At 38.9% G+C, this 523486-nt stretch overlaps 3 protein-coding genes, 1 long non-coding RNA gene and 1 pseudogene across 4 annotated transcripts in view; 2 read left to right on the top strand and 3 right to left on the bottom strand.

Annotated features, from left to right (window-relative positions):
• LOC149224873 (uncharacterized) overlaps window positions 1-57733 on the bottom strand; it is a 203206-nt gene extending 145473 nt beyond the window's left edge. Inside the window, exons 1-3 of the mRNA XM_089386309.1 lie at window positions 57567-57733; window positions 57234-57465; window positions 56840-57077 (exon numbers count right to left, since the gene is read on the bottom strand). Of these exons, the coding sequence (XP_089242435.1) occupies window positions 56840-57077; window positions 57234-57452 (457 nt within the window). The 5' untranslated portion in view covers window positions 57453-57465; window positions 57567-57733. The remainder of the gene's footprint in view (window positions 1-56839; window positions 57078-57233; window positions 57466-57566) is intronic.
• Window positions 57734-98397: 40664 nt separating this feature from the next.
• On the top strand, window positions 98398-175910 carry LOC149224874 (plasma membrane ATPase 1-like; annotated as a pseudogene).
• Window positions 175911-235711: 59801 nt separating this feature from the next.
• Window positions 235712-236312, bottom strand: LOC149224875 (protein RETICULATA-RELATED 1, chloroplastic-like). The gene is made up of 3 exons (XM_089388303.1): window positions 236114-236312; window positions 235892-235990; window positions 235712-235762 (listed from the first exon to the last, which is right to left on the bottom strand). Exons 1-3 carry the CDS (start codon window positions 236177-236179, stop codon window positions 235712-235714), a joined length of 216 nt encoding a protein of 71 aa, XP_089244429.1. The 5' UTR covers window positions 236180-236312.
• A 23475-nt stretch (window positions 236313-259787) lies between these two features.
• Window positions 259788-480637, top strand: LOC149224876 (putative disease resistance protein At5g47280). Its single transcript, XM_089386310.1, has 5 exons — window positions 259788-261237; window positions 468281-468711; window positions 478375-478730; window positions 479208-479407; window positions 479547-480637. The coding sequence occupies exons 1-5, from the start codon at window positions 260235-260237 to the stop codon at window positions 480035-480037; spliced, it is 2481 nt and encodes an 826-aa protein (XP_089242436.1). The 5' UTR covers window positions 259788-260234; the 3' UTR covers window positions 480038-480637.
• LOC149224877 (uncharacterized) lies at window positions 311013-311654 on the bottom strand. Its single transcript, XR_016249110.1, has 2 exons — window positions 311585-311654; window positions 311013-311396 (listed from the first exon to the last, which is right to left on the bottom strand). It is a non-coding gene; the product is annotated as an uncharacterized LOC149224877 (long non-coding RNA).
• Window positions 480638-523486: the final 42849 nt, after the last annotated feature.

Genomic DNA, 523486 nt, shown 5'->3' on the forward strand with positions numbered 1-523486 from the left:
TTTAGAAGAGATTTTTTTGAAGAATTTACTGACAATGTTGATGGAGCAGTTTACTTTGCAAACAAATCAAAACTCAAGCCATCAGGGCTTGGCATAATCAGGCTCAAATTGCCTGGTCTTCCAGAGTTTCTTCTGCATGATGTTTTATATCTCCCACAGCTGAGGAAAAACTTGTTGTCCTTGGTCCACATCCGCCAGCGAGGACACTCCATTCATATGTTTGATGGCAAGGTTGAGGTGAGAAAAGCATCAGATCACTCACTTGTCATGACGGGGATAGAAGAAGAAAGGCTTCTCAAGCTGCAAGGTACCTCTGCTCGTGCACAAAATTTCTCATACAATTCTCATTATGATGAAGGTACATTTCCATCAAGTCTATTATGGCATGCTAGATTTGGACACTTGAACTATGACAACCTTCACTTGTTGAAGAAAAATGGTGTTACCGGTTTGCCTACAATTCCTAGGAAACTTAAGCAATGTGATGCTTGCATTCTAGGAAAGCATAGCAAACAGTCTTTTCATGATTCACATTCCAGAGCACATAGAAAACTTGAACTCATTCATTCAGATTTATGCGGTCCAATGCCTGTTCCTTCTGCAAATGGAAATAAATATATGATGACATTTATTGATGATTACACCAGAATGTGTTTGGTTTATTTATTGAAGAAAAAATCTGATGCTTTTCAAACATTCAAGAACTTTCATACATGGATTTAAAATGATGCACAGTGTCATATTGGATCTATTCGCACTGATAATGGAAAAGAATACACTTCAAATGAATTTGAAAACTATCTTCGCCAACATGGGATCAAACATCAAACAACTATGCCTTATAATCCCCAACAAAACGGAGTCACTGAAAAAATGAATAGGACAATTTTAAATATGGTACGTTCCATGATGTTTTTCAAGAATGTAAAATTGATGTTTTGGGCTAATGCAGTTCTATGTGTTGTATATGTAAAGAATAGATGTCCATCTAATGCTATTAGAAACAAGACTCCTTATGAAATGTGGTATGGCCACATTCCTTCGGTAAAGCATCTCAGGGTCTTTGGTTCCACCTGTTATGCCTTGATACCAAAAGTACATAGAAACAAACTTGGTGCAAGGAGTCATAAGTGTATCTTCTTGGGGTATTCAAATACCTCCAAAGCATACCGTCTCTATGATGAAGTTAATAAAAAGTTTGTTGTATCTAGAGATGTAATCTTTCTTGAATCTTCCAAAGTTGACAATGTTGTTGAGCAGCAACTTGATCACTTGGATAGATTCGCAAATGCAAAATCATTTCAAGAATTTGATAATCAAATTCCACATCTTGAAGGGGGGATTCCTATACTGGATCAATCTGTGGAATCTTCTTCTGAAGCACTCTCTCCCCCACATGAAACTCCAACCACTAATGATACTTTGAGTGATGTGATTGACAGAATTGGGAGACTCAATCTTGATTCAGTCCCAACTCAATCAACTGAGCAGCCTGGACCATCTCAGAAAGGTCCCCCAAAGTGGTTGACAAAGACACTTGAAAGTGTTCATCCTGATGAAGTTGGAAAGACAGGAACAAGAAATTCAACCAGGCAAAATGGAGGTGATGTAGATGATTCTGATTCACCTATTGATATGGATGTTTCTTATGATTGTGAATTGAATTTGTCTACAGATTTTGAACCAACTTCCTTCAAAGAAGCCACTTCTCATGATGAATGGAAAGAAGCGATGCAAAACCAATATGATGCCTTGATAAATAATCGTACTTGGAAGCTGGTTGATCCTCCATTGGGAACCAAACCAATTGGCTGCAAGTGGGTCTACAAGAACAAGTATAAAGTTGATGGCTCACTTGACAAGCACAAAGCCCGGCTTGTGGCAAAAGGTTTTGCACGGAAGGAAGGGGTCGATTATGAGGAGACTTTTTCCCCCACAGCGAAATGGGCTACCATTCAAACACTCTTTGCCCTGGCAGCTCAGAACGGTTGGAAAGTCCATCAAATGGATGTAAAAACTGCTTTCTTGATTGGAGATCTGAGTTTACGACCACTACCTTTGTTCTCTTGAATCTTGGGCTGTGGTCGGCCGGGAGAATGTCTGCGTTAATAGTTCGTGTGGGGAGGCTGCACCAAAAAAAACTAGCTTATAGGGTAGTGGGGGTACAACCTTTGCATGAACTGGGCTTAGGTAGTGGCTTGGGTTAGGTGCTGTTGGTAAGATGTCTACCTCAATAGCTGCTCTATGCGTTTGAATCTCGATTCATTAAATGATCAATTTGCTTCATTTGGTAAATACCGGCGCTCATACACTTTAACGGCAAGGGAGTCCCTGGCCTGTGAATGTGCCAAAGAGAATGTTTTTATGTCCCAGCCTGAAGGATTTGTTGTGAAGGGACATGAACATAAACTATGCAAACTTGTGAAATCCTTGTATGGCCTCAAGCAAGCACCGCGAGCTTGGTATGAAAAGTTAACTGAGCATCTTCTGAAACTCAATTTCAAACATTATGATCTTGATGATGCAACTTTGTTTGTCAAGAAAGTTGGAAAAACAGTTGTATATCTTGTGGTATATGTAGATGATCTTTTGATGACAGGGAACAATGAGAGCTACATTGCATCCATAAAGAAGGAATTGAGGAAAGGTTTTGAAATGACTGATTTGGGCTATGTTCATTACTATCTTGGTATTGAAGTAACTCAACATCCGAAGTCTATATTCCTTTCTCAAAAGAAGTACATTAGAGATCTGTTGAACAGGTTTGGCATGGCTGAGTGAAATCCTCTAACTACTCCAATGGAACAAAACTTAAAGCTCACATCCGCTGAAGGAAAAGAATTTGAGGATGCAACAAAGTATAGACAACTTGTAGGAAGTCTCAACTACTTGACTACTACCAGACCAGACATTTCGTTTGTTGTTGGAATCCTCTCCAGGTTTATGCAAAAGCCTTGTGAGGGATATTGGTCTGCTGCAAAAAGAGTTCTAAAGTACTTGAAGGGAACTCAAGACTTTAGACTCAAGTATACACAAGTGGGCGAGTTTAGCTTGATTGGATACTCTGATTCAGACTTCGATGGAGACAAAGAAACTAGGGTATCTGCTTCTGGTTATGCTATGAGTCTTGGATCAGGAGCTGTCTCCTGGAGATCACGCAAACAATCAGTTCTAGCAGATTCCACAACAAAGGCAGAATATGAGGCAACAACAGAGGCAGAATATGAAGCAACAGTTGAGGCAACAAAAGAAATTGTGCAGCTCAAGAAAATTTTGGAAGATTTACAGGTAAAACAAGTACATTCAACTCCACTCATGATTGACAACACCTCTGCAATAAAGTTGGCCAAGGACCCAAAGTTCCATGATCGAACAAAACAGATCAATACAAAATACCATCTGATTCAACATCATGTTAAGGCCAAGACAATCCATCTACGCCATTGTTCCACTAATGAGCAGATTGCAGACATCTTCACCAAAGCGCTTGGAAGAGAAAAGCTTGAAAGATTTAGAACAATGCTTGGACCCACCAACATCCCTTCAGATTAAGGGGGGGAATGTTGACACCTAATCATGGGGATTGGGAGAACAGTTGTAAATAACGTAAATAATAAATAATGGAAAAGGAAGAGTCATCGAGAGGTGAAACCCCAGAGTCACTCCCTCATGTATATAACTATGAATAATCTAAATGAATAAAGTATAAACATAGTTCACTTTGAGGAGTTACCCCCTGGCCTGACAGATATGCACTTTAAACTTGCATCATCATTCAGATATGCTTGTTTCCCACACCCTTACTGGGTAGATCTGCTTATCCCTTGTTTAGTGTTTGCCTTGTCTAGCTGGGCATTATGCAATTCCAAGGCTCATGTTGTCATCTTAGCCTCTGAGACTGCGCAATGCACAGTACCTGGTTGGCCCAACTATGCATTGCGCAATTCCAGGGCTCAAGCCCATCCCTTGGCCACTGAGACTGCGCAATGCACAGTCTCCACCTCAGTCTGCCCAGGCAGAACTGCGCATTATGCAGTCTCTAGCCTCAAGCTGCACCAATCGCTGTTGAGACTACGGAATGCGCAATTCAAGCAGCCAATCTCCCTCCTTCACCTCATGAATTGCGCATTTTCCTAGTCATTCGACTGGTTGTTGCTGTGATCTTGCTTTGTAAGTTGATTTGCTGAAGCTAATTTGTCTTTGCCATGAGTGCACTTTCCTCCTACAGGTATTGCAGTTGTTGAGCACTTCCCTTCATCAGTCACTGACATTATGGCACCAAAGTGATCTGTTTCAAAGGATACCACAAAAGGCAGCAATGGTGAGGCAGTTGAGAGTACGCCAGTGAACATGCCAGTTTACGCAGATACTCAACTGTTATAGAAAAGGAATTACATATCACATGGCAGAATGTGAATGAAGCATTCTCAACGAGAAGCTTCAAAGCAGACTTTGAAGACTAGCAGGTGTATGTTAATGTCCAGAAGTCAGGGTTACATAACGTTGCATGCAGATATCCAACTTTCCCATGGGTAGACGTTGTCAGCTGGATAGTTTCTCATATAGATCTAAAGACTATGACTCTGAACAATGTTAGCAGACAAAGGCTTGCTTCGTTTCTGGCACCAAACTATCATCTCATGTATCATTTGCCGGAGTCAGAATCGCTCATGGATTCTTACTTTTATGCTACCACCAGCTGCTTAAGCACCAAGGATATTGTTAAAAGCTGGGTGAAAGAGCCAACAAAGTTTTGTCAAACACCCACCAATACCTATGAGACAAAACCTCTCAGGAGGGCCTATTAGCTCTTGATAGTTCTATGTTGCAGAATCTATGGTCAGCAAAGCACTGAGACCTTCCCTGAAGGGTGGGCATTCTTACTAAACCAAGTTGTGAACGAAGGTAAACCATTCAACTGGTCAGATTTGTTGGCTTGACAGCTGAAGATCCATGCAATTTAGATTTTACATGTCTGCATATCTACTGGATGCAATCTGCACACACAATGCATTCCCTGGCATGAATTGGACTTGGACACCACAAGACCCTGTCGTGCACATTCATTGCAAGCTACTTTCGAAGTGAAACCATAGAGGAGTAATGGAAAATTTGACTAATCACTTCCTCATTTCGTTGTACAAGTTGATCTTTGAGGAAGAGCCACCTTGCATGTCACGTGGGGCAATGGAAGCAGTGTCGGAGATAGCAGATTGGTTTGCCTCACTAGATGGCACTTTCCTCAAGGTGTTCAGTGGACAAAAGTCTCTGCATCTTTTACCGAGGTATGCCACTGATAAATTAGTCATGAAAGAAGTTGCGTATCATCTCTCCACAGGGTTGTCAACAACTTTGCACAAGAAGAAGAAAGCACCTTGGCCAACTCTTCCTATGCAAATCAGATTGTACGAGATCAAGAATCTGAAAGTTGTAGACACCGAAGGAAAGGCAATAGAGAAATTTGCATTCGTACTCTGGACTTCAATCTGTACGATCCCCGAAATGTTTGTAGATACCACTGTGCGAGGATTCATTTCCATTGGCTAAGCGAGACCTTTCACAAACTGGAGGAGGAAGCATGGAAGAATTATTATAATTCCTCCAAGTCCCTCGAACTAGTCAGCTTCTCTGGAACATCGCAGGTTACTCCCCAAAAATAAATCACTCTAGAGGCAGTACCAGCAGAAGAGCGCAACCCAGTGCGCAAGAAGGGAAAGAGGAAAGTTGTGCACAGTCCAGGGGGAGAGCAAAGCCGCAAGATGAAAGCATATCTAGTCATACTAAAAGTGGCCATAGCAACAAAGAAGAAGAGGAAACAAAGGATGTAGGAAGCAAAACAAAAGTAGAGGGAAGAACGAGAGCAGAAGAGATTGGAGGAAGAAAGGTAGAAGCAGGAAGAAGAAGAAAGGCGAAGAGTAGAAGAAGAAGAAGTCGCACGAAGACAAGCCGAAGAACAAGAACAAAACCGACAATTAGAGGAGGAGAGCAAGCAGATGTAGGACAAGGAGCTCGCTCAAGAGATTGAGGAGTTGATTGAGATCCAAGACATGGAGGAGGAACCGGAGCCGCAGAACCAAGATGTCAACCTGATGCCAAGTACACAACAGGTCACCATTTAGTCTCCCCACCCTCCAGTAGAGCAAGCTCCAAGCGAGGAAGAGGAAATTGTTCCTCTTGATGATGGTCTAGTTATGGACACGTACAATTTGACTTATGACGAGCTTCAAAAAAAGATTGTACAAGCAAGGAAGAAACATTTTCCAGATGACCTCGCATCTCCTGCATTCATCAGAGAAAGGGTGATTGTGATAGACACTAGAAGAAATCCAAGTGCCATTGTCGCATCCAACTTGGCCTTCGCATGTGCAACAAAGTCAAACACGGACTATTTGATGGTCGAGAACAAACAATTGGAAAAGAACTTGCAGGTTGCTATGCAAGAGGTTGAATAGCTCCGAGTAGATTTACAGAACGCAGCTCCCGTACAAGTCTATCTAGAAGAACTGAAGGCAGCGATACTTGGCGAAGTATCGACATTGGGAGAGACCATGTAGAATCTTTATGAGGAGTTCGTTACCATGCATAAGGCAGTTGTCAACTTGCATGGGTTGCAGTAGAAGTGTAAAGATCATGTCAAAACTCTCAAGGTTGTACAATCAGTTATCGTTGTCGTGCATGAATGGTCAATGCAATATAAAGGGGCGCCACTTGAACTAGGAAAGAAGACAAAGCAAGAGGCAAAGCTGGAGAAGGCAAAGGTTTGGATGCTCATCCAGAATAACAAACAACTCGCCTCGTCCATTGCCAACAATCAGGCCTCACATGCATGATTGTACAATATCGTGGACTTCTTAGTGAAATCACACGGGATCCCATCAATTGGCTCACTCACGGAGACGAAATGCAGGAATCAGGACAGGGAAGAGATTGAAGAATACTTGGAACATTTGAGATAGATCGCCATCAAGGAAGATCTTGAAGTAAACAGACAAAATATGCAGAAGTACATTGGTGGCCCTGTCCAGATCAATACAATGTTGCTCCTACTTAAGAAGGAAACACAGATTGGTTCCAAATCAATGTACCCGGATGCCATGGAGGCTAGAGTCTGCTTCCAGCCTGACACCATCGCATAGTTTTGGGATGTCATCGCGCAGTACAAAGCTTGGCACTGTTACGTGACCGAGAAACATCAAGTGGAAGTTGTTGAGCTGGAGTTTCCCCAAACTCAAGCTTAACTATTTTGTCTTATTAGGTTGTCTAGTTGGCTCTACCCAATTTTGTCTTATATGGGTATGAGTGTATTATAATATTCTTTTGTAATTAATTTGTAAGTGGAATTGCAAGTGTCAATTGTGGAATGTGAAGAGCCATGATGTAATGAAGTTAACGAGTCATCTTGTAAAGAAGTTGAAGAGTCGTGAGGGAAGTCCAAGAGTCATAAGGGGAAGTAAATAGTCACCCCTTTTGTTATAAATATACCCTCATAACTCATGTAAAGGTATTTTGGGGAGCCAAGATTTTGGCTAGGCTTAGGCTTAGAATCAAGAGCTTGGGAGTTTGTGAGAGCCTTGGCTTCTCCGTAGCATAGAGGGAGTATCTTTCTTTGGAGGAGCAGGTGTAGACTTCATGTTCCACTATTGGGGCTAGTGGTCCGTCAATGGTATATGTATGATTGGAACTTTCACTTAATAAAAGCTCAGAGCTGGCACGTTTTCATGCATATGTTGTGAATATAGTAGGACTATTCTTGTTATGTTTGCAATGTATGTTATTTCACTTACACTTATGCTTATGAACTATTTCGTTTGCATTGATACAAATTTTGTTGAATGCGTGTTGTTGTATATTTCCATCACGGTTAACTTGTGAACTATTTACAGGATAGCTTGTGATGTCTTTATGCTCGTGTGTTCCTTCCAAGTTGCGTACTATTACAGGCTTCTAAGGGACTCACTCACTTTCCCTTCATGTGTTAGAACCTTCATGCATTGCACTTGACTTTCCGCAGAGTCACACACTTGTTCCCACCAAAGTCACCATGCGTCACTTTATTGTTATTGCAGCCAAAGCACATCATTAAAACCCACTGCATCAGCAACCGGTCCGTATTCCAGATGGGACTCCTACACCAAACAGTGTGAGGTCTAATTGGGAATTCATATCGAGGAGATCCCTGAATGTTGGCGGGTCCAACAACGTCAACATTTATGGCGCTAGAAGGAGGGCCAGATGACAAGCTGAGCCCGTGAAGTTTGTTTGAACTTTCATATCTTTAATGGCTTCTTCCCATATCTTAACCCCGACATGTTTTTCCATAACCGCAAATCTGAAAGTGCCCGTGGGAATAATCAATGACTTGTCAAATCTGAAATTTGATGGCGAGGGTGGAACAACCATTCTTAAGCACACCGCTCGTTTTTTCAAATTTTGCACTAAACATAATATTCACTATGAGGATATTGCACGCACGTTATTCGTCCTCACATTCGAAGCGCGCGTAAAGGAATGGTGTTACACATTGCCAGTCGCTTCCATTCACTCTTTCGAACATCTCGTCAAGGAGCTTTACTGTGCCTTTGACAAGTGTACCATATGATTACAAATTTGTTTTCAAGAAAATCATGTGATTGCGAAAATCACCTGATGAATCTCTTAACAATTTTCACGATCGCTTCATTCATTTTTGTTTTGAATTTTCTGAAGTTGACGTTGATTGGAATTTAATGAAAGTGAAGTTCGAATTGTTCATATTTCGACGAATCCACAAGAATATGAATCTTTCGAAAGTCTCCCAATATAACTCAGTTATGGAGCTCCTAAATCTGTGAAGGAGGTTGCTATTGTTAATTTTTCAAATTGTTCTATGTTGTATCAATTACTTTCGCCCAATTCACATCTTCATTTAACAATGCATCCAATTATTAGCAATGTATCCAATCTTAAACTGTAACTGAAGACAGAACAATATATGTAATGATAAAGAAGACAACAGCATAACCATAAGAGACCGCAGATTGGTCCAACACCAGGGAAAAGCCCAACAAGGGGAAAACCCTTTCAAATCTTCTTCTTTATTAGATCGTCATAAAAAGTTTTCAGCAAAGATACAATGAGCCCAATACATAAAATTGCAACAGAGATTTACAAAACAGACTATAGAACAACAGAGAGAAACCCTTGATCCATCAAACCACTGAAGCCAACAGAAGCCAATTGTCAAACCCTAGACGCTCCCAGCAAGGCAAACTGCGTGTGACTGAAACTTTCTGGACGCTCCCTTAGCTACTGTGTGAGGGCGTCTATGTCTGACCTAGACGCTCCCAGGAAGACTGTATGTGTGCGTCCAGGGTCAAACTCATGCAGAACCACTCCAAACCCCCAGACGCTCTCTTCCAGTTACTGTGCGTGCGTCTAGGACTGCCTGGACGCTCCCTTGACCACTCTGTGTGAGCATCCGGGGACCAACACCATCCGATCTACTTCAGAAACCTTGGACGCTCCCTTCAGGCTTCTATGCGAGCGTATGAGACTTCCTAGACGCTCTCTTAGCCACTGTGTGCGTGTGTCCGAGGACGAAAAAGCTCAGTTACGTGCGTGCATCCAAGAAACAGAAACCCTAGATCCGTGCGAGCTTCACCCCTGTAATTTTGGACCCTTGTGCGAACTTCCTCCATCAGACCTATGCGAACCAAGACAAAAGAAGAGAGTAGAAGATGGCTTGATCAATGTGTCTAAATGAGCTTGAGGTCTCTTCTATTTATAGGCTTCCATGAGGGTCCACTTGGGGTTGAGGCCGACCTATCCAATTTTACATGTGCTTAGGGCCAACCTATTCCATTATACATGAGTGGATAAAATAATTCAAAAATCAACTTCCGCTTGTCCAAATAGGGTGATCTTTAGGTCGATTTTGGTCCTCTCGAAAAGAGGAATTTAATGCAATCATCATCTCAGTCATCTAAGTTGTCCAAGGTGGAATTTGACCCTAGTTGCAAAAATTAACAGCTGTTTCAAGTGACTCTTCGTCTTCTCCTCATCAAACGACTCCATCTCCGCAAGTTGAGGTGGGAGAACTTGAGAGTTCATCTGTTGATTTATCACCATCTTCTCCCACCCCACATACTCAGAATTTCAGCGCAAGTTGGGACTGCGAATTTGATGTTTACGATGATATGTTATCTCCTCGTCCTCCATTTGTTGCTTCCTTTGGTCCTCCTAATTGTGAGTTGTTTGGTTCACCTATTTCATATGTCAAGCAATGTTAGACATTTACCGTCCTAGACCAAGCTAGGGTTTCAACCAATGGACACATACCTAGGGTTTCATTCCTAGGACTCTATAACAAGGGTTTTGCTTATAGACCCAACCAAACCCTGAGAATATAGGGTTTCATAGCAAAGCAAACCAAAACTTCAAAGGTTCGGGATTTCAGTCAACACTATTTCAACCCTGACAAGTTAGGGTTTTCATGAAATCCAAAACAGACATCATCAGCAAAAACTTCAAACTTTAAATAGCATTTCTCAATAACCCTAAGCAGTTTTAGGGTTTCAGACATTAACATTAGCATACCCTTAGGTTAGGGCTTTTCCAGAGAACCTGTCTAGAGTTCTATAAAGTCAATTAAGAATATGAGGGGGGGTTATATTTATCGAGAGATGAATCACCCTAACCAAGAATCTCTATGATTCAAGATAGCTAGACATAGCAATGTTAATAATGTAATGCAAACTTCAAAAATAAGATGATCGTACTTTTAAGAGAATCTAGTAAGGTGTATAGTTTGAGACATACCTGGAGGTGTTCTTTGGTAAACCTGATAAGGATTTCTTGAAGTGTTCTCTTTGTATTAAGTCATCATCTCTTATACCTGTAGTACATACTCACAAGCACAACATGTGATACCAAGGACATGATTTAATTTCTTAGGTTAGATTTCCTACATAGCCATGGAGGATGGAATTCTATGAAAAATTATTCTTTCTTTTAATCAAGGACTTTTTCTTGGAATCCTAGATTACTTGTAAATCCTAGAGGGAGAGGATTAAAGTTCTAATGTGTTAACTAGAAAGTACACTTCCAAATCCTAGACTAGTTAGAAACAAGGATTGTATGAACTATTACTGATAATAGAAAATTGAAATTCAAATGCTTATGAGTATACATACCTTGTGAATTACATACCTTTTTTTTTATTAGACTTGTTGTATGTGCATACGAAGTACTTACCATTATGGTAGCATCAAACTCTTTTTCCATTGGGAGCACCAAAACTATGTTATCGTAGTAACATTGATACCTTCTCATTGAGACCTGCTTATTGTTGAGACCTTGTTACTAAAAACTAATTCATAGAGTTAGCACCGAGATTCACTACTGTATTGAGATCTTACTTCTGTATTTGCACCGAGATCCCATGATTTCATCACTGCAGACATACCGAGATCCTTTACCACTGTAATTATACTGATACCTGTGATAATCTTTGAGACTGTAATGGCATCGAACTAGCCCGAAATTTCTGATGATTAACCCAAGCCTTTTTCTTGTAAAGGTACCGAAACATGTTCCTCTGAATTCTTGTTCAAATTTTTGTGTTAGCAATGCGAAGTCATCATCCTTATAGAGTAAATTTATATTTGTGCCATCCTCAACGAAATGCTGAGAGTGAATCTTTGTCGAAGTATTAAGAGCCCAATCTCTAGAAACATCCAAACTATCTCACTATAAAGTAACTCCTTCATTTTTTATGTCTTTAATATGCTCACTGTAATTTTAGTCTCATTAGTTTTATTGGCCCAGAACTGCCCTTCTTCAAACTTCCTTTTACCTTGACCATAGCTCTGATACCATGTTGGGAAATCGATAGAGATGGCAGTTAAATGATTTCCCTTATTAATGACATTAACTTGTGATGTTTTCCATTATTAGTATTATATCTTTTAATTATCTTTTCTTATCATCAAGATTAATGCCAAGCAACAAATAGAAGAACACAAGATATAGGCACACTGCCAGGGAAAAACCCCCCTCGAGGGGAAAACCCAGTCACAAATTCTTCCTTCATTAGATTCAAGATGAGACGACCAAGACCCTTACAACTCAAACTCGAGACTACCTCCATCCATCAAGTCAACCTTGTTATGCTTCAATTCCATTGCTCCTGTAGCAGTCAATCTTCTTCATACTTGACCTTGAAGAGATCACGAGATCACCTCTGCAATCAATCCAAGCTCCTTCATGTATTACTGTGACACCACTGTAACCAATCCAAGCACCGAGCACTAAGATGATATCACTGTGGTAAGAGCACCAAGTTAAGGTCACTGTGACAACACTGAATCCTGTAATACGAGTTCATCTCTGAGATGACAACGAACTTCTTTTGTAATGGCACTGAGACCTTTTCTTTAAGTCCTTCGAACACTACACACTGTGATATTCGAAATTCTCTCTGCAAAGACACCAAAACATTCATCCGAACTTCTCTGTGATTACCGAAAACGAAACTCTCTGAAAACCCTAACTTGTGATCTGTGTTTTATGTGAGTTACTTAGGCTTGTATTTATAGTAGTTTCTCCTTGTAATAGGTCAACATGACATTGCGAACAGTTGTGTCATTTTTATTGAACCGACATGCACATTCAATCATTTATGTAGGCCGACATGTAATCTCCTTATGTAATTCGACCTGATGGAGATCCTTTCAACAGCAAGGAGGCTTCGATGGATGGAGGAATCTTCACAAATTTATTTTGATAATAACCTAAAGCCTACAATGGAGACTTTACCTATACATTTGACCCAAGCATGAGACCCGTGCTTTAATAAGTCAAATCAAATTAATAGTAATAAAAAAATTCACTTTCTTTTGACAAATATATTACATTTTGACTTCAAGTACAATAATGAAGACCGAATCTAGTTACATTTTCCAACACTCCCTCTTAACTAGGGAGGTATTCATTTTTACATATAACCAAGAGGTACATGGAAGATCTCAAACCACATCATCTATGAAGAAGTTTAGGCACCACAATGCCATGGACTAGATTCTTGATCAGGGCAATCTATCCACTGGTCTCTCAACAATTTAGGCACCGCAATGCCACAAACTAGATTCCTAACCACGACAATCTATCTGGGTGGGACTAAGATGGACTCAAGCTTTTATCCTTTGTAAGTACCATCAAGCTTACTTGCTAACCATCAACCCAGAGATCCAGGTGTGTATCCAAAAACAGAGCTCTATAATCAACACCACCTTTTCCAACTTCGGGACCTAGACATCAACACAAAGTGTTGGCCAGATGTCCTCCCAAGCAATGCTTCACTCACAAAGCCTCAACACTCCTTGAACCAGCAGATCAAGGATAACCAATCTCTCCCAATCAAATTGATTGGTAACCAACATGCTATCAAAAACCTTCGAGAGATTCACCTATACAAACACAACCCCAATCAATAATATTCTTTCATATGTACATAATCAAATACAAACCTCCAGGGTCTTTCAGACAACTTGATGTTACTTCTCAACCTTCCATTGTAGGACTATCAACCGAATCTTTAACAAAATATTCCTCAATCATACACTTTACTTTCCTACTTCATATGCAACAACATATTCTTCAATAAAATCCTGCTTTCCTTCTTTCAACAACATCTTAAAATGCATTCTCTAATTTCCTTCTCCTATTCATGGCCTTCACTAAAACTTACGACTATTAGTCCTAGTCTAGTGCATGACACATGAAGTAGAGAACCATATCTATCACTCCCTCTTAATCAGAGAGAATCTAATCATTCTTGTACAAAGAATATTCTCAACCATCCTCTTATCCTAGGGAGATTTCATCCAGGCTGTAACGACCTATCTATAATATAGAGAACACAAGAATATTAGCACGCATACGATGCATGCATATGATAGCTACATATGCATGTATCGCATGCACTGCACTAGTATTTATATACTAAATTAACTATAAGTATTAAATATCATGACACTCCTTCAAATAGAAGTTATATTCACCCATCAACACCCATATTGCTTAATGCATCATGATTAATGGGCAAATACCAATGATATAAATTTAAAATGTATAATGTCAAAATAATTATAAAGAGATAGATGTTAAAAATTAAGCTAATCTTAAAAGATGGCTATATAATTATATATCTTAGAATATTAATAAATTATATTAATAAAATGATAAAAAATAAATTAAAGATAAGGTACCTAGCATGAACCTAGAACCTTTATATTAAAAACAAACAAAAAAGAATATTAAACCAAAACTCATAATACGTATCAATATACCTTTAAAAAGAAATACATATCACGTGACATGGCAAGGGTGTCATCATAAGGAGAAGCGGCGGGTTGCTGGTGCAGGGGGCAGCCACCGCCAAGAAACAACATATAGGGGGCAGGAAACAGTTTTGGAGGGAATCAGGAGCAGAAGAAAGAACCAAGGGAAGAGACATATTGAAGAGGGGCGAAATTTATAAACCGGAGTTACCAACAGAAGGAGAGCCTTGTTGTTCTAAGGTTTATGGACACGGGGGAACAGTCTGCTTCAATTGAGAAGCTTACTGGACTGAGTATCAAGGTTATGCTCAATTTGGCTGGGTGGTTTTGGTCTTTTGGTAACAGAAGCGGGAGCAGCTTGAGGCATCATCAACCACAGGAATACAGGTAGGTACTCCATACCAAACTGAGTAATTTAGTTATATGAATGTTGGTTAAGTCATTTAAGCTGCAAGCAGATTTGAAGAAAACACATATTATGTTCTAGAGCTTTACATTTCTGGTTAAATGACTCAGAGCCTTACATAGGCTCCCTCTTAACTTAGGGAGTTCTACTTCTTCTTTACGGCATCAGAGAATCTTTCATGGCTTCCATCCTTCTTATCAGAGTCATTCATATATCATGCTTATCACATTATATTTACTTACAATCATCTTCACCAACTTGAAGATGATGTACCTGCACAACTCAGATAGCAAGTACAACCAAAATTATAGAAGCATGAGGTTAGCCATATCAAAATCTTTATAACAACGGAAGCATTTAGACATAATCAGCAAGAGACTATACTTCAATACTTCAACTTCTTGCCCAGGTTTAGTTACAAACCCTAAATCACTTTCATAGCTCATCAAGATATCAAACTCATTACATCTAGGGTTTCAATATTCTTTCAACGACAAGTCCCTTCATATAGCAAACCCTAGAAACAATTCAAACAAGTAATGTGTCCAACAACTATCAAAATTCATATGTTAGACTCCTCACTAGGATTTCATACATATCCTTTTCATGCAATAGACTCAACAATAAAAAACGATCACAGTTCAATTAACATCATGACTAACATCTACTAGGGTTTGACGTAAACCCTAGATTTCCATCATCAAATTCTCAACAGCCACTATATAGATTAATAGATTCCATATTGTCATATCACCAAATAATTTAGCTACTATAAGGGTTTAGTTGCAAAACCCATCATCATCCTAGAGCATCAAACCTTGACTAGGGCTTGTTTCCAAACCCTAGGACTCATGACTATTAATACTTAAGTCAACACATATATCTCGGAATTCATCAGCACATCATATGTCAAGCAATGTTAGACATTTACCATCCTAGACCAAGCTAGGGTTTCAACCAATGGACACATACCTAGGGTTTCATTCCTAGGACTCTATAACAAGGGTTTTTCTTATAGACCCAACCAAACCCTAAGAATCTAGGGTTTCGTAGCAAAGCAAACCAAAACTTCAAAGGTTCGGGATTTCAATCAACATTATTTCAACCCTGACAAGTTAGGGTTTTCATGAAATCCCAAACATGACATCATCAGCAAAAACTTAAAACTTTAAATAGCATTTCTCAATAACCCTAAGCAATTTTAGGGTTTCAGACATTAACATTAGCATACCCTTAGGTTAGGTTTTTTCCAGAGAACCTGTCTAGGGTTCTATAAAGTCAATTAAGAATATGAGGGGGGGTAGATTTATCGAGAGATGAATCACCCTAAACAAGAATATCTATGATTCAAGATAGTTAGACATAATGATGTTAATAATGTAATGCAAACTTCAAAAATAAGATGATCATACTTTTAAGAAAATCTAGTAAGGTGTATAGTTTGAGACATACTTGGAGATGTTCTTTGGCAAACCTGATAAGGATTTCTTGAAATGTTCTCTTTGTATTAATTCATTATCTCTTATACCTATAGTACATAATCACAAGCACAACATGTGATACCAAGGACATGATTTAATTTATTAGGTTAGATTTCCTACATAGCCATGGAGGATGGAATTCTATGAAAATTTATTCTTTCTTTTAATTAAGGACTTTTTCTTGGAATCCTAGAGGGAGAGGATTAAGGTTCAAATGTGTTGACTAGAAAGTACACTTCCAAATCCTAGACTAGTTAGAAACAAGGATAGTATGAACTATTAGTGATAATAGAAATTCAAATGCTTATGAGTATACATACCTTGTGAATTACATACCTCTGTTGTTATTAGACTTGTTGTATGTGCATACAGAGTACTTACCATTGTGGTAGCATCGAACTCTTTTTCCGTTGCGAGCACCAAAACTATCTTATTGTAGTAACATCGATACCTTCTCATTGGGACCTGCGTATTGTTGAGACCTTGTTACTAAAAACTAATTCATAAAGTTAGCACCGAGATCTCATTACTGTATTGAGATCTTACTTCTGTAGTTGCACCAAGATCCCATGATTTCATCACTGCAGACATACCGAGATCCTTTACCATTGTAATTATATTGATACCTGTGATAATATTTGAGACTATAATGGCATCGAACGAGCCCGAAATTTCTGATGATTAACCCGAGCTTCTTTCCTGTAAAGGTACTGAAACATGTTCCTCTGAATTCTTGTCTGAATTTCTGTGTTAGTAATGCGAAGTCATCATCCTTATAGAGTGAAGTTATATCTATGCCATCCTTAATGAAATGCTAAGAGTGAATCTTTACCGAAGTATTAAGAACCCAATCTCTGGAAACATCCAAACTATCTCACTATGAAGTCACTCCTTCATTTTTTATGTCTTTAATATGCTCACTATAATCTTAGTCTCATTAGTTTTATTAGCCCAGAACTGCCCTTCTTCAAACTGCCTTTTACCTTGACCATAGCTCTGATACCATGTTGGGAAATCGATAGAGATGCCAGTTAAATGATTTCCCTTATTAATGACATTAACTTGTGATGTTTTCCATTATTAGTATTATATCTTTTAATTATCATCAAGATTAATGCCAAGCAACAAATAGAAGAACACAAGATATAAGCACGCTACCAGGGCAAAAGCCCCTTCGACGGGAAAACCCAGTCACAAATTCTTCCTTCATTAGATTCAAGATGAGACGACCAAGACCCTTACTACTCAAACTCGAGACTACCTCCATCCATCAAGTCTACTTTGTTATGCTTCAATTCCATTGCTCCTGTAGCAATTAATCTTCTTCATACTTGACCTTGAAGAGATCACCTCTACAATCAATTTGAGCTCCTTCATGTATCACTGTGACACCATTGTAACCAATCTGAGCACCGAGCACTAAGATGATATCACTGTGGTAAGAGCACCAAGTTAAGGTCACTATGACAAAACTGAATCCTACAATATGAGTTCATCTCTGGGATGACAACGAACTCTTCTTCTATAATGGCACTGAGACCTTTTCTTGAAGTCCTCCAAACACTGCACACTGTGATATCCGAACTTCTCTCTGAAAAGACACCGAAACATTCATCTGAACTTCTCCGCGATTATCGAAAACAAAACTCTCTGAAAATCCGAACTTGTGATCTGTGTTTTATGCAAGTTACTTAGGCTTGTATATATAGTAGTTTCTCCTTGTAATAGGCCGACATGACATTGTGAACAGTTGTGTCATTATTATTGAGCCGACATGCATATTCATTCATTTGTGTAGGCCAACATGTGATCTCCTTATGGAATTCGAATTGATGGAGATCCTTTCAACAGCAAGGAGACTTCGATGGATGGAGGAGTCTTCAAAAATTTATTTTGACAATAACCTAAAGCCTACAATGGAGGCTTTACCTATACATTTGACCGAAGCATGAAACCCATGCTTTAATAAGTCAAATCAAATTAATAATAAAAATTCTTTTCACTTTCTTTTGACAAATATATTACATTTTGACTTCAAGTACAATAATGAAGACCGAACCTAGTTACATTTTGCAACACTTGGAAGGTAGGCCATCCTTGCCTCCATAACTGCGCAATTCTTCTTGGCAGGCCAGTCTTGAGCATGAAAACTGTGCAATTCTGGATGGCAGCCCAACCTTGATGATGGAAACTGCGCAAAGCATCTCATCAGCTCAGAAATTATGTAATGCACTGAGTCAAGAAGTGTCCCAGTCCTCAGGAATTGTGCAATCCTTCTTAGCAGTGTGCATGCAAGTTTCATGAAAAATCAAAGAGCATCCCTAGAAAAAAGGGATTCATTAATTACTTTCCCGAAGGTGGCACACTTATTATTTTTGTAACTTTCCACGAAGTGTCGCTTTTTCCTTGATTTTAGGCATGCGGGCCATAAACCCTAATCAGTCTAAATCTATATAATGGATGCCCCTAGAGATCATTTGTACATTCGATCGTGGAGCGCTAGCATTCCCAGGAGATCAAGGAGCCTTCGATGGAGTTTGCGGCGCTTTTCCGAGTGAGTTTTGCTTGTCGTCTGTTGTGGCTTTTTCTGTCGTTTGGCTTTTGTGACTGTTGTTTTGCTTGTTACTTTTCATATTTGTTCGCATTTTAATGTATATTAGCTTGTACAATTGTTAGTTTGGTCCGTCGTTCGTCTTTTACAAGTGTCCCATCAGTTTTCTTGTTTTTGCCCACTAGTGGTCGCCGTTTCGGCGACTCACCATGCATGTTTGTTTTCCTTTTACATGTTGAACTTCTGCACTTGATTTGCATTGGTCCATCTATCCTTAGTCAGATTTGCACTTTAAACTTGCACCATCACTCAAGTCTCCTTGTTTCCCACACCCTTACCGGGCATATCTGCTCATCCCTTAGTCAGTGTTTGCCTTGTCTAGCTAGGCATTGCACAAGTCCAAGGCTCAAGCTATCAGCTTGGCCTCTGAGACTGTGCAATGTGCAGTACCTGGTTGGCCCAACTGCACATTGCGCAATTCCAGGGCTCAAGCCCATCCCTTGGCCACTGAGATTGTGCAATGCGCAGTCTCCACCTTAGTTTGCCCAGGCAAAACTGCGCATTGCATAGTCTCTAGCCTCAGGCTGGACCACTGGCTATTGAGACTGCACAGTTCAAGCAGCCAGTCTCCCTCCTTCGCCTCAAGAATTGCACAATTTTCCTAGTGAGTCCATTGGTTGCTGCTATGATCTTGCTTTGTATGTTGATTTGTTGAAGATAATTTGTCTTTTCCATGAGTGCATTTTCCTCCTATAGGTATTGCAGTTGTTGAGCACTTTTCTTCAGCAGTCACTGACATTATGGCACCAAAGTGATTTGCTTCAAAAGATACCACAGAAAGCAGCGCATGGGAGGTTGTTGAGAGTATGCCAATGAACTTAACAGTTTAAGCAAATACTAAATTGTTTATAGAAAAGGAATCAGATATCACATGGAAAAAAGTGAATGAAGCATTCTCAGCGAGAAGCTTCAAAGCAAACCTTGAAGACCGACAGGTGTATGTTAATGTCCAAAAGCCAGGGTTACATAAGGTTGCATGCAGATATCCAACTTTCCCATGTGCAGACATTATCAGTTGGATAGTTTCTCATATAGATCCAAAGACTATGACTCTGAACAATGCTAGTGGACAAAGGCTTGCTTCTTTTCTAGCACCAAACTATCATCTCATGTATCATTTGCCGAAGCCGAAATCACTCATGGATTCTTACTTTTATGTTGCCACCAGCGACTTGAGCACCAAGGATATGAAAGAGCCAACAAAGTTCCATCAGACACCCACCAATACCTACAAGACAAAATCTCTCAAGAGGGCCTATCAGCTCTTGATAGTTCTATGTTGCAGAATCTATGGTCAGCAGAGCACTAAGACCTTCCCTAAAGGGTGGGAATTCTTACTGAACCAAGTTGTGAACGAAGGTAAACCATTCAACTAGTCAGACTTGTTGGCTCAACAGCTAAAGATCCATGTAGCCAATGCCCTGAATCCTCCCAAGGGCGGGCAAGCTAGATTTTACATGTCTACATATCTACTGGATGCAATCTGCGAACGCAATGCATTCCCTGGCATGAATTGGACTTGGACACCACAAGACCCTGCCGTGCACACTCATTGAAAGTTGCTTTCAGAGTGCAGCCATAGAGGAGTAATGGAAAAGCTAACTGGTAACTTCCTCATTCCGTTGTACAAGTTGATCTTTTAGGAAGAGCCACCTTGCATGTTACATTGGGCAATGGAAGCAATGTCGGAGATAAGCAGATTGCTTTGCCTCACCGGATGGCACTTTCGTCACGGTGTTCAGTGGACAGAAGCCTCTGCATCTTTTACCGAGGTATGCCACCGATAAATTAGTCATGCAAGAAGTTGCATGTCATCTCTCCACAGGGTTGTCAGCAGCTTTGCACAGGAAGAAGAAAGCACCTTGGCCAACTCTTCCTATGCAAATCGGATTGTACGAGATCAAGAATTTGAAAGTTGCGGATACCGGAGGAAAAGCGATAGAGAAATTTGCATTCGGTACTCTAGACTTCAATTCGTACGATCCCTAGAATGTTTGTAGAGACCACTGTGCAAGGATTCATTTCCAATGGCTAAGCGAAACCTTTCATAGACCGGAGCAGGAAGCATGGAAGAATTGTTATAATGCCTCAAAGTCTTGCGAACTAGTCAGCTTCGTTGCAACATCACATGTTACTCCACAAAAAGAAATCACTCCAGAGACAGTACCAACGGAAGAGCACAACCCAGTGCGTGAGAAGGGAAAGAGGAAAGTTGTAGGACAGTCCAGGGGGAGAGCGAAGCCGCAAGATGAAAGTAGATCCAGTCATACTTAAAGCGGCCAAAGTAGCAGAGAAGAAAAGAAAACAAAGGATGTAGGAAACATAACAGAAGTAGAAGAAAGAACGAGAGCAGAAGATATTGGAAGAAGAAAGGCAGAAGCAGGAAGAAGAAGAAAGGCAAAGAGTAGAAGAAGAAGAAGTCACATGAAGACAAGCTGAAGAACAAGAACAAAATCGACAACTAGAGGAGGAGAGCAAGCAGATGCAAGACAAGGAGCTCGCTAAAGAAAATGAGGAGTTGATTGAGATCCAAGACATGGAGGAGGAACTAGAGCCACAGAACCAAGATGTCGACCTGATGCCAAGTACGCACCGGGTCACCATTCATTATCCCCACCCTCCAGTAGAGCAAGGTCCAAGTGAGGAAAAGGAAATTGTTCCTCTTGATGATGGTTCAATTATGGACACATACAATCAAACTTATGACGAACTTCAGAAAAATATTGTACAAGCGAGGAAGAAACACTTTCCGAAAGACCTTGCATTTGTTGCATTTATCAGAGAAAGGGTGATCGTGACAAACACCAGAAGAAATCCAGGTGCCATTGCGACCTACGAAGGTGCAACAAAGTCAAACACGGACTATCTAATGGCCGAAAACAAACAATTGGCAAAGAACTTGCAGGCTTCTAGGCAAGAGGTTGAACAGCTTCGAGCAGAGTTACAGAATGCATCTCTCGCACAAGTCTATCTAGAAGAACTGAAGGCAGCGATACTCGGTAAAGTATCGACATTGGGAGAGACCATGTGGAATCTTTATGAGGAGCTTGTTACCGTGCATAATGCAGCTGTCCATTTGCATGGGTTGTAGCAGAAGTTAAAGATCATTTCAAAACTCTCAAGGTTGTACAATCAGCTATCGTTGTCGTGCATGAATGGTTAATGCAATACAAAGGGGAACCACTTGAACTAGGAAAGAAGACAAGGCAAAAGGAAGAGCTGGAGAAAGCAAAGGTATGGATGCTCATCCAGAATAACAAACAACTCACCTCGTTCATTGCTAACACTCAGGCCTCATGTGCACGATTGTACAACAGCCTGGACTTTTTGGTGAAATCGCACGGGATCCCATCAGTCGGCTCACTCACGGAGACCAAACACAGGAATCAAGTCAGGCAGGAGATTAAAGAATACTTGGAACATTTGAGACAAATAGTCATGAAGGAAGATCTTGAAGTAAACAAACAGAATATGCAGAAGTACATTGGTGGCCCTGTCCAAATCAATACAATGTTGCTCCTGCTTAAGAAGGAAACACAGACCGGTTCCAAATCAGTGTACCCGAATGCCATGGAGGCTAGAGTCTGCTTCCAGCCTAACACCATCACACAGTTTGGGGATGTCATTGCGCAGTACAAAGCTTGGCACCATTACGTGAATGAAAAACATCAAGTGGAAGTTGTTGAGCAGGAGTTTCCCCAAGCTCAAGCTTAACTGTTTTGTCTTATTAGGTTGTCTAGTTGGCTCTACCCAATTTTGTCTTATATGGGTATGAGTGTATTAAAATATTATTTTGTAATTAATTTGTAAGTGGAATTCCAAGTGTCAATTGTGGAATGTGCAGAGTCGTGATGTAATGAAGTTAAAGAGTCATCCTGTAAAGAAGTTGAAGAATCATGAGGGAAGTCCAAGAGTCATAAGGGGAAGTGAATAGTCACCCCTTTTGTTATAAATATACCTTCAAGACTCATGTAAAGGGCTTTTGGGGATCCAAGATTTTGACTAGGCTTAGGCTTAGAATCAAGAGCTTGGGAGTTTGTGAAAGCCTTGGCTTCTCCGTAGCATAGAGGGCGTATCTTTATTTGAAGGAGTAGGTGCATACTTCATGTTCCACTATTGGGGCTAGTGGTCCGTCAATGGTATATGTATGATTGGAACTTTCACTTAATAAAATCTCAGAGTCGACACATTTTCATGCATATGTTGTGAATATAGTAGGACTATTCTTGTTATGTTTGCAATGTATGTTATTTCACTTACGCTTATGCTTATGAACTATTTTGTTTGCATTGGTACGAATCTTGTTGAATGTGTGTTGTTGTATATTTCCATCACGATTAACTTGTGAACTATTTTGTAGGATAGCTTGTGATGTCTTTATGCTCGTGTGTTCCTTCCAAGTTGCGTACTATTACATGCTTCTAAGGGACTCACTCACTTTCCCTTCGTGTGTTAGAACCTTCATGCATTGCACTTGACTTTCCGCAAAGTCACACACTTGTTCCCACTAAAGTCACCATACGCCACTCTATGCATTATTGTAGCCAAGGCATATCATTAAAACCCACTACATCGGCAACCAAGCCGTATTCCAGATGGGACTCCTAGACCAAATGGTGTGAGGTATAATTGGGACTTCATATCGAGGAGATCCCCTGAATTTTGGTGGGTCCAGCACCGTCAACAGGTCCACTTAGAAGAGCTCACAAAGTGTGTCCTCCAAGAAGCATGACGGATAAAACAATAAAATATTCCTCATGGGAGAATGCTCCATATCCAACCTCCAAAAATAGCAAGTGGTCCACAAGATTCATGTAACCAATCCACAAGTGCGAATCCCAAGGCAACCAACTCCATGGATGAATATGCAATATGCCAAGTAGATGGAGAGCTCCACAAGAAATGAAGTAGTCAAAACCCGAAACTAGCAAGTGGACCATCTCCACAAGACAAATCCAAGGAGATAAGGGCGAATTAGGGTTTTGACCATGCCAAAACTCCATGAAATAATAAGACACATTCTCCACGAATAGCAAGAAATGTCTCCACAAGTGCTCTCCATGGATATGGTGAAAAACAGTAATAGAACCAAGCAAATGCATGCAAAAGCCGCATGTGTGGCCCTCAAAGTATGCCACACGCCTCCTAAGAAATGCCTTCCATAACCACCTCAAATAAGATAATATATGTGCCAAGCCAAAGAGGTAAGGGTGCTCTCTAATGAAGGTCAAAAGATGCAAAGAGTAGATAAAATATCCATGCCATAAATATGAGAAAGGACCTAGAAGAGGTGCACCCTAGAAGAGTGTGCCATGTAACTACCTCAACCACCCAAAAATAATAAAATACTCTCCAATGAAGTGCGCCCTATAATAATGTGCCAAGGTTGTTAGAACTCATCAATAAAATGCTCCTCCATATGCCATTTCATAAATATGTCCAACCAACCCAAGCAAGTTCACCCTAGGGAAGTGTTCCAACCTTCCCAAGAAACAAATAATATATTGCATGCCTTGGAAACTATGCCCAACAAAGTGGGGCACAACTAGAAACCCTCAACCAACTCCAACTAACCCCTTCAACTGTGAAAGGGAAGCCAATAAAGTATACGCCAAGCTATTAACCTTAATCCAGATAAATTAGATTAATTTAACCATTGAACATCAATTAAGTCAATTTCATCATGTTCGCACAAAGGTTAATGCCAAAATAAAACCATAGTCTCCCTCCGAATAGTCATGAACTAATTTAATCACCATGAGCATGCATGCCAATTAAGGGTGCACTCTAATAAAGTGTTTTATCATGTAAATAAAAGATGTTTTGCCTAGCATAACCCCACGATGATAACAACAAAACATAAATCCCAACCTAAGGTGCACCACCGCCAAGGGATTATTACATCAAAAGCCATCATTTAACTATAGGAAAAGTTTAGATCACCACCAAGTTATATGTAGTGACCCCTCCCCCCTCTCTTCTAAGTCAAACTTAGGAAATGACATATTAACAAGGGTAATAACATCACAAAACACATTCCCTCCTAGGTGATGTCTACCAAATGTTACATAATGAAACTAAATCACCTAGGAAAATCTCATAAAGGCAACATGAATCATCCCACCATAGCAGCATCATAAGAGAAGGGAAAATAAAGAAGTACTAACCCATTTGAGATAAGGTTTGTCCCCATCATACAACGAACATATGAGGACCATGTATAACACCCCATCCTAGTGACAACAATGTCATATGTAAACCCATTAATCCACTAGGATACATCAACAACAATGTCATGAAACATCTACCTCCTACTACCATCATTATCTAACCCCTTGGGGGCCTAGAACCATCTTCCATATCCAAGATAAGCATATCATCCATACAATATGAGATAGCATGCTCCACAACAATCAAATATGTAGCCAAGGGGTGATCAACAAGGAAAACACGTGAGAAGATCACCAAGTGGAGAGCATAATCATCCAACCAATGAGTGTTGATTTTTGGGTAGCATCGGATGTGCTCTAGCTCCGAAATTTTGGGGAAGGGCTAGAACACATGAGATATCCAAGACCCAGAAATCGTTTGGAGAAATTCCACTTGGAGTGCATGTTATTCAAATAATTAATTATTTTTAATGGTGCCTAAGTTAAAACTTAGGAAATTAAAATAATTAAAGTGAATTAATGTAAATGTGGGTGAGAAGCTTCTAAGTGACGAGGATCAAGTCTAATTTAATCTTAGCCATTGATTAGAGATTAGATCACAGCTGTTGATTTCTCAACAGGAAAAGTATAAAGGAAGGCTTGGGGTCAGTTGGAGAACACACACACACACAGTAGCACTTGAGCTAGATCGAAATTCTGGGGCGTGGTTTGCTGAGAATTTCGGAGTAAGCTTCTAGTGCAGAGAGGAGCAGTTTGGCAACAGGACTTTTGTCCAAGGCCGAGAATACATGAAGGAGAGGCAAAGCAGCACCAGGGAGAGACATCACAGCTCCAGGAGGGTGACGCAGAGGCTGGAGGGCTGGCGCAGTCATGCAGAGGCATCGTTTAGGTTTCTGTGAGGCAGATTGGGCATGGATTCAGCAAATCGATTTCTGAGCCGGGAGGGTGACACAGCTCCTAGAGGAGGTGACGCAGTTCCAGCGCAGAGCTGGGAGCAGCCATCGCTGCACAGCTCTGGGACAGCGCAGTCACCTATGGGGTTTGTTCATCCAGTTGTTGGATCCACCAAAATATCTATCTCCGGATAGAGGTACTTCTGTCGAGTTTATTCTCTGTTGGGTGAACCGAATTTGGCACCCTAGTTGTATTCAAAAATTTGCATAATAATAAAACCCTCATATCTGTTGCATCGGTTTTCCCACACTGGGTTTTTCCGGGGACGTTTAGTCCAAAAATAAGTGTGTCCTTTGTGTGGTTGTCTCATTTATTTTTTCAGTACTTGATCTGTATATTGGTGTAGGCTGCAGTGTATTTGCATTAATATTTTTTGAATATTTATGAAAATAACTTGTTAAAATGAAGAACACAAGTAGGTAATGCAAATCAATTTACTGCAGTAGGATTTCTGATTTCTTAGATTCAGAAATTTTCACATGGTATTAGAGAAATTGCAGATCAAGGAGGGCTGAAGCCATCAACAAAAGGACAAAGGAAAATCTGTGCGTGAAGACAGTTGTCCCGAGAGACAGCAAAGTTTGAGGCCAAGGTAGTAGAGGAGGGGTGACACAGTCACCAAGGGAGGTTCACGCAAAGCTTGCGTCAGCCTGATTGGGTGACATTGTTGCTGCAAAGGGCAGCGCAGTGGTTACTGGACCAGCGCGAAGACTATTGAGTCTCAGTTTTCCAGTTGCTAGGGGTGCAACTCAAATTTTATCTAGAGTTGCTGGTGGGGTGCTGATTCTGTTGGTGCAGAACAGTACCTAGTGGGGCAAAAGCAAAGTAGAGGGAATCAATTCCTCAGAATATTTCTTGCCAAGAAATCTAGATCCAATGTTGAGTAGCAGCAAAGAGAGATCAGAGAGGGGTGGTTCGACAGTGGTTGGCAGAAGGATTTCCGTGAAGGAAATCGAAATTTAGAGGGAGCTTGTTCCTTAGAGGATTTCTAGCGCCAAAGAAATCCAGATCCGAGTTTTGCTAGGGCAGCAGCGAAAGAGGGAGAAGAGAACCAGTTCGACATTTATTTGAGCAGAGATGGTCGTTAACGGACTGAGGGATCAGGACAGGTTGGATGGAGCATCCAACTTCGTCATCTGGAAGGCTAGGATCTTGGCAATTTTGGATAAAAATCGCATCAAGGATTATGCCTTGAGGACGGTTGTTGTTCCGGTTGATGTTGATCCTCTCAAAAAGTATGAGGAGGCTCAGGCAAAAGCAAAGTGCATGATCTTGGACGAGGTCAAGGATCATGTGATCCCACATATTGCTGAGAAAGACACAGCAAGGGAAATGTGGGAGGCCTTGACCACATTGTACGAGGGAACTTCCATTCAGCGAAAGATGTTGCTTGAGAGTCAGCTGAGACAATTTCAGATGCAGAAGGGAGAAGAAATCGATCCCTTCCTTCTCAGGTTGCAAAGGATCTGTGACCAGCTAACTTCCCAAGATGCTGAATTTATGGTCAAGACTGCACTGAATACAGTCACTGAAGACTGAGAAACCTTTGTCCAAAGCATCTTGGGCAGGGCTTCTCTTCCTAGTTGGGAGGAGATGTGGGCATCTCTTTGACAGGAAGAGATCAGATGATGGACCAAGGCGGGAAGCAGCAACAAAGGGATCAGAATCAAGAAGGAGGAAGAGGAGGATGCGACTCTCGCATCAGCGGGACAACAAGGGCAACAGAAACAAAAGGAGAAGGACATATCCAAAGTCAGATGCTTCAGATGTGGAGAAATGGGTCATTTCGCCACGTAGTGCCCTCAGAAGAAGAAGGGCAAAGAAGAGAAGTCTGACTCAAAGGCTGCTCCAACACAAGCTAACGGAGAGGACGATGATGATTCCGCCATGAGTGCTCATGCACCTCTAGAAAAGAAATGGGTCGATATAGAACTAAAGTTGGAGCTACAGTGAAGTGAAGGGCATGATCCTTGAGGTGCCCAAACTCTTGGATCACATATGGCTACGGGAGCCCTTAATGACAGTAGCAGAATGACGGGAGTCAGTTGGTGCGAGGGATGATAGAGCAACAGTGGTAGAGCTAGAGCGCCAAAATCTGAAGCAATGTTGCAGCAGTGCGGAAGACAGAGCAGATACAACAGCAACGCAGTAGCGTCAGAGGGTTAGCACAGATTAGCAACAGAGGTAGCTTCAGCGTCAAGGGGCATCTAAACTGACCAGCATGTCATCTTTTGGGTGGCTTTTCAGTTGCTTACTTCTTAGCAACTAAGTTGTAGTGCAACAATTAGTAGTGGCAGTGCTATGGGCAGCATGATGCAGCATATTGAGAGGGAGCTGCAGTACAGATGCAACAGTGACAGAGGCAGTGTCATGGGCAGCAGTACAAATTGGAGCAGCGCAATGGATGAAGGGCAACAGGCCAAGCATCAGCAGCGCAAAGGACTGATGTCGTTGATCAGTGTGATACTTCTGTTGGGAAGTATTATTACTAGAGCACATTCCTCGCTAAGAGGGAGTGTTGATTTTTGGGTAGCATCGGATGTGCTCTAGCTCCGAAATTTTGTGGAGGGGCTAGAACACATGAGATCTCCAAGACCCAGAAATCGTTTGGAGAAATTCCACCCAAAGTGCATGTTATTCAAATAATTAATTATTTTTAATTTTTAATGGTGCCTAAGTTAAAAATTAGGAAATCAAAATAATTAAAGTGAATTAATGTAAATATGGGTGAGAAGCTTCTAAGTGACGAGGATCAAGTCTAATTTAATCTTCGTCGTTGATCAGAAATTACATCATGGTCGTTGATTTCTCAACATGAAAAGTATAAAGGAAGGCTTGGGGTGAGTTGGAGAACACACACACACAAAGCAACACTTGAGCTAGATCGAAATTCTAGGGCGTGGTTTGCTGAGAATTTTGGAGTAAGCTTCTAGTGCAAAGAGGGGCAGTTTGGCAACGAGACTTTTGTCCAAGGCCGGGAATACATAACAGAGAGGCAGAGCAACACCAAGGAGAGACAGTGTAGCTCAAGGAGGGTGACGCAGAGGTTGGAGGGCTGACGCAGTCACATAGAGGCAGCACTAGGGTTTCTGTGAGGCAGATTGGGCATCGATTCAGCAGATCAATTTCTAAGACGGGAGGGTAACGCAACTCCTAGAGTAGGTGACGCAGTTCCAGCACAGAGCTGGGAGCAGCCGTCGCTGCACAGCACTAGGGACGGCGCAGTCACTTGTGGGGTTTGTTCATCCAGTTGCTAGATCCGCCAAAATATCTGTCTCCGGATATAGGTACTTCTGTCGGGTTTATTCTCTGTTGGGTGAGCCAGATTTGGCACCCTAGTTGTATTCAGAAATCTGCATAACAATAAAACCCTCATATCTGTTGCACCGATTTTCCCACACTGGGTTTTTTTGGGGACATTTTGTCCAAAAATAAGTGTCCTTTGTGTGGTTGTCTCATTTATTTTTCAGTACTTGATATGTATATTGGTGTAGGCTGTAGTGTATTTGCATTAATATTTTTTGAATATAACTTGATAAAATGAAGAACACAAGTAGGTAATGCAAATCAGTTTACTGCAATAGGATTTCTGATTTGTTAGATTCAGATATTTTCACAAGGAGAAGTGAGACTCCCCCAAGCCAAAGACCTCCAAAAAACCTGTTACCCACCAAAAGTGGGTGACCCCATAGGAGAATATTTCTCCTAGAAATCTCTTCAGCCGATAGCCAAACAACCCCTGATAGCCACCAATGTAGCCTGTGTATTGTGCCATTTGATCTTCGCTCCTTGAACTAGTCATATGTCCCCTCGCCCATTTGTCGAGAGCATATGTTTGAAGGTGGGAAATTGAATCCCAAAGGTATGTTTTTCATTGTGAGATTAGGTGCTTGTGCTTTTTTTTCTTTGGGCATATTGGGCATGGATTAGTGGGTGACTTGGAAGGAGGAAGGGTTTTCACTGTAGTTTTGTTCCCTCACCTTAAATGGGGGCTTAATCCTCAATCCTAGTCCCGTGGGATCTCCCCTATTAGATTATTGCTTCAGGAAGGGCACTACTTGGGAAACCCTAATTTTGGTAGCACAATCTCATTTTCCCATTTCATATTTTTCACTCTCGTACACACATTAAAAGCTTTATTTCATCATCTTCCCTCTCTAGGTCCACGAGGCACTAATACAACCCCTCCCCTTGTCCACATGTCTGGGTCAGGCCTGGAACTGATGCCCTAGAAGTATATGCAGCTAAAAGAACGTTAAAAGCATACCATGGCTACAAGCAAGAAACAAAAGAAAGAATATCATAAAATGCAAAAGATGGTCGAGACATTTAAATAGCACATGGGCAAAAGCCAAACATGAGCTCTACCCCTTATCATTATGGCCATCACCCTGGTTCCTAGGGCCCATGAGTGCCCCCACGTCATTAAGTAACACATGCACGTCCCAACCCCTAGTGGGCGATAAGTTGCCCCACCTTAAGGGGGTAATAACTGCTTATATCATACGCAACATGCTCTCATCTCCTACAGCCCCGAGTAGTAATACAAAGAAAAATCAAGAAAAGGAAAAAGGCTAATGAAGAAGGGTGGAAAAACAAAGGTCGGGGTAACTCATGTATCCACGATTGCTCCCTCCTACATCTATACACGCAAGTATGTAGGCATCCCTCATCATTACCATCCTTGAACCTGTGGCATTTGGCTTTGAGACCTCGTGTTCTCATCCATCTCATCATTATTCACGTGACCCCTATCACTTGAAAGATGTCCCTTGGACTTGTCTTTCCCCTTAGGGGTTGGGAACACCTAATAGGGTTGTTTATTAGCCACTCCTACCTAGGGAGGTAACACTATTACAAGCTTAAAGCCCCAAATTTAGAAGGGAAGCTCATTATGAAGTCTCAGTGTGCCCTCAATTAACAATCTTGGTTCATTTAGATGTGTTGGGAAAAATACTAAGAAGCGGGGGGTGAATCAGTATTTTAAACTCAGTTTAACTTTACATTTCTTATTCTGATTTTTGTACGCTACTATCATTCAGGAAACTAGCATATGTACGCGATTGTGATGAATATAAACAACGTATATCCAAATAACTAATTTATCAGTTAGTTCATTAACTGTTCATCCTTAACCAGAGCATCATTACTTCATTATTCATTCATTAAGCAAAAACCATGAGCAGTAAAGAACAGATAGATCATCAACACACAAGAAACATATCAACACACATGAACACTAGGATTTTAGGTGGAAACCCAATGTGGGAGAAAACCACCATTGTCTTCGTCTTTGTCTTCTTCTTTTATTATAAAGGAAAACATCTTACAATCTTGTACTGGCGCAGACTCATACAGTACGCAAGAACCCACCTGCAAAAGGCTACAACCTTCTCTCATTCTCCAGCACCCACTGGAAGGGAGCTCCAACCCCCTGATCTCGTTTACTGGCTCCTACCAAAAGGGGGCTCCTACCCCCTGCACAAAATTCTCCAGCTACTACTGGAAAGATGCTTCGACTTCCTCACTAAAGGCTCCAACCCTCAGCACCTGTGTGGACCACGTTTCATAATGTTTCATACTAGATCCACCTGACTCAAACATCAAACCTGTAGGATACATTTCATCATATTTTCAGACTGGACCCACTTCCTTTATTTAAGCCCAATATTAAATAACAATTCTGAAACCAACACTGAATCAATTCACCCAATCATTGAACTAATTGAATCAACAAATCAATCACTGAATTTCAATCAACCAATGCAACTAGATCAAACAAATCCATATTAGATCATATCAATGCACAACCAATGATAAGTATACCATACCATACACAGTTCATCACAAAAACCAAATGTTGTCACTGCAAACCCTGATGAAACATATGCCAAAATGTATACGCTACTCTTCTAAATCATACCCACGTATGTACGCGCTTCCCTTGAAGAAGACCTACGTACAAATCTCAAATAACTGACACTTGAATCTAAATCACTATCACACTGATCCAATCACTGGATCACATACCGAATCCATCAGAGATTACTTAACCAAATACAGATCACCACACAATAGCATCATCACTAATCAACATTCCATTCCATAACCAAATGAACCCAACCAGTACTGTCAAAACACAGATTATTATGAGAGAGACATCATCGACATACAATAGCAAACATAACAGAACTGATCAAATATCATCAATAGCCCATACTGCAAAACCCTAGCATGTATACGTGACTTTTACAAAGCACATCCGCGTATGTACACACTTACTATTCTTAACACCTGCGTACAAATTCTGAACTTTTGCAGAATATATACGCGACTACTTAGAAGCAGATACGTGTATGTACGCGACTTCTCAGAGGCAAACCAATGTATAAATCTGAAATCATTGAATCATACCTTCGCTGCAACCACAACATCTGTCAAACCCAAATCTCAACATACACACCATTACAATCACACATCATTATACCATTATCATAGATCTATCAAATCATAAATAGATTAACCAATATGTATTCATTTCAGATCTATCAGATCTAATCCATCTCCAAGTTCCCTGGTGCACACCTGTTTCAGATCAAATCATTCATAAACAATTCAAACTTGCACGCCTGACACTTTGATCTCCATCTCTTTATATAGCATTAGCCTTAGCCAATACCTTAGGCCAATCCCTTAGTAATGTCATTGGTATTCTTTGACGGGATCAAATAATCGTTGTCGCACTCATTACTATGGGCCAATACCATGGTAAAGACCCCTGGTATTCATAATACCATGGTGCGGATTCTGTACGTGACTTCTCTTCACCATACCTGCGTATGTATGTGATCTTGCTTCACAAGACCCGCGTATACTTTCTCACACTTTATATTTGCCATCCATCTGTCTCTGAATTGATATTCCTTTGTTCTTATCACCTGTAGCCTCTACATAACCATCATGTTGACATCTCTATCAAGTAGGTTGCCATCAAGGACAACACATTATCCATAATGCCAACAATCTCCCCCTTTGGACTTGATGGCAACCACTTTGGCGTTTGGTCACCACCTGCAAATACATTTGTAAACACACCATGCTAAACACCAAGCTTCTCTCCCAAGACTTTTCACCAAGCATTCTATTCCAAACACCAAGCATCTCTCCCCCTTTGACATCAAGGGCAAAGGGTTGATCAATGTTGAATGAAGGCTTCTCTCTCCCTGTGTAGAGAGGATCACTGTAGATCTGATCTGCTGAATATAAAAGTTGCATACTGACCATGCTCCTTCTGAGCATATGTTGAAATCTCTGAAAATATACAATAAAAGCACAAGACTTTATGACTCAATCAAGTATGACCTTTCCTATCACCAAGGACTCATGCTTACACAGTGGGGTTACATATTTGACTCACCATTACATCAAATGCCCAAAATAATGGGATTACATTCATAAATGACTTGACCCCAATAGTCCATACTTGACTGAATTTTACAATGATTTACAACATGGGTCTTTACATGACCTTTACATCAAGAGACAGATATGACATTTATGACCAAAACTAGAGACCTCAATAGTGAGGTAGCAAGACCATGATAGTCATTAGCAACCATCATATACCATATAGGAACCTGCATCGTGAACATCTTCATCATTAGCATCAATCTTCAATAGCATCAACATATGACCAATGTTTTCAAGCATCACCAAGCAACTGTAATAGAAGCATAAGATAGTGTATTAGATCCATGTCAGTAACTCATCCCCTTGACCTTATACATCAAGGTCAACATCCACTTTCCATATATAGGCAACAATATTAATCTCTTTAACCATAATGCCATCATATTATCTCCATGCAACCATCAAAGGTAAGGAGAACCTTCAACATCATCAAAGGCCATAGCATATTCTTCATCAAGAGTATCAAGTAGGATTATCATACCATAATCAACTGCAACTCAGATAATCATCCATCTATGACATAGAGATAACAAAATGTATGAACTCATCATCATAGCATAAGATTGTGCAATCAAGCTCTGTTAGTAACCCATCTCCTTGATCAAGATCAAATTCAACATGGCCTTTGTAGGAAGAGCCACAATCCATGAATGGCAACATAAGCAACATACCTTTCCAAGCATCAACAACATATGTGAGAACCAAGAATATCACATAGAACTACGCAACAGCATCATAACAACTTTTCACATGTAGCTCAAGCAACATATAGGCATCATCCATAACTTCACCATATGCATCATAGAAGACATAATGACAGCAGCATCAACTATACATCACCAATGATATATACTCATCATAAATCAATAAGAAATGCTCTAGACATCATAATGCCAACAATGCACTATTATAGTAGATGCTCCCCTGGAACCTGTGCCATCTTATCATTATCAAATTTGATTATATCCAGCTCATCAATCAGTACATCCATCAAAAGAACCAAAGTAGTAATGACACATTTATGAACCATCATCATTTCTATGTAACATCAGAGCATCATCAACAGACTGTAACCAATCAATGTCAGAACTAGAAAGTTGATTAAAGCATATTAGAAACTCCCCTTGAGTCTGTCCCGTTGTTTCTTCATCTCAGAGAAACACATGCGACTGTCTATATCAAAACTCGCGTATATATGCGACTGTACTTCATAGTATCCCCGTACAGAAAGTAAAATGTTGAAATTTTCATGACAGCAACTCCCCCTGAACATATCATACTTGTTCCTGTTCACTGTTATTTCATCAATGCAATGTTAGCATTATAAGCATTACCAAATCAAACCGAACTAGAGAATTATCACCAAGATACTCATGCATAGTTTCCCCTGAGATCATATACAACTGATCCTGTGGACCTGATAATCGTCATTTGTTCTTCATGAGGTCATGTACCTCACATCGCTTCTGCAGTCACTATGAGAATGGACTGCAATGGGAACCATCTTCTTTTACTCTGAATCTGAAGAAGAGGAACTATCCTCCTCATTTCTGCGTGAATTCTTCTTTACTAGCACATATAATTTATCTGGATTTTTGTATCCCCTTGCTATAACCTTTCCAGTTTCTTCATCTATAACCTTACATTTAGTTGATGTAAACATAATTATACGTCCTGACTCCTTTGTCAAAGATATGACCTACACTTAAAATATTTTGCTTTAGCCCTTGAACTAATAATGCATCAACTGCTTTTGCATACTTCTCAAGTTTGATTCTACCTTTTCCCATAACTTTTGTTGGAGCACTATTTCCAAGAATCACCTTACCATCTTTGTTTTTCTTGAGAAACTCAAACTTTTCCTTATCTCCAGTCATGTGATGAGAGCATCCGCTATCTATGTACCATTCTTCTTCATCTTCAAATGAGCAAAGAGCAAGGCCACACCTTGTTTGTTCTTCTTCTTTCTGCTTATTATGAGAAGTGTTGGTGGATCCATCTTTCTTAGGTATTTTGGTAACAATATTCTTATCTGATTGCTTGCCATGTTGTCTGTGGAGGTTCATTGACTTGTTCCTGCATTCTTTTGCTACATGCCCAAACTTGTTACAAGCATAACATCTTATATGACCAGAAAATGGAGCTGAGGAATCATAATATTTATGTTCATATTCCTTCTATTGCAATCAATAGCTTTGTGACAAAATATGTTGCAAGCAAAACAATATCCCTTAAAGAAACCTGAGTACTTGGGAATTGATGATATTCTTGTGAAGTGACTACTTGCTTGAGATTGAAACAATCTACTTCTGCAATTGGCTGCAACATGTCCATAATTATGACATATAATATTATAAAGCATTCAACATTATTGATCAGAGGATAGAATCGATTAATGCTTCTATTATTGGGAGCAAATGATTTCTTTTGAAAATTCATCTTTCTTAGATATAGATCCGGTTAACTTCTTATGGCTTCAAATTTTGTATCATTCTAGATCCTTGTACAAGCCTGTGAACTAGATTCTCCTTTTATAATTTCATGAAAAACAAGACTAGATTTAATGGAATGAGACCTTTGACTACTAAAAATGTTATCCAAAATCTTAGTACTAACTTGGAATCTTAAGTGTTTATTCTTTTCTTCTAATTTACCTTTTAGAATGTTTACCTCAACTTCCATTTTGTGGTATCGTTCCTCCTTTTCCAGATATTGCCTCCTCATTCCTTCTTCAACCTTTCTTCCTTCTTCCAATTGCTCCTTTAATTTGATAATCTCTTCCTTAAGCCCATTCGCTTGTTCTTCAAATGCTTGAAGTAGCTCCTCATTTCGCTTGTTTGACTTTTCAAGATCTGCTCTTAGAGAGACGATCTCAACTTCAAGACTTTCACAATATTGTTTAGATACTACTGCAGCATTTACCAATTTGGTATGATCCTTGTTATCATATGACTGCAACTTATCCTTAAGATTGGTGATCATTTTCGAAGCAAAATCAAGTTTTCTTCTAAGATTAAGAACTTCTTCTAACCTGTCTTCTTTTGAATCAGTGACTCCATCTGACATAACATACTCATCTTTTGATACATTATTTTCTTTAGAAACATGATTAACTGTTGGTTCTGATGAACAATCTTCCTTTGCTTTTCCTTCATGAATGACCTGCAATTTATCCCATACTTCTTTTGCATATTCATAGTGAATAACCTTGTCTAATGCTGAATCATGTATGTTCCCAGAGATTTCATTTAAAATTGCATTATTCTTTTGTAATTCTTCACTTGATGGAGGAGTTTTAGTGCAACCATTACATACTCAATTCCAAACATTAGATCCTAGATTCATTAACTTAGACTTCATCTTTTCTTTCCATTCGTGATAGTTATTATCACTTAGCATAAACGTACCTTTATTGTCCATTGCTTTTGACTTGCCTTGTTCTTCTACTACAGATTTTTCTTGACCCATAAATGCAGTTATTGTCACAGCATCAGATGCTTCACTGTCATATTCACTATCATCAATATTACATGAACATGAAAATGGATCACAAGTAGAACAAAATCCAGTACCTGATAATTCTTTGTTATTGTCTTATTCATTCTTGATCAATAGAAAGCGGGGTGTTCTTGTAGTTGAATATTTGCTGACATCAATAATCATCACTTCATCTGATGTATTGCTTTCACAATTTTCTTGGACTGACTTCTTCCTTTGCGTTGTCTTTTTCTTCTTTCCCATCGTCCCTGATCCACTTCAAGCGGTTAAGCTTCAACTGAAGTGACCTGCTTTGATACCAATTGTTGGGAAAAATACTGAGAGGGGCGGGGGTGAATCAGTGTTTTAAACTCAGTTCAACTTTTCATTTCTTATTCTGATTTTTGTACGCTACTGTCATTCAGGAAACCAGCATATGCACGCGACTGTGATGAATATAAACAATGTATATCCAAATAACTAATTTATCAGTTAGTTCATTAATTTTCATCCTTAACCATAGCATCATTACTGCATTATTCATTCATTAAGCAAAAACTATGAGCACTTTAGAACAGATAGATCATCAACACATAAGAAACATATCAACACACATGAACACCAAAATTTTAGGTGGAAACCCAATGTGGGAGAAAGCCATTGTTATCGTCGTCTTTGTCTTCTTCTTTTATTATAAAGAAAAACATTTTACAATCTTGTACTGGCGCAGACTCATACCAGTACGCAGACACCCACTTGCAGAAGGCTACAACCTTCTCTCGTTCTCCAGCACCCACTGGGAGGGAGCTCCAACCCCCTAATCTCGTTTACCGGCTCTTGCTGGAAGGGAGCTCCTACCCCCTGCACAAATTCTCCAACTACTACTGGAAGGAAGCTTCGACTTCCTCACTGAAGGCTCCAACCCTCAGCACCTGTGTGGACCACATTTCATAATGTTTCATACTAGATCCAGTTGACTCAAACATCAAACCTGTAGGCCACCTTTCATCATATTTTCATACTGAACCCACTTCCATTGTTTAAGCCCAATATTAAATAACAGCTATGAAACCAACCACTGAATCAGTTCACCCAATCACTGAACTAATTGAATCAACAAATCAATCACTAGATCTCAATCAACCAATGCAACTAGATCAAAAAAATCTATATCATATCATATCAATGCACAACCACTGATAAGTATACCAGACCATATATTGTTCATCACAGAAACCAAATGTTGTCACTCCAAACCCTGATCAAACATATGTCAGAATGTATACACTATTCTTCTGAATCATACCCGCATATGTACGCGCTTCCCTTGAAGAAGACCTGCGTACAGATCTCAAATAACTGACACCTGAATCTGAATCACTATCACACTGAACCAATCACTAAATCACATACTGAATCCATCACATATTACTGAACCAAATATAGATCACCACACAGTAGCATCATCACTAATCAACATTCCATTCCATAACCAAATCAACCCAACCAGTACTGTCAAACACATATTATTATGAGAGAGACATCATCGACAGACAATAGCAAACATAATAGAACTGATCAAACATCATCAACAACCCATACTACAAAACCCTAGCATGTATACGTGACTTTTACAAAGCACATCCACGTATGTACGCACTTACTATTCTTAACACTTGCATATAGATTCTGAACTTTCGCAGAATATATATGGGTCTACTTAAAAGCAAATACGCATATGTCTGCGACTTCTCAGAGGCAAACCAGCATATAGATCTGAAATAACTGAATCATACCTTCGATGCAACCACAACATCTGTCAAACCTAAATTGCGGCATACACACCATTATAGTCACACGTCATTATACCATTATCATAAATCTATCAAATATTAAATATATTAACCAATATGTATTCATTTCAGATCTATCAGATCTAATCCATCTCCAAGTTCCCTGGTAAACACCTGTTTCAAATCAAATCATTCATAAACAATTCAAAACTTGCACACCTGACACTTTGATCTCCATTGCTTTATATGACATTAGCCTTAGCCAATCTCTTAGTAATGTCGTTGGTATTCTTTGACAGGATCAAATAACTGTTGTCGCACTCTTACTATGGGCCAATACCATAGTAAAGACCCCTGGTATTCATAATACCATGGTGCGGATTTTGTGCGCGACTTCTCTTCACCATACCTACGTACATACACAATCTTGCTTCACAGGACCTACGTATACTTTCTCACACTTTATATTGGCCATCCATCTGTCTCTGAACTAATATTCCTTTGTTCTACTTCTTATCACCTGTAGCCTTTGCATAACCTTCATGTTGACATCTCTATCAAGTAGGTTGCCATCAAGGACAACAAATTAGCCATAATTCCAACAAGATGCACTAATGAATTACTGTACCTGATGGTGAGGAAGCGCATTAGATCTTATATGTAATTGGAGGAAGGTTTCATCATTGGTTGGGCCACTTAACTTGGGCTGAACCCCACCAAAGGATCATATTGACACTCCCAAGGGAAGCGTTGGGAGACATGGGACTCCACCATGTGTTAGAGCATCATTTCATGACATGGGTACCTTCATCACCCACAGTAGTTTGTTCATTGCCCCACATTATTCGCGAGATGATGCACTTGGACTAGTGTGCCCAAATCGAATTAGCATATTATGGAAATTGATCCAAGGCCCATAGGAGGTTTGTCTCACCGTTGAGACATGGGAGGGTAGGCACCGTCATAAGAGCCCTCATTTGGAGCATTATACAAGCTATTCTATCATCAGAAGACCCATCAGACCAGCATTTGTGCCCCAAATTCCCCGCATGATGACTTGAAGGGAGATCAAGGGGCCATTGTTGATTTTTGTGTAACTTGGGAGGTACTCCAAGCCCTAATGTTCGAGGGTTCGAGGTCAAAGCGCCACATGTAAGCTTGTGGGCTTAGAACCCAAACCTGGGGTTTCGCACCCATAGATGTTTGGGCCAAAACCGTGATGAGTCTTCGACATGTGATGGATGAAGATAATAGCTCTCAACGAGACGATTCTAACGCAATGAGAATCATCCGATTCCGAGTTGTCGTTGAGGAGTTATGAATTTTTGAAGTCATATGTTGGGGTTGTGACTTATGTTTAAGGTCGGCCTAAGGATATTTTAGGCATGTGACAGTTGGACAACCCCTAGAATGTGACGTTTTGGAGCCCTCTTATTGAGTATAAATAAGAGGTGAGTATGAGAGTGTTGTCGCGCGGATTGACACGACAACGCTCAGACCGGGGGCTGTCACTCTGATCCCCGATCCCTCCGTTTAAGCCTGTCTCCCGCGACTAAGGGGGGTAGTCCCCGTGAGATAATGAGACCAACTGTTGACCAGTTGGTTGGGAGACACGAGATACGATATAAAAAGCACTCGATGGATTTGATTAATTTAGCAGACCAGTGCCTTAAGAGATTGTTATTAAAACGATTACTTGTTAGATGATGTAGAAACATAAACCGTGAAGAGAAATCATTTATCATCAGCTAAATCACAATGCTCTTAGAATGACCAAAACGATATCCAGCAATTGAGAATTTTCAAAAAAATGAATGCTTTAAACCACCACGAATCATAAACCATTAACCAGATATCAATTTCGCATCTCGACTTGAAAATTTAGATCTCAGCATGAAAGATATGACAAATTCCTCGAAAATAACTGGATCTAAAAAACTTCCACAATATTTATATATATATATATATATATATATATATATATATATATATATATTTTATTTTTTTTTGAAAATTCTAAATCTAAACTATATGTGAAAAAATTAAAGTAAACCAAAATTAAAATAAAACTTTTTTTTTATTTTTTATTTTTCAAAATAAAAAAAATTCTAAAAAAAGATGATTTATTACAAAAGATTAAAATCTAAGATTTAAAATCTAACCAAAATCTAAAGACTAAATATTAAAATCTATGTAAAACAAAACCTAAACTAAATATATATTAAAATATAAAAAAACAAAATGAAAACTAATTAAAACTATTACAATGCTTAACCCTTTTTCATATTACAAAATCCCTAATGAAATACAATTGAAAACTTTTAAGAAAAAAAAAAAAAAAAACTCTATATAAAATAAAACCTAACTTTAAACTAAGAAAATATAGTTACAATCTAAAACATAAAACTACAATCTATTTTGCATATGAGACAGAACTACGCTTAACGATATATACATCAATATGATTGAACCTGTGAAAGAAAACAAACAAACGAAACTGTAATGAAAATACCGCCGTAATGACTTTGACTTAATGCTTACCCTCTGCGTTAAAATGAAGATCCCCGCTCAAACGAAAAGAATATTGACGCGTGCAAGGAAAATCACAGTCGACGGCAAGGAAATTTCGAGGGGTTTTCGACGGCGAGATAGCAGATTGACTTACCAGATTGTTCAACCACAGAGATACTCGTTTTTCAGTGGAAATCGAAAGTCTGATGCGGATGACCCTTGAAACCGTGGCTTGAGCAGAGCGTATTTTCGCTTCTGATCTATTGTGTAACATGTGCAGTCATCAATAACCAGAGAGGACCGAGCGGATAGACCGGTGGGCGTAGGTGGCTGAAAAATCCTGCGTTGATAGTAATATAGCTTCGAAACCCTGAACGTTTCAACTGGAGAAAGTCTGTGCCATTATCTAAGCAGATCTGCTAAGCTGACGGAAATGATATCCACGCATAGCTCACGTGACAGTGCGTTTGCTTGGCCCGTGCTTCAGAACTTTATCGGTGGCTGGAAACTTCTTTTATAAATGCTTCTTGATGAAAATCCTGTAGCCTCAAACACAAGAAAACAAAACCCTAATGAAGACTGAATAAAACAAAAATTTGAAAACCCTAGATCAGCTAATTTAATGTACAGATTTGGCCCCTTAACAGCGAGATTTCAGCAATAGGCACAGAAATATTTTAAAGAAATAAAGATTCTCAGATTTTCACTGTGAAGAACTTCAGAAAATCTCTCATGCAAATTTAAAAAAAGTAAACCGAATGATAGACCCAGGATCAAATCCAACTGGGCTCAACACAAAATGCTTGCGGGAGTTGGCTGATTCAGCCGAGAACTTCCCCGAACGCCCACAAAATTTCCTTCGATGATGTTTTCTGCACAGCTCAAAACAACCGTCAATAAAGAGGGCAAAAATGCTGCTAGATCTCAAACAGTAATGGAGATACCTGCCATTACTTCAGAAACCCTAACAGCACTCAAACCCTAGCAAGTGAACAAGATACCTGTGCCCACAATACTCTACAAAAAGCTATTATTAAGGGCTGAAAATAACATATGCAGAAAATTAAACAATCTCACAGCATTTCAAGAGAGTAACACCAGCAAGATATGGACCCCAAAGTCTTCTTTTATTAACCAGAAACAGATTTACAAGAGAGCTTCTTCAGTACCAGACTCACAGATCCTATTCCCATTGATCTGAACTGATCTCTAGCACCCTACTTAAAGGAAATGACTCCAACGGCTAGTTCGAGTGATCCATGTCGAAATGATCTCGACCGTCGATGAAGATCAAGACATCTCTTAATCTCATCCGTCGAATTATTAAAAAATAATATTTTGCATGCATTCACTTAAAATATTATTATTTTATTAGTTAGGGTTTTTGCTTTATTTTATAATTTTTTATGATTTTTTATTTATTTCATTTTTTAATTTTTTCAATTTTTTTAATTTTTATTTATTTTATTATTTTATTATTTTTACTCATTTTTTAATTTCTTAATTCATTTTAAAATGGATCCTCGAACTTAGCCTTTGGAAAAATCTCCTAGGACCTAGGACTTAGGACTCATGAGGGGATTTAAAACATTTTTCAACCCTCAAGACACATTTCATGATGACTTTTACAATTTACATCTTAAGGGGGAAAAACCCCTTTAACATAGACCTTCACAAATCACCCAGTTTCTGCGACACAACTATAATCTAGCAGATTAACACACTAGGATTCTCCTAAAGTTCTAATGACAAAATCCATCCCAGCTTTGGGGTCAGGCTGAAGGAAAACTCTGCCGATCATGGATCGGTGAGACGAAAAACCTTCCGGGATGTAGATTACCACTAGAAAGTTAGGTCCACCTAGGCAATTTACATACACGACTCATATCTGCTAAGATTATTTACAATTCATACATGCAGACTGGGTTTACAATCAAAATGATCAAGCTGCTGATGACTGCAGGATGGCACGGACATGTCGATCAGGTGCAACCCCTTTCTGCCAAGAAAAGAGGGGGTGTACTGCATGGAGAGTTGACCGGTAGTGGTCAACATCTGGCTCTACTTGGGGACATGTTGCTGCTTGCAGGAATGTGAGAATCCAGAATCTGCATCCATGCAACACATAACAAAATATAAGTAGCGTCCGTCCATATAGCATTAAGCACGGGAAAGATATAAGCTCTTCATTTATTAACTAATCTAGAAAAGCAAATCTAATCCTAAAACCGAAACGAAAATGCTGAAAGGACAAGTAGGGTTAGAAATACAATACAAAGGATGCCCCATGGCATCAGATGTGTTCAATATAGTGTATACTGAGCATTTGCCTGCTTTCAGGCAAATCTGTCGGCTGCCTGTCGGATGTGCCATGTCCAATTTTGCATATGGTAGGACTTTTTCCTATCCGAAAATCAATCTGCTCACGGCCGTCTGATGCATCAAATCTTCGTCTCATTTTCTTTCTTTTACGTTTTTTCTTTCTGGCAGGTTGAATTACTGATGACCTGGAACTTTCTGTTTCAAAACTATCAGATGAAGTATGCGTGATATGTCTTTCTTTAGCCCGCATCTGATCTTTATCATTCTTAAGTCTATCCGGATCACCTTCAATTAACCATCTTTCAATCGAATCAATAACCTCCTCATAATAAGATGGAGCTTGTTGCAGCAAATGAGAAGACTCCTGATCTGTTGATGTCACCTGGTTTCTTTCATCTTCCAATTGCTGAAACCTTTGAACCTGTATTCTAATGGCATCCATCTGTCTAGAGTGTTCAACCTTTATAGCATTGATTTGTCTGACATGGTGTTCTTGCATATCTTTTATTACTTTAACATTCTTTTCCTTCATGTTCATCAAGCAATGCTGCATGGAATTTATTTCTTCTCTATGATTTGCTTGCATGTTAGCCAACTGATTATTATGATTGAACGTCATGATAGTCATTTCTTCATCCATAGTTAATAACTTGTTTTGCATGGAATCAATTTCCCTATCATGATCAACTTTCATGGTCATCATATTTTCTTCTAAGCCTGACATTTTGCTGTGCATGAATCTAATTTCTGTTTCATGATTAGTCTTCATGGCCTCAATTTCTTTAGTATGCTGATTTTGCATAATCTCCACCTCCCTATTACGTTTTTCCAGGTGGGTACATAAAGTTTTGACATCATTGACATAATTAGCTTGATTGCTTTCCATATTTTTTACCAGCATCATTAGGTCTCGTATAATTTGCTTTTGTTCTTCCCTTTCATTATCATTTGTTCCTGCTTTTTCACTATCATGGTCTTGATCTGCAATAATACTAGTGGATGACACATTCTGATCTTGAAATCTTTCTTCAACAGCTGGTCCTTTTATAAGATTACTTTCTTTCTTTTGCACAATTTTAGGGGCAGAAGGCAAGCTGTTTGGATAACCAAATCTATCTTTAAAAGCATTGATAATGTCTTCTAAAGAAGTGAAAGAATCCTTAGGAAAATTGTTAAACCAATTCAAAGCATCATCTTCTAAAGAAAGGACAAATAGACGCATTTTGATATCTTCATGATTAAACTGAGGAAATCTACAATATAAGATCATTACACAAGTAAACATGTTTAAATGTTGTTTAACAGTGACCGAATCACCACCCGAGAACTTAAATAATTTAGAAATGGCCTCTTTCGGAAGATCATGGAGATTATCAGTAAAATGACATGGTTTACATGAATAATCCATGATGAACAGTAAGGGATCAAATGGATGATAGAAAGAGATTTTTGCTCAAGAAAATTAAGAGATGAAAGAAGTGGAGTCGCCACTTGAACAATAAATCTGATTCCAAAATCCAAGAAGCAATCAACAAACAGACATGCGGGAGGCTTCTTGTATGGGAAAAATAAGAAAGTGGAGTCGTCACCCAAACAAGAAACAAACCGAAGAGATGCTACTGATATGGCGAAAAATAAAGCAATAAAAGATCCAAATGATAACCCAAAAGTTTGAATTTGCCAGCTCAAATGAGAGATGAGAAAGATGAGAAGATGAATGTCGATGAAACTCCAGGAACAGAAAAACTCTGTCCCCGACAACGGCGCCAAAAAATGTTGGCGTTGCCGGGCCAGATGAAAAGATAGGAAATGAGAAGGATGATTGTCGTTGAAACGTCGAGAAAACAATTTCCCCGGCAACGGCGCCAAAAAATGTTGGCGTTGCCGGCTCAAACGAATGATAGAAAGATGAACGATAAATGATGAAAAGATGTTGAAACACCAAGGACAGAAAAACTCTATCCCCGGCAACGGCGCCAAAAAATGTTGTCGCGCGGACTGACACGACAACGCTCAGACCGGGGGCTGTCACTCTGATCCCCGATCCCTCCGTTTAAGCCTGTCTCCCGCAGCTAAGGGGGGTAGTCCCCGTGAGATAATGAGACCAACTGTTGACCAGTTGGTTGGGAGACACGAGATACGATATAAAAAGCACTCGATGGATTTGATTAATTTAGCAGACCAGTGCCTTAAGAGATTGTTATTAAAACGATTACTTGTTAGATGATGTAGAAACATAAACCGTGAAGAGCAATCATTTATCATCAGCTAAATCACAATGCTCTTAGAATGACCAAAACGATATCCAGCAATTGAGAATTTTCAAAAAAATGAATGCTTTAAACCACCACGAATCATAAACCATTAACCAGATATCAATTTCGCATCTCGACTTGAAAATTTAGATCTCAGCATGAAAGATATGACAAATTCCTCGAAAATAACTGGATCTAAAAAACTTCCACAATATATATATATATATATATATATATATATATATATTTTTTTTTTTTTGAAAATTCTAAATCTAAACTATATGTGAAAAAATTAAACTAAACCAAAATTAAAATAAAACTTTTTTTTATTTTTTATTTTTCAAAATAAAAATAAAAAATTCTAAAAAAAAAAAAGATGATTTATTACAAAAGATTAAAATCTAAGATTTAAAATCTAACCAAAATCTAAAGACTAAATATTAAAACCTATGTAAAACAAAACCTAAACTAAATATATATTAAAATATAAAAATATAAAAAAACAAAATGAAAACTAATTAAAACTATTACAATGCTTAACCCTTTTTCATATTACAAAATCCCTAATGAAATACAATTGAAAACTTAAAAAAAAAAAAAAAAAAAAAACTCTATATAAAATAAAACCTAACTTTAAACTAAGAAAATATAGTTACAATCTAAAACATAAAACTACAATCTATTTTGCATATGAGACAGAACTACGCTTAACGATATATACATCAATATGATTTAACCTGTGAAAGAAAACAAACAAACGAAACTGTAATGAAAATACCGCCGTAACGACTTTGACTTAATGCTTACCCTCTGCGTTAAAATGAAGATCCCCGCTCAAACGAAAAGAATATTGACGCGTGCAAGGAAAATCACAGTCGACGGCAAGGAAATTTCGAGGGGTTTTCGACGGCGAGATAGCAGATTGACTTACCAGATTGTTCAACCACAGAGATACTCGTTTTTCAGTGGAAATCGAAAGTCTGATGCGGATGACCCTTGAAACCGTGGCTTGAGCAGAGCGTATTTTCGCTTCTGATCTATTGTGTAACATGTGCAGTCATCAATAACCAGAGAGGACCGAGCGGATAGACCGGTGGGCGTAGGTGGCTGAAAAATCCTGCGTTGATAGTAATATAGCTTCGAAACCCTGAACGTTTCAACTGGAGAAAGTCTGTGCCATTATCTACGCAGATCTGCTAAGCTGACGGAAATGATATCCATGCATAGCTCACGTGACAGTGCGTTTGCTTGGCTCGTGCTTCAGAACTTTATCGGTGGCTGGAAAATTCTTTTATAAATGCTTCTTGATGAAAATCTTGTAGCCTCAAACACAAGAAAACAAAACCCTAATGAAGACTGAATAAAACAAAAATTTGAAAACCCTAGATCAGCTAATTTAATGTACAGATTTGGCCCCTTAACAGCCAGATTTCAGCAATAGGCACAGAAATATTTTAAAGAAATAAAGATTCTCAGATTTTCACTGTGAAGAACTTCAGAAAATCTCTCATGCAAATTTAAAAAAAATAAACCGAATGATAGACCCAGGATCAAATCCAACTGGGCTCAACACAAAATGCTTGCGGGAGTTGGCTGGTTCAGCCGAGAACTTCCCCGAACGCCCACAAAATTTCCTTCAATGATGTTTTCTGCACAGCTCAAAACAACCGTCAATAAAGAGGGCAAAAATGCTGCTAGATCTCAAACAGTAATGGAGATACCTGCCATTACTTCAGAAACCCTAACAGCACTCAAACCCTAGCAAGTGAACAAGATACCTGTGCCCACAATACTCTACAAAAAGCTATTATTAATGGCTGAAAATAACATATGCAGAAAATTAAACAATCTCACAGCATTTCAAGAGAGTAACACCAGCAAGATATGGACCCCAAAGTCTTCTTTTATTAACCAAAAACAGATTTACAAGAGAGCTTCTTCAGTACCAGACTCACAGATCCTATTCCCATTGATCTGAACTGATCCCTAGCACCCTACTTAAAGGAAATGACTCCAACGGCTAGTTCGAGTGATCCATGTCGAAATGATCTCGACCGTCGATGAAGATCAAGACATCTCTTAATCTCATCCGTCGAATTATTAAAAAATAATATTTTGCATGCATTCACTTAAAATATTATTATTTTATTAGTTAGGGTTTTTGCTTTATTTTATAATTTTTTATGATTTTTTATTTATTTCATTTTTTAATTTTTTCAATTTTTTTAATTTTTATTTATTTTATTATTTTATTATTTTTACTCATTTTTTAATTTCTTAATTCATTTTAAAATGGATCCTCGAACTTAGCCTTTGGAAAAATCTCCTAGGACCTAGGACTTAGGACTCATGAGGGGATTTAAAACATTTTTCAACCCTCAAGACACATTTCATGATGACTTTTACAATTTGGATCTTAAGGGGGAAAAACCCCTTTAACATAGACCCTCACAAATCACCCAGTTTCTGCGACACAACTATAATCTAGCAGATTAACACACTAGGATTCTCCTAAAGTTCTAATGACAAAATCCATCCCGGCTTTGGGGTCAGGCTGAAGGAAAACTCTGCCGATCATGGATCGGTGAGACGAAAAACCTTCCGGGATGTAGATTACCACTAGAAAGTTAGGTCCACCTAGGCAATTTACATACACGACTCATATCTGCTAAGATTATTTACAATTCATACATGCAGACTGGGTTTACAATCAAAATGATCAAGCTGTTGATGACTGCAGGATGGCACGGACATGTCGATCAGGTGCAACCCCTTTCTGCCAAGAAAAGAGGGGGTGTACTGCATGGAGAGTTGACCGGTAGTGGTCAACAGAGAGCATTAGGCCATCCTTTGTGCAACAAAACACAAGTAAAGAACTCGGTGGAGGCAAGGCATTTTCTAGGTTAGCTGCAGCAAGGGAGAGGCAAAACCAGCATGGGAAAAGGAGGTTGTTTGAAGCCTGTTTTAGGGTGACCGAGAGCTGGAGAAGGGCTAAGTACCCTTGCTAGAGAAGTCGCAACCTAAAGGACTATTTTAAGGGATGTTTTGAGGGTGGAGATCCCTGTTTAGGGAGGCCGCAGGCCCTAAAGCCACCGCAGGCCTGTTCAGGGCAACACAGAAGGGTCGTAAGGCCTATTCAAGGGTGTTATCGCAAAGATCAGGCAACGTGGAGCTAAGGGCTTGTTGGAGCACCAAAGGAGGACTATTGCAGCAATTTTATGAGGGTTGTTAGGACTGTGTTTTGTGCCCTAACCAGACCTAGAGTTGCAGCAGTCAAGGAGACCCTTAAACAGTGATTTGGAGCAATGTTTGATGTTTTGTTGGATCTATTTTGAGACCAGTCTTGGATCATTTATAGGGCAGCTTGTGGAAGTCAAAGAGGAGGGGCAGACCTCATGGTTAGATGACCTAAACCAATGATAGTTTCCACAGTGATTGGGCAGGAGATTTGGAGCGATAGCTTGATGTGTGTTGGGTCAAAGAGTTTGACTAGAGTGTGGATCAGTTGATGGGCAGCTTGAGGAGGCCTTAGGAGTTGTTTGGAGGAGCCCACATGGACTGTTGGGAAGCCTACCAAGCAGCCAAGGTGACAGCAGGCACATCAGATTGGAAGGCAAGAGGACAACAACAAGGAGTGTTGCAGATGTTCCCTTGGTTGATGAGTTGATGGTGTCCTAGGAGAGGACAAGTTGTTGGTGCCCAGATTTGTGCAATAGCTCCTCTATTGCAGAGCAAAGGGCAGATTGGTGGAGTCTGTGGGAAACCATGTGTAAGGGTCTCCTAAGTGTGGGGATGCCCTAACTAGGTGCAGATGCTACAATGTGGACTTGGTCTCTCGTGGACTGTTGGAGGGTAGCGTGAGAGAAGACCAAGTGTGGATGTGATTGGGCACTTATGGTCTGCTGGAGGACAACGTGATAGTGTCCAAGTTGGAGCCCAGTGTGCAACACCTTGATGGACAAAGGTAGTTGCTAGAGTGGCAATTGTCAAGATCAAGGGTTGACGAACCAAAGGAGCAATTGTGGAGCCTAAGACTTGTGTGTGGAGAAAGGACTTCTATAGTAGAAGATGGGCAATCCTCCTAGCTCGTGTTCATTGTAGGAGATGGACATCTTGCAGTGATAGGTGGCAGCCCTTCGTGCCCTATGTTGGTTTTCATCGGAGCAGCACAGGAAGACCATAATGGGCTGAAGTCTCTAAGTAGCTGAGGAGCAGCAGTGGGCAGTTGAGAGTTGTTCACAAGTGGAGCTGTGAACAACTCGACAGGAGTCTCGACGTGTTGTGGCCTTGATGAACAAAGGCACGACTAGGGAGCAGATTGGATAGCCAAGATTCAGTGGCCAGATGGACTTGGAGCATTGATAGAGGCAGGCGCTATAGATCGGGAGCCGAAGGACCAGGCAGGTATAGGGTACAACCAAGAGGAGCTAAGAGAGCATGCGACAGCCAGATGGTCAGAGTATCTTGTTGAGGGCAGATTGGTTGTCGATGGACTTACACCAAGCCCCAGTTTTGTTTCTTGCACTAGTGGATGTATGCGGACCATTATTCTTGGTACGGGAGCCCTAGACTGTTGTATTATATGTTGTTTAATATAACGAAGTTGGTTTGAAAATTGTAAAAAGTTGTCAATATTCTGTGCATATGTGATTTACGGTTGTTTATATTCCGTTGTGCAAAGTAGTATCGTTTGGATTCTTGGTTTGGTAGCGTCAAAGATTTTAAGACTCTATCCTAGACCCAAGGTCGTGGAAATACAATGGCCATCCCCTTGTTCGATATTTATAGAGCCCTCTCTCACATTTTGGCACAAAGAGGACTTCACGTGGCCCTCCAACAACCCTACATCAGCATGATGTCATCAATTTTGGTTAGCATTTGGATGGCTAATTTATAATTTGTGAAATCTACTTGGTCGGCTTGTGACCAAGGATTGTTTCTTGCCCATTATTTTAATGTTTTTGGGGCTAATTAGTCTAATTCGACTTAGTGAGGATCATATAAATAGAACTCACTCTCATTTGTGAGAAATCATCATCATCACTTGGATTCTTCTCTTGTAAAAAGAACTCACACTTTTTTCTTTAAAAGCTATTGGAGATTCTTTGATGCATTTTGAAATTTGGAGCTGAAATTTTCAATCTTCTTTGGAGGTATCTCATGATTTGTGGATGGATATATCATGTTGTCATCTTGTAAGTGTTGTTGAATCTTTTCTTGAAATAATGTCTAATGTATGGATTTTTTGCAACTAGGTTAATGCTATTGTGCCCTAATTATTGGAAATCATTTTTGGAAAGTTATTTGGTTGGCAATTGCATATGTTACTCATAGTATGGCAAATGATGAATGTTCCTAGTGGATGGAATTTTGTCTTTCTTCCATAAAACTCCATAAATCTTGAGTGGGAAAATGTTGAATGTTGATTGCTAGGGCATCATCCTTTAACCTCCTTAAGGATAATTTTGGCCAATTTAAAATCATCTAGGACTCCATAGCCCAAAGGACTAGGCACTAGTCCAAGGATTTTGGTGATCAAACTCCTATTTTCCATATATTCTCCTCTTGAATTTCGGTCCCCTAAAGGCAAGGCGGAAATCCAGGGCTTGCAACGAAATTTTAGGGAGTTTATTTTTTGGGAATCTGAGGGTTCAAACATCAAGCTTAGGGTCTAAGCTACCTATGCTCCAAGTTTGGTGGGCATCCACTTAAGTTTCATCCATAAAATATATTTCCTTAGGTGTTGCCCCAAGAAGGAAAACTTGGGTCTTTCTCTCTCACCTTGAGACCTTCTTTGAGGGTTGTATGAGCATAGTATTCATTGGAATAAATCATAAGAAACCCTTTCTCCTCCCTTTCCTTGACCTAGTGAGTACCTTGGAAGTATTTATTCCCACGATTATTCATAAAACCCTAGGTCTAGCGCAAGTCTTTCTTAGGTCTTTCAGAGGAAGCAAAGATCCTTTTGGAAGTGTTAAAACATCACATTGATCTTCTTTGAGAGATCTTATCCCATTACTTGGAGTCTTGATCTTAGGAATACCTATTATAATCATAAATCTCAAACCCTAAATCTTGATCTCCTCCTAGGCCTTTCTTGGAGAGCATTTAGCTTCCTTGAAGCATTGAGCCATTGTTGTATCTCTCCTTGAATTGGCTCTGTGGAATCACGTCATACCTAAATCATTGATTTATTCATTCTAAGGGACTCCCTTCCTTACCGGGACTCCTCCCATCGGTGAAAGTCCGTAAAGAGCAGGGGACTTTGACTGAGGTGACAGTGGGTCATTGTCCCATTGTTGTCACTTAGTCTAGTAGTTGTCCCTTGGGTTTTCCCTTCCTTAAGGCCCTGCTAGATTGTGTGGTAACAAAACCAACAACAAATCTCCATCAATATGATGAAGATCACGAAGTGGAACCTCATACAATATGAGGTGTAACAAGTGGAATATGAAGAGTCACTTCTAGTTTTACTCTCATATAATGCACTTTTCCAAATAGTAATGTATCTCAGTCATATGCTTTCTCTTTTTCATTGCTTATATACTTAGATTTCTACAATTTTTATATGCATTTACAACATGGTATCATAACAAAGGTGTTGGAATCTAGAACATGTGAGAAATGGACTCGATGTGAGCATATTAACAAGGTTGTATGATCGAGGGACTAGCACATGAAGTGAGGAAGACACTAATTGACCCCTCAACTTGCACATATGAGCATATGGTTTGCTCTTTGACAATTTCATCCCTATTCAACTCATATTGTAGGAAATGGCCCCCAACCCAACATACCCATACAGGAAATACCCAAAACACATAAACATTGCAAAAACACCACCTCATTGTTAGTACATAAAGCCTCACATATAAGAGCTAATTTTGGATGTATAGACCATTCTTCCATGGGGATGTGTCCCCTAGGGTGGGGTGCATGCACCTCATGCTTCCCATGCACCTGGGACGAGGGGACATTTGGGGAAACGTCAAGGGGAAATGTTTCCCTAGTGTGGAGGGCACATTTCCCCAAAAGGGGTGCTTGTGGTCATCCCCCCTCAGAAAGGGCTAGGAATCCCTCCTAATTTTGCTTGAAAACAATAATTTATGAGTGGGGAAGCTTAATATTCAACCATAGGGCCCTACTAATGCTATGTAATTAATGGTAATGTTAAGGTCTTATAGTAAAAGTGACATTCTCCTCTATCTTTCATTTTCATCATTTTACTTAAATTTTTAACATTATCATTAGTTGACTCAGGATGTTTGAGAGTGGTTCTAACCTCATTAGATTTCATATGGAGAAAGTAGAATTTTAGATCCCACTCAAAATCCATCAACCTTCACAGTTTTCAGGATTTCAAGATTGGGGGGATTGCAATATTTCCATTGGATTCTATCAAGTATCAAGGTCTGGAACTAGCATTTAATCAAGAGCTACAAGCCTAGAAGCACCCCTTTTGAATGGGAATGCGTCCCCATCGATTTTGTGTAATATAACCTTGAAATTTAGAAAAAAAAAACAAACAAACAAACAAACAAAAACAAAAACAAAAATTTAAAAAAATAAATAAAACTAAAATACATAACAAATATCAAAACCTAAACTAATTTGCAATCCGTAACTCAATCATTGACAGCGTGCATGGCAAGCTTAGTAGACAACAACATATGGTATATTGATTCAAGAGCATCCTTCCACATGACTGGGAACAAGAAGAATTTCAGCCACCTGAAGGAGAAGGACATGTAGTTCTAGATTGAGCCAGGAGATGATGGCATGTATGCAGCTAGAGGAGTTGGTACTGTCAACTTTCAAAGGGATTCAGGTAATCCTCTTCATCTCATAGATGTCCTCTATGTTCTAGGATTAAAGCATAATCTTGTTTCGGTAGCTACCTTTGAGGACAAGGGTTATAATGTCATCTTTAGCAAAGGTAACGCTGACCTCCAACACTTAGCTTCTAAATGTAAGAAGTAGATAGGTGTCAGGGTGAAGAATCTCTACAAGTTTCAGGTAGAGACAAGCACAGTCTTGAGCAGCAAGGCAAGAAGTGTGCAGAATAAAGAAGTGATGGTTGAGCGAGAGCAAGATAGAGCTCTCAAGATGGAGCCTCAGCCAATATCTTAGTTTGAGTTTCAACTAGTTGGCAATTGGGCTGACCAGCAGGATGATGGGGACCATAGCTCAGGGAGAGTGAACGCAGCCACTCAGTCAGTAACTCCCAGTATAGGGAGAGTCTGAGCCAAGTGGGCAGAGGATTTGTTTAAGGGAGATCAGGAGAGAGTTGAATCTTCCAGTATGACCTTCAGCCAGAGGAAGCAGCCACAGAGGTACACAGGGTACATGGCACTTGTGAATGAAGTGATAGACTCGTAGAGCATGGTTGGTAAGAATAGGTCTTCAGATTAGATTCCACAAAAGAAAGCAGGGAAGTCTTCTAGTTCAAAGGGAACAACTACAGCAGCGGAGAACATTACAGTGTTGGAGGAAGATCCAGGTTGAAGAGGTTCTTCCAGAAGCACCTTCCTCACTAAGAGGGAGTGTTGAAAAGTATAGCGAGGGAAGGTCTTCTTGACTCGTGCCTTAGTCAAGAAAGACCACAATCAGTTATTCATGTAGCATACACGAGTTCTTGGTGTTAGGACAAGTTCATGGAGTAGTTAACTCATGCGCAGCTATTCGAGGCTCAGTTATGTGGTTCTCCAAGCGCGACTTCTAATTTAGAACAGGACAAGTTGGAGAGCTTTAGTTTCGATTGAAGCAAGGACCTGTTACACGAGTAGTTAACTCAATTAACAAGTCGAACTTGACTTGTGTTCTAAATTCTTACTTTCTAGAATTGGCATGATCGAATTGCTTAAAAGGAGGATGAAGGCACAGTTTGTATCATTCTTGTATGCACAGGTTTGTGTGTGTGAGAGCATCTTGTTGAGAGAGTGTATCAAGGAGGAGCCTATACGCAGAATCGAGAGGGAGACTTCCTTGCAGACCAGCACTAGGATTTAGGAGGAATTCCTAAATAATAGGAGCCACTATTGTGCTAGGAAATAGGAGATTTCTAGTGCTAGGAAATAGGGGTTGGATTGCGCAAGGAAGTAGGAGCTAGGTTGAGAGGATTGCAGGGGTTTTCAAGCTTAGTCCAAGCAGTGAGAACAAGTGTGTTCTCGAGTGAAACAATATTTCCTTGTAAGAGATTCATATGCTCAAACTCTTTCAATAAAATTCTACAACGAGAAGAGGGTTTTCCCAATTGGTTTTCCCAAGAAAATTATTGTGTCTCTTGTGTGATTGTGTTCTTTATCTCTGTGTTTAATTCTGCTGCTTTTAGTGTTGAGAAATTTTGTGTCTTGGTAAAAAAGGAATTAGTTTCAGATTGTTCATCATAGCAGTTGCAGAATTTCAAGGAAATTCAACAACCTAGGCCATCTTAGGCCTTGTTGATACTCTATCCAATAATATACCTTTAACTCTTCACCTCGAGCCCTAACATTAGAGGATCTTTCTAGGTGATTTAGGGAAGCCTCCCTTGTGGTTTAAATCCACTAAAGAGCAGGAGAAAGGTTGCTAAGGCGACAGTGGCAATCCTATATCTTGCTGCCATTAGGTCTGGCCCCGCCCGGTGAGGCTTTGCACAAGTCCTGCTAGATTTTGCGAGAACAGGTCATTTCTACTAAAATCTAATAATCCCAGCACAAAATGAGCAGAGACTAGTAGACAATAACAAGATGGAACTCCTAAGCTATCTAGTGAAAATTGGGAGGTAAAGAACAAAGGATTTCTTGAAGATTTCTTTAGAGAAGCTATTATAGGAAGTCCAAGTGAGGCATATAATGAAATAGGAGATAGCAATTAGGAACCATAAGACAAAGCAATAAAGGTTGGTTGTTGAAAGGGTTGCTAAAGAAGTTCTTTACTTCCAAGATTACTGCTCATCTTTAGAAACCCTGAACACAAGAAAAATCAGAAGATTCTGAATCTGCGTCATCTTCTTGGGGGTTTCATCTTCGTTCAGTATGGCAAAAATAAGAGTAGAATAAGAACTAGTGGTTTTCCATTTGGTTTTCCATTTTTTCCATTAGAAAAACAGAGGAGAAAGTAAGGATGAAGAACATTAACCCAGTTGTCCTTTCTCATTTCCATGGGATGGCTACAGAGGATCTTGACACTTTACTATTTGAATTTGAAGTCTTCTACAATACCGAAGAAAGTCCTAGCTATAAAACTCATTAAATTATCAAACGTTACATTACATTTAGTGTTCCATAGGAAAGAAAGGGATTCAGATGAAGACAAATGTCATGCAAAGTGCCTACAAATCTAGGGATAGTCCTCATCATTTTGCTACACTGCGTATTGAGCATTCTAACCTGCCACATGTAGGCTAATTAAAATTCTAACCAAGTTACAAGAAAAGAGTCGTACTATTGAGAACGACGCTATTTGTTATTATTACTTATGTGGTAATTCTCCGAGATACTAAAATTTGTAGTCTTTCTGCTTGTAAGAAAGACTACATGCAGGGAGAAGACCCAAAGGTCATGTAAGAAACACTTACCTGTTACACGGAGTAGTGACAACTACATGGCATTCACCTTTAGAGAAGAGCGACAGGGGTTCGAGATTGCCATATAGCTTTCCTTAGATGCACAAAGATACTCCACTACATAGACAAGGCATACTTTAATTAGGAAAGTCCTGAAGTTGTCTGAGTAGATATCGTGGCTCTTATTAAGGTAGATTGATCGAAAAGCAGATCTTGTATGGAGTGCTGCACTCTCTCGAGTAAAAATTATGGAGGTTTAACTATCAAAACAAAAACGAGGAAACGTGATGATAATCTGTTTTCTTAAGTAGCTAGCGAAGCTCTGGGGCTCAGAATATAACTACATGCTCATTGGGCAACCGATTTCTCACCGTGACTAGGAAGGTCTTTACCAGAATGTTTTATAGTTGGGTATATCTAATCTGACCAAGAAGCTTAAAAGTCCTCATCTTTATTTCCTAGGTGGTAACCTTGAAATAAATTTTTAGTAAGTCAAGTGATGCAGAAGGAAAAAGGTCTTTATACCTGGAATATGAGGAGAATATGCAAAAATTCCTTCGAAGTACCAGATAGCCTTTGTTGCACAGGGAAAATGGTCAGTTAGAAAACTTCCACCATTCTCTCTATCAAATGATGCAGTGAATCCCCATTCATTTCCAGGAAGTGGACCCAAATCCAAGATTTCAACAGCAAGAAGATCACCAGGCCTTGCAGGAGCACCTGATGGGTCTATAATTCTGATTGGCCCACTAAGGTAGTGTGCCTGCCAGTTTGTTTTGCATCCAAAATCATGGCTCCAGAACAATAAAATGCTTATTCTCTTATGCAAATGAAATTTAAACTGATTTAAAAGCAATTGTAGAGGTCTGATTCACAAAGAAAAGTAATGGAGATAAGTGAGTTTAATGTAGAAAATTACTATGAGCGGATCACAGAACTTGACATCCTCTGCGGAATTGTTGTCCTTAATTGCACCCCCAGTAAAATCAACTGTCTCGACTCTGAAAACTTCTCCTTCTACAACTTGTGCAACGTGGGGAATCTCAGGATGCCATCTGTTGTGTAAAGGCTTCTCCTGCTCCCATGGCTTCTTCCACACATCCACAGTTATCACAGGCCTTGGTGTCGTCGGAGCCATTAATGCCAATCAACTGTAAGAATCAACCTCAATATCGTTTGAATTAAATATATATTGGCATTACAGTACTTGAAAGCTAAGGAAATTTGAGACCAAGAATTCAACGGAGATTACCTGTACCAAGTGAACTTCTAGCATGAATCTACCTCCCAGAAAACTAGCTTGAACTCCCTCTGCTTAATAGTAATGGAGTGATAAACGCTCTGCATCGCCATGGTAGGGAAGTTTTTCACATCATTTTGAGTGTACTGGATTCTCGGTGGGAGACAGCGAGGGAGCTTGATTGATAGCAACATGTTTGAAAGAGACCACACGGTAAAAGTGGCTTGAATGGTGAATGTATGTGAGAAACAATGAGCTGAGTCCGGATGGTGAGAAGAAGAATGGACTTTGCAAGGCGATGTTGATGGAAATGGACACTAGTGGGGGTGGCAAGGAGGAGAATGGACATTAATGGACTAGGGTGTCAAGAAGATAAGCATAGCATTTACTTCCAACATGAATATGATACATTTGATCCTCGAGTTGTTTGATGACATAATGGGTGATGATTGCATGTTCCACAACACGAGTTAAAATAGATTGTGATAAATTTACATAATGGATGATGATTGCATGTTCCACAACACGAGTTAAAATAGATTGTGATAAATTTACATGAACTTTGTGAATTGCCATCATGATGACATAATGGATGATGATTGCATGTTCCACAACATAAGAGTTAAAATAGATTGTGATAAATTTACATGAACTTTGTGAATTTATTAAAATGATATATTTGATCCTTTGAGTTGTTTGATGCCTGCCATCATGGATAATGATGACGGAATTTTCCAGGGGAGTTAAATAGATTTAGTGATAAATTTTTATGTAAAATGGTATTTATATGGTATTAAATACACTGATTTAGTAATCAATTTTATGTAAAATGGTATTTATATGGTAGTGATCAATTTTATGTAAAATGGTATTTACATGGTATTTAATAAACTGATTTAGTGATCAATTTTATTAATTTTATGTAAAATGGTATTTACACGGTATTAAATAAAATAGTTTATGTAAAATTAATTAAATATTAATATTAATTTTTTTAGATGGGATGTTATAAATGTAAGTACATTTAGAGATAGGGTAATGTCAATCCACCACATTATAGATGATACCATTTAACTAGAAGTCAAAAAGATAAATGATCAACTTATAGTAGCCTTCACAAATGTAAGTTATTATGAGAAAGAATGTGAATTGTAAATGGTATTTCCATTTATGTTGATGAGTGGAAGGAAAATTAGTCTAGTAATGATGTTGTGACTAGGGAGGTTTTGTTGTTTATGTTTGCCATCAATCGAGAGGATAGCACAAGTGAAAGCAAGGAAGATAATAAGAGTTGGTGAAAACACTCTTAATTTCTAACTAACCTGGTTGTCATTAGTTGTTTGTTAATGCTAGGGTTGAAATAACCTTTGTTTCAAAAGCCTTATTACACCACATGTAATTGCCTTTCATATGTCCTTTTGTTTGATTCAATGGTTAGGAAGTTGAGGAGTGACTGGCCTGTGGCATTGGGTATTTCCAAAATCATAGCTTTGAGGGTTATCATTTCTAGGTTCATTGTCTTGCAAGTTCCCATTTATAGCACATCATAATGCCCCGTTGAAGGCAAGGTCGTAGGAGTAGGTGAGGATTCCAAAACTCAGCAAGGTGTAAAAGAGTATGTAGAGACATATTGGGAACAAACTCCACCTAATATTCAAGAAGAAATTGAGATAAATGAGGAGGTTGTAAGACTAGAACATAGATTCATCCATGACACAAACATAAATGATTAGAGGAGGAAATGGATACCTGGAATACCTTAAGACAATGTACTTATACTAGTAGATAAAAATTGTAGTTTGCAAAGTGTTGATGGAGAGGAACAAAGCCTACTAAGAAATATTGACATAATTTGATGAAAGTAAACTCCAAATGAAAGTTGTGGATGCCAAGAATCAACCTTAGCTAAGAAGACTTACGAGTGGGAGTTTAGATTCTGAGAACACTCTTGAACAAACATCCAATGCCCTAGTCAACAACCCCTAAGAATGAATTCCTGCAAACACAAGTTCATTGTTTTTTTGTTTCATCATCAAAGGAATAACATTTATGCGATTCCCTATAAGATAAATAGTAGATATCTATATAGGTATTTTTTGTATGAATTTCTACTAAACAATTTAATTAAAAACAAGATTGATTGAGATATATAATTGACTCAAAGAGGTTTAGGGAGCTCTACAAAACCCTGGAAGAGAAATTCTTCAAACCCTAGTGTAGTGGCATATTTTTGCCATTAACCGCTCTTCATATGGAAAATGCCACTGGAGGGAGCAACAATCCTTCATGCAACCGAATAGTCATAGATGGTCGTGTAGTTGGCAAGAAAAAGGTCTAAAAAGCAAACCCCTCTGGAGTTATTCTAACTCCTAACCAGTTGAATTTGCAACAACAAACAAGCCAAGAAAAAAGACGAAGACCAAGCAGTTGTTTGCCGAAAGTAGTTGTAGATCCTCAATATGAAGTCCAATCTAATCATATTAGGGATTTTATCCAATACATGCATGAACATGTGCTCATAGGGAAATTATTGGGGATCTAGCCTACAAAAAAAACCCTATCCTGATGGATCCTAATCAAATGGAATCCAAATGGTCAGATCAAGGTGGAGCTCAGTGCCAGAGGCTTATTTACTATCATAATTTCCAACCTGGAAGATCAAGATAGAGTACTTGAGAACATACCATACTTTTTCAATTTTATTGGACTGTACCTTTGTTGGTGGATGGAATTATTTAATCCAGATAAATAATATTTCATGACAACTCCGGTGTGGATCCGGATGTATTCATTACCAAGAGAGTTATGGGAGGGGGAGACACTAGCAGGAATTGGAAATTGCCTTGGGCATTATGTCAAAGTATCTAAGGCCATGAAGTAAGGTTGATATATTCCATATGCTCACATCTATGTGTACATGAACATATCAAATCCCCTTCCAGAATCTATTGATATATACTTCAAGGATGAGTTGTGGAAGTAAACGATTGATTATGAGAAATTCCCCTCAGATGGAGAAGGTCATGAGTATGGACACTTATATTAAAATTGCACAAAGGTTAAGAATGTTAGTTTTTGGTAGCATCGGAAGTGCTCTAGCCTTGAAAATTGGTGGAGAGGCTAAGGCACATGAGTTCTAAAGAACGTAGAAACTGTTTGGTGAAATTCCACCCGGATTATATTTTATTAAAATAATTAATATTTTTAATGGAGTTCCTAAGTCTAAACTTAGGGAAATTAAAATATTAATGGGTATTAATCAAAATATGGATGAGAATGATCTCGAAGGCGGATCAAATCATGTTTTAATCTTAGCCGTTGATTAGAGACTTAATCTCGATCATTGAAGACTCAACAGGAAAAGTATAAAATGGAGGTTTGGGGTTCATTTGGAAATACACACACAGAGATTGAGGAAATCAATTTTCTGAAGTGAGAAGTTCTCAGGAGGAAAATCAATTGGAAAGATCTTGCAGATGAGGGGCAGAGAGAATTCGGGAGAAGGACTTTCCTAAAAATACAGAACAGAGAGGTGGAGAGAGCTTGTAGAGAGGTAGCACAGTAGCCGGAAGAGCTGGCGTTAGGCTAGTCTGGGCTAACGCAGAGCCAGAAGGGCCAGTACAGAGCAGAAAAGTTGTCTGCCACACATAATCCAGAACTGTTGGAACTATCGAGAACTGCCAGAACTATTGGGAACTGCCGAAACTGCCGAGAACTGCAAGAACTGTCGGGAACTACCAGAACTGCCGAGAACTATCAGAAAAACCGGGAGAGCTGATGCAGAGGGCAAAGAAGGTGACGCATGCCTGACGCAAATCCAGCACATAAATAGTCGAGGTTAGCCAGTCTTATGCCGGATCAGCCAAAATTCTGTAGGGTGAAGTGAGGTAAAACTCACTCAGATTTCCGTTAGTATTTTCTCTGTAAAGGATTCCTATATGAGCATCCCATATTTGTAGTCAAATATTTCTCCTGCGTAATAATAAACCCTCAGAACTGTTGCATTAGTTTTCCCGCATTGGGTTTTTCCGAGGACTATTGTGTCCAAAAATAAGTGTGTCCTATGTATCTTGTTCTTTGCTCTATTTTTTGTTTCATGAGATCAAATATTTAATTAGTGTATGTTGCAGAAGTAATTTTATTCATTATTCAGAAGAATAACTTGGTTAATGTATATTAAAAATCAAGTAGGTAAGTAGATTCAGATTTGCTGCAGTAGGGGTTCCTTCGAGTCTAGGAATTTTCACATAGTATCAGAGCATTGATTTTGAAACAGGAAGAGTAGATCCAATGCTGAGCAGTGAGGCTGAAAGCTGCACTTGGCAGCAACTCGAATCCCCTTGAAGGGATTGCGCAGTCCTTTCCGGGAAGCAAATCCGAGGAAATCTCTCTCTGAGTGAGACTACAAAGAGGTATGATTTCTAGTTCATGAGTTTGCAGAGGTAGAGGGAATGACGCAGAGCCCCAACGTAGTGCTTGAAGGATGCAATTTCTGCCAGGGCAAAAATCCATTGGAAAAGAACGAAGACACGTAGAAGGGGAATTTTCTCCTCAGAGAACTTTTCACCAGAAAGTTCAAATTTCTCACTTGTTGAGCAGCGGAGCAGTGTTAAGCAGTGACTAGAGGATTCAATTCGACAGTTGGGTGTGATGGCATCACATGGGCTCAAATATCAGGACAAGTTGGAAGGTGCTTTCAACTATGTCATATGGAAGACAAAAATCTTAGTTGTGCTGGAAGAATACGATCTTGAGGCCTACGTCAAGAGTACTATGGTTGTTCCTGCTGACAACAATCAAAGGAAGAAGTACAAGGGCGCGTAGGGGAACGCAAAGAGGCTCATTCTCGATGGAGTTTGAGATCATGTGGTCTCACACTTGCAGGACAAGGATACAACCTGAGAGTTGTGGGAAGCCTTGTCTTCTCTGTATGAAGGCTCTTCCAGACAACGAAAGATGCACCTAGAACAAAAGTTGCAATGGACTTTGATGCAGAAAGGAGAAGGGATGAACCTCTATCTTCAACATCTTCAAGATACCAGAGACCATCTTACTGCATTGGGGTCCACTCCTCAGTCAACCGCAATGGTGAGGATAGCCCTGAATGGAGTCTCAAATGAATTGCAAGTCTTCATCCAAAGCATATTGGGTAGGGAAAGACTATCTTCATGGGAGGAGATGTGGGTAGCTCTTCAACAGGAGGAGTTAAGGAGGGACCAAGTGAAGGTCAACCTCAATGGTAGTAGTGGGAGTGGCACAAAGACGAAGGAGGAGGAGGAAAATGCAGCTCTAGCATCAAAGGGATAGCGGAAGCATAAGTGGAAGAAGGACATTTCGAAGGTGAAATGTTTCAGATGTGGTGAGATGGGTCACTTTGCATCTCAGTTTCCTTTGAAGTAAAAGGATAAGGACGAGAAGCATGATCCAAAGGTTGCAACAACAAAGATAGACGCGGAAGAGTATGCCATGAGTACCCACGCATCTTCAGGAGGGAGATGGGGCGATATTGAGTTGTAGTCGGGAGGACTACATGTGGGCAGGATCCTTGATGAGTCCACCTCTTGGATCAATTCCTTGCTACGGGAGCCCAACATTAAGTAGTAGCGAGATGGACTTGGTGTCAGATAATGCAGTGGAGTGTTTGGAGGACAAATGCAGTAGCTGGGGACCAGAGACTGATCAACGTAGAGAAAGGTTGGCAGCAACGTAGTTGGAATAGTGCAGGAGTCAGCAGCAGCACAGAGGATTCAGAGGGTCACAGCAGTCAAATTCCAACATTCATTGTATTAAGTTGAACATAGTTAAGTTCAACTAATTTTGGATGTTTTTCAGTTGCTTCTCTCAGCAACTGAGTTGCAGTACAGATGCAGTGTTAGCAGTGGTAGTTCTAGTAGCATAGCAGATGCAACATTTGAGAGGGAGTTGTAGTACAGATGCAACATTTGAGAGGGATTTGTAGTACATATACAACAATACAGTAGCAGCAACAACATAGTGTTGGTCGCAGCAACAATTTAGAAACGAGGTGCTTCAGAAACAGAGCAACATGTAGGTGGACATTGTTGCTAGAGCACTTTCCTCGCTAAGAGGGAGTGTTAGTTTATGCGAACATCAGAAGTGCTCTAGCCTTGAAAATTGGTGGAGAGACTAAGGCACATGAGTTCTAAAGAACCCAAAAACCGTTTGGTGAAATTCCACCCAGATTGTATTTTATTAAAATAATTAATATTTTTAATGGAGTTCCTAAGTCTAAACTTAGGGAAATTAAAATATCAATGGGTATTAATCAAAATATGGGTGAGAATGATCTAGAAGGCGGATCAAGTCATGTTTTAATCTTAGCCATTGATTAGAGACTTAATCTCAGTCGTTGAAGACTCAACAGGAAAAGTATAAAATGGAGGCTTGGGGTTCATTTGGAAACACACACACAGATTGAGGAAATCGATTTTCTAAAGTGAGAATTTCTTAGGAGGAAAATCGATTAGCAAGATCTTGCAGCTGAGGGGCAAAGAGAATCTAGGAGAAGGACTTTCCGGAAAATACAGAACAGAGAGGCAGAGAGAGCTTGCAGAGAGGCAACGCAGTAGCCGCGAGAGTTGACGTTGGGCTAGTCTGGGCCCACACAGTCTCGACGCAAAGCTAGAAGGGCAAGCGCAGAGAAGAAAAGCTGTCTGTCATGTAGAATCTAGAACTGTTGGAATTGTCAGGAACTTCCAAAACTGTCAAGGACTGTCGGAACTGCCAAGAACTGTCGGAACTGTCAGGAACTGTCGGAACTGCCGAGAGAGCTGACGCAGAGGGCAGACAAGGTGACGCAGGCTTGACGTAAAGCCAACGGAGAAATAGTCGGGGTTAGATTTTACGCCAGTATTTTCTTTGTAAAGGATTGTTAGATGAGCATCCTAGATTTGTAGTCAACTATTTCTCCTACATAAGAATAAACCCTCAGAACTGTTGCACTGGTTTTCCCACATTGAGTTTTTCCGAGGACTATTGTGTCCAAAAATAAGTGTGTCATGTGTATCTTGTTCTTTTCTATGTTTTTTGTTTCATGAGATCAAATATTTAATTAGTGTAGGTTGCAGAAGTAATTTGCTTCAATATTCATAAGAATAACTTGGTTAATGTATATTAAAAATCAAGTAGGTGAAGTAGATTCAAATTTGCTGCAGCAAGGGTTCCTTCGAGTCTAGGAATTTTCACAAAGCAGACTAAAACCCTAGAAATGATGTCAACTCAGGCCAAAGATGGGTTTAAGCTAGTAGATCGAAGCTACTGTAATAAAAAATAACAACCCTAGCGCAAAAATACAACGGAGAAGAAGGAAGGTTTGTCGAATTGGTTCGATATACTAGTGTCATTGAGCAATGTTGAAAACCCTGGCCCAGATCAATCTATAGATGTGGAAATGAGGGAGACAGAGGGACATTCCTTGACCTCGTCCAATATGAACCATGTAAAGGATCCAAATGCTCAAAGAAAATAACAGCCCTGTCCTCAGCCCCAATGGTAAACCAAGAGCCTTTTGATCTACCTGTTACCCACCACCTATGGGTAGTATCCACAGGAGAATTTTTTTCTCCTATATGGTCCTCAGTCGACAACCAACAGCCCCTTACAGCCACCAAATAGATCGATGTGCCACTATCTCCGCCACTTGAGCTAGCCATATGCTCCCTCGCCCATTTATTATGATCATATGTTTGAAGGTGGGCATTCCAATCCCAAAGGTATGGTTTTTCATTGTGTAGTTGGGTATTTTTGTTTACTTAAAATTGACACTTTTAGGCATCGACTAGTGGGGGGGATTCAACAGAAAGAATGGGCTTCGTTTTTAATCTTGTCTCCTTTGTCCAATTTGATGGCTAACCTTGTATCTTAGTCCCGTGGGACCTCATATATTGGCTACTAGCTTTACGGGTGGCACTACATGGGAAAACTTGATCTTGGTTGTGTGGTCCCACTTCACGACACCATACACGTCACTCCCCTCCGCTTATTATATGATCCAAATGGATCCTAGAAAACCCTCTAAGTCTTCAAACACTCGAAACTATCACATAAGAAGAACTTTCCAAAAAATCGGATAACACTATTGGTAGGCAAAAACATAGAGAAAACAGTGAAAACAGGCTTATCAGAGGTTTACAACAACGTTGCATCAGAGTCGTCAGATCTGGGCGATCAACGACCCAGATCCGTTCGACCAATCGCAATTGGCGAAGGCCATCAAGAGGCTATCGGAGACTGCCACTTAAAACAATGTGACAGTGATTAGCACGGTCAACAGGGACTGTCGATCAAGCGCGCAGGTCGACGGCCCAGGTTGAGTCGCGATATCGCATCGAAGAAACACATGGGAGCGCTTACCAACGACTCGGGGCTCATGCGATATGCGATTGCGACTAGTCGCATCGCAAGGTCGCATCGGAGCTGCATAAGGAGCGGGGCCATGTACATATATGCAATGCGATAAGCCAGACCCGACAAGGCTATCGACGATATTATATATATTTTGAAATCCGAAAAGTGACAATTTCCTTTGTATTTCGCATTTCCACCAAATGAATGGATTACGAAGGAAATGCACCCGATGCGATATTACGGACCCGAAAGAGTTTCTTAATGTTGTTGAATACTATTTCAAGTCCAATATGAGTGGGGTTTCATGTTTAATGTATATTTTTAATATAAAAGGGAAATCGCAAAACAGGCGGGATTTCGGGAGGAACAAAGGCGGTAAGTGTGTTGGAATTATGATACATATGTTGTACTTGATGGCAACCCACTCATCTCAGATGATAAATTATAGTGCAACAAAGTTCACGCACTTTCATGAAGAGAAAAGTTTCTTTCATGTAGAGAAAAGTTCACGCACTTTCATGCAGAGAAAAGTTTCTTTCATGTAGAGAAAAGTTCACGCACTTTCATGCAGAGAAAAGTTCCCTTCATGCAAGAGAAAAGTTCACGCACTTTCATGATTGGTTCATGGTATTAGTCCGACAGTTTTTGATCCTATGGTTTTGGTCCATGGTATTGCATCCAAAAGTGTTGATCCCAAGTATTGGGTCCGTGGTATTGTGTTATTATGGTTTTGGACCGTGGTATTGTGAAAGGCCTAAGACTATAAAAGAGGAAGGAGATCATTCGGCAAAGCATCATCTGAATTATTGAATATCTGATAAAGTGCTAGATCTGGAATACTGTGATTGGGTTATGGTGCAGATCTGGATCTGAGCTAAAGAGGGATCTCACCGGTTGATGGAGAACAAGATCTAAGGATAGATCGGGATCAAATGGCTTGAAATGAACTATCTCTATATAGTTGATTATGCTTATTCTAGATCTGTATACTAACGCTTGTAATGATCTGAACTGGGTATAACTTAAGTTTGAAATCGCTGCAAGTCATGATTGAATATTTATAGATCTGTACGCGGGTTGGCTTTGGTGAAAGCGCGTATGTACGCAGGTTTGGTTCATTGTAGTAGCATATACCATTTGAGCTATGATGTTTAAAGTTACAGGTGGTTCAGGTTGTTGATGTGTTCTGATGATTGTTTAATGGTGTCAGTATTCTACATATTCAGTTTGATTGATTGTGTTGATGGATAAGATCTAATAATGGATCAGGATCATAATGACTCATATTTATATGATCTAATGGACTAGATCGGGTTGCTAACACACATATTATCCTTGTATATGTATTGATCTGGTGATTGGGTGATTCAGAAGATTGATTGATTATGTACTTCAATGATATTAATGGGTACAGTATGAAAATTGGATGAAACGTAGTCTTTCAGATTATGTGTTGTGCTTCAGGTGTATCCTATCTGAAAATGTATGAAACGTGGTGCCTGGAGGAGAGAAGATTGTAGGTCGGCGCCTACATATTAGTATCTTAGCTAGTATAAGAGCTAAGGGGGTGGTAGCTCCCTTCCAGTAGCAGTTGAAAACTTTGGAGCATTGTATCAGGTAGCAGCCTGCGTACTAGTAAATGGATCGGCTAGTACAAGAACTATGGGGGTTGTAGCTCCCTTCCAGGAGAGTGTGGAGAACGAGAGAAGGTTGTAGCCTTCTGCAGGTAGAAGCCTGTGTACTGGTATAAGTCTGCACTAGTACAGAACTATTGTAAAAGGTATTTCTTATTAAAGAAGATTGAGACGACTTACAGCAAGTGGTTTTCACCCACATTGGGTTTCCACCTTACATCATGGTGTTCATGTGTGCTTCTTGTGTGCGATGATCTGTTCTATTTTACTGCTCCGGTTTACTGCTCATATGGTTAATAGTGTTCTGATGCACTCATTAGAGATCAACTAACTGAATCATATGTTTACTGGATATATACTTGTTGCATCACATATGAATCTTAATATGGAAAGTGAAAAGTTATATTGATTTGATAATATTGATTCACCTCCCCGCTCTCAGTATTATTTCCAACAAAGTGGTTTGGGTCGGGCTCCGCCCGAGCCCGTACACTGGTTGCCACATGTCCAGGCTAAGGAGAGAGAAAACCACCCTCATCGAGCAGTTAACCCCTGTACGAAAGGGCTACCCAAAATGAACCACAGTCGTTGGATCTAGATCTCCCAGATCAACGATGGAGATGCGATGTCGGCATACAGGCGGACCCGATATTATAAGGTGGATCTATAATATTTCAAATCCGATGAACAGTGGTTTGGCAGATTTTCTCGTGTTTTGCAGATTTTGTTGTGTAAGCAGAAAACAACTGTTTTTGGGATTTCAAAGGCTCGATGACCCACTCCGTTGCAGAACAAGTGGCCACCATCCCTGAAAGCGTTTAGAAATGATTGCTAACGCTCAGAGGGGGATCTGAACGGACAGAGGTCGGGAAGCCAAAGAGCCCGAGAAGGAGAAACAAACAAACAGCGCAGATTGGCTTTAAAGCCATAGAAGATAGCGGACAGAGGCAAGCAGTAGTACAGGGCAGTGTTGAGACAGAGCAACAAAGACAGGGAGTCTGTGTACTCAAAAGAGACTTGGGGGATCTAAGTAAAGCCTTATTGTTTTGTATCTGTTGTGTGAGACTCAAATTGAGCTCACTGTTGTAAAACTTTGTTTAATAGAGAGGTCACCATGGAAGGTTGGACCAGGAGATGTAGCCCAGGAGTGTTGGGTGAAATCCTTATTAAACTTGTTGTGTTTATGTGTGTTGTCTATTATGTTTCTTTTACTGCTTCGTTGTCTATGTATTTCGCAATCTTATCGATCCATTTCACAAACTAACATAGGCAAATCCATGCACATGAGTCTGTAATAACTTAATAATTGTTTAAGATCTCCTTTTTAGGTCAAGTGGTATCAGAGCTTGGGGTTGCTAAGGTTAGACAAGCTTGTGCTAGATTGTTGAATGCTAACTAGGTCAAAGCTCAAATCAGGATAAGGAGAACTGGTTGGAGCTAACCCAGAAATAGGAAGAGTCTATCCTAGGAGGAAAATGGCAGAAGAAACTCCCTTGGAATCAGACTCTCAGTTCATGGAAAGTTTCATGACCATGAGAGCCATGGTAGAAGAGATGTATCGAGAATTTAAGAAAGGTCGAGCTGAAGATACTTCGACCTCCAAACAAGACAAAGGAATGGAGGAACCTCTTCTAGATGGCCACTCAGAAGGCAAAGGGAAAGGAAAAGAGCCTTCTCTATCAACACCTCCTCCTAGCCCTTTGATTAAATTAGATGTAAAATTTGATTTTCCAATATATGATGGAGAATTAAATGCAAAAAAGCTAGATAACTGGATTAGACAGATTGATGTATACTGCAGGGTGCAGAACATCAATTCAGAAAGGAGAAAGATTCAGCTGGCTAGTCTTCGCCTTGGAGGAATTGCCCTAGTGTGGTGGGAAGGCAGGACACAAGCTGATTTGAAGAAGCATGGTAAAAATTTTTCTACCTGGAGTGAATTAGTTTCTACCATTAAAAAATAGTTCTATCCACTAGCTTTTATGCAGCAAGCCATGATGAGTTGGCAAACTCTTTGCCAATTAAAGGGGAAAAGTGTACAAAGTTATACCCAGGAATTTAGAAAAAGAGCTTTAATTCTAGGCATTTTCTTTAGACTCACTTGAAACTTTGCTGAAGTATATAGGTGGTTTGCATAGCTATTTGAGGCACACCATTCTCATGTTTAACCCTACTAGCATAGATGAGGTATCAGTCCGGGCTACCCATCTAGAGGCTAGAGGCAAGAATGTGAACCCAGAGATTAGGGGATCAACAAAACCCACTGCAAGCAAGAATAAGGAAAAGAGGAAGCAGAAATGGAAAGAGAGGAAGACAAATGCTGTATAGAAAGACAAACCTTCATGCACTCACTGCAAGAAGGGTGGACACGATGATGAACATTGTTGGTCTTTGCATCCGGAGCTGAAACCCAAGAAGTTCGATGGCAAGAAGAAGAAGACTGTTGCTGCTATTCAGAAATATTTGGGGTCAGACTCAGGTGATGAAACAACGGTCACAACTACAGGTATAAAAGGTAAAACTTTTGAAGCATCTACTAGTAATTCTGCACAATCTATTGATAATGAAGAAAGTGAGAGGAAAAGACATGAGATTTTTCATATTAGAGTTATTTCCAAGCATCAAAAGATTGATACTTTATTTGATAGTGATTCACAAGTAAACTTGATTTCTGAAGCAATTGTAAAGAAGTTGGGACTACTAACCACACCTCACAAGAAGCCATATCCATTAGGTTGGGTATGTGATAAAGCCAAGCTACAAGTGACTAGACAATGTAAACTTAGGTTTGCTTCTAGGTCATCATTTGTAGATGAGGTTGAGTTAGATATAGTTCCCTTGAATATATGTGGCATTGTTTTAGGAAGTCCTTACTTGTATGATAGAAAAGCCATTTTCTACAGAGCTGAAAATAAGTATCAACTCACAAAAGATGGAATAGAATATATTGTAAGAGCTCATCAGCTCAAAAATAACTACACTCTCATTAACTTAGGGCAGATGAAAAGAATTGTAAATTCATGCAAGCAATTTTTACTAATGGTTGTAAAGGAAAAAACCCCTGATAAAACCAATGTATTTGAGGGCTGTGATGCTAAACAAAAAGCTGATTTAGAAAAAGTTGTTTCAGAATGTGATATCTTATTTCAAGAACCTAAAGGTCTGCCACCCAAAAGGGAAATTGTACATGATATTCATTTGCAGCAAGATGCTCCATTGCCTAACATCGGAATGTACAGGTTATCCGATTTAGAGAATGCAGAGATCAAGAAGCAAGTATAGGAGCTGCTCGAAAAAGGGTTTATAAGGCCAAGCACATCACCATTCGGATCTCCAATCGTATTGGTGAGAAAGAAAGATGGTTAGTGGAGGATGTGCATTGATTACAAAGCACTGAATAAAATAACGATCAAGAATCGTTTTCCTCTTCCTTGCAGTGATGATCTATTAGATCAGCTGAAAGAAGCTGTTTACTTTTCCAAGTTAGACTTGCGTAGTGGCTACCATCAGGTCAGAGTAGCAGAACAAGATGCATGGAAGACTGCTTTCAAAACAAAGCAAGGGCTGTATGAATGGCTAGTTATGCCTTTTGGCTTAACTAATGCTCTTGCCACTTTCATGAGAGTAATGAATAATGTACTCAGGCCTTTTATTGATGATTTTGTAATTGTGTATTTAGATGACATTCTTGTTTTCAGAAAAACATGGGAAGAACATTTGAAGCATGTAAAGTAGACTCTATATGTTTTGAAAAAATAAAATCTCTATGTGAAGTTATCAAACTGTGAATTTGGCAAAACATCCTTAAATTACTTGGGTCATATTGTAGGGGTGGTGAATTGAAGATAGATCCCTCTAAGTTCGAAGTCATTGTGAACTGGCCTAAACCCAAATCTGCTACAGAAGTTAGGAGCTTCCTAGGGGCAACACAATAATAGAGAAATTTTATTGCTAACTTTTCCTTGATTGCAGCTCCCTTACATGCTTTGACAGGATTGAACAAGGTGTTTCAGTGGGGAGGAAAACAACAAAAAGCCTTCGACACCTTGAAAGAAAAAATTAGTACAGCACCAGTACTAGCATTGCCAGATCTTCAAAGACCATTTGAGATTGAAACAGATGCCAGTGACTATGCCATGGGAGCAGTGCTGATGCAACACGGTAAACCCATATGTTATCATTATGAGACATTTAATTCTGCAGTAGTTAATATCCCACATATGATAAAGAACTGTATGCATTAGTACAGAGTGTGAAAAAGTGGAAACATTACCTATTGGGAAAAGAAACAGTTATACATACTAATCATCAACCACTTCAATATTTGCACTCACAAACTAAATTGCAGCAATAAAGACACTATAGGTGGATGGGATTTCTACAACAGTTTCATCTTGTCATCAGATATAAGAAAGGAATACATAATAAAGTTGCAGATATGTTGTCCAGACCAATCATAAATGCATCTACTATTCTTAAGCATAACTTAGTATTGCATGAAATCTACATTGAACAATATGCTCAAGATGCAGATTTTAAAGATGTATATGCAACTTTAAGTCATGGAAAACAAGTAGAAGAATTGGATTATCATGTTAAGGACCAACTATTGTATCATTTGGGAAAGTTATGCATTCCTCAAACTGAAAGAGTTAACATAATCTGAGAAGCACGCACTTCTCTAATATCAGGTCATTTTGGTGTGAGTAAAACAGTTGCACAGTTGCAAAGATTTTGTTATTGGTGTTACACAGTAATTTGTCACTGTCTCCCTGTCAGTCACCCTACCGTGTCAGGAATTCACAATAATCAAGTTCATGCCTTCTGAACTAGCCAGAAACCCATTTTTCTAAAGTTTTCCTCATCAACGCGTCTGTTTCTAAAATACCTGCGCTGACCGGCGCTTCATAACAGACCGTGTGCGCTGCCAGCGCGGAAGCACACGACTTCTCCGCGCTGATCGAATTTCATGACCAGCGCAGCCTCTGTTTGTATTGACCCGCGCTGACATGGCCCTTTCCATTATGTCTTTGCGACGTCAGCGCGCCAGACCAGTTATGCACCCGCGCTGATCCAGTTTGGGCGAATTTGTTCCAACAGCCAGCCTTCCAGATAACTCCAGACTTGGTTGTTGGCCTTGTGAGTATCGCCTCCCTTCTATGGCATGTCTGTTCGACCCTTTGCAACTACTTCCCTTGAAGATAAGCTCATCCTTCCACCATTCAAGGAGACTCCTTCTCCTATATAAACCTCTACCATTACCATGAGTAGCTAGTTTGGAATAGCTTGGATTGTGTGGAGCTTATAGTGCTCAGATTACTGCTACTATAGGTAGTTGGTGTGATAAGTGTGGAAGTGCTTGATAGCTTAGGGAAGGTTGTGTTGTGTTGCTTGTGTGAGAGAGAGAGTTTCTTGTCTTGGGAGAATCATTTCCAAAGGTGAATGCTTAAGAGACTTGCTGACTGACCCCTCCTGAGAAGGATATCGACGTCAGAACACTTGGTTGTACTCTTCTCTGTTATTGATTAATAATAGATGACTACTATTATTGTTCCATTCTCATTTGTCTCTGCAATGGTTAATGTGAATTACATCCTTTCTGACTGATGTATAATTGCTTTTATTAGATTTCACGCTTGTGTTTGTTTTCTCTTCGTGTGTGCAGGTATCTATTCGCGGAGATCGCGGAGGATCGTGACCAGCCAGAGCGAAGGAGCGAAGGTGGCATCTCTTCATCAAACAATAGCGTTGGAATCCAAGTAGGTGTTCTTTGCCTATCTTTTAATTGCAATTAGGAACTTGCATAGTAGCATTGACTGATTGTTGCTAGACCCACTCTGGGCTAGTAGGGATCGCCTCTATCCGTAGAGGGGATTTTCCTCTCCAACAATTTGGCGACTCCGCTGGGGAGTTCAGCCTTTTGTCTCTTGTGTCCATTCTTGTGTTTGAATTTGATTGTTCTCTCTTTTCGAGTTTGGGGATTAGTTCTCTGCTTTTAGACTTCCTGGGTCAGTCTGGGAGGTGTATGAATTGTTTAAAGAGTTCTGGCCTTGGTTTGGGAGTTCTTGGCTTGATTTTGCCTCTTTTTTAGCCTCAACGCGGTTTATATCAAAACAGTTGCGCTGACAGCGCATAGTTGTTTCTTTAAACCTGTTGTCATCGCGCTTGTACTTAAAACAGTCGCGACGGTTCTGAAATCGAACCAGCGCGCTTAATCCGTGTCCTTCCGCGCTGACAGCGCCAAGTTGCTACGCGTGACCTAGTTTCAGCGCACAGTTGCTGAACGCTACCCACGCTGATCCTGTAAAATTGAATTTATCTCAGTTTTACCTCCTGAGCCTGTTGGTTTGGCTATCTCCAGCTCTTTCTACTTGGTTTGTGACTTGATATTCATTTTTTGAACTATTGCACACTTACTTGCAAAGCCTTGTCGAACGAATTTCTTTTTTGCATCCCGTGACCTAGTGCCATCATCCAGTTTCCACTGGACCAACCTTGTTTTGTTCACTTGTTCACTTGTTCGCAAAAGTTCGTTGCTGCTTGCCTTTGCTACTGCGTAAACCTTCCTTTTCGCTTTCTTTGCTTGGTTGTTTAGGTGATTGTCCTCGAACCAGTCCTTCGGTTGTTTCGGCTACTCTTCGCCACCCAGACATAGATTACAATTTCTTGGGTTCAACCAGCTCTTTTCACGCTTGTTGTGTGTTCCATTGAGTGATTTTTTGTTTCCTTTACTCGGTGTTGCTGTCTCTCAAAATTCATTGTAAGTGCATTGTGCCATTGAAAAGGAAATCGAACTAATATCTTTTGCATTCAATAGTTAATCAAAGGAAAGAGCATTTTGTTGATTTGCATTCTCAAAAGAAAAGTCTCATTTCTTTGTCATTAGCTGCATTAGATTGTTTGATTGATTGAGTTCGTTTTGTTTGATTGAAAGCTCTTAACCTTCTCATAGTTAGAATTCATCGAACGAAATGATGTTCTTTGGCATATAGCTTGCATCTAGGTAATTGTGAGAGATCATACGATAGGGCCTGAAATCGAAACTTAATTTCAAGATCAACCATAAAATGAACTGAATAAACCTAAAAACGCATTGGAACTAAACGCAAACATCTAGAGGTCTAGGTTAGAGACGTGTTCCGGCGTCTTTAAACATAGTCACTATTGTTTCACATTACGGTTGGGTGATTCCTCCTTCTGTGACTCGATAGTGGTCTAACACGGACTGTGCTCCCACGTACCATCGCGTATATAGGGAGACCCCACTAGGCTTTTATCCTTGATCCATAGGAAGCCGAGTCTGCCGCCTTGTGAACCGTAACGCACCGAACACAGCATTCGGGAAGATTGACTGCAGTACGAAAAGTCCTTGGCTCTCATACGATTGCTAAGGTGTATAAGCAGTTTTACGGGTCACTTGGTAAACCCTTTACCTAGAGTCTCCAGAGCAGTCACTTTTGATCCTTTTCGGACTCCCTAAAAGAAAAGGTGCCTGTGAGCGTCTTGTCACTTCGTGCTCATTAAACATTCGAAGGAGACTGGAGTCATCTTTTCGTCCTTTTCTCGACTCTTGAAACATGAAAAGGTCAAGTTTGGTTCCTGTGTCTTAAAAATTTATTCGGCCACAATAACATCACCTGGTTAGATCTTGTGTGTGTTAGCTTGAGTAGGGTCTTTATCGTTAGTTTTCTTTAGGTTTTCTAAGGGGTCTTGTCATCCTGGCTGACCCGTCAACTCCCGGTCTGAGTGATCAAGGTTCTCCATCTTCTGTTGCTCCTGAGGTACCAGTTGTAAGCGATACTCTTCCCATTGTTCCGAGTATCCAGCCTATCAACGTACGTGCCCCGGGCGACGAAGATTACATAGAAGATTGGAATCCTATCTGGGAGCCTGACAGCGACTATACCCCTCGTACTCCTCCCGGTATGTCGTCTCCGATGTCCACTTCCCACATGGATGAGACATCTCCCAGCACAGGTGAGACACCTGTGGTGACGGATATTGAAACTCCGATCCCAGCTACCTCCCCACTCCCTCCACGATATCAGTCAGTGAGGGATAGGATAGCTGCTAGAACTACTTCTACGACTATATGGGATCCTAGTCTTATTGCCACCACGGGGCCCTTTATTTCGCGACCTCTTAATACGCCTGTTACCTCAGGTCTTAATACGCCTGTTACCTCAGTTCCTACCAATCCGACCGTTTGTGTAGCGCACTCGACTCCGGTCGTTAGTGCCGTGTCAGCGTCTTCGTCTGTGAACGTTGGTGCTGGTCCTTCTCACAATCAGGGCCAGCCAGGAATTTCATCTGGAGTCGTTGATCCTACGCAGAGTCCTCAACCCTCTTCTGGTGGTGTTCCAGGAGCAGGGCCGTATGATGCCCATGGGCAGCCCATTGTGGACCCAGATTACCAAGGTCCACTCTTTTATTATGATGCTAACGGTCAGTACCTCGAGCACGTTCAATCCCTGCCTCGTCAACCTTTCGTTGAAAACTCGGCACCGTTAGACGTTACTTATGATCCTGTTACTCATACTTTTCGCGGGCGCCGGAATCCTCCTGGACAGCCCCAAGGACCACCTAATCTAGGCCAGCCACCTTACGTGCAAGCCCCCCAAGGGCAACCACTGTATGGCCAGTCTTACCCAGGACAATCTGGGGGCCACAAGGACAACCCTACCCGGGACAACCTTCGGCCATGGGAGGTCCATCATTTTCCTATCAGAGTCAACCTTCTGGTTACCCAGGGCAACCTGGTATCCAGCAAGGTTACCCGACTGGACAACCAGGGTAGCCGTACATCCAACAAGGCCAACCTGGTTTCCAGCAGGGGTACCCATCTGGACAAGCTGGGCAAGTTTACACTCCTCAAAGTCAACCAGCAGTCCAGCAGGGATATCCTCTTGGGCAGGGGGGGCAACCCTACTTACAGCAGGGCCAACCTACTGCCCAGTCTGGTCATCTTTCTGGGCAAGGAGGGCAACCCTACGTTCAGCAGGGTCAACCCACTGCTCAATCCATGCATCCTTCTGGGCAAGGGGGGCAGCCTGCTATACAGCAAGGCCAACCCGCTGCTCAGCCTATGCACCCAGGGGGGCAGCCTGCTATACAGCAAGGCCAGCCCTCTGCTCAGCCTGTGCACCCTGGGGGGCAGACGGGCCAACCTTCTATGCAGCAAGGCCAACCCGCTGTCCGCCCTAATCATCCATCTGGACAAGCTGGCCAACCTCAGGGTCAACCAGCTGTCCAGCCGGCTCAGCCATCTGTTCCGCAAGGACAACCCTTGGTGGTTCACGGACAACCTGGCACCCAGCAAGTTCCTCCTGCTGGCTAGCCAGGTCCATCCCAAATCCAACCGAGTCAACCTTCGGGCCAGATGATCCAAGCCCAACCGGTTCAAGGACATTATTCTGGGCCTCAAACTCAAATGGGTTATCAAATGCAAGGTGGGCCACAGCCTCAACCTTCTTACCAGATGCAGCCTCCTTATCAGGCTCAGTATGGGGCCCAGCAGTCATATGGCTACCAGCAACCCCAGGGGCAAACTCAGTTTGCTCCTTATCAAAATTATCAACAACCGCAGGTCACTCCTTACCAAAATTATCAGTATGCTGCACCTGTAGGGCAAGTTGCTAATACATGGGGAGCTGGGGGGCAGACACAGGGACAACTGTCCGCATATGGCCAGAATCCGTATGGACAGAACTCCTATGGGCAAGGTCCCTATGCACCAGGCCCTTTCGGGCCGGGTCCATCTGGACAGAGCCCATGGGGGCAACCACCACCTGGTTGGAACCCTAATGCTGCCTCGAATCCGCAGCCACAAATGTCCTTTAACCCTCAGTTACCGTTCTTAGCGACGTTGGAACTGCCTGATGTGTCCAAGTTAACAAATGACCCTATTTTGCATAATCCATATTGGCCACCAGTTCCAACCAAAATACCAGGCGATTGTCCGAAATTTGATGGCAAAGCTGGTGAAGATCCTCAGGCCCATGTAATGACTTATCACCTTTGGTGTTCATCGAACTCATGGCTTGATGACTCTATCTGGCTCCGCCTCTTTCAGAGAACTCTCACTGGTTCAGCCGCTAAGTGGTACATCGAGCTGAATCGCGGCATGTTTCAAGATTTCAACTCGTTGGCTATGGCCTTCTTGACTCATTTTCAGTTACCCATTCGGTACGAGACTGGGACACACCTCCTCACGTCTCTCAAACAGGATACGGCTACGCACATCTCTGATCATATACATGAATGGAGAAGGCGTCGTCGCCTGATCAAATTTTGGATTCCTGATCAACTCCTGACCGATTGGTTCACGACTTCCTTTGTCCCTAAGATTGCAAAAGACATCGCAATGGGAGCGTGTGTAACTGAAGAGCAAGCAATCGCGCGAGCTCAGTACCTCGACTTAGTGTACTCTCAGTCGGGTACTTTGTATGAGTATTTTCCAGATGCCCCGAGGCCTGGACAGCCCAAGGCTCCGCCAAAACCTTCTGTTGATGGAGTCATTGGTTCTGTGAATTCGTCATCAAAGAAATCGGCCGCGAACCCTGGGAAGCAGAAACAGAACGCCTCTAACGAAAATGCTTCTCAGGGCCAATCAATTTCTGGGAGTACCTCCGAGGTAAACGCCGTTCATTCCATCGCGGCGGACAAATCCTCAAAAGGGAAAAAGAAAGGGAAAGCTAAAGATAAATCTGGACAGCCCAAGCAGGATCCCCCTAAGCCTCCCTCCGAGGAAGGAGCTAAGCGAAAACCTAAGTATCCTTGTCTCATCTGCGATGAGGATCACTATACCAAGGATTGCCCGAGGCGGTCCGAAGTTAGTCGACTTTTGAAAGGTGCTCCTGGGCCTCCTGCTGTGCTTAAAGAGCCTTTCCCTTCCCAGCAAACCCAAATGGTGGCAGATCCGTCTCAATCCTCTTCCTCGTTCGGTTCTCAAGTGTTCATGGCTGGAACGATTCCCATCCATGTTTCAACTCGAGCGAAAGATTATCCATCTCAAGCCGGGAAAGAGCCGGAGGTTCCCTCCAGCGCTCCTCCGTCCAGTTCTGGTCCCCTTCACATCGAACGGCCCAGCACTGAGACGATCCCCCGACCCCCTCCCAAAGGTGTACTCAGGAAGTCATCTTATAACCCCAATGCTCGTGCTGCCCAGCACTATAGCATTGTCGAGGACTTAGCTCAGGCTCCGTCTGCTATGTCCGCGTTAGAAGTCCTCCAGAGTTGCCCCTCCCAGAGGAAGTCCTTGCTATCAGCTATTGGTGGCATCGACCCGACAGATTCAGATTTAATTTCTTTTGATCTCGAGGGTTTCACACAGAGACTGCCTCACCAAGTGGCTTTCCTTATACAGGTCATCATCAATGGCAAAACGATTCATCGTACAGTCATTGATGAGGGTGCCTCAACCTGCATCATGTCTGTTGCTTGCTGGAAGGCTATTGGTTCTCCTGCTTTGAGCCAGTCTCCTACGACCCTGGAAGCTTTCGATGGAAGAGAATCTCGTCCATATGGTATCCTCCCACGATTGCCTATCTCTTTAGAAGGGAAGACCGTAGAGGTAGAGGTTGAAGTTGTTGACGCTAATCTCACTTACAACCTCCTCCTTGGACGAAGCTGGACATACGCCATGCAAGCCGTGGCTTCCTCCTTGTTCCGTGTCGTTCGCTTCCCTCATCAGGGGAAGATCGTCACGGTGGACCAGCTGTCCTTTTTTGCTTCTTCTTCTGAAGGTAATGTGCCGTTCATGGAGCATACCTCCAAGTCATTAGTGAGTGTGGGTGCCGAACTGTTCAAAGATCCCTCCTTAATGGGAGTCTTTCCCCTCCCACCTCCGAATCTCGCCCCCGTTAACATGATTTCAGTACGTTCTGATCCATGGGTTCTTCCTCCCTTGAATCAGGAAGACTCTTGGGGTGATATGATGCCGTTGAGTCCTGCCGAGCTCAACTACATCGAGATTGTCGCTGCATCGGCTCCCCTTCCTAAACCTGCTTTTCTAAGCAGTGTTCCCGATTCATATGATCATTTCCCTTGGCTGGGTGATGAGGCCACTTCGGATCCCCTGAAAGAAATATTTCCCTCCGATGAGGCCATCATAGAGACTATGTCTCTCGAAGAGCTCCCTTGGTCAGATCACCACCATCGCTCTTCGTTTCTCCCTCCACATTCGGAAATGGTCGCATGTCTCGAGCGGTTTGCTTCATGTGTCCCATCTCCACCCCTCCAAACACATGTTCAGCTATATCAAGTGTCTTCAGAGGGCAATATGGGTAACATCACGCAAACCCAGCCTATCGACATCTCTGTCAAACCAGGGATAGTCGAGAATATTTTCATTGGAGTCACATGCACTCCTGAGGAAGTTCAACTCTATACTGCTTTATTTCGTGAATTCCTTGATGTCTTCGCATGGTCTTACGATGAAATGCCTGGCATCGACCCTAGTATTGTGGTGCACGAAATACCTACTTATCCGGATGCTAAGCCTGTCCGTCAGCGCTTACGTCCAGTGCACCCTCGAAAGGCTGCAGCCATCAAGGCCGAAGTCGAAAAGCTTCTTCGAGCTGGTTTCATCTATGCCATCCCCCTCACGGAGTGGGTGTCCAATATAGTCCCTGTGAATAAAAAGCAGGGCACTATCCGGGTGTGTGTTGACTACCGCGATATCAATCGTGCCTGTCCAAAAGATAACTTTCCTACACCTTTCATTGATCAGCTTATTGATGACTGTGCAGGAAGTGAGATTTATTCGTTTATGGACAGCTTCTCTGGCTATAACCAGATCAACATAGCCCCCGCAGACCAGCATAAGACAGCTTTCATTTGTCCTTGGGGCACCTTCGCCTATAAGAAGCTCCCTTTCGGTCTCAAAAATGCCGGTGCCACTTTCCAGCGTGCGATGTCATATGCTTTTCATGATATTCGACACATCGTACAGCCTTACCTGGATGACCTCCCAGCTCATTCAGCTAAGCGTCAGGACCATCCATCTCATCTACGCGAAATTTTTCTCCGCTGTCGACACTACCGTATTCGACTCAATCCGCATAAGTGTGTCTTCTGCGTAGAATCTGGCCGACTACTCGGGTTCATCGTCTCCCAGGAAGGCATCCGTCTAGATCCCCTCAAAGTCGAGGCCATTTTGAATCTTCCTCCCCCTGCCTCTTTGCAGCAATTGCAGAGCTTGCAGGGTAAAGCTAATTTTCTTAGACGATTCATTCTGAATTATGCCGAGGTGGCTAAGGGTTTCACACGGTTATTAAAGCGAGACACACCCTTTCGTTGGGATGCTATCGCCCAGGAGTCTTTCGAGCGCCTTAAAGACCTTCTTGTCTTAGCTCCGCTCTTAAGACCTCCGAACTACCACCGTGATTACACTCTCTATCTAGCTGCCGCTGACACCACCATCGGCATGGTTTTAGTGCAAGATGATGATGCCGGCACCGAGCACGTTATCTATTATCTTAGTCGCAACCTTCTGGATACGGAAACTCGCTACGCATATGTCGAGAAGTTGGCATTGGCAGCTGTCTGCGCCGTTCAACGATTCCGGCATTATATCCTGTTGCGCACAACGACCGTGATCTCTGACTGCAACCCCATGACCTACATTTTGTCGCGTCAACTGCTGGGGGGAAAATACTTGAAGTGGATTGTAATCCTCCAAGAGTTCGACTTGGAATTTACTGCGGCCAAGTCTAAGAAATCTCTGGTCTTTTCCGAACTGCTCTGTTCCTTACCATCTCATTCTGCACCATCTCGTTCGGAGGAGCATATCCCGGATGAAACATTGTTTCTCATCAGCACCCTCGACCCGTGGTACGGGGACATTATCGTATATTTGCAGATGTCTTCCTTCCGTCCCAATGTGTCGAAAGATGCTCGACGGCGAATTCGTCACCAATCCCAACCCTATCGCATTTTGGGCGATACCCTGTACCGCCTCGGCGTTGATTCTGTTCTCCGCCGATGTTTGACTCTCGAGGAAGCTGAGCGAGTGTTGAATGACTGCCACTCTGGTGCTTGTGGCGGCCACATGTCCGGATATGCTACCGCCCAGAAAATTCTCCGTGCTGGTTACTTCTGGCCTTCTATCTTCAAAGATTGCATTCTTGCCGTTCGCGCATGCCATGAATGCCAAGTATACCACCGGAAAATGCGTGCACCTCCTACACCCCTGCACCCTGTTGTTACCGTAGGTCCATTTGCCAAATGGGGCATCGATTATACGTCCTGTAACCCTCGTTCGGCCGGGGGGCATGGGTATATCATCGTTGCCGTGGATTATTTCACCAAGTGGGCCGAAGCGATGCCTACATTGAACGAAGACGGTTACACAGCGGTGCAGTTTTTGTTTAATCATGTTATTACTCGTTTCGGAGTCCCTCAGGCTATCGTCACGGATCACGGAAAGCATTTCCGTAATCACATGATGACGGAACTAACGACCCAACTAGGCTTGCGTCAAGATAGTTCGACACCGTACTATCCACAATCCAACGGTCAAGTCGAGGCCGTGAACAAAGTTTTGATCACTATGCTTCAACGCACCGTCAATACGCACAAGTCTAATTGGCATCTGATGCTGTTCCCAGCCTTGTGGGCCTACCGGACTTCTGTGAAGGATGCCACTGGTTTCACTCCATTTCAGTTGGTTTATGGACTAGAGGCCACCCTTCCCGTTGAGTGTGAGATTCCTTCGTTGAAATTAGCTGTCGAGTTGCTTCCCAACACCACTCCGGTGGAGGAACGGCTTCTTTACCTAGAACGGTTAGACGAGACCCGTCGTTTAGCTTCTCTGGCTATCGAAGCGCAAAAGAAGAGAGTCAAGGCTCACTTTGACCATAATATTCAACCTCGTTCCTTCGTTGAGGGAGATCTAGTACTGCTCTATGATCAAGCTAAAGATAAGCTGGGGGCAGGAAAACTCGAATCCATGTGGCTAGGTCCCTATATCGTGAAGAGAGTTTTACAAAAGGGCGCATATGAGTTGATTGATTACGAAGGAAATCCTCTTGACAAGCCCCGCAACGGGCTTTATTTGAAGAAATATTATGCATGATTTCGTGCACTCAGTTTGTACATACACGTGTTTAGTGTGTTTTGTGTGCATGATTTCATGTTTTGCTTTGGTGTGAAGGCGTGTTTGCCTCTTATTGTGTTTTCTCCTTCTTGTGCAGATGTCTAGTGCACCTTATGTTGGTTTCGCTGATGGCGCCTGCCGTAGTACTTGCAATTTGTCTTCTGCGGCGTGGGCAATCTATGATCCTCACGGAGAGTTGCTAGATCTTCAAGGAGTCTGCCTCGGTCATACCACTAATAATGTTGCCGAATACAGTGCCGTAATTGAGCTACTAGCCGAAGCAGTTGATCTTGGCATTCGTGCAATGATGGTAAACCTGGACTCCCAGCTTGTCGTCCATCAACTCAACGGGCGATATTCCGTCAGAGACCAACGTATCCTAAGGTTGTATCTACGTGTCAGATTGCTAGAAAGGAATTTTGACTATATCACATATCAACATATTCCGAGACGATTAAACACGTTGACTGATGCATTGGCAAATCGTGTGTTAGACAGACATTTGCGAAATAGATAAACATCATACAAGAAAACGTAGAAAGCATAATAAGACCATAGAGTAAAGCATATGTAAATAAGATATTTCCCAAGCATAGTTTGCATGCGTGTCGTGTGTGCTTTTAAGCTTGCATTTAAAAAATTAAAATACATGGGTCATGTGTTGTGCAATCCATACATGAGATTACATTTGTACTGAACATTTGCATAACATAAACAAAACATCATCACATGTAACAAGATCCATCCAAAAATCGGTATGTATATATATATATATATCGTGTGGCGCACTAAGGCGCTCAAAAATAAGTGTATATGTCAAAAATAGAGTCATGGTCCTCAATACATCCGAGACATATGTCTCTCAAAACATCAGTGGAAGTAAACCTAGGCGACTACTGTGCTGGGTTATGCTCTCTGTAGCATACAGCTGCTCGTGCCACCCGCCTCAAAAGGCGGTGCATCCTGGGTGCCACCCCCACTGTGTGGATCTGATGCTCTATAGGGACCTCCTCGACCCCCTGGTAATCTGGCACTCCCTCCAGCAAACCCTCGAGGTTGCGAGCTACCGTCTCTGACGTATCAACTCCTGGAGGGACTAGGGCCAGGGCTCCAGCTCCTTGCCCCTCCCTCCGTGTCGTTGGGGCTAGGACAATGGGTCTCACGGGTCCCACATCTGCACACAGTGACATCTATCAAGACATGTACATGAAAAATAAAAAAACATCAAAAAATATTGAAAAAAGATCAAGTGTCATACCTTCGTCGTCCCAATGCTCTCCTGCAGGCAGTGGCATGTCAGGATCATTGCGGAAGTCCATGCCAGCATATGGCCAGTCCTCCACGATGACAACCTGTCGATCCAGCCACTCTCTGAAATACACTCCCCAAGATACTGGGCGACCTCCACCTCCACGTGGCATGACGCGGGCCCATCGGCTGGCCCTCGTCTCCCGGGGACCTCTAGGTGGATCCACAGCCATGGTCTGTAGCTGTAGGGCCGGCACCCGCTCCAGCATGAGCGGAAGTAGAAGCGACCCATATGCAAACTACTTCGTCTCTCCGCGACGGCAGTTGTTCAGTTGCCTCTTCATGCTGGCAGTCACAGTTGCCGCCCAGTTGAAAATGGTGGGCTGTAGGCACTCCAAAGCTAGTAGTAGTTGGTTCTTTGAGGCCTCATGATTGGCCAAAGAACCCGCTGCCCGTGTCACTAGGAAGAGTATAGTGCGAAGAGGCATGTCTCGTACTGTCGGGATACCCACCTTCCCACTCCGTGTTTTGACGGCTCCTGGGCATACTCGAGCCATCAGCTGGTCCAGAGTCTCACCGTTGGGTCGCTGCCCCTCCAGGATGGGCATCTGACCCCGGCGTGACAATCCAGTCAAAAAGTAGATGTCCGTGGAGTCAAACTTGATATCCTGACCACAGATTGTGAATTTTCCATCTACTGGGTTCCAAGCTCTGATTAGGAACTCCAGTAAGTCAGGTTGCGCCCTCAGGCGCGGAGTCAGGAAGAATTTCAAGAAACCGCATGCCCGCATTGCATTTCGGCATTCGGCAAGTGCATAGGCGGCTATATCCTCATCATCGTGAGATCTCTCTTGCCAAACAAAAGACATTTTTCCCTGCAAGACCATGAAAAAACATTAGAGTGCTAATTGTGGAAGTTTGAACGTTCATTTTATTAAAAATCAAATTTTTCCGCGCCAGCGCGACTGTTTTTAAAACAGTCGTGCTGAAAATGGCGCCCCTTTGTTTTTTCCTTGGGTCAGCGCGGAAGCACACGTGTTTTCCGCGCTGACCCAAGGGGTGGTACATGTAAATATAAGTCGATCAGCGCGGTCCCGCGCGGGAAACCCGCGCTGACCGAGAGCGCACCAACACTCAAAAAATTCGCCCAAAGGGCCACATCCCACCGTGGAATTGCTCAAAAAAAGGCTTAAAATGAAGCGCAGGGAGAGGAGGACCTACCTGGAACAAGCTGCCGGATGAATGGTGTCTGTATGGGCTGGAAATCGTTCCGTCAACCTTGCAGCTCCTCAACGTTCTTCACAACTCAAAATGGTAACAATGGTAAAAAATGACTTTTACCCCCCTATTTATGGTAAAAAACTCATAATTTGCTATAATTTCTTATCAATGTGGGTTTTTGTCGTATTTTTACCATGGATTTAGCTCTAATGTCACTTAATTATGCCTTTATGCATATTTTAATATGTTTTTACGCATGTCGAACAGATTTATGCAGGTAGTGTTCTTGTGCAGGTACTAGTAATCGGCATGGTCATAACAATTCTTCATGCACTTGGTCCCAAAAAATATCGTCTTTGAGCTCTTTTCCGACATGAATCAAGAAAATATGGCCGAGCCTCCTTTCAGCTCGTTAAAGGGAACGAGAGGCGGTCGTTTTAAGCTCTTTTTCCGACCGTTTAACTTAAAAAGATTGCCGGATGTTTGTCGTTTCACACTCGTTATTGGCTCTAAAACGACGTGCTTCCAACCGCTTTTTTACTTTTTCTGGTCGAAGGCACTATTTACGAAAAGTACTCCTCGATCGTAATGGTCGGGCGGTTCTTTCGAGCATTGTTTTATACTTTTTCGGGCTCGGGAGACACAACTTTACGAAAAAGGACCCCCCTGGAGTTTTCTTTTCCGCTGTCTTTTCAGACTCTCTAAACAAGAAAAGACGCTGAGTTTTTCCTTTGTCAGGCTCGTTAAACACTTGATGACATCGGGCATCGTCGAAATGACACTCTCCAAGCATATGCTATCCCCGTCAAGCTTGTCATCCAAAAATAACCGGGGTACCTGCCAGAAATGGTGGGGAAAATGGAACTGTAATTGTCGTGTCGGCAGTATGTCGCTCTTGAACATGGCACTGGTCTGCATTCGTGTCGGGTGGGAATTTCTCATTTTGTTTCACAACTGACCTCCGTGGGTACGGGTTATCCTATTTGACCTCTCATTTGCTCATTGCCTCATCATCATACCCTCTGCTCATTTGATGTCAAATACTGCCAAATCCACTGTCGTGCCGCCGATATGTTCAAGAGAAGTTGACCTCTGCAATAATACAACCTCATCTGCTATCTCACACAAATCATTTTTCCTCTGTCTCGTGTCGATGATGTGGGAAACATTATGGCCCACCTTCGATCAAGGTCACTTCCTGTCGACTTCAACTCATTATCCAGGAAGGCGGCTTAGAGACTCCCTTCAGGTGCCTTAGAGCCTGCATGCCTCAATGGCAGGTTCTTCGTGTTCGACGCGAGGTTTTCATCATTGGCCTCCGATCGGATGATTCTGCGGGTGTTCGACACCAGCTCATTGATTCACACGCCGCAGATTGTACCTATAGTACCTTGAGGACCATTGTCATTATTGGTGGTACCTCTCGCGTCTGTTAACAGTTCTCATCATTGACTGGTAATCAGACGATGTTCATGCGTGTTCGACTTCAGCTCATGTATTCACATGCTTGGACTTGTACTTTGTTCGGGTCGAGACGGAGCGCAAGACCCTGGATCTCTGTCTGTTATGGTCCAGGTTGCGATTTTGTGGATGATCATTACATGACTCATTGATGGATGGCTGCGCCCATACCTGAGTCTTCATGGATGGCTGCGACCATACCTTATCATTATTCTGGTCTCTTTAGCTGGGTGGCTGCGTCCATTCCACAGACCTCTCGCACGTCTTTCGGATGGCTATGCCCATGCCTAGACTGCATGTACTTGATTATCAGAGATATTCAGTCCTTCCTGGTGGTGTTCCAGTTCGGCAAGTTTTATAAAGCATTTCACCCCTTCCACTCTCTCGGTCTTCATGCTTTAGGGGGCATCTGTTACACAGTAATTTGTCACTGTCTCCCTGTCAGTCACCCTACTATGTCAGGAATTCACAATAATCAAGTTCATGCCTTCTGAACTGGTCAGAAACCCACTTTTCTAAAGTTTTCCTCATCAGCGCGTCTGTTTCTAAAATACCCGCGCTGACCGGCGCTTCATAACAGACCGCGCGCGCTGCCAGCGTGGAAGCACACGACTTCTCCGCGCTGATCGAATTTCATGACCAGCGCAGCCTCTGTTTGTATTGACCCGCGCTGACATGGCCCTTTCCATTATGTCTTTGCGACGTCAGCGCGCCAGACCAGTTATGCACCCGCGCTGATCCAGTTTGGGCGAATTTGTTCCAACAGCTAGCCTTCCAGATAACTCCAGACTTGGTTGTTGGCCTTGTGAGTATCGCCTCCCTTCTATGCCATGTCTGTTCGACCCTTTGCAACTACTTCCCTTGAAGATAAGCTCATCCTTCCACCATTCAAGGAGACTCCTTCTCCTATATAAACCTCTACCATTACCATGAGCAGCTAGTTTGGAATAGCTTGGATTGTGTGGAGCTTATAGTGCTCAGATTGCTGCTACTATAGGTAGTTGGTGTGATAAGTGTGGAAGTGCTTGATAGCTTAGGGAAGGTTGTGTTGTGTTGCTTGTGTGAGAGAGAGAGTTTCTTGTCTTGGGAGAATCATTTCCAAAGGTGAATGCTTAAGAGACTTGCTGACTGGCCCCTCCTGAGAAGGATATCGACGTCAGAACACTTGGTTGTACTCTTCTCTGTTATTGATTAATAATAGATGACTACTATTATTGTTCCATTCTCATTTGTCTCTGCAATGGTTAATGTGAATTACATCCTTTCTGACTGATGTATAATTGCTTTTATTAGATTTCACGCTTGTGTTTGTTTTCTCTTCGTGTGTGCAGGTATCTATTCGCGGAGATCGCGGAGGATCGTGACCAGCCAGAGCGAAGGAGCGAAGGTGGCATCTCTTCATCAAACAACAGCGCTGGAATCCAAGTAGGTGTTCTTTGCCTATCTTTTAATTGCAATTAGGAACTTGCATAGTAGCATTGACTGATTGTTGCTAGACCCACTCTGGGCTAGTAGGGATCGCCTCTATCCGTAGAGGGGATTTGCCTCTCCAACAATTGGCCAAGAATGCATGAAACAATTTCTAGATATATTAAAGGGTGTACCATGTGTGCTAAAAGCAAGCCCGATGATAGAAAACTAGGCTTCTACACTCCACTCCCAGTTCCTTCTCATCCTCAGGAAAGTGTTTCCATGGACTTTGTTGGGGGACTGCCAAAATCTAGAAAAGGTCATGACTATTTATATGTTATTGTGGACAGGTTCAGCAAAATGTGTATTTTAATACCTTGTAACAAGCAGATTACAGTTGAACAAACAACATAATTGTTCTTTCAGCATGTATGGGTTCATTTTGGATTGCCCACTTCCATTGTATCTTATTGAGATTCCCGATTTGCTGGGAAGTTTTAGTCAAGTCTATGGGAACTGATGGACACCAGACTGAAGAAGAGCACAACTTTTCATCCACAAATAGATGGCCAAACAAAGGTGGTCAACAGGACAATGATCCAGTTGCTTAGAGGCTATTGCAGCAAGCATCCCAAACTTTGGGATGAACATTTATGTTATGTGCAACATGCTTACAACCGTGCTAAACATTCTTCTACACAAAGATATCCTTTTGAGACTTGTTTTGGTTTTATACCAAGGTCTCCCTTGGATTTTGTCTTTAGTAAAGACATAACAGTTGATGGACACAGTGATGTGGACAAAGCAACTAAGTTCATTGAACAGATCCAAGAAATTCACCAGGCAGTGCAGGAACAGCTAGAAAAGAGCCAAGCCAAGTACAAGGCAAGGCATGATAAGCATCGAATTGAACATAGCTTCCAAGTTGGTGATCAAGTCTGGCTGTACATCAGCAAAGACAGAATGCAAGGTGAAGGAAAGAAGTTGAAGCCAATAAGGTATGGGCCTTTCAAGATACTTGAGAAAATTGGTGAGAATGATTTTCGCCTTGATTTGCCAACTTACATGCACATCTATTCAGTAGTTAATGCAGAGAACTTGAGACTGTTTGAGCCTTCATTGATTGAAGATCCCGAAGAGCAAAGTCAGTTACCTTCTATAGATGATATGTTGCCTGAATATCTCAATGAGTTGCAGGAAAAAATAGTTCTGGACAGGAAGGTGAGAACTACGCGCAGTGGGGATGTTGAGTAGCTGAGAATTGGACTCAAAGGTTCAAAGCCAAGCAGTGCAAGATGGATAGATATTGGACAAGTGAGGAAGCTGTATCCTCACTTGATTAATGCTTGAAAACTAACTTTTGGTGGTCCAAAAGCCTTTTCAGTGGGAAGGCGTGATCCAAATGGATCCTAGAAAACCCTCTAAGTCTTCAAGCACTCGAAACTATCGCATGAGAAGAACTTTCCAAAAAGTCGGATAACACTATCGGTAGGCAAAAACATAGAGAAAACAGTGAAAACAGGCTTATCGGAGGTTTACAACAACTTTGCATCAGAGTCATTGGATTTGGCCGATCAACGACCCAGATCCGACCGACCAATCGCAATCGGCGGAGGCCATCAGGAGGCTATCGGAGACTGCCACTTAAAATAATGTGATAGTGATTAGCACGGTCAACAGGGACCATCAATCAAGCACGCAGGTTGACGGCCTGGGTTGACTCATGATATCGCGTCGAAGAAACAAATGGGAGCGCTTACCAACGGCCCGGGGCTCATGCAATATGTGATTGCGACTAGTCGCATCGCAAGGTCGCATCGGAGCTACATAAGGAGCGGGGCCATGTACATATATGTGATGTGATAAGCCGGACCCGACAAGGCTATCGACGATATTATATATATTTTGAAATCCAGAAAGCAACAATTTCCTTTGTATTTCACATTTCCGCCAAATGAATGGATTACGAAGGAAATGCGCCCGATGAGATATTATGGACCCGAAAGAGTTTATTAATGTTGTTGAATACTATTTCAATTCCGATATGAACGGGGTTTCATGTTTAATGTATATTTTTAATATAAAAGGGAAATTGCAAAACAAGCGGGATTTCAGGAGGAATAAAGGCGGTAAGTGGTTTGGGCTGGGCTCTGCCAAAGCCCATACACTGGTTGCTACATGTCCAGGCTAAGGAGAGAGAAAACCACCCTCATCAAGTGGTTAACCCCCGTACGAAAGGGCCACCCAAAATGAACCACAGCCGTTGGATCTGGATCTCCCAGATCAATGATGGAGATGCAATGTCGACATACAAGCGGACCCGATAGTAGTTATAAGGCGGATCTATAATATTTCAAATCCGATGAACAATGATTTGGCAGATTTTCTCATGTTTTGCAGCGTTTTGCTGTGTAAGCAGAAAACGACCATTTTTTGGATTTTAAAGGCCCGATGACCCACTCCGTTGCAGAACAGGTGGCCACCATCCCTGAAAGCATTTAGCAATGATTGCTAACACTCAGAGGGGGATCTGAACAGACAAAGGTTGGGAAGCCAGAGAACCCGAGAAGGAGAAACGAATAGACAACGCAGATTGGCTTTAAAGCCATAGAAGACAGCAGACAGAGGCAAGCGGTAGTACAAGGCAGTGTTGAGACAGAGCAACAGAGACAGAGAGTCAGTAAGGAGAGTCTGTGTACTCAAAAGAGACTTGGGGGATCCAAGTAAAGCCTTATTGTTTTGTATCTGTTGTGTGAGGCTCAAATTGAGCTCACTGTTGTAAAACTCTATTTTGAAGACATAATAGAGAGGTCACCACTAAAGGTTGGACCAGGAGATGTAGCCCAGGAGTGTTGGGTGAACTCCTTATTAAACTTGTTGTGTTTATGTGTGTTGTCTATTATGTTTCTTTTACTGCTTTGTTGTTTATATATTTCGCAATCTTATCGATCCATTGCACAAAGTAACATAGGCAAATCCATGCACATGAGTCTGTAATACCTTAATAATTGTTTAAGATCTCCTTTTCATATCATTATAACCCCATTCACCATATTTCCCATCTGGGTCCACAAGGAATTAGCCTCCCCTTTCCCTTGTCCACACTTTGGGTTAGTCATGGAACGATGCCCCAAAGGTTGATGCAGCTAAAAGAAAAGAAAAAACATAATTTGGCCACTCTTAATGGGAAATGTACCCTAAAATGCAAAAGATGGTCGAGAGATACAAATTTAGCACGTGGGCAAATGCCAAACATGAGCTCTACCCTTATCATCATGGCCATCACCCTAGTTCCTAAGGCCCCTCATATTTGCCCCTTACATCTTTATGGAACCCATGATTGTCTTGGTGGGTGATGAACTGCCCCACCCTAAGCAGGTATTCATTGTTATATCTTACATATCATGCTCTCATCCCTTGGAGCCCCGAGCAGTTATAAAATAAAAATCTATAAAAGACAAAAGGCATATGAAGAAGGGTGGAAAAACAATGGTCGGGGTAACTCATGCACCACAATTGCTCCCTCCTACACTCATATACCTAAGTGTAGGCTTCCCTTGTTTTAGTTACCCTTGTACTGTGGCATGTGGCTTGGAGCCTTCCCCTAAAAGCCCCACTCCATTCCATCATTATTTCACATACCCATCGCCATTTGATGGATGTACCATGGACATGTCACCCCCTTAGAGTCCGAAGCCGCCTAATAGGGTCCTTGGTTAACCTCCTTCTTGAACTTGGAGACACTTGTATGTTCTTAAGCTCATTATGGAAGGGCATGGCACTATTGAAGTGTCCACTTGGTTTTATGATTTGTAAGCTCATTTACTCAATTGCACTAATGTTTGGTTGTATGGGAAGTTGAGGGGACTCAATGGATCATCTACAGGATTGCGGACTCAATGGATCATCTACAGGATTGCAGGTGGGTCTTCGTCTGGGGTTTGGTCTCCTTATATGGGGTCCAAGCCCTCCAGAGTGTCATATGGGCATTTGTAGCGTTAGAGTTGAGAACCATAGGTCTCCACCATAACAGAGAGCAGATTGCCACTTCATGGGATCCTTCAGTTCCACTTATTCCTTGCTTGTTTCCACCTATTAGACTATGATGATGCACTTGGACCACCTTGCCCAATCCGCTCCACTCTTGCACCGCAGACTTGGAAGTTGATCTGAGGTTTAGATAAGGATGTGTCTCATCATGGGAGGTAATGGGAGGTCTTATATTGTTCATCAACCCTTACATATGGGATATAGGCGTGTTCGATCCATTTGGAGACTCATGAGAATGTTTTGTGCTCGCATAACCACTTTGGGACACCACAGGTCATTTTCTTGGATATCAAGGGGCTATCCCCTTTATCACTATGTGTGGAGCTCATTCATTCATCTTGGCACACATTGGACTCCACTAGGCCTTCTCAATGGCCCTTCGACCTATTGTATCTATTATTTTTCCCTCTTGGGTGGCTTATTTTGTAATTATGGAGCTATCTTGGTGGGCTTGTCACCAAGGAATGTTATTTTTGTACATTATTTTATTAGTTGGGGCATTGTTAGGCCTATTAGGCAAATCAAACCCCTTAGGGAGGATATATATTGATGCGATGATCATTTCATTTGATCATCACTTGGATTTTGATTCGTATATCTTCTCGAGAATTCTGCATTAGCTTGAGGACGAATTGGAGATTCTTGGTCTCATTTTTATGTTTGGATTGATACTATTCTATTTTGGAGCTTCTCTCTTACAAATATAATGGATGGATATACATTTTGTCCCATGTAAGTTTCTCTCTTATGCGAAAATTTCATTTTATGTTTAATGTATAGAATATTGCATCATGATGTTGCTTGTGCTCTAAACTTATGCGAAAATATTGAATCACTAAGTATGCTTGATCCATTGCATGTGTTATCCATTAGGTATGAAAGGTGAACGTTCCTAGGGGTTATCATTGAGGATTCAACCTTGAAACTCCATTATTTTTACAAATGGAAGTTTAAATCCTTATTGTAGCTAGGTAGCTGCTTCATTAGGGCATGAAAAGATGTAATTAGGATCCTTGATAGAGAAAAAACCCTAAAATAAATCTCATCCTTGAATCCATTCTCCCAATAGCCTAGGCATTGGTCTAGTCATAGGTGATCACCAAAACGAATATTTTTCTCACCTCCTTTTCTCTTTTCCAATCCCTAACCCTGGTAGGCTTCCTAGGACATCGCACAAAATCTTTTGTATCCATCCAAAATTGATGAAATTTGGCCTAGAGTTGTGTTGGTTTGTCCTTGAGAGGTCCTCCTATAGAAATTAATGTGTAGATTCAAAACTGCTCATGAAATTTACAAAATCACAAGACTTGAAGCTACTCTACTGATCTATGGAAGATAATTCACCATCTAGAACAAGAATCATAGACATGCAAAAGGAAACATCACACATGCACAAAGATTTATCTAGGGGAAAGCAGCTGCTCAAAACCTCTTACTATCTATATTGCATTAATCAAATAATAGAGACAAAATACATGTTCTTGCTCAAGCCTGAGCACACCATACAAGTGTATAGTCTATCCCTATGCCTGACTGACTGACTGTAACATCCCTGGTGAAAAGTTCATGTAATAAAAGCTAATAAAGGAAAAATAAGACCATGGTTAAGGGACACTTATTCCAAGCTGAATGTTGGGCAAAGATATCCTAGTGGGCATCACTGGATGTGTGTTTTGGTGAAGGAAAATTGGCAAAGGCAAAGGCAAATGCAAAAAGGCATTTTTGGCACATTTATTTATGAAAATAAAGGAAAATGGGAGAAAATGAAGGTAAAAGGTCACATGTTGCATGTGAGGAGGAAATTGAAGGAAAATAATGGAAAATGAAGAAAATATAGGCCTCATTAATAAAAAGGCTTCCAAGAATCAGTGGGAAAGCTTTTGCTAGCCTTTTGTCAGTTCAATTTTGGAGCTCTCTCATTATTCTCTCTCTCTCTCACTCTTGGTCACTTAGAGTTTTCTTGGAGCACTCTAGCTTTGGATCAAGGAAGGAAAAGCAAGCAAAGGGAAAGGAAGGAAATTAAGGACCAAGGAAAGGAAAGAAGGATCAAGCAGCTTTAGCATGAATACTTGTAGGTAACCTTTTGCATGTGTGATTTCCTAGCTAGTTTGGACATGCATGGCTTTTCATGTTGGTGTATGGTTCTCTTGTTGTTGGTGGCATGGTTTTTCCGGGTTATGACAATGGCTTTCAGCCTAGCCTTGCCTTTTTCCGGATGCCATGGTGTTAGGATGTTTATCTCGGTTTTGAGCTTTGGTTTGCCGGATGGATTTCAGAATCTAGGGTGGAGGTGGTCTCAAGGTTCATTCCCAAAGGCCTAGGAATCCCTTGACCGGTTTTGGAGGGATACACGGTACAACCTAAGGGAGAAGTCTCATTTTAGGGCCTAGTGATCAAGGTTTGGATTACATTAAATCTTGAGAGACTAGTCTCGGTTTAGTGCCTAGTGATCCAGGATTGGATTGCGGTAAAGCATGAGAGACAAGGAGACAAAAAATTCCTCAAGGATAATGATGGATTCTGGATGGCATTCCAAGTTCGGTTTGGTTGTGATCGGAGCACTGATTTTGGTCTGATCACGTTTGGTGAAGGTGGAGGTGATTTAACCTCTGGATTCCCTTAGTTATTCTTGGATTGGTTGTTATATGAGATTCCACATTCATGCTTGGAATATGGCACAGGGGTGACTGGCTGAAAGATATATTTGGTTCAGCCATGTCTACAGTCGGGTGGTACGTGGAAGTCTCGAACCTGGTCAGATTTGCCTATGACTAATAAAAGCTAAGTTTTCTTACTTTTCACTGGTTTGTATGTGTATTTAATGGTTGTCATATCTCTCATATTTATATGGTTTTATGCTTGTCGTAAGCATGGTTAAATTATTGGTTCATGTCATGCTTATTTCATGTATTTACTTGTAATTGTTAAATGGATGGATGAAAGACCTAATTGATTATATAATAGTTCAATGGAGAAGGAGGTGATCCTTCTGGTTATGTTTCATAAGTTCTTTCGGTCATTTATGCTCTATCTTGTATCCTAGACCTGTAGGTTGCATTGATGCCAAGTGTTTGACAGAATGTCAGTCCCGGTTGGGGATGCTTAGGCCTAATCTTGAGGTTGATTTTTGATTTATCAGCATTGTTATCATGTCTTTGATGGATTCTGAAGGTTGTAGCAAGTTCTGGGTAGAGGCTGGGATTATGGGCTAGAAAAGTGGCTCAAATCTCGGGATCGCTGGCATAGGTATGCTGATAAAAGTCCATAGTCGCTAGCACATAGGCCTACGAGAGAAACTTTGGGTTGTTAGACGTTGTCATGCCTACAACATGAGAGAGACCAGGGGTTAAAAGGCTTAAATCATCAGTGGGACTCAGGGACAGGATATCTGAGTGGCTGACATGTCTCCTAAGGGTGTTTTTGCTGATGTGGATGGGTTTGTTTGATATGTTTTGTCGGCTCCATTTCCTTAAGGTCACCAAGGAAGTTGAATCCCTTATAGTAGCCTGTCTCGTCGCATGTTTACCCTGGCTGGCCAATTTCTTGGGTGGACCTAGGAGGAGTGGGTGATACATATTGGTATCAAATCATGGTTGCGCTCTCCTTGGGTGAAAGTGTTGTTCGTGCATGCATGTTAGTTTCATGTGTGTCTCTTACACTTGCATTCCATGTGCTTGTTGCATTGCATCATGTTGATCATGATTGTAGTAAGGTTGTCATGAGGAACTTGATGTGATTTTGTGGGATGCATCATCGAAAGTATATGACTAGTTGCATATGGTTATATGTTGCTTACATGTTGATTATATGTCGCTTGACTACATCCTTGTATGTCAGGTGCATTCTTGAATGTTTTGATTACATGTATCAGTCTTGTAGGTTGGTTACAAGAATTGATCACTTATGCTCGACTACATGTGTTCATATGTATGTGTAGTTGATTAGACATTGCTTATGCATGTTGATAGTTTCATGTGGCAATGTGTGTAATGGAGTAATGATTGTTGTCAAGCATCAGGTCATACCATGAATTGTTGATATGGCCTTGCATTGATGGCTAGACCCTAGCTAGAATGATGTTCATGCATTGATATACTTATTTGATATATGTTTATATGCTATTATGATTATGTTATACATGTATCACAGTGATTTGATGATCTTGCAGATAAGGTATCCTCCCCAAATTATGTTAAGGTACATTGGTTTATTGTGATTTGGTTTAGCTGACATAGTATGCCTTGTAGGAAAGAGATCAAATGGCTACCAAGGTGGTAGAATATATAGAATCTCCATATGCATCAAAGGGGTAGCGTGGTGCGAGGTACTCTTATGACTTGGCAGACACATTGAGAAGCCTGAAGGAAGAAATAAGGAGTTGCAAAGTAGACAATGACAAAATAATGCAAGCATAAGAGAAACAAGCAGAGGTGAATGTGACACTACTTCAGAGTTAGTCATATTTGCAGTGACATGGAACACTTCGGATTAGCCATGGACAACAAGACAAAACTAATGGGGCATATGGTAGTAGGTCTCCTAGTGGACACAGGACGGATAGATCTGACATGATCAGAGATGGCAGGTTGTTGGATACTCTGGATAGGAGGTGGTCGACACAGGTACTATTCTAGTTATCGTTTTGATAGGCATCATGATTGTCATCGTTATCATCCTTACAGGAGGAGTGATAGGGGATACTTTCCGAATGAGTTTAAGAAAGCGAATCCACCTACCTTTGATGGAGAGATGAAGAAATCACAGGATGCAGAAGCATGGTTGCTTGGTATGAGGAAATTCTTCTAACTGCATGATTGTTCAAAAAACATGAAAGCAGAGATAGCCACTTTCAATCTCAAAGGCAAAGTGAATATTTGGTGGGAAGATGTGAAGAATGTCAAAGATATACATGAGGAATATTTGACTTGGCATGTATTTGAAAGTCTCTTCAAGAAGAAGTATTTGTTGGAAAGATACTATGATGACAGAGCTAAGGAGTTTTATGAGTTGCAGATGGATTCTATGACAAATGACGAGCATACTAGCAAATTTTTGGAGTTGTTGAGATATGTACCTATTGTGGTATTCAACAACCCCCCATTGATTAATGATAGTAGTTAATATTACTTCAATAAATGGGGACCCTTCAAAAAATCTATCCAAAAAACAAAACTTAGCATTTAGGCATTTCTTTTATTTTTTGGAATAAAGCAAAGATAACAATCAAAACCCCTTTTTTTAGAAAAACTACTAGAAACTTACCTTCACACATATAGCATGATTTAAACCCACCAAAAGACCTTTCTAACCCTCCAAAATCAAGAAAAATGATTAAGTAAGGACTCTATGTTCGAAACTATCATAAAATCCAACATAAACTAAGTCCTTAAGCTTTTTAGGCTTAAGTCTCGCATCGCATAGCACCATTCATAAAGGGCCCACTTTAAAAAGGCCATTGTGAAACATGCGAGATGCGAAACTATGATGGCATTGTAACTTTTATCGCATCGCATTTCGGGCGTTCAAACGAACACCATGTACTTACCACCAGCTGATATTGCAAAATGTGATTAATTATGGACCCACTCCTTAGATATCATTAGAAAATGTTTTAGGTCAACCACTCAGTAAAAAGGGTCTTTTACATAGGATAGACCTGGCAATTAGCTACGTTTTGGAACAACTAACAAGCGGCTCGCATATTGCATCTCGCAAAAACACAGCGGGAGGTAAGAAAGGCAGAAAGGCATATTGCGATCTACGATATTGCTTCGCAAATCACACAATCGCTATCATCACAGTTCAAAGGCTCGTCACCCTAGAAGCTTTCTTCCCGTTTTACGATGCAAACATTTATGAGCATTAAAGTTAAGGGATAACGAATCATTAGTGGGCATTTAGTAAGAGATAACTGCATTTATGTGTGAAAAGCCATTTAAGGTGATATGATATCTTCTTACGTGCATTCAAATAAAACTCTTTTTATCACCTTTACAAGATATCTACATTATTTCGTTTTTACATTCATCTTTGTGTATCCGATAGCTGATTGTTCTTCACTTTTAGGAAAAGTACGCAGAGCAAAGCGTTGAGAACAATGGTGAAGAAAGGCATGGCAGTCGCCTCTGAGAAGTAAAAAATGACTCCTCTATTTACGGATACTACATGCAACAGAGAGGGAGGAACCTCTACATGGGAGGCTATGTATAATATTTTGGAGGAGGAACAACCGAGGATTATGGAAACAAAAATTACATTTGACGGACGTGATTCCTCAGACACTTCCATGCTACAGACGTCATGCTCATTTTTGCACCACATAGCCGCGCGACCGAAGATAATCCCTTATACCGACATGGTTAAATGGGTTATCGATGAAGCCGACATCTCAGATAGAGAATTCAGGTCAAGAAGCCAAGTGGTTATGGGATATTTTAGCCCAGATAACCTACGGCTTATGTACCACCTACAAGAGCCACAAGTCATATACAACAGGCAGTTCGTGGAGAAGTTTGCCAAAGAAAACAACGACCTAGCAAACTGCACCTGGATCTGGTCCAATAATGAGGAAAAAATCAAGAAAGACAAAAACGGTATGTACACTACTTCATCTGTTTGCCCCCCTCATAGTTTTGCAGCGGCTATGTTATGTAGATTATTTGGAAGACCCTATAGTACTAAGTTCTCCCCAAAATGGTTGCCGTTAATAGATGCAGCTGTTAATGCAACTGTAATGAATTGGGCACAAATTCTGTTTGACAATTTAGCAAAAACAATTATCGAGTATAGAAGGAAAATAAGTGTTGCTTTAAGGGTTTACCCTCAATTTTTTATGAGCGCCTATGTCATGGGTACAATTTGTTTTAGTTTGAAATTCCCTATCATGGGATGGAAATGGACTATTCGAAATCCACTTCCCATTCACATATACCACAAGGACATGTGGGAATCCAATTTTCAACCACATTTTTTCAAGATTTGTCATGGAGTTATGCTCCCTATTCACAAGCAGCTTTATAATCGAGATGCCCCCAGGTTTTCCCAAGAAGTTGAAGTAGACATCCTCCTGGTGGCCAGATGGTTTGGGGAGGAAACATTTACATATATCAGGGTTTTTGGCAGCATCACCTCCCCCCATGTCCTCCCATACTATGTTCCAGATAAATTGATGGCTAGAGAGATAGCCTATCAAATAGCTAGTGAGGGAGGAATGAGCAAGACATTGAAGGATTCAAAGAAGGCCATCTAGCCTACATTCCCTGTACAGTGTGGAGCATTTTCATTACATGACCTAGGGCATGCATTCAAAGAAGCAGAGAACATGCTATCTCTACGATTACCTAAATTCCCTGGAAGGCAATATGACCCATTCGACACTGTCGAAAATTTCACCACTTTGGTGAAAATAAAAGTATTCAACAATGAGGCGGATGCCTTTGATGATATATTTTTGTAGAAAAACACCTTCATAGAGGTGAAGCATATGGCACAACTACTTTTTGACCGTGAAGATCTGGAAAACTTTTACAGTTACAAAGAAAGGAGGTTAGCAAAGGTCCCATTGGACCAATTATTGATTGAACCAATAAGGGAGCCTACTCCCAGTGTGACTATAGAAGGTGACTCCAAAGAAAATTCTAAGACTGATTCTGGAGCGGAATCTCAAGAGAAATCTACCAGGGAATCGCAATAGTCATCGCAAAATGGGAAAAGCAGAAGCATGGAGTTAGTAAAGGATACAACCCAATCTACACAGAAGATAGCTGAAGAAACTTCAGCTAGCAAGTAGGCTGAAATCCCTACTACCTCTGCACAGCCAATAAAACCCCTGGTAATCGATTTAGAGGAAGAGTGGGACAATTTTAATAAAAGCCTCAACACAGAGGAACAGGCGCCAGAGTTGCAAACTCCACAACAGAAAACAACTCTGGAAATTACAGTGGAAGAGACTACAAATACACAAGAGGTAGAGCACATCCCTGCCACCCCCACTTCTGAAATAATTTTGAGAATTGAAGAAATTCCCCCTCTAGATGTGTTCTATAGCCCACAACATAAGGCTGTGGTGAAAAGACAAAGAAAGAAAAGGAAATTGGACTCTACAGTTGTTACTACCCATGAAAATGAATCAATGGATGTTCTATGGAAAGACTTGCCCGTTGATCCATCCGCCAACTTTACTAGACTCTCACAGTTTGTAGGTGCTTACGCTATAACGACCATGGACAAAGCAACATAAATACAAATGTTGCTTAGAGAAAAGGAAGATAAAATAGTGTTGCTTGAGCAACAATTACAACAAGTAAAATCCGACTAGTAAGCAGAGATACAGTTGGCCAAGCTTCAACAGGTATTTGAACATATGAAAATAGAACATCGAACCAGCTTAACCGAGAAGGAAGCACAAATGCAGGCAATAACTGATCTACACAAAGAAGATCCAAAAATTGATCAGTTTGTTACCGAAGCACTTGGTCTTAACTCCTAGCTGATGCACAGAAGAATTATTCTACCAAAAGATTTCACAGTGGAAATCTTAGTGTGAAACAAGCGATGAGCTGACAAGTCAAGTCGTGGAAATGAGACTTGAATACGATGAGATCTTCAAAGAGGTCTCCGATTTTATCGCCTGGCAAAATACAAAAGATGGGAGAAAGGTCGACCTGCCCAAGCTAGAAGAATCACATAAGGAAATCCTATTTGCGAGCTGGGATTCTCGGCTTAAAGAAGCAGAAAAGGCAATAGCAGACGTGGCGGCAGCAACAAACAGTGTCATAGAAAACATCAATGAGAATTTACATAGTGCCAATCTTGTGGCAGAGTCCATTCTGGGTTTCCTTCCTAATGCGAAACAACTTGAACAACAATGGAAACAGGCAGTGACAAAAAAAGCAGAAGTGATAAGGCAAACGACCAGGTTAAACTGGGAGGCATATTGGCAACATTTGGTAAAGCCTCATAGCCAATGGATGACCTTGCGATGCCTAACCACTTCTACGGAGAAAATGGCGCCAGCATTGACCGATGTCGTATTCGCTGGACAGTTGAAAGCTGAAGTTGGCCAACCAACACATCTCAAGCCCATGATACATATTTGCGATCTGAAAGATCAAATGCAGGATAGTTAGTCACCTTGTTTATTTTCATTTTGATTTTATTTTTGCAGAAATTGAGGCAGGTCGTTTAAACCTCCTCAACTATTTTTGTAATAATCTATTTTTAGTTTTATAGTTTTAGTATTTAAACCCCTCTCATGCATTTAGAGAGGGGTCCAGAATTTTATTAGAAACAATCTTCGAAACATGGACTTTTTTCCCTTTGAGGAAGTTCTGGTGAAATTAATGGAACATGATTTATTTTCTATGTGATTTAGCATCTTCTACTGAAATTGCACTTTTGTGCTCTTAGATGATGTTGAATGGACTGAAGAGAGATTAATATTGCTGAAACACATGAGTAGGACGTATTATAAATGGTACTTTTATCTTTAATCATTTTTACTTATGTATTAAGCAATGATTTCTTCTCGAATTGTTTATATATGAAAGTCTGAATCTTGATTACCATTATTGAACTTTTGTATGATGGTGATCTATATTTTATGCTGAATATATGAATAATTCCTTATGCGATATATCTTTCACAATCGTTTCAGCTAACTTTTTATACGAAACTATTATTGTTAAAACAGATTCACTTCTCATCACAATTGAATGATATTTATTACCAATGGCTTTAATATATTATTGTAGATCACATACATCAATTTAAATCCCGGGTATATTTATAATTAGATAGTGCTTAAATTAGGATGAAATGCATGCGATTGTTAGTTTAGATTAGCTTACTTTTAGCTTAGACATTACTTTAAAACCTCTTATATCAACCCATTAGCACACGCATTAAATAGATTGGGAAATTGGTCCCATTATCCCCAGTGGGAGCCACTACTCCAAACGGAAAAGGAGTTGCCAACCAAAGTCCGGATCGGGTGGTTTTCCCCCATGTTGAGGCAACGATTTTTGAGGCTTCAACATTTTGTCACTAAAAGGTGGGCCTGACTATGATTGGAAATTAAAGCTAAATTAACATGCCATTCTAAGAGTAAAACTCACTCACCCTCACCTCCAACTTCTCGAAAGTCTTCCAAATGCCTTGATCCTAAGCGAGAAGTTGCACAGAATATTATACAACCCGTTGTTGAAATCCCAAACAAGCCAAATCTTTCTTCTTTTACCGAAGCCCCTGAAGTTCAATCTTTGATTCATAAATTACAGGGAATTTCGCTATCTCAAGAAGAATCTGAGTTATCCCAGGATAGTGTTACCTCTCAGTTCACTCCATCTCAACGGTTGACTAGAGCACAGAGTGAAAAGTTCGGAATTCCTTTGTTCAAATTTCCTCTGCCAAGCCGAAAGAGAGCTAAGAAAACACCATTCGAATCTCACAACGAGGTTCTATCATCATCTTCATTCATTCCATCTATACCCTCACAAGATCAATCATCCACCTCACCACTCCAGATCGTGATTCACACAGGTACAGAAGCTACATCTTCTTCTACCCAATCACCTTCGAACACTACTACTACACCTTCCCCTACCCACATACCAGCAATGGCACAAAATCCTCCAAGGCCATGGACAAATCCAGGGGTTGTTAGGATGGCTGGACCTTTACATCAATTACCAGCACACCCAGAGAAATGGTTGCCCAAATTCAATCCTGATAATGGCCTATTAGCTGAGGAACATATAAATAATTTTATGTTGTCCATTAACTTGAATGAAGTAGAGGAAGAAGACGCAGTTGTAAGATTATTCCCATATACTTTATAGGGAGCAGCGGGATCATGGTAATTTTCGTTACCATCAGGTTCTATTAACAGTTGGGATGCTTTTCAAGAGAAATTTTTAACTAAATTTGGAGATGATAGATCTACGACTACCCTAATCAATGATCTCTCCAATTTGAAAGCTGAACCGAAAGAACCCATTAAGGACTTCAACTCTCGCTTCAATAAATTATTGAATAAGATACCAACGACATCTAAGCCTAGCGATGAGGTCCAAAATGAGTGGTACATCTCTGCTCTACCATCAAACACAACTATCTTCGTTGATAGAGTTGCCAAACCAACTTTGGCAGAAAATATGAAAGAGGCAATAGCTGTGGAAAAACACATTAGAAGAACAGAAATCTAAGAAAGTAACCTTCAGAGATGACTCTAAGAAGAAACCACCAAAAGATCCTTTTGATCTTGAAGGGTTACAGAAAGTCCTCAAGACCATGTCTAACGAAATGGTTGATATTAAAAAACAGGTAGCAGAGACTTCCTCTAAAAAACCTTTTAGACCATTTAAAAGGAATTCCTCTACTGATCCTAAACCCCCAAATGCCATATCAAATGCTGACTCAGATGGAGAGGAGGACGAAGTTTCAACAAACGAAGAACAAACAGACGATGAGGAAGTAGCAGAGTTACAAGGGATGTGGGATTTTATACTTCCCAATGAAGAAACTCAAGAAGCATTACCTGTTGCTACCCGAAGTAAAAATCTTGTTGAATTGTCACAAACAAATCCAAAATAGAAGGCTTCAATGCCACCCCCTAGGGACAAAGCAACAGGTAAGAAATCTGTACCAAAATCCACTCAAACTACACCTACCCAGTTGGATCCTTCTCCTTCATCTAAAACTTTGATAGTTTCTGATGAAATGGAATATAATATTATTGATGATATGAAGAAGACTAGGGAAAACATCACATTTCATGAGCTTAGTAAATTGAAACATCAACAGAAGTTACTTCTCAAAGAACTTAAAGTAGTACCTACTGCGCCGCTTCCTGCTGCCGTGATCTCACAAGCTGCCCAAGAAATGGGAAGACCCCCTAGTGCTTCTTTAAACAAGATTGATCCAACTGATATAGCTTTAATTGGGGGAAGATCAAAATCCCACACTCCGCCATTTCTCCTTACTTTTGAAGTCTTTAACAAAAACTTACACAACTGTCTAGTTGATTCTGGAGCCTCATCTAACATCTTACCCAGAACGGTTTGTGAAAAGTTGAATGTTCAACCTCAGAAATCTGTTGTATGAATAGTTCAGTTAGATCGCTCTCAAGTCGAAGTTGTTGGGGAACTTAACCAAGTAACCATCAGACTTTCATCAAACCCTAAAGTTTGCCAAGTCATTGACATACTTGTAGTTGACATTCCTGAGTTCTATGGCTTAATCCTTAGTAGGGATTGGTAAAAAAAACTTCATGGTTATTTTGCAATTGACTGGTCTCACATGTGGCTTCCCTATAATGGCAAACCAAATCAAATAAGGGTTGATCGCAAGAAGCATCAAAAGTTCATAGTGACAGAATTAGAAGGAGAAAATGAACCAGTTGTGTATAGCAACAATATCATTGGAAATTATTCTGTAGAATCATTTCTAGGGAATTTCAATGCTCATACTTCACCTTTCTTAGAAAACTCTATTGTCTCTCAAGTTGAAATTTTTTCTCAAACAGACACTTCTAAATGTGTAAATTTTGTAGATAAACTTGTAGTTAGATCTTTATTTTGGAAATTATTTTTTGATGGATCTAAATCCAATGATGGAGCAGGAGTAAGTTGCATCTTAGTCAACCTAGAGGGGGAAAAAACTATGTTAGCATGCAAACTTGAATTCGATTGCACAAATAACACTGCTGAATATGAAGCACTAGTTCAAGGTTTGTATAAGGAAATTGGCCTTAACGTTAAATACCTCCAAGTATTTGGAGATTCAAAGATTGTCATAAAACAGGTGAGAAATACTATACACTGTTTTTCAGGACATTTGAAACATTATCAGTCATTAGTCCAAGACCTGACTCTCCACTTTACAGCATTTAATATTTCCCCTATTCCAAGACTCCAGAATGCTAGTGCCGATCTTCTAGCCAATGTCGCTTCCAAGCTTATCCCACCAGAAGATTACAACCCAGATCGATTTTCCATTGAATTAATTTTTAGGCCTTCTATTCCTGACAATATCACCAACTGGAGAGTCTTTAATAACAATCTAGATATCATAAGCTTCCTGACCTCAGAAGGTTCTTACGATGACCAGATAGTTGATGAGGACCAGCATGATAACCAACTTAAACAAGAAACAGTCATTAATGCTATACCAAAATCTGTAGTTAAGTTGGAAGATTTATATGACCTTAAAGACAGATTTAAACGATCCACCAATTCAAAACTTCAGAGTTCAACTTTGAGGTTTGAATTGATCAACCTTGGGACCGATTTAAAACCTCAAAATATTAACTTAGGTCTCGGTCTTACATCAGACGAAAAAACAACTTTTATAGGCTTGTTGAAAAGATACAAGAATGTCTTTGCATGGAACTATGAAGATCTCAAGACATATGACACCTCTATTATTCAACATACTATTCCCATGATATTTGACGAAAGACCTATTCAACAGAAATTGAGGAAAATCCATCCTAATTTAGAAAGTCAAATTAAATCTGAGTTGAATAAACTACTGAAAGCCAAAATTATTTTTCCTGTCAGACACTCCCGGTGGGTTTCCAATCTTGTCCCAGTCAGAAAAAAGAACGGCGATATTCGGATATGTATAGATTTTCGCAACCTCAATAAAGCTTGCCAAAAGGACAATTTCCCATTACCCCCTATCAAACAGGTCTTGCAATCAGTAGCAAACTTAGAATTAATGTCTTTCTTGGATGGATTTTCAAGTTATAATCAAATCTTAGTACAACCAGATGACCAGTTGAAAACTACATTCAGGACAAAGTGGGGCACTTATTCTTATCAGAAGATGTCGTTTGGATAGATAAATGTCTGTGCCACTTTCCAGAGAGCTATGGATATATCCTTCAAGGGTTTAGTAAACAAATCAGTAGTGATCTACTTGGATGATATAACAATATACTCCAAAAAACACAGTAATCATCTAAGAGATTTAAAACAAATCTTTGAACGTTGCCAAAGGTATGGAATTTCTCTGAACCCCAAGAAGTCTTTTTTCACATTAAGTGAAGGAAAGCTCCTTGGATTCATTGTGTCCAAAGCAGGAATTCATATTGACCCTGACAAAATTAGAGAAATTTCTGAAATACCTTTACCCCATAACAAGAAATCAATGCAATCTTTCCTGGGTCAAATAAATTTTGTTAAAAGATTTGTCCCTGACTTCTCGAGAATTGTTTTACCTCTTCAATCTATGATAAAGAAAAATTCTCTGTTTAAATGGGGACATTCGGAACATGAAGCTTTTAGCTTGATAAAACAAGCAATTATAAACGCCCCATCTTTAGCAACCCCAAATTTTTCCAATCATTTCATTCTATATACTTTCGCTTCCAAGAAATCATATGCGGCCATATTGACACAAGTGAATCAAGATAAAGCTGAAGCCCCAATCTCTTTCTTTAGCTCCAATTTGCAAGGAGCTGAATTAAATTACTCAGATGTTGAAAAACAAGCTTTTGCTGTTTTCAAATCTATAAAACACTTCAGACCTTTTCTCCTCAAAACCCACACTAAAGTCATAGTACCATTCTCAGTAGTGAGAAATATTTTAATACAAAGGGACGTAGGAGAAAAGAGAGCAAATTGGGTGACAGCCCTGCAAGAATATGACATAGAAATTAAACCAGCGAAAATTGTTAAAGGTCAAGGTTTTTGCAGGATGTTGGCAGGAGCATCGAATCTATCAGAATTGCAGCATTCAGGTGACGATGTACAAATCTATGAGGTAAGCCTCAACGACACAGAATCAAGGTATGCTGATATCATATTTTACTTACGGATATGCACCAACACAATTAAATTATACAAAGAAAAGAGCCTTGAGATTAAAAGTTAGGCAATATCAAATTGTCGAGGACGTGTTGTTTAGAACAAACTATGATTCTGTTTTACTTAGATGTCTTGAAAAATCTGAGGCAGAGAAGGTGTTGCAGGAACTTCACGATGGACCAACTGGTGGTCACTTTGGAGGTGATACCACAGCACATAAAATCCTACATGTCGGTTATTACTGGCCAACGTTGTTCAAAGATGCACACAGTTATGTAAGGAGATGTAAGATTTGTCAAACAGCTACTGGAAGACAGAAAAAACCCATGCTACCATTACAACCAGTCAACATTGACCAACCATTTGAACAATGGGGATTGGACGTAATAGGTGAGATCATTCCTCATTCTTCTAAACAACATAGGTACATCCTTATAGCCACTGATTATTTCACCAAATGGGTAGAAACAATTCCTCTCAAAGTAGCCAATTCATAAAATATTATTGAATTTATAGATCAAATTATCATCACCAGGTTTGACTTACCATATGCTTTGATGTTTGATAATGCATATTATTTTTCAGGCAATGCTATGACAGAATTTGCTCTTAAAAGAGGTTTTAAGCTTAAGTATTCGACCAATTACTATCCGCAAGGAAATGGATTAGCCGAATCCACAAACAAAAATCTCATCAAGATTATTAAACGAACTGTTGACCAAGACCAAAAGAACTGGCATAAGTCTTTAGTGTTTGCTTTGTGAGCAGATCAAATATTTTAGAAAGCCTCCATTGGCACTTCTCCTTTTAATTTGGTCTATGGGAAAGAAGCAGTCTTACTAACAAACATAGCTATTCCCTCCTTAGCCTTAGTTCAATTCATTGGAGAAACTCCTTCCTCATCTATGCAGGTTAGACAATTACAAATTCTTAAGCTTGAAGAGGAAAGGGAAAAAGCCAGGACCATGCATGCACATCATCAGCAGTTAGTCAAAGCCTCCTTTGATTCAAATTTTGTAACTTCAAAATCTTTTCAACTCGGAGACCTAGTATTAAAATGGGATAAAGCCCATGAAGAGAAAGGTAAGCATACCAAGTTCCAACAAATGTGGCTTGGCCCATTTTAGATTGTGGAACAATTAGGCCCATCAACTTTTTTGCTACAAGATTTATCAGGTAAGAGAGAATCTCTACCTATTAATGGACAGGTTCTAAAGAAATACTTTCCATAGAAGATGATCTCTTCTGTCCACTATATATTATTTCGTTTAGTTAAAATTTTCCTTTAGAAATAATAATACCAATTCAAAAGCATTTACTTTTGGTTTTACAAAGGATAGTCTCTTTCTAATTTTGACTTTTCACTTGTATAAGTAAAGATTGTTATGAAAGTAATCTTCACGTATGAAATATATAGTTAAGTTCGATTACTCTTAAATTGCATGTTTTCTGCCTTAATAATCTGATTTTAATGAAACTTAGCTTTAAAAAAGAAACTTCTCCTTTACATAAGTCCAGAAAAGTATATATAACAAAGCAAAGTCCCTCTCTAGAAAGGCATCTTTAAAACTCTACAATTGTCGTCCAGAAGCTCTTAGGGAGCCAATGATCCTCCCCACTTAATCAACTTTCATTTTTAGAGTGTAATTCTAAAATATACTTAAACTTAAAGGATAAGAGGTCTCATCAAGAGCTGACTTACCATGATCATAAGATTATAACTAACTGACATTACCAACACTGCATATCAAAACAGGGTAATGGCTTAAGATTATATTAATCAAAAGACAAGGGGTCTCATCACGAGCCAGCTTGTTTAGTTAAGTTACAAATCAAGTGAATGGCATTGTCAATATTGGTCACCAAACCAAGACATTATCCTTTAAGAAACAAAAGATGAAGAGCTGAAGCAACAATGAATTACTTCAGAAAAGAAAGAAAGCAATAAGTACACTTACGAGCTTATCTTTAAAATTGCATTCTGATTTAAGTGGGATACTGGATCATTGTTGGTTAAAAGGTAACCCTGTCGAGGCTATGAACGCCTGCTAGCAGCAGAGGCTCTACCTACGACAACTGAGTATACCAAAAACTGATCTGAGGAGAGACTTCTTGCTTTTATCTTTAAAAACCAAGTAAATACTGATGTAGACAAAGGGACTTTTTATGAGAAAAGAATAATCAAAAGAACGGTAATTAAGTAGATGTTGTTTTATTAATAAAGAGCAGTATTTCTTACCTTATATTCCATATAACTTATTTTATTTTCAAAACTATCTTTATTTTGGAAGTTTTAGAAATTTCAAAAAACTCTCAGAGATAACTGGTTCTTCCAAGTGAATCGCCAATTGTTGTGGTATTCAACAACCCCCCATTTATTAATGATAGTAGTTAATATTACGTTAATAAATGGGGACCATTCAAAAAACCTATCCGAAAAACAAAACTTAGCAATTAGGCATTTCATTTTTTGGAATAAAGCAAAGATAATAATCAAAACCCCCTTTTTTAGAAAAACTACTAGAAACTTACCTTCACACATATAGCATGATTTAAACCCACCAAAAGACCTTTCTAACCCTCCAAAATCAAGAAAAATGATTAAGTAAGGACTCTATGCTCGAAACTATCATAAAATCTGACATAAACTAAGTCCTTAAGCTTTTTAGGCTTAAGTCTCGCATCACATAGCACCATTCATAAAGGGCTCGCTTTAAAAAGGCCATTGCGAAACATGCGAGATGCGAAACTACGATGACATTGTAACTTTTATCGCATCGCATTTCGGGTGTTCAAACGAACACCGTGTACTTACCACCAGCCGATATTGCGAAATGCGATTAATTCTCGACCCACTCCTTAAATATCATAAGCAAATGTTTTAGGTCCACCACTCAGTAAAAAGGGTCTTTTACATAAGATAGACCTGGAAATTAGCTACGTTTTGGAACAACTAAACAAGCGGCTTGCATCTCGCATCTCGCGGAAACACAGTGGGAGGTAAGAAAGGCAGAAAGGCATATTGCAATATTGTGATCTCCGATAATGCTTCGCAAATCGCACAATCGCAATCAATGCAGTTCAAAGGCTCATCACCCTAGAAGCTTTCTTCCCGTTTTATGATGCAAACATTTATGAGCATCAAAGTTAAGGGATAATGAATCATTAGTCGGCATTTAGTAAGAGATAACTACATTTATGTGTGAAAATCCATTTAGCGTGATATGATATCTCCTTACGTGCATTCAAATAAACTCCTTTTATCACCTTTACAAGATATCTACATTATTTCGTTTTTACGTTCATCTTTGTGTATCAGTTAGCTGATTGTTCTTCACTTTCAAGAAAAGTCCGCAGAGCAAAGCGTTGAGAACAATGGTGAAGAAAGGCAAGGAAGTCCCCTATGAGAAGTCATAAATGACTCCTCTATGTATGGATACTACATGCAACAAAGAGGGAGGAACCTCTACATGGGAGGCCATGTATAATATATTGGAGGAGGAGCAATCGAGGATTATGGAAACAAAAATTACAGTTGATGGACGTGATTCCTCAGACGCTTCCATGCTAGAGACGACATGCTCATTTTTGCACCGCATAGGCGCGCGACCGAAGATAATCCCTTATACCGACATGGTTAAATGGGTTATCGATGAAGCCGACATCTCAAACAGAGAATTCAGGACAAGAAGCCAAGGGGTTATGGGATCTTTTACCCCAGATGGCTTATGTACCACCTACCAAAGCCACAAGTCATCTATAACAAGCAGTTCGTGGAGAAGTTTGCCAAAGAAAATGACGACCCAACAGACTACACCCGGACCTGGTCCAATAATGAGGAAAAAATCAAGAAAGACAAAAATGGTATGTACACTACTTCGTCTGTTTGTCCCCCTCATAGTTTTGTAGCGGCTATGTTATGTAGACTATTTGGCAGACCTGATAGTACTAAGTTCTCCCCATAATGGTTGTCATTAATAGATGCAACTGTTAATGCAATTGTAATGAATTGGGCACAAATTCTGTCTAAAAATTTAGCAAAAACAATTATCGAGTATAGAAGGAAAAGAAGTGTTGCTTCGAGGGTTTACCCTCCATTTTTTATGAGCGCCTATGTCATGGATGCAATTTGTTTTAGTTCGAAATTCCCTATCATGGGATGGAAATGGACTGTTCGAAATCCACTTCCCATTCACATATACCACAAGGACATGTGGGAATCCAATTTTCAACCACATTTTTTCAAGATTTGTCATGGAGTTATGCTCCCTATTCACAAGCGGCTTTATAATCGAGATGCCCCCAGGTTTTCCCAAGAAGCTGAAGTAGACATCCTCTCGGTGGCCAGATGGTTTGGGGAGGAAACATTTACATATATCAGGGTTTTTGGCAGCATCACCTCCCCCCATGTCCTCCCATACTATGTTCCAGATAAATTGATGGCTAGAGAGATAGCCTATCAAACAGCTAGTGAGGGAGGAATGAGCAAGACATTGAAGGATTCAAAGAAGGCCATTTGGCCTACATTCCCTGTACAATGTGGAGCATTTTCATTACACGACCTAGGGCATGCATTCAAAGAAGTAGAGAACATGCTATCTCTGCGATTACCTAAATTCCTTGGAAGGCAATATGACCTGTTCGGCACTGTCGAAAATTTCACCACTCTAGTGAAAATAAAAGTATTCAACAATGAGGCGGATGCCTTTGATGATATCTTTTTGCAGAAAAATAGCTTCACAGAGTTGAGGCATATGGCACAACTACTTTTTGACCGTGAAGATCTAGAAAACTTTTACAGTTACAAAGAAAGGAGGTTAGCAAAGGTCCCATTGTACCAATTATTGATTGAACCAATAAGGGAGCCTTCTCCCAGTGTGACTATAGAAGGTGACTCCAAAGAAAATTCTAAGATCAATTCTGGAGCGTGTTGAAAAGTGTGCAACAAGAAATGCTTGTTGAGGATGCAACAAGATGATGGAGCTTAGTGGAAAGGAGTCGCCTTCACTAAGAAGGCCCGCAGGCAATTTATGGCGCAAAGTCTATTTTTGGATCACAGCAGGAGCGATCACAGCAGGAGTAATCATAGCAGGAGTGATCACAACAGGAGTGATCACATCAGGAGTGATCAGAGTCTATTTTTAGACTGCTAGTCAAAAATAGAAAAGTCAAATATTATTGTCTCATAATAATATTTAGACTATAAACTTTATCTTATTCTCTTGGAGCACTTCAGTTTGAGCTACAGATGTGGCACATGCAGCTGACAGAAGGAAATACGCTTTTCTTATGTGTTAGTTGAGCTATTGCATGCATGACATCAGCTAGAACTCATGTGGTTGAGTTCTGTGGAGTTGGATGAGCAGTTAATGGAGTTGTGTTCAGTTTGACTTTGTTAAACTAGTTGTATTTAGTCTAACTGATCAATAGACTAAGTGATGAGTTGTGTGAATTAGTTATTAATTAATTCACTAATTATTAACTCATAATGCAACTGAAGAATACATCAGTTAACTCAGTGCATGTACAGTTCAGTGGAGACAGGTGTTAGAGGTTGAGATTGCTATCAGTTGTGCATGAGATTGTGCACATGCATGGGATTGAGTTATGCCAATGATCTTTGCGTAGTGTGGGCCAATACCAAGTGAATATAGCCTCTGCTCACGTGATTCTCAGTGTGGGTGATTCTCTTGAGGTAAAAACGAGATTGGTTCAGCCATTCTCATTCATTTCTCTTGCAGGATTGCGCAGTGGAGGCAGGCAAACAGCAGAGGAGATTTGGAGATCAGATCTGAGCTGTATTGTGTGTAACAGGTGGAGATAGTACTGAGTACTTGTGAGGAGTATTGTACTATGTTTGTTACATGTTCTCAATCAATATAATATACAGATAGTTGGGGTTTTGAGCGAGATTCTTTCCCCGGGAAAATACTTTGTTGATATGTGTGATTGATGCTTCTATGTGTGCATGTTATTGTTTCTGCTTTTGCAAATTGATGATCAACGTAGAGGAGGTTATGTATTATGCATGCATTCCGCAATAGTGTATAATCAAGATAATCTCTGTTGAATATGTGTTTATTATTCAAAATTTCTACATGGTATCAGAGCTGGTTGATTTGTAGAAAAAGTTCTACAGGATATCAAAGCGAGGATTGATCATCAAATCTATTATTCAGAAAGTGTTTACATTTTATTTCTTTAGGCCGAGTCTGTAATCGGGCCAGGTAGCCTCTGGATTCATCCTTCTTTTGGAAGGTGAGATATCCGGTGAATGCCCATACAATCGATCTCTGTACAAGAAATACTTTGTTCTCACGAATTTTAGATCAGAAGCGGTTGAGTTTTGAGCTGGTGGAATGGCGCTCAAGGATAAACTCAGAAACATTAAGTGTGAGAATGGAGACAGTATGCCCCAGTATCTCATGAAGTTCACCCAATGCCGGGATGAGCTGGGAAGTGCAGGGGTAACTGTTGAGGATGAGGATATGGTGAGTCTAGCACTCCTTGGCCTTCCTAAGAGTTGGCATAGCTACCGGGACTCGGTGAATGGAAGGGAGAAATTGCCAGGATGGGAGAGACTTTGGTCAGATCTTGTGCAAGAGGACATTAGACGGCACACTAGAGACAGTTCTTCATCTATGCATGATGAGGAGAACTGTGTCTTAGCGATTAAGGCGAAGAAGGGGAAGGGGAAAGTTTCTCTTTCCGAATCCAATTCTTCCAATGATGAGAAGAAGGTTGACAAGTCGAAGGTGCGATGCTTTCGTTGTCATGAATTGGGCCATTATGCTACTAATTTCCCAAAGAAGAAGTCCAAGAAGGGATCTGGGGAAGCATTTGAAGGTGAGGCAGCCTCACTTGCTTCACAGTTTGAGTTGGACTTCACACTCTTCACATGCATGGTTTCATCCATGATGGGAAGTGGTTGGTTTCTTGACAGTGGAGCTTCTTTCCACATGACCGATGACAAAAGTTTGTTCAGGGTTTTGGAGGAGAAAGATCTCCAGATACTCATAGGGATGGGTAATGATGAGAAGTATAGTGTCTCAAGTGTAGGCACGGTTATTTTTCAGAGGGAGCATGGAGCTTGCCTTACCTTGACTGATGTCAAGTATGTACCAGGACTGAAGAGAAACTTGGTGTCGATCGCAATGCTGGAAGAAAGAGGATATGATGTTTTCTTCAGTAAGGGAAAGGTTTTCCTTAGACACATCATCACTAGAAAGGTGAAGCAAATTGGTTCACGGGTCAAGAACCTGTATGCTCTTGAGGTTCAAGATGCATGCAAAGCCTTGAGCAGCGAGGAAACTGATGGAGACTTGGTGGTTGAGAGGGAGCGTATATTAACTCTCAACATGCAGAGCCAGAAGAAGTCTCAGATGATTGTGGAGAAGCCACGATTGGTGCAGCAGCTTCAGGAGGTTGTGGAGCAGCCACAACAAGGGAAACTGAGAGGAGATCGAGTAGAGACATCTACTCATGCAGAGACCTCCAGTAGGGGGAAACTTCAAGCCAGGTGGGCTGAGGGATCACATGCAACCATACCTCCAGGAAGGAGGTGGGGTGATGTGGATTGATCATCCTAAGGAGGAGGGGCAAGATCCTTGAGGTACCCAACCTCTTGGATGAGACCTTGCTACGGGAGCCCTGATGTGTAGTAGCAGGAACTGACTGATTGGGTAGAGACAGATGCAGATGGAGCGGCAGAGAGAGCCACAATGTAGGGAATCCCAAGACAACGCATAGCATGCAGGCTGCAGCAATGCGAGAGGCACAAGTGTTTTGCACAGTTCTAGGTGGCACAGAGAGGTGTGCAATGGTGCGAGATGCATGGAGATGTTGCAGTAACGCAGATGTTAGAGAGGGAGCACTTGTCAACAGCAGGTAGAGCTTCAACATCAGAGTATGTTCCTAGCCCAATAGAGTGGTCAGTTTGGAGTGTTTTTGTTCCAAGGGTTGTTGGAGCAAAGTGGATTGGGCAGATGTGTTGCATGCAAAACATTCCAGAGTTACAGGATCGGGTTTGAGAGGAAGCCTTTCTTGTTGAGAGGGAGTGTTGAAAAGTGTGCACAAGAAATGCTTGTTGAGGATGCAACAAGATGTTGGAGCTTAGTGGAAAGGAGTCGCCTTCACTAAGTGGGCCCGCAGGCAATTTATGGCGCAAAGTCTATTTTTGGATCACAACAGGAGCGATCACAACAGGATCACAGCAAGAGTGATCAGAGTCTATTTTTAGACTGCTAGTCAAAAATAGAAAAGTCAAATATTATTGTCTCATAATAATATTTAGACTATAAAATTTATCTTATTCTCTTGGAGCACTTCAGTTTGAGCTACAAATGTGGCACATGCAGCTGACAGAAGGAAATACGCTTTTCTTATGTGTTAGTTGAGCTATTGCATGCATGACATCAGTTCGAACTCATGTGGTTGAGTTCTGTGGAGTTGGATGAGCAGTTAATGGAGTTGTGTTCAGTTTGACTTTGTTAAACTAGTTGTATTTAGTCTAACTGATCAATAGACTAAGTGATGAGTTGTGTGAATTAGTTATTAATTAATTCACTAATTATTTACTCATAATGCAACTGAAGAATACATCAGTTAACTCAGTGCATGTACAGTTCAGTGGAGACAGGTGTTAGAGGTTGAGATTGCTATCAGTTGTGCATGAGATTGTGCACATGCATGGGATTGAGTTATGCCAATGATCTCTGCGTAGTGTGGGCCAATACCAAGTGAATATAGCCTCTACTCACGTGATTCCCAGTGTGGGTGATTCTCTTGAGGTAAAAATGAGTTTGGTTCAGCCATTCTCATTCATTTCAGGAAAGCATCGGAGGAGATTTGGAGATCAGATCTGAGCTGTATTGTGTGTAACAGGTGGATAGTACTGAGTACTTCTGAGGAGTATTGTACTATGTTTGTTACATGTTCTCAATCAATATAATATACAGATAGTTGGGGTTTTTAGCGAGATGCTTTCCCCGGAAAATAATGTGTTGATATGTGTGATTGATGCTTCTATGTGCGCATGTTATTGTTTTTGCTTCTGCAAATTGATGATCAACGTAGAGGAGGTTATGTATTATGCATGTATTCCGCAATAGTGTATAATCGGGATAATCTCTGTTGAATATGTGTTTATTATTCAAAATTTCTACAGAACAGAATCTCAAGAGAAATCTACTAGGGAATCACAACAGTCATTGCAAAATGGGAAAAGTAGAAGCATGGAGTCAGTGAAGGATACGACCCAATCTACAGAGAAGATAGCTGAAAAAACTTCAGCTAGTAAGTAGGCTGAAATCCCTATTACCTACGCACAGCCAATAAAACCCCTGGTAATCGATTTAGAGGAAGAGTGGGACAATTTTAATAAAAGCCTCAACACAGAGGAACAGGCGCCAAAGTTGCAAACTCCACAATAGAAAACAACTCTGGAAATTACAGTGGAAGAGACTGCAAATACGCAAGAGGTAGAGCACATCCCTGCCACTCCCACTTCCGAAATAATTTTGAGAATTGAAGAAATCCCCCCTCTAAATGTGTTCTATAGCCCACAGCAAGAGGCCGTGGTGAAAAGACAAATAAAGAAAAGGAATTTGGACTCTACAGTTGCTACTACCCCTGAAAATGAACCAATCGATGTTCTATGGAAAGGCTCACCCGTTGATCCATCCGTCAACGTTACTAGACTCTCACAGTTTGCAGGTGCTTACGCTACAGTGACCATGGACAAAGAAACATAAATACAAATTTTTCTTATATAAAAGGAAGATAAACTAACGTTGCTTGAGCAACAACTACAACAAGTAAAATCCGACCAGCAGGTAGAGATACAGTTGGCCAAGCTTCAACAGGTATTTGAACATATGCAAATAGAACATCGAACCAGATTAACCGAGAAGGAAGCACAGATGCAAGCAATAACTGATCTACACAAAGACAATCCAAAAATTGATCAGTTTGTTACCGAAGCACTTGGTCTTAACTCCTAGCTGATGCACCAGAAAGAATTATTCTGCTAGAAGATTTCACAGTGGAAATATTATTGCGAAACAAGCGATAAACTGACAAGTCAAGTCATGGAAATGAGACTTGAATACGATGAGATCTTCAAAAAGGTCTCCAATTTTATCGCCTAGCAAAATACAGAAGATGGGAGAAAGGCCGACCTGCCCAAGCTAGAAGAATCACATAAGGAAATCCTATTTGCGAGCTGGGATTCTCGGCTTAAAGAAGCAGAAAAGGCAACAACAGACACAGTGGCAACAACAAACAGTGTCATAGAAAACATCAATGAGAATTTACATAGTGCCAATCTTGTGGCAGAGTCCATTCTAGGTTTCCTTCCTAATGCGAAACAACTTGAACAACAATGGAAACAGGCAGCGACAGAAAAAGCAGAAGTGATAAGGCAAACGACCAGGTTAAACTGGGAGGCATATTGGCAAATTTGGTAAAGCCTCACAACCAATGGACCTACAATGCCTAACCACTTCTACAGAGAAAATGGCGCCAGCACTGACCGATGCCGTATTCGCTGGACAATTGAAAGTTGAAGTCATCCAACTAACACAGCTCAAGCACATGATGCATATTTGCTAGGCACCTTGTTTATTTCCATTTTGATTTTATTTTTGCACAAATTGAGGCAGGTCGTTTAAACCTCCTCAACTATTTTTGTAATAATCTATTTTTAGTTTTATAGTTTTAGTATTTAAACCCCTCTCATGCATTTAGAGAGGGGTCTAGAATTTTATCAGAAACAGTCTTCAAAACATGCACTTTTGTCCCTTTGAGGAAGTTCTGGTGAAATTAATGGAACATGATTTATTTTCTATCTGATTTAGCATCTTCTACTGAAATTGCACTTTTGTACTCTTAGATGGTGTTGAATGGACTGAAGATAGATCAATATTGCTGAAACACATGAGTAGGACGTATTATAAATGGTACTTTTATCTCATAATCCTTTTTACTTATGTATTAAGCAATGATTTATTCTCGAATTGTTTATGTATGAATGTCTAAATCTTGATTACCATTATTGCACTTCTATATGATGATGATCTATATTTTATGCTGAATATATGAATAATTCCTTATGCGATATATCTTTCACAATCGTTTCGGCTAACTTTTTATACGAAACGATTATTGTTAAAACAGATTCACTTCTCATCGCAATTGAATGATCTTTATTACCAATTGCTTTCAGATATTATTGTAGATCGCATACATCAATTTAAATCCCGGGTATATTTATAATTAGATAGTGCTTAAATTAGGATGAAATGCATGTGATTGTTAGTTTATATTAGATTACTTTTAGCTTAGAAATTACTTTAAAACCTCACATATCACCCTTTAGCCCAAGCATTAAATAGATTGGGAAACTAGTCCCATTATCCCCAGTCGGAGCCACTACTCCAAACGGAAAAGGAGCTGCCAACCAAGGTTCAGACTGGGTGGTTTTCCCCCATGTTGAGAAAATGATTTTCGAGGCTTAAACAATACCTTATCTCAGGGAGGATAAGGCCAAGGTTCGGAGATTCATCAGTGGACTGCGAGTTGCATACATATACCAGATTGAGTTTGATGAGCCTAGATCATTGGAGGAGGTCATCCGAAAGTTGAAGCATTGTTATGAGTAGTCAAAGCGCAAATTTGAGCCTAAGCATGACTTGAAAAGAAATGAGAAAGATAAAGGAAAATGGCCACCAAAGAGAGGAAGACCTCAAGATGCAAGTGAGAAAGAAAATGTAGTTCCTTACAAGAGATTCAATACAACTGAGAAGGGACGTGGAGAGAAACAAGCTAGAGGCGGTGGTAGGGAACCATTGCAGTGTTGGATATGTGGTAAGGATCATTGTAAGAGGGATTTTTCGCAATATCAGAGTGGTGGTAGACCCCAGATCTACAGTGCTAAAGAGGTGCATACAATTGGTGATGTTGGTCATAGCATTCCTCGTATATATGTAGTTGTGGACAACAGGCAGGCGGATCAACAGGTATCTATCATTGAGATGGACGGTAAGCTTTGTGATCAAGTTGTTTCTATTTTGATTGATCCTGGATCTAATTATAGTTATATTAATCCTGACCTGGTGGATAAGTGTGGTTTGAGAAAAGAAGTGCATGCAGAATCTTGGTTGGTACAATTGGCTACAGGTATGAAGAAGCGAGTTCACCATTGGGTAAGATCTTGCGCATTTTAGTTAAATGGTATGCCTACAACAACACACTTAAATGTATTGCCATTAGGATTGTATATTGTTATTTTGGGTATGGATTAGCTATACCTTCACAGAACCAAAGTGGATTGCTTTGACAAGGCCATTGAGTGTGTGGATGATAGTGGGGAAAAGAGGACTTTGCAGGGAAAGAAGAAGCCTACATCAATGAGGATGGTTACCACTATGCAAGTTAATCATAGTTGCAGAAAATGTTGTGTGGTGTTTGCAGTACACATTTCTAGTGACAAGGGTAAGGAAGTTGAGGATGCCGATGTGCTGAGAAGGTACCAAGTTTTGCAACAGTTTTAGGATGTATTCCCTGAGGACATTACAAAGTTTCCAGCTCATAGGGAGGTAGACGTTTCTATTGAGTTGGTGCCGGGGGCAGCTCTAGCATCAAAAGCACCTTACAGGATGAGCACACACGAGTTGGTTGAGTTGAAGTTGCAACTAAAGGAAATGTTGGACAAGGGGTACACTAGGCCGAGTGTATCGCCTTGGGGTGCACCAGTGTTGTTCGTGAAGAAGAAAGATGGTACTCTTAGATTGTGCATTGACTGCAGGTAGTTGAACAAGGTAACGATCAAGAATAGGTACCCTTTGCCGATGATTGATTATTTATTTGATCAGTTGAAGGGAGAAACATTGTTCTCTAAGGTCGACTTGAGATCGGGATACCATAGTTATGCATCAAGGAAGAGGATATCTTCAAGACTGCGTTCAAGACCAGGCATGGGCATTATGAGTTTGTTGTTGTTCCATTCGGTTTGACTAATTCTCCGGCTACATTTATGTGTTTAATGAAGAGTGTGTTGTGTCCTTATATGGACAATTTTTTTATTGTATTCATCGATGACATACTGGTATATTCTACGAATGAGGAAGAACATGCTGAGCATTTAGCAACAGTGTTGAGATTGCTAAGAGCGGATCAGTTGTATGCTAAACTTAGCAAGTGTAGCTTCTTTCAGACGGAGGAACATTACTTGGGGAATGTTATTTCCAAGGATGGCATAACAGTGGATCCAAAAAAGATAAGGGCCATTATGGAGTAGGCAGCTCCTAAGAATGTGGATGAGGTGAGATCATTTATGGGATTGGTAGGTTACTACAGGAGGTTCTTCAGGAAATTTTCACGCATTGCATATCCTATCACACAATTGCAGTGGAAAGGTAAGAAGTTCGAATGGACAAAGGAATGTGAGGCTAGTTTTTAGCAGCTTGAGCAGTCGTTGACACATGCACCAGTGCTAAAGATTGTGGATCCGAACAAGGAGTTTGTAGTGTGTACAAATGTTTGTAAGAAAGGACTTGGTGGAGTTCTCATGCAAGAAGGACAAGTAGTGTGCTATGAATCACGGAAACTAAATGAGCACAAACAGAACTATCCAATGCACGATCTTGAGCTAGTAGTGATTATACATGCATTCAAGATTTGGAGGCATTATCTTCTTAACAGGAGGTTTGCATTAATGAGTGATCACAATGGGTTGACGTATTTGTTTGATCAGCTAAATCTAAATGCCAGGAAATCTAGATGGTTAGCTACCCTTAGTGAGCTAGACTTCAAGATTAGATACATCAAAGGGAAGGAGAACCGGGTTGTGGATGCTCTTAGCAGGAAGGTACAAGTAAATCATATAGCATTTATGAGCTCTTATGGGATGGGACAGAGTTACAAGATAGGATCTTGTAGGCAAGACGGCGAGATGAAAAATACATGGAGATTATGCACAGATTGCAACAAAGCGCAGGTACAAGTGCAAGTACAGGTGATCAAGATGTAGACTATTGTCTCACGGCATATGGTTTGGTGAGATTTAGAGACAGGATCCATGTGCCAAATTGCAGTGAGATCGTGAATTTTATCTTGAGAGAGTTTCATGCCAAGCCATACTCAGGTCATCTAGGATATCAAAATACGTTGACGACAGTGAAGAAGTTTTACTATTGGCTGAATCTGAAGAAGGACGTGGCAAATTTCGTGGCTAGATGTTTAGATTGTCAACAATTCAAGGAAGAATGTAAGCATCTAGATGGTTTACTACATCCTATAGCGATTACAAAATGGATATGGGAGGTCATTTCCATGGATTTCATCATAGGTCTTTCGAGGACAGTAAAGGAACATGATTCTATTATGGTCGTGGTTGACAGGATGAGCAAGGTAGCTCACTTCATTCCAGTAAAGACTACATATTCATCCAGTGAGGTAGCACAAGTATTCATCAGAGAGGTAGTGAGATTACATGGTGTTCTGAAGAAGATTGTGCCGGACAGGGATTCAAAGTTCACTTCCAAGTTTTGGAAGGAGCTATTTGCAGGCTTGGGCACATAGTTGGCCTTCAGTACAACTTATCATCTGCAGACAGATGGACAAACATAGAGGGTCAATAGGATCTTGGAGGATATATTGAGGATGTACGTGATGCACCAACAAAAGAAATGGGAGGAGTATCTTCCATTTGTTGAGTTTGCATACAACAATGTTTATAAGGAGTCATTGAGGATGAGTCCTTTCGAGGCATTGTATGGGTGGAGTTGTAACACTCCCATTAGTTGGAGTCATCTAGTGAACAGGGTACTTATTGGACCGAATGTGTTGGCAGACATGGAGCAATAAATGAAAGTTATAAACAAGAATATAAAGGAAACACATGATAGACATCAAATTTATGTGGATCAACACAGGGTTTCAAGAAGTTTCAGGTTGGGAAGCATGTGTATTTGTGCATCAAGCCCGATAAAATCTCTTTGAGGATTGGATCATGTGCCAATTAGTTGGCACCACAGTATTGCAGGCATTTTGAGATCCTTGAGACGATTGGACCAGTGGCATAACGAATCGCACTGCCTCCAACAATGAAATTCCATGGTGTTTTCGATATTTCATTGCTTAAGAAGTATATAAAGGATGTTGATCATGTTATTGATTGGTTTGTATTGTAGGGAACAAGAAGGAGAGTTCTGGTCGGAGCCTTAGTGCATATTTCTGCGGAAACATCTCATGCTCAGGAACAGAGCCATAGAGCAAGTTAAAGTGCAGTGGAAGCACTTTGGGCCTTAAGAAGCTACACGGGAGATGGCGGATCAGATGCGGGCCATGTATCCTTCATTATTTGTCGGTGGAGGCAAAGCAGTTTTGATTTGATGTTGGTATATGTTTGGCATATGTTTTGCTGATGTTTTGGTATATGTGTGTATATGTATATGGATGTAAATGCTGCAACGAGATAATTTATAAAGCTCCAATAAGAGGTATGGGTGTCATGTTATTATGGTTGTTATATTGTCAGGTTGTCATGATGTTTTGCTTTTGAGCAAGTCATTCATTGTAAATATTGCATCGAGCTAAGTTATAAAGCTCCATGGGTAGTATTTTTGATTTTTAATAGTTTTGCTGAGGTCATGGTGTGGTTTAACACTGAGGACGGTGTTCCCCAAGGGGGAGGGTTCTGTAACAACCCTGGTGAAAAGTTCATGTAATAAAAGTTAATAAAGGCAAAATAAGACCATGGTTAAGGTAAACTTATTCCAAGCTAAATGTTGGGCAAAGATATCCTAGTGGGCATCACTAGATGTGTGTTTTAACTAAGGAAAATTGGCAAAGGCTAATGCTAAGGCATTAAAAGGCATTTTTGGCACATTTATTTATGAAAATAAAGGAAATTATGAGAAAAGGAAGGTAAAAGGTCATAGGTTGCATGTGAGGAGGAAATTGAAGGAAAATAATGGAAAATGAAGAAAATAGAGGCCTCATTAATAAAAAGGCTTTCAAGGATCGGTGGGCAAGCTTTTTCTAACCTTTTGTCAGTTCAAGTTTGTATCTCTCTCATTATTCTCTCTCTCCCTCACTCTTGGTCACTTAGAGTTTTCTTGGAGCACTCTATCTTTGGATCAAGGAAGGAAAAGCAAGCAAAGGGAAAGGAAGGAAAGAAACGATCAAGGAAAGGAAAGCAGGATCAAGCAACTTCAGCAGGAATACTTGCAGGTAATCTTTTGCATGTGTGATTTCCTAGATGGTTTGGACATGCATGGCTTTTCATGTTGGTGTATGGTTCTCTTGTTGTCGGAAACATGGTTTTTCCAGGTTATGACAATGGTTTTCAGCCTAGCCTTACATTTTTTTTTGAATTCCATGGTGTTGGGATGTTTATCTCGAGCTTTGGTTTGCTGGATGGATTTTAGAATCTAGGGTAGAGGTGGTCTCAAGGTTCATTCCCAAAGGCCTAGGAATCCCTTGACCAGTTTTGGCGGGATACACGGTAAAGCCCGAGAGAGAAGTCTCGATTTAGGGCCCATTGATCCGGGTTTGGATTGCGGTAAAACCTGAGAGACTGGTCTCAGTTTAGGGCCTAGTGATTTGGGATTGGATTGCGGTAAAGCCTGAGACATGCATTTCAGATGGAATTCCAAGTTTGGTTTGGTTGTGATCGGAGCACCAATTTTGGTGTGATCACGGTTTGGTGAGGGTGGAGGTGTTTTAACCTATGGATTCCCTTGGTTGTTCTATGAGATCCCACATTCATGCTTGGAATGTCGTACGAGGGTGACTGGATGAAAGAGAGATTTGGTTCAACCATGTCTACAATTGGGTGGTACATGGAAGTCCCGAACCTAGTCGGATTTGCCTATGATTAATAAAAGCTAAGTTATCTTACTTTTTCATTGGTTTATATGTGGATTTAATGGTTGTCATATCTCTTATATTTATATGGTTTTATGCTGGTTATAAGCATGGTTAAATGACTAGTTCATGTCATGGTTATTTCATGTATTTACTTGTAATTGTTAAATGGATGGATGCAAGAAATAATTGATGATATAATAGTTCAATGGAGAAGGAGGTGATCCTTCTGGTTATGTTTCATAAGTTCTTTCAGTCATTTATTCTCTGTCTTGTATCATACACTTGTAGGTTGTGTTGATACCAAGTGTTTGAAAAAATGTCAGTCCCGGTTGGGGATGCTCAGGCCTAGTCTTGAGGTTGAATTTTGATTTATCAGCATTGTTATCATGTCTTTGATGGATTCTAAAGGTTGTAGCAAGTTCTGGGCAGAGGTTGGGATTCTGGGCTAGAAAAGTGGCTCAAATCTTGGGGTCGCTGGCACATAGGCCTATGAGAGCGACTTTGGGTTGCTAAACGTTGTCATGCCTATAACATGAGAGAGACCAGGGGTTAAAAGGCTTAAATCATCAGTGGGACTTAGGGACAAGATGTGTGAGTGGCTGACATGTCTCCTAAGGGTGTTTTTGTTGATGTGGATGGGTTTGTTTGATATGTTATATCAATTCCATTTCCTTAAGGTCACCAAGGAAGTTGAATCCCTTATAATAGCCTCTATCACTGCATGTTTACCCTGGTTGGCTGGTTGCTTGGGTGGACCTAGGAGGAGGGGATGTTACATTGAATTTGGTCCACACTTAGCCAATTTTAAATCCCTCCAAGCTCTTATTTCCTTTCCCTGTTCCTCAAGGAAATTGGCCCCTATTATTTAGGAATTTCCCACTATTGAATTGCGTAATTACTATAGGTCCTTCCTCTGACTACATGCACCACCTATACACTTTGGAATAATCTACAACTGATAGTACATTGCCTTGAAATCTCCATCTCAACTGGGTAACTTGAATTATTTGCATGCATGAGCTAATTTAGGCTGATTGATTAGTTATCTGGATGATCATTGAGTGTGGTTGAAGTTCCACTTCCACAACTTGACCTTCCACTAGTTCCTCCAATAGCTAGAACTAGTTTAATTGATCGTACCTCAATTTAACTTAATTCAATTGATACAACTGAAATTAAATCAACCTAGGCTCCTAAAATATAGGAACCCGATGCACACAAATGAAATTCATGCCCCTAACTCGAATTAACTAAGTTAGACTCCTATTTTTTAGGAATCAACTCAAGTAAACTGAACTTCAACTCATTAACTCGAATTGAGTGTTCTTAACTGAGTGACAAGAGCCATGTCATCTCAGTTAACTCCTCCAAGTTGTTTTCTCATGTGGAATTTCAAATTTCTTCAATTTTATTAAGGAAAAAATCAAAATTGAAACTTTCTTGCTACATTTTCAACACCTCCACTTTTGAAGTTATTTCAACGGTGGAATCTCTAGTTTTCGCAAGCCCTAGCTTGCAAACCATTCTCACTAGGTTTCCTTTGGTTATTGGCTTTATCAAGGATCAATATATTAAATTCTCAAGTCAAATCCAATCTCTTGCTCCTTCTTCTCCTCCCTCACTTGTTCAAGCCCCTTTGTTTGAACTTTCATCCCAAACCCTTGACCTCGGTTGGTTCCACTAGGGCTTCTTTGTGGTCTGACAACCTTGTCACTCCAATTTCACAAGGATTGCTTGGAAACCCTTTTCTTATAGGATACTTTGGTCTAGAGAACTTCTTATAAAGAAATAATCCTCAAACCTAGGTCTAGGTCTCCTTCTAGCCCGTCTTGGAGAACCATTCACCTTGCTTCTAAAGCAAGCAATCCCCATCATTAGAGTATCTCCTTTGAATAGGATTTTGAAATCAATATCCACACACCATTAACATATATCTCCTAATGATTTTCCTAATACTGGGACTCCTATAGGTGAAAGTCTGTAAAGAGCACGAAGTTTTAGCTAAGGTGATAGTGGACTATTGCTCCATTGTTGCCACTTTACCTAATAGTTTATCTATAGGAAACCTCCTAGGACCCTTGCTAGTTTGAGCAGTAATGCTACCAATCCTTGATTCTTCTATCCCTTCACTTTATCCACTGATAAAACTCATGCAAAGCCGAAATATTTTGATGCAAGCCCAAAATAGTTCAATGATATGGATATGGACCTGGATGCGCTGAATCTACCAAAAATAGAAAAATACTGGCAAGGTAAGGACACGTTTAATCTCCTTGAACAACAAGTGTGCATGCTAGGTCGATCATATCTAAAATATAAAAATATAGTTGCCAAATCAGGCTCAGGATCTGGACCATTAAGTGTTCAAGCACAATCACTTAAGGAATTAGGAAAACCACATAAAGGGGAAAAAAGGCAAGGCTGAAAGAGAAAATTACAAATGTTGGATGAAATAGGAGGTAATCTAGTAAATTATGGGCATGTCAGGGTCATCACGAAGGTTTTCCTTGGCTCCAATAACCCTTGGGCACGAAGATCATCTCTTGGAACATGAGGGATCTTAATAAACGTGGCAAACAAAGGCTACTAAAAGAGAAATGGGTAGAAGAGAAACCTACCATTATGATGATTAAGGAAACTAAAATTTAAGGGGAATCCCTAATCAACCTAACTACCAACTGGAGAAGACAATGTCAATCCATTGCACTAGATGCTTCATGGAATTCAAGAGGAATATGATATTATGTGATGAATAGGAGGTCAAAGTGATAAATATGTTTGCTACATTTCGATTCCTAACAGTACAGATCCAATTCATTGGCTCGGGAGAGCAATGTTGTATCTTGAATGTATATGTACCAAATATACCGCATGATAAAGCCCTACTTCTTCAGTTAATCTCCCACGCCAGTGTGTTAATCTCCCCAAATCGATAGATTCTTGGAGGAGACTTCAACCTTATCAAATCATTAGATGAAAAGAAAGAGGGCATTCAACAACTAGAGGCGGAGGCTACTTCGTTCTAGGAAACTACAGAAAGACTAGGACTAATAGATATTGACACAATCAATGGGGTGTATACCTGGAATAATAAATGAGGAGGCCAACACCAAATTGCGTCAAAGCTAGATCACTTTCTCATATAATTTTTTTTTTTGCTTGGGATGTATTCATAAAATCCTCTATACTACTTAGCCATGGCTTAGGTCGCTCGCCAATCAATCTAAATCTAGATTTGAAAACTTGCCCCTGTAATCACCCTTCAAGTATAAAAAATTTAGGCTCAAGCATCCAGACTTGCTCACAAATATTCAAAAATGGTGATAGGAAATAGGAACCATATAAGGCTCTAACAATGTTTCCTCTTTATAAAAAGCTAAAATACATCAAATGGTAATTGAAAATATGGAACAAAGAGAGGTTTAGGGATATCTTAAAGGAGAAATGAAAGTTAGAGCTCAAAATGGCAGGCATACAACATGAGGCTGTAGTAAATGGGTTCTCGGAAGACCTGCTCAAGGTAGAGGCAAATAATATTTGGGATATATAAGAACGTAGGAAATACTGTGGAGACAGAAGCCACAGATTCAATTGCTAAAGGAGTGGGAGAAGATTACGTCCTTTTTCCATAAATCTATGCTACAACAAAGTAACCACAATTGTATCTCTTCTCTAAAAGGATCTGAAGGCTAAAAGCTTAAAACATATCAAGAGATATCCCAAGAATGAATTCAATTTTTTCAACTCACTCTCTGGGAACCTATAGTGGACAAGCAGGAGTTCAGTATGCAGGTAACCAAACACATCCCCTCAATCATAACAAAAGAGCAAAATGATGCACTTCTTCAAGAAATTACCTAGGAGGAGGTCGAGTCAACCATTAAGGTGATGCCCCTCAATAAGGATCCTAGTTCGGATAAGTTCACCATCTAATTCTTTCAATCGTGTCGGTCAATAATTGGTTTGGAGCGCAATGGAAGAGTCTAAAAAACCAAAAACCATTCTTAAAGCATAGGATGATACATTCATATTGTTGATCCCTAAAAGGGAGAAGGTGGAAGAGCCCAGTGAATATCGATCGATTTCACCGTGTAATGTAGTTTATAAAGTCATAACCAAGATCATAACCAATCGAATTAAGCCTCTCCTTCCTAAACTTATCTCTCTACAGAATACATGGTTTGTAAAGGAAGACTCATTCTTGATGGAATTATGGCGGCTCACGAATCCATCCACTCATTGAAGATTACTAAAAAACTAGGTATGATGCTTAAGCTAGATTTATCTATGGAATATGACAAATTGAATTGGGATTTCATGTGTGGCACTCTAAGAGCCTTTGGATTCACAAATGACTGGATTATGTGGGTATGCAACCTGGTCTCCTCGACCTCCTTCTCAATCTCGATCAATGTCTCTCCATCTACACCCTTTAAATCCTCTAGGGGGGTTCTGCAAGGGGATCCTCTTCCCCCCTTTCTATTTATTTTGGCAGTGAAAGGACTGCGACATCTTTTCAATACAATAGTTGTTGAATGATGATTGAAAGGACTTAGTTTATATGGAGAATATCTACCCCTAACCCATTAGTAACTTGTGGATGACACGATGGGTATATGTGTTCCAACAGTACAAAAAGCGAGGACTTTTAACAAGATCTTGGATGTATTCTCGACAACCTTAGGTTTGGAAGTAAATAGAACCAAATTCCGGGTTTTCCTTTTTAATAATCCTATGAATATGCAGTGACACATTGCTAGAATCTTGAAATCCACACTAGTAAAACTCCTTCAAAATGACTAGGTTACCCTCTAGTAGATAGCTCCCTCTGCTGGAGCATGTGGGAAGAGTTATTAACAAAATTTCAAAAGAATTTATCAAGTTGGACCTTTAGAATTATGAATATGGCAGGTCATTTAGTACTCTTCAAATTCATGTTACAAGCACTATCGATGTATCTGTGTTCTACAATGATGGCTCCCATGTCGATTCTACAGGAATTATGGAGAGTTCAAAGGGCTTTCCTATGGGGAGGATCAATACTAGAGAAGAAATGGTCCCTAGTAGCATGGGACAAAATGTGCTAGCCAAAAATGAAGGGATGCATGGGTTTGTGTGACTTAGCAATGATGGCCATGGTTCTTGGGGAAAATTTCCTAGAAATGGCGTAAGGAGGGTTTGATCTCTAGAAAAATATATGGAGACACAAGTATGCCCCTAAAATACCGCCTTAACAACTGATAAGATTACGTGTATTTTCCTCGAGATCATTGATCTGGACCCTAGTAAAGAAGGATATGGGTTTTATTCAAACACATTATTTCTGGGCAATCGAGAATGGGAGATCAATACTATTTTGGGAGGATTCCTGGCAACAATTTCCAAATATGGAAAATCATATGGAGCTTGAACAACTTAAAATACAAATGAAATCCCAAGGAAAAGTCAAAGTAGAGGATTATATGGAGAAGGATATGTTGGACCAGTGTTGGCACAAATGGCCGACCACAGAAAATTAGAACCACAAACCAACAAAAGAAATTTGGCAAAACTTCTAGAAGGATATACGACTACAACAGATCCCTATACTTCAAGATGACAAGCTTGGATGGGGTTATGGGTCTAAGGGCACCTTTTCGGTTAAGGAAACTTATTATCTAGAAGTAGGCCATCATGATCAACAGGTATAAGACGCATGGGGAAAATTTGGAGATAACTTTTTTGGCCCAAAGTTGCATTATTTATATGGTTGTTAATATAGAATAAACCTCTCACATGGGACAATATTTAGAAGAAGAATCTCCAGGGACTCTCACATTTCTGTCTCTATTTACTGAATAGTGAAACTTTGGAGCATCTATTCAACCTCTGCTCATTCTCAGGAGGTCTTTGGAAGAAGTTGGGGGATTGTCTCTCTAGATAAGACTATATTCTATAGAGTCCTCAAAAAACTATAAGGAGTTGGTCATTGCAATCTTTTGACAACCCTATCCTCAATTTAATTTGGAATATCTCCCCTAGTCTCCTCCTTTGGGGCATCTGGAAGGAAAGAAACAAGAATATATTCAAAGGAGGTGCATCACCAATGGAAACCACATGGAACACCTTTATAAAAAATGTTAAAGGAAATGATTCTTTCACTAAAATGGTCAGCGTGAGATTGGTAGGTTTTAAGAGGGGAATCCAAGATTTTGCGAGAATGGTTCCCCTCTATCCTTGGAGGTCTTTCCTTTGTAGGACTGCTGTCTATTGTCGCCTCCAATCCAACCAGTTGGTATCCCTCCCAAATCTGTTTGTTAAACTCAATTTTGATGGTGCAACTAAGGGAAACCCTGGCCTTACTGGTTATGGAGGTATAATAAAAGACCACACATGCATGCCCATATTTATCTATTCAAGAACAATCGTACCAACACAAATAATGAGCATAGCTAGCAAGCCTAAAAATGGGATTGGAATTTGCCCAAAATCAAGGATTTTAGAACATCTTTGTAGAAGGGAAATCTCAAATAATCATCAATATGGTCTGCAGGTTACAAGGAATCTCCCACATTCATAAGGTATCAAAATTTTGGAGAACTGAATCCATGTTAGAATAGGTAATGCTCCTCATTTCCAATATCCAAGCTCTTATCCCATTCCATTTAAGGTGAATAGGTAACAGGGTAGTGGTCTTGTTAGCGAATTATGGATGCCTAGAGACATCCAAATCTTTGGTGTTGGCATGTGTTATTGCTCAGGTTGTTCCCCAAAGTTGTTAGAAATGGAATACGGCCGAGGTAACCACAGACCAATCTTTTAGATACAGATTCTAGCTAATCTACATCTAGAGAGGGCTCTCTCTTTATGATTTAGCTTTGTTTTGAAAGGTGTTAGGCTAGTTATGAAGTTCAAGGGTTTTTTTTTGGGTTTGGATGGTGGAATTCAATAGAACAGTGAGGCAAACTGAACAATTCGGTCCATTGGGCATGATGGAGTCAAGGAAGGTAGCTTTCTGAATTAGGTTTCTTAACAGCAGATGGTATCACATAGCAAGGTAGTCAAACATGGAGCAAATTTAGGCTAAAATCAGATGGGATGGACTCAAATGGGTGAAGGGCAGTTAAGAATCCCTCATGATATTTGAAAGAGGGAAAATGGGTGATTACTTTTAAGGAGCAATTAAGAATTCCTTAGCAAAAAGTCACATATGCAAGAATCAAGAAGCAGGAGCAACTAAGAATTCACTGCTTATATTAATTCTGAAGAAAACACAGAGAATAATAAAGATTGAAGACATAGTGCAGTTTAAGCAAATTCTGAATTAACCATTTTCTTTACTATTCAGATTACGAAACACAGATGATATAATAAACAAGAAAACTGTAAAACATGAGCTATAGGGGACTTATTGATCCGAAGTTTGCTTCAAGAATTATGTGACAAGTCTTCAACATCAATTCCTCATCCAGTAGACAACAAATGATTCCAACAGCCTTTTTATTCCAGAGTTTCAGTATTACAGTCAAAAAGCTATGAACACCCACCAACCCCAAATACTTCGTCTGGGGGGGTATTTATACAAAATATCAAAATATCTGATAGAGATAATATCTAGTGATGACTAATCCCTTTTTTACAAAAGATAGAGACAAACAATCTCGAAAAGAGGGAAAAGATGAATCAATGCTGTACAAGCTGCTCTGTCTTCGTCGGATGTGCTGGAAGTAGGTTCTGCGAGTCAATTTACAACTGTCTTAGACTGATACTCTGCATTGGCTGCTTCATCATTGCCAAACATTCTTTGACCTTGATCAGATATACTTTGTCACGTTTGAGCCTCATTTATCTTTGTTTATCTTTATCACGGAAAAATAGCCCAAAATGCACGTTTTACCCAAGAGGAATTTACAAGATTCCCAGCATGTCTTCCCACCATTGTTGCTCTGGCAATTTGTGTCTCTGAAGTTTCCTCAGGGTTTCATCAACTTCTGTATATCTGATAAAATTAGGTTGGAGCTGAAACAAATGTTTTACCTCATGTTCAATATAAAATAAGTTTTCCAAATTATCATAGAGACTTTGGCCTGTGGGGAGAGCTGTTACTCCTGAAGCACTTGTTGACGAATTAACTTGATCAACAACATATGTGTTCAACTTATATACATAATCTGCGTGTTTCATAAGCCGGTCATTATTTCCTAAAAGACTTGGTAGCCCTTTACTCTGCAAAACTGTAAACCTTTCCATAAAAGAATTAATTTCTACTTGCATATCCTGGCATCTTTTTTCCAAATTCTGCATTAAAGTTCTCTTGGTTAGAACTTTTTTGATTTCCAAAATGGTGCGTGTCCTGTCTAGGATGCCAAGTTGTTCCAACTGTTCTCTATTTCTGTAATTCAAAAAATGTATGAGCCAGTTGGCTTGATTAGGCATTTGTCCTAATAAAGCTCTTGCTTTTTGAATTTCTCCATGTGCTGCATTTACTAAGTCAACCTGCTCATAGATAGTTTCGATAGATGGCCAAACATTACTTAGGGATTGATTGATGTTGGTCCAAAGAATTCCTTTGATTTCTGCCAGAGGTTTATCCAAAGTGAGATCCTTCTCTAATGTTCTCACTTTATTCTCTAATGCTTTAATCTCTCTTATTTTCTCTGCCACACTTATTTTGGATTTATCATAACTCTTTTCTACTTTTGCCAATTTTTCCTTTACTTTTTTCAGCTCTGACACTTGGAGTCTCAATTCTTCCATGGCCTTTATCAATTCTTCTGTGCTCATATTAGCACTGCTGCCTGGAGCTGCTCCTGCTGATGTTCCTGTACCTGTAATGACTTCCGCTGCAACTGCTGGGACATTTGGGGCCAATGCTGATCCAACTGTTGAGGGGACTGCAGTTGTGACTGTAGGAATTACCTCAGGTGGCTGGGAGGTCGACTCTCCCTGCTTCTCTTTTAATGCTTTTTCTAGTGCCTGCTCTGTATCAGTTAATCTTTCATTGAGTTTCATGAGCAGGTCCATCATGTCTTCTTCTGATTTTTGCTCTATAATTTCTGCAGTTTGAGGGTGCCTTGAAGGAGGTAGCTTCAGCTGTTTCCTCAGGGCAGCAATGTCCTCTTCCTTCTTTTTTATTAGTGCCTTTACGCCTTTAGCATCTTGGGGGTCATGCCCCAGTTCCATGATGATCTCTTCTAAGGTTTTGATTCTGTTATCCTTGGCCAGAGAAGAGGCTTTCTCCCAATGCAACTGAGCTGTTGTGTTGTCTAAGGAACTTTGTAACTGGTGGGCCAACATTGCTTTGTCAGCCAGCGTAGAATAAATCATTTCTCCAGTCTGCTTGTGAAGTTCAATCTGGTCCATTGGATGAATGTCTTTGGCTAGGACCTCTAAGTTTGTTCTGATGTAATCTGCTGCGGACTGGGGTTGCTGTACCTTTGGCTTAAAATAACTCATTAACATTTTGCCTTCTTTAATGTCATAGGCAGACATTAAACTTTGCTGGTTTGAAGGGGCCATCTTCAAGTATTGATTGTACATCTGAATCCTCACAGGATCATTTTTAGCTTTGATCTCTATGAAAGTCCGTTTAATGTCTGAGGACTGTTTACTTTGTGGCTTGTTGGATGATACCTCTACACTGTGTTGCCTTTCTAGCTCCTGCCTATGTGAGCTAGTTGATGTATCTACCACTAGGGAAGTCTGCTGGCTGACTACCCTCTCACCTCTTAGGCTGTCTGTCGTTTCTTCAATGATTTCCTCTTCTGACAGAGGATTCAGCCTTTGTCTCTTTGCTCTTGGTTGTTCAGCAGGTCCACTGATAGGTGTGGCCTCTTCTCTGTCTCTTTTCTTGCCTTTTTCCTCATTTAGAGGAGTTTGTAATGGTGGGATTTCTGTTGCTTTAGATTGGGCTGGAGGAATTTGTACTTGTTCTTGTTCTTCGGACCCCCTGGCTGATCAGTCATTATTGGCTGTTATGATGTTTCCACCTCTTTTCCCTTTGAAGTCCCTGTGACTGATGTGTTGGTTTTCTGTGCAGGCTGCTGAGAAGTTCCAGCAGAGGATGTCCCAACTCCTGATTGTTGAGGCCACTTGAAAGATACCTGTCCAAAAGAGTCCAGGTCAAGGGTTTTTTCAAGATCTTTCATAGCTTTTTCCATCTTTTCTTGTTCACTAATTTCCTCTATTAATGTCCCTTCTACCCATTCTTCCTGATTTGCATACTGTTCAATTTCTGGGATCCTATGATGTACATACACTGATAGCCTGTTTCTTACCCTTCTGTCACTTATGAAACTACATGGGTCATATGGCACCCACTAAAAACTCTTCTTGAATTTAAGGTGGTCTTCTAAGATCTTTTTAGCATCTTGCCACACATCCCTAGAATGAATAACATAAGGGCCTAACTGGTTTTTAGTTCTCAGCTGAGCCTTCTTCTTTACATTACAAAAATGGGTTAAGTCTGCATTGGTGAGCTGCCTGAAATATTCTAATGCAAATAACCTCATGGGCACATATTTAGGCAACTTAAATGGGCATAGTTCACATCCATATATTCTGATTTTTGTGTGATTCTGGTAGAGGTACCAGTCACCTATCCTGTACTGTTTGGAAAGCTGCAAAATCTTCTTCATATCACCAGTAATTCTAGGAGGAGGAGCTCCTATCAACAGAGTGGAGGCTGGGTGTACAAATAAGTCAACGAATTGACTATAGGTATAATTGGAGTCACAATCATGGAAGATTGAGCTCCAAAGGATCATAGACCTTCGATTTCCCTTTGAGTCCAATTTCCTGATGGGAAAGGGAAAAATGTCTGGCTGATAATATAACAACAGATGGTATATATAAGAAGTGTATTTGAAAACTCCTTCTCTATCAAAATTCAGGAATTGGTCATGGATTTTGTTGGCTATAAAAGTGGCATAGTCATACTTGACAGCAGGGGACTGTCCTGGAGTGAAGATTGATAATAGAACTAGGGTGATATCATCCACATATTCACTAGATCTAAATCCAAAGACCAAGGATATCATATCAAGAATGAGTTTTCCAGTCTCAGTAAAAAAGGCGTGCAAATAAGGAGGAGGGCCTTTAGGTTGGTGCGTTGGTATCATGAACATCTGGGCAATGCGAGTTATCTCTGAGTTGAGCAATTGAGAAGCTTTTTCAAGCAAAAATCCCATGGAAAGACATGCAAGGAGCTCAATGGAATGGAAATGTATCATCTCATTGATGGATTCAACAGTTATGGAAAAAAGGACAGTTTGGGAAGGTGAGATAACTGCTCTGTGGACAGGGTCATAGTTGGCACAGCATTGGTGAATAATATCTGGGAAAACATGGATTGAGGGAAGAAAGTACATGGGAAGGTTTGATTCCCATAGTCCAAAAATGTCAGAGTTGCTTAGATGACTATCTCTGATTTGGCAGAAGGTCTGAAGATGATTCTTGTCACCAGATAAGTCTTTTATTTGGAAATCTCTGTCGGCCAAGGGTAGATAATTCAAGTCCTTATGAGGTGCATTTATGGGTGCAACATTCAGGGCTATGGGGGTTTCCATGTTTGGTTCTTGTGTATTCAAAAAAGAATTTGGGCTTTCTATGGAGAATTGGACTAAACAACAGGTTTGGGAGCCTTTTATGGACTAAACAGACTGATTTCAACTCAAAGTTGGCTTTTTCAGGTAGAATTCTCTGTGGAAAAGTGAAATTGCAGGTTTGCAGGGTAAAGACGGATAAATACCTGGATTGTGGAGGTGAAACTGCGAATTTGCAGGTCAAATGGCGGACTGCTGCGCACGACGCTGAAGTTTCTTGGCCGGGTGACGGACTAACTGCTCGAATAGTCGACTGGACGTACTTTGCATGGAGCACAGTTTGTAGAAAATTGGGGCGAAAATGACATTTTATCGTTTATTTAACGAAAATTGGTTTGGCGGGTATTTTTGTCATTTATTGCGTGGATGACGTCATCATGACGGGATATCTTGTCGTGTAGCGGTGGGTATGGGACGGTGAAGTGGCAGTGGCATGGCAGATGGTCAACAGGAGGGCGGTAAGTGGTTTACCCCGGACTGCTTTTGGGCTAAAGTTGTTTTGGACAGGAGGGTCGCGAGCAGCGCGGGAGTGTGACACACGTCCGGGTACGGGCTGCGATACCGCCAATTCCTCGGACGTTAAAGTGCAGTGGCGGAGGGGGTCGCGAAATGATCTACAGCCATCGGATGCGAGGGCTGGGATTGGACGATGGGCGCTCTCCTGAGATGGCGTGTACTTTAAGCGGTGGGACCGATGTCATTAAACCATGGTTCTAATGTTTTCAGGCGCGATATGATTGGTTGTCGGGGTTTATTTAAGTTAGGTTATTAATTAACTAGAAGTTAATTAACCCTTTGGATGGCGTGGGGCGGGTTATTAATAAATCCCAAATGGATCTATTAATCCCCTTAAAAATAGTGAAATATGGTTATATAACTGGGGACGAGAAATATTAATAATTGGGGTTTTTATTATAAATATAATACGGGAACGGGTAATGGGCGGGTTTTAAATAATAATGTTAAAGTTAATATGTAAAAATGAGTCCAAAAGCGCTAAGTCACAATGTTTTAAAAACTTAGGCCGAAAGGGAAAAACAGGGGTTTATAGAAGAAATGAGGCCATTTGCCTAAATAAAAAGAGGGATTAACTTAGGCCAATTATGAAATGGAATGAGATACGTGGTTTAGGGGATATCAAGCAGATCCTCATATCCCTGGGGAATTTAGCAAATGATTTTGGAAAGGGATGAAGGGAAGGTTAGTCATGCCTTTGGCATAGTACCTGTGATAGAGGTAAGATTTATCATTCTGAGAGACAAAATCAATCACAAGTCTCTTTCTGCAATATCAAAACTGCCTACCCAGCTTACTGTACCTGACATTTTTTCTCCTTTCTCTTTGGGTGCACTTGGACTGGCAAACCCTCATCCATTTTATTTTCTTTACATGATAAACCTGTCTAAGTCTGCCCTTATTTCTTCCAAGGGCTCAGATTAAACAGTTGAGCTCCTTGGCTTCTCTACTTATCTACTTATCTACCAAGTTTAAACAGTTTGGACATATTTTTATTCTCTATATCTAAAACAAGAGATTCAAACATGAACTGGCCAAGATTAAGCTATTTGGCCATTCATCAATTGTGGAAAAAGGTTCAACAAGCTGTACATGATGCTTTATTCACAGAAACATGAAATAATAGTGGCATTTGGACTTGCCCACTTTGCTGGTCATTTTCATTTGGGGTTCATTTCTTTTCATTTTTTCTTTTGACCATTTATCTTTTCACCCTTTGATTTTTCTTTTAGGGTATACCCTCTTTACATTTTTTAAATTTTTTTGATTTTTTGAGAATATGGAAAACCTTTGCAACAAGAAAAGGTATGCACATATTACAGAGCTAGTCTAGTCAATCATGAAATATGAAACCTATTGGTATAGGAGCATAACAACATGGAACCGTCTCCCAATGTATCCTATCAAAGGATCTCGCTGGAAGATGATACAGGAGGACTCTCCCTCCCCAGATGGGGTGATTAGAGGGGAAAGGGTGAGGAGGGGTAGCTTTCCACCACCACCCCCAATGCCTAATAGGTAGGGAGACGTGACAACATGCCCCTTGCCATATGTAATAATCATGTAGATATATATTACTCCACCAACCTTGGGCTGGATGAAGGGATGTTGAATGACAGTGCGAGGCAGCTCAATGTGTGTAAGGAGAATGCCATTAATGCTATAAATGCCTATAATTTATCAATAGTAAGATGGTGGTACCTAGAAAGAACTGGAAAGAAATTGGTGTGAATGTGAGTCAAAGGTTGGTATGACAGAGAAAATAAAATAAACATGGTAAAATTATAGAGGGTGGTGAATCTTTTCACGAGAGAGTATTGTGTTCAAGAATAATAGTGTATGCAGGTGGCAAGTTAGTCCATGTCTAGTAGCCCCTCTTATTCGTCAGTGAATGACTTATCTTGAGGGTGTACCATATAATTTACAAGTGAGAGAGTGAGATTTGAAAAGGAAATTTCTTGAATGGTTTAGGAAATTGCGGTAAAACCTCCTTGAACTTTATCTAAGTAACTTCTATTTCGAAGTCGGTTATGTTTCTAAAGGATCTGTGTGCAACTCTTTCTTTTTCAATCCTTCTAGGGGACTTTCGCCTCCTTGTTGGGTTACTAAGGAAAGTTAGGAATTTCCTATTAGTTGTTTTTCCATTATTAATTTAGAAGTGCAGTTGGGTTGGGGGTCTTAAGGACAAAGAATTTAGGACTGCTTCAATGGAAAATGGAAGCGACAAGCTTTGGCCAATTCATATCTGGTTGATAATTTCTTGGGTGTATGATGTTATTTTCTTCTAGGGTGATTGGGTTGTTGCTGGTAGTATTATCAAGGACTGGGGGAGTTGGGTGTGGTTTGGAAGGCTAACTGACAGAAGTCATGGCATAGCACCGAGGGTTATTTTGTGCTTTGAATGATACAATGCTCATTATTCCCGAGTGTGGGCTAGAAGGAGGTGATGCCCTTGTCTTCTTGAAGCGAGGTGGATTGGGAGGAGATTGTGATGTTGAGACCATGAACAGGAATTGAACCCTAGCTGGAATAACATATGGTTGAATGAACGGTTGGAAACTAGGCATTTAGAAGTTGGTGGAGGCCGAAGGGTAAAAGAGATATCAACCAATGTTTTTTGTTCTAAACCAGGTGCACCTTTTTCCAGGTTACAAATAATGTATTGCATTGTTTCTAATGTCTTACAGGTAAGGTGGTGTAGTATAAGTGAAACCATTGTAGAAAAGAACAATTCTTACTCATTAGCCTAGCTCCCCGAGGTGCTAATCACAATGTCGAGAAAGAGAGGTCGAGTGAGGAGAGGGACAACCTACTACGAGGAGAGATTCCACAAAAAAATTCCCAATTACATAACAAAGTGGCATGCATTGCAGCTAGATATAAGGAGAAGATCTTGGTGCATGTGCAGGAAGAGCTAACCAAGTGCGAAGGGGATAACTCATCTCAAAGAACCTCCCTTTCAGACCTCAAAGTGTTGGCAAAGTGGACATGTTGAATACTGGATACAAGTAACACACGAGGCATAGCTAATCAGTATATGCAGACAATAGATTTTTGGTAGATGAAGTTCCACTTGGAGCGCATGTTATTGGTCAACTATGAGTCTAGGAGGGATCTACTACAAACCTTGGATCACATGCACGACCACATGAAACATTATGCTTGTAGATTGGAAATGATGGATCACAGGCTTGTGAAAATAAAAAAGCATCTCAGTATTCCTCCAGCCGCTGCTAAACCCTCGCAAAACCAGCGAATCCTATCCCAATAGTTAGCTCAGATTCAGATCCTCTCCCCTAACTCTAAGATGGATCAAATTTATGTCCTTTTTTTTGCAACTAACTATGTCTATGCCTAGATAGACCAATGCCCTAGTATTGGCTTGTTTGATGTTTATGTTTATACTGTTCAATTGTCTCTTATGTCCCTTTGAAAGGTACGATTTTGGTTGTGGTCTTGTCTCTCACGTGAGAGACTAGATAAACTTATGTAAACTTTTGACGTAATTTCCTAATTTTACAACTAATAGAATTCACCTTACATAAAAGAAGATTAATTGAATTTTTTTTTTTATTATCACTAAAGTCTTCACACACATATATAATCATAAAAAAATACAATTATTTTACACTATCACGTCTTTTTTTAACTATTATAAATTAAATTTATAAATAATTTTTAATTCTCCATAATTTTTTTTGAAATATTAAATAATTAAATTTATAAATAATTTTTAATTCTCCGTAATTTTTTTTTACAAATATTTCAAAGTTTCAAAACAAATGTTTTATTGACACCTTATATCATAAGTTTAAATTCCTTGAAATCTTGCAAGTTCATGGATTAATACTAAGATATTATTGTTTTACACTAATAAGCTTTATAAATATGGACTTCTGAAATTGGTAAAATAAACTATTATTTTTTGATTTTCATTATTTTTTATTACTATTTAAAATAAAAATGTTTTTCATTATTTATTATTAATATTTTAAAATTAAATTAATTTTAATTTTTTTTTATTGAAATAAAAAGTTAATTTTTTATTGAAATAAACTACGCAAAATAAAAAACGCTTAGCATTTGAGACCTGTCGCTTAACTCTAAAACTTAAACTATTAGACTTAACTAGCATTATTTACGTTCGATATCCAAACTTTTAAACCTCAATCTCAATTAAAGAGATGGCAAATTACCTTCTAAAAGATTTTGCTTATTTTAATTTTATCAACCCATATACTTAAACCCTTACAATACTCTAAATCTTAACCCAAAACTTATAATATACCCAAAATGGAGAAAGCCAACTATTTAGATAACAACTTCAAAGTTCTAAATTTGAGAAAACGTGGAAGCACCCTACATGCATTTTGTATGATGCATGAACATAAATTTTATTGAGCAAATGAAACTTTTAGAAGACTTGAAAAGATTAGATATGCATCCATTGTTGTATGGTGAATAATATGAAAAGGTAGAGAATTATTAACTTCAACTACTCATATAATAATTATTATACTTTTTAATATTATTGTTTAAATTGAATATAAATTACTAAAATAAAATTAAGTATATTTTACTTTTTTATTTATTTATATAAATATGGTATATATAGAATTTAAACATAATTAAAAAAAATTATTTATATTTTTTTTTTATTATATTAACAATTTTTTAAAATTTAAAATTATTTTTCAGAAAACTATAATAGTGTTAAATATCATTTCCTTTTCTAGGTTTAATACTTATCAATTAAAATTTAATATTATTTATTAATATCTATAATACTGTCATATTAATATTTTAAAAGTATTTCTTTTTCTATATTCAATATTGATAAACAATCTAAACAAATTTGAGATTAAGTTAATAGGATTAGTACATCAGAATTTAACTCGTAATACACTTGTAAATAATATTATATTCATAACTTTACATCAATTAGTTTCTATTGATTTTGTCATACATTTGGTTAGTTCTATATCAATATGTGTTTAGTTGGTTTCAATCTCTATAGATTAGAAATATTAATTTAGATTTTATACTAAAAGGTATGGTAAGGGTGTTATTAAGAATATGGAGAAACATCACTTAAACTTTATCTAAGAATATGGAGAAACTTCACTACAAGGTTTTAGTTGGAAAAAGCAAATTAATAATACATTGATGAGTGTGTTTATTCATAAAGTTAGAAGATTAATATGGAAAAGAAAGAGAAAAAAAGAAAAAAAAAAAGAGAGGCAGTAAACAAATATTTGTACAATAATAATGTATTTATTCATAAAATTAGATGATTAATACTAAAAAGGAAGAGCAAGAAAAGAAAAAGAAAAAAGATAATAAACAATATATAAATGTTTGAATTTTTTTAATGATGAGGTGAGTTCATTATTCTCCCATTGTTGAGAATCTAAATCACCATGGCAAACATATAATAGTAAATTTGATTTTCTTTTTTCAAATCAAAATCTTTCAATTAAGGAATTACAAACAAGGAGATATTTAGTTTATAAAATACTCTAAGATTTGGACTTGATTCCAATTTCCAACCACCATTATAAATAAAAGGGCACAATAAAAATATGCATGAACATAAGCATGGAAAACTTAAATCTAATTACATCTATTTCATTAACTCACACTCCATTTTCATTAACTACCCAAAACACTAGTGACTAAAATGCGCTCTCTATATATATATATATATATATTCACTGAAGAGAGGTGGTTCCAAACAATAATACACTTTATATCTAACGACACAAATTCACCTTAACTTTGAATCTACCAAGAGCCCAGGGAATCAAATTTCTCATGATGCAAACCACTTTTTAAGTGCATACAAAATGTTTATACCTCGGAAATTTGATTCCTCTTGGGGGAGATTTGAGTTCTCTTGGCACTTGGTTCTATGTTGATTTTTACTAATATTATTTTGCATTTCAATAATTTTTTCTCTCTCACACACATATACATTTTTAAATTTTAAATTTATTAAAACCCTGATAATAGAAATAGTTACATATATACGCATCATTTTTCTTTGACATATATTATATATAAAAAATTAATTTAATTTTTTAATGTGATATACATAACATTGTTGATGCATAGATAGATATATAATTTAGGAAATAAAATTATTGTAAATATTGATTTTTTATATTCTTATTAATTAAATTTAAACACAAAGTTTTGAATTATAATAGTTACAAATATGAATCATAATTTTAATTTATATAGTCAAATTATCCTAATTTATAGCTACTATTTTTTCTAAGAATTTTTTTTTAACTTCTATTTATGAGTAATAAACATGGTTACATAAGTATATGCTTATAGCATTTTGCTAGCCCAAGGCCTCTCAGTAGTTCAACCTCATGACAATTGGTACAAAAACCTCTTTTTAGTTCTTACAAAAATAAATAGATTTAGGATACGCTATTTAATAGTCCTCTACCAATACCAGTCCCAGAGGGATGGACCGTCCAAAATCTCCCTAGAAAGGAAAGTCATATGATGAAAAGAGTCCAATAATAATCACATTCTATGCATATAAGAAGAGCATATGATCAACGATATATAGAGAAGCAACTGGATTTAATTAGACCTAAGGGTCAAAAAGAAATTCTTGTCAGTTGTCTTCTTTAACTTCAAGGACCAAGGATGTGCCTTAGTCCAAATCCAATCCAATTTTTGAAAAATGGTTGGCTTCCACATTCCTGTACTTGTATATATGATCAAAGGTGATAAGAGAGAAATAAAAGTTAGTTTTTTATTGACTTTTCCAAAAATAGGAAGCAAAATGTAGTTACTGATGGTTGTTGCTCCTTTCATCTAATTTATAAAATTTTGAGAGTTACCATAGATGTGAAGAGTGTTGGGCTTAAAATTTAATATATGTGGCCACCCCATTTTTGACATTATACCCTTCGTTTGAACTTCCTTTCCATATCATTTTACCAATTTTGTCAAAGGGATGGTGTTTAAAGGATGAAGTTAAAGGTAAAATCACTTGTAGAATTGTTCTTTTCTTTTTAATTTTTAAATGTTTATAAAAAGGTTATTCTTGTTACTAATAAGGTCGAAAGGTCCAAACTTGTCAACACAGGAATTTAACCACCAGAATGCTCTGCATCAACAAGGATGATTCTGACACTTGGAAGTTGATCCATATCTATTTGTTCTAGAAGTCAAAGGCATAGTGAACCAAATCAACGTGTTATGCAAAATATGTTAGGTCCCTATAATATTAGTGATTACCCCATTACTATTGTAGTTGTATCCCTTATTAATATTATTGTGCCCCTATTGTCCCCATATTGTTATTACTGTGCCCCATAGAATCCCTCTATTGTTATTTTTGTGCCTTTATATTATTATTGTTAGGTCGGCTAGGTTATATTGTGACTCCTTAGACTCCTATATATAGAAAGGAGGTTTTGTCATTTGAATCATAAAAGAATCATTCATTTGTGTAATGTAAAGGAGGTTGCCCCCTCGAAGAGGCTGAATTCTAAGGCGTTGATCTATCTTTTCTATCTTTTTGTGAGCTGGTTTCATAACATTTGGTATCAGAGCTTTGGATTCTAGGGTTTCGCTGCTCCAAATAGGTCATCGTGGCATTTTTGCTATAACTTTTTTCTGCGATGTTTCAGAAGCGAAAAAAAAAAACCCATTTGAGACGAAATTGCACTGAACCTCGGGTCCAAATTTCAGAGCTTTTCGCGCTATATTTGCGGAGATATGATATGAGGAAGTTGGTCTTTTTGCAGACTCCTGAATTACATTCCAAACAGGTGACCTGGGGAAAATTGTCATAACTTTCTCTCTGAGCATCAGATTGAAATTTTGTAAGAAGGTACAGAAAGAGGACAGACTATAGTTTCTTGTATATATTTTCAGAGCCAAAGGTGGAAACAGGGACACGTGGCACGTCGTACAAGTTCGCTCTTCTGAACTAGTCTATATCAGGTCACTGTGGGAGATTTGGCATAACTCTTCCTTGGAGAATCCAATTGGGATCAGACTAGTGGCATTGGAAAGAGGACACAGAGGGCTACTATAGGTCGTAATTTCAGAACTAGATGATCTGAAATTACAGAGATACATTAGAGGCAATATCGAGCTCCTACAAAGTGAAAAAACGTGTGTAGATGTTTTAAATTTTTTGCGTAAGATTGGTTTGAAAAATTATTTTGAAGGAATTAAAAGGGCATAGTAGAGCATTATTATCGGTAACTGATGCCCCGAGGAAAGAAAATGCAAACACCTAGTAAGCAACCTGAAAGCTCTAGCATGACTCATGAAGAAGAGGAAGAAATGCTACATGATATATCAAAATTACAAGACCAAGTGCAACAAATTTCACTCTCACAAAAGCTAACAGAAGCTAAGATAAATGGCGTGGAATCTAAGATAAAGGACGTGGAAGCTAAGATTGACGATTTGAAGATAGATTTGAAGACAGATTTGACAAATTTTCTACAAGAAATACTTACTAATGGTGAAAGGGTAGTAAAGGAAACTCATGATGCGAACAAAAGAAATGTTAATCATGATTTCATAGACTCTAATGTTGGATCGAAGACCCACCATATTCCAAAAATCGATATGAGGAAGTTTGATGGCAAGGATCCCGCAACATGGATATTACAATCTCAATAATGTGCAAAACACACAAAAGGTACGTATTGCAACTTTATATTTGGAACCAAATCAGTTTGTATGGTATCAATGGCTTTGCTCTCGTAAACAAATTATCACTTGGGCAATTTTTACGGAAGAATTGACAACACATTATGAGGATACAAAAAGCAACACTCTTTTTAGCCAATTGATAAGTCTCAAACAAAAGGGTTCAATAATGGAGCACATTGAGGAGTTCCAAAAATTGAACATAAGGGTAAAAAAATATTCTAGAGGAGCATAGGATTGATGTGTTCATAGGGACTTTAAAGGATAATATCCAACATGATGTTCGCCTTTGGGAACCTGATTCATTAGAGAAGGCATTCAGGTTAGCAAGAAAAATGGAAAGCAAAATTATGGCAACCAAGAAGCATACCACTCACAACTATAAAGATGGAAGTGTTGTTGCCCCTAGTCTTCCACAACCTATAAGGTTGACACCACAACAATTGGAAGAAAAAAGAGCAAAAGGGATTTGTTACAGTTGTGATAGCAAATACACTAAAGGTCATAAGTGTGCTGAGAAGAAATTATTCTACATAGATTGTGAAGAGGAAGAAGAAAAGGAGCAAGAAAGGTTAAAAGAAGAGGATATACTCCAGGAACACAGCCTAGATAAAGAAGAAATGAATCCGACCATATCTTGCAATGCATTGACTGGAATTACCACTCCTCAAACCATGAAGATAGAAGGACAAATCAAGAAGAAAAAAGGTAATAGTGTTGATTGATTCAGGAAGTACCCACAATTTTATTCATTGTAAGGTAGCAAAAGAATTGAATTGCTTCCTATATCCAGCACCAGAGTGTCAAGTGATGGTTGCAAATGGAGGAACAATAAATTGCTCTGGAAAGTGCCATAATATCAAGCTATCCATGGGAGAATATGTATTGACTAGCCCAATGCTTTCCATTCCAATGGGAGGTGCTGATGTTGTACTAGGAGTCCAATGGCTACAATCCTTGGGTACAATAGCTTTTAATTTTCAAGAACTTTTCATGAAATTTTATGCGGAAGGAAAGGAAGTTGAATTAAGGGGTATTGCAGGGAAACCAGGAAAGATAATAAGCTCTAACGGTATGACAAAGCTTCTAAAAAAGGAACAAAGAGGTGTAATTGCACGATTATGTTCGCTAGATGTTTCCACATTGAAATCATCTATTTCTCCAGATCTCCAAAAAGTCTTGGACAATCATTCCAAGGTATTTGAGACTCCCAAAGGTCTCCCACCTATTCGTGATCATGATCATGCTATTCATCTGATTCCAGGAAGTGTTCCTCCAAACATCAGGCCGTACAGATATCCCTATGCCCAAAAGAGTGAAATTGAACGTATGGTTGCAGAAATGCTAGAGGCTGGTATAATTCAACCTAGTCAAAGTTCTTTCTCTGCTCCAGTAGTATTGGTGCACAAGAAGGATGGACCATGGTGCATGTGTCCGGATTATAGGGAGCTCAACAAGCTTACTACTAAAGATAAGTTTCCCATTACTGTCATTGATGAATTACTGGATGAATTGCATGGATCAATTTACTTCACCAAGTTGGATCTTCGTTCAGGATATCATCAAATCAGAATGAAGACTGAAGACATTCCAAAAACAGGATTTAGAACTCATGGGGGTCATTATGAATTTTTGGTCATGCCTTTTGGCCTTACCAATGCACCTTCTACATTTCAAGGTTTGATGAATTCCATTTTCAAACCCTTCCTTAGAAAATTTGTGTTAGTATTTTTTGATGATATACTAATCTATAGTAAGTCTTGGAAGGATCATTGTTTAACATGTTGACAGGGTGCTACAACTATTGGAGGGGAAACAATTATATGCAAAAAGATCCAAATGTTTCTTTGGAGTACAAGAGGTGGAATATCTGGGTCATATTGTATCTCATGAAGGAGTTAAGGTAGACCCTAGCAAAATTAAAGCCATTAAGGAATGGAAAATCCCAACTTCCATTAAGCATCTGCGAGGATTTCTTGGGTTGACAGGGTATTATCGCAAGTTTGTTAAGAATTATGGGAGAATAGCAGCACCTCTAACAACATTATTGAAGAAAGATGCATTTTCATGGACTCCAAAAGCAACAAAGGTCTTTGAACATCTTAAAGAGGCAATGTGCCAAGCACTAGTCTTAGCTACACCGGACTTCACAAAAACCTTTATTGTGGAATGTGATGCTTCAGGAAATGGAATTGGTGCTATTTTAATGCAAGATGAAAGACCCATTGCTTTTGAAAGTCGTCCAATCAAGGGAAAGTTTTTACACAAAGCTATTTATGAGAAGGAAATGTTGGCAATACTACATACACTTCAAGGTAAAAACGGATCATGATAGCCTTAAATACTTTTTAGAACAAGGATTATCCTTTGAAGAGCAACAAAATTGGGTCACAAAGATTTGGGTTATGACTTTGAAATCATCTACAAAAAAGGGAAGCAAAATGTGGTGGCAGATGCACTCTCAAGAAAGGATGAAGATGTGGAAGCATTGTTGTGCGCCATTTCTATTATCCAACCAGATTGGATAAACGAAGCAAGGGAGGAATGGAAGAATGATGAAGAAGTGTGGGCACTTATTCGAAAGTTACAACAAGATTCCAGTACATCTGATACATTAAGATGGCAAAATGATTCGTTATGGTACAAAGATCGCTTATACCTCTGTAAGAATTCCCAACTCAAACAAAATATTCTTATGGAATTGCACACTTCTCCCTTAGGAGGGCACTCAGGATTTTTAAAAACTTACCACAAGGTTAAGAATGATTTTTTTTGGGATGGCCTTAAATCGGATATTCAAAAGTTTGTGGCGGAATGTTTGGTTTGCCAACAAAATAAAGTTGAAGCAATTAAGACCCCGGGTCTATTACAACCTTTATCCATTCCAAGCCAACGTTGGGAGGAGGTTTCAATGGATTTTATCACAGGTTTACCCAAGTCTGAGGGAAAAAGTGTTATCATGGTGGTAGTTGACAGACTTACTAAGTATGCACACTTTTGTGCATTATCACATCCATTTAAAGCCAGTACAGTTTCTACTGCATTTATGGAAACAATTCAAAAGCTACATGGAAACCCAAAAATTATTGTAAGTGACAGAGATCCCATTTTCACTGGAAATTTTTGGACAGAATTATTTTCTTGTCTCGGTACTCAGTTAGCTCATAGCTCATCTTATCATCCTCAATCTGATGGGCAAACTGAGATAGTAAACAAATGTTTGGAAGGATATCTCCGTTGCTTTGTATCTGATAAACAGACACAATGGGTCAAATGGTTACCTTTGGCTGAATGGTGGTATAACACTTCCTTCCATACAACAACAAAAATGACCCCATTTATGACACTTTATGGATATCAGCCACCATCCATCACATCATATTTAAGAGAAAATTCTAAGGTTCAAGCAGTGGAATATCACATTGAGCATCAACAACAAGTCCTCCAACTCTTAAAGGATAACCTCGTGTTGGCGCAGAATAGAACGAAACAACAGGCAGATCAACATCGCAACAAAAGAAGTTTTGATGTAGGTGATTGGGTATTCCTACGGCTACAACCATATAAACAAATTTCCCTCAAGCAAGCTAAGAAGGATAATAAATTATCACCAAAGTATTATGGTCCGTACAAGGTGTTGCAAAAGATTGGTATTATGGCATACAAATTGGAGCTTCCTGCAGCTTCTCGAGTGCACCTAGTTTTCCATGTTTCATGTTTAAAGAAGGTTATAGGCGACAAGCTCCCAGTTCAAACAATATTGCCAGAACTTGACGAGGAAGGAAAAATTATATTGGAACCGGAAGCAGTCACAAAAACAAGAAATCGACAACTACGAAATTGATCAATTTCAGAGTATCTTATCAAGTGGAAGAACTTATCCGCTGAAGATTCCACATGGGAGGATGAAAATTTTATATAGAAGCATCCATAACTACTCAAGTGTTGAGGACAACACTTTTTTGAAGGAGAGGGGCATGTTAGGTCCCTATAATATTAGTGATTACCCCATTACTATTGTAGTTGTATCCCTTATTAATATTGTTGTGCCCCTATTGTCCCCATATTGTTATTACTGTGCCCCATAGAATTCCTCTATTGTTATTTTTGTGCCTTTATATTATTATTGTTAGGTCGGCTGGGTTATATTGTCACTCCTTAGACTCCTATATATAGAAAGGAGGTTTTGTCATTTGAATCATAAAAGAATCATTCATTTGTGTAATGTAAAGGAGGTTGCCCCCTCGAAGAGGCTGAATTCTAAGGCGTTGATCTATCTTTTCTATCTTTTTGTGAGCTGGTTTCATAACAAAATATCCTAGGAGTTGCCACAATCTTCTTCAATAAGCTAAGGATCAGTCACAAGAACTCAATAAACAAAATACACAATTATGGAATTGAAAATAATTATCTTTTTATTGTATTAGTTTATTTTTAGCATGAAAACGATGAATTGACCCTATTTTTGGGCAGCTTGGTCAAGTATTGATACTTTGTATAAAATTAGATAGATGGAAAAGCTATAGTTTGGAGAGAAAGAGACTTTTTAATACATACATACACCTTTGTATTGAACCTCTAGTTTTTCATTAATATAAGAAGGATTTATGCGAGTTGTTATATAATTTGCAGTATATTTTTGTAGCTTTAATAGCAACATAGACCAGGAGGCCCCCCTGGTACATGTTGCTTATGTTTTTATTATGTGATTTCTTAAGTTTTTATATGGTTGGTGTGATTTTCATTCATAATCCTTATGATGTATGTAAGAAATGAGTGTGCTCTATTTTTCGTGTAATTATTTAAAATTCCTATAACGACATGTCAAAATTTCTTGTAGTGATCCTGTAATCACACAGGAATTCTTGTAATCGTGTGCCAGAGCTTCCTATAGTGATCCAGTAGTCACACAAGAATTCCCACAATAATTACTAGATTTCTTGTAGTGATATGTAATCACACATGAATTCCTGTAATAGTGACTGTATTTCCTGTAGTGAACATGTAATCACACATGACTCTACATAATTTTTGTAAATACATATTTTGTTTTCTTCAAGTAATTTTATTGGTTTAATTTCTTCAGTTTTTATTTAAAGTGTTAATACTTCAAACCATTAGAATAATTATATTTCTATTATGCCTAAAAATAACAGTTGGGAGAGTTACTTAGTTTGTATTTTAGAGGAATTGCTATTATTTTTTAATGAAATTTGCATACGCAACCCAGAACATTGATTCCATTTAAATTCATTCTTAGTACAGTCTTAGTTGATTTTGACCAACAATTAATTCAAACAAAGTATCTGGTGAGAAAGTATGATGCATCTTGCTGAATTTGTAAATTGTGTCAACAAACTAGAATTGAATTTAAGAACCTGAAAATCAATGTAAGTTTAATCAACTTTGGGACCTACCTGTACATGCTTTATGATTAGTTTTGCAAAGGAAAGTAGTAAGAAGTAATTCACACACATTGTGTTTCACCTCGAACTTTACCTACCTAGATTGAAAAAATAGGTGTGTTAATTCATTTATCCCACTTTATGACTTGACAAAGAGAATGAACTCCATATTTTTGTTCTAGGAGAAGAATGATATATAAGGCAAAGAGTTCATCATAATTGTTTGAAGCATGACCAATGTTGGCTAAGAAAGACAGAAAATGAGAGGTTGAGATATGTAGTATTCCCCATGTCTAGTCAATTTAACGTCTTAAATTGCTCTATATAAATTATCAATTCGGGTATCGTAAATTGATGAAGTGTGGTGCACCATATGTGGTTAGTCAAATTTTTTTATTACTTCGTTGTTTTATAGTTTTTATCTTGTTTTGGGGTTTTTTCTTGTTGATCTCCTAAAGTGTCTAATGCAAATGGGAATCCTATTCTAAGGTCTTAAGAATACTTTTAAAGGTCAAGTATGGATGTAGATTTCAAGACAAGGTTTATGTCCCTTATGGTAACTTCCAAAACTTAGCACTTCAAAAGATCTCAAAACATGCTATTGATAAAATTAATACTTGAACAGGAATGTAATATGTAGCTACTTAAATCAAACAAAAGATGAAATACTGATCATGAAATCACTATCTCTGCTGCCCATCTAATTACAAAAATACAATCTAAACTATTGCACTCAAACAAACCAAAAATTGCAGACTAACAAAAGCAAGATCAATTTACTTCACTTATAATCGATAGCTCGCCAAGTAGCTTTTCGGGGTTAAGCCATGGAACCGGAAATAATTTCAAATAACATGAAGAATTGATATCTAAATTACCTACTTGCAGATTAATGAAAGCAAAATCAAATTACTTCACTTATAATCTGATAGCTCGCCAAGTAGCTTTTCGGGGTTAAGCTATGGCTCTGGAGATAACGTCAAATAACATGAAGAACTTGATATCTAAACTACCTACTTGCAAAATGAAAGTAAAATCAAATCACTTCACCTATAATCCGATAGCTCGCCAAGTAGCTTTTCGAGGTTAAGCCATGGCTCCAGAGATAACATCAAATAACATGAAGAATTTGATATCTAAACTAGCTAACAACAGCAAATAAATAGGACTGAAATCAAAGCATAATTGAAATTGAAAAGCTTAAGAAAAAGTTTAGCAGAGAGGCAAATCTCATGTCACTATTTGATGCAAAAACATGTAAAGAAAAACTAATCTACAATCAACTGGTTGAACACACTTGCATGAATTAAAATTGCATGAATGGAAAATCTAAACTATCAAACTTGAAAGCAATAAAATGACATACATGAATGAAATCAAAGCAAAATTACAAAATAAAATCTACTCTACCTTACATTCTAATATGCTCCATGACATCTACTTCACATCGATTTCCATGTTGAGAACATCAAAGCTTTATTCAAATTCTTGAAAATTACAAAGTACAACAAAGCTCTCCAAAGCTTTCCAAAGCCATCAAGGAAGAACTACAAACTCCAAGCTAAAGAACTAAAAAGCCAAGCTAAGCTAAGACTAACAAATGAAGGAGAGAGATCTCCTATTTATACAAAAAGATGAGAAGCCATCTCATTAATGAGAGTCCATGAATCTCTCCCTCTACCTCTAGAGTCCTAATCAAAATAGGAACTGATAAGACACATGTCTTCTTAGAGTTTCAATACAATTAGGAGATGTGACACATATCCTCATGATCCCATGATTCTTTCCACTCAAATTCGAATTTGGCCTTAGAGTGCCACATAAAGGTCTTCTAGAAGCCTCCTTTTAACCTACACATGTCAACAATCTCAACCCACTTGTTAGGTATAAGCATATGCACATTATTTTCTAATTTTTAACCACAAATTCACTTAAAAAGACTAAGAATTAATAAAGTTTGGAAAAACATAAATGTGGCCCAATGATAATGAAAGTGGGATGAATGTAGTGACATAGTAGTGAAATGGAGGTGATATAATGGACATAATAGTGAAAGTGTAATGGAAATGAATGACATTTTCAAGACCCAACACTCCCCACCCCTCTTGGAAGAGGGGTGCCTTAAAAAACTTCATCAAAAAAAGCCCAAGAAGAATAGGTTCGAAATTCAGTTGGAGGAGGATGATTTGCAGATCCAATTGAGGAAGACTGAGGAAAGGAAGAGGCAATAGTAAGACTGATTGTGGACACCTTGGTCAAAATTGGAGGTCATTTTTCAAAAATAGCATCATTCCTTTCAAACCATATCCCCAAGCAAATACACAAAGGAAGCAATGACGCAGGGTATCACCCTGCTTTACCTACAATATGCATATAGTATGCATATTCTCTTGTATCCCAGGAATTCCTATGACTAGCTTGGTCAAGCTTCATAAACTAAGGTTAAGATCCTTCATTTAATCTTCAAGTGGAAACATTTCCTTAGACTTCTTATAGTCTAACCCTTAGTTAATCCTTCTATCGAGACTCTATACTCAACCCTTCATTAAACTCAACCCAATCCTTAATCCCGCACATATATAACCAACCCCACTCTATAACTATGGTTGTATGTCCTTTCCTCGGTCTTCGCACATTACCTGATGCTTCCCTTTATCACAATCGCAATCTTTCTCCACTATTAGAACATGCCTTTAGAACTCTTGACTAGCGATATGCGACTGCCTTCCCCACCGTTGATTTTGTTCACCAGATCAATAGCTGTTGCGATATCACATCAAGCCATCCTGTGCCTCCATTGCCTCTTGCATTCGATATGCAATTACAACCAGAATTTAAATAAAATTAAACCGCGCCAACGACTACTGTGCATCAACACTTCCATTCTTCGCTCTTCTCTTCACATGGGTTTTTACGCCAATGCTTTAATGTTCTTTTGTGGTTCAGTCCTTCGTTGTTCCACCACAACTCTCTCCTTAATTTAACTCCATTCATGCCTTTATGTTCCTCCACCTTCTCTGTAACACTAAAGGCTTTCTTCTGTACTGTCCATGTGTACAAAGTCGTAACACTTCTCTATGGTTCTCTCCTCGAACCTCTAGTTGACAAACAATTCTACCCAACACTTCTCTTGCTGGAATTGTTGTCTCTAAGACAACTCTACCCACAATCGCAATTGTGGAGCTGCCTCAACAACTTTTACCCAACCGCAGCTGGAAGTTGTTCTGTTACGCTTCTCTATATTTCGCCTCTATTCTGCATCTGCATCATAAGTTACGCAGAAACACTCTAGCCACACACAGATTATAATTCAATTACATAGTACACATTGTACAAACTCTAAACAAGTTGTTTGTATTAATAAACGAGTATTTACACAAGAGTCTCTCCCTGGCCTGATTTTCTGATCCGTGGCCTTTCTTCTCCTACCCATAGGCTTACAATCCGACTCTTTTACTCACTAGCTACTTCTCTAACTAATGACTAAGTACTCGTTCTCGCCTTTTTGGCTTATCTTTATACACAAAAGGTTTTTTTGAACTAATTCTAGTTCAGATCCTTAATCTGCTGAACTAACTCCTCAATATTCTCTAAGTCCACTTTTAACTCCTACTTATCCCTAAAAGTCCTCTCTAGCTCCTCGAATCATGAAACCACTTTCTAGTCCAAGAATTTCAATTGATTTCTAACTCTCTCAAAATCATTAATCACTCATGTTCTCCTTCATCCGAGAGCATTTACAAATATCCTCACACTTATCTAATTAACCACTCAAAACATTAATAATTACATACATAGGAATTCAACTTTCTTGAAAACACAAGACCCCCTATGTCTACTACAATACAATGATAGATTCGAGCTAAGTCTCCTGCATCAAACTCCCAAAGTAGAAAACATTCATGATCTCCTGATCATGTGTCTTCATGTGTTGATAGGAAACCTCCAGGGTCCCACACTTTAGTTTGTAGTTGCCTGAATGCTTTGCATCTTTGTTGTTGTTGTATGTCAACTATTTTCTGTTTCATGTTTCTCTCCTTGTCAATTAGTTTCAAGTACTGATTGATCATTCCTCCTGCTACTTTCAACCTCCTCCATATGGACTGCATCATCATTAACTGCCATAACTCTTCAATCTCCATCTCTAGCATATCTTTGGGTTGGTCCATATTCTGCCATTCATTGTTACCTCTTTCTCTCTGCTTCAGGTTGTTGTTGTTGTCCACTAACTCTTCAAATTGCTGTTTATTTTCTTCTCTTTGAAGTTGTCGAATTCTTACTGCCACCCTTTCATCCTTTCCCTCTTTCATGATTATCTCTTTCTGCATTGAATCCTGACTTTTCAACATTTTCTCCGGTAATCTAACATCTCTGTTCCATGGATTAAATACTTCCACAAAATCTTCTTCTTTCATTTTTATTTGGCTGCTCATCTATGCCAATTTTTCTCCAGCATCTGCAACTAAACCTGCACTCACAAAACAATTATTAAAATAGAAAACATAAGGCCTCAATGCCTCTTCTTCCTTTGGCAACACATCAATATGCTGCGCTGTTTTCTCCTCCTTTATCAGCATATCAGTCCGCTGATTTGAATTCTCAAAAGGATTCATGAGATTGTCAGCTAGTCTCTCCTCCATAGCATCTTCTTCAATGATATCTCCCTGTTCTTGTCCACTATAGTGAACTCCTTCTTTTGCAGTGTCAATTTGCTGAACTTTCATTACCATCTCCTTTTTCTTATGATTGTCATTCATGACAATTTTTTTGTCTTCATTTTTCAGCAATCTATTTTGAGTATATATCTTCTGTTTTTCCAACTCCCTTCTTTGAAAGTCTAATTTTCCATATAACTCAATAATTTCAATTGGAGTAGAATTTGGAAATTTCACACAATTTTCCATACCTTCCTTTGTTATTGATAAATCATCAAATGTCCTTTTTCCATAGACTTCTTCTTCCTTAACATCTTTCAGTAGATGTCCTTCTTCTTCAATACATTTTGCCTTGCTGTCCCTCTGCAACTTTTCTCCTAGAGTTATCCTTGTCTCATCATCTGCATTAATATTCTCCTGCATTTGTTTTTCATCAATAACAATAATCAAACTCATTTGATTACCTTTTTCAGACAATATTCCTTCATTCTTCATCAGAATAAGATCCTTATCTTCCATCTCTATGACAACTTCCATAGACTCATCCATAGACTCTTTCTGTTGTATCCAATCAAATTCTTTTTATGAGAAGTTTTCTTTGTCACCTTTTACTTCTAGATCTTCATCTATTCTGAAGACATCTTCAAAAGGTTGCTCTTCTTCTGCAATACCTGCAATCATACACAAATTATCAGCTTTAAAATCACAAGACCTTGTGGTCTCACTTGATGCTTTAGTCATCATGTCTCCTTGTTGTTTTGACTCCTCCATATGATTCATAAGATCTTCCACAGATCTCCAGTCTTCATCTTCACCCATAATTTCACCCTGTTCTGGTTTACAATGGACTCCTCCATTTCTAACTTAGCCTCTCTGAGTTCTTCCACCAGGCTCTTCACTTGCCTCTGTTGTAGTCTTCTCTGTAGCTTAGACCACTTCACTGCCCTTTTCCTCAAAGCTCAACCTTGTCTTTGGCTTTCCTCTAGTATCCTTCTTAATGCATCGAGTTGTTCTTTTAACTCTGTAATCTCCCTGTCATGTTCCTCTTGACTCATCCTCTTGCCATTTGCCTTGGAATTCTCTTTCTTCATCTTTCTTCTTTGTGGTCTTCCTCAGAACCTCTGCTATGACTATTAGTATTCATCTTCTTCTCCATCTTCATGAGTTACTCACTGACTTATTATGAGTTGTATTAAAGCCTCTGCAACAACAAGTCCTCCCTGCTGCCATTCACCTCACCAAGCTTTCCTCTGTACTTGGTCTTTTGGCAAGCCCTTGGTTTACTATCTCTGGAACCTTCTTTGAGCACTCTTCTCTGCTCCTTCAAGGCTTCAACTCATCTGCACAACTGTCCTCTTGTACTTCAATCACAAATGAAATACTAGGTTTTGACCACCTCTTCTTTCACTTAGAAAGTCTTACCATCTTTCTTCATCCCTTAGCAATTCTACCCACATCCTTTGTGGAATTTCCTTTGTGAGTTGCAACACTACCTTTGCAGTAACAAGTCTCCTTCTTGCTACATATGCCTCACTAAGCTTTTTTCCTTTGAGCTCAGTCTTTTAGCATTTCTCTAGTTCTTTCCTCTAGAACTAATTGAGCACTCCTTGCTCTAGGTTGCTGCAATATTCTCACCTTCCTTTGCTATCACCTGCATATCTATGTTATTCAAACCAAAGATCATTCCCAAGCTTTCAAAATCTTGCTTCTTAGTTTCCTTCCGAGAATACACTTATCCTCTCTGTCCAACCTTCAATTGGATTCTTCAGGTTCACTACCACTGCATGGCTTCACAAGCAGTCTCCATCCATTCTTCACATTTGAGTGAATCTCCATTCTCCTCAAGAAAAAAAACATCACTGTGTTTTCTTTATGCTTCTGCAGTCTCTTCTTCTTAGAGTATCACTTACTCTCATCTTATCTCATGCCTTCTACTTATCAGATTCAAATAACCCGATCTCTTCTTTCTTCTGCAATCACTCTTGTATTCTGCACAATTCTTCTTTAATCAAAAGAGCTTTAACTAGATCTGATACCAGAAATGACGCAGGGTATCACCCCACTTTACCCACAGTATGCATATAGTATGCATATTCCCTTATATCCCAGGAATTCCTATGACAAGTTTGGTCAAGCTTCATAAACTAAGGTTAAGGTCTTTCATTTAATCTTCAAGCGAAACATTTCCTTAGACTTATTATAGTTTAACCCTTCGTTAATCCTTCTATCGGGACTCTATACTCAAACCTTCATTAAACTCAACCCAATCCTTAATCTCGCACATATATAATCAACCTCACTCTATAACTATGGTTATATGTCCTTTCCTTGATCTTCGCACATTACCTGATGCTTCCCTTTATTGCAATCACAGTCTTTCTCCACCATTAGAACATGCCTTTAGAACTCTTGACTGGCGATATGCGACTGCCTTCCCCACCGTTGATTTCATTCACCAGATCAACGATTGTCGTGATATCGCATCAAACCATCCTGTGCCTCCATTGCCTCTCGCATGCGATATGCGATTACAACCGGACTTTGAATAAAATTAAACCACACCTATAACCTCTTTGGTTCCACCTTTTCAATTCCTTTATAGCGACCTTTCTCCATTGTCGATCTTGTCTTCAATCTGACGGCTGATGTCTTTTCCCGATCACCAAAATAGCCCGACAGTCCTCCGCCATTGATCTACACTTAGTGGATCCGACAGTCCACAGCAATTTCGGGTGAGACACAAGCACAGAGAATACCCGCCCAATAAGCGGTTTTCTCTCTCCACCCTCGTGCTACATGTCAGTAGATAAGTGGAATCGGGTGACTACCCTCTAATACCACTTACCAATTCTTCTCCGCCCAATAACTCGCTTTCGCTTATAAATCTGCCTTCCTTCGTTGACTAATGCCTGAGCTTGTTAGCGCCCGATGACTGTAGATCTTCTATCATCGACGGCTGCGATGGCTCCTCCGGATTCCTCTTCCGCCAGTGCTTAGGTTAATCTCCAACGTTCATTCCTTGACTCAATCCTATGCGTTTTAATCTTGGCCACTCAATTCCTTTGACCTCGTCCATTGATCTCCAGGATCCAACGACTACTGTGCATCAACACTTTCATTCTTCGCTCTTCTCTTCACTTGGGTTTTTACGCCAATTCTTTAATGTTCTTCTGTGGTTTCGCTTCCTTCAGGGTTCCGGTCCTTCATCGTTCCGCCACAACTCTCTCCTTAATTTAACTCCATTCATGCCTTTATGTTCCTCCACCTTCTCTGTAACACTAAAGGCTTACTTCTATATTGTCCATGTGTACAAAGTCGTAATACTTCTCTATGGTTCTCTCCTCGAACCTCTAGTTGACAAACAATTCTACCCAACACTTCTCTTGCTGGAATTGTTGTCTCTAAGACAACTCTACCCACAATCACAACTATGGAGCTGCCTCAACAACTTCTACCCAACCGCAATTGGAAGTTGTTCTATTATGCTTCTTTGTATTTCGCCTCTGTTTTGCATCTGCATCATAAGTTACGCAGAAACACTCTAGCCACACATAGATTATAATTCAATTACACAGTACACATTGTACAAACTCTGAATCGAGTTGTTTGTATTAATAAATGAGTATTTACACAAGAGTCTCTCTCTGGCCTGATTTTCTGATCAATGGCCTTTCTTCTCCTGCCCGTAGGCTTACAATCCGACTCTTTGACTCACTAGCTACTCTCTAGCTACTTCTCTAACTACTGACTGACTACTCGTTCTTGCCTTTTAGGCTTATCTTTATACAAAAAGGTTCTGTTGAACTAATTCTAGTTCAGATCCTTAATCTGTTGATATAACTCCTCAATATTCTCTAAGTCCACTTTTAACTCCTACTTATCCCTAAAATTCCTCTCTAGCTCCTCGAGTCATGAAACCACTTTCTAGTCCAAGACTTTCAATTGATTTCTAACTCTATCAACATCATTAATCACTCATGTTGTCCTTCATCCGAGAGCATTTACAAATATCCTCACACTTATCTAATTAACCACTCAAAACATTAATAATTACATACATAAGAATCCAACTTCCTTGAAAACACAAGACCCCCTATGTCTGCTACAATACAATGATAGCTTCGAGCTAATGCTGCTGCATCAAGCAATTTGAGGTTGTTCAAGAGGTTGTGGGAAAACCACGATTAAAGAAAAAATTTTATATTCTCTGCTTCCCAGGTGATATATTTCCAACTTTTATGATGTCATCCCACACCGCTTGAGTAAAACGACAAGTGATGAAGAGGTGAGAGATTGATTTTGAGTCCATCCAGTAAGGGAAAAGATACTTGGACCCTAAAATGACCTTTTTTGAAGGATGTCCTAGGTGGGGACTTTGCTTCGAAGAATTAGCCACATGAGTGAGTAGCTTTTCTTTTGGAGGGAAATAAAGTTTTCATAATTTTCCCCACCATGGGGGAGTTTTTTATCCTTGAATCAAGGAAAGGTAACCAAATTTTGGAGCGTACGACCTAGTCAGGTTGAGGGTCTAGATCAACTAGTATTTTGGGTCAGAAAGAGAAACATTAGAGAATTTGAGTGCTTTGATATATTGATTCTAAGCTATTGTTGCTTCCCCTTCCAAGTGGAGGTCATTTGAGGACATTTAAGATTGGGAACAAAGAGGAATTTGAGGTCGAGAGACATGATTAAAAGTGGAATATCCTATATCTGATAATTGTTGGATGATGAGGCTAGGAAAATGGAACCAGTGTTGGCTACCAATCTAGGGATATTTCCCTAGAAAGAGATTTTTTATAATATTTTTGAGGCGTTCTAATCCATTCAAGGTTAGATAAGGGCCTTATATAGTTTTTATGAATCATGAGAGGCCAAAGGCCTTCTCCTTGAATGATTTTCCATGTTCCTTTAGCTGGTAAAGCCTTTGCAAACCTAGGTAGACATTTTATTCCCCGTCCACCATGAGATTATAGAAGAGTATTTAAATGCTACACCATTAGGGAGAAAGTTCCCTTTTCATCTTTTCTGGACAATTGTTTTATCCTTTGAAGTACACCTAGAGGAATTCATGCCAGGGAGGCCCAGTAGACAGGAATGGCCTCAACCAATGACTTGCAAAGAACTAATCTTCTTGCTCTAGATAGCCATCTATTTGTCCTTATTTTGTTTCTTTTTTCAATTTTATCCAATAACTAATACCAATTAGAGATTTTGTATATCTAGGGCTTGAGAATGAGGCCCAAATATTTAATCCTTGATAAATTCTAGATACAATGGAGGAGTAAATTCCCTCTACTAATCTCGTTTCATCTCCAAAGAATCTCTAGCCTATAATAGAAGTCTTTTGAGAGTTTACTTGCATTAATGTATCATGACTAAAGGTGTCCAAAATGTCTTTCAAGGATCAGAGATGAGGTAAAATATCATTAGAAAAAATAAGGACATCATCAACAAAGAGGAGATGGGCGAGGGAACAATTTGGGAGATTCTTACCCCTTTAAATTTGCCGCTTTGAACTGCATCAGAAATGAGGCTGCTTAATCCTTCATACACTAAGAGAAAAAGAGGGGGAGAGAGAGGGAAGCCTTGTCTTGGTCCCCTCTCACCATGAAAAAAAGGGGAAGCATCCTCATTGATCAAAATAACAATGGAGGACAAGCTAAAACAATTCATAATCCAAGTCACCAATTGTGACAAAATCCCAAGTAAATCAAAACAGTTTCGAGGTATAACCAGTTCACCATATCAAAAGGTTTTGAGAGGTTTACCTTGTAGATCAAGGATTCACATCGCTTTGTATGAATAAGGTGAAGCCCTTCATAAGCAAGTCTGTTGGCTTCACGAACTTTCCTATCAGACATAAACCTAAATTGTTCAAAATAAATGTTTGCAGAAGCGATATCCTTTAATTTAAGGGCTATGAGTTTGGAAATGATCTTGTAGATGGAATTACATGTAACACACCTCCTCTCATATCCACCCACTTTCACCGGATTTCTTGGAGTAAACATGAGTTGAGGGGCTACTATGACATGACACAAACTCCTAGACGACCTTAAGGAAATGGAGCTGATAAAACAAGAACTTACTGACTTCCCACATGTGCTACATGACCCTCAGGAACTAACCAACCATTCCTAGTGTCAAACCCTTGAGAAAACTTTATTTTTCAATGAGCTAGACCCCCAGTTGCTCCCATGACAAGGCCTCCAAGACACTGTAACCCTCCAATCGCTCCCACAGGCCTGCTTCCCACTGATTGCAGTCTTTTTAGGAAGTTCTGTGCCAGCGACTGCAAGATCTAAGCCACTTTTTCAGGGCTAGGATCCAGACCTCTGCCCAAAACTTAATGAAACACTCAGGAAAGATAAATATCAGAATGATAAATATTTTAACTCAAAACTTGATCAGTGACTCACCCTAGCCCATCTTAACCATGACAGTCATTCTGTCAAACACATGATGAACATAGGTTTTAACCTTGTACATAAATTACTTGCAAAAAAATTCTTATATATATATATATATATATATATAATGGCAAGAACATAAAACAAATATACACAGATTTTCCCCTGGATCCCAAAACCTGGACTATTAGATTGATTTTTCATTATGTTCCTTTCAATGTTACAATACATATATATACATGTCGAAGCATTCATAAACCCTAATCCATTAACCTTGGATTAGAATATAACCGTATTTCCCTTGACTAGATCTACAAAATACCATAGGCACAAAACCATCATGCCCAAAAATGTGCAAAACCCATGCACAAAACCATAGGTAGGTTCGCCCACCTATTATAGGGTCCAATTTTTTTTTCTTAGGTCACTGCCCTGGACCACGTGTGACCCCAATGTGACCCCTTTTCTACGCCCAACACAATGAACAAGAGGGACCTTCCTCCCCCATGACCCTTCCGCACGTGCGACTAGTTATGGAAAGAATATAACACACACCAACAATGAACATGCAACCTATAGGTCATGAATGCATATTTGAACATAGAGATCTGAAACTTATTTGAGGTTTACCAAGAAGGACTAATTCCCTCTCGCAATATACGAAATAACATTTATTAGGTCATGCAATCATTAACCATTCATTTATCAAACAAACATGATAAGAGCCATAACTTGGATCTGTCATAAAACCATGCTTATAACAAGCATATAACCAAATAATTAATAATGATAGAACAACCATTAAATCCACATAATAACAAGTATATCTACTCATAAAGAGAAGATGAATTTTCTCTTATTAACCATTGCAAAAGCTAACCAAGTCAGGGAATTCCACATACCATTCGACCATAGATTGGGCTGAACCAAATCTTTCTTTCAGCCAATCACCCCTGTTCCACATTCCAAGCATGAATGTGGGATTTCATGGGATAAACCAATCCATAAAAATCCAAGGGAATTTAGAGGTCAAACCACCTCCACCCTCACATTACCATGATCTCACCTAAACCGGTCCTGAGATCACAAAACCAAACCGAGCTTAAAGGCCTCAGTATTCCTTCAACATCCCTTGAGGAATTTTCTTGTCTCCACCCACCTATTGAGGGCTTCTTGGAGAAAACCATCTCTACCACCAACCCTTGGGATTTTCCTAAGACCATCTCACCCGAATCCAAAACCTTCCAGCAATCTAAAGCTCAACCAAGAATGAATCCCATCACACCATGGCTTTCTGGAAATGGAAAGGCAAGGCTAAAACCACTTCGAAACCTAGTAAAACCCATGCCAATGACAACAAATGAACCAAATACACACATGCATATACCATGCATGCTAAAACCATCTAGAAAATCATACATGCAACCTGTTACTTGCAAGTATTCCCACTGAAGCTGCTTGGTCCAACTTGTCCTTGCTTGATCCTTGCTTTCCTTGTCCTTCCTTTGCTTGCTTGCTTTCCTTCTCCCTTGGTGCTCTTCTCCTCTCTCAGACTAATTCCAAAACTCAACTGACAAAAGGCCCACAACTGATGCTCTGATGTATTTTTATTATTGATGCCTCTAATTTCTTCATTTTCCTCTATTTTCCTTCAATTTCCTCCTCACATGCAACCTGTGGCCTTTCACCTCCCTTTTTTCCTATTTTCCTTTATTTTCATAAAATAAATGCTAACAATTTATTTTTTCCTTTTCAAAGCCTTGCCATTTCCTTTGCCATTTTCCTTAGCTATAATAAACAATAAGTGATGCCCACTAGGATACTTTGCCCGACATTTAGCTTGGAATATGTGTGCCATGACCTTGGTCTTATTTTTCATTTATTAAATTTATTGCATGAACTTTTAACTCGGGTATGTTACATTACAGAGGGATATAGGTTTGAACTGATCAAAAGAATTTGTATTATTAGTTTTAGGGATAAGGGAAATGAAAGTAGAATTAAAGGGGGGCAAGATCAAGCCATATTTTCTTAGGTATTTAATGACAGAGAAAAGCTCTTCACTTAGGAAGTCCAAACAATTGATATAAAATTCAATTGGTAGACAATCATACCAAGGACTCTTACCCTTTTTGAAGCTATGGAGAACTCTCTCAAGTTCTTGTTTGGATACCTCTACCCTTAGGGAATCATTCCCCTCTTGATCCACAAAACTAGGAAAAAGCATTGTTACCTCTAAAATTTGTAGTATGGTGGCATGATTTTCTTGGCAAAAGATGTCTTTGAACTATGAACAACCCTCTACTACAATTTCAGAGAAAGAGGTGGCTAAGGAGTCATTAGTGCCTTTAATTCCCCAAATTGTATCATTAGATTTCGTGGGATTTTCCATTTGGGGCAAGTACTCTGTGTTGTCATCTCGAGATTGTAGCCAAAGCACACAAATTTTCTTCCTCCATTCCTTCCCTCTATCAAGGAGGATTTTCCTTATGGACTTTTCAAGATCTAATATCCTATATTTTAGGTTCTGTAGCACCTATGTGGAGGTTTCCAATTCTAATAGTGAATTTAATTGAGATTTAATATATGAGATGGAGTTGGAATATGCTTCTCTTTTTTGTTTAGCCCATTAGATAATAATGCCCTTTGATCATTTGAGATTCCTTTGGAACCAAATGGCTAGGGAATCATGGTGATCTGGGGAGAGATAAGTCCAATTGTTTTTTAGGAGATCCAGAAGAGAGGAGTCTTCTAACCAAGATGGGTTAAGCTTGAACGGTCTCAGGGGTTTTGCAGGGAAGGTTCCAATTCTAAAAGAATAAGGGAATGATCTAAGTCACCCCCCATTGAGGTCCATTGTCATATTTTGAGGATGGTATTGAGCAAAGCATCTGAGATGAGGAAGTAATCCAGTCTTTTAGCAATTATGGTTGATCCCGATATGTTGTTTGAACATGTTGGCAAGATCTTGGGAGGAAGGATATCATTGAGTCCCAAGTCATCCAAGAGGGATATAAGAAAGTTCAGGAGGGGATCCACTCTAGCAAAAGGGCCCTAACATTTAGATTTCCCCAAAGTGAAGTTTAAATCTCCTCCAATTAAAACCCACCTAGAGGGGAAAATAAGAAGAGAAACAAATTTATTCTAGAATTCCTTTCACTCCATGTACAGTCCATAAACAATGATGTAATATAAAGACATGTCCAGGTTTGAAGAGTGGACATATAGAACCAAACCTGATCCGATTAACCAAGCTAAAGAAAGGTGGATAAAACGAGTGTTCTAACCCAAGATGAGACCTCCCGATATTTTAGTGCATCTGTGGCCGAAAAATCCCAATCTTGATGGGGGGTTTAAGAATGTTGACAGCCTTGTCCCCTTCCAACACTTTTTCTTGTAGAAAGATAACATTAAGGGAATGGAATTCAATGAGTCCTTTAATTTCCATTTTTCTAGTGGAGTTGGAAAGACCCTTGCAATTAAGAGAGAGGAGCTTCATTTGAAAAAATTTAAAGGGTGCATTGCTCTAAGTGCCCTAATAGTAGACGATTGCTTCTCAAATTCAATTTCATATGAGTATTTTTTCTAAGCCTTAGAAAGAAGGGATTTAAGTCCTTTGGAGACAAAAGGATAGGAGGAATTTGCGAGAGAGCCCAAAAACCACCCCCCTCCTCCCCCCCCCCCCAATGGATTGTGGCAGGGAGATCATTGGAAGAAGAGGAGGGGATATGGAGGAACGCCTCAAAGGCTGAAGGTTATAATGTGGGGGAGGGGGAGGTAGCCTCCATATTTGGGAAAGGGGGAGATTAGATGGTGAGAGAGGAAATAAATGAAGGAGATGGAGCAGGCGGGGAAGAGGGGGTAAGGGAAAAAAAGGGAAGGGAGATGAGGGAGGAAATGCCATAGAGGGGCTTGAGCGCTCCAACAAAAGCACTGTTATGATGGGAAGAAGGAACATAGTAAGAGGGAAGATCACCAATCAATACACAATCAGAAGCACAAATAGGAAGATCCGTAGAAATGAATTATTTCATACCTAGGGAGGGAGGGCCCTCCGATAGAGTATTTGGTTTGCCAAATGCTGGAGAGGGTTGTCCAAGAGGAGGCCATGGCCAAGCTTATCAGTGGACTAGCTGAGGAAGCAAGGGGCTGAGGCTCCAAACTTCTGCCTTCTTCCAAGTTTTCTCAAACCATGGAAAATCCAAATTTTTGTTGACCCAGGTTAGCTGGAGATGAACTAGGGCACGACTGAAAGGTAGGAAGTTGAGGTAGAGAAACCAAAAGCGAAGAGACCTTGGGCAACGACTTCTTCCCTTTGATTTTCCTAATTTCATAGTCCTTAATCAGGTGTCTATAAGCATGACAGTGGATGCACTTGAATGGGATTCATTCTTAGTCCATGTTTTGATGATGTGTGATGTCTCTAGTGCATATAGAGATGGACTCTAGGAGACCCAAAGAAAGATTTAGACCAACCAAAATACGAGTAATGTCCATATACTCTGTTTGCTAGAAAAATAAATCGGCATCATAGTAGAACCCTAAAATATTTCCTACCTCCTTAAAAATACCTTCCAACCAGAATATAAGTGGTAATCCGAGAAGAAAAACCCAAATAGGAACAATGTCGAGCTTCTCCAATCATGCATCAAAATTTATTGACCAATTCTTCAAGAATGGGGCTTGGGAACCCCAAGACCATTTCACATTTAAGAGTTTTGTAACGTCCTCCTCCAAAGAATTGAGTCAACCCATCCAACCCTATGGGGCTATCATACACTTAAGTGAATAATCAAGTAGTCCATCATGAGGACCAGATGAAGAGGCAGAGCATGGCAAAGGCTTAAATAGAGAGCAATGCAGAGACATAATTTCAAGTAACGACTATATTTGAACAATAATGTTTAAATTATAATATTAATTTATTAATATATTAAAAACAAATATTATTAAGTAACGACTATATTAAACGGCTAGTTTTTGAAAAATAATATTTAAATTAATTTATTAAACCCAAATATTACTAGTTCTTGAAAAATAATATTTAATTAATGATATTAGTTTATTAATTTATTAAAATATTTATGTGTAATGGCTATATTAAACGACTAGTTTTTGAAAAATAATATTTAAATTAATTTATTTTGTTTAATAAATTAATTTAAATATTATTTTTCAAAAACTAGCCATTTAATATAGCCGTTACCTATTAAGATTTTTAATAAATTAATGAAATAATATCATTATTTAAATATTTTTTTCAAAAACTAGCCATTTAATATAGCTGTTACTTAATAATATTTGTTTTTAATATATTAATAAATTAATATTATAATTTAAACATTATTGTTCAAATATAGCCGTTACTTGAAATTATGTTTCTACATTGCTCTCTATTTAAGCCTTTGCGATGGTCTGCTTCTTCATCTGGTCCTGATGATGAACCACACTTGTTGGTTCGAACTGCGTCGGCCAAAAATTCTCTCATGCGATTTCTACCGAAAGACTTTGTTTAATTCATTATGGATCATAGAAGCTTGAATACAGAAATCAAGTAGTCGTTGGAAATTTTGCTTTGTCTATCCCTAAAGGACCACCATGGACATATGTTTGTTGGGAAATCACCTTGCCATCAGCGATTTTTCCATCTTATGTATGTCGTTCAACTAGACATTCTTCCCAAGTACGAAGTGTGATCACTCTTCAAGCTTTCTTTTGATTCATTTTCAGTTTTGTTTATGGGGTTGGATGATAGGAGGGATTGTAGGGTTTCATAATTGCAGGGTTGTTCCTCCACTACTCAAAACTTCTGACTTGAAGATATTCTTAAGGAAACCAGAAGGAGAGGGGGATAGAGAAATCCAAGGGGGAGAAGTCAATCCACCTTGGCAAGGGTCTCGGGAAGGTTACATCCAATGGAGATTGTAGTGAGAGAGAAACGTTAGGGGAGGTAGATGGTAAGCATGTAGGTGAATAAGTTAATCCTGAAGGAGGGCAAGTTGTAAGCACCTTGGAAGGACCAAATGCCATCATATTGAAGGGATTGCCTGATTTCGAACGGATTGCCTGTGTGAAAACCTGGCATGTCAGGTATGGCCCTAACCCATCTCGTACCATTGACAAATAACCTCGATCCAAGTAAACATCATTTGAAGAAAGGGTTGCAACAAATCAGATAGAGTATGTCCATATGTTGACGCCTTCCCAAGGGTCTGGAGTATATTCTACCATATCCTCGTACATCTATCCTATAGAAGGACCATAACCTGTTAGATCAAGCCTTTTTTCCACTGATTACTTACCCTTACTTGACCTACCATATATAGCTACTATTTATACTAGATATATTTCACATTTCTATGTTTAGAAATGTTTTTATTTTTAATTATAAGTTTATTAATTTTTAAGTTTTTATATGTTTATTAATGATATGTTTTAAATATCATGGTTACGAATATGAATCATTATTATTTAAATTTATTTTAGTGTGACATGCATATTATGATTTTTTCCTCGAAAATATTGTTTGTAATTTTATTAATAAAAACAAAACTATAATATGTTAAAAGATCTTAGCTTCAGTGGTTTGGAAAATAATTTGTTTCCCCAACTGCATAGGTTCAAGTCTTTGGAGACATGTTGTAACTAGTATATTTTACTTAAGTCGACATTTAAATATTCACACTCATTTACAATTACTACAACATCTCCCCCATACTAGATTGTAGAACATACCTCGACATAATATCAACAACCAAATTATAAAACACTCCATACATATAACTAATTATCAACACTTATCAATATTGTAAGAAATTAACCATCATAATGTCATAGTGATGTTTCTAACACCATGATAATTGGATTGATCTTGTGATTTGAATGATATTGTAAGAAATTAACCATCATAATGTGATAGTGACGTTTTTGGCACCATGATAATTGAAGTGATCTTGTGGTATTGATTTGAGTGATATTGTAAGAAATTAACCATCATAATGTCATAGTGATGTTTCTAACACGATGATAATTAGAGTGATATTGTAAGAAATTAACCATCATAATGTCATAGTGATGCTTCTAACATCATGATAATTGGAGTGATATTGTGAGAAATTAACAATCATAATATCATAGTGATGTTTCTAACCAATGATAATTAGAATAATCTTGTTATAAATATACTATTATCATTTCAAATTGATACCTTATATATATATATATATAAATAATTTTTAAAATTAATTTTATCTAAAATTTAATATTTTTTATTTAATTTATATGTTTATTTTTTTTTTATATAAATTTAAATTATTTCATTTATATAACTTAAATGCTAAAAAATATGACATTGCATTCTTATAAATTCAAAAACACACAACTACAACAAATATTATTTCATTTATTAATCAAACTACCACTTTAACTGTTAATCAAACTACGCTTAATTTTAATACAATTTTGTATTAAATTTCCACAAACAAAAACTTCCCCAAAAAATTAAAAATTACACAAAGAAGTTAAATATAATTCCCTTCCGAGGATCTAGCCTTGAACTTACACAATTCATAGGAGATCCATGCATGTCTCTCTCTTAGCTCGATGAGTACATATCATCAATAATAGTTTTGCTACCAACATGGAATGGAAAGGCCTTACCTATTGAGACTTAAAATGGAAGAAATCACAAATTTGAGACTTAAGGGGCATGTAATCATTACTTTATAATTATTTATTTTTATTAGTCCCTGCCTAGGACTATTACCGATCGATCGATCGCTAACCGAGCATTAGTTCATAGTTTGACCGTTATATTTTCAGTGTATTGGCATTTTAACCTAAGTTTAAGCAAAGTTTTGGTCCGGAAAATAATTGGGGTCTTATTACAGCCTTCACGTTGTTCGATGCAAAGTACGGTTGATATGCCAACGTTGTTCGATGCAAAGTACGGTTGGTACCTGTTCTTACGCCATCACCACCATGGGACTTCACAACTAGTGTGTTGAACTTATCCAAACCCTCGTCATTCAATTCCTCTGTCACCAATTTAATAGCTGGTACAACTGGAACAATCTTTCTCCGGATCCTTCTTGTTATCGACGGTGTAGGCTTCAGTTTGCAGATCGCATGGCTATGGCTGTTTCGGGTGGCTTATCATGTACTCAAACAAAGTTTGTGGGTCATTTGCTACCCTCTACTTTGGCGTTCTGCCCAACACCTTTGCTCTGCCTAAGGGAAAACTCTTCTGGGATTCGAACGCATGATGCTTTCGACTAGTTGCAGCAACAATCGGAGTGCTCTAGTACAAGGTCGAGGTGCGGCCTACTGTTTATCAGGTGAAGTTACAAGTTGTTCCAAGTCTATTTTCTTTTCTTCGTTTCCCTGTATTGTCCTACCAGATCTTCCTTAATTCACAAACTTAGCACTTCTTGTAGTTTGGTCTGGTGAGGGTGCTGCATGAACACTTTGTCTTGTCAGCTGGGCGGCGAGCTCTTTGGTCCAACCTTTATCGTTTTTCCAGGTAAGTATTTAGCCTCTCAGGTTATCTCACTGTAAGAAAAAGGGTTCTTGTGTCTTAATTAAAACATGGCTTTGTTCTTTCGTTCCAGGGATAAATCTATTTTTCTCAGACTCTGTTCTGCATGCAAATACTTGCTGGAGCTACTAGTCGGTCTTCCTATCATCTGATGGAGGGTTTAACTTTCCTCCTATTGTAGTGGTTTATAGCTTTTACCCTTGGGTTTTTGGCCCTTCTCATGTAGACCAGAGTCTTTGTTGAAGTATTGCCGACCTCACTACGACTATGGTTTTATTTTATTAAAGTCTGTAATATTTTTGTTCGACCTTGATTCAGTTTCTTGGATTTGCTATACTGAGTTTTATGGTTCGACTTCCTCCCGAAGTCTGCACCAAATTGAGTAAATGTATTACTAGAAATAGGAAAGGCCTTCATAAAATCAACACAGAAGCAGTACAGCTTCAAGTGATTCTGTCTAGCCTCCTAAATGCTAGCTCAAAGAGTGAATATGTGATGCATTGTCTGGTGCTCAATTAGCCTGTCTAATCTTTCCTTTCTTAAGTAGACTTGATTGACTACACTCTTTTGATGTTTCCTCGTCTCGTTTCTAGCCTTCCATCATTGGTCTATATAAACATATATTGAGGTGTGCGTTTGATCCACTTCTAACTGGTTTATCAACTAAGTATATCTTTTATTTATCTTTGGAACTGTTATTTAGTAAACATATTATTTCAATTGTCTGAATCATGGTGCCTGTTTCTTTTAAATGTCTGTGATCGATTGAAATTTCAAACATTATCCTTGCATCTTGCCGTTGATACATAGAGGAACCTGAGGTTTTCTCAAGACAGAGGTTACACTAGCTCTAAAGGAACCTGAGGTTTTCTAGGTTCAAGATTTTTGTTTTCAGGATATATGATTCTCAATACTGTTAATTTCTGGTATGTTTTTTCTTAATTTCACACAACAGGTTAACTCTCTGTTAATGTTAAGGTATGCGCTCATCAAGTTTTTGTTATTTTGCTAGTCCTATTGATTCCATACCCAATGTAACTATCGCAATATAGGTTGCATATGGTCCATATTTTTAGTCATCTTTATAGAATGTGCCAAATCCCCATCAGTCATATTTCTCTGACAATATATCTGAGATAATGCAGTTGTATTTTGTTTCCTCCCATGACTACAATTATACAGTTTTTTTCGTGCTGAAAAATAAATCCAGTGACAACATTTCTCTCTTTGGCATCACATAATGCATCACTGTAAACAAAACTTTCTTTCTGTGCCTAGGCTCCGTCGTTTCTGGTTCAGATCTGTGGTTGTTAAGGACGGGATTTGGTGTGTGCCACGATTACAGGGGAATTATAGTTGGGCAAAATTCCAGGCTCCCAAATCTTTAGAGATCATGCTGTGATTGTCTGATACCTGTACCAATTATGCCCTCAAATTGTTTGCACAATGACAAACAGTATTATTTTTCAGAAACTCCTTTTCATTCGGATTAGGTTTTTGCCATGAATATTAGTAATCTGTCAACATTCAGATTAGGTTTTTGCCATGCTTCATAGTCCATGAAGAGTTTGAGGCCAAGCATGAGAAAATGTTCATTTTCAGAAACTCCTTTTCATTCGGATTAGTTTTTTGCCATAAATATTAGTAATCTGTTAACATTCAGATTAGGTTTTTGCCATGAAGATTCTGACAACATTCAGATTAGTTTTTTGTCATCTTTAGAATTCACTATCTTGAATGTTGTTAGTTTTTTGCCATAAATATTAGTAATCTGTTAACATTCAGATTAGGTTTTTGCCATGAAGATTCTGACAACATTCAGATTAGTTTTTTGTCATCTTTAGAATTCACTATGTTGAATGTTGTAACCAAACCAAAAAGTTAATGTGAGTAAACTAATGCTGAAGAGTCAATTTATAAAATAACAAGAATCAAGTGTTTTCTAAAGTAAATTGGCTCTTCACCGTGGCATCAGGGACCAAACCAAAAAGTTAGTGATCGATTGAAATTTCAAACATTATCCTTGCATCTTGCCGTTGATACATAGAGGAACCTGAGGTTTTCTCAAGAGAGAGGTTACACTAGCTCTAAAGGAACCTGAGGTTTTCTAGGTTCAAGATTTTTGTTTTCAGGATATATGATTCTCAATACTGTTAATTTCTGGTATGTTTTTTCTTAATTTCACACAACAGGTTAACTCTCTGTTAATGTTAAGGTATGCGCTCATCAAGTTTTTGTTATTTTGTTTCCTTTGTAATTTGCAAATTAAAGCATACGAACAGTTCCTATATTGTTCTGTTTGGTCAATCGTCAAAAATTAAAAGCAAGCATGTTAGATAACTCACATCTCACATCTTTTCTCGAAGCTTCTCAAATTCCTGTTGTTCTATCGCTTATTTTTCAGTGCTCATAACTCATGACAATCCAAGTGATGTTATAAAGGCAATATACAACATTGGGCAACATGTTTAACTAGTAAAATATAGATTTCAATAGACAATCTATTGTTATTTTATTTCACAAATGCAATCAACAATAATGTTAACTTTCAGAAATATTCTTAAAGTTATGGTGCATTTTTTCATTTTGTCTTTCCACTGCTTCCTTTTGTTAACTTGCAGAAATATTCTTAAAGTTATGCTGCATTTTTTCATTATGTCTTTCCACTGTTTCCATTTCCAATTTCTTTGTTATTTATAAATATGACTTGTTGCTAGAAATTTGATATTTGTTTGGCAACATAATGCAAGAGCCTATTTTTTTAATATATATATTTTGTTCGAAACAATCATCTTCACTTTTTGCTAATTTGATCAATATTTTTTGCAAAGCTGTAGAAGACAATTGCAGAAGGCAAGTCTGGTAAGCAATTGCAAATGATGGAAGAAATAATAGATGTTGACAGTTACAAATTCAGATTACAATGCATTTTGCCTGACAACATTGATACTGTATTAAAAAGAAATGGTCTTTTTAGACTAAATGCATTTTCATATACTGTAGGAGATTGTCTATTTGACTCATTCGAAATGCTTCTACATTTTCATTATACTTCAAATGAACTACGAAATGGGTTAATAGAACATTTTTTTTTTTGCTTAAACAACAATGGTGTTGAAGCAATAGAGTCATATGAGTATGAACTAGCACCTGACTTCCTATACGAGTTACATGGTATTAATGATATTGGTACATATCTTCATAAAATGTGTTGTTCTGCATCTACAAATATAAAGGAGTCTGACCAAGGTTTATGAGAATTGATTAAATTTAACTCCATGACGTAAGCATCATACACTTCTAATTCCCCTCATTGATTCTATTGTAAAGCAGCTATCAAGCTTCATTGCTAATATCATGTAATTAGTTCTATATATTTTGTCGGCACAGTCGCTGCACTCATCATTTTTCTATCTCGGGTTCTTCGTCTCTTTGCAGTCTCAGTCATTACTAGTGATTTGTCTTTCTCGTTGGTAAAACAACTGTTGATATACTGCTAATGCCATATTTTCTCTGTTTTTGAAAACTCTTGGCTATTTACACCACAAATATCATGTTGTTACTTTTATATGTTCTATTTTTTTTTTCTATGGTGTTTTCTTCTCTGCAAGGGCTTTTCCTAGTCGGGCCTACAATGTGTACATTCAGTTTATCAAACATGTTTGTCTGCCTGTCTTGACTCTTCAACATGCTTGGATAATATACCCCCATTGATCAATCCATGAACTAAGCACATATCTTTATAGTGTGGCCATTCCTTCTGATAATTGTATTTTTTTGGCAAATTGGTCATGGTTATTCTTTTGTTTTTTCATCATTAATAATATTTGCTAGTACTGTTGCTAATTTTGTGTTTTTTGTGTTTGTTTGATAGTAAATAGTAGTGTGGCATTTAGTCTCTCCCATTGGATATCGTTCCCCTCTATTGTATTTTTAGTAGTTCACAGTATTACTTCATCCTTATGGTTCCTGTGCATATTATCGGAAAAGAAGATGGCTTCTTGTTCTACCGTGTCACAATATTTCTCTCTTGTAGCCAGTATCGGTCAGGGCATACCCTATCCGCTCTTTTTAGTTGAGGCTTTAATCATGTAAATTGTATCTTTGCAGGGAAAACCTCCCGACTGGCACGATTTTTGTGGTATTCTAACATTGCTTGTTATAAACTCTACCATAAGTTTCATAGAGGAAAACAATGCTGGCAATGCTGCTGCAGCACTGATGACTCGCCTGGCTCCAAAGAGCAAGGTCTGTTCACTATCTTTTGTATGAGTGGCAGCCCCGATATTTTCAGTTTTCTATCCTTGGTTTTGCGGGAAAGCATGCAACTGGATGTTCAGAATCCTCTTAAGATCATGGGTGCTGCAGTTTTAAATTCCTTAGTCAATGACTTAAGACTTTGAACTTAACAGGTTCTCAGAGATGGACAATGGAGTGAAGAAGATGCAGCAGTGCTTGTTCCTGGTGACATAATCAACATCAAACTTAGAGATATTGTTCCTGCGGATGCGCGTCTTCTTGAAGGAGATCCTTTAAAGATTGATCAGGTCTTAATCCAATCCTTTTCTTTACTTCTTATTTCTGATTACAAGTGCTGGAATTTTCGGTATGCTTTTATATGGTTTCTGGGATTAACTTCAATTGTTTTGGTACTTTTCCTGAGCCACGTTTTATGACAATATTTTTGAATGTGTGTAGTCTGCCCTCAGTGGTGAGTCATTACCAGTAACAAAGGGTCCTGGCGATGGGGTTTATTCTGGCTCTACTTGCAAACAGGGTGAACTTGAATGTGTTGTCATTGCTACTGGGGTCCATACCTTTTTTGGTAAACCAGCACACATTGCCGACAGTACAAACCAAGTTGGCCACTTCCAAAAGGTTGGTATTTATTCTGGACTTCTGATTCTTTTTTTTTCCTTTCTCTTATTTCATAAATACATAATTTTTGGTGATACTGCAGTTGTACCAAATTGGCTAGTTAGGGTCCGTGGTAATATTGGATGATCCAGTACTGTTAGTTTCCTTCAAACAATTATCAATTACTAATTGTTGTCATGAATAGGTTTTCACGAAAGGATATGACAAGGATGCTGTTGTCCTGATGGCCGCAAGAGCATCCAGAACAGAGAATCAAGATGCCATTGATGCGGCAATTGTTGGGATGCTTACAGATCCTAAGGAGGCAAGTATTTTTTTATGTCATCATATTAAATTTTAGTTGATAAGCAGGCCTATGCTTATTTTACTGATTTGTATCTTTTGTTGTGGGTTTTAACATCCATGGATCTAAAAGGCGCAGGCAGCCATTCAAGAGGTCCATTTTCTTCCTTTTAATCCAACTGACAAGAGGACAACTCTCACTTATATTGACAATGAAGGGAAAATGCATCGAGTTAGTAAACGTGCTCCAGAGCAGGTATTGTTCTTTGGAACTTTGACCTTCTTCATTAGACTTGGTAATGGGATGTATTGTTTAGAAAGTGCTTCAAAAATTATTTGTACACATTCTATTAAAACTGAAATGACCAAATACTTTCTGCTAGATTCTTAACCTCGCACATAATAAGCCACAAATTGACCGGCGAGTTCATACAGTTATTGACAAGTTCGCTGAACGAGGACTTCGCTCTCTTGCAGTTACATATCAGGTTAATAATATGTCTTCTTTTGCTTTATCCGTGGGCTGAATCTTCCCAGTAAGTTCTTTTTGTTGATTATTTATTCTTTATAGCTATCTCAAAATGTTTGCAGGAAGTTCCAAAGGGCAGGAAGGAGAGTCCAGGAGGACCCTGGAATTTTATTGGATTGATGCCTCTTTTTGAACAATCACAAGGGCTCTTAATCTTGGTGTAAATGTCAAAATGATCACAGGTATGGTGAGGTTATGGTGTCATCAGTTTCACTACTATTTTTGTAATGCAGCGAGCCGACATTTAACTATTTACTTGCAAATGTTCATCAGGAGATCAATTGGCTATTGCCAAGGAGACAGGTCGCCGACTGGACATGGGTACAAACATGTATCCATCATCCTCTTTACTAGGTCAGGACAAAGATGAATCAATTGCAGCTTCGCCAGTTGATGAACTAATAGAGAAGGCTGATGGTTTTGCTGGTGTTTTCCCTGGTGAGCAACAATTATCTTTTACTTCTGTGTTTTTTCATATACTTTTATTTTTTCATTTCCTTAATTAGTGTTTGATTCCATATCCTTCCTGATTTTGACTGGTCATTGCAGAGCATAAGTACGAGATTGTTAAACGATTGCAGGCTAAAGAAGGCAGACATAGGAATTGCTGTTGCTGATGCAACTGATGCAACAAGAAGTGCTTCTGACATAGTCCAGTCAACAAACTGGCCCCATAGCTATTTTGTTACTATGTAATATTTGCATCCACTGTGAAATGATTTACAGCTGAGAGTACCTGCCTGCCTTGAGCGACTTATATGAATTACTGGTTTTAAGGTTTAAAGATCGATTTATATGAATTATTGGTTTTAAGATTTAAAGATATTTTTCAGTCTAGGCAATTAATTTTTCAGTCAAGATTGAACAGAATGTTTATTTGTGGTTGAGCATTATTGAAAGGGCTGAATTCGATCACTTTGTATCTCCAAACCCTGTTCCTAAATGATTTTGTGCATTTCTGTTTAGCATCTTCATTCAAATAAAGCTTCTTTAAGTTCATAATCGTTCTTGTCATACCTAGACAGATGGATGCAAATGGTCGCTTCTCTGCAGCATGTAGGCTAGTCAAGAAACTGGCCCCGTAGCTATTTTGTTACTATGTAATATTTGCATCCACTGTGAAATGATTTACCGCTAAGAGTACCTGCCTGCCTTGAGCGACTTATATGAATTACTTATTTGTGGTTCAGTCCATTTATTCCTTGACCTCTGCCTCCCATCCTCTCCAGACTTGGGACAATTTCCGCCAGGCCAACTTTTCCAAGTTCTGTAATTCCCTGCAGACCCCGGCAGGGACTACCGCCACGGCAGTGGCTCCTTGTTCATTATAGTGTCGTGTATTTACGATTTATGAAGAGGTGGAATATTGTTAGGTTTAAATTTAGGTGGATCCTCTTAATAATGTTTTATTTTCATCATTCACTTAATTTATATTATTGAAACTGATTTTTTACGTAGGCATTCTAAAGTTTAAAAAGTAGTATAAATTATTTTTATTTTTAATTTTTGGGTATATTAGTAAAATTGGTAAATAGATTGGATGTGATATGAGGTTAATTTTTTCAATTATAATTATTATTAAAATTTTATTTTCATCTCGTAACTTAGTTTGTATGATCAAAATGTAATATTAAAGGTGAAATGCAATATTAAACATTCAACCACAGTCAACTATTGGTCGGTCAACCATTGGTTTGAATTGGTCAAACCAATTCAACCATGGTCAACCATTGTCAGCATGGTCATCCATATTTAACCATAGTCAACCATGGTCAATTGTTGTCACTCACGAAGAACCATGGTAAACCATACTCAACCATGTTCAACGATAGTTAACCATGGTCAACTATCGTCAACCATGGTCAACCTCATCATCCCTCATCAACCATAGTCAACCATGGCCAACCATTGTCATCCATAATCAACCATGTCCACCCCTCACAAACCAATGTCACCCCTTGCCAACCATAATTTGACCATATTTAACCATGGTCAACCCTAGTCAATTATGGTCTACTAATCCTCCTCGCGCATGTTGACCATCAACTAGCACAACCACATTGATAAAGGGTTGATATATATTGATCAACATCATTTTCCACTTTTTAAAATGCTTGGCATCATTTTCCATCTTCACACATCAATCAACACCCACCTTTCATACATTGATCGACACAAAGAGATTTAAAAGGTGGAAAATGATGTCGATCATTGTATATCAACCACTTTATTTAAAGTGATTATGCTAGTTATATTATGATACATGTCCATTTAAATATGCAGTACTTCTATATTAAAATTGAAAGTTAGTGTTACGGTTGGTACAACATAGCCTTGCAATATTGTCATTCTTCATTACTTTTAAAGTCATTATATTTTCACTTAGTCTTTCAAAAAAGTTATCGTTAATGGACAACAATACATAGACAAAAGGATTAGAAATGCAAAAGAATATACAGAGAAGAAAATATTGATTGCAAGCACAAGCAAGCACTTTGTGTTTGGAAGTAAAAACATTTCTATATGTAAACATGGTAATCAACTCAAAGAGAAGCATGGTAGCGTTCTCTAATAATTCACAAGGAAACTCAATGCTTAACATTATAATTAACATAATTAAGTTAAAATGCAGGAACTAGGGAATAACATCAATTTGTGGATAGCATATTACATGGCATCCACGTAAAAAATACTTCGATTTGCAAAAAGCACATTGCATGGCATTTAGTCATGAACCATGAGGTTGTCTCTCATCAAATGTTAGTTATTAGATAATTGTGAACCCTTGTGCATGGGAGTTTGTGGATGGAAATGAAGGTCACCTCAACCTTAGATATAAATACAAACTTCAAAACTACATTGGTCATGTTTTATCACACATTTTTCGATCCTTCATAATTGTTCCTCTTAAATGGACATTGCAGAGATTATCCAAATATTGAAGCACTCACCTATGACTATTAGGTTCATTCCATTGAATTACTGCCAACAATATGAGGTTGTTGATGGTCATTATTGATATTTGGTGTTCACTTGACACCTTTGCATTGATTCAGGAGGATCTCGAGACACCAAGGGGATGGATAAAGGCTCAAAATTCAAAATGGAAAAAAGGAGAATTTTATGGCATCAGCTGAGAGGGCTCGTCTTCTTGATCGCGGTGGAGCAAACAGGGTGTCAATCCGAGCTCGTATGCAAAAGATAGAGCTCTTCAAAGATTGGTATGGCAGAGGAAAAATGAGGCCCACAGGACACCACATGGCATCCCAGTCAGCACGCGGGACCCACATGGCAGCTTGACACTTGGCATTCCTCCAATGGCCTCCTAAACCTGCACAAGCAACAAAAATCATTTTAATTATTTTTATATAGTTATTAACTTAACTATATAAACAAAACCCAAATTCATAACCAAAATCCAAAATATATATATATATATATATATATATACCAAACAAAACATATAATATAATATAGTTATATTATATACCATATAACAAATCACATATATGGTAAACAAAACTATATAAAACAAATATTCAAACTATATATTATAGTTCATACATCTTATCCAAACAAACGCATTATGATAAAGGTTATAACGTATGCCATAAAAGGAGGCAACGTGACATACCATATGATAAAGATTTGAACCACCAAATACGCATGCCATAACCAACGTAGGGTGGATATTATATATGGTGCTATAAAGTTTGAAACCCAACGAAGTTACCAACGGTCATGCCATGTACGGAGATGTAAAGATACGTATGGAGATATGGTGGTTGGGGCAGCCACGTGGTGGTCCCGCCGCCCCCAACGTACAGTCTGAGTTAAGCATGCTCCATAGGGTGGGGGCGAGTCTTATTTCCACCTCTATAGCAAAGTTAATGCTATAGAGGTACCCCTCTGACAGCCTCATAGAGCATCATCGACCATACATCATCGGACCATGCATTGTAAATTTTATCTGTCTCCGGCATCCCGCTCCGGTTGCCCATTGAAACCCCCGGCGACCCTGCCCGCGGCCACCCGTAGCCTCCCATCAGATCGTATTTGTTGCGGCAACAGTCCCTCTATTTCAAATTTCAGATTTGAGTTTTGAGCGGGATGCACCTTTGTATACAATACATATACGATTGAATTTTGAAAACCCTCCAAACTTTGAAATTTGAATTTCAATGCGCGCTCAAATTTTTGGAATGAACTGATGACAGAATCATTGTTGGGTTTCCACCATGGTTTTTGTGTTACATTAGCCCAGCGCTGACGTTTTATGAAGTTTGTGGTGAAAGTATCAAAACGTTTCTGAACGAATGCCTCCGCCTCCTCCTCCTGGTTTGAGGTCCCAATCCCCGCCGTGGATGAACGGGGTCGAGGACTGCGTATATCAGCGTAATGACCTGCTTATCCTCCCTGGCTCTGGCCCTACTGTTTGGTTTTGTAATTTCTCTCGAGCCCTTCAATCCGCCTAGGATTCTGGGCCCACTGTTCTGCCCAGAAGTTGAAGTTGGTGTTGGTGTAGATCTGTAATATTTTCTTCAGATTTAGCAGAAAAGAGCTATGCATGCATTTTGCTCTGAATTTGTGTTTCACCGGAATTAATACTCAGCGGCGGATTTCCTCATACCGCCATTATAGAGGTAGCTGTAAGTTCAGAGGCATTGTATCGGCCGCCTTTGTCTGCAACAGCTGACACAGCTCTGAATTGCTTTTGTATTCATAGCCACCCTTTGGGTTTTTGTATTCTTTTGGACTTTGTCCCAAAATTTTGATCAATATCAATATTGTTTCGAAGTTTGTTTGGATTCGTCTTGAAGAGTTAAAAAAAAAATTGTTTTTCGCATTTGGTATGTTTATGGTTAAGAAGAAAATTCACCTAACTACTGTTTGTTAAATGATAAATCCCTCACCTTTTGCTTTAAGCAATCTCATACGCAATCTTTGCTCCATGAGATGAATATGCGACAGACAATCCGGATGCCATGAAAAACGGTGATTTTCAAGTGGGGTTCCGAATTTATGGAAGCGAATTCCTCCACCGCCTTTCCGATACGTGCAACACTATTTAGGAACAATTAATCCATTCATTCTTTTTCGCATTCAACACCACGCGATTTTCTTCCATCCCTCCACAGAATTATATAAATATCCTGGATTGCCTTAGGGTTTTCGTTTTCTGTGAAGAAGAGTTTCTGAGTTGCATCATTTTACAGACCCTCGCAGAAGTAACGATATGACGAATTGTGCAGCTGCCCTGGAACATGTAAAAGGAGACGAATTGCTGGAGCTGTTTCCTTTGCATCCCGACGGTAACCTCAGGTCCAAGTGCAGCAGTAGTTTGAAGTATGGAGTGGCTGGGAGGTGCCACTCCATGAAGTATATGATGTGGGAGGGGCTGAGAGGGGCTGTTGGCTGGGAGGTGTTGTTAGTGTGGGAGGTGCTCTTGGCTGTGGATGCTACTGTTGCTGGTTCATATTCCACTGACTTCCTTCTCTGGCTTTGGTGGTGCATGACTCGGGAACTCCCGCGCTAGTGTACTGGGCTGTGGTGACCCTGAGGTGGCGGACTACCGGTCGGGGATTTTCTCTTTGGATCAAAACAGGAACGTTCATTGTTATATTTTGCTACTCTGTTCCTGAAGAGCGTCGTTATATTCCTACTTCACGAGTATGTTTCCATCCCCTTTACCGGAGATTATTCACATTATTTTACTCTTTCTACTCGCACTCTACATTCTCACTCCCCGGAAGCTTTCACATGTTCACTTGGGAAGATTTCCGTAACTTTTTTGGAACCGGGATCGATATTGAGTCTGGGATCCCACAGGACCGGTCAAAGTTGTGTTATCTCTGGGAGAGATGGCTGGACTCGTTTTATATTTCTCGTACTTTTAAAGACATTAGTTTGAGGTGCTGCCAAAGACATCAGTAGTGAGGATTCACCTCACTGCCGTTTGTTAAAGGTGTTTTAATTTGTGAACGAATTATCTATTTTAATGTAAGAAACTAAAGTTTGTAAATTTTTTTTGTGAGACTATTAAATTAAAATTGAAAATTTACAATAATAATCTAAGGACAAAAAGAGAAACCTTCTTTTATTTGCAAATAAATAAAATATTTTTAAGGGTTATGATTGAACATATTTAATTAGTAGAATTGGAATATTTTGTAAATATTGTGTTTAATATTAAATAAAGATATTTTGAATACTAGAGAGTTTTGCTATGGCCTTGTCATCCTAGGACTTTTCCTCTAAAGTATCCTCCTCGTCATTATTCTCCAACTCATATTGTTGACCTAATTCTTTTTTTTAATGTATTTTTTAGAAGAATATTCTCCAACTCATATTGTTGACCTACTTCCTTTTTTATGTATTTTTTAGAAGAAATTTATTCTAATTGCTTAGCTTTTGGTTTCAAACTGCATTTTTACGATACGAGGGGTCCCATCGTTCTCTACACAAAAAAAACAATTTATTCCTTTTAAGGTCATTCAGTTGCTCACTATCTAACCTATCATAATCATTTCGTGGTTGTTGTGATTCTCTTTCAAATTTTTCCTTGTACTTATCTCTCTTTTGTGGGAACCCTTTGGATTGAAACTTGCTTCTAGAAGTAGAAGCCTCCATGTCCCTTTCTTTTGTTATGGCTTCCTACAAGGTAGGTGGATTAAGGGCCTTAATACAACCAATCAAAGGATCTTTTCAAACCATCCATGAATAGAAATATGAGTCTTGTTTCTAATGTATCAATGACTAGCATTGCAAGCCTCTGAAAAGCTACTATATAAGTGTCAACTAAACCTCACTGCTTAAGTTATGCCAACTCTTTGAAATTTCACTTTGAATCTTCTTGGCAAATCCTTTGATCAACCTCTCTGCAATATCTACATATGAAGTGTAATATCTACATATGAAGTGATCCTGTCATGTCCAATGGTGATCATCATCCCATGATGCCACCACTTGTGTGTTATGCCATTGAAGTGTATCATTGTATATTGATGGATTATCCCTCTGGCATTGGGTTGAGTTAGAAATAGGTATTAATCTTTTAATCCCAAGCTCATGCTAAAGTCTTCCATGAACCATCATAATATGGGAGAGTCAATTTTCCTACTTTCTTCTTCAAATAATGATTTTATGCTTTGTCACATTTGCAAGGTCTATGTTTCATATTGACATCAATATCATCTCTAAGTGATATAGAAACCTAAAAATATGTGCCACTATTTTTCCAATCCTACATAAAATGATTTTACAAATGGCTCACTTGTGCTCATTTTCAATTGGCGCTAGTGTTATTGGTGAGAAGGTGGGCATAAGGGGCCTCAAACTAATGGTTCTAGTCGGATGATTTTGACTTCTCCAACGAACAAAATTATCTCCCTGGTCATTGTTTCCTCCATTGTGTCTCCATTATTTACATTGCTACGACCAATATTAACTCCCATTTGTCTAGCCATCAACTATGTCAAAAGGCAAAATTGTTGATTCTATGCTTCGTCTCTTTCCTCTGTAGTTTATTTCCCTCTAACCAAGGCATCCAAAAAATTCATAAAATATTCTTTGGTGTTCTAATTTCTAGGGTCTCTGCCACCAATATTACTTGTATTTTATCCCTCAACTGCTCTCGCAAACATGTTTCTATAAGTATTGTAATGGTATGTGTAAGGTTGTTCATCAAATCCTAACATATCATTATACTATCATATTAGACCCTTCATGATGGAAGGATACATTGCTCCAATACCACTATAACATACACCCTTGTGTGTGTTTTTTTTTTCATTCTTTGTTTGAATGTGTTTATAAAAGAGAGATATGCAAATTTGTTTGATAATGATACCCACAAATTGATTTAACTTTGATTTATTATTACAATTGAGATAACATTTAAAAATATAATTCAAGGATACCCATTAAATTTTGAAATGCATAAGTAACGACACTATAACACAATATTGTAGTGAGCTCTCACTGTAACAAAATATTGTAGTGAGCTCTCAAATACATTTTGCTACCACAAATATCCTCAAATATGATCTCGACTATAGATATCAAACTGGCAATGAGACCCAAATGTGATCTTTGTGTGAAATCACCAAGATATTCTATAGATTATATCTCTCAATAACATGGATAACTTTTACTACAAGGGTTTCTTCCTCATAAACAAAGAAGAAGTAATGTCCTCTAGAAAATGGCAATATCAAATATCAAAACCAACATACGAAATGAAATCCACAAATTTTATTTTATAACTATCACAAAACGTTCAACCCTCTTCATCAAGCCATGTGGGACTAAATAAAATCACTTTTAGTCCCCCAATTAAAGGCCTCATTCTTCTTCTTCTTTTTTAAAGAAAACATCTTTCACTTTATAAATAACCCTTATAATCCATTAAAAATGTTAAAATAACAATAAATTTAAATCAAAGATTTAATTTTAATAATTACCTTTATTTGATTTAAAACCATTGGACTATATAAAATGCTAAGATAGTCATTAAAATTGTACCCACCGATAATATTAAAAATAGTAACCCTACCAACTAACCTAGTTGGTGCTTGAAACTAACTTACTAAAAATAGTACTTATTGGAAAACGATATTGAAATTATTCTAGAAAAGGGAATCCTACTCATAAACCCGATGAGATCTCAATTCACCATCAAACATTGCCAAATTGTTGGATTAATTGCCTCCAAGGTGTTGATTCTTCAATACCTTCTAATTTCTCAACCATAGAAAAATGAAACCACTTGAGATTAGGGCCCCTTGAGATCTCGACCTCATAAAATTTTGACTTGTTAACTCATAAAATTTTGGTCTACTGTTGCCTCAGGCAATTTTGGCCTTCTTCCCAGAATTCATTTTGCTACCTAGAAACTCATCTTGTTTCCTAAGAAACTCATCCTTATTCCATCTCAGATGGTGATCTTAATTGGTGTCATGAAGTGTTGAACGAGTATCCTATTTATATTCTTCTTGGGAGATTGAATGGGTGACTCTTCATGTTGGTCCAACTTGAACATTAGGAGGGCCAACTTGATTGTTTTGGTGTAAAAATTTCAAATTTCAAAAAATAATTTATTTCTCTTTTGAAGCCAACATGAATAACATGTGTTATATTTATTGTTAGATATATTTGGAGTGCTAAAAATATTAATTATGAAGATTAACTGTAGCTACAAAAATCAACACAAGGTTCCCTATTCCTAACCCAATAGCCTATAGGAACCAATTGAAAGGTTAGAGGTTCACCAACTCAATTGGTTAGGAAGGGGACATTACAAAATTACTCATAAAGTTTGGTATCAATAATGTGGAACGTTTTATTATCCCTTCTTCTTCCTATTTTATTCTTTCTTCAATATTATGTTCTAGTAACAAAGAAGAAAGATTATATGTCTCATATACCATATGCAAGTGCAAAAGGATGTTTAATGTATACCATGGTATGTACTAGACTAGATATTTTACATGAAGTTGGTGCCTACAATAGATATGAGGCAAATCTAGGAAATGGACTTTAGGCATTAGCGAAATGGGCGCTTTAGTATATTATAGGCTCAAATAATTATTTCGTCACCTTTGATGGTTGTAGTGGTTCAATTTGTGGTTATGTTGATTTAGAGTATCTATAAGTTGGATTTCAAAGTTTTAAGAAACAATTTCTTTACTAAGGAAAAATATATCATTGTCTCACATGCATGCAAAGCAAAAATTTGGTTAAAGGGTCTTGTGGGTGAGTTTGGAAATAAGTATGACAAGGTGAATGTATTATGTGATAGTCAAAGTGTCATACATTTGGTTACTAATCAAATTTATCATAGCAAGACTAAGCACATTGATATTAGATATAATTTTGTAAGACAAATCATTCATGGAGGTGGAGTAGATCTTAAGAAGGTTCACGCCCAAGAAAATTGTGCAGACATGTTCACAAAATTGGCGTTGCTAGAGAAGTTACAGTGTAGTTTGTCTTCTCTTGGATAATAGAGAAGGTGATGAAACAAGACTAGGTATGGTATAAGGTAAATTGTTGTCAAGGGGAGATTGTCACATGACAACAATACTTTTTCTAAAACATATGGTTGTTCCTATTCTTATTTGTTGGAGAGTTTCAAAACTCTTGGCCTTTTACATTCTAAAATGAAAGCCAATAACTGTATAAATTCATAAGGTGGTGATCCTTGTATGCATCCCACAAGCTTTTTGAGTAATAATATCAAATATCTTATTCCCCTATGGTGATTTTTATTAGTATTTATGTTTCATTTGATTTTTGCAAATTTTACTTTTAATTTTTTATGCGTGATGGGCCTCGCAAATAGGTTAAACATATGGTCCATATAACCAGTCATATGAACATAAAGGCTACATTAAAACTTCCTTTTTGCACTTAATAACACTTTCTTAGCTTAATGAGTTTGTAGGAGGGTCAACGATATTTTCCATGCTTTATGTGCCTAACATGACTATTGTGTAGGATATTAAGGAGGCTTTGCATAGATTTATAGGAGATCCAACCAAAGATATTTGTGAGGCCTACTCCCTGCTATGGAAGACCTTCAAATTAGTTACCTAAGGCTAGTAAATGCTCCTTCATAATGCTTTGTTGTGACCCAGGAAACATGATTCAATGTTTTAGGTATTTTGGAGGGAAATCATTCCTCTCCTAAAGGAGGTTGCTCCCTACCCATTTTGTATAAATATAGGGCTTGAGTATCCTATTAGGACAAAGTGGGAATAAGATATATAATAGTAGCACAAGAGCATTAAGATAATTCTAGTACAATTTTGTAACTTTTGCTATGTACAAGCAAATTTTTATTAATGGAAAAATCTTTGGTTTTATTTGTTAGTTTTCTTTTCATTCAGGGTTTTTAGCTTCCTTGGGTTAGGTTCTAAGACCCTTAAGAGTTGCAACAATGTTGCTACAATAATAAGGGCCATCACTTTTTGGCATCATTGCCAAGGAGGTATTAAAGATGTATTGCCTTTTCCCCTAGTTGATTACACTTTCTCTCATTTGACTTTCTATAAAAGTAAAGTTCGCATTAGCATTTTCATTTCAAACATTTTTTACAAAAATAGAAAAATTACATTACCATTTTCAATTTTAAAAAATACAAAAACATAAAAGTATATTTGTTTCCTTTATGCTACGAAGAGTTAGGGATAGAAAAAAAAATTCCTACCAAAACCCCTCACTTCCACTAGAATCTAGCCTCTTTTCATTGATCGCAATCGTCCTACCCTGTCCATAGGGATTATTGGGGCCCCTTTTGGGGAGAACACGAGGATATCTAAGGATCTTGCAAAAGGAGAAAGACCTTCACAAACCACCAATACCATGGATGAAATAGGAAACCAAAATTGTTCACATTCCCCATTAGAGAATAGAGGGGCAACCCAAAATGAAAAATATTAATACATCTATCCTCCCACACTTTTATGGTCTAATCACAAAATATCCTAACACTTTCTGTTTGATTTTGTTGTGGTATGTAGGACTTATGACTACAAAAATGATGAGTAGAAGTTAAAATTGTTCCCTTCTACTCTTAAGGGTGTATATCTTTAATGGATTCTGAACCTAGAAGGGGATAGAATCACCTCATGGGATAAAATGAAGCAAGATTTCAACAAAAAGTACTGGGATTATTGTAGAGGAAAGGGAAACTAGAGATGAGATATTCGTAATGACCCAAAGAGTACATGAATATCTATAAAATTTTAAGAAGATATTTCAGTTGAGTTTGAGAAGATCGAACAACTACACCCTAGAATAAGATTCTTTGAAGTTATTCCTACTACAAGGTGTTAGTGAAGAACTGATGGAGACACTCAAACTACTAGCCAATGAAGGCATATATCAACTCAACTATGATGATATAAAAACGATATTCAAAAATCGCTCAAGGGATATTAGAAAAAGAGGTAGAGAAAAAAAAGTTCAGTAAGTTCCTCTCCCTCCTCCTTGATTACTAAAACTAAGATAGGAGATATGCTATAGGCTATAAAGGCCTAAATATTGCATACATTTTCCATGCAAATGGACAACGTACAGATCAAGAGAAAATAGGAGGAAGAAGAAAATACATTAGTCATATTCTTCCTTCAATGCACTAAAGGGAATCTTAGGAATGAATGTCCTTTAAATGTTGTAGAAATATGTTTTGTAAGTGAAGAACATAATTCCTCTAATAATTGTCCCTCTTGTCCAAGTCTGAAAGCTATATACCAAGGAGAAAAAGGGAGCATGGAGTAGCTATGCTTTGTTAGCCAAAACAGGCCGCAAGCCCCTTGACATTTTCAACAACTATGAAGTTATATTTTCCTTTCAATGCTCATTATCAACCTTCGTGTCCTCCTAACCCATCACCCTAGATTATTCCAACATCATGCCCAAAACCTCCTCAAAATATTACTCCTTGCTTTCATCCATACCTTACTCAACCTCTTCAATGGGGTGATCCATCACCAGGATGGAGGCCTCATGTGGCCAAACCACCTACCTTAATTCCTTCTCCTTAATAATCTAAATCACTTTAAAAAGTCCCTCCAAAGCAATCACAACTTCCTTCTCAACCAAATCAAGATCCTAACAAAAAGCAGGCTCAATGAGTCTATAATGGAGAAACTAATTACTAAACCTATGTTGTATAAATCCAAGAAATCAACCTTAGGTCCGTGAAGGTCCTTCCAAATGTTCATCCACCTCCTCCAACAGAGAATCCCAAGGAAGAGAAGGAAGAAACTATGACTCAAGTCATCTAACCAAAACCTCCCTATCCTGAAAGTTTGATAACCCACAAAGAACACACCCTAGAAGAAGTTAAACTTTTAGGAGAGTTGAAAAATTTGTGTCAAGGCCCCCTTCCTGCAATCCATTAAGGATATTCCTATTAACAACAAATTCATTAAGGAAGAATGTTTTTGAAGGCATCAAAGGAAGCAGAAGGATGCCCCCACTATTAATTTCATAGGAAGCTAATAGATCTTATGTTGGTGAGCATAAACATCCATAAGTACTTAGATCTTGGGATACCAATAGTGGATGTACACATTAATAACATTATAGTTCCAAACACTCTCATTGATATGGGAGGTGCAATCAATGTCATGACCAAGGAAACCATGCTCAAACTTAACCTCCAAGGATCTCTAAGGAAAACATCTATTGTGCTACAACTTGTTGATAGATCCACAGTAGCACCTAAAACTAGCATAGAGGATGTAACGGTATCCATCGATTCTTGGGAGCTTCCCACTGATTTCCTTGTTCTTGATCCAAATTCTCAACCTCTTGTTAAGGATGACTTTACAACATGGGTAGGGGGACAAGGAGAAGATGGACTCTTGCTTCTCATCATCTGACCCTATATGTACATTAGAAAACACCATTAGTAGTAGGAAAAATAATGAAGATAATCTAAATAATAAATTTATGCAAAACCAATACCCTATTTCCATGAATATTCATGGATTAAGGAAAGATTCATCTAAAAGGAAGCCTAGTTGTTCTCCAGACAATTCATGGGTAGATTTTATAATTTTTGGTTATGAGAAAAATAATTTAAAAACCATAGAGATTATCCCCTTGAAAATCGTAAAAAACAACCCCTCTCTCATTTAATCAATAGGACCACCTACTCGTTGTCTTGAAGTAACACGTTGATGCATTTGCATGGGACTATAATGAAATGAAGGGAGTTCATATTTCTTTATGCACTCACCATATATATATCAAGGAGGATCATAAACCTATTCACCATCCACAAAGGTGAATGAACCTGGCATTAAAATACATTGTGAAAGATAAATTACATAAATTTTTGGACACAGGATTCATCTATCCAATCTCGGATAGTGAATGGATGTCCCCCTAGTCATTGTACCTGAGAATGGAAAATGGAGAATCTATGTTGACTATAGATAACTCAACAAAGCCACTTGAAATGATAATTTTACCTTTCGCTTTATTGGCTAAGTTCTTGATGTCCTTGCAGGGAAAAAATTATTCTACTTTTTGGATGGGTTTAGTGGGTACAACCAAATCTAGATCAACCTTAAATATTACGACAAAGCCACCTTTAATGTCCACGGGGAACTTTTTCTTACCAAATTTTCCCATTTGTTCTATATAATGCCCTTGCCACCTTCCAAAGGGTTGTGTTGAGTATATTCTCTCACCTTGTGCATGAATAAGTGGAAATATACATGGATGATTTTACACCCTACGAGTATGAATTCCAAGAGGCCATCTCAAGCTTATGAAAATTCTTGAAGAGGTGTAAATAAATGAACCTATCTCTGAGCCATGAGAAATGCTTGTTTTTAATGAATGATGGGATTGTCTAAGGGAACTTTCTCTCTTCAAAAGGAATCCAAGTGGACCTATTGATGGCATTCGAGCCGCCAACATTCAGGGGATCTCTCGGGTATGAAGTCCCAAATAGACCTCACATTGTTTGGTGCAGGAGTCCCATCTCGTATGATGGCCCAGTTCCCATTATCTTAAATAATTTCCTTAGCTCTTGCTTGTCAACACATGAGAGTGGTTTCTTTGTCTTCGAACAATGAGATTCATGTGCCTGGTGAGTGCTTAGTGTTACTTGTGTCAAGGTTCTTTCACTCCAGAGGGAGAGGGGGTGAGAGTGAGTCTCAAGTCGAAAGGGAATAGTCCCAACTCTTTGAGAGACACATAACATAGCAGGACATGCACAACTTATGGCGTAGTAGTCCACACGGATTCAGAAGTCACAAACACACAGTGAACTAACAACATGTACAACACCTAGCGGAATAGTCCACATGAGTGCGACGATCGTTATAACAAGTTTATGAGAATGAATCTGTCGAGTGTCTGATGGAATAGTCCACATGGGAAAGACAAATTTAACAACTGATACAACACATTTCCAAAAACATATGTACTAAAACAACCGAAATAGTTCAACTCTATTAATACAGGTTAAAACAACATGCATTACAAGCATCCAAAGAATAGTCTTACAAACAAATAAAATACATGTGTGAAAATGTGTTGGCCTGTTATTAGGCTTTTGAATTAAGTGAAAGTTCCAAGACACATAGATACACCACACATCACTAACCCTGATAGCGAGGCATTAGAGCCACTATTCTCTCCTCAAAGAAAAGGCTACAGACTCTCAAGGCTATGTGGGAGGAGACAAGCTGAAAAGTTCTTTGCATGTACAAATGAGGGGTATATAGCACCAAAGGTGAGACTGACCCTTGTGACTCTTCGACTTTCATCGCAAATAGTTGACTTATGTGACTCTTCAACTTTACATGAATCTTCAACTTTACATGTGGGTCTCTTTGATTTCCACATTAAATTACATTGATTATAACAGTATGGCTCACAGTAATGATGTGGTCGAGATGACTGATGACATAACTTGACACAACATTGCTGGTATGTTCATGTTGATGTTGGTGTCCATGTTGAGCTGCAATGTTGTTGAGTGATGAGTGTGCTCTTGGTGTATCATAGCTTCACCTCTGCATGGAAAGGTGTGCTGAGTATTCGATGGTCTTGGTGCTCCCTTGGTGTTGCACAGGAAAGTAGATGTTTGGTGTAAGGATGGCTTATGTACCCTAAAAAAAGAAGTATGGCGAAGTGTTCAGAGAGGGTTTGGGTGTTACGCGGTCAACCCATAAAGCATTCGTCAAAGTGGAGTGTCAGTTACGTTGTTCAGAGTAAATAGTCTTCTTGATAATGCAGATAAGGTTTTTATTTGTGGATTCTACGAGACCATTTCATTATTGGTAGTAGTTAGATGAGTGTTTAAGAACGATACCATACTACAATGAAAAATCATAAAGCTTTAAAGATGAAAATTAAGTTGCATTTTTAAACATATGTGATGCCAAAATGCCAAAGCATGAGATGAGTCTGCAGAGACCATGACCCTTGACAGTGTGAATTGGCTTGATGTCAAGATCATACTCTTGTAATCCTATCATCCAGTTCATGTGTCTTTCACCCAAATATTGTTGTACAAGCAGTGATCGGACTATTGGGTCAAGCACATAAACGATGCAATGGTTTATCACCAAGTAGGGTCTGAAGTTTTTCACTGCCTTGTATGCTGTGTATGCTTGTTTGTCAATGGCAAGGTAGTTGATTTTGGGTCCCTTAATGCTTGCACTCATGAAGGATATGGGACATTTGTCATTCAGCTCATCCTTCTGAGTGAGTCCTGCGACAAGCGAGTTGTCGGAGGTGAAGGTGTATAGCAAGAAATATTTGTTAAAATCTGGGTTGTAAAGTGCAGGTGCATCTACTATAGCCTACTTAATACATGTGAATTCATTCTTTTTCTTCTTGCCCTATCTTTAGACTGCATCTTTCTTGATCATGTCTTGCATAGGTGCACGTGTTTTCTTCATATCTTCCAAAATATTGTAATCAAGAGTGGGTAAACCCACCAATATGTCTGGGCTTAGAGTTCTATTTATATTGTCCGACGAAGTGTCTTGCAGTTTACTACTCATGGATGTACTCTTATTCGCAACTGTTTTCCTAGGCTTGCTTTATGCTTTTTACTTTTGGATGGCTGGTGGATCAACCTTCCTCAACAATTCAATCTTTTCTCACATTTCTCCAATCGTAGGAGGAGCCCCTTCACTTCTCAAATTGTATCGACCATTTTTCTTTTGGAGCTACTTCTCGGTGTTTATTTTTTGCACTTCTTGCCAGCACTGATACATTTTGATCACCTACCCAGTGTTGGGAGCCTCATTAGATGAAGCATCTTCCTCATCTTCTCCGTCCATTCGCTAGTATTATGCATTTTTACTGTGTTTAGTGCACGGTTGCATACTGAGTCCAATCACACGCAGGTCTTTTTCCACAATGATCATCTCTTCACAGTTGTCTGGTAATGCTGGTTTCACAACTCACATGATAAATTGCACAATAATAGTTGGCAGTGCAAATGTATAATAGTGAACAGTGATGGATTCATGAGGTTTTGTGTCTATTGCAAACTTGTTCAATATGCACAAAAGCTTTGATTAAAATATTTTACCTTTCTTTCGACTCCATCTTCAGACTGCCCAGCCCTTTGAGTAACATGGTAGGGGTCTTGTCATCAGCAAATTTTTCCAAAAAAATCCTTTTGAACATACCCCAGTTATGGATGGAGTTGACAGGAAGGTTGTGATACCATACTGCTACACAGTCATCCAAGGTACACGGAAACAATATGCATGCAACATTGTCATGTCATACCTTGAGTGTCTGTAGTTGGAGGTAGAAGTTGTCTAGGTGGCCTTTTGCCTTCATTGTTCTATCAGGGTCATACTTTGTCAACATCATCTCCAAAAACTTTGGCATCTTATGCAAAGAAAAGGGAAGAGCAAATGGTCGTTGAGTCATCCATTCCATGTTTTGGTTAGCCATGTCTTCTTTGTCTTTGTCCTCCTCCTCTTCTTTAGAATATCACGATTCTGACTCTGAGTCTGTTGGTTCGTCTCTACCTCCACCTCCTCTATTGCCTTCCTCTTCACCTCCTATACCAAAATCTGAGCCCAATATTGCGAGGTTGTCTTGTTCTCCTTGTTGAAAGACTGTATGTTCCTCTCCATTCTCAACAACTTCTGCCAGATGTTCGAGCGTGGCAAGACTTGCTTCTTCCACTGATGATACTACAACTCTTGTGGGAGTTGTCTTTGTCTTCTTTGATGCATATGGAAGATATTGTATTCTTGGGATCAGTTCGACTGATTTGGAAAAATTATGGGTGATGGGATGAAAGTGGAGGTGCTGATACGAAATTTCATGTTCATGTTTGGGAGGTGGGGAGTAACCAATTTCAGAGTTGCACGTAGGTCAGAGGGACTGTGAGCTACTGCCTTGAACAAATGATTGATGAGTGGGGATGAGAGGACATTCAACCATTAACAATTGGTGGCCCTCCTTCTAGCACTAGAAATTTTGACGGTGCTCGACTCACCAACATTCAGGGGATCTCCCCAGTATGAAGTCCCAACTAGACCTCACACCATTTGGTGTAAGAGTCCCATATGATATGATGGCCCGGTTACCATTATCTCAAATATTTTCCTTAGCTCTTGCTTGTCAGCAGTTGAGAGTGGTTTTATTTTTCTTCGGACAATGATGTTTGCGTGTGTGGTGAGTGCTTGGTGTTACTTGTGTCAAGGTTCTTTCATTGCAGAGAGAGAGGGTGAGAGAGAGTCTCAAGTCGAAAGTGAATAGTCCTAACTCTGTTAGAGACACACAACATAGCAGAACATGCGCAACTTCCGGCAGAGTAGTCCACATGGATGCGACAATGACAAAAACACAGTGCACTGATAGCACGTACAACACCCAATAGAATAGTCCACATGAGTGTGACGATCGTTATAACAATTTTATGAGAATGAATCTGTCAAGTGTCCAACAGAATAGTCCACATGGGAGAGAGAATGAATCTTCCGTATATGCCCAGTTTCCGTATATGCACACATCTTCCGTATATGCACACATCTTCCGTATATGCCCAGTTTCCGTATATGCGCACATCTTCCGTATATGCCCAGTTTCTGTATATGCGCACATCTTCCGTATATGCACAGTTTCCGTATATGCGTACATCTTCCGTATATGCCCAGTTTCCGTATATGCGCACATCTTCCGTATATGCCCAGTTTCCGTATATGCGCACATCTTCCGTATATGCCCAGTTTCCGTATATGCACACATCTTCCGTATATGCACAGTTTCCGTATATGCGCACATCTTCCGTATATGCCCAGTTTCCGTATATGCGCACATCTTCCGTATATGCCCAGTTTCCGTATATGCGCACATCTTCCGTATATGCGCACATCTTCCGTATATGCACAGTTTCCGTATATGCGCACATCTTCCGTATATGCACAGTTTCCGTATATGCGCACATCTTCCGTATATGCCCAGTTTCCGTATATGCGCACATCTTCCGTATATGCCCAGTTTCCGTATATGCGCACATCTTCCGTATATGCCCAGTTTCCGTATATGCGCACATCTTCCGTATATGCCAAGTTTCCGTATATGCGCACATCTTCCGTATATGCCCAGTTTCCGTATATGCACACATCTTCCGTATATGCCCAGTTTCCGTATATGCGCACATCTTCCGTATATGCCCAGTTTCCGTATATGCACACATCTTCCGTATATGCACACATCTTCCGTATATGCCCAGTTTCCGTATATGCGCACATCTTCCGTATATGCCCAGTTTCCGTATATGCACACATCTTCCATATATGCCCAGTTTCCGTATATGCGCACATCTTCCGTATATGCCCAGTTTCCGTATATGCGCACATCTTCCGTATATGCCCAGTTTCCGTATATGCACACATCTTCCGTATATGCACACATCTTCCGTATATGCCCAGTTTCCGTATATGCGCACATCTTCAGTATATGCACACATCTTCCGTATATGCCCAGTTTCCGTATATGCACACATCTTCCGTATATGTGCACATCTTCCGTATATGCCCAGTTTCCGTATATGCGCACATCTTCCATATATGCGCACATCTTCCGTATATGCCCAATTTCCGTATATGCACACATCTTCCGTATATAACAATTTTATGAGAATGAATCTGTCAAGTGTCCAACAGAATAGTCCACATGGGAGAGAGAATGAATCTTCCGTATATGCCCAGTTTCCGTATATGCACACATCTTCCGTATATGCACACATCTTCCTTATATGCCCAGTTTCCGTATATGCGCACATCTTCCGTATATGCACAGTTTCCGTATATGCGCACATCTTCCGTATATGCCCAGTTTCCGTATATGCATCTTTCGTATATGCACAGTTTCCGTATATGCGCACATCTTCCGTATATGCCAAGTTTCCGTATATGCACACATCTTCCGTATATGCCCAGTTTCCGTATATGCGCACATCTTCCGTATATGCCCAGTTTCCGTATATGCGCACATCTTCCGTATATGCACAGTTTCCGTATATGCGCACATCTTTCGTATATGCCCAGTTTCCGTATATGCGCACATCTTCCGTATATGCGCACATCTTCCGTATATGCCCAGTTTCCGTATATGCGCACATCTTCTGTATATGCCCAGTTTCCGTATATGCACACATCTTCCGTATATGCACACATCTTCCGTATATGCCTAGTTTCCGTATATGCACACGTCTTCCGTATATGCTCAGTTTCCGTATATGCGCACATCTTCCGTATATGCCCAGTTTCCGTATATGCACACATCTTCCGTATATGCCCAGTTTCCGTATATGCGCACATCTTCCGTATATGCGCACATCTTCCGTATATGCCCAGTTTCCGTATATGCACACATCTTCCGTATATGCGCACATCTTTCGTATATGCCCAGTTTACGTATATGCGCATATCTTCCGTATATGCGCACATCTTCCGTATATGCCCAGTTTCTGTATATGCACACATCTTCCGTATATGCGCACATATTCCGTATATGCCCAGTTTCCGTATATGCGCACATCTTCCGTATATGCCCAGTTTCCGTATATGCCCACATCTTCCGTATATGCCCAGTTTCCGTATATGCACACATCTTCCGTATATGCGCACATCTTCCATATATGCCCAGTTTTCGTATATGCGCACATCTTCCGTATATGCCCAGTTTCCGTATATGCACACATCTTCCGTATATGCCCAGTTTCCGTATATGCGCACATCTTCCGTATATGCCTAGTTTCCATATATGCGCACATCTTCCGTATATGCCCAGTTTCCGTATATGCGCACATCTTCCGTATATGCCCAGTTTCCGTATATGCACACATCTTCCGTATATGCCCAGTTTCCGTATATGCGCACATCTTCCGTATATGCCCAGTTTCCGTATATGCACACATCTTCCGTATATGCCCAGTTTTCGTATATGCACACATCTTCCGTATATGCACAAATCTAGAATATGGTCATGAAACAGAGGCTTATATAGCTTGGATAGAAAGTCTAAAACTTTTTTGTTTTTAAATGGCATACAACACGGATAGGTGGCCAACAGACTTGGTTTCCCAATGGGAAATTTGAGGCCACCTAGCCAATCTATGTGGTGTAAATTTGCTTATAAATGAATGGAAAAAAGAGGACCTACCAAGCTTAAAAATATATATATATATCTTTCACTTAAATTAAAATATTTAAAGGATTAAAATTTCCTCATAACTTTAATGACAAAATGTCATAAAACGTTTTCTAATTTGAAAATGACTTAAAATATGAAAGGATTTAATGAATGAAAAAGTCAATCTTTTAAATCATATAATTTTCAAAATTATCTAAAATTTTATAACTATTCAATAGTAACATCAGTGGGTCCAAAACTCTAGTAGAGCCACAACTTAACTTTCTTAGTGTCGTAGGTCTTCTGCTCTACAATATTACAATGAAAATGCCCATAAATTTTACAGAATTTCCCCAAAAAGTTTTCAAATTTACATAGCATACTACATTATTTATTAATTCTCCCTTGAAGGGCTAGGGTCTCACTTGTCCATAGTTTCTTCCTGCTTGTTGTGTGCTCCTCCTTCATTGTGTGCCACACCTGCATTGATCATATCTTTCAAAGACAAGGTGGGTCCGAGGGAGTCCTAATTTCTTTCTTCCTCTTAGCTCCAGGCAGTCTCCTTCGTCCTTAGTAGCAACTCTATCTCCATGTGAATGAGATAAAGTTCCATCTTTGCATGCATCCATACCCATTTGTAATCAACCGGTTAGGCTAGGTCATCCCTCTTTCTAAAACTTCCATTCTCCTTCTTAGCAATTCAGATATTCCCATCAAGTTTTTGAAGTTTTTTCTCACAACAGTCTTCGAGCTCTTGAAATTCCTACTAGCATAGTTTCTCCCCATCATTGGTAGAATCCAATTCTCTAGAGAAGGGTTCCAACCAAGTGTAAGCTAATGTGCCGATTAATGTCTTTGGCTTTCCAAATTTATGGGTTCTTCTCTTCTCAAGATCCATTTCCTTTCATTTATAACATTAAATTCTCCAACACCTCAAACATTAGAGAAGCGATCCTCACCCATAGGGAATACATTGTGGCATTAAATTGACTCTCCTCAACTAGATCTGAACCCCACATTTTCTATAGAACGGAATATCTATGTGAATGTAAGTCTAACCCACCTCCTTCTTATTATCTCTAGATGTGATGATTGTTGTGCATGGATTGTAACATGGGTAAGATTTTCCAGTCTTCCATCTATCCTTCTGCATCATTCACTGTGGGATTGTGTGCTTCCAACTATCCCTTGTTGTTAATTCTCCTTAATTCAACCATTCCCATCATCCAATGTGGGATTGTGTTTTTCAAACTTTATCTTGTTGTTAATTCTCCTTAATTCAACTGACATTGGGGTCGATTAATTCAATATCAAATTTTTATTTATTTATTGATGTTAATTACTATATTGGCACGATAGATCACACATCATCAACCAAAATTATTGCTTGTTCTAATTGGACACCCCACTTGGCTAGGAAATCTACCTCATGTTTAGAGATCTAAGGATGTGATGTAGAGAAATTTTTTCAAATTTCAAAGATAGCAATTCCATTCCCTAAACAATTTAGGGGAGACATCGTGAATTTCCTAGCATTGGTTTAGAGATTTGTCTTGTTACCAACATTGAATCCCCTAGGATCCTAAGTTTTTAAACTCCTTTTTCTTTCGCAGATCCTAGACCCCACTGAAATTTGTGATCCTCTTGTTCTTGGAGGCAATGAATTACCCCTCCATCTCTTCTCCCCCCAATAAAAATTTAAAATTTATAATTACATAAATTTCATAATTAAATAAAAATTTGTGACAAACTGAAACTTCTCCTTTTCATAAATTTCATACTCACTTTTAATAAATAATTGGAAGAGAGGAAAAATGTTTGGTTGCATTCCATGTATAGAGTGTCGAATTCAATGGGAATATTAAGCATTTTATCCTACATTTGATGGTCCAACCCTCCAAGCAATGTCCCTCATTCATAATTGGCATGCAATCGTACAAGGAGCCCAACTTTCTTTGAATTGATTACATATGATTGATATCCACCCAAGTATGACCTCATTGTTACTATGAGAGACAAAACTTGACATGCTCTTTGCGGTGAGATTGTGTGAAAGAGATATTGCCATATATACTAATAACTAGAGGCCTTCAAACTCCCAAAACTCTAAATACTATGGTTGCATGACTAAAGCTCCTCCAATGTGGCATTTGGCACCAATTCGCTAATTCTTATTTAATGAAGAGTTTATTGTTCATTGGAATATGGAATGGGTCTCAATTGCTCATTATAATTAATCCTAAATAATCCTTATGCTAATTATTCACTTGAGTTAGACAAAAAATTAGCTAATTGACCATGTTGTCCTAGACTATTTGATCTCATAAGATTTGAATTTACTCAATGTTCTCATAGTTTTCTAGTGGATACACTTTAAAATCATATCTTTGGGGATGTTTTCTTGACCAAGATTTAAGGTCTTCTATGAAAAATAAGCTAGGGATAGGCTTTTCACTAGCTATCATTAGGCCTTCAAGAAGAGTCTAAACGACATAATAATTATTAGTTGGAATTCCTAATCCCCAACAAAAGGGTTAATGCAATGCTTTCATCAAAATTAAAATAAAAAAATATTAAAGTCTCTTATTTTGAAATAAAATAATTAAAATATATGCATATTTGAAAACTTAGCCTAACTATACTATATGGTACTAATTATTCATTATAATGACTGTTTGGTAAAAATAAAATATAATAATTCTTAAAGCTTTTTATTTTTCATATTTTTAAATAAAATTATTAAAACATAACTCTGTTTGAACTTTTTAAATAAATTTCTTCTCATTTTTGGCACAAGCTAAATAAAATCCAAATACTTTGTTATTTTCAATTATGAGGCACCCCGGCCCAGAAGATGATGCTGTGGAGGATGATGGCAGCCCAGAGGAAGATGATGACGAGGAGGTTCACGGCGGCCGCGGTCGAGGTCGGGGACGAAGGGGTCGCGGTGTAGCACGAGGCCGTGGGTCGAACCGAGCTCGCAACGATGCGTATGAGGAAGGTGGTAGTGCTAGAGTTCCTGGCAGAACACGAGGCAAGAAGGATATGCGGCGTAAATTGCGGGAAGCTGAGAACGCTTATGTGAAGGAAACCCATCCCAATGTGCGGAGGATTATAGATCATCTGGAGGAAGAGGCGTTGCAGGACCAGTCGGCAGATGAGATGATAGACTGGGATCATTATCTGCCCAACCCGGGTCACACCAGAGGGAGGATGTCCCTTTACAAACAGTCTCTGCACGTATATTGGGGCATGAAGCGGTTGCTTGCTAAATCAATGGAACAGGTAGCAGCTGAAATGGTGGAGCTTGCCCAAGCAAATCTGAAGAAAGAATTGAAGAATCTCCAAATAACTCTCATGATGCAGGACAGCAAGATGGACAAGCTGGTCCAGATGCTCCACGATGCTGGTATAGTTAAGACTGAACCGGATGTCCAGACAGAGGCCATGAAGCAGTAGCGTATGGAGGTTTTTATATGACTTTTTCTGTATTTTTGCTATCTCTGCGAGCATAGTTTAATGTCAAGTATAGTAAGCATTGTATGCTTTAAGGTAGAATAGCAGGTTTTTAGCTCTCGTTAGCCACACAGAACTCTTCTTTTTTGATGGGGATTATATCTTTTTGAAGGCCACCTGGTTTCCCTTCTGGGCAGGTGGTGTCATGTATCTGTATCTGTACATAGTTTTCGTATTTTTATATTAATAGAATCATACCTCAGCTTACAAAAAACAAAAAAAAACAAAAATTTTAAAATAAAATAAGAAGTTTTAAAACTTATTTTTAACATCAAATCCAAAAAAACAAATCATGTGAACTCCCGTATACCAATCCTAATATACCAATCAGTTTTGATAAAATCTTTGAAAATACAATTAATTCTTACATTACATTGCAAAACATAGAAAAAATTTAACTTAATTTTACATTAAAAAAACATTTTTAAAATTTAATATATAAATATTATAGGTATAAATAAATATACTTAATCATATACCACATAAAATAATTAACATTTCAAATATATATTTTTGAAAAAAAACACACTAGATGAATAATTTTGCTACCATATTTACACAGACAACAATACTTATAATTAAAAATTTAACTGATAATTTATTTCCAAATAAATCATTAAAACCTTAAACCTCATACCAAAGTTGAGATAGACGGCTATCAACATAAATGAAACCGTGAATAATTATCTAATAAATTATTAAACTGAAACCCTATTAATAATCACTCACATTGGTTCTCTATGCATCTTGTCTGCAACTTACATCAATAAATAAATATATATAGTTTTAAAACTCTGCAACTTACATGTGCACAACAATAAGGAGATATAATTTTAGAACTTTTAGGTTTGATTTTGAACGTTGTACATGTGCGAAGGGCTTTTCAAACTGAAACCCTATTAATAATCTCTCTCATTGGTGCTCTATGCATCTTGTCTGAAACTTACATGTGCACGAAATAAATAAATATATATAATTTTAAAACTCTGCAACTTACAAGTGCACAGCAAGAAGCAGACATCATTTTAAAACTTCTAGGTGTGATTTTGAGCGTTTTATATCAGGTTTAATTTTGTCGGTCCGTTGAGTGCAGAGGGTTTTTATCATAGACCGAAAAATGCTCTTATCCGCCCTCTATTTCCCGAGGATTGAAGAGGAAATGCGCTAAAGAGTTAAAAATTAAAGGCGGAAGGATGATTTTTTAAACTAACGATACACCGACCAGAACATTTCCTCGATGCTGTTATGAAGACTCAAGCACCGGATTTGACAAAGAAACGCCATTAGGCGTAAACTCAAAGTTAAATGTACAACCAAATAAGAATGTAATATTTAATAGGATAGTATTCACTGTTAATCTAATAGCCAGGCCCAGGGCTGTCTAGTAGCCAGGTGATAGCCAAAATTGCTTAGTCCGCGTTCTCCTCCCCCACATAAATTAGACAAAGTCATAATAAACACAAACATTTAAAATTTGTCAGATATTCACAAACGGGAAGTCATAATAAACACAAACATTATTCACAAACGGGAAGTCGATGGCCACGAGGCCCAAACATTATTATCAGAAGATACTACTCTAGCCTTTGAATCGCCGCCCATTCTCGTTCCAACCGGCCACCATAGGGGGTGCAGGGGCGGCCTCTTCCGCAGATCATTGCCGCGGCGCCACTATTCTGCCCTCGCCGTCTTTGCAGATTACCAGTGTCAGATATGCGAGTTTTGATAAGCCAAATATGCTCATTACACATTATTATCAGAAGATACTACTCTAGCCTTTGAATCGCCGCCCATTCTCGTTCCAACCGGCCACCATAGGGTGTGCAGGGGCGGCCTCTTCCGCAGATCATTGCCGCGGCGCCACTATTCTGCCCTCGCCGTCTTTGCAGATTACCAGTGTCAGATATGCGAGTTTTGATAAGCCAAATATGCTCATTACACTGCTGCGTATGCGATTTATTATCATTAGCGAATATGGGATTCCTTGATACACGCGACTTATTGCCAAATACGCGAATATGGGTTATCGGTTGATATCGGCGAGTTACCACCAGATACGCGAGTTCCCAAAGGATATGCAAGCTATATGCTATTTGTAATTAGGATACGCTAATTATCACAACAGGATAAGCAGGTCATTACGCTGATATACGCAGTCCTCGACCCCGTTCATCCACGGCGGGGATTGGGACCTCAAACCAGGAGGAGGAGGCGGAGGCATTCGTTCAGAAACGTTTTGATACTTTCACCACAAACTTCATGAAACGTCAGCGCTGGGCGAATGTAACACAAAAACCATGGTGGAAACCCAACAATGGTTCTGTCATCAGTTCATTCCAAAAATTTGAGCGCGCATTGAAATTCAAATTTCAAAGTTTGGAGGGTTTTCAAAATTCAATCGTATATGTATCGTATACAAAGGTGCATCCCGCTCAAAACTCAAATCTGAAATTTGAAATAGAGGGACTGTTGCCGCAACAAATACGATCTGATGGGAGGCTGCGGGTGGCTGCGGGCAGGGTCGCCCGGGGTTTCGATGGGCAGCCGGAGCGGGATGCCGGAGACAGATAAAGTTTACGATGCATGGTCCGATGATGTATGGTCGATGATGCTCTATGAGGCTGTCAGAGGGGTACCTCTATAGCATTAACTTTGCTATAGAGGTGGAAATAGGACTCGCCTAGGGTGGGTGAGTGCGGTCCCGTGGAGTACGGGCCCACTCCCCAAATCAAAGTCAAAGAAACATATTTTATATATTATGGAATACTGTACGGAGATGTAAAGATACGTATGGAGATATGGTGGTTGGGGCAGCCACGTGGTGGTCTCGCCGCCCCCAACGTACAGCCTGAGTTAGGCATGCTCCATAGGGTGGGTGAGTGCGGTCCCGTGGAGTACGGGCCCACTCCTCAATCAAAGTCAAAGAAACATATTTTATATATTATGGAATACGGTTTCATTAAGTTTGGTAAATAGTTATGTTAAAATGGGTTTTGATAAAAATAAAACATAACAACATTATGGAATAATCTGACCAGGTTTTAAACTCATTTTTTTACCATTAGGAGGGAGAGATCAATGGGGACGGATTTTGAGACTAGGTGGCGAAACCCTGAGCAGTGGAGAAACACTGGTGGAACCTTGCTTAAGTAGTGTTTTTGTAGGAAGGTGATTTTGGCCCAGACTCAAAATTTGGCAAGTTTTATATGGATTTTGCACTTCTCGGCGATGGGAATCCATTGGTGGTGTTAGTTTCTGCAACAGAGCTCTCCAATTTTCAGGAATTTTTTAGCATAGAGGTATAATGCTCCATTTTTGTAACTGATGAATGTAACTTCTTTTGATGCCATTTTTAATGAATAAAGGCCTCCCCATTGATTGAGCAGGGCCTGGAGACGTAGTCCAGGAGGGATAAACTCCGTTATCAAGTTCTTGTCTTCTTGTCTTCTTATGTGTTTCTTCTTCTTTCTCTCACATGTGCACATTTAAAGTTTCTCTTTGGTTAAGCTACAAACTGTATATGTAATTCTTTTAATGCATCTATAAACAAAAGATAACCTGGATCAAGTGGTATCAGAGCAGGTGTTTTTAGATGTGAATTGCATGTTTGTATGCTAACGAGAAACAGGCTCTGAAGAGGCGAAGGAGAATTACAGTCTTTCGATCCCGAGGCGGGGCGTGCACATCAAAGGAGAAACATGGCAGATGAAGAGGCTCGGTATGAGGAGGAGCTCAATTTTCGCAAGACTTTCTATATGATGGCAGATCGTGTTGAGAAGTTGTTCTCAAAGCTTGAAAAGCAGGAAAATGTAGAGGGGAAAACTCCAGAAGGACAAGGTTCAGTACATGGAGGTGATGGAGGAGATCCACCTCCTTCTCCTTCCATAAGTGGAAGTTCTTCCTCTTCTTCTCACCATCATAATAATCGAAATTCCAAAGATGCATCTAAGAAACCTTTTTTTAAATTAGATGTTAAATTTGATCTCCCCATGTACAATGGTGAAAGCAATGCAGAAAAGCTTAATAATTGGATTAGGCAGATTGCGATCTACTGCGGGATTCAACAGATCGTGGAGGATGAAGCAAATATTCAGTTGGCCTCTTTGTGATTAACCAGCGCCACTCTCGTTTGGTGGGAGAGCAAAGTACAAAGCAGTAAGGATGTGGGTAATCTTTATTCCTCTTGGCCTAATTTCATTTTTGCATTAAAGGCACAATTTTATCCATTGGGTTACATGTAAAAAGCTTTAATGAACTGGCAGTATTTAAGGCAAGGCAAATGTTAGGATGTTCAGAGTTTTATAGAAGAATTTAGGAAGCAAGCACTAAATTTGGGTATTGCACTTGATACACCTGAAATTGTAACTAAATACATTGGATCATTACATAATTATATTAGGCATTCATTGTTATTGTTTGAACCAACCACCATTGATGCGGCCAGCGTAAAGGCCATTCACATTGAGAACAGGGGCAAATATGACAAAGATGACCAATCAAAGAGAACGACAACAGTCAAGAGAAGGGGAGCAAAGCCCTCTTGTACCCATTGTGGGAAAGAGGGGCATGATGAAGAGAATTGCTGGAAGCTGCACCCTAAACTGAGACTTGAGAGGAATGACAGAAATGGGAAACAAAAGGCCGTCGCCACCGTACAACAAAGCCAAGATTCCGAGTCATAGGTCCGTTGACTTGGGGTTTGACTCCGGCGATGAAATGAAGTTTGCAGCCCTGGGGGTCGCGACAAGAGGGCCCATAGATTTGGGGTCTGATTCTGGCTATGAATCAAGGATTTCAACCGATATAACAAAAAGGACACTCCCCTCAGCAGAACTTGAAGAGATCAACCACCGCCTCCAAGTAGAGAATGTCGAGCTAAGGAGGCTTCTACAGGAGGCAAGGGATGAAAACCAAAGATTACTACACCAGTTGCAGGCCGGGGAACAGCCGCAACATAGCTATCACGAGGTAAAAAGCGATTCTCCAATTTCATATGATTTTCATGATGATGAGTTTGCTGCTTTTGAAAAACATACTACAGGGATTGGATCCAAATTAATGAAGAAAATGGGATATCAAGGAAAGGGCCTCGGCATCAAAGGCCAAGGCATCATAAACCCCATCAAAGTCCAGGAGATGTCGCATTATGCAGGACTCGGATACGTCCGAAAGGAGATGGGGAAAAGCTCCGATATAGCCAGTAACCAACCAACGACAGATGATGAAATTCCTTCCTCACCATCCAGCGATAGTGAAGGCTCCATGAACACCTTTCGAAGGAACACCAAGGGTAGGCGCCCCAAGGCAGTTTGGAGGAGAAAGAATCATTGTAATCATTGCAACAAAGAGGGACACCAACAAACCACGTGTCCGATGCTCCATGTTCCAGACACATCGCTGAAGGAGCCGAAAGATGAACATGTTCAACAGATGAATCCGCACCAGTCACGATGGTCTGCTTTGTTAAGATGGTTTTTTTAGGAGTAGTAGCTTGTTATGGCCACCATTGTAAATCATACGTTGCAATGTAAAAATGATGGCGTGTTTCCCATCACTCCAAAACGCAACAATGATATTTTGGCCTTTCCTTATTAGTATTTGAGGCATTAATTACTTTTTATGTAATCCTTGGCCAATGAGTGTGTGTTATGAACTCTTGGCAAGGAGGGGTTGTTGAGTCATGTGTGGTGTGCATGATTGCAAGAATGTACCAGTTTCACGTGCAGGAGATTGACAGTGTGCTAATGCTTTTGGAGGACCAAAAGCTCCTCAATGGGGAGGATTGATCCAGGAGGATCTCAAGACACCAAGGGGATGGATAAAGGCTCGAAATTCAAAATGGCAGAAAGGAGAATTTGATGGCATCAACTGAGAGGACTCGTCTTCTTGATCGCGGTGGAGCGAACGGGGTGTCAATCCGAGCTCGTATGCAAAAGATAGAGCTCTTCAAAGATTGGTATGGCAGAGGAAAAATAGAGCCCACAGGACGCCACATGGCATCCCAGTCAGCATGTGAGACCCACATGACAGCTTGACACTTGGCATTCCTCCAGTGGCCTCCTAAACCTACACAAGCAACAAAAATCATTTTGATTATTTTTATATAGTTATTAACTTAACTATATAAACAAAACCCAAATTCATAACCAAAATCCAAAATATATATATATAGCCATATCCCAAACAAAACATATAATATGGTTATATTATATACCATATAACAAATCACATATATGGTAAACAAAACCGTATAAAACAAATATTCAAACTATATATTATAGTTCATACATCTTATCCAAACAAACGCATTATGATCCATACATGGTAAAGGTTATAACGTATGCCATAAAAGGAGGCAACGTGGCATACCATATGATAAATATTTGAACCACCAAATACGCATGCCATAACCAACGTAGGGTGGATATTATATATGGTGCTATAAAGTTTGAAACCCAACGAAGTTACCAACGGTCATGCCATGAACGGAGATGTAAAGATACGTATGGAGATATGGTGGTTGGGGGCAGCCACGTGGTGGTCCTGTCGCCCCAACGTACAGCTTGAGTTAAGCATGCTCCGTAGGGTGGATGAGTGCGGTCCCGTGGAGTACGGGCCCACTCCCCAATCAAATTCAAAGAAACATATTCTAAATATTATGGAATACGGTTTCATTAAGTTTGGTAAATAGTTATGTTAAAATGGGTTTTGAGAAAAATAAATCATAATAATATTATGGAATAATCTGCCCAGTGTTATTTAAACTCATTTTTTTATCATTAGAAGGGAGAGATCAACAGAGATGGATTCTGAGACCAGGTGGCGAAACCCTGAGCAGCTGAGAGAAACTGGTGGACTTGAGTAGTGTTTTTGCAGGAAGGTGATTTTGGCCCAGACTCAGAATTCGGCAAGTTTTATATGGATTTGGCACCTCTCAACAATAGGAATCCATTGGTGGTGTCAGTGTCTACACAAAGCTCTCCAATTTTTGGGTATTTTTCAGCGTGGAGGTATAATGCTCCATTTTTGTAACTGATGAATGTAACTTCTTTTGATGCCATTTTTAATGAATAAAAGCCTCCCCATTGATCGAGCAAGGCCCAGAGACGTAGTCCAGGAGGGACAAACTCCGTTATCAAGTTCTTGTCTTCTTGTCTTCTTATGTGTTTCTTCTTCTTTCTCTCACATGTGCACATTTAAAGTTTCTCTTTGGTTAAGCTACAAACTGTATATGTAATTCTTTTAATGCATCTATAAACAAAAGATAACCTAGATCATGCATCCAATGATAACTTGGTTAGCACCAATGGATTCAACAATGGAGTGAAGGTTAATTTGCATCTAATTGGAATGAAGCTCAGTCTAATGGACTTAGGGAGAATCATTGGTACGCTTCTAATAAGATCCTTCTTGTTAACGAATTATTACTGTGCTTAGATTTATGTGGTGTAAGTTCATAGGTATTTCATTTGGATTTTCCACAGTAGAAGGCATTTTTAATCAATGTTTTGAATCTTTAGTAGGATTCATCCCCGGGACAATGAACTATTATTATGGGATTGTTGGAAGTAATGTTTCCATGTCATGTGTGGTTGTCTTCATGAGTCCCTAGGCGTCAATCTAGAAGTAGTTGTTTTCCTATGTGTGAGTTGTAATAGTTATCTAAATCTGTCATAGTCAATAATCTATATGCTATAAATATTTAACCATTGATATCAATAACATATTGAAGTGTGTTTTGTGTTGTGTGTAATATATCTCTTTGCTTTCTCTCATTTTTCTAATATCGTATCAGAGCCATATGGCTTGACTCCCTAAGGGAGGGTCAGGAAGATGTGAGAGTTGTGAGAGCTAATCTTCTGTATATAAATTAGTTTAATAGAGTGTTTGATTTATTGTTTGTGTGAGAAAATTCTTGTTCCTGTGTGTTGTTTGTTCAGTGGTGTTGAAGTGTTGTGATATGCTTGTTTACAGAAAAGTTGTATAGAAACAGAGTTGTGGAGTTTTTTTTCTTTTTTTTTTGGTGTGGATCAAATTGGCCAAGAAAAAAAATTCAACCTGATTTGAAATATCTGGAAGGTACATTGAATATTTAAGGAGGTATCGAGGGTATAACTGCTGACTATATATGTTCCCTTCAACACTTACAGAAAACTTCCCTCCACGTGTTCCGTCAAGTTAGAAGTTGTGTATCTATCACTGTTTTTCCGAAATAGATCTATTTGGTTATTGTGTGTGGGTTCATGATCATTAGGAGGAGGTCGTGGAGAGTCCAGAGCCGATTAGAGTAGGAGTAATTTGGGCTTCTACCACTCAGACTCAAACTTGGAGCAGGAGCAATTTGGGCTACAACCACTCAGACTTGGATCAGGAGAAATTTGGGCTTCAATTCTCTTAAGACGCGCCCCCATTTCTTTTTGGCAGAGTACCACCTTGTCCAACATCAATAAAATCTTTTCTTTGGCATAATTATTGTCCATGATTATCCTACTCAACAACATTTTCATTTTCTAGTATAAATATATGGTCAACAAGTACCGATTTTGTTTGCCATAGGTATGCCCTGGGTTAGGGACCCACTCCGTAATACCAGATAAAAAATTTGAATAAAAATTACAACCTCGCTCAATTGAAACATCCACCTCGAACTTATGTACTTCATCCTGGACCTTCATAGGGATTTGCTCTCTAAAAACACAAACTGAAGCCTTAGCACTTGGGCGAGCTTGGGATCCACTCAACCCTCTGTGATTATCATTGTTGCGTCTACACCTTTCCCTCTATTGAATCATGATTGTGAACCCAGAGAGCTTGACAAAATGCTCACATTGCATGATGTGTTTTGGACCAAAGAGATGAAGATAAGCTAAGGTGCAGAAAACTCTCTCCCACTCATATTGTCTTTGGCAAGCCAAAGGAAGCCTGAACACAAATAGTTGTAGAGAAGGAAAAAGAAGCAAATACTACATCTCCAATGACAATCTTGAAGGCATAAACCAATAAATGCTGAGGGCAATGCATGCCAAGGACTAGGCCAACATAAAAACTGGTGGAAGATGAATCATGGCCACTACCATCCTACTACCCCTACATGCAAGTAAGAATATCCCAATATGAACCAACACTTTACAACATTTCATTAACAACATGGCTCATACCATGTAGCAACATTAATGTTGGTTAGGTAGCATGTCAAACTTACTCGTTGTGTGAGGTGATAGCGCCCTCAACTCGCCCCACTCAATCAATTTGAGGGGGAGAGGTCGTGATCCGAAATGGCTTGACATTCATATCTGAGAGAAAAGGGAGGCAAAGTGTTCCAAGAGTGATGCAGGTCAATATCTGAAGTTGTAAAACCAATATTAGCTATATAGTCTGCTAATTTGTTCCTTTTTCATCAAGACAATGATGGAGGAAATTAACTTTGAAATTTTGAAAAGAAGAGTTTCTAGTCTATAATTGTAGGAGATTTGTTTTGGATCTGAGCCACTGTTGATTCTTTTGAAGGAAGATATCACCAGTTGAAATTCCCCCTTAATAAATTGTTTTGTAAATTTGTTGAGTTTGGCATATAGAAGGCCTTTTTCAAGAGCATGGAATTCGATTGCATTATTTGAGTTGATGCCAAGGGAACCTGCATAAAAAAAGAGAATGTTGCCTTTTTTGTCTCTACACACCCCTCCAAAGTTTGTTGGACGAGGGTTTCCTTTAGAGATATCAACGAATTTCAACTTGATGAACACTTGGCTCGGAGGAGACTAGAAGTTAGGTGAAGAGAAAGGATAAAAAAGGAGGAGCAAGGGGGTCAAAGAGACAAGAGAAAGCGAGGGAAGATTTAAAATCAATCTCTCTTTTGGGGAAGTTCTATAGTCCTTATTGAACAAAGATTGGAGGAGGATCGTTTCACAAATACCTTGTTTGAGCTTATTCCATGCAAGTTCTAGAGGTGAATACTTTTTCTGAAAAAAAATGTTTATTATATTCTTTCCAAGTCTGCCATAATAGGAAACTTGGTAGAAGGCATCGTGCTCTGTTAGAACATGGTTATGAAAAGCTTTCTTGTACCTATTCATGCTAGAGGGAATTCATCTTTTTTAATCTACTTTGTTGTCACTATCAACATCCGATAGATTTCAGAGGATAGAAATTCTCATATGTGTCGGTGCTTTTAACAGTGGTTAAACCTTAGTAAATTCTAGGAATTTCCTACATTCTCTTCAAAGTGGTGGATGAATTGGTATAAAGATCTTAACCTTGTTTGGACTATGGAGAATATGCTTACACCTATAGTTATGGAACATTTGTTCATCCTTTTAAATGATGAAATTTTAACAATCAAGGATGTTAAGAAAGGGATGGTAGGTTGGGAGCTTGCCCTAGCACCTTTAACATATTTATTGCATATTCTTTTCTCCAAGGTTGTCCCCTAGTTAGTTCTAGTTCCTTGTCTCTTTCATTTTTGTTTTTGAAAACTTGTAGTGTTTTCTTTTATATAAGTTATTGTTTAATAAGTAACATTTTGGTTCAAAAACACACTCACTTAATAAACTTAGTTTCTCTAGGCAATTAACCATGCTTCTTAACATTTCTCTTAATCCAAGCTCTAAATTCTCACAAACTAAACTTGATCTATTCATTGGCATCCACCTTAGCTTATGCCTTATCAAATACCTTGGAGAAATGCAAAGGAACCTTCACCAAACCTTGGCGCCCACTATGTGGAGGATCTGTAGTCAAATCCCATACAATCTCATCATCATTCCTCCTAGTTCTCTTCTTCCTTTTCATGGGGACATGATCAATATCCTCATTCTCCCCCCTCCTCTTCCTTTTCAGATGCTTTTCAAATTCCAATATGGAAAATTCTTGTCCCTTGTCCTCCAACTTGTGTTCCTTTAGTTTTGGCCCTTTATTTTTCCTTGTTGGCCTCCAATTCTAGTAGTCTTAAAACCCTTATGGCCTTCATGTAGCCACGTGCATGGTTTCCTACCCCTTTTCTTCATCTCTTATACCACAACCTTAAGGGTCTTAGGTCTCTTATTGCACTTAATGCTCATCCATAACTATTGTGATTGCACAAGCTAATGCAAATTGTGAAATTTGGAAGAGGCAATGTTAAAGCATCACATGTACGGTGCATTTCCATGGCTTCCTGTCGTACTACTTGTAGTGAAGTTTGTCCTAGAGGGATTTTGCCTCCTCCTATAGCTCTTGTTTTGAAACTAAATATTATAGCTTTCATATTATTTTTGAAAAATAATCTTTTTGAATCATTTGTATCAAGGATAATAGATGTATCTAGGTGAAGACACCAATTGGTCCAAGTATGAATATGGGTGGAATGTGGACATACTTAAGTGTTGAGAGCTCAAATGTTGGAAATGGTCTTTCTTCTTAAGCTATGGCTTCCCACTCAAACAACTCAATAAAAAAACCAAAACTTGTTTGCTCATGTAAAAGAAAAAAGCAAAAAAAAAACAAAAGTTTGGATTTAATCTCTCTTTAAAAACATTAGTTGGAAGCTATTCACATTTGGTTCCTAAAGTGAATAGCATTAAGAGGAAGAATCACTTGCATCATTTATCAAATAAGAACTTGCAAAAAATGCACAAATGCTACGTAAAAGTTACCGATTAGAAAGTCATGTCAACTACATGGTGTGTAGTGTACATAAACAATGATGTCAAACCTTATAAACAATAATATGTCTGACCAATCAATACTTATTTTGCTTTTAAAAACTAACCAATAACAAATTGACATAATTGAAGGTAAAATGGTCACATTATATCACAATATGTAAATAAATGAAAAATTCTTTACCAGAATTACAAAATCGAAAAATAATTTATAATATTTAAATTTAACAAAAGTTTGGAAAATCTTATCCGTCAAACCACAGAACCCAACACTATAGTCCTTATCCGTCAAACGACAGAACCCAACACCATAGTCCTTGCTTTGGTATACTAAAGTTCTGGAAACACATGCCCTTTTGACCGTGGAACTAATAATAGGGTCGAGGAAAACACGTGCCCGTTTGAACGCGGATTTTTAAAAAACAAGCAAAGAAATTGGAGTAAAAAAGCTATCTCGGACATTTTTTTATTATTGATTTTGGTAGTGTTTTTAGTGGGCGAGTCCTATTTCCAACACTATAGAATATTTATTACGCTCTGACATGTGCCGGAGATAGTCCCATGCGCCGGAGATAGCCCCTTATAACACGCGCCCGAATGACTATAAGAAAAAAAACAGCGCCGTTTTTAGTGAAGGTACTGTTAGAAAATTGGATTAAATAATACTAAAGTTCTGGACAACACATGCCTGAAGGTACTGTTAGAAAATTGGATTAAATAATACTAAAGTTCTGGACAACACATGCCCTTTTGACCGTGGAACTAATAATAGAGTCGAGGAAAACACGTCCCCGTTTGAACGCGGATTTTTAAAGAACAAGCAAAGAAATTGGAGTAAAAAGTCATCTCGGAGGTTTTTTTATTATTGACTTTTGTAGTGTTTTTAGTGAAGGTACGGTTAGAAAATTGGATTAAATAATACTAAAGTTCTGGACAACACATGCCCTTTTGACCGTGGAACTAATAATAGAGTCGAGGAAAACACGTGCCCGTTTGAACGCGGACTTTTAAAGAACAAGCAAAGAAATTGGAGTAAAAAGCCATCTCGGAGATTTTATTATTATTGGCTTTTGTAGTGTTTTTAGTGAAGGTATGTTTGAGTAGAAATTATTCGTTACGTGTCAATTTGCCTGATAATTAAGGTTAAATTGTTTAAATCAATAATAATGAAATTAGGTAAAGTTTCAGAAGAATGGTTTTATTTTGAAATTTCGACGTGCTTCATTCCACATAAATCGAAAAAGAATAGCTGAAATAAAACTTCATTCCACATAAACAGAAAATGAATCGCTGGAATAAAAAAGGTGGGTTTACAAGTTGCACATCAGAAAAGAATCGTTGGAATAAAACTTGAACGTGGGTTGGACTTTCACCCGGAGCAAAATGGTTTTTGTTTTTTTCTTTTCTTTTTCTTATTTAACACATGATGAATCGGTAATTATTAAGCTTAATTTATGGGAGATCCAGGATCAATCCTCGTAGCTGCCTCTATAACACCAAGAGTACATCCAACTCCCTACAAGTTGGATATACTAAGATCTTATGATTTTAGCAAGAGCATACTCTCATGCAGCTAAGGTGGGGTGAGGAATCTATTCCTTTAGCCGCCACCACAGCGAGTCAGTGTACTCAAAGAGATTTGAACCACGGTCTCTTGAGCATCGCCCAAGTAGCAAATTTTTTTTTTTAACACATGGTAAATCGGTAACTACCAGGCCTAATCTATGGGAGACCCAAGATCAATCCTGGTAGCTGCCTATGATTTTAGCGATCTTATGATTTTAGCAAGAGCAGACTCTCGTGCCGCCAAGGCGGGGTGGGGAATCTATTCCTTTCGCCGCCACCACAGCAAGTCAGTGTACTCAAAGAGATTTGAACCACGGTCTCTTGAGCATCGCCCAAGTAGCAAAATGTTTTTTTTTTTAACACGTGGTGAATCGGTAACTACCAGGCCTAATCTATGGGAGACCCAGGATCAATCCTGGTAGCTGCCTATGATTTTAGCAAGAGCAGACTCTCATACCGCCACCACAACATCTATTCCTTTAGTCACCGCCATAGCAGGTCAGTGTACTCAATGAAATTTGAACCATGGTCTCTTGAGCTTCGCCTAAATAAACTTACCGTCAAACCACACATCACTGTTCCCCAAATAGCAAAATATTATCAAACACATAAAATTTAATAATAAGGTCATGAAAACACATGTCCTTTTGGCCATGGAATTTTAAGGAATAAACAAATAAATTGGTACGTGAGGGCAGGAGTACCTTGCCAATCAAATGGCATCTGTCTTTATCGTTGTATGAAAGCGTGATTCTTTGAGGGATGGTTGGAGTTGTGAGTTGGCAGCAGACGGAGAGATTTATGTATTTATGAAAAACCATTTTCGAAGATGTTAAAGTGACCTCTTTTTTCATTAAAAATGTGTAAATATGTAAAATAAGTAATAAATTTAAACAGCAAAGTGAGAGAGATTTATGTATTTACATAAAAAAATATGTTTTAAAGTCAAAGGAAATTACAATTATTTCATAGTTTTGTTGGTTAGTGGTCTGTTATATATGTTGTATGGAAACCAAACTATTGGTAAAACAATATATTATGGGAAACCAAACTATTGGTAAAACAATAGAGTATTAGTTCAAAAATAAATAGGATGATAAGATTATGTTTCCAAAAACATAGAGTGTTTAATAAGGATTTGATTAAACAAGTGGTGATGTATATGAGGAGCTAAAAGTTGATGATGATTTAGACTTTTTAGGTCAACACTCAAAGGTTTAACAAAATAGCCAAAGTAGAGAAACATAGAGAGTAAATTCATAATAAATTAGGTAGAAGCGTAGACGTCCACCTCAATGGGATTGGTGTGCCCCTAGTTACAACCACTCAGACTTGGAGCAGGACCAATTTGGGCTTCAATTCTCTTAAGATGCACCCCCATTTCTTTTTGGTAGAGTACCACCTTCTCCAACATCAACAAAACCTTTTCTTTGGCATCATTCTTGTCCATGATTATCCTACTCAACAACATTTTCATTTTCTAGTATAAATATATGGAGGAGACTAGAAGTTAGGTGAAGAGAAAGGATAAAAAAGGAGGAGCAGGGGGGTCAAAGAGACAAGAGAAAGCTAGGGAAGATTTAAAATCAATCTTTCTTCTGGGGAAGTGTTATAGTCCTCATTGGACAAAGATTGGAGGAGGATCGTTTCACAAATGCCTTGTTTGAGTTTATTCCATGCAAGTTCTAGAGGTGAATCCTTGTTTCGAAAAAATTATTTATTATATTCTTTCCAAGTCTGCCATAATAGGAACCTTGGTAGAAGGCACTGTGCTCTGTTTAGAACATGGTTATGAAAAGGTTTATTTTGCCATAGTTCAATTGTAATCCAAATGTTGCAAGGCTTTCGATCTGATTGTTTGAAGGGAGATGAAGCTTGAACCCATAGCTTATTTGAGAATGGGAAAAAATTGAAGACATGTTCAATGTCTTCCAAGTTTTCCCTACAGAGGAAGCAAATGGATGGCCCTTGAAAGCCCTTTTGTAATATTCTATCCCACATTAAGGTAAGATTTTTTTGTGCATTAGTAGCCAAAGGAAGAGAGCAATCTTCGACCATAATTTTTTTTCCAAATGTCTTGCTATGGCAGTGAATCTTGATCTGCTACTATCAAGTATGGTTCTTTAACTGAAAAGGAGCCTCATTGCTATTAACCTCATATGCCTTTGTCTTGTTCTTTTTGAGATAAATGTTTTCCTCTATTTTAGGGTTGACAAAAAAAAATGGCCAGTCAATATAGTTTGGAAAATGGTGCCAATGATATTGTGAAAGGCATTTTCTATTTAAAGAGCGATGCGTTGGATGTTGCCCATAATCAACTACTCTGAATTTTTCTTGGGATATTGTAATTTTGAGATTGGTCAAAGGTCCTTGAGTAACAAATTTTGGGAATCGATTCCACGAGTCATAAAAAAAAACGCATGTTTCCTATTGCAAATTTCCCAAAAGTTGTGTTATTGAATTATATTTTTATCGTTGTTGGAAAGATTCCATATGGAAGAACCTTGAGGTGCACTCTAAGATCTTAATTTATGAATTAACGAGAAGTTCCTTCCATACTTTTTGTTCCATATCTAACGCCATAGTTCATCCCCTTCCTATAACCAACACCGCCTTAGTTTCCCCCCATCACTTTGTTGAGGGTTTTCAAGTCTTTTAGGCCTGGTCCTCCTTTGAGTTTTGGTGAACTTAGCTTAGCCCAAGCAACCAGGACCATTTTTTTTCCTTGGGAGATCCTTCCTAAAGAAAGGAATGCATCAATGTGGCAAGGGAATTGAGAATAGATTTGGGAGCAACTAAGGTTGAAAAGAGGTAGATAGGAAGGGCTTGTAGCATATATTTTAGGAGGACCAACCAACTTGCCATGTTAAGAGAATGAAAAGTTGACTATCAAGCTTATTATTTATTCTATAAAGAAGAGGAGTCCAATGTTTGGCTTTAAGAGAGTTGTCAACAAGAGGGGTTCCCAGATAATTAGAGGGAAGCGAACAAATCCAAAAATCCAAAAAACATGGAAGGTGACCTTGAATAGAGGGAGGGGTGTTCAAGAAAAAAATTATGAGATTCTGAGCAATTGAGGGAGGTACTAGAGGCTTTCGTGAAATAATCCAAGACCTAAGAGAAGGCTTTGGTTTCCTTTATGGTTGGAACTCCCATAAGCATAAGTATTATGTCTTCCACAATTTGTTCGTGAGAGACCGCGAGGTCTCTAACTGCAAAGAGGCAAAGACCTTTGATGTTTCCATGAACAACAACAACTTTAAAAGCCCCACCAATACCTTTAAGCCGCAATGAAAAATAGAAAGGGAGAGATAGGGTCTCCTTAGTGAATGTGTCTCGAAGGGTTAAAGGTGGGAGAGGGTGACCCATTAACCAAAATGGAGAAGAAAGTAGTGGAGAACAAGAAGAAAATCCATTTTGACCAAGATTCAGAGAAACCAAAAGTAATAACAAAATGATAAATATAGTCCCAAATTAATTTATCAAAGGCTTTGGAAATGTCTAGTTTGATTAACATACCTGATTTTTTGGAATGTTTGAGAGAGTGGATGACTTTGTGAACTACAAAAATCCCATCCAAAATCTAGCACTCCTTGACATAACTTATTTGCTCGATCAAGACGAGAGACAAAAGAATAGGCTTGAGGCAATTTGTGATGACCTTGGAAATGATCTTGTAGATAACATTGCATAGGGCTATGGGACAAAAAATTGCCTAGGTCATCTACTTTGTCCAATTTAGGAGCCAACATTACGAATGTGGCATTGAGAGCTGGTAAGATAGAGGATGAACATCTAGATTTTTCTACTAGTGAATGGATTTCATACCCAAATAGGCTTGAAAGAAGTTTGCGGTGAATCCACATGGCCTTGGTGCTTTGTTTTTTGGCATACCTTTGACTGATTCCTCTACTTCTTCTAGTAATATAGGTTTGATAAGTGCTTCATTATGTTCCTTGCTAATGGGTGAGGAGATATGTTGTGTGATTTTTTTGAAGGCCTCCATTCAATGTGGTTGGGGATACTTGAGGAGATATGCATTGAATTTAACCATTTATGACTCTACATTCTTGTGATCCACTAACCTAATCCATATGTGGTATTTAATGACATGATTCTATGCTTTTGATAATGATGGATCATGGAATTGTGGAAGAATTTGAATTTCTTTTTTCCTTCCCAAATCCATTATTTTTATTTTCGTTTCCAAAGCAGTTCCTCCTGTTTATGCCTTTCCTCCAGATTGACGAGGAGATTCACTTCTCTTGCTAAATTTTTTGATCTTCCCTCTAGAATGATGCACTACCAGAGGTGTTCCATTTTGTTTTCCAAGTCCTATTTTCCTAAAGAATGTTACCAAATTCCTCCTTGTTCCATTTTTTAATTTTTCTCTGTAGATATTTTAGCTTTTGTTGGAAATGGTACATTGCTAATCCTTCTATATAATCAACTTCTGACCACCAGGCCTTTGCCTTATTCGAGAAGGAATAATTTGAGAACGAAAAGCTTTTAAACCTAAAAGGCTTGAATCTGGGACTTGTGTTAATGCAAATATCCAAACAGATTGCCTAGTGATATGAACCTCTACAAAGGAGGATGGAAGCCTCAATGAGTATGTCTTGTTTGAAGAGGGATCATGAGAGAAAAAACCTATCCAATCCTCAGGCAATTTGTTGCTTCGTTCTTCCCTGGTTATTCCAATTGTAGATCCCATTGGTAGTTTCCATATCCACAAGGTATAAGTTGTGTATGGCTTCCTTGAAATGTGTTATTCTAGCTCTAATCTATTTATAGCTCCTTTCTTCTCCTTTAGGGGCTTAATTAGATATAAATCTACCCTAATTATCCACATAACACCTTCTAGGAGCAGTTACAAACTAGACATATTCTAAATAAAATAGTGTTTTTAACTCACCACATGGGGTCCATATACATCGGAAGCAAATCCCTCCTCTGAAGAACCTGATAGATGGAATTTGGTCATTAAGATACCTAGAGCTACAAAGAGACCTAATAGGCCAATTTCATTTGGATTCCATAAGATCACTAGTCCACCAGCGTGTCCTATCATGTCCAAAGCTATTGAATGACATCCATTCCATATTTTGGGTGCTAATTCAACAATCTTTTTGTTTGAGCATTTAATTTCTTACAAGATTACTATCATTAGGAAGTTGTTTTTGGATCTTCTCCTTAAGGAACGATTGCTTGCCTTTGTAGTTAAGGCCCCTTATATTCATGAAATGTTCTTCATGTAATTTTAGATTTTTCGGTGGAAAATACCTTCATGAGTAGCAAGATTCGTCCAGAGTTGATCATATTTTCTCCTAATTCCTGCACCTTTGACTATTAGATTTCCTACTTCTTTTCTTATATGGCTTGGGAACCTTGGGTGATCCTTGAAAGAATGGGCGAGGGATCCTAGTTGAGGGGATGAGGTGTTAGCCCAAAGGGATCCTGAAAATGATGATGGTTTCGCTCTGAGGACTCTACTATAAATAAATTGTGCTTGAGACTTGGGATGGAGATTGGATCTTTGCCATGCCAGGTTTTAACAATCTCCAGCAAATGTGGGTCATCTATATCCATTTCCTTAGGGGAAGCTTGGGCTGCAATTGTTGTGTATCTTTCATAATCTTCTCTATTTGTTCTCCCATATATATATTTTTTCTATTCCGGCCTCCCTTGATAGTGGCGTTTGATCTTTTGATCTCTTGGCTTGACTTCGTTGTTTTTGAGGGGGATTCATTGCAACATCCTTAGAGAGAGTTTCAAAGCTATTCTTGTGCGCAACGTAGGATTTGGGGTCATATTGTGAGGATTACGAGGTTTTCTCCTTCTCGAGCAAACTTTAATGAAGTCGTCCTAATTTGTTTGTTGGTTCTTCATCTGTGATTGGTCCTTACGAGTAAGAAGGTAGTCTCTAAAGAGATCATTATACTCATGGCATCTTTTGCATTTGAAAGGAATGCCCTCAAAATTTATGGATTAATTCTACACTTCATATTGATAGTGAATGTCAATGGAGACCAGAAGAGGCCAAGTAGTATCCTATATACATAGGTTCAAGCATATGAAGTGTAACAACCCCTTTTAGATGCTTCTGAATTTACAAACTGCTTTAAGGCATTGCCAATGTCCTCCAATATTTCTTCCTTCCAAAATTGTTTAGGTAATGAGAAGAGTCTAATCCATACTGGAGTCACTTTGAACTTCCTTGTCTGAACTAAAATCTTTTAGTCTAAAAACATGCAAATAAGATCCCTAAATTGAAGAAATAGGGACAATTCTCAAAGATCTGATTTCTATCCTCCAAACTGGCAAAAATCGTGGTAAAAGATCCTTTTGCTCCTAATTCTAGATCTATTTGTCCTTTGGGTTCCACTTGTTATGGATCCACCACGTCACAACCTTTTTAGATGGCCATAAACCTAAAAATTTCTAGATCAATGCATGATCCTGCATATACTGTAATATTTGTGGATTTTATCTAACTTCCCATAAACAACTGCCAATATTACAACATTGCCAAGCTAACCTTGCTGCAAGGACTTACCAAATAGCCTTGATAATTGGGTGCCTTTATGCAACTATCCCCTACTACTGTGGGAGAGAACGGAGTCCCTTTGCCTACTCTACACATATTAGGAAAATTCGCTATATACTTGTAAGACCTAACTACCTCAACCCTTCACCTATTTTTGTGTTTTTTATTATAATACTTTTATTAAAAATGTGTAAATATATAAAAGATGTAACAAATTTTAACACTGAAATGAGAAGTATTTTGTTTGAAATTTGTAAAAAAATTTAAAATATTATTTGCTTTTTCCATAAATAAATCTTTGTTGTTCTATATACAAATTATGGACAAAATCTTTAAGCTATTTATTTCATCTTATATTTCGTTGTGTTCATTGATCTAGTTTATTAATTTCCCTAAGTTCCCTAAGGTGCATTCATATCTCCCAACTTACCTATCTTTCGTTCTGTTCATTAAGCTAGTTTATCACACTTCTTTTGTTATGGACGGTGCATTCATATCTCTAGACTATATTTTTTCAGAGAAATTAATATCTCTGGTCTTACCTAGGTTTGTTTGCGACTTTTGGGTTCATTCAAAGAGTCGCGAATTATGTTTTTTTCGTAAATGCTGATCAAGTCATGTAGAAGCTCTTTCGAAAATGAGGAGTTCATGCGTCAGTTGATCCTTTATCCATGTTTTGAGTTTTATTTTTATCGTTTTCTTTCCTAATAAATGTAATAATAATATATTTTAACAAATTACATGTATCAGTCGATTTTTTAATCTATTTTCTGAATTTTATTTTTATCAATTTTTTTTTCTTTCTAATAAATAAATCTACATATAAACAAATACAAATACTACTATAGAGTAGTTAGTATTTGTAATTTAATTTAAATATAGCTAAATTAAATATGTAACATTGCAATTTGATTGATAGATAATAAATTTTTGAACATTGATTATATATATATATTATAGTTTTATTTATATCATTTTTTTAATAATAAATAAATCTATATATAAACAAGTACTACATAGTAGTTAGTATCATTAGTTTAGTTTAAATATGGCTAAATTAAATATATAATGTTGCAATTTAATAAATGAATAATGACTTTTTGAACATTGATTAGATAAATGTAAAATAAAATAATATTTTTAATTCTATAAAATATATTAGATGGTTAATATATGTTTAAACTATGATTATTTTGAATTTAAATTTAATTTAAAATAAATAAATTTCATTGTTAAATTAATTTATTATTATTATTATTAAAAATATTTAAAAAATTAAGATTTAAAGTATTTATTCATGATATACATTAACATTAATGGCAGAACAATGATATTAGCATGAATATTATATTCTTTGTTCATTTTTTTATATCTTATAAGCTTTAAATGAAATGAAATGATATTTTAACGTCTACGAGACTAAAAATAGTCTATGGGACCATCAGTTCCCTACTTTTCGCCTTTTGCAATTCAATCCTTTTCTTATTCAAAATGATGATGAGTTGACCCAGCTTTCCAATAATCCCCTCTGTAATGGATCTGACCTGCAATAATGAAAATATAAATATGTCTAGAAATAACAAAATCTGAATATAGAAATGTTTCTTTTTATTAATTATCAAAACCCTTAAGGTAGGGTAACACCATGCAATCACTCCTTAAGAAAGGAGAACACTCCACAAACCATATGTTTGCCAATACAATAATTCTTGACATCTCTCCATGGGGAGTCTCTAGCCTCTATATAGGCCTCGTACATACAATACCATGGGTTATTACCATGGTTCTCTCAATACCATATATCTAATACAATGGGCTTATTACATTATTGCTAACTACTTGTGGTCTGTTACATGATGCAGATTAATCAATTTATTTATTAAGTATGGCCCATCTCATTATTACATTAATCTCTTGGGTACCTCCCTTTGTACCCCATAATATTCCCCTAGGTACACTACATTCTACCCCCCTTAAACATGTTTCGTCCCCGAAACATAAGAAGAACACAAATAATAAGATCTACTCAAAAGAGTAGTCCACTGGTACCATATACGTGTATCTAGCCATCTAAGAGAAAGGTGAACCCTCGATCTAGTTGGTGCTTCGCTAGCTTGAGATGGAAGTTGACCCTGATGGCTTTTCTGTGTTGATGTGTTATGGGTGGATCGTCACCCCTCTCTATTTGTCATGCAGGGGTTGTTGTCCTTGTGGCTAATTTGTTGTTGTCGTGTTGGTTGTTTTCTTGCGGGGTGATGTGAATGGTGATATGTTGAAGTTTTAACCAACGATTATCTTTCTTTAATTCACCACTTAATGGAGCCTGATTGGTATCTGGTACATGTTGTGGCTCCTGTTGTATTTGCTTATCTTCCAATATTACTTCAACCATGGATTCCTCGTCTGATGTATCAGTAGCTGTAACATTTTCTGCTTCAGTCTCCTTAGATTCTACCTGTTTATTGATGGAAATATCATATAATATAATTTTCTTCTTTTTGTACCAGAGCTTTAGGAATTTCTTCTGCACATTAATATTGATAATACCAGCAAATTCCATTCAAGGTTATCCCAAAACAACATCCACATTATCCATATCTGAAGCATAAAAATCAGAATGCAATACATACTTATCCATAGAAATATTCAAATCTTTATAAACTTGAACATCCTCATTATCAGCCTGTGTGTTTTCCATGTGTTTTGCTGGAACTTGCAATTTTTTTGCGAAATTAACATTTATAAGATTTTGATTGCAACAAGGATTTATAGACACAATGATCTTCTCCTTTTGAATACATCCATGAACCTGTAACAAGGAGATACCAATAGAAAATAACCCCATATGTTTATCATTATTTTGTTTTCCAACATAAGACCATTTGTTTAAAAGGAGTTTTTCAAATTCTTCATCCGAAAGTTTGTACTTCTTGCTGTCAAGTGAGTTCCACCATATGACAACTTCATCTGTCAAACCCATCTATACACAATCTTTCCAATGTTTTAGCCATAAGTACCTTTTTTTTTTTTTTTTTTTTTTTTTTTTTTTTTTATGAATTCTTCAATAGTAGGACCACTATTGTTTCCTAAAAAAAAAATCTTGCTAGAAGCCATAAAGAGGGTTTTGAAAATAAATCACTTGGCGAAAATTTAAAATGTCCACAGTTTGGTCAATATTGCTCAGAATCTCTATTATGACTTGTTTTCGGAAATGAGACGACCATTCTGCATCTTCCCATTTAATAGAAATCCCTATCTAAGCAATCTGGAATTTCAGATTTGTGTTGCAATTGTTCCGTCGTTACAAAAAACTATGGAAAAATAGCTGATTTTAAATCAGCGATATCTCCCTCATCCGGACTCCGATTCGACCGATTTTTTTGTTTTTGTTTTTGAAGTTGAGTAATTTTTCAAGAGGATCTCAGATATGCAATTAGTTTCTCAAAATTCCCCACAAAAATGACAAAAATTAAATGGAGATCCATCGTCCACGAATTTTCATCAAAAGAATTTTGCAACACAACTGATTTTTAAATCAGCGATATCTCCCTCATCCAGACTCCAATTCGGCCGATTTATTTTTTGAATTTGGGTATTTTTTCGCAAAGAACCTAGATCTATAATTCGTTTATGCAAATTTTTCCCCAGAAGTTTCAAATCCGATCTGCAAACTTCCACCCCCAAAAATTCCTGCAAAACAAAATAAAAAAAATATCTCTGCTTGCCCAAGAAAGTACTTTGATACCACTTGTAATGGATTTGACTTGCAGTAATGAAAATAGAAATATGCCCAGAAATAACAAAATCTGAATATAGAAATGATTCTCTTTATTAATATCAAAACCCTTAAAATAGGGTAACACCATACAATCACTCCTTAAGGAAAGAGAACTCTCTACAAGAAATATGCTTGCAAATACAATAATCCTTCACATCTCTCAATGGAGAGTCTCTAGCCTCTATATAGGATTCATACATACAATACCATGGGTCATTACCATGGTTTTCTCAATACCATATATCTAATACAATGGCCTTATTACATTATTTTTAACTACTTGTGGTTCCTTACATGATGCAGGTTAACCACTTTATTTATTAACTATGGCCCATCCCATTATTACATTATTCCCTTGGGTACCTCCCTCTGTAACCCATACTATCCCCCCTAGGTATACTACACCCTCGCTGAATAGACAATGCCAAGAAACTGATGCGAACATATCCCCATAACTTTCTCTGATGTCTTTGAACGCATCACATTCCAAAATGAAATGGTTTTCCGATTCCACTGCCACAGACGTGCAAAAAGTACACGCCCGTTCTTCCCAAGCTTCTTTAGGCCTTTTCCACTGTCCTATTTCACACCAAAGTTGATGCGAGTTGGCTTTTAATTGAGCAATAAAAACCTTTTCCCTCCACAGAATGTTAGCTCCAATGCATTCTTTTTGTTGGAGATGACACGTAGGGTTGGATTCCTCAATGTAGTACTTCTTCTTTCTACCCATCTCTTTTCCCCATACCCGTTTACGAAACTTCTCCATAATAAAATTATTTACCTCCTTGCTATTTGTGGGTCAGGCATTGATGTATATATTCCATTTTTGCATCCATGTGTAGTTTTGTCTCATCTATGCTTTCTTTCTTTCACTCACGCCTTCATTGAAGATAACATTAGGCCATCTACCTACTCCCATTTGCTCATTTTTTAAAATATATTTTATGAGTCACACCACAACATTTGCTTTGATGGGAGTCGCTCCTATTTCACTCAACAATATCTCAAATGTACCAAACTTTTTATTTTGAGCTTTCTCATGAACAAGTGTTTATGGATTTTCTCAATTTGTTTTCATTTTGAGACAGGGGTGTTGCTAGCCTACAATTCACACCCATATAACATCACTGGACAAACTAAGAGTCCAAAAAGTACTTTAATCGTTTTCCAATCCCATAACTCTGCTTCTCTACATCTGTTTTGAAGAGCATATAATGCTTTCCACCCTCTTGAAATTCTCTTCTTTTTGGAATACTCCCAATTAAGTTTGTTGTTTAAACCAATCTCGAGGTACTTGTACTCATTTACTTATTCAAGAATGTTTCCTTCAAAGAAGAACGTATGCTAGCCATGCTTAGAGAAAATCATTATTTTGGTCTTGCTAGTATTGACTTGCATCCCCAATGCTCTACAAAAATGCTCAAAGGCATATAGGTGCATCTGCAATCCATGGGACGATTTAGAAATCAATACAAGATCATCATGATGTAAAAGAAGCTTTATCACAAACTCCCCCAACCGAACAATATCTCCACCTTTCAGATTTAGCCACTCTTCCAATTTATCAATATATAAACCAAAAAGATTAGGGGATAGAGGGCAACCTTGCTTGACTCCAAAGTCACTTTTAAAGGTTTCTGAAATACCCGTTGAGCTTCTAATTTTGACTTTCACTTCTTCATAAAGTCTATGGACAACAACTCTATAATGCAAAATAATTTCAAGTTCTTCCATTAGGCTACGCCACAACGTTTCTCTAGGGACTATGTCAAATGCCTTTTTGAAGTCAACAAAGCAACATAATACTTCTTGTTTGTACCCCCAAACCTTTTCAATAATATGTCTCAACGTGACACCATGATCCACTTTAGAATGCTTCAGCCTAAAAACTGCTTGTCCTTTTGCCCTCTTTTTTTTACTTCTGCCCACTTACTGATTCTATTTTCTACCATTCTACTGAAAAGTTTTGCAAACAAAGGATTGATCGTAATGGTTCTCTAATTGGAAAGATTATTAATGTATCCACTTTTAAAAAGGGGTATTGATAGGCTAGTTGTCCAGTCTCTTGGGAATCCTTGTTGAAAGATGTTGCTTGCTTTGGGTATGATGCCATTTCATACGACCATATAGAAAATATTTCCATCTCTACGGAAATCATGTGTAGGTTCAAATTTGTGATTGGATGCAGAGTAACCTAACTTAAATTACAAACTTAATTGCCGCTAAATAATGGAGATATGTTAAGAATGGAGAAGTAATATAGCTAAAATCACCCTTACCCATGCACATAGGCTATTATTTAAATTCTTAAAACTATTATTTTCCTTCCTTTGGTGTCATGTGTTAACTAATTTATTTAATGATGGAGTGCATTTGAAATCTTCCTACCATCATTACAAAATAACATGTTAAAGATTTTAACCAATAGACTTTTGGATAAATGAATTTAAATATTATTTTAAAATATTGAATTTCAATTGATAATTGATAATATTAAACAATGGATAATTAGTCAATTCCAAACTAAATGGTCATACACTACCTACTATAAGTATAATAAGTAATAATAATATATATATATATACTTTTTCATTTCACTCTACATCCTTAGCTTAATATTTTATTATTTGATGAGTATTAACGCAATATATTATATTTACTATATCAATAATTTAGTAAATATTGAATGTATAGTAAATATTGAATGCCTATTCTATTTTTATCACTTATTTTTATCTTACTCCTTTATCATTATATTTCTTAACTCTCTAATAATTAATATACAATATTTATTAATATTAAAAAATATTTAATAAATATCTATATTTTATAAAATGTTATAATAAATTATAATTTAATTTTTGCTATTTTTAACGTTTCTTTTTGTCACATTAAGTTTTTCATTCATTGGAGTTTTTACACATTTTTTCTACATCTCTACATTATTTAATCCACTAAATAGATCAGATTTTCCATCTATATTTCGATAATGAACCACATTGGTTGGATTGAAACATTGACAAAAAATCACTGGTGTGATTAATCCAAAAGAACTATTTCTATACATTATAAATCACATAATATAGACATTGAGATATTTTATTTATCGCTAATAGTGGGAGTGAAATGTTTTCACCTCTCTTTCATAGTGGGTTGTAATATCAACAATGAAAGTATAAAGGATAATGAGAGTTATGACTAAAAGTGAGAGTGAAATATTTTTACTACATCTCCTTCCTAATGGATTATAATAACAACAATGAAGTAATCAAGCATAGTGAATGCTTATATATATATACATTTTTGTTTTGAATTATAATTGACATAGTTTTTTTATTTAAGAGAATATTTTATTGTGGAGAGAGTCTCTCTCTAGCCTAGTATGGGGGAGATGCTGTAATGTTTAACATTTTGACTTAGTGAAAATAAAACAAAATAAACTTAAAAATATAAATTTCTCCAGTCCACAATGGTATTGTTAATCTATGGTTTTTTCTCATGGTATCCTTCTCTATTGTGGCATATTTAAAGGTTAATAATTAAATCAATTTAGATCCTTCTTAACTCTGGATCTACCAAACCTCAAACCTTTCTCTTGACGTACAAACCTCTTTTACAGTGAAAAAATAAATTTGGTCCCTCTCCGCACTTGGTAGATCCGGAGTAAGATGGATCTAGGTTGGTTTTATTTTAAAAGCGATGTGTTAACAATAGGAAAGGAAATATACAATTGAAATATACAACTGAAATATACAACTCCCTCATTGTGCAAAGAGGCACTCTCCAACCCAGTATGGTAGTGATGTTGTATTGTTTAACATTTTGACTTAGTCAAAATAAAATAAAATAAATAATAAAAAATAGCCCAGTATGGTAGATATTTGTAATGTCATGTTTAACATTTTGGGACTCCAACCCATGGTTTTTCCCATGATATTCTTAACCCATGGTTTTTTCCGATGCTTAACCCATTGTTTTTTCCCATGGTAATCTTCAATAATGTGGTCTATTTAAATGCCAATAATTAAATAAGCCTAGATCAATCTTAACTTAGGATATGCCAAGGGTAGAGAGGGATCAAATCTCTTTTTACTCTAAAAATGATTTGCATCTCAACATGTTGAGAGATTTGATCCCTCTTGAGGCTTTATAGATTCATAATTAAGATGAATCTAGGATTATATCTAAATGTAAAATACACCTACCAACCCAAAAAATTTCACCATAGTCCATTCATTCTCAACAGATTTTATCCGTAGATACTCCAAATAGATAACTTCAACATAATTGTAATTGTGCACATAAGGTGTGCATGGAATGTTTGTCACCACTAAATATTCTACCAAACACATAATAGTATTGGAGTCGACTTTAATAGTATTGAACTTTGCATCATTTCATTTCATAATTTTCAAGAAGAGGCACGTGGTCGCAATGTTAGTTCTCTTTTGTATATTTTACCCTTTTTCCACAAAGAAAAAACAACTTCTTTCATTAATATATAAAAGGAGTTACATATGCAAGGTTTTGATATCCAACAGTAACATAAGATATCATGAAGTATTGTCTGAAGACAACAACCAAAGATTCCAATCTAGATGCAAGGCCCCCTCAAGGAGACATTACAGAAACATTTGTCAACTAAAATAACTGGCTATTACAAAAAGCTATAGAAGGGCCTAGATAACATCTAGAGGCCCTAAACTTATATCACATATAAGAAAAAAACAATTTGCATGGAGGAGAATCACCAACAGCATTAGAGAGAGTGGACATTGAAAGCATCTCTCTCAGAATAGAAAACAACATGAAGGAAAAAAACATCGATAACTCAAAAATGGATCTGAAACAGAGTAAGAAGAGATAAGCATTAGTATAAAAATGAAGACAAAAAGGAAAACAAACCAACCTCTCCAGCTAGAACTTGAATGACCCCGAACTATGGACCAAACCATCAAGTAGGAGACTGAAGCAAATTTGACTTGGTTGAGATGAAACACCACGTTTGGAGAGGAAATCTGCCATCAAGTTCAGATGTGGGAGAATGAGAGACTCTTGAAAGATTCTTTTAAGGTAATAATTTGCTGCAACTCGTGGAACAAAGATGGAACTTCAAAAGAAGATTTTCCTTATGAATAGATTTAGAGTCACCAACAAATTCTAACTCCGCTATAGCTAGCCATGATGCACACCACAACGCACACCAAAGCACCAAAACCGCAACTCTACTGTGGGTGCCCTAACCCCTGGACAAAAATAATTAACATGACAAAAAGGGTCATAGTACTATATAAACTATGCAACCACATTTACCACCCGCCAATGCCCCATCAAAGAACCCTTGCATGTAGGCTAGAGTATGGAGAAAAAAAATGGAAGAGGAATAATGACTTGTAGATCAATCATATTGTGGCCATAAATTGAACTATAAATCATAGTTATTCAACTATTTTGCTATTAATATATAATGTGGCCTGATAATTAGTTTAAGCGTATGGACATGAGTTGCAAAAATTAGCAACACACCCATCCATTTAAAATCTAGATAAAAAACATCCATTAGTAATTTTTAATGGTCTTTTTCCACATCCTCATGTGTATGCGAAATATTGCATTTTCATTGCATTAATTATCGAATTTTGACATTTTTAGATTTTGTTATAGAAAATAACTCAAACGATCCAATTGGACACATTCCAACCAGATAAAGAAACCAAAAATGAGATGAAGCTAAATCGGAGGTGACTAAACGCCGACGACATTGACTCGACCCTTTTACTGACCGACTAGCGGCAACCACTTTTCATATGGTGTGAAAATCACTGTTTGTCCGTTTTGATCGATCCATGTATGCATCTTCGTTGCATACCTAAGGTTCAATTTGCAAAAGGATGAAAAGATTTGTATTTTTTTTTTAATGAAGCAAATTAATAACTCCACAATGATTCGCAGTGACATAATAGTTGTTGATTTTAGTGTTGATTGCTTTAGTTAGGTTTGAAATTATTACAATCAAGTTGATTATGTTATTTATGGAAATTGGAAATTGAGGTGAGGATCGCGACCTTCTCAACATGGTGGATGCCTCTCGTCACTCTGGTAGCATCAATAGTGCTCTCTCGGCCACCTTTATTGCTTTGATTCCCAAAAAAGAAAAATCTACATCCTTTGGGGATTACAGGCCGATTTCCTTGTGCAACTCGCTTTACAAGATTGTCTCCAAGCTTATTGCAGAAAGAATGAAAAAAACTCTCAACTCCTTTATAACAAAGCAACAACACGCTTTCCTAAAGGATAGACTTATCCTCGACGCTGTTGCCATGGCTCAGGAGTGCCTTTTTTCTATCTGCACCAAGAACATTGATGCTGCGGCCCTCAAGATCGACCTGAAAAAGGCCTTTGATTGCGTTGACTGGAGCTTCCTCAGGGTCCTCCTTGCTAAAATTGGGTTAAGACCATTGGCTATCAGCTGGATTATGGCCTGCGTCGAAACTGTCCACTACTCAGTTATCATTAATGGTATTCCATCATCTTTCTTCCAAGCTGAGAGAGGGCTCCGCCAGGGATGCCCTCTCTCCCCTCTCCTATTTATTTTGGTAATGAATTCTCTCAGTACTCATATCAATCATGCTGTCGCTCAAGGTAGATGTAAACCGGTCAAGATATGTAAGGATATCTCTCTTTCCCACAACTTCTTCGTTGATGACATTCTAATTTTTGCAATGCTATGTAAATCTACTTGGATATGTCTCTATGTGCTCTTCCAGAAGTTCCAATCCGCCACATGTCTTATGATCAACAATGGGAAAACAATGCTATATCACAACGAATCCAACCCTGGTTCTGCTCAATGGATTGCGGATCGGTTCGGCATTACCCTTGCTCCTTTAAAAAATGGCTTCTCATATTTGGGCTTCCGCCTCAAAGTTAAGGGTAACCGATGCCTGGATTGGCTCTGGCTCATTGAGTGCTTCTATAACAAGATTTCCAAATGGGAATTGCGTTTTTTGTCCCTTGCTGGCAGATTCATTTTGATACAGTCGGTGCTCTCCCAACTCGCGGTTTATTGGGGTCATCTATTCATTCTTCCTGCCTCCGTCACCAAAAAAATGCAATCCATTGCTGCAAATTTCCTTTGGGGCGGGCGATCCTACCAAACAAAATTTCATCTTGCGCGGATGGAACTTATCTCAGAACCGAAGAAGCTCGGGGGATGGGGCCTCTTAAACATGCGGCTCTTTAGGAGAGCGCTCATCTGCAAATCACTTCACAGGGGTATTTTTGGGAACAGCCCATGGAGCGCCCTCATCAAGCAAAGGTACCAAAAGGGCAGGAACATGGATTTCTGGTTCAGAAGGTCTTCTCTTGGCATCAAACATGGCTCCCCCATTTGGTGCAGTTTCAAAAAGATCCAATCTTTTTTCTTGAAGAATCTAAAATGGACTTTGTTCTCGGGCTCATCTGTTCTCATTGGTATTGCCCCTACCTTATTCAACCTTGAATCAATGATTCCTCAGGTCCTCCTCTCCTTCTTCCACTCTAGGGGTATCTTCACCTGGTCCAAACTAATAGACTCATGGTCCTCTCTGGAACCAATCTGGAAAACTGAGCACCAGCTCGCCATCCCTCCTCCTCTCCGCCCCCTATGGACCTCTTTCATAAACCATTTCTCTCATCGGGGGGTCCTCCAACTAGGCACCATGGATGAATTAATCTGGTCCCCAAAATCCTCCATCCATCCCATCTCTGTCCGATGCATCTACTCTGCCCTCTCTTCTGCTCTCCCTCCTCCCCCCGTTATCTTCCCTGTCAAGCTATGGAAAGCCCCTTGTCCTCTCAAATCTATCCTCTTTGCTTGGCTTCTCTTCCACAACAAGAATCTCTCCTGGGATGTTCTCCAAAAGAAAGGCTGGCTCGACCCTGGTAGATGCCATCTCTGCCTGGATGCTGCGGAAACGAACTTCCACATGTTCTTTCATTGTGCTGCCTCCTCGGCAATCTGGTTCGAGCTCTCCTTCATTTTTGGTTTTCCTCTCCGTTCGTTCTCATCTGTACAGGATGCTTTCTTGTGGTGGGCCTCTCAAAGCCCCACCTGGCGCGCCCTTTTCATTCTTACATGCTGGCACATCTGGAAATGGAGAAACGGTTGTATTTTTCAGGGATACAGCTTGCCGCTCAATTCCATTATCTCCCTGATCTCGGGTGCTTTGCCCCAGGATTAGTGCTGCACCTCTTTTTTGTCGGAGTATTCTGTTATATGTCTTTCATGCTCTTTCTGTTATTTGTCAATTGTGCACAATCTGTTACATGCTTTCTCTTTTTTCGGGGATCCTTTTCACACCCCATGCTCCTTGAATATGCTCTTCTGGCAATGTCGCTTCTCCTGTATCAACTGATTATTATATGATCTTAATATAATATATTCCGCTTTTTCTCTCTGAAAAAAAATCATTATTTTTTTTATTATGTCAAATAAATTTAATTGACATGTTAAATATTGATTTCAAATAATATAATTTATTTATGATTAATTTTGAGTATATATTATGTGTATTTTAATTCATTTATGTTGAAGCAATGATATAATAAATGTTGATTTTAGTGTTGATTGTTTTAGTTAAGTTTGAAGCTATTACAATCAAGTTGATTATGTTATTTACAGAAATTGGAAATTGGAGCGAGGATAATCATTATATTGGAGTGAGGATAATCATTATTTCTCCTCATTATGCTAAATAAATTCAATTGACATGTTAAATATTGATTTCAAATAACATAATTTATTTATGATTAATTTTGAGTATATACTATGTGTATTTTAATTCATTTATGTTGAAGCAATGATATAATAAATGTTGATTTTGGTGTTGATTGCTTTAGTTAAGTTTGAAGCTATTACAATCAAGTTGATTATGTTATTTACGGAAATTGGAAATTGGAGTGAGGATAATTATTATATTGGAGTGAGGATAATCATTATTTTTTCTTATTATGCCAAATAAATTCAATTGACATGTTAAATATTGATTTCAAATAACATAATTTATTTATGATTAATTTTGAGTATATACTATCTGTATTTTAATTTATTTATGTTGGATTTAATCTATATTATTAATTTAAATTTTATGGAGAAGAGTTAAGAGTGGATTTAATTTATATTATTAATTCAATTTTATGGGGAAGAGTTAAGAGTGGAAGTGGGTCAAAATGGACAACATTATTATGGAGAGTCACAATTCTAACAAACTTTTCTCATTTTCATTATATTTTTTTCTATTTCTGATATTATTATTATTATTTAACCATTTTTTTTTTAATTACACAATTATTTTTGTTTTTCAAGTTGTTTGAGTCATGAGATGACTACATGCTTAACCTTTGACTTGATACAGTGCAACCCAAGGGCATCTAGTCATGAGATGACTACATGCTTAACCTTACTTGATATGTGCGACCCAAGGGCATCTAAGTCGTCAAAATCACTCGGGGATCACACCCATCCGGGGCCACACCAACCCTTAACATGACTAGATTTTTTTCTATAGAGTTTTGAGCCAGTGACCTTCACATCACGAAGTGACTCAACATTTTTACATATAAATATGGTATATTTTTTAAATAAAAGATTAAACTTGATTATTAGTTTTATTTGGATTATGTTTAAAATGAAAAAAAGTATATAAATTTATTAAAAACAAATTTTAGTAATGATTAAAATAGAGATTGATATTTTATATATTTCAAAATTAAAATTAATTATTAATAGTAACTTAAATTTAAAATTTTATTTAATTAAATATAAAATTAATTTTTCCATAAATATAAATTTCAATTTCAAATCATAAAAATATTAAAAATTTAAACCATGTAAAAAGTTTATTTTATATATATAAATCAAATTTTTACATAGTTTAAATTTTTAATCTTATTAACTTTTTACGTGGTTTAACTTCAAATTTAATCTTGCACGTGAAGTGCATGATGTGTTGGCTGGGGCAGTTGGCTTTCGCATCCCCCAGCCACGTTCGATTCCTGCGGGAGCTGCAACGCGCAACAACATTTGTTCTGATGATGACACACGTATGTGTTTCGATGTTGACGTATTCTGCTCGCTTCGGCGATAAATATTGTATGAGAAAAATCTGCTCGCTTCGGCGATATATGATGTATTATGATTCTTCAGCGGGGATTCTCTCCCCCACTGAAAAAAAAACTTCAAATTTAATCAAACAAATACCAACGTTTATCCGCTTCCTCGATGGAGATATGTGAATCACTTCACGAGCTGTAAGGCGTGCGTAATGATACATTGGAATGGAACGAGGCACGTGTTAACATTCGAGCATGTGACAGAAAATCAATTACCAAAATTAAAATCAAGTCCAAAGGAAGAGAAGAAGGCGACCACATTACAAATGGGAGAAGCGCAGAGAGGAACGTTATTTAGAGATTTGGTTTCTTGAATTGAGAGATGAGTACAAATAAAAAATAAGAAGTCAAAAAAATTGCATTTTTAGTGGGGTTGTTCGGACCTGCGATCAAGGTGGAGGTAAATAACTGTAAACCTACACTACTGCAAACTACACAATTATAACTAGCAATTGTCCCAAAAGGTACAAAGAGAGGCCGATAGGACTATTAAATTGGAATTGTTGAATTTTTCTAGAAGAGTTAATTGGTTTGTGGAAAACCTTGCTTTCTTGCACTGGATCATTGTGCAATTACTTTTCTTTAGATGTTTTGTTTATATCTATATTACAAGGAATACATTGAATGTCTTATTTCATTTTAGAGTAAGTTAATTACCCAAAATCAAGAAACCTCTATAGATGCCAAGCATATATGAAGCTTGCTAGTGACCAAGGCAATAACCACCATGACTATCCCCTACCAATATATTTCATTGAAAACCATAATTGTATATTGCATTTAGAAAGTCAAAACATAATATTAGAAAACATGTTGATATATTGCTATTAAAAAGTTAACATTAGAAACCATGATATTATTATTATATTTTATAAAGAATAATATACATATATAGAATGATACTAGATTGAAAACCATAATTGCATATTGCGATTAGAAAGTCAAAATATAATATTCGAAACCATGCTAAATATGACATTACAAACCTTAAATGTCAAAGGGAGAACTTAGAAGTTGGAAATTAAATTACCACAACCATTCCGAAGACCATGTCTATAGAGATGTTAAAAAACCATGGTCAATGCCAAATTAGGAGGCCAGAAGGCAAAAACAAAAATAAGAAAATACCAAATTGTTGCTAACATTACGTGTAGCAAGAATAAAAGAAGCACTTCTTCCACATGGATGCCTTCTTGATTGTGATCTCACGCTCGCCTGAAGACGGCCATCTAAACATGAACACACACGCTCGCCTGAAGACAACCATGCCTAAAGACGACCATCTAAACATGAACACGCACGCTTGAAAGGAGGAACAACACACTGGACACTATTCAGATCAACTAATGATTTATTATAAATTTTTGAAAATTTTGGAAGAGTATATAGTGAGATGGCCAAGCATATACGAAGCTTGCTAGTGACCAAGGAAATAACCACCATGACTATCCCATACCAATATATTTCATTGAAAACCATAATTCTATATTGCATTTAGAAAGTCAAAACATAATATTAGAAAACATGTTGTTATATTGCTATTAAAAAGTTTATTCCATTAGAAACCATGATATGATTATTATATTTTATAAAGAATAATATACATATATAGAATGATACTACATTGAAAACCATAATTGTATATTGCGATTAGAAAGTCAAAATATAATATTCGAAACCATGCTAAATATGACATTACAAACCTTAAATGTCAAAGGGAGAACTTAGAAGTTGGAAATTAAATGACCACAACCATTCTGAAGACCATGTCTATAGAGACGTTAAAAAACCATGGTCAATGCCAAATTAGGAGGCCGGAAGGCAAAAACAAAAATAAGAAAATACCAAATCGTTGCTAACATTACATGTAGCAAGAATAAAAGAAGCACTTCTTCCCCATGGATGCCTTCCTGATTGTGATCTCACGCTCACCTGAAGACGACCATCTAAACATGAACACGCACGCTCGCCTAAAGACAACCATGCCTGAAGACGACCATCTAAACATGAACACGCACACTTTAAAGGAGGAACAACACACCAGACACTATTCAGATTAGCGAATGAAGTATTAGAAATTCTTGAAAATTTTGGAAGAGTTTATAGTGATGGTTTTGATCTTGTTGGAGAATGGTTCATAGCACATGCTATTGTGTTAATAATATTTGACTAAATTAAATGTTGCACAACAAGAATCAATCATTATCTGCATGCACAATGAAACACCATGGCAAATTATGCAGTGCGGTCAGAAAATAATAGCATGCAGTTTTCAATAAAAAATTTGTTTTATATTGTTTGCATACAAGAAATGATCCAATGGGTGCAGCAAGACCTCTACAAAAACTTTAAACAGAAAACTTGGGTCAGCTAGCATGCGGTTGCGTAAAGCAGCGCTTCCTCGAATGGCTATCCCTAGAGGCCATGCCGCTTCCTATACAATCGAATCAGAATATAGCTGAGAAAAAAAAAGGCATCATTATGCTAGTAATAAAGGCAAAATAAATCCAAGTACCACAAATATAATATTAAGTATGATTTAAACACACGAGCATACTTGTAAATCCAAGTATCTAGAAAGGAGCAATTGGCGTAAACTAACAGCTTTGGCAGCTTCTGCCATATCAGATGGAAGAACAACCCCTCGAGCCTCTGCCTTTTCGAATACTTCCTCTGCATTTAAAATGGGTCCAAATTCATCTTCACCATCATTCCCACATTGATCACCCTCATCGTCCCTACCACCACCTTTTCCCCCTTCTCCTCCTCCTCAGTTTCCAATGTCATTCCCTCCAAATCATCCTCTGTCACCACCATTATCAGCATTTGAACCATCTTCTTTAATATATGCACTATTTCCTATTCTTCACTGAGATAGGCTTAGATCTCCTCCAACCATTTTCAAAGGAGCAGTGACAACTTCAGGATCTTTAACTGATTCAGAATCAAAATCCATCTGGCATTTAACCCTGAAAGGCCTACCTGCCTTAAATCTTCCTATTGGAAAGTTTATAATTAACTCTATTGTATTTTTCTCTCCTCTACAACGATTAAATCTTTCGGTTCCAAATATGAGGGGCCTTTGAATTTCAAAACTGAGGGCATTTGAAACTCCATTTTTGCTTGAATTTCCAAATTTAGCTTGACTTGTAAAAAGTGAAAGGCTTGCATCCTCCGTGCAAGTACTAAAAAGACAGCGGGGCATATTTAAACTCCACAATATGAAATAATGGGGAAACGAAAAAGAAAGACAATCCACCACTTTGAATATCACAATTTATTCCAAACTCTTGGCCTCCTCGAAGTCTATAGTTCTAGACCTTAAGCTAGGGGTGAAATTTATTTGAGCACCAACTTCAGTAGCCTTGAAGTGTTTCGTTGGAGTACCTATCATACCGCCAGAGATAGCTTCTCTCGAAAAGGAATACAATGAATCCGACTTTGGCCTTGTGAAATAAATGCACAAATACACCTGCAACTCGACACTCAACTCTGAGTGGAAAAATAAGGGATTTGATGTGCATAAAGTCACTGACTATCCCATGTCGACTCGAAAGCGTTGAAAACTTTTTAACAAAACGATGCGTGATACTACAATTTAAATGTGCAGATTAGCTGGGCTTCGCTTCCTCTCAAACAACCTGAAATTCGAGATTTTGCCTAAAATGAGACATTCAAATCCAAAATTTGAGAAATGCTCTATTAGTTTAGTTCAAATACGATAATGAACGACCCATGCAGCTATAGAGCTTAAGAGCACAACTTCAAGATGCACCAGATCACGACTTTAGGGGTTTGGGGATTAACATGTGATGTGTGCCATCCTCTACCACTAACTAACTATCATTGCTCCCATCTAATGATATGATAGGCATTATGTCTCACACCTTATGTATGAAATCACTAATTACAATGCTAATGCACTTAGAAAAAACAAATATTTTTGTGTATAATAATCTTTAAAAATATTAAAAACAAACCATACTTGATTTGTGTTAGAATTCCATAAAAAATTCAAATTTATTTATTTAAAATAAATATAATATGTAACATTCATAATATATTTTTTCATAAAGTTATATTCTCTATCTATGGGTGACCTAACACTTCAAAGTAGGTAAGTTATATCTGTGAAAAATTAACTTGACATCTTGATATTCCATTTCTACGAGTTACCTCACACTTCAAAGTAGGTTCTATTTGTGGAGGGTTCACTAGGCATTTCCCTCTGATGGAAAATATATTATAATCATTCCCTTCACATTCTATATACCCGAGTCTACATCACTATTTTTTTTATGAATTGCCACCGGATTTTCTAAAAGTACTTAAGAGTGTTTTGATAAGGATATCCATTACTTTTCTGAACATACCTCCACAGATTTAAAAAGCACTTAGGTCCATCGATAAAGATGTCATTAATTCTATAAAACTTTCCACAACCTTTTTAAAAAGCACTGGTAATTTTAAACGATTTACGTGTTAAATCTTGCATATATAAAATGAGTTTCTACCATAAAAGATATGCTTTCATCGAAACCGAAATTGAGCTTTGGGATTTGCATAGTGCGTTCACATGTTTTCAACCGAAATTGAGCTTTAGGATTTGCATAGGGCGTTCACATGTGGATTTGAAAGTAACATGGTTTTGATCTTGTTACATGTGGAATAATAAGATATTGTGTTTTGCTTGCAAAGTTGTCATCTCCATGTAGTTTGAGTTTATAGTGCGTTCACATGTTTTCTATGGTTGTTACCTGTAGTTTGAGTTTTTGAAAGTTTCTCTTCTACTAAAAAAGTTATAAATAATTGAGATTATTTATTTATTTAATTTAATTTAATTATTTAATTATTTTTAAATATAGATAATGATGGTCTTTGGGGTAGTTTAATTGGTAATGGTTATGTAAATAAAGTATTAGTGCGAGAAGGTCTAATCTTCAAATGCCCCCAATTCACCTTACGCGTGTGAAAAGTGATCTAGGTATGCGCCCTGAGTTTATAGTTGTAGTGGTTGAAATCCACCCTGTGTCATGCGAATACGAGATTGGTCTAGTTGTCGATTCCTCTAATAAAAAAAAAACACAAAACAAAAACAAAACATATGGATAATGATGATCATTGTAAATAGTGTAATAACAATTAAGTTCAAATTAAATGAATATTTAAACTTAATGGAGAGTCTTTAAAAATAGAAGTTAGTTCTCTATTTCTTTAATACCAACAACATAACAAACAAGAAATAGTGTATAAAATCTCCAAGCAAGAGGTTACTTTACCGAATAAATTTTTAAAATCTAGGCATCCTCAATTCTAAGATATTCAACTCTTGCATCAACACAAGCACCAAATCCTCCATAGAACATCAAGAATGCAATAATTAAGTCTTCTTCCAAGTAAGGTATCACTATAAACTTAAGACTTGTCAAACTAGGATCTACATGATTTTTCCTTAGCCTCCATGCATCACTTAAGAACAAGGTTCCAAAGTCATCGAAGGCGTTAGCTTTTTTCTTCATGTCTTTTACTAGGATTGGAACCTTAATGCTACAACAAGAACTGTGACACAAATCATCATCACCTCCATCATGATGTTTTTCTCTAAATTTTACTCACATATCACAAATCCTAATGTTTCATAAGAGCAAACTCCAACATCTCATAAGATCGATTATCCAATAACATTCTTCTAATCTTCTCTTATGATTTATATCAAAATACTTGATGTCTTACATCCTAAAATACTTATTCTACAAATGGTAACCTACACTAATCTATCTCACCAACATAACTTTTTCACATAATTAAAATTGTAACATCTATATAATTATTATTCACAAGTTCAAATTCTTCAACTTTTATCTAAATATTTTAATACTATAATATTTTAGAGTTATAATACTAACTGTTATATCCCATATAACACAATCCATTTCAAAATTCTATTATGCTAATTTATTATATATATGTCAAATACAAAACCTACAGTTAACAAGAGCCATATAGTGGCAATGTCACTGCTTTTGTTTTTTTGCACATTGCTACCACATGGCTTTTGTTTATTGTGCAACCTAACATTTCAAAAAAATCTAAAACATATTTATTAAAAAAACAAACTAAATATAATATTCAATTTAATAAAAAACCTCTGAAAATATATTTGATATCAAAATTAAAATGAAACATTATACATAAAATATTTCATTAAAGAGAACCTTTTAATATAATTAAAACATTTCTTAATAAAGAACACAATAATAAACCCTCTTTTCCCTCATCCTCACCGTGGGCCATGATGTGACAAAACATGATGATAAAGGGAATCGTGGGCCATGATGTGACAAAACATGATGATAGAGGGAATTGTTTTGACTCGTTTTAATGAAGATGATATTTGTTAAGTTATTTAATAATTCCTTTAGGTGCACTTCCAAATTGTTTAAATTTAGGTAGGTTCAATAGAATTGGAGGTATGCATGACTTTAGATTAATTATTTAAAAAAAAAAACTGACCATTTACATGTGGAGTTGTTTCTTTATGACTTTTCTGCCTAGTAGTGTGTAGAGAATCTTATTATTAATGACTATATATTGAGTATTATTAGTCCCTGCCTGGGACTCTTAGCGATCAATTGTGTGTTGACCGCGTATTAATCTCTTGTTTGACCAAAAGATATCGCTGTGTATCACAACTTAACCAAAGTTTTCATATTAGAAAATAATATAAAATTTATTATGTAATTTTTGATTGGACAACAAAGTTGGGGGTCTTATTACGGGCTTCGCAACTTTCAAGGCATTATGTTCGGGGTAAAAATAAGATATCCAAAGTTTTCGGAGATGAAAAGTTTTTGTTATCCAAAGTTTCCTCATATTGTCGAGTTGAACATTTTATCAAAAGCACAACTTATTTTTTCCTAAGTTTTTGGTACCTGTTCTCCGTGTCCTACATGCAATGTCATGCATCCTGCAAGTGCCAGCTGTTTGCATATGCAGAGGCGTCCACGGTGGTCTACAAATGCCTTGTTCGGAGTCCGGAGTAAGTTCAGAGCAGAGAGGGTCGAGCAGCTAATTCTCCAGAGTAAGTTCAGAGCAGAGAGTGTGGAGCAGCTAGTTTGAGTAGCAGAGAGCGTCGAGCGGAGGTTCACCTTTACAACTTGTAAGTTCCATTTTACAATGACTTAATATTACTTTCCACGATTACAGCAGTTCCACCATTATAGTAGTTGTTTTTGTTCATGCCATTTCTTCGTCCAGTCGAAGTTCAGCCACTCGTCTTCCATAGCTAGTTCCTTAAGTTGAATATATTAGTTTCATTTCCATTTTAATTTTGGGATTTGTAGATGGTGTTTAAGGGATTTTTTAATTGCGAAAAACTCTATTTGTTAGGATCATCCATAACTCACATTCGCGGAATTTACAGCAATAGGCTCTTACAGTGACTTATATATTGTGTTTCGTACCTTTATTAGAACATCTTTTTATCATAGAACCCGTGAATTTATGATGGTAATTCAGCCCATTCTTAGGTCAATTACATATTGCAGAGTATAGGAGAGACCAAAAGCCACACTACTATTTACTATCAAACGAACACAGAAAACACAAAATTAGCAACAGTACTAGCAAATATTATTAATGATGAAAAAACAAAAGAATAACCATGACCAATTTGCCAAAAAAATACAATTATCAGAAGGAATGGCCAAACTTTAAAGATATGTGTTTAGTTCATGGATTGATCGATGGGGGTATATTATCCAAGCATGTTGAAGAGTCAAGACAGGCAGACAGACATGTTTGATAAACTGAATGCACACATTGTAGGCCCGACTAGGAAAAGCCCTTGCAGAGAAGAAAACACCATAGGAAAAAAAAAATAGAACATATAAAAGTAACAACATGATATTTGTGGTGTAAATAGCCAAGAGTTTTCAAAAACAGAGAAAATATGGCATTAGCAGTATATCAACAGTTGTTTTACCAACGAGAAAGACAAATCACTAGTAATGACTGAGACTGCAAAGAGACGAAGAACCCGAGATAGAAAAATGATGAGTGCAGCGACTCTGCCGACAAAATATATAGAACTAATTACATGATATTAGCAATGAAGCTTGATAGCTGCTTTATAATAGAATCAACGAGGAGAATTAGAAGTGTATGATGCTTACTCCTCCATTTGCCATAGCAATGGCCATCACAGCTGCGGCTTCCATAACCCATGATAAGGGGTTCCACATAAAACCCAAAAACTTGAGAAATTTGCTTTTTGCGCATCCAAAAGACGTCATGGAGTTAAATTTAATCAATTCTTGACAATGTTCAAGTACTCCGCATAAACCCTAAGTGCAAGAACCTCTTGGCATAAGCCATGACAAAGGATCCCTCATCGGAAGCCTAGGCAATATACTTTCCTGTAGCTAAGAAAACGTATTTATTTTAAAGAACGATATAAGCCATGGAAATTACACTGTGCCTGTTCATATCTCTAACCGTGAAAGAAATCGCTTCACAGTAGAACCAAAGAATTTGCTTTACTCTGCATACCTCAAGGCTCAAACAGCCTTAGAAATTCAATTCCCCGTAGATCTCAAATCCCAACTCAACTCCGGAACTGAGCTCAAAATTAGAAATATGTCGAAGCTAGCCTTACCTTTTTCTCTTCGAGCTTCTTGTATATGAATATAGTGAACCTCTCTTGCGCAGCTTGGCTGCTCAAACCCTCGGGCCAACAGTGGTCTGCATAGATTTCCACCTGTTTCAACAATGCTTTGTCGGGATATCGATCATCAATGGTGGTCCACATAGGTGTCCACCTGTCTCATCAATGCTTTGCATGGATATCGATCAACCATGCTCTGCCTGGATGTTGACGTGTCAATCCTTTAATACAATGGATACATCATAATGTCAATCTTTCGTTAAATCAAGGCTAAACGATTTGCGTTGCATAACTTGCCAAACCATTCAAGGAAAAGAAAGCTTGCAATTATTACATGCCATCGGCATTTTACAGTTTCCCTGCGGCTGAAAACACCTTTGTTCATATAATCCTCAAGTTGAATAGTATCATACAATGCAAACTTTTGATAGTCTTCAAAATCGCTCTTCAAGTGCCAATTTTCACCAAGGGATTTAACATCAGGTATTCTCGAAAACCCTCTTATGTTTCCTTTGAAGATAGACATATGATTGATGTTTATTAATATTTAATCGCTATAATTTATATTAATATAGATATATAAATTAAATAATTAGTAATCTATTTTATAAATATAAATAATTATCATACATATCAAATTAATATTTATTAAGTATGAAGAAGATATGTACCAAAAATGCAATAATAAAATTTAATAATAATATATGCAAATTTTTCCAAATTAAAATTTTAAATAAATCTTAATTTATTATTTTATCTACCACTAAAAATAGAATCTCACATTTCTATTTTAATTATTATTATTACTAATATTAATCTTATTCCTCTATTTTAATTATTACTAATATTAATTTTATCTCTCTATTCTAATTATTTTTTTTCCCCCTAGGAAAAAATCGTAATTTTATTCATGTTGATAAAATTACATTTTGTAGATGCTTAATAGCATATGCAAATGGCTGAACCTGTAATATCAGGCAGCGGACAAAAATAAAAGCTCAAAATGGCAAAAATTAGTTCCTGAGATGACAGGAAGACAAAACAAATAGTAAATGTTAGCAGGCCTATTTCCTGCCTTTTTTCTTTTCTACTTTACGCCAGACTCCAGTGCTGATAGTAGGATCAAAAACAACAAGTTGGTTTTCCTCTGAGTGCGCTGGTTGATCTTTATCTGAGTCCGATCCTTCTGGGCTATGGGCTCTTTTGATTCCGCTTATTTCCAGCTGTAAATTTTGCTGCTGTACCGCGCTGTGTGTCTCCAGATTGGGTTTCTTTGTGTCTTCGTTAGACTCTTCCCCCTGCATCATTTGTGCATCTGTTGGTTCTGTGTTCAGTGCTTCCTCCTCCACAGGTTCCGTATGCTGCCAACCTTTTGGTTTTTTCTGTTGTTTCTTGTTCCCTTTTGTCTCCCTACTAGTCAATGGACATGCGTATTGCAGGTGCCCTGTCTGCAGACATCTTCGGCATCTGAATGCCGTGTTCTCATAGTCAAGATTTTGCGTCCACGTTGAATTATTGAAATTCAGTGTGATGTGGTCTGGCAATCCTTGACTTAGGTCCACCTCTACACATATTCTAGCATATGTGAATAATCCCCGCATAGCTCTGTCTTCATCTGTTTTAAGATGTTTTCCTAAAGAGTTCCCAATGGCTGTTAATGCTTTGCGGTGCCAAAAATGCAGTGGGAGGTTATGCAGCCTTACCCAAACTGGTGTTGTCGAAACAATCATGTTGTTGGCATCAAAGTCCGGGAACCAGGGGGTGATGAAGAGGCCAGCACTTCCCCAAAACCAAGGCCCCTGGTTAATGATGTTGTCTCGTTCAAGTTCTGTGTTAAATCTGACTATGAAGAAACCCTTAGGGCATAGGTATATTTCACATTTGGTTGACCATGATGTAAATACCCACTGATGCAGTGCATCAGCTTTGGGCCAGTAACCATTAAATCTGCATATAACAGCATTTTGCATTAAATCTGAGTATAGATCTGATACCTCCGGCAGTGTTACAGTAAGTGAAGGTGATTCTTGCTTCTGTTCCACGATGTAGGGACCTGGTAGCTCGGGGGTGGGTGTTGTTCTGTGATTCAGTGGTTCCTTTCCTTTGACTGCGTCGCGGAAGGTTCCTGTAGTTTTAGAGTTGGTTCCCTTACAGCCTCCTCGTAGCCTCAGGTTGAGTATGATGGTTGAATCATTTGCAACTCCATAGTGCTGGAGTGATTGATGATCCTGCATGCAGAGTCCGGAGTATATGAGATTTTGGACTGTTACTGGAATTCCCAGTTTGATCTGGATCTCCTTTTTTAACCCTAAGACATTCATCCCTTCCCTGATCTGTATACAGTGATGTCTACCTTCTACAGATCTGATAAATATTTGAGTCAGAACTGACAGATCGGCCCTGTTCGTGCCCCGATCTATATGACTGAGCTTCAGATCTGGCGGATCTATAGTGATTCGGGAGTTTTCATGCCTTTCCATTGAATAAGAGGGTTTGATGCCTCCTATCTGCGTTGTTCTGGCTATCTCTGCCCTTGCTTCTCCACTTCCGCCATCAATATCCATCAAGGACTTATGTTTATGGAGACCTTGAAATCTGTCTAAAAAAACCCTCATCTTAATGCGTACCTTGCTGATCGCGTCGGGCTCAATAAATTCATTGAAGACGGGATGTGCGATAGCGTGAACCCGGATCTCTGCGTCTTTGGTCCTCGTGTAGGCCACGCCGCCGTCCAATATGCTATGTCTCTGCCACAACAATGTGTTTCCCCCATCGATCTGCAACCAGCTCTTCAGATCTATCAATATCTGCCTGAAATCTTTGATCGGCCATGCGAGTACAGGCATCAGGCATCCTTCGAGATCTGCTGCGGCTCGGTCCAGGTCCCTCTTGCCCCGGACACGGAAGTTTCTGGTTAAGCCTGAGGCTGCCATTCGATACCCTAGGTTCGCGTATCGTTTCAGAGAAATCCTCTCTATTCTAATTATTACTAATATTAATCTTATTCTTCTATTCTAATTAGTATTTAGAATAAATTTAATATATTTTTCAAGAATTAAATTGACACCATCCACCACTTAAAAGTGATTGATAATTTCGGCCTGGAGTATGCCGTAAAACTGCTTCTGCTTGGCTAAGAGCTCGTCTTCCTCGGACGTAAGGAAACAGGTTAACGGCCCAAGACCCAGAGGCATCTGGCAGGAGTGAAAGCCTGCTCCCTTACGGACCACCAGCGGGTTATTACAGGTGGCGTGGTTTTCCTTGATAACGGTGATGAGTCAAACCGACATTCGCGGATAGCAGCCAGAGATGGTTGTCCTCACTGTTGGTTTGACACCTGAGTTTGATAGGTTTTGCCACCTTCGAAAAAAAAAAAAAAAAAAAAAAAAAAAAAAAAAAGTGATTGATAATTAATTGTTTTTGAAAATGCAGTACAAATGGATGTTAGAGCAATAGACGTTATAGGTAAAGGAATGGTAAAATTGATGCAAGCAATATGAATATGACGTACAATAAAAGATGGCACCAAGGAGGAATATCGCACGCCAAGGGCTATTCGAAGATTCTCCAAATTACTTCTGAGGTTTGTTGAAAAAGAATCTCAACTCTATGGATTCCATTCTGGCAAGGGCTAACGAAGCTGCCATAAGGCATTAAATGCTTGTTTCGCTGCAAGCTCTTTAGATATACATGTGCGGGCGGTGATTTTCCGAACACTCCATCCTCTCCTCGTGTTATATAGCTAACGAGCTTACCGCTGAGTGGGCATTTAATGCCCTATGGCAAGATCCCTCTGACACGTACCAGATTTTGGTGTAACCTCCCTCTGACACGTAGCAGCTTTTTGGTGTAACCTCCAACCTTTTCAGGTCGGTCTGTGGTTATGGCGGACTTCGATGGTTTGACTGATCTAACGGTGTAAGCTTCTGGAATTTGAAGGGTGGTGATCTGCTGGATGGTCGACGTACAATATTTCACGTGGTGGAGGGCCATGAAAACGTACGCCTGCTGGATGGTCGACGTACAATATTTCACGTGGTGGAGGGCCATGAAAACGTACGCCCCGACGCAAACGAAATAATTTGGTGCATAGCTTGTGATGTACATTTTGAATGACAGGCGAGCCGTTTGGCAAATCATGTTGTCATGTTATCGTTCACAGCTTTGGCAAATGAAATATAAATAGAGATTTCGATTGTTGTAACACCAGCCTTCACGGCATTGACAAATTATATGTAAGTATACATTTGCATGGCAAATCAAATTTCAATTTCAATTGTTGTAACGTACAGCATGGAGAAATGAAATATAAATGTAAATTTTTTTTTATCGTTGAGAAGCTTTAATTTTTTATCTTATTTGTAAAAAGGTTTATATCTTAATAGATTTGATTTTTTTTATTATTATTTGATAAATAAAATAAAGAGAAATTTAAGATTGATTATATATATAATCTTTTACCTAAAAAATTTACATAAACAAAACCGAGTTATAATCCTGCGATATGTTATAATCCCAATCTTTCATAAGAATCCATGAAGTGACAAGATTTTTTAAATTTTAATTACATTAAACAAGACTGAACCCAAGGGAGCAAGTTAATTTTTAAAATAAATTTTATTATTATTATTATATATCTATATATATTTTTAATAATTTTTTATATTATAAATTTTTATAGATATATTATTTTTAATTTGTATTAATAATAAATTGTTTTTGATTCTTTAAAACAGACATATTTATAATAATATATAGAAATTTTAATATGATATAAATAAAAATTCTTGTATATGGATTTAATAATTTATTAAATAACTATTAAAGCTTAGTTTAATTAATATATAAGATGACTCAATTAATATATGAAATGAATTTTGTTTAGTGATATAATTTTAAATATGCGAAGTCAAGTAACGAGGGAGCTGTCTTTAGAGCTGAAACAATGTTGGATGCCTTAGCTGCAGTAGGTATTATTGGGGAGGTATTTCGTGCTTTGATACTTTCTGTGGCTAGAAAGACATCATTGGAAAAACAAGAATAATTCGGGTATGACAGCTACGGCTGAAGCTAAAGGGCGAAGGGTTAAGTCAGTAATGAATATAAGAGTCCAATCGGGTTGCCTTCCCTTGTGTTGGGTCTCGCCGGTGCTGCCTGTAGGTCGCAATGTGGTTTGGTTTCTAATTCAGTGGATAAGGCGGGGTCACTGCAACACTTCACTCTCGAAAAGGATTATTTGATTCTTACAAGTTGAGATCTTCCCTATGATATGTTGTTTTGCAGGTTCTTTGCAGTGGCGAATGCAATTGCCTGTGGGTACACACTGTTTTCATTCATCTTCTCCGTAACCAGCAAATTTTCCTCCTTTACACTGTCAGCCTTTCTTCTCTCTGTCACCGATTTGGTAATGCCTTCTTCTTCTTCTTTGCTATGAAGGTGTGAAAGTTGCGTTATAAATGTTGTTCAAATCTTGAATTGAATTTCATAATTGTGTGCAAGTGATGGTGGCGCTGGTATCGGCGGGGGTCTCTGCAGCGGCTGCCATTGCTTACGTTGGGTACAAGGGAAATTCTCATACTCACTGGGGAAAACTCTGCGGTATATATGATCGCTTCTGCCACTCCATTAAAATTCAATATGCTCTCCAACTCCATAAAAAACCATCTATTTTTATGTCTTTCATTATGAACATCAAGTTCAACATCTTATATCATGTATTTCAGAATGAACGAGTTATGAATAACAAGTTCAATGTCTTATATCATGTATTTCAGAATGAACGAATTATGAATAACAAATTCAGTGTCTTATATCATGTATTTGAGAATGAACAATTAATTCAATAACTATATTGGATTTGGGTATTTATTGATTTCTAAATTTCAAAAGAAATCAATGTTTTCCAATTCATGGTTATACCACCACTGCTTTGCCAACAATAGACAAGACATATATTTATTAAAAAATTAAAAAAATTACTTCCCTTAGGCATTGTACCCTAACCAATACAATTCGTTTAAAAACAAATCTGCAAAAATAATTTAAAAACAATTTCGACCGACATCTTTTTATTACAAAATGAAAAATTACTCTTACAATTTCAGTATTGTACTATGAGTAATACAAATCATTTAAAAATAATTTCGGAAGAATTTCGGCGGCGTAGACCTTCTTTATGAGTATAGTTAGAAGGTTTATATATGGGTTTCAGAAATGTCTTACGCAAAGATAACTTGTAGATCACAAGAGCTGCTCTTTTTTTTTAACTGCTGGACCATTATAAAATTGTATTATTTGGCGAATCTTTTAGTGCTCGACCATTTATATGATTGTTCATTTAAGCCTATAGCATACACATAATATCTAATTCTTTTAGTAAAACTTGATTTGCAGTCAAATAGTCTGGCAAGGTCTCCCTAGTCTACCTTATCTGCAGTTGGCAGTTGGTCCAGGGGAAGCTCGAAGGGTCCTTCACAGGTCTCATCCCCTTATCTGCAGTTGGCAGTTGGTCCAGGGGAAGCTCGAAGGGTCCTTCACAGGTCTCATCCCCACCAACAACTCCTTTGACAGAGAATACTGATGCATGGGATTTGCTCTATGCAGCGGCCGACGAATGGAGCTAATCCAATATCCACATCTCCGATGCATGCCCAAGGGTTTCAAGGGCATGTTAGAAGGCAAAACTTCTCTGAATCACAGTCTCCAGCTTTTTTGAATAAATACTTCACGGGAAAGAGCTATAGTTTCTAGGCACTTTGTTTTCTTGAATATGGGCACTTGGTTCAAACCAACCAGAGCGTTTGTATTGTGTTGTTCTGGCAGACCCCGACAGGGACTACCGGCTGCATGCATCACTTGTTTAATGTAATAATTAAATAGTCAACCTACATAATTAATTTTTATAAAGTCAAGCTAAATAATAATTAAAAATTTGTGTTTCCAACTCACTAAAAACACACATAAAAGTAATTTAAACTTGATGAAAACAATTAATCATGATGATGTATGTAATAAAGCAGTGTGTTAAAGACACACATAATAGTAATTTAAACTTGATGAAAACAATTAGTCACAATGATGTAAGTATATAATAAAGTAGTGTGTTCTTATGGCCAATTTATAGACAAAGGAAAAAAAATATTATTAATGGTCAAATAACTTTGTGAACATAAAATTATAGTTAATTTATAATGGTTTTGATTTTGATTTTGATGACTCAGATACCCTTAGGACAAAGCTACTCAAACCACAGATTAAGCATATTAGAGTGCTAGTCATTTTAGAACTCAAATAATTTAGAAATTTATATATAATGTTTAATTTTTTGGAATATTAATATAAAATTAAACATAGGAAAATTTAAAAATAAAATTCTCTATTAAAATATGGTGTGTAATTATAATGTATTTAACTATTTAGAATAAGTAAAAATTTAAATTTTGTTTATTAATTAAATTATATAATCTTTTGTGAAATTTATTATTTATTATTATTATTAATATGGTGTGTAATTATAATGTATTTAAACTATTTAGAATGAGTAAAAATTTAAATTTTGTTTATTAATTAAATTATATAATTTTTTGTGAAATTTATTATTTTTTATTATTATTATTATTATTATTATTATTTTTTTTTTTTTCAAAAGGTGGAAAAACCTATCAAACTCAGTTTGTCAAACCAACAGTGAGGACAGCCATCTCTGGCTGCTATCCGCGAATGTCAGACACATCACTGTTATCAAGGAAAACCACGCCACCTGAAATAACCCGCTCGTGGTCCGTAAGGGAGCAGGCTTTCACTCCTGCCAGATGCCTCTGGGTCTTGGGCCGTTAACCTGTTTCCTTACGTCCGAGGAAGACGAACTCTTAGCCAAGCAGAAGCAGTTTTAGGGCATACTCCAGGGCCATTATTTATTATTATTATTATTATTTTTTTTAAATATATAAATAATACTAACTAAAAAATATTATTATTTCTTAACCCAAAGAAAATAACTAAATTTAAAATATTTAAACTACTTTTAAAAATATTTTTTGTTTCATCTTTAATGCAACGCGAACAGTCTTCCATGTTGTAGTAGGACAATCCTTCATAATGCATTATAGGAAAATTTTGCTACCCATTTCATATATCAAATGTATGGCAAGGCTGATAGTCTCTAAAAAATTGCATTCAGTTTGTTTTAGAATTTGTCTTATAAAAGGTTTATTAAGCTGAAGGTTTTTCTAGGGTGAAGTTTATTCTTTGTCGTCTTTTACAGAATTTAAATAAGTGTCCCTCTCCCTACACGCATTCCCCTCCGTTTAAAACCATGGGCTTTTCTTTGCACAGTAATGCACAAATACTAGTTTTAATATATGAGATATTTTTAAATATTTACTTTAAATTTTATGCTAACAAAATCAAAGATCATTTTATGGTGCATGAGGAGTAAAATTGCTTTGACTTTGGTTACAAAATACGATAGAGGATATTTGCATTACGAGTCAACGCCACTTAAGATAATATATCAAAATCAATACCTTGGCGCCATTATCAACATCATTGATGGGTGGTCGTGTGTAAATTAACTCATTGTTTTTGAAGCTATAGTTTAATCAGACAATTTTTTGCTCTAAAAATCATGGAAATTTCAGCGAGATTTTGATAAAATTTAGCAGAGATTTTTGTAAATCCAGATTATAGTTGTTAAATTTCAAGATTTTGGGTTCCCCAAAAGTTTTTGATGTTGCTGAATCCATTTACACCATCAAAAACATGATTCAAACACTGCTATTGCAAGATTTCTTGAATTTTTTTGCCCAAATTCCTACCACTTTTAACCATCAAAACAGTTTCTTCCTCTACCTCGACAAACGACGTTGTTTTTAAATGTGAGAGCAATATTCAACTAAATTGTTTTTGATGCTTTTAATGCGAGATCGATTCCGATTAAGTGGCAAGTACAGACTACAAGCGTACTTTTCACTGTCGATCAAAGTATAGGAAAATACTGTCAAAGGATAAGCTGCGCGTGCATATTCCAGTGGGCAAGGAATTCCTTTTGATAACACCACAACCACTACCATTTTGGAATACAATGGAATTAGCTCCACAGACTGCCGATGTACCTTTCTTTAATGACACTAAAACATGTCAAGAGAATTGGTGAGATTTGAAATGCGAGTCAATACGAAATGCGGGCGAAGCAGATAGAATACCATGAGTGGCATATGGCCTTGGCTTTTGTAGCCGTGGCATTGATAATAATTTTACGTAAAAAAAAGAGTTGTTTTTAGTGTGATTTTTTGGACTTTTTGTATTGGAATCCAGTGGAAAAATTTGAGGTGAAATCTTGATTTGTATTATTTAAATTGGTTTTTTGATTATATATATAGATTCAACACCCTGGAAAATCCCAGGGGATTTCGATTGTAAAGAGATTACTCATCAAACTTGTGATTTCAATAAATTCCGGTCATATTTTAAAGAAATTAGACCAAAAAAACTCATAAAAAATACTTCCAATACTTAAAAAAAAATTTTTTTTACAACAAAACTAATAACGCAACACGATAAACCTGTTATACATGTTCACTACAACCAGGCCCACAACATACACATTAACCCTTTTCTTTTCACTTTTTTCTCATGTGTACATGGTTGTAAATTAATTGCGACGTAGATGTGGAATATGTGACAAAATTATGACCTTGCCATATAATACAGATATAAATATACCCACATCCAGATACAAGTACGCTCTCTAGCTCTGTATGTAACACCTTTGCATATCTTAAATGCTCACACCCAAACGCTTAATCGACAACACACGTGATTCCATGCCCATACATATGGTTGTACTAATTGGGCACTGCATAACAGAAGGGTCTCGATTTAGATTTAAAATTGTAGTGTGTTGTGTGGAGATATGTGACAAAATATGTTTAAAAAATAACAATGGTGTCTTCTATGCTTCTGCATAGCATATGTAGAAATTGAAGAAAATCATCAATCACAATCATAAAAACAATTAGAATTCAATGATTAAATTAATATAAAATCACGGTATAAAAAATGAATTCTTAAAACCACGATTCATATAGAAATTAAATTGCACGTATTATTGATTTAAAGAAGGCTTATCACTGTTTGGACTGGGGTTTTATAAGATGCGTTCTCACAAAAATCGGTCTCAATCCTGTTTGCACAAAATGAGTAATGGCAAGTGTGAAAAATGTGGACTTCGCGATTCTTGTTAACGGATATCCAACTAATTTTTTCAGAGTTGAGAGCGCTGGAACAGGGATGTTCCCTTTCGCCGTTTTTATTCACCTTGGCCATGGATTGCTTAAGCTTGCATATCAAAAATGCAGTTCAGGAAGGAAATTTCCAGCCCTTAATGATAAGCAAAAATAATAGCATATCACACAATTTTTTTTGTTGATGATATTCTTGGTATGTTCTGCCGATTTACATGGTTAAATCTTTTCAACATCCTTAAAAAAATTACTATGGCCACGGGATTACAGATCAATGATCGAAAATCTGTAATCTACCATGGGAAGTGTGACAATGGAACTATAGAATTCATCTCAAATATATTTAACATCAAGACGGTTCCAATTCATGAGGGGATGAAGTATCTTGGTTTTTGTTTAAAACCCGCTGGTTACACTCGAACAGATTGGCAATGGATCATTGACCATTTCTATAAGAGAATTTCAGGATGGGAATGTAAATGTCTTTCAATGGGAGGCAGAACAACTTTCACACAAACAGTTTTAACACAAACAATTGTGTATTGGGCTCATTTGTTCCATATACCAGCCAGTATTATAACAGATCTAAATCGTTTGATTTCTAATTTCATCCGGGGAGGCTCTCATGATAAGAAGAAATACCACCTTGCCAAACTTGATAAAATCTCCTTACCAAAACAACTAGGAGGATGGGGCATAATGGACTTACGGAAGTTTGGAATTGCTCTATTATGTAAATCCCTGTGGAGAGGCTTATTTGGGGATGGATCTTGGAGCAACACGATTAGAAAAAAGTACCTAGCAAGACAAAGCTTTGAGTACTGGTAAAGACAAAGCTTTGAGTACTGGTACAGGAAAGGTACAATTAGCAAAACACAGGGCTCTGTCATATGGAGAAGTTTCTGGAAAATACAACTGTTTTTTATATGACAACTCACCTGGAACTTTCAGAATGGTAACAAAATTTTAATCGATGTTGATCCTATCCTTGGGGTAGGGGAGGAATGTATTATTCCCCTAGAAATAATAAACTCTCTGCACAGTTTAGGCATTTTTGTATGGGGACAGCTCATAGAGGGCTGGCAAGGTTCGATTCTGATCTGGAAAGAGGCAAAAAGAATCAGTCTTCATAACCAAGAGGCAGCTCAATGGGAGAAGGTCTTGTCTAACATCAGGAATATAGGAATTTGTCATAGGAAAGCTCGTGACTATCTTACCTGGAAAGGGAAGATGTCCTCTAACAATATTAGCGTGGCAGACACTTACTTAACATTAAACAACATGATATCTTCTCTCTCAGACTGACGTTTCCCCACTGTTCTATGGAAGACAGGCATCCCAAGTAAAATTACAATTTTCTCTTGGTTGGTTTTCCACAATAAAAATCTTGTTTGGGAGAACTTACAGAAGAGGAATTGGCATGGACCAGGCATATGTTCCATTTGCAAATCTGATGATGAAAACAATGATCACATTTTCTTACAATGTAAGCTCTCCGCACAGGTTTGGAATCAATTATCTAAATCTTTTGGTTTCTCTTTTACCTTGCATTCTTCCATTAAAGACTCTCTGGAATGGTGGAGTGCTCAGAAAGCCTCTTGGAGATCCATTCCTCTCCTATGTTTTTGGGAAATTTGGAAATGGAGGAACACCTTTTTGTTCCAAAATAGGAGAGAGGAGTTTCTTTATATTGTTGACAAAATTATTACAAACTATAATGGTTTCTTGCCTCAGCCCAAACAGTCTTGCAGGGTCCCTAGTAGAAATCGTCAAGCTTTATTACAATTTCCAATGGCTTTTTTTGATGGAGCGGCTCAAAATGGAACATGTGCTTGTGGCTTTTTGATTTGTATCAATGACCATCTTCAATACAGTCTTTACTGGAATGGAGGCAATGGAACAAATAATAAAGCAGAAGCTATGGCTCTTTGGGGTCTTCTATGGTTTAGTCATTTTCTAGATATTCCGAATTTACACATTCATGGAGATTCCAAAGTTATAATTGATCATGTTCTATGAAAGCTGTCTATAAAGAATCCTCTTCTTTCAGGATGGATGAAAAGGATTGAGACCTACTGGCAATCACAAAAAGGATACACAATTCAACATATAGACAGGTTACAAAACAAGCAAGCAGACTGTTTATCAAAGAAGGGCTTATTACAAGATCTTGGCAAATGGCATATGGTCATCCAATGGGAGAACTGCATCTACAATTTTGAGGATTTATTTCCTCCTGATACTTAGTGTTCATTCTATATACTACTGCTTTATCTTACTGTGCATGATTTTTTCCCTGTTGATGGTTTTGTTCTGGCCTGGCCATTGGGCAAATACAGTGTGCTTAAATGGTTTCCATTTCGTAGATGGTGTCTTCCATCAACAATTTTTTTGTTGTTGCTCTTGCACATTATATGGAGCAATCTGATAAGATCTGTTTCTCAATATATGTTCACATACTTGCTCAGCTCTGTTTTTTACATGAGGAATTGTAATGATCCTCTCTTGTACAACATAATCTTGACTGTCACTTGTTTCGGATGGAACAAGTTTTATGTATGCTATATGTATTTTACCAAATGATATTAATATATGCATTTTTCATACTGAAAAAATATAATGAATGTTGTATGGAGTAATTATATTGAAGTTCATACCTATCAAAATGATTTACTGGTTATTAACATGAGAATATATATAGAATACTAATATGTTTTCATATCAATCAAATGAATGAGAATGTTTTGATTACAATATAATGATTTTATTAGATGTTAAATGAATGAGGATGGTGTAATTATAATTTAACAATTTAGGAAAATTAATATTAATTTAATAAAAAAGTTAATTGAATAAAAAATTTAAGTATTTTAATTAATTATAAAAAAAAAACAAGCAATTATATAAAATATTATAATTGCACAATAATTACATGAATTCATATAAAAATTAAAGTGCTATTAAGAATAAAATTTTATTCTAAAAACTAAAAAAAATATTAAATGACTCTTTTTTAGCTATACTTAATTACAATGATGTCTTGACGTTTTGGAGTATTATAGATTATAATTTTGGAGCATAAATTAAAAATTATTCTTAATATTTTTCCTCTACAAAAAAAATATCCTTCTTTAATAATATGCATAAATTTATAAGCAAATTAACCTATTAAGAGTCATTTTATGAATATGATAGATAAAATGAAAAAGCCACATAATTGCTCAATACTCATAAAATTAAGTGCATTTGAGATATTCATGTTTCCATTTTCTTCCCTTTAGGAGACATCCTCTAGAGAAAAGTTAAAAGCAAATCAATCCGAATACTAGCAAGGCTTAACCCCAAGGGAGTTGAAGAGATTTGACCTTGTGACCTCCCCCAAGGGAGTTGAAGAGATTTGACCTTGTGACCTCCCCCAAGGGAGTTGAAGAGATTTGACCTTGTGACCTCCCAACTGGCAAGGGAACTAAACCAACTAAGCTAACTCTTGGGCTTATTTATAAACTTCATTTATATATAAGCAAATTTTATTTAGAAAAATGATCCATTAGTTTTAATAAATTAAAAAAAAATATATTTGTGGCTCCCAACCACCAATTTCCTAGGGATTTGAGATTATTTCAATTCTAATAAGTTAGTCCATGATAAGTTCCTTATTATTCTTTATAACATTTATTTATATATAAGCAAATTTTATTTAGAAAAATGGTCCATTACTTTTAATAAATTTAAAAATTTAGATTCGTGTCAGCCCATCAATTTTCTAGGGATTTGATATTATTCCAATTCTAGTAAGTTCCTCATTATTATTTATAACATTCATTTATATATAAACAAATTTTATTTAACAAAATGGTCAATTTTAAAATAAGATGCCTAATTTTTTTGTTTTGTTTTGTTTGTTTGTTTGTTTGTTTTTGCAAGTCAAAGTTGACCCATAACCTTTTTATACATAGTTAATTAGGTAAAGCTAACTCTTGGGCTTATTTATAACATTCATTTATATATAAGCAAATTTTATTTAGAACAATGATCCATTAGTTTTAATAAATTAAAAAAAATTATATTTGTGGCTCCCACCCACCAATTTCCTAGGCATTTGAGATTATTCCAATTCTAATAAGTTAGTCCATGATGAGTTCCTTATTATTCTTTATAACATTTATTTATATATAAGCAAATTTTATTTAGAAAAATGGTCCATTACTTTTAATAAATTTAAAAATTTAGATTTGTGTCAGCCCATCAATTTCCTAGGGATTTGAGATTATTCCAATTCTAGTAAGTTCCTCATTATTATTTATAACATTCATTTATATATAAACAAATTTTATTTAACAAAATGGTCAATTTTAAAATAAGATGCTTAATTTTTTGTTTTTTGCAAGTCAAAGTTGACCCATAACCTTTTTATACATAGTTAATTAGGTAAAGCTAACTCTTGGGCTTATTTATAACATTCATTTATATATAAGCAAATTTTATTTAGAAAAATGATCCATTAATTTTAATAAATTTAAAAAAAATTATATTTGTGGCTCCCACCCACCAATTTCCTAGGGATTTGAGATTATTCCAATTCTAATAAGTTAGTCCATGACGAGTTCCTTAATATTCTTTATAACATTTATTTATATATAAGCAAATTTTATTTAGAAAAATGGTTCATTACTTTTAATAAACTTAAAAATTTACACTGCCCATCAATTTCCTAGGGATTTGAGATTATTCCAATTCTAATAAGTTCCTCATTATTATTTATAACATTCATTTAAAAATAAGCAAATTTTATTTAACAAAATGGTCAATTTTACAATAAGATGCCTAATTTTTTTTTTTTTTTGCAAGTCAAAGTTGACCCATAACCTTTTTATACATAGTTAATTAGGTAAAGCTAACTCTTGGGCTTATTTATAACATTAATTTATATATAAGAAATTTTTGTTTAGAAAAATGATCCATTAGTTTTAATAAATTTAAAAAAATTATATTTGTGGCTCCCACCCACCAATTTCCTAGGGATTTGAGATTATTCCAATTCTAATAAGTTAGTCCATGATGAGTTCCTCATTATTTTTTATAACATTTATTTATGTAAAGCTAACTCTTGGGCTAATTTATAACATTCATTTATATATAAGCAAATTTTATTTAGAAAAATGATCCATTAGTTTTAATAAATTTAAAAAAATTATATTTGTGGCTCCCACCCACCAATTTCCTAGGGATTTGAGATTATTCCAATTCTAATAAGTTAGTCCATGATAAGTTCCTTATTATTTTTTATAATATTTATTTATATATAAGCAAATTTTATTTAGAAAAATGATCCATTACTTTGTCAGCTCATCAATTTCCTGGGGATTTGAGATTATTCCAATTCTAATAAGTTTGTCATTTTTATTTATAGCATTCATTTATATATAAGCAAATTTTATTTAACAAAAAGGTCCATTTTACAATAAGATGCCTAATTTTTTTTTTTCAAGTCAAAGTTGACCCATAACCTTTTTATACATAGTTAATTAGATAAATATGTACACTAGTAAAACATTTTTCGTGTTATAATAATTTTTGTTATATACATAAAATCTTAAGCTATATCAACCATATTAATATTTTTAATGTAATGATACTATAATATTATATATAATTAATTCTTTAATTATTATATTTTTTTAATGTAAACTTTTAAAAAAATTTACAAACTCTTTGAACAAAAATAACCACTCATCTTGTATTTACAGATTAAAAAAAAAAATCAAAAAACCAAACAAAAAAACACTTTATATTGTATCAAGCTTATCTTATTTCAAATCACACGTTCAAAATAATCAGGGAACAGGTAAAATCAAATAGACGATAATAAGTGAAGAAATAGAAAATATATATTTATAAAAATAATCACCACGACAGTGCTCTGCTCCCTTAACAGGATAATAATAAACAATGATTTATGTCTTCGTAAGATCAATACGATAACCTTCACAATTTTCACATTTTATAACAAATAAATGAAAAAATATATCTAAATTATAATATAAATTTTTACCTAAAATTAATTAATTACTTAATCATTTATCGCGATGTCTACCTAGCCACAACTTCAGTGCGTTGTCTACTAAGCTACAATAGAAATCAGAGTATTTAATTGTTTTTTCCCATAGAAATAAATTCAACACTTCAACCATTTTTAATATCTAAAACTTAAAATTTTCATAAATATAATTTAAATTTTCAAAATTATAAATAACTTTAGTAATAAGTATTAGGGGTTTTCGACTTAGTTGAATCTCAAAAAATGATATCCAATATAATGCACTACGAAAACCCTCAATACTTCATTCGAAAAGAGTGAAGGGAACTCTCCTTGACTGCTTCATGAAGCACAATACTTGCTAGCAAGTTAAGTGGGCTTGATTGTGGGGAAAAACTCTACACTTAACCGCGCTTGAGCCAGAGGAGATATGGGATGGGTGACCTCCCGGAAAGTTCTGGTTACCAAGTGCAAGTCTCGAAAGTGATGATTGACGCTATGTGATTTATTTCACTAGTTTCAATCCCACTTCTTCACCCCTGTGAGCATCTCCGATGCAATGAGTGCTAAGTGGTTAATGCACTGCAAAAACCCCCAATACTTAATTCAAAAAGAGTGAAGGGAACTCTACTTGAATGGTTCATGAAGCACAATTCTTGCTAAGGTTTTGCAAATGGGGTGGCAAGCTAAGTGGGTGTGATTGTGGGGAAAAACTTCACAGTTAAGCGCGCTTGAGTCAGAGGCCAAAAAGAGTGAAGGGAACTCTACTTGAATGGTTCATGAAGCACAATACTTGCTAAGGTTTTGCGAATGGGGTAGCAAGCTAAGTGGGCGTGATTGTGGGGAAAAACTTCACAGCTAAGCATGCTTGAGCCAAAGGCAATCTGGGATAGGTGACCCCTTGGGAAGACCTGGTTACCGGGTGCAAGCCCCGAAAGTGATGACGCTATGTGATTTATTTCACTAGTTTCAATCCCACTTTGTCACCCTTGTGAACATCACCAGATGCAATGAGTGCTAAGTGGACTATTCAAAAGTCATAAGAAATTAGTCAATAAATGCTAAGTGGACTATTTAAAAATTATGAAAAATTAGTCACTTACAACTACCTCCCATGGAAATGGTCATCGATGAATGACTTACTTAAAGTAGTTGAATCCCAAAAATAATATCTAACTTCTGGTATCTAAAATCTAAAGTTTTGCCAAATATAATTTAAGTTTTAAAATATTCTTCACTGATTTTAATAAATTTTCATTATTTTTCAGCTAAATTGTAGCCCTGTTAATCCAGGCAAATTTCATCGCGAAGAGTTCGGATACGGAAAACTCGGTCAACACGCACTCGACCACCACTTCTGGTCACGTCGTGGAAAAATTCCAGAAATGTGCAACCTGCAACAGCGTTGACAGTCTGAGAAAGCAGCGATACACAACTCTGTGGTGAGGGGTCAAGAGTCAAGACGCATTCTATCACTTCAGAGAAAGTAGCAACGCGGAATACAGCAATGCACATTCTACGTCATTTCACGTTTGCACGCGTTCTGCCACACTTCAAACTTCTTTAAAACCTCAGCTCGTCCATCAATACAGTTGAGTTATGCTGTCAAGCAGAACGGAGTGACTTCAGACTTCAGTCTTGAACGTTTTGAGGTATCTTGTCAAGCAGAAGGGAGAGACTTGAGACTCAATCTCAAACGCTTTTTGTTCGGCGTGTATTTCTGGAATTGAGTATGGGTGGTCCTACAGATGCTTTGATTGCTTACCCCATCAACAAAGCCTTAGATTTGCTGATAGGAGTTGCTCAAATTATCCTTTTCAGCAAATCAGAGGGCAAAGAACTGAAAGAAAAGCTGTTATCGCTGAAGGCCGTCATTAAAAAAATCATTGAAGAAATTTCTAAGGATATTTCCAAGAAAAGTTCCGACTCAGATTCATTGCCCGACAGAGTTTCTAAGGATATTTCCAAGAAAAGTTCCGACTCAGATTCATTGCCCGACAGAGTTAAGCAGTACGAAGACTTTCAAGCCGACCTGAATGATGGCCTTCATATTGTTGATAAATTGGAGAAGACAGGCTGGTTTAATATAGTTAACAAGTACCGATACGGAAAGCAAGTTCTAGACTTCTATCAGAAAATCAAGAATTTCATTGATATTCAAGGTTCGCCCTACGTCGTCCACGATCTGCAGAAATTGACAGCAGCTGTCACGGATCTTGAACGCCTAGTGCGGGAAGATGTGGAGAAATCTGGGGATCTTGAACGCCTAATGCGGGAAGATGTGGAGAAATCTAGGGATCTTGAACGCCTAATGCGGGAAGCTGTGGAGAAATCTGGGGATCTTGAACGCCTAATGCGGGAAGATGTGGAGAAATCTAGGGATCTTGAACGCCTAATGCGGGAAGATGTGGAGAAATCTAGGGATCTTGAACGCCTAATACTGGAAGATGTCATTCCCAGATTGAATAGTAATCCCATTTCCAATACTCTCATCCTCCAGCAATTCAACACAATCCAGCTATCTCAGCCATCTGAGACCTTCGTTCAACAGTCAACTTCCGGCACCTTCCAAGACCCAGCTATCCGAGAGAGTGTTGTGGGTTTGGATAATCCTATTGATGTTGTCAGACAAAATCTATTGCGAGAGGATGTTAACATCGTTCAAGTGACAGGCATGGGTGGAAGCGGCAAAACCACTTTTGCTCTAGCCCTTCGCGACGATCTCAGAATCAAAGGTAAGAACATTTCCGAAATGTTTTTAGATTTAAGCTGTGTTAGAATTGTTAAAGAATAATCTGTCCTGTTATCGTCAATTTAATTATTAGTTCGAGTAGTCATACATACATTTAAATTTAGTAACTTCCAGTGATACGTACATGTTCTGTTATTCGATTTAAGCTGTGTTAGAATTATTAAAGAATTATCTCTCCTGCTATTTGTCCAGTTAACTATTCGTTCAAGTCATTTTTTGAATGTTAAATTTAGTAACTTTCAGTTATACATAGATAAATGTCTGAATTAAAATTAGCATAGCTATTCTTAACAGTTTTGAGTATATAGCTTAAATCAATTGACTGAATGTAATTTACTGAGCAACTACTCGTCTCATATCAAAGGGCGTTTGCTCATTCTCTGCCTCATTGTAAATCTTTTTCAAGAATGGATGTTTGGAGTGATGCGCATTATGACCTGTAATTCATCTATTAGAGGTTAAAAAAATCACCTAGTCGCTGTTTTTTCGGCCACGGTTTGATTCCTCTAGCTGGCTGCGCTGCCCTACTCTCTTTGTGCCTCCTGGCCATGATCCAGGATGGCGAAGCCAGTCGTGCTCTCCCCCTCTCTTTGCAGAGGTCCAAGCCTTCAGGGTATGGTTGCTTCTCTCGGCAACCTCGTGCAGAAGAATCCGCCTCTAAATTTGTTAAGTAATCATCCTCTAAGCCTGAAGTTAAACTCCCCCTACTGCGCTGCCTCTCAGGGACATCGCTTTAGTAGAAAGAGGTTTTAATGGCTGAACGATTTAGACTGTTTTAAGATAATCTCTGCATTGTTTGAAATCAGTTTGGAACTTAAAAACTTTAAGAATTTTATTTTATGTAAGAAAGAAATCAAGAATAGATGCTATCCGTAATAGGTTAAGAAAGCATGTCGTCTAAAGAAAGCTGTAATTCATCTATTAGAGGTTAAAAAAAGCACCTAGTCGCTGTTCTTCCGGCCACGGTTTGATTTCTCTAGCTGGCTGCGCTGCCCTACTCTCTTTGTGCCTCGTGGCCATGATCCAGGATGGCGAAGCCAGTCGTGCTCTCCCCCTCTCTCTGCAGAGGTCCAAGCCTTCAGGGTATGGTTGCTTCTCTCGGCAACCTCGTGCAGAAGAATCCGCCTCTAAATTTGTTAAGTAATCATCCTCTATGCCTGAAGTTAAACTCCCCCTACTGCACTGCCTGTCAGGGTCATTGCTTTAGTAGAAAGAGGTTTTAATGGTCATTTCACAGGACAAATGACGTCTCCAAGACACATGAATCAAAGGATGAAAAAGATCCGGATTATCAAGGTAACCTCAGCAATTTTTTTAAATGGGGAAAAGGGTTTATGCATGTTTCTTTAAACCCAAAGAAGACAGAGATTACATATTGGGAAATGGTCCATATGTCAGAGGACTGAGACGAATGTATGTAGGTTCGGTCCCCAAATTTTGATCCAGAAGAGGATATTCCCACTGTGGTCCTTCACCTCCTATTGCATTGTTGGATAATGAATCTTTAGAGGCTGTTGTGAATAGCACGAGGATATAAATAGATTGATCAGAACCAAAAGCTGCACGTCTTTGCAAGAATATGCGTACAAGTAGATAGAGAAAAAACATTTATGAAAATTTTCTTTAATTTTGGATAACGGGACCCATTTTGTAAAAGCTTGCACAGTTTTCACGAATATGGATATTTTGCCAAAGGTTGCAATTTCAACATTCTTGAGAAACCCTCGTTTGAAAACTCTAAGCAATGGAAACATGTTGGAAGAAATCCTGGAAAGTCGGTCTTTGTGTCTAATTGATATGCATTATTGTCTCAGCAAGACCCAGAACCTTTAAACGCAAATCTGCACTGGTCAAAGCCATTAGTCTCAACCCCTCCTCAGCCTTTTGTCTCTCTACTGCCCTCTTCTCAGCCTTCAGTTTCAGATCCTCCTCTTCCATTGTCACACTGTTGCCATCTCCCATCATTGTTCCCTAGGCTTTGAACCAACTCATTATTCATGTATCCGGGACCCTTGAAGCAGGCCCATCCCTTGAGTTGCAGGTTCTGTTGTGTCATTGGAGAAACTATTAAATCAGGGATGAGTAACTCCACACATTAAAAAAATAATTCATTAAAATAAGTCATGTAAAAATACAATGAGAAATGATCTTTGGTTTCATCTTCCAAGGAATTTGACGGTTCCTAAATTAATATTTACAATATACCACACTCACAAGGATTAGGTATCTAACATTCATGCACACCCCCCTCCCCGCAAAACCCATTTCAAAGGGGTGTTTGTAAGTCCAAGCATCTTTTTTAAGTTTCAAACCTCTATCTTCCAAGTGCTTTGGTGAAGATGTCTGCAATTTGCTCACTTGTGGAACAATGTATCAATTGAATGGTTGTGGCCTCTACATGATGTTGAATCAAATGGTACTTCATGTTGATGTGTTTGGTTCAATCATGGAATCTAGGATTTGTGGCTCACTTCATTGCAAAAATGCGATCAATTAGAAGTGGAGTAGCATTCACTTGCTTTTCCTGCAAATCCTTTAATATCTTCCTGAGCCACACAATCTCCTTTGTTCCCTTTATAGCAATCTCCTTAGTGAATCTAGTAGAATGAATTGTTTGTGTGATATCAGAGAGATAGTTGTTGATCCAAGACTCATGAGTTATTCTGAAGTAGACACTCAATTCTCCTTGTCCCCATCAAAGTCTAAATTTGAATGCCTAACTAGTTTAAAGTCAACCACCTTAGAGTTTTTTGTCCAAAGCCTTGAGTTCCTTTCAAGTACTGTAGAACTCTTTTTTCCACACACCAATGTCCTTCATAAGGCTTTTGCATAAAATTGGAAAGAATTCTAATTGCAAATGAAAATTCTGGTCTTGTAGTAGTAAGGCAGATAAGATTCCCCACAAGTTGTCTAAACTTTAGTTGCATCTTGAAATTCATTCCCTTCTTTTGATGCAAGGTTCATATTTTTCTCCATTGGAGTAGAGAGAGGATTACAATCATCCATGCCAAATTTGTTCAACATTTTCCAACGCATTTCTTTTGGTAAGTGAATACATGTTTTGGATTTTGAGTTACTTCAATACCCAAGTCGTAGTGAATATGTCCCATGTTTGTCATCTAAAAACCATTCTTCAGTTCTTTCTTTATGGATATAGTATATGCTTCATTGTTTCCTATTATCAAAAGATCACTACATACACCACAAGATATGTGTTGACAGGATTTGGTGAACAGCTGTAATTAATGTAAATATATAATAGAGAAGATAGAGAGTCATCGGGAGATGAACTGAACAATGACTCCCTCTTGTATATAATAATGAACAACCTGAATGAATAACACAGAGTTCTGATTTGAGGAGTTACCTCCTGGTCTGACATGGTATCAGAGCAGGCGCCATTTTTTGGCTTCCCTTTTTTTAATTTGTAACTCCTATTCTGTTTTGCCTTTGTTTTGCATCTTTTGTAGGCTGACATCTCTGTCAAAACCCTGCGAAATCTCATTCATTGTTGTTGCGTCGAATGGTGCATTGAAGCCAAAGGTGCTGTAGTGACTTGGATTTCCTCCCTTGGGCCGGATCTCAAATGTTATAAACCCGCATATATAAATATCGTCGGGTCTGCTTTTAATCGCATATCGCAAGTCTCTTTGCCCTGATCAATACCGCTACATGTTTGCGATGCGATCATACCCTTCATTAACCCTTTCGTATTTGAAGCTCTGCATACATTTTCGTATTCATCGCATATCCTTTTTTATATAAACTACCAATGGTGATGACATAACCTGCTCGGACACAGTTCCCGAGGTTTCATTTTATCGGGCTCGTTCTCCACTGTTGATCTCAACCTCAAGATCCGACGGCTGACATCAATGTCGGGTGACCCACCTGCACAGAGGTTACCTGCCCGAAAAGTGCCTTTTAATCTCCACTGTTGATCATCACCCCACAATTCGACGGTCCATAGTGATTTCGGGTGGACAACTTGCATGAGAGTCACTCGTCCGAAATGAACGGTTTTTCTCTCTCCTCTAGATGCTACGTGTACAACGTTGAATGGAATCCGACACTCTCCACTAAATACCACTTACCATTTCTCATCTGCCCGAAATCCCGCTTATCGCTTTAAAACCGCCCTTCGTCTTGGTTAACGCCCCGACTTGATTTGCTTGCCATAACCGTTGATCGCCTACCATCGATGGCCCTCCTCGATATTTCTCTTCCGCTCATCTCTGTCGTTCATCTCTGCAATACACAGCAGCAAAAGAACTACAACACTAGTCAGACTCTGGTATTCGGGTGAACGTTGAATGTTGTTGGTATAACAATCATTTTTTTACGAGTCAAATTTTGCAGTAGAACTATTTTTTTCCACAGTACACAGATTTTACAATGCATTCATTTATATCTATTGTGGGAGTAGTTCTTAATGGAAAGGAGAATTATCCTGAATGGTTGCGGAAAATCCAACACACTCTCATTTTTAATGAGCTATGGAAAGAGTGTGTGTTGGAGAAGGAGACAAAGAGCCAGTCCAGCCTACCTCAGACAAGGAACTCGCCATTTGGGAAAATAAGACAGCAAGGCCCATGCATTGATTGCAGCATCAGTAAGTGAAGAAGTAAGTCGACATATTTCATCATTTTCAAATGCATTCGAAGCCTTACAAAAGCTGAAGGAACTCTATGACTCACACTCTGCACTTGAAATTGTTCAACTCATGATTAAACTCTTCACCCTTGAATTACAAAGTAATGATCCTCTTGCTCTTGCATTCGAAGTAAAATCTATAATGCATGATATGAAAGTCACTAATGTTGAATTGGATATTCCTCTGATCGCTTTTCTCAAGGCACTTTATCCTACTTACTCCAATTATCTTGAGTCATTGCAAGCAAATGGAAATCTCAAAGATATTACCTTTGACTCCCTTGTGAAAAAATTTGTTGAAAGAGAGAAAGATTTTGGAAAGAAGATAGCCCCTGAATCTTTTGAAGACGCTGTGTGCCTTGCTCATAAAGAAAAGAATCTTGCCCAATATTCTTCCAGAGGAAGAGGTGGTCGAAGAGGAAGAGGAAGATATTTCAGAGGCAGGGGGGGCAGACACTCTCAAGGAGAAAAGTCAGATTTGCACTGCATACGCTGCAAAAGAAATGGATCACATGATGCCTCCACATGCAAGTTACCTTGGGACAAAATTGAGCAGCAAAGAAACCAACCCAAAGGTAAAACTAATGACAATGACAAAGGTAAAGCACCTGAATCCGCTCACTATGTTGTGGCACAATGTAATAATGGAGTAAATAAAGACTTATTTAATGTTTCACTTGCTTCTTTGAAAAATGATTGGTTGCTTGATTCAGGAGCAACTTGCCACATGACTCAGAGAAAAGATTTTTTTGAAGAATTTATTAACAATGTTGATGGAGCAGTATACTTTGCAGACCAATCAAAACTCAAGCCATCAGGGCTTGGCACAATCAGGCTTAAATTGCATGGTCTTCTAGACTTTCTTCTGCATCATGTTCTATATCTCCCACAGTTGAGAAGAAACTTGCTGTCCTTGGTCCACATCCGCTAGCAAGGTCACTCCATTCATATGTTTGATGGCAAGCTTGAGGTGAGAAAAGCATTTGACCACTCACTTGTCATGACAGAGATAGAAGAAGAAAGGCTTCTCAAGCTGTAGGGTACCTCTGCTCATGCACAAAATTTCTCATACAATTCTCATTATGAAGAAGGTACACTTCCATCAAGTTTATTATGGCATGCTAGATTTGGACATTTGAACTATGACAACCTCTGCTTGTTGAAGAAAAATGGTGTTACTGGTTTGCCTACAATTCCTAGGAAACTTAAGCAATGTGATGCTTGCATTCTAGGAAAGCATAGCAAACAGTCCTTTGATGATTCACACTCGAGAGCACATAGAAAACTTGAACTCATTCATTCAGATTTATGTGGTCCAATGCCTGTTTCTTCTGCAAATGGAAATAAATTTCTGATGACATTTATAGATGATTACACCAGAATGTGTTGGGTTTATTTATTGAAGAACAAATCTGATGCTTTTCAAACATTCAAGAACTTTCATAAATGGATTGAAAATGAAGCACAATCTCATATTGGCTCTACTCGCACTGATAAGGGAAAAGAATACACTTCAAATGAATTTGAAAACTATCTTCGCCAACATGGGATCAAACATCAAACAACTGTGCCTTAAAATCCCCAACAGAATGGAGTAGCTGAAAGAATGAATAGGACAATCTTAAATATGGTACGCTCCATGCTGTTCTTCAAAAATGTAAAAATGATGTTTTGGGCTCATGCAAGTCTATGTGTTGTATATATAAAGAATAGATGTCCATCTAATGCTATTAGAAACAAGACTCCTTATGAAATGTGGTATGGGCACATTCCTACGGTAAAGCATCTCAGGGTCTTTGGTTCCACCTGTTATGCCTTGATACCAAAGGTATATAGAAACAAACTTGGTGCAAGAAGTCGTAAGTGTATCTTCCTGGGTATTCAAACACCTCCAAAACATACTGTCTCTATGATGAAGTCAACAAAAAGTTTGTTGTATCTATAGATGTAATATTTCTTGAATCATCCAAAACTGACAATGTTGTTGAGCGGCAACTTGATCGCTTGGATAGATTCACAAATGCAAAATCATTTCAAGAATTTGATAATTAGATTCCACATCTTGAAGGGGGGATTCCTATACTAGATCAACATGTGGAATCTTCTTCTGAAGCACTCTCTCCCCTGCATGAAACTCCAACAATGGATGATACTTTGAGTGATGTGATTGACAGAATTGGGAGACTCAATCTTGATTCAGTCCCAACTCAGTCAACGGAGCAGCTTGGACCATCTGAGAAAGGTCCCCCAAAGTGGCTGACAAAGACACTTGAAAGTGTTCATCTTGATGAGGTTGGAAAAACAGGAACTAGAGATTCAAACCAGAAAAATGGAGGTGATGTAGATGACTCTGATTCACCTGTTGATATGGATGTTTCTTATGACTATGAATTCAATTTGTCTACAGATTTTGAACCAACTTCCTTCAAAGAAGCTGCTTCTCATGATGAATGGAAAGAAGTAATGCAAAAGGAGTATGATGCCCTGATAAATAATGGCACTTGGAAGCTGGTCGATCCTCCATTGAGAACCAAACCAATTGGCTGCAAGTGGGTCTACAAGAACAAGTATAAAGTTGATGGCTCACTTGACAGACAAGCACAAAGCCAGGCTTGTGGCAAAAGGTTTTGCACAGAAGGAAGGGGCCGATTATGAGGAGACTTTTGCCCCCATAGCAAAATGGGCTACCATTCATACAATCTTTGCCCTAGCAACTCAGAACGGTTGGAAAGTCCATTAAATGGATGTAGAAACTGCTTCTTGAATGGAGATCTAAAAGACAATGTTTTTATGTCCCAGCTTGAAGGATTTGCTATGAAAGGACAGTAACATAAAGTATGCAAACTTGTGAAATCCTTGTATGGCCTCAAACAAGCACCTCAAGCCTGGTATGAAAAACTGACTGAGCATCTTCTGAAACTCAATTTCAAACATTATGATCTTGATGATGCAACTTTGTTTGTCAAGAAGGTTGGAAAAACAATTGTATATCTTGTTGTATATGTAGATGATCTTTTGATAACAGGGAACAATGAAAACTACATTGCATCCATAAAGAAGGAATTGAAGAAAGGTTTTGAAATGACTGATTTGGGCTATGTTCATTACTATCTTGGTATTGAAGTAACTCAACATCTGAAGTCCATATTCCTTTTTCAAAAGAAGTACATTGGAGATTTGTTGAACAGGTTTGGCATGACTGAATGCAATCCTCTGACTACTCCAATGGAACAAAACTTAAAGCTCACATCCATTGAAGGAAAATAATTTGAGGATGCAACAAAGTATAGATAGCTTGTAGGAAGTCTCAACTACCTAACTACTACCAGACCAGACATTTCGTTTGCTGTTGGAACCCTCTCCAAATTTATGCAAAAGCATTGTGAGGGACATTGGTTTGCTGCAAAAAGAGTTCTAAAGTACCTGAAGGGAATTCAAGACTTTGGAATCAAGTATACACAGGTGGGCGACTTCAGCTTGATTGGATACTTTGATTCAGACTTCGATGGAGACAAAGAAACTGGGGTATCTACTTCAGGTTATGCTATGAGTCTTGGATCAAGAGTTGTCTCCTGGAGATCAAACAAACAATCAGTTCCAGCAGAGTCCACAACAGAGGCAGAATATGTGGCAGCTATTGAGGCAACAAAAGAAATTGTGGCTCAGGAAAATTCTTGAATATTTGTAGGTAAAACAAGTGCAATCGACTTCACTCATGATTGACAATACCTCTGCAATAAAGTTGGCCAAGAACCCAAAGTTCCATGATTGAACAAAGCACATCAATACTAAATATCATCTGATTCAACATCATGTTGAGGCCAAAACAATTCATCTCCACCATTGTTCCACTAATGAGCAAATTGTAGACATCTTCACCAAAGAACTTGGAAGAGAAAAGCTTGAAAGATTCAGAACAATGCTTGGACTCACCAACATCCCTTTAGATTATGGGGGGCAATGTTGACACTTAATCGGAAGGATTGGGTGAACAACTGTAATTAATGTAAATAAATAATAGAGAAGATAGAGAGTCATCGAGAAATGAACCGAACAGTCACTTCCTCTTGTATATAATAATGAACAACCTGAATGAATAACACAAAGTTCTAATTTGAGAGTTACCTCCTGGTTTGACAATATGCAACAATTTTGCCAACTTCCTTGAAAAACAAGTTGCATCATCAAGATAAAAATACTTGAAATTGATCTTCAAAAGATGCTCAATTAAATTTTCATATCATGAGCAAGGTGCTTGCTTCAAGCCATACAAAGAGTTGATGAGCTTGCATGCCTTTAGTTTTGGACCCTTCATAACAAATCCTTCTATGGATACATGTAGACATTTTCTTTCAAGGCTCCATTCAAGAAAGTCGTCTTCACATCCATGTGATGTATCTTCCAGTTATTTTGCTGCCAAAGCCAACAATGTAGGAATGGTGGCTCATTTTGTTGTGGGGGCAAACATCTCCACATAGTCCATGCCTTCTTTCTAAGGAAATCATTTTGCAACAAGCCCTGCGTTATGCTTGTCAAGTGAGCCATTTGATTTGAAGTTGTTCTTGTTGTTAAAAAAGGGAACTAGGGCCAAACTCCATGTGGGCCTTCTTATTTATGGCAACCGATATTTTTTTTTGTATTCCTCTCGTCGAGAGGTGTAGGATTGATCTAAAGATCATCTGATTCCGACATGTATTCATAGAGATATGAATTTATTTATGTTATGTGACAATTCGTCAAGGTCTGCCAGCAACCAAATTACCGCCATTCAACCTCAACGTTTCACAATAAATAGGAGAGGTCTTCAAGTCATTTGGTCACTCATCTCTTGTGATACCTCTCTCCACTCGTTTGGGTTTTAGTGGAAAGAGAGGCCTAAGAAGAGAAGGTCTATACGTTGCCCAAGAGGAGATGCCCTAGCCCTTTAACGCAGTCATGGAAGAAAGGCTTTAACACAGTCATGGAGGAGGCTTCTATAACGACAGGTCTAGAAGAGACCCTAAGATGCCCTAAACACAGGGCTAGAAGAGACCCTTTGACACTGGTCTATGAGGCCCAAAATCTGCTATCATAATGTGCCCTAGCCGCAGGCTTATGAGAAGATCTATACGCAGAAAAGAGGAGACCTACATGTAGCTTAAAGAAGCCCCTATACGCTGTCCAAAGAGGGAGATCTAGCCATAGTAAATGAGGTCTCTACATAGCTGAAAGAAAGATCCTAATACACAGTCCCTTGTGCCCTAACTGGTGGCCTTATTCCGCAACAAAAGAAGGTCCAGATGTAGCTCTATATCCACAGTTGAAGGAGGCTCCTATACGCTGCATAAAGGAGGTCAAAACGCTGGCAAGGGAGACCTAATCTATACACTATTAAAGTGCCCTAATCCACAATCTTGTAGGAGATTAGATCATAGTCATGGAGGACCTATTCGCTGCCTAAAGAAGCTCCTTCTTAACGCTGTCAAGGAAAGGCCTTTGACACAGTTAAGAATGATGCCATGCCACTGTTAGTGCAGCCCTCATTGCGCAACAAAGAAACCCTATACGCATCAAAGAAAGAGACTCCTTATCCGCAACATAAGATGACACTTATTCACAGTATAAGGAGGTGTGAAAGGACAACATATAAATTCGGATTGTTGTAGGCAACAACATGATGATGGAAGTCATTTAAGTCATGCCTTAAGGACTGTGTGTAAAGTTGGTAAGTCACTATTACATAATGAAGAAATGCATATGCCCTAGATCAACGTATGTAAACAACTGGATGTTTTTATGACGCTGCTTGGATGCTAGTTGATAGAGGTTTGGAGGCTTATCTTGTTGCTAGGCTAGGCCACAGGCCATAGCAAGTAACAAAGGCAGTTCTTAGGGTGCCAATGAAACCTGGACAACGTTATAGTGGGACAACTTATGCAGCAAGAAGACTACAACGTTGTGGGAAATATATTGGGTCAAGGCTTGACTATGTTTAGATTTGTGTGATGAGCTTCATGTTGATGATACTTGGGTGAAAGTTTTTGTCTAGTTTAACCAGCTTTGAGTTCTCTGGTCAAGGGTTTTATACTGCTGTCACAAAATCTCAGATTTATGTATTTGTACCATCTCCCTCTCTCTGCTGAACTATAGTAGAATATAAGAAGAATTGATCAAGGGTTTCCCCACATTGGGGTTTTTTCCTAGTTGGTGCCACATCTTGTGTCCTCTTGTCTTGGCTTGTCTTCTGATGTTTATATTTATGTTCTATCTGCACTTTACTATCATGCTGATGTGATTGCTAATCTGAATATTGTCACTGGGCTAAAATGAAAAATTGAAGTAAATTGCTCTAAGCATAAAGCATACCTAAAATTAACATGGTATCTGAGCTGAGGCGAAGACAAAGCCCAAGCAAGAGTGAAAGAGCAATCATCGAAGATAGTTGGACAAGGTCAAAGGCTCAATGGGTTCCTCATCCCTCTTCCCGGCTGAAGACAAGCTCCATAAAAGGTCTATCATGGATGGAAGATGTCTCTGAATCTGACATTGGAAGAGAAAGAAGTGCTAGATTATGTGAAGGGTAAAATCCCTGAGCCTCCATCAAATGCACCAACTGCTACAAAGGACAAGTACACTAAGGGTGGAAGGAAAGGCAGATGCCTTGCTTGCAATGAGTTTGGCCATTATGCGAGGGAGTGTCCGAACAGAAGGGACACATCACTTGATAATGATAACAATCATTCTAGGTGCATCTTCAATGATTGAGGGAATGACATGTACAATGGCAAAGGAAAAAGAAATGCAGGTCATCAAGGAAATCACCGACTCTTCAAGAAAGCAAGGAACTCCAGGTATGAAATGTTGTTTCTGACATGCAAAAGGAGTATTATCTAAAATTGGCCCTCCTGGACTCGTTGGGAAATTGGCTTATTGATAGTGGTGCCTCAAGGCACTTTACCAGATACAAGGAAGCGCTCTCTAATCTGATAGAGAAGGAAACAATCTTGGAGATTATCCTTGGAGATGATGCCACCTATCTCGTAAAGGGTGTAGGGAATGTTACTCTTCAATTGAATCAGAGTAACTCGATTCATTTACAAAAGGTTCTTTGTTCTCAAGAAGAACCTAGTGTCCATTTTGGCAATGGAAGACAAAGGTTACAAGGTGGCATTCATCAATGGAAAGGTACGTGTTTGGAAAAAGAATTTTAAAGATGCTTTTACTCTTGGGTTCAGGGTTGGCAATTTGTATCAAGTTGCAGGAAGTCCAATGGGGACCATGTCATGTGACACATCTCTTCAATGGCACTGGAGGTCTGCCCATCTTCATTGTATCCCTACCTGATGTGAGACAGATGGTGACCGGGATGCCTAAATTCAAAGAAGCGCAGGAAGGTACATGTCCGAGATGTACCAAAGGAAATATTACAAGGGGACCATTCCCCTTATGTAATAGTACCTCAGATGTGGAACAACTCAAGGGGTTTGAGATTCATGTTCGGGAATCTCATGTATTCAGGTAGAAGAAAGCTCTCTATGGCTTGAAGCAAGCACCCCGGGCTTGGTATGAGAGGATTGATAGCTATCTGATGAAGCTGAGATTCACTAGGAGTGAAGTCGATCCAAACCTTTGTTTGAAGGTTGTGGATGATGGACCTCTCATATTGGTACTTTATGTGGACGATCTCTTTCTGAAAAGTGCAGACCTTGTCATTTGCAAAAGTAAGAGGGAGTTGGATTCCTAATTTGGAATGGTGGACTGCAAGCCCATGCCTACCTCGATGGAGCTTAACTTTAAGAAGTTATGTTGTAGTGCTGCCGGACCTGATTTGGGAAATGCCTCTGAGTTTTGTCAACTCATAATAGCATTGATGTTCTTGGTGAACTCTCGCCCGGATATATGTTTTGTAGTTAGGATGTTGAGCTCATATATAGTTGAGCCTCATTTAATTGGTGCCAAGAATCTTTTGAGATATCTTCGGGGCACAATCTCTCATGGATTGAGATACACTGCCAAAAATGTGAAGCTGCATCATTATTCTGATGTTGACTGGGCAGGTAGTGTGGAGGATCGCAAGAACACTTATGGGTACTGGTTCTCTTTGGGTTTTGCTTTGATATCTCGAATGAGCAGGAAGCAGAAGTCGGTTGGTTTGAGCACCACTGAGTTCGAATACATAGCTGAGAGTATGGCCTCCTGTGAAGCTGTCTAGTTGTGGAAGCTTTTCAGTGAGCTGTTTGGACACATGTTGGATACCACTGTGATATTCAGTGACAACCAAAGTGGGATTCGATTGTTGAGGAATCCTGTGTTCTATGATCGCTCCAAGCATATAGACATCATGTACCACTTTATATGGGATATGGTACAGTGTGGAGAAATAAGGCTCCATCACATTGGGATTGATGTACAGGTCGTCGATATCCAGATGAAGCCCCTAGGAAAGGTCAAATTCTTGACTTTTTGAAAACGATTAGGAGTCGTGGAGAGACCCTCTCCTAAGGGTCCTATATGATATGGACATTGAGTTATGGGAGCTCTGGGGGTTGGGGGTACTTCTTGGAGCGATGAGCAACCATAGAGTGAGTGGTTCAACCTTCCCCTAGTGGTTTTCTATGTAGGCAGGATGAGTAATCCATCCTTCTCCTGCTGAGACATAATCATAGGGTGAGTGGTTTAGCCTTCCCCTAGTGATTTGTTGTGTACAGGGTGAGTGGTTCAGCCTTCCCCTGGGATACCCCATGGCAACATGTAGGCAGGATGAGTGGTTCATCCTTCTCCTACTGAGACATCCTACCCATGTAGTCTGGGACTCATGGGAAGTACCTCTCATTTGGCCAATGAGCAGGGAAATGAGGATAGGGACCATATTATTAATGATGGACGCATCATGTAGTACTGTACTCCCTATGCTAGGATGATATTGATCTGGGATTAATTGGAACTGACTTCGGGTCAGTGAGAGTGGTATGAGACACTCTATTTATTTGGAATTGATTTCGGATCAGTAAGAGTGGTATGATACACTCTCTTTATTTGGAACTGATTTCGGATCAGTAAGAGTGGTATGATACACTCTCTATTTGGAACTGATTTCGGATCAAGATACTCTCTACTTGGAACTGAATTCGGATCAGTAAAAGTGGTAAGATATACTCTCTATTTGGAACTGATTTTAGATCAGTGAGAGTGGCATGAGACACTCTCTTTATATGGGACTGACTTCGGGAGAATGGTATGATACATTCTTGATTACTTCTTCTTCATAGTTCAACAGAGCAGAATAGTGCAGGGCACTGATGGCAGAGATATGTACGGACTGGTAGATGGATTAGCAGATGGAGTTCTCCCTAGTTGAGAGTGAGTGTTAAAATTGGCAACTAGGGCCAAACTCTAGGTGGGTCTTCTTATTTATGGCAATCGATATTTTTCTTGGATTCCCCTCGTCGAGAGGTGTAGGATTGATCTAAAGATCATCCGATTCTGACATGTATTCATAGAGATATGAATTTATTTGTGTTATGTGACAATTCATCAAGGTCGGCCAGCAACCAAATTACCCCCACTCAACCTCAACGTTTCACCATAAATAGGAGAGGTCTTCAAGTCATTTGGTCACTCATCTCTTGTGATCCCTCTCTCCACTTGTTTGGGTTTTAGTGGAAAGAGAGGCCTAAGAAGAGAAGGTCTATATGCTGCCCTAGAGGAGATGCCCTAGCCCTTTAACGCAGTCATGGAAGAAAAACCTTAACATAGTCATGGAGGAGGCTTCTATAACGCAACTAGGAGAGGCTTTAACACAGGTCTAGAAGAGACCCTAAGCTGCCCTAAATGCAGGTCTAGAAGAGACCCTATGACGTTGATCTATGAGGCCCTAAATCCATTGTCATAATGTGCCCTAGCTGCAGGCTTATGAGGAGATCTATACGCAGAAAAGAGGAGACCTATATGCAGCTTAAAGAAGCCCCTATATGCTGTCCAAAGAGGGAGATCTAGCCACAGTAAATGAGGTCTCTTCACAGCTGAAAGAAAGACCCTAATACACAGTCCCTTGTGCCCTAACTGCTGGCCTTATTCCGCAGCAAAAGAAGGTCTAGATGCAACTCTATATCCACAGTTGAAGGAGGCTCCTATACGCTGCATAAAGGAGGTCTAAACGCTGGCAAGGGAGACCTAATCTATACGTTGTTAAAGTGCCCTAATCCGCAATCCTGTAGGAGACTAGATCACAGTCATGGAGGACCTATTCGCTGCCTGAAGAAGCTCCTTCTTAACATTGTCAAGGAAAGGCCTTTGACACAGTTAAGAATGATGCCCTGCCACTATTAGTGCAGCCCTCATTGCGCAGCAAAGAAACCCTATATGCAACAAAGAAAGAGACTCCTTATCCGCAACATAAGATGGCACTTATTCACAGTATAAGGAGGTCTGAAAGGATGGCACTTATTCACAGTATAAGGAGGTCTAAAAGGATAGCATATAAATTCAGATTGTTGTAGGTGACAACATGATGATGGAAGTCATTTAAGTCATGCCTTAAGGACTGTGTGTAAAGTTGGTAAGTCACTGTTACATAATGAAGGGATGCATCTGCCCTAGATCAGCGTATGTAAACAACTGGATGTTTTTATGATGTTGCTTGGATGCTGGTTGATAAAGGTCTGGAGGCTTATCTTGTTTCTGGGCTAGGCCGTAGACCATAGCCAGCAACAAAGGCAGTTCTTAGGGTGCCAATGAAACCTGGACAGCGTTACAGTGGGACAGCTTATGCAGCAAGAAGACTACAACGTTGTGGGAATTATATTGAGTCAAGGCTTGACTATGTTTAGCTCTGTGTGATGAGCTTCATGTTGATGATACTTGGGTGAAAGTTCTTGTTTAGTTTAACCAACTTTGACTTCTCTGATCAAGGGTTTTATACTGCTATCACAAAATCTCAGATTTATGTATTTGTACTATCTCTCTGTCTCTACTGAACTATTGAAGAATATAAGAAGAATTGATCAAGGGTTTCCCCACATTGGGGTTTGTCCCTCGCTGGTGCCACATCTTGTGTCCTCTTGTCTTGGCTTGTCTTCTGATGTTTATGTTTATGTTCTTTCTGCACTTTACTATCATGCTGATGTGATCGCTAATCTGAATATTGTCATTGGGCTAAAATGAAAAATTGAAGCAAATTGCTCTAAGCATAGAACATACCTAAAATTAACACTTGTAAACCCACTTGTAGCCGATTGGTTTGGTTCTGAATGGACGATCCACCAACTTCCAAGTCTGTTCTTGACTGGAAACATCATACTCCTTCTACATGGCTCCTTTTCACTCATCATGAGAAGCAATTTCTTCCAAGGAAGATGGTTCAATATTAGTAGATATATTCAATTCACAATCATATTAAACGTTTTACATTATTAGAATTTGAGTTATCTACATCACTTACATCTTGTCTATTTGAACTTTTGGTTCCTATCTTTCCATCCTCATTAGGATGAACACTTTCAAGTGTCTTTATGAGCCACTTTAGACATTTTTGTGATGGTCTAGGTTGTTCAATTGATTGAGATGGTGATGAATTCTTATCAAGATTCAACCTTTCAATCCTCCTAATCACATCTTTTAATTGGACCTCTTATTCTGATGAGGTGGCTAGGTCTTCTTGATGAGGGGGCAATGATGCTTCAAAAGGAGATTCCAGATATTGATCCAAAATAGAGATATTGTTGGAAAATCTAGAGACTTCCATATTATAGCTTATTTTCCTTAGCTTGATCATTACTTGTGATGTTAGATGTTCTTTTATTACTTCTTTAATTTTGTTCATCAAGCAATTACCAAAAACAAGAAGATCACAAAGAGATAGAGTACACAAGATATAGGCTCCAAGTTAGGGCAAAACTCCTCCAAGGGGAAAACCCAGAAAAATGCTTCTCTTCTTCAGAATTTGCTTACAAAAGAGACTTCCAAGACCCAAAGACCCAAATCAGCCCTAGCAAGACCTTCCTTGAGACAACTTCTAGTACTTCGATACTGCTACACTGCTGTTGCAACTTCGACCCCAGCTACAAAAATTTTGGCCTTGCAACTTCGGCCCCTTGCAAGTGCTTCAACATTTTGGCTTCTTGTAGCTGGCAGCTTCACAAACCCTAGAGAGCCAGAGAGGGAAAGATGACCCTTGACAAACTTTGACTTTTGCTCCTCTTCTTCATCCTCTAGCTACTCCTCTTCACCTTCGTTATTGCAGATCGAACTAGATTGAGATGAGTGTACAAATGAGGTCGAGCTCCTTTCTATTTATAGCCTTTCTTGAGGGTCGAATAACCCTCCCATAGGCCGACTTGTTATTGGGCTTATCCATGGCTTTTACATGATAAAATAAATATTTTTCTTCATTATAATGAGTCCAAATGGGACTATGACACATGACCAAGTACATCAAGGACCCAATCAATTTTTTGTAGCAAGTCGGATCTACCGGACTAGATTTCGAACTCCTCAACCTTTTCAAATTTGAAATCGTAGGAGTCATCATGGGCTTGCAATCCATCATGCCATATTTCTGAAGCATTTTGATTACATACTTAACTTGACCAAGATATATCTCTCCTGCCTTTTGTGATACTTCTAGTCCCAAATAATAGTGTATAATACCAAGATCCTTCATATCGAATTCTATTGCTAACTGCTTCTTGCATTCTTGAATCCGATGCTCTACACCTGTAACTAGTAGATCATTCACATACAAGAGTATTATAACTGGCTCATCCTAGACCACCCTGATATATAGGTTAGGATCTGCAGTACTCTTGGTGAAATCAAGTCTCATGAGGTATGCATCCATGCTCTCGGTGCTTGCTTTAAACCATATAGAGCCTTCTTCAACCTGCAGACATGAGTTTCCCTCTAATTTATTTCAAATCCTTGAGGTTGCTCAATGTAGACCTCCTCATCAATGGTCCCCGTTACCGCTCAAACTAGCAGGGGTCCTAGGAGGGGATCCTACAGGGCAACTACTAGATCAACGGGCAACAATGGAGCAATAACGCGTTGTCACCTTAGCTAAAGCTCCCTTCTCTTTACAGACTTTCATCGATGGGAGGAGACCCGATATAAGAGGAATCATAAGGATGTATAGATCAATGATGAGATAAGGAGTGATTCCTAAAGCCTATTCACAAGTGAGGCTCAGTTAAATGGCTTACTTACTTTAGAAGCAAGGTGATTGGCTCTCTAGGAAGGGTTGAAAAGGATACCTAGACTTGGGTAGGAGAATATCCCTTGACAAGAGGTATCGTAGACCTAAGAATCCTTAAAGAGAAAAGCTTTCTATGTAATCCTAGTGAAATTTGAATTACAAAGTTATAGGACCACAAAGAACCCAAGTCGACCCAAACTAGGTCAAGGATGTGGGGTTGATCATCAATAGATGGGCTTGACCAGATTTGGGAGGAGAATAGGATCCAAGGAATAATTTTCTCTTGTAGTTTAAATGCAATGATCCAAATGAAGACACTAACCTAAGGGACCTAGGGAGAAGAACAACCTTCAACCTAGGGCTTGCAATATCTTGGGATTCCATCATCCGATTGAGATTAAAATTGGAGGATCCCTTGAGAAGACCCCAACGTAGTTCTGACCGAATTTCAACGGTTTTTGATGGCCACAAATGATTTCGTGTGATGCCCTATGAGGCCTTCTAGGGTTAGGCTTATAATTGGGAGAAGGGAAGAAAAGAAGGGTTATTTTGATCACCAAAGGAAAGTGAGGATCAATGCCTTATCTCTTTGGGCTAATGGAGTCAAGATACACCTAGATCGAGAATTTCCATCTGCTAGGGAGCCCTCATTGACCTTTGCTAGCCCTTCCCAATGCAACAACTAGGTCATTAGAGATTTATACTTCGGCTTGGAAAAGAGATGAAGTTTCAAGGCTTATTAACCTATTAGGGTGCCTCTAGGAACATTCACCCTCCGTATCAATGACAAAACATGCAATATATCAATTATTCGAGGCTTTAAGAAGAATTTCACATTACTTATGGCCCATACAAGAATAGTGATAAAAATATCTCATGCATTAGACAAGTAAGAAAATGAAATAGCATTAACTTTTACTTACAAGAGAGAGAGAGAGAGACTATATCCATTCATCAATTTCGCATAAATAGAACCTCCAAAGACTAATGAAAATCCAAACATCATAGTGCATCAAGAAACTCCAAATTTCGTCCAAGAGAACAAGTGCGAAAATCTCAAGAGATATTAATCCAATCAAAGTGATGATGAGAGGAATGAATGAGCCTCTCATCTATTTATACAATCCACAAAGGGGTTCTTATAGCCTAATCGGCCTAATTAAGCCCTAAATAATTAACTAATGTACACTAGTGACATAACTTGGTGACAAGCCCACCAAGATAGCTCAATAGTACAAAGATAAAGCCTCTCAAGAGGGAAAAATAGTAAATACAATGAGTCGTTGGGCCATTGAGGCCTAGTGGAGTCCAAATTGTGTCAGTGTGAGAGAATAGGCTCCAAACATATTGATCAAAAGGGGTGACACATCCATGGTACATCCATCAAATGGTAGGTGGCATGTGTTACAGTGATAGAATGGAGTGGGGCATGAAGGGGAAGGTTTGGGCCACATGCCATGGTACAAGGGTAGCTAAAATAGGGGAAGACCACACTTGGATATATGGCTATAGAGGGAGAAATCGTGGTACATGAGTTACTCGGACCTTTGCTTTCCACCCTTTTTCATATGCCTTTTGCCTTTTATTGATCTTTCTTTTATAATTGCTTGGGGCTCCAAGGGATGAGAGCATGATGTGTAGGATATATTAGTGAATCCCCCTCTCTTGGTAGGATAGTTCATCGCCCACCAGGGGTTGGGACAATCATGGGTTCCTTTATGATGGAAGGGGCTCATATAGGGCCCTAGGAACTAGGGTGACGACCATAATGATAAGGAGTAGAGCTCATGTTTGGCTTTTGCCCATTTGCTAAATGTGTATGTCCTTGCCATCTTTTGCATTTTACGGTACAATTTCCTTTTGAGAGTGGCCAAATATGCTTTTTCTTTTGTTTTTAGCTGCATCAACCTCCGAGGCATTGTTGCAGACCTTACCCAAGGTGTGGACACGGGGAGGTGGAAGGCAAAGTCCTTGTAGACCCAATGGATAAATGTGGACCCATATGGGAAATATGATGAATGGGGTTGTAATGAGCGAGGGGGGTTGTCAGGGAGCGGGACCACACAACCAAAATCAGGGTTTCCCATGTAGTGCTATCCCTAAAGCTTAACATCTAGTAAATGAGATCCCACAGGACTAGAATACAAGGTTAACCAAAAGGGGTAGAGGAGACAAGAGTACAGACCTAGTCCACTCTTTTCGCCAAATCCCCCCACTAATCCGTGCCTAAAAGTGTCCATGAAAAGTAAACAAAAATACCCAATCACATAATGGAAAGCCATACCTTCGAGGTTGGAAGGTCCACCTTCAAACGTATGATCATAACAGATGGGTGAGGGACCAAATGGTTGGCTCAGGTGGTGGAGAAATGGCACATCGAGCTATCTGGTGGCTGCAGGGGTTGTTGGTTGCCAATTGAGGACCATCTAGGAGAAATTTTTTCTCCTATGGATATCACCCATAAGGTGGTGGGTAGCATCTGGCTCCAACTAGGACATAATCTCTCAAAAGAGTGTACCAACGTACTCAAACAGGGAGGTCATAAGAACACCAACAATTTTTTGGGACCGCAGACCTGTCACCTACACATATTATGAATCGAGCACACGGGGAAACATGTTTTTGCAGCGTCCAATGATCGCCCATGCTTATATTAGGCCGTAAAAATCGTCAAGAAATAAAATTTTAAATATAGATGCAAATTTAATCTAAATGCAATTAATCTAGCATGAGAATATCTTATGATGTTAGCTTTAATGTGAAAATCAATATGCAATGCATCCTACCTAACATGCATATGGTACAAAGCTAATACTAAGTGTAATCACAAAGCCAGAGCAACCAACATATCATCAAATCAATATAAATGGTCATGTCTATATGACTACTCATGTAGTAAATCCCAAAGGGAACGTGGACACAATCACATGGAGAATGATGTAGGTAGGAAGCGGCAAAAATATGATATCCATTCGATGTAAAAGGAAGTCTTAGGAGAGGGAAAATAAGTCAATCTAGAACTACGGAGCTTTCCTTCTAAGCACACGATGGAAGGATGAATGATTAGGCTCCTATCACGATCATTGTTCATAATATTATGCTTTGTGGATGCCACAAGGTCATGATGGGAGGGGGAAGGAGGGTGAGGGAAGGAAGGAGTGTGACAAAAAAGTTGCTCAATGTGATGGTCCTGAGGGTGTGTTCGAGAAGGTAAAATATAATCAATGAGGGGCTCTTCCTTGACACTATACTTAGAAGGGGTAAAGGGCTCATGGGCACTTGAGATCATATGACAAGGGGTGAGGGAATCACTTATGGATGACTCAAAATGATGAACAAGAAGGAAAGGCGATGGGGAAGTTGAAGTATTGTATTCAACAAGATTCTTTTCCTAAAAATCATATTCTAATAGCTCAAGTGACTTGAATATGCTCCTAGATTCACAAAGAAGGCATGTAGGAGCAAGGGCCCTATTGATTGCATCATCATTAGTATCAAAGATATGGTCTTCTCTAAAAGGAGAATCAATTACTTGTGACTTCTCCCTTTCATGCAAGGGAAAATAATGATCCTCCTTCCCAAGGGTATCGATGGATATGTCATCATAAATAATGCCCGAGAGAAAGGGAAGAACAATCTCAACCTCATCCTCCTTGTCGGTGTCATAAATGGGAGCACAATCAAATTGAGGACCAACGATTTCCCATTTCTCCTTTTCAATGTGGAAGTAATCTCCAAGGTCAACTTCCAAAGGGTTAGTAGGACCGCCTTCCCCAAGGTTCTCAAAAGGAGAGTCATCAAGTGTAATATCCTTGAGAAAGCTAAGGTAGCCTCAACTTCAGTTTCCATAGACTCATCCTCCCCAACACGTGTTCTCAAAATCATCCTTTTCATCATGTGGACCCAAGGAGGACTCATCCTCCTGCTCATCACTTAGATTCTCAAGGTACTCTCCAACCTCTTCATCCTAACTAATGAGACATTCCCTTTGGAGGGCTACCTCTAGGCTTTCATAAGCAACTTCATTAGATTGGAATTTTGGCCCCTTATACTTAAAGAATTTGTTGAACTTGGTAAAGATGAAATGCTTTCAGGCTCACATGAATCAACCCAGCCTCGATGCTTATATTCAATAGAGGCAAAAAATAACTCGATGAGGTTGTCTAGATGAACCACATTTACCTTGGAAGCATGTTGTAACACCCTCCTCCCACATCTACCCAAGTAATCGGCCAACTGGGGTAAACATGTGACGAGAAGTTACTATGATATGATTCGACTCCCTATGTGTCAGTTAAGGAAGTGGAATCGACAGAATCCCACAATATAGACCTTCTGCACCTGCTACAGGACTCCCAAAATTCATCTCAGTCATTCCTTGACCAACCCCTAGGTCCCATTGAGCTTTTAGACCTCTAAACCCCCATACGCTCCCTTGATATGGACAAGGGTGCATCTGAAAACATCTGAACGCACGCACAACATGGGTATGCATGCGTCTGGGGACTTTCCTCCTCAGACCTGTGCCTGCGACTCCAGAATTTGTGCCACTTTTCAAGCCCATAATCTAAGTCACTGCCCAAAAAGCCCTGTAACTTTCAGAATCCATGAATTACAGACCACGAGACTTACAAAAAAAAAATTTACTCCAGGACTAGGCCTGACCATCCCCAACCAGGACTGACAATCTGTCAAACACTTGGCATCAATGCAATCTACAGGAAATGAATACAAGACAAAGCATAAATGACTGATAAATCATATGAGACTTGAAAAGAAAGATTATCACCCTCTTCTCTTAACTGTTTTGACATCAATTAGGTCTTACATCCATTATCCTTTCAGTTACAAGTAAATACATGAAATAACTATGACTATAACTAGTCATATAACCAAAGCTTATAACTAACATTAAACCATGTAAATAACAATGAAATAACAACCATTAAGGCCACATAATAACAAGTACAAAAGTAAGAGAACTTAGCTTTTATTAAACATAGGTAAGAGCTGACCAGGTTCGGGACTTCCACGTACTACCTGACTGTAGACATGGATGAACCAAATCTTTCTTTTAGCTAGTCACCCCCATGCCATATTCTAAGCATGAATGTGGGATCTCATGGATAAAAAAAATCAAAACCAACCAAGGGAATCTAGAGTTTAAACCACCTCCACCCTCACCAAACTGTGATCTCACCAAAACTGACACCGAGATCACAAAACCAAACCGAGCTTGGAATGCCTCTAGACTCCATCACTATCCTTGAGGAATTTTCTGTCTCCTTGTCTCTCAGGCTTTACCGCAATCCACACCAGATCACTAGGCTCTAATTCGAGACATCAGTCTCTGGGCTTTATTGCAATCCACACCAGATCGCTAGGCCCTAATCGAGACTCCACCCTTAGGCTTTACTGTGTATCCTGCCAAAACCGGTCAAGGGATTCCTAAGCCTTTGGGAATTTTCCTGAGACCATCTCCGTCCCAGAATCCGAAACAATCTAGCAATTTCAAAACTCAAAATTGAGAAAACAATCCCATCACACCATGGCTATCCGGAAAAAGGCAAGGCAAGGCTGAAAACCACTATCATAACCGACAAAACCATGCCATTGATAGCAAGAGAGCCATATACCAACATGCAAAGCCATGCATGTCAAAACCAGCTAAGAAATCACAAATGCAATATGTTACCTGCAAGTATTCCTGTTGAAGTTGGTTGATCCCGCTCCTCCTTGCTTGATCTTTTCTTTGCTTTCCTTTCCTTGTCCTTCCTTTTCTTGCTTTTCCCTTCCTTGCTCCAAAGCTATAATGCTCCAAGAAAACTCTAAGTGTCCAAGAGTGAGAGAGAGAGAGAATAATGAGAGAGCTCCAAAACTGAACTGACCAAAAGCCATGAACTGATCCTTAGAAGCCTTTTTGTCAACGAGGTCTCTGTTTTCTTCATTTTCCATTATTTTCCTTCAATTTCCTCCTCATATTCAACCTGTGACCTTTCACCATCATTTTCTCCTATTTTCATAAATAAATGTGCCAAAATACTTTTTTTGCCTTTGTAGTGCCTTAGCCATTGCCTTTGCCAATTTCCTTTAGCCATAAACACATCTAGTGATGTCCACTAGGATATCTTTTCCCAACATTCAACTTGGAATAAGTGTTCCTTAACCATGGCCTTATTTTTCCTTTATTAACTTTTATTACAGAAACTTTTAACGAAGCGCTGTTACAGACCCCTCCGCCTTGGGGAAAACTGTTCTCGGTGTTAAACCACACCAAGACCTTAGCAAAACCGCTGAAAAGCAAACATACTTCCCATGGAGATTTATAACTTAGCTCATTGCAGTATTTACAATGAATGACCTGCTCAAATGCAAAACATCATGACAACATGACAAGATAACAACCATACCGCTTATTGGAGTTTTATAACTCAACTCGTGGCGGTATTTACATCCATATACATAGGTACATATACCAAAACATCAGCAAAACTTATGCCAAAAATATACCAAACATCATACCAAAATTGCTTTGCCTCCAGTGGCAAACAAAGAAGGATGCATGGCTCGCATCTGATCCGCCATCTCCCATGTAGCTTCTTCAGCCCAAAGTGCTTCTACTACACTTTAACATGCTCTATGGCTTTGTTCCTGAGCATGAACTGCTTCCGCTGCAATACGCACTGAGGCTCCATTTGAAATTCTCCTTCTTGTACCACCTGCGAATAACAATGAATAACATGATCAACATCCTTTGTATACCTTTTAAGCAATGAAACATGGAAAACACCATGGACTTTTAGTGTTGCAGCAGTGCAAGTCAATAGACCACTAGTCCAATCCTCTCACGAATCTCAAAAGGCCTGCGATATCGTGGTGCCAACTTGGTACATGATCCAATCCTCAAAGAGCTCTTCTTGGGCTTGATGCACAAATACACATGCTCTCCAACCTAAAATTCCTTGAATGCCCTATGCTGATCCGCATAACTCTTCTGTCTACCCTGTGTTGCCTTTAGATTCTTCTTTATAACCTGCATTATCAGCTCCATGTCTACCAACATATTTGGTCCAATAAGGACCCTATTAACTGGATCACTCCAGCTCATGGGAGTATTACAACTCTGCCCATACAGTGCCTCGAAAGGACTCATCCTCAATGACTTTTGATAACCATTGTTGTATGCAAACTCAACCAATGGAAGATACTCCTCCCATTTCCTTTGCTGGTACATCATGTACATCCTTAGCATATCCTCCAAGATCTTGTTGACCCTCTCTATCTGTCCATCTATCTACGGATGATAGGCTGTACTGAAGGCCAACTCTGTACCCAAACCTGCAAATAGCTCCTTCCAAAACTTGGAAGTGAACTTCGCATCCCTGTCCGACACAATCTTCTTCGGAACACCATGTAATCTCACGATCTCCCTGATGAAAACATGTGCCACCTCACTAGCTGAATATGTAGTCTTCACTGGAATGAAGTGAGCTACCTTGCTCAACTTGTCGACCACGACCATAATAGAATCATGCTGTCTCACTGTCCTTGGAAGACCTGTAATGAAATCCATGGAAATGACCTCCCATTTCCATTCTGGAATGAATAGGCTGTAGTAGGCCACTTGAATGCTTACACTCTGTCTTTACTTGCTGACAATCCAAACATCTAGCCACAAACTCTGCCACTTCCTTCTTCAGATTCGACCAATAGTAGAACTTCTTCACTGCTGTCAACGTCTTCTGATATCTTGGGTGACCCGAGTATGGCTTGACGTGAAACTCCCTCAAGATAAGATTCTTGAGTTCACTGCAATTCGACACATAGATCCTGTCCCTGAATCTCACCAAACTATTTGCCGTGAGACGATAGTCTACAATCCTGATTACTTGTACCTATACCTATACTTGCACCTATACTTGTACCTGTACTTTGCTGTAACCTGTGCATATCCTCCATATACCTGTCATCCTGCTGTCCTGCCTGCAAGATCCTATCTTGTAACTCTGTCCCATAAGAACTCATAGCTGCTATATGATTCACTTGTACCTTCCTGCTAAGAGTATCTGCAACCCAGTTCTCCTTTCCCTTAATGTATCTAATCTCGAAGTCAAACTTAGTAAGGGTAGCCAACCATCTAGCTTGTATGGCATTTAGATTCGGCTCCCACTGTGATCGCTCATCAATAAAAATCTCCTGCCAAGATAATGCCTTCACATCTTCAAGACGTGAATAATAGCTGCCAACTCAAGATCATGAATCACGTAGTTCTGCTCGTGCTCATTCAACTTCATGGACTCATAGCACACCACCTGTCCCTCCTGCATAAAGACTCCACCAAGTCCTCTTTTACATGCATCTGTACACACTACAAACTCTTTATCCGAATCTGCAATCTTAAAGACTGGAGCATTGGTCAACAACTGCTTCAACTACTCAAAACTAGCTGCACATTCTTCATTCAAACTTCTTACCTTTCGTCTGCAAGGATGTCATAGTATATACAATGCGTGAGAAGTTCTTAATGATCCTCATGTAGTTATCTGCGAATCCCATCAATGATCTCACCTCATCCACATTCTTAGGAGTTGCCCACTCCATGATGGCTTTTTATATTTTCTGGATCTACTGCTATGCTTTCCTTAGAAACAACACGTCCCAAGCAATGCACCTCTATTTGAAACAAGCTACATTTAATAAGCTTGGCATACAAATGATGCTCTCTTAGCAATCTCAACACTACTGCTAAATGCTCGACATGCTCTTCTTCATTCTTGGAGTATATCAAGATGTCATCAATGAATATAATAACAAACTTGTCCAGATAAGGATGCAACACACTATTCATCAAACACATGAATGTAGTTAGGGCATTAGTCAAAATGAATGGAACTACAACAAACTCATAATGCCCATACCTGGTCCTGAAGGCAGTCTTGTAGATATCCTCTTCCTTAATGCATACCTGATGGTATCCTGATCTCAAGTCGATCTTAGAGAACACTGCTGCTCTTTTCAACTGATCAAACAAATCATCAATCATCGGCAATGGATGCCTGTTCTTGATCGTCAACTTGTTCATTTGCTTGTAATCAATGCACAATCTGAGAGTACTATCTTTCTTGTTTACGAACAACATTGGTGCACCTCAAGGTGATACACTTGGCCTAACGTATTCCTTGTCAAGCATTTCCTTTAGCTCTGGGGTACTCATCCTGTAAGGTGCCTTCAATGTTGGTGTTGCCCCTAGCACCAACTCAATAGAGAAATCTACTTCCCTGTGAGGAGGTAACTCTAGAATCTCTGCTGGAAACACATCCTAATACTGCTACAATACATGGTACCTCTTGAATATTTATGCATCTTCAACATCTTTACCCTTGTCACTAGATATATGCACTGCAAACATCACACAACATTTTCTGCAACTACGCTTAGCCTGCATAGCGGTAACCATCCTCACTGATGTAGGCTTCTTCTTTCCCTGCAAAATTCTCTTTTCCCCATTATCATCCAGGCACTCAATGGCCTTGTTGAAGCAATCCACTTTGGTCTTGTGAAGGTATAACCAATCCATACCCAAAAGCATGTTATACGATCCCAATGGCAGTACATTCAAATGTGCTACTGTAGGCATACCATTTAACTCAAATGCACAAGCTCTTACCCAATGGTGAACTCTCTTCTTTGTACTTGTAGCCAATTGTACCAACCAAGATTCTACATGCACTTCTTTTCTCAAACCACACTTATCCACTAGGTCATGATTAATATAACTATAATTAGATCTAGGATCAATCAAAATAGAAACAACTTGATCACAAAGCTTACCGTCCATTTCAATGATAGATACTTGATGATCCACCTATCTGTTGTCCACAGTTGCATAAATCCGAGGAATGTTATGACCAACATCCACAACTGTATGTGCCTCCGAAGCACTATAGATCTGGGGTCTACCACCCTGATACTGCGGACAATCCTTCTTACGATGATCCTTGCCACATATCCAACACTACAACGGTGCTCTACCATCGCCTCTAGTCTGCTGCTCTCCATGTCCCTTCTCAACTGTATTGAACTTCTTGTAAGGGACTACATTTTCTTTCTCACTTGCATCTTGAGGTCTTCCTCACTTTGGTGGCCATTTTCCTTTAACTTTCTCATTTCCTTTCAAGTCACGCTTAGGCTCAACTTTGCGCTTCGAATGCTCATAACAATGTTTCAACTTTCGGATGGCCTCCTCCAACGATCTAGGCTCATCGAACTCAATTTGGTTTGTGTATGCTACTGACAGTCCACTGATGAATCTCTAAATCTTGACCTTCTCCTTCTTGAGGTAAGGCACATATCTCAACAACTCCAAAAACCTGCTAGTATATCCATCACCTGTCATGGAACCCATTTGCAACTCATAAAACTCCTTAGTTTTGTCATCATAGTACCTTTCTAACAAATACTTATTCTTGAAGAGCCTCTCAAACTCATTCCAAGTCAAGTCATCCTCCCGAATACCTTTAACATTCTTCACATCCTCCCACCAGATATCTGTTTTCCCTTTAAGATTGAAAGTGGCTATCTTTGCTTTCATGTTCTCTAAATAATCGTGCAATCTGAAGAACTTCCTCATACCAAGCAACCATGCCTCTGCATCCTGTGATTTCTTCATCTCTCCATCAAATGTAGGTGGCTTTGCTTTCTTAAACTCATCCAGAAAATATCCCTTGTCACTCCTCCTGTAAGGATGATAACGATGATGATCATAATGCCTGTCAGAACTAGAACTAGAATAGTACATGTCTATCACCCCTCCTATCCGGAGTATCCAAGGACCTGTCATCTTTGAGCGTGTTCTATCTATGAACCGTACCCACTAGGAGACCTATTGTCATATGCCCCATTAGTTCTATCCTCCTGCTCATGGCTGATCTGAAGTGGTCCCTGTCACTGCAATTTTGAAAAACTCTGAAGTATCATTGCATTTACCTCTGCTTGTTTCTCCTGTGCCTATATGATTCTGTCATTGTCTGCCTTACAACTCCTTATTTCTACCTTTAAACTTCTCAATGTGTCTGCCAAATCAGAAGAGTGCCCAACACCACACTGCTCATTTGATCCATAGGGAGAGTCTCGGGAACTATAGTCTACCATCTTGCTAGTCATCTTTGATATTCTTCCTGCAAGGTATATCATGTCAGCTAAACCAAATCACAATGAACCAACGTACCTTAGCATAATTCGGGGAGGATACCTCGTCTGCAGGATCAACAAATCAGCGTAATACATGTATAACATAATCATGACAACATATAAAAATATAACACATAAGCATATAAGCATATAACCATCATTCTAGCTAGAGTCCAGTCATCAATGCATGACCATATCAACTACACATACCATGACCTCATGCATGACAACAACAACCATATCAATGCACATTTGACAACATGTAAGCACTGACACGCATAACAATGCATAACCAATCATACACTCATGACGACACACTTCGTGACAGCTAACATCCTCTTTCACATAGCGACATTGCTACAACCATGACCAACACCATGCATATGCAACAAGCATATAAACCACAAGGATGATTAACACACGTGCAACCGACATGAATGCATGACCAACACACAACCCATCCAGTCTGAGGGGTGAACCATTGTTAAGTTATGGTATGTTCTATGCTTATAACAGTTTACTTCTTTTTCTTATTATATTCCACCGATTAGCAATCACATGTACATAAAGTAAAGTGCAGATAGAACATTAAACGATCGACAGAAAACAAGCCAAGACAAGAGACACAAGATGTGGCGGCTAGCCAGGGACAAACCCCACAATGTGTGGGGAAACCCTTTGATCAAATCTTCTTTTATCTTCAATAATTCAGCAGAGAGAAATAGTACAATAAATCTGATTCATATCAACAGTAGCAAACCCTAGATCAGTAGCATTAGCAATAGCAGCGTCATTACCAAACTAGGGCAGACCATATCTCACAAACCGACAGTCGGATTGACTTCATTCCACCACCAAAAGTTTCGGCTTCCAGAGGAGGTTCAGATGAACCTATAGCGCAGTTCAGATGAGGAGATCTTCTAGGCCACGCAAGTCAATCTTTACTTCTACAGTTGCAGCTTCAGTTTCAGCAGTTTTCGGCTTCAAACTAGGGCAGTCGATATCTTGCAAACCGTTCGTCGGATTGACTTCATTCCACCACCAAAAGTTGCGGCTTTCAAAGGAGGTTCAGATGAACCTACAGCGCAGTTCCAAAGAGGAGATCTTCTAGGCCACGCAAGTCAATCTTTACTTTTGCAGTTGCAGCTTCAAATTCAACAGCGTCCGGCTTCACATGTGTGAGAGAGAGAGACCCATTTCAGCGCAGTAGAGAAGAGACTCATATCTGCGCATTAGAGAGAGAGAGAGATGTGATGAGATGAGTGAGTCCAAATGAGGAAAAGTCCTCTTATATTTATACACAACGTTGGTGGGTGAATAGATGCGACTCTTGGGCTTCTGAGCCTACATGAGTTGTAGGTCGGCTTGATAATAATTCCATAATCAAAATAAATTCATATCTTCATGAATACTTAACGGAATTGGATGATCTTTATATCAATCCTACACCTCTCGACGAGAGGAATCTAATAAAAATATTATTAGCCATGAATAAGATGATCCACATGAAGTTTTGCCCTGGTTGCCAATTTTAACAACCATGCTCTGATACCACTCTGTAACACCTTTCTCCCACATCTACCAGGGTAAATGTATGACGAGAAGTTACTATGATATGATTTGACTCCCTATGTGTCAGTTAAGGAAGTGGAATCGACGGAAACCCACAACACAGACCTTTTGCACCTGCTACAGGACTCCCATAATGCATCCCAATCATTCCCCTGACCAGCCCCTGGGTCCCACTGAGCTTTTAGACCACTAAACCCCCAGACACTCCCTTGATATGGACAAGGGTGCGTCTGAAAACCTCTGGATGCATGCACAACATGGGTATGCATGTGTTTGGGGACTTTTCTCCTCAGACCTGTGCCTGCGACTCCAGGATTTGTGCCACTTTTCAAGCCCATAATCTAGGTCATTGCCCAGAAACCCTTGTAGCTTTCAGAATCCATAAATTACATGACCACAAGACTTACAAATCAAAAATTGACTCCAGGACTAGGCCTAACCATCCCCAACCGGGACTGACATTCTGTCAAACACTTGGCATCAATGCAATCTACAGGAAATGAATACAAGATAGAGCATAAATGACTGATAACTCATATGAGACTTGACAAGAAGGATCACCACCCTCTTCCCTTAACTGTTTTGACATCAATTAGGTCTTGCATCCATTATCCTTTCAATTACAAGTAAATACATGAAATAACCATGACTATAACTAGTCATATAACCAAGCTTATAACCAACATTAAACCATGTAAATAACAATGAAATAACAACCATTAAGGCCACATAATAACAAGTACAAAAATAAGAGAACTTAACTTTTATTAAACATAGGCAAGAGCTGACCAAAATCAGGACTTCCACGTACCACGCAACCATAGACATGGTTGAGCCAAATCTTTCTTTCAGCCAGTCACCCCCGTGCTATATTCCAAGCATGAATTTGGGATCTCATGGATAAACCAATCCAAAACCAACTAAGGGAATCCAGATGTTAAATCACCTCCACCCTTACCAAACCACGATCTCACCAAAACCGACATCGAGATCACAAAACCAAACCGAGCTTGGAATGCCTCGGACTCCATCACTATCCTTGAGGAAATTTTCGTCTCCTTGTCTCTTAGTCTTTACCACAATCCACACTGGATAACTAGGCCCTAAATCGAGACACTAGTATCTGGGCTTTATCGCAATCCACACCGGATCACTAGGCCCTAACCGAGACTCCACACTCAGGCTTTACTGTGTATCTCGCTAAAATTGGTCAAGTGATTCCTAGGCCTTTGGGAATTTTCCTGAGACCACCTCCGCCCCGGATTCCGAAACCATCTAGCAATTCCAAAGTTCAAAACTGAGAAAACAATCCCATCACACCATGTCTATCTAGAGAAGGCAAGGCAAGGCAAAATTGCATGTCAAAACTAGCTAGGAAATCACACATGCAATATGTTACTTGCAAGTATTCTTGCTGAAGCTGTTTGATCCTGCTCCTCCTTGCTTGATCTTTGCTTTGCTTTGCTTTCTTTGTCCTTTCTTTGCTTGCTTTTCCCTTCCTTGCTCCAAAGCTAGAATGCTCCAAGAAAACTCAGAGTGTCAAAGAGTGTGTGAGAGAGAGAATAATGAGAGAGCTCCAAAACTGAATTGATCAAAAGCCATGAACTGATCCTCAAAAGTCTTTTTATCAATGAGGTCTCTATTTTCTTCATTTTCTATTATTTTCCTTCAATTTTCTCCTCACATGCAACCTGTGACCTTTCACCTTCCTTTTCTCCTATTTTCCTTTATTTTCATAAATAAATGTGTCAAAATACCTTTTTGCCTTTTTAATGCCTTAGCCATTGCCTTTGCCAATTTCCTTTAGCCATAAACACATCTAGTGATGCCCACTAGGATATTTTTGCCCAACATTCAACTTGGAATAAGTGTCCCTTAACATGGTCTTATGTTGCCTTTGTTAACTTTTATTACATGAACTTTTAACCAGGGGTTGTTACACCTGCTTGATGAGTTTTGTTTTATGGTCAATTACTGTAGATGGATAACCCTCAAATTGTGGCATATTTCGCATGAACTTCAATCTAGGCCATTCGGGCATTTTGGTATCCATGTGATATCCAAAACAGGGAACCACTCGTGAAGCCTCTTAATAGCCATTGATCTTTATATATTGATATCATAGGAGTCGCCAAGGTGAAAATTGCCTTAACAAATGCTTGCTTCACCCTACAAACATTGAATTTGAGGTTCAATTAAGAACTAGGGCTTCGTTCTTCCAATGGAGTCACCAAAATTATATGTCAATAGTGTGGTATGAGGAACAAGACACACGTCTCGTGTCCACGACAATGACGCCAAAAATGTTGCCGCTCAAACTAGCAGGGTTCCTAGGAGGGGATCCTATAGAGCAACTACTAGATCAAGTGGCAATAATGGGGTAATAACCCACTATCATCTTAGCTAAAGCTCCCTGCTCTTTATGGACTTTCACCAATGGGAGGAGACCTGGTATAAGATGAATCACAAGGATGGATAGATCAATGATGAAATGAGTGATTTCTAAAACCTATTCACAAGAGGCTCAGATAATTGGATTACTTGCTTTAGAAGAAAGACGATTGGCTCTCTAGAAAGGGCTGAAAAGGACACCTAGACCTAGGTATGAAGAATATCCCTTGACAGGAGGTATCCTAGACCTAAGAATCCTTAAGGAGAAAAGGTTTCTATGTAATCCTTGTGAAATTTGAATCAAAAAGTTGCGGGACCACAAAGAACCCTAGTGGACCCAAACTAGGTTAAGGATGTGGGGATGATCATCAATAGATGGGCTTCACTAGGTTTGGGAGGAGAATAGGATCAAAGGAATAATTTTCTCTTGGAGTTTAAATGTAATGACCCAAATGAAGAAACTAACCCAAGGGGACCTAAGGAGAAGAATGGCCTTCAAGCTAGGTCTTGCAATATCTCAGGATTCCATTGTCGGATTGAGCTCAAAATTGGAGGACCCCTTGAGAAGGCCCCAACGCAATTCTAGACCGAATTTCAAGGGTTTTTGATGGCCACAAATGATTTCTTGTGATGCCCTAGGAAGCCTTCTTGGGTTAGGCCTAGAATTGGGAGAACAAAAGAAAAAAGGGTTATTTTGATCACCAAAGAAAAGCGAGGATCAATTTCTTGTCTCTTTGGGCTAAAGGAGTCAAGATACACCTAGATCGAGAATTTCCATATCTTAAGGAGCCCTAATTGACCTTTGCTAGTGCAACAACTAGGTCATTAGAGATTTATACTTGGGCTTGCAAAATAGATGAAGTTTCAAGGCTTGTTAATCTATTAGGGTGTCTCTAGGAACATTCACCCTCCCTCTAAATGAAAACACATGCAATATATCAATTATTTGAGGCTTGAAGAAGAATTTCGCATTACATTTGGCCCATACAAGAACAATGATAAAAATATCTCATGCATTAGACAAGTAAGAAATGAAATAGCATTAAATTTTACTTACAAGAGAGAGATATTATATCCAATCATTAATTTCACATAAATAGAAGCTCCAAAGACAATAGCGAAAATCCAAACATCATAGTGCATCAAGAAACTCCAAATTTCGTCCAAGAGAACAAGTGCGAAAATCTCAAGAGATACTAATCCAATCCAAGTGATGATGAGAGGAATGAATGAGCCTCTCATCTATTTATACAAATTATCCACAAGGTGGTTTGAATAGCGTAATTGGCCTAATTAAGCCCCAAATAATAAAATAATGTACAATAGTGACATAACTTGGTGACAAGTCCACCAAGATAACTCAATAATACAAAGATAAAGCCTCTCAAGAGGGAAAAATAATAGATACAATGAGTCGTTGGGCTACTGAGGAGGCCTAGTGGAGTCCAAAGTGTGCCAATGTGAGAGAATAGGCTCCAAACATAGCGATCAATGAGGGTGACATGTCCACGGTACATCCATCAAATGGTAGGTGGCATGTGTTATATTTGATAGAATGGAGTGGGGCATGAAGGGGATGCTTCGGGCCACATACCATGGTACAAGGGTAGCTAAAATAGGGAAAGACCACACTTGGGTATATGATTGTAGGAGGGAGCAATCGTGGTACATGAGTTACCCTGAACTTTGTTTTTCCACCCTTCTTCATATGCCCTTTGCCTTTTATTGATCTTTCTTTTATAATTGCTCGAGCTTCCAGGGGATGAGAGCATGATGTGTGGGATATAGTAGTGAATCCCCCTCTCTTGGTAGGGTAGTTCATCGCCAACTAGGGGTTGGGATAATCATGGATTCCTTTATGATGGAAGGGACTCATATAGGGCCTTAGGAACCAGGGTGATGGCCATAATGATAGGGGGCAGAGCTCATGTTTGGCTTTTGCCTATGTGCAAAATGCGTATGTCATAGTCGTCTTTTTCATTTTATGGTACAATTTCTTGTTGAGAGTGGCCAAATATGCTTTTTCTTTTGTTTTTAGCTACATCAACCTTCGGGGCATCATTCTAGGCCCGACCCAAGGTGTGGATAAGGGGAGGGGGAAGGCTAACTCCTTGTGGACACAACGGACAAATGTGGACCTGGGTGGGAGATATGATGAATAGGGTTGTAATGAACGGAGGGGTATGATATATATGGTGTCGAGGATGGGTACTATGCAACCAAAATCATGGTTTTCCATGTAGTGTCATCCCTAAAGCCTAGTAGCCAGTAAAGAAGATCCCACTGGACGAGAATACAAGGTTAACCACCAAAAGGGGTAGAGGAGACAAGAGTACAGACCTAGTCCATTGTTTTCGCCGAATCCCCCCACTAATCCATGCCCAAAAGTGTCCAAGATAAATAAACACAAATACCCAATCACACGATGAAAAACCATACGTTTGGGGTTTGAAGGCCCACCTTCAAACATACAATCATAACAGATGGGCCATGGGGGCTTCACTCGCTGAACCTTTGACATAGCACGTGCGTTCGTGGCATACTAAACAATACCCTTAATTTGACTACATATTGGAAAATACTTTTAAAAATCACATTATTTAACCCCCTACCAATATAAATCCAATACACCTTCCCAATTTATAAAACCCCTATTTTCACTAAATATTGTATGTATCCATTTTTTTATTCACATTTTTTATACCCTTTTATTTTTATATCCCTGATATAGTGACATGATGCCTCTCTTATGACACCACATGCATTCTACAATGCACCTTTCTTCTTTTGATATACATTGTAAATGCATATTAGTTGCACCTTTCTTCTTTTGATAGACATTGTAAATGCATATTAGTTCTCCCACAATGCAATTACTTAACCCACACTCAAGCACATCTCACTATGATTTGTGGCATTTAATGGTCTAAGGCACACAAAATTCGTTTTGATACCAATTTGAGAGGAAAAATCCTTATTGGCCATGAAACTTTAACACCTATAGGAAAATTCCTTCACTAATCCACCATATCATAAATCAACTCAGGCAATTCTAGGATTGAGCATAGCAAGTTCCAGTCATTGGATAAGGTGGTAGTCAAGGCAAAGTCTTTAATGACATTAGATTTCCAAGACCTGAATTAACCTATCAACGACTAAAATCTACTACAGATACAATCACCTAGAGCTACAAAGGATCATAAGCAGGACTATAGAGAGCTTACTCTCAATTGCATTCTAAACTTGTTTATTTGCTTCCCCAAGAGCTACAAAGGATCATGAGCAGGGCTAAAGAGAGCTTAATCTCAATTGCATACTAAGCTTGTTTATTTGCTTCAGATCCAGGGGCATAAGAGCATTGGAAGTAGACTCCCACAATGCAAATTCATTTCCAGGTCTGGGTGATGCCCAATTTTGACCAAAAGAAAAGCCCACGAAAAGCCTCCAAAACCGTCACAGAATAGTCTCTATTAGATACTCTGACGAGGAGAAAGAGGTTTGGTGTGACTCTTATTCCTTTTTGAGTGAGAAGTTCCATGATATGATGGCCTATTTAGCTATGTAAGTACATACATAGCCAACCTGTAGCAAGACCAAAGAAATACTTACAAGCCCTCAAGCCTGTGTACAAATTTGTATTTCACCCATGAAGTTCTTGTGCTAACACCCCTTACATTATTGTTGTAATGGGATGCTCTCCCTTAGCTTAAGGATACATACATAATTATGCTTGCAAGCCTTGGATGAGAACACATCCAATCTTCCATGACCAACCTGCACTCCAACTCATGGCCCATCAACTACAGTTTTCCAGGCTGCATGTGTGTGTATTTTGTCAGAGAAGAAAACCTATATATACATGAGAGGTGAACATACATGTTGTCCCAAAAAGGATTGGACTTGGATTTTCATCCCAATTTGAATACACACACACACACACACACACACACACACATATATATAGATATATATGTATACTACCAAACTTAATTAGGCACGCTGATTTCATATTTTCAAGCTAACCCAAATATGGCCTATGGATGTCAATTTCAAATTTCCAAGGTCTATTTTACCGAAGATAATTCATAATAATAATTCCTCATCTAAACATTGAGGAGTTGGCCCATAAGCATATAAATGGTCATATTTAAATTCTGCACTCCAAGAGTAGAACAAAAACCTTCAAGATTCTACTTAGATAGGATATGAGGATTCCATAAGGTAGAGATCAAAGATTTCACTATTCCAGCCAATCCACAATACATTGCCATAGCTATTTTGCCCAGATCTATGCTTAACTCAAGAATGAAGTCTGAGGAAGATTGATAGAATTCTTGGGTGAGCCTAAGGAGTAATGTAACACTCCTGCAATGCTCAAGAGTCAGGATTGACCCCTCGACCAAACTTACAAGAGCATGAGTGTAGTGGTGAACATTTTAGATTTCATTTTCAGATGTTCTATGAAGACTAATTATTTAGCCTTCTTATAAAACTCAGGATTCCACCTATGAAGCTTGTCATAAAGGTTGGGTCTCTAAACTCAAAGTGGCATCATCAACAACATCTCCCATCAACCAATACACTCAACCATGACACTAAAATCAATACTATAGAGTCATACCCAAGAGGTAGCATTCATTCAGTGAACAAATATCAAGCAATTACAACTAATGTTCCACCTAGTTTCCAAGATAGGGGGACGTGGGAATGGGGAGACACACAAGGGGAACATGTGGGAGCACCCCCAAATTTTAGGAAAATTCAAGGGGATAGGGGGATGTCAGGATATGTGTGTGTGTGTTATAAACATGATTCAAATTTAAATTCAATAATGAAATATATTGATTCACACATCATAAATGATTCAATAGTAGATACTAAAGTCTAAATACTAGACTAGTAAATTGAAATTACTCAAACTCAGAAATAGTAAAAGGTGATGAGTCAAAGACTTGGTCTAAGGTCATTAGTATCAAAAATCAAGACTCAAAAGTTAAAACTAAAAATGATCAATGGACAGTGAACCAATGTTATCAGCACTAGACCAGTCATCAAACCAGTTGACCCCAAAATTGATAATCGGAGAAAAACCAAACCAAAAGACCAGTGAACCAAAAATTACATAAATATTCATTTTTTTCAAAAAAATGTAAATATTTATGTACATCAATATGAATCTAAACTGTTATACACAAATATGCAAAGTTTCTCATATATATAACAAGTAAAGGTGCATATAACCAAAATAACACTGACTGCAATCTATCTTTGAACTAGAAACGCATCAACAAAGGGGTTGTAGATGGCCTCTATAGTCCAAAAGAAACCATGCTACAACAAACACCTGCATATCATCATGCTAGAATAAATTGAATCTATGAAACAACTCCATAGACCTAGAGCCAAGTCAGCTTGTTAAGCACTGGTTAGAAAAAGCTTTGTAAAAGCACTAGAGAAAACCTATGACTATTGTGAAAAACCTAATACCACTGTTAAGACACATTACAAAGCCTAGTGTTAGAATATTCATCTGTTATAGTTGAAAAGTACATATCATACAATTCAGAATCTACCATGCCCTCCTAAATTGAATCTAGCTTTTTCTTATCAATGTGCACTCTGGTAGAAGCTAGATCCTTCTTCTTGTGAAATGTTGATGCACCAACTCCTATAGCTTCTGTTGAAGCAACATTTATGCTTGGATCTTGAATATTATTCTCATATTTGTTTGGAATGGTAGAAGTGGGGTAGGAGAGGTCACGAGGGTATTTCTTGGGCCTTCATTTAAAGCAATAGACTCTGAAATTGCCACTTTACTCTTCAATTTGGGCTTCAAAGCATGAATGCTTGTATAGAGCCTGCAAAATAAACCCATATAAATATATTTTGTTTATAACATAAGCACATTGTATCTCTTGTAACATAATCACATCATACCCATAAATAAGATAAATTGATAAGTGGTTGAACACATACAAGAAGAATGTGTTATAGTCCAAGGGTTAGATTCCAATCCTTCTTCAGAGTATTGACACATATCTCTCCATTGCTTGCAATATTAGGGTGGAAGATTTTTGTGAAAAATATACCCTGCAATCACACATCCAATACAAGTTAAAAAATGTAAGATTTAGTATTCTTTACATCATAAACAATGTTTTGATATCAAGAAAAGTCAAAGAAACTAATAATTCACTCATGATATGATGGAAAGAATGAATTGCCTTGTGGAATCGAATATGGACAACCACGACTGGCCATTGAGATTTGCCTGACTCAACTATACTTAACAGGAAGCCTGAACATAGTAACTCGGCTATTGCTAATAGCAAATTTTTCATCTTATACCAAACGGTATATTGCGTGACTCTGTGAGGTATTATTGTGTGACAATATTACAATGGATTGTAAGAAAATTTACGTGACTGCTATAGGGATTAAATCTCTTTGGTGGAAGACACACCAATATACTTATAGATGGTAAGCAAGAAAATTTGTGTGATTCTGCTACACCTAGCAGGAAGCTTAAGCATAGTAACTCGGCAACACTTGAAACAAACAAATTTCTCTCTATACTAAACAATGTGATAATATATTTCATGACTCCATACCAAACAGTGTGATAATATATTTCAGGACTCCGTTGAGCAATTATTGCATGACTTAGTTGTTCACAATTCAAATAAATTTTGGCCATAAATTGGAAAGCCCAACACAGTTTTGCTACTTGTCTCACATTCCACATCACACATCCAATACAAGTTAAAAAATGCAGGGTACAAGAGAAATGTGCAAGTTTAGCAAGAATACTGATCATGGATTGATATGACTGACATGCAAGGAAGGAGATAGGTAGAAGAATATACGACACTGAGAAAAAAAGCAGTTTATATGGCAGAATAAACTATTAACAATTGCATTCTATAGTTTTCTTGGGAGAAAGAGCTGCAGGTATGTGGCTCCATGCGTGGAGGATAGGAGGTTTGTCTGGGCAGCGTATCCAATGTTGCACGAAGCCCCCCCCCCCACGGCGGTTCCAAGCCCGGAAGCGTGTCCCGTGCGGAAGCATCTAGGAAGCTTCGGCGGAAGCGAGCTTCTGCCTGATTTTTCCGTTTCCTGGAATTTTCCGAAGCGTGGCTCGGAAGCGCACTTCATACGGTGCTTTGGCAGTACGAAGCGTGGCGCTTCGGAGGGAGAAGCGCATGCTTCCCGTACGCTTCCGTACGATTCTGGAAAAGCGTTTAGAAAATCGTTTTTTTCCAAATTTTCTTTTAATTTTAGGTGAGTTTGCTTGTTGGGGGTGGGTCCACCTTGGGTTAGGGTGAGGAATGAAGGCAAAAAAAAATATAAAAAAAATATAAATATAGCAGATGCTCCCTCATGATAATGTTAAATTCTTAAAGTAAAAGTGACATTCTCCTTTATTTTTCATTTTCATCCTTTTACTTAAATTTTTTACATTACCGTGAAATGACTTAGGATGTTTGAGAGTGGTTCCAACCTCATTGGACTTCATATGGAGAAAATAGAATTTCATATCCTATTCAAAATTCAGCAGACTTAACAGTTTTCAGGAATTCAAGATCAATGGGATTGTGGCATTTCATTAGATTATATCAAGTATGAAGGTATGCGATTAGCATTTAATCAAGAGCACCAAACCCTATATGTACCCTAGTGTTGGTGGTGTTAATTGTTGAACTCCTTTGTCACGCGGCACGCCCTTAGCAAAAAATTACCTTTCAATCAAGTCAAAATCATCGATCAAGCATGTTAAGCTTTTTCTACCATATTTTAAGTCTTGAATTAGGTAGTTTGATCAAAATTGGGCAATGTTGACTAATATCCCTAGACAATCGAGGTAGAGGCAAAGGCTAGACAAGAGGAGAAGAATCTAGATTCTAGATGGTTGATGCTTGAATAATTAATCATTAATGTACAATGGATGTTATATCTATCTTGATTTATGCAAAAATATGCATGTTTTCATGTCTTCTACAACTAATTTGGTATTTGGGATGTTTGTTTTGAGTATAAATGCAAAAAAATATAAATAAATAAATATATATATATATATATATATATATATATATATAGCAGACGCTTCGCTTCCTAGATTTTTGGAAAATGACGCTTCGACGTCCCCGCTTCCAAAAAATGTCCCTGCTTCGTCCCCGCTTCGTGCAACATTGAGCGTATCACTTAATTTTGGGTACAGATGTCCCATTGAATATAGCCGCTGTCAAAGGAATAGTTGGATGTTTTTTTGTGCTATTTGGTGAGGTTTATCTTTGTTACAAGCTGCAAGAATAGAGTTGCTACAGTAGCTTGTTGCTAAGACTATTCGGTGGGTATGAAGGCATGTATAAGTCCTCTCTAGGACACATATGCCCAGGTTTGAGTGTAGACAGGTCAGAATTCTTCCATGTAGTTTGGGACAGTTTCAAGATTCGTTGAGGAGGAGCTACCAAGCTCTAAATCAGTGATTGGGTGTCTTCTATGGATAATCACAGTGATTGAGGGAGAGGAGAATGAGGACTGAAGCTGAGAGCCCTAACCTGGGACTAGGATTACCATCAACACTTGAAGCTCACTGTGTTTGTGCCCTAACCAGTATTCATAATTGTAGTATAGAAATCTCCAGCATATAGGAGGATATACTTAAAGATTGAAATCTTCTATGATCCTGGGAGATGGGCCGAACCTTTGTAGATGCTTGATTGAAGTATTACAACCCTCATTTTAGAGGACTGTATCATTCTTAAAAGAATAATTTCTCTTTGAGATTCTCAGATCCCTGGAACGTTTCAGATGATAGCTATGGTTTCACATCCATCTCATCCCTTTTTGCTTCATTGCATATCACTGAGCATTTAAAGTCAAGTTGTTAAAGGGTATATTGAAGACAACCTAGTTTGAGCATGAGTACTGGATATTTGCTGAGAGTTTGTTGACAATTCTGAATATAAGGATCAACCTTGATTATCCTATGCGGCATACTTTCTGGGAAATTTTTCAGATCAAGGAGCAATATTAGATAATCAATGATTGTATTGCTCTAACTTTTGCAACAGTTGTTTGGGGATATATGTATATATATGTTATCGACATAATCCGTTAGGTCTGTGAAGTCATTATGGGAGGTGTATTGATCACTTGATATGTCGAGGCAATACGTCCTTTATTCTTAATACCAACTCTAAGGTTTTGAGTGACCTTGCTCTGAACTTGATTTAAGAATCTTGATCTCTAATGATGATGTAATCCTGGCAACGTTTGATTGATGCTCTTCTTGAAGGTATCTTGACTCATTGAAATAAAAAATTAACTTCCCCACAAGAATTCTGGGGTATGCTTAAAAGCTTGACCTACTAAGTTTTCTTGTTGGTAAGTAAGGCAACCATATTTTGTGCTAAGAGTTTCAGATTTGAAGATTGAATTTGAAGCAAACAGAAATGTAAGGAATTCTATTACATCTCATATTCGACGCCTTGACAACCTTATCCTATCTCTGACCTTGATATCAAATTATAGTATCATTTTCCTCAAGATCAAATGCCTTATCATATTGTGAAACATGGCTCTTGGTTGTCAAATCTACTTGACCTTCTCTCTCTTGAATTATTGAAATCATTTAAAGCCAAGAATGGAACATCTCCAAGAGCAAAGGTATTAGCTTGGTGGAAAGTCATTTTGAAATCATATAAGTGACAACTTAATTAGGACAGTTTTATGAAGATATGTTTAAGATTCAGGTTGAAAATTGACTAAGTGTAGAAGTTGTCATGGAATCATTAATAAGTAGAAAAGGGTTCCGCTCTTGTTGTTAAGTTGTATCACTAACAATGTGGAAAAAGTCGAAGTCGGGATTAATTCGGCAAGGGTCCAAAAGTTGAAAAACTCGGCAAAGTCGGGAGTTTTTCGAAAAAGTCGGCAAAATTAAAAAAACACAAAATTATTCATTTTTTTTAATTTTTTTTAACATCTAGAGTATCCACAACATCAAATAAATGCATTTCCACATAAACATGTAAAGAAAGCTAATATATAATATGTATATGAAGTCTAGTGCTGCATCACATATCAAAATAGTGAATCCACTCCTGAATTTTGAGTCCTGTCTGAGTTTCAACTCTCAAGAGTCAAAATATCAACAAAAAATATAATAAATGTACATCATGAGTCATCTAAAAGTCATCAAGTAATCACTAATCAGTCACTGAGATCCTCTTCCCCTTTTACGGGAATAGGGAATGGCTTTGCCTTTTCCTCTAGAGGAAGAAGACCCTGCCCCTGCGGATACAAAAGGAAATGGACTCAATCGTCCTCTAGAAGCTGATGGAAGAGGTGGCCTCTGTGCTACGCTGCCGCTGCTGCTGCCCACCCTAGATGGTGTCACCTCCTCAACATCCTCATCCAGCTCTGCTACTGCCTCCTGACCCTGATGTTGCTCCGCCTCCTCCTCCTCTATCTCTAGCTCTCCCTCCTCTGCAACTGCTACATCCTCTAGATCCACACCTAACCAATCCGGGATTGTGTCCAAGATTGGCCTCTCAGTCTCGACTCTCCATGCAGCGGTGGTATCAATATTGTCCAATGAGATGGCTTCCACATCAGTAGGTTTCTGAAGCTGTCTCACCCACAATCGAAGATTGTAGTAGACATATACCATGTCATTGAGGCGTTTGGATTCCAATCTGTATTAGGGTCATAGATTGTAAATTAGTACTTAGAAAATTTAAATATTAAAATTAATCAAATGAATTCAAAAAATTTAATTTGAAATCTTTTTAGTTTTTACCTGTTGCGCTTTTTGGAGTGTATTTTGTCAAATACACTCCAGTTGCGCTCACACCCAGAGGAACTGCATGTTTGGCTGAGCACTCGAATGGCAAGCTTTTGGAGATGTGGTACTCTGGCACCATAGCTTGTCCACCAAGCATCTACAAGTTAAAAGAAAAATGAGAAACATAAAAAAAAACATTGAAATTCTAAACTTGAAAATTTGAAACAAACTGAAACTTACCTGGCATTTTGGTCGTCCTATTCTTAATAGCCATGTCAAAACCAAATGTGCCACCTCCCATCCTATAGACCTCCATTTCTTTAGAAATCTCCTCACGTTCTTGCTCAGATGACACCATCCTCTCGACACAAGTGAAGAATCCATCCATCACCTCGGCATCAAATCTGAAACCACAAGCATAAGAAAATGCAGGGTTGAGGTAGACACCTGCAGCATGAATGGGGCGATGGAGGGTATTGTTCCATCGCTAATCAATCACTCCCCATATGACCTGTTGTTTCTCTAACCCCTCGTCTCCCTTATCTGCATAATAAGCACGGATGGCTTCTTTGGCCCTATCCATGGCCTCATACAAGTAGCCCATTGCGGGCTTCTCTCCATCAACCAACCGAAGAACCTTTACCAAAGGTTCTGAAATGGCACACACCTCCTCTACTCCTGCCCAAAAGCTCTGATCATATGAAACTAGTCTGCATATGCCCTCTCCCTCCGGTTTGCGGCTAATAGATAAAGAACGCCAATCCGCTGAGAGAAACATGCTCTTCACCTCCCACATAGAATTCAACAGAGACTGAAGAGATATGAAAGAAGTGGCAAATCGTGTAATGGCAGGCCGCACCAACTCTTTGTTGTTGGTGAATTTTCTCATCAAGCTAAGCACAGATGAATGATTATAAATAAATTTTGTTATGCTCTTGGATGATTCAACAATATCCCTCACAGTAGGAATTTTACCTATATCCTCCAACATCAAGTCAATGCAATGAGCAGCACAAGGTGTCCAAAACAAGTTAGGATACCTCTCCATAAGCATCTTGCCAGCTGCAACATAATTTGCAGCGTTGTTCGTTATGACTTGGACAACATTGCTTGGGCCTACTTCCTGAATGAAGAGGTCCAACAACTCACATAATAAACGTGCATCTTTAATGTGGTAAGATGCATCAACAGATTTCATAAACATTGTCCCCTTGGGACAACTAACCAAGAAGTTAAGAAGGGTCCTACCCTTCTGGTCAGTTGAACCATCTGACATGACTGTGCATCCAGTGTGCTCCCATGATGCCCTAAACTCTGCCAATCTAGCAGTGCACTCAGTCTTTTCATCTTGAAGAAGAGGCCCTCTCAACTCTGCAAAGGTGGGGGCTTTGTACCCCGGGCCAACGACAGCAACATCATCAAACATAGGCTGGTAGAATGGGTTTGTCTTGGCAATGTTGAAGGGAACATCACTCCATAGAAGACACCTACTGACCAACTTGTCAGCTTCTGCTTTTTCCTTTTTTTTCATTGATGATCTAATCCCAGGTTGTGAACCAGCTGTTGTTCTAGGAACAAAAAAAGATGAGATAGAAGGATGAGTACCCATGGGTGAGGAAGGTGATGCTGCTGTAGAAACATTGCCACTCTCACTTCCCCCCACTCTTGAGCCCCCTACAAGTTGGTTTCTTAGTGTTGCCCTGGTGTCTTTTCCTTCCTCTTTATCCATCAATGATTGAATGGCCCGTCTGATGATTTCTGGAGTTGTCTTTTTGCAAAGTTCAATATTTTGGCCTGGAATTTGCCCCAAATGGAATTTTAATCTGTTGATGCCTCCTGACATATGCTTTCCACACAATTTGCAAGTCAAATACATTCTATTGACCCCCCCAGTTTCAGGTATAACATCAGGCTCACCAAACTCCCACATAGAATCCAAAATCCTCGGCATTTTGTTTTAAACTTTGAGCTGGAATTTAAAGTTTAAACCTGGGCACAAAAAGAATTGAAACAAATTCAAATCAGCAAATTATAATTAGTAATTTCAATTTGTATTGCACTCAGAATTTAGAAACAAATTAGTAAATATTAAATAATAAATATACATACAGTGAACCTACAGTGAGCGGCCAGCCTACCTACAGTGAACGTTGAGCGGCTGAACAGTTGTATAATATACAAATTACAATGACATAAATATTAAATAATAAATATACATAACAGTAACTATATACTTGGTCGATTTGTTATTTGAATTTTGGATAATGGGCACACTGGCACAGTGAACGCTGAGGCTCTGAGCGGCTGTTTTGAACAGTTATATAAATATTAAATAATAACATACATATTACATAACAGTATTACATAACATACATGGAGAGTCTCAATATATAACATACATATTACATACAGCGGTGGTATCAATATATAACATACATATTACATAAATATTAAATAATAACATACATATTACATAACAGCCGCTGTTTTGAAGTTGAACAGTTATATAAATAATAACAATGTAACATACAATTACATAACAGTTATAAACTTATATATAATATATATTTTGTCGATTAAAATTTTAAATTGTTATTTGGATTCTGGAATCGATAATGGGCAGTGGGCACAGTGAAGTTGTGAACGCTGAGCGGCTGCCGCTGGCGGCTGAACAGTTATAAATTAAAATATATATATAATATACATAAATAATAAATAAACCTAAATGATAACTCATAACAGTGATATATAATATATATTATATATTTTGTCGATTTTATTTGGAATCTGGATAACCGATAATGGGCCATGGATTTAATTTGTAACAGCATATAGTCTCTGAGGCTCTGAGCAATGCATACCTTGACGGCGGACGCTTGCGGGGGCTCCTCTTGCAAATGCACACCGACAATTTCACAGTCGAAACCCTCGATTCTCCACAGCGGAACAAGCCAAAACACAATGAAAAACTAAAACGAACGATTTCCGGCTTTTTATGCCCGCGGACATAATTTTTTTAATGCCAACCGATTTTTTCGATCGACTCCCGATTTAATCGGGATTAATTCGATTTAATCGCGATTTTTTCGTTTCTTAAAAAGTCGTCAAAAAGTCGGCCGATTTAATCCTTTCGCTGAAAAAATCGCGTTTTTAGGAATAAATCCCGATTTTTTCGGGACTTTTTCCACACTGATCACTAATACACATCATCGTCTGAATGTTGTGGTGAACCTGTCAGAGGCTGAAACATTCAGATCAAGGACACAACTTGTTTTCACTGATGAATATGTATAAGGAAATGTTGAGATTAGTTACTACTGGACATGTATTACTATTATCTCTAGAATAAAACTAAGAAGCCTTGTTAACAAAACAATGCTTGTATGGACCATATTGGTATATTGAGTAATGATGGGGTCGTCCTGGAAGTATGAAGATCTGTAGCTATCAAGGATAGTATCCTGTGCAGTAAAGATACAATATCAGTGGCACTGTCTATGAATGACATCCTTGTACATGCAACACAACATCATTTATGCTCTATTTTTAGCCCACCATTTTGTATGATATCGCTACAAGTCTAGTAGCAGTGGTGATATGTTGTAGGCCTTATATGTTGATGCCTGTGTTACAGGATTGTTCACAATCAAGCTGTAAACCAGTCAAATGCATCTTTTGAAGCTTTTATTCTTGAAGATCGGCTAGGAAAAGAATGGCCTTTGTTGAAATCATCTCAAGAAAGATGTCTTCTCCTGATTAAAGAAGAACCTTGTCGATTCTTCAAAAAGTTCCTCTTTGGTCTGGAGCTTCCTTGAAGACCATACGAGAAGCTCAGGAAATTAAACATAGCAAGGCTCTACTATCTTTGGATTAATAGCAGGTTGAAGACAGACCTATGAATACAATTTGAGTATGAGGGAGCTATGATTCAGCTATTGATGACATTTGTCCTACAGATGATAACCCTCTCATTTATCAAAGTAAGAGGGAGATTTTTCTTGAGGGGTCAAGATGAAGGGCTCTAAGATTAAAAGGTTTGATAAGATGGAGATGTTGTTAATTTGGACATAGTCATCTTATGAGGTCTGATTAAATTGTTTAAATGAAGTGTATTCTTCCAAGACAAGATGTTGTTATTTTGAATAGAACAAAAACAATTTGCAAGGCTCCCATGACAAAAGGGGCGTACCTCTGTATACCAATAGAAATGGTAAATGTCTTGAACATATTCAACTACAACAAGTTGATTTTCATTATCTGCTTCGTCAATGTTGGGCAAGTAAAACAAAACCAATGGAAGTAAAATAAATACATGTAAACCATCCCAACTAAACAGGCAAGCAAAGAGCCCTGTTATTGACCTCAATATATCCACACGCAGTTACCGATTTGAAATAGAGGCCAATGTATAAAGCCCAGTAGTAGTGAACTCATATCATTCACCTCATGCTGCATACTAACATCTGGGGATTGATATATGATAAATAAATCAGACAATTGTTTAATCACACACAATTTATACAACCATGGATGATGTACATACCATGGACGATGACTTTGTTGTAGCACTCATATTCTTGACATCGACACCAAACCTCCTACACACCCAATTCTAATTGTTAACTCTAATTGGTAAAAACCCCAAAATATCTGCAAAAGACCAGAGCATCATATTGGGAAGTTGAATCTACCTTGGCATTTGCTTATCAACAAGTTGATTCTGCTTCCTAGATTTCCTGTGGACATAGAATTACACACCCAAAGCGTCACATACACATTTTTCTTCATCAGCCCCCGCCAGAAGAGGGTTTAAAATGCCTGAATAAGCATATGGCTAGAGAAAAATGCTTGACCAGAGAGGCTAAGCTCACAATCAAAACTTCTTTATAAAACTGAAGTTTCCACTATGTGCTGATAAAACATGAGTACTACATAAGGGTTTTGCAAATTAAAAAAAAATACATATGTTCTAGGAATGAAAAAGCCTGCTTACTCTAGCTTGATCTCATCACCCCCATTGGGTTTTGAAGCATGGCACCCTAGGTTCCCAATGTCTGATAAAACCCTTCTAGGCCTCGTTTCGGCTCGCGTCACCAGTACATCACAAAGCATGCATATATCAAATTGATCTTTGTTTTACACTAGTCATATAGAGCCATTGGTATTCATATAAAAAACACTAATAAGATGTACTACATATTTGCTGATATTAGGTTTTGGTATGGGGTTTGGAGTCTGGACAGCAAAATACTATAAAATACCTTTGCTAGCCATGGGCCTGTTGGGCTTTGCCACCCTATTTTCGATTCCAATTTTGGTTTGCTGAAAATACAAACACAAAGCATTCAGTAACTATTGAACAATCAAACCCCTCCAAAACTGATAAGGAAGCCATAACTGAGTGCGATCTTGACCTTAAACATAAATTCAAGAATTCTAAAATCTTACCAGCCATCTTGGAGATTCTGGGATAATGGAGAGACCAATAAGCAACAGAAAACTGGGAACTAGCTCTACATCACCTCCCATTGACAACCTGCCTCGCTCAACAACGCATATTTTTTTCTTCTAGTTATGTTCCCGGGAGAGATCATAGGTATATTCTGTATGAAAGTTTGTGAAAAGTGGCCACCAAGTGGCCTTATTTTCCTTTTTGGAGGTGATATGTCATGCTATAAGCACTTTGCTATGTATTTTCCTTTTCCAAACCATGAAATAGAAACGTATGCATTCTTTCTTTGGAAAAATAAAATCAATTAAAATTTTCATACCATTCACCCTATCAAATTCTTGTCAATCCAAAAGTTGCAAAAAATCAGATACCATTCACCTTAAAATAGCCCTTGGATCATACGCACACATTGCAAGGCCCATCAAACACATGTATATCAATGTAGGCAAAAATAAGAAAGCAAAGTGCCATCACCCAAACAATCTACTAGAAGCACATATCTCAATAAAGTTGCAAATAATTTAAAAACAAACTACCATCACATGTCCAAAAGCCTTTACAGATAGTAATTAATGTTAATGTCGTTTAGTGAAAGCACTGAAAGGAAATGCCCAAAATATGATTGAGGACTCAATTGACAATAATAACCAAATGCAATTTAACTGTTGTAGACCCCATGCGTATGGCCAAAACATAAATACTTCCAAAAAGACTCTGATGGCACATTTGAACTACAGACTCTGATTTATATGTCCAATTTAAAAAATAGGAAAGCCAACTACCACATAAACATTCAAAATAAAATGCACTTCATGTGCTAGACATTACTATGGTGTAAATTAGTTGACTTGAGTGAGCAGAAACCATTATCACTAAAGCTCGTGCCATCAGATCCTTGATATCCTTTCTAGCAAGCGAACCATTAATCTAAAAATTCAAGGAAAATGTTAACATTAGTGAGAAGAACCACATACTTATCCACAAAACATATTCATGAAAAAGGAACCACCTCTTCTTGTTTTTCATGATTAAATGGACCAACTTTAGAGGGACCAAATTAATATTTGAATGAAACACAACTACAAAAGGATGAATGACTAGTGAAAGAAACTTACACAAAAAAGCAGGTAGCAAAAAAAGTTGAGTTATCCCGAACATTCACCATTTGAACTATTCACTAAACCTAAAACCAAAAAGTACAAAATTAACATCAGATTCATATGAACAAATCAACAAAAATACAACCAATAATTATTTATAAATGATCCAACATATGGAAATACATAAGGAAAGAGAAAGTAGAATGTTTTGAAAATCTACCTTGTTCAAATTTTTCACAAAATCTGAAAAAACTTTGTAATCACATTCTTCTAATTTGTATGTATCATTCCTAGCATTGTATGATAAGTTTGTGATTGCTATAACAGATTCAAGTTGTACAAAAGCATGATCTGTCAAATCATACTTATACATGCGTTGCCCCTTTATTCTACTATACCAACATAATTGAAGCTCGATGCCTTCTAATCTATCCAAAAGGTCAATGTCATTATGGTAATCAAACACCCTATTACCATCCTTCTTCCTTATTCTTTGAACCCTTCCAATGTACCACGTTCCACAAGAAACATCTTGTTTTATACTTCGACGAACACCTTTTCTTGCAATACGTTCAGTGGGGGGAATTGAGTTGCCTTCAAACAACACCCCACAATCTGATCCAATTCCAAAGCCAATTGAAACACCCTTTTGTGGAGCCTTCCCATCTCGTCTAAAGTAGAAGCCATTTCTCACTTTTGTCAACCTATCTTTTGATAATGTTGGATGTCCATTCAACTAACTAACCAAACATGCTTTAAAAATATCCTTACCATCAAGATCCACCATTGGCTTTTTATCGTTTTGCTTCATTTTCATCAATGGAATCTAAAATTTCATCCAACTCGTGTCTCCACTCACTTTCCATTATTTGCAATTCACTTTCATTGTGTACCAATGATGATGAAGATTGGAATATAGAGTTGGAACAACTCGGTGGAGAAGCATCAACTACTTCATCCACAATTTGGAATGTTGGATAATTTTGATCCTTTGTCCATGGTTTAACCCACCAAGAAGATTGAGTGTAATTTTCTGGTTGCATTCCAAGAGTTGATAAAATGTCTTGTGCATCCTTCAATCCAATCTTAAGGGCTTCTACAATTTTAGCGTTTGTGGATATTGAATCATATTGCGACAATATATCAATGTTTTGTATTGTTTCTTGGTACAATCTATTGCAAATGCTTTCTTGTTTCTTATGAGATTTATTAAAATGAAGCGCTTGGGGATTTGATTCTTCTTTAGCAACTCTATTAAGGGTTCCAACAGCATGAAGCAAGTCAGTGAAATCATAGGCCCTCTCCACTCCAACCATCACACCAACTTTACTAAAGAAGTTCTCACATACATCTAACCCATTCAAGTGCAAAACACATGGAAAGTTAGAGTAATAATCTTGAAACAATCTCATCAACAAAACTACAAAATGGCAAGAAATTTTCACATCTTGATATGCTTCTCTACTAATGAAATTTATGTTGACATTAGTATGAGATTGTTTCTGTACCCAACATAACCATAATGTGAAGAAATGATGAACTCGTGAAGCCTTTTGCACCCTTTCCCAAAGGCTCAAACTATAAGACATAAAGATGTCAATGTAGTCAACAACAATCATTAGATAAGTCTCTGTCGCTAGTGTCCTCTCTAACTTTCCACTTGGTGTACTTCTCAACTCTTTCAAACACCTCTGAACATGCTTTGAAGCAATGCGTTGTGCGGATCCCCAATTTTGTCGATCCATCCTCTTTATATCTTCACCCTTAAGCTTGTGATTATCCACTTTAAAAGTGTGATAAACCATTCTGACATGACCAAAACTTATGTAATCATTTCCTAAAACCAATTCTCGTCGATCGCTAAACAAAGGATTCACTAGCTTTTTGCCATTGTGGATGTAATCTAGTCATGCAATCCTGTTACATTGCAACCATTGTACAACCCGGTTAGCCTCCACCCTTCCCAAGGAATTTGATATCGAAGACCTGATGTTGAAAAATAATCCTTCAACATAAGTTGTCTTCTTCTGCTATCCCCATCCGAGGAATGACCAACAATAGGTCCCAAATTATTTTCCACATGTTTCTTCCACGTAGATTCTACCTTTTCCCATTGCTGATAAACAAAATTTGCATTGAACCTATTGCATGTTGGATGAACAATCACAACCAAACGAGGAAGCGTTTCATGTAATGGTTTGCAATAATAACACGTGTGTAATGGCCAATAACATTGTTCTTAAAAGAATCTGTTATAATCTCATAGCCTATAGCTCTGTCACCAACTCTCACCAAGAAATGTGATTGGCATTGATGTTCTTCTTTTGTACCACAAAACCCCACCAGTGTATCACTTTTTTCTACCCACCTAACATATTTTTTCATAACTATTCCATCTTCAGCGAGAAATACAGGAATTGGGCCATCTATACCATGCTTGGCTTTATAAGAAGCATAAACTTTTCTCACTCCCTCAAAAATATGCTTGTGCTCCCCTGAGATATATGCTAATGACTTTCTAACTTGCCTTAAAATCGTAGATATTGAAGGACCATCTAGATTCAAGCTAATAAAGCTATGTAATCTAGGGCCTCTCCATAACTTGATCATCTCATAAATGGATTTTTTGGATGTACTATACCTTTTCCCTGCTTTTGCATGCATCAAATTATGAAAAATATCCTTGACAAATTCCCAAACTGCATCTTTACCTTGTAATTTTCCTTGATTATATGCCTCACACACACCCTTGCAAAACGTAAAGAAATCCTTCCTTTTTGTCGATTCAAACAACTTTTCCTTTAGGGATCTCATTCTAATAGACAGTGTAGCAACCTTTGTCCTCTCCCACCAAAGAGATCGCATTGTTGATCTATGGTTAGCATTTGTAACCCTTGCGGCATTCTTCAATTCATTGTGAGTCAAATAGTCGAGTCTTCTACCTTTTCTTGTATCTTGTTCACTTCTTTTATTGGTGCACATTGATTCACGATATGATCACATCCTGAAGTCATCACATTCTGGAACCAACTTACAAAAGTTGCATGTTAATGAATCAAATGGGATCTCTGTTTCAAAAGCCCTCTGGCAATGAATATGCCTATATGTACCATCAATACAACATTCAATACCCTCATAACATAACATGATCTTGGTATGCTTCTCTATGGCCCATAATTTTCCACCCCTTTGATCATCCATTAGGACCTTTGTTTCCAATCTCTCCCCATTTCTATCAATATAAGGATACCAATATCCCCAACATTGTAGTAACAAGGGAGATAATTGCGTTGTAATAAGATGACAACAAACAAATAAATTTGAAGTAAGATAAATAAAATAATATACAAATTCATATTCAAGTTTAGTCTAAGTTGTTAATTAACATACCTAAAGTAGAAGGATTTGCACTTGTAGAACCCCTATGTAATACTGATGGTGATAATGGGACCAAGAACCTAGTCAATCTTTATTGGGACTTATCATTGGTAGGCTTTTTGGGTCTCCCAACCATGCCACTCCTCAACCCAATCTCCTCATGTGAACCCTCATTTGTAGTAGTAGCAGTGTGCTTCTTTGATTTCATGTGTTCATTTAGAGAACTGACAATATTACCACTTGTCGACACTAAACAAAACCATTTATTGCATCATGTACATTCCACTCTCATTTTTTTCATGTCCTTATAGTCTGCAAGTGTTGCTTCCACCACCTTGAACAAATTAGGCTCTTGTGTCTTGTTGAAATCATCTAGAAGTTTGATTGCTTGATCAATATGAAATTGATCTCCAACCATCACTGTCTGTTGTACTTCGTTACATGAAGGAATTTCACTACCACTTGGCATTGATAGGCGTTGTTGATGGACCCTTGTTTTCATATGATGGTTTTTGAAGTTGCATGTTGTTCGTGCTGCCAAGGGTACATCACCTGTTCCATAATCAATGCCACAAATTTCACAATGGATCTTTATTTTAGATTCTTCCTTTTCTGAATATACTTTGAGAGTAATTTTCTCATTGACAAACTCTTCCATTAAACTTTTCATTTTTTTTTCCCAAAATGCCAATACACTAGGATCAACAACTATGGCTTGTTCCACTGACAAAGACATATTTTCAACTCTTGATTGTTTATGCATAGGTCCCTCCACATTCACTTCAATGTTTTCAAAGATTGGTATTGTTTTCACTACATTTGAACACTCTTCTTCCACATCAATTGTGCCTAGTTTGCTTTTGATGCCTACAAATGTTGTACAAACTTTCCATTTTTTCTCTTGCTTTGGATTTAAACCTGTTCCATCCTAGATAAAATCAAAAGGGTATCCAACGATTTCATCATCCACAATTTCATCACAAATTTCAGCGAATGTACAACCTTTTCGACACTTGACCACGCCAATGATAGAATTTGCTTCACTAGTAGCAATTTTATAAAACAACTCCATCTGTTTTTGCACATAAATAAATGAATAAGTAAAATTCCACAAGCATATTGGTTATTATAAAAAAACGAGCAAGGAAGCAAAGTATGAAATTTCAATTCAAAGCTCCAAAAAACATGAAGAAATATTACTATTTGGATGAAACACCTTGATTCAAAATGTACTATCGGTGGATTCCTCAAATGGAACTAAAACCATAAATAAAACATATTACTAAAACAAATTTGAGAGTTGATTTATTGCTGCACTAGAACTCTTTTCAGCCTCTTGGGTGGGTGTTAGAATACATGTTCTCCACCATTTAAAGCATCTAGATTGAGCAAGGCCAATGTGGGTTGTAATTCTTTAACTATGATAATTTCTTCTTTTGAAGCGCATTATGCAGTTTGGGGCAAAGAGACTTCAAAGGACATGACATTTGAGTTCTATAATATCGAGTACACTCCATGTCAGGATCCAATGAGATCGCATAAGTTCGATAGAACTAGGTTGATAAACGGGTCACTGCTTAGACAAGGAGGAGGTCTTGAAATGCCCAGGCTATTGAAAATTTCTGAATATAAAAAGCACCATTAGAATTTTCTAATGGGTTGTGGTCCATCTGTAAACTGGTAGAATTCTTAGTTAGGCTAATAGTCTAGCAGTTGGTCAATAAAAAATTGTGTTGCTTATACCAAGCTTGACCTGCTTAGTGGCCTGCATGCTGCATTTCCCTGTTTTCCGAAGGGATGTGGTCTAGCTGTAGACTGGCAGAATTGTCAGTTAGACTGTGGTCTAGAAGTACATTAGAGAAAGTTTCTGATCATGATTGATGAGTTCAACAATTAATGCTTCCAACACCAAGGTACATAGAAGGATTGGTGCTAATGATTAAATGACATTTCCATACCATCATACATGATGGAATCCAATGGAAACATTGCAATGTTACCAATCATGAAATCCTACCAACTATAAAGTATGTAACCACTCTCAAACATCCTTAAACAATTAATGGTAATGTTAAAAATTTAAGTAAAATGACAAAAAAGGCAAGGAAAATATCAGCTTTTATTTTCAAAATTAATATTACCATTAATTACTAGGGTTAGGTTTAGTAAGGCACCAAGGTTATATATTTTTCTTTCTTTCTAAATAATTCTCTAATAATTTGATGCACTCTAGCCATGTCATAAGATATTGTATGAAACTAGCTATTTCTATACAAAATCAACGACCGATTCCTTAGCAAATTAGCCTTAATAGGTTCGAAACATCAAACAACGCCAAAACCGATCAAACCAACTAATTCCACCAATTCCAACCTAGTTTCAATAACACTACAATAAGTTTGTTCTGCAATATCATCTTCCTATTTATGTTTTGACTCTAGTAAAAACTAATCAGGGTATCTAACATTTTGTTTGTCATCTTCTTCTCAGACATATGAGGGAACATATGGTCCTTTAGGGAATCCAAAATCATCCATACTTGGCCTTCAATTCCTTTTTGTTATGGGCTATCAATTCCGGCAAATCTATGGGCAAATTCACAATGTTCGGGACAATATCCCAAAGATTATTCTCTGTAATATTCTTAATTAGCCATGGCTAATTGGAATATTCGATTTTGCCCAATTTTTGCATTCTATAGTTATTTATAAATAAAAAAGTGAGGATGGGGGACATAACTCACTTTAAGAATAAAAAGTCACTTCCTAGTAGCACAACGTTGTGACTTAAGGAGGAGCCAAGGGGGCCAAAGGGGGACGCAAAAATGGGGCCCATGCAGACACATGGCAAGAGGGGAATCACGCAGGAGGTGAGCCTAGGGATTGTGAGAGGTAGAGGCTATAAAATAGAGAGGAACCCCTTCATTTTGGATCATTCTGGTTATGATCATTTGTGATAGTCATTTCGACTTAGAGCACGCTGGCTGTTTAGCTAGTTTGCAACACTGTTTAGTGCATTGAGTATCTCCGTTCGGAGATCTCACCCTTAGCCCCAGGGGACATCGAGTGCCTGCTCGGGCAAGGTATTTCCATTTGCATTCCAGCAGTAGATTCATCAGCATTTCAGCAACAGTTCCATCAGCATTTCAGCAGCAGTTTCATTAGCGTCTTTGAGGAACTGCACAGAACCCCAAAGGGGTGATTTTCGGGGGTCGGCCATTTCAGAAAAGTTTTCTGGGTTTTTTTGGGTTTTTTGAGTAGAGTCCGATTCCAGAGTTTTAGCCTTTTCTGAGGAGGGGAGAAGCCCCAAATCCTCATTCGATTTCCAGTAGCAGCAGCACAGCAGTTTCCCAGTAGCTAGGACGCAGATCAGTGTGAGGCCATTCCAGGAAAGCTTTCTGGGTTTTTTTGGGTTTCTTGAGTAGAGCCCGAATCCAGAGTTTCAGCTTTTTCCAAGGAGGGAAGCAACCCCAAATCATCATTTGTTTTCTAGCAACAGTAGCGGCACAACAGTAGCATCCACGCAGAGAGGCCATTCTTGTCATTCTGAGAGTATTTCTTCACTTGCCTTGTGCAAGTCGAGGTGCCATCACCTGTCTAATCACCTCTTATATTCATTTATTGCTCAGTATAATAAAATGGTTTAGCATTTCTCGCTGCATTTCTTATGTATCTGCTTATATTTCCGGTTTACATTATTATATGTTGTTCCGTTGTTATTTTATCACTTCTGGGTTATTATATCATTTGCACATATTTGGTTGGAGTTTTTGCTGGGGTTTGAAGAATATTCTGGGTTAGGAATATTACGGTGGTATCAGAGCATAGATCTGGCTTAGCCTGTGGAGCGAGCAATCTATGACACTGGGGGAAAAACCCTATATCTGTTATAGAGGTCAAAGGTACAAAGACACTAAGCGTAGGTTGGAGAATACCTACGGAGAGGGAGACTGTGTTCCGGTGGTGGACGCAGAACAGGAGGAGCTTGTGGTGGACGCAGGACAAAGGGAGCCTGTGGTGGATGCAGAGCAGGAGGATCTGATGGCAGATGATGACGGGAAGAGATTCACGGATATGCTCCTCAAATCAGTGCAGGATCTGTCGAGGCAAATTGAGGTGATGGGGCAGAGATTCACGATAGTAGAGGCCAGATAGCGAGAGAGCCCACGAGTTTTTCAGATTGGTGAGGGATCAGGTGCATCCCATCACTTGCCAGAGCAGCGTGATACTACGCAGTAGGGGGCCTCACATGCCCCTACACGCTCTACCATGCCCACCTTCTTAGGAGCAGACACGAGGGCCGCAACCCAGCAAGAGGCAGAGCCCGGGCATATGGGCGATTATTTTGCAGAGTACTAGGCCTATGGGTAGGAGTTCAGGGAAGCCCTCTCATTTAGAGATTTTGTTAAGCTCCAGCGGGATAGCAGACCCCGCGATCATCACAGAGGGTACCGGCATTACCATGATGGCGACACCCACTATGCAGCGAGCAGATTCCACTTGCCTACGTTTGATGGCTCATTAAACAGTTCAGCAAAGTCTTGGGTGGAGAAGCTGGACATTTATTTCCAGCTTAACCAGATGTCGGAGGCAGAGGCCATCAAGGTGGCAACATTTCATTTGGATGGCGAGGCCTAGGATTGGTGGTTTCATGGGATGGTTACACTGGGGCACTCCACAGTGACATCATATGCCGAGTTTACCAGGAGACTGATGGAGCGATTTGATCAGAGGGATCCAGAGCAACATTTCGTTGAGCTGACGAGGCTCAAACAGACAAGGAGCCTAGAGACTTACATTGCAGATTTATTGAGGGTCTCTGTGTGGTGCCAGACCTATCCACGGCACAGAGGGTCTATATGTATGTTGAGGGGTTAGCAGAGCCACTTCGGGGTTTAGTCCGATCCAGTAAACCAGCCACACTCCAGGACGCTATCAGCAGGACCCGGGACTTACAGGATGTCTTACCAAGGACCCGGACACCTTACCCCCAGAGACAGACTTCCCAGTCTAAGGGGAAGGATGTGAGGATTCCTCCTCCAAATGGGAATCCAGGACGAGTACAGCTTGACGACGATGCCAGGAGGCAGCTGAAGAAGAAGCAGTTGTGCTTCACCTGTTAGGAGCCATGGGCACCAGGACATAGATCTGCTGCTGGGAGAGCACATTTTATTGAGGTATTTTCCAAGAGCAGTGGAGAAGAGGATGACGAGGAGGATGTGGAGGCAGGAGATAGCCATGCCATACAGGGACCTATGCCACCTCCACCACCAGCAGCAGGTGGTGCATCTTTTGCATCCACCGGAGGGGCCCTTGCAGTGTTGCGAGGAGTTCCCAAGTATCTGACGCTGCGCATATGAGGGACAGTACGTGGCCAGTGCGTATTAGTTTTGGTTGACAGTGGGGCAACCCACAACTTCATCGATGCACAAATGGTTGAGCGGAGAGGCATCCAGATAGAGAGCTTCGATGGATTTTTAGTATCAGACCATGACATGTGCTCGTTATGTTCCAGAGCTTTCAGTGACGATGGGCACCTACACATTAACTGACCACTTTTTCGTGGTCGATATTCCAGACACCAACATGATACTAGGTGTTCAGTGGCTTATTACTCTAGGGAAGGTCACGACGGATTAGAAGACCCTAGAGATGGAGTGGGATGATGAGAAGACAAGGAGGCATGAGAAGATACGGGGACAACACACATATCCGCCTCAAACTGTGTCAGCTCATTGGAAGCAGTCTTCCAGAAGGGAGACATAGAGTGGGCAGTGGAGCTGCGTGCATCAGAGGCAGGGACTACAGGGCAGACAATACATCCAGAGATCCAATCCATCCTTGATCGATATGCCATAGTGTTTGGAGATTCCACCAGGACAGCCACCGGATCGGGGGTTTGAGCACACTATCGAGCTTGAGCAGGGTATCCAGGCAGCGATCACCACCCCCTATAGGCACCCCAAGGCCTATCGGGACGAGATTGAGTGGGCTATCCAGGAGTTGCTGGCTCTTGGGCACATTCGACCGAGCACGAGTCCTTTTGCTTCTTCTGTGGTGTTGGTGAAGAAGAAGGACGGTACATTGAGGATGTGCATCGACTACAGGGCCCTGAACAAGAAGACCCTGAAGAACAGGTACCCTATACCCAAGATCGATGAGTTGATGGACGAGTTGAGGGGAGCACGATTCTTCTCAAAGATTGATTTGAGATCTGGGTACCATCAGATTCGCGTGAGGGAGCAGGATATTTCTAAGACCGCCTTCAGGTGTGACTATGGGCACTTTGAGTTCTTGCTGATGCCTTTTGGGCTAACCAACGCCCCAACTACATTTCAGTCCTGCATGAATCACATCTTCCGTAGTCATTTGAGGAAGTTTGTGTTGGTATTCTTCGATGATATTCTCATTTACAGCAGGACTTAGGAGGAGCATCTCCAGCGCATTGAGACAGTACTGCATATCTTACAGGAGCACAGTTCTATGCCAAACTCTCCAAGTGTGAGTTTAGGTTGACGGAGATGTTGTATCTGGGACACATCATAGGGGTGGACGGAGTGAGGGTCCACGAGGAGAAGATCAGGGCCATCAAGGAATGGCCGGAGCCGAGAAACATGACGGAACTTCAAGGATTCATTGGCATTTGCACTTATTACCAGAAGTTCGTCAAAGGTTTCTCACAGCTTGCTGCACCCCTGACAGATTTGACGAAGAAGGGGGCATTCAGTTGGTCAGATATAACGCAACGAGCCTTTGACAGGCTCAAGGAGGTTATGAGCAGCTGCCCAGTGCTTGTGTTGCCAGATTTTACGCAGCCATTTGTCTTGGAGTGTGATGCGTCGGGAGAGGGGATCGGCGCAGTATTGATGCAGGGAGGTCACCCGATAGCATTTGAGAGCCGGAAGCTCCTTCCGCACGAGAGGTTGTATTCCATATACGACAAGGAGATGCTGGCCATCATGCATGCATTGGCTAAGTACCGGCAGTATTTGGTAGGCAACAGGTTCAGGGTGAGGACTGATCACAACAGCCTCAAGTTCTTTTTGGAGCAGAAGCAGCTACAGGAGAGGCAGCAGAAGTGGATCAGTAAGATCCAAGCATATGACTTTGACATTGAGTATGTCAAAGGTAGGAACAACGTGGTAGCAGATGCCCTTTCATGTAGACCAGCCACGTTGTCTCTTATGAGCTTGGATATAGATTGGAGGGCTCGACTCTTAGTAGAGTACTCCAAGGACAGGTTTGCATGTGAGGTTCTGGATGGGTAGGTGGCAGATGACAGGTACAGGGTGGTCGATGAGATCATCTACTACAGGGACCGGATCTTCTTGACTGAGGGGTCTCAGCTCAAGAAGAAGATACTCTAGGCATCACATGATTCCCCATTGGCAGGACATCAGGGTTTTACCAAAACCTACAGGGCCATTAGGGAGAGGTTCTCATGGAAGGGCCTCAAGGAGGATGTACTCCAACACATCCGGGAGTGCGATGTTTGCCAGAGGAACAAGGGAGAGATGAGCCATCTCGCAGGATTATTGCAGCCTCTTCCCATTCCGGAGAGGAAATGGGAGAGTATTTCGATGGATTTCATCACAGGGTTGCCCATGGTGCAGGGCAAGGATTGCATGTTTGTCGTCGTTGATTGACTGACGAAGTATGCACATTTCTTTTCCATATCCACACACTATACAGCAACATAGGTGGCCGAGTTATTCTTTAGGGAGATCTTCAGGCTACATGGTCTTCCTAAGACCATCGTCAGTGACAGGGACAGCCGTTTCATGGGCGGGTTTTGGCAGGAGCTTTTCCGATTGGTGGGGACGAAGTTGACACCGAGTACCAGTTATCACCCACAGACGGATGGGTAGACAGAGATAGTTAACAAGTGGCTAGAGGGCTACTTGCGTAACTATGTCAGTGGGCAACAACGAGCATGGTTGAGGTGGTTGCATCTAGGGGAGTACTGCTACAATGTTGGGTCCCTATAATACTAGTGATTACCCCATTACTATTGTAGTTATACCCCTTATTTATATTGTTGTGCCCCTATTACCCCCATATTGTTATTTATGTGCCCCATAGAATCCCTCTAGTGTTATTTTTGTGGCTTTATATTATTATTGTTAGGTCGGCTGGATTATATTGTGACTCCTTAGACTCCTATATATAGAAAGGAGGTTTTGTCATTTGTATCATCCAAGAATTGTTCATTTATGTAATGTAAAGGAGGTTGCCCCCTCGAAGAGGCTGAATTCTAAGGCGTTGATCTATCTTTTCTATCTTTTCTTGAGCTGGTTTCATAACATTTGGTATCAGAGCTTTGGATTCTAGGGTTTCGCTGCTCCAAACAGGTCATCGTGGCATTTTCGCTATAACTTTTTTTCTGTGACGTTTCAGAAGTCGCAAAAAAAAACCCATTTGAGAAGAATTGGCGCTGAACCTTGGGTCCGAATTTCAGAGCTTTTCGCGCGATATTTTCGGAGATATGATCTGAGGAAGTTGGCCTTTTTGCAGACTCCTGAATTACATTCAAAACAGGTGACCTGGGGAAAATCGTCATAACTCTCTCTCTGAGGATCGGATTGAAATTTCGTAAAAAGGTACAGAAAGAGGACGGACTGTAGTTTCTTGTGTGTGTGTTTCAGATTCAAAGGTTGAAACAATGACTCGTGGCACGTCGTACAAGTTCGCTCTACTGAACCAGTCGAAAAGCAAGTCACTGTGGGAGATTTCACATAACTCTTCCTTGGAGAATCCAATTTGGCTCAGACTTGTGGCATTGGAAAGAGGACGCAGAAGGCTACTACAGGTAGCAATTTCAGAACTGGATGATCCGAAATTATAGAGATACATCAGATTCAATATCAGGCTTCTATAAAGTGAAAAAAGGTGTGTAGTTCTTTTTAAATTTTTGTGTAAGCTTGGTTTAACGGAATTCAAAGGGCATAGTAAAGCATTATTATCGGTAACTGATGCCCCGAGGAAAGAAAATGCAAACACCTAGTAAGGAACCTGAAAGCTCTAGCATGACTCATGAAGAAGAAGAAGAAATGCTACATGATATATCAAAATTACAAGAACAAGTGCAACAAATGTCACGCTCACAAAAGCTAACAGAAGCTAAGATAAGTAGCGTGGAATCTAAGATAAAGAGCATGGAAGCTAAGATGGATGATTCGAAGACAGATTTGAAGAGAGACATGGCAGATTTGAAGACAGATATGGAAGAATTGAAGAAGTTGCTACAAGAAAGGGTCACTAATGGTGAAAAGGTAGTAAAGGAAACTCATGATGAGAACAAAAGAAATGTTAATCATGATTCCATAGACGCTAATGTTGGATCGAAGAATCACCATATTCCAAAAATCGATATGAGGAAGTTTGATGGCAAGGATCCCGCCACATGGATATTACAGATGGAGCAATTCTTCGATCTCAATAATGTGCAAAATGCACAAAAGGTACGTATGGCAACTGTATATTTGGAACCAAATCAGTTTGTATGGTATCAATGGCTTTGCTCTCGTAAACAATTTATCACTTGGGCAATTTTTACGGAAGAATTGATAGCACATTATGAAGATACAAAAAGCAACACTTTTTTTAGCCAATTGATAAGTCTCAAACAAAAGGGTTCAGTAATGGAGGAGTTCCAAAAATTGAACATAAGGGTAAAAGATATTCTAGAGGAGCATAGGATTGATGTGTTCATAGGGTCTTTAAAGGATAATATCCAACATGATGTTTGCCTTTGGGAACCTGATTCATTAGAGAAGGCATTCAGGTTAGCAAGAAAAATGGAAAGCAAAATTATGGCAACCAGGAAGCATACCACTCACAACTATAAAGACGGAAGTGTTGTTGCCCCTAGTCTTCCACAACCTATAAGGTTGACACCACAACAATTGGAAGAAAAAAGAGCAAAAGGGCTTTGTTACAGTTGTGATAGCAAATACACTAAAGGTCATAAGTGTGCTGAGAAGAAATTATTCTACATAGATTGTGAAGAGGAAGAAGAAAAGGAGCAAGAAAGGTCAAAAGAAGAAGATATACTCCAGGAACAAAGCCTAGATGAAGAACAAATAAATCCGACCATATCTTGTAATGCATTGGCGGGAATTACCACTCCTCAAACCATCAAGATAGAAGGACAAATCAAGAAGAAAAAGGTAATAGTGTTGATTGATTCAGGAAGCACCCACAATTTTATTCATTGTAGGGTAGCAAAAGAATTGAATTGCTTCCTATATCCAGCACCAGAGTGTCAAGTGATGATTGCAAATGGAGGAACAATAAATTGCTCTGGAAAGTGCCATAATATCAAGCTATCCATGGGAGAATATGTATTGACTAGCCCAATGCTTTCCATTCCAATGGGAGGTGCTGATGTTGTACTAGGAGTCCAATGGCTACAATCCTTGGGTACAATAGCTTTTAATTTTCAAGAACTTTTCATCAAATTTTCTTCGGAAGGAAAGGAAGTTGAATTAAGGGGTATTGCAGGGAAACCAGGAAAGATAATCAGCTCTCATGGTATGACAAAGCTTCTAAAAAAGGAGCAAAGAGGTGTAATTGCACAATTATGTTCGCTAGATGTTTCCACATTGGAATCATCTATTTCTCCAGATCTCCAAAAAGTCTTGGACAATCATTCCAAGGTATTTGAGACTCCCAAGGGTCTCCCACCTATGCGTGATCATGATCATGCTATTCATCTGATTCCAGGAAGTGTTCCTCCAAACATCAGGCCGTACAGATATCCCTATGTCCAAAAAAGTGAAATTGAACGTATGGTTGCAGAAATGCTAGAGGCTGGTATAATTCAACCGAGTCAAAGTTCTTTCTCAGCTCCAGTAGTATTGGTGCACAAGAAGGATGGATCATGGCGCATGTGTCCAGATTATAGGGAGCTCAACAAGCTCACTATTAAAGATAAGTTCCCCATTCCTGTTATTGATGAATTACTGGATGAATTGCATGGATCAATTTACTTCACCAAGTTGGATCTTCGTTCGGGATATCATCAAATCAGAATGAAGATTGAAGACATTCCAAAAACGGCATTTAGAACTCATGAGGGTCATTATGAATTTTTGGTCATGCCTTTTGGCCTTACCAATGCACCTTCAACATTTCAAGGTTTGATGAATTCAATTTTCAAACCATTCCTTAGAAAATTTGTGTTAGTATTTTTTGATGATATACTAATCTACAACAAGTCTTGGAAGGATCATGTTGAACATGTTGACAAGGTGCTACAACTATTGGAGGAGAAACAATTATATGCAAAAAGATCCAAATGTTTCTTTGGAGTCCAGGAGGTGGAATATTTGGGTCATATTGTATCTCATGAAGGAGTTAAGGTAGACCCTAGCAAAATTAAAGCCATTAAGGAATGGAAAATCCCCACATCCATAAAGCATCTGCGAGGATTTCTTGGGTTGACAGGGTATTATCGCAAGTTTGTTAAGAATTATGGGAGAATAGCAGCACCTCTAACAACATTATTGAAGAAAGATTCATTTTCATGGACTCTGGAAGCAACAAAGGCCTTTGAACATCTTAAAGAGGCAATGTGCCAAGCACCGGTCTTAGCTACACCGGACTTCACAAAAACCTTTATTGTGGAATGTGATGCTTCAGGAAATGGAATTGGTGCTGTTCTAATGCAAGATGAAAGACCCATTGCTTTTGAAAGTCGTCCAATCAAGGGAAAGTTTTTAAGCAAAGCTATTTATGAGAAGGAAATGTTGGCAATACTCCATGCACTTAAGAAATGGCGACCCTACCTAATGGGAAGACACTTCAAGGTAAAAACGGATCATGATAGCCTTAAATACTTTTTAGAACAAAGATTATCCTCTGAAGAGCAACAAAAGTGGGTCACAAAGATGTTGGGTTATGACTTTGAAATCATCTACAAAAAAGGGAAGCAAAATGTGGTGGCAGATGCACTCTCAAGAAAGGATGAGGATGTGGAAGCATTGTTGTGTGCCATTTCTATTATCCAACCAGATTGGATAAACGAAGCAAGGGAGGAATGGAAGAATGACGAAGAAGTGTGGGCACTTATTCGAAAGCTACAACAAGATTCCAGTACTTCTGATACATTTAGCTGGCAAAATGATTCGTTATGGTACAAAGATCGCTTATACCTCTGTAAGAATTCCCAGCTAAAACAAAAGATTCTTATGGAATTGCACACTTCTCCCTTAGGAGGGCACTCAGGATTTTTAAAAACTTACCACAGGGTTAAGAAGGAATTTTTTTGGGATGGCCTTAAATCAGATATTCAAAAGTTTGTGGCGGAATGTTTGGTTTGCCAGCAAAATAAAGTTGAAACAATTAAGACACCGGGTCTATTACAACCTTTATCCATTCCAAGCCAACGTTGGGAGGAGGTTTCAATGGATTTTATCACAGGTTTACCCAAGTCTGAGGGAAAGAGTGTCATCATGGTGGTAGTTGACAGACTTACCAAGTATGCACACTTTTGTGCATTATCACATCCATTTAAAGCCAGTACAGTTTCTACTGCATTTATGGAAACAGTTCAAAAGCTACATGGAAACCCAAAGATTATTGTAAGTGACAGAGATCCCATTTTCACTGGAAATTTTTGGACAGAATTATTTTCTTGTCTTGGTACTCAGTTAGCTCATAGCTCATCTTATCATCCTCAATCTGATGGGCAAACTGAGATAGTAAACAAATGTTTGGAAGGATATCTTCGTTGCTTTGTATCTGATAAACAGACACAATGGGTCAAATGGTTGCCTCTGGCTGAATGGTGGTATAACACTTCCTTCCATACAGCAACAAAAATGACCCCATTTATGGCACTTTATGGGTATCAACCACCATCCATCACATCATATTTAAGAGAAAATTCTAAGGTTCAGGCAGTGGAACATCACATCGAACATCAACAACAAGTCCTCCAACTCTTAAAGGATAACCTCGTGTTGGCACAAAATAGAATGAAACAACAGGCAGATCAACATCGCAGTGAAAGAAGTTTTGATGTAGGTGATTGGGTATTCCTACGGCTACAACCATATAAGCAAATGTCCCTAAAGCAAGCTAAGAAGGATAATAAATTATCACCAAAGTATTATGGTCCGTACAAGGTGTTGCAAAAGATTGGTACTATGGCATACAAATTGGAGCTTCCTGCAGCTTCTCGATTGCACCCAGTTTTCCATGTTTCATGTTTAAAGAAGGTTATAGGTGACAAGCTCCCAATTCAAACAATATTGCCAGAACTTGATGAGGAAGAAAAAATTATATTGGAACCGGAAGCAGTCACAGAAACAAGAACTCGACAGCTACGAAATCGATCAATTTCAGAGTATCTTATCAAGTGGAAGAACTTATCAGCTGAAGATTCCACATGGGAGGATGAGAATTTTATGCAGAAGTATCCAGAACTACTCAAGCGTTGAGGACAACACTTTTTTGAAGGAGAGGGGCATGTTGGGTCCCTATAATACTAGTGATTACCCCATTACTATTGTAGTTATACCCCTTATTTATATTGTTGTGCCCCTATTACCCCCATATTGTTATTTCTGTGCCCCATAGAATCCCTCTATTGTTATTTTTGTGGCTTTATATTATTATTGTTAGGTCGGCTGGATTATATTGTGACTCCTTAGACTCCTATATATAGAAAGGAGGTTTTGTCATTTGTATCATCCAAGAATTGTTCATTTATGTAATGTAAAGGAGGTTGCCCCCTCGAAGAGGCTGAATTCTAAGGCGTTGATCTATCTTTTCTTGAGCTGGTTTCATAACATACAATACTTCACATCACATGTCCATTGGTATGTCACCATTCTATGCTTTACATGGGTATCATCCTTTATCTTTTGCTGACATGATGTTTGGTGATAGCAAGGCTCTTAGAGCCAAGATATGGATCCAAGAGAGTCAAGATATTCTCAGAGCTCTCAAGGATAACATGGCTACAACACAGAACCAGCAGAAGTTGTATGCCGACAGGGGTCGGGTGGAGAGACAGTTCAAGGTAGGGGACATGGTCTACCTATGGTTACAGCCATACCGACAATCGTCACTAAAGCAGAAGGGGGCTGAGAAGCTTAAGCCCCGCTTTTATGGGCCGTACAGGGTGATACGCAGGGTTGGACAGGTTGCATATGAGTTGGAGCTGCCCCAAGGCAGCAAGATTCATAATGTTTTCCATGTATCATGCCTGAAAAAGGCATTGGGGCAGCAGGTGACAGTGACAGATGAGCTACCACCCATGGATGACGAGGGGCATTTGGTATTGCAGCCGGAGGCTATCATTGATACCAGGGAGAGGCAACTGCGGAGCAGGACGGTTCGAGAATTCTTGGTGAGGTGGAAGAATTTGCCGGATGAGGATGCCACTTGGGAGAGTGAGAAGATCTTGCAGCATCCATCACTTCAGTTGCTTGAGGACAAGCAACATTTTGTCGGGGGAGACTGTAATATTCCTAATTAGCCATGGCTAATTGGAATATTCGATTTTGCCCAATTTTTGCCTTCTATAGTTATTTATAAATAAAAAAGTGAGGACGGGGGACATAACTCACTTTAAGAATAAAAAGTCACTTCCTAGTAGCACAACGTTGTGACTTAAGGAGGAGCCAAGGGGGCCAAAGGGGGACGCAAAAATGGGGCCCACGCAGACACATGGCAAGAGGGGAATCACGCAAGAGGAGGTGAGCCTAAGGACTGTGAGAGGCAGAGGCTATAAAATAGAGAGGAGCCCCCTCATTTTGGATCATTTTGGTTATGAGCATTTGTGATAGTCATTTCGACTTAGAGCATGCTGGTTGTTTAGCTAGTCTGTAGCACTGTTTAGTGCATTGAGTGTCTCCGTTCGGAGATCTCACCCTTAGCCCCGAGGGACTTCGAGTGTCTGCTCGGGCAAGGTATTTCCATTGGCATTCCAGCAGTAGATTCATCAGCATTTCAGCAACAGTTCCATTAGCATTTCAACAGCAGTTTCATTAGCGTCTTTGAGGAACTGCGCAGAACCCCAAGGGGGTGATTTTCGGGGGTCGACCATTTCAGAAAAGCTTTCTGGGTTTTTCTAGGTTTTTTTAGTAGAGTCCGATTCCAGAGTTTCAGCCTTTTCTGAGGAGGGGAGAAGCCCCAAATCCTCATTCGATTTCCAGCAGCAACAATAGCACGGCAGTTTCCCAACAGCTGGGACACAGATCAGTGTGAGGCCATTCCAGGAAAGCTTTCTGGGTTTTTCTAGGTTTCTTGAGTAGAGCCTGAATCCAGAGTTTCAGCTTTTTCCAAGGAGGGGAGCAACCCCAAATCATCATTTGTTTTCTAGCAGCAGTAGTAGCACAACAGCAGCATCCACGCAGAGAGGCCATTCTTGTCATTCTGAGAGTATTTCTTCACTTGCCTTGTGCAAGTCGAGGTGCCATCTGTCTAATCACCTCTTGTACTCATTTATTGCTCAGTATAATAAAATGACTTAGCATTTCTCGCTGCATTTCTTGGTTATTTGCTTATATTTCCGGTTTACATTATTATATGTTGTTCCACTGTTATTTTATCACTTCTGGGTTATTATATCATTTGCACATATTTGGTTGGAGTTTTTTCTGGGGTTTTGAGGAATATTCTGGGTTAGGAATATTACATTCTCTTTTAGCAAGAGTGTAACTTTCAACGTTCCATACTAAAAATTGGAGACACCATCAAATTTTCCCTCAAACTTAATGCTAGCCAATGTTGTTTCTAAGAAATTAGTTTGAAATCCTCTAATTGTTAGTACTTTCCAACAATTGATTTACCATTGTAAATCTTTGAAAATCTCAATTAGAAAAGTTTGTTCTAATATCATGTGAAAATTTCAAGCCCTGGGTGACTAATGTCCCTATGATCTCATGATTAATGCTAAAATTAAATTCCAGACCATAACATGAATCACACAATAGCTAGAAATTAAATGGCAAAAGCATACAAATTAATCACATACACAGATAATTACTCCTTCAAATCAAGTTTTCATTCATTCAAAAAGCTTATTAAAAACCTCCACACATCCTCCAATGAAAACAACACTACACAGATGCCAAATAACACCCTAAACTGAGCTTGTACAACCTGCTCGAAAAAGTACAGAGTACTAAAAACAACCAGAAACTACAGAAAACTACTATACAGCTTATGAAACAACCTGTACAGAGATGTCCATACAACTGTACAGAACTATCCCGTACAACTGTATGGCACTATTCAACACCTGTACTAATTTTCTGCTACCTGGATTCACCTCTACCTGAATGCCTCGTTTGTGTTGAAAAACCTCTACCTTGCCCTGTCTTTATACTTTTAGTAAAGAATCTGTTTTTAAGATTACTCAATTACTAAATATACTCAAGTGAATTACAAAAATATAATTAGTTTTCAAGGATACTTTTCAAAAATATCTCAAAATTTCTTCACATGTTTACACTCCTGTCCAAACTATAATTCTCAACGTGTTCCTCCTCTCCACTTCTATGTTCTCTTCTTCCTGAGGAAGTGAAAATGAATGCCCTTCTAAAACACTAGTAAACTTAAAAGCCCTTTTGATTCAAAATACAACCCCAAACCCTGTGCAAGGACTATTTACTCCCATATCATAGACTGCCCACCCACAACAATATACCTACCTCCGTCACAAGAGCAATATAACTTTGACAACAACCACTTCTAAACCAATTACAAGTCCATTTTATACAATGAACTAAAATGTTAAACAATTAATTATAGTCAGCAAACTGCTTACAACATCAACAATAGATCAATCACAGTCCATGCCTACCAAACCACTAGAATGCAATCTTAATAGACTGCCCACCAACAAAAATATACCTGTCTCCTTGACAAAAAATAGACACTTATAGACTGCCCACCAGCAAAAATATACCTGTCCCCTTGACAAAAAATAGACACTTATAGACAATTACTAGTTAACTGATCGAGATATGTTTACCCTCTCCTGTTGTGGCAATCTAGTTCCATTAATACATTAATCATAGTGAAATTGTGACATTAGCATGAACCGTTTCTTCACAAGACTGAAAATTCAAGATTGTACTACAATACCAAATTCTTCATGTGCAATAGCAAATGCTTCTCTTTCAGATAGCTCTTCCAGCATTTGAGAAGAGCCTCTCCTGCCTCAACATTTATATCTATCAGCTATCTTCTGTAAACAACTAACTCGCATCAACAATTTCCTTCAATTTGAGACGCAATTGCAGTTTCTATAGGGCAGCCCAAAGATAGGATTTATGTTATCTGCCAACCCTCTAGTAATTTATTGTTCACCCATTTCTTTCCAGAATTGAATTGCGCATGCATTTTATGAAGTTACCCCCCTGCTTAGGAACAAAATTGTAATATGGTGGATCAGTAGAGCTTCATTGTCTTGATGGGTGGATGCCCCTAATGCTTGGAACATGTTATCTAGGAGTTGGGCCACCAATTTGGGGGGTACATTACAAATGGATCTATCTTATGCTACGATCACTATATGTGATGGAACTGTTGTCACTCTTTATGAGGTGCCTCCTCATAAATACCATGTAGAAGATTTTGAAGACCATGTGAATGAGATTTACTATGAATAAGAAATTGGGAACCAAGCGATCTTAGTAAAATCGATTGCACCTCATGAGGAGATCCATGAAGATAAGGAATGTGACAAAGTATGGAAGATGAATTTTGATGGAGCTCAATCCCAGTTGGGTGTTGGAGTGGGGATTGTGTTCACATCTGCTGAAGAGGATGAAAAGTCATTTTCATATCGCCCAAAGTTCGAATGTACAAGTAACATAGTTGAGTATGAAGCATAGTTCATTGGTCTTGAATTGGCCCTACACATGGGAATAATGTCTGCAAGTGATCAATGACTAATATATTATAGTCTTATAGATTAAAAGACAGTTCACCACAAAAAATGAAAGATTCAAAATGTATAGAAATGCAATATGGGATAGCATTAAGATTTTATAGGCATTTGAAATTAGGGCAATGCATAGAGAATATAATACCAAGGTTGATTTGTTGGCAGTGTAAGATCCCACTTTAGGACTATATGAGCAATTTATCTCTTGGGATTGCAAGATGTAGATTATCTTCAAGGCCTTGGTTCCTAATAACCAATAACATTGACAAATTTTCCATGATGATTATTAGATTATGATGTTCCTAAAAAATTAGCGATTATGATATAGAAGAACTTCCCAAAACCAAGATTCCTTAAGAGTGTTGTTCCTTTAGAAGGCATGTTCACCAGACATGACATGTATAAGAAACCACTAAGTGAGGATTGACTTGATGACATTTCTGAGATAAATATTGGATCTAAAAAGAATGCATAGATTGTTAAATTTAGCAAGGGTACTTCCCTTGAATAAAGGAAGAAAACTAAAAATTTGATTAAGGAATAATGGGATATATTTTCCTAGTCATGATATAAGGGAATACAAAGGAGATATTATTCAACACGGAATTTTGCTTAAAGGAAGCCAAATAGTTTAAATAGAAGCTGAGAAATATCAATCCCAAACTTGCCCCCCTCATTCATGAGGAGCTACAAAAGATGCTTTCTATAAAGATCATTGCGCCCTCTAGGCACTCTTCATGGGTGTCAAACTTGGTGGTTGTGAGAAAGAAACATGGAATGCCTGGATTTTAGGAATTTTAACCAGCTTTCACTTAAAGATAATTATCCCCTATTGAATATGGAGCAATTGCTACACAGAGTTCTGGGAGCAAAGATGTTTCCTATGTTGAATGGTTTTGCTAGATACAACCAATTTTTGGTCAAGAAAGAAGATTGGCATAACAGAACCTTCATGACACCATGGGTTACATTTTAATACCTTAAGATGCCCTTTGGATTACTTAATGTTGGATACATCTCCCATAGGGAAATGGATTTGCATTTAGAGGCCTAATTGGTAAATCAATTGAGAACTATTAAGATGATCTTTGAATGTTTTTGAAGGATTGAAATTCCTATGCAGGTCACCTGAGGCAAGTTTTTGAGAGGTGTCATAGATACCAAATTTCATTAAGTCCTAAGAAGCCCCTTTTTGGGTAGATCATGGAAAGTTGTTGAGCCATATCATCTCAAAGGAAGGAATTCATGTCAACCCAGTAGAGTGGATGCAATAAAGAAGATCCCTCTCCTAGAAAACAAAAAAGCCATAACATTTTTTTTTAGTAAGATAAACTTCATCTAGAGGTTTATCTCAGATTTTGTTGAAATTGTGAAATCTTTATCCAAATTGCTAAAGAATGTTTGCAAATTTGAATGGGATGAGGATAGCATAAAATGTTTTACAAAGATAAAAGAAGCAATCACATCCTCTCCTGTCTTTGTGAGTCCTGATTACTCAAGTGACTTTATTTTATTCTCATTTACTTGTGAGGATATGATTATTAGAGTGTTCCTACAAAAGAATAATAATAATAATAATATGGTGCAACCTATAGCCTTTATGAGCAAGAACCTTAGGGACTATAAACTTAAGTATTCTACCATGGAGAAGCACTCATACACTTTAGTTTAGTCCCTCAAGCATTTTAGGTCGCATGTAGGTTATTCTGGGATCATAACCTATGTCCCTCACACTCTCGTAAAAGATATCTTGATCACTTGATGGACAGGGACTCCCACTCATCAACTACTAATTTGCTATTAGATTCAATTTGCAATACTTTTACTATTTGAACAGGACAGTTCAAATATATGTTGATTTCAAGTTGGTTGCTATTCTAGTATAAATTATCAATTAGAATTGTGAGATAGATTCTTATAGTACCTATGGAAAATAATGTCTATCTAAAAATAAAAAATATTCACAGTAAGTATAAAATGTCAAGAAAACTGAAACAAAACACCTAGTATTAACGATGCTCATGATGCATAATTTCGAATGATATGATTTAAAGCACCTAGTATTAAAAAATCTTGTCCTTCCTCCTCCAATTAAACTCACAGATGCAATTTCTTCTGGTTACAGATCCAAAGCAATCTCCTCTCACCTCCAATCCTTTCCCCAAATCGAGCTGCCAGACCCTCTCAGAACCATCAGATATTCAATGGTGATTATATGGGTCTGCTTTGAACTTGCATGTAAGACCATAGAACTTATCCCTGTGACCAACAGGTTGGCATATCTTTGCAGGAAGACCAACAACGATATTCGAAGAATCATTCACAATTACATACATTTTGGGCAGACAATTCTTCCAATCTACAACAAAAAGTCATGAATTTGCTGAGGCAATCCAGCCTTGAGCAAGTCATCAATGAAGACTAAGATTCATTCTAATCCATGAATCTTTTACAGGATCATACAACACCCCTTGAATTGGACTTCTAGGGCCTAAATTTGCACCCTTCAGAAAAACCAAGCCTCTATGTTCCACACCAATGTGACTTTTCATGGAAGAATGCATCCTTGAGACAAACTCCAACAGTTTGTGGTAGAATCATAGACTTCCTCAGAAGCACATTCTTCCATTTCTCTATTACCTCAAGCTACAGGAATCCTCTTTTTCAAGGTTACAGCTGTCTAATTCCACTAAGGAACCTAGACTGGGGAAGCTCTAATCCAATGATTCTTGCAATATTCATATTTATGCACAGTATTTGCAGGTTCAATTGGTCAAATGCAATTGTAAATTGTGAATTGAGAGTGTGCGATGCAAGATTGATGGTTTTTGAATGCTTGAGATATCCACTAGTTCACTAGCAATAGGTCCTCAAATGGTTCTTCGTCCTCTTTGGGTCTCCTCTTTTGCATGACTAAGCAATAAGAACAGGGGTTGAATCTAATGAGAAGTGTAACCTATGAAGGAGATTCAAAATTTTGGCCAGGGAGGTTGCATTAAACACAAGCAGGTGAAAATCTAATATGCCGCCTACATGAACTCCCTTGTCCTCCACGTCCATTGATCTTCTGAACAGTCAATTGAACTTTTGTGGGACCTTGCTAACGGACTAACAGAGCAAACTGTAGCCATCATTGGTGAAATATGATGGACCTCAAGAGAACACTTCCCCTGTATCCAGTTCATCATGGTGAGAGAGTCCCGGATGATGAGAATGGAGTTTGTAGGGACTTACTCATAAAACATCCCCAAAGAGGCTGTCTGAGGAATTGCCAGGACTTACTCATAAAACATCCCCAAAGAGGCTGTCTGACGAATTGCCAATATTGCCCAGGGGTATTTAGGTTCAGAATGTCCACCAGGATGTCGCCCACCCTTCGCAGCTTCTGGATTATTGTGGGGGAGCTTCCTGCAAATTTGTTGGACCTCCTAGCCGGACCCCAGTAATTTCCACTGAGTGGAGCGTCATGAATGCCAACATAGTTGGCCTCGCATACCTTCCAAGCCTCTTAAGTCATAGTTCCTATCAGATAGTTCCAGAGTAGAGAAGACAGAGTTAGAGGCTACTTTACAAGAATCTTACCAGGAAAACTATGTTGGTTCAGTTGACCTAGCTTGCTTAGTGGATGCTTGACCTCAGGATGGTGGTGGGATGGTGTTGGCTTGGCTTTTTTCCAACCTGCTTGCGTTTCACTCAGTCGCAGGCGCTTGTACAAAGAGGAAGAATATAAAATAAGGCAAGTCATAATTCCTGCCTATACAGACAACCTCTTTCTCCATAAAATAGAAAACATTATGGGGCATACCTTTCTAGTTAACTGTTGGTTAAGTGAAGAGGCGAAAGCGTGCGTGAAATGTGCTCACTCAAATGGCTGGCTAGCCTTTGAAGAGTAGAGGCGCGAAGGCTCTACTCAGGTAAGGTCTTGCGTCGACAACCGAATCAAGTGCTGAGAAACTTGATAACTGTCCTGCTAGGGTTCAAACGAGCAGAAAGGCTTAGGGTTGCAGGTGGGTTGTAGAGGCTCAACTCCAAATTAACTCTTTCCCTCCGCTGTGATGTGTAGCCCGATTTTTTTCCCTACGCTTGGTGTATTTTTCCCTCCGCTTGGCCAAAAAAATGTATAAAAAATACCTTAGGTTATATATATTGTTGTATGGTATATTAAAACCCTTTAGGCCCTCATTATAACCCCAATATTTTATTTTTTGTTTTTTCCATTTTTAATACCCGAATAGGAACGTACGTGATATAATATTGGTTTGTCAGTGACGCCCCCGTGAGATGGGTGAGGGACCACATGGCTTGCTCAAGTGGCAGAGAAAATGGCACATCGATTTATTTGGTGGCTGCAAGGGGTTGACGACTGCCGGCTGAGGACCATTTAGGAGAAAATGTTTCTCCTATGATTATCACCCACAAGGTGGTGGGTAACAGTCCCATTCAGGAAAGTTGTCTTGACATCCATTTAATGAATGTTCCAACCCATAGAAGCAACAAACAAACAATTTTGTATACCTAGTTGTGGGAGCAAAGGTTTCCTCATAATCAATCCCTTCTTTCTGTGAGAAGCCCCTTGCTACAAACCTTGCTTTGAACTTGTCTATACCGAATGCTCCCATCTACAACATGCTTTATCTTATAAATCCATTTTGAAGTGACTATCGATTTGTCACTAGGCCTAGGGACAATCTCCCATACATCATTCTTCATTATGGATTGGTATTCTTCCTCCATTGCATTCCTCCATTCTTGATGCTTAGCTGCATCCTCATAGGAGGAAGGTTTTGCCTCAATCAGCCTTGTCATGTATGCAACATATCCAGAATACCTCTTCAGTCTCTTACTTTCTTTGGATGTCCCTGATGTTGTATGTCCTTCTGCCTCTTGAAGAGTAGTTTTCAACCATATAGGCCCCTTCTAATTTTTTGGAACAATTACTTGTTGTGCAGGCTCACAAGGACCTTAAACATCTTCTTGGGTAGGTCCCAGTTCTTGACCACCATTGTCCCTACTGTTGAGAAATCTAGGGCATCAAGTATTAGGTGATTTCTCTTCTTATGATAATTGCTTGTGAATGCTTTTTATGTTCTTAATTAAGGATCTTCTCTTTCTTTGATTATTAGTGTTCTTTTTCATCAAACAATTACCAATGCATAAACCATAAAAAGACAAGAGACACAGAATTAGGCTATCAGCAAGGGCCAAAACCTATCTCACTTGAGAGGAAAGCCCGAACAAATTATTCTTCTTATAGAGACCTCAATTGACGAATACCAAGACCAAGACCCTTGACCTATTTGCCACTCCAAGACCAAGTCATAAACCTTCCTTGATGGGATCCTTCTTGCTTGAGTCAACAATAGTCAAACCTATGCTTCTCCCTCCTTCTCAACTACCCTTTAGAATTCGGTTTCCTCTTCTTTGTTTCAGACCTGTACCTTACTTCAGCCTCCTTGGGAACCTTAGATGCAACACATGTGAGATATATATGGTGATCCAACCCCTTAATCTCCTTCGCTTGGCCTGAATGGTCTTCTCTTCCAACTCGACTTCTTGAGTTCAACTTCTATCACAACAAAACAGACTTCGACCTTTTCTGCAGTAGTAACAGTCCTCTCCTTCACATGTGTGAGAGGAGATCAGCCCTAAAACAGTCCCAAAAACAAATCTGATGACCTTGTTGCTCCTTTCCTTCACCTCGCTGGTTATAGGGCTCCTATTTGATGACCTTCGCACTTCAAACTTCAGACTTCCTTCATTGAAATTCTCCATCTCAAATGAAAACCAAACAACCCTATTTATAGTTGTTGGAGCCTATAATAAGCCGACTTGAAGAGGGTGAGCCAACATGTTTGTTGGAGGAGTTTATTAATTCAATCTTGAAGCCAACTTGCAGGAGAGGTCTTGTGCTTGTCTTGGAGGGCTTTTATACTTATTTAATGACTCATACAAATGTGTAACATGCCCAAGAAGGGTCTTTCATACATGACAGCCTCAAATTGACTTTTATAACTAGATGTCAAATCCTAAAAGCTCACAATGGGAGCCATCACTAAAAATAAAATTTCTTGCTCATGAAACCCATGAGACAAGCATTAGAATAATAATTTTATTTTTGCTTCTTTACATCAATTACATAAAATCACAATTACACGTCACTATGAAGACTGAACCTAGTTACACTTTTCAACACCTACAGATATCTTGAAAGATAGGAACTTCTTCTTCATCAAAGTCAAATGGAACATCCTTCGTTTTCTTGTAAGTTATGTTTTCATCAAATATGGCATCTCTGCTTGCCTCAATTCGACAATCCTCCTTAATATAGATTTTGTATGCTTTAGATGTAGCACTATACCCAAAAAAGATGCCCGTTAGATTGGTAGGGTCTAACTTCTTTCCTTTATCCTTGGGTACATGAATATAAACATGACACCCAAATATACGAAGATGATCCACACTTGGCTTCTTTCTTGTAAATGCTTCTTCCAGAGTCATGTTGTTGAGGATCCTATGAGGACTTCGGTTCTGCAAGTAAACAACTGTCATACATGCCTCACCCCATAGGAATTGAGGAATATCCTGATCGTGCAACATAGCTCTGACACATTCTTCAATAGTACGATTCTTCCTTTCTGCCACACCATTCTGTTCAGGATTATAGGGAACAATGAGCTCCCTCTTGATTCCTGCTTCCTTGTAGAAAGATATTAATTCTTTGGAGGTGTATTCTCCACCATTATCTGACCTTAGAATTTTGATCTTTCTCTTAGTTAGATTTTCCACTTCATTCTTGAACTCCTGAAACTTATCGAATACCTCATCCTTGTTCTTGAGAAGGTATAGCCAAGTCTTTCTTGAGTAATCATCAATGAAGGTTACATAATACTAATTCCCACCAAGAGACTTAACTGCCATAGGTCCACATACATCTGAGTGTATGAGATCCAAAATTTCTTTAGATTTGGTTTCACTACTTGCAAATGGTTTCTTCACATTCTTGCCTAGAGCACATCCCTTACAAGTTCCTTCATGATCATCCTTTATTTCAGGGATGCCATTGACCATTTGACTCATAGATGGAAAAATCTTATAATGAAGGTGCCCATACCTTCTATGCCATAGTTTGGAAGGACTCACTTCTAGGTGAACTAGGGCTTGAGCTAGAGGTGTATAGAGTCTATACAATGTTCCCTCACGAACACCATCATTAATACTAGAGCCCTTATCCCAAACCAAAACCTTGCCATCAATAAAAGCAACTCTATTACCCTTATCCTCTAGATAAGAAATAGAAAGTAGGATTTTCATCAAACCTGGAACATATAAGATGTTGTTGAGGTGAATGTTTACAACTGACTCAAGCTCCAATGATGTAGACCTAATGCCTTTTACTGGATAACACTTGTGGTCTCCAATTTCAATAAAGTGAGGTGAGATTCCCTTCGATAGGGTTTGGAGTTGACTGCATTCTCCTATCATATGTCTAGAGGCACCACTGTCAATAACCCATACATTCTCATCCTTGAATGTGCCAGATAAAGTGGGGAACAAGCTTCCATCTGCTACTTCCTTTTGCAAATTTGGAAATGATCTTCAATATGTTGTTCTTGATAGAGATAGCGAGATTTTCAAGAATCTTGAAACCCTTCTTTGTAACCTTTGCCATAGTGTACCTATTACCCACCATTTTGTGGGTGATATCCCTAGGAAAATTTTTCTCCAAGATGGCCCTCAGTCAACAGCCCTTTGCAGCCACCAGTGAGCTCATTGTACCATTTCTCTGCCACTTGAGCCAACCTTGTGGTCCCTCACCCATCTGTAATGATCGTATGTTTGAAGGTGGGCCTCTCAAACCTGAAGGTATGCCTTTTTATTTGACAATTGAGTATTGTAGTTTGCTTATCATGGACACTTCTGGGCATGGATCAATGGGGGGATTTAGCAAATAGAATGGGTTAGGTCTATGTCCTTGTCCCCTAGACCCCTTTTGGATATTAACCTTGCATTCTAGTCCTGTAGGATCTCTTTTACTGACCATTTGGCTCTAGGGATGCTATTTCATGGGAAACCCCAATTTTGGTTGCATGGTCCTGCTCCCTTATCTGCTTATATTACCCTCTTTCCACTCATTATTATCCTATTCAACATTTCTCCCACTTGGGTCCACATTCCTCCACTGGGTCCACATAGGGTTAGTTTGCCCCTTCCCCTTGCCCACACTTTGGGTCATGGCTTGGGACGATGCCTAGAGGTTGATGCAGCGAAAAATAAAGATAAAAGACATATTTGGCCACATTCAATAGAAAAATGTACCACAAAATGCAAAAGACAGTCAGAGGAAACACATTTAGCACATGGGCAAAAGCCAATACATGAGCTCTACTCCACCATCATGGCCATCACCCTGGTTCCTACAGGTTCTATGAACCTCCTTCATCATAAAGGAACCCATGATTGTCCCAACCCTTGGTGGGCAATGAATTGCCCTACCTTTAAAGGGGTATTCATTGCTATATCTTATGCATCATGCTCTTACCCCTTGAGCCTCGAGCAGTTAATCAAAGAAAATCATAAAAGAGCAAAAGTCATATAAAGAAGGGTGGAAAAATCAAGGTCAGGGCACCTCATGTACCACAATTGCGCTCTCCTATACATTATAAACCCAAGTGTGGGTTTCCCTTTTATTAGCTACCCTTGTACCCCAACATGTGGCCCAGGGTTGCCCCTTCTCATCCCCTACTTCATTCACATATCTATCACATGCCACCACCTTTTAAAGGATGTATCTTGAACATATTATCCCATTTAGAAGTAGAAGCCACCTAATAGGATACTTGGTTAACCCCATTCGGAGTTAGGAGACATTGGCACATCCCAAAGCCCATTATGGAAGGGTAGGCCATTATGAAGTCCCCACTTGAGGTGCATGGTTGGTAAACTCATTTACTCGATTTATCTAATGACTTGTTGTATTGGAAGGCTAGGGGATGCATTGGATCTTATGCAGGATTGCAGATGGTCTCCATCTTGGGTTTGGTCTCCCTATACGAGGTCTTAATCCTCCAAAGGACTACATTCGCACATGTAGGGTGTATGTTAAGAGCCATGGGCTTTCACAACAATAGACAACACTCCATGGATCCTCGAGGATGGTCAGAGGTGCTCAAGATACTCCCATTGGACGAGGAAGATGCACCTGATTCATCTTTGCCCAGTCGGCGCCACAGATATATCATGCACTTGGCAGCTCACCCAGGACTTGTAGGACGATGTGGCATCCCATACACCATCATCAAAGCCCTTGCAGACGATCTAGAAGCATCTTCGACTCATTTGGAGACCCATGAGGTTAGTATTGTGCCCCCACACCCACTGGGAGCACCACAGGTTTATTGTTTGGAGAACAAGGGGCCGACCCATTGTCCATCACTTTTGAGGGTCCTACTCTTCATTATGACACCCATGGACCTCATTAGGCCTCTTAGAGGGCCCTACGACATGCATATATCATTATTCGACCTCTTGGAAGGCTTATTCTTTCATTTGTGAGCTAGTTTGGTGGGCTTGTCACCAAAAGTTAGATAAGTAGGCCAAGGAGGCTAATTCGAACTCCTCATTAGTGTATAAATACAAGTGAGATGAGTTCATTTTTTCATCATCACTTTGGATTGGATCTCTTCTCTCTCTTGAGAATTTCGCACTTTTTCTTGAAGCATGAATTGGAGCTTTATGGATGAATTTTGATGTGTGGATTTGGTTTATCTTGTCTTGGAGCTTCTCTCTTCTCAAATTGTGGATGGTTGGATATATTCTATTACATATAAGTACATGCTTTTAATGTCATTCTTGTTTTACTTTGTCATATACATTGGACTGGGATTTTCATTATTTTTAGGGCTAATTGTTGCATGCATTTACTACCTTAAATTGTGGAATTTTGTCTCTGTTATATCATCTCTCAATGTATGGGCCATGTAATGTGAACGAAATCTCATAGGGGTAATTCCATTAATGAATTGACAATGATAAGCCATCATCATTTGCACATTGAAGTATAAAAGCTGCAAGATTGCTTCTCTTTGACCTAGAAGGCTAGCGAAGTATTCTTGAGGCCTCCTTGACCAAGAACCAAAGGTCCTCACTCATATTCATCATAGACTCCATTCTTCCAAGACTAAGGCACTGATCTACCAAGAGGTGGTCACCTAAAATAATGCCCTTTTAACCTTTTCCTAGCTCTAGCCAAATTGGGTCACCTGGGGCATTTTTTTCTCAACATAATATCCCTCCAAAAAGTTCGATTTCTTAGCCTCTCTTGCTTTGGTGTCTCATCAAGACCTTCTCTAAATTTGAGGCCATTCCGACAGTGGCGATGTCAGAAAAGCCAAGCCCTAGCTCTGAGATCAAACTTTGCCTTAGCATCCCCAAGGCTAGTGCCTCACAGGATCAATTCATCACCTTTAAGTGAAAATTATTTCTTTGGTCTTTTTCCCTACCTTGTCTAGGGTGAGAACATCATTGGTTGCCATACCCTTTCCTCCTACACTAGGCTAGGTCCACTTGGCCCTGTGTGGTCCCGTTCCTTTGAAAAGAAAATTCTTCAAGAGCCATCCGAGATACCAATTTCAATAAGGATTTTAGGGATCGGAGAATTCCTTCACAAGTCATATCCCATAAACTTAACCCTCAAATCCTCCCTTCCTTTCCCTAGAAGACATTGTCGCTTGCTTAGAAAGCAAACAAGCTCTATCTTTCTAACTCTTATCGGAAAAAGATTATTTGGGTCACTTCACATCCTTTCATTGATTTATCCTTCATCAGTGACTCCATAATATACAGGGTCTCCTCTCATCGGTGAAAGTCTGTAAATAGAAGGGAACCTTAGCTGAGGTGACAATGGGCTAAGCCTCCATCTGTTGCCCTTGGTCTAGCATTTTCCCTTTAGGTCCCCTACTAGTTTGAGTAGTAACAATACCAACAAAGATGTGATCTTCAGTTTCCTTTTTGCACCTTAGCTTTGATACAATGTTGGAAAATTTGAAGACTTCCATATTATAACTTATTTTCCTTATCTTGATAATTAGTTGTGATGTTAGATGTTCTTTTATTACTTCTTTAATTTTGTTCATCAAACAATTACCAAAAACAAGAAGATCAGAGTACACAAGATATAGGCTCCAAGCCAGGGCGAAACCCTCCAAGGGGAAAACCTAGAAAAATACTTTTCTTCTTCAGAATCTGCCTACAAAAGAGACTTCCAAGACCCAAAGACCCAAGCCAACAAGCCCTCCAAGACCCAAGTCAACCCCAAGTAAGGTTTTCCTTGAGACAATTTCTAGTGCTTCGATACTGCCACTGCAACTTCGACCCCAGCTACATAATTTCGACCCTGCAACTTTGACCCCTTGCAACCACTTCAAAATTTCGGCTTCTTGTAACTGGCAACTTCACAAACCCTACCAAGACAGAGAGGGAAAGATAACCCTTAACAAACTTTGACTTCTGCTCCTCTTCTTCGTCCTCCAACTACTCTTATTCACCTTCGCTATTGCAAATCAAACTAGCTTGAGTTGACTGTACAAATGAGGTTGAGCTCCCTTCTATTTATAGCCTTTCTTGAGGGTCAAATAGCCCTCTCTTAGGCCGACTTGTTCTTGCTCTTGGGATTATCCATGTCTTTTACAAAATAAATATTTTTCTTCATTACAATGAGTCCAAATGGGACTATGACACATGACCAGTATTATTCTTTATCCTAGAAAGACTTAGAAAGACCTAGAAGACCTAAAAGCACAAAGAACATGCTTTTGACTCAAATTTGAGTATGAAGTCCATACTCTAAAATAAAATATAATTTCTCTTTCTTTATAAAGAATATACAATGTCATGATTACAATTACATCATAATAAAGACCAAACCTAGTTACAATTTTCAACAAATACCCCCTTCAAGATGTGAAATATCATCATCAAACTCATGATATGTCTTTACAAGAGTGAATCTCTCCAAATGATCAAGATGCTGCTCAATAATATTGTCTTTTTTGATGGATTCAAGAAAGATCAAATCTCTGGAAAGAATGGAATTTTTGTTTACCTCATCATAAAGTCAATATTCCTTGGTGATATTTGAGTACCCCTAGAAGATGCACTTTCGACTCCTTACAGCAAGTTTGTTTCTTTGCTACTTAGGAATTAAGGCATAATAGGTGGAACCAAATAAGTTGGGATGCCTCGCTGAAGGAATGTGGTCATACCATATTTCATATGGAGTCTTATTCTCAAGAGCATTGGATGGAAACCCATTTTTCACATATGCTGCATATAGAACCACATCGGCCCAAAATATCAACTTCACATTCTTCAAAAACAATGTTGGATATACCATGTTCAAGAGTGTCATGTTCATTCTTTTTGGTACAACACTCTATTGAGGATTTCATGGAATAATGGTTGTATGCTTGTCAAATATAGCTTTCAAACTCATTTGAAGTGTATTCCTCTCCATTATCAATTCAAAGAGTGTTAGTATGAGATTAAGCTTCATTTTCAATCCATAAATGAAAAGTTTTGAATGATTCAAATGCTTGAGATTTCTATTTCAGTGATTAAACCCAACACATCCTAGTGTAGTCATCAATAAAAGTCATGATATATTTATTATCAAAGGTAGATGGAATGAATATGGGCCACATAGGTTAGAGTGTATCAACTCTAGCTTTCTTTGTTCTCTTGAAATGGAATTATGAAAGGGTTTTTTGTCATGTTTTCTAAGGATACAAGCCTCACATTGCGTCAAGTTCCTTGGACCAACGGTGGGGAAAAAAAGCACCATTTTTATTCATCACATGAAGACTGTCATAATTTATGTGCCCAAATCTAGCATGCCACAAGAGATTAGAAGACATTGTACCTTCATCATGGTGTGAAAAATATGTAGAATTATGTACCTATGTAGATGTCCCTTTTAACTTCAATAATTTCTCATCCTCTCATCTTGTCAAGATGACCATGTTGTTGGAGACCTCCTTATTTCATCTTTTCCATCAAACGTGTGAATGGAATGGCCTTGCTATTGAACATGCACTAGAGACAACATGTTCCTCCATAACTTAGGGAGATAGAGAACACTATGCTAAAGAAAGTTTGGGAATCCATACAATTTGAGCCTGATGGTGCTACTTCATGTAGGTTTAAGATTAGAGCTATCTGCAAAATTTATTGCACCATTTACATTGTTATTGAATTCTTCAAAATAGTCTCTTTGAAAGGTCATGTGGAAAGTTGCCAACCAAGCATCTTTCCAAGAAGTAAATGAAGTTTTGAACTAATATTCATTTGTGCTAGTATTGCAATGAGCAATAACATATTGAACAGGTTTAGGAGTTTGACATTTTCTTTCCTTTAATTTCTACTTGCCTTTGATCTTCTGCCATGAGATCATACGCGTCTCTGCCTCATGTCCAATCTTGCTACAATAAAGACCATGAAGATCAAATCTATCATTGGGATTATGCCTACCCCCATCCTTTAAAATTCTTCCTTCTATGTCCTTTCTTACATTGTCCACGAAAGGAAGTTTGTCCAAATCTTGGGTTGTCATGCTCCACCAAATGCTGGAGCTTATTGGCTAAAGTTGTAGTGCTTCCAAAACAAACGCAAGGGTTACTTGAAGGCCTAAACGTAGGTGCACTTGTTGACTTGAATGTAGGTTTTTGTCCATTGAGATGGGGTCCTTTTAGTAGTGGGTGATATGGAGGTTGCCATCCTATAGTTATTCCCCTCCTTGCTGTCACTACTGCTCAGGTATGCTAACATTGACCTAGATTCAATCAAAGCCTAAATTGTTCTTCCTCTTTAGTATTGGACCTACGAGCCAATCCCAAGTGCATCGCATGGTGGCCCTCCACGACACATATGTTAGAAAATTAGAAAGGCGGAAAGATTTTCTTTATGTTGATAGTTACTTGTGATATTCTTATGTTCCTCTTTTATCTTCAATTCATCAAGCAATTATCAAAAAAATAGCACAAAGATCACAAACACCAGATATAGGCAGACAGCCAGGGAAAAACCCCTATCTAGGGGAAAACCTAGTCAACAACTCTTCCTTAATAACTTCCTGAGATAATCCAAGACTCTAACAGACTTCCTCCACACCAAGTCAACCTTTTCTTCCTTTTGTAGATGATAACCTTTCCAACAATAACTTTGACCTAGCAGCACCAACTTGTAGCAACAACAAAACTTCAATCCAACAACAACTTCGACCCAGCAGTTAGCCCAGCAAAAATTTCGATCTAGCAGATACCCAAGCAACAACTTTGACCCAACAATTAGCTCAACAACAACTTCGACCCAGCAACAACACTTCGATCCTCCAGTAGTAGACCAGAAAATCCACACGTGTGAGAGAGAGATGACCCAAAAACTTCGATCTTGATCTTTCTAGCACTTCTTCTCTTCTTGGAATTTCGCACTTTTTCTGCCTCCTCTTGGATATCGAACTTGTGAGTTAGATGTCTCCAAATGAATTCGAACTGCTTGTATATATAGGCTTTTAGTGAGGTCGAATTAACCAGTTTGAGGCAGACTTGCTTGAGGCTAACTTGGTGTGGAGGTGACAAATACCTTATTTGACTCAATAATAAATTTTTTTACATGATTCAAAAGCCCAAGAAAGGTTTCTTTTAATGGACAATGGCTCTAATGACTCGAAATAAATCCTAGAAGTCCTCAATGGGGACTTTGACCTAAAACATGATGACCCAAACATGAAATCCATGCTTTAATAAGTCATAATAATAATTTATTTTTCATTCTTTTGATAAATACATTTCACTGTGACTCAAATACAATTATGAAGACCGAACCTAGTTACACTCTTCAACACTCCCTCTTAATTAGGGAGGCATTCACAAGTAAATGGAAGATCTCAAAACACATGAACCATGAAGAGTTTAGGCACTTACGGTGCCACGGACTAGATTTATGACAAAAGAAATCTAGTCCAGGTGGGACTAAGATGGACTAAAGCTTTCAACCTCTCTAGGTACCATCAGGCTTACTTGTTAACCATCAACCCAGGTATCTTGGTGCGTAATGCAAGGTCAAAGCTCTATGACCACTGCCACCCTCCCTACTACTCTAGGAACTAGATATCAACACATACTCTGGCCAAATGTCCTCCCAGGCATTATACACACTCAATGCCTCAACATATCAAATCTCTCTAACCCTAAGCATGCTTTTTCAAAATCCTTGAGAGATTTACCTAAACAATGACAACCCCAATCAGTGACAAATTTTCAAATACTCATGAGTAACACAAACCTTCAGGGTCTTCTGACTTTCTTGATGATGCCTCACAAATAGGACTTTGAGGCTTCTCAAACAAATCTAGACAAAGGTTTCCTCAATCATTCAACTTCCTTTCCTACTTCTCATGCATCAACATACAACCTGTTTTCCTTCTTTTAGCAGCACCTCAATATTCATTCTCCAATTTTCTTCTTCAAGGTATCCATCATGACTATAATATGCCCTCCTTCTCAACTTGGTAGATATCCTTCCTTATATCTAGGCTCTTCTTAACTTAGGGAGATCAATTTATTTCTATAACATAGGAGAACCTTTCATGGCTTCCATCCTTCTTGTTAGAGTCTTCTTGATCATCATCATTTCATATAACTTCCTTCATCATTCTTATCAATCAAATCAACTTTGCTTACGAACATCTTCATTTTCTTGAAGATTATGTACCTGCTCAACTTATATAGCAAGTATAACAAAGTACATATATAGAAGCATGAACTTAACCATATCAGAATCATATAGTAATGGAAGCATTAGACTTTAAACATCAAATACCAAAACTTAGTTATGTTCATAATTAGCAAGAGACACATACTTTTATACTTCAACTTCTTAGATCACATTAGTAACTCAATCAAGATATCAGTGTCATTATATCTAGGGTCTCAATATTTCTTCCAGGGATATGACATACCCTACTACAATATATTGCAAACCCTAGAAGCAATTCAAACAAGTATATTTACAATGCATCTAACAACTTTATATGTTAGACTTCTACTAGGATTCAATGTAAACCCTAGATCCTATACATGAGACACACCAATCAAAACAATCACAACACAATCTAAGGTTTCAACTAAATGACCAACTTCTACTAGGGGTTAATTACAAACCCTAGAACTTATCAACAAATAGATTAACACAAATACATATCTAGGATAATCATGCACAAGCATATCACGATAATATCCATTAGGTAAACCCAAGACACAAATATTTAAAGTCGAACATATAACGATCTTGATCAGACTAGGGTTTTGATTAGACGTACAAACATATACCTAGTGTTTCATTCCTAAGAGCTTACTCTTGACACATAAGGCTTTTACTCATAAACCCTAATTTACCAAAACCTCAAGTTCTAGGAACAATTTACCATCCAATTCTAAAGGGCTAGGGTTTCCATAACAGTACTAAAACATTATCATCAAAACCCCAAATATCAAAAGAATAGTATTTTCTAGATTTCATTAGTAACTAGAAGTAGACTAGGGTTTATCACATTAACATTGGCATACCCTTAGGTTAGGGTTTTCAAGAGAACCTATTAGGGTTCCACAAACATAATGATTTTAATGAGGGTAGATTCAATCTAATGATTAATCTTCTAGACAAGAATCTCTATGATTCAAAGGTCCTAGACATAACACTTGTTAGTAGATTCTTTAAAATGAATGAGTATACCTTTATAACGAAGAGAAACAAAACTTATAGTCTAAGACATACCTTTGAGTTGTTTTTATAGACAATACCTTATAAGACATTAATTCCAATGCTTTGTCTTGTAAGATCTTCTCCATAGCCCTAGAGCATATCAACAAGCTTTTCCTAAACAAGGAAAATATAAAAAGAAATGTTATTAGCATCTAGTGTAAGCACATCTAGATAAGAAAAGGAAAACCAAATATAAAAGATAATACATGGAGTAAGATACTTATCTTTAGAAAATGGTGAGGGCTCCCTCTTAATCCAATCTCGAGGGATACCTATAACTTAAAAAAAACAATTCAACAATATTTTTCCGAAGAATGTTAAACCTATAAGTTCTAAAAATCAAAATACAAAACAACTCAAAAAAAACTTAGAATAGAAGGATAGAGTCCGTAAGAATCCCCAGCAAATAAGTCTTTGACTTCAGATTCTTCCTTCTTGTTCTTCTTTGGAGGTCCTTCATCAACAACATTAGCAAATTCCCTCTCTTCTTGTTTCTTGGATTCTCAGGACAATCACTTTTATAGTGACCCATCTTGTGACAACTGTAGCATTCGATTTTGGATATGTCTATCTTCCTTCTAGGCCCTTCAGACTTCTTGAATGATCCTTTGCTCTTGTGATGAGAGGAGTAGGAATTTGAAACTTTTTCTTCTTCATTCTTCTTGTTGCATAGTGTAAACACATCTAGATAAGAAAAGGAAAACCAAATATAAAACATAATACATGGAGTAAGATACTTATCTTTAGAAAATGGTGAGGGCTCCCTCTTAATCCAATCTCGAGGGATACCTATAACTTTAACAAAACAATTCAACAATATTTTTCCAAAGAATGTTAAACCTATAAGTTCTAAAAATCAAAATACAAAACAACTAAAAAAACTTAGTAGAGGATAGAGTCCGTAAGAATCCCTAGCAAATAAGTCTTTGACTTCAGATTCTTCCTTCTTGTTCTTCTTTGGAGGTCCTTCATCAACAACATTTGCATATTCCCTTTCTCTCTTCTTGTTTCTTGAATTCTCAGGACAATCACTTTTATAGTGACCCATCTTGTGACAACTATAGCATTCGATTTTGGATATGTCTATCTTCCTTCTAGGCCCTTTACACTTCTTGAATGATCCTTTGCTCTTGTGATAAGAGGAGTAGGAATTTGAAACGTTTTCTTCTTCATTCTCCTTGTTGCATACTAGAGAAATTCTGACTTCTTCCTGACTACATACATTCCATAATTGTTCGAATGTAGGCGTCTCCCTCCAACTCTTGAGACCTGATGAGAAGGCACTCCATGATGTTGGTAAACCTAGAAGTGCAATGATTACAAGTTATTTCTTCGGTACTATCTCATCAATTGCTTGGAGTTCATCTCTTAATCTAGCTATTCTCACAAAGAAAGATGCCACAGTGTCTTCCTTTGTCATCTTTATAGATCTTAGTTCATTTTTAAGACTTGCTATTTGACCAAGATTCTTAATAGTGAATAATTTTGATAATGCCTCATACATCTCTTGAGCAGAGTCTATGTTGGATATATAGGGGATGAGGTTATCCTTTATTCCATCCACCATTAGTGTCATGGCCAATATTTTTGTTTCCCTGAATTTTGCCTTTTCTGCATCACTTGACTCATTTGTAGGCTTCTTCACCTTTCCTTTGACTAGATCCAAAACTTTATTCTTTTCGAGGATGAGGTCTATCCTCTTCTTCCAAGCCCTATAGTTAGATGCTCCTTCTAGTTTATTTTCACCCTTCATTGAGTTAGACATTGTCCTTGAAGATGATAGACTTGACTTCTTATATGATCCTTTTGATGACCCTTATTCAAAGCTTCTTAGAACTCCTTATTCTTCTTTCAATAGATCTTTGAGCTGCCTTTTTCCTCCTTCACCTTAGCTCTAAAACCATGTTAGAAAATCAGAGAGGCAGAAAGATTTTCTTTATGCTGATAGTTACTTGTGATATTCTTATTCTTTTCTTATGTTCCTCTTTTATCTTCAGTTCATCAAGCAATTATCAAAACAATAGCACAAAGATCACAAACACCAGAAATAGGCAGACAGCCACGGTAAAACCCCTATCTAGGGGAAAACCTAGTCAACAACTCTTCCTTAATAACTTCCTGAGATAATCCAAGACTCTAACAAACTTCCTCCACACCAAGTCAACCTTTTCTTCCTTCTGTAGACGATAACCTTTCCAACAATAACTTCCATCCGTGATAGTTAGACTTTTCACAGAGCTTGTCTTCAGCTGGGAAGTGGGATGAGGAACCCATTGAGCCTTTGACCTTGTCCAACTGTCTTTGGTGATTGCCCTTTCACTCCTGCTTGGGTTTTGTCTTCACCTCACCTTTGATACCATGTTAAATTTGGGTATGTTCTATGCTTAGAGCAATTTACTTCAATTTTACATATTAGTTCAATGACAATATTCAGATTAGCAATCACATCAACATGACAGTAAAGTGCAGATAGAACATATACAGAAACAATAGAAGACAAGCCAAGACAAGAGGACACAAGATATGGCACCAATCAGGGACAAACCCCAATGTGGGGAAACCCTTGATCAATTCTTCTTATATTCTTTAATAGTTTAGCAAAAAGAGAGAGATAGAGTACAATGATTTGAGGTCAATACTTGACTTGCCAAATAGGAGATCAAAGATCTTCTCCGTAATGATGACACAATGACGTTGCAGATCTGATAACAAGGGCTGAAGATATGCAAGAGATGATAGGCCTAGAACAACTCAACCAATTTACCAAAATACTGAGGCTTTCTTTCAATAAGATTCTCCTTCCTTTGTTGCTTCACTGATCATGACAAGGTTGCTGATCTGGCACCTTTCATATGAAGCAAGGACTGAACCATGTCTTGGCAAACCTGATCACTGGTTAGGGCACAAACTCAGAGTGCTACATCACCCTAAACACACCCCTCAGTCCATCTAATTACTGCAGATAGCCTTCATACAATCCTCCAATGATACACTGTCTTATAGGGTTGCCAACCTTCTGAACGCAACACTTAAAGAGGTCTCCAACTGCTTGCTATGGCTTGCGGCCTAGCCCAACAGTGGACTGTAGCTAAGGTCCCTTCAAATAGTGATCCAATCAACCCTTACACTGCAGTGCCTAACTCCTCCTTTGTGTGGATTCTCCTGCCTAGCATACTAGGTTCAAGAACAGCTTTATCATTCCCAAAACAGTGCACGCTGTCACCTACAGTGATGTGAATTTAATGCTGATGAGATACTTCCTTTTAATGTGTCTAGGTCCACTCTTCTAGTTGCGTCTAAAGGTCCCTTTCATGCTGTGATAAGGGCTCCTTTAACTGCGGCTTTAGGCCTTCATTTGCTGTTGATTAGGGTCTCTCCAACTGCGGCTAAGATCACCTCGTTTAGGACTGCCGCTAGGGAAGCATTAGTCCTTCCTCGACAACGAATTAGGGCACAACTGAACAACAGCTTGAACTCCTTGTTTGGATTGCGGCTAGGGCATCTTATTACAATGGCTAGAATTCCTCCTTGGGCTGCGAATATAACTCCCTCTTGACAGCATATAGATCTCCTCTTACCTGCAAAGAGATCTCCTCATAAGATTGCGGCTAGGGTCTAGGGATTTCTTAGAAGACCCTTGCTTCATTGCGTCTAGGGCTTCTCCCTCTTGATCTCTCTAGCCACCAAACCCAAACTAGTGGAGAGAGATCTTAGGAGAAGCGTGTGTGTAAAATGATTTGAAGACCTCTTCTATTTATAATAAAACGTTGAGGATAAGTTGGGGTAATTTGGTTGTTGGCCGACCTTGACAAATTGTCAAATAACATAAATAAATTCATATCTCCATGAATACATGTCGAAATCGAATGATCTTTAGATCAACCCTACACCTCTCAATGAGAGGAATCCAAAACACATAACAACTGCCATAAATAAAAAGACCCACATGGAGTTTTGCCCTAGTTGCCAATTTTAACACTCCCTCTCAACTAGGGAGAACTCCCTCTGCTAATCCATCTACTAGTCTATACTCTCTGCCATCATTGCAATACCCTGCACTGCTCTATTGAACTATGAAGAAGAAGAAGAGATCGAGAATGTATCATACCCTTCTCTACTGACCCGAAGTCAGTCCCATATAAAGAGAGTGTTTCATACCACTCTTACTGATCCGAAATCCGTTCAAAATAAAGAGAGTGTCTCATACCACTTTTACTGATCTGAAATCTGTTCCAAATAAAGAGTCTCTCATACCACTCATATAGATCCGAAATCAGTTCCAAATAAAGAGAGTGTCTCATACCACTCCTATTGACCCGAAGTCAGTTCCAATTGATCCCAGATCCATATCATCCTAGCATAGGGAATACAGTAGTACATGATGCGTCCATCGGTAGTACTATGGTCCCTATGCTCAATTCCTTACTCATTGGCCAGATGAGAGGTACTTCCCATGAGTCCCAGACTGCATGGGTAGGATGTCTCAACAGGAGAAGGATGAACCACTCATCCTGCCTACATGTCGCCATGGGGTATCCCAGGGAAAGGTTGAATCACTCACCCAGTACACAACAAATCACTAGGGGAAGGCTGTACCACTCACCCTATGATTGTGTCTCAACAGGAGAAGGATGAACCACTCATCCTACCTACATAGCAGACCACTAGGGGAAGGCTGAACCACTTACCCTATGGTTCCTCATTGCTCAAAGAAGTACCCCCAAGCCCCCTGGAGCTCCCAGAGCTCAATGTCCATGTCATACAGGACCCTCAGGAGAGGGTTTCTCCACGACTCCTAGTCGTTCTCGGAAGTCAAGAATTTGACCTTTCCCAGGGGCATCATGAGAATATCGGCGACCCACACATCAATCCCAATGTGTTGGAGCCTTCTTACTCCTTGTTGTACCATATCCCAGATAAAGTGGTACCTGATGTCTATATGCTAGGAGTGATCGTAGAACACAGAAATCGCCAACAATCAAATCCCACTCTGGTTGTCACAGAGGATCACAGTGGTATCCAATACGTGTCCAAACAACTCACTAAAGCGCTTCCTCAACTAGACAGCTTCACATGAGACTATACTCGCACCTATGAATCTGGCCTCGGCGGTGCTCAAAGCAACCGACTTCTGCTTCCTGCTCATCCAGGATACTGAAGCAGAACTGAAAGAGAAGTTGCACTCAGAAGTGCTCTTGTGATCCATCACATTGCCTGCCCAATCAACATCAAAATGACCATGCAACCTCATATTTCCAGCAGTGTATCTCAGTCCATGAATGATTGTGCCCTGAAGATATCTCAAAAGATTCTTGGCACCAATCCAATGTGAGTGATGAGGCTCAGCCATATGTTGGCTCATCATGCTAACTACAAAACATATATCCGGACGAGAGTTCACCAAGAATATCAATGCTACTATGAGTTGACGAAACTCAAAGCCATTTCCTAAGTCAGGTTCGACAACACTACCGCATAACTTCTTAAAGTTAAGCTCCATCGGGGTAGTCACATGCTTTCCGTCCACCATTTCAAATTTGGAATCCAACTCCCTCTTACGTTTGTAAATGAGAGGGTCTGTACTTGTCAAAAAGAGGTTGTCCACATAAAGTACCAGTATGAGAGGTTTATCATCTTCAACCTTAAAGTAAAGGTTCAGATCATCAAATGGCTATCAATCCTCTCATACCAAGCCCGAGGTGCTTGCTTCAAACTATAGAGAGCTTTCTTCAACCTGCAAATATGAGATTACTAATCATGAATCTCAAACCCCTCAGGTTGATCCACATCTGTGGTGCTTGCTTCAAACTATAGAGAGCTTTCATCAACCTGCAAATATGAGATTCCTGATGATGAATCTCAAACCCCTTAGGTTGATCCACATCTGTGGTCTTGCTAGTGCATGAGGGGAATGGTCTCCTTGTAAGTTTTCCATTGGTACCTCTTGGACATGTACCTTCATGCTCTTCTTTGAATTTAGGCATCTCTGTCACCATCTGCAATGAAGATGGCCAGATCTTCGGTGTCATTGAAGAGATGTGTCACACGACATGGTCCCCAATGGACTTCTTGCAAATTGATACAAAGTGTCAACCCCGAACCCAAGAGTAAAAGCATCTTTAAAATTCCTTTTCCAAACACGTACCTTTCCATCGATGAATGCCACCTTGTAACCTTTGTCTTCCATTGTCAAAATGGACATCAGGTTCTTCTTGAGATCAAGTACATAAAGAACTTGTAAATGAATCAAGTTACCCTGATTCGATTTGAAGAGTAACATTCCCTACACCCTTTATGGGAAAGGTGGCATCGTCCCCAAGAATAATCTTCAATATTGATTCCTTCTCTATCAAATTAGAGAGAGCTTCCTTGTATCTAGTGAAGTGTCTTGAAGCACCACTATCAATAAGCCAATTTCCCAAAGTGTCCAAAGGAAAGGCAATGGAGAGGGCCGATATAAGATGATACTCATTTTTCTTATCAGAAAAAACATTTGATTCTTCATACTTGGAGTTCCTTACTTTCTTGGAGGGTCGACCATTTCCTTGATGTCTCGCATTCCTTTTTCGTTTGCCATTGTACTGGTCATTCCTTTGATCATGGTTGTCGACGTTGCCCCTAGAATGATTGTGATCATCATCATGTGATGTGTCCCTTCTATTTGGACACTCCCTCGCATAGTGGCCAAACTTATTGGAAGAAAAGCATCTGCCTTTCCTTCCACCCTTAGATTCGGTTTTCCATTGAAATGACCTTTAGACCTTGCATTATTTCTCCTTTTGGCATGAGCGGAAAAAGCAGTAGGGTTGCCTTTATTAGAAGGCATTTCTTGCTCCACCATTCTGGTTTCTTCTTGAATGTATCTCGACATCAATTCTTCAAACTCTAGAATTCAATCATTATTGAGAACAATGGTTCTAAATATATACCACTCGAGTGGGAGTCCTCCAAGAGTAGCGATAGTAAGTTCCTTGTCAGATATGATTTCTCCAATCGATAGAATATCATACTTGATCTCGGTCATCCTTAAGAAGTAGAATTGAATATCCTGGTCTTTGCCCTTCTTAATATCCTTCAGCTTGTTTTGGAGGAACAAAATTTGATTTTCCTCACTAACCTTGAACATGCTTACCAATCTGTTGTAGATCTCCTCGGAGGTGTTTAGATCGGAGATGTAGGCCACCAGACACTTGTCAATGGAATCTATGATAATCTTTTTCACTTTGACTTCACCCTTGGTGTATTTGTTCTTTGTAGCAGCTGGTGCATTTGATGGAGGCTCAGGGATTTTACCCTTCACATAATCCAACACTTCTTTCTCTTCCAAAGTCAAATCCATAGACATCTTCCATCAGTGATAGACTTTTCACGGATCTTGTCTTTAGCCGAGAAGTGGGATGAGGAACCCATTAAACCTTTGACCTTGTCCAACTGTCTTCGGTGATTGCTCTTTCACTTCTGCTTGGGCTTTGTCTTCACCTCACCTCTGATACCATGTTAAATTTAGGTATGTTTTATGCTTAGAGCAATTTACTTCAATTTTACATATTAGCACAATGACAATATTCAGATTAGCAATCACATCAACATGACAGTAAAGTGCAAATAGAACATATACATAAACAGTAAAAGACAAGCCAACACAAGAGGACATAAGATGTGGCACCGACTACTGACAAACCCCAATGTGGGGAAACCCTTGATCAATTCTTCTTATATTCTTCAATAGTTCAGCAAAAAGAGAGAGATAGAGTACAATGGTTTGAAGTCAATACTTGACTTGCCAAATAGGAAATCAAATATCTTCTCCGTAACGATGACACAATGAGGTTGTAGATCTGATAACAAGGAATGAAGATATGCAATAGATCATAGGCCTAGAACAACTCAATCAATTTACCCAAAACACTAAGGTTTTACTTCAATAAGATTCTCCTTCCTTCGCTGCTTCACTGATCATGACAAGGTTGTTGATCTGGCACCTTTCATATGAAGCAAGAATTGAAGCATGTCTTGGCAAACTTGATCATTGGTTAGGGCACAAACTTAGAGTGCTACAACACCCTAAACACACCCCTCAATCCACCTAATTATTGCAGATAGCCTTCATACAGTCCTCCAATGATACACTGCCTTATAGGGATGTCAACCTTCTGAACACAACACTTAAAGAGGCCTCCAATTGCTGGCTATGGCCTGCGGCCTAGCCTAGCAGTGCACTGTAGCTAAGGTCCCTTCAAACAGTGATCCAATCAACCCTTACATAGCAGCCCCTAGCTCCTCCTTTGTGTGGATTCCCCTGCCCAACATACCAAGTTCAAGAATAGCTTGATCATGCCCAAAATAGTGCACGTTGTCACCTACAACAATGTGACTTTAATGCTGATGAGATACTTCCTTTTACTACGGCTAGGTCCACTCTTCTAGTTGCGTCTAAAGGTCCCTTTCATGTTGTGATAAGGGCTCCTTTAACTGCGGCTTTAGGCCTTCATTTGCTACTGATTAGGGTCTCTCCAACTGCGGCTAAGATCACCTCCTTTAGGACTAAGGCTAGGGCAGCATTAGTCCGTCCTTGGCAGCGGATTAGGGCACAACTGAACAACAACTCGAACTCCTTGTTTGGACTGCGGCTAGGGCATCTTATTACAGCGGCTAGACTTCCTCCTTGGGCTGCGAATATAACTCCCTCTTGACAGCGTATAGATCTCCTCTTACTTGCAAACAGATCTCCTCATAAGACTGCGGCTAGGGCTCTTTAGTTCTGCGTCTAGGGCTCTCTTAGAAGACCCTTTCTTCACTGCGTCTAGGGCTTCTACCTCTTGATCTCTCTAGCCACCAAACCCAAACGAGTGGAGAGAGATCTTAGTAGAAGTGTGTGTAAAATGACTTGAAGACCTCTTCAATTTATAATAAAACGTTGAGGATAAGTTGGGGAAATTTGGTTGATGGCCAACCTTGACAAATTGTCAAATAACATAAATCAATTCATATCTCCATGAATACATGTCGGAATCAGATGATCTTTAAATCAATCCTACACCTCTCGATGAGAGGAATCCAAGAAAAATATCAACTGCCATAAATAAGAAGACCCGAATGGAGTTTCGCCCTAGTTGCCAATTTTAACACTTTCAGAAGCATGTCACACTTGCGTTGGGGCTATGAGTCCATAAGGCAAGTAGGTTCCTACTGGTTTTTATTGTCCACACTAACAACCCAATACCTAGTAAAAACAAATTGACATGACTCTTACAACAATTCCAACCATCCAAGTTTATTTCCCATTAGTCTACACAACCAAGGGATGAGATATCCTTCTCTGCACTGTGGTCCCTAAGACAATCTCCATCCCCTCTAGGGATCTAGCACACAACAGGCCAGGAATTTCTCAGCTAGGGGCTCTAGGAAATCCAACTATTATAGGAGTGCTCATAGTAGCCTTTACATAGGCTTTTGGGTGACTTTGTAATTATAACTCCTCACAGACATACTAGTTTAGCTTTCAGTCGAATTACTTACTTCAACAAGCTTTCCTTAACATAAAATAATGGTTTTGTGCTTTAACCAACACTAAAATCTACTTTTCTTCACTTCTTATTGTTTGCATATTTTCCTACATATTCTAGTCAAATTTTTTCTTCCACTCATTGTTGACTCTCACCATTTCCAAGGATGATAGTACTTAGCCCATGTTGTCATAGCTACATGAGCTAACTCTTTCACCCACTTTTACACGAGTGTAATTCCCCATGCTTCAATAACTAAGATGATTTTTTACCAACCTTACACATTCATTCCATGATTGGCTTTAATAAGTCAAAGGAGGATTATATGGTAATGCCAAATTACTTTACAAAAATGACATGGGATTATAGGCTTGTGGGATTTCCCTTAGAACCCTTTTGAGCCCCCTCTTTTGTGGAATCATAGCCTCCTATGAATTTGTCCTTATCCATCTTACAATCGGTAGTCTATTTCATTTTATTATTTTCCCTGTACGTTGTTTACATATTACATTGTTGGGATCTCAAACACTCATAATATTTACAAATATACATTGCTAATATGGGGATCAAAACAAGGGTCTTACATTCCCCTCATTAATTTTACATTGTCCTTAATGCACAACACCACACTGATGTACATGTATACAACTACATAATTTTACATCATAATATTCAACAACTGTGTAGTTTAATGACTTCTGCAACAATTCCAACCAACAACCTTTCATTCCAATTCAACCTACATTACCTAAGGAAGTGTACCCTCGTCTCTACATCACAATCCCTTGGTTTGTCCCACTTCCCTTCCAAGGCTCTAGCATAGGCTAGACAAGAATTATTAGAGTTATGGCTCTAAGAACTCTAGTTGCACCAAATTGAAGAATTTATGCATTTATGTACAAACATACAATCAAATTTCTCCAAAATCTATGAAAATTTAGGGGTACTCTTCCTACATGGCCTCATTCTCCTACATGGAGTCTTCAAGGCTGTAGAATGTCCACTTAATCTCTGCTAGGCCGATGGCTTGGTTTGTGCGCACTTTGATTTTCCTGTCTAGGATATGCACTAGTCCCACTTGAAAGACCCCTTCATGCTTCACTTGGATCAATGTCCAATCAATCACAGGGTTAGGAGCAGGCACATGATTTTTGGTAGCATTGGATGTGCTCTAGCCATGAAAATTGGTGGAGAGGCTAAGGCACATGAGATCTCCAAGATCCAAAAATCGTTTGGAGAAATTCCACCCGGATGAAGAGGTATTAAAATAATTAATATTTTTAATGGGGTTCCTGAGTCTAAACTAGGGAAAATTAAAATATTAATGTGTATTAATATAATATGGGCGTGAAAGTTCTAAATAACGATGATCAAGCCATATCTAATCTTAGCCATTGATTAGGACTTAATCTTGGCTGTTGAACTGTCAATAGGAAAAGTATAAGAGGAGGCTTGAGGGTTAGTTGGAGATACACCAAGTTGATCAAGAATTCGATTTTCTGGGGTAGGGTTTGCTAAAAAATTGAGTTAGTGATCTGTTGCAGCGAGGGGCAGTTCGACAGAAAGCGGAAAATACATAGTAGAGAGGCAGAGATAGTGCCAGAGAGACAACACAGAGGCAGCCTGGGTTGACGCAGAGACAACCAGAGTTAATGTAGAGGCTTGGAGGGTCAGCGCTGAGGACGCAGGAGGCTGAGAAGCTGACGCAGAGAAATGCAGAGGCTAGCAGAGTTGAAGCTAGGCAGAAAGAGTTGCGCTGTGATGTTTTTGTGGGCAGACTGAGAGCTGAGAGGCAGACGCAAAACCATAGAGGGTGACGCAGTTCCGGAAGGAAACTTGGAGCAACTTTCGCTGTCCAGTTAAGGAACAATCGAAGTCACTATGGGGCTCATCATCTGGTTGCTAATCAACTGGAATATTTGTCTCCGAAGCAAGGTACTTCTGCCAAGGTTTTCCCGCATTGGGTTTTTTCGGGGACGATTGTCCAAAAAGAATAGTGTCCCTTGTGTTGTCTCAGTTGTTGATCTATATATGTGTGAAGGTTGCATTTGTGTTTATTTCGGTATTTATATTAATAAATAACTTGTTAATTGAAAGAAAAAGTCGGAGATAATAAACCAGATAATGCAATAGAGATTTTTGATGTGTTAGATTCAGAAATTTCCACATGGTATCAGAGGGATTGTAGATCGCAAGACTGAAGACAGCAGCATAAATTTGAAATTTGCAGCTGTCCTGAAAGACAATGCTATTCCAGAGTAGAAGCAGCAAGAGAAGAGGTGACACAGAGCCTGTGTCAGCAGCACGAGCCAAGGGAAGGGCCAGCACAGAGGCAGAGTGAGGCAAAAGAGGCTCACGAAGAGCCATGTCATCCTGCTTAGCCAGGTAGGATTGACGTAGTTGGTCGAAGGAGCAGATTCATCTTTTGCTGGGATTGCGCAGAGCTTGAAAGACTTAGTTTCTTCAGTTGTCGGGGCTTGGGGAGTTGTGGGCAGACTGTGAATTGAGGAGCTGGTGGGACGATGTTTCTATCGATATAGAAGAATGTCTAAGGAGACAAAACCAAGGTAGAGGGAATCACTACCTCGATGGATTTCTAGCCAAGGAATCCAGATCCGAGTTGCAGTTGCAAGGAGGATTGGAGAGGAGTGGTTCGACAGCTGGCCAGAGGATTTCTAGGAGGGAAATCAAGACTCAGAGGGAGATTTCCAGGAGGGGAGTCGAGACTCAGAGGGAGTCTAGAAGAGGAGCTGAAATGGCAGTGAATGGACTGAGGGATCAGGACAGGTTGGATGGGGCTTCCAACTTTGTCATCTGGAAGGCCAAGATCCTGGCAGTCCTGGATTGACATCGCATCAAGGACTTTGCCTTGAAAGTAGTGGCTATCCCAGTTGACCTAGCTGAGAATGAGAAGTATGAGGAGGTGATGGCGAGGGCGAAGTGCATGATCCTAGACGAGGTCAAAGATCATGTCATACCACATATTGCTGAGAAAAACAAAGCAAAGGATATGTGGGACACCCTGGCCACCTTATACTAGGATTCTTCCGTGCAACAAAAGACGCTATTGGAGAATCAACTGAGGTCATATCAGATGCATAAGGAAGAGCAAATCGATCCATTCCTTCTTAGGTTTCAGGAGATTCACAACCAACTTACTTCCGTGGGACCTACACCGAATCCAGAGTTTATGGTAAGGACTACCTTGAATGCAGTCTCCGAGGACTGGGAGACATTGTCCAAAGTATTTTGGGCAGGGCTACTCTTCTCGATTGGGAGGAGATGTGGGCAGCTCTTCGACAGGAAGAGATTAGAAGGATGACCAAGGCTGGGAGTAGTGGTAAATGAGTTCAAGTCAAGAAAGAGGAGGAGGATGCGGTTGTTGAAGTTTTTAAGTTTACTTAATTCAGAAACCCTTCATGCACTTTTTCTGATTTAGTCCTACCTACTTGTTATTTTTCCTTAACAAGTTATTTACAAAGTAAATACTGAAAAGAAACACCAGTGCATGCTCAACATATTACAGATCAACGACTAAAAGAAATGAGAACAAACACACGACATGACACCATTATTGTTGGACCAATGTCCCCGGAAAAACCCAATGCGGGAAAACCGGTGCAACTATCTCAAGGTTTTCTTATTAAGAAATATCAAAGTACAATCTGGGTGTCGTAACTGACCTACCCAACAGAGAATTTCCTTAGCAGCTATACCTCATAGTTTGAAAGAAATCTCCTGGCTAAAACCCTGGACAACCCTTTCGACAGCTCCTCAGCACAAAATTGCTCCCGCAACCCCAGCGTCTGCCCAATCTACACTGTGTCAGCCCCTATCTGTCTCACGTTGGCCCTGCGTCAGCCCAAGGAGGCCCTACCTCAGCTCTGGGAGCCTTTGTGTCACTATGTTGGCCCCTCTGGTGCTCTATGCAGTACTTGGTTGCCTCTGCGTGAGCCCTTGTTGGCTTTGCGTCACCCTCCTTGGTTGCTATGTTGCTCTCCCGGCACAATTTCTGCCTTCTCTGTTCGTCTGTACTCAATGCCCCTCAGTTGCTCTCCCGATCACTCATTCTATCTCTCTTGGCAAACCCCGCTCTAGAGAATAGAATGACTGATGATCTGGTGTGCTCTCCAAGTGACCCTCAAGCCTCCTCTTATACTTTTCCTGTTGACGATTCAACGGCTGAGATTAAGTCCCTAATCAACAGCTAAGATTAGATCCGGCTTGATCCATGTCTTTTGGACCACTCTAACACAGATTCATATTAATACACATTAATATTTTATTTTCCCGAAGTTTAGACTTAGGGACTCCATTGAAAATATTAATTATTTTAATATCTCCTGATCTGTTTAGAATCTGCCCAAACCCTTTCTGGGTATTGGAGATCTCATGTGCCCCAGCCTCTCCACCAAATTTCATGGCTAGGGCACATCTGATGCTACTCCAAATCAACACTCCCTCTTAGCGAGGACTATGCTCTAGCAATACTCCTCACTGAGTATTACTCTGATCATCCAGCATCGGTACCTATGCTGATGCTAGGCCTTCCTGCACAACATCCTCTGCACTGCTGCCTCTTATACTGCTACCCATGGTTCTGCCACTGTCACTGCTGTATTTGTATGACAACTCCCTCTACATCCGTGCTGCTACTGGTCCTTCCTCCTAGCACTATGTCTGCACTACACCTCCTCTCATCATCTTGCATGGTGCTATCCACTGCTGCACTGCAACTCAGTCACTAAGTAAGTAACTGATCCTCCAACTGACCTCCTTGTTGGGCTAGAAACACCCACGATGCTAAAGCTCCCTCTGCTGCTGACAAGTGCTCCCTCTCTCTGACTTTTGCGCTGCTGCAACAACTCCCTACATCTTGCACCGCTGCAAACCTCTTTGAGTCTTCTTGCACTGGTGCAACACTCCTGTGCGTCTCGCACTGCTGCAGCTTGCTAGTTCTGCGTTGTCTTGAGACTCCTGCACTGTAGCTCTCTCTGCCGCTCCATCTGCATCCGTCTCTACCCACCCAGCCAATCCTACTACTCCTCAACGAGGCTCCCATAGCAAGGTCTAATCCAAGACGTTGGGTACCTCAAGGATCCTGCCCCTCATTGCCTGTAGTCTGCCTGTCTACAGCTCCATGTCTCCCCACTTCCTCTCAAGTGGTGCATGTGCATTCATGGCACAGTCATCGTCTGTCAAAACTTCATTCTTTGCCTGTGCTGGCGCTGCCTTAGTCTCAGAAGATTCTCCCTTACTCTTCTTCCTTGGGCACTGGGCCGCATAATGACCCGTCTACCCATAGTGGAAGCACTTGATCTTGGAGAGATCTTTTTTCTTCTGCTTCTCCTGCTTTCCCTTAGATGCTAGGGCTACATCCTCCTCCTCCTCTTTGACCTTGATCCCTTTGTTGTTGCTACCTGTCTTCGATTGCCGTCTAATCTCTTCCTGGCGAAGCGCTGCCCACATCTCGTCCCAAGGTAGGAGAGTCGCTCTGCCCAGGATGCTCTGGACAAACACTTCCCACTCTTGTGAGACAACATTCAGGGCTGTCCTCACCATAAGCTCCTAATCTGGAGTCACTCCTATAGCAGCCAAATGGTCTCGGATCTCATTCAGTCCTCCGAGGAAGGTGTCAATCGATTGACCCTTCTTCATCTAATATGACCTCATCTGGTTCTCGAGTAGCATTCTTCTCTGCACAAAAGTATGCTAGTACAGGTTCTTGAGAGCCTCCCACATCTCAACTGCCGTTTCTTTCTTGGTTATATGTGGTACTACGGCGTCAAAGATAATGCACTTGGCCCTCACCATCGCCTCTTCGTACTTGTCGTTCTCATTTGGGTCGACTGGGATAGCTATAACCTTCAAGGCGAAGTTCTTGACAAGATTCCTATCAAGCATTGATAATATTCTAGCCTTCCAGACTGCGAAGTTCGATGCTCTGTCTAGTCTATAGCCTGTAACTGGCCTACCCATCAGAGAATTTCCTTAGCAGCTATACCTCACAGTCTGAGAGAAATCTCCTGGCTGAAACCCTGGAAAACCCTTTCGTCAGCGCTTTAGCACAAAACTGCTCTTGCAAGTTTGCAACCCTAGCGTCCGCCTAATCTGGACTATGTCAGCCCCTCTCTGTCTCACGCTGGCCCTGCGTCAACCCCAGGAGGCCTTGCATCACTACGCTGGCCCGTTTAGTGCTCTGTGCAGCACTTGGCTGCCTCTGCGTGGCCCTGCGTGAGCCCTTGCTGGCTTTGCGTCACCCTCCTTGGCTGTTGTGCTGCTCTCCCGGCACAATCTTTGCCTTCGCTGTTCTTCTGTACTCAATGCCTCTCAGCTGCTCTCCCGGTCACTCATTCTATCTCTCTTAGCAAACCCCGCTCTAGAGAATAGAATGACTGATTATCTGGTGTGCTCTCCAAGTGACCCTGAAGCCTCCTCTTATACTTTTCCTGCTGACGATTCAACGGCCGAGATTAAGTCCTTAATCAACGACTAAGATTAGATCTGGATTGATCCATGTCTTTTGGTACACTCTAACACAGATTCGTATTAATACACATTAATATTTTATTTTCCCTAAGTTTAGACTTAGGGACTCCATTAAAAATATTAATTATTTTAATATCTTCTGATCTGTTTAGAATCTGCCCAAACTCTTTCTGGGTATTGGAAATCTCATGTACCCCAACCTCTCCACCAAATTTCGTGGCTAAAGCACATCCTATGCTACTCCAAACCAACAACGGCTCTAGCATTTGTGGGACAAGGGAAGAGGAAGAAGAAGGATAACTCCAAGGTCAAGTGTTTCAATTGTGGGGAGTTGGGTCATTATGCATCCCAGTGTATCAGGAAGAAAGGCAAGGGTGAAGCTTCCGATTCAAAAGTAGCTCCAGCTTAGGGGAAGAAAGAGGTCGAGACTGTTGACGATTGTGCAATGGGTGTTCATGCACCTCTAGAGAAGAGGTGGGGAGACATCGAGTTGTAGTCAAGAGGACTTCTGTTAATATAGGTTGTCATTGATGTCAATATGGCATTGTCAAGATGGCAAATTGGAAAATATTATTGCGATACATAACCCTAACCCTAGACTATGTTACTCTAACCCTAAAACTATGAAACCCTAACCCTAGCTTTACTAAACCCTAGCCTTTGTTGAAAGCAAACCCTAACCCAATTGATGAAAGGGTCTTGATGAAAAATCCTTCAAAAATATGCCTGGACCTTTGAGGGATGGACCAAAATAAAACCAAAAAAAAGGGGGACATAAATCATTTGACATATATATATATATATATATATACATATTCTGTCAAATATAACAAAACTTTATATTAAACTCACATAAATAATATTAGCGTCCATTGTTTTGTTATGGTCCCCACACATCACCGTCAGCAATCTTCCATTACAAATTACATATCGTTTTTTTCATCAAAATCATATGTCGACTCCATCTCAGCATCTTGTCAGCTATATGAAATCACGATTGGTATAATATATATACGATTTGTTGGAAAACAGAATATGTAGACTGGAAGCGGATCAAAAAGTGACAAGCGTATAACATAAGAAGTTACAGGTTCACATCTCGTGAACTTTCAGGGAGAAAAACGAGGCACTATATCTCGATTGGTGAAGGCTATCTTTTCGGATGTGGTGACTGGTCCAGAATCGTGAATTAATCTTCGAATTACAGAACGGTCTACAGGATTGCCATTTCGGCCTCATCGCAGATTGACTACACTACAATTTTGTTCTCAAATTTTTCTTCGGGCTTGTTACAAGACTGTGTCTTGAATTTAACACATAACAGTGACCCTTTGATATACTGAAATTGGAGTGACTATACTCTAACCCTAAAACAAAAATGACGCAGGAGGTCAATTGAACAGCAATCGGTCCCACATTGACTTCCCACGTATTTTTCCATAATCCTTCTTTGGACAGTGAAGAACTCTCTCATCAACAAAGACAATTAAGTGAAGCCCAAAATTGAGGACGACACAGTGAAGAAGGATGATTGAACAAAGAAGTATGTGGAAAATGTTTAAACAGTAAAGTTTTTCTAATTGAATAGTAAAGTCTCTTGGAAGTGATTAAACAATGAAGTCTTTGGAAATTGATTGCACAATAAAGAATTATGTCATGGTCATACAAGTAAGAACTTCTCATATTCCCTATTAAAGAAAGACAACGAGATTGGTTTCCTTGGAGTGAGTGCTCCTAAACACAAGGTAGGTGCCTTGGATTAGATAGGGTCAAAGCCCTAGAGGTCGGAGCCTCATCAAAACCAAGTTGGTGCTTGGGAATATTTATCATACATTGTATCTATTTTTTATATTCAATAAAATTACTCTTATATGGTTCTCTGATTAAAATTGCGAAGAATCTAACTGGTGATAATAACAATTGAAAGAAAACACTGATTCACCCCCCTCTCAGTATTTCCAACAACTACATACTTCGGGCAAGATCCTTGAGATGCCCAAACTCTTAGATTACATCCGGTTACGGGAGCCCTTAACGAAAATAGAATGATGACAGGTGTCGGGTGGAGCAATGTGTGATGGAGCGGTAAGGCAGTGCTAGAGTGCATAAATCTGTAGCAACATAGTGAAGGTTGTAGCAGTGCGAGAGGCAGAGTAGAGATTGCAATAGCACAGTGGCAGCAGAGAAAGCACAGGATAGCAACAAAGGTAGCTTCAACATCATGAGGCTTCCAAATTGACCAAGATGTTAGTATTTGGGTGAACTCAGTTAGTTATTTCATGATAACTGAGTTGCAGTGCAGCAGTTAGCAGTGGCAATGTTATGGGTAGCATGATGCAGCATGTTGAGAGGGAGTTGCAATACAGATGTAGCAGTGGCAATGGCAGTGTCATTGGCAGTAGTACAGGAAGCAACAGTGCAGGGTATGTGAGGCAGCAGGCCAAGCATCAGCACAGGTACCGATGCGGAAGATCAATGTGATGTTTCTATGGTGAAGCATTACTAGAGCACATTCCTCACTAAGAGGGAGTGTTGATTTTTGGTAGCATTGGATTTGTTCTAGCCATGAAAATTGGTGGAGAGGCTAAAGCACATGAGATCTCCAAGACCTAGAAATCGTTTGGAGAAATTCCACTCGGATGAAGAGATATTAAAATAATTAATATTTTTAATGGGGTTCCTAAGTCTAAACTTAGGAAAATTAAAATATTAATGTGTATTAATATAATATGGGTGATAAAGTTCTAAATAACGAGGATCAAGCTAGATCTAATCTTAGTCGTTGATTAGGGACTTAATCTCAGTCATTTAATCGTCAACAAGAAAAGTATGAGAGGAGGCTTGAGAGTCAGTTGGAGATACACCAAGTTGATCAAGAATTTGATTTTCTGGGGCGGGGTTTGCTGAGAAATCGAGTTAGTGATCGGTTGCAGCGAGGGGTAGTTCGGCAAAAGGCTGAGAATACATAGAGAGACGCAGAGACAGTGTCGGAGAGACGGCGCAGAGGCAGGTTGGGCTGATGCAGAGATAGCCAATGCTGACGTAGAGGGAGGGTCAGCGCTAAGGATGTAGGAGGCCGAGAAGCTGACACAGAGGCTAGCATAGTTGACGTTGGGCAAAAAGAGTTGCATTGTGGTGTTTTCGTGGGGTAGACTGAGAGCTGAGAGGCAGACATAGAGCCATAGAGGGTGACACAGTTCTAGAAGGAAGCTTGGAGCAGCGTTTGCTGTCCAGCTAAGGAACAATCGAAGTCACTATGGGGCTCATCATCCGATTGTTGATCAGCGAGAATATTTGTCTTCGGAGCAAGGTACTTCTGCCAAGGAAAATCTCTAAAGGGTGAGCCATTTCTGGCACCCTATTTGTATTCAGAAAACTGCATAATAATAAAACCATCATATCTGTTGCACCAGTTTTCCCACATTGGGTTTTTTCGGGGACGATTGGTGTCCTTTGTGTTGTCTCAGTTATTTCAGTTGTTGATCTATATATGTGTGAAGGTTGCATTTGTGTTTATTTCGGTATTTATATTAATAAATAACTTGTTAATTGAAAGAACAAGTAGGAGATAATAAATCAGATAATGCAGTAGGTATTTCTGATGTGTTAGATTCAGAAATTTCCACAAATTTTTCGATAAAGACACGTAATGCATTGTGAATTCTGGTGGATGTAGATAATGCAAACATATACGCAATAGGGCCTATTCTCTCTAGAACTTTGAATTGTCCACAATATCCTTCTACAACTTTGGGAAACTTCCTAATTTATATGAGCTCTTCTTAAACTTTGCTTTTGAAAACATATACTCATCCACTTTAAATTCTCTATGTGCCCTGCCTTTATCTGCATAGTTTTTTCTTATAACTTTTGAAACCTCTCAATTTTCCCTGATCTTTATTATCTACTGTTCCATTTCTCTTAACAGTTCCAATCTAATAATGGCTTTATCTATTGGGTAGTCGCAACTCATCGATGTGTTGCATTTTCTTCCATACAAGCCTTTAAACAGTCTCATTTTCAATGATGTATAATATTTATTATTAGAAGAAACCTCAACCAAATGAAGATAGTTTTCCCACTTGAAAGGCTTGTCCATGATATACATTCTTAACATACCTTCAATTATTTTGCTCATCTTCTTTGTCCACCCATCTAACTCTAGATGATATGTCGTGTTGAAATTCAAATTTGTTCGGAATCCCTTAAACAATTCCCTCCAAAAATTGGAAGTGAACTAGGGATGTGTATTTGACACTATTTACTTAGGCACACCATGTAGCCTTGCAAATTCCTTCATACAAATTTATGCAATATTGGTTGCCTTATCGATCATTTTAAGTGGAATAAAATGTGCACTCTTTGTAAGCTTATCCACCACTGCCATGATTGAATCACATTGCATTGTTGTCCTTGATACTTGGTGATAAAATCTATAGTAATCACTTTCCATTTCCATTTAAGAATGGACAATGGCTGTAGCAATCCTATTGGATGTATGTGCTCAAACTTTACCTTCTATCATTTCATACATTTGGGTAGGTAATCAGCGACATCTTTCTTCATACCATGCCAAAAACACTTGCCTCTTATAGTTACAATAGCTTTTTGCTATCTTGGATGTCTAGCATAAGGTACATTACACATCTCCTTCAGTACTAACTTTCTCAATTATGGATAATTTGGAACATAGACTTTGTTCTTGTACAAGAGGATTCCATCTTGTAATATTTAAATTTATTCTATGTATTATCCTATTGTAAGTTTTTTAACTTGCACATAATGTTGTTCTACCTTTACAACCTTCAAAATTATGCCTTCTAAATTTGAACTATGGATGTTGATGGTTGTAGCATGCATTTCATGCACTGTCCTGTTGAGTGCATATGTTTGATGTCAAAGTCATTTGTTGAGTAATTCTATCCATCTAGTTTGTTGGTTGCTCAAACAAATATCTCAAACCACTGTAGTCTGTTCTCTGCTCAAATTTTCTGCCTATGATCATTAATTTTCTTAGGGCTATATTGTTCTTTGTTTTCATTATTTGCATATTAAACTCACCCCACAACATCATAACATTATTCAGATTTACAACATTATTTAGCAACATATGCAACTATATTGAAAGAATAATATCATCATCAATGCAACGGAACATAAAGGAGCAATTGAAGAAAAACATTCACACATAGAGACACCAGGATTGTTCAAAGACCAGGGCAAAACCCACTATGGGGAAAACCCTTTCAAATTCTTTTTCTTATTAGATTGTTATTGAATGATTCAACAAAAGAGAGTACAAGGATCTATATCTTCAACCATAATCCTATCTAGCAAAATCAACTAAACAACATCCATGAAATGAACCCAACAATGTTAATAATCAAAACCTTGATTCAGAAGCCTCCTATCAACTGTCATTGTCTATGGTCAACTGCCGAACTTTGCAGTCAATTGATGAAATCTGTGATCAACTGTAAAAATCAAGCCCTAAGTCCCAACCGTACGCAAAGAGTGATGTGCATGCTGCACGCATGAGCCTAAGTGCCTGTGTTTATGACCGAACACTGCTTGTGTGATGCCTGCGGTTGGAAACAAAAACCCTAAACACATGTGCAAGCTTCGTACCCTGCAATCTCAACCCTGTACTAACCAATCTCCTCAACCCAACCTTAAACTTGTGCAAGTCAAACCCATAGAAAGAAGAATGATCATGATGATGATGTCGAAATGAGGGTCACTTGACTTGTATTTATAACCATCCATGGGTGTCCAATTTCTCTTTTGGGTCGACCTGAACTTTTGTGCACATGTGGGCTTTAATTAAAAAATACACTTTCCCTTGACCAAATTGAGTGCTTCAATTGTCAAAATTGGTCCTCTCGAAAAGAGGAATCTAGTCCCATAATTAAAATTTGTCACTGAGCTGCCAAATTAACACTCCCTTTTAGCAAAGGAGAAATTCCAACTGCATCATGTAATCATCGCAAGTATCCTATCATCAAATTATATCCTATCTCAAATATCAAATGTCGTCAGTGCTCATCTTTGCTCATCTTTGTGGAGCCCAACTCATCTCTTGATTGTCTCTGCTCATATGTTGAACATTCTTGGATCTAAAAGAAGAAGAATTTGATATCGGAGGGGAGCCTAAGCTACCACCCTCAATCCATCGAGGAACCATTGCTACCACCTGGAATCATGGCCAGCGAGGAGCCCAATGCTACTACCCGGGAAACATTAGAGAGCTTATAATCACAGAGCCCAACTCAACCTAGAACCACATTAGGAAGCACATCTCAACCCAAAATCCAATGACAATGAGGAAGGTCGTATTAGACACTCTCAACTCATGTCTGTGACAATGGAAAAGGCCCTATGAGACACTCTCACCCCATGTCATCTCATCGAGCAACAGGCGAGATACAACTTACCAAGCAAGGATAACAACCATCCCATTGCGCAACCAATGGGAAAGATACTATTTGCTATACGAGGTAAGGATCACAACCATCCTATTGCTTGTTGATCTTCCCAACAATTACACTCAATAGTCATGTGGTAGAACACCTGCATCATAATCAACTTGGGTTGTACACCTCCAAGCACTCTTTCAATCCGTTGGCCAGACGAGGAGCGGTATTCCAAACAAGCCCAGCTTGTGGGTATGATGCCAACAGGGGTATACTCTGCATAGACCAAGATAGGGGAGAAACATCTCCTATCTTATGGGTAATAGATAGGGGTGATACCTTATTGTCCAGAGATCCCTCAACCCCAGGAGCCCTCCATCTCAATTCCTTACCCTGGGAGTTATGACAGGGGGAAGAGTTGGCTCAGTGTCCTTGATTATTCCTTGCTCTATGTAGATCAGAAACATATCATCGTGCTCATATCGGGTATCAACTTATACAACTCACTGAAGAGTTCAATCATAATGTTTCAATGGTAGCAATCTCCTGTTCATGCAGGACATCAAATCAAATATTATATTAGAACAAATATATATATCGCAAAAGGATACCTTATTCATCCTCCCTCTCATGAAGGCAACAACCACAAACCTAAGCTTGTCTTGCACAACAACACTATCTCAATATATGAAGGTATCTCAGTCTCAGCGATATACAGGATTCTCTGTCAATTGAATCCCACTCTTTATTATCGCAACGTATCATTGTCACATCCAGAACCTGTTCAAAATAGCTTTCCAAAGAGTTTCTTCAACTTGCCTCACAGTTAGCCATGCTAGCAACATCATACTCAGCCTCGGTCGTGCTTAACGCTACAGGCTTCTCATCATGGTAGATCTCATACTAAAGCAACACCCAGATGTGCTCATCTCATCAATAACGATCCCAAATAGCATCTGTACATCCATGTAGTCGTACATCTCTGAAAGTGTATTTCAGACCAAGGTTGATTGTCTCATGCAAATGTCTCAAAAATGTGCTCGGCGACAACCCAATGTGTATGAAGCGACTCAATCCTGAATTCGCTCAAGTTGATCTCTGCAAAACATATATATACGAACAGGTGTTCATACGGAACATCAATACTTCTATCAATTGTTGGTTGTCAAGTCAGGTTCAACGATATCACTTCAATCAGAGTGTCCAAGGATTTGCATTTCCACTTTCCAAAAACTCTTCAATAGCTTCACAATATAGATTTTTTGTCCCAAACTTCATAAAGTAACTCATCATGCCATGATTCTTCATTTCGAACTTTAGAGGCCAACTTCCTCTTACTTTGATTATCAGAGGCTTATTACCTATCAAGAATAGATCGTCAACATATAAAACCAAAATCAAAGCCATACTTGGATCACTTTTTAAGTAGATGTTTGTATTGACACATCTTCCTAGCTTCACTAGGTAACTGTCAAAGCAGATATACCAGACTCAGGGAGCTTACTTCATACAATGCTTTCTGCAAACATAACACTTGACCAAACCAATATGCTCAATCTTGTTAGAAAATCAAAAAGGCAGAAATATTTTCTTGTTCTTGATAATTACTTGTGATGTTTCTTATTATTACAATTCTTTATATCTTCTTTCTTTAGTTGATCAAGCAATTACTAAAAGAAGCAGCACATAAAGCAATAGACACCAGATGTAGGCACATGCCAGGTAAAAACCCCCCTCGAGGGGAAAACGCAATCAAGATAATTCTTCCTTTCAATAGTATTCTTTGAGACTCTTCACCCTAGACCAAGACAAGGCCTTTCCTCCACACCAAGTCAGCGTCCATAATTTCGACCTTTTTCCAGCAACTTCAACTAGGCAACAACGTACGACAACTTGCCAACTTCCAGCAGCAGAAAAACTTGGAAAACTTCGATCTCCCAATCCAGAGCATGAAACAGAGAAAGATAAACACCAAAATTTTGATTTTCCTTCTCTCCTTAGACTTCCCCAAACTTGCATTCACTTCGGCTCTCCAGCAGTAGACTTTGCACCGTTTCCCAGCTACAAGACAACTTCCCACTTCTTCCCAGCTATAAGAGATTTTCGCACTTCTTCCAAGCTACAAGAGAATTCAAACTTGTGTGTACGAATGATGCTCCAAATGAATTCGATGAGCTTCCTTTTATAGGCTTCTTGTGGAACCTGTTACCACTCAAACCAACAGGGGACCTAAAGGGGTTCCTAAAAGGGCAACTGCTAGGTCAACTGTCACCATAGCTAAGCCACCCTACCCTTTCCGAACTTTCATCGATGGGAGGAGTCCCAATAGTGTAGGGATTCATTTGTAAAGTATATGTCAATGGATAGGTGAGAAGTGACCTTGAAAACCCTTTCCCAAGTATGGAGTGAAGAATGGAGTTTGCTTGTTCTTTAAGCAAGGGACTTAGTCCACCAGGGATAAGGGGTAAGGATTGGAGGGTTGAGGGAGAAAGGATGGGCTTATGAAGAAGTTTTTCAATCCCCATAATCCTTGGGAAAATTGGATTCTCAAATGGTCCTTGACAAATAGTCTTTATTGAGAAGTGGGACCACATGGGGCCAAGTGGACCCGGTGCAGATTCGGGGCGGAATGTAGCAACCAATGATGTTTCTATCCTGGACAAGGTGAGGGGAAAGCACCAAACAAGAATACTTTCTTCAAAAGGTTGAACTGATCCTATTGAGGCCTAACCTTGGGGATGCCTATGCACAATTCGATTCTAAAGCTAGGGATTGAGATTCCCGAAGATTCCACCGTTAGAATTGCCTCAAATTTGGAGAGGGAGGGGACCCACCAGCGCAATAGCCTATCGGAGATTGAATTTTTTCCTTGGGTCAATTCTCGGGAAATTGATGCCCTAGGTGATCAAATGGGGCTAGACTTCGGGTAAAAAGGGGGAAAATGGTGAAAAGAGGGTTGAAATGATCACCCTTTTTGAGGGATTTGTGCCTAGTTCACTTGGGGATATGGAGTCAAAGATAATGATGAGTAAGGACTTGATTTCTTGATCAAGGAGGCTCAGAAAGTCAACTTCGTCTAATGTTGAGAGAAAGAAAAGAAAAGTGACCTTCAAGCATTTATATTTCAAAGCAAATGATGCAAGCTTCTCTAGATAAATAAATCTCTAGGACATTTCATTCATATAACATTTGCCCATACATTAAATTAGCTAAAACATGCTCAATTCCACATTTCGATAATGCATCAACTAGCCCATCAAAATTTACTTACAACGTTATAGAGTATATCCAACTAGCATTTCATTTGCTCAATAAAGCTCCAAGACAAGAGAAATAGCCCAAATCCATACATCAGAATTCATCCATCTCCAAAAGTATCCATAAGGAAAAAGTGCAAAAATTCTCTATGATCAGAGAGATCCCAAGTCAAGTGATGATACAAATGAATGTATCTAACATCAATATATAGCCTCCTAAGGAATTCGAATTAGCCTATATGCCCTTAATTATAAAATAATGTGCAAATAATAACCCCTAATGGTGACAAGCCCACCATACTAGCTCATAATGTAAAAACAAGCCTCACAAGGGGCCAAATAATGATGTATGCATGTCGTAGGGCCCTCCAAAGGCTCAATAACATCCTAAAGTGCCATATTGAGGAATAAATTCCTCGGAATATGATGGACAAGGGAGTGGCCCCTTGTTCTCCAAGTAGTAGACCTGTGGTGCTTTCAGTGGGTCTGAGGGCACATCAATGACCCCATGGGTCTCCATATGAATCAGAGATGTCTGTAGATCCTCTGCAATGATCTAGGTGGTGGAATGAATGTTGCCATGACATCGTACAAGTGTTGGGACACCTACCAAGAGCGTGGGGCTCTTGTGGGGGCCTGCTAGGCATAGTGTACCAATCACATCACCATCGTCCCAAAAGTCGATTGCTAGTAGTCTCTGAATATCCATGAAGATCTGTGGAGTGTTGTCTTCTACCGTGGAAGCCCATGGCTCTCTATGCACACCCTACATGTGCCAATGTGGACCTCTGGGGGTCAAGATCCCATATAGGGAAGCCAAACCCAAATAGAAACCACCTGCAATCTTGCATAAGATCCAATGCGTCCCCTGGGCTTCAAGTACAATAAGTCATTAGCATAATCGGGTAAAGGAGCTTACAAACCATGGATAATAAAGTGGGCACTTCATAATGGCATGCCCTTCCATAGTGGGCTTTGGCATGTGTTAGTGTCTCCAAACTCCAAAGGGGGTTAGCCAAATACCTTATTAGGTGGTTTGAGCCCTTAGAGGGGATAGTATGTCCAAGGTACACCCTTCTAACAGGGGTAGCAAGTGACAAATAAGAGAGATGAAATAGGGAATAAGGGGCAGCCCTGGGCCACATAATGGGGCATAGGGGTAGCTAAACAAGGGGTAGCCCACACCTGGGTATATAATGTATAGGAGGGAGCAGTCGTGGTACATGAGGTGCCCCGACCTTGATTTTTCCATCCTTCCTTATATGTCTTTTTCCTTCTATGAATTTTCTTTAATTAACTGCTCGAGGATCAAAGGGCAAGAGCATGATGTGTATAATATAACAATGATTACCCCTTTTGAGGTAGGGCAGTTCATTGCCTTTCAAGGGTTGGGACAATCATGGGTTCCTAAATGATAGAGGAGGCTCATCTAGGGCCTGTGGAACCAGGGTGATGGCCATGGATGGGGTAGAGCTCATGTGTTCACTTTTTGCCCACGTGCTAATTAATTTTGTCCCAGCCATCTTTTGCATTTTGTGATTCAATTTCTTGTTAAATGTGGCCAATTATGCTTTTTCTTCTTTTTTTAGTTGCTTCAACCTCCGTGGCATCATTCTAGGCTTGACCCAAGGTGGAGGCAAAGGGGATAGGGAGGCTAGCCCTATGTGGACCCAGTGGGAGAATTGATGAATGGGGGTATAGTGAGAGGAAAGGGAGTGATATGCGTGTATAAAGGAGCGAGACCATGCACCCAAAATCGGGGTTTCCCAAGTAGTACCATTCTAGAACCAAATGGTTAATAAAAGAGATCCCACAGGACTAAGATCCAAGGGTAACAACCAAAAGAGATCAAGGGGACAGGAGCACAAACTAAGCCCACTCTTTCTGCCAAATCCCCCCATCAATCCACACCTAGAAGTATCCATGATAAGTAAACCCAATACTCAATTAGTGAATGACAAAACGTACCTTTAGATTCAGGGGGCCCACCTTCAAACATATGATCAATACAGGTGGGTGAGGGGCCACATGGCTGGCTCATGTGGTAGAGACATGGCACAATGAGCTAGGAGGCATCAAGGAGCTACTGGCCGCCGACAGAGGTTCATCATGGAGAAAAATTTCTCCTGGGGGTATCACCCACGAAGTGGTGGGTAAATCTGGCTCCAACTGGGACATGATCTCTCGAAGAAGTGGATGACACTGCTCAGACAGGAGGTCATGAGAACTCCAACAGTCTCTTGGTCACCATAGACCTGTTATTTGCACATGTCAAAGATCAAAGCCACGGGGCAGCATGCTTTTCATGGTGTCTTATGATCACCCATGCTTAATGTTAGCCCATACCCCAATAAGAAATAAAATATGCAATTTTTTTGTTTTGCTTAAATGCAATCTAGTCTATCATGAGAAACATCATATGTGGTTAGTTTTAATGCAAATATTACCATGCAATGCCTCCTACCCTAACATGCATATGATAATGCTTATGCCAAGTGTAATCATAAAGCCAGTGCAACCAACATATCATCGTATCAATATACTTATGCCTGCCAGTATGATTACTCACAAAAAAAAAAACCAAGGCGAATGCAGACAATCAAATGCAGGGTGAAGTGGGTGGGAGGTGGGAAAACATGATCTCCATTTGAGGTAAAAGGAAGCCCTAGGGGAAGGAGAATAGGTCAATCTAAAAGTGCGGGGGTTTCCCTCTAAGTACACAATGGTGGAATAAAAGATCACTCTCAATAACTCCCATCACAATCATTGCTTACAATCCTATGCTTTGTAGATGCCACAAGGTCGTGATGAGGGGGGAACGAAGGGTGAGGGAAGGGAGGAGTGCCACAAATAGGTTTCTCATGGTGATGGGCACATTGGAGAGGGGAGGTTGTGGGGTGATCTAATCCTGAGGGTGTGTCAAAGGAGATAAATTATATTCAATAAGGGGTTCTTCCTTGACAACATACTCAGAAGGGGGAAAAGGCTCTCATGGTCACTCATGATCATTTGAAAAGGGGCGAGGGAATCACTTGTGGAAGACTTGAAGTGATGAACAAGAGGATAAGGAAAAGGGGATGGTGAAGTATTATATTCAACGAGTTTTTCCTCCTCAAAATCATCCTTTTCATGTAATGGAAAATAATGATCCTTCTTCTCAAGGGTATCGATGGGTATGTCATCATAAATAATGCCTGAGAGAAAGGGGAAACCACCTCTCAACCTCATCTTCCTTGTCGGTGTCATAAATGGGAGCACAATCAAATTGAGGACCAACAATTTCCCATTTACCATTTTCGATGTGGAAGTAATCTTCAAAGTCATCTTCCAAGGGGCTAATGGGAACACCTTCCTCAAGGTTCTCAAAAGGATATTCATCAAGAGTAATATCCTTGAGAAAGGTAAGGTTAGTCTCAACTTCACTTTCCATGGATTCATCCTTCCCAACATATGCATTCTCTGAATCATCTTTTTCATCTTCTGGACCCAAAGAGGACTCCTCTTCCCATTCATTACTTAGATTCTTAGGGTCTTGATGATTCTCGATGAAGGCTTCCTCTTGAATGTTCAATGCGGGGCATGCTTGAAAATGTGTAAGAAATCCATCAACAAACTCCTCAATAGATGAGATGCTCCTAGGTTCATGATTTGGCAACCATGAGTTATGACCATAGAGGCAACTAAAGAATAACAACATAAGAACGTCCTGGTGGACCACTTTCTCCTTTGAAGTATGTGCATTAAATTTTTCCACATGGTCAATTGCGATGCTTGGGTCACCATCAAACACGGGCATCCTACGTAGCATCCTTCCCGCGACATGATTAGGATGTCCAAGGATGCTAGCAATGTCTAAAGCGGGAAATTTATGAAAGAATGACAACCTATTTGAGGTATATATGAAACATATGTAGGAGTTGTCGGGGTGAAATTAAAGATGACTAGAAAAATGCTTGCTTCATCCTACAAGCATTGACCTTAAAGTTCAATGATGAACTAGGGCCTCGTTCTTCCAATGGAGTCGCCAATAATGATATGTCAATATGTCGTACGAGAAACAAACACATGTCTCATGTCCTTGGCAACAGCACCAGAAATGTTACCACTCAAACCAACAGGGAACCTAAAGGGGTTCCTAAAAGGGCAACTGCTAGGTCAAGGGCAACTGTGGAGGCTTAGCCTACTGTCACCACAGTTAAGTCTCCCTTCTCTTTACAGATTTTCACAGATGGGAGGAGTCTCGATAATGTAGGGATTCACTTGTAAAGTATATGTCAATGGATAGGTGAGAAGTGACTCTGAAAACCCTTTCCCAAGGATGGAGTGAAGAATGGAGCTTGCTTGTCCTTTAAGGGACTTGGTCCACCAGGGATAAGGGGTGAAGATTGGAGGGTTGAGGGAGAAAGGATAGGCTTATGAACAAGTTTCTCAATCCCTATAATCCTTGGGAAAATTGGATTCCCAAATGGTCCTTGACAAATAGCCTTAATTGAGAAGCGGAACCACATGGGGCCAAATGGACCCGACCTAGGTTCGAGGATGGAATGTAGCAACCAATGATGTTCCTATCCTGGACAAGGTGAGGGGAAAGGACCAAACAACAACACTTTCTTCAAAAGGTTGAATTGATCCTATTGAGGTCTAGCCTTAAGGATGCCTAGGAACAATTCAATCCTAAAGTTAGGGCTTGAGATTCCCAGAGATTCCACTGTTAGAATTGCCTCAAATTTGGATGAGAAGTGTTAGGGCCTAAATCTGCCTTTGGCTGAAAGAAGACAAAATTCAGGGTAACCACAAACCACGCTCAGTCTGGTAGCTAGCCCTACCAGAACAGGAGAGGGCTCTCTCCGGGTCACGCTCAATGAGGAATAAACAATATGGTCTAAGATGACTTAAACTGAATACTGATTTTAGGCTAGTAAATAGATATGGAAAAAGGCGATTTTTGAATGACTGAATTTTCTGGGTTGTGTGGGACCAAAGGATTGCATGAGCTAGGAAATTACATCAAAGATACAGGATATTTCATGAGGCAAGATAGGCGGGAGGTTTAGCAATCAGATTTAAATAAAATGGAGTGGAAAGACTGTTGAGAAAAGCTAAAAAGGGCATACACATGAATCCTTTTCAGACAAAAGCAGATACACAAAATATGAATGCTTTACAAGGCAAGGCATAAACTGAATTCTACCTCTCCTACTTAAGAGCATTCAAGCAGAAATGATTATGAATGGATGGTAAACATAATAGCATACATATGAAACAGAGAAGAAAAAACACATTGCTAAACTCACACCATAGGGATCTCGTGAATCAGAGCTGCATCATTTTTATTAATCTCCTGGTCAAGCTGTACAATAAAAGTGCTGGGATTTTCTCCACGCTATTCCCAGAAATTCCAACCCTTTACAAATGATTTTCAATACCATAAAATAACCTCAAAAGTGGGAAAGCAAATCGATGAAGATAGGGAGTCGTTTAATCATCATTAATGGACTGTGTTGTCGCGCAGATTGACACGACAAAGCTCAGACCGGGGGGCTGTCACTCTGATCCCCGATCCCTCCATTTAAGCCTGTCTCCCGCGGCTAAGGGGGGTAGACCCTATGATATGACGAAGACCAACTGTCGACCAGCTGGTTGGGAGACACGATATGATAAGCACTAGATGGATTTAGAAGTTTAAAGACCAGTGCCTTATGGGTTTGAATTTTAAATGATCACTTAGTAAATATTTCAGAAATGTAAACCACGTGTAGCAATCATTTATCATTAAATGACTAGAACAGATGCAGGATATTCGATAAATACACAGAGTTCTTATAATGACCAGAGCTTCAATAACGATATCCAGTGATTTTAAATTTTGAAGAGATGAATGCCTTTTAACAACCACGCAAAATCATGAATCATTAACCAGATACAGCTAATCTTTAAGATGGTCATTCATGTGCAGACTTGTCTGAAATAAACACTTCATCCCCAAGGAATTTAAATCTCAGCGTGAAAAAATATGACGTGATGAATTCCCGAGAAAAACTGAAAACTGGCAAAATTTCCCAAAATATATTTTTTATGGTTTTCAGGCAAAAAATTTTAAAACAAAAAATTCCGACTAAATGCAAAACCTAAAAATCCTAAAATTTTTTTTTTTTTTATTTTATTTATTTATTTTTACTTAAGCTATACCAAAACCCTAAAAAAAAGAAAGATTTCAACTATATGTAAAAAATATTATTTCTGAAATTAAAATCTAAATGAAAAACGAAAACCTTTTTTGTTTTTTTTTTTTATATTTTAAAAACAAAATTTTATAAAACAAATTTAAACTAAAATGAACTTGAAATCTAATCTATTTTTAACCTACGCTTGATATTTATTTATTTATTTATTTATTTTTTATGAAATACGATCAAAATCTAAAAAAAATCGAAACTATGCATAAACCCTAGACTAAAGCTTATCTACGTAAACATCCGTAAAACAATCGAATGGCATAAGATGATATACTATGGTGACCAAAACGACGAGATCGTAACCCTGAGAAAGAAAATCGATGACTGAATATGATGAGCTGAGCCATGGATATGATGAACGCAGATGTACAAGCCTAAATCGTGACCCAGTTTTCAAGCATAAGGTGGAAAGATGAACGCGTACCCAACCTTACGCAGTCGATGGTAATGAGCAGACACAGTTTGAGGTTTATTTCGGAATGCATCGGCGTGTATGGGCCTGTTTGCATGTATCTCGTTCTCCGTCCCAAAAATGATTCGTTCACCACTCCCTTTCGCATGCAATCACACCGTCGGCAGTTACACCCTTCGCTTGATAGACTGCGGCTTCCAGGAAATCTGAGACGGAGGCAATTAAAGGGAACACGCAGAGCAATCGCCTGAGTTTTTGCTTGAAAGTGATGCGTTGAGTTCTTAACGTGGATGGCTCGTTGGGAAATTTAAATGATTTTCTCACAGATTTTTTGTGCAATTCGAAAGGCAGCAGGAGAACCACACTTTCGATGCGTGCTTCCACCCACGCTATTTCATTCAAGAATTCTTCTTTCTGCGCGTGGACACACGTTGACAATCGCCGCTTTTTCCTCTTAACTGGCCAGATGAATCCAGAATATAAATTAACCCAGCTTAAAAATTTTGCTGAGGACTCTCTTTGGGTACACGCAGGATGGCGTGGATACTGCTTGTATGTGAAGAAACCCACACTGAATTGTATTAACCCTTTGAATAATGAAGTTTCGAGCAGACAGGGGCTACGCAAATGTGAATAAAACAGTTTTGATGAACCCTTAAAATTTTTCTGAATCGCGTGTACCTGTTATCTGCAAGAGGAAAAGAAAAACCCCAGCATAATACATGCATAAAACAAAATTTGAGACCCCAAAAAAGAACTGATTAATTTACAGATTTTGGCCCCTTAACAGCCAGATTCAGCAATAAGAACAGAAGTATTTTAAAGAACAAAAATTTCAGATTTTCACTATGAAGAACTTTAGAAAATCTCTCATGCAAATTAGGAAAAATAAACTGAATGATAGACCCAGGATCAAATCCAATTGGGCTCAGCAAAAAATGCTTGCGGGAGTTGGCTGGTTCAGCCGAGAACTTCCCCAAACGCCCACCAATCTTCATCAGTAAGGGTTTTCTGCACAGCTCAAAACAACCATCAGTAAATGTTAAACTCACATGGACAGCAAGACATATATAAAAGATAAAACATGCAATACATTTTTTTTATTAACATGAGATATACATTTATAGTACAATATGTGACTCTTGGGTTTCAGATCTCAAGGTCTCTTGGACTGCTTTGGTCTATTCGGCTTTAGGTGTCCAACATTCCCCCCCTTAATCCGAAGGGTTATGTATGAGTCCAAGAAGAGAGCTGTAATACAAAATGTGCAAAAAATGCATGGCAGCACTAGGCTGAATGTGCTCTATGAAATGTTGGTAAAAAGGGCGGTGGTTTAAGGATGACCACCAACACTGGAACGCTTAGTGCAGTTTCCGGAACTGTTCCAAAACTGGCAAGAAACTGAAGTTTTCTGCTAGAGGAAGTGATCCTATTCTTTTAAAGAGGGAAACCTACAACCATAAAAGGGAGGTCTCACCCCGCATAAAAGGTAAAACTTCAACCTGAAAAAGGGAAGTCTCAACCTGTGATGGTTTAAGGATAACCAACAACTCTGGAATGCTTAATGCAATTCCTAGAACTCTTCCAAAACTGGCAAGAAGCTGGAGTCTTCTGCTAGAGGAAGTGTTCTCAATTTTGTTCCTGGAACTCTTCCAAAACTGGCAAGAAGTTGAAGTCTTTTGCTAGAGGAAGTGTCCCAGATTGCCAACTAAAGGCATGTTCACGGGCATCTTTGTCTCTGGCTACAACTCTGAAACTGGTGTGGCAGGTTGTGACTCAGGCTCGCTTGATGTGACTTTGAAGCTTGTAGATGACCATCATTTCCCCCCCTGTCAGATACAAGGTGAGATGATGGAGAAAACTCAACTGCAAGACTGTTCAATATTCTGGAACAAGTTCTAACATGTGTTTGGAATATCTTCTTGGCTGTTGATGCCCATTGCCAAGAAGCAATCCATCCAAGATGAATCTTTGTTCTTGCAGGACGTTTGCTTTTGAAGCATCTGTGTGAAGAATGGCTAGTTTTATGACAGTGCTTACATGGATGAAGATCAAAACAGTGATCTTTCAAATGGCCAACTCGGTCACAGTGTTGGCATTTTACAATCTGTGGTTGTTGTTGTTGCTGTGGAAGAGGAGTAGAATCTGGATCAGCTGAAGGTGAACTGTCATGAATGAACCCAGCACTCTGAAACTGAATGGGCTTGGCATAGTCTGGAATATGAAAGGACAAGTCCTTGTCATATCCAAGACCAGTTTTGTGCTTGTTGTGGACAAGCTGTTCCCAAGGTCTGATGATGGGCTTGGGAAGTGCAGACTGAGTTTCTGCATCTGCATGGACAACTGCTGCTTTATGGGTTACTAAATTTGAATGAACTGTAATATTATTGACATGCTGCTGATGGGTGGTTGTTTCAATGTTCTGAACAAAAACAGGTTCAGAATGGTGTCTATTTTGATGTAGCTCTTCTTGCTGTAGCTGTGATTCAATCTGTAAAAAATCAATCTTTTCCTGTGCATTATATAAACATGTCTGAATTTCTGAGAGAGAACCTTTGCTGATTTGTAATGTGTCATCAACAGTAGATTGTATAAGAGTTTTCATGAACTCTAATACTTCACTGATTCTGGCCATTTATGCGTTAAAAACTGATCAAAACTACTATTTAATGCAGAAAAGTAATACCCACTCACAGTACACAGCAATATCCTTATAAGTGTGCAGCAAATGATCAGTGTGCAACAAGAAGCAACAGGTAGAATTCGAAGATGCTGAAACCGGATCAACTTGAATTGCTTTACAGTAGGCCAAGAAAGTCCAGAAAGCAACTTAAGTATTCATTCAACACTATAATTCTTTCTTTCTCAAAATTTGCAAGGAGTCAACAAACTAGATAATGCAAATTCGTTCTTATTGAAAACTTTTATATCTCAACACTTGATATAGACATATAATCTCAGTAATAGCATCTACAATAGACCAAGTTCTGACACCCAATTTCGTTAGCTCATCAACACTGTCTCTTGAATATAAGTTTTATAGAGTATCAAAAAACTGCAGCAATGTCTCTCAAGCAGTTCCTTCTAAAGCTGAAGTAGGTCTTCCACCTCCAGCTATTGCAAGTTCAGTTAAAAAACCACTGGTAGCAAAGAGAATTGTTGGAAATAAAACTGGTGAGCTTGATGTCAAAAAAAACTTACAACTAAGTCAAAAAGAGGATCTTTATGATCAACAAACCAGAAGAACTTTCATCTACTACAGCAGTACAGGATGCCTCTTGCTCTTCTCGGTTCACATACATGGAGAATAATTCCAATTCAAACTCAGATTGTGGAGCACATATCTCTGGTCATGTTCCTCCTGTAGCTAGAAAAGCGTTCTTAGCATGGACATTTTCCACACGAGATATTCAGGAACACATTTGCCACCCTTACAAACACTTCAATGCCTTGCTCTTTCAGGGGCGCAAATTTGATCAGTTTGGAAAGTACCAGCAAATTTGAACACAATGCGCATAGATAAGAAATTACCAGCAAATTTCACAAAGGAAATATTTGATGCAATGGAAAAGCACTTTGGTCAGAATCGAACTATTCATCCTGGAGACATGGTTATTGATACATCAGCATCCAATTATGGAGCATTTGAACACAATGCTGCTTCAGAAAATACCCCACTGCATAAGGATATGAAGTTTGAGATGCCGCTAGAGGGTCAAGGGGATACTTCCATTGATAGAGACAACCATTTTACAGGGAAAAAGCGGAAAGTAGCATCCATGACATCAGGGATCAAATCAACTTTGGTTGAAAACAATAAGAAAATAATTTCTAATCTTAAGCTGGCTGAGCAAGGGCATTTAAAACGCCATGAGAAGTATTGTAGTATGTTTGAGCAACGGATGGAAATAGATGAAAAGTACTTGAAAGATCATATCCTGAGTGTACAAAGGATGGTATATATTGATACCATGTCACGATTTTACTGAAGGCAGCATCAGAGATACGTATGTAAATACAAATATCAGTCCACTGGCAGCTACGCTTCAGCGTTTGGTTGTGAAATATACAACCCAGAAAATGAGTCTCAGGTCCAACACTTCAATACGGCTCTCATACAGCCAACTAGCCACATAAAATTTGTCCCAAAGAATGAAGCTACAGCAACGAAGACACACTCAAATATGATCTCGTTCTCCTCAATACACTTCCAGAGTTCATGGTTTTGCATAGAAATGGGAGCTCGGCCTTTAAGGAGTTAGCTCCATGTCCAACATAAGAAATACGACCCACAACTAGTGCTGATGATGAGAGACTTCTTCAAAATGCAAACTCATCCCTTGGGTAGTCAGTTCCATGTCCAACTTAGAGGAAACTACTTGTCTGTACAATATTTAATACCCCCAATACGTATGCTCAAGCTAGAAAATAATGTGCAGCTCAGAAAATGAATGTACAAATTACCTTTCATAGAAGGCCCATGGTAAACCGACATTCCTTCATCTTCAAAAACCTTGAACTGACCTGGCTTGACAACTTTAGCCGCACTTGATTTGATAAGCAGTTATGGCTCAACTATTGACGTATGGTCTCTTGGTTGTATTTTCGCAGAGTTGCTCTGCCCCAACCCCTTGGCGATAAGTCATCTTTTCGATTTGTATGAGTATGAATTATCAGCTATACACACGATTGTTCAAACAATCCCGCCACCGGATGATGATGAGATAGGAGACATCACGGACGATCCCATTGTAGCCGAGTTTATTAGAAACTTGCCTCGCCAACCTAGTAGACCACTAGAACAAATATTTTAGAGGCTAGCTGACAGAAAGGCTCTTGATTTGTTACAGAAAATGCTTACTTTCAATCCTGCTAAGAGAATCACCATTACACAGGCTCTTGAACATGAATTCATGCGAGAGATAACAGTGGATGTTATATCCAGGGAACTTAATCTGCAACCTTCTGAAGTTGAAATGCTAACGAACCCTCCCACCATCAGTGTGGACCTCCAGAGTGAGTCCTCTGATCCAGAGAGTAACAAGAGGATGTTATTCGACGCTTGTATGAACTTCCATGGATGATTTCACTGTTTACACTGATAACCAGTTTTCTAACGGAGTATACAACGCACTCAGTCAATGAAGTTTTGTATTTCAACACTGGTAAGAACAACACCAACGCACATCGAGCACAGTCCTTCCACGACACAAAGCACAGTCCTTCAAAGGCACTGAGAACAATCCTTCAACGCTAAAAACTGAGTGTTCATTCAATTTAATGTAAGGGGAGGTACACCAAGCGTTACACCAGATTATCCCGCAGAGGGCAGAAAATATGGCAAAGAAATCTGACAGGAGTTGCACTATATAACACTAATTTTAGATATGCGCTCTGGCGTATTACGACTATTCACAAAATTCAAGTTATGGTATAATGTTTACTTTCGACCAGCTCATTCAATATTCAACGCATTCAACTTTGGACGTAACGCATTCAACAGGAGCGTTTCGTATGCAGAGAGTAGCGTATTAAATGTAGATGGAGCAGCTACAGGAGCAGCGTAATTATCATAAAATGCTTGGCAGTCAGGACAGCCAATAATGGTAAATCGCAGATGGATCAGCGCTTTTAAATGGGGCATTTATGGACAGAGCACAGTGGTGACAGAGGCGTTGATGACAGAGGCGTTATAAAGCATCGCTTGACAAGAATATGGCAGAGGGCGAGGACTGCTCATAACAGAGGAATGGCAGCGCTGATAGAGGTAACATCCTCTATTCTAAGAAATGCTCAGAAAAGTATAATCAAAAGGAGAGCATTGGTTTACAAAGGCCACAGAAACAGGTGGCTCACAATGGAGCAGGGCAGGAGATCGCCCGCTCTGATACCATGTTAAACTCACATGGACAGCAAGACAGATATAAAAGATAAAACATGCAATACATTTTTTTTATTAACATGAGATATACATTTATAGTACAATATGTGACTCTTGGGTTTCAGATCTAAGCCTTTGGAAACATCACCTAGGACCTAGGACTTAGGACTCATGAGGGGATTTAAAACATTTTCCAACCCTCAAGACACATTACATCATGACTTTTACAATTTACATCTTAAGGGGGAAAACCCCTTTATCATAGACCCTCATAAATCACCCAGTTTCTGCGACACAACTATAATCTAGCAGATTAACACACTAGGATTCTCCTAAAGTTCTAATAACAAAATGCATCCCGGCTTTGGGGTCAGGCTTAAGGAAAACTCTGCCGATCATAGATCGGTGAGACGAAAAACCTTCCGGAACGTAGATTATCATTAGAAAGTTAGGTCCACCTAGGCAATTTTACATAAACGACTCATATCTGCTAAGATTATTTACAATTCATAAATGCAGACTGGGTTTACAATTAAAATGATCAAGCTGTTGATGACTACAGGATGGCACGGACACGTTGATCAGGTGCTACCCCTTTTTGTAAAGAAAAAGGGGGTCTACTGCATGGGTAATTGACCGGTAGTGGTCAACAGACTGAAGCCGAAAAGCCAACCTTTTGTCAGCGTTACATTTTCCACCCAAATGACCGATGGAGAGGTCTGGGGACTCAAAACTTTCCCAAATTTCTTGGCCATGCACCATCATTCATGATTTTTCATGACAAATCCAATGATGTAAAATTTTTGCAATTTGGAGCTCCCTAGCAAAAGCACGCGCCACGTGCGCGGCGCATAGGAAAGTGGCACAGCGCACTGGGCTTGAGGCGCGGCGCATAGAGCCTGGGTGTAGCACTTTTTGCAGGAGACTTTTGGAGGCCTTCCTGGTGTCCAAATTGGGCGCAGGATAGCTCGTTGGAAAGGTCTTTGAGTCTACTTTCCAACCCATTTGGAATTTTTCAATTTGGAGTTCATTTGCCTTGTCAAAAATCAAATCTCCCAAGACTGGTCAAAATGTGCCAAATGAAGCTGCCTCAAGGCAGAGTGCTGTTGCAGTCAACTTTTTAAGGTGTTCCTCAACTCCAAATTGAGCTCATGATAGCTCATTGGAAAGCTCTTTGTGTCTAGTTATCATTTTACTCATCAAGCAAGTCATTTGGCTAACCAAGCTATGAGAAAACTTGATTTTCCCAAGGTCGCTTTAGAGGTGCATCAATTCTCCCGAGGCAATTGTATTTTTGACATTTCTCTAAAACCACGACACCTGTGTAAAAAGTGAATGAGGTTTTTCTTCCTTGGCCTATTGTGGACAAAAACCTCTCTCAGTTTTCCAAAATTCATCTTTTCTTGCTCAGAAACATCATTTGAGTGAATTATTGAACCTTCCTCTGGTTTGCAAGTATTATTGAAGCACTTTGAGAACAACAATTTGCAAACCCTAGACCTAATGACCAAGTTGACTCTTTGCTTATCAAGCAATAAAAACAAGACTATAAATGATTTCAAGACTGTCTTAATGAACTTTAATAAACAGAGCTGAGCCAGCAGGACATGGCATAAGGGATAAATGAGTAACCAAGTCTTTCCGTCAAAATATGGCATGCTCCTAAATGGAATGCAGGTGATCGAGCAGAATGGGGCACCTAAAAATGAAATGCAAAGAGTTTTGATCTCTGAGGAGGACTGACAAGACCGACTCTAACATTAGCTCCAATGGGGGATGGTAGCTCCCTGGAGGTGCCAAGAACTGCAGATCTTTGGAGAGCAGACAGTGCCTTTGTCTCTTGGGCTATGGAGTCCATTATTTTGACAAACCAACCTGACTCAATTTATTGACTGAAACCTGACTCAGACCAACTTAATTATGGAACCAACATGACTGAAAAAACTGACTCAATGCAAAAGGAAATGACTCATGACTGACTTAACTAAAACAAGAACTTACAAAACTTGTTTCAATGGCAGCAGTCCATCAAGATTCGAGGGTTTCAAATCATGATGATAGCCACCTGCGTACTAATGCAATATGTACAATCATGTGTAATGTGTCTTCCAATGTAACCAATCAAGTAGATGCCTCCTTGATTGATTCTCCTGATCAGATCTTCTGGTCAACAACAGATACTGGTAACTGGGCATCCAAAAACATAATTGACCATGATCTCCTTCATCACTGAATACTGCAATAATCACCTTCACTGCTGACTGCAACAAATCTGCCATTGGATCCTGAAAAACATGAAGATTGACCTCTTGCTGGAAAAACAAGGTATCTTTTTCTCTTGATTCTGGTCTTTCTTCATAAATAAGAGTATGTTCCTGGTCTTCAAAAAATTCTGAACAAATAGATGAGCAGATTTCCTCTTCAAAGAACATTTCAAAACATGAGACATATGAGGAAGAGTCTGAAAGGGAATCCTGAATGGTCTGGTCTGCTGAAGTCTGAATATATTGTAGGTCATCTTCATATGATATGACAGCCAGATTGTCTTTGCATTCATCAATCATGAGAAAAGAAACCTCAAATGATTCTTGAAACCCAACACAATCATTTATATCATCTACCATAAATTCACCCAGAGCTTTTTCACTTACTTGAACAAAGATCTCATCTTGTTGTTCATAGAGGGAATGAGCTAACTGGATTACCTTTTCATGAAGACTGTGTTCTGATGATATGAGAACATTTGGATCCAAAATGCTGTCGTCTTCATCCTAGATTATTTCAGCAACAGAGTTCTCTTTCATGGGACTTAGTACAGGGTTTTCTTGGTCGTCACAATCTGAATCTACATCTGAAATGACTATCTTAACATTTTCACATTCTGAATTTGAAACTTGACTTCTCTGCATGCTGTCTTCTTTTATGGACAGATCTGAAACGACACTTTCTCTTTCATCACTTTCAGCCATATGGAAATCTTCAACCTGTTGATCTATAAAGCTGCTTACAGGACTGTCATCCTTTTCAGAAGAGGAAGAAGTTCCACCATCACCTTCTTGACCATGTGCACACTGCAGATCTGCGTTAACTGGAGCTGTAACATGACCGTGCAAGAGTTGATCTATCTCATCTTCAGACAAAGGAGATACTACTTTTTGTTTTCTTTTGCTCAAACAATGATTGTCTTCATTATTTTCAAGTGAAGGAGTATACAAATTTTCCTCATACTTCTGATCCATTTCATGTAATTCCTGTTGACTGTCAAGATGCAAAATTCCTTCATCTTCCACTGTACTAAAATCTTGATCATGTTGCAAAGTTTCCTGAGAATCTTTACGCTACTGAAGTGGTTTTTCATACAATGCTTCCATGATTTCTTTGTCCATTAAGTCATCCCGCCCATAAAAATTCTCAAGATCTTCAATAAAACTATGAACATGGCTACAACAGTCTTGAACTAAAGCCAAGGATGGATACGATTCTTTATACCTTTCAAAGAATATTGTATGAAAATATTTTAAACAATGAATAGAAGCAGGTGGCAAACTTTCATACCAAGATCGGGCTTCGTCTTCCAGAGTAGCCATAAACATTTTCATGAAACAGTCTTCAGGAAAATTGATCTTTAGTTTATGCACGTGAATGTGAAATTTCACCAGATGAAGAGCAACGTCATTACCTTCCACATTTCTGAACATAGGCAAATTCTGAAGCCAATCCATCTTGGGCATTTTATTCAGAAAACCTGGGATGTGATCTCGGCTCATGGGAGTGTATCTTCTTGCAACCCGCTCCATTTTGAAAATCTCAAAGCTATTGATCTCTCTGCAGTGGAGTCACCATGAGGGATTGATTGCAGGATTCTTCAGCGAATGGAGTCGCCAGGTGAATGATTTCAGCCTTCTTATGTCTAATCGTTGTTCACCATCAACAATCAACTCTGAACTTGAGATATGTACTGGGGCAAAACAATCTTCAAGCAAACTATTTTCGTCCCCAGTATGGTCGCCACTATGTTAGGGCCTAAATTTGCCTTAGGCTGAAAGAAGGCAAAATTCAGGGTAACCACAAACCACGCTCAGTCTGGTAGCTAGCCCTACCAGAACAGGAGAGGGCTCTCTCCAGGTCACGCTCAGTGAGGAATAAACAATATGGTCTAAAATGACTTAAACTGAATACTAATTTTAGGCTAGTAAATAAATATGGAAAAAGGCGATTTTTGAATGATTGAATTTTTTGGGCTGTGTGGGACCAAAGGATCGCATGAGCTGGAAAATTACATCAAAGATACAGGATATTTCGTGAGGCAAGATAGGCGGGAGGTTTAACAATCAGATTTAAATAAAATGGAGTGGAAAGACTGTTGAGAAAAGCTAAAAAAGGCATACACATGAATCCTTTTCAGACAGAAGAAGATACACAAAATATGAATGCTTTACAAGGCAGAGCATAAACTAAATTCTACCTCTCCTACTTAAGAGCATTCAAGCATAAATGACTATGAATGGATGGTAAACATAACAGCATACATATGAAACAGAAAAGAAAAAACACATTGCTAAACTCACACCACAGGGATCTCGTGAATCAAAGCTGCATCATTTTTACTAATCTCCTGGTCAAGCTGTACAATAAAAGTGTTGGGATTTTCTCCACGCTATTCCCAGAAATTCCAACCCTTTACAAATGATTTTCAATACCATAAAATAACCTCAGAAGTGGGAAAGCAAATCGATGAAGATAGGGAGACGTTTAATCATCATTAATGAACTGAAGTCGAAAAGCCAACCGTTTGCCAATGTTACATTTTCCACCCAAATGACTGATGGAGAGGTCTGGGGACTCAAAACTTTGCCCAAATTTCTTGGCCATGCACCATCATTCATGATTTTTCATGCCAAATCCAATTATGTAAACTTTTTGCAATTTGGAGCTCCCTAGCAAAAGCGCGCGCCACGTGCGTGGCGCATAGGGAAGTGGCGTGGCGCACTGGGCTTGAGGCGCGGCGCATAGAGCCTGTGTGTAGCGCTTTTTGCAGGAGACTTTTGGAGGCCTTCCCGGTGTCCAAATTGGGCGCAGGATAGCTCGTTGGAAAGGTCTTTGAGTCTACTTTCCAACCCATTTGGAATTTTTCAATTTGAAGTTCATTTGCCCTGTCAAAAATCAAATCTCCCAAGACTGGTCAAAATGTGCCAAATGAGGCTGCCTCAAGGCAGAGTGCTGTTGCAGTCAACTTTTGAAGGTGTTCCTCAACTCCAAATTGAGCTCATGATAGCTCATTGGAAAGCTCTTTGTGTCTAGTTATCATTTTACTCATCAAGCAAGTCATTTGGCTAACCAAGCTAGGAGAAAACTTGATTTTTCCAAGGTCACTTTAGAGGTGCATCAATTCTCCCGAGGCAATTGTATTTTTGACATTTCTCTAAAACCATGACACCTGTGTAAAAAGTGAAGGAGGTTTTTCTTCCTTGGCCTATTGTGGACAAAAACCTCTCTCAATTTTCCAAAATTCATCTTTTCTTGCTCAGAAACATCATTTGAGTGAATTATTGAACCTTCCTCTGGCCTGCAAGTATTATTGAAGCACTTTGAGAACAACAATTTGCAAACCCTAGACCTAATGACCAAGTTGACTCTTTGCTTATCAAGCGATAAAAACAAGACTGTAAATGATTTCAAGACTGTCTTAATGAACTTTAATAAACAGAGCTGAGCCAACAGGACATGGCATAAGGGATAAATGAGTGACCAGGTCCTTCCGTCAGAATATGGCATGCTCCTAAATGGAATGCAGGTGATCGAGCAGAATGGGACACCTAAAAATGAAATGCAAAAAGAGTTTTGATCTCAGAGGAGGACTGACAAGACCGACTCTAACAAGGAGGGGACCCATCAGTGCAGTGGCCTATAGGAGATCAAATTTTTTCCTTGGGTCAATCCTCGGGATATTGATGCCCTAGGTGACCTAATGTGGCTAGATTTGGGGAAAAAAGGGGGGAAATGGTTAAAAGAGGGTTGAAATGTTCACTCTTTTCGAGGGATCAATGCCTAGTTCACTTGGGGATATGAAGTCAAGGATAATAATGAGTAAGAACTTGGTTTCTTGTTCAAGGAGGCCCAAAAAGTCAACTTCGTCCAATATTGAGAGAAAGAAAAGAAAAGTGACCTTCAAGCATCTATACTTCTCAAGATAAATAAATCTCTAGGACATTTCATTCATCTAACATTGCCAATACATTAAATTAGCTTAAACATGCTCAATTCCACATTTCAATAATGCAGCAACTAGCCCTAATTTTAGCAGTATGCAGCGACAAGAATAATAGCATCAAAATTTTATTACAACATTATAGAGTATATCCAACCAGCATTTTTTTTTCTCAATAAAACTCCAAAACAAGAGAAATTGCCCAAATCCATGCATCAAAATTCATCCATCTCCAAAAATATCCACCAATGAAAAAGTGTGAAAATTCTCTATGATTAGAGAGATCACAAGTCAAGTGATGATACAAATGAATGTATCTAACATCAATATATAGCCTCCCAAGTAATTCGAATTAGCCTATGGGCCCCTAATGATAAAATAATGTGCAAATAATAACCCCTAATGGTGACAAACCCATCAAACTAGCTCATAATGTAAAATGACCCTCACAAGGGGCCAAATAATGATGTATGCATGTCGTAAGGCTCTCCAAAGGCTCAATAACATCCTTAAGTGCCATATTGAGGACTAAATACCTCAGAATATCATGGACAAGGGGGTGGCCCCTTGTTCTCCAAGTAGTAGATCTGTGGTGCTCTCAATGGGTCTGAAGGCACATCAATGACCCCATGGGTCTCCATATGAATTGGAGATGTCTGTCAGTCCTCTGTAATGGTCCAGGTGGTGGAATAAATGTTGTCATCACATCATACAAGTGTTGGGACACCTGCCAAGAGTGTAGGGCTCCTATAAGGGCCTGCTAGGCATATTTACCAATCATGTCACCATCATCCCAAAAGTGGATCGCTAGTAGTCTTTGAACATCCATGAAGATCTGTGGAGTGTTGTTTGTTGCTGTGGAGGCCCATGGCTCTCTATGCGCACCCTACATGTGCCAATGTGGACCTTTGGGGGTCAAGATCTTATATAGGAAGCCAATATCCAAATGGAAACCACCTGCAATCCTACATAAGATCCAATGCATCCCCTTCCAGTACTATCAGTCATTCGAATAATCAGGTAAAGGAGCTTACAAGCCATGGATAACAAAGTGGGTACTTCATAATGGCATGTCCTTCCGTAGTGGGCTTTGGCATGTGCTAGTGTCTCCAAACTCCAAAGGGGGTTAGCCAAGTACCTTATTAGGTGGTTTGGCAATGTGGAAAAAGTCGAAGTTGGGATTAATTCGGCAAGGGTCCAAAAGTTGAAAAACTCGTCAAAGTCTGGAGTTTTTTGAAAAAGTCGGCAAAAAGTCAACAAAATTAAAAAACACAAAATTGTTCAATTTTTTTTTTTTTAACATCTAGAGTATCCACAGCATCAAATAAATGCATTTCCACATAAACATGTAAAGAAAGCTAATATATAATATGTATATGAAGTCTAGTGCTACATCACATATCAAAATAGTGAATCAACTCCTGAATTTTGAGTCCTGTCTGAGTCTCAACTCTCAAGAGTCAAAATATCAACAAAAAATATAATAAATGTATATCATGAGTCATCTAAAAGTCATCAAGGAATCAGTCACTGAGATCCTCTTCCCTTTTAATTTTTGTTTCCGCTAATTGTATTAAGAAATAAGTCATGCATTTATTCAGTAGATTGTAATCTGCTTGGGTAATAAGGTGTCAGGTAGTAGGTCCAATGAAAATTAATAGTGAGTATCACAGTAGATGTGAAAATTAATGCTTGGTGACTCCAAGCTGCTTATTTTATGAGAAAACAGTAGATGTCAGATTACTAACCTAGCCTTGGCATCTATTATTCAAAAACTCTTGGAGGTAAAATCCACTTCTAATACATAACCTTTCCCCACATTTACAAGGAGTTCACCACTAAAGAAGATTCCCTTTCAAAACGTGCTCTCATTGCAGGAAGGATATCTTTGTTGTCACAAGATTTCACAGGTACTTTGTTCCTGTCTGAAAAATGGGTTCTTTTTTGAGGCACTGGTTTTGTTTTTTTTGGACAGGTTGTTGCTGTTTGATCTTCATGACCTCCTCTTTGTTGTTTCTTCTGGAAGCATTCAACCACTGTAACAATGTTTTTGATGGTGTGGGGTTCTTTCTACGGAAGACTGTTGTATGTCTGTCCTTATGGTACTTTTGTAATCTTTTGAAGGGGCAGTGGTTGTTAGACTCTGGATCACTGAAAGCTTGGAGGCTTAGCCAGTGTATACTTTGCTTTCTAGCTAGAAATATGAAGTATAAAGATTTGTTTTTCCTTGGAAAACAAAAACATATCTTAACCTCAAAACTAACAGATTACAAATGAGACTGCTATGCTCGCAAGAAGTATGACATACAATACAATGCAATAACTTGAAAATGCATGGATGGAAGCTTCAATTTACAGTTTTTTCACCTTTGCAGCCTCTTTATCCGCGGCCTGGGATGGAAGGCCGACTTTTTGGGTCGACTCTCGATTAAATCGAGAGTATAACGAAAAAATCACGATTTTTTAATTTGTGAAAAAGTCGCCAAAAAGTCAGGGGATTAAATCATTTAGTTCAAAAAATCGCATTTTTAGGATTAAATCGCGATTTTTTGCAGAGTTTTTCCACACTGGGTTTGAGCCCTTAGAGGGGATAGTATGTCTAAGGCACACCCTTCTAAGGGGGGTGGCAAGTGACAAATAGGTGAGATGGAATAAGGAATCTGACGGGCAGCCCTAGGCCACATAATGGGGCATAAGGATAGCTAAATAAGGGGAAGTCCACATCTGGGTATATAATGTATAGGATGGAGCAGTTGTGGTACATGAGGTGCCTCGACCTTGATTTTTCCATGCTTCCTTATATGTCTTTTTCCTTTTATGAATTTTCTTTAAAGAACTACTCGGGGCTCAAAGGACAAGAGCATGATGTGTCATATAGCAGTGATTACCCCTTTTGAGGTAGGGCAGTTCATTGCCCTCCAGGGGTTGGGACAATCATTGGTTCCTGAATAATAGAGGAGGCTCATCTAGGGCCTATGGAACTAGGGTGATGACCATGGATGGGGTAGAGCTCATGTGTTCACTTTTTGCACGCGTGCTAATTATTTTTGTCCCAACCATCTTTTGCATTTTGTGGTACAATTTCCTATTAAATGTGGCAAATTATGCTTTTTCTTCTTTTTTTAGTTGCTTCAACCTCCGGGGCATCATTCTAGGCTTGACCCAAGGTGGGGGCAAAGGGGATAGGGAGGCTAGCCCTATGTGGACCCAAAATGGGAATGTGGACCTAGGTGGGAGAAATGATGAATGGGGGTATAGTGAGTGGAAAGGGAGTGATATGTGTGGATAAAGGAGCGGGACTACGCACCGAAAATCAGGGTTTGCCAAGTACTACCATCCTAGAACCAAATGGCCAATAAAGGAGTTCCCACGGGACTAAGATCCAAGGGTAACAACCAAAAGAGATCAAGGGGACAGGAGCACAAACTAAGCCCACTCTTTCCACCAAATCCCCCCATCAATCCATAACAGAAGTATCCATGATAAGTAAGCCCAATACTCAATTACCAAATGACAAGACATACCTTTAGATTCAGGGGACCCACCTTCAAACATATGATCAATACAGGTCAAACATATGATCAATACAGGTAGGTGAGGGACCACATGGCTGGCTCAGGTGGCAGAGACATGGCACAACAAGCTAGTAGGAGGCATCAAGGGGCTGCTAGCTGCTCACTGAGGCTCATCATGGAGAAAAATTTCTCCTAGGGATATCACCCATGAAGTGGTGGGTAACAGGTTCGAATAGGGTCCTTAGGCCGACTTGATCTTCTTCTAGGCAGACATGGTGTGGAGGTTACATAATTCATATTTAACTCAATACTTAACCTTTTTACATGATTCAAAAGCTCAAGAAGGATCTCTTTAAATATACAATGACTCTATAGGCTTTGAATAAATCCGAGAAGTCCTCAATGGGGACTTTGACCTAAAACATCGTGACCCAAGCATGAAACCCATGCTTTAATAAGTCACAATAATAATAATAATTTTTTTTTTTTATACTTTTGACAAGTACATTACATGATGACTCAAGTCATTGTTTTAAGAAACGACCGTTTCGAAACCGAAACAGATGGGTTTATCCGAGCCAATACCTTTTTCTATGACCCGGCCTTTGGAACGGTTCGACTGGCCGAGTCATGACTCGGCCAACTCGGCCATTTCCATTATGACTCGGCCGAGTCACAAAAAAACGCCCAGCATCATGTCAAACTGCGATTTAATAAAATTTTAATGGATTTTTAAATTGTTTTTTGGTTGGTTTGGACTCCAAGCAGTTATAAATTTTCATGGTAATGTTAACTTCTTAAAGTAAAAGTGACATTCTCCTTAATCTTCATTTTCATCATTTTACTTAAATTTTTAACATTACCATGAAATGACTCAGGATGTTTGAGAGTGGTTTCGGCCTCATTGGATTTCATATGGAGAAAGTAGAATTTTAGATTTCATTCAAAATCCAGCAAACTTATCAGTTTTTCAGGGTTTCAGGATTGGAGGATTGCAATGTTTCCATTGAATTTTGTCATGTATTAGGGTATAGATTCTGGAACTCGTATTTAATCAAGAGCACCAATCCCTCTATGTACCTTGATGTTAGTGACATTGGTTGTCGAACTCCTCTGGGATTCGCTCCCAAACCAAGAGCTTCTCAAAATGTCGCTCCCGCTCCCGTTTTCGCTCTCACTCCCCACTTTCGCTCCTGCTCCCAAGTAACACTGAGCCAGATGATGTTGGCAACTCTAGTAGTAGCCAGTAGTACTGGTCACAGAGTTTTGTTGTAGAGGCCATTTATAGCCTCCTTGGTTATGTGTTTTTGTTTTGATCTCTATATCATCATCGTGTATGTATTGGACAATGTACTGGGTGCCATTTTGATATAATGGATATATTCATGAGCCTACTTTGATCATATGTTGTCTTCTATCTATATTTTAATGCTGTGTGTTTGGAAACATGAATGAAAATCTTTAAAATTATGTGTTTTTATAAAAAATAAATATTTAATGTATTTTTTACAAGGACCGAGTCATTGAAATCGAGCCGGCCGAGTCGATACCGAGTCGGACTCGGAGTCGGAGTCAACCCTCGGCCGAGTCGGAGTCGGAGTCGGAGTTTTAAAACATTGACTCAAGTACATTAATGAAGACTGAACATAGTTGCATTTTCCAACGCCCCTTTTAACTAGGGAGGTATTCATAATGCACAAATACAATGGAAGATCTCAAATTATATGAACCATGAAGAACTTTAGGCACCGCAATGCCATGGACTAGATTCTTGACCAGGGCAATCTATCCAATCAGTCACTCAACAATTTAGGCACTGCAATGCCAAAGACTAGATTCTTGACCAAGGCAATCTATCCAAGTGGGAATAAGATGTACTCAAGCTTTCAGCCCCTTTAAGTACCATCAGACTAACTTGCTAACAACCAACCCAAAAATCTAGGTGTGTATCGAAACAGAGATCAATAACCAACACCACCTTTCCAACTTCGGGACCCAGACATCAGCACCAAATGCCAATTAGATATCTTCCCAGGCAATGCTTCACTCATAAAGCCTCAGAACCCCTTGATCCAACAAATCAAGAATGACCAATCTCTCCCAATCAAATTGATCGGTTACTAGCATGCTACCAAAAATTTTGAGAGATTCACCTGTTCAAACTCAACCCCAATCAAGAATATACTTTCATATGTACAAAATCAAATACAAACCTTTGGGGTCTCTCAGACAACTTGATGTTTCTTCTCAACTTTCCATATTAGGACTATCAACTGAATCTTTGACAAAAGATTCCTTAATCATATGTTTTCCTTCCTACTTCCCATGCAACAACATATCCTCTGAAATTCGTTCTTCATCAAGCTATGCCCTCCCTCTCAACCAGAAAGCATCCTTTTAGCTAGACTCCCTCTTAATCTTAGGAAGTTCTCTTTTATTCAAGCTTTCTTAGGGAGACCATCTTCTTCTTTTTGTCATCGGAGAATCTTTCATGGCTTCCAACCATATCAGAGTTATCATCATCCCCATCATGCTTATCACATCAATGAGCATCTTCACCATATTGAAGATTGTGTACCTGCACAACTTAAATAGGAAGTACAACCAAATCTACATAAGCATGATGTTAGCCATATCAAAATCACGAAAGCATTACAATATTATATACATCGAATACCCAGTGTTAATTACAAACAAGAGACATATACTCTTCATCATCTTGCCAGTGACTTAGTCATAAACCCTAGACTACTTCATAACAACTTTCATTCTATCTAGGGTTTCAATGTTTCTTCCAAAGGTATGGCATACCTTAGTACAACATATAACAAACCCTAGAAATAGTTCACACAAATATAGATTTACAAGGCATCCAACAACCTGTCAAAATTCATATGTTAGACTTCTCACTAGGGATTCAAGCAAATCCCAGATTTCATACAAAAGAATCAATCAAAATCAATCACAGCGTAGTCATTAACCTGACCAACTTCCACTAGGGTTAACTGCAAACCCTAGACTTCCAATCAATCATCAAATCCATCCAAAACTCAAATTTCAACAATCTTTCACAAATCTCAAATTATCATATTAGCAACATTCATCAGATATTTCTACTTTGACTAAGATTCAACTCCAAAACCCTAGCATTCCATTTTCACAATTTCAACAGTCTTACACAAATCTCAAATCATCATATTTTAGAGATTTTACTTTGACTAAAGTTCAACTCCAAAACCCCATAATTCCATTTTTCACAATCTTGACAATCATTAAATACATAGATCTTAGATTGTTACATTTAACACTAAACAATGTTAATACTAGGATTTAATTGCAAAACCATAGATTTTCATTTTGAACAATCATTTAATAGATTTCATATTGTTATATCACACGTACTAGACAATTTAACTTCACTAGGGTTTAGCTACAAAACCTTAGATTTCCAAATATCATCATCCTAGAATTTCAGACAAGGATTTCCATTGAATCTTAAGACTTATGACCATCAATAACTAGGTCAACACATATATCTAGGAATTCATAATCATTCATAAGCATATCGTATGTCCAACAACATTAATACATCTGACCTAGACCAAGCTAGGATTTCGACCAAAAGGACATATCTTAGATTTCATCATCATGCAAATATATTTCATATCATGTGTTAGTCAAACCCAACTTCACAATGATCAATAAGAGTTAGACACACAACCATCTTGATTACACTAGGGTTTGATCAAACAAACACACACATACCAAGGAAATCATTTCTAGGACAATATAAGGGTCTTGCTTACACATTCCACCAAATTGTAATGAACTAGGGTTTCAATGCAGAAACATCGCAAACCCAACATAACCAAAACTTCAAAGGTTCGAAACTTTAGATCTTATCATTCAATCCTAACAAGTTAGGTTTTCCCGATCATACCAAAATCCCAAACATGACATCATCAATAAAAAACATTTCACAATATCCCTAAGTAGTTTAGGGTTTCAAACATTCACATAAGCATACCCTTCGATTAGGGTTTTCCAGAACCTGACTAGGGTTCTACATAATCAGTTAAGAATATGAGTGGGGTGGGTAGATTTATCAAGTGATGAATCGCCCAAAGCAAGAATCACTGAGATTCAATATAGCTTAGACATAACAATGTTAGTAATAGATCATCAAATGAATAATCCTTTTAATCACTGTATTAAAGAATACCTTTGTTTCTTGACTAACCTTGTATTGAGAGATCCTCCTTGAAGATGTTTTCCCTGATAAATACAATTAGAGGGAGAAAGGTGATTAGTATTTAATATAATCAAAACTAAATGAATATATGAACCCAAAAAACTGAAAAGGCATGAGATACTTATCTTTGGAGTTGTTGGGGGCACCCTCCAAAGCTTGAGGGATACCTACAAATTTATAAAAGCAATACAAAAATGTCTTTTCCAAAATAAGTTAAAAACCTATAAATTCTAAAACATACAAAATATCTAAAGCTACAAGTAAAGGACTTAAAAGTGTAAGTCTCTAATGTCGAGTTCTTCGGGCTTGAAGTTCTTTGAGTCTCCTTCCTCAGCAAAGTTGCCTTGATCCCTTCCTCTCTTCTTATTCTTTGGGTTGTCGGGACAGTGACTTTTGAAGTGACCTTTCTTATGACATTAATAGCACTCTATTTTGGACATGTCAACTTTCTTCCTTGGTCCCTTCAATCTCTTTCCTTTATGATGAGCAATGTAAGCATTTCATACTCCTTCAAGATTGGTAACCATTGAGATCCTTAGTTCTTCTTGATTGCAAGCGGTCCATAATTCTTCAAAGGTGGGAGCTACCTTCCAACTGTTGAGGCCTGTAGCAAATGCACCCCAAGAGGGTGGCAATCCTAATAGAGCAGTGATCACAAGTTATTTTTCTAGAACAATCTCATCAATAGCCAAGAGATCATCCCTGAGTCTAGTTATCTTCACAAAGAAGGTTGCCACAATGTCTTCTTTAGTCATCTTCGTAGTCCTTAGCTCATTCTTCAAACTTGCTACTTGACCAATATTCTTAATAGTAAACAACTTCGACAAGGCTTCATACATTTCCTGAGCATGATCGATGTTAGCTATGAATGGGACAAGATTGTCCTTTATCCCTTCTACCATCAGAGTCATGGCCACCAATTCTAATTCCCTGTATTTCACTTTGTCGACATCATTGGATTCCTCTGTAGGCTTCTTTACATTTCCTCTTACCAAGTCCAGTACCTTGTTCTTTTCGAGGATTAGGTCAATCCTCTTCTTCTAGGACTTGAAGTTAGAGGCTCCTTCAAGTTTGTTCTCACCTTTGATTGAGTTATAAATCTTCCTTGAATATAGTAGACTCCTTCCTTGAGATAGTCCTTTTGAATGGATCAAGTGCTTGAGACTGCGTTTTTCTTCCTTCTTCACCAAAGCTTTGATACCATGTTAGAAAATTAGAAAGGCATAAATTTTTTCTTGTTCTTGATAATTACTTGTGATGTTTCTTATTATTACAATTCTTTATATCTTCTTTCCTTAGTTCATTAAGCAATTACCAAAAGCAGTAGCACATAAAGCAATAGACACTAGATGTAGGCACATGCTAGGGCAAAACCCCCCTTAAGGGGAAAACCCAGTCAAGATAATTCTTCCTTTCAATAGTATTCTTTGAAACTCTTCACCCTAGACCAAGACAAGACCTTTCCTACACACCAGGTCAGCGTCCAGAATTTTGACCTCTTTCTAGCGACTTTGAGTAGGCAGCAACTTACAGCAATTTGGCAACTTCCAGCAGCAGACAAACTTTGAAGACCTCGATCTCCCAATCCAGAACACAAAATAGAGAAAGAGAAACACCAAAATTTCGATTTTCCTTCTCCCCTTAGACTTCCCCAAACTTGCATTCACTTCAACTCTCTGGTAGCAGACTTCGCACCTTTTCCCCGCTACAAGACAACTTCACACTTCTTCCCAGCTACAGGAGATTTTTGCACTTCCTCCCAGCTACAAGAGAATTTGAACTTGTGTGTGAGAATGATGCTCCAAATGGATTCGATAAGCTTCCTTTTATAGGCTTCTTGTGGGGTCGAATAGGGTCCTTAGGTCGACTTCATCTTTTTCTAGGTCGACATGGTGTGGAGGTTACATAATTCATATTTGACTCAATACTTAACCTCTTTACATGATTCAAAAGCCCAAGAAGGGTCTCTCTAAACGTATAATGACTCTATAGACTTCGAATAAATCCTAAAAGTCCTCAATGGGGACTTTGACCTAAAACATGGTGACCCAAGTATGAAACCCATGCTTTAATAAGTCACAATAATAATAATAATAAATATTTTCTTTATTCTTTTGACAAGTACATTACATGATTACTCAAGTACATTAATGAAGACCGAACATAGTTACATTTTCCAACAAACCTTACACAAATCAATATTGTGCAATCAAATCAACTAAGTCGGCTTATCAAACCTTAAATGTTAGATCAAAACTAATCTCAAAGGTATAAAAGTTTCTGCCAATATTACTATGACAAACTCTTCGAACTAGGTGACAGGTAGAGCCCACTTCCAAATACCAAGTTACGACTTCATCTATTGTCATGTCAACAAATTGTTATTAAGCAAATATCAAACTCCATTAGGTCATCCACATAATCATAATATGAATTATTTTTGTCATTATACATCAAGGATAAGTCATATAAGTTTCATGCATTCATTGTGAGATTACTGCATACTGAATCACAATTGTTTATACTTTAACCAATGTGCCAAAGCCAATGATGCCAATACAGAATCACTATTGAATGCCAATATTAGTCACTGAAAGTTACTATGCCCACATAGCACTGTCATCAAGGCAAATCATCAGTTATCAAATCAAAACCCTAATTTGTTATCACTGTGAAATCAATCAAATCCATAAGCCAAAACATATCTAAGCATCATGTCAAAACTCCAATACTGCTCATCTTTATTAAACCAATAAGTCAAATCTTGTCAAACCCTTGCAACTGTATCAATTACTATCATATACTAGCTTCAATGATCAAATCAAAATAACATATTGATATGCATATTCCAGTCCCCTGCAAACACAAGTTTAGTCAACACATTCACATTCTCTATAGTAAGTCAAATATTCAAACTTCCCTGTTCATTGAACTTTCTATTGTCTGCTCCATATCTCCTCCAGGTTTTATGCATGGGGATTTATTTTTTTTGTCCTACAGGCACAACCGCACCCATAGGCCTTCTTCTGTGTGGTTGGGAGGCCTATAACCACACTCTTAAGCCTTCTTCCATGCAGTTGGGGCTTAGACTAGAAGAAACCTCCTCTTCTCAGACCAAAACTAGTTGCAGACAACCAACATCAAAGATTTTGTTTATTTATGTCTTAAAATCTTACTTAAACAATTAGGAATCTTCTAGACATTTAATGCAAATGATAATAGGTGTAGGGATTTTATGGAAAGTTTCTCCTTCTGAATGGGAAGCCATATCATTCATCATCATTCAAAACATCAACCTGTCTATAATATTGTCATGCATCAACAAAACTGTTAGATCATGAAATCAAACTATAACATGTTCTAAAACATATATTCATCATGGTCATAGTAGCATGTTAGCATCAGCTACTTCATCATCACATATGAACATGACATCAAACTTTCATCAAGGGTTAGAGTCATATGATTAGGGAAACTAACAAGTGTATCATCATACTTCAAAGATTATAATCACTGCATCACTTCTTTACTCAACCATCAAGTTAGGGCATCTGGATTTATCACATTGTCCAATTTACTAGGCTTATCAAAACCTAAACAAGGTCAACATGAATATCAATCTTATTGTTACACTTCTATCATCATGGTTATCATGCTTATCACAAGCATTAACAATAGTATCAAGTCACCATACATAAAAAATCAATGTATCTAGCCTGCTTTATAAAATCAAGAAATCTATCATGTCTAAAACGAAAGATGCTTGCCAAATATCAAGAGCACCAATATATATCACATGTACCATAAATCAAACTTAATTTTATATACATGCATAAGTCATTTGTGAAGGTGATATTCTCATCATACCTTAGGGCTTACCTTGCCATCCAATATTGTAGCTGAAACATAACATTGAAACAATACACCATACATACCTTGTAGTATTCAGATACCTATGCACCTTGACATTGGCAGCTGGAGCACTTTGTCAACTTTTCATTAGGTGCCTCTTTCCTTTTCCAACACTAGCTCTTCTCTTCCTGCACTAGCCATATTTTCCTGCACCTCAGATGATCCTCAAGAAGGATCCACTTATCACATCTCATCAAGAGGTTAGAAGTATCCAAATACTCAAATATACATGCAGGAAGTATAGTCAATGATCAAATCAATAAATCTAAAAATGTAAAGACATAAAGAAGTAACATAAATCAAAAAAGTACTTATCTTCAATGAGAGGTGATCATCTCCCTCTTGAACCAACCTTCAAGAGTCATGACTGTCCATTGTCCATATAACATTGTTGCCTTCATTATATTTCAACCAACTTCATCAGCAACCAGGCCTAATTGAGACTATCCCATCTAGTGCTACATCAAACCTGTCACAAGTGCTAGAACATCTTCACATTGATCATGCATATCTCAAATCTTTGTCATAATCCAGGGTTTCTTCCAAACCCTAACCTCATAATATCCATCAAATCCTAATAATCAAATTGCCTAGGGTTTCCTTCAAACCCTAGCATTCGTTTAGGTCTCCACCATCTTCTCTAGCTTCTAACAAAGGTGTTTTCATAAGGTTGATCTTCAATGACTTTTCTTCAGCCCACCTCTGATATCATGATAATATTTCTTAGGGCTATATTGTTCTTTGCTTTGATAATTGCATTTAATTATTTACATATTAAATTCACCCCACAACATTATAAAGTTATCCAAATTTACAACATTATTCAGCAACATATGCAACTATAGAGAAGAACAATATCATCATTAATGCAATGGAACATAAAGGAACAATTGAAGAAAAACATTCGCACATAGAGACACAAGGATTGGTCAGAGACCAGGGAAAACCCCACTACAGGGAAAACCCGTTCAAATTCTTCTTCTTATTACATTGTCATTGAATGATTCAACAAAAGAGAGAACAATGATCCATATCTTCAACCATAATCCTATCTAGCAAAATCAACTAAACAACATCCATGAGATGATCCCAACAATGCTAATAATCAAAACCCCTATTCAGAAGCCTACGATCAACTATCCATGTCTACAGTCAATTGCCAAACTCTGGGGTCAATTGACAAAATTTGTAGTCAACTGTAAAAATCAAGCCCTAGGTCCCAACCACATGCAGAGAGATGTGCATGCGGCTAAAGCCCTCCAACCACATGCATGAACCTGCGTGCCTGGGGTTGTGACTGAAAATTACCTATTTCATGCTTGTGGTTGGAAACCAAAACCATAAACACATGTGCGAACTTCAGACCCTACAATCTTGGACCTATGCGAACTTTGGACCTTGCAACCTTGGACCTATATGAACCAATCTCCGTGACCCAACCTCAGACTTGTGCGAGCCAAACCCAAAGAAAGAAGAATGATCGTGAACCAATCTTCGTGACCCAACCTCAGACTTGTGCAAGCCAAAACCAAAGAAAGAAGAATGATCATGATGATGATGTCTAGATGGGGGTCACTTGACTTGTATTTATAGCCATCCATGGGTGTTCAATTTCTCTTTTGGGTCGACCTGACCTTTTGTGCACATGTGGGCTTTAATTCAAAAAAACACTTTCCCTTGACCAGATTGAGTGCTTCAATTGTCAAAATTGGTCCTCTCGAAAAGAGGAATCTAGTCCCATGATTGGAATTTGTCACTGAGCTACCAAATTAACAATGACATAATGCCTCCACTTTTATAGTGCATGGACAATAACTATAAGCTTTAAGTCATGGGTATCATAATTTATTACATGCTCTTTAAGCTTCCTTGATTCATAACAAATAACATAGACATTTTGCATAAGAACTCCCCAAAGTCTTTCTCTACATGCATTTGTGCACACAATGAATTCCTCATTTGGATTTGCAATCTTTAAAACAAGTGCACTTGTTGATAAATCTTTCAACTGTTGAAAATTCTCTTCACACTTTGCAGTTCGTTCAAACTTATTCCTTTCTTTTGTAGAGAGGTAATTGAATGTGGAATCTTAGAGAAATTTGTGATGAATCTTTTGCAGTAGCTAGCTAGACCCAGAAATGATTTGGCTCCCCTTTGGTCTTGGCCATTCTTTGACCGCCTTAATCTTTTTTGGGTTCATTGTTATGCCCTCTTTCGATACAATGTGGCTCATATAGTGGATTTGCGTATGATAGAAGGTGCACGTGCTCAACTTGGCATACAATTGGTTCTCTCTCAACACCTATAGTACCATCCTAAGATGTCGCTCATGTTCTTCCTTTGTCTTAGAAGAGATAAGGATATCATCAATTAAGAAGAAAATAACAAATTTATCTACGTAACCTTTGAACACTCCATTCATTAGGAACATAAAAGTAGCCGATGCATTTGTCAATCCATAGACACCACAAAAATATCATAATGACCATACCTTGTTCTGAAGGCTATCTTGTTAGTATCATCTTCTTTTATTCTCACTTTATGGTAACCTGATCTCATGTCAATCTTGGAAAATATCCTTACTCCTTTTACTTGATGAAAAAGATCATCGATTCTTGGCAAAGGGCACTTGTTCATTTATGATAATATTGTTCAATTGTTTGAAGTCAATACACAACCTTAGAGTTCCATCATTTTTCTTCACAACAAGCACTAGGGCACCCCAAGGTGAAACACTTGGACATATGTACCCCTTCAACAACTCTTCTAGTTACATCTACAACTCTTTTAGCTCCAGTGTACTCTTTTTGTAGAGAGTCTTGGATACTGGGCAACTCCAGGGATCAAGTCAATAGAGAAAATCATTCTCTCCTTAGTGGCAATCTTGGCAATTCCCTAAACACATCTTCATATTGTTTCAAGATGGGATAGTCTTCAAGATTCAACTCCTTGTCCTTCGTTGGTTCTTCCTTACGGGCTGCATATATATGACACCTTTTTCTAAAACTTATTTTCAACTATGATGCTAAAATATCTTTTTAATAGATATAGGCCTTTGAATACCAAAATATTATCCTTAAATTTCCTCCTTCATCAAGGCACATGAAAGCCTTATTATCATAATATAGAACAACATGATGCTTTTCCAACCAATTCAAACCAATCAAGCCATTGTATGACTCAAGCAATATGATGTTCAAATCTACCTTAGTGTCGATTCCATTCATGTTCAATAGGAAATTATTGACAATCTTATTGATTCATCTCTTGGTTTTGGTGGCTAGGACCAAATTCATGTTTACATCTTTTCAATTTAAATATATAAACCAGATTTATGATCTATATAGCTATCACTAGCTCTAGAATCAATCAAAATAGCTATGGGATGACTATGAATTTTACCTTCCACTTCAATCATGCAAGCTTGACATTTTGGTTGTTTGTTGTCCAAGGTTGGATAAATCCTTTGCATGCTTCTACCCTTCTCTTCCGCTATATCAACTTTTTGGATGTTATTTATAGTGCTTATCATATCTCCCTTGTGAGGATAGTCTTTATACATTTGATCTTCTTCACATCCTCAACATTTTATGGGTTGTTGTCTTGGCCTTTTCCTCAATCAATCTATTATCTTAGGCTAATTCTGTGCTTGCTTCCCTTGTTGATATGATTGTGATTTATTCTTAAAGAAAGGTGGCTTGAATCCTTTCTTCCTCTAACCTACCTTACATGTCTTTTTGTCATCCTAAGCTTTTTGAAAAATTGGGCCTTCTTACCCACCACCAATGGGTGACCCCTATAGGAAAATTTTCTCCTAGATTTGTCTTCAGTTGGAAGCGACTAGATAGCTCGATGTGCCATCATTCTCCACCACCTGAGCCAACTATTGTGTGCACTCGTCGCCTGTTATGATTGTATGTTTCAAGGTGGGCCTTCCAACCCCGAAGGTATGACTTTTCATTATGTAATTGGGTGTTTATGCTTACTTCTCTAGGGCACATTGGGCATGGATTAGTGGGGGGATTCGACGGAAAGAATGGGTTGGATTGTACTCTTGTTTCCTTGTCCCAACTTGGTGGTTAATCTTGTATCCTAGTCCCATGGGATCTCCTCTATTGGCTACTAGCTTTAGGAGTGGCACTACATGGGAAACCCTGATTTTGGTTGCATGGTCCTGCTTCCCGACATCATATATCTCACTCCCCTCTGCTCATTATAATCCCATTTCACACTTTTCCTATCCAGGTCCACATTTGTCCATTGGGTCCACAAAGAGTTAGCCTCCCCCTCCCCTTGCCCACATCTTGGTTTGGGCCTGGAACGATGCCCCAAAGGTCAATGTAGCTAAAAAGAAAATTAAAAGCATAATTTGGCCACTTACAACAAGAAATGTACCAAAACAATACAAAAGATGGTTGGGACATAAGAATTTAGAGTGTGGGCAAAAGTCAAACATGAGCTCTACCCCTATCATTATGGCCATCACCTTGGTTCCTAGGGCCCCTATATGTACCCCCTGATTAAAGAACCCATGATTGTCAACCTCTGGTGGCAGATGAATTGCCTGATCTTAAGGGGGTAATCATTGTTATATCATACACATCATGCTCTCATCCCTTGGAGCCTCGAGCATTTAAAAGAAAGATAAATCAATAAAATGCAAAATGGATATGAAGAAACAAAGGTTGGGGTAACTCAAATACCATGATTGCTCCCTCCTACATCCATATACCCAATGTGTGGGCTTCCCTCATTATAGCTACCCCTGTACCATGGCATGTGGCTTTGGAGCCTTCCATCTTGCCACAGCCTATTCCACCATTTCACATGACACCTGCCATTTGACGAATGTACCATGGACCTGTTACTCCCTTAGAGGTTGAAACCATCTAACAGGGTCCTTTATTAACCTCTCTTGTTGAGCAAGGAAGCCCCTGTCCCCTCTAAATCCCATTTGGAAGTGTTGAAAATTGTAACTAAGTTTGGTCTTCATAAAAACCTAATTGTAATCATGACATTATATATTCTTTATAATGAAAGAAAAATAAATTATATTTTATTTTGGCGCTCCGAGTAGTTAAAAGAAAGAAAAATCAATAAAATGCAAAAGGCATATGAAGAAACAAAGGTCGAGGTAACTCAAATACCACGATTGCTCCCTCCTACATCCATACACCCAATGTGTGGGATTCCCTCATTATATCTACCCTTGTACCATGGCATGTGGCTTCGGAGCCTTCCCTGTTGCCCCACTCCATTCCGCCGTTTCACATGACACTTGCCATTTGACGAATGTACCATGGACCTGCTACTCCCTTAGAGGTTGAAACCACCAAATAGGGTCCTTTATTAACCTCTCTTGTTGAGCAAGGAAGCACCTGTACCCTCTAAAGCCCATTTCGAAGTGTTGAAAATTGTAACTAGGTTCGGGCTTCATAATGACCTAGTTGTAATCATGACATTGTATATTCTTTATAAAGAAAGAAAAATAAATTATATTTTATTTTGGAGTATGGGTTTCATACTCAAGAGTCAAGTTTGAGTCAAAAGCATGTTCTTTCATTCTTTAAGGTTTTCTAGGTCTTTCTAAGATAAAGAATAGTATTGGTCATGTGTCATAGTCCCGTTTGGACTTATTGTAACAAAGGAGAATATTTATTTTATCAAGAAAAAGCCATGTATTTCTCCAAGACCAAGTCGGCCTAAAGGGAGGGTTATTCAACCCCTCAAGGAGGCTATAAATACAAGGAGCTCGACCTCATCTGAGACACTCATCCAAGACAAGTTCCTCTGCAATAGCAAACAAGAAGAAGAGCTAGAAGGACGAGGAAAGGAAGGAAGAATCGAAGTTTCTTGGGCTAAATCCCTCTCTCTCTCTTTGTCCACATGTGCGAGGTTAGGGTTTTTGTGAAGTTGTAGTTGCAAGAGGTCGAAATTGCAGGGCCAAAATTCAAAGGAGCAGGTGTAGGGCTGAAAATTCTGGACGAAGTTGCAGTGGGTCAAAGTCTTGAAGAAGACTTTGCAGAGGGGCTAACTTGGTGCTTGGGAGAATTTTGGGCTTTGGTCTTTGGGTCTTGGAAGTCTCTTTTGTGAATAGATTCTATAAGAAGAGAAGCATTTTTTTTGGGTTTTCCTCTTGGAGGGGTTTTGCCCTAGCTTGGAGCCTATATCTTGTGTACTTTGTCTTGTTGTGATTTTCATTATTTTTTGTAATTGCTTGATGCACAAGATCTAATAAAGTAATAAAAGGCTAACACACATCACAAGTAATTCTCAAGTTAAGGAAAATCTATATAATCTCTAAGTCTCCTGATTTTCCAACAGGAAGGGCATGCCACTATGAAGTGTCCACTTTTGACCCTGGTTAGCAAGCTTATTTACTCAATTGCACTAATCGATTATTGTACTGAAAGGTGAGGAGATGCATTGGATCTTGTACAAGATTGCAGGTGGGTCTCCATTTGGACTTAGTCTCCCTATACGGGGTCTAAGCCCTCTAGAAGGTCCAAAATTACACTTGTAGGGTGAGCATTGAGAACCATGGGCCTCCTCCTCAATAGAGCAGTGATTGCCAAGCCGTGGGCTTCTTCAACACCACAGACTACTTGTTCGTGCCCCAATCATGTAGAGATGATGATGCACTTGGACCACGTTGTCCAACTTGCCACTTGCACTTGACACTTGACAGTTGATCCGGGGCCCAGATGGGGTTTTGTCTCATCTAGAGAGACATGGGAGGGCATATGTCATCATTATAGGCTTTATTGATGGAGCAATGACATGTTTGATCCAATTGGAGACCCATGATACCATTGATTGTGCCCCACGACCACTTGGGAGAACCACAGATGTTTTGCTTGAAAACCAAGGGGCCAGCCCCCTGGTCATCATTTGGAAAGCCCTCCTCTTCATCATGGCACATGGAGGACTTATCTTAGCCTTCCAATGGCCCTTTGCACCATTATTTTATCATTTCAACATCATTAGAAAGGCTTAGTTTATACTTTGGAGCTATTTGGTGGGCTTGTCACCAATAGGATTGTTATTTTTCACATTAAAGTGATTTTAGGGGCTTAATTAGGCTAATTAGATGAAATCAAACTTCTAAAGGCTCATACAAATACAAGGAGAACCTCATTTGTAACTCATCACAGTTGGGATTTTCAACTACCTCATTAAACAATTTTCAACCCGCAATTTGTGGAATGATTTCGATGATTAAATGCATTTTGATGTGTGGAAAATTTTCTCTCTAGTGGAGCTTCTCTATGGCAAGATTCTGGATGGATATACTCTTCTTTGTCTTGTAAGTGCAATATAATGCTATATTTTTGTTTTAATGGATGTCTATTGCATGGAATTATTTTCTTATGGTGAAGTAATGTGCCCTAATTAATGTGAATTAGTGGACTCAATGAAACTATTGGATATTTTTGCATGTGTTGCTCGTTGGACAAAGAATGAATGAATGTTCCTAGAGGATAATTTGCATTTGCATCCTTGAATTCCATAACAATTTTCATTGAGGTATAAAAGCCTAAAGTTATCATTTAGTTGCATCCATAATTAGTGAAGTTGCTTCTTTAGGCCTCCTTGAAGAGCGAGGTTTCTCAAATCAAGATCATTTTGACTCCAATCTTCCCAATAGCTAAGCACTGGTCCTAGATCCTTGGTGATCACATTAACTCAACGAGACATCATTCTTTTCACCTTTTCTTTGTTCCTTTAAGGATTGGTAGCCTCTCTAGGGCTTGGTGTGAAATCCTTTAGGAGTAAGATCTTGCAAAAATGAATGGGTAGGCTTTTGCGCTGGTGTTTCCTCTAGCTCTCCTCCAATTTTGGGGTCATTCTCATGATTGAATCTCGAGATAATTGATTCCCTAGCCTTCATACCAAGTCAAAACCCTTGAAGTTGCTTTGACTCGAGGATTTCTTGAAGTTTTGCAAGTTGCAACTTATCATTCAAAACCTTTTCTCTTATCTATATTGACCTTGGATGAGACTTTATCTTGGCATATCTCTCAACCCTAGGTCTCGTATAGTATTTCTCTCAAGGGGTTTTTCGTGGAAAGCCATTCTAGCTTCTCCCAAAGCTCACACCTCAATTGAGCCTTTCCATTGAATGAGCCATCCTTGCCTCACTTCAAACCCTAGTATAGACACATCAATCAAAAGTGAGGGTTACTGGGACTCCTCCCGTCGGTATAAATCTAAGAACATAAGGGGGCATAGGCTGTGGTGATAGTGGGCCTTGGTCCCAAATTATTGTTGTGCCCTCTAGCTCTGGCCTACATATTTGTCCTTGGTTCCAGGATACTCTTATCATCAATGTACTTAACCCGTTTCAGTTGGTCCCACCATACATACGCTTTTCCTTCTACATAATAAATAACAATTCTTGCATCCAGATTTGATGAGTAAATGTGTAGTTGAAAATATTTTCACATGCCCAAAAACCATGATTTAGCATCATAACCTTTTGACGTGCTCTCCATCAACGTAGTTGGCATGAGACTCCTAGGCTCTTCTCACAAGCTATCTAAATTAGACCTTCAATTTCAACGCCTTACAAGAGACAAAATTGGGTTGCTCTTTGATTCTGCATGTGATCTTCTAGCTAAATGTCTAGGTGAATGATGATGTCTACTAACACTCATTAAGTGCCTAGATCCTCTATAATCATTCTTTCTCTCATTAAGTGCATGCCTTGTAGTGGTTGCATGTCTCGTATTGGATTCCTTCTGGATGTCTTTGCAAGTTATTTAAACTTTGTAGTAGTTGAGTATTAATTTGGTTATGCTCCTCTTGAACTCTTATCATCTTCTTGGTTCTACTCCTCTTGAGCTTTCATCATTTGTTCATTAGCTTCTCTATAGCTTTGCACTTCCTTCTATAGGTTTCTCATTATTTCAGCTAGCTCTACATGCTTCACCATATTTCTATATCCATCGGACTACGTTTTTGCATTTCCTATGTTAATATTTATATCTCTAACATCATCTAAATGGTATTAAGAACCTTGGGCATCCTCCATTTCTTTGGTCCTCATTTTTTAATCAAATATGTTCCTCCTACACCCTTAATTATGCAAAAATGTGCATGCAACAATCACTGTTAATTATGGATATCGTAAAATATTTCATTAACTAGGATACACGTCATTCTTTATCTCACTTCATGAAGAGTATGGATGCACTAAACCAAATTATGAGTCTTCTAGATACACTCTCCTCTAAATCAGCTTTCCATTGATTATACCCATGACTCATTCTAATTTTTGTGCTGAAACTTATGGCTTTCTAAAATCAACAAATTTGCCCCTTTCTGCACTTATCTAACTAGTACAATAATTCTTATAGGTCAACTTCTATCATTTGCAAAAGAGATTTTGTCATGAAACTTTTTATATCGAGCACTAATACTACTAGAAGCAACAAGTACATAACAACTTTGAGATTAAGGATTTCATACTCTAGTCAAATCTTGCATAATTTTGGAATTGTTAACTTTGTGCTAATATTACCAGTAATAGCGAGTACATAGCAACTTTTAGATTGATAATATGATTACCAAATTTTGTATAATTTTGAAATTGTTAACTTCACCCTTTTTACGTTTTTACCATACTTTGAATTTTTAGTGAAAATTATTTTTCCCAAACAAAACAAAAATGGGGAAACTTTAGTAGGACAAAGTTTTCTGGTTTATTGAGGGGTTAAAATGTCAAGTAAATAATTTTTTACATATTTGTGATCTAGGGTATGTTTTCCTACTCCGGAGATGAAATATTCCTAATTAGCCATAGCTAATTGGAATATTCGATTTTGTTCAATTTTTGCTTTCTATAGTCATTTGTAAATAAAAAAGTGAGAACGGAGGACATAACTCACTTTTAGAATAAAGAGTCACTTCCTAGTAGCAAAACGTTGTGACTTAAAGGGGAGCCAAAGGGGCCAAAGGGGGACACAAAAATGGAGCCCATGCAGACACATGGAGGGACTGCCCTGGAGAGAAGAAACATGTGGCAAAAGGGGAATCACGCAGGAAGAGGTGAACCTTGCGATTGTGAGAGGTAGAGGCTATAAAAGAGAGAGGAGCCCCCTCATTTTGATCATTCAGTTATGAGCATATATGATAGTCATTTTGACTTAGAGCACGTTGGTTGTTTAACTACTCTGCAGCACTGTTTAGTGCATTGAGTGTCTCCGTTTCGAGATCTCACCCTTAGCCCCAAGGGACTTCGAGTGCCTGCTCGGGCAAGGTATTTCCGTTGGTATTTCAGTAGTAGTTTTATCAGCATTCCAACAGTAGTTTCATCAGCGTCTTGGAGGACTGCGCAACACTGAGAGAGGGACGCAATTCTTTCTGGCAGTAGTTTTGGATTGGGGTTTTGCAGGAGGATTTATGCTGGGTGATTGAGCAGGGGACCAGCCCTTGCACATTGGAAGGTTTCTGGCAAAGTTCTAGAGGGGTTTCTTCAGTGGCAGCGCAGAGCATTGAGGAACTGCGCAGATCCCCAAGGGGGTGATTTTCGGAGGTCGGCTATTCCAGGAGAGCTTTCTGGGTTTTTCTGGGTTTCTTGGGTAGAAACCGATTCCAAAGTTTCAGCATTTTCCGAGGAGGGGAGCAGCCCCGAATCATCATTTGTTTCCTAGTAGCAGCAGCAGCAGCACGGTAGTTCTCCAGCAGCTTTCACATAGTTTTGAGAGAGGCCATTCTTTGTTATTCTGAGTATATTTCTTCACTTGCCTTGTGCAAGTCGAGGAGCCATCTTTCTGATCACTTCCTGTACTCATTTTATTGCTTAGTATAATAAAATGGCTTAACATTTCTCGCTGCATTTCTTGAGTATCTGCTTATATTTCCTGTTTATATTATTATATGTTGTCCCACTGTTATTTCTGTCATTTTGAGCTTCCTGGTTATTATATCATTACACGTATTTGGTTGGAGTTTTGCTGGGGTTGGAGGAATATTTTGGGTTAGGGATATTATAGTGGTATCAGAGCATAGTTCTAGCTCAGCCTGTGGAGCTCGCAATCTATGACACCGTCGGAAAAACCCTACATTTGTTATAGAGGTAGGAGATACAGAGACACTGGGCGTAGGTTGGAAAATACCTATGGAGAGGGAGACTGTGTTCCGGTAGTGGACGCAGAATAGGAGGAGCCTATGGTGGACGCAGAGCAGAAGGATCCGATGACAGACGAGGACGGGAAGAGATTTGCGGATATGCTCCTCAAATCAGTGCAGGATCTGTCGAGGCAGATTGAGGTGATGGGGCAGAGATTCACGGCAGTAGAGGTCAGACAGCGTGAGAGCCCATGGGTTTTTCAGATTGGTGAGGGATCGTGTGCATCCCATCATTTCCCAGAGCAGCGTGATACTGCGCAACAGGTGGCCTCGCATACCCCTACACGCTCTACCATACCCACGTTCTTAGGTGCAGACACGAGGGTCGGAGCCCAGCAGGAGGCAGAGCCCGACCATATGGGCGATTATTTTGCAGAATACCAGGCCTATGGGCAGGAGTTCAGGGATGTTCTTTCATTCAGAGACTTTGTTCAGCTCCAGCAAGATAGTAGACCCTGTGACCATCACAGAGGAAACCGACATTACCATGATGGTGATACCCACCGTGCAGCGAGTAGATTCCACTTGCTTACATTTGATGGTTCATCAAACAGTTCGGCGAAGTCTTGGGTGGAGAAGCTGGACATATATTTCCAGCTTAACCAGAGGTCGGAGGCAGAGGCCATCAAGGTGGCAACATTGCATTTGGATGGTGAGGCCCAGGATTGGTGCTTTCATGGGATGGTTACACTCGGGCACTCTACAGTGACGACATATGCGGAGTTTACCAGGAGATTGATGGAGCGATTTGATCGGAGGGATCCAAAGCAGCATTTTGTTGAGCTGATGAGGCTCAAACAAACAGGAAGCCCAAAGACCTACATTGCAGATTTCTTGAGGGTCTCCGTGATGGTGCCAGACCTATCCACGGCGCGGAGGGTCTATATGTATGTTGAGGGGTTAGCAGAGCCACTTTGGGGTCTAGTCCGATCCACTAGACCAGCCACACTCCAGGACGCTATCAGCAGGACCCGGGACTTACAGGATGTCTTACCTAGGACCCGGACACCTTACCCCCAAAGACAGCCTTTTCAGTCTAAGGGGAAGGATGTGAGGATTCCACCTCCAAAGGGGAATCTAGGACGAGTACAGATTGAGGACGATGTCAGGAGGGAGCTGAAGAAGAAGCGGTTGTGCTTCACATGTCAAGAGCCGTGGGCACCGGGACATAGATGTGCTGCTGGCAAAGCACATTTTATTGAGGTTTTCTCCGAGGGCAGTGGAGAAGAGGATGATGTGGAGGCAGGAGATAGCCATGCCATAAAGGGACCTTTGCCACCTCCACCACCAGCAGCAGGTGGTGCATCTTTTGCACCCACCGAAGGGGCCCTTGCAACATTGCGAGGAGTTCCTAAGTATCTGACGCTACACATACGAGGGACAGTACATGGCCAACGAGTATCAGTTTTGGTTGACAGTGGGGCGACACACAACTTCATCGATGCACAAATGGTTGAGCGGAGAAGTATACAGACAGAGAGCTTCGATGGGTTTTCAGTCTTGGTCCCAGGAGATCAGACCATGACGTGTGCTCGTTATGTTCCAGAGCTTTCAGTGACGATGGGCATCTACACATTGACTGACCACTTTTTCGTGGTTGATATCTCGGACACCAACATGATACTGGGTGTTCAGTGGCTTATCACTCTAGGGAAGGTCACGACGGATTGGAAGACCCTAGAGATGGAGTGGGATGATGCGAAGACAGGGAGGCATGAGAAGATACGGGGACAACACACATATCCGCCTCAGACTGTGTCAGCTCATCGGATGGAGGGAGTCTTCCGGAAGGGAGACATAGAGTGGGCAGTGGAGTTGTGTGCATCAGAGGCAGGGACTACAGGGCAGGCAGTACACCCAGAGATACGGTCCATCCTTGATCGATATGCCATAGTGTTTGGGGAGATTCCACCAGGACAGCCACCGGATCAGGGGTTTGAGCATACCATCGAGCTTGAGCAGGGCATACAGGTAGTGATCACCACCCCATATAGGCACCCCCAAGGCCTATCGGGATGAAATTGAGCGGGCTATCCAGGAGTTGCTGGCTCTTGGACACATTCGACCGAGCACAAGTCCTTTTGCTTCTTCTGTGGTGTTGGTGAAGAAGGACGGTACATTGAGGATGTGCATTGACTACAAGGCCCTGAACAAGAAGACCCTGAAGAACAGGTACCCCATACCCAAGATCGATGAGTTGATGGATGAGTTGAGGGGAGCACGGTTCTTCTCAAAGATTGATTTGAGATCTGGGTACCATCAGATTCCCATGAGGGAGCAGGATATTCCCAAGACTACCTTTAGGTGTCACTATGGGCACTTTGAGTTCTTGGTGATGCCTTTTGGGCTAACCAACACCCCCGCTACATTTCAGTCCTGCATGAATCACATCTTCCGTAGTCACTTGAGGAAGTTTGTGTTGGTATTCTTTGATGATATTCTCATTTACAGCGGGACTTGGGAGGAGCATCTCCAGCACATTGAGACAGTATTGCGTATCTTACAGGAGTAGCAGTTCTATGCCAAACTCTCCAAGTGTGAGTTTGGGTTGACGGAGGTGTTGTATCTGGGACACATCATTGGGGTGGGCGGAGTGAGAGTCCATGAGGAAAAGATCAGGGCCATCAGAGAATGGCCAGAGCCAAGAAACATGACGGAACTTCGAGGATTCATTAGCATTTGTACTTACTACCAGAAGTTTGTCAAAGGTTTCTCGCAACTTGCTCCACCCCTGACAGATTTGATGAGGAAGGGGGCATTCAGTTGATCGGACACAACGCAGCGAGCCTTTGACAGGTTCAAGGAGGTTATGAGCAGCTGCCCAATGCTTGCGTTGCCAGATTTTACGCAGCCATTTGTTTTGGAGTGTGATGCGTCGAGAGAGGGGATCGGCGCAGTGTTGATGCAGGGAGGTCACCCTATAGCCTTTGAGAGCCTGAAGCTCCTTCCACACGAGAGGTTGTATTCTATATACGACAAGGAGATGCTGGCCATCATGCATGTATTGGCTAAGTACCGACAGTATTTGGTAGGTAACAGGTTCAGGGTGAGGACTGATCACAACAGCCTCAAGTTCTTTTTGGAGCAGAAGCAGCTACAGGAGAGGCAGCAGAAGTGGATCAGTAAGATCCAAGCATATGACTTTGACATTGAGTATGTCAAGGGTAAGAACGACGTGGTAGCAGATGCCCTTTCATGTAGACCAGCCACATTGTCTCTTATGAGCTTGGATACAGTCTGGAGGGCTCGACTCTTAGTAGAGTACTCCAAGGACAAGTTTGCATGTGAGGTTCTGGATGGGCAGGTGGCAGATGACAGGTACAGGGTGGTCGATGAGATCCTTTATTACAGGGACCGGATTTTCTTCACTGAAGGGTCTCAGCTCAAGAAGAAGATACTCCAGGCATCACATGATTCATCATTGGCAGGACATTAGGGGTTACCAAAAGCTACAGGGCCATTAGAGAGAGGTTCTCATGGAAGGGCCTCAAGGAGGACGTACTCCAGCACGTCCGGGAGTCGATGTTTGCCAGAGGAACAAGGGAGAGATGAGCCATCCCACGGGATTATTGCAGCCTCTTCCCATTCCGGAGGGAAAATGGGAGAGTATTTCGATGGACTTCATCACAAGGTTGCCCATGGTACAGGGCAAGGATTGTATCTTTGTTGTCGTTGATCGACTGACGAAGTCCGCACATTATTTTTCCATATCCGCACACTATACAGCAGCACAGGTGGCCGAGCTGTTTTTCAGAGAGATCTTCAGGTTACATGGTCTTCCTAAGACCATCGTCAGTGATAGGGACAGTCGTTTCATGGGTGGCTTTTGGCAGGAGCTTTTCCCGTTGGTGGGGACGAAGTTGACACCAAGTACCAGTGATCACCCACAGACGGATGGGCAGACAGAGATAGTTAACAAGTGGCTGGAGGGCTACTTGCGTAACTATGTCAGTGGACAGCAGCGAGCATGGTTGAAGTGGCTGCATCTGGGGGAGTACTGCTGCAATACTTCACATCACATGTCCATTAGTATGTCACCATTCTATGCCTTATATGGGTATCATCATTTATCTTTTGCTGACGTGATGTTTGGTGATAGCAAGGCTCCTAGAGCCAAGATTTGGATCCAAGAGAGTCAGGATATTCTCCGAGCTCTCAAGGATAACATGGCTATAGCGCAAAACCAGTAGAAGCTGTATGCTGACAGGGGTCGGGTGGAGAGACAGTTCGAGGTAGGGGACATGGTCTACCTACGATTACAGCCATATCGACAGTTGTCACTAAAACAGAAGGGGGCTGAGAAGCTCAAGCCCTACTTTTATGGACCGTACAGGGTGATACACAGGATTGGACAGGTTGCATATGAGTTGGAGCTAACGTTTTTCATGTATCATGCCTGAAACAGGCATTGGGGCAGCAGGTGACAGTGACAGATGAGCTACCACCCATGGATGACGAGGGGCATTTGGTATTGCCGCCGGAGGCTATCATTGATACCAAGGAGAGGCAGCTGCGGAGCAGAACGGTCCATAAATTCTTGGTGAGGTGGAAGAATTTGCCGAATGAGGATGCCACTTGGGAGAGTGAGAAGATCTTGCAGCATTCATCACTTCAGTTGCTTGAGGACAAGCAACATTTTGCCGGGGGAGACTGTAATATTCCTAATTAGTCATAGCTAATTGGAATATTCGATTTTGTTCAATTTTTGCCTTCTATAGTCATTTGTAAATAAAAAAGTGAGGACGGGGGACATAACTCACTTTTAGAATAAAAAATCACTTCCTAGTAGCACAACGTTGTGACTTAAAGGGGAGCCAAGGGGGACGCAGAAATGGAGCCCACGCAAACACATGGAGGGACTGAGCAGGAGGGAAGAAACATGTGGCAAGAAGGGAATCACGCAGGAGGAGTTGAGCCTTGGGATTGAGAGAGGCAGAGGCTATAAAAGAGAGAGGAGCCCCCTTATTTTGATCATTCAGTTATGAGCATTTGTGATAGTCATTTCAACATAGAGCACGCTGGCTGTTTAGCTAGTCTGCAGCATTGTTTAGTGCATTGAGTGTCTCCGTTCGGAGATCTTACCCTTGGCCCTGGGGGACTTCGAGTGCCTGCTCAGGCAAGGTATTTCCATTGGCATTTCAGCAGTAGTTTTATCAGCATTTCAGCAGCAGTTTCATCAGCGTCTTGGAGGACTGCGCAGCACTGAGAGAGGGACACAGTTCTTTCTGGCAGTAGTTTTGGATTGGGGTTTTGCAGGAGGATTTATGCTGGGTGATTGAGCAGGGGACTAGCCCTTGCACACTGGAGGGTTTCTGGCAGAGTTCCAGGTAGAGTTCTAGAGGGGTTTCTTCAGTGGCAGTGCAAAGCATTGAGGAACTGCGCAGATCCCCAAGGGGCTGATTTTCGGGGGTCGGCTATTCCAAGAGAGCTTTCTGGGTTTTTCTAGGTTTCTTGGGTAGAGCCCGATTCCAAAGTTTCAGCATTTTCCGAGGAGGGGAGCAGCCCTGAATCATCATTTGTTTCCTAGCAGCAGCAGTAGCACGACAGTTCTCCAACAGCTTCCATGCAGTTCTGAGAGAGGCCATTCTTTGCTATTCTGAGTATATTGCTTCACTTGCCTTGAGCAAGTCGAGGTGCCATCTTTCTGATCACCTCTTGTACTCATTTTATTGCTCAATATAATAAAATGGCTTAGCATTTCTCGCTGCATTTCTTGAGTATCTGCTTATATTTCTTGTTTATATTATTATATGCTGCCCCGCTGTTATTTTTGTCATTTTGAGCTTCCCGGTTATTATATCATTGCACGTATTTGGTTGGAGTTTTGCTGGTGTTTGAGGAATATTCCGAGTTAGGGATATTACAGGAGATCTCAAAAATCTCTAAAAGTTGGCTTGAAATAGTGGATTATGGTCTATTTTTGCGCCTCCACTTCAAATGTTGGGGGTTTCATCAAAAGCTCAACTGGGTATCTTCATGTTTACTTTTTGGATTTACTATAAAAAAATCATCAATAACAAGGTATTTGTCAAAAGGTAGTTTTTTGTCCTTCAAAAACCACTAATTTCCAATTTTTGGAGATTTGGAGTAGAACTGTTTAGTAGTCTTGACTAGCAATTTTGTAGCCATCCTCACTATTGACATATCCTTTAAATTTCATCTAAATTCCGAGTTAATTTTATCTTGTCATAGTCAAAACAAGTTTTTGTCTCCAAACCCCTTTTTAAGTAAAACCATTATCTTGTTGGCGTGGTATGACATGTGGTTATTGATGTGGCATTGACATCTTCTTGTCAGCCCCTAATATGACCATGTCACCATCATCCTTTCTCTCTGTTGATGGTTGCTAAATTCGTTTTATTGGTAGTCATCAAAATTTTTCCGTCGATGCAATTCAAAATCCCTCATCGGTGAACTTGGAAATTCTTCTTCCATTGGCGATCTCCAAAATGCACTTCAATGAACTACATAAAGGTTTCCCTTCACAGAGTTCGAAAAACTTTTTTTTGGACGAACTCAAAATTTCTTCCACCGCTAGCCTACAAAATGCACTTCAATAACCTACAAAATGGTTTCATCAATGAGTTCAAAAGTTATTGTCTTTCAACAAATTCAAAATTTTTTGTTGTTGCTAGCCCTACAAAATGCATGTTGTTAAACTACAAAATGGTTTCTTGTTTTATGAACTCTAGAAAATTTACGTTTTTAGTGAACTTTGATAAACACATTTTCTTTGGCCAGCTCCGAAAAGCTTACCTTTCCAACGAACTTTGAAAAGCTTAGATATTTTGTCCAAACCGAAGAGGAATCTAAACCGTTGACCTCAAAATCAAATATGATTTGAACCAGCGTTCTTTAAATTGTATAGCTGCTGTGGAAATGTGACTACAAAATCTAGCACCTTAGTGCAAAGCCTCACTAAGCAACCTAGATTGAGTGCAACAATGGGAGTGTTACCACTGTCACCTCAACAACGACTCCCCTCATTTTAGGGATGGACACAATCCACCACAAGGGAGGCTTCCCTAGTAGATCTTAGGGGGATCAAGTAACCTATTTGACATAAGTTAAATGCCCCCTAAGGGTTCTAAAACAAGCTTTCACTCAGGAATAAGGATATAACAATTAGGGTTTTGGGTGGATTAGTTTATAATTCCAAGAATGTGAGTTCAAAAGTTCCTATGTTTTAATCTAGAGGCTTAGGTCAACCATTAGAGACTCAGATAAATTCCCAACACATACAATCAAGAAATTATACTTGGTTGTTACAAACTGGGATTTTAGACTAGAAATTCCAAGCAAAAAAAATTACAACAACAATAAATAAAAAAGCATTTGAATCTATGATAAAGAAGTGTAAAACTAGGGCTAAATAAAGAGTAAACAAGAGCACATATTGCAGCAAGTTTTATATGGTTCAAATAAATACAATGACATAATAAACCTTGGACATCAACCCTAAATTATGGCTGAGAAATTCATGTAAATTGATACTTTTACTTTTTCAATCAATTGCAAACAAACCCTAACCCTAAGACAATGATATCCAAGACAAATAATGCTGAAAATATATGATTTTTTTTATAAAAAAAACCCTAATTTACTTTAAAACAAATAAAATAAGAAAACATTTAGGGTTTTTAAAGGATTAGCACAAGAGATAAGACTAGTGTCTTTTTTAATCTAGGGCTAATGGAGTCTAGAAGTAAAAATCCTTGGAAGAAAAAAGATGGATGTGGATTCAAAGAAATCAAGGGAGACAAACTTGTGTCCCTCAATCCTTTAACCCTAGCATCCTTCTCTCTTATTGGAAAATTCAAAGGGAGGGAGTTAAACCTACATCAACCTCAAGTGAACTCAATGAGAAATATTGTTTAAAGAGAATTTAGAGTCATAAAAGATCAACACTTTTTTTGTAAAAAATCAATAAACCCTAATTCATCAACAAGAACAAGATTGAAAGAAGATAACTCACATTTGCATAGCACATATCATCAAAGATCACCAACAATCATCCAAGAGAGAACCATCCACCAAAAAGCATACAAGCGAAGTATGCTTCACTAGCGCTCCATAGCACACAAGAGAGAAGAGACAAATAGCTAGTACAAATCATTTCCAAGTGTCACCATGAATCCGAGGGTAAACTGACTTTCTATTTATATTGAAGCTACAAGGTTGATTTCATTACTTAGTCTAAAAAGCCCTAAAATAATAATAGTCCATGATACAAGTTGGATAGGTCACAAGCTGACCCATAAAAATAGCTAAATCAATGAAATAACATGAAATTATGCCTCAATTAACCCACACATGTGAGTTAGGTGTCCTCCAAGGGTGATGTCATCCTCCAAAGGTGTGTCTCTCCATGAAATGTGCAATGAATGGCTCCAAGGGATGCATCTCATCCCAAAAGTCACGTATCCTCATAAAAAAGATGCCACATCATCAAGTAAAGCATCTTCAAGCCCAACAACATCCACAAGAGCACCCATATCATTGTCTAGAGCAACAAATAGGGGTGTCACCATGCTAGGGGATGATGTCATCATGGTAAACAGTGTACATCCCCCTCCAAAGGGGTCCCATGCCATCATCATTAATCATCCTCAAGAGCGAGGCAACATCCATCAAGTAGGTGCAATGCCAACCCAGGGTTGTCTTGTTATTTCAAGGGTACATCTACTAGCAAGGAAAGGTCCTAGCTTTGATAGACAATGTCGAAGTTCTTGTAGGTGGGAAAGAGTATCATCAATTGTGTCAATTCATCCAAGGTCAATGCTCCTTAAGAATTGCTCAATGCCCTTTGTCAAAGTGCCTTGTGTCATCATCAAAATGGTTCGAAGTCCTCTCTGAAGTGTTGAAGAAGCATCATACAGTCCCTCAAGGGATGTTGGCTATACCTGGGAGCAATATCTAGCACCTACTCAAAGAATCAAGTGAGATCAACATCATAGGTGCAAGAACCATAGGAGTTTTAGAGTGAGTTATATTCAATAATCAAGCAATCAAAGTACTTCACACAAGCATCATCTCAATTGTCTTACTAGTTGATGATTATACACAGGTGACCATGCTTAGGTATGGGAGGGTTATCTCCTTGTATGGGTTGGTACAAGATGTGATGGAGGTGATGCATGGAAGGTAGCATGCCAATAGTCCCTCCCAACACTCATGCCAGGGGATGTGCCAAGCAACCCCTCCATGGGAGTTAATACCACTAAGTGGTGACGAGCTCTTCCCAAGCAACCATTATTATTGTATGTTGCCTTCCATCATATTCTAGTTTTAGAGTGACATGGGTTTACTTGGTACCCTAGATCTACTCACTCGTGCCTAGATCTGCTCACTCGTGATTTTCCCCGATCCATTTGAACCATGCTCACTTTGTTCTGTGATGTTCTCCTAGTTAGAATGGGTGACCTCAACAATGCAACCTTTAGGACATGTTGATTAGGTAGCCATTCCATCTTGCTGGTGATTTTTCTTCTACTTCCCTCTCCCTTCTATGTAGAAATCGATAGTTTATATATTTGGTTAAAGTTATCCATCTCGGTCTACAAGTTTTTGGTTCTTTGTCTCTAGCACCACAGATGTCCACCTTCTCTCTTACATTGCCACCCTTGTTGTCTTCTCCCCTGATCTGTTGTCCCATTCTTATTCTAGCACGTCAACCATGCCTCGACAAAGGGCAAGGTGTTGTCTAGAACAAGTCATGCAAAAGTTCTTTGGTGCGACCTGAATCCCGCCAATCTATTTTACTTGCTCATGCCACCTGATATTCAAGATTAGCTTGAGGAAGCAGAGGGAGATTGCTAGAGAAAGAAGGTTCTTATCTGATACAGATATCGTAGGGGAAGTGGATATTTGGGTATTGTTGCCTCAAAATCTAGTAGGTCTTGTATAGGGGTATCCTACAAGGCAATAACTAGACTAAGTGACAACAATGAGGTGTGCCCCACTGCCACCATAACCACTACCCCTTGTTGTTTATGGACTTTCACCAATGGGAGGCTTCTTGTTAAATAAGTCACCTATTAGAGATATTCTAGGTTCAAGGTGACAGTATAGATTTATAAAGGATGACTCTTCTTAAGTACAAGGCTCAATCAAGGAAAGGGAGGCAACTCACATTGCTTAGTAAGACCAAAAGGTACAATTGACCTAGGGCTTGAGGTACAACAAGTCAAATGGGATACCCTAGAGTCAATAAGCCAGGAAAATGTTTCTAACAATGAATATTAGCAAACAAATGGTCTAAGAAACCTTCTAAAGGTCCTCAATTGAAGCTTTGCAAAACAAGGGTTTACCTAGGGCAAGATAATTAGTGCTTAAAATGGAAAGATTATCCATTAAGGGAGGTTGATTTTGAGGCAACCAAATCTTCCCTCAATGTTGAATCCTTCCACAAACTTAAATTCTCCTCCTAGGCCAATTTGCACCAAGCCCTAGCTTGGTCGTTTGTCCTTAAGAGGGTCGAAATTAGGAAAGAGAGAAAAATTTAGTTTTGGAGTGAAATTGTGTGTGATCACCAAATAAACAAAGTCAATGCCTAGTCCTTTGGAAGATGGAGTCTACGGGTGTAATAGATTGGCTAAGGATATTTTAATGCCCTAGCACAAAACCCTACTTATTATCTTTGTGAGGGATCAAGGTCACTTGGGAGAGCTATTGTAAAGGTTCACCAAGGGGATTATCATTCACATTTCATCCATGAGTAATGCATACAATGATGATATCTAGATTCTATACAATTGATATTCAACAATAAATGGTACAATAGAAAAACCCTAGATAATCAATGCATTCCATACATTAGACATAGGATCAAAAATTTATCAAGCACAAGGTTCACTTACAAAACAAAATGCATGTATAACCCTTTTATTGAGCCAAGATAACTTCTCCAATGCTAAGAAAAAGCTTCAATAGACAGAGGTTCTCCATAGAATCACATCTCTCCAAGAAATAAGAAGGACGAATTTACACAAGTGATGATGATAGAAATGAGCGATCCTCTCCTCTATTTATATGAGGAGTACAAGTGCTAATATGCCTGAACGCCCCTAGAAAACAAGTTTGATCACAACACAACCTTGGGTTACAAACCAACCCAATAGCTAAAACATAAAATGCCTTAACTAGCCCACATGTGTGAGTCGCTAGCTCTCTAGGGTTGACGTCATGCAAGAAATGAGCTCCAAATGGAATGTCCAAGTGAAATAAAGTTTCCAAGATGATGTAGAAGCATGTAAAAATCAAGATTTGAAGATTGGCCCTCAAATCAACCTCATTGCCTCTTGTGGAGTCCCAAGATCCAACTAGGGCACCACAAATGGGTCTCCAGCTGCTTGAAGTGGCCTCCTTGCTCCAACGTTGAGGGCTTCTTAGGTGCAACTAGCCCTCCCTAGTCTTTGAAGGTGAGACCACCCTCATATGGGCTCTAAATCAACTGCCATCCATCAATTGGTGTCAAGGCTGACTTAGGGGCATGTTGGGTCCAAATGTGTCATCTTGAAGAATCATCAAATCTGGTACAAAGTGATCCAATGTCTTGGGTGCAGGAGGTACCCCGGAACGTGTGTCATTTACTGCTACTATTAGGAGGTCCAAGAGTCTTAAAGCTTCACCTGTTTGTGCCAATATACTTCTCTAGGGGCCTGGGTACTTGTGAAGGAGGTGCCCAAGACTTCGCTGCTAAACCATCTGACAAACACAACCAAGATTCTAGCGAAAACTAGTCATTAGGGAAAAATATCATTATTGCATCTAAGTGAACCAAACCTGAATGCTATGAGCTATTTAATACTTCAAATAATGATTTCCTTCCAAAACCAAGACCCTGATCTCGCAATGGTGTTTTCTTCCTAGGTAGGAGTCGCTAAAGGTCAACCCTAACACATGTTTCCTGCCTTGAAGGGGAAGTAACATTTCCTTGGTCCACCCTTCAATTGATAGGTGTTAGTGAATAATAATGATGATAATAGATGAGATAAAATTTCATGGCCAAGTGCCCTGGTTAAAGGGATCGACTGATGGGGGTGTCCACATCCTGAGTGTATAGATGTTAGGAGGGAGGATTCGTGGATGCATGATTTACCAACTCGAACTTTGTTCTTCCACCCCTCTTGTGCGTCTTTTACTTATTCTTGATTTTTCTTTGCATTAGTGCTCATAGCTCAAGGGTTAAAGCTTGCTTTGAATGATGTGGTAGTTGTATCACCCCTTAATGATGAGTCAATTCATCACTCATTGGGGTTGGGACATGCAAGGGTCCCTTCTTTTGATTAATGGAGCAACATGTGTCAGGAATCAGGTGATGGCCATATGAGTGAGGCAAAGCTCATTCTAGGATTTTGCACACATGCCTTGAAGGGGAAGTAACATTTCCTTGGTCCACCCTTCAATCGATAGGTGTTAGTGAATAATAATGATGATAATAGACGGGATAAAACTTCATGGCCAAGTGCCATGGTTAAAGGGATCGACTGATGGGGGTGTCCACATCCTAAGTGTAGAGATGTTAGGAGGGAGGATTCGTGCATGCATGAGTTACCTACTCGACCTTTGTTCTTCCAACCCTCTTGTGCGCCTTTTACTTATTCTTGATTTTTCTTTGTATTACTGCTCATAGCTCAAGGGTTAAAGCTTGCTTTGAATGATGTGGTAGTTGTATCACCCCTTAATGATGAGTCAATTCATCACTCATTGGGGTTGGGACATGCAAGGGTCCCTTCTTTTGATGTAATGGAGCAACATGCGCCAGGAACCGGGTGATGGCCATATGAGTGAGGCAAAGCTCATTCTAGGATTTTGCCCACATGCTAATCTTTATGTCCCTGGCCATCCTTTGCATTTTGATTTTTCTTTCTTTAATTTTGTTGTGGTCATGATATGCTCTTTCTATTTCTTTTAGCCACATCAACCTCCTAGGGCAAAGTTTCCAGGCCCTACCTAGGTATGTGGACATATGGGTGTGCCAAATCCCAAAGAACTCATGACAAGTTGAACCCGAAGAATGGAGGTGAGATAAGGGCTTATAATGTGAGATGGAAAGTGTTAAGTATGACATAGGGGTGGATGGAACTACGTTATCTCGATCGGGGCTTTCCAAGTAGTGCCCCTATCCCATTGCAGTAGGATCAAAGATTAACCGCCCATTTAAGGTGAGAGAACAAGAACACAATCAAAGGCCATCATTCTTCTAGATCACGCCATAATCCATATAAATGCCAAAAAACAAACAAGTATAAGCACCCAATTGCAAAATGAACAAATAACCATTTGAGTGGAGGCCCACCTTCGTCCATGTGCTCATGACGAATGGGTGAAAAGCAAATGGCAAAGATATAATGGCATTTATCAGCTAGTGGTCGTTGTTAGGGGCTGCTAGCTATATGGTTGACTGACTCGCTGTCAAACGTAGGAGACAAGTTTTCTCCTATGGGGTTACCCATTTTGGTGGGTAACGGGACCATCTCAACTTTACTCCTGAGCCCGACAATTCTCCAATCAAATGGCAAAACACATATTGAAGTAATCCCATCAAATTTATTTCCATTAGCATTTTTGGGTGCAATTTCTCTGTTTCTCACTCTGGATCTTTTGTTTTTATGCATATCTTAGTTGATAGGTTGAATTGTAGAGGTCTTTGGACCAAAACACTCGAAAATTTTTGCTATATTTTTTTATTTTAATGTAAAGACTCAAGGTTTTTCCATTGGTGCAATTTCCCTTACCATAGACCACGGAAAAACGAAGACTATGTTGCTTTGGGATTTTGATTAAACAATAAAATTCTTAATTTACAAAAAAAGTATGGGAGTGTTATCAGATGGCTCCATTAGGTGCTTCCAACTCTAAGGAGAGGAATAGTCCCTAAGTTGACTCTTTCAGCAGATAGGTGTATGTGAAAGGTGTTATGGATTGGAGTTTTCTTCATTAATGGTGTCATAGTGTTATGCCAAGTCATATCAAACCATTGTCCATGAGCCCATTCGTAGAAGGAACACTTCGCTACTTGAGTTACCTTCCCTCGCCTTTATTTTTTTAAGCCCTCATATTTGCCTTTTTCTTTCTTTACATAACTTGTTTAACAAGCTTCATTGATTATCATGCAATAATGAGATAACCCATTTTAATGATGGGCATTTAATCACTTCGTCGTGGACGGGATGTTATTAGAAAGTTCCTTATACCTTGATGGGTGTGATATGCATAGATACTCTCATGAACTACTGGCTATATAAGAGGAGGTAGAGCTAAAGCTATAATTTGGCTTTTTCTTGCTTTACATCCCTTGCAATTCTTTTGCATTTTGATATTCGGCTCATGCTTTCTCTTTTCTTATAGTTGCATCAACCTTCAGTATATACAATCCTTTCTTCTCATAGGACAAGGTCAACAAGGAACCAACAAGAGTGACTAACAACAATTAATTAAAAGATGGGATAGCAAATTAAGGGAGGATAATGACAAGTGTTAAGTACGGATAACATGGAATGCTACCATAAAGCCTCCTATTTGTGCTCATCCTAGATAGTCATTAGAGAAATTTTGAGCTGCAAAATAGGCATCCTAAGGAATATAATAAAATAATAGTGGAAATAATAAAATAAGATTAGATTACATCATTAAATTTTAGAGGGAAAAAATAAAAACTATTTTTTCAACTCGTATTTTCAACTTATCTCGCTACAGTTTTACTCAAATTTCGAGTGGGAACACTCATTGGATGCAAAATTTAATTTCTCATCCAAGGAGTAGCCATGTTGCATACTTCCGATGAACCCTGCTACATGAAAAATGAGAAATACATAAAAAAAAATGTGATCAAAAGCAGGGTCCATCGAAAGTATGCAACATGGGTACTTCTTGGATGAAGAATTCAATTCAGCATCCAACGAGTGCTCCTGCTTGAAATTTGAGTAAAACCATAGGGAGATAAGTTGAAAACGTAGTTTTTTTTGTTTTTTTTACTTTTTTACTCCAAAAATGGTGAATCATCCCCCATGGTTGACATCATCATCTTGAATCCTATTGGTTCTTATAAAGTTGATTGTGGTTATATATTTTTGTTTTGAGGTCCATTTTAGACCTCAAAATTTCTCTAATGGCAAGAAAGACCGTAAGGAAGGTCACACTGGACTAGGGGCAAATGATAACCACCAATGTTAAGTAATGGAACAAGTATACAACCAAAAGTAGTTTATTATTTAGTTCGACCCATGATCCAAACTAGAATGCCTTTAAACATTAAATGAAAGCACTTGAATACAAAAATGGTTAATGTACCTCACAACAAATGACCCACCTTCATCAGATGAGTAAGCTAGATGGATGAACGCATTGACCATAACGTAGGTGAGAGACATCTGAGGTTGGTTATCTGTGGATCATAACAGGGCCACTGGATGACAAATTGCATCATAGTAGAAAAAAATTCTCCTAGGATTACTCATACATGTGGGTAGGTAATAGGAGAGATGAAATTCATTCTTTCAGATCGAATTTAACCTTGCAACTTACAGATAGATGAAATTAATCATCTTTTGGACAATTTTGAGGGCAAATATTGCCCAAAAATATGGGGATTTCACTTCATTTTTACAATTTTTTCCCAATTCAAGGCAAATCAAAGCTTTGCAACAACAAATTTGTGAAATTCATGTTAGTCTCTAGGTCACATAGGTCGAATGTTGAACTATAGATTTAATACCGCCTTGCAACATACCCAACTCCTTTCTTGGCCCATGTTACTACCAAAAATGTCTCGCCCATAACTCTAATACCTTTTAAAATGCAAAAATATGTGCAACATGACATATTTATGCTTGTGCAACTAACATAATTATTGTCATTGTGAATGCAATTTAATTAAACATGCATAACAACATTTAATCATACAAAATGTAACCCAACCACAAAATTCAAGCATAACATTAACAAAATAGATAACACATTGATTAGATCATATATTTTTATAATGGTTCACACTGTCGATTGCAGATATTGGACATTCCTCCAACCATAAACTTTGCCACTCCAATTTTCTCAGTAACAAGTCACCCTCAAGCTGAGGCTATGAGTCTAGAAAAATTACCAACCTCCTATGGGTGTCTATTATTCACACTAAAGCCCAAAACCCAATAAAAAGACAGTGATTTGACTTCTATAGCAATTCCAACCACCCAACTATATTCTCCATCAATTTGTACAACTTCTGCAATTTCGACCTTCCAAAGATTGCTGCAACTTCGCACGTGTGGGTGATTAGGGCTTCTTTTCCTTCTTTTCTCCTTCACTTGAGTTGCTTCTTCCTTCCAAGCTAGTAGACCATCAAACAAACTAACTTCAAATTTCAGTGCTTCTTGAGAGATCAGAAATTTCATCCTTGTAGCTGCAAAAACCCTAGCTTTCTTCTTCGCACGTGTGAGAGAATAGAGACAAAAACTAGGGTTTAGTCTTTAGTTTCTTCTTTCTTAGATTATCCTTCTTCTTTGCTTTCCCTTTCTTTTTCTTGTGCTTCAACGAGCTTCCTTGGTTCGTGACACAAATGAGGTTGAGTGTCTTGTGTGTGTGTATATATATATATATATATATATATATAGATAGATACTTCCTTGGAGTACAAATTGCCCTCATGAGGCCGACTTGGTCTTGGAGGGACACTTTGACACATTTTGACTCAAAATTAATTTTTTTGACTTGATACAAGATGCTCAATAGGGTCTATTACATATGACAATGGCTCTTGACTCCTTGACTCTATGACAAAACCTAGAAGCACACAGTGGGTGCTTTGACCTAGAACAATTTAACCTTGAGCATGAAACCCCATGCTTTATAAAATGATAATAATAATTTCCTTTCTCTTTTACATCAAATACATAATATCAATAGTACATAGAATATTATGAAGACCGAACCTAGTTACACATTTCAACATTTCTCAATTGTGGGCTCTAGGATATCCAACGCTCATAGCAACCTTTATACAAGCTCTTAGGTAATGAGAATCCTCACAAACATACTAGCTTGGCTCTCAACATAATTATCAACGTCAACAAGCTGTCCTCAACATATAGTAATGGTTTCTTACTTTCCCTAGCACTAAACTCTACTTTTCTTCAGTTCCTACTAGCTTCATAATTACCCACACATTCCACTCGAATTTTCTCTTCTATGCATGATTGACTCTCACTATTCCCAAGGATGATTATATTTAGCCCATGTTGTTCATTTTGGGTAGCATCGTATGTGCTCTAGCTTTGAAAATTGGTGGAGAGGCTACGACACATGAGATCTCCAAGACCCAGAAATCGTTTGGAGAAATTCCACCCTGATGAGGAGTTATTAAAACAATTAATGAGTTCCTAAGTCGAAAGTTAAGAAAATAAAAATATTAGCATATTAATAAAATATGGGTGAGAAAGTTCTAAGTGACGAGGATCAAGCCAATTCTAATCCTAGCCGTTGATTAGGAACTTAATCTCGGTTGTTGATTCATCAACAGGAAAAGCATATGAGGAGGCTTGAGGGTTAGTTGGAAATACACCAAGTGATCAAAGAATTCGATTTTCTGGGGCGAGGTTTGTTGAGGAAATCAAATTAGTGATCAGAGTTGCAGCGAGGGGCAGTTCAACAAGGAATTTTCATTCGAGGCTAAAGAATACATAACAAAAAGGCAGCGCAGTGCCAAGAGAGACAACGCAGGCCTTAGAAGGGCTGACACAGAGGTCGTAAAGCTGATGCAAAGGACGCAGAGGTCATATAGCTGTGAGATGCAGAAGCCATGGAGGCTGACGCTGGGCCTCAGAGGCAGCACTGGGGAGATTCTGTGGGGCAGACTGGGAACAAATCAGCAGATTATGAGTTGAGAGGGAGTGACACAACTCCTAGAGGAGTGACACAATTCCAGAGCAGTGCTTGGAGCAGCTTTCATTGTTTAGCATAGGGAACAGCCGGAGTCGCTGTGGGGTTTGATCATCCGTTTACTAATTTGCCGAAATATCTGTCTCCGGATAGAGGTACTACTGCCGAGGATATTCTCTGTTGGGTGAGCCATTTTTGGCACCTTAGTTGTGTTCACGAAATCTGCATAATAATACAAACCCTTTATATGCTGCACCATTTTTCTCGAATTGGATTTTTCTGGGGATAATTGTATTGTATCAGTTTATTTCAGTGCATGATCTGTATATTTGTGAAGGTTGTAATATTGTTTACTTCAATATTTATACAATTAAATCACTTGTTAATGTAAAGAACAAGTAGGAGATTGTAAACCAGTAATTGCAGTAGGGGTTTCTGATGTGTTAGATTTAGGAATTTTCACATGGTATCAGAGTGAGGTTGCAGATCATATGCGACTGAAGACACCAGCCGAGAAATTTGAGAATTTGCAGTAGAGAAGCAGCTGTCCCGAGAGACAACATTGTTCCAAAGCTGAAGAGGCAAGAGGAGGAATGACGCAGTGTAGAGAGTGTGATGCAGAGGCTCACGCAGTGCTTGCGTCAGCATTCTGAGCCGAGAGAGGAGGATGCAGAAGCTGGGAGGAGCCCACGCAGTAGCTGCGTCAACCATCAGGGCCAACTTAGAGGCAGAGGAGGGCAGATCAGGCTCACACAGAGCTACGTCATTCTTTTGAGCCAGGAAAGATTGATGTAGTTGGCCGGGAGGAGCAGATTCAGCCCACGCAGAGATTGCGCAGAGCCTAAATGGCTCAGATTCTTCGAGTTGCCGAGGTTAAGGGAGTTGTGCAGAGTTTGATTTGTGGAGCTGGTGGGACGTTGTTTTTGTCGGTGTAGAACAGTGTCTAACGAGACTGAACCAAGGTAGAGGGAAGCACTACCTCAACAAATTTCTAGCCAAGAAATCTAGATCCAGGTTGCAGCGGCAAAAGGAGGATTGGAGAGGAGTGATTTGACAATTGGCCGGAGAATTTCCAAGAGGGAAATCAGGACTCAAAGGGAGTCTAGAGAAGAGGAGTAGAGATGGCAGTGAACGGATTGAGGGATCAAGACAGATTGGACGGGGCTTCCAATTTTGTCATCTGGAAGGCCAAGATCCTAGCAATCCTGGATAAACATCGCATCAAGGACTATGCCTTGAAAGTAGTAGCTGTCTTAGTTGACACTAATGCAACTGAGAAGTATGAGGAGGCCCAGGCGAAGGCGAAATGCATGATCCTAGACGGGGTCAAGGATCATGTCATACCACATATTGCTGAGAAGAAAACAACAAAGGAGATGTGGGACACCCTAACCACCTTATACCAGGGCTCTTCCATGCAGCGAAAGATGTTATTGGAGAATCAGCTGAGGTCATATCATATGCAGAAAGGAGAGGAGATAGATCCCTTCCTTCTCAGGTTGCAGGGGATTCGCGACCAACTTACTTCCGTGGGGTCTACTCCAAATCTAGAGTTCTTAGTCAGGACTGCCCTAAATGCAGTATCCAAGGAGTGGGAGACGTTTGTCCAAAGAATTTTGGGCAGAGCAACTCTCCCCAGTTGGGAGGAGATGTGGGCAGCTCTTCGACAGGAAGAGCTCAGGAGATTGACTAAGGCAGGGAGTAGCGGTAAGGGAGTTTGAATCAAGAAGGAGGAGGAAGATGTAGTGCTCGCATCTGCGAGACAGCAAGGGCTACAGAAGAGGAACAAGAAAGACATCTCCAAGGTCAAGTGCTTCAACTGTGGGGAGCTGGGACATTATGCCTCTCAATGCCCCAGGAAGAGAGGAAAGGGATAAACTTCTGACTCAAAGGTTGCTCCAGCAAAGGCAGAGAAGGATGTTGAGACTGATGACGATAGTGCCATGAGTGCTCATGTGCCTCTAGAGGAGAGGTGGGGAGACATGGAGTTGTAGTCGAGAGGACTACCGAAGTAGGGCAGGATCCTGGAGGTGCCCACACTCTTGGATTACATCCGACTACGGGAGCCCTTAAAGCAATGTTTTAAAAACCGTTTTTAAAAACCGGTTACCGGTCTAACCGGCCGGTTAGCAAGCTAGCCGGTCTAAACCGGCCAAAAAACCCAGTTTGACTGTCCATTTCTCCATTTTTTTGCCCTAACCGGTGAAAACCGGCCGGTTTAGGACGGAACCGGCCGGTTTGTATCAAACCGGCCGGTTTTGTCCTAAACCGGCCGGTTTTAGGCACGCCCACCGTAAAGTTAAGAAAGCATATTTCTGACTGTGTTTTAGGGTTTTTGGGGGGAAACTAAGGGTGTTTCAACCCTAACAATGTTGGCAATAAATGGTAATGTTAAATTCTTAAAGTAAAAGTGACATTTCCTTTAATTTTCATTTTCATCCTTTTACTTAAATTTTTAACATTACCATGAAATGACTCAGGATGTTTGAGAGTGGTTTCGACCTCATTGGATTTCATATGGAGAAACTAGAATTTTAGATTTCACTCAAAATTCAGCAGACTTAATGGTTTTCAGGATTTCATGGTTTGGGGGTAAACAATAAATGCAATCGGAGCTCCAAATGATGAGCAAAACTCCCGATCTAGATCCCATTGTGTTGGACGATATTGATCCAACATCAGAATGGGTGGAGGAGACTGAAGAACCTGTGTTTGACGCTGATTTTGATATCGACATGGCTTTAGCAGGGGATGAAGCAGATTATGTGGTGGCATCAGAACCAGGATCAGTAGCGGCATCAAGGAAAGGCAAAGAACCAATGGAAGGCACTAGTCATGCAGGTTGACAAACTCGTGCTTCCATTAGGTCCACTTCTATTGTCATTGGTGGCATTGATACTGAGGTTGTAGATCAGGCTGAGGCATCCTCAGACTCTGAACCAGATGATGTCTATGTAGCTCCTGATGATGATCCTGTGTCTAGTAGTGGTGATGAACTTGATGATTGATCATGTGTACATTGTAGACTTGTAGTAGGCCAATGGCCTCATAGCTTGCAACATTGTTTTTGGACTTTATAGGCCATTTAGAGCCGCATTTCTTATGTATTTTGCTATTTTGTCGATGATATGTATTTCACTCGGTGCCATTTTGATATATTCACCTTTACATGGTATATAAATGAGCAAACTTTGCATATTTTGTCTCTATTGGCTTGGAATCATGGTTTTACATTTAAAAATAGTTTTGTTTCATTAAAAATTAATTATTTAATATATTTTTTTAAAACCGGTTCATTTAGACCAAACCAGTCCCGGTTAGACCGGTTCCGGTCGATAAACCGGTTCATTAGGGACCGGTCCGGTCACCGGTTCCGGTTTTAAAAACATTGCCTTAAAGATAGTAGCATGATGACAGATGTCAGGTGGAGCAAGGTGTGATGGAGCGACAAGGCAATGCTAGAGTGCAAAAGTATGTAGCAGCATAGTGGAGGTTGCAGCAGTGCGAGAGGCACATAAGAGGTTGCAACAACGCAATGGCAGTAGAGGAAGCACAGGATAGCAGCAGAGGTAGCTTCGGCATCACGAGGCTTCCAGACTGACCAAGATATCAGTGTTTGGGTGAAGTTAGCTACTTACTTCTTGGTAACTGAGTTGCAGTGCAGCAGTTAGCAGTGGCAGCATGAGGCAACATTTTGAGAGGGAGTTGTAGTACAAATGTAGCAGTGGCAGTGGCAGTGTCATGGGCAGTAGTACAGGAAGCAACAGTGCAATGGATGTGGGGCAGCAGGCCAAGCATCAACACAGAGGACCGATGCAAAGGATCAGTGTGATGCTTCTATGGTGAAGCATTGCTAGAGCACATTCCTCACTAAGAGGGAGTGTTGATTTTGGGTAGCATCGGATGTGCTCTAGCCTTAAAAATTGGTGGAGAGGCTAAGGCACATGAGATTTCCAAGACTCAGAAATCGTTTGGAGAAATTCCACCAGGATGAGGAGTTATTAAAATAATTAATGAGTTCCTAAGTCTAAACTTACGAAAATAAAAATATTAATGTGTATTAATAAAATATTGGTGAGAAAGTTCTAAGTGATGAGGACTAAGTCAGTTCTAATCTTCGCCGTTGATTAGGGACTTAATCTCGGTTGTTGATTCGTCAACAGGAAAAATATAAGAGGAGGCTTGAGGGTTAGTTGGAAATACACCAAGTGATCAAAGAATTTGATTTTCTGGGGTGAGGTTTGCTGAGGAAATCAAGTTAGTGATTAGAGTTGCAGCGAGGGGTAGTTCAACAAGGGATTTTCATCTAAGGCTGAAGAATACATCGCAGAGAGGCAACGCAATGCTAGGAGAGACCGCGCAGACCTTAGAAGGGCTGATGCGGAGGCCGTAAAGCTGACGTAGAGTACGCAGAGGGTTGACGCAGGGAGACGCAGAAGCCGCAGAGGTTGACGTTGGGCCTCAAAGGCAGCGCTGGGGAGATTCTGTGGGGAAGATTGGGAGCAGATTAGTAGATTTTGAGCCACGAGAGGGTGGCGCAACTCCAGGAGGAGAGATGCAATTCCAGAGCAATACTTGGAGCAGCTTTCGCTGTCCAGCATAGGGAACAGCTGGAGACGTTGTAGGGTTTGATCATCCATTTGCTGATTTGCCGGAATATCTATCTCCGATAGAGGTACTATTGCCGATGATATTCTCTGTTGGGTGCCAGCCATTTCTTGCACCCTAGTTGTATTCACGAAATCTGCTTAATAATACAAACCCTCTATATGTTGCACCAATTTTCCCGAATTGGGTTTTTCCGGGGACAATTGTCCAAAAATAACGGTGTCCCTTGTGTTATTGTCTTAGTTTATTTCATTGCATGATCTATATATTTGTGAAGGCTGCAATAGTGTTTACTTCGATGTTTATGAAATTAAATGACTTGTTAATGTAAAGAACAAGTAGGAGATTGTAAACTAGTAATTGCAGTGGGTGTTTCTGATGTGTTAGATTCAGGAATTTTCACACATGCAATCATATCTGGGTTGACTTTCTCACCCACCTCTTACATGTGTACTTACCCCATGCTTTAAAGAACTAGTTGAGATAACTCTTCTACCAACCTCACACATGCATTCAATGATTGACTTTAATATGTCAGAGGATTATATTGTGATGACAAATTACTTTAGGAAAATGACGTGGGATTATATTGTGGGGTTTCCCTTGGGCTCCCTTTCATCTCTTTTTCTTGTGGAATCATAGCTCCCTATGACTTTGTCTTTATCCATTTTAATTTTTTTATGTACAATGTTTACATATTATATAGCTAGGTTTTCAGCCACTCATAATATTTACAAATATACATTATTAATATGAGGATCAAAACTAGTATGTTATAAAGAAGAAGAAAAAACAAATTTCCCAAAAAGACCATGGAAATCAAATAGGAAAAAAAAATACAACAATAGAAAAGAACAACTTTGGAATCAAGCCTTCATTTGATACGGTCTACCCTTTAAATGTTAAAATGTAACCCACATCTAAAGCTCCGGTAATTGAGTAATGAAAATAGTCTCAGATTGTAGATGATTAAGGAATGATGGAAAATAGCAGCAATGAGAGACATCATTAGAATAGAAAGGCCATCCATTCTTCCTATACAAAAGACAAAGAGAGAAGCAAAGGCAATGTTAGAAATAGGAATAAAAATAGGAAAAGCTGTCAAGGAAGAGCAGTCAACAGCATACGAGCAACCGGAGGAGTCTGCACAAGTTGCGATCAATCTCAAATAGTACTGAATGATTTCCAAATAAGACAACACTGGATCTTAACCAACATGCCATGCAAACCATCTCGAAGAAAGTTCTAGCTTTTAAACATATATGCTCCATCTTGGTACCGAGAGACTAGAATGTTGGAATTTGATAAAAATTATCGGCGAGTCACTTACTGAGCGGAAATTAATCCTGGCCAGACATCTTAACATGAATCTTTCACATGGGCAAAAGAGAGCCTGGACTTTCTATGAGAGATCAATTTAGAGATCTACACGAAGAATTGATCTCCTGGGATCTATGCATGGGCATTAAGCTCAAAAAGAGTAGATCTATACATGGACAAGATCTGGTCCAGGACACATAGCAGCCCGCCTGGATCGATTCCTGGAACATAGCAGCATATTGCATGAAAATATTCAGGCTTTCTCTTACATCATTCCATCTGGTATCTCCGATCACAAAACAATATTACTATTATTGCAAGAGGAACATAACTTTGGCCCATTACAGTTTAGTTTCAATCCTTATGGCTTCAAGAGCAGAAAGCTCTAGAGATAATCAAGGAAGTATGGGAAACACAGGTTTCAGGTCCTCCTTTCTCTATATGGGAAAACCTAATCTCGGGAATGTAAAAATCCAGCTTAAGTCATGGGAAGAAGATTGCTTTTTGTCAGCCCTCCCAACAAAGACAAGAGGTGCAACAAAGGCTGGAAAAAATACAGTCAGGTATTGAAATGCAGGATGTTCTTAGCACTTGCTTAATGAAGAACGTTATCTGGCAAGCACACTGCTCCACTTGTGCAGAAATGAATTGGAACACTTTTACATTAAAAACATCCATAATACCAGAGAGCTGCGGAAATTACAATCCAGGTAGGGGAGATGTGTAACTTCTATATTATTATTAAGAAGTAAATATTAATTTAGATCTATCTTAATCTTCAAGAGATACCTAATTTATATTATAAAGTTGTGAATTTTTTCTTAGATTCCTTTGCTCTTGCTCTAGCTCTTGCTCTTGATAAATTCAAAATTAAAATACCTGAATAAAAACTACTTCTTGATAAATTCAAGATTAAAATGACTGCAACTTTAGATAATATCGAAATTTAGCTGAGCCTGAAATGACAATGTCTTCTTGATCAATTTAAGATCAAAATGACTTCGAATCTAAACTGTTTAGATAATATCGAAATTTAGATTAAAAAATAGAGTATATCATAAGAATCACCTACCTGGAATAACAAAAGAGGAGGCTCACACCAAATTGCCTCTTGGTTGGATAGATTCTCAATATGTGAGTCAATCATGCTAGCAGATCTTCATTTGGAAGCAACGGTTCTCCCTTGTGCTGGCCCCGATCATTGGCCCATATGCCTTGACATTGACCAAAGGGAAGCCCCAAAAACAGGCTTTTTTGTTTCTAAGCCTTCTGGCTAGAACACCCGGCCTTTCTTGACAACATTGCATCATGGTGGCAAGATGCCAAAGTGGAGCGCGACATCCCTATGTATCGTTTCCAGTGGAAGCTTAAATATATTAAATGAGGCTTAAAAATGGAATAAGGAGGGATTCAGAGAAATGTTGCATTAATCGTTATCGGGATTAAATCGGTGTGGGGAAAAAATCGGAATTATCGGGAAATTATCGGAAATAATCAGGGAATAATCGTTTGGTACAAAAATATTCATTTTTTTTCATATCTAAACGATCTACAACCTAAAATAAATACATTGACACATAAATATGATAAAAAAACTAATATATAAGATGTTTAATATCATTTCTAGCGCTAAAATCACACATAACATTGAATCATGTCCTGAATAGTAAGTCCTAACTCCTGAGTCCCAACTCAGCCTCAAAATATCAACAAAAAATATGATAATGTATCTCATCATCTCATAATGTCATATACAATAAAATGAAAGTCTAATCCTATTGATTTCCTTTGCCCCTCTTGCGAGAAAATGCCACAGCTTTCCCTTTCCCTCTAGATGTAGATGCTGGTGCCCGTGCTGGTGGAGATGGCAGTGGAGTCTGATGTGCTCTAGAAGCTGAAGAACTAGAAGTAGGAGCTATAGGAGGTATACCACGTCCTCTACTGGTGGCAGTGGTAGCCCGGGTAGGCGGTGTCACCTCCTCCTCCTCCCCCTCCACTACATCCTGCACTATCCAATCATCAGCAGACTCCATGAGAGGCCTCTCGGCCTCAACCGTCCATGCAGTAGTGGTGTCAATCCCATCCAATGAAATGGCATCCACATCAGGTGTCCTCTCAAGTTGCCTCACCCACAATCGAAGATTGTAGTAGACGTAGACCATGTCATTAAGTCGTTCGGACTCCAACCTGTACAAAGATCGTGAAATAATAATTAATAATTATAAAAAAAAATATTGTTTAATGAATTAAAAAATTTATTTGGAATTTTTGCAATATTTTAAATGTTTAAGTGTTACCCTGTTGCGCTTCTTGTTGTGTATTTTTTCAAATACACTCCAGTTGCGCTCACATCCTGAGGAGCTACATGTTTGGCTGAGGATGCGAATGGCAAGCTTTTGCAGAAGGGGTACCCTGCCACCATACATTTTCCACCATGCATCTACAACAAAATTACAAATAAAATTTTAAATAAACATAAGAAAAAAATGGAATTTGAAGAAACAATGAAATTTGAAACAAAGTTACAAACTAAAAAATAGTTGGCATTTTAATCATCCTATCATTGACAGCCATCTCAAAGCCAAATGTGCCACCTGCCATCCTATATGTCTCAATTTGTTTAGAGATCTCTATACGTTGTTCTGGAGATCGCACCATCTTCTGGACACAGGATAAGAATCCATCCATGATCTCAGCATCAAAATCAAACCCACATACATAAGAAAATGCAGGGTTCAGGAAAAGCCTAGCCGCATGAATGGGACGATGGAGTGTGTTTTTCCATCGCTCATCAATCACTCCCCATAGAAGGAGTTGTTTCTGAAACCCATCATCTCCCTTATCATCATAGTAGGCCCGAATGGCTTCTTTGGCCCTGTCCATGGTTTCATACAAATAGCCCATTGCGGGCTTCTCACCATCAACCAACCGAAGAACCTTTACCAAAGGTTCAATAATGGCACACACCTCCTGCACTCCTGCCCAGAAGTCTTCCTGGTATGAAACTAGTCTGCATACAGCGTCTCCTTCTGGTTTGCGGCTCATTGGCAAAGCACGCCACTCCTCTTAAAGAAACAATCTCTTCACATCCCACATAGAAATCAAGAGGGATTGAAGAGATATGAAACTGATGGCAAACCGTGTAATGGCGGGGCGCACCAACTCTTTGTTGTTGGTGAATCTTCTCATCAAGCTAAGCACAGATGTATGATTATATATAAATTTTGTAATGCTTTTTGATGAGTCAACAATATCTTTGACAAAGGGAATTTTCCCTATGTCCTCTAACATCAAATCAATACAATGGGCAGCACAAGGTATCCAAAATAAAGTAGGATGCCTGTCCATAAGCATCCTACCAGCTGCAACATAATTTGCAACATTGTCCGTTATGACTTGGACAACATGTTGTTCACCCACCTCCAAAATAAACACATCCAGCAAATCACATAAAGTTCTTGCATCTTTTATTTGTGCAGATGCATCAATAGATTTGATAAACATAGTCCCCTTGGGACAACTAACCAAGAAGTTTATAAGGGTTCTCCCCTTTTGGTCAGTCCAACCATCTGACATAACAGTGCATCCTGTTTGTGCCCATGATGCCCTAAAATCCTCCAATCTTTGGGTGCAGTCACGCTTTTCATTTTGAAGGATCTGGCCTCTGAAATCATGATAAGAAGGGATTTTGTACCCCGGGCCAACACTGGCAATAGCATCAACAGTAGGTTGGAAAAATGGATTATTTCTTACAATGCTGAAAGGAATATCACTCCAGAGGAGAAATTTTGCCAGCAACTTGTTAGCTTGTTCTTTCTCAGTTCTTTTTAGCATTGAATCGATAGATGGCTGTGAACCAGGTGTGGTTCAAGGAACAAAAAATGATGATGCAGCTACCGTTGGTTGATGCTGCAGTAGAACTAGTGCCACTTGGCCCACTTCCTTCAGCTGACCTTTTTAGTTGCCTTTTGAGTTCTTCTTTGCCCTCTCTAGTCTGCTCTAAAGTTTCCAATGCTCTCATGGCTCTTTGGATAAGTTCAGGAGTTGTATTTGTACAAGGCCCCACATCATGTTCAGGGATTTTTGCAAAGTGAAACTTCAACCTGTACACCCCCGGACATAGGGTGGCCACACAACTTGCAACTCAAGTTTACTTTATCATTCGGAGAATCAGGTACACCATATTCCCAGAAAGGATCCAATTTCCTTGGCATGTTTGTTTTTGAACTTTGAAGTTGCAAACTTGAAGTCTTGAATGGTGTTTTGGTGCAGTTGTGAACCTATGGGAAAATAAGGATTAGAATTACAATTTAGTATTTACAAAATTACAAGTTACAAATTTACAAATTACAATTTAGTATTTTAATTTTTAATTTTTACATTGATGATTGTAAAATGAAAATCCAAGTTACCCGTAACCCAACCTAAAACAACCATTCCAAAGTTCAAAGTTTCAAACACAAATTACCCAACCAATCCAAACCCAAGTTACCCAACCAAATGGCAAAAACAATGAAAAAAACATAAAAATGTTTAAAAAAAATGAAAACAAAAAACAAATTGGTTCCCATAGTCATACCAAGTTACCCAACCCAAAACAATGAAGAAATACAAAAAAGTCTTTAAAAACAATGAAAACAAAAGAAAAATGGTGCCCATACCAATTTTCCCAACCAAAAACAATGAAAAACATACAAAAACAATGTTTTTAAACAATGAAAACAAAAAAAATTAATCCACATACCGTTTCTCTGGAGAAATCGGTGGTCTCCTCTTGATTTTCTCCTCTAAGCACTTAGATTTGGCTAAAAACCCTCTTCAGCTTGGTCTCCAAGAGCTCCTCCTCCCTTTGCACGCGACTGTCCAAATGAGCACATGAAAAAACCCAAAAAAACGTTATAAAACCACGCTGTCACGACCCCCGGCGATTTTTCCTTAAAAAATCGCGATTTTTTCGTTTTTATCGCGATTTTTTCAATAAAAATCGGCAAAAAAAACCGGTGATTTTTTCGTTTAATTATCGCGATGTTATCGGAAGAGGGAAAAAATCACGATTTTTTCATTTTATCGCGATATTATCGCGATTTTCACAACATTGATTCAGAGACATTCAAAGATAAGACAAATATCGAGGAAAGAATGAATCAGCTGCAACAAACTTTGATCCTAAAAGGCCGCTCTGAAACCTTGATAATAGAAGAAACATTGCTTCAAGCTCAACTGGAAGTTAGATACTGTTAAAATTGGCAACCAGGGCAAAACTTCATGTGGGTCATCTTATTCATGGCTAATAATATTTTTATTAGATTCCTCTCGTCGAGAGGTGTAGGATTGATATAAAGATCATCCAATTCCGATAAGTATTCATGGAGATATGAATTTATTTTGATTATGGAATTATTATCAAGCCGGCCTACAACTCATGTAGGCTCAGAAGCCCAACAGTCGCATCTATTCACCCACCAACGTTGTGTATAAATATAAGAGGACTTTTCCTCATTTAGACTCACTCATCTCATCACATCTCTCTCTCTCTACTGCGCAAATATGAGTCTCTTCTCTACTGCGCTGAAATGGGTCTCTCTCTCTCACACATGTGAAGCCAGAAACTGCTGAAACTGAAGCTGCAACTGCAGAAGTAAAGATTGACTTGCGTGGCCTAGAAGATCTCCTCTTTGGAACTGCGTTGTAGGTTCATCTGAACCTCCTTTGAAAGCTGCAACTTTTGGTGGTGGAATTAAGTCAATCCGACGAACGGTTTGCAAGATATCGACTACCCTAGTTTGAAGCCGGAAACTGCTGAAACTGAAGCTGCAACTGCAGAAACAAATATTGACTTGCGTGGCCTAGAAGATCTCCTCATCTGAACTGCGCTGTAGGTTCATCTAAACCTCCTCTGGAAGCCGAAACTTTTGGTGGTGGAATGAAGTCAATCCGACTGTCGGTTTGTGAGATATGGTCTGCCCTAGTTTGATAATGAAGCCGCTAATGCTGATGCTACTGATCTAGGGTTTGCTACTGCTGATATGAATCAGATTTATTGTACTATTTCTCTCTGTTGAATTATTGAAGATAAAAGAAGATTTGATCAAAGGGTTTCCCCACACATTGTGGGGTTTGTCCCTGGCTAGCCGCCACATCTTGTGTCTCTTGTCTTGGCTTGTTTTCTGTCGATCGTTTAATGTTCTATCTGCACTTTACTTTATGTACATGTGATTGCTAATCGGTGGAATATAATAAGAAAAAGAAGTAAACTGTTATAAGCATAGAACATACCATAACTTAACATGGTATCAGAGCTGAAGTGAAGACAAAGCCCAAGCAAGAGCAAGAGCAATCATTGAAGAGAAGATTGACAAGGCTATCCTAAAAGAACTATGGGGTCCTCAACACTCTTTCCTGCCGAAGACAAGCTCCGTGAGAAAGCTGACTATCACGGATGGAAGATGTATATCGATCTAACCCTTGAAGATCAAAGAGTGCTGGACCATGTAAGAGGCAATATTGTTGAGCCTTCATCAAATGCATCTGCTGCTGCCTGGAACAAATGGAAAAATGGAGAAGTCAAAACAAAGAAGATCATCCGGGACTCTATCGACAAGCGCTTGGTGGCCTACATCTCTGATCTAGACACCTCCAAGGAAATCTACGACAGACTGGTGAGTTTATTTAAAGTTAATGATGCAAATCAAGTTTTGTTTCTTAGAAATAAGTTGAGGGAAATCAAGAAGGGTAAAGATGAAAGTATGCAAGCATACTTCTTAAGAATCACCGAGATCAAGAACGATCTCCTATCTATTGGGGAAACCATTACTGACAGAGAAATGGCACTCACAACTCTCGGAGGATTACCATCTGAATGGTATGTGTTCAGGACTACTCTTCTGAACAATAATGTGATTCCTAGTTTCGAGGAATTAATGGCTAGATGCATTCAAGAACAAACAAGGGTAGAAGAGCAAGAAATGCCCTTGCCTAAAGGTCCTCCTGCTGCGTTTTCTTCTCATGCTAAGCAAAGAAATAATTCTGGGTCTAAATCGAAAAGAAAGGTTGGATTTAAGGGTGGAAGAAAAGGACGATGTTTCATTTGCAATAAAGCAGGTCACTATGCAAGGGAATGCCCATAGAAAGGACTCTCACCGTGACGATGATCAAAATCCCTCTCATGGTAATCTAAGGAATGGAAAATTCAACAACAAAGGAAAAAGGAATGCGGGAAATCAAGGAAGAGGGCAACCATTCAAGAAGGCTAGAAATTACAGGTATGAATCTAACACTGTTGACGATAAGCAGGCTGAATATTATCTACCAGCTGCTCTATCTACCTCCGCTCCTTCGGACTCAATGGGAATTTGGCTCATTGATAGTGGTGCCTCAAGACACTTCACTGGTTACAAAGAAGTACTCTATAATCTGGTAGAGAAAGAAACTAACCTGGAAATTGTCCTTGGAGATGACATGAAATACCTAGTGAAAGGTGTAGGCAATGTTTCTCTTAAACTGAATCAAGGTAATACGATTCACTTACAAGATGTATTATATGTACCTGATCTCAAAAAGAACCTGGTTTCATCTCGACAATGGAAGACAAAGGCTACAAGGTAACCTTCATCAATGGCAAGGTATGTATATGGAAAAATAATGTTAAAGATGCCTTTACTCTTGGGTTTAGTGTTGATTCATTATATCAGGTCGATGGAAGTCCGCTAGGTGTCATGTCTTGTGACACAACTCTTCAATCCGAACTTTGGCATCGAAGGTTTGCCCACCTTCATTACAAAGCTCTACCTGATGTAAGACAGATGGTAACAGGGATGCCCGAATTCCAAGTAGAGAAAGAAGGTGTATGTCCGGGATGTGCCAAAAGAAAGCTCAAAAGGGGACCATTCCCCTCAAGCCAAAGCAAGACCTCCGATATATTACAATTGGTTTACTCAGGCATACCTGAGGTTGGCATTAAGAGGGAGACTACTACACCACATACTCCTGAGCAAAATGGTGTGGTGGGAAGGAAGAACCACACGATGATGGAAGTTGTCCGGGCCATGCTACATGATCAAAGACTTCCAAAGTTTCTATGGGCTGAAACTACAATCACCGCCGTATATGTACAAAATCGATGCCCTCATCAAGCATTGGGTTCCTAAACTCCTGAAGAAATGTTCACCACCGGTCAAAGGGAAGTCATGATTAGTCATGATGTCACCTTTGACAAAGATATGGCTCTCAGCAAGGTGGACAATCTGTTGACTTTGAGTAGCTCTCAAGAAGCCGACACCAGGGAACCGAAAGAAAAGGATGATGAATCAATGCCTGATGTAGAAGAACCCATGGATCCGATTGATCCTCCTCCATATGAGCCTTGCTCTTCTAGGAAGAGGCCTTCATGGCTTAAGGGGTTACTTGATGATGCTGAAGGACATGCTGCAGCCCGAGGAACCTTTCGTGAAAATAAGAAACCTAATAGGTATCAAGGATACCTGACCATCATGAGCACGATCATACAAAATGAGCCTTCGTCATTCTCAGATGTTGTGAAGCATCAAATATGGAAGGATGCTATGACCGAAGAATATGAGTCTATCATAAAGAATGATGTTTGGGAAGTAGTTCCCAGACCCCAGGACAAGACTGTTGTTACTTCCAAATGGCTTTACAAGATAAAGCATGCAGCAGATGGAAGCACGGAAAAGTATAAGGCTCGTTTTGTTGCTCGAGGTTTCTCCCAAAAGGAAGGTATAGACTATGATGAGATATTTGCACCTGTTGCCAGATATACAACCATCCGCTCGATCATAGCCCTTGCCGCTTCACAAGGATGGAACCTACATCAGATGGATGTCAAGACTGCGTTCTTGCATGGCTCGATCAAAGAAGAGGTCTACGTGGAGCAACCCGAAGGATTTGAGATTTATGATCGAAAATCTCATGTATGCAGGTTGAAGAAAGCTCTCTATGGGCTGAAGCAAGCACCCCGAGCATGGTATGAGAGGATCGATAGCTACTTGATGAAGCTGGGATTCACTAGGAGTGAAGCCGATCCTAACCTTTACTTTAAGGTTGAAGATGACAAGCCTCTCATACTGGTGTTGTATGTGGATGACCTCTTTCTAACAGGTGCAGACCCTCTCATTCACAAATGTAAGAGGGAGCTGGCCTCTGAATTTGAAATGAAAGACCTAGGACTGATGCACTACTTCCTAGGACTTTAAGTGTGGCAAAAGCCAGGAGAAATTTTCCTATCTCAAGGAAAATATGTGGTGAAGATATTGGAAAGATTCAGAATGGTGGACTGCAAGCCTGTAACTACTCCGATGGAGCTTGACTTCAAGAAGTTAAGCGGTAGTGCTGCTGGACCTATTTTACGAAATGCTACCGAGTATCGGCAACTCGTCGGAGCATTAATGTTCTTAGTGAACTCCCGTCCAGATATATGCTTTGCAGTCAACACGTTGAGCCAGCATATGGTTGAACCCCACCACATACACTGGATTGGTGCCAAGAATCTGCTGAGATATCTTCGTGACACTATCACTTATGGGTTAAGATACACTGCCAAAGATGTGAGACTACTTGGATACACTGATGTTGATTGGGCAGGCAGTGTGGAGCACTTCCGGGTACTGTTTCACCTTGGGATCTGCTTCGATATCCTGGATGAGCAAGAAGCAGAAGTCGGTGGCTTTGAGCACTGCCGAAGCAGGATATATTGTTGCTAGCATAACCTCGTGTGAGGCAGTCTGGTTGCGAAAGCTCTTCAGTGAGCTGTTTGGATTTACATGGAATACCACTGTGATTCTCTGTAACAACCAGAGGTGGGATTCGATTATTGAGGAATCCCGTATTCATCAATTGCTCCAGCAGATAGACATCATCTGGGATATGGTAAGTCGATGAGAAAGGAAGCTCCATCACATTAAGATGATGTACAGGTTGATACACCTTGTCAAAGCCCCGAGGAAAGATCTAATCTGTGATTTTCCCAAACGACTTGGAGTCGGCAAGAAACCCTTGTACAAGGGTCCTGCATGTTGCATACATTGAGCTCTGGCAGCTCTAAGGGCTTGCGGTTCCTACTGGAGCAACATATGACCACAGGGTGACTCACCCTCCCCTGGTGGTGCACACTAGAACAAGATGATTCGCTCTCTTGTGGGACAAGATGATTCGCTCTCTTGTGGAACAAGATGATTCGCTCTCCTGTGTAGCAAGATGATTAGTTCTCCTGTGATGCCTGGATTGATGTGTTCTCCATGGCAATTGTAGCAGGATTGATGTGTTCTCCTGTGAGGCCTGGATTGATGTGTTCTCTATGGCAATTGTAGCAGGATTGATGTGTTCTCCTGTGAGGACAAGATTGATTAGTTCTCCTGTCGAGGCATCCTACCCATGCAGTCTGGGACTCATGGGAAGTACCTCTCATCTAATCAATGAGCAGGGAAATGAAGTTAGGGACCATAGTAGTACCGATGGACGCATCGTTGTAACTACCGTACTCCCTACGCTAGGATGACCTCCATTGATCTGGGATCAATGATACTGGTCTGGGACCAGTGGTAGGAGTTGTACCATACTATGACGCTGACTTCGGGTCGGTTGAGACTGGTCTGGGATCAATGGTACATATTCTGACACTGACTTTGAGTCAGTGGAGGATGATATTGGTCTGGGACCATTGGAATTGCACTCACTATGACGCTGACTTTGGGTTGGTTGAGACTGGTCTGGGACCAGTGGTACATACTCTGAGACTGACTTTGAGTCAGTATGATACATCCTCGATCATTTCTTCTTCTTCATAATTCAGACAAAAGCAGAGTAGAACAGAACAATGCAAGAGCAGAGCAGAACAAAACAAAACAGTACAGATCAGTCTAGGGCAGAACAAGACAAAGCAGAACAGGCAAAATAGAGCAGAGCAGGGCAAGGGTCAGGCTGTACAAGGCAGTGCATTTGATGAATGAATAGTAACGACCGATAGACAGATTGCAGATGAAGTTCTCCATGGTTGAGAGGGAGTGTTAAAATTGGAAACCAGGGCAAAACTTCATGTGGGTCATCTTATTCATGGCTAATGATATTTTTATTAGATTCCTCTCGTCGAGAGGTGTATGATTGATATAAAGATCATCCAATTCCGATAAGTATTCATGGAGATATGAATTTATTTTGATTATGGAATTATTATCAAGCCGACCTACAACTCATGTAGGCTCAGAAGCCCAACAGTCGCATCTATTCACCCACCAACGTTGTGTATAAATATAAGAGGACTTTTCCTCATTTAGACTCACTCATCTCATCACATCTCTCTCTACTGCGTTGAAATGGGTCTCTCTCTCTCTCACATGTGAAGCCAGAAACTGCTGAAATTGAAGCTGCAACTGCAGAAGTAAATATTGACTTGCGTGGCCTAGAAGATCTCCTCTTTGGAACTACGCTGTAGGTTCATCTGAACCTTCTTTGAAAGCCGCAACTTTTGGTGGTGGAATGAAGTCAATCCGACGAACGGTTTGCAAGATATCGACTGCCCTAGTTTGAAGCCGGAAACTGCTGAAACTGAAGCTGCAACTGCAGAAGCAAAGATTGACTTGCGTGGCCTAGAAGATCTCCTCATCTGAACTGCGCTGTAGGTTCATCTGAGCCTCCTCTGGAAGCTGAAACTTTTGGTGGTGGAATGAAGTCAATCCGACTGTCGGTTTGTGAGATATGGTTTGCCCTAGTTTGATAATAAAGCCGCTAATGCTGATGCTACTGATCTAGGGTTTGCTACTACTGATATGAATCATATTTATTGTACTATTTCTCTCTGCTGAATTATTGAAGATAAAAGAAGATTTGATCAAAGGGTTTCCCCACACATTGTGGGGTTTGTCCCTAGCTAGCCGCCACATCTTGTGTCTCTTGTCTTGGCTTGTTTTCTGTCGATCGTTTAATGTTCTATCTGCACTTTACTTTATGTACATGTGATTGCTAATCGGTGGAATATAATAAGAAAAAGAAGTAAACTGTTATAAGCATAGAACATACCATAACTTAACAGATACAAACAGGAGGAAATACTTTGAAGCTAAAATCCGGAGTAGAATGATAAAAAAGAAGGGAAAAAACACCAATTTTTTTCATCAATCAAATATCCAACATGGTCACCAAAACTGCATTTCATCTTTAAGGGATGTCTTCGACCCTAAACTTACCAACCATAAAGATATTGAACAACAATTGGTATCCTATTTCAAACACCTGGTAACAGAACATAACCAGATATATGGGAGGCCATTCAAAACATACTAGGCACATCTCCTCGTCTTATTACAGATGAACAAAACGAGGCTCTTCTTCAAGCCTTCACTTTGGAAGAGGTGGGGTTCACAATCATGGAAATTCCCAAAGGTAAATCGCTTGGTCCCCATACTTTTACTTCTAACTTCTTGTATGCTTGTGGGCCCATTCTCAAAAATAATATTCTGGAATTAGTAAAAGATTCTCGCATATTTGCTGAAGTTCTGCCCACCTACTCTTTAGTTCCACCTTCATTACCCTCATTTCCAAAGTAAACTATGTTGAATATCCCAACAAATTTCATCCCATTTCCCTTCGCAATGTTATTTATAAGATCCTCACTAAGCTTATTGCCAATCAGTTAAAACCCCTTCTACCGGGACTTATATCGCTTAAGCAATCTGGATACGTTGAAGGTAGAATTTGGATGGAATCACTGTGGCTCATGAAATAATCCACTTATTAAAAACGTTCAAAAAAATCTGGTATGCTCATTAAATTGGACTTGTCCAAAGCATTTGAGATGCTGAGTTGGCAATATATTCAACATATACTTCTAGGATTTGGCTTCTCAGAACCTTGGACTCGTTGGATTCTTTTCCTTTACCTCCTTTGCCTTCTTCTCTCTGCTCACCAACGGATCTCCAGTTGCCACTTTTGCCCCATCTCAAGGTATCCATAGGGGTAACCCTCTTTCTCTCCTCCTTTTCAGCCTAATGGTAGAAGGTATTGGACACTCCATTAAAGCAGCAGTTTTGAACAACTGAATCAAAGGTTTGAAATTCCAAGTAGGTGATATGGCATCTTATCGACAATATCATGCTTATTAGAATTCCCACAACTAGAGAGGCACATGAATTTAAGCAATATATTATTGAATTCACAATAGCTTGAAGTATGTCTCTCAGTTATAATAAATTGCAACTCTTCATTTTCAGCACTTCACTAGCAATTCAAGAATTATTGGCTTTCAAGGGAGCTCACTTCTGTTGAAATATTTGAGGGTGCCATTGGTGGAAAATGCCCTTCGCAATGCTACCTAGGAAGACCTCCTAACCAAAATGGATAAAAAATGGGAAAAGCTAGAGCTTTTTCTCTTTAAACATCACTAGAACACTTTACTCAAAGCAATTTTTCAAGCGATTCTCTTGTTGATTTGGGGTAGCATCGGATGTGCTCTAGCCATGAAAATTGGTGGAGAGGCTAAAGAACATGAAATCTCCAAGACCCAAAAATGGTTTGGGCAGATTCTAACTGGTTTGGGAGATATTAAAATAATTAATGGGTATTAATATAAAACTGGGTTAGAAGGTTCCAAAAGTCACGGATCAAGCCAAATCTAATCTTAGTCGTTGATTAGAAATTTAATCTCGGCCATTGATGGACCAACAAGAAAACTATAAGAGGAGGCTTAAGGGTCAGTTGGAGAATACACCAGAGTGATCAGTCATTCTATTCTCTAGAGCGGGGTTTGCTAAGAGAGATAGAATCAGTGATCAATAGCGAGGGTCAATGAATACATAACAGAGAGGTAGAGTTGGTACCAAAGAGAGTGCAAAGTCGGGAGAGGCAAAGGCAACTGGGTGCTACGTAGAGGCAGCTAGGAGCTGCGCAGAGCCAAAAGAGGCCAGCGTGTGTGACGTAGAGGGTCTAAGGGTTGACGCAGAAGCTCCAAAAGCTGCGCAGAGGCTAGCAGAGCTGACACAGGGTCAAGAGGCAGCGCTGGGAGGATTTCATGGGACACGCTGGGTGCTGGTGAGCTGGGTAGGGTGACGAAGTCCCTATCAGAGTAACGCAGAGCAATGGAAGTTGCAATTGTTGTTGTGGGATCGTTCATCCAGTGATTAATCAACCGGAATATTTGTCTCCAAGGAGAGGTACTACTGCTGAGGGCATTCTCTATTGGGTGAGCCATTTCTAGCACCCTAGTTGTATTCTGAAAACTGCATAATAATAAAACCCTCTAAATAGCTGCACCGATTTTCCCGCATTGGGTTTTTCCGGGGACATTGGTCCAAAAATAACGATGTCACTTGTGTTCTTGTTTTCTTTCAGTTGATGATCTGTAGATGTGGATACTGTACTTGTGTTTATTTTCAGTATTTACATGGTAAATAACTTGTTAAGTAATTAAACAACTAGGAAGAAATAAACCAAATAGTACAGGAAGAATTTCTAACGGGTTAGAATTAGAAATTCCAGCATGGTATCGGAGAGTGGTTGCAAATCATAGGATAATTGAAGGCATCAGCTAGTAGAGCAATAACAGTAGATTCAGTTGTCCCGAGTGACAGAGTTGATCTGTGTAGAAGGCGACAGAGGAAGGAGTGACGCAAAGACACTGCGTCATCATTCTAGGCCAGAGAAAGGCAGTGTAGAGGCTAAGGGAGGCAGAATCAGGCTCACACAGAGGCCAGGAGGGCAGACACAATTTGCTGGTGGAGCTAATTTGTCGGTGTCGGGATTGTGCAGAGTCAAGTGACTCAATTCTTCAGTTGTTGGGGTATAGGAGGCTATGGGTAATTTGCGGAGCGAAGCTGGTGAGGTACTGTGGTCAGAACAATACCTAACAAGGCAAGACCAAGGAGGGAAATCGAGACTCGGAGGGAGTCAAATCGAGAACTTCCAGACAGGAAGTTGAGAGACTCAGCAGGAGTCGAACAGACGACTTCCAGGAGGGAAGTAGAGAGACTCGGAGGAGTTGAAATAAGGGCAACATAATGGCCGTGAATGAACTAAGAGATCAGGATAGGTTAGACAGACATCCAACTTCGCGATCTGGAAGGCCAGGATCTTGTCCATTCTAGACAGATATCGCATCAAGGACTTCGCCTTGAAAACAATAGTGATCCCAATTGACCCAACTGAAAATGAGAAGTATGAGGAGGCAATGGCCAGGGCGAAGTGCATCATCCTTGATGGGGTCAAGGATCATGTGGTGCAGCGGTGCTGCATATTGCCGAGAAGGACACGACAAATGAGATGTGGGAGGCCCTAAAGAAATTGTACCAGCATACTTCCATGCTGAGGAAGATGTTACTTGAAAATCTGTTGTGGTCATACCAGACGCAGAAGGGAGAGCAGATGGATGTTTTCCTCCGTCGATTGAAGGAGATCCGTGACCAACTAACTTCCATAGGGGCCACGCCGGATCAGGAATTGATGGTGAAGACTGCATTGAACGTAGTCTCGGAGGATTGGGAGGTATTTGTCCAAAGCATACTGGGCAGGTCGAGCATTCCAGATTGGGAGGAATTATGGGTGGCTCTTCGTCGAGAAAAGGTGACCAAGGCAGGGAGTAGCAGAAAAGGGGTCAGAATCAATGAGGAAGAAGAGGATGCGACTCTAGCATCTATAGGAAAGCAGGAGAAAATAAAGAAGAAAGACCTCTCCAAGGTCAGATGCTTCCATTGTGGGGAACTGGGTCATTTTGCGAACCAGTGTCCTAGAAAGAAGAGTAAGGGAGAGGCTTCTATGTAATATTCCTAATTAGCCATGGCTAACTGGAATATTTGATTTTGCACAATTTTGCTTTCTATAGTTATTTATAAATAAAAAGGTGAGGAAAGGGGAGACATATCTCACTTTTAAAATAAAGTCTCTCTCTAGTAGCACAACATTGTAACTTAAAGGGGAACCAAGGGGGGCCAAAGAACCATGTAGAGGAGGGGCCCATGCAGACACTTGGAGGGACTGCGCAAATGGAGAGGAACACGTGGCAAGAGAAGGAGCTATGTTGGAGAAGGTGAGCCTTGGGGATGAGAGAGGCCAACGCTATAAAGGAGAGAGGAGCCTCCTCATTTTGTCATTTAGTTATAAGCATTTGAGCTAGTCACTTCGACTTGGAGCACGCTGGCTGTTTACCCTGTCTACAGCATTGTTTAGTGCACTGAGTGTTTCTGTTTGGAGATCTCACCCTTAGCCCCGGGGGACTTCGAGTGCCTACTCGGGCAAGGTAGTTCCAGCAGTCTTTTTGCAGTATTTTTGATCTTTGGCATTGAGGTGGAGCTGAGCATTGGAGGACTGCGTAGTCTTGAGAGAGAGAGACACAGTTTTTCTAGGGCAGTTCCGGATTGGGGGTTTGTGGAGGAGTTGAGCTGGGAGATTGAGCAAGAGATCAGCTCTTGCATATTGGAGGAGTATTCCTTTGCTATTTTGAGTGTAGTTCTTCACTTGCCTAGTGCAAGTCGAGGTGCCATCTTTCTGATCACCTCTTGTACTCATTCCATTACTCAGTATAATAAAATGGCTTAGCATTTCTCTTTGCATTTCTTGAGTCTCTGCTTATATTTCATGTTTACATTATTATATGTTGCACCACTGTTATTTTTATCATTTTGAGCTTCCCGGTTATTATATCATTTGTGCGTATTTGGTTGGAGTTTACTAGGGTTTTGGGGAATATCTCTGAAACGGGATATTACAGTGGTATCAGAGCATAGATCTGGCTCAGCCTGTGGAGCTAGCAATCTATGACACCGGGGGAAAAGCCCTACATCTGTTACAGAGGTAGGAGATACAGAGACACTGGACGTAGGTTGGAGAACACCTACGGGGAGGGAGACTATGTTCCTGTGGTGGACGCAGAACAGGAGGAGCCTGTGGTGGACGCAGAACAGAAGGAGCTTGTGGTGGACGCAGAGCAAGAGGATCCGATGGCAAATGAGGACGGGAAGAGATTTACGGACATGCTCCTCAAATCAGTGCAGGATTTGTCGAGGCAGATCGAGGTGATGGGGCAGAGATTCACGACAGTGGAGGTTAGACAGCGTGAGAACCCACGGGTTTTCCAGGTTGGTGAGGGATCGGGTACATCCCACCATTTTCCAGAGTAGGGAGCCACTCAACGTGACACTACTCAGTAGATGGCCTCACATGCCCCTACACGCTCTACCATGCCCACTTTCCTAGGAGCAGACACGGGTGCTGGAGCTCAGCAGGAGGCAAAGCCCGGTCACATTGGCGATTATTTTACAGAGTACCAGGCCTATGGGCAAGAGTTTAGGGACGCTCTCTCATTCAGGGACTTTGTTAAGCTCCAGCGGGATAGTAGACCCCACGATCATCACAGAGGACACCGGCATTATCACGATGGAGACACCCACCGCACAGCTAGTAGATTTCACTTGCCTATGTTTGATGGTTCATCAAACAGTTCACCAAGGTCTTGGGTGGAGAAGCTGGACATCTATTTCTAGCTTAACCAGATGTCGGAGGTGGAGGCCATCAAGGTGGCGACATTACATTTGGATGGTGAGGCCTAGGATTGGTGGTTCCATGGGATGGTTACACTCGGACATTCCACAGTGACGACGTATGCCGAGTTCACCAGGAGATTGATGGAGAGGTTTGACCGGAGGGATCCGGAATAGCATTTTGTTGAGCTGACGAGGCTCAAACAGACTGGGAGCCCTGAGACCTACATCGCAGACTTCTTGAGGGTTTCAGTGATGGTACCAGATCTATCCATGGCACGGAGGATCTACATGTTTGTGGACGGGTTAGCAGCGCCACTTCGGGGTCTAGTCAGATCCACTAGACCAGCCACACTCCAGGATGCTATTAGCAGGACCCGAGACTTACAGGATGCCTTACCCAAGACCCGGATACTTTACCCCCAGAGACAGGGTTTCCAGCCTAAGGGGAAGGATGTGAGGATTCCACCTCCAAAGGGGAAATCCAGGACGAGCACAGATTGATGATGACGCCAGGAGGGAGTTGAAGAAGCAACCGTGGGCACCAGGACACAGATGTGCTGCTAGTAAGGCACACTTTATTGAGGTCTTCTCCGAGAGCAGCGGGGAAGAAGATGAGGAGGATGATGTGGAGGCAGGAGATAGTCATGCTATGCAGGGTCCTTTGCCACCTCCACCACCAGCAGCAGATGGTGCAACTTTTGCACCTACCGGAGGGGCCCTTGCAGCATTGCGAGGAGTTCCCAAGTATTTGACACTGCACGTACGGGGGACATTGCGTGGCCAGCGAGTATCAATTTTGGTTGACAGTGGGGCCACCCACAACTTCATCGATGCACAGATGGTTGAGCGGAGAGGTATACCAACAAAGAGCTTCGATGGATTTTTAGTTCTGGTCCCAGGAGATCAAACCATGGTGTGTGCTTGTTATGTTCCAGAGTTATCAGTGACAATGGGCACCTACACACTGACTGACCACTTCTTCGTGGTCAATATTCCGAACACCAACATAGTACTGGGTGTTCAGTGGCTTATCACTCTAGGGAAGGTCACGACAGATTGGAAGGCCCTAGAGATGGAGTGGGATGATGAGAAGACAGGGAGGCATGAGAAGATATGGGGACAGCACACATACCCACCTTAGACTGTTTCGGCTCATCGGATGGAGGCAGTGTTCCGGAAGGGAGACATAGAGTGGGCAGTGGAGCTGCATGCATCAAAGGCAGGGACCACAGGGCAGACAGTGCACCCAGAGATACCGTCCATCCTTGACCGGTATGCCACAGTATTTGGGGAGATTCTGCTGGGACAGCCACCGGACCGGGGGTTTGAGCACACCATCGAGCTTGAGAAGGGCATACAGGCAGTGATTACTAACCCTTATAGGCATCCCAAGGCCTATGGGGATGAGATTGAGCGGCCCATTCAAGAGTTGTTGGCTCTTGGGCACATTCGGCCGATCACGAGTCTTTTTGCTTCTTCCTTGGTGTTGGTGAAAAAGAAGGACGGTACGTTGAGGATGTGCATTGGCTACAGGGCCCTGAACAAGAGAACATTAAAGAACTGATACCCCATACCCAGGATCGATGAGTTGATGGATGAGTTGAGAGGAGCACGGTTCTTCTCAAAGATTGATTTGAGATCTGGGTACCATCAGATTCGCGTGAGGGAACAGGACATCCCCAAGACCGCCTTCAGGTGTCACTATGGGCACTTTGAGTTTTTGGTGATGCCCTTCGGGCTAGCCAACGCCCCCGCTACATTCCAGTCTTGCATGAATCACATCTTCCACAGTCACCTAAGGAAGTTTGTGTTGGTGTTCTTTGATGATATCCTCATTTACAACAAGACTTGGGAGGAGCATCTCCAGCATATTGAGACAGTATTGTGCATCTTGGAGGAGCAGCAGTTCTATGCCAAGCTCTCCAAGTGTGAGTTTGGGTTGACGGAGATGTTATACTTGGGACACATCATAGGGGTGGACGGAGTGAGGGTCCACGAGGAGAAGATCAGGGCCATCAGAGATTGGCCGGAGTCGAGGAACATGACAGAACTTCGAGGATTCATTGGCATTTGCACCTACTACCGGAAGTTCGTCAAGAGTTTCTCACAGCTTGCTGCACCCCTGACGGATTTGACGAGGAAGGGGGCATTCAGTTGGTCAGATACAGCGCAGCGAGCCTTTGATAGGCTCAAGGAGGTTATGAGCAGCTGCCTAGTGCTTGCATTGCCGGATTTTTCGCAGCCATTTGTTTTGGAGTGTGATGTGTCAGGAGAGGGGATCGGCGCAGTATTGATGTAGGGGGATCACCCTATAGCCTTTGAGAGCCGGAAGCTCCTTCCACACGAGAGGTTGTATTCTATATACGACAAGGAGATGCTAGCCATCATGCATGCATTGGCCAAGTTCCGGCAGTATTTAGTGGGTAACAGGTTCAGGGTGAGAACTGATCACACAGCCTCAAGTTCTTTTTGGAGCAGAAGCAGCTACAGGAGAGGTAGCAGAAGTGGATCAGTAAGATCCAAGCATATGACTTTGACATTGAGTATGTCAAGGGTAAGAACAACATGGTAGCAGATGCCTTTTCACGTTGACTAGCCACGTTGTCTCTTAGGAGCTTTGACGCAGACTGGAGGGTTCGACTCTTAGTTGAGTACTCCAAGGACAAATTTGTATGTGAGGTTCTGGATGGGCAAGTGGCGGATGACAGGTACAGGGTGGTCGATGAGATCATCTACTACAGGGACCAGATCTTCTTGACTGAGGGGTCTCAGTTCAAGAAGAAGATACTTCAGGCGTCACATGATTCACCATTGGCCAACCATCAGGGGTTTACCAAAACCTATAGGGCCATTAGAGAGAGGTTCTCATGGAAGGGCCTCAAGGAGGACGTACTCCAGCATGTCCGCGAGTGCAATGTTTGCCAGAGGAACAAGGGGAGATGAACCATCCCGCAAGATTATTGCAACCTCTTCCCATTCCGGAGGAAAAATGGGAGTGTATTTCGATGGACTTCATCACAGGGTTGCCGATGGTACAGGGCAAGGATTGCATCTTTGTCGTCGTTGATCGACTGACAAAGTACTCACACTTTTTCGCCATATCCGCAGATTACACCGCAGCACAGGTGGCCGAGCTGTTCTTCAGAGAGATCTTCAGGTTACATGGTCTTCCCAAGACCATCACCCATGACAGGGATAGCCGTTTCATCGGCGGATTTTGGCAGGAGCTTTTCCGGTTGGTGGGGACGGAGTTGACACCAAGTACCAGTTATCACCCACAGACGGACGGGCAGACAGAGATAGTTAACAAGTGGCTGGAGAGCTACTTACGTAACTATGTCAGTGGGCAGCAGTGAGCATGGCTGAAGTGGCTACGTCTGGGGCAGTACTGCTACAACACTACACATCACATGTCCATTGGTATGTCACCATTCTATGCTTTATATGGATATCATCCTTTATCTTTTGTTGACGTGATGTTTGGTGCTAGAAAGGCTCCGAGAGCCAAGATTTGGATCCAAGAGAATCAGGATATTCTCCGAGCTCTCAAGGATAATATGGCTACAGCGCAGAACCAGCAAAAGCTGTATGCTGACAGGGGTCGAGTGGAGAGACAGTTTGAGGTGGGGGACTTGGTCTACCTACGATTACAGCCATATCAACAGTCGTCACTTAAGCAAAAGGGGGCTGAGAAGCTCAAGCCCTTCTTTTATGGACCATACAGGGTGATATGCAGGATTGGACAGGTTGCGTAAGAGTTGGAGCTACCCCAAGGCAGCAAGATTCATAACGTCTTTCATATATCATGCCTGAAGAAGGCATTGGGGCAGCATGTGACAGTGACAGATGAGTTACCACCCACGGATGATGAGGGGCATTTGGTGTTGCAGCCAAAGGCTATTATTGATACCGGGGAGAGGCAGCTACTGAACAGGACAATCCGGGAATTCTTGGTGAGGTGGAAGAATTTGCCGGATGAGGATGCCACTTGGGAGAGTGAGAAAATTTTGTAGCATCCATCACTTTAGTGGCTTGAGGACAAGCAACATTTTGCCAGGGGAGACCGTAATATTCCTAATTAGCCATGGCTAATTGGAATATTCGATTTTGCTCAATTTTGCCTTCTATAGTTATTTATAAATAAAAAGGTGAAGAAAGGGGAGACATAACTCACTTTTAGAATAAAGTCTCTCCCTAGTAGCACAACGTTGTAACTTCAAGGGGCGCTAAAGAACCACGTAGAGGAGGGGCCCATGCAGACACTTGGAGGGACTGCGCAGATGGAGAGGAACACGTGGCAAGAGAAGGAGCTACGTTGGAGGAGGTGAGCCTTGGGGATGAGAGAGGCCAACGCTATAAAGGAGAGAGGAGCCTCCTTATTTTGTCATTCAGTTATGAGCATTTGACTATGAGCTAGTCACTTCAACTTGGAGCACGCTGGCTATTGAGCCTGTCTACAACACTGTTTAGTGCACTGAGTGTCTCCGTTTGAAGATCTCACCCTTAGCCCCGGGGGATTTCGAGTGCCTACTTGGGCAAGGTAGTTCCAACAGTCTTTTTGCAGTATTTTTGATCTTTGGCATTGAGGTGGAGCTGAGCATTGGAGGACTGCGTAGTCTTGAGAGAGAGGGACGCAGTTTTTCTGGGGGCAGTTCCAGATTGGGGGTTTGTGGAGGAGTTGAGCTAGGGGATTGAGCAAGAGATCAGCTCTTGCATATTGGAGGAGTTTGGCAGAGTTTCAGGCAGTATTTTGAAAGATTCTACTCAGCAGCAGCGCAGAGCCTTGAGGGATTGCATGATTCCCAAAGGGTGGGGCGATTTTCGGGGGTCGACCATTTCAGAAAAGCTTTCTGGGTTTTTCTAGGTTTTCTGAGTAGGGGCGGATTTCAAAGTTCCATCATTTTCTGAGGGGAACAACCCCAAATCCTCATTTGATTTCCAACAGTAGCAGCAGCACAGCAGTTTCCCAGCAGCATCCATGCAGTTCAAAGAGAGGCCATTCCTTTGCTATTCTGAGTGTATTTCTTCACTTGCCTGGTGCAAGTCGAGGTGCCATCTTTCTGATCACCTCCTGTACTCATTCCATTACTCAATATAATAAAATGGCTTAGCATTTCTCTCTGCATTTCTCGAGTCTCTGCTTATATTTCATGTTTACATTATTATATGTTGCACCATTGTTATTTTTATCATTTTGAGCTTCCCGGTTATTATATCATTTGTGCGCATTTGGTTGGAGTTTACTAGGGTTTTGGGGAATATCTCTGAAACAGGATATTACATTCTGAGACCAAGGCAGTGCCAGCGAGTGTGGAGAAAGAAGTCAAGGATGACGATTGTGCCATGAGTTCTCATGTGCCACTTGAGAAGAAGTGGGGAGACATCGAGCTGTAGTTAGACGAACTACAAGCGATGAGAGGCAAGATCCTTGAGGTACCCAACCTCTTGGATTATACCTTGCTACTAGAGACGCGAAGAGGTGTAGCAAGACTGGCGGATGTCGATAGAGACGGATGCAGATGAAGTAGCAAAGAGTGCTACAGTGCAGGAGTCCCCGGACAACGCGAGGCTATTAGGCTACAACAGTGAGAGAGGCACGGGAGTGTTGCACTAGTGCAGGATGGCACAGAGAGGTGTGAAATGGTGCAATATGCAGGCAGTTGTTGTAGCAGCGCAAAGGTCAGTAGAGGGAGCACTTGTTAGCAGTAGAGGGAGCTTCAGCATCGGGAGTGTCTCTAGCCTAACAGGGATGTCAGAGTTGGGTGGATCAGTTACTTACTTCTCAGTAACTGAGTTGCAGTGCAGTGGTTAGCAGTGGCAGTGCTATGGGCAGCACGACACAACATAATAAGATGGGATTTAGTGCAGATGAAGTGCTGGGAGATTGGACCTGCAGCAGCATGGATGCAGAGGGAGTTGTCGTACGGATGCAGCAGTGGCAATGGAAGGGCCATGAGCAACAGTACAGGATGCAACAGTGTAGAGGATGTTGGGCGGGGAGGCGTAGCATCAGCACAGGGACCAGTGTCGGATAATCAGTGTGATACTCAGTGTGGAGTATTACTAGAGCACAACCCTCACTAAGAGGGAGTGTTGATTTGGGGTAGCATCGGATGTGCTCTAGCCATGAAAATTGGTGGAGAGTCTAGAGCACAAGAGATCTCCAAGACTCAGAAATGGTTGGGGCAGATTCTAACCAGTTTGGGAGATATTAAAATAATTAATATTTTTAATGGATTTCCTAAGTCTAAACTTAGGAAAAATAGAATATTAATGGGTATTAATATAAAACTGGGTTAGAAGGTTCCAAAAGTCATGGATCAAGCCAAATCTAATCTTAGTCGTTGATTAGAGGTTTAATCTCGGTCGTTGATGGACCAACAAGAAAAATATAAGAGGAGGCTTGAGGGTCAGTTGGAGAATACACCAGAGTGATCATCATTCTATTCTCTAGAGCGGGGTTTGCTAAGAGAGATAGAATCAGTGATCAACAACGAGCGGCAGTGAATACATGGCAGAGAGGCAAAGTTGGTACCAGAGAAACAGCGCATAGCCGGAAGAGGTTGACAAAGAGGCAGCTAGGAGTTGCGCAGAGCTAAGAGAGGCCAGCGTGTGTGACGCAGAGGGTCTAAGGGGTGACGCAGAAACTCCAGAAGCTACGCAAAGGCTAGCAGAGCTGACGCAGGGCCAAGAGGCAATGCTAGGAGGATTTCGTGGGACAGACTGGATGCTGGTGAGCTGGGTAGGGTGACGCAGAGCAATGGAAGCTACAATTGTTGCTGTGGGATCGTTCATTCGGTGATTAATCAGTCGGAATATCCGTCTCTAAGGAGAGGTACTATTGTTGAGGGCATTCTCTGTTGGGTGAGTCATTTCTGGCACCCTAGTTGTATTCTCAAAACTGCATAATAATAAAACCTTCTGAATAGTTGCACGGTTTTTCCGCATTGGGTTTTTCCGGGGACATTGGTCCAAAAATAACGGTGTCACTTTTGTGCTTGTTTTCTTTCAGTTGATGATCTGTAGATGTTGATACTGTACTTGTGTTTATTTTCAGTATTTACATGGTAAATAACTTGTTAAGTAATTAAACAAGTAGGAAGAAATAAACCAGATAGTACAGGAAGAATTTCTAATGGGTTAGAATTAGAAATTCCAACAGCGCTTATATCTCTTCATGGTGTTGGAAACTCCCAAATTAGTCCTAAAAGCATTCCACAACCTGCAATGCTCTTTCCCTTGGGGAAAAGATAATAAAGAAAGTAAATGGGCATTCGTGGCGTGGGAAAAGCTCTGCGTCCCAAAACTGCCGAGAAGCCTAGGATTGAGAAACCCTAAAATTTTAAGCTCTGTCCTTGGAGCAAAAATTTGGTGGAAATGGGCCCAGCGAGGGAATGAGTTATGGAGACAAGTTTGGAAAGCTAAAAACAACCACGGTATGATTGAACAACATTGTTTTCGGCAGATTTGTAATGGTCAAAATGCTATATTTTGGGATGGTGCATGGTAATAACTACCAACATGGCGAGATCAACTAGAATATCATTCTATACATGAGCTCATGATTACTAGAAATACAACTCAGCTATGTCAATGTTGTTTCCCTTCGAATCCAAACAGTACATGGGGAACATGGATGCCTAGACAATTTTGGTCTCCTCTCCTTGCAGAGTTGGACTGGAATCGATTTTTGCAAAGATCTCTTTGAACAAAAAATCAAAATCTAGGAAGGAAGTAATAAGCTTTGCTGAGGATACAAATCTGGAGGCTGCTTCAATGTCAAAGAAGCTTATCTTTTAGCCACAAGCCACACATACCTACCTAGATCAGAATTATGGATGAAAATCTGGAAATGAATCTATGGGACAAAGTATCTTCTTTCTTTGGCTCTTAGTCCAGTGCAAAATCCTTACTTGGGTTAAGATAGTTTGTAGAGATTTTCAAGGTCCAACCTTCTGTCCTATTTGTCGGCAAGTTGAAGAACCAATCGAACACCCCCTGAGTCAATGTTCTTTTACTTCTAGCCTCTAGGATCTAGGAACCTCCTCTTTCCGGCAAACAGAAAGACATAGAGACAATCTTTCAAACACAATCACTCGTTGGAGACCAGTGGCTTTTAGTAATCCCATCAGCGACTGAACCTAGCAGCTCTTCCTAGGTTTCTTACATTGGAAAACTTGAAAAGGAATAAATAGATGAATCCAAATAGATTCTGGACCAAGATAAAACAAAACGTAAAGGAATCGGTTCTTATTTCAACCTAGACAGACCAGGACTGGCAATGCCAACTGACTGACAAGGCTATACTCCAAGCTTTTGATTTCAATTTCGGTGTTGGTTGTTGGTAAGCTGCAATATTTTATCCTAGAAAAATGGACACCACTTTGATGGCATCTTTAGAAACGAACTGTGTGTCCCTCTCAGACTCTGTGCTGGCTATATGGGAATATAGACAAATAACTCAGCATAACTGATATTTGCTTTGATATAACCATCCATGAGGGCTACTCAAAGCTAATTGTAGAAGGGGACTCACAAACTACCATCAAAATGCTATGACACCTCCAGCATGGCTCAACAACCAACAAAATATATCATAGTTAGTGACTTGAAAGCCGTCTGGAAGAACTCAAAAACTTACTTCACAATATTCCAGTTCTTCTCCCCTCTCATGTAACATTTAGCTAACAGGCTTGTTGATAAATAAGAACTATTGGCTTGTGTATGGAATTTGGAGGAGGATAGCGCCCTGACAAAGCACTGTGAAGATGAGATGGTGCCTCAAGGGATGCTTCTGCCCAGATCGAGTTATAGGAAAGTACAATCCCTCGGGGAGAGCACAACCCCTGCCCCTAGCCCTCCTTTCCTCCAAGGAGACAACTAGTAGCAGTGGAGGACACTTGCCACATGTGAATAGTAATGAGTTTAATTGATCCATGTGCATTGCCATTGCATTATGGCCACAGTTATCATGGCTTCTCACTCACGCTTGATTGGTCTCAAGAATGTTCACCTCCTATGTTTTGCAATGGATGTCAAGGACTATGACGGGGTTTTTCGCTGGATGGTTTCATGCCATCAGCTTACTTCTTTTCTTGTTCCAGTTTATTGTCGGTATTATTTTTGGGTGATATTGTTGTATGCAAGCTCTCCATATGGCACGAGGAAAGAAGGGACATAACAAGCGATGCTCGTATAGCAGGTTTCTCACTTGTGCCCAACACAAGGCAAAGTCCAAGATGATTTTCCATAGGTGCACTCCTCTTGCCATTCGAAAGACCATTGAATCTGCTGAAGAGGAAACATGATTGGAACAGAATTTTCTAAGCGATGAGGTTGTTCGTAAGGAGATAGAGCTGTGGGCAATGGACACTGGTACCTCTAGACCTTGGGACACTAAATACTTGCACCCTAGACTTGTACTGGCAGGTGAAGGCCATCTTGATCGAGAAAAGTGGAGTACCAGGCTATACTACTTCGGTTGGATGAGCTTCAACTGCAAATTAAAAAAGTGGATCGTAAAGTCACTGCCCAGTGGCCCAGGGATTCAAAGCAATGGACATTGAGTAAAGTCACTGCCCAGAAATTCAAAGCAATGGACATTGAGCCCCCGTGTCAATAGTAGCTTATGTCCTGGTCACTGACTCAGAGGAAACTACTTCCCTGTTTAAATTCTGTGATGCTTTGGTTACATAGTTTTTTTGCTATTACTCTTTTGTACGGAAGCACGGCTTAAACTAGCTACAGGCATATAGAACATCTAGGTGCAAAGGCTAATACCTATAGTTTTCTATTCTTATGTTATTATTTTTTTTATTGATAATGTCACTCAAAGATCTTTGGACAAAATTACTCCTTTTTTTGTTAATAGTTTGGTTTCTCGGTCGGCAGACCAATAACCTTGTGTATGTACTCTTTGGTATTGTTCAGTTAATACAGATATTCTAACTAAAAAGAAAAGTATATCTAAAATAAAAGATCAAACATTTTTACAAAATTTTAGGAAAACTGGATTTTATTTTTTTCAATTTGTTTTCCAAATTTCCATATATTCTAACTCCTCATCTGTTTTATGTTTTAACTTCTTGTAATCTTGACGTTTTTGTGATTTTCAGGTTCCTTCGATGTTATAATTTTCATTACCGTCTCACAGTTGGATGGAAATCCTAACGGCATTTTAGACATTTTAAATACCATGTGGGATAAGATAGTTCGTGGCCCAAGGCCTAGTTTCAGGGGCATCGATGATGCACACAGGCAACTGCAGGAAAACCTTATGCTAAGAACTAATTGGCGAACTTTGGTGATTTTGGATGAGGTTTGGTCTGAATCAAATGCGGGTCAATTGTTGTTCGAAGCAAAAGGATACAAGACAATTGTTATAACCAGACAGGAATTCAATACTCTAAAAAAAAGCGATACTTGTCTTTACAAAATGCATACATTGGAGGAGAAGGATGCCCTGTCACTTTTCTGCTTCTGGGCTTTTGATGGCAAGTCTTCGATTCCAAGGGAGGATCCTGTAAGCGAGGATCTTGTTAAAGAGGTAAGAGTTATGCTATTCATAATCTCATATAGACTGTCAATCATGAATAAAAAATAGAGTGAAGAAGGTTCACTATAGGAGAGTCAAAGAAATTGACAAAAAAGACTATATAACTAATAGCTCTGCTGAAAAAAATAAAAAATCAAAAATCAAAAGTATTCTGTACATGCCAACAAAAATCAGAATATTGGAAATGTGCCGGATCTGTGTGCACCGCATCCAGAACCCTTTGAAATGCACGATATCCACTTCGCATTGAAGTCCCTGCTTTGATAGATTCTCTGCCACTGTATTTTGAGACCTGTAGATGTGAGAAAACTGAGTTTCTTTGAATCCAGACTTCAAAGTCGGGTGAAGTTGGTGTGATCATTGATCCATTCAATTGAAATTTTTGAGTCGGTGAAAACTGACAAATTGTCGACACCAATCTTTTGGCACAGTGTACTAATCCCCACAGTGCAGTGATTTAGGCCTTCTGTTTTGTAACAGGGCCAGAGGACCAAAACAGATGTAAATATATATTTCCCTGAAGAGCGAGTTGCGCCCACATCCACTTGCTGCCCCATCAAAGAATCCGAATCCTGCAGGAAGATTGAAACTACTGCAGATGGGATCATATAACCTGCACCGAGATTTAACACGCGATAGACCATATTCCTCGATGGACGATCTTTATCTAGACCTACTCATGATAACACTTATTCTAACTCCATCCACATTCATTTTTCTCTTGGAATTTAATATAACCCATGCAAAAGATAAATATAACACAAGCATCAGTGAAGAAAAGATAGGGAATATAACTGTTCTGAGCGGAAAGGCACATTATATCATTTAAATGGCGTTTCAGGTTTATATATATTTTAAATTATTTAATTTTAGGAAATTTTCTGCTTATGATTTATACTGATTTTTTTCTATAAACCAGTGTAATATGCAGCTTCGGTACTTAGCATTTGTTTTTATGCAAAAAGTAATAAATAGTAATTATTGAATAGGGGAAGAAATTTCATTTAGCTATTTAGTATTTGTTTTTATGCAAAAAGTAATGAATAGTAATTATTGAATATTGGAAGAAATTCATAAATGGAATAGATAATCTTAAAGCAAAATAAAGATGACTGAATAGATAAATTTGGATAAAACGTTAATTCCAATAACATTGTTTCTTAAAAAATTAACAGTTTATTGAATTCAACATTTATCCTGTGTTTTTGGAAGCACACCACTTACATAAATCATCATGGATATGTGTATAACACAAAGATTCATCTTGTTCCCATGTGATTTCATATTTTAAAGAAAAATGTGTGTGGAATATGTATCTATGCCTATTCTTTAAATTTATCACTTCTAAGTTCTCTTTGTTCCTGAGGACCTAAGAAATGTTGATAAACATTTCCATAAGCAATAAGGACTAAGTTTCCATGCAATACTCATTAATAAAATGTTAGAATGAATTTAGTTAATATTAAAATAATTTTGTAAGGAGTTATTTAACAATACACCCATTTATAGTCAATTCAAAGCCCCATGGGATTTTAAATTTGTAGGACATGGGGTGAGATTTGATCCATTTACATGTATACAGGTTATGAGATCATTTAATATAATCTTTTGGGTGCAACATACATTTATTCATTGTCAATTCAAATCCCCATGAACTTTTAAAATTGAAGGGCAAGGGTGTACATTACTTGACAAAGCATGCTATGTAAAAATTATGAGGCCTTTGGTCCAAACCCTGAGTTACCCTGTGTCCTTTTTCGTTATAGTGGTAGAGGATGAAATCCTTCTCATATCACAAAAAATTGTAAAAACTTTGAGAAATCTTACTAATTTTTAAAATGCCAACTATAATTTTGTAAATATATTTAAACTTTTAAAAACTTCGTATAGTTTGTAAAAAAAAAAAAATTGAAGTAACTTGTATCTTATAAATTCTAATTTTTATTAAGCTTTTAAAAACTTCATATAGTTTGTAAAAAAAATAAATAATTTTTGAAGTAACTTTTATCTTATAAACTATTAATCATTTTAAATTATTTTGTTTATTAAAAAAACCACTAATTTTTTCTTAATTAATTTAAATATTTTAGATAAAGCATTACTCATAACATTGATGTGTGGGGATAATTTTTAAGGTTTTTCCTAACATTGATGTGTGGGAATAGTTTTTAAGGTTTTTTCGGGATTTAAGCTTACTATAATGGACGCTCAAACAAACCTTGACCCTGACTTTTCCCATAAGCAAACAAAAAAATCTAAAACCCTCAAACTAATATGTAACAATAGGCAGATAAAGACATCTCTTGAAAAACCATTTTCCAAGTCTCTATTTATATTTTCGACATCGATTACAAAGTTGTAAGCATAATGATATTGAAGAAAGAAAGAAATTATTTTAACGTCCACGAGGCTAAAGATAGCCTATGGGACAGATTGCTTCGTCATCTGCTTGATGTATTCGGCCCTTTTTCTGTGAAGCTTCAAAATAAATGCTCCCAACTTCTCAACAAACCCCTCGCTAAATAGATTATCCCAAGAGCTAGTTGCCAGCATATTTGCGTAACTTTCCCTATTGTTTTTGAAGGCCTCACATTCTAAAATGAAATGTTTTTTTCTGTTTCCACTTTTCTGGAAGAACAAAAAATGCATATGCTTTCCTCCCACACTTCCTTTGGCTTTTTCCAGCATCCTGTTTCACAACGGAGTTGATAGAATTAGTCCTTAACTGAGCAATAAGAATTTTGGCTCTCCAAGAGATATTGGCCTCTATGTATGCTTTTGGTTGATGACTATGAGTGGGATTAAACACTTCAATATAGTAATTTTTCATTCTTCCTAGCTCCTTATCCCTAGTACGCTCGTGGAACTTTTCCATAACAAAAGCTTTTATCTCTTTGTTGTTTATGGGACGTGCATTCAAGCAAATACCCCATTTACTAAACCATTTGTTATTTTGTTGCATCCAAGTTTTTTTGCTCTTGCACAATCTATCAATAAAGACAACCTTAGGCCATCTACCCTCTTCCATTTGCTCAATTTTTTTACATACCTTATTACTCGCACCATAGCAATTGCTTCAATAGGAGCATCACTTAACAAGATATCATAAGGAACTCCACTTTTAATCTTAAATTTGTTTGTAATCAACACTTTTGAATTTTCTCAATTTGTCTCCACTGCATGTCGAATGTACTGCTGACCCATAGTTCACAACCATAGAGAATCACCAGAATCACTAGAAGCCCAAAAAGGGTTTGAGTGGTTTTCTAGTCCCATAACTCTGCCTCTCTACACCTATTTTGAAAAGCATAAAATGATTTCCAACCCCCCAAAGTTGTTTTCTTTCTACAACTATTCCAGCTTAGATTTTTGTTGAAGTCAATTCTGAGGTATTTGTAATATGCAACTTCTTCTAGAATGTTGCCTTCAAAGTAGAACTTACGCTGGCTATGTTTTCTTTTCATAGAGAAGACCACTACTTTCATTTTGTTGATATTGACTTGCATCCCCACACTTCTACAAAAATTCTTAAGGGATAGTAAGTGCTCTTGCAAACCAAGAGCCAATTTAGCAATCAGAATAAGGTCATCTACATACAAAAGAAGCCTTATAACAAACTTGCCCAAATAGATATCATCACCCCCTTGCGAATTTAACCACTCCTCAAGTTTGTCGATATATAAACCAAAAAGGGTAGGAGACAGTGGGAAACCTTGCTTAACCCTGATATTGCTTCTAAAACTTTCAGAAATGCTTGTTGAAGTTCTAATTTTGACTTTCACCTCTTCATACAACCTATGCACAACTACTCTCAAATGTTTAGGAACCCCAAGTTCCTCCATTCTGTGCCAAAGCTTATCCCTAAGAAACGAGTCAAACGCTTTTCTAAAATCAACAAAGCAACAAAAGACTTCTTCCTTTTTCTCCCAAACTTTTTCAATGATGTGCTTTAAAGTTATACAATGATCAACTATGGAATGTTTAGGTCTAAAACATGCTTGACCTTTAGCACATTTATCTCTTTCTTTTGCCCACTTGCTAATTTTGTTTTCTAGCATGCTTCCAAATAGCTTTGCAAACAAAGGGTTTATCATGATGGTCCTATAATTGGAGGGATTATTGACATCACCGCTCTTGAAAAGAGGTGCTGCCAGACTAGTTGTCCAATCTGTGGGGGACCCTTGTTGTATGATGTTGTTGAAGATTTTTGTAATGTGAGGTGCAAGAATCTTTGAGCCCCACTTTAGATATTCTGCTTCGAGTTCAAGTAAGTCTTTTGCTTTTCCAACACCGAACTTCTTGATACCCATCTCTACCTCTTGTACCGTGAAGAGTTCAGCATCAGTGTTGACCAAGGGTGGAGGGTCAACCTTGGGAACCTGCTCATAGAGTTGTCTTGCATAGTTCAACCATTTAGAAGTTGTAATATTATTTCCAATTTGTATATTTTTCAGTTGGAGCTCCTTCTAAAATAATTTGAGATTATTTTTCCCAAGGAAGATTAGTTCTTCCCTCCTTGAAACCACGAAATCGGCCTTTTTCTTGCTTAATAACTGCTTGTAAGCTTTGAGCTTTATGTTATCCTTGTTTGACTCTTTCCACGTTCTCCTTGCCTTTTTGCATTCCTTGTCAAACCAAAGCATTAATTGGAAAGCAATTTGTTTCAGACTTCTTAATTTTTCCTCTTTTGCACTTTGCAAGTGCGCATTGAATTAAATGTCTTAATTCATGACTATGAAGGCTGTGAATTGTAATTTTCTCTTTCTCGAAGAGCCTCTCTAGCGTCATTTTGAAGGTATTACAATTTTCTAGGGTCAAAAGAATTCTGTCCTATGGGAGATTTTGTTGGACATGCTGAATTTTTTACTCTAATTGTTTCTTTCCATTCCAAGAGAAACATAAATAAATTGGCTTGTGATCTGATTTCAAATCCCACAGTTGATATCCAATCAAAACTTCCTCCATTTTCTCACACAAACCATGCGAGCAAATTACATAATCTACCACACTTGCTCCATTGTAAGTATTGCAAGTGAAATTACTGGACTTTGCCCATCTAGTCAAGTCATTACAAATGACTAAATCAAAGGCCCCACATAGAGTAAGCAATTGTTCACCAAAGAGATTGCAGCCCTTGTCCTCTGAAATTCTTTCCCACTAATGATTACTTTCTTCTGTAAGCCAAATAGAGTCACAATCATCTTTACAACAAAGAATGCTAGCTTGCTCACTTACAGTCCTAGAATTGAAATCACCCAATATAAGGACTTCACCTAGCTGTGAATATGTTGCAATATCCTTTTTTAAGGCTGCAAATGGATCTTTGTGGTCAAGCCCTCTACCTTTGTAGATTTTTGAAACCTACGGCGCAAAATAGCATGTTGCAATTCTGATGTGGTTTCCATTTTCTGATATTCTAAACCAAATGAATTGTTGATTTGAGTCTTCTTTTTCTAACTGAATGAGATGACATTCTTTCTCCCTTACTAAAAACATGATACCCCCATGCCCTTTTCCATTCCATGTTGCCTTGTTCCACACTCCCATCTTCCAGTATCCTTCAAACAGAGGTGTCTTGCACCCTTCATGCTCATGTATTTCTATGAGGCAAATTATGTCTCTATCTTCCGCAATAGGCCTTAACCTAGGTTCTCGTCTCCATGGGTAACCTCTGCAGTTCCAACAAACTAATCTTAAGGAAACTTGGGTATGACTTGATTGCTATTTATTTTGACATGCAAGACTCACATTTGAGTCTTTGTCCTTGCTTTCCCATACTAACCTTGCTTTCTGATTTCTTGTTGAAGAGTTTGTTGCCTCTTCTTTATTACCATCTTGCTGCTCTGTTTTGGAAGGAGGTCCAAATCGCGTTATCACAGCTTTGCCTTTATAAATCCATGCTCTCTTGCTTTCATCTCTTGCTGCCCTAACCTTTAAAATTTCCTCCCTTTTTTCCTCATGTTGTTTTATAGTTAAATCTTCTTCTAGGAAAAAAAGAGAACCCCTCAAGAGATGTTTCTATAGCGCGTGCTCAAAGGAGGGTGCCCATTATGGACTGTTGTATCCAGAATCCTTAAAAAGAAAAGGTTTCTCGAATAGAGTTAGACATTATGAACAGGTCTACATCATTAAAGGCATTATGTCTCTATCTTCCACAATAGGCCCTAACCCAGGTTCTCGTCTCCATGGGTAACCTCTGCAGTTCCAACAAACTAATCTTAAGGAAACCTGGGTATGACTTGATTGCTATTTATTTTGACATGCAAGACTCACATTTGAGTCTTTGTCCCTGCTTTCCCATACTGACCTTGCTTTCTGATTTCTTGTTGAAGAGTTTGTTGCCTCTTCTTTATTACCATCTTGCTGCTATGTTTTGGAAGGAAGTCCAAATTATGCTATCACAGCTTTGCCTTTATAAATCCATTCTCTCTTTCCTTCATCTCTTGCTGCCCTAACCTTTAAAATTTCCTCCCTTCTTTCCTCCTGTTGTTTTACAGTCAAATCTTTTTCTAGGGAATAAAGAGAACCCCTCAAGAGATGTTGCAATAGTGCATGCTCAAAGGAGGGTGCCCATTATGCACTGTTGTATCTAGAATCCTTAAAAAGAAAAGGTTTCTCGAATAGAGTTAGACATTATGAATAGGTCTACATCATTAAAGGCATTATGAACAGATTTTGATCATTATTAATGAGACTAGATATTTTTTAGATGATAAAAAAGTTCAAAAGCATAGGTTCTCATGTTTCAATGTCTTTTAGACCAAGGCTGCCTAGAAAGCGGTAGGAGTTACGACTTTGCAGGTACCATATAAATTAATTTTTTAAATATTTTTAAAAATTTAATGGTACAATGCAATAAAAAGTTTGTACAAATTATATAATTAGGTGACAAATATCATTTATATATATATATATATATATATATAATTAATATTTTACATATTTTTTTATATTTCACAAATAAAAATCAAATTTCATAAAATTTGAGTTTTCAATAATCTAGACCAATCAAAAAATAGAGTTTTTGGATTTCAAATATTTTATAGATAATTTTAATTTTGAAAAAAAATCATTTTAATATGATAATTTTTTTAAAAACTTTAATAAACTTTATAAATTGTTTTTAAAATGTGAGAAGTTAAAACTTTTTGACCATGAACTTAAACTATAATAAATAAAATATTTCTCAATTATATATTAAACATGAATGTTATATATTTCTTTATTGTTAAGCAATATATAATACAATATTTTAATATAATAATTTTTTTTATTTTTTTTGTTAAGCTATATATAATACAATATTTTAATATAATAATTTATTTACTTTTAATTATATATATAAAAGAGATTAATATAAAAATATTTTACATAGGAATGATATTAACTTTTTTATTTTTTTAAATATTATTAAAATGTAAAAAACATTAATCTATAAAGTATTTTAATTTCTTTATATATAAATACATAATAATCAATATAAAATATTTGGTAAAGTAAATATTGAAATATTTATTGATAATTATTGTTTATATGTATAAGTTGAGATAAAATTTTCTATTAATAGTAAAAATGATTATATTGAGTACATATAGTTAACAACATACCAAAAAATTGACCTGGGAGGTCATGCCTCCAATCAAGTATGACATACTAAGCACCTTTTCTACCTGTAAACCTATGTGAAAAGATCCCTTCTAATATCAAATACTAGAGATGTTTAGAGGTTTTTATTTTTTCCCCTTTCTCCTACAGAGGATCTAGAACCAAAGGAACCCTCTTGGTGTAACAACCCATCTAATTGACCCATTAATAAAAATGTTAAACTTTATAATATATGAATATATATCTATATATATATACATTAAATTTTATGATATATAGTTAGACTTTACAAATATCATTTAAATAAAATATATATATCATTAAATGATTATAACATATATTTGATAAAATGATCATTTAATATTTATAAAATATATTAAATAAAGGTTATAAGAAATATCAGTAAAGTCATACCATGTATTAAAGGAAGGTCACAAATATATATATGAAAGTTATGAACTTATGCAAAATAGCGTACCAGCATGGATATCGATCAACTATATATATATCACATATAATATCTAAACTCATAAAGACTACCCATCTACTGAAAATTTATTGCAAGAAATATCGCAGAGAGACTTCAATGCTGAGAGGCGGTGGCTGCAAGTGGGAGGGCGGCCACCGCCAGGCGAGGGGGATATATAGCAGAAGCCTGACCCGGGAGGAAGGGGGAGAAAGCAGAGAAGGAAAGACTCATTAGCAGGAAACCCGGAGAAGAGATTTTACAGTAGAAGAGCTTTGAGTGATCTGAGTTCTGGGCACGGAGGGACAGAGAGCCTCGGTGGAGAGCTTCTCTGGATTGAGCAACCAGTTGCTCTGTCTGGTCGGGTGGAATTGGCCGTCTCGAAATTGAATCAAATCAGCCAACAGTTCAGGATTACCAGTTCTGCAGTGGAATCGGGAGTCTTCCAGCAGCTCAGGTAGGTACAGATTATAATTTATGCATTACTGTTTTCAAATTCATATAAGAGTTTATCTGGTTACTGCAAATTCATAATTAGGGCACTACACTTGGGCACTAAGCGTGACAAAAAACTTTTGTCAAACAGTTCACAAGCAGGCCTGGACTAGTAATGCGGAGTCTAGTTAGGAATTTCATCAAACTCTGTGTGCGCCGACTTTTGCAGCTGCATAAATTGCAACGATGCCCTGAGTCTAGGAGCACTTTGAGGCTGCTCACTCTCAGGTTTTGGTTGTGCCTCATGAGTGTGAGGAAGGATATCGTTGATTCTAGCAACGCCTTGAGGAGTGATGAGGGCTTTGTGATAGTGCTCATCTATGGTAGTTGGAAAGCATCCCCCTCCTCCTCCTCTCTGCGGGGTCACTCCCATGTGTACTTACTGTCGTGCCTTGAAATTCTAGGAAGCCACTGGTAAGCTGTGCAATCCATTGCTCGCAGCGTTCATATCCATTGTGAACTATCTTGTTCATTTTACAGTTATATGTGTGTAACCCAGAGGAACCGAACAACTGCTTGACACATAACTGTCAGAAAACCTCTAAGGAGCTACGACTTGTCCTCCTCTCCATAGCTTGAGCTACTACACAGGGATTTGAACCTAAGTCTCTCGAATTTCAACAATTTCACTTGTTTTGAATTACCAACTAAATTATCCCCAAAACTTATATAATGTTTCAATTTTATATAGAACACTAAAATTTGTACATCTTCAAAAAAACAAACTAGGTTGTTAAAAGCATCCCAACCCAATAATTTAAAAGTTAATATTCAAATTTAATGAGCGAAAATATGTTTTTCTTCCTAAAATGTTATAAATTCAAATGTAGGAAAAAGTAGAACGCATAAATCTGGAGATTTTAGAGATGATACACTAAAAAGGTGACATAGCGTGTATACCTCTGAATTGACTTTAACCACAATATCAATAATACAATTTTGGGTATTATTATTATCAACGCTCAACTTAACCAGTGTTTTCTATTTAAACACAACAGATGCCTAATTTCTCAGTTCTTTGTGAATCCGTCACATTTTAACTCACTTCTTTGTGAGTCCGTCACATTTAAATAGTTCTATATTTGTAGGTTGCAGCACAGTGCGGTGGTTTGCCACTTGCCCTCAGGGTGATTGGAAGTTGTTTGCGTGGTCGGTCCCACCAAGAGTGGAAAAATGCAAGGAATGAACTTCGCAGAGCCAAATATTGTACGCCCTATCACAAGGAGAAACTCCTTGATCGCTTGGAAACGAGTATAAATACCCTAAATGAGGAGCAAAAAGATTGTTTTTTGGACTTGGGCGCATTTCCCCAAGGTGGAAAGTTCTGCGTGGATTCGTTATTAGACATTTGGGTATATGTCCGCGGCATGAAACGGACGCATGCTTACTTCGTTTTGTTTGAGCTTGTAAGTCGAAATCTGCTGGATCTCACAGGCGATTCCAGGTATGGAACTTGTTTACATTTGCTACCTTCTATGAATTTGTTTTGTTGATTGTTTGATAAAATGTGAAAGCAAATTGTTGTGCATGTGGGATCCATTAACTTTGCAAAATTTGACACTCAACATACAAGAAAGAAATTGAAGGTTCGAGTTTCTTAAAAATATACCTTCACCTTGATTTATTAAAATCTAGAGTGTTACAAAATAGAGAGGACATTTTAAAGTCTTGGAAATCATTTTAAGATGTAAAACGTTGTTTCTTGTTGATCATATATGTTGTTATGTCAAAATATAGATTAAAGAAAGGTCTTTGTGGTTTATGATTATTTGTTGGGTTCATATAACAAGGTTTTCATGTGTTAGGAGGAGTTTATTGCAGGTAATTGTGCCTATATTACTGTGTCAAAATACAGATAAAAATTGACTTTTGAGTTTATCATTATTGGTTTGGTTAATATAACGAGGTTTTGATGTTTTAGGGATTGGCCCATCACATACAGCTGTGCCTCTGAACTCTATTTTTCTCAGCATGGTGTGATGCGGGATTTAGCTTTGCGTTTAGCAAACCACAACAGTCATGAGAGGCTATTTAGCTCTGGCAAAGCTGATACAATTCGCAAAGAATGGCGAACTCTCGGAGATCGGTCATCTCGCGCCAGGTTTCTTTCAATTCATGCAGGTCAGGCCACTCTCGAAGTTTGCTTTCGTTAATCATTGAATAATTAATAATTCAATCCAATAATCTCTCAAATTTGGTAAGATATTTGATGAGCATTTTCGCGGCATATTATGTTGAATTTTGCATTTGAAACTTGCAGGTGTCATGCAAAAGGAAGATTGGTGCCAAATAGACTTTCCTGAAGTGGAAGCTTTGGGTTTATTCTTTGCATCAAGTGAATACTGTCTTCCGACATTTTTACATACCATGCCAAAATTGAAGGTTCTTATAATATACAATTACGGTTCTCAGCGTGCAAGACTTAGTGGGCTCCCAAGCTTTCCTTCACTTGTTCAGATTAGGTCTGTGCTTCTAAACAAGTTGATTGTGCCTCCACTTTATGAAAACTGCAAATCCTGGGAGGGGTTGGAAAAGTTGTCTGTATGTCTATGCGAAGGCCTTGGTAATAGCAATCTAGTGCATGACAAATTTGAAGCCCTGAACTTTCCAAACGTTAAAGAAATTAACCTTGATCATTGTATTGATTTGGAGGAGCTCCCAATCAAGCTATGCAGTTTAACTTCCCTTAAGAGGTTGTCTATTACTAATTGCCACCTTGTCCCAAGCTTACCTGATGACTTGGAAGGTTAAGCTCACTGAAGGTGCTGAGATTGTCTGCATGCCCAAGTTTGTCCAGGCTACCACTTTCTATCTGCAAACTTAGGAAACTAGAATATCTTGATATTTCACTCTGCAGTGGTTTGCAGGATCTTCCCACTGAATTTTCTCGGCTATCAATGTTAGAGATTTTGGACATGAGGGAATGCTCAAGATTGAAGAATCTGCCTGCATTCAGTCTCAGTTCTTTAAAACATTTAATTATCTCGGACGATAAGGGAATTCAAAGAGGAGTGTGGGAGTCCACCAATCCTAATCTCAACGTTCAGGTTGTGCCAGAACGCTTTTCTTTGGCGTGGCTTGGGGTTGCTGATTGAACTGACACAACACTTTACTTTGAAGTGGCTTGGAGTTGATGATTGAACTTTAACTTTTGGAAGCTTAGAAGTAATTTTATTAGGAAGTCTCACTTTATCTCTTGTTTCAGTCAATGCAATGTATTTGTAAATGATGGCTCTGTACCTGTGAAGTTATCATATGCACACAAATGTTATACTAAATGCCATATATTTGAGGTATCTCATATTAGAAGGTATATCAGGAAATGTGGAATCGTTGCAGTGATTTAATTAATTCAAGAAGGTGGCAATGACCTTAAGGTTTTGGTCAGAATGCTTGAGGTTTTGGAAACTTTTAATTGTAGTAGTTTTAACTGTGCTTAAAAATAACATTTTTTGGAATATTTTGTTACTTTTAATATTTTATAATTTTATTTATTTTTGCTTTGATTTGATTATATATATATTTCTTTTGATTAACAAAACACAATAATAGCAAAGGAATGGAGGAGGAAGGTGATCGTTAAGGACTGCATTAATAGGACAAATAAACGAAAGGCCGGAACAAATGGCAAGAAGATGAGACTACCTCCCTGCAGAAAGGAGACCAGACCTATGTTAGAGCCCAATTTTGAGGTAGCCTGTTAAGAAATTAAGACCAATATCTCAATTCTGTTTTCTTGATGAGTAATCCCTTCCCTGAGAAACTAGGACGAAGTTTTGAGAAAACAAAAAGCGAAGAGCTAATTCCACTTAAAGCTAATTGTTAAAGCCACTGAAGTACCTAAAACGTTCTCAAGGCAAAGTGAAAATCTCTGCTGTAATGCAATGGAAAATGTGGATAAAATGGTCATTATATTTGTTCTTTGTTTACTTGGGTGCAAAGGGTTTAAATTTTGGTTTTCCATAAGTAATAGAATGGAAAGTATTTTTGTATGGTTCTCGCATGGGGCTGGTGTAAATTATATTCATGGCATGGTTTTAGGTTTCCTAAAAATAAAATGGTTGTGACATTATAGAACAACTATGCTTTTGAATTTCAAAGGTAGAGAAAACTTCTGCAGGCATATGAAAAGAGAGATTTTAAAGCTACCGTCAAACTTGAATCTTATCTTATGCAATAGAGCATTGGAAAAGAAAAACTATCGTCATAAACCAAATGTAAGTTATGGGAAATTTTTATTTCATGTTTTTTTTCTTGAGGAGACATATTGCGAAAAAAATAATCATGCCAATCATAGCTGGCACAACCTAGTAAAGAAAGAGAAAATAAGCAAAGAGATTGCACATATTGGCTCGAAGAAAGTTATTTTCATATAAATTTAAAATCAAAAGAGGAAAATCATGTCATAGTTTTGCATGTGACATGAAGGCTTCCATAATTAGTAATAGCAATCCTCACATTTAATGATATTTATTAATTTATTCTTATTTTTTATTATGTTATTTAAATAATATTAATTTTTAATATTTTTTAAGTGATTTATTTTATAAATATATAAAGAGTTGTTTTTAAAGTATGATTTAAAAAAAAAAATTGGTTTATTTTCCGATCTAGATCTAATTTGTCTAGAATTCGACAAAGATTTATTGAAAACACAAGTTTGATGGATGAACTTTGCATAATTGAAGTGCTTTAGGGGTTTTTTAGGGTGTTGAATCCATATATGTAGTACAACAACCAATTTAAACAACACAACTCAAGATCTGACCATAATTTTCCCGTAAGATTCTAGCTAGAAATATTTTGCATAAGGTTATGTGGGAGCTGGAGCAGGAGTGGAGAGTGACATTTTGGAAAGCCCTTGGTTCGAGAGCAAATCAAGAGCGGATTTTTCTATAATATACATTTTTATATATTTTGATGTGCATATGTCAACAAAAACATATAGAATGATGAATTAGATATAAAAAACATTGAAATATGGATTGAACCGTATAACATCAATCATCCAGAAGTTATAATTTTCATCAACCACGTCCACAAGTTAGTAACATACAACATATCAAGTTTCATGATTCATCAATCTTAAAGTTTCAAGCTTTCAAAAATCGATACATAACATTTATCATCATTGATCACAGAAGTTGTAACTTGTACTTGTAATCATTACCATTATCAAGTAACCAAACGATAACAAGGAATATCTAACATGAAATGAAATGTTTCAACTTTCATGAAGAATCATATTCATAATTCATTACCAATGAGTTATGAATGCCAACTTCAAAATTCAAACTTAAATTGTCATATATTGTTTACAAAAAAACCATAATAAATATGAAAGAGTCAATAGTTATAAAAAACACTAGAAACTAGAAAAGACAAGTAAATCTATTATCTATTGCTTGACCCTCTTGCCATGAGAAATTTCTAATTTCTTGTCTCGTGATTTATTGGGAGTCTCCTCCTGCATAGTCGAATGACCTTGGTGCTCTTGATTAAATACATGTTCCATACCCTAGTACCTTAGGTACTCTTGATTATTGGGAGTCTCCCCTGCATAGAGGGTTTGGTGCTCTTGATTAAATACAAGTTTCATACCCTAGTACATGACAAAATCCAATGGAAACATCGCAATCCCACTAATCCTGAAATCATGAAAAATGATAAGTTTGTTGGATTTTGAGTGAGATCTAGAGTTTTACTTTCTTCATATGAAATCTAATAAGGTCGGAACCACTTTCAAACATCTTGAGTCATTTCATGGTAATGTTAAAAATTTAAGTAAAATGATGAAAATGAAAGATAAAGGATAATGTCACTTTTACTTCAAGAATTTAACATTACCATGAAATGCGTATCAACACTAGGGCCAAATTCTTGTTTCTAATCTTCAATAACTCTCTCTATCACTCTTGAATTGGCAGGGAGTGGGATTTTTCTTAGGTGGGAGCCAATTTCAGGAGCGCGTTCCCAGGGTCGCTCTCGATGCGCTCTTGCCTGGAGCGTACTTTGGCAGCAGGGTCAAGGGGGGAGGGGGGTTAAGAGACGAGGGTTACTCCCCTGCAACCATGCTTTCACAATAGCTTTATAACACGATCTTACTTATGTCAGTAGAATTTAGTGAAGTGAAAGCATTTACAACGTTTCTTATTATCACATTGTCCTAATACAGGGTGTTCAAGAGTTTACAACTAGTATTTGTAGATGCTCGCATTAGTTATTTATTATCTCTTACTATAATATTTAGGAATCTTCAGTCACCATCAAAATTATCCACTACCATAAAAAAACTCTGGAGCCATTTTTCTTTTTAGTGTCTAATTTATTTTTCTTTGAGATGTTGTCAGTAGCAACATCAATTCTATCGTTTTCAAGATCCATTGGAAGCTTCATCTTTGTCGTTGACTCTGTAAATAGTTGCATATTCTTCATGCGCATATCAACCACATGTTGTTGCACTATTGTCTCTTCAAGTTCAAGGTTTATATTTATAACAGAGGCTTTGTGAATGACACCAGATCCCTTGTTTTCAAGAACCATCAAAATTTCATCTTCACCAATGACTATAATTGTTGCATACTCTTCATATACATATCAACTATTTGTTGTTGCACAATAGTCTCTTCAATTTCAAGATTTATACTTGTAAGAGGCTTTGTGAATGTTATCCCTAACTCCCCTTCAATTATCTTGGCTTCACTGCTTGACCCTGTACCTTGTCTTTTTCTTTCTCCTTGGAATCATGGTGGTCACCTGAGGCATAACCATTTGTAGTGGTTGGATTCTGCAGAAAATTTAGCTACTTGAGTCCTAGAAAGGGATGAAATGTGGAAATGACAAGACTACCCTGTTGAGAAACTCTTGTGTTAGCCAAAGTCCTAGGAATTCTTCTCTTCACTCATACTTGGGTAGTAGAACTTAAAATTCCTGTATGAGATGAATTCTCAGCATCATGTTTGTCCCTTTTTCCTCGGAGCATCATGTGTGTAGGGAAAAAGTGACTTCCCTAATCCACTTAACTAGGATCTGCAAGCTTTTCCTTCGCTGTATTCAAAATGCCATAATCATCTTTTGCACTAGGAGTTGCACCCAGATGTAAGCATAATGCTCCAAAACCATTCTAGTCTGCAACCATGTAATCAATGTTCAAAACATATTTGAATTTTACATCGAACTTGATACCAAACAACGTAGATTTGGGAATATTTTGAAATTTGATTGATTTTGGAAATATTTTGAAATTTTCAATGTAGATTTTGGGAATATTTGGAAATTTGATTGATTTTGGAAATTTTTACAGTGCTCCAAAACCATTTTGGTCTGCAACCATGTAATCAATCTTTGAATCATATTCAAATTTTGCATCGAACTACGGTGCTCCAAAACCATTTTGGTCTGCAACCATATAATCAATCTTCAAATCATATTTCAATTTTATATCAAACTTTATACTAGTCAATATAGATTTGGAAATATTTTGAAATTTGATGGAAGGAAGAGTGAAGTGAATTGTTTGACCTAGCTCTTATCAATCAAATTTCAAAATATTCTTATTCCCAAACTCTACATTAGAGGTCTTTGACCGCTAATTCTTACTTGCAACCACCATATCTGAGAATTATATGATATTGTAATCATAAGATATTGAAATCAATGAGTTGCAAGTCCTTTGCACAACAATCAATTAACATCTATGAGCTTATGGACGATGGAGACAAAACCAAATTAGAGTTGGAAAAGGAACTCGGACGAAGCTAATCTGTAATTCATAACAGTCAAAACAATCATGCCAACAGAAGTGTAACAACCCCATCTTGATCCCAATTATTTATAGAATTAATTATGTTTTTGTTAATGAGTGGATTTGAAGATGTAGCTATTAACAACTACTCAAAAATTTGCATTGATTCAATTGCATGAAGCTACATAATTAAATAGATTTAAAATCACTAAGAATAGATATATCAATCTTAGCTAACACATGTGTGACTGACACTTCCCAAATTAGAACTCTAGCATGACTGACACTTCCTAAATTTAGATTGTATGTAAACTGTGTAAAACTGCATGTTGACTGAGTGTAATCGGGAATAATTGCCTCCAACACTCCCCCTTAATTACTATCATTAATGCTTGTTGGTCTAAGTCTTAGCGAGACAATACTTGAGATTAAGTCAAAAATGTTTTACTTCTGCATGTTGGTGTAGGTTGTCCTCAACCCAATGCTATACCAGCTTTTTCTTCCTTTGGCTCCAAACTCTATATTCTATGTATCTTTTCTGGTTATTTAGGTTCAATGTTAATTTGGTCGTCTCCTTCAATATGTTGTCTTCTTTGTTGGATTTATTTTCTGCATATGCTTGTACCTCAGCTTCATAAATAATTTTAAATTTCACTACTAGGTTTTTCTTATCTATTGTTGTTATTGCAATGGAAATGTTAATTTTTTCCTTTACATGTGTATCTACACACTCAACGTCACTTTTTTTACTATGTTCATGCATCGCATCTTGTACAAAATCACTGCTCTCTTATGAAATTTCTTCAACTAACTTCATTGTATTACTTAGGAAAACTTTAGTGCCAATGTCTTGTTTATGTTCTTTTGCTTCAATAAATTGTTTCATAATGTCTCCAATTATTTCAGCGATATCAGAATTTTCAGTTTCTCCTATTACAATTGTTAGTAACAATTGCAATTCTTTGTGGCCTAACTTGATGTTGATCACGGTTGCTCCCCCTTTCACTATGTATTATCTTTAGAATTTCCCAAGGTTTCTCTAGATGTGGTTGCCACTATAATCTTGGGAATAATAGTATCATCCAAAGATTGTTGAATGAAAGACAATGTCATTGCATCTTCCTTTTTATTGGCTACAAGTTGATCTCTTTGATCTTGTAATATCCCCACCCAAGTGATTGATGGAAGATGTCACCTTTACTAGCCCTTCTTTCCCTTAGGCTAGCAACATGGGGATTTTTGGAAGAAGGGAACCCTTGATTTATAATAAAAAGGGGCGAAAGAAGGGATTTTAATAAATAATTAGGTAGGACGTGGTATTTGTCGGTGGTATTATAGCCGATTCTAGAAAGTTGGAAACCGTCCAATCGAAAGCTATAAAAAGGAAGGAGGAAGGGAGGCATGGATTTGGATTTTCTCTTGGCATTTGATTTGGAAGCTCATATGAGTTTTCCACAAATGAAAGTTTCGGGTGAGATCCTCGGGCTAGCTTGGGTGGGATTCAGGCTCACCTAGTTAGCAACCCAACTTCGGTAATACAAGATACCACCCTAGCTGGTTCGATTCTTCCCATCGGTTTTATTTCACGGTAGGTTTGCAAGATTTGTCCATTTGAGTTACGAAGGCCAAAATTTTCTCATAGGATCTTGGTGGATCTTCATAAATAAACGTTCATTGAGATCACATCTCGTCTCAATCAATTTCTTCAAGATCAGGTTGTTTTCGGGGTGGAGTCTCAGTTCTTCATAGTCAAGGTAGTGTGCTACCAAGTTTCTCATGGATCGAGTTTAATTCTGTCTCCGTCAAGGAAACAAATTTGCGCACAGGGATATTATGATTGATAAATTTCGAAGGGACTAGAGGGCCACACGTCAGAGGCCATAATAAGCTCTCTAACACTCAAGGAGCTAGCGTTTCAGCCAATTTAACCATTGTTACCAGATTTGCGCATAGGGTGAAGTTGTGACACTATTAAAGGGCCGAGGGGTCTCATATATTTGCACGAATCGAGATTGTAGCTACTGAAGCGCCGAAAAGCCACACGTTGAAGGCCATAATAAATGACTTAGCACGCAAGAAGCTAGCGTTGCAGTTGATGTTGACCACTACTACCAAATCAGTGCGTAGGGAGGTGTAGCCAACTAGACCATTATGACACATTTGCGCTTAGGGAGGTAACAATGTTCCAATTTTCATTCGGTCTCAGTTGTCTTTGGATCACGTAGTTTGCATTCACAGGACGTTGCTTATGCACATAATTGTTCATGAATGTGCTATGAAACCATAGGTATATTTTTGGTTTGTTGCCATTCAAAGCTTTCATAATAATGCCGGCGAGATCTGGTATATCTTATTTATCATGGTTTATAATGGGATTCAAGGGATAATACCATTATTAATATAATAAAGCCAGCGTGGAGGGTCAACGTAATCCATTTCATGCCATTTTCATTATATGGAATACCTGGTTTACATGTTACAGTAGTTTGACTTTAAAGTGGTTAACTTCCGAGGCATTTTCATTGTATGGTTCATGCTTATACGTTGCAATTAGTTTAATTTCTGAAGTAGTTTTTTTTTATTGCCAATTGTGGGATGTGATGCCAAGAAAAACCAAACTGATACCACGAGGTATTGGCGACTCCTATTTCCGACCCTTTAGTAATATTGATGCTATCTGACATGCGAGCGGAATAGCCATCGCCCTCTGAGTGACAGCACGTGGAGAGAGAGGGCGAGCGTGGAGAGGGCACTCCATGGCTATTCCCCTCACATGTCAGATAGCATTAATATTGCTATAGGGTCGGAAATAGGAGTCGCCCGAGGAATTTCCATTGGTTGGAAAGGGTGAAGATCCAGAAGCAAAGGGAGAAGACGTAAGACTGAAAAATATCTGAAGGACATTCCTGAAGAACAAGAGGGGCACGAAGAAAAACTAATGGGAGACTATGAAGATTCAAGAATTGGGGATGCCCTTGATAGGATCACCACAACCCAGGAGGAAATCATGCAACTACTCATCAAAATGTCCCATACTCAACTCATAAATTCTAACCAATTGAGTAACATTGGAGAAGTTGGTTCACATTCCAGTGGGGGTGGCCATACAAATATGCATACCACACATTTATGGCAATAGACTAACTATGCTGACATTTTTGGACAATTTTTCCAGGGAGCAAGAATCCTTCTCACTCATAGAGGGAATATTCACAAATTGGATGAATGAGTACCAAATATTACCTCCCAAAGTAAAAATGACCTTAATCATAAATGATTATTATTTTATGAAGATAAAACAACAACAAAAGGCAACATCGTATGGAGGTTCTCAGCCAAACCAAGATCTGTAGAAGACTGCGGGGAAAGTTACTCTTCCCTAGTTTGATGGATAGACAAAATTTTCAGCTAGATCATGGGTCTAGAAGCTGGAAACATATTTCCAGCTTAACCCCATATGTGTGATGGATGCTATCAAATACACCACTCTACATCTTTATGGAGAAGCACACGAATGGTGGAAACATAGAATGACCATACTAGGGCATACGAACATCACTTCCTATACAAAGTTCACACAGAGGCTAATAGAAAGATTCAATGAGAAGGACCCTGAGTTGTAGTTCAGGGAGTTAACCCAACTTTGACAGACATGAAGCGTTGAAGCCTATATCGTTGATTTTCATAGATTGGCAATAATGGTCACTAACCTTTCAATGGCTCAGGTAGTCATGTTGTTCATACTTGTCAAAACCCATGTGTAGATTGGTAAGAGCCTACAAACCTACAACCTTACAAGATGCAATTAGCAAAGGAATGGATACGCAGGACATAATACCAAAGACCAGGTCCACTCCAAAACTAGCATTTCCTCAAAAGAACAAAGAAATCACACAACCGTAGAAGGAATGGTCAGAGAAGAACTAGATGGACGATGATACCAGACTAGACCTGAGAAGTCTTGGAAACCTTGAACACCACTGAGAGGGGGGTGGGGATGGAGTGAACTAGTAGTGTGATTTATATATGAATTTTACCAATTTAAACTTTTCTACTAAATCACATATATTGGCCAACAACACATTAGATTATTTCCTACATATAAACCATATAAGCAACTAAAACAAGACAACCATGGGAGCAATAATAAACAACACATCAAAACACATCCACACAAGAGACACAAGATATCTGGTGGAAAACCCTTCTCCGAGCCAAAAATCACCTTTGTTGTTGTTACGTTGCTCTAAATCTCTATTATGTCATGAAATGGTCTTTTACATAGATTTTCTGACTCCCATCAGCTAGGAGACTCGAATTCATATACGATCAACTTACTTTCATCATCTAGGAGGCTCTATTCTACAGATCAACTTGAAATACCATGTTCACACACGGATCTACGAACTACCATCTGTTGAAAGCCACCACGATCAACGATCCTCACCCAACTCCGATTGGATTATCCAACTACCATTGGATGGAGGAGTTGTTCCTTTCGCCAGTACTACGAAATCACTACTCCTCTACTCTATGCAAACCTCTTTTCATATATTTTCACACTGGATCCCAAAACACTCTGCTCAACTTCGATTCAACTCTGCAATATGATCTTCAACAACAAGACACCATCAACACAAATAAAAAAAAACCACAAACATATGCTCTCCACACAGGAAAAATAGTGGCCACAATGCATGCATCAAACCTGAATAAAATAATCGCCAACAACTTAAATAAACTCACACCCAACCATCACATCAAACCCTCACTCCAAAATATATTTTTTGCATTATACAATTAGCAACATAAAACACAATGACAATATGTCAAATTCATTAGAAGCACCTGCAAAAACAAATGTGAGAGTCACCAACATGGAGCTATACCAAGCTCTCCATATCTACCACAAACTCTGATACAACTCTCTGCATCTGTGATTTGCAATTTGAAGTTCTGCATCAATATTCTGCTTTAGCAACTAGATCTTCTCATTTTGTTGCCATTAGCACTCATACATTGAAGCATCCATGCTCTCAACTAATTCTGAAGAATTCCTCCTTTATGAAACATTCTATCACTCACACAATCACTGAACCAACCACACTTAGCTCCAAAGTGAAGAATATAAAACATGTAGGGTGAAATGCACTTTTGGACTGGGGTGAAGAGTGCACAAAGTTAACGAAATCAAGCCATAATCATCACTACTTGTGCACTTATGGTGTTCACACCCAATGAAGGACTTTTTTAAACTAATCTCGACCTTATTCAATTAATATAGAAGCTTCCCTGAACATACAAGTCGAAATACTTCATATGTGCATGAGGAATGCAAAGGAATTTTCATGTTAAGCCATAACCACATCCACAAGACTAGCAATTATCAGTTATAATCGCACACACAAAGTTTTCTATATGTGGTTAGGGGCCTATAATCGCATGCACAAGCCCACAGCCACGCAGTTGGGGTAAAGCATAAGGAAAGACATGAGAACCTCAACTTAGAACCGCTACCACCTATTTAGTCACCTTCATTAGCATCTGAACACACCTCCAAATCTCTTCCAAGTCTTGTGACACCTCTGCAAATAGGCCAAACATGTCTCCCAAGTGCCATTGCCAAATGGACCTAGAAACCAACAAACAAGGATTGGCATGAGTGCCAAAAAGTCCTCTACTATCCTTTAACACCTACACAAGCTACAACACATATGAACAAACCTGCAAAACACTGTAGGATCTCAGCAACATCCTCATCAAGCCAACACACTACTGCAACAAGTTAACCATCAGTTCCTGCACTAGGTCATGAATAGGAACATAAACACTACTAAAACATGAGAAACTGTCAACCACACCATTGCCATCATCTGACCATCATGAATGTGACATTATAATATTGACATGATTGCCAACACAATGAACTCATGTCAACACAACCAATCTCAAAGCCAACACAACTAGTTGCAATCAAGCTACAAGGAAGACATCAAGACATCAACTAGTCTACATAGGGTTGAAATCAATGCCAACATAAGCTAACTACCATCATGAACCAATGGCCACATTAGCTAGCTAGAACCATGCACACCATAATGCCAAAAATCTCCCCCTTTTACATTGATGGCAACTGTTGGCCTCCGATTTTGGCTTACTTTTACCTTATATATTTCATCATTTACCATCTTTTCTCACCACTTTATTATCATATTCACCTCATTTTTCCTCTATTATACATATCAAGGTAGTCAAACTATATCTTTTAATTATTTTAGTGTTTTTCTCAAAATTGAGCATTAAAATTAAATTTGGACAAAACTCTAAAAACTTGTAATGGCTCGTTTAAAGTCATGGTTGCAAAACACCTGGGCTCAAATAAAATGCATATCTGGAAACAATGGGAACCAAGGATGGATGAGCACCTGTTGGATCGCATCAAATCAACCAGAAGATAGCTGGTCAATGCTGGTCAAACCTGACTAGTCATTCAGGAAATCCCCTGAATCAAGGGCAGTTTTATGATTTTGTGGGATTCATCCTTATTTTGTATAACAAATAGATAATTTCGACCTTATGAGATGGATTAGGATTATTGTTAGTTGTTACAAACTTTTTAGCTTATATTGTTATGATTTTTGTTTATTTAAACAAGACATTCATGGTTAGAAGTGTGTGGGAAAAACTTGAGACTTGGAGATTATTACTTTTTGAAGATAATTGAAGACATATTTTTTTATCATTTTCCTGTGTATATGATTTGAATGGAGTGTTGTAGCTAATTGTTTTAACAGTTTACCAACAAGCCTGGTGGAGGGTCCCCATACCAAGATAAATACACTTTGTTGTAGAATAATGTTCATATGTTACTTTAATTATTTATGTCCATCATATTTATTTGATGTAAATATTTGCAAATGTTTTCAGTTTGAATTCATTTTATGGCCATATTTTAAGTAAAAATTTATTTCCTTTTAGTAATTAGTTTGAATTTGGAAGGACAATCAGGACTCTTAGAAAATAGCATCTTCTCCGTGAGCTAGGACTGAACTGAAACAAGATTCACTTTTTCGTATGTTTTTTTAGACTAAATTTATGTGCTTTCATAATTTGCATTTCCTCATGCTTTCTTAGATGTTTGGCAATGTTATTATAGAAATATTGTGGAAGGACAATGAGAACTCTTAGAAAAGAGCCTCTTCTCCATCTTTTAAAATAGACTAATCTCATTGACTAATCATTTTTATGTTTTCATAAAGTAGATCCAAATGTTTTACTTCTCTTTTAAAATAAATTATATTTGTAATATGCATTTCCATTATTTTCACAACTACTTTCTACATTAGTTTTATCCAAAAATCCATAAATTGTGGTTTGCTTCTAAGATTACCAATCTGGATTGATATGTAAAATACATGTTTTAATTTACCCAGTAAATTGAACTGACATTTTTGGTGTCGTTGCCAAGGAAGCATACTTGGATATAAATAATTAGGGAAATCATTTAGAAAATATAAAAATAAACAACATAAAAATAAAAAATAATTTTTTTAAAAGATTTTTCATTATGGTCATTTATTCATAGACAAAGAGACGAAAATGGTAGATATACAAAACAAGACCCCCCAACTACTAAATCATTGGTGGAAGCAGGGCCACCTACATTCGAATTAACTACACCAATTGTTGGAAAACCAACTTTGGAAGAGTTAGAGGAAAAACAACATTCAAGACAGAGGTTAACGCTTGTTGAAAGACAAACTTTGTTAGCTTATGAAGTGACGAGAAAAAAAAAAACAAATGAGAACATCTTCCATAGGAAAACAAAGAGAGGCAAGAAAACCAATTGATCAACTTATTATTGAACAATTAGATCAAACTATCCTCGAGCACCTAGATCAACCTATCTTTGAACAAACAAAACAAGTTGAAAATACACAATCTCAATTTGTCATTGAAACATTTGAAATTGCTGAAAAAGACATGGCAGAAGAAGGACAAGGATCTAACATCCCAATACTAACTCCAGAACAAAGGTTACAATATGAAAGGCAACAAAATGAATGCAAAGAAAAAGAGAAGAAGAGATGAGAAGAGAAGAAGATGCCAAAAGAGAATATGATAATAAGAGAAGACACGATCTAGAAACAGATAATGAACAAGATGCTACTTTTGGATTCCCAATTTTAGATACTAAAGCAATTCTTGGAGAAGAGGTAAAAATGAAGAATATTCCACCATTTTTCTTACCAAATTTATATGGAATGTCTTCTGAAGATCCTGATTCATTCATGTTTGAATTTGATATCTTATGTTGTACTTATGGTTATACTGATGATACACATAAGCTTCGTCTTTTTCCCTCTACTCTTAAAGCAACTACATTAAAATGGTTTATGGGATTAGGAGAACACACTATTACTTTTTGGGAAGACATGATGAAATTTTTTCTTAAAAATTATCAAGCCTATTGTATGCCTAGAGATTCAAAGGAAGATATTTTTAGGATGTCTTAACAAGAAGATGAGGGTTTGGAAGAATACTTAGAATGATTTCTTTACAACTTACAAAATTCCAAACAACATTCTTTAAATCCTGATACCATTTGAACAATTTTTCTCAAAGGAATACGAGATGAGTATTTTGATATTCTCAATGTGATGGGAAAATGAGACATTTCATATTTTCCATTTGATGAAATTGCATAATTATGTCAAAAGTATTCTATAGGGTGAACTAAAATTGGAAAAAGAGATGCAAATTCAAAAGTTGTTAAATCAACAACAGGAAACATAACAAGAGCTTAATTAGGGAATTTGTTTGAGAATTTTAAAATTGATATTTTGAGCACATTAGGGGCACAAGTTGATGTACTTAAGGCTAAAAAGAAACAAGACGAATGCGATCAAGTACTATCAATTTTTTGTCTTAAATGTAGGAAGAAACATCCGCTAAGGGAATGTCCTTTAGATGGTATTCAGATTTGTGGACTTTGCATTGAAAATCATCTAATTGATAATTGTTCAAAGCTAAAGGAATTACAAGCAAATTAAATAGATGAAGGTCAAGGAATTGAATCTCTCTATTATTTGGCACCAATAAGACCTTGGCAACCACAGTTTATAGGTATGCCTCAAAACTTACCTCAACAAATTCCTCAAAATTATCAATATCCCACTCAAACTTCATGGAATGCTCCTATGCCATGGAAAACTTGGCCTCCTCAGTAAAACCAAAACCAACCTTCACAAAGTTGGCAAGGATATACTTATGGAGCCCAACCTCCCCAAGAATTTTACCCTCAACAACCATATCAACAACAATATCAATCTTATCCTCAACAGTCATATCAACAACCATATCTTCAACAACCATTTCCATATCAGCAATTCCAACAACCCCCTCAATCAAATCTATTCACACAATAGTCAATTCCTGCACTAACACAACCTCAACAGCTTCAACTACCTTCTATCCAAACACCGCACAGACCAACTCAAATACCAGCGCAACTGGTAGCAAATCCAAGTAACAAAGTGGAGAGGCCAATCTACAATATTGAAGAAGGAACATCATATTCAATTCTTCCAATTCAAAACATCCACTTAAGGTCTGGAAAATCTTACAAAAAGACTCTACTATGATCATAGAAGAACAAATTGAGGAGGAGAAAAATTCTGAAAAACTTAATGCAAAACATCAAATTCAGAAGAATAGAATAATAACAACACAAACACCTCCTTTTCCAGAAAGGTTAGTCGAGAAAAAATCTCTAATCTCTCTTCCTGAATTTGATATTTTAGATGAATTGAAAAAATCTTATGTTAAAGTTCTTTTATTGTGCGCTATTAAAGATATTCCTATTTATACAAAGGCAATTAAGGAATTGTGCACAAAAAAAACTAGAAAAAGAAAACATGATCCATGTACGATTCATGTTATTGGGAAATTAGCTAGTCTTATGTCAACAAATACCACAATTGAAAAATATGTTGATCTTAGAATACCTATGGTAACAATTTCAATCAACAAATTTTCAGTTTTTAAAACTCTAATTTACTTAGGAGCTGCTATCAATGTCATAAAAGCAGAAACCATGAAATGTTTGAACTTGCTAAATATCTGACCAACTACTACAATTTTGGAACTAGCTGATAGATCCAAAGTAGTGCTAGAAGGAGTATGTGAAGATATCATTGTTACTTGGGATCCTTGGGAATGTCTTTTAGACTTCCTAGTCCCACAACCAAAATCAAACTTAGGAGGACATCCTTTAATTCTTGGCAGACCATGGTTACCCACAATTGATGCCTTTATTGGATGTAGATCAGGAAGTATGATCATGTCACATGGAAATGAAAGAAATCACATAACACTCTATCATCATGATCAATCTCTTTCTTTATTATATTGGCCTGATGAAAAAAAAACAAATTCAACTCATTCTAAGCATTAATCAAGCTTTCGATTTTAGAGAAGAGGATAATCAAGACTTAATAGATCTCTTCATTTCAGAACCTGATATCTGATATTTCAGAGCAACTAAGAACCATCCAATATGAAGTTGCAAATCAATTGTTAGATCGATACTTTCAGGAAACTTTCACTATTAAATCATTACAAACATCATTTGAAGCAATTTTTCTTGTTAACTCAATAACGAATTCTTAAAGTAAAGTGATTCAAATCAGCCTCAGAAAGAATCTTAACTTTGGTAACAATTTACAATCATCACAGGAAGAACAAATAATTGTACTATTAAAGAATTTTTTTTTTTTTTTTTTTTTTTTGGGATTATACAGATATGCAGGGAATTCATACAAAAACATGTATCCACCATATTTACACAGATGAAACTATCAAACTTGTAAGACAACCACTGATCTGAAAATGGGGCACTAAAGGCTTCTTGTCAGCTTACAAGAACCTCTCCCACTTCCAAAGCTTAAATATTTTTCCAAAACCTAGTGATTAACCAATTGCGGAATTAATAATGCTTGAAAATAGGTGTATGCTGGTGTTTGTCTTTAAACTGTTCAAATGCCTTAAGTTTTGTTGTTTATGCTGATATGTAAATACATGTAACAGTAAAACAGTGTAGCAAATAACAAACACATAAGACAAAAATTTAATTAGGAGTTCACTCAAAACTTTTGGGCTATGTCTCCGTGAGCTCTAGTCAACTCAACTAGGCTCTCTGAGATTATGGCATAAGTTCTTTTCCAAGTTCCACACTCAACTCCATTGGATTACACAATACAATGGGCTTAGAACACCATCTTATCCCTGGCTCTGAAGCTCTCAGGATTTCTGGCTCTAGCTCTGGCTTTGGCTCGGGCTCTAGCTCTGGCTTTGGCTCGGGCTCTAGCTCTGGCTCTTGGCTCTGGCTTTGGCTCTTCGGCTATCACTCTGTGAGCTTTTAGCAGTCCACTTGACCTACAAGCGATTGTCTCAACAACTTTCAGCTCTCTAGTATGCTCGACCTCCAAGCGATTCCAAAAACTCCCTCAACTGCATGCTTCCTTCAGCAACCTCATCAATTGAGCTCTCTGGCTTTCTTTGAGGCATTCTTCTGGCTCCGTGGCTTCCTCAGCCATTTCTCTCCGTGTCATTATTCCTCTGTGGCTTTGCGGCTTCTCTACTCCTTGTCTCTTCAACTGACCATCTGGCTCTGTGGCTCTTTCTCAGCATTACAAACGCATCATTGTTTGCAAAACACCTGCTTGCAGTGTGGCACAATGATCAGGAGCTGTTACAAAGGAATTGGGGCCTTCCTTCAGGAAAAAACCCAAAAATGGGATAAAATTCCATTACACAGAGATTTACCAGAAATACACTATCGGGCACGAAATCCGGACTTCAAATTCCATGAAATCGTGCTCATAATCCCTATCGGGTCTGCCTTCGGTCGCAATATCATTATTGCATCGTCGCATGGCCAAAACCCAAATACACAGGAATACAATGAAAATCTGAATTTCTGGATTTCAAATATTATGCAATCGGACTTATAATTCCTATCGGGTCCAGCCTTTATCACTTATCACAATCGCAATTGCATTGGCCCTGGCATTGGGAATCGCCAATCAAATCCTGACCGTTGATCTCTTTTCCCGATCTGACCATTGAGATTGCACATCGTGGATCGCTATCGCATATCACATTCGCTGCGACCCGAGGGTTCTTCCCTTATACCATGGCATACGCCGACGTCGATCCACTAACCCGTCAATCTGTCGATCGTCAATATCTTCGATCATCGCTATCGGCTCCAATCACAAATCGCAATCGGCATATTGCAGTGCCTAGGGTCCCAACATCGCATGCGGGCCTATCTTTGATGTGATAAGTCGGAGATCGCTGATCTGGGGTCCTTCCGCCCTAGCCTTAAGTCCGCCCTTTGAACCTTTCGATGCGATTTTCCTTTATAAGGCCTTAAGTCCATTTTTGGAAGAATTTGCCTCATTTTCAAAGGACCATGGCAAACTTCTTTCTGTGATAACTTCTGCATCTGAAGTCCATTTCAGCCCATTCAAATTGCAGTAGATTCAGAATGAAAAGATCTATGCAATGGGAATATTTCCAATAGCATCCTTGGACTTTCATTTTCCTCTGTGAGGAACAATTTAGACTTAGAAGTCTATCCAAGATCCATTTTGGATCAACCACAAAGAAGAATGAACCCAATGACGAAGGAGATAGTAAAATAAGAATTGCAAAAACTATTATAGGTAGGATTTATCTACCGCATTTCTGATAGTCAATGGGTTTCTCCCTTAGTCGTGGTTCCTAAGAAAAATGGAAAATAAATAATTTGTGTAGACTATAGGGAAATGAATAAGGCAACACTTAAGGATCATTTTCCACTACCATTTATCGATCAAGTACTAGACTCATTAGCAGTGAAAATGTTCTTTTCCTTTCTTGATGGATTTAATGGTTATAATCAAATCAAGATAGCATTAAAGGATCATAAATTAAAACTACATTTTCTTGTCCATGGGGTACATATGCTTACAATGTGTTACCTTTTGGATTATGTAATGCATTGCTACTTTCCAAAGAGCAGTCCTATCCATGTTTTTCGATCTTATACATGAATGTGTAGAAGTATATATGGATGATTTTACTGTTTATGTGAATACATTTGATGATTGTTTAAACAATTTGGAAAAAGTTTTACAAAGATGTATTGACAAAAATCTATCTCTTAGCAATGAGAAATGTTTTATGATGCTAATTGAAGGGATAGTGTTGGGATACCGTATTTCATCATTTGGAATAAAAGTGGATCCAACAAAAATAGAAATCCTTGTAAATCTATTACCACCAACAACTCAAAAAGAAGTAAAAAGTTTCTTGCGATATGTAGGCTATTACCGGAGATTTATTGAAAATTTCAGTGAAATAGCATTGGCATTATTTAAACTACTTACAAAAGACATAGAATTTCAATGGAATATTGATTGTCGACATGCATTTGATAAACTCAAACACAAATTTTCCATAGCATCAATTCTCGGAGGACCAAATTGGTCATTACCATTTCACATATCCATTGATGCATCTGAAACATCAATAGGAGCATCTCTAGGACAAAAAGAAAATCAATTTAACTATGCTATATATTTTATCAACAAAAATCTAATTCCAGCAGAGTTGAATTATATAGTAACTGAAAAAAGAAATGTTAGATGTTGTGCATGAAGTAAATAAGTTCAAACATTACATAACATGATATCAAGTGTTAATTCATATTGATCATTCAGCCATAAAATACCTAATGGACAAACATATCACTAATGGCAGAATCACTAGATAGTTGTTATTAATGCAAGAATTTAACATTACTATTTTGGATTGACTAGGAAAAGACAATTAAGTGGCAGATTTCCTGTCAAGGCTTCATCTTCCTAGTGAGATTGTTCATGTTTTTGATAATTTTCCTGATGAGCACTTATTTGCTATAATAGTCAAAACCCCATGGTTTTCTGACATAATTAATTTTCTATCATCCGGAAAATCACCTTCTCATTTTACAAATAAACAAAAAAAAGGAAAATAATTAGAGATAGTGCTAGATATAATTGGGTTAATGGAGACATTTTTCTATACTGGTCCTGATCTTTTAATTAGAAAATGCATAAGAGAAGATGAAATTTTCGATATTTTAAAATCATGTCATGATAAACCATGTGATGGTCATTTTGCAGGAAAAAGAACAACATACAAGGTCTTTGGCCATCAATATTTAGATACTCAAAGACTTATGCTAAAAAGTGTGACAATTGCCAAAGGATAGGCAAGCCTGTAGTTTCTGATGAGATGCCATTGAAACCACAAGTACTTATAGAGCCATTTGAGCAATGGGCTCTTGACTTTGTGGGTTCTATCAACCCACCATCTAATGGTAAGAAGGACATCTTAGTATGTACTGACTATGTAACAAAATGGGTGGAGGCCAAAGCAATAACCAATGCAACATAAATTGCAGTAGTATCTTTTCTTTTTGAAGAGATATTTGTATGATTTGGAGTTCCAAGACAGATTGTCACAGATCAAGGAGCACAATTTACTTCCAAACTTGTTAGAGATCTTATAGAACAATACAAAATCAAGCACAAGAAATCAACTCCATATCACCCTTAAGCAAATGGACAAGCAGAGTCGAAAAACAAAATCCTTGAGAATATCATGACGAAGACAACGAAGATGCACAAAAAATAATGGTCAGAGAAAATGAATGAAGCAATATGGGATCATATAATAACATGGAAGAATGCCATTGGATTTAGACCCTATCAACTTGTTTATGGAAAAGAACTTTTGTTACCAATAGAGTTCTAGATCCACACATACATACTTGCAACAGAATTGAGACTGGACCTGTCAGAAGCACAACAACAAAGAATAATCTAGCTCAATGAGTTAAATGAAACTAGAAAACAAGTTGTAGAAGATACATCATTAGTGCAACAACAAAGAAATAAATGGCATGACTGATTTATTAAGAAGAAGATTTTTCATATAGGGGACTGGGCACTTCACTTCTTTATGATTCAAAATATAAAGATTTCAAAGCAAAATTTAACACTCATTGGCTAGGCCCATATGAAATAGAAGAAATCTTTGACAATGGATTAGTGACAATTAAAACAATAGATGAACCTACAACATCATTCTTAATCAATGGACATAGATTAAAAGTCTACAACAAACCAGTCAATAATGATGATTTTCTGAAGAAACTCTCAGCAGAGGAAGACAATCAAGTTTTGGAAAAGCATAGTCATATGCTTTACTTAACTGCAGAATAATAATAATAATAATAATAATAAATAATAAATATTTGACTGTGAAAATTAGATCTCTAACACAGAACAAATCAGAATTCATATTTGAAAACCAAGATAATTGGCGAATATGAATTCTTTTCTTTTCAGTTTATGTATTTTTCCATTTCTAGACTTGAGGACAAGTCTCCAAATTATCAAGGGGGAGAGAGAAACAAAAGCATTCATACTTTTGTTATTATGTCCACGAGAGAAACAAAAGCATGCATACTTTTGTTATTCTATCCACCTCATCATTATCATTATTGTTGATTTGGGTAGCATCGGATATGCTCTAGCCATAAAAATCGGCGAAAAGGTTAAAGCACATGAGATGTCCAAGACCCAGAAATGGTTTGTGTAGGTTCTAACCGGTTTGGGAGATATTAAAATAATTAACATTTTTAATAGAGTTCCTAAGTCTAAACTTAGGAAAAATAAAATATTAATGGGTATTAATATAAAATTGGGTTAAAAAGTTCCAAAAGTCATGGATCAAGCCAAATCTAATCTTAGCCGTTGATTAGAGATTTAATCTCAGTCGTTGATGGACCAACGAAAAAGTATAAGAGGAGGCTTGAGGGTCAGTTGGAGGATATATTGAGGGAGACCAGTCAATTCGATTTCTGGAGCGGGGTTAGTTGAGAAATTTGAACTAGTGGTCTGGAGAGCAGCAGGAGGCAGCAAGTACGGAACAGGGAGTCAGGAACAACACCAGGGAAAAATCGCAGAGGTTGGAGAGGCAGATTTAGAGCCTCTCAGGTAGCAGAGTGTGCAGCCACTAGAGGGCCTGCGAGGCCCAGTGCTGACACAGAGAGGCAGGGACTGACGCAAAGGGTCTGGGAGCTACGTAGAGGTCAGCCAAGCTGACGCTAAGACTAGGAGAAGTGCTGAAGAATTTTTTCTTTGTAGGGTAAGTCAGTTTGGCACCCAGTTGTATTGAAGAATTGCTGAAATAATAAATCCTCCCTTGCTGCATCAGTTTTCCCACGTTGGGTTTTTCCAGGGACTGATTGTCCAAAATATTTGTGTCGATGTGTTAATTCTTGTGCATGTTTTTGTTTCAGTATTATGATGTGATATCTACAACATAATTTATTTTAATGTTTATTGAAGGATTTTCATAAATAACTTATTGGGAAATAAATAGGTAAAATAAATCAATTGTTGCAGTGATAGAATTTTCACAATTATATTCTTGTATGCTTATCATCATTAGATCAATTACTTCAAGCTATTTACTTTCAGAGGGCCCTGAACATTCGACAAAAATTTGTCAGAAGGGACCTGTGAAAAGACATTACTTCAAGCTATTTACTTTTAGAGGGACCTGAACAATCAATAAAAATTTGTCAGAAGGGACCTGTGAAAAGAAAAAGGATACATTTTAAAGTAACAATTAAAGGAGCTACTGCAAAAGTCTACTTCATGTCAAAGACAAGCTACTTCATTGCTTCATCTAAAGAGAAGAATGAACCTATTTATTCAAAGATACTTTCACAATCAAGCTACCAACTTCTACAATCAAGGAACCAAGAGAAAGTTTTGTAAGTTAAGTTTTTTTAAATGCTTTTGATTTTGATTTAGCACTTGTAAATAAAGACTAGTTAACCTTGATGCATCCTATCTATTTTTACATACATCTATCCTTCACTCTATAAACCCTTCCATAAAAACTCTTTCTATGTTTCCATCTTCCTTCAAAACTAAGCCAAGATCGGAGAGCAAACCTCCTTTCCTTTCCATCAAAAACAATGCAATATGGTAAAAAAGAAGAAGTGTTGAAAAAAGGTTAATATCAAAGTAAAAAAGAGACTTTTTTTTTAAATGACCCTGAAGTGGTCATTTAAAACAATCTTTCAGAAGCACATATGGAAAATATGATCCAAAAGATTGTATGCAAGAGGTTGTGGGAGAGAGTCAAAGAGAAAAACCATGAATTGATTTCATGATGGCAAACCAGACAATATTGAGACATTATGCCCAAGAAAATGATTATCCTAATTGACACATGAAGATAACCTCATTCCATTTGAAAAGAATAAAACCATCCTCATTTCCGCAACTTGATAACCTCATTCCATTTGCACATAATAAAACCATCCTCATTTTCCGCAACTTTGAGAAAATTCATAGGAGAAGGATAGCCTTGATTTCATTATAGGAACCTGGAGTACTGTTAAAAAATAGAGTCAAAATTGACATTGGAATGTCATGTTGGAATAACTAAAGTACTCATTTATGATATATAAGGTCAAACTACTTAAAAAATACACGAGAATCAACTATATCCAAACATGCTAAATTGAATCATAATAAAACAAGGTTGCAGCATATGACAAGCATATGTCATAATGAAACCATGGAGAAAGACCGATTCTAATACGACAGAGTAATGATGAATGAGTAAGCCCGATGCAAATCTTATGAGAAAAGACTCATTAAGTTTTATGTGCATTTTATGCTATGAGAAAACGAGGATTACCATAATAAAACATAATGAAAAGCCTATTAACAATATAATGGACATGAGTGACTGCGAGAGTCATACTCACGTTGAAGAGAAACGAGGCGCAACAAGCATTGAGAATGTGTATTACCTCAGACATTTACCCAAGCATAAAGAATTCTACGAGGATGGTCTTGTGAAACTTTGAGAAGCGGGTTTTATATGGAGAAAACCTACAGGAGTTGAGCAAGAAGTAAGAACAGGGTTGGCACCCAGGGATTCGAACCGAAAACCTTATATTCAAGCCACAAGAAGGAAGACGCAGATAAAAATTGGAAATCAGAGGTTCAAGCACCGGAATTCGAAATTATCAAACGAGGGAAGGGTCGAATTTAAGTGATCTATATGTTTTTTAAAATTCTGCAAGGAGATGAGAGTCGTTAAAACAAATTGACTGTAGAGAACGCAATTCAAGCCTGGCAAAACAACAGTTAAATGACCTTTTTCAGGTAAAACTATCCCGCAAATTTCGTAATCTATCCTTGTAGGAAATCTGAATCTAAGCCTACAAAATATGAAATTGATGTTAAAGATTGTGTTTGCAAACGTGTCAACAACAATGTATCAATAGGTAGTTCATTTTGTGAATGTGGAAATCACTTGCGGGTAGCTACATGTAAGTTTTCAGTTTCAGTTTGACAAGTGTATAAGAAAAATAGCTAGTAGAGGAGCAGTCGAAAAGGACTTGTGATAACTTAGAACCAAGAAATAGGGTGAAAAACAAAAAGATTTTAAGTTTCCACAGAGACCCTTTATCAAATCATTTTCTTCATTGTCAAACTACAGGAGAAGAGAGAAGGTTTTTATGAATTGGGAACGACACTACGTCGATTTCAACGTTTAAATATGGTATGTACAAGCCACCATCTTTTAAAAATTTCCCGCGTTGTTTTCAGAGGCAAAATTCATAAATAAACGCAGAAGGGAGTGACATTTTTTCACAAACATTGTTTGAAAATACATAATTCTTCCTCCACCCTGAGAAATTCGAAGTATTCCGATGAATTTAAAAAAAATAAAAAAAAAATCTATGTTTATTATTATTCTTTCAAAAATTGAAATTATTTTTATGATTTGGGCATATAGAAACACACAAAAAAAAAATTTCTAAATGGAATGAAGGATTGGGCCAATGGGGTTCCAGTCAGAAAGATGGACACAACAAAGTAGAGAGCAGCTTCATAGAGAAGGTTTACTTGAATTTCTCCACAAATTCAATGGGTACAATAGCAATATCACAGAGGCATTTGTGGAAAATTATCAAAATGAGAAGACAGTGATAGGAGATATAAGTATTCCTGTAACAGAGGATTACATAACACTTGCTACAGGATTGCCACAAATAGGAGAAAGATATCACAGGGGAAAACATTTCAAAGGGAAAGATTGGAATTTCTTTTTGCAAAAGTCCATAAAAGGAACCTTCAATTGGAAGAATGGAGTCATAAGAGAATGGTTTCAAGAACCATGGAGAGAACTTATCCTCATCATTCAAAAATACCTCACATGCGATGGAAGATATATTGTGGTACATATGCACCACATTAAAATCCTCCAACATATCAAAGGAGATAATAAAGTCAACCTCCCATATTTCTTCACCATAAACTTGTTGAAAATGATTGAATGTGTCAAAGGAAAAAGTAATAGGAAGGAAACTAGTTATTATCATCAGGGATTGATAAAGATGCTTGTTGAATATCACTTGAAGAACACAACAACAGAAACATGGACAAGTTTCCTTGAGAGGAACAATTTCATAGAAAGTCAGAAAGAAGAGTAGTTAGATGTAGCTTCCAAAGCTAATACATAGTCAAACTTCTCAAGAGAGGTAATGAATACATCTTCTTACCCTAGGACAAGATCAAAGAAAAAATTGAACTGGAAAGCTATGAAAGTGACAAACCATTTGTTTCTTTTCCTAGAAAACCTTAGAAGAAAATATTGGGAGGTTAAAATGTTGGATGAACCCCATATTGAGATAAAAGACAGATGAATAGGAAGATTTTGAAGAGATGCCCATTGATGAAGCACATAAACAGTATCATGAGCTTGTCGAGAAATTGGAAAAGTAGGAAAATGAAAAGCTTAAATAAATAGAAGAAGATATATGGTATGAGGAAAATGAAAAAGAGGATTCATCCTCTTATTCCCCATATGAGAAATTAAGCAAGAAAATAAAAAATATAGAAAAAGAGACTTATGGAGAAACTTCAAATCCAGATAAAGAGGATGAGACAAAACAATTAGAAGAACTGAAAGCAAAGATTCAAGTGGCAGAGATAATGGAAAGACAGAAGCACTTAAAGAAAAAATAATATGTACAAAAGTCAGAACAACAAACTTGTGAAAGAAAACAAACAACTTAAGAAGCAGACAAAGAATCTTGAAACACAAAATGTTCTTATTTCAAAGCAAGCCTACAGATGGTTGAAGAAAAAAAAACACTAGCAGTATAAGTATGAGACACAAAAGGTAAAGACCCAAATCTATAAAAGGGGGGAAAGAGAAGCATAAGGAATAGAGGTTCTTCTACAAGCATCCTAGGTAGAGGCATCAACATCAAAACCTAGGAAAAGAAAGAGATCCAAGAGGATCAATCAAGCATGAGGACATGCTTCATGCACAACAAGGGGGAGTGTTGGCCTCTAATTTTGGCTTATTTTTACCTATACATTTCATCATTTACCATCTTTTCTCACCACTTTACATATTTATCATTATTTCTTCATTTTTCAACATTATAAACATAAGGTAGTAACTATTCTTTTTATTATTTTAGTGTTTTTCTCAAAATTGAGCATTAAAATTAAATTTGGACAAAACTCGAAAAGCTTGTAATGACTCGTTTGAAGTCATGGTTGTAGGAAACCTAGGCTCGAATCAAATGCATATCTGGAAACAATGGGAACCAAGGATGGATGAGCACTTGTTGGATTGCATCAAATCAGCGAGAAGATAGCCAGTCAATGCTGGTCAACCCCTGTCCAGTCATTCAGGAAATCTCCTTAATCAAGGGCAATTTTATGATTTTGTGGGATTCATCCTTATTTTGTGTAACAAATAGATAATTTCAACCTTATGAGATGGATTAGGATTACTATTAGTGGTTACAACCTTTTTATCTTATATTGTTATGATTTTGTGTATTTAAGCAAGACATTCATAGTTAGAAGTGTGAGGGAAAAACTTGAGACTTGGAGATTATTACTTTTTGAAGATAATTGAAGACAAAGATTTGCTTTATCATTTTCCTATGTATATGATTTGAATGAAGTGTTGCAACTGATTGTTTTAGTAGTGTGCTAGCAAGGGTGGAGGGCACCCATACCAAGCTAAGTATACTTTGTTGTAGAATAATGTTCATAATTGTGCATATGCTAGTTTAATTCTTTATGTTCATCATATTTATTTGTTGTAAATAGTTGCAAATGTTTTCAATTTGAATTCATTTTATGGCCATGTTTTAAGTGAAGATTGCTTTCGTTTTAGTAATTAGTTTGAATGTGGAAAGACAACCATAACTCCTAGAAAAGAGCCTCTTCTTTGTGAGCTAGTACTAAACTGAAACAAGATTCACTTTCTCATATGCTTTTCTAGACTAAATTTATGTGCTTTCATAGTTTACATTTTCTCATGCTTTCTTAGATGTTTGACAATGTTATTATAGAAATATTGTGGAAGGACAACCAAGACTCTTAGAAAAGAGCCTCTTCTCCATCTTCTGAAATAGGCTAATCTCATTGACCAGACATTTTTATGATTTCATAAAGTAGATCCAAATGTTTTACTTCTTTAATAAATTATATTTGTAATATACATTTCCATTATTTTCACAATTACTTTCTACATTAGTTTTATCCAAAATTCCATAAATTGTGGTTTGCTTCTAAGGTTACCAACCTGAATTGATAATTAAAATGCATGTATTAATTTACCCAGTAAATTGAGCTGACAACAACCACACACAAACTCCAAACCAATCTCCTCTATCACTAACATCAATGGTAAAGCATCAACTCAATATGATAATGAAGAACTGAAACACAAACACTGGAGCATTGATCTCTACATTTGGCTAAAAATAATGCACATCAACATGTATCCATGTGTCTCCACATCAACAACAAGCAACAAATAGAGCAATCATCGTTCAAAGAAACATATCAAACCAAAACAACCTCTAGCAGTAGCAACAATATGCACATGAGGCAACATGCAACAATGAGAAGCATCACACAATATGCAATAATATGCACATCAAGGCATCAACCAACATCTCCATAGCAACCACATAACAACAACATCAATGGCCATTATCAACTTTTCTACCCACAACATGAGGCCAAGACCCCAACAGTCAAAGCATAGCATGAGGCACACCATGAACACCTCCAAGCAGACCATAATGCCAACAATGGATGGCTGAAGTAAATAGGAACATAAAATGCTCCTCCTAAACATATTCCATCTCCAAAATCAGCTCCAACCTACAATGAACAACTTCCGCTGCAAACAATGCTTCCTTTCCACAAATAGAAGCACCATATGGACATAGACTCCACATGACCATGACTGAATGACATATACATTGATAAATACATGGCTATAGTAGAGACATAATAGAATTCATACATGACTATAGTATGACCTCATGATCCATGACTAAAAGACCCAGTGATAGTACAACATAAGTACATGACCCATGAGCATTCACATAGATTTTACAATGAAATTCATGGCTGCTAGGACATCTCCTATGGACCAATGACTCCAAAATATAGTATATCAGGGTTGTTACATCATCATTAGCCCATACACATGACTATAGAAAGACTCCTTGAGACTCCTCCATAACAAGCCTATCACCATGATGACTCAACTTACTATTGACTGGACTTACAACCAATACAAAATGATGAAACAATAAAAAATACATGGTTGTAATAACAAGCATATAGTAGACCACACATGGTTGGTCCATGTGCCAAGTAATTTGTACATAGCTGAAGCAATGATCTCATTTATGCATGGCTATACAAATTTTCAACCAACTTGTGTCAGTGAAACCAAAAACATATATGTGGCTGAAAATGCACCTTTCTCTACTCATGAAAAGATAGATGGAGCTACTACATACACATGAGTAGAAATAAGTGATGGAGACAAAACAAATCATGAAGCTCCATACCATGCATAGTTTGCCCTAAGTTCAATATACCTCCAAAAGACAGGTTGATCCTGTGGACCTGGAAGATTATGAGGCTCAAATGAACTCATCATATGCTATACAATTACTCACTATCACAAACTACACATACACGCTCCCCTAAGGTTATGCACCTCTCATGAACTTTGTAGTCCTCTATAAATATGCAAGGGGATGCTCTTCACTACTTGAAGAGTTGTTGCTCCTTCTTTCTCCACACAATCTTTGGATACTTCTTTTCTTCCTTCTTTGGTTTTCTACTAGGTTCTTTTTGTTTTTGATGCTCTTGCCAATTTTGCCTTGAATAATGGGGCAACATGCAGTCTCTTGCCATATGGCCAAAATTATGGCATGTATAACACTCCACGTGGCCAAGATATGAAACAATAGGATTTGATCTCCTATTACTCATGCCAAATTTATACCTTCTACGTAATGTGCCCTCCTCCATGGGTTAGATCTGCAATCAATTTCCTTATGGCCAAACAGGTTACATGAATAGCAATAACCATAAAAAGCACGATTATACCTGTTGGCCAATCTTCTTGGCTATTGATATTGTTGTAAGCTTCATTGATTAGATCTATACATTTTGTTCTTGTAGTTAGTTGCAACATGTCCAAACTTGTGACAATTGTAACATTCTACCTTATGCATGAAAGGAACAAAAAGACTTTGGTTCCTTTGAAATTTTATAAATCTGCCATGATCCTCTCTTGGAGCAAAGGATATTCTAAATGTAGGTTCTCCTTGAGGTTTCCTTTTTTGTTATTGTTGGTTGATCTGTTGTTGGTTTCTTTCTTTGCTACGCTTCTTGTTGGTATTGTTCGCTATGAGTTTCTTTGGTTATTATTTGTTGCTTTTTCTTACGTGCAAACTAGACTCACCCTTTTAATATCCAAAGCTGGATTTATCCAATGGTGAACTCTATATTTGAAACAAACTATCCAAGGCCACAATGCTCTTCTCCATCTTTCGCTACTTTCTCAAGGACATCACTTCAGCTTCTAATCTCTCACACTTATATTCCTTCTCTTTGTACTACTTCCTCATGCCTTTCTCAACTCTTTTTGATTCTACCAATTTAATCTTTAAGTTTGATAATCTTCTCCTTGAGCCTAGCCTTCTTATCATCAAATATATGCAATAGTTTTTCTTGATCTTTGCATGCAATCACTAGTATAGAAATCTCAACTTGAAGACCCTTGATATCATTCTCATTTTCACTAGGCACTTCAACATGATCAAAACCTGAATTATCAAAATTATAACTTAAATAAAATCATTAATTTTTATACATTTGGATTCAGGATTTTCTGATTTCTTTTTATCATCGAATAAATCATTTGCACTAGAAGGATGAGACTCTTGTTGTCGAGCTTCTTGATTTCAAAGCCCTTTCTCCTTATTCTTCTTCTTGCTACTCATCTTTTCATTCTCCTTATTACTGTTGGTACCATCTCCAAAATGGACTCTAGCTTGTTCCACATCTCTTTAGTGTATTTCAAACCTACTAGCTTCTTCAAATCATCATCATGAATATTCTTGTAGATTATACATCTAGCTTGTGCGTCCTGTTGCAAAACTTCATTTGCATTCGGATCCTTGCCACATCCTTCACACACTAGTCTCCAAATGTTAGATCCACAAGACTATAATTGAGATTTAACATTCTTATTCCATACCTTAAAATTTGCAATAGTGAGGATAGTCGTTCCTTGAGAAGTCATTCCAAAAAAAAAAATGCAAACCCCATATCTACTCTAGTGATCAAGCTGCAATCGAGAGCCCTGCTATGATACCAATTATTGGGAACCTTGAGCACTACTGAGAGGGGTCGGAGGGGCGGTGAATCAATAGTGTGATCTATATACAATTTTTACCAATTTAAACTTTTCTACTGAATCACTTATATTGGCCAACAACACATTAGATTATTTCATATGTATAAACCATATAAGCAACTAAAACAAGATAACCATGAGAGAAACAATAAACAACACATCAAAACACATACACATAAGAGACACAAGATATATGGTGGAAAACCTATCTGGGAAAAAAAAAACCCTTGTTGTAGTTGTGCTGCTCTGAATCTCTATTATGTCAAGCAATGGTATTTTATATAGATTTGTTGACTCCCATCAGCGAGGAGACTCGATCTCACATATAATCAACTGACTCCCATCAGTGGAGAGACTCGATTCTACTGATAAACTCAGAAGACTATGTTCTCACATGGATCTACGAACTACGATCCGTTGAAAGCCACCATGATCAACAATCCTCGCCCAACTCCGATTAGACTATCCAACTACCATTGGATGGAGAAACTGTTCTGTTCACCAATACTACAAAATCATTGCTCCACTCTCATGAAGTCATTTCTCCTCTACTTTATGCAGACCTTGTTTCATATATTTTCACACTGGATCCCAAGACACTCTACTCAACTTTGATTGCACTCTACAATACGATATTTAGTAACAAGACACCATCAACACAAATAAAAACAAAAGAAAATTATGCTCTCCTCACAAGCAAAATAGTGGCCACAATGCGTGCATCAAATATGAATAACATAATCACCAACTACTAAAATAAAATCACACCCAACCATAACATCAAACCCTGACTCCAAAATATAATTTCTTCATAATATAATCATCAACATAAAACACAATGGCTATTTGCTAAATGCACTAGTAGCACTTGCAAAACAAATGTGAGAGTCACCAACTTGGAGCTATACCAAGCTCTCCATCTCTACCACAAACTCTGCTACAACTCTCTACATCTCTCATATGCAATCTGAAGTTTTGCGTCAATGTTCTACTTAAACAATTATATCTATTCATTCTGCTACCATTAGTACTCATACACTAAAGCATCTATGCTCTCAACTAATTCTAAAGCATTCCTCCTTCATGCAACCTTCTCTCACTCACACAATCACTAAACCAATCACACTCAGCTCCAAAGTGAATAATATAAAACCTGTAGGGTGAATTACACTTTTGTATTGGGATCAAGAGTGAACAAAGTTGACGAAACCAAGCCATTATCATCACTACTTGTGCAGTTAAGTCGTTCACACCTACTGGAGGATTTTTTTTAATTGATTTCAACCTTATTCGATTAATATAGAAGCTTCCCTGAACATACAAGTCAAAATAATTCAGATGTGTGTGAGGAATGCGAAGGAATTTTCGTGTTAATCCATAACCACATCCACAAGACTGGAAATTCTTGATTACAACCATACGCACAAAGCTATCTCCTTGAGGTCAAAGGCCTACAATTGCATGCACAAACTGCATCCATGCAGTTGGGGAAAAGCATAAGGAAAGACATGAGAACCTCAGCTCAAAACCTCTGCCACCTGTTTGGTCACCATCATCAGTATCTGAACTCACCTAAAAACCTCTTCTAATTCCTGTGAAACCTCTGAAAATAGGCCAAACATGTCTCACAAGTGTCATTGCCAAATGAACCTAGAAACCAACAAACACAGGTTGACATGAGTGCCAACAAGTCCTCTTGATCGGGATTTAAACATGAACGCAGCAAATTACAGAGATAACCATAAATACAGAGATGCAGCAAAAATAATGCTTCATTTCATTAATGTAAAATACTAAAATATGCTTACAAACAGAAATGGAAATAAACTAGCTCGGGCGATGTTAGCTTATCTTTGAGGAGAGATGTGGCAGCTACATGCCTCTAAACTGTCTTACAATGAGGCTCGAAGGCCTATTTATTGTTGAGAAATAATGGAAAACCCTAAACATCCAAAAACCTAACCCTAGGAGATGAAGTGCCAAACTATGGGCCCCGTTTTGGGTAAATTGGTACATCAACTTCTCGGGGTCGTAACTTTGGCATACGATCTCCATTTGACATGCACAATACCTCGTTAGAAAGATCTCTCTGAGGAATAAAACTTTCGGATGAGCAACATCGATCCATGGACCCATGTTGCTCCCAATTTTCCCAAAAAATGTCGTTTAGGGTCTCAAAACGGTTCCAGAAGTTCAGGACCCGAAAAACTGCTAAAATTAGTAAACTGTGCTACAATAAAGGAAACTGAAAAACTGAAAGAAACAATGGTGGGGGTCCAAGTGGAATTGGCGGGTGGCCACCAATATCCACCTGGATCACCTCTACTCTCCTATAACACCTGCACAAGTTGCAACACATCTAAACAAACTTGCAACACATTGTAGCACCTCAATGACATCCTTATCAAGCCAACACACTGTTGCAACAAGTCAACCATCAATTCCTGCACTAGGTCATGAACAAGAACATAAACACCACTAACACATGAGCAACCATTAACCACACCAATGCCATCATCTGACCATCATGAATGTGACATTATAGGTTGACATCAATGCTAACATAATGAAATCATGTCAACACAACCAATCTCAAATCCAACACAACTAGCTGCAATCAAGCTACAAGGAAGACATCAGCTAGTCTACATAGGGTTGACATAATTGCTAACTTGAGCTAACTGCCATCATGAACCAATGCCAACATCAACTAGCTAGAATCATGCACACCATAATTCCAACAAAAAGGCGAGACTTTGTTTCTCTTGTTAGGAGCCTTAGGCTCTAGAGCATTAGTGTCCCAAAGGGAAAACCCACTATATCAAAGTATTTTTCGATAGCAAGGATTATTAGAGCAGGACCAGGGAGAATCACAAGGAATGGGGGTAGAGAAAGACACTCATGAGGGAGTTATTGCCTCACTTATAGGAGTTCCGATGTATCACACTCTTCAGATCAAAGGTACCATACATGGGAAAAAGGTCACTGTGTTAATTGATGGTAAGGCATCCCACAATTTCATCAATGCAACGTTTGTAGCTAGAAAGGGATTGACAACTGAAGAATTTGGAGGATTTACAGTCTTGTTTCCTGGAAAGAAGAAGCACTATCACATGTCGTGCACCAGAATAGTTCCCAACATGAGTCAACAATGGGAAATTACACAATTACTGATAACTTCTTTGTAGTATATTTCCCAGACTCCCATGTGGTATTAGGGGTCCAATGGCTATATTCGATTGGGACACATACAACAAAATATCAGGAAATGGTATTTACATTTAAAGGGACAGATAATAAGAATGTGATGCTGAGAGGGATGCATTCGTACCTGCCCAAGATTGTGACATCCAGCATAATGGAGGCGGATCTTCGACATGGGGAGATCGTGTGCGCTGTAAAATACCGAGTTATGGAGAGGAAGCCAATAGAGCAACATAGTAAGTATCATCTTGACAACATGGCATTATTACAGAAGCACCAAAAGGTTTTCAGAGATATGCCACCAGATAGGGGATTTGAGCTAGAGGAAGGGGTCCAAGTTCTCATCATGATCTATAGTTGGATGTACCTATGACATTTAGAGTAGTAATTCTATGCTAAAAGCTCCAAATGTGAGCATTTCTTGACATAGATGTTGTATCTAGGGCACATGATCGAAGGCTAGGGGGTCAAAGTGCATTAGGAGAAGATTGAGGCCATCCTTAATTGGCCCACTCCTAGGAATGTAACAAAGTTGTGGGGCTCCTTGGGTATCTACACACATTATAGAAGGTTTGTCAAAGGGCATTCACAGCTAGCAGCCCCGCTTACCAACCTCACTAAGAAGGGAGCCTTTGTATGGTCAAAGGAAGCACAAGAGGCATTTGAGCAGCTTAAAAGAGTGGAGAGGAGTTTCAAAGTTGCAGATATAATATATCTTCCTCTGCAGCCTTACCGATAATGCACTTCGAAGTAGAAGGGAGAGTATATATTGTTGGGTTGTGTTATATTCTTTCCACGACTAGCTCCTCTAGTTAACCAGGGGGTTAGAGGGGGGGCGGAGCCCCCCCTTCGTTGCGCCGATTGCACAGCGGGGGGGTCACAAGGGGTTTGAGAAGGGGCGGGTAGCCCCCCTCTACGGGGTCCGGGGTAGCGCCCGGGGACATTTTTTCTTGGACCCTATATTAGGTGGGCAAACCTACCTATGGTTTTGTGCATGGTTTTCACACATGGTTTTGGGCACGATGGTTTTCGGTCCATGGTATTGGATGCTTCGGCATGTATATATATGTATTGTAACATATGAAAGGAACATAATGAAAAATCAATCTGGTAGTCCCGGTTTTGGGATCCAGAGGAAAATCTCTGTGTATATGTGTTTTATGTGGTATGCTCTCGCATTGTTTATTTTCTGTGTTTTAGAATTCGTATGTAGGTAATTTCTATACGGGTTTAAAACCTTCATTTGGTATTAGAGTTGTTTTGGCTTCAAGGGGACACCTATGTTTTTGAGGGGTTTCTCTCAGGCCTGTGGTAGACCCTATTCAGTGGGAGATCCGAGGGATCGATTCTGCTGGTGAAAGAAGATGGCGAACAGTGGAAAGATAGAGATCGAGAAATTTAATGGTCAGAGTTTTGAGTTGTGGAAACTCAAGATGGAGGATCTGTTGGTGGATAAAGATCAGTGGATCACGGTAGATCTGAGTACTAAACCAACGAGAGTGTCCGATGAAGAATGGAAGAAGTTGGATCGGAAGGCAAAAAGCACAATATGATTGTGTGTCTCAGATTCAATATTGTTGAATGTATCAGGGGAAGCTATGACGAAGGTTTTGTGGGATAAGTTAAGGACTTTGTACCAATCTAAGTCTCTGGTGAATAAACTGTTCCTACGGAAAAAGATGTATAACCTGAGGATGAAAAATGGAAACTTGGTGACAGAGCATTTGAACGCATTTAATATTGTGGTAAGTCAATTATTATCTGTTGATATTAAAATTTCAGATGAAGATAAGTGCATTAGTTTGTTTTGTTCTCTACCAGATTTGGGGGATAGTATGGTTATTGCAATAGGTAGCAATCCAACTGCCTTGCAGTTTGATGAAATAGTCTCATCCTTGCTGACAGAGGAGATGAGATGAAAATATGGAGAGCCAGAATGGTGATGCCTTATCCGTATGAGGACGGTTCGAGAACAGAAACAAAAATAAGTCATCGAGTGGGATAAATCTAGAGGGAGATCTAAATCTCCAGGAAAATCTGTAAAGGTGGTGTGCTGGAAATGCGGAAAGGAAGGGCACTACAAAAGGGACTATACATCTAAATTTCCTGACCAAGGAAAGGGATATGATGATGCTCTTTCTGCAAAGGCGAAAACCACCTCAGATGAAGGTGCGGATGTATACTTGGCTTCTTCAAGTAAACATGTAGATCATGAGGCATGGTTGATTAACTCAGGTGCATCCTTTCACTTCACTCCCCATAGAGAGTGGTTCTTCGAGTATGGGAAATATGATGGTGGTGATGTTTTCTTAGGGGATGATAGGAAGGCTAAAATCGTTGGTCGCAGAAAAGTAAAGTTGAAGTTGCAGGTGGAAGGGTTAGAACACTTCCGAGTGTTCTGCATATTCTTGCATTGGCAAAAAATTTAATTTCTGTAAGCAATTTGGATCATACAGGTGTAAAAACAGTGTTCGAGAAAGATACCTGCAAGATGGTTCGGGGAGCACTAGTATTGATGCGGGGAGTTCGGATTGGAACTCTATACAAGTTGCAAGGTAGCACTGTGGTTGATGGGTGCAACAGTTCAATGGTTCCTAGAAGTGGAGCAGAAAATATAGTGGTCTCTGGAGAAAAGACCATGCTATGGCATCAAAGACTTGGACATATTGGAGAGAAGGGCATTCAAATACTTCATGGTAAAGGTATGGTAGAAGGTATGACTAATAACTCTCTAGATTTTGATTTTTGTGAAAATTGTGTATACGGGAAGCAGAATCGGATGAGTTTCCCTTATGGTGGTAAGAGGGCGAAACAAATATTATAGATTGTGCACAGTGATGTGTTTGGACCTATGAAGGTTCCATCACTAGGTAAGTCTATGTACTATGTATCATTTATAGATGACTTCTCAAGGAATACATGGATATATTTCCTCAAAAAGAAATCTGAAGTTTTGATAGGTTTAAAGAATTTAAGGCTCTAGTGGAAAACCAGACAGAAAAGAAGATAAAGGTGCTGAGGACATATAATGGTGGAGAATTTGGTAACAAGGAATTTGAAGAATTCTGTAATAAGTGTGGTATAGTATGGCATAAGACTACTCCATACACACTTCAAAAAAATGGAGTTGCAGAAAGAATGAACAAGACGTTGATGGAAAGGGCAAGAAGCATGCTCAGTGGTGCCGGGTTAGGACAGGAATTCTGGGCAGAGGCAGTGGAGACAACATGTTACCTGGTCAACAAATCACCTTCATCAGTGTTGGAGGATAAGACTCCACAAGAGGTATGGACTGTTAAGAAACCCTCTCTTTCACATATGAGGGTTTTTGGATGTGATGTATATGTACATGTTTCAAAGGAGAAAAGAACAAAGTTGGATAGTAAATATGAAAAGTGCATCTTTATTGGGTATAAGGATGGTTTAAATGGTTATAAACTTTGGAACCCAGTAAAAGGAAGGTTGTGTACAGCCAAGATGTGGTGTTCAGAGAAACATGAAGTCCCATCAAAGAAACCTGAGAAGATAGAGTTTGAGCTAAAGGAGGAAGAATCAAACTCTACAGTAGAAGAGGAATCAAAGATGAAGAGCCACAAACTCTGATTGTGAGAAGATCAATTTGAGAAAGAAGGCAACCAAAAAAGTATAGTCCATCTGCTTTCTGTTCAAATTTTGCTTTATCTATTACATATGATGATCCCAAAACTATGAAGGAGGCAGTAGATTCAGAGGATGGAAAACTTTGGAAAGAGGCCATGGTTGATAAAATGACATCTTTGCACAAAAAAGAGGCTTGGGATCTGCTGGAGTTTCCGGCTGGGAGGAGACCCATTGGCAGCAAATGGGTGTTCAAGAAGAAGACAAATGCAGAAGGAAAGGTGGAGAAATACAAAGCTCGGTTGGTAGCAAAAGGTTATTCTCAGGTGTCGGGAATTGATTTTGGTGATATTTTTTTTTCTGTTGCCAAGGTAACTTCTATTAGATTACTTTTATCTATTGCTGCTGCTTTTGATTTTGAGGTAGAACAGATGGATGTGAAGACAACATTTCTTCACGGGGATCTGGAAGAGGAGATCTACATGGAGCAACATGAAGGCTTTACGATGAAGGGTAAGAAATAACTAGTATGCAAGTTAAAAAGTCTTTGTATGGGCTAAAATAGTCACCAAGGATGTGGTATTAGAAATTTGATACATTTATATGGGGACTTGGCTTCACCAGAAGTAAAGAAGATCACTGTGTGTATTTTAAATTAATTGGTGATCGTGTTATTTATTTGGTCTTGTATGTGGATGACATGTTGCTGGTTGGAAATGACAAAGAAATTATCTAGGATTTGAAGACCCAATTGTCCTCCAAATTCGACATAAAAGATATTGGTGCTGCAAACTATATTTTGGACACGAAAATTAAAAGAGATCGGGCAAAGAGGAAGCTCTGGTTAAACCAAAGGAAGTATGTCGAGACAATATTGCAGAGGTTTAATATGCAGGATATTAAACTAGTAAAGGTTCATATTCCTGTAGGTGTAAAGTTATTCGTTGAACAGTGTCCCAAGACACAAGAAGAGGAAGAGGACATGTTCTGTGTTCCATATGCAAGTGCAGTCGGTAGCTTGATGTATGCGATGGTCTGTACTAGACCAGACATTGCACATGCCGTGGGAGTATTGAGCAAGTTTATGTCAAAACCAGGGAAGGACCATTGGACATTAGTAAAGTGGGTTTTTAGGTATTTACGTGGCACTAGTGATTATGGTTTGTGCTACCAAGGAAGACCAAGATTAGACACAGTTTTGGATATTCATGGCTTTGTTGATGTAGACTGGGCTAGAGATATGGATAGAGAAGATCTACAAGTGGGTATGTGTGTAATCTATTTGGAGGTGCAGTCAGTTGGATGAGTAAGAAAAAATCTGTAGTGGCACTATCAACTACAGAGGTAGAATACATGGCAGCCACTCATGCAAGCAAGAAAGCAGTTTGGTTGCAAAGATTGTGTTCAAGTATGGGGTTAGTACAGGGAGCTATAAGGATAGACTGTGACAGCCAAAGTGCAATTTTCTTGGCAAAGAACGCTGCTTATCATTCAAAAACAAAGCACATTGATGTTCAGTATCACTTTGTGAGGGATATGATAGACGACAAAATGTGTTGCTAGTAAAGGTGGACACTTTGAAGAACATTACAGATGCATGATAAAATCTGTGAGCTCTGAGAAGTTCTCTTGGCGTAGAAAAACAATGGGCATTGCAGGGCTGGATAAATGACTAAGCTCTCCTGTGGCCCCATGTGGAAAGAAAACAACAAGTGGGAGAGAATGTTGGGTTGTGTTATATTCTTTCCACGACTAGCTTCCTTAGTTAACTGCCCCTCTTCATTGTGCCGATTGCGCAGCGGGGGGGGGGGGGGGGGGGGTCATAGGGGATTTGAGGGGGGCGGATAGCCCCTCTCTACGGGGTTCAGGGCAACGCCCCGGGTAATTTTTTTTTGGACCCTATATTAGGTGGGAAAACCTACCTATGGTTTTGGGCATGGTCTTTGCACATGATTTTGGGTGCGATGGTTTTCGATCCATGGTATTGGATGTTTTGACATGTATATATATGTATTGTAACATATGAAAGGAACATAATAAAAAATCAATCTATTTGTCTCGATTTTGAGATCCAGGGAAAAATCTTTGTATATGTGTTTTATGTGTTATGCTCTCGCATTGTTTATTTTCTGTGTTTTAGAATTCGTATGCAGGTAATTTCTGTATGGGGTTAAAACCTTCATATATTGCAGCATCCAACACTTAAATTGCTTGAGGGCAAGCAATTTTGGGCGAGGAGGATTGTAATATCCCCAACCAACTGATTGACAAATGATGTCACCCTTAGCAGCCCTTAATTCCCTTACTCTAGTAACATGGGGAGCTTTGGAAGAAGGGAACCCTTGATCTATAATAAAAATGGCAAAAAAAAATATTTTTAACAAATAATTAGGTAGGACATGGTATTTTCCCATGTATTTGTTGATGGTATTTGTTAGTGGTATTCACTCATGTGAGTTTTCTACAAGTGAGGGTTTTAGGTGAGATCCTCAGGCTAGCTTCGATGGGATCCTATCTCACCCTAGTTGGAAACCCAACTTGAGTGGTACTAGATACCACCTTAGCTGGTTCGATTTCTCCCATCTTTTTGATTTCATGGTAGGACTGCGATATCTGTCCATTTGAGTTACAGAGGCCAGCATTTGGTCATAGGAACTCAGTGGATCTTCAAAATTCAACTTTCACTGAGATCACATATCGTCTTAGTAAATTTCTTCAGGATTGGGTTGTCTTCGTGGTGGAGACTTTGTTCTTCACAGTCAAGGTAGCGTGTTTCCAAGTTTGTCATGGATCGAGTTGTTTCAGGGAAGAGGTTTAATTCTGTCTCAGTCGACGTAACAAATTTGTGCATTGGTAGATCATGATTGGTAGGTTTCGAAGGGACCATAGGCCCACTTGTTGGAGGCCATAATAAGTTCCTTAACACTTAAGGAACCAACACTGCAGCCGATTTAACCATTGTTACCAGATCTACGCATAGGGTGAAGTTGCGTCATTGTTAGAGGGCCGAGGGTTCTCATATATTTGCACAATTCAAGATTTTAGTTGTTGAAGGGCCGAAAAGCCACACGTTAAAGGCCACAACAAACATCTTAACACACAAGAAGCCAGCGTTGCAGTTGATGTTGACAACTCCTACCAGATCAACGCATAGGGAGGTGCAACTGACTAGACCATTGTGACGGATCTGCACTTAGGGAGGTAACAACGTACCAAGTTTCATTCGGTAGTTTGGATGAGGGTGTCGGTCTCGCACATAGTGTCCACGAATGTGCTCTGAAACCATAGGTATATTTTTGGATTGTTGCCATTTGAAGCTCTCATAATAATGCCGACAGGATCTGGTACATCTTATTTATCATGGTTTGTAATGGAATTCAAAGGCTAATGCCATTATTAATACAAAAAATCCATTGTGGAGGGTCAACTTAATCCATTTCATGACATTTTCATTATATGGATTATTTAGTATTTAAACGATTCCTGAACTTTTTTGTTTTGGTTTGTTTGTTTGTTTTTTCTTTAATTTGCCTTGAGAATCTTACAATCTTGTGTCATGATCTTACAAGTTGTTTGATTCGAAAGTTTTTCAATCCATGCAATACAATCTTGTAAGTCATCAATTCATATTCTTGAGAAAATAAAAAGTATTAGAAAATAAGAACAAAATAAATCCATGCAAATTAAGTCTTAAGAGAATTCAATTACCTTTTAAGATCAATTATGATTAAAAAAACCTTTTTTTATTATTATTTTAAAACGACTTCATCCAACGACTCAATAAATCCGCCAATAATACCTTTATACTTCGTCCAACTACTCAACAAATCTGCCAATAATACCTTTATACGTTTTTTTTTTTTTTTTTTTTTTTTGCAAAAGGTGGAAAAACCTATCAAACTCAGTTTGTCAAACCAACAGTGAGGACAGCCATCTCTGGCTGCTATTCGCAAATGTCAGTTGACACATCACTGTTATCAAGGAAAACCACGCCACCTGAAATAACCCGCTTGGTGGTCCGTAAGGGAGCAGGCTTTCACTCGTGCCAGATGCCTCTGGGTCTTGGGCCGTTAACCTGTTTCCTTACGTCCGAGGAAGAGGAGCTCTTAGCCAAGCAGAAGCAGTTTTAGGGCATACTCCAGGCCCACCTTTATACGTGTTATATGAATATAAAACTAATTTTTTATTTTTTATTTTTATTTTTTGTCTTTTGATTTTCTTAATCACTTTATTTTTTCTCGTTCAAATTATTTTTCAATAAATTTAATATAATTAAATAAAAACAATCAATCATCGTAATTATGATTCCTGCTATTTAATTTAATTATTAAATTTTGAAATATATAAATTGGTTGAATTGAGGCTTAAAACAATCAATCATCGTTCCTGCTGTTTAATTTAATTATTAAATTTTGAAATATATAAATTGGTTGAATTGAGGCTTCTGTGATCCATAACAATTATCAGAAGAAATTTCGGCATAAATCACAATCAGAAAATCATTGCCGACGTTTCGAACCAACGATTGTGGTTCAACTCGTCCTGACGATGAACCACGTGATCCATAACAATTATCAGAAGAAATTTCGGTGTAAATCACAATCAAAAAATCATTGCCGATGCGTTTCGAACCAACCAGTATGGTTCAACTCGTCCTGACGATGAATCACACTGGTTGATTCGAAACGCGTCGGAAATGATTTTCTAATTGTGTTTTACACCGAAATTTCTTCTGATAATATATAAATTTTGGAAATGTGTGTATATACATCTTTTGTTTTAAGAATGTTGGTGGTGCTAGTCTCTAGATTAATGTTCTTTTAATTTGTTAAAGCCTTAATTAATAATCACTAAATAACTGCATTGATGTTCATAGTATAGGCGTTGAACCTAGCATTGAGGAGGTGATAAAATAAAAGATTATTATTAATTAAAAAAAATATTATTTTTATTTAAATTGTATTAAAGGAGATTAATATGCAGGAATTTTAGGTTTTGTTATTATATATTTATTAAATAATAGAGAGTTAAATGTGTTTTTTTTTTTAACTATATTCATAAAATGATTTATTTTTATTATATATTTATTAAATTTAATTATATAAATATAAATATATAATTTTAACATCATATAAAAAATTTAACAATATTATAATTGGGAAATTCAAAAATTTAACAATATTATAAATGGGAAATTCAAATTATTTAGATATATGAGACTGGGTAGTAGAATTAAATTAAGACACTCCAATTTGCTCTGCGATGCTCGGCTCGATCTAAATGGCTGCACGGATGGCAGAGCGGCTCACGCAGTAGGCTACTCACTTAACCATAACTAACTACTTTGGCTCACAGCGGCTACAGCTCTGACACGTTCAATGCTTCGAAGACGCGGCGATGGTGGTTCACGGCAGCTGCGGCTGGTCCTTAACATTTTGGTCACATTTTCAAAACAAGATGGGTTTACAAACTTTCCAGCACCGATTCTACAGACTGCAATAAACAGCAAATGCGACTCTACAGACTTCACAGACTCCAACAGTAGAGCAGCGCATGGTAACGACTCTGCTCACAAAATCCTCACAGGTTTGAGCTCTTCGCTTTGCTGTTCTTCCTTTGAAACAATTTGGCTCTGCTAGCTTTATAGCTTGGTTTCTTTGATACCAAACTGTTATATGGATAGAAAAGGGAACAAAAAATAACACTAGGTTCCGAAATTTTGCATTGATTCAATTGCTTGAGGTTACATAATTAAATAGATTTAAAATATCTATTTTTTAAATAAATTTAAAATATCTAAAAATAAATAGGTTAATTTTAACTAATATATGATAAAATTTAAATTGTATGTGCATTGTGAACTATTTGAAATTAGAAGTAATTTTTTCTTAGTATGAAAAGACATATATTCATCAAAATATGAGTAATACATATAAAGAAAATAACAGCATGCTGATGTATACAATATCATCAAAAGTCATCAATGCAGTTCAGAATTAATGACATGACCAAGCATATAGAGCACCATATCCAGATTTTGTGCGAGCATATCATAACTAATGTTATCTACAGTCCTAAGCTAATGAGAGTATATATATATATATATATATATAGTTGAGCAAAAACAAAAAAAAGAAGATAAAAGGTCATGACAATCATAATATATCTCAGAAGGTACTTAGAGATATTCTGTCACATTATCATATGAGAGTTTTAGTAAATGTGGGTGTTATTCAGGAAGAGGTATTATCCCAACATCTAAAATATAATTCTCCATCTTGATCTCAACGTGCATCCTATCTAGTTCATCTAGTAACTCTTTCTATGTCCTTGGATTGATTGAACTCCCTTCCAATGTGCTCAATAGTTGAACTCAGTGTTGCGGGGGAGCACTCCCCCCCCTCGCTCCTGCTCCCAATCCACGCTCCAGGCGGGAGTGGCTCGAAAGCGCGCTCCCGATAAAAAAAATTTGCGCTCCTTGCCAATTTAGGGAGCAACATCGGGAGCGTTCGCTCCCATCGCAAATTTTACTGCTAGGGAGCGATCGGGGAGCGAACGCTCCCGAACGTTAAAAAATCGTTCCCGGGAGCGAATCGCCGACGCGAGAGTGATCCGGGCGGAAAAAAAGCGCGGAAGGAATTTTTTTTCCAATTTTTTTTTTTAAATTGTTTTAAAAGCCCAATGGGGCAAACAAAGAGTTCATTATCACTTGTATGAGAGCCAGAGCAAAGGAGAGCAAGAGCAAAGGAGTGAGGAGAAGC

Source organism: Pinus tabuliformis, chromosome Q (assembly GCF_031772625.1).
Source record: "Pinus tabuliformis cultivar Carrire ecotype Pingquan chromosome Q, CPIR1, whole genome shotgun sequence".
NCBI classification, from domain to species: Eukaryota; Viridiplantae; Streptophyta; class Pinopsida; order Pinales; family Pinaceae; genus Pinus; species Pinus tabuliformis.

Bases quoted from the DNA above. Each gene is read 5' to 3' on its own strand.
- LOC149224875 (XM_089388303.1), bottom strand. From the start codon at position 236,179: ATGGCAGAAGCTGCCAAAGCTGTTAGTTTACGCCAATTGCTCCTTTCT. The intron at 235,991-236,113 runs GTATGCTCGTGT...TCGATTGTATAG, and splicing joins CTAGATACTTGGATTTACAA to GAAGCGGCATGGCCTCTAGG. The intron at 235,763-235,891 runs GTCTTGCTGCAC...TTGTGCATGCAG, and splicing joins TGTTTAAAGTTTTTGTAGAG to ATAATGATTGATTCTTGTTG.
- LOC149224876 (XM_089386310.1), top strand. From the start codon at position 260,235: ATGGGTGGTCCTACAGATGCTTTGATTGCTTACCCCATCAACAAAGCC. The intron at 478,731-479,207 runs GTATGGAACTTG...TTGATGTTTTAG, and splicing joins GATCTCACAGGCGATTCCAG to GGATTGGCCCATCACATACA. The intron at 479,408-479,546 runs GTCAGGCCACTC...TGAAACTTGCAG, and splicing joins GTTTCTTTCAATTCATGCAG to GTGTCATGCAAAAGGAAGAT.